The following is a 487,856-nucleotide window of genomic DNA, read 5'->3' as shown; positions in this document are numbered from 1 at the left end:
TGGGGGCGGGTGCCTGGGTGGCTCAGTCGGTTAAAAGCATCCGACTTTGGCTCAGGACATGATCTTGCGGTTCGTGAGCTCGAGCCCCGCGTCGGGCTCTGTGCTGACAGCTCAGAGCCTGGAGCCTGCTTCGGACTCTGTGTCTCCTTCTCTCTCTGCCCCTCCCCCACTCACATTCTGTCTCTCTCTCACTCTCTGAGACAGAGACAGAGCCCGACATGGGGCTTGAACTCATGGACTTGGAGATCATGACCTGAGCCGAAGTTGGAGACTTAACCAACTGAGCCACCCAGGCACCCCTAGCCTACGGCTACCTTTCTTCCCGACACTTCAGGCTCCTCAAAAATCTTAGCTCAAACCTGTCCTCAGGTGGGGAGTTTGAGCCTTGTAGGAGGGAAGTGACACCTACGACATCTCGGGGCTGTGAGGCTTCTCAGGGCTTTTTCTCAGGGCTGCCAGGCGCTGATGAAGGGTTGAGGCGGCCTGATCTGTAGGCTGGGTCGGATCCCTGGATAAAATACAGGACGCCCCGTTAAGTTTGAATTTCTAGTAAACAGTGGATAATTTTTTTTAGCATAAATACATCTGCAATACGTAGGCCACACTTACATGTTTAAAGTATTTGTTGTTTATCTGAAATTCCAACTCTGTTTGGTGTTTTGCTTTTTTTAAATTATTTGTTTTTTTAAGCCTCTTCTTTTTTTTTTTTTTAAGTTTATTTATTTATTTAGAGAGAGAAAGAGAGTGCAGGGGAGGGGCAGAGAGTGAGGGAGACACAGAATCTGAAGCAGGCTCCAGGCTCCGAGCTGTCGGCACAGAGCCTGACACAGGGGTTGAACTCATGGACCTGGAGATCGTGACCTAAGCCGAAGTCAGACGCGTACGTGACTGGGTCACCCAGGCGCCCCGTCCACCTAAACAAATTTTAAACCCCAAGTGAGCCAAACCAGATGGGGCCCTCGTCCGCCACTGGCGTCCGAGTTGGGTCCCTTCTTGGTCTTCGGTGGGAAGATTCTTTTCTGCTCTGTTCTCTGGGCGGCCGACGCAGGTACGGAAGTAAATGGCGGCTACGAACACGTGCATTTCAGGGCAGCGTGGGTTTCCCGCCCCTCGGGAAGGAAAAGTCGCATCGCAAGGTACAACCACAGTAGATCCTTGGAGGTGTCTTGTTTTAAATGCCCAGCGGCCTGTTCCAAGCCACATTCGGCGCCAGTTTGGGTTGTTTGACCCAACTTGTCCAGCCAAAGCTTTGCAGTCGGCGGAGTGATCTCTGCCTCCGCCCTCTGCCTGCCTGCCCCCTGCTCACCCTAGGGTCACCTTAATAAGATACGACTGACTTCAAGAAGCATTCCCTTAGGGCACCTGAGTGCCTCAGTCAGTTGAGTGTTGGACTCTTGATTTCAGCTCAGGCCCTGATCCCCGGATTATGGGATCGAGTCTCGAGTGGGGCTCTGCAATGAGTGTGTGGAATCTGCTTAAACTCTCTCTCTCTTTCTCTCTCTCTCTCTCCTCCTCTGCCCTCCCCCGGCTCACATGCTCTCTAAAACGAACAAAGCATTCCTTCTATCCTCCCGCCCGAATTAAATCGTGTCCCCCTGAAATAACCTCTCAACGCGGCCTTCACTTTTCCCCCAGGGCCACTGTCAGATGTACAACTATCCGGCCATGGGCGTTATTTGGGGGTTCATGCCTGTCCCCACCCCACCCTAGGACTACAAGATGTCCCAGGGCAGGGACCTGACTTGATTGGATGCCGTATCTTGGCACCACATTTTTCAGCAGGAAATCGGGGACTCGGGAGCCCAGGCACACTGGAGGCACTGAGAGTTGGGAGATCCAGAAGTGGGCACCAGGTACGGCAGGACGAAGTTGGGGTGGAACAGAAAAGCCTTTGTGGGGGGGGGGGGGGGGGGCGGGAGCCAGGAGGAGGCAACTGGCAGCTGGTTGAACACGTAGGAAGGGAGGGGCGCCTGGGTGGCGCAGTCGGTTGAGCGTCCGACTTCAGCCAGGTCACGATCTCGCGGTCCGTGAGTTCGAGCCCCTCGTCGGGCTCTGGGCTGATGGCTCGGAGCCTGGAGCCTGTTTCCGATTCTGTGTCTCCCTCTCTCTCTCTCTGCCCCTCCCCTGTTCATGCTCTGTCTCTCTCTGTCCCAAAAATAAATAAACGTTGAAAAAAAATTAAAAAAAAAAAAAACACGTGGGAAGGGAAAGACCCATGTTCTCCAGCCATCTTCTGCAAAACCCTTCCTTCATGAAGGGATTGGGTGAATTTGTTTAGATGAGATTGGATGTTTCACGGGGCCAGGATATTTTCACATAGTGGGAGCTTGAAATCCTTTAAGCCAGGGTTTCAGACCTTTTCCCCTAGGCCCAAGCGCACAAATGGCACCTCATGGGTCTCAGAACACAGTTAGCAGCTGGATACTACAAGGCCTTGTCAAGGTCTTTTATTTTGAAGGCTTAAAATTGTTATTTGAAGTCTTAAGAAAATGTTGAGAATCCTACATTCCCTTCTTAACATATCAGTGATAGTTTAGTAGAAAAGCGGGGACTTTCCCCATAAAGATCCTTGAGGAAAGTTAACAGGAAGGTTCATCATCTCATCGTAGAGATATCCTGTGTTGTGGAGAACCCACAGACGTGCCTGACCTCTCAGAGGACGGGGGCCCGGCTGGAGAAGCACCAGGCCAAAAGGGTGAATCACAAATTGCATGACGACAGGCATCTGGGAGCAGCGAATCAGGTACGACAGCTGTAACCGGTCTCCTCAGAGCCCCTTTCAACGGGTTTCTGGAAAGGTTCTCTCTCTGGAACTGTTTGTACCTGGCAACATGGGAAGCCAACGCTGGACTCCAACCCCTCCCAGGTTGAGTCAGCGGGAGCCCACAACACCCTCATCGTCCATGGCCTGTGGACACGGATCCTCCCCTGCAGTCAATGTCTGCAGACAATGCAAACTTGTTTCCCAGCAGAGAGCAGACAAGTAGAGCCAGGGGATTTGGGCAAATGTGGATCAGACCTGGCACCGAGCATCTTCTAGGTCTCGTTCACAATTAAATTTTTTTTAATGTTTACTTATTTTTGAGGGGGGGTGGGGTTGGAGGGGCAGAGAGGGAGGGAGACACAGAATCCGAAGCAGTCTCCAGTCTCTGAGCTGTCAGCACAGAGCCTGATGTGGGGCTCGAACCCATGAACCGCGAGATCATGCGCGAGATCATGACCTGAGCCGAAATTGGATGCTCAACCAACTCTGAACCACCCAGGTGCCCTGGTCCTGTTCACGATTTAAAGCAACAGGTGGCTGTTCCTCACCCTGCAGACCCTAAGCCTGTCCTGTGACAGCCAAGGTGTAATCGACTCACTGCCACCAGAAAAGGGCCCCTCTGAGTGGCTTTGACCGATGTTACCCCCCATCATCACCATCTCCTGTGAAATGAAAATTCTCCTGCCACAAAACCAGAAGCCGGGAGATTCATTTGCTTTAATCTTGCAGAGGTTATTGTTTTAAAGTGACAATTGTTTGGACGCCTGGGTGGCTCAGTCTGTCAAGCATCCGACTTCGGCTCAGATCGTGATCTCGCGGTTCATGAGTTCAAGCCCCACATCGGGTTCTGTGCTGAGGCTGCAGAGCCTGCTTGGGATTTTCTCTCTCTCTTTCTAGCACTCCCCCACTCATGCTCTCTCTCTCTCTCAAAATAAATAAATGTTTAAAAATAAACGAAGTGACAATTGTTATTAAAATAGGTGCTGAGTACAGAAAATACAAAAAAGCACAAAGAAAATAAAAATCTCTTGGCATCATAGAAAAAAATAGTTTACCAAAATTAACAGCCTTTTGGTATTTTATTGGTGCACTGGTGCGCTTATATCAGGATTAGGTTAAGCTGCAAGGATTGAGACCTGAAAAATACGGTGTTAGACAAGATAAGAAGCTTATTTATTTCCCACAAACAAAGAAGTCCAGAGGTAAAAAGTCCAAAGATGATATGTTAGAGTCATAAAATCATCAGGGACCCAGGCTCCTTTCCACTTTGACATCCCTAAGGGGGTGGCATTTGTCTTCATGATCTAATATGGCTGCCGGAGTTCCAGTCATCACAACTGTATTCCAAGTGATAGGATTAAGGAAGACTGCCCTGTCCCTTTGGAGTCTTTCTAGAAGACCTGGGTAACATTTTCACTTATATTTATTTCATTGGGCAGAATTTAGTCCTGTGGCTATACCTAGTTGCAAAAGAGGCTGGGAAATGTAACTTTTAGGTGAAGAGCAGTGGAGCTAGCTAAAAATTGAGGCTCTGTGACTAAAAAGAAGGGAAGAATCAACATTGTGAAGGACCTAGACCATGTATATTCTTTTGCATCTTAAAGCTTAATTCTTTGAATAAGTTCAAAATCTTATTTTTACTTTGCTCAAAAATTAAAAATTATGAAAAGGTGTACAGTGAAAAATCTCCCAACCACACAGTCTCTTCTCCCCTCTCAAATGCACACTGATAACCATGTTATGAGTTATTTTGTATTTCTTTCCAAAGTGTCATGCATGTACAAGCAAATGTGAATGGTATCATATCTAACCCCCTACATGCCCACCCCCTCTTTTTAAAAAATGTTTAATGTTTATTTATTTTTGAGAGAGAGGGAGACAGAGTGCAAGCGGAGGAGGGACAGAGAGAGAGGGAGACACAGAATCCGAAGCAGGCTCCAGGCTCTGAGCTGTCAGCACAGAGCCTGACGCGGGGCTCGAACTCGCGAACTGTGAGATCATGACCTGAGCCAAAGTCGGACCCTTAACCGACTGAGCCACCCAGGTGCCCCCAGCCCCACCCACTTTTAGCCCGAAAAACTGGCACACTGTGTACATTGTTCTGTGGCTTATTTCTTTTCCCTTAGCAGTGTATCTGGAGAGATTTCCCTGTAAATACATAGAGAGCATCCTCTCTCTGTGTCTGCTGTCTGATACTTTGCTGTATTGGGGCAACATAAATTATTTATCTAGTCCCCAAAGGGATGGCCATATGATCTATCCTCCAAACTGGGACACTTTGGGGAGTGCAAGTAGGGGGTCTCTATTATTAGTTACATGGAAGTTAAAGGTGTCAGCTCTCCCAAGCACACTGGGACACAGGACCCCCCACAGATACTGAGCATCAGCCTTGTCTACAGACCCAAGGCTCGATCCCATGAACCTCAAGATCATGACCTGAGCTGAAACCAAGAGTCAGACGCTTAACCCACCGAGCCACCCAGGTGCCCCAGGTTGTCTTCAGTCTTTTGCAATTAATTACAACAATGCTGTAGTTATTAATGTACACATATATCGATAGGTTCATCTGCGTAAGTTTCAAATGTGTAATTGCTGCCTTGAAAAGTACATGCATTTGTGCTTTGGATAGAAACTGCCAAATTGCCTCCGTAAGAACTGGATGGGCTTCTGTCATCAGCAAGGAGGGAGGAGGTGTCTCTTCAACACAGCTTGGCCCACAGAGCGTGTTATGAGACCTTTGGATTTTTGCCCATCTGATAGATGAGAAGTGATATCAGAATTTCATTATAATTTGCATTTTATTCTGAATGAGGCTGACTATGCTTTAAATCCTATTCGTGTTTCTTTTTCTGTGAATTGTCTTCTCATATATCCTTCACCACTATTCTTTACTGGGTGTTTAGAAATTGTACCTTGGAGCTTTTTTGTACCTTAAAGAGATGTCTGTGATTTGAGATGGAAATAGTTTCCCCGGCTGGTTGTTAGTCTTTGCTTTTGGTGTTTTGTCTTTGCCATGCAGGGTTTTAAATTTTTCTGTCTTTACTTTTTATGCAGTTGGGTATTAAGTCAAAGCTTGAAAGTTCTTCCCTGGCCCAAGGTTATAAAGGAGCACTCCCAGGTTTTCCTCCAGAATTTTCATTCCTATATTTTAAACCCTGGGTGCATTTGGGATATATCATGGTATACATGTTGAGCATGAAATTATCTATGTTTTAGTAAGTATATTTAGTTTTTTTGAGAAAGAGAGAGTGAGCTCAAGCTGAGGAGGGGGCAGAGAGGGGGAGAGAGAGAGAGAGAGAGAGAGAGAGAGAGAGAGAGAATCTTAAGCAGTCTCTACGCCCAGCACAGAGCATGGGCTGCACAGACACGGGGCTCGATCTCACGACCCGTGAGATCACGACCTGAGCCAAAATCAAGAGTTGGACACTTAACTGATGGAGACACCTAGGTGCCCATAATTTACTTTTTTGACCATAATACAAGCTCATAGTTAAAAAGTCATAGTATTTGTTTACTTATTTATTATTTATTTGAGCTTCCCCTGGGCATCGTTAGAGAGTTTCCAGTCTTTTCAAAGTTGTTTTTCAGATTTACCTTCATATTTATAAATAGTAATGTACACAGCTCTGTATTCACTTTATCAGTTTTAAGCATGCTCCATTTCATGTTATGTGAGAATTTAAATCCTACACCCCCACCACCATGTCCCTGTCGCTGTTGATGTGACAGTTCACTGGGCAGCTGGTCCTGGCATTTGACCATGTTCTATTTCTGTTTTTAAAAGCGTTTTAACTTTTCATTTTTCAATAAATGACCTGAGTTAGTCATTGCAACCTCCTTTGTAAACATCTAAAAACCAGATACATTTGCAGGTTACGCCTGGTAGGGGAGACCTTAACACTGTCTTATTGGCTGAGATGGCTGGTTGCGTTTGTCTCTGGATAAGCAATAGCCCGGTGTTTGTTTTCTTTACCTCAGTGCTTTTCAGCCTCGCATTTCTGAGCAACCCTAGATTCATCTGCAAATGTTCCCCATGGCTCCTCTGTGTCAGGCAGAATGCCAGGTGCTGGGGATACAATAGTGACTAAGGCAGACTCAGCCGGGGTCCTTTTGGAGTCACATTTTGGTAGGGGAGGCAGATGAGAAACAGAGGAATCTACAAGATGTCAGGTATTGATAAACATCAGGAAGAAAAGCAGAGCAGAGGGAGAAACTCTAGGGTGTCACTGGGGGCAGAAGCTCATCTAGGAAGGATGGTCACAGAAAGCCTCTTTGAGTAGGTGACAGAACAGATACCTGAAAGATAGGAGAGGGAGCCATATGAAAATGGCAGGAAACGCTTGATGGATTGGGGGGAACAGCATGTGCAAAGGTCCTGTGGCAGGAACATATGAGCTGTGTTGGGGTGGGAGCAGGGCAGAGCCGTGTGTGTGTGTGTGTGTGTGTGTGTGTGTGTTAGGGACATAGCAGGAAGGCCAGTGTGAGCAGCAAAATGTGTGAGACGGCTGGCTGGACGAAGTAGGTAGCTAAGAACCTCCCAGGCCTTTTCAGAACTAATTGGAGGGTTCTGAACGCAGTCTAATTATATTCTTAAACATGCTCTTTGGAAGTCAAACAGAAGCGATCGTAGTGAGACAAAAGCATAAAAATAAAAATAAGTTAAAATAATAAACCTGGGGAGGAGGTCGAGGGGACAGTTCAGGTGAGAGGGGAGGGAGCTCAGACGGGATGCTGGCAGAAGCACGTAGATTCAGGGCTGGTTTCAAGCAGAGCAGACCTGCTTGAACTGGATTCGGGGAATGAAAGAGAGGAATCAAGGGGCGCCTGGGTGGCTCAGGTCATGATCTCACGGTTTGCAGGTTGGAGCCCCCCGTGGGGCTCTGTGCCGACGACAGCTCAGAGCCTGGAGCCTGCTTCGGATTCTGTGTCTCCCTCTCTCTCTGCCCCTCCCCTGCTCACGCTCTGTCTCTCCCTCTCTCTCAAAAATAAACAAACATCAAAAAAAAAAAAAAAAAAAAAGGAATCAAGGTTGACCCACGGACACGTGTGAACTGAGCATTTGATTCCTCCCCGCCCCACCGGGGCCGCTCTCTGAACTGGAGGAGACTCGGGAGAAATCGGGAGTCAGGTTGGGTGGAAAAGCGGGGTCGACTGGGAAAAACAGGAGTCTGGAGCCCAGGAGAAAAAAGAGAAACCCCCGGCAAGGTGGTTCTTGGGGTCCTCCCACGCACAGCAGCGGGTGCCAGGGATTCGCTGGGGCTGCTGCTGCGGGTGGAGGCGGGGGAGAGGCCGAGGGGGTCTCGGGCGAGGGCGCTGACATCGGAAGCCAGAAGCTTCTAGGAGGAAGTGACCACGTGACAAAGGCTGCCGACCGTGCCAGATGGAGGAGGGTGTGCGGGGAGCACGCGGAGGCCAGCGAAGACCCTGCTTTGGAGTTTTGCTGTGCAGAGGAACAGAGGAAAGGAGGGGTCGCTGGGAGGGCTGGGCAGGGCAGGCCTGGGGGGGAGGGGGGGTGGCGGCGGGGGGCGGGGGGGGGGGGGAAGCGGGAGGCCCAGGCAGTGGGGAGGCCCCAGGCGGGCAGTGCTGTGGGCCATCCCACAGCAGGTGCCGGGAGGGCAGGTGGATTGGGGGTGGGGCCAGGGCAGTGGCGGAGGAAACGCCTGGAAACGCAGAGGCAGTGATGGGAGCAGAAATTCTGCGGCCCGTCCGGCTACTGGCCGTGACTCGGAGGTGGGATGACCAGGGTGCAGGTGGCTCGCGCGGGTGCGAGGGAAAGCGAGCTCACCAGCAAGTTGCGAAGCGGAAGCCAGAGGGTCCGTGGAAAGACACTGAGGAAGGTCCTGAGAATGATGACAGGGGCATCTGGGCAGAGAAAAGCAATGGGGGGGGGGGGGGGGAAGGGGGCGTCCAACAACCCCGGGAGGTGAGCAAAGTGGCCGGAAGGGAAGCAGATGAGTGCCAGTGAGGAAGGGTAGAGGGTGGTGTTGTGTGAAGCTCGCTTTTCAGAGAGGAAGGCTTTTTATCATGGAAGAGGGGGGGAGGGGAACACGGTCAGCGGTCAGCTCGGGTCCCCCTGGGATGCAGGACAAGGGACACAAAATCCACCCCCTCTGGGAGAGCTGGGAGAGTGGGGGAAGCAGGTGGAGGAGAGGAGCTGGTTCCTCAGAGTGAGAGGGTGATGGGAACATTCAGAGAAGAGGTCAAGGATTTGGGACATTTTCTGGTGACGCCATGAGTTCCCAGGAAAAATGTGAGGGTCAGAAAGCGGTGGACATTTGGACCGGTTGACAGAATGTTTTGAGCCACGTGGAGATCACAACAGTGTGGAACATGAGACAGAATCTACTCCAAAGCCTGAGAGTCAGGAGGCCTTTCTAGAGGAGTCAGTGGAGTGGAACCCCCAGGCAAGCCCAGGAGCCCTGGGGTGGATCCCAGGACGAGCTGGGGCTGTAACGGGCATCATTTAGGAAGATACTGGACATGCCGTTGTCTGCCCAGCTCCTGGGGGCCTGGTCTGGTTGGGGGCTGCTTTTCTTGTGGGGGTGGCCAAGAAGCACCATCCTCCCCTCCTTGTATCCTGTCCCCAAGCCACCGTGGCGCCTGCCCCCTTCCAGAAGCATTACTCACTATGACCCAAAGGTAGAAATGAGGTCTGTCTACACCGTGGAATATTACTCAGGCCTAAAAAAGCAGGATATCCTTCCGACTTTCATCTCAGGTCATGATCTCGTGGTTTGCCTGGAGCCTGCTTCAGATTCTGGGTCTCCCTCTCTCTCGCTGCTCCTCCCCTGCTCTCTCTCTCTCTCTCTCTCAAAAATAAATAAACATTAAAAAAAATAATAAGGTAGGAAGTGCTGACGTCCATGTCCCAACATGGACGAACCTTGAGGACATCGTGCGAAGTGAAATAAGCCAGACACAAGAGGACAGATACTGTTGGATTCCACTTATAGGAGGCACCTGGAGTCATCAGATTCCTAGAGACGGTAGAGGGGTGGTTCTGGGGGCTGGGGGGCAGGTGGGTGGGAAGTTAGTGTTTGATGGGGACAGTATCAGTTTGGAATGATGAGAAAGTCCCGGAGACGGGTAGCAGTGATGATTGCACAACACCGTGAATGTGCTTAATGCCACTGAACTGTATGCTTGGAAATGGCTAAAATGGTTTCTCAAAAAAGTCAGCTCGGGGAAGCTCGGGCTACTCCACGGCCTCGTGGCCACACACTGGATCAGAATCTGTCTCCTGACCCCAGGGCTCCGTGAGGGGCTCTGGCCCAGGAGGAGGAACGAGGGTGGGTGAGGATTTGAGGAGATGAGTGCCCACACCTCCGGAGCAACCCTGGGTGGGGGGCTGCTCACGGGTGCCTCGCAGGAAGGACTCCTGTGCCACACTCGGGTCTCACACGGAGACATCCGAATTCCCAAGGGTGGCGATTTGCATCGGGTGGAGCAGGGCACCATGGGCAGTTAGCTTAGCTCGGGGCTCAGCAACCAGCCAAAACGCTCACAAACAGCCGGCCCAGGCACTATGGTTATTTTCCTGACCTCAATCTCAAGCACCAGATCTCAAAACTATCATTAAAATGTCCAGGTTTTTTCATTTAGAGAAAATAGTGTCTGCTGAACTCCATTATAGTCACCTGAGTGTTGAGCACTCAGTGCCTGCTGGGAGCCTGGCAAAGGCGTCTGAGCTCAGAGAATAAGGTCCAGAACATTCTAAGAGTCGTGAAGGAAGACAGGCCCGGCCCGATACCAAAACATGCCACCAAGGTGCAGTACTTTTCAAAAGTGTAGTACCAGCAAAGGAAGAGAGAGAGGAAAAAAAAATAGATTTGTAAATCAGAAGAGTCCAGAAGGGCGTAAGTACTTAGGATGGGGGACATAGGATCTGAGCAAGAAGGTGTTTCCACCCATAGGGGGAAGACAGAAGACGACCCGTCACCACAGCGCAGGTGGGTGCCTTGCGGCTGCTGTAGGAGGAAGAAAAGAAAAAGCAAATTAGATTCTTACTGAGTAAGACACAAAACCCAGAAGCCATAAATGGAGAAATAGACTGACATGCTTAACCACATAAAATGAAAAACTTCTGTATGACAGAAGACACTGTTAACCAAAATTAAAAGAGACTGAAAAAAAATTGCAATACATAGCAGGCAATACATACTATTCACTACATAATAACTGATATACAAAGAGGCCTCCAAAAGGGGTAAGACAAACAACCCAGCCAGAAAAAAAACAAAAACGGATTTGCAGGCAATTCTCAGGGGGAAAAAGGTGCAGAGTATTAGCAATAATGGAGGGAGATTTGACTTCACTAGAAAGTGAGGAGCTGTGAAATAAAGCCGTAATGATACATCCATTTACTTAGCGGATTCGAAGAAATGAAAAATATTGATAATGTTCTCTTTGGGCCAAATTATGCAGACATGGATACTCTCATACATTGTTGGCAAAGGATAAATGAGCACTATCTTCCTGGAGAGTGATGTGGCAATGCGCATACATTAAATGTTAACATAACAATGTTAATTATTTAAACCTTTTTATAGAGCTTTCCCAGTTCTGGAAATCTACCCCACAGAAGTACTCAGGGATTTTCAGGAAGAGCTACAGACAAAAGTAACAGCAGGGGCGCCTGGGTGGCTCATTTGGTTAAGGGTCTGACTCTTGATCTCAGGTCAGATTTTGATCTCAGGGTTGTGAGTTCAAGCCCCATGTTGGGCTCTCCGCTGGGCATGAAGCCTACTTCATTTAAAAAAAAAAGAGGGGCACCTGGGTGGCTCAGTCAGTTGAGCGCCCCACTCTTGATCTCAGCTCAGGTCTTGATCTCAGGGTCGTGAGATCGAGTGCCACATCGGGCTCTGTGCTGATGGCTCGGAGCCTGCTTGGGATTCTCTCTCCCTCACTCTCTCTCAAAATAAATTAATAAACATTAAAAAAAAAAAAAGAGCAATAGCAAAAATTATGCAAACTGGGAATTTCCATGAACAGAAGAGGGATAAAAAATAAATTGTGTGTGTCCAATAGTATGGAATAGTAGGCATCTACCAGAAAGATGTGTTCTCAGAACATGTGTTCTCAGAAAGAGAACCTGTTGAAAACAGGCTTCTTGACAAGTGTGGGTCTACTTTGGCTTTTCAAAAAATCTCTCTGTGTGTAAGTGCATATGTTCCGTTTCACTAATCCCAGATTGCATATCCTTTTCACGTTGTAACAGGATATGTCATCACTGGTATCTCTGATTCTATAATACATGGCATTATGTTTGTATAAGCACACAAAAATATCCAGAACAGTACTCAAAACTGAACCGTGGGAGGGTGGAATTAGGGAGGTTGGGAGAGGCACATTTACTATCTTAAACATTTGTAAGTTTACATTTCTACTGTGAGCACATATCATTTTGGCAATATATAAAAACAAAACGCTAACAACAGATGCACCAGATCTGGCCATGGCCAGCACCACCAGATTTTATCCTGAGCCTCTAGAAGGCCGGGTTTACTTTCCCACCCCTGGACAACCTTTATTTATTTGTTTAAAGTGTATTTCTCTATTTGGAGAAAGAAAGAGAGAGCTTGAGCAAGGGAGACGCAGGAAGAGAGGGAGAGAGAATCCCAAGCTGGCTCCACGCTGTCAGGGCAAAGCCCAACGTGGGGCTCAATCCCATGAACCATGAGATCATGCCCTGAGCCGAAATCAATAGTTGGACGCCCAACCAACTGAGCCACCCAGGCGCCCCTGGACGACCTTTATTCTTAGGAAGGTCCTGGGGCGCCTGGGTGGCGCAGTTGGTTGGGCGTCCGACTTCAGCCAGGTCATGATCTTGCGGTCCGTGAGTTCGAGCCCCACGTCAGGCTCTGGGCTGATGGCTCAGAGCCTGGAGCCTGTTTCTGATTCTGTGTCTCCCTCTCTCTCTGCCCCTCCCCTGCTCATGCTCTGTCTCTCTCTGTCCCAAAAATAAATAAACGTTGAAAAAAAAAATTTAAAAAAAAAAAAAAAAGGAAGGTCCTATTCTTAGGACAATTCTCCTTTGGTGATTTTTTCATCTTCCCCAGAATCCATGCTGTCACCCCAGATGCCCAGAAGAACAGAGTAGGAGCTGAGCTGAGGCTGGAGCAGGTGCTGGCCCCCACTGTGTCCTGTTGTGTTTCCTGTGGCCAATGCAGCAGTTAGGATTTCTGTGCTGGGGGCGCCTGGGTGGCTCAGCTGGTTAAGTGTCCAACTTGGGCTGGGGTCATGGTCTGGCGGTTCACGAGTTCGAGCCCTGCCTCGGGCTCTGTGCTGACAGCTTGGAGCCTGGAGCCTGTTTGAATTCTGTGTCTCCCTCTCTCTCTCTCTGCCCCTCCCCTGCTTGCCCTCTGTCTCTCTCTCTCTCTCTCAGAAATAAATATATATCTTTATAAAAAAATTTTTTTAAGGATTTCTGTGCTGGACTCTGATTAACAGGAGGTCAGAGAGGCAAGACATCTGAGAGGTCACTGGATTTAACTTTGGCATTTCATGGTTTGAGGAAACGAAGGTGCGAAGAGATGAAGCCATGATCCCAGTCCTGTCCTGAGAGCTGGCTGCACCCTGGAGACTAGACTCTGGGGTCCTGGCCTTCATTCTCTTCCAAGAGGTTCTGTGTGAATGGATGAGCCAAGAACCAAGATTCCCTTGACCCAAAACATCTGTGTGGCTCTGAATTCCATAGGATGCTTTGCTGCAAGTTACAGAAACACATGGGCCAACAGTGGCTTATTCCTTAGGGACATTTATAGTGTTATAAGAAGTCCAGAGCAAGCTGTTCTTGGGGCAGTTGGGATGTTCAAAGATGTGATCAGGGACACAAGCTCTTGCCTCCATCTTTCTCCCATCACCTTCAACGCGTTGGGTTTCACATCAGATTTGTTACCTCACCATTGCAAGAGGGCTGCCACAGCTCTAGATAGATACACACAGCAGTGTCCAAAGCAGGAAGGGAAGGAGGAGGTCCAAACTTCACCATGTAATTGTCCTTGAATCCTATCGGCCAGAATTTGTCATGTGACCATTCCTTAGCCCAATCGCTGGCAGGGGGGAAGGGATTGTCTGATTGGCTTAGACCAGTCGTGATTCATGCTCTGACATGTGGCTGCTACAGCCCCACTGGGTTCTGCTGGCAAGCCCGCAAGGGCGGTTAGCGTTGGGGAACTAAAGTGCCAAGATTCGACAAGATCTTTGGTAGTGACCATACTGAGCGCTTGGCTTGAGCTAATGTTCCACCCTTCGGGGAGCAGTGAAGTAACTAGCAGGTATAAATGGAGGATGACTAGCCTAAACATGCAGTGAAAAGCCGATTAATGGATTCTAGAATTTCCTGAGGACGCCTTCAGCCTCCTCACGTGATGTGTTTTACGAACCACACTGGGGAAAACTGACATATTCCACGCGGGGTCCCTGAAATCAGCTACAGAAGCAAGTGTCTCATTCCCGATGAAGGAATCGCAGAAGTCCCCAGAGACAGGACACAGTGAGGTAGGCTTGCAGCTTCAGCTTTCGGTGGAAAATAGACCCAGCTTCCCAGAAAAGAGACTGAGGAGGCGGGAGGCTCACAGGTGACAGGAAAGAGACGCGGTGGCCTCCCCGGGGCCAGGATGGTGACTGTTCCTCTCATTCCTGTTCCCCCATCCGTTGAAGGAAAGGCGGCTGGCTAGGGTGGGGGTGTATGCTGGGCTGGACCCAGAGCAGAATGAGGCGCCTTCTGGGAGTCACACAGGGGGGAAAGAAAACAGGAGGGAAGCCGGGTGTCCGGGTTCAATCCCGTGTTATCTCACCAGGCACTTTCCCCCCTGGAGCCTCGTGCTTCAGCCGCCTGCCTTTGCTAAGAGCCTGAGCCGGAAGTCACCCCTGGGGCAGCTTTTCAGCCTATTCTGGAAGCCTTCCCCGGCGCCTTTCTGCGTAACGTGAGGTCTGATGGCCTTCAAGTCCACGGATACTGGAAAGAAACCACACGTCTAACAAAGACTTCAGTGCCCTTTTCCTTACCAAGGAGCTACAGGGAGATCTGTCTCTGCGTGGGGCAGGTGTGGGCATTGCTGGGAGGGCAGCTTGGAATGCAAACAGACCTGCTTTTATGGGACAGCCCTGCCACTTACCAGCTGAGTGTGGTGGCTCCGGGAAAGTCGTCCAGTCGCTCAGCCCCTTCACCTGTGTGCACAGCATCAGCTTACAAGCTATGGGACTGTTTTCGGGTGTGTGTCTTCTTTGGAGAAAGGTCCATTCAAACGCTTTGCCTATTTATTTTTTTTTATTTTTTTAAATTTTTTTTTTCAACGTTTATTTATTTTTGGGACAGAGAGACAGAGCATGAACGGGGGAGGGGCAGAGAGAGGGAGACACAGAATCGGAAACAGGCTCCAGGCTCTGAGCCATCAGCCCAGAGCCCGACGCGGGGCTCGAACTCACGGACCGCGAGATCGTGACCTGGCTGAAGTCGGACGCTTAACCGACTGCGCCACCCAGGCGCCCCATAAACGCTTTGCCTATTTAAAAAAAAAAAAAAAAAACTGGATAATTTGACTTTCTGTCATTGAGTCAGAAATGTCCCTTATAGGGGCGCCTGGGTGGCGCAGTCGGTTAAGCGTCCGACTTCAGCCAGGTCACGATCTCGCGGTCCGGGAGTTCGAGCCCCGCGTCGGGCTCTGGGCTGATGGCTCAGAGCCTGGAGCCTGCTTCCGATTCTGTGTCTCCCTCTCTCTCTGCCCCTACCCCGTTCATGCTCTGTCTCTCTCTGTCCCAAAAATAAATAAACGTTGAGAAATGTCCCTTATATATTCCAGGTATATAAGGGATATATTCAGACTCTTATCTGATACGTGATTTGCAAATGTTTTCTCCCATTTTGTGCACTGTCTTTTCACTGTCTTCGTAGTGCCCTTTGACGTGCAAAAGTTTCACATTCTGATGAAGTCCCCTTTCTCACATTTTTTTATTTGCTTGCTTGAGCTTTTGGTGTCACATCTGAGAAGTTGTTGCCTAATCCAAGGTCACAAGATTTACATCTGTGTTTTCTTCTACGAATTTTATAGTTTTTGTTCTTCTGTTTAGCTTTTTGACCCATTTTGAGTTACTTTTTGTGTGTGGTCCAACTTCTTTTTATTTATTTGTTTGTTTATTTTATTTATTTACTGGTTTGTTTATTTGTTTATTTATTTATTTATTTATTTATTTCGTGAGTCTGTCCAGTTGTCTTAGCACCATTTGTTGAAAAGGCGATTCTTTCTCCCACTGAATTGTCATGGGACCTTCAGTAATATCAACTGGCTGTAAACGTAAGCGCTTATTTCTGGACCCTCAATTCTATTCCAGCAATCTATATGTCTGCCTTTATGCCAGTACGACATCATCTTGATTACTGTGGATTTGCAGGAAGTTGTGAAATCAGAAAGTGTCAGTTCTCCAACTTCGCGCTTTTTTTTTTTTTTTTTTTAAGATTGTTTTGGCCATGCTGGGTCCCTGGCATTTCCATATAACTTTTAGGATTATCCTGTCATTTTTTGCAAGGAAGTCAGCAAGGATTTTGAAAGAGATTATACCAAACGTACAGATCAGTTTGAATAGTGTTGCCATCTTAACAAGACTTTAAGTCTCCCAATCCATGAACATGGAATGTCTTTCCATTTATTTAGGTGTCCTTTAATTTCTTTCAGTGATGTTTTATAGTTTTCGTTGTACAAACCTTGTACTTCTTTAAATTTATGCCTAAGAATTTTATTCTTTTTGATGCTATTGTGAGTGGAATGTGTTCTTAACTGCATTTTTGGATTGTCCATTGCTATTGAATAAGAATACAATTGATTTTATATTTTGTACAACATATTGATCTTGTATACTACAATGTTGCTGAACTCATTTATTCGTTCTAATAGGTTTTTGTTCGGTTGGTTTTGGTTTTGTTTTGTTGTGTTGTGGATCCCTTAGAGTTTTCCATATTGAAGATAATGGCCTTTGTGAATTGAGTTAGTTTTACTTCTTCTTTTCCAATCTGGGTGCCTCTTATACCTATTTGTTTGTTTATTTATTTATTTATTATAATGTCTATTTATTTTTGAGAGAGAGACAGAGAGTGAATGGGGGAGGGGCAGAGACAGAGAGAGAGAGACACACACACACAAACACACACAGAATCTGAAGCAGGCTCCAGGCTCTGAGCCATCAGCACAGAGCCCAACGTGGGGCTCGAACTCACGAGTTGTGAGATCATGACCTGAGCCAAAGTCAGAGGCTTAACCAACTGAGCCACCCAGGTGCCCCATGTTTATTTATTTTTTTAAGTACGCTCTACGCCCAAAGACTGGAGATCAAGAACCACATGTTCTACTGACTGAGCCAGCCAGGTGCCCCTCCCCCCATTCCTTTTTCATTTTTCTTTGTGCTTCAGTGTCCTGGCTAGCACCACCAGTACAATGCTAAATAGAAATGGCAGGAATAAACATCATGGGCTTATTCCCAATCTTAGAGGGAAAGCTTTCAGTCTTTTACCATTAAATATGCTATTGACTATGAGTTTTCCATAGATGGTTTTTATTAGATTGAAGAAGTTTCCTTCTGTTTTTATTTCATTGATTGTTTTCTATCACGAAAGGATGTTAGATTTTTGTTAAAATGTTTTCTGTGTCTATTGATATAATCATGTGATTTTTAAATTTTTTTTTAAATGTTTATTTTTGAGAGAGAGAGAGAGAGCGAGCATGAGTGGGGGAGGGGCAGAGAGAGGGGGAGACACAGAATCCGAAGCAGGCTCCAGGCTCTATACGCTGTCAGCCTGACGCAGAGCTCACACCCATGAACTGTGAGATCATGACCTGAGCCAAAGTCGAACACTTAACTGACTGAGCCACCTAGGTGCTCCGATCATGTGATTTTTATTCCTCCCTCCCTCCTTGCTTGCTTGCTTGCTTGCTTCCTTTCTTCCTCCCTCCCTTCTTCTCTCTCTGTCTCTCTTTATTTTAGACAGAGAGAGAACTCGAAAGCAGGGGAGAGGAGGAGAGGGAGAGAAAAAGAGAGAGAAAGAATCTCAAGCAGGCTCCATGCTCAGCACAGAGCCCAACACAGGGCCTGGGATCATAACCTGAGCCAAAGAGTCAGACACCGAACCAACTGAGTCACTGAGGCACCTTGTCCTTTATTTTATTAACAAGGTATATGACATAGATTGATTTTTGTAGTTAAACCAGCCTTACATTCCTTCGATGAATCCCATTTATTCATGGCAGATAATCCTTGCTATATGTTGCTGGGTCCAGTTATGGTTTCAGAATTTTTGCATCTGTATTCATAAGGACTATCTGTAGTTTTCTTTTCTTGTTCTGTCTTTCTCTGGGTTGGTATCAGAATAATACTGGCCTCATAGAATGAGATGGGAGGTGTTCCTCCCCCTTTTTTTGTGAAACTGCTTTAAAAAGTTTATGAGGATTGGTAGAATTCTTCTTTAAATGTTTTGTAATACTTGCCGGTGAAGCCGTCTGGGCCCGGACTTTTCTTTGCGGAAAGTTTTTTGATTACTAATTCAGTCTCTGTACTTGTTATAGATTTAGGTCCTATTTTTTTTTTAATTTTTTTTTCAACGTTTATTTATTTTTGGGACAGCGGGAGACAGAGCATGAACCGGGGAGGGGCAGAGAGAGAGGGAGACACAGAATCGGAAACAGGCTCCAGGCTCCGAGCCATCAGCCCAGAGCCTGACGCGGGGCTCGAACTCACGGACTGCGAGATCGTGACCTGGCTGAAGTCGGACGCTTAACCGACTGCGCCACCCAGGCGCCCCAATTTAGTCCTATTTTTAATTTCGTCTTGAGTCCATTTTGGTAGTTTGCATCTTTCTAGGGATTTGTCTATTCATGGAGGTTATCTTATTTGTTGGTGTGCGGTTGTTCACAGTATTACTATATATTCCTCTTTATTTCTGTATAGTTGGTAATGTCTCTTTTTCACTCCCGATGCTAGTAAATTTGTCTCTCCACCACCCCCCCACACACACACTTTTTGATTAGTCCAGCTAAAGGTTTGTCAATTCTATTGATCTTTTCCAAAAGACAAATTTTGGCTTCATTGATTTCCTATATTGTTTTTGTATTCGTTATTCCATTTGTTTTCCATTCTAGTCTTTATTCTTTCTTCTGCCTGCGTTAGGTTTAGTTTGCTCTTCTTTTTCTAGTTTGTTGAGGTGGAAGGTTTGGTTACTGATCTAAGCTGCTTCTTCTTATGTAACACAGGCATTTACAACCCTAAGTTTCCTTCTAAGCACTGCTCTCGCTATATCCGATATATTTTGATGTGTTGGGTTTTTGTTTTCTCAAAGTATCTCAAAGTATTTTCTCATTTCTTTTATGATTTCTTCTTTGATCATTTATTTGTGAGTGTGTCATTTAATTTTCAAATATCTGTGAATTTCCCAAATATCCACTTATCATTGATTTTTAATTTCATTCCATCTGTTTGTACAACATACTTTGTATGATCTCAGTATTTTAAGCTCACTAAAGTTTGTTTTATGGCCTACAATATTGTCTATTTCTGAGATCATCTCACATGCACTTGAGAAAAACGTGCATTCTGTTATTGAATAGAGTACTCTATGGATATCCCTTAGGTATAGTTGTTTTATAGTGTTGTTCAAATCTTCTATTTCTATGATGATCTTTTATCTACTTGTCTGGTTGTTCTATTCATTATTGAAAAGGGAATATTGAAGTCTCCAACTATGATTGTTGAATTATCTATTTCTCTGCTCAGTTCTGACACTTTTTGCTTTATGTATTCTGAAGCTCCATTATTAGATACATATGTATTTGGGGTTCCTGGATGGCTCAGTGGGTTCAGCAGCTGACTTCGGCTCAGGTCGTGATCTCACAGTTTATGAGTTCGAGCCCCATGTCAGGCTTTGTGCTGACAGCTTGGATCCTAGAGCCTGCTTCAGATTCTGTGTCTCCTCTCTCTCTGTCCCTCCCCTCGGTCACACTCTGTGTCTCTCTCTCTCAAAAATAAATAAACATTTAAAAAATATCCATATGTATTTATAATAGATTGAATACTATAAAATATTCTTATTCTTCTTAAAGTCTCTTTGCCCTGTATTAGTAGCCACTACTTGACTTGACTCTCTTTGACTTTGGATTTGATAGTTTGACTATACTGTGTTTAAATGTGTACCACTGGTTTTATTTTTTTCATCAACTTTGGGGAGTTTACCACCATTATTTCTTTAAATTTTCTTTCTTCTTCTTTTTTTGATTTTTAGAAAGAGAGAACACAAGCAGGGAAGAGGGGCGGAGAGAGAGAGAGAGAGAGAGAGAGAGAGAGAGAGAATCTCAAGCACGCTCCACACTCAGCACAGTTCTTACTTCCATCAGTTCAGATCTGCTTTCGAGATCTTCTAGTTTTCATTTCTGTTATTGTACTTTCCAACTCCAGAATTTCTGTTTGGGTCTTCTGCATAATTTCTGTCTCTGTATTGAGATTCTCTGTTGGGTGAAACATCATTCCCGTACTCTCCTTTAACTCTTTAGACATGATTCTCGTTAATTCTATGGACATGTTCATGATAGCTGATTTGAAATCACAATCTAATAAAGCCAACATCCGGGCTTCCTCAGAGACACTTTCTACTGACTGTTTCTCCTGTGTATAGACCATGTTTTCCTGTTTACATATCTGTCTCATAATTTTCTGCTGAAGAGTGGACACTTTAAATTATGTAACATGGCAACTCCGAAAATCCCCAGGGTGTGTAGTTGCTGCTGTTTGTTGTTGTTGTTGTTGTTGTTGTTGCTGTTTGTTTAGTGAATTTCCTGGACTAATTCTGTAACGTCCATATTCCTTGTCATGTGTGGCAGCTGAAGTCTTGGCTCAATTAGGTTAGTCATGTCAGCTCACGATCGGAGAGAGATGTCCTTAAATGCCTTGAGACCGTAAGTCTCCCGGCTTTTACAGAAGGGCTCAGAGCGTGTGTTCCTGTACAGTTTCGGTGCTCTGGCAGACAGATTAAGAAAATCTGTCTTAGTCTTTATTTCCTGCTGACACATAGCCTCAAAGTCAGCGGCTAGCGAAAGATTACGGTATTTTCAGGTCTTTCCTGGGCATACGCAGATGTATGTGGCCTTCTATACTCCAATGAATGTGCCTGAGCTTCTCAAAGCCCATTATGGAGGTGTCATTTTCTGGGTTTTCTTTTCAAGTTTCTGGCTGGCCTCTTGTTAGCCTTAACTGGTCTTGCCTCAGGCACCTGTGCTGTTAAACATCTTCCATATCTCCAATCTGCACACACACACACACACACACACACACGTTTCTCCACCTCCCTACTATCATTTCATCGAGAAGGTTGCATCACAATTTTTCATTAAATCAACATTCACTTTTACATCAGAATTTCTCACTGAGGACAATATTGCTATTTTGGTGGGACAGTTTTTCACTGTAAAGGACATTTAACACTCCTGGTCTCTGCCCGCAAAGTGCCAGTTGTGGCCACACAAAATTGGGAACCAAAAACATATATATGCACATATTTCTAAGCAGCCTCTTTCCTTGTTGTTTAAATGTATTTATTTATTTATTTTGAGAGAGACAGACACAGCACGAGGAGGGGAGCGGCAGAGAGAGAGGGAGAGGGAGAGAATCCCAAGCAGGCTCCATGCTGCCAGCCCAGAGCCCGACACGGGGCTCAAACTCACGGCCATCATGACCTGAGCCGAAACCAAGAGTCGGATGCTAAAGTGACTGAGTCACCCAGGTGCCCCTCTAAACACCCTCTTAAGCTTAAGAGTCAGTATCACTTTGGTGAAGTGTCACTTCACAGTATTATGACCGTATGATTATGTTTACACTGAGACACGTGTGTACTATTAATGCCTTTTCTTCCTCGTTTAACTTCATTTTTTCCTAGAGATATTAACCACCTCCTTTATTTGCCTCGTTCCCAAGTACCTATTACTAATCATTTGCTAAGCTCTACAAGTGTATAGGAAGTGTCTCTCAAGAACGTCAAAGGAAGCAAACAATGAAACTTCTTTCTGCTCTTTTGTTGGAACCATTCCTTCTGTCGCCTTGCTCCCACCCAAACTGCTTCTCTAGGAATGCTGTAGAACGGTCATCTTGAGGCTGCCCTTCATCCTGGTAGTTTCACCTATTATAAATTTTGCAAACTGGAAAATCTAGTGCCCGATGGAGTGGGGGGGGGGGGCGGGGGGGTCAGGAGGAAGATCAGGGCAATTGATAGTATAAAGAAGTTGCATTTTCTCGGATTGTCTAAGGGCAGAGTAAATAAATGTGATGTTGTTTCATACGTTAATAGAATGAGTACCTTTTTTTTAGGTTTATTTATTCATTTTTGAGAGAGAGAGGGGGAGGACGAGGGGGGGGCAGAGAGAGAGAGAGAGAGAGAATCCCAAGCAGGCTCCACACTGTCAGCGCAGAGCCCGATGTGGGGCTTAATCTCACAAACTGGGAGATCCTGACCTGAGCCCAGATCAAGAGTCGGTCGCTTAACTGTGCCACCCAGGCACCCCTAGAATGAATACTTTTTAATGTGAATCTCTGTTTATCATATAATTGGACTTTTATTGCAACCTTCAGTTGCATTTCACATATGAGGAAGCTGAGATATACTACTTTTTTTTTTTTTTCAACGTTTATTTATTTTTGGGACAGAGAGAGACAGAGCATGAATGGGGGAGGGGCAGAGAGAGAGGGAGACACAGAATCAGAAACAGGCTCCAGGCTCCGAGCCATCAGCCCAGAGCCGGACGCCGGGCTCGAACTCACAGACTGCGAGATCGTGACCTGGCTGAAGTCGGGACGCTTAACCGACTGCGCCACCCAGGCGCCCCTGAGATATACTACTTTTACTTCTGGAATAATTTTACTTCTGGAATAATACCTAATAATATACTACAGTATAATTAAATATTCACTATTTTGTGAATACCGTTCAAGGGCCCTAGGAGACACAGTACAGAAGAAATAAAAGACGGCCTTTTTCCAAGTCCAAGAACGTGAAATCCGCGTGTTGAGTATTTGTGGGGTGTGTGTGTGGGTGTGTGTGAATGTACAGGAGTCTGGTTTGACCTGTAGCCTCCTACTGGGTCCATCTCTGCGGTGCAGACCTGCATCTGGAGGCTTAGCAAGACCAACCCAACAGAAGTCCACTGATCAGAGACCGAGGAGCCTCCTGGGAAGACATGGACACAGCTCTAACTTGATCCGGTGATAAAATCTTAGATGTCAGAGGGAAGTAGAACTTCCAGAACTACTAATACACCCTCTGCAGATTCCCAGAAGTGTTTGCTGGGTTGGTGGTAACTGAGGTCAGGAAAAACTAAGAGCCAATGAAGTGCAGACTTTTACTCCCGATGTGCCCCCGTCTTTATGTACAAGCCAGTGAGGTCTGGGAGGTTATAAGTTGAAACTTCCCTCTGACAGTCACCGAGAGAGTGGAAAACAACGTGCATTGTCTTCTCTTTCTGCTTAGTTTACAGAACCCCAACATTATTTAGATGGCGACATATTTGGGGCAGGTGAGCCTCTTCTTCTGTCCCACAGATTAAACCATATTTGGTCTAAGCCAGGCATGATAATTCTGTTTTCTCATGATAATTCTATTTGCTCATGAGGGTTTTAGAGTAGTGCGCGGTGCAAGGCTTTTCCCACCAGGGAAGTGAGCTCCCTTATGGCTTTCATGTGGTGGCATGAGCAAGTGATGTTTGCTGTAGTGGCAGCCTCTTTGTGACCATGAGGCAATAAGCCTAAGATGAAACATGGCAAAGCCAAAAGACAGAGAGAGTCTGGGTCTTTGACAACATCTCTAAGTATTGCGCCTACTCTGGGGCCATCTGGATGCCGCCTGGATTCTGCTCTGGCAGCTGAGGCAAGATGGAGCAGGAGTGGGAGATAGGAGAACGGGTGCCAGCCATCCGGAAGTCTACAGAGGGTCATTTGCTTCACAAAATGTACCCCTCCACTTTCACCAGTTAAAGACCCCACTTGGACTTCTAGGACTCTACTCCTAATTTATCCAAATGCTCCTGTCACTGGAGTAGTTTTCAAGGAGTTTAGGTGCTACGTGTCCTCACATGGCAGATGTGAGCCCCTGTTAGCCTGACCCCTGTGAGGTAAGTTTTGTTATTCCATCTTAATGCATGAGAAAACTGTGGCTTAGAAAGGTGAATTAACTTGCCGAAGGTCAGCCTCAGAGTTCGGACTCAAACCAGGGTTCTCTGCTGCTGAGACCCGGGCTCTGTTCACTGCACCCCAGTTGCTTTCGAGACTAAACTTGACTCCCTCTAGACTGCACGCTTTCTCCTGTTTTCTCAACAATTGACTCAGCCATTCCTGCCACCCCCAAGGACCCTGTGAGTCCAGTTCAAATCCCAGCATGGGTTTTGGGCCGGGGTTCAATGGAGTCAGGATAAATTCGATGCATTTCACGTAAACTTGGTGAAGAGGAGCGGGTGGCTGTGGAGCGAAGGGCACTGTGCCAGGCGGGGGCCGGCTGGGGAGAGGACAGAGAAGAGGGAGGCTCTGCTGGTGGGTGTCCAGAGGGGGACTCCTGTCACGTGGAACTCAGCAGGCTACCACCCAGGCAGGGCTAGGGCACGGCCTTGCACTGGGGGCAGCGTTCCTACCTGGGGCGATTCGGGGAAAGTTTCCCGAAGGAGGCTCTGAAAAAGGAAAATAGGGATTTCAGGCACAGAAAATGCTGGAGCCGAGCCCAGGGCCTGGAGGCTGCAGAGTGTACGGGAAACACTCACAGCAACCAGCTGGCTTCCGTCCTGCCCCTTCTTCCTTGCCAACTCTCCAGCTACTGCTGCCAGATGATGCCCCGATCCATCATCGCTCTGCTCAGACACCTCCCTGGGCTGGTGCCCCACACCTCCAGGAGAACAGCCCAACACTCCATCCTCGACGTTGAAGCCTTCCCTGGTCGGGCCATCTTCCTCGCTCTTCTCTCCTAGGCACGGCTGTCCCTGAGTGAGCCCCTTGCCCTCACCTCTGCCCGGCACGGCACCCCACCAGGATACCCCCTCACTGCCAAGTTCTGCCCACTCTGCAAGAGCCCCCTGTCCAAGGAGCCTCCCCTGACTCTTTCACCATCCCCCCACCCCCCACCCCAAGGAAATACTCTTGGTCAAGCTCCTTGACCTCTCCGGGGTTCCGGTTTATCATCCACGGGGTAACAGTAGTTTGTGTCGAGTGCTATGGGAATGTGGGGTGGTAGAGGAGGTGTATTAGATCTCGGATAGCCGGGGCGTGGCATTTGTGGGCTCTCCAATATTTTAACATAAAATCAGGCTGTTGTGGTTTTTCCATTGTGCAAGTAACAAAAGCACCTAGAAAATGGAGAAAAAAGTCCCCTCCGGTAACCTCACCCATCCGGGACATTGACTGTAAATGCTTTTGGAAAATGTGTGGCTCTTGCTATACGGAGGCAGGTATGACTGGCCACGACTGTTGGAGGCTGATGGGTTTTGTTGTTATTACGGCTACGTTGAGATATAATTCATATACTGTACAATCCACCCATTGAAAGTGTACAATTCGGGTTTGGTTTTTTTTTTAGTATATTCACAGAGTTCTGCAACCATTACTACATTTCGTATATTTAGTATATTTTCATCATCTCTATCCGTTAGCAGTCACCTCCATGTTTTATGATTTACTCTTTTCATTTTTATTGTCTCTGTTTAACATTATTTTACAAGCATCTTTTCCATTGCCTGGCAATCTTTTGAACTACCCTGTCTGGTGACGGCTAGCAAAGGATTTGGGGTAGGGGAATAGCATGGCCAGGTGTGTTCTAGAATGCTAGCATTGGTGGGGACCAGAGAAACTTGACTGAGGTCGCAGGGCAGAGACGAGGGAGGGACGTTGGGAACGAGCTGTGAGGAGGAACCCACCTGAGACACTGCTTCAGGGTGGAGAGGAGCAAAGCTCCGGAAGCAGAATTGGTAACACTACCGATTTGGATGTCGGGAAGGACGGAGGACGGTGTGGGTGCATTTCCTGGATGAAGGTGGGTGGTAAGGGCAATAACTGAGTCCCAGAAGGAGGAGAGGGCACAGGTTTGGGACAGAGATGAACAGGAGCTTGATTTTGGACTTGCTGGATTCGGAGGCCCTCAGGCTCTGCCAGAGGAGTTGAACATTCTGCAGCGTGGTGCTCAGGTCTGGTGCTCAGGGGTCACTTAGGGCTGCCACGAAAAGGCGTGAAAGTTAAGGGTATAAGGACCAAGGGTGAAGCCTTAGGAGCCCGAGCTTAGCCAGGGTGGGCGTGAAGGACAAAGAGAGGGCCCGAGGAACATTGGCCTCTGGTGGGGGGAAGGGGGGGGGTGCAGGGTGGACGAGGAAGCAAAGTTACGTGGAGAGGAGGTAGGAGAAGGCAGAGCTGGAGACGCCTGGGCAGTGGCCGGGAGGACAGAAGAGCAGGTGAGGCCAGGGAGCCAGGCGTGCTGGGTGCATGGGGTAGGGGTGCCGCAGAGCCTCAGCGTCCCAGAGCGATCCTTGCCGTCGGGGTGCCGCGGCCCGAAGGGACAGGTCAGGTGGGAACGTATGGCCTAAGGAGGTCTGCGAGTTCAGGCTCCTCGTCCCCTCCTGCAGCATCTCGTCCAGTTTGCAAGGCGAGCCCTGCCTGACCCGTGGGGTGCCCAGGGTTCGGGTGGGAGAGCTCCCCAAGGGCTTCAGATCCTCAACTCACCGCTCCCGACCGCGGAGTGGCTGGGGGGGAGGGGTGCGGGGCGGGGGTCGTGGCGGGCGCCCCGCCCGCAGAGTCCGGGCCTTGTCTCTGAGGCGGCCCGGGCTCTGCGTGCGCCGCGCCGCGCTGCTTGGCAGACAGTGAGACCGCCCGGGACACACCCACAGATTTGGAGCCTTAGAGAAAGTTGGGGAACTTGACTTTGCCAGATAGCGCCACCGCACGACGCCTCGGGATCCATCGCTGGCCCCCGGCCGCGTGCTGCCGAGACCCTCGTGGCCCCGCGCGGGCGCAGACTTGGGCTCGGGAGAAGGGGCGGTGCTCCGCCGGGGGTCCGAGACGGGCGGGCGCCCCGGCCAATGGGCGTCGCCGCCTCCCCGCGGTCCCGCCCCCGGAGCCCGGGTCCCGAGCGCGCGAGCCTGGCGGGTCAGAAGCGGCTGGCGGACGCGCGGTGCGGGCGCTCCGGCGGTGCCCGGCGGCGCCCACGCGGCTGCCCCGCGCCTAGCGCGGCCCGGGTAGGCGACGTCGGGGCCGGGTCGGCCCGGCCATGCCGCTGGAGACGCAGGACGCGCTGTATGTGGCGCTGGAGCTGGCCATCGCCGCGCTGTCAGTGGCGGGCAATGTGCTGGTGTGCGTCGCGGTGGGCACGTCGAGCGCGCTGCAGACGCCCACCAACTACTTCCTGGTGTCCCTGGCGGCGGCCGACGTGGCCGTGGGGCTGTTCGCCATCCCGTTTGCCATCACCATCAGCCTGGGCTTCTGCACCGACTTCCACAGCTGCCTCTTCCTCGCATGCTTCGTGCTCGTGCTCACGCAGAGCTCCATCTTCAGCCTCTTGGCCGTGGCCGTCGACAGGTACCTGGCCATCCGCGTCCCGCTCAGGTGAGGCGCGCGGCGTCCCCGACACCGGGGCCCCGTCGGAGTCCCGGAAAGCACTGCCCGCTCCAGGCCCAGGTTGCTGGCCGAAACGCGGCGGGGCGCTCCGACTTCGGGTTCCCAGCCTAGAGGGACACGTGCGCCGGGCTGCCCAGACCCTCTTGGTGCCTGAGACAGGACCCTGGAGGCCGCTGCGCCCCTGGATGCGCACGTGTTTTTAGGGGGCCCCGCGTAGGGACAGCGCTAGGAGTTCTGGGGAGTGTGGTCCCCGGTCGCCGGCCCGCGGTGGAAACTCCGGGGAAAGCGCCACCCCAGCGGGCTGGTGGGGCACGGGCGCATGAGGTTTGGTGATCGTATCTCCTCCTCTGTGGCGATAACTGTTTCCTCTCGTCACCCGCTGCCGACCCAGGGCGGGGCCCCCAGACTGTTTCCTTCCACCCCTCATCTGCAGTCCAGAGCAGCGGGCAGACACGACCCTGTGCGTGCTGGAGGTCCGGGAGGCTGGGGCGGTTCCAGGGGACAGCTCTGAACACTGGGGCTTTGCATTGTCAGAATGGACACGACTCGACACCCAAGTTCTGAATGTACCTGCCACAAAATGCGGGCGGGGGGTGGGGTGCGGTTGGGGAAGGACCCAATTAACTCTAGGGAACACTAGGAGCATCTGTGCCTGCATGCTAAATGGGGACTCAAATCACCTCCGTACACTTTAAAAGTCAAAGTGCTGCCCCGTTGGCCAGCACGAACAGCCTGAGAGCTGCATGCCCCTTGTGTAACCTTGTTTACCCTCCACTGCCCTGTCCCAGCAGGGCGGGGAAGTGCCACCTGGATTTCGGAAAACTGGAAAACTTAAGGGTGGTCTCTTTCACCCAGTGAGAAAATGTAGGGTTCAGGGGATGAAGCCCCAGGTGTAGCTGATGATCAGGTTCAAAGCTGAGCATCTGAGGGGCACCTGGGTGGCTCAGTGGTTAAGCATCCGACTTCGGCTCAGGTCATGATCTCCCGGTCCTAGTCCACGTCCAGCTCTGCTGACAGCTCGGAGCCTGGAGCCTGCTTCAGATTCCGTGTCCCTCCTCTCTCTCTGCCCCTCCCTCGCTCACGGTCTGTCTCCTGTCTCTCACAAAGAAATAGATGTTAAAAATGTTTTTTTGTTTTTTTTTGTTTTTTCAACGTTTATTCATTTTTGGGACAGAGAGAGACAGAGCATGAACGGGGGAGGGGCAGAGAGAGAGAGAGACACAGAATCGGAAACAGGCTCCAGGCTCTGAGCCATCAGCCCAGAGCCCGACGCGGGGCTCGAACTCACGGACCGCGAGATCGTGACCTGGCTGAAGTCGGACACCTAACCGACTGCGCCACCCAGGCGCCCCTAAAAATGTTTTTAATAAAAAATTAAAAAGGTGAGCACTTGAGGGCAAGAGTATCAGGGAACCTTAGGGCTTATTAAAATTATTTTCTGTCTTCTGTGCCTGGGCCTCTTAGGCATTTCTGCGTTAGGTGAGCTTGGGATCTCTTTGGGTTGGAGCTGAGAAAGGAAACTGAGTCACAGGAGTAGGCGGGAAGGGAAGGAATTTATTGAGGCAGTTGATATTAAACTTTTATCCTTCCATTCTTGCAGTGATTCCAGAGGGTAGGTACCTGCCTCTTGCAGATGAGGGGATGGTGCCCCTGGGAGATGGGAGTCTTGCTCAGGATGGTGCGTCTGGAGTGAGTGTCAGAGCCAGGACTTGAACTCAGAGTCGGCACCATATTCCCACTGTGCCCTCAGGCTGCCTTGCAGGGTTGTGTGTGGTGTCAGTGTTTGGGATGTGGGCAGAAAGCGGAGTGCTGTTTCTGGAAGCAGATCCTGCCTGCAGTAAATTGGTGGTTGTAAGGGATATGTGTTTGAAGGAATTGACCAGGAGAATGTTCCTAGAAGCCTCTTTAGCAGGCAGACATGTTGAGCCTGCCTGTTGTGGGTTGTGTCCTGGGTCCCTGGTTGTGCTCCTGGGAACAAGAAGCTCCTGCTTGGCCGGGCTGTGAGCCCAATCTGCATGTCTGGGCCTTTCCGTGTACTGCTGCCCTTGGCATCTGACCAGGGGGCCTCATGCATCCCATCGGGTGTGAAAGAGCCCAGGGATTTCCGGGACTTGGGGCCGCACGGCATAGTCTCTTAGGAGTCACCTTTCTGCCTCTTGGTCTTCATGTTGGTTACTTGATGGCCTTTGGGACTGTTTGTGTCCAGCAGGCAGTCACAAGCCCCCAGCTCACCGGGAGGTACTGGAAGGATCCCCTCTGCCCCATGGAGCCGGAAGCTCCATAGGAGTTTCAATCTGTTAGTTCTCGTCCTGGTGTTGGGTGGGGTCTTAGAAAAAAATGGGTGTGGGTGTGTTAAGGGGAAAGAAACGTGAATCACAAGCCCCTAACTTCTGTGCATTTGCCAGAGGAAGGAGGGTGAGATGTGGAAGGACGGGAAGAATGGTCAGTGGAGGGGTGCAAGGGCTCATGCCTTTGCCTGCCCACGGGAGTTCAGAGGTCTGGAAGAGGTGTGTGCCAGCAGCCCTAACTCCCAGCCCCAGGAAGGGCACCTGTCCCTGGCACCGAGCCCCCACCCTCAAGGGCTGAAGAGGCTCCTGAGTGCTCCTGAGGGCTGTTGCCCGGGCCGGTCGGTCTTCTTCCCTCAGCCGTGAGCGCTTCCTGCTTCTGGGCAGTATGACACCCCACCCCCAGCAGGCTGAGATGCAGATTATAGGGCCCTCCCGGATCCTCCTGAGTCAGAATCTGTGGGGTGGGGCATGGCGGGGGGGGGGGGGGGATTCCAGTTATCGGTATCTTTAACTGAGGAACTGGCAAGTCCTTGGACCAGTTCACGGGTGGGGGAGGGGGGCTCCAAAGGCATCCGTGCCCCAGGGCTCTGAGTGTGAGGCCAGAGCGGTAGGCTGTAAGCGCGGCTCAAGGCCGCGGAGACCGTAGCCCCCACCTGCCACCCGGTTGCCAAGGCGTTTAGTAACATTGGGGAGATCACAGTGCAGAGAGAAAGGGGAGCCCCAAGGTGATGCCAGGCACAGAAATGACAACTTTGGCTGAACTTGAAAAGGAGGAGTGTCTGCTCACACCAGGCACTGTCCCTGGTCTTCAGAGTGAGGGGTGTCTACAAAGAGAATCTAGTTCAGGTCCACGCAGTTCTGAGGCTGGCCCTGGCAGAGGGTCCCCCCCACACCCGTGCAGAGTTGGGGGGCAGCACACGCAGCAGAGCTGGGAGTGGAGGCTCCCTTGCTGCTGGGGGTGGGGGCGTGCCTGGGGGGAAGGGGAGGAGGGAGGAGGTGGGAGCCTGTGGGGGTGGGGTGAAGGGGGGGAGGAGGGGGAGGTGGGAGCCTTCAGGGATGGGGGTGGGGAGGGATGGGGGATGGGGGTGGAGGGCATGCCGAGGGGGAGGGGAGGGGCCGTGTCTGCCCACAGCTGCTCCCCACCCCCCTCACTTCACCCTCAGTCCACTTCACCTGGCAGGAGTACTTCCTCCCCCCTAATCTGATCCGGTTCCCCTTCGTGCCACACCCCCAGTTGAGCTGTGTGGCAGGGTGACTGTGGGACTCGCTTTTGTCTGGGGGCGTGCCCTGCCTTGCTCCTGGACTCAGTGTCCGGTGGTGTTGAGTCTCCAGTCGGCCGAAGGCCAGCTGTTTCCCCAGTGCAGCTGAAGGAGGGTGTTTTCCGGGGAGTGTTTTGTTGGCTGGATTGGTCCTCTGAATGGAAGAGGGTGTGTCTGTCTGTTCTGTCCATGGACCCTGACCCTGTCACCCTCCCTGTTCCCTTTGCTACATGGAGGCTTTAAAGTTCTTGTTCCAACATGGCGGGTCTGTGAGGTAGGGACTGACATCTTAGCAAGACTGCCTGGGGTGACATGTGTCCTCCACTGAGGCTCCCTTAGCTGTAGGGTAGGGGTTGGCAGGGGTTTTGGAGTGTTCTTACAAAAATTTTTTTCTTTTTCTTTTTTTTAAAGTTTATTTTGAGAGAACAAGCGAGCAGAAGAGGGGTAGAGAGAGAGAATCTCAAGCAGGCTCTGTGCTGTCTCGGGGCTCGAACTCATGATCTGTGAGATCATGACCTGAGCTGAAATCAAGAGTTGGATGCTTAACTGACTGAGCCACCCAGATGCCCCCCCTTTTTTCTTTTTTATAATTTTTTTTAACGTTTATTAATTTTTGAGAGAGAGAGACAGAGCATGAGCAGGGGAGGGGCAGAGAGCGAGGGAGACACAGAATCTGAAACAGGCTCCAGGCCCTGAGCTGTCAGCACAGAGCCTGATGCGGGGCTCAAACCCACAAACTGTGAGATCATGACCTGAGCCAAAGGCAGACGCTTAACCAACTCAGCCACCCAGGCACCCTGCCCCTTTTCTTTTTAACATTGTACAAATCCCATATGATAAAATTCATCTTTAGTGCTGTTTTGAAGTAAAGCTAGGAAAGATTTTCAGGTCTGGGTCGCATCCCTCCGGCCATCCCAAGGACACTCCTTGGGAAGTCCTCTGTCTTGTGCATCAGTGTCCTCTTTCTCTTCCAGACCATCCCCATTGTAGTGGGTTGCATGGTGGCTCCGAATGACGTCCGTGTTCTAATCCCTGGAACCTGTAAATATCACCTTATGTGGGAAAGCAATGAATGTTCCCTTACGCGGATCTTGGGAGGAAGAGTTTATCCTGGATTAGCTATCTGGTGGCCCCTAGATGCCATCACATCCTTGGAACTAGACACTCAGAGAAGAAGGAGGAGGCCGCGTGAAGATGGAGGCAGAGATGCGGGGTGGGGGTGGGGGGACAGCCACCAGGAGCTGGGAGTGGGGCGGATTGTGCCCTAGAGGCTTGGGCGGGGCTTCCGGCCCCTAGAGCTGTGAGGGGCCACATCTGTGCAGGCCTGTGTGGCCCTCCGCAGTAAGCTGCTCCCATGAGCCATCCTCCCACTGCCTCCCCTGCGTCGCCCTGCGGTGCCTCCATTCTGGTCGAACCTAAAGGTCACTTCCGGGCCCCATCGCACACGTGCTCTCAGTAGCTCCGGGTCAGCTCCGCGGGGAGGGGGGCGTGGAGTCCACCCGGCCCCCCCACTGCCGTTCTCCAGAATGCTGCCAGAGAGGAGGGTTTGAGCCTCACATCGGATCCCATCAGTCCCCTGCTTAACCCGGGCCTCAGGATCCTGTGCTGACTGGCTTCTGCCCACCCGCCTCTCGCCCCTTCCCGCCTCACCCACACAGCCCCACAGGGCCGGGCTCTTTCCCCAGCTGGTCTTTGTGCTGCCTCTCACCTCCTCGCCTGCAGAGGCTTCGCCTGGCCCCTGAGCTTGTCTATCACTGACTCTCCCTAAAGTACATCTTTCCTTGGTCGTGAGTTGTAGTCCCTTTCTGCCCCGAGCAGGAGCTCTGTGACCCCTGGGAGGGGCTTGTTCTTGAATTCCCGCCCCAGCCCTGGCATGCTGCCTGGCATGGGGTAGCCGCCCATATTTTGGGGGACTGTGTGAGTACTGGGTGAAGAGCTTGTGCTGGGGGACGCTGGCACAGTGTTGGGCGGGGGGACAGTCTGAGATGGCCGATGCAGGCAAGGGGCAGAGCTCTCTGGTAAAAGGATGTCAGAAAAAAGATGGTCCAGAAGTTTTAATCAAGGAAGGCGGGGGACACCATCTTCTGACAGGCTGTCACAGGCCTGAGGGAGAACGGGGAGGAGTGGCCTTTGGAGAACCAGCAGGTGCTGTGGGTGAGGGCCGGCCAGGGGACAGCAGGTTTGAGTCAGTCCTACGGCCATCCTGTTACCCACACAAGGGAGCATGGCTCTCAGAACTGGAAAAAGTCACCTAGGACTTGGGTGCCCCTCTGCTGTTATAACCCCCCACTGTGAGTGACACTCCTCAGCCCCGAGCCAGCACATTAAACCGGCAGCAGATGCGACAGTTGCTGGAGTCTGAGCCCATGTCCAGAAGTACTAGTGGGAAGTTCCAGCCTGGCCCAGGGCTCGTTCCTGGGTGGGTTAGTTCCTTGCCGGCACAAGCGTCTGGTCTGGTCTGGTCAGTAAGGCCCACAAGAGCTGTCTCAGAACCAGGGTGATCCAGTCTGGAGGTGAGGTACCTGGAGGTCCTGTCCCCTCACTGGGGGTAGCATCCAACCAGCTGGACAGTCATCCAGGAGCATCTGGGAGCCACAGGGCAGCCTCTGAGGACTCAGGATTGTGGGCAAGAGCACCTGAAGGGTCGGGGAAGGAGGGTCCACCTGGCCATCTGAGGCCAGCCATGGCCTGGAGCTCCCGTGCAGATCAGGCCACAGCCTGCGCCACTCTGTGTGTGTCTGGAAGGGACATGGCCCTGACTTAGTGTTTTAGCAGCATTTCCATGGAATTCCAAAAAGCATGGGTGGTTTGCTCCTCTGATCATATGGCGAATGAGTGTGTGCAAAGGGACAGAGGTTACCGACATTTTCATAGGACAGGCAATCTGTGCTCCTTCCTCTGTGACTTCACGCATGGGGTCTCCAGCCTCATGGGCCCTCCCCGCCACGCACTCGCAGGACCCAGTCTCCACATCACACACTCTTTTGTTCTGTCTGCTTGTGGGCACAGCATGGACATACATATGCTACAGGGACAGACACGAGGACGTAGGTCCTCAGCTACTCCAGACATCAGAATTTTTAATATTGTGGACAGCAGCCACTCAGAAGGCTTTTCTGCACATCTGGCCCTACACGTGCCTGATCTCCTGTAACCCTTACAACTCTTAGGGGGGCAAACTCTGTTACTTTCCTCGCTTCACAGATGAGGAAATCAAGGCTCAGAGGGTTATGATCAGCCCAGGGTCACACAGCTGCCACAGCGGTGTATTGTGTCTTCCTGGGAGCCCTTAAGCCAGCATGCGAGCGGCTGAAAGGAAAGTACCATGGTCGTCCAAGAACAGGCGAGGGGTCCCTTCTAGCAGTGGGTGGATGGGGACACCAGCAACTTGTGATTGGGACTCTATAGACGTTGTGCAGGACAAAGAAGATTGTAGCTAGGCAGTAATGTGGCCGAATGAGGGAGAAGGAAGCTGTACGTTGGCCCTCGTGCGTGAAACGGTGCAGAACTGATGGTGGCGAGGACCTGTAGAGGATCTCCTGCCTGCCTCCTTACTCCTCAGATGGTGAAACGGAGGCCTGGCCTTTCCTAATGCTCGAGTTCCTTACTGACCCTTCAGGACTTGGGCTCCGGACATCGTTACTCTCCCCAAGGGCATCAACAGGTTGTGCTCTTGATCTCTGAGGCTGACAGGCTGATGAGACGCTGCCTTGGGCAGCCAGAACTTGATGGCTGGTAGCAAATGTGCCTTCGTTGAAAGAATTCAAGTTGAGAGGCTCCGTGGTGGCCCTCTAACACGTCCTGGGCCGAAGGAGGGGGAGTGCTTTTCCTCGAGGGCTGAAGCTGGGGTTTTGTATGGGGGTGAGTGGGAGGAAGAGAATTTTGAGCTGAGCTGGAGCCACATGCAAAAGTCTCCCCTCCCTCGGCCCTCACCAGACCATTTCTGTTGGCATCTCTTCCGAGGGTCACTACCCTCTGGGTGACACCTGGGTCTGTGCTGCCATCTTTATTTATTTTTTTTTTTTTTTAATTTTTTTTTTTCAACGTTTATTTATTTTTGGGACAGAGAGAGACAGAGCATGAACGGGGGAGGGGCAGAGAGAGAGGGAGACACAGAATCGAAACAGGCTCCAGGCTCTGAGCCATCCGCCCAGAGCCCGACGCGGGGCTCGAACTCACGGACCGCGAGATCGTGACCTGGCTGAAGTCGGACGCTTAACCGACTGCGCCACCCAGGCGCCCCTGTGCTGCCATCTTTAAATAGAATCTGTTGACTCTCTCCCAGGTCACGGGAGGGCCACACGCCCTCTTTCCCACCCTGGTCCTCCCAGTTTTTTGTTACATGTGGATATTTTTCTGGGGATCATATTTCAGCCCTGATTTCTAATTCCATCAGTTGTAGGCAAGATCTGTTAATTGTCAAGAAACACGAGGAAAAGTAAACCACCAGCAGGCCCCCGCGCCTCCGTGTCTCTCCGCCTCCCACTGGCTTTCAGCACCCTGCCTACCCAGTGGAGGTTTTACTTTCGAAAAGGTAATTCATGCTGTTGTGAAGAAACCAAGTGTTTTACAAAATGACGAACTGTGGAAAGTCAGTTTCCATCTCTGATCTGTGGTTTCCCAAATTGCCCATCAGCGGTAACCGCTGTTTCTTGTGCCTTTTCCTACAAGAATGCTACATTGGACACATTCAGACTATAGGAGTACTTTTACATTATCGAGGTTAATGCCATTTGCATTTTATTCTGTAACTGTGATAACGTTTCCTGAACCCTGTGGAGAGTTTCTGAAAACTGGAAACCGATGAACGGCATTTCGAATGTCTGACTTGTGGATTTATTCCACCCCAGAGCAGAGCAGAACGATTGGACTAGGGCATGCACTCCCATCGCTGAACTCTGCGTCCCCAGGACGCGGTGTCAGTGGCCAGGTCAGATGAATTCTATTTTTTAGATGCTATCTGCTGCTCAAAACTACCCCCCACTGTAGTTGGCTTCATGTTTAGATGGTGAGTTACCCACCTGGAAATTAAGAGAAAGTTCCAGGAAGAACATGGCTTCCCAGATCCTTAGGATGATCTGACTTCTTCATCATCCCCATTGCTGGGTGACCTAACGGGCCCTCTCGGCGTGCCATACGATGGTCCTGTGGTGTCTTCCTGTACTCTGGGAGTTGTTCTGCTGTTCCCCACGTTCCATGTTTTCTTCCCTCTTTCTGGGATTCCATATTTGTTTGTCTGTATACATACCCGTAGGTGACTTTTTCCAGACATGGGAGATAAATGTTCTGGGGTCTTCTATGCCAATGGTGTTTTTATTTCTCACGTGTCACAGGTAGTGTGACTGGATGCCGTTCAGAAGTGTAAAGGCATTGCTGCAACGCCCAGTGGTGCCCAAGAAGTCTCATGTGTGGTGATTCCTATTTGTAACCTGTACTTCCTCTCTGGAAGCCATTGGGACCACTTGCCTTTGCTTGGTGTTCTGGAGGCTGGGTCTGAATACTGACCTTCAGTTTTTCTCCTTCACTGGGGGTGAAACGTCCTGGTGAACCTTCCCAATCTGAAGACTTAGGTCTGTCTTTAGTTCTAAGATTCTGATAAAGAATATTTTTTTGATCCTTTTCTTATCTCCCTTTTCTCTGTTCTTCTGGGATTCTTTTTTTTTTTTCTTTCAGTTTTTTATTTATTTTGAGACATAGAGTGTATGTGTGGGGAATGGGCAGAGAGAGAGGGAGACAGAGAATCCCACGAACCATGAGATCACGACCTGAGCTGAAATCAAGAGTCAGACGCGTAACCAACTGAGCCACCCAGGCGTCCCTCCTTCTGGGATTCTTAACTGATGCATGGAGACTTTTTCTCCTTGACTGATCTTTGTCTCTTAAAAGTTCTCTTAGATATGACTTTCCAATAGTTTAACTTTTTATTCTCCTCTGGAAGAATTCTTTGACTTTTCCTCCCTAGTTACCCTATTTTTTAATTTTATTTTAGCATTCATATTTTTACTTTTGAGGTGAAAACTTTTTGAGTCGGTTTTGAAAAAAACCTCTTTTGGATCCATGAGGTTCAGACAACTTCACAAAGTGTATATAATTGAAACTTCCTCCCATCCCCTCCTCCATCACAAGGTCTCAAGCTGCAGTTTGGGGAGAGAGTGGAGAGTGAGGGGTCAGTGCTCCATGGGAGATAGGGGACAACAGTAGGGCCAGTGAGGCAGCCCACAGCTGGTCCACAGGCAGTCTTCCCCTTGATTCCTGCTTGTCTTTAAAGCCCCTTCTGGCACCTGCTCTCTGCTGGCCTGGAGCTTCTCCCCTGGCCATCTGTTTCTTTTTCTTTTCTTTAAAAATTTTTTTTAATGTTTATTTATTTTTGAGAGAGAGTGAGCAATCAGGGGAGGGGCAGAGAGGGAGGGAGACACAGAATCGGAAGCTCCAGGCTCTGAGCTGTCAGCCCACCGTGGGGCTCGAACCCACAAACTGCGAGATCATGACCTGAGCTGCAGTCAGACGCTTAACTGACTGAGCCACCCAGGCGCCCTGCCCCTGCTTTTTTAAAAACATTTTTTAATTTTTTTTTGAGGCAGAGACAGCATGAGTGGGGAAGGGGTAGAGAGTGAGGGAGACACAGAATCCGAAGCAGGCTCCAGGCTCTGAGCTGTTAGCACAGAGCCTGATGCGGGGCTCAAACCCATGAACTGTGAGATCATGACCTCAGCTGACGTCGGACGCTTAACGGACTGAGCCACCCAGGCATCCCATTTTTTAAACATTTTTAAAATTTATTTTTATTTTTTTATTGGCCATCTCTCTTTCTGATGTAGGGCTACACATACCCCATCCTGACGACCTATCTGCCTTCTGGTTTCTAGAAACTCCTCAAAATCTCTGGTTTGCTGATGTTCCCCTCTGCTTCCATTTTTAGGAATTTTAGGTTATGAATTTATTTCCTTTTGTACTTCTCTACTGTCATTTAAGTGGGATTTTCTGAGAAGTGACAATTAAGTGGGACCTGGAGAGCCAATGTAGGATTTTAATCAGGAGTTTGACATGGTCAGGTTTGCATTATAAAACAGGCACTGTGGCGGACAGCAAGGGGGAAGGGCAGGAGGGGTCGAGAGTACATAGGGTTGCCAGTTGTCATCAAGGTGTGAAGGAAGAAAGCATGGCCAGGGCCATGAGGCCATGTTGTTGGAGGAAGAGTCAAGATATTTGATATGCATAAACTCTGTTTTGTTTTGTTTTTTAACATTTATTTGTTTGTTTGTTTGTTTATTTTGAGACAGAGACAGAGCATGAATGGGGGAGGGTCGGAGAGAGAGGGAGACACAGAATCTGAAACAGGCTCCAGGCTCTGAGCAGTCAGCACAGAGCCCAACGTGGGGCTCGAACTCAGGGACCGCGAGATCGTGACCTGAGCCGAAGTTGGACACCCAACCGACTGAGCCACCCAGGCGCCCCGATATGAGTAAACTCTGAATGTCTGCACCAGGGGAGGTTGATGTCTGATGCCAGCCAAAGGGTCTGACAGAGTTCGGGGCAGAGGGGCCATCAGTGAAGCTACACAGCCCAGAGACGAGGACAGGAAAGAACCCTAAGAACCAAATATGGGCCCTGGGACCACAGTCAGCGAACAAGGACCAAAGACGTGGCTCCTCAGGGCCAGGCAGGGTGGGACTTAGGGTGTGAAATAAGCAGTCAGCCTGTGTGATTGCCCATTGTGTCTGTATGGACACCACAAGTTGAGTGAGGTGTTGTGACTAGAGGCTGGGGTCTTTGGGGACAGGCTTAAGAGGACTTGCTGACTTGGTTGGATGTTAGGCATGAGGGAAGCGGGAGGAGTCCAAGGTGACTCCTGAGATTCCTGGGCAGCCAGGTGGCACCGTCCCCCCAACCACGGGGGCTTTGGGAAGGCGTTGCGTGGGTTATGGTTAAGGTGCCTGCAGGTTGAGCAATAACAGTAGGTGGTTGAGTTTGGAGCTTGGAGAGTCTGGGCTGGGTGGTCCTTCCACCTGGCTCTGGACACACGTCTGCCTGCTTCCTGGGAGCCCAGCAATGTTCTTACTCCCAGCCTCGTGCATGGCAGCCTCTTGGTCTGCAGCCTCCTTCCGTCCACTAAACATATTCAGGCTTCTTTCCCCTCTCTGAGCCTCACCTTCTTTGGTTTACTGCCTGTTTTGCTCCGGTCCTACCACCCACAAACTTCCAGGAGCAGCTTTTTGTATATGACGTCTTGATTTCCACTGCTAATTTCAATACCACTGCCAAACCTGCTGGTTTTTGGGGTTTTTTTTTAATTAAAAAAGTTTAAGTCAATTAATTTTTACTTAAGGGATTTTATATGTGATTCCTTCCACTGCCAATCACCTTAGTTCCTCCAAAGTCAGAATTCTAACCTCCAAAATAGCCCTTTTAGAATGAACTTTTGGTCAATCCACAGCTGTCCCTGTCAGTCCATAATTCTTGGCTTGGGCTTCTTTGATCTCCATTTGAATACGGACATCATTCACAACTTCCCCTCCTGTAATCTTTGGGATCCACTTTCTTTAGGGTCACATGTAGGTTCAGAGTAGATGGATCTGTCTGGTTCTCAACTGCAGACACCCTCTAAACGCAAATAATTTCCAATCCTATTCACCCCTACACTGTCATGCCCTCGAGCTGTACAGATTGTTGGTACATGCCAATACCTGAGATTTCAAAAATGTGACTGGTAGGGGGTGCCTGGGTGGCTCAGTCAGTTAAACATCTGACTTTGGTTCAGGTCATGATCTCGCGGTTTGTGAGTTCGAGCCCCACATCGGGCTCTGTGCTGACAGCTCAGAGCCTGGAGCCTGGAGCCTGCTTCAGATTCTGTGTCTCCCTCTTTCTTTGCCCCTCCTGCGCTCACACTATGTCTCTCTCAAAAATTAAAAAAAAATAAAATTTTTTAAAATGTGCTGTTAGATCTTTCATAATTTTAGATGATCGAGGTCCTGGAGTTCTTTCCCTCAGATCTAACACACAGTTCTGTGAATGAAGGAAACCACATGTATGCTCTAGAGGCATTTCCAGTGATGTAGGTCTGCAGAATAAATCCCCTTGGGATAGACCTCAACTGCTTTATTTTTTCTAACGTAGAGAATTATAAAGCTTTATTGAAAGACATTAAAGAATAGGTCCTGTCAGGGCACCTGGGTGGCTCAGTTGGTTAAGTGTCCCCCTTCGGCTCAGGTCATGATCTTGCAGCTCATGGGTTCCAGCCCTGCGTTGGACTGTGTGCTGACAGCTCAGAGCCTGGAGCCTGCTCTGAATTCTGTGTCTCCCTTCCTCTCTGCCCCTCCCCCGCTCGCTCTCTCTCTCTCTCTCTCTCTCTCTCTCAAAAATAAACATTTAAAAAAAAATTTAAAAAGAACAGGTCCTGTCATTTACACTTCTGAAATCAGTCCCCAATCACTTCTCTTTGGTCTTGTCTCTACTTCTACCCTGTTCCAGGAAAATCCTGTCTGGTCTCTCTGCATCCGTGCTCACCCTTTTAGCCCATTCTTCATATAACAGCAGTCTTTCTAAAATGAAAACCTGATGGCACCTCCTTTTGTTTGTGTAATATTCCCAGTGCTTTAGGATAAGGGCCCAGCTCTCTTAACGTTATGTCTGTCTCAGCCCATCACACGAGAGGGCAAGCGATCTCAGTGTGTCCCATTATTGGGTTGCTAAATCTCATCACTGGGTTACACCTGTGTCTGCCGGGGCTTCGTCACTGTAAGGGTTTGTTTTCATAGACCGGGTTCATTGAGGATTCTTGCCTGAGTACGTTATTACCATGTAAAATGGTAATTTTCTTTCTTTTCATTCCTTCCACCTTTATTGGTTGGCGTTCTTCATAAAGAAGAGTTTTGCCTTTTCTCTGCTCTTCCTTAAATTATTTTTTTTTAATCTCAGTATGGACTTACGGAATATTATTTTCATTCAACGTGTTATCATCCATTTGTGTTTTTCATTTTGAGGCCCAGAATTGGCCAGTGGGAGCCCATTCAAATTCACTTCTGCAAGCGTTCTCATCAATTTTGTGAGCACTTCCTTACTTCCTGCCACAGAAAGGTTTTTCAAGCTCACATTTTATTTTCCACCTTTAGATCAGCCATTTTTCCAAGGAGCCCGGTTTCCTTTTCAGTGGAGAATGGTATGGGTCCGTGTGCTCATTGCTACTGGAGCGTCATTTTTTCTAGGCCCTCACAATGAACAGAACTAGGAGATTTTCTTTTTTTTTTTAATAATGAGTTGAAGAACTCTTGCTTACAGTAGAACGCCACCTAATTAACGAGTAGGAATGCTTGAGTTAAGTCATCATTTGGCAACAATCATAGTAATAACCCGTTCAGGCAAGAATCATCAATAGGTGCTAAAACTCATTGGTGAAAGTCTGATGAGAAGCAAGATATTTAAAGTCTCGGGATATCTATTACAAGATATCTACTAATTACAAAGGGAAAAATAGTTACAGTGGAGAAATCTGGCAGACACCATGATAACCAGGTGATCCAAGTTGACATCATCGGTAATGGGACACATCGATAATACATGCCTCCTGATGTCTTCTGATGGTTTGTGTATTCAGAGGCCGATGCTTTTGACAAATAATGTTGTATCTGAAGCAGTGTGTTTTAACCCTAGCCATGGGAGAGGAGACAAGGTATTTTTTTATTCTCTTGTTCGGTGTCAGGCAGGGGCCGTTTCTCTTAGGGACTCTTATTTCACTTGAAAATCAGAGTCTGGAGCCCAGCAACCATGATCTGTCCCTGGGTCACACCCGATACGTGAAACCGAAATAGGAGACTCACCAAAAAACAGCCTCAAAGATGAACTCTGGGAGACCTGGTCCTGGTCTCCATCTTTTAATCTCAGTGGGTTTAATCGCTATCAGACCATTCTGGACTGTCTCCTTGCCATAGTAAGCTGGTGGGGAAAACTTTCTTTTCTGCCACCCATACTCATCGTCCGTTGTTCTTGGGCGACTGAGAAGGACACCTGGCATCCTTTCTGACCACCTTTACGTGTGGCAGTGGTCTCAGTTCAGGCCCCAGTCAGGTCCACCGCTGGGATTCAGACACGTCTGAACTTGTTAGAGTAGAGGAGAATCCCCTCCCCATCCCTGCCAGGAGCCGGAGTAGCTGAGGGCCCCAGCCTCATCAGAAGCGCACAGCCTGAGGGTAAGCTCTGGTGACCATAGCCTGTTATCTGCTGGGTAGGCAGGCACTGTCCTTTTGTCAGCCTGCCCCGTACACTAGAGCCAGGACCATCCCAGACCGTGACCACGGGGACAAGGCAGATGGCCCTCAATACATTTTCCGTAAATGGTAAATGAGAGACTTTCTTCCCACTCCCAGACCTGAAGTTCATATAAACAGAACCAAATAGCATCTCTTCTTTCTGTGTAAGAATGGTTTTATCTGTTCTTCAAATGTTTCATAGAATTCATTTGTGGAGTCATCCGGGTCTTAAGTTTTCTTTATGGGAAGGTTTTTGGCTATGTATTCTATTTCTTTGCTAGATACAGTGCTATTCAAATTCTCTTTCTGTCCATGACAACTTGAAAACAGAATTTTTTTATGTTTATTTATTTTTGAGATAGAGACAGAGTACGAGTGGGGGAGGGACAGAGAGGTGGGGGGGGGGGAGGGAGACACAGAATCTGAAGCAGTCTCCAGGCTCTGAGCTGTTAGCGCAGAGTCTGACACGGGGGCTCGAACCCACAAACTGTGAGATCATGACCTGAGCTAAAGCCAGACGCTCAACTGACTGAGCCACCCAGGTGCCCCTTTAATTTTTTTTTTTTTTTCTTATGTTTCCGTCCATGACAACTTTTTAAAAACCTTTTTAGTTTGGTACCATGAGAAATCTGAAAAACAGAAGCAACTACTCAGCGTAAAGATTTCCCTCTTTTACAGACGGCCTCTTGTGAACTAGAAGCTGAAGCTCAAGGCTGTTCACATGCTCCCCCCGCCCCGTGCCTTGTTTTGTTTAGAGCTACCAAGTGGGTGTTAAAACACGTAATATGTGATTAAGAAGCCAGAGTTCTGTTCTCTTCTTATAAATTCAGGCTTCTATTCAGCACTTGTGTGCCAGGCCCATTATTGGTGTTTTGGATTCAACAGTGAACGAAACAGGCTTGCCATTGCGCACGCTTCCGCGGGAGGAGACAGAAAACAGGGCTTCGTGGGAGGTATTTGGGGAGGGGTGCCGTGGGAACCCGGAGGTGCCCGGGGAGCACAGCAGTGGACTTCGGTCCACACTGGTCTGCCTCTGTGCGAATTCCCGCAGCGTGAGCTCCGGTACGTGTCACGGGTGAAGAGGGAAGCGTGCTGGCTCAGGGCACACTGCCTTGGTTCATCTATGGATTCTTCCAGGAAAAAGGAGTTGGGATGGGGGAGTAGTCTCGTGGTTCAGCAGAAGACGAAAAAGCCCTCCGTTTGACTGCTGTGTCGCAGGAGCCCCTGTGGGCTCCCAGGAACGGGGAGGAATAAAAAAACAAACGGTGCCTGTATCTGGGCCTGCTTCCTCAGAAAGCCACATCCCAGCCTGTGGTCCTGGCGTGGCTGGCCGCCCTGCCCACCGTGCCCCACTTCATCACAGCCCCTCGGCTCACAACAGCTCTTTCATCTGCATTGTCTGGGCACTTACTGACCTCGCTCTCATTAAAGTTTCGCCAGAATTTCTACTAGATTTTTGGGTTGCGTTTTAATATTCATTGTGGCAGCCTCTAGCTCCGCTGAACTGCCTGCCCAGGTGATCCGAGTTAAGTTGTCTAGTTAGGAAATTGTGTAGGTTTTTAGGGGTCTGCCCTAAGCCCGTTTTTACAGGAAGTCCTGTCATTACTCGTGTGAGAATATGAGGTTTTCTAAAACTGGATTATTTACACGCTTTAAAGCAGAAATGTTCGTCTTACAGAGGAGTACAATTTGTGAGCCAAACAGAATATAAAGAAAAAAGTCCCTAAGCAAACAGGAAACGATTCAAGAAACAGCAGCAGAACTCATATGCATTCACTTAACAGATCTGTATTCGTAAAGTGTTCTGAACACATTATATCTGCTGAAGGTCCCAGCAGCATGGAAGGTAGTTTCCACAGACACTTTTATCCTCATTTTTTCTTTTTTAAAGATCTTTATTAAAAAAATTTTTTTTAATACTTATTTTCTTTTTGAGAGAGACAGAGACAGGGCAAGCAGGGAAGGGGCACAGAGAGAGGGAGACACAGAATCCTAAGTAGACTCCAGGCTCCATGCTGTCAGCACAGAGCCTGATATGGGGCTTGAACTCACAAACCATGAGATCGTGACCTGAGCCCAAGTCAGACACTTAACTGGCTGAGCCATCCAGGCACCCCCCTCCAATTTTTTTTAATGTTTATTTTTGAGGGTGGGGGGTGCAGAGAGCAAGGTAGACAATCCAAAGCAGGCTCCAGGCTCCAGGCTCTGAGCTGTCAACAGAGAGCCCAACACGGGGCTCAAACCCACAAACCATGAGATTATGACCTGAGCTGAAGTTGGACACTTAACCGACTTAACCAACACTCAAGCCACTCAGGCACCCCTAAAGCTTTTATTTTTAAGTAAGCTCTACACCCGACATGGGGCTCGAACTCAGGACCCAGAGATCAAGAGCCACACGCTCCGGTGACTAAGCGAGCCAGTTGCCCCAGTGTCATTTTTTGATGCCAGAGCACAGATGCTACACAGCCCCCGGGCCACTGCCCAGGGCAGCTGCCCTCGGGCATGTGCTGAACTAGGAGCTCCTGAGAGCTGGGCACTCTGATCTCTGAGACCAAGAAGGTGGCCTGATTTGAGCCAAGGCTGCAGAGCCAGAGAGGGAGGAGACCCTGCCCCAGAAATAGGCCAGCACTTGTTATGCGGCACTTGGCGATTCCTCTTTCGTTATGTAACCTCAGCGTCCACACTGTTCCCTTTGTTGATTCCCCCCATGTGACTGTTTTCCTATCAATCTCCTTAGCTAATGAGCCCCTTCTATGGAGAGCGGGTGGATCACAGCACCGCTTCGTGCACAGCAGTGCATTTCCCAGAACGTGGACTTGCCCAGAACACCCTTTTTTTGTGGGATACAAGTGTTCCTGCTTGTTTGGAATAATAAAGCTGCTTATGCTTCCTTTATTCATCTCTTCATCGCCTTTTATTTACACCTCCTGTGTTTGGGGCAGACGTCCGGCTCTGCGGCCCTTACTGCTGTGTTCGGGCCCTCCGTGGCAGAGCAGAGACCAGCATAGGGGCAGATGCAGGAAAACACTTGGCCCCTGCCTTTCAGGAATGTTTTGGGGACATACACATACACACACACACACACACACACACACACACACACACACACACACGAGGAGCCACTGGTGTATAAGGAGCAAAGCATGAAATCTGCAAGCAAGAGGTGGGGCCAAGGAAGGAGGCCAGCATTTAGGAAAAGGATGGGGGCCCAGATGGAAGGAAATGAGAAGACAGGGCAGGAGGCTGCTAGAGCCTTCGTGAATGCCAGAGACCCCGGAGGTCATCCCTTCCAGCATCCTGCCCAGTGCAGGGACACCTGTCTGCTTTCTCCAACATCTCTATCTCCCACCTGGGCCCAGGCACAGGCCTCATGGATACTGTTGTGCCATTATAGGTACTGGAGCCCCAGCGCCAAAATTGCTTTCATTTCTGGAGCCCACGCTGCTCCTGTGGGCCTGGCTGTGTCCTCCGACAGAATACAGGAAGTCTCTTTGCTGCCTTTTAAGGACTGCTTCCCAAGAAAGTAGCAGGGCCCCCATCCTTCAAGTCTTTAATTCCCACGTGGCTGGCTCCACAGGGGAAGCTCCCTGGACCCAGCGAGCAGCTCTGGCAGGGGAGAAGGTGAAGCAGCAGACCCACGGCTGGCTGCACCCATGGTGGGCCTGTGGCTGAGGGACCAGTGGAGGCGGGAGCTGGGATCTGTGGAGGAGTTGTATGTTCCCGAGCAGGAAAACGACTCCCTTTGGCAAAATTGGAGTCAGATTTGTTTGAGTTTGTGTCCTGACTGCAGTCAGGGGCAGAGGCCAATCACGTAACCTCTCAGAGCCTCAATGTCTGCATCTGTAAACAGGAGAGAGAGCAGCCCTGACCTCGGAGGCCTGGTCTGAGTGGGATGGGTCGGGCGGGCTGTGCGGAGGCGGCGCTTAGACAGCAGAGGCTCCGTGTTACTGCGGTTCTGTACGGCTGGGGGAGGGGGCCTGTAGGTACAAGTCTCCAAAACCTAGCGTTGGCTCGTGTGGTTCAAAGGCTGCCAGAATGTACCCATTCTATCTACCAGTTGGGAGGAAGTGAGGAAGGAAGACCTGTCTTAGATTAAGTGGGAATGATGGGGCGCCTGGGTGGCCCAGTTGGTTAAGCATCTGATCTCACGGTTTGTGAGTTTGAGCCCGTCAGGCTCTCTGCTGTCAGCATGCAGCCGACTTTGGATCCTCTTTCTCCCTCTCTCTCTGCCCCTCCCCAACTTGTGCTCGCTCTCTCTCTCTCTCTCCCTCTCTCAAATAAATAAATGTTTTTAAAAAGACAGGAACGATAAACTTTTTTTTTCTACTTTAGAGTTTCAAGTGCCATTGGCATATTAAAGATGAAAAGGGAGACGTGGCTTCAGTGTCAGCTTTAGCCAAGTATTTAGCCCAGCCAATTAACAATAATTCAGTTAATTTTTTTTTTATATTTTGTTTATTTATTTTGAGAGAGGCAGAGAGAATTCCAAGCAGATTCTGCACTATCAGCACAGAGCCCGAGGTGGGGCTCAAAGTCACAAACTGTGAAATCATGACCTGAGCTGAAACCAAGAGTCAGACACTTAACCAACTGAGCCACCCAGGCACCCCTAATTGTTAATTTTCAACCCCACAATGCTCTCTACATTCCCTGGCTGACTAGACCCAAAGTCCCACCTCGCCTTCCCAAGCACTGTGCTCTCTGGGTCACCACCGCACCCCTATTTCTTTGACCTCTTCTCTGAACGTTCCCTTGGCCACCTGGCCTTGACCCAGATCTGCATCCCCAAGGACACGGTTTCCCCTATTTCTGCTTACACCTAGACCTCAGGTGGGGACTTGGGCTTGAGCTCTTTCTCTTGGTTCTCTCCACTCTCCTTTCCAGGGTAGACATGGAATTTTGGTGTTGCCAATGTCCAGACACACTGCCCCTGTCCTCTCCTCGCCCTGCTGCCACCCCCCCTGCTCCCCTTATTCGTGCCAACCGTACCACCCACCCGCACCCTGGTCTCAAGTCTTTGGTCTCCTCAGTCTTTCTCGCTCTCCTTTGGTCTCCCGATTCCATGATGCAGCCTGTACCTCATCAACAACAGTTGTTGTACCACGGTTAACCACTGTTAAAGCCACAGTGGCCACCATCCGGCCACATTTTTTTTGTTTAAAAAAAATTTGTTTCGGTGTTTATTTTTGAGACAGAGAGAGACAGAGCATGAGCAGGGGAGGGGCAGCGAGAAAGGGAGACACAGGATCTGAAGCAGGCTCCAGGCTCTGAGCTGTCAGCACAGAGCCCGATGTGGGGCTCAAACTCGTCAACTGTGAGATCACGGCCTGAGCTGAAGTCAGATGCTCAACCGACTGAGCCACCCAGGTGCCCCCCGCCGCACTCTCTTTGCCACATTTTTCTAGTGAGCTCCCGCTTCCACTCCCGAGACCACTCAAGGGCCCTAGCCATGCCCTCACCCTTAGGAAGTGAATTTTCTTCCCGAGCATCTGAGGGGACAGCAGCTCTCAAAAGGGCTGCTGCCCCTGCCTTTTGACCACCCAGCCCTCCCCTCCTGCGCTATCCCTGTTGTCCTTACTTGAGCCACAGCAGAGAAGTGTCCCTTCACATGTGCACTGGACCCACACCCTCCAACCTCCTCAGGTTCGTAGCTCCCTAATAATCTTGCCTTTTCCCTCCATCTTCTCTCTCTACTGACTGTCTTCATCAGGATACTGACATCCACTGTTCTCTTGATGTTCATCTCCTTGCAACCCATCTTCCCTTCTTTCCTTCTTGCTTCCCTAAAACTCAGTCTCCATACCATGAGCTTTATAAAACATAAGTTACTACCGTTCCCACTTAAAAGCCTTCAACAGCTTCCCAAGGCATTTGGAATATCAAAATCGAGTTTCCTTCCCATGGCCTGTGGCTGGCCCTGCCCGATCTTCGGTCACTCACATTTCCTTTTGCTTCTTTAGGAAAGTGAAATCCTTTCCTGTCCGAAAGCCTTATTCCATTCTCTCTGCCTGGAATGCTCTTCTCCCCACTCTTCAAATTTTATACTCCTTTGAAACCTTTAGCTCTGCTTAAGAAGCCTTCCCTGACATCCTATGTCCACAGTCTTCCTGTTTTTCTCTTATCTGCAGCCTATTCATTTTGGTTGGGCCAAACTCATTCTGATTTGTAATTACACATCTGCGTGTTTACTTGTTTACTTTCTGTCTCTTTCGTTAGCTTTACAACCCACGAGGGCTATGATTATGTTTCCAGTGACAGCAGAGTGCTTGGTACAAAGAAAGAACTCTGCATGAAATAACAGGGAAGAGAGGCTGTGTTTGGGGGTTCACAAAGTGGTGACCAGCTGCTCCCCTGATGGAATCTTCTGCTTCTCCTTATCTAAGCCAATTTAGCATAAAAGTAGTTTGTCACAGGCATCTGGGTGCCTCAGCCAGTTGAGCATCCGACTCTTGATTCTGGCTCAGGTCATGGTTTCACAGTTTTGTGCGTTCAAGCCCCACGCAAGGCTCTGTGCTGGAGGTGTAGAGCCTGCTTGGGATTCTCTCTCTAGTCCTCTCTCTGCCCCTCCCCTGCTTGCGCTCTCTCTGAAAAATAAACATTTATAAAAAAGGTAGTTTTTCAAATTTGCAGCATCCAGCAGCTTTGTGAATTCCAGTTTTGTTTTGAACTCTAGTGGGAAGCCACCCCGTGATCCCTCCATGTACAGAATACTCGGTGTCTAATATTGCTTTAAAAAACGTCAAGTACAACAGCAGTGTAATATGGTGCAAGGAACACAGGCTTGAGAGTCCTGACCTAGCTTTGCTCTTTGGTTCTCATATTGCTTTTGTCACTCACAGACTTTGTATCTGTTTCCTCATTTGTAAAACGAGAGAACTTTGATTAGAAGAGAGAAGAGTCCCTTCCAGTTCGTATGCTTTTGGCTGCAGGTTACCAGTAGCTTCAGAAATCAACATTTAATGATCTCTTAACTAGAACGTGGAGCCATAGCCGTGATGGTTCTGGGGTTTCTTTCCTTCTGCTTTGCCATTTGCTTTGTCTCCAGGCCAGCCCGTGTGGTCATAAGATAGTTGCTGTAGCTGTAGGCACCACAGCCTCCCGTAAGAGCATCAAGAGCAGAAAGGGATGGGCATGGGGAAGGGCTCTCCTCATGGGTCTCCCTCCTTTCATCAAGAAGTAAACATCCTTCCGATTCTGTGTCTCCCTCTCTCTCTGCCCCTCCCCCGTTCATGCTCTGTCTCTCTCTGTCCCAAAAATAAATTTAAAAAAAAAAAAAAAAAAAGAAGTAAACATCCTTCCCGGAAGTACCCTCGCAGACTTCCTTTTGTCTCATTGACCGAACCACCTCATTTATCCCCCCTAGACCATCACCTACAAGAGGATTTGCTTAGCCAATATACAGTTCATCCCGGCTCAGGACTAGCCTATATTCAACAGTACTTGATTAAATACAGTTGAGTCCTGTGAACAACAAAAGAGAACAGGCAGGACTGTTGATCTCTGAGGACCTGCCTCATAAATCTAAATTCCTGTGATTCTAAGTGCCTGGCTTTTAGGGAGGCTGCCTTGTTATCCTGCAGAGACTAATAGCTTCTCTGGTGAGGTAATGGACAGGAATAACGTTTTTGTAAGGAATGGCTGTACATTCCTGAATGAGGAAGGGAACAGAAAGGGTTTAGAAATAGATGGATTTCTTGGCTAAGGAAAATTCAGTGAGCAACTGAGCCCAGCAGGTCGTTTGTAGTAAAGGCCCCACAACTGAGCTGCCAGTTGCTGAGAGCTGCCCTTCTTGGGAGCAGAAAAGATTAGGGATCACGGTCACTTACCAGTCAAGGTCTCTGTTAACTTCCTCAACAAATGGTACTGGTTCTCCTGACTGTCCAGGCCATAGCATCAGGTATTCCTAAGTAGAATCTTCTTTTAAACCGATTTGACAACAAATCAGATAGGTATTCATAATGGCCATATAATTAAGAACCCACTATATATGTCAAACACCGTGCTAGGTCCTGGGATACCAATACAAAGGGACAAGGTCCTAGTCCTCAGGAGGTTGACATTCTAGTTGAGGGGAAAACATACATAACAGATAAACAAGCTGTATGCCAGGTGTGTGTCTGGGGCCAGAGAGTGGGAGTGGCCACGTCACCCTGAGAGGTGATCAGGACAGGAGGTGAGCCTTGAAATAGGAACAGGTGTTTCATCGGTGTTGCGAGCAGCATGGGCCAGGAGGGAGCTGCTGGCTAGGAATGGCAGGCACTAGGTAGGTGGGGCTGAGGCCTGGAGGGTTCTGTGGGTCATGCTGAGAAGTATAGGCTTTATACTGCAGGCACAGGAAATTGGACACTTCCCGTAGACAGGTCTTAAGGTAATGTGTATCGAATTAGCTCCCCATTTTCTTCCTAGAGGTTAAGGAAGGATTTTCTTTCATTTCCTCAATACATTACATTGAATACATATTATTGATCAATTATTAATAGCCAACTTTATAGCTTTGCTGTTAACCATATGTGGACTAGTTCATGGCAGAATGTCTACATTGTGTATTGTGATTTCTCGCAATTTTAAGTAAGATTTTAAAGGTTTAAAATTACTAAGAGTGATTTCATATTTGCTAAGTTATTTCCCAGTTTTTATCCACTTTGCTGCTAACAGAGAGAGGGGCATCACCAGAAGTGTTGTTCTCTAGCAGTTTCCAGAGGTATTCAGGGAGGATTCTTCCCATCGTCTGGGACAGATCTCTTGTGTATTTGTGGGGGACCAGAAGGATTCTTGCCCAGAGCCACCAAGGAGTGGTGACTCCTGGGGGCTCCAATTCTCACTTCTTCAACTTTAGTTCAGATGGCACCTTACTGATGAAGCTGCCTTGGAACATCCTCTCGAAAACCACAGTCCCTGCCAGTCTTGGTCTTCCTTACTCTGCTTTTTCTCTTTTCACACCACACCTCTCCTTCTAACATATCATACAACTTACTGATATGTTTGTTGTTCATTATAAGTCGTCTCCCCCCCCCCCCACACTAGAATGTAAGCTTTTGAAAAGCATGGATCTTATGTGTTCTGTTTACTGATGTAGCTCACCACTTCGAGCAGCGCCTTATAGAAGACCTGTGCTCATAAGTCGGTATGTGGGTAATTAGAAAGCACCCTCTGAGACTTCTCCCACTTCCCACTGACCGTTGTGGTCAACAGAGATGAGCTAGTAAGTCGAGAATAAAAATCTTATTGAGCTTGTTAGAGCAAAACTGTTCATACTGATTTTGCGGGTTTCATGTTGAGGGTAAAAGGCTGTGGTGCCCTTTGAGGGTGAACCTGAAAGGTTGTCATGGGGAAAGGCCATGGAACAAAAGCACAGGTGGGGTCTTGGACTCTGGTTACAGAGTACTGCAAACTGACGATAACAGATGATGTTCTTTTGGACAGGTATAAGAGTTTGGTCACTGGGCCCCGAGCGAGAGGAGTCATTGCTGGCCTCTGGGTCCTTGCCTTTGGCATCGGACTGACTCCATTCCTGGGGTGGAACAGTAAAGACAGTGCCATCAACAACTGCACGGAACCCTGGGATGGAGCCACAAATGAAAGCTGTTGCCTTGTGAAGTGTCTTTTTGAGAATGTGGTCCCCATGAGCTACATGGTCTATTTCAACTTCTTTGGGTGTGTCCTGCCCCCACTGCTCATTATGCTGGTGATCTACATCAACATCTTCATGGTGGCCTGCAAGCAGCTTCAGCGCACTGAGCTGATGGACCACTCAAGGACCATCATCCAGCGGGAGATCCATGCAGCCAAGTCCCTGGCCATGATCGTTGGGATTTTTGCTCTGTGCTGGTTGCCAGTACATGCCATCAACTGTGTCACTCTTTTCCAGCCAGCTCGGGCTAAGGATAAGCCCAAGTGGGCAATGAACATGGCCATTCTCTTGTCACATGCCAACTCAGTTGTCAATCCCATCGTCTATGCCTATCGGAACCGAGACTTCCGCTATACTTTTCACAAAATCATCTCCAGGTATGTTCTTTGCCAGACAGATGTCCTCAAGAGTGGGAATGGGCAGCCAGCGGTGCAGCCTGCTCTCGATGTGGGCCTATGACCTAGGTCCTGGCCTCTTTAAGAAGGCATAAATTCACAATAAAGGGACAGACAGGACGTGACCAGCTGATTCCCATTGTTAAAGACAGCTACACCTTGTAAGCATATGGGCTGCCTCTTTTAAGTACTCCCCTGGAGTCACCACATACCTAGCTAATATGTACATGTTATTAGTAGGCTCCAAAGGCTCACAAATGTATTTATGGTTCTTTCTGGATGCTCCCACTGTGTGGATGATGCTGATGGCTTGAATGGATTATAAAAGACTTTTTTTTTTTTTTTTTTTTTAAGAGTCTGCCTCTTTTTTGGTAGAAAATGAAACTATTTTACTGTGAAACACTGTGAACTATTGTAATACAAATATTTTTTAATTTAGAAGCAATGGAAAAACAAAAGTTGGACATACTAAAAATACATACTTATTCCTAGGAAGGTGACCAGGAAAATTAAAAGTTTAATTCTTCAGTCAAGAAACTGCTGTATTTATTTGGGGAAATGACACTCTAATAAGTTCTGAAGTAGAATATCAGATAACAATTTTCCTAACATTCTTCTCCGCATACTGCAAAGCCATACCCTAGAGGAAGAAACTGGAGAAATGGGATCGATCCCTCCTCTTCCAGACTGCGTCTTCCCCTTCTAGAGTTAGGCAGTGATTTTTAGTTGTCTACCAAGCTGACGTTTGGCCAAGTTGCTGGAGCCCAAGTGTGAAAATTTTAATAAGTAAAATCCTAGAACTGTGTATGTGTATGACATGAAATAAAAATAAAACTTAAAAAACAAGCTCAGGGTGCTGAATCTACCTTCTATTCTTTGTTCTGAAGACTGCCTAAAGGGAGAAGTTTATACCCAGCCCAAGCTTCCCAAGTAGGAAAGTCCTGACAGCTTTTGTGTGCTGCGCCTCCACGGAACCCAAGGCTCTGGCCACCAGAGAATGGTGCACCGCCTGTGAGCCGGTCACATGGCTCTCCAGCACCTGCACCTCGTGTTTCCTGGGCCGTAAAATCTCTCCCCTCTGTGTGTTCACTGCTGTAATATCTGCACAAGGAAGCTGCAGGTGTGCAAGCCCCGCAGACAGCATGCCTGGCCTTCCAGGCTCCCGTTCTGGCCATGAATGGCTTTCTTTAGGAAGTTCTTCTGGGCTGAGGTGGCCTCATCTTCACTGCCATCTGTCCTTACCCCTCACTCTCTCGGGGTCCAGACGAGTCCCATCTCCCTCCCTTCTAAAACTCTCCTCTTGGAGTCTCTTTTCCGTTTTCTTGTTCAGACTGGAAATCCTTGGTGGTTTCTCTACTTCCTTCAGGGCATGACTTTGTCTCTTCCTTCACTTGGCTTCTTATAAAGCTCAGAAACGCACGCAGAGCAAAACCAGCCCTTTCCTTGCTTCAGATACACCTTTCTAACAATACAGCTTATGTAAGCTTTTTTGGCAACACCACCGGGAGCTAAAGCTCAGTGAAACTAAAACCCCGGAGTCTTTTTATAGTTGCTGCTGCTTAGCCATAGCTCTGCTCTGCTCTTTTGTTGCTGCAGAGTGATTCCCTGGACCCAAAGAAAAGAAGTAACACTTAACTCATCTAAACTTTTTCTTACCAGTTTCATCTACCATTCCAACCTCTTAAAAATTACTAAGTACTTCAGTAACTTAATCTAATTGCAGACAGGGTGTGATAGAGATTAGGGTTTGTTTGAGTCTAAAATGCTTGATTCCACCTCAGAAATTTATCCAAGGGCCTCACAGGCGGGTTCTGATTTTCCACAAGAACTGTACAGAACTTCAAACCATACACACATCCTGGGTTGCAACTCACAGTCTCTTGTCCAGGAGGGAAGAGGGACAGTAACAAGAAGTCTCCAGAAGATTATTTCACCTCTCTTCCACATGAACCACGTGTTTCCTGGTGGGACTTCTATTTTGAAAGATAATGATGCTTAATCTATACCTTTTATGCTTTTTGTTTCTTCTCTGCGAATAATACGTCTGTCAGTTGCTTGTCAGAGACCTTCAGCTGTCGGCAGGTCCCTGTCACCTGGCTAAGATAAACTGCCAAGAGATGCTTGCACTGGAATACAAAACACAACTCCGTTAATTGGCAGGGCCGAGATAACCAAGACCTGTCACTACATTTAGTAGGAAAGGAGTGGGCACACAGATTAAAGACTTGCTGCCTAAAAACTGCAGATAAAGGTGACACAAATGTATTCTTTTCTGGAAATCAGAGGGGATAAAGGAAGTTTTACTTTGCCTGTTGTTTTGGGGAAGTTTAGGCCCAGCTGGCACAGGGTGTATCACCCACAGTGAGAAGCAAGACAGGCCCCTCATTGCAGTCTTTGGCTCTGCCTCTTTCTTCCGGCCTTCAGAAAGCTATTCGCAGCGATGGCGAACGTGCCTTGACCTACTGTGTTGCTCAGTGCTTCCCACAGACGGTCTCACTTAAATCTGTCAGCTACCCCATGAGGACAGGTCTTATCCCCATTCTACCCATGTGCCCAGAGTCTACGCTCCCTTAACCACTGTGCTGTACTACGGGGGAGGGTGGTGAGCAGAACCCTCACAGACAGCAGCCTGTGGGGAAGTGCTGCGCCTTATGTCACAGAACACACAGCTTAGATGTTGCAGGGGCCCTAATTTAATCCTGTCATTTTACAGGTGAAACAAACGTAGGGCACATCAGCTGCAAATGCGGCCTCTCAACAATCAGATGCCCAACTTCCCACCGCCATTCCCAAGATGTTTACAAAGTTAACAGTGTGAAAGAAAGGGGAAGAATGGAGTGGATACTATAATTTTCCTTGGGAAGACTGACAAAATAGCTACCTGCTCTTAGGTGGGTAATGCTGTTCTCCTTTGGAACAGGGAGTTGTGTGAGTATGTCTTGCTCCTGCTTGGTGCTCTGGGCTCCTGTGAAATCGGCAGAAATATCAATGTGCTCTCCTGCCCCGTGGTGAAAATCAAGTATGGCTAAGTGCCAGGCTGTCTTATGGGTGTAGTGGGAAGAAATACCTCGTAGCTGAGTTGGGGATATGCAAAGTCGCCAGCAGTCACTTTAGTTCATATTTTTGTTGGGCCGTCTAATTCCCCAGTGCCAACTTTCAAGATTACCTTGTTGCCCTCCCCAAAGTTTCACCTGTGACCTTTTAAATAAACAATTGGGAAATGAATGTAGATCTAAAAAATGACAGTGCATTTTGGGAGGGTAAACCCAAAAGACAGGACTGAAATCCAGGACAGTAAACCGTTTGCTTCAACAGGTAGTAAAAATTCTCACTTTGTACAACTCAAACCATGCTAAGGGGGCCAAGAATTTCCCTCCTAGTTCGACTGCAGTGGGAAGAGGCTTCCCCATCCTCACCAGCAGGCTGTCACTCTTCCGCAGCACGGAGAAGGCAAACGCAGGACATGAACAGTAATGACAAGAAGCCAAACATGTGTACGTTTTACCAGAACTTCCAAGTACCTATAAAGGAAAGGACAGATGGGATCAGACTTCAAAAGGTGCGCTGGAAAAGCGCTTCCCTCCCCTGAATTTATCCGCCTGATGACTCAGAGCAGCTCTGCAAACCGTACTGGGAAGGGCTGCGGTAACGTCTTACACAAAAGTGAAAACTCAACTTCCCCATGTACAGGTTCTGTCCTTGAGGACTTCAGACCACGAAACAGGAGTTTCAGGCTAGTTAAACCATCCACATGAGCCATTTTGTTCCTCCGTCTAGTGATTTACAGGGTCCACTCCATGGGCTGCCTAGAAAAGAGGTGGACGGGAAAGGTCCCCTCAGATACACATTATTGTGGTGTTTCTCAGCCTTTGGTATTGCACAACATGTGTGTACATTTCTGAAGCTTCCGCCGCACACCTAAACAAAGTGTGGAACAGGTAAAGAGCAAGCAGTGAGGCAGAAATTCAGGTCTTCCAGAGAAAGTAGGAAAGGCCTCTTGAAAACCGTTTGAGAGCAAGGAGAATAAATAAAGCAAAGAAGCCTGCAAAAGGGATGACTCAGCTGCTCAGGGTGGAGGTCTCAGAACGAGGCACGCCTGGATCTGCCGATTCACCTAGCAGGATGGCAAGAGGACGCAGATAGGAGGAGGGGTTGGTAAGAGGCCTAGTCCAAGAACAAATCGCCTTGTTGGCAGGCAAGGGACAAAAAGGAGACGTACAGTGAAATTATGATGTGTCTGTGGTGGACAAACTTGTCGGAGAAATCACTTGTTTAAGCCTCTCTACCACCAGGGAGCCCAAACCAAAAATGTTAAGGGCTTCACTCCTGGAGTTAATTTCCAAACTGGAAGTGTAAAATCAGTATCTGAGGAAGCAGAAACATCCTGAAGGTTATTTTACCGTGAGATGCCACTTGGGAATTTGCCACAGGGCTTTCAAATTAGTTTTAGGCTCCAAGATGGCAATCTGAATGAAAAGGCCAGGATGAAAAAAAAAAAAAGAAAAAAAAAGTCAGCACTCCTAAGATTCTTCCTTCTTTCTCCCCAACAAAGAATAAAGCAACAGGTAAGGCTTCAACAGAATAGCAGTGTTCCAAGTGTCATGCTCGTTTGTCAAACTGACAGCAGCTAGAAAGCAGACTGTTTTCCACTTAATCCTGGGGAAAAACCCAATATCCAGCAGTGACATGAACAATTCTTAGGTCTCCAACTATTACCGATGAATAAAACTTTAGATTTCTTCCTTTATCTATCTCCTATGTTTCTTCTCCCTGGATTTAAATTTAAGCAGGCACAAATTCTACACTCACTTGAACGGTTCCTCAGCTCCCTTCTTTTTGTGGGTCCCCAATCCATGAGAATACCCTGGATGATGCTGAATAAATGCCAGGTGACTTAGGGATGGGAAGAAATTCTACAGAGGTTCCCTTGCCTGATGCTTTCAAAGGCTGGCTGAGACTAAAAGTAAAATGTTCAAGCGTCCAAGGCAGTAAACACTGTTGTGATAGCACATTTTGAATTTGCTTCTTCCTTATCTAGCATCAGATGACTAATAAACCCAATAATAAGGTAAAAATCTGAGTCAGAAATGATTAGAACTGGAAATTGACCTCAGGGATCATCTAATTCAATTGCTTTATCCTCCGATGGAAAAATGACCTCCTCTTACAGGAAGTGCCCCACTTCTCCCACTCATAGTCTGGAATGTTCATCCCCAGAAGGAGACAGATTTTAGAAAAAAGTAACATGTGGGAAATAGGATACTGAGACCCAAGAGCAGACTCGTATGAACTTCACTTGGAGGACGTCTGCTGTGGTTCCAGTTGGGTTCTAAGAAGTATGACCCACCTAGATGGGCATCCATTCACAAGTATAGTTTTATTTTATGATTGCTCCAAGCCTTTTAGGAGCCATCATAGTGCTAAATGTATTATTTATTGTTTCCTGTGTTCGGTGCCTCTCTCTGAAAGAAGATTATACATTCCTGCCCTATTAAATACCCCTGGCTATGTGACCTGCTTCAGCCAATAAAATGTGAGTAGCCAAGCAGAAACATTAAAGATTGGCACACACCACATCCTCTTTTCTCTCTGCTGTGAGATCCACAATATTCCAGAGAAGGACTGCCACACCAGCTGGGATCCCTGCGTGACGATGTTTTGGAGCAGAGCTGCAATGAACTCTCAGTGGATATGAGGCATGAACGAGACACAAAACTTTGTTTTCGTGAGCCTCTGAAATTTGTTAACCGCAGCATAACTTAGCCTCTCCTGACCGATGCCTCCCCCTCCCTACCTGAACCAAAAAAGTTTACAGAAAAGCGACTCAGGTGACAACAACATAGTGGTGACTTTGCAGTAATTACCACTGTACCTGGAGGAGAACAGTGCGAGTATCAGGTTGACCTATGGAAAGAGACTAGCAGGATATCAAGATAGTGTCTGACTCAACTTTTATCATGTCAGAGAACCTCTGACTAAAGCCAAATTCTGACTATGTTAGTATACAAGGAAACCAATAAGGTTAAATTGAGGGTGGACGTTAAGATTTCTACAGCTTCATTTAATTCAAAGTCCAAGCTGAAAGCCACAGTACTAGGAAGTTAGCATTTTTATGATGAATAAAGCAATGTGATATGGTACAGGTTGGGAATGAGGGAAGTTAAGTAAGCCGTGGCAACCTTGGAAGAAACAACAAGGCAACGATAATGAAAATATCTCAAACAAAATCTTTCAGACTTTAAGTAATGACCAGATCACAGAACTAGAAGACTAGAGGTGCAGGTCAGGTGTAATGCTAACACTGGAACGGAGACAAAAAGTCAAACTAAACGATGTGGGAAAAACTCACAGGCCCTTCTTGTTCCGGGTACTTTAGCTACATAGAAACCCCCAATAAACACACTAGGCAGAGAAATGGAAAAACCTCGTCAGGCACAATATCATTTAATAGCTGTGATCTGTTAAGCCTTCTGTCCTCTAGGTCTGTGACCTAGTCATTACTTAAAATCTGAAAGATTTTGTTTGAGGTATTTTGTCTGCTAAGTTCGCCCCGACAAAATTCTAACAGGCAGCCTCTTTTAAGTAAATACGACCCGAAATTTCTAACTGCGGCACTCAACATTAGTCACATCATTTTCCTTAATGAAGAAATGAATGAAGATTTTGCCAGACTGGTTAAGTTAAGCTACCACGTGAAACGGCGGGTTAATTCACTAACCAAAGGCACCAAGCAGGCTTTGCTCATTCTCTCACTAAGAATTAACGGACGTGGTCTCAGCTCTGAGAAGTTCATCATAAATAAACCAGAATCCAAACACTGAAAAACTCCCGTCTCTTCCTGGTCTTCAGCAAGACCTAGATTACATACTAGAGCTGATGGCTTTTTTACTCCTCCCAAGCCAAACACAAAATGCCAATGTTCTTCATTCACAACCTTCCCTTCCCTCAATCTCACTGCACTTACATGGTATCATATAGCTAAATTGGGGGGGCGGAGGAGTGGGAATGGAATGTGGCCCCATTTATATATAAAAAGAGACACTGTAGGGCAGCAGTTACAAGTCCCAGCTGCCAGATGTGACTGTTAATTCACTCTTCTGCATCTCAGTTTCCTGAAAGATAAATACCTTGTTGGGCTTTTGGTGGGAAATAGCAACAAGACATGGAAATCTGAGTCTTTCAGAGTCTGTTCAGAGGCTATTACTTTACAAATCTACCTATCTTAAATTGTAGAGGGCAGAACTAAGGTCCAAGTAGACTGCCTACATCTGGTATACTTAATGAATACTACCTGACAATAGTTTTGAAAGATCACTTCTGACAGATCAATCTGGGCATATAGAAAGACCTCAAAATATTTTGGCATTTGCTTGTAGGCGACAGATAATGAACAAGATGGAAATATCAACCCAGTTTTTTGAGGAAAAGTGCCTGTTATCAAACCTGGGAAAGAAAAGTCGACTATGCTCCGTTAGACTTGAGAAAACAGCCTCTCCACATCATTGCTGGTTCTGTATGTTGCTCCTGGGCAGGGTTAATAAGTCATATTTATCTTATCTTAATTACTAATACTTAATTTTACTAAGATGGGTCAAATGTTCTTCTATAATTCAGGAAATATTTGAGGCTGGTCATCATTTTCCATTGAGATTCATGAAAACATTTTGTCCTAAGGGATTTCTTGCTGAGATAATCCCCACCTCTGGATTTCTACCTGGTAAACACGCCTCCCACTGGGCGATGAGATTAAGGTGATGGACTGTCGATCAACAAGGTCCAAGGCCTGAATGGCTGATGGGCCAAAGATGAACTTCAGCCTGAGAAACAGAGAGGCTACAGGTTAGACTGCCTGTCACCTCAGCAACTTCGCCCAAAGGATCACGACTGGCAGTTGCAAACAATTCATTTCATTTTAATTTGAAAAAAAAAAAAAAGGCAATATAGGAGAAACCCATGTAATTAACCCCCCAGAATGTTACCATGTTTGCAGATAAAACCCTGTTTATACTTCATAGTGCTTCCTGTTCTTATTCCCAACTTCCTATCATCCCTGAGGCAACTGCATGCATTGGTTGGTTTCCTTCCTGTTAACGTTTTTATATTTTATTATACTTAGTACATTGAATACGTATACTTCGCACACACACACATATACATACGTATACGTATATATACATGTGGTATTGTAAGTTTTTTCATTACTGTTTTTTTTTTAATTTTATTTAAATCCAGGGGTGCCTGGGTGGCTCAGTTGGTTGAGCGTTCGATTTCAGCTCAGGTCATGATCTCGCAGTCTGTGGGTTCAAGCCCCACATCGGGCTTTGAGCTGACAGCTTGGAGCCTGGAGCCTGCTTCACATTCTGTGTCTCCCTCTCTTTCTGTTCCTCCCCTGCTTGCATTCTGTCTCTCTCTCTCAAAAATAAAGATTAAAACAAAAAAAGTGGTTTTTTTATTTTTATTTAAATCCAGGTTAACATATAGTGTAATAATGTTTTCAGGATGTCTTATAAGTTTTAAAACATAAAAGATATATTGTAGGCATTTTTGGCAACCTGTTTTTTTTTTTCACTCAATGTGCTTTTAAAAATGATACATATTATATATATGTATATTCATATATCTATGTATCTATTCATATATCTATATCTGTTAAGATTTTACTTTATTTTACTTAAAGTTTATTTATTTTGAAAGAAAGAGCATGAGCAGGGTAGGGGCAGAGAGAGAGGGAGAGAGAGAGAGAGAGAATCCCAAGCAGGCTCCATGCTGTCAGAGCAGAGCCCGATGCGGGGCTCAAGCTCATGAACTGTGAGATCATAACCTGAGCTGAAATCAAGAGTCAAGACGCTTAACCAGCTGAGCCATCTAGGCACCCCAAGGTTTTATTTTTAAGTGATCTCTATACCCAATGTGGGGCTTGAACTCACAACCCCAAGATCAAGAGTTGCACGCTCTACCACCTGAGCCAGCCAGGCACCTCAATATATATTTTTTAATTTAACTTTTGAATAATATACCATTGTATGTACATGCATCTTGTTTTTAAGTACCCTATTGACAGGCATTCTGATCATTTCTATTTCACATTATAAATAATACTCAATTATCCCCATATATGTCCCTTAGTTCTTCCTGGTTATATAAGTAGAATTGCTGAGCCTTAGGATGTGTGCATTTTTCAACTTTAATAGGTGTTGCCAATAGTTTTCCACAGTGGAAACAGTGCAGTCCCACTAGCATTGTTTAAGAGTTCTATTTTCCCACATCCTAACCAATTACAGTATTGTCAGAGTTTTTCTTTCTTTTTTTAAAAAATTTTTATTTATCTTTGTGACAGAGACAGGGTGTGAGTGGGGGAGGGGCAGAGAGAGAGGGAGACAGAATCTGTGAACCCGCAAACCGTGAGATCATGACCTGAACTGAAATCGGACGCTTAACCAACTGAGCCCCCCAGGTGCCCCCCTTGTCAGTTCTTCATAACCCCTTTGGTGGGTGTTAATTTGTTCTTTTTTGCATTAGTAGTAAAGGCTAACCATCTGTTAAATGATCTATCAGAAAAAAATTTGGTATGTGAAGAAATTCTTGTGTTAAGTGAGAAAGGCTGGGCACAAAATTGGTTATTTAGAAACTCTCAATCATGCTAAAAATTTTTTTCTTAATAAAATTCACAATTATCTCAAAATAAAACATTTAATTTAAATAAAAAGGCAATAAACCCAACTGTAACAGTGATTATCACTGGGTGGTATGATTGTTGACATTTTTCATGTTTTCTTTATTTTCCAATAACATTTTTTTACGGGTAGGAGTTACTTTTATAGACTGGAAAATAAAGTGGCCTGGTTGAACTAAAATGGGAAAGTTAATGTTTTAAAGAACTCATAAGATCTGACACAAGACATAAAGACAGAGCTACTAAGTATTCAAAATTAACATGTTCAACTTCTTCATTTTCCAACAAACCAGTCTCTTTACACAACAAACCATTTGAATGGGAAGAGTTTTAAATTTTTTACATTAAACATATGAAGATTATCTATGGACAAAGAAAAATAAATAAAATTTGATCATAACTTTATTAATCACAGTTAACTTTAAAAATAAACAAGAATTTTTAAACCTGCTTTTGTAACTTTATTGTGAATACCTCTTCAATGCAGTATTTTTTATATCACTCTTAATAGTTACAAAGAATTCCATTATAAAGATGAATTACTTTACTTTTCCCCAAACTCCATTTTTGGATAATTAGGGTTTATTAAATCTAATGTGAATAACTAGATTGTTTCCAGGTGGTTTTTTGTTTTTGCTTTTGCTACTATAAGCAATACTGGATGAATATGCTCACTGTAAAATCTTTATGAACATTCATGATTACCTCCTTGGGATACATTCTTTTCAGTGGAATTTGTAAGCCAAAGAATATGTATGTTTTAAAGCTCTTATAACCTGTTGCCAGATTACTTTCCAATTTACACTCCTACCAGCAGGGTATCAATTACCCTTTTCTCCATGCTTTTGCCAACATCTAGGACATTCTTACCAACATCTTTTCTGTGGTAGCCAGTTTTATAGATGGAAAGTTGTGTCATTATTTTAATTTGCATATTTATGATCACTAGTAATATTAACCCTTTTCCCCAAAATTTTTGGCTAATTTACATTTTTATTATTTCCCTATTTTGTTTTAAAAGTAATTTTTTTCTAATACATAATCTCTGTAAAAAATTTAATAGAGAAAAGGTTAAAACCTTTTCTAAACCTAAATTCTATCTCTTTTCTTTCCTCTAAGAAAGCCACTGGTACAGGCTGGTATATATCTTTCTAGACCTTTAAAATATAAGCATAGTGGGGTGCCTGGGTGGCTCGGTTGGTTAAGAGTCCGACTCTTGATTTCAGCTCAGATCATGATCTCATGGTTGTGAGACTGAACCCTGCATCAGGCTCTGCATTAGGCATGGAGCCTGCTTTAGATTCTCTCTCTCTCCCTCTCCCTGTGCACCCCCCCCACTCTCTCTCATTCTCTCTAAATAAATAAATGTGTACATATGCGTATACAATTAAATGTCACTTATTCCTAGGTAGCTTTCACCTTTTTGTTGTTATTGAAAATAGTTATATTTTTGAACTTTGTACGTGAAGGAAAACAATTTTTAATTTCTGTAATACAAAAACTTTATTCTCTTGGTTTTTAAAAAGTTGTATCATCTACAAATAAGGATAGCTGTCTTTTCTTACAAATAGGTATGCCTCTAATTTCTTTTTCAGGTGTTAGGCTAACAGCTACAACTTCTAGAACAATGTTAAACAAAAATGACAAATAAGACAACACAAGAATGCCCTGTACTGTCAAATGTGGTATTGGCTATTGGACAGATTTTTAACAATCCTGTCAAGAAAACATTGTTCTCAGTTTAGCAAGGGTATTTTTAAAAATCAATAGTTGATGTTGAAAGGATCTGACTTTTAAAACACATTAATGGGGGTGCCTGGGTGGCTTAGTCGGTTGAGTATCCGACTCTTGATTTGGCTCGGTCATGACCTCAATTTGTGAGATCAAGCCCTGCGTCGGACTCTGGGCTGACAGTGCAGAGCCTGCTAGGGATTCTCTCTCTCCCTCTCTCTGCTCCTCCCCTGCTCATGCACACATTCTTTCTGTCAAATTAAATAAACTTAAAAAAAAAATGGTTAAAAAAAAAATTACAACAGGATATATACTTACAATGATAAATGCTCATCAGGAACTGTAAAACAAGAATGGAAAGAGAGTTAATCATGTTAAACCAGTGACCCCACAGGCACAAAAACCTTTAAAAGACTGTAACCAAAAAGGTTTTTGTGTAAGATGGTGATTAAGTCTATGCATCTAATTTTACTTCTTCCAAACACCTCAATAAACAGTAACACAAGGATTTTTTTTTTTTTTTTTAAACATAAACTCCCAGGGATGAAAGGACAGGGAGAGACAACTGCTAAGATACACTGGAAAATAATTCACAAGACCTGAGGAAACTGAATCCTAAGCTAGCAATGGAGAAAACCAAACAATAACGTACCCTCTTCCCCCCTAAAATCCTCAGAAATTAGTAGCACTGGGTAGTTTTACAGGTAGGGATGAAGCAGGGGGCTAAAGTAATAAAGACTCTTTTAAAGTAAATTTTAGGGGCTCCTAGGTGGCTCAGTCAAGTGTCCGACTCTTTGATTTCAGCTCAGGTTATGATTTCACAGTTCTGGAGTTCGAGCTCTGTGCTGACAGCTCAGCGCCTGGAGCCTGCTTCGGATTCTATGTCTCCTCTCTGCCCCTCCCCCACGTGTGCTCTGTCTCTCTCTGTGTCTCTCAAAAATAAATAAACATTAAAAGAAAAAAAAAACTTTTCAGACATGTAAAGGTTCAAAAAGTACACCTCATGTGTTCTTCTTCAGGAAGCTACTAGTGTATGTGCTCTATGAAATAAGATAGTAAACCCAGAAAAGGAAAATTGTAGATACACTACACATACAGCTCAACATAGGTAAGAGAATTCCTAGGATAAAAATGGTGAAGGAAGATCTCAGGAGATATCCAGGAGAGCAGTCAGCCCATGTTCGATCAACTCTAAGCTCTAGGAGAGATTTCTATAGGAAAATGAAATTGATAGAACATCTCACTTATCTGAACATCTTGAGCAGGCATTTAGAACACTGGTAAAGAGTTTGAGGTTGAACTGGGGATAAATACACAGAAAATTAAAGAAACAAACACAACCACAACAGCTGTAATTCCAAGGAAAACAAAAAGTTACACAGGAAAGGACAAATAATTGCTTCCTACTGGCCCAAATGCGATACATATCACATCATCATACAAGTGTAAACTCAAATCTTGATCCAAAAAAATTATCATTGAAGGATACAGATCAGGAAGAGTGTATTCCTATCTGGGACAAATACTTTGAAATAGCAGAAAAAGGTTCTGCTGGAAATAAACATGAATCAATGGCAGTGGGTCCTCAGTCTCAGCCATGAGCATTAGGGGCACCTATTGGGCCTTCTCCAAGAGTGTCACTGTGTATAGATTAACCCATTTAGACAGACCTGCTTTTTGCAACCACTGTTTGAGCTAACAAATTGGTTTCTCTCCCCATTCTTTTGGGGATTTGAACGTTTGAATACCTGGCTGGCCTAACCTTTTAAGGGAATATACTATACTTGTGTTAGCACAGCTTACTTTTCTCAACCCTTTAAAAGCAGGAACTCAAGACAAACCCTTTCGGAGTGCAATCCTTTTTTTTTTTTTTTTTTTTTTTTAAAGTTTATTTATTTTGAGGCGGGAGGGGCGGAGAGGAGAGAGACAATCCCAAGCAGGCTCCACACTGTCAACTCGGAGCCTGACTCTGGGCTTGATCTCGCAAAACCAAGAAATCAACCCTAGCCAAAATCAAGAATCCCATGCTTCACCAAATGAGCCACACAGGCGCCCCAAAAGTGCAGTCCTTTTAAAACAAAAGCCACCCAAGTGAATAAGCAGTGGCAGTTTTGAGTCCTGAACTACTATTAAGTGACTCTTTTTACACTGGTTAATTCTAATTTGTCAATGCATTTTCATTAGAATTATCGTCTTACTACTACTATGCTGAGAACACATCTTGAGATCACCTCGGTGATTTGGTAAGCATAGTCACAGAGCATCCTCTGCTGGTCAGAGAAATAAAAGGTGCTTTCACAAGATCCCAGTTAATTCCAGTTATTGCGTATGCATTTGGGTTTTGTGGCTCTAAAATATTTGGTGCACGCAGGGTACAAGAGGATTAACTTTAAAATTAATTTAAGATTTTAGGGGCGGGGATACTACAGGCAAGTTGAGTAATTCAGAACCCCACCTTTCCGAACGTCCCTGCAGACTCCCGTGCCTTCCGCTGTCCCAGCCCGATGCCCCTTCTGAAGGGTTTCGGGACAGCGCTCAGCACTTCTGTTCCTACAGCCCCCCTGGCCTGCAGGGAACCACTGCGCTGCTCCCTGAACAAATTTAGATCTTCTTTTCCTTCCATTCTTTTCTATTTATCTTTTACGAACTGGGGCTTGGTAATAGAACCAGACGGAATAAAGAACCCAGAGACCGGGGCACGGAGCGCGGGGGCGGGGCCCCAACCCGGCGCCCCGCAGGCCCAGGGAACTCCGCCTCTCGCCTCCCCGCCCCGTCGTGCCAGGTCCACCGCCCGCAACGCAGCTACGCACGCCCTCCGGCCCGTACTTCGCGCGTTCTCCTGCACCGCCGCGGCCATCTCACTCAGGAGCTCCTCCACGACAGCGGGCAACGTGAGTCCAGCCAAGGCGGCGGCCATGGCGTCATAGACGATGGCTTCCTAGGAGAGCCCAGAAGGCGCGACGCTCCGTCAGGCAAGCGTCCGGGGAAGATTCCCGCCGCCGGCCGGGGGCGGGGCGAGGCGCAGTGACGTCGGCGTGCGTCACGCGCATGCGGGCGGCCACGACGACGCCTCCTCCTGCCTCACGGTCGGGCCAATCCGACGGGCGCTCGGCACTGGGGGCGGGACGGCCTGGGTCCGGCTTGGCCTGCAGTGCGCCGAGGACGCCGCGCGAGCATGTACCGGCTGCTGAGCCCGAGTCTGGGCCGAGGCCTCCTGCGGGCCGCGGGGCGGCGGTGCCGGGACTGCTCGGCGCGCCTGCTCCTGGGGCCGGCAGGAGGCCGAGCGCCTGAGGTGGGGGTGCCGGCATCCCGAGTCGCGCCGCGCGGCCGGGGCCCGGGCCTGCTGCCGCTGCTGGCAGGTGAGGGGCGCGGGCCGGGCGGGGCCGGCCGGGCGGGGACCGGGGCGCAGGCCGGGCCCGGTGACCTCAGAGCCCCTTCCTGCAGCGCTCGCCTGGTTCTCGAGGCCCGCTGCGGCAGAGGAGGAGGAGGAGGAGCGGCAGGGAGCGGGCGGGGCCGCCGCCGAGGGCGCGGTGGACGAGACCGAGGCCGAGATCATTCAGCTGCTGAAGCGAGCCAAGGTGAGGCGGCCTTTGTGAACGAGGCCTGTTGTTGGCTTTGTGGGTGCGCGGTGCGCGCTCCAGCTCCCGCAGGCCGGATGGAGGCTCCGAGGGTAGAATTGCCCGGAATTCGATGGGTCATGGCTGGGAGTGGGGGGCGGGGTTGGCATCCGTCCAGGCTTGTCAGACCGCTGCAGTCTCCGGTGCAGATGGAGATGGCACCAGAGGCATCGCGCTTTTATCCAAGCAAAATTAGCGGAAATGTTTTTGTAGTTGTTTTTTTTTTGTTTGTTTTTTGTTTGTTTTATCAGGGAGCCAGCCAGGCCGAAAGGACTGGCATAGAGAATTGTGCACGTATGTAGCGTCCTGAAAACGCACCTCCGTGTTCGGTGCGCACGGTTTGGTTCCGATCTTTCTCATGTCTTCCGTTTCTCCACATTCCTTCCTGTTTTCTCCTCAGGTTAGCTCCTCTCTACCATTGGGCTCCCTACCGCCTCGAGGCTCACGACGTCTGAATTTGTATTCGTGTACTGCAGTGTGCTACCGACATCCCGTCTCCACTTTGAAGGCTCACCTACCTCTCAGACTTAACGTGCCCGGAGCTAGACTCTTGATCTTAGTGGCCTCCCTTGCACAGCCCCTCACCGTCTTCTCTTTGCTCACACCTACCCCGTTTTTCAGCCTGGAAACCTCATTGTCATTGTTAAAACTCACAGTACCTTACCACCGCCCGTTGGTACACTTACAGCCCAGCTACAAATCCCGTTGCCCCCAAATCTAAAATATTTCTGAAATCTGCCCCTTTTCTCTATCTCCTCTGGTATCACGCTGGCGTCGTTGCCACAGTCTGCCGTCCAGTAGTTTTGCCCGCCCTGTTGCCCGCCCCTCCCTTGCAGTCTGCTCTCCATGCAGCAGTCAGAATACCTTGTTTAAAAAATGTAAATTGGGTCATATTACCTTTTTTGAGTGACTTCACACTGCGTTCATGATAAAATCCAAGGTCCTTACCATGGCCTGCAAGACCTTGCATGACCTATGCCACCCTGCCTTCCCACCAATTTGGCAATAATCCCCTGGCTCATCCTTTTCCCTTCACATGTTTCCTTTCGTTTCTTGAATGGTTCTTTTTTTTTTTTTATAAAATTTTTTTTTTTTTCAACGTTTATTTATTTTTGGGACAGAGAGAGAGAGAGAGAGAGCATGAACGGGGGAGGGGCAGAGAGAGAGGGAGACACAGAATCGGAAACAGGCTCCAGGCTCTGAGCCATCAGCCCAGAGCCTGACGCGGGGCTCTAACTAACGGACCGCGAGATCGTGACCTGGCTGAAGTCGGACACTTAACCGACTGCGCCACCCAGGCGCCCCCTTGAATGGTTCTTGAAGACCATTCTCTTCAGCCCCTAGTGCCTTTGTTCATCCCCTGCTCTGTGGGTCATTTTCCCCCATAACTTTTCCCCATGATTCCTGGTTGACTCTTTCCTTCCTGCCTCAGTTTAACTGTCGCTTCCTTGGAAGGCTTCTCTGGCTCTCATTTAGAGGAGACCGCTTACTGTTCCTTCCCTTTACTTCTCTTCGTAGTTTTTATCATTAGTTGTAATTAAGCTTATTGGTTCCACAAGTGGCTTCCAGCCTGTAGGAAGAGAAGAAAAAGATGTAGGGCAAGCAGCTTCCTTATAAAATATGATGACATTCCTTATAAAATTGCTCACATTCCTGCTGTCTGCATCTGTTGGCCAAATCTTTGTCGTGTGGCTGCACATAGCTGCAAGAGAAGCTGACCGCTCTGTCACCATCGTAGATATAAATCCTGGTGCGTAGCTGGAGTTCAATAAATATTTGGCGAATTGAATGACTAGCTTTCTCCTGTGTGTTGGGACGTATAGCCATATCCACTTCTGTCTGGTAGTGCGTACATCTGCCTTCTTTACCTTTCATTTTCTGTTATTTTCTTTGTTTTCTCTTTTCAGTTGAGCATCATGAAAGATGAGCCAGAAGAGGCTGAGCTAATTTTACATGACGCTCTTCGTCTTGCCTATCAGAGCGATAACAGGAAGGCCATCACTTACACTTATGATTTGGTAACTTTTCTAACCAGTCTGAGCCACTGATGACGAAGGGCGGATCCAAGAGAAGGGTTGCTAGCTCTCCTGATTTACACTCCTGCCCTTCAGGATGTTGTAAAGCTCTTTGGTTTTTGTTTTCACTAAGTTTTCTTTCGGTTTCAAATGTTATTACCCTTGGGGTGTCACTTATACAAAGTCTAAATCCTAGACCGAAGATTAAATACTAGTATTTGTTTCTTCAGTGATGAATGGATCTAGATTTAGTTTGTCATCAACAAAGATTGGGCAGCTATTTGCACTCACACTATTGCTATACTTTGATGTTAGCAGATTAGTGACAAACCTTTCTCTTTGAACTGTTTTTTAATTTAGAGTGTGAAAGCAAAAGGGAGTCATTAGCTGAAAGGTTTTGAAATAAGTAGAACACAGTGCTCTAAACTGAAAACAATTTGTAATTTGCTTTCAGATGGCCAACTTGGCATTTATACGGGGTCAACTTGAAAATGTAAGTAAGTAAATCACTTTGTAATATTTTGAATTTGTGAAGGACTAGCTTCAAGGGACCTCTGTTAGTAAGGGTGCAGGTGAAGCTGCTATAACAAATAGGCCCCAAAATGGAGTGACTCAAACAAGAAGGTGTATTTCTTTTTAAAGCATTGTTCCATAGGTAGCTACACTAAAGAAGGGTGGGTACCTCTTCTCCATGAAGTGATCCAGAAGCCTGGGTTCTTATTTGTTTATTTATTTTGAAAGAGAGCATGCACATAAGCGGGGTAGGGACAGAGAGAATCTGCCCTGTCAGCGCCGAGCCTGGCACGGCACTTGAACGCATCAACAGTGAGACCATGACCTGAGCCAAAATCAAGAATCAGGTGCTCAACCAACTGAGCCACCCAGTTGCCCCTGGGTTCCTTCTAAGATGTGTTCTCATCTGCATAGGTGAGCTGGCTCACCTCCAGCTGCCAGGAAGAAAGAAGAGGGAAGCGGCAGGCAGCTTCCTTATAAAATAGAATTTAGAAACTGTTTCTATTCCTTCTACCTGCATCTCTTGGCCAAAACTTCATCATATGACTGCACCTAGGCACAAAGGAGGCTGACCTGTTAAAACAGAGAAGATTCTATAACTAAAAAAGTGGGGGAGTGAATAATTAGGGGACAGGTTGCAGTCTCTGCCACAGGAGGTTTGGACGAAAGGTTAATTTCTGTAGTTTGTTTCTGTTCATCACAGAATAGTTTTTAAGGAGCCCAGAGGATGTGGGGTCTTGGTATTCTTGTCTGTTTTCCCATCACAAGGATATTTTTCTGTGTGTGTGTGTGTGTTGTGTTTTACAAGGGGTAACGCATCAGACTAGTACTTAGAATCCAGTGTCATATAGATAGTGGGGCCCAAGTAAAAGAAAAATCTTTTCCTTATGCTTTTAGGCGGAAAAACTTTTTAAAGCAACCATGAGTTACCTGCTTGGAGGGGGCATGCAACAGGTAAGAACATTGCCTGGGATTGGGCCCCAGCTGAAGCAGATTTCAAAATAGTTTTGCTTCCTGGAAACTCCACCCAGCCACCAACATGTGCTTTGGTGAAAAAAAAAGGTGGATTATTTTTTTTCCCCTTGGACCTGTATAGAAACTACCAGTCTTTCACTCATGCAAAAACATGGTTGCTGAGGAATTCAGTTGCCTAATTCCTCCAAAAGGATAAAAGCTATGGTTTTCAGGCCAAAGGCAGTCTAGACGTTGATCAGAAATAATCCATGAGGAAATTTAACTTGTGAATTTTCTTCATTTTTCTTTCTCCCAACAGGAAGACAATGCGATAATTGAAATCTCTCTAAAGTTGGCCAGTATCTATGCTGCTCAAAATAGGTAAGTATAGTCAGAATCTAGGTGTGGCAGCCACCAGGGAGTTGGGCTGTAGGCAGATAACTTTAACCCCAGGATGTTATATAATTTTCATTTACCTTCCAGTCATTTGGGTCTCAAAAACACTGGGTGTTACACTCAAAGCGTTCCCTCCCTCATCTTTGAAATCTTTAGTCTTTTCCAAGTTTTGCCCTGCTGTCTCCAGTAGCCTCTTGAGTGGGACATACAGCCCTCATGCCTCTGGCTGCACTGTGACAAAGCTAATCGAGCGTTCTGTTCCTGCCTGAACTGGGAAGGGAAGTTACCATTAGAACTTTAGTTTAGCTCTTTCTAGAAGAGGAGGGAGTAATGTAAAAGCTTTTGGGGATAATATACTTGGAAGAAACAATTTTTAGATGGAAGTATCAACAAACCAGGAAATTAGACATAGTTGAATGATAAGGGGGTTGGCACGGGAGTGTCTCAGTGGCTAGTCCAGGAGACAGTGTTTTTAAAGCATGTAAAGGTGATCAGGTAGCTGGGTTTTAAGAAGGGGAAAGATCTAGGAGTGGAGAAGTGACCTCTGGGTAAGTAGGATAGGAAATCAGTGCTCATTTAAAAGTACTGTGTGAGTTCTAAATCCTTATAAAGGAGAATCTTCATGCTTCACAGGAAAGGCTTTGGAAAATAATGTGGATGTGTGCCAGAGGTCTCAGGAACACTGATGAGTGAGGCCTGGTGCCTTTCATCCTGTCTAGGCGGAGTTCAAAGGAGAAATACCTAAGATGTAAGCAGAGAACTCCTCTAGAGAGTTAGATCTTTTAGAGTATATTTAAGGGAAGATCTAAGACTAGCTTTTCCTTGGGTTTTTAGCTGCTACAGTAGTTGGGTACCAGAAGTTTGGAATGACCTCACACCTAATGCTGTAATGAGTGCTTATTGAGGCCAGGGGCTCTGGCACAGGTCCCTGCTGCCCTGGTCACCAGCTCCTTCATTCTCAGCAGAACCTGCATTTGGTTGGACACTAGATAGGCTAGAGCTTCTGAGGGCCTTTGACTTCAAGTCTTTGGAGGAGCTTTGAGGTTGGCCTGTGCTGGGGGACATTGCACCTGGGATCTGTCTCTTTTGGAGGAGTAATAAACAGGCCTGGATGTCGATGGGGTATGAACTTCTAGGATAAAAGAAGCCCGAAGCCAATCCCAGTGGAGAGTAAGATGAACTCCTGCTCTCGTACAGGCACAAGTGTATGAGTAGCCCCTGGTAATTAGCCTGTGAGTTCCTCTATACCCTTCTCAAAAGTATTTTTTCATTTAGTTTGATTAAGAGAAGCATGAGGCAGAAGATACATAACTCGACTTGGGGCTTAGGAATGCTGATAATAGTAGGGGGATTGTTAATAGGTATTTTACTCTGACTAGAAACATCCAGTGGGCAGCCTCCCCCTGCTCCATGTCCTGGCTGGATAGGGTCCCTCCTGCCAAGGTTTGGGTCTGGAGAAACTTCTGTTCTGAGAACAGAATACAACGTGGGTCATCTGTTATCCCCTGGCAAAGCACTAGAGGAGAAGGGGCAATCTTTGTAGTGCTGCTTCGCCATAGCAGAAGGGCAAAAACCGGAGGTGAGCTTCTGGAAGGAGAAGGAATTTCTGTTGTGTTTGTGCATCTCTTTATAGAAACCAGCAGTTGACAGTTGGTTGTCTTTAGGTCAGTCTGCCTGACGTTTGGGTGTCCTCTCCAATTGATTCAGGGTCCAGGATTAGAGAAGGCTTAATGCCTTCTACTGCCATAATTAGGAATTCCATTTACATAAAAGAAGCTTTCATTGAAGACGTACAGGTTGGAAAGCTAATAAAGTTAATAAACCTCTCCAGAAGTTGCATGAGATCAGTAGTTAGAACCCTTGGTGCAGGGGGCCTTAGCCTCTGTTCATAATAGTATTACTTTGAGTGGGTGTAAGACTCCATTTCCCAAATGGAGAAACTGAGTCACTTGAAACTATTAGTGGGAGATGATGCTTCCCTTCTTACACTTCCTTTACTAACAATATTCAAACCCAGGCTGGGAAAATGAGAATAAAAGAGGAGTTTGTGAAAAGGTGAACAGCCGATTGCTGATCTTTGCTTTACAGACAGGAATTTGCTCTTGCTGGCTATGAATTCTGCATTTCAACCCTAGAGGAAAAAATTGAAAGAGAAAAGGAATTAGCAGAAGACATTTTGTCAGGTAGGGAGACCTGACTGTTTTCTGGACATTGCCTTTTTTGCCACAGAGCTTCATTGTTATATTGTGATAAAGGGAAAGGTATCTGAATTGGGGGAGGGCAAGTTATCCATTTGGGGAATTAAGTGGCAATTTTTAAGATCTCAGCAGAGGGTTTGGGATAAGATGTCTTGTTTAAATAACTTGACCTTGTGTGTTTGTTTGTTTAACCCTTCAGTGGTTCATTTATTTGTTGACTTTTATTATATATGACCTCTGGAAAATTGGAGAGCAGAAAGGAGAGGTCTTTTTCTTTTCTCTTGGTTCAGCTACCAGGCACAATGCTAATTAATTACCTTTTGGTACCAGATATGTACGAAGTCATAAAAGATGAAGAGAAAACTGAGGTCTTTGCAGTTCATCCTCATTACGAGGGAAGAGTGTAAAGAACGATTTTAGGAACAAAATGGGATGGTCAGGAAGCTCTAGCTCTCGACCATTTGGGTTTCTTAATATGGTTTGAAATATTGGGAATTATCAGATTCGACACTGATTTCATAATTCTTACTTCACACATACTGTATGCCAAGAGCTACAAGATGCTTTAGAGAAAGAGCAGTCAACTCTTGTCCCTAAAGCAATAAATAGGACTTGAAAGAGTTATTTTTATTCAGTTGTCTTCCAGTTTTCTCTTAAACATAAACCAGTTTTTCTGTTCCACCACTGCACCGAAGCCACCCTTATCAAGGTCGCCAGTTCTCAAGCCTTACCTTCCCTATGCTGCTTATTAGTAGCTCTGACCCAGGTGATCTTTGACTCCTACTGGACACGCTTTATTTGCTTGGCTTCTGGGACACCTTACCCATCACTCACCTTCCCCTTCGCCACCTCTAAAGTTAGCAGACCTTGGGGCTCACACCTTAGGAGATAACATATAGCCCCGTACCTTTAAATAGCAGTTATACATCTTCATCCCCAACTTACACGTGGACTACAGACATGAACTGGGTAAGATTGTCTACCTGACATCTTGACCTGAATGTCAGGTCTGCTGGTCAGTTCACACATAACATGTTTGAAATCGGTCTCCTGGTTTCTGCCACTCACAAACTTGCTTCTCTGCCAGTCAGCCCAGTCAGTAAATGGCACCACCATTCATTCACTTGCTTAGCCAAGAACCTAAGAATCACCTGTGATTCCTTCCTCATTCCTGATTGTATTTCATCAAGTTATATTAGATCAGGCATCAAAATATATCCATATCAGACCATGTCTCATCCTCTTGCCCTACTGGCTTTGGTGCAGGATATTATTGTTTCTTGCCCAAACACCTGTAAATAGTCTCCTCAAGAGTTTTCCTGCTTCCTTGCCTTACACAGTCTGTTATCCATACCACAGGCAGAGTGATCTTTTAAACCTCAGTGCCTTTGCATCACCTTTAGAATAAATTTCAGAATCCCTGCATGGACTTGTAAAGCCCTATATGATTTGACCCCTGCCTACTTCTACATCACCTGCTTTTCTCCCCCATGCTCTTTCCACTTTGACCACACTGGTCCTGCTGTTCTGTACAAGCTCATTGCCATCTCAAGGCCTTTTCACTTATTCCCTCCACCTAGTCTGTTCTCCCATATCTTTGCGTGGCCATTCAGTTTTCTGCTCAGGTATCACTTCCTCAGGAGGCCTACCCTAACTAAAACAATCGTCTCTTCCCACCTATCCTTTACTTTTCTTCCTCACACTTGAAGGTAGGAGTGTGTGTGTGTGTCCGTTGTGTGCTCATGTTTGTATGGCCACTAAAAGTATATTTTTGTTCCAAGTGTTTTTAGTATTTATCTTCCCTAGCAAAGAAGGATAGAGATTTCAGCTGTTTTGTTCACTGCTAAATCCTTGGTACTAGAGCAGTGCCTGACATGTAATACAGGCTCAGCACTTGTTGAGTGTAGGAACAGAAGACCAGATAGGCCCCAAGTAAAGTTTCAGTGTGGTGTAGAGGCTTTGAGGGAATTCACAAAAGATATAAAGATGAGTCTAGCTATCAAATAATTCACTTTTGAACTATCTACACTCTTGCTGTCTTTCATTTGTAGAATTGACTATAGACAGTTCCTTAAAAGTTTCTGACTTCCAGAAACAATACCAGTGCATGTAAAACAATTTAGGAAAGCATTAGGAAGGAGGTGACAAAGATCATCTGTAATACTACAAAGAAGGAACTACTGTTTATTTTCTGGTGTATGTCTTTCCAGACTTGTTTTCCCCCCTGTGCTGTGTTTACATCTTAAGAAATAAGGGATCATACTGTATATGCTTTTTTTTTTTTTTTTTAACTTAGTAGTATATTGTGAAAACACTTTTTTCTAGGCACAGGAACTCTTGTTGGAAAGAGCAAACTAATTTCTGTTATAAACATGGTTTTTACATTTTACTAGTTATGCAATAAAGAAAATGTTACATTATTCTTTTTTTTTAATTTTTTTTTTCAACGTTTATTTATTTTTGGGACAGAGAGAGACAGAGCATGAACGGGGAGGGGCAGAGAGAGAGGGAGACACAGAATCGGAAACAGGCTCCAGGCTCTGAGCCATCAGCCCAGAGCCTCACGCGGGGCTCTAACTAACGGACCGCGAGATCGTGACCTGGCTGAAGTCGGACGCTTAACCGACTGCGCCACCCAGGCGCCCCGACATTATTCTTAATCCTATTTTTTCTAAAGAAATATCACTCAATTATTTATTTATTTTTTAAATAGAGAGAGAGAGAGGTGGGGAGGGGCAGAGAGAGAGGGAGACCTAGAATCCCAAGCAGGTTCTGCGTTGCCTCTACAGAGCCGGATGTGGGGCCTAACTCATGAACTGTGAGATCATGACCTGAGCTGAAATCAAGAGTCGTAAGCTTAACCGACTGAGCCACCCAGGCACCCCTGTTATCACTCAGTTTTAAACAAAGTACATCCGTTGTCAAATTTGTGTGCTTTTTATTTACCTTACTAACTGTCCCAAAAGCGTATTACTTAAGTTCATGTATAAACTTGGTCTAGGGTACTTATTTTGTTTCTCATATTATAAATATGTACGTAATTATGGAGGAAGTACGCATACAAAATTACGTGAAAACAGTAGATTACTAAACAGTGTAGGAGGAGCCCACTTTTCTAGAATATGTAGATTAAATGTAGGTATAGAGCAGGACTGAATGATACCAAAATGTAGCAGTGATTACTTCTGGTTGGTAGATTTATAGGGCATTTATGTCTTATGTGTGTTTTTCTGGATATTCTATAATTTTTTGGAACAATTTTTTAAATTACTCTTATCTATATAGTATCAAAAGTCAAAGGATGTTATGAGACTTAATTTAAAAACATTTCCTTGCCACACATCTTCCTAGGGTAATTTTCAACTCTTAACCAATTTCTTCCGGTATTTTCCTTCATATTTCTAAAATAACATATAAAACTATTTTTGTAATTAGTATTTTTAGACTCTGTTAGCTTACAGAAAAGGGAACATTTAATGTAACTTTTGGTCGTGTCTATAATATTACGAATATATGAGTAGCGTTAGCTGTTGAGCCAAGTAACGTGATCATGTAGTTGCATTTTCTTTTGTGTGAACAACTCTTTGTTTCCTCTGAAGTCAGTAGTTAACTGGATTTTTTCTGTTGCTTGTTTTTTATGTGTTTGACAAGTTCTTCTGTTAACCGTAGTATTTGCTCTGAATTCCTAAGGTTTTCTGGGGCTCTGGTACCTACTGGCTTACTTCTCGCTGGCCTAGCTGTTTGTAGCATTCAGTCCTGATCTTTCTGTCATGTGCTCAGTCACTTCCCACTTTTTTCTCTGCTTGTCACCGCCCACAATTTTTGATCTTTGTCATCTCTACTTTGCTTTTCCTTGTAACTTTCTATCTTTTTCATCCTTTTACATTGATTTTAGTGATGTTTTGGGAGGGAGGAGAGATAAATGAATGCATGTGTTCTGTCCAGAACGGTATGTCCTCATGAAAGTGAGGTCTTCTGTTATGAAATAAGACAGATTCCGAGCACTGAAATTCCGGGTCAGAGGAGCACATTTTAAACTTGTTGGCGCATATTGCAAAATTGCCCTCAAAAGGACTGTATTAATTTACATTTTCAGGATCTGCTCATTTATTTGCTTTGTGACTTTGGTCAAATTAATTAATCCCTGTGTGCTTTTGATCCTCAGGATGGGGGTGAGAGCAGTACTCTCTCGTAGGGACCAGTAGGAAGACTGAATGAGTTAATATCCATAGAGCGCTTAGAACAATGTACACAGAGAGCAGCTACTCAAGTGTTAGCCATTGTTAGTTTTTATTATCGTGATAAGGCATTGTGCCACTTCTCCACAAAGCTCACTGATTTTTATAACCTTTGCCAGATTGGCGATATGGCAGTGATGCATTAACTACCATTTCTTTGATAAGCAATGGGGTTGATCTTTTATTGGTGCTGTTTTGTAAAAATATTAACTCTATCCTGTCAGGTTTTTTCTTCTCCCTTACTTGTGTCTATAGAGCTCAGAGCTTTGGGTTTTTTTGTTTAATTAAAAAAATGCATGAGGGGCACCTGGGTAGCTCAGTCAGCTAAGTGTCCAACTCTTGATTTCTGCTCAGGTCATGATCTCATGGTTCGTGAGTTTGAGCCCCACATTGGGCTCTGCGCTGGCAATGCGGAGCCTGCTTGGGATCCTCTCTCCCTCTCTCTCTGCCCCTCCCTTGCTCTCACCCTCTCTCGCTCTCAAAATATATAAACATAAAAAAACACTTTTTTTAAAGAAATGTGAAACTAAAATCTATATAGTTTAAGGAATAATGAATGAGAAGAACAGCCTGTGTGTGTTTGGCCCCAGCCCCATTCTCCTTTCCACCCCAGAGATACTATTCTGCTGAATCTTGTTTTGTTTTTGAGGGCTTCTTTTTAAAATTTATATAAATGAATCACACAGTATGACTTGCACTTGCCTGTGATCTTTTTGGAATTAGATCTGAATTTGTTTATGTGTATGTTTTTTGCTTTTATTAATTTAATTTAATTTTTTAAATGTTTGTTTATTTTGAGAGAGAGATCCAGGATCCCGAGCAGGCTCTGTGCCGTCAGCGCAGACCCTGATGCAGGGCTCGAACTCAAACCAAGAGATCGTGACCTGAGCCAAAATCAAGAGTCAAATGCATAACCGACTGAGCCATCCAGGCGCCCCTGCTTTCATGAATTTTGAATACATGTTGAGTAGCTATTCTAGGCCAGATATTGTAGGATTCAATAGAGGCAAGTGAGGCAGAAGTCCCTGCTTTTCTGGAGCTTAATGCTTAGGTATTTTTCAGCTTTGAAATCAGATATTCACTTATTTTTTAAAATTTATTTTTTCTTTATTTCTAAACAGGGTTAACATGTAACTTCTTAACATATTGGTGGTTAATTTGGGTGTGAAGTTGGTCACTACTTTCCTAAAGATGATAATCTATTGTCGTTACATACTTAACTATAAATTAGCACATGCTTGCGTTTCTTTTGGGGGTTTCCATTCGATTCATTCATCTGATGACTTTTATAACAGTATATGTTGCTTGAGTTATATGGTAGCATACGTTTGAGTTACACAGTGAAACAGGTTTCACGCATGCTTCTTTGGTAAGATTTCCTCCCATTTTATTCTCAGTTTTTACATGCATTTTAGATCATTTTGTCAAATCCCCAAAATGCTTTGAGACTGAATTATTAGATTTGCATTATATTTTTCAGTGAGTTTGAGGAGATTGCCTTCTGAATAAGTTAGCATTTCACTGCAAATAGCACAGAATTTCAGTTACGCATTAAGGGCACTTATTCTCATGTAACTGGTAGTTCATCGAAAAGGGGCAGGCTGTTGAGTTACTTGACACACAGCTCATGGAAATCCTGAGGAAGGAGATTCTTTCCATCCCTCCTCACTCATTCTCAGTGTGTTTTGACTTTTTCTTCACGTTCCCACTGTGATTGAAAAGGGACTGTATTAGGTCCCAGGAACCTTATCCAGAAATGGCAACGTGCAGAAGAAAAGAAAACTTATTTGGTGTTCTTTTAGAATCAAGGTAATCTTTGCTAGAAGTTCCCAATTAGATTTACCCTTATTGCTCATTGGCTGGATTGGGTTACATGGCATTTCGAACCCAGTCCTTGATAGGAAATGTGGGATTACCATGATTCTCTAAAACTGACCAGGATCCATTCCTGTCAGAGGATGGATTCCGCTCCGCCTGAATCGTGTGAGAAAAGAATGGATGCTGGAACAAACAGGAGCTGTGCTAGCGAGGGGAGTCACTCACTACACTGTCTCTGTAATACAGGGGCGTGTCAGAGGTATCGCGGGTTCGGTTCCAGACCACTGCCCTAAAGTGAATAGCACAATACAGCAGATCAAATGAGTTTTTGTTTCCTAGTGCATATAAAACTTACGTTTACAGTGTGCAATAGCATTATGTTTAAAAAATATACGTATCCGCCCAAAATGTATATATACCCTAAATGAAAAATACTCTGTTGCTAAAACTTAACCATCATCTGAACTTTCAGGGAGTCGTCATCTTTCTGCTAGTGGAGGGTCTTTCTTCAGTGTGGATGGCTGCTGACTGATCAGGGTGGTGGTTGCTGAAGGTTGGGGTGGCTGTGGCAATTTTTTTTTTTAATTTTTTAAAATTTATTTTTGAGAGAGAAACAGTGTGAGCAGGGAAGGGGCAGAGAGAGAGGGACACACAGAATCAGAAGCAGGCTCCAGGCTCTTGAGCTGTCAGCACAGAGCCCAACACAGGGCTTGAACCCACGGACTGGGAAATCATGATCTGAGCCTGAGCTGAAGTCAGATGCTTAACCGACTGAGCCACCCACATGCCCGTGGCAATTTCTTTTTTTTTTTTTTTTTTTTTTAATTTTTTTTTTTTCAAGGTTTATTTATTTTTGGGACAGAGAGAGACAGAGCATGAACGGGGGAGGGGCAGAGAGAGGGGGAGACACAGAATCGGAAACAGGCTCCAGGCTCTGAGCCATCAGCCCAGAGCCTGACGTGGGGCTCGAACTCGCAGACCACGAGATTGTGACCTGGCTGAAGTCGGACGCTTAACTGACTGCGCCACCCAGGCGCCCCTCGTGGCAATTTCTTGAAAGCAGACAACAATGAAGTGTGCCACATTGATTGATTGATTCTTTAATGAATGATTTCTCTGTAGCATATGATGCTGTTTGATAGCATTTGACCCTCAGTAGAACTTCTTTCGAAATTGGAGTCAATCCTCTCAAACCCTGCTGCTGCTTTATCAACCGAGTTCATGTAATATTCTAAACCCTTTTTGTCATTTCAACAATCTTCACGACATCTTCACCAGAAGTAGATCTTATCCCAGGAAACCACTTCCTTTGCTCATCCATAAGAAGAAACTCCTCATCCGTTCAAGATTCATCCCGAGATTGCAGCCATTCAGTCATGTGTTCAAGCTCCACTTCTGACTCTAGCTGTCCTGCTGTTTCCACCCTGTCTGCCTCCACTGGAGTCTTGAACCCCTCAAAGTCATCTATAGAGTTGGAATCAGCTTCTTCCAAACTCCTGTTAATATTGATTATTTGACCTCTTCCCATGAATCACAAATGTTCTTGATGCCACCTAGAATGGTGAATCCTTTCTGGAAGGTTTTCAATTTACTTTGCCCAATTTGAAAGTCAAAATTACTCCTTGATCCATGGTCTGCAGAATGGAGGTTGTGTTGGCAGGCATGAAAACAACATTAATCTCCCTGTACGTCTCCATCAGAGCTCTTGGGTGACCAGGTGCACTGTCAGTGAGCAGAATACTTTGAAAAGAAACTTTTCTTTTTCTGAGCAGTAGGTCTCAACAGTGAGCTTAAAATATCCAGTAAATCATGTTGTAAACAGATGTGCTTTTATCCAGGCTTTGTTGTTCCATTGTTAGGGCACATGCAGAGTAGATTTAGCATAATTCTTAAGGGCCCTAGGAGTTTGGGAGTGGCAAATGAGCATTGGCTTCGACATAAAATCACCAGCTGCATTAGCCCCTAGCAGGTGAGTCAACTGTCCTTTGAAGCTTTGAAGCCAAACATTGGCTTCTCCTCATTAGCTATGAAAGTCCTAGGTGGCATCTTCTTCCATTACAAAGCTGTTTAATTTACACTGAAAACCTGTTATTTGGTATGGTGTTTTAGTTACCTTTTTTTTTTTAAGTTTATTTATTTTGAGAGAGCGTGTGCAAGTGCATGAGCAGGGGACGGGCAGAGAGAAGGAGAGAGAATCTCAGCAGGGATTCTGAGTCAGCGCGGAGCCCAACTTGGGGCTCGATCTCATGACTGAGAGATCACCACCTGAGCTGATACGATGCTTGACCAGCTGAGCCATCCAGGCACCCCATGTATTAATTATCTTAAGATCTAGAATCTTCTGGATAACTTTCTGCAGCTTCTACATCAGCACTTGCTGCTTCACCTTGCACATTTATGTTATGGAGAGGCTTCTTTGCTTAAACCTCCCGAACCAACCCCTGCTAGTGTCAGACTTTCCTTCCGCACTTCCCCACCTCTCAGCCTTCACAGAACTGAAGAGCATTAGGGCCTTGCTCTGGATAAGGCTTTGGCTTCAGGGAACGTTGGGGCTGGTTTGACCTTCTATCCAGGCCACTAAGCCTTTCTCCACATCAGCAATAAGGCTGTTTCACTTTCTTGCCATTCGTGTGTTCCCCGGACTAGCACTTTTCCTTTCTCCTTTCCTTCAGGAACTTTTCCTTTGTATTTACAACACCACTGTTTGGCCCAAGAGGCCATGCTTTCAGCCTGTCTCAGCTTCTGAGATGCTGAATCTTTTACAGGTTTTGATTTTAAATGAGGGACATGTGACTCTTCCTTTCATTTGAACACTTAGGGGCCATTGTAGGGTTATTAACTGGCCTGATTTCAATATTGTTGTGTCCCAGGGAATAGGGAGGCCCCAGGAGAGGCAGAGAGATGGGGGAACAGCCAGTAGGTGGTCAGTCAGAAACTAAATTCACCATCTGGTATGCACCGTCTTGGATGGATGCAGTTTGTGTGCCCCCCAAATAATTACATACAAGAGTGACATCAAAGATCACTGATCAGCAATCACCATGACAAATATAATAATAATGAAAAAGTTTGAAATATTGTGAGAATTACCAAAATGTGACACAGCAACACGAAACCGTTGGAATAATGGCACTGATACATTTGGTCCATGCAGGGTTGCCACAAACCTTCAATTTGTAAAAAACGCACCATCTGCAAAGTGCAGTCAAGTGAAGTGTGATACAGTGAGGCATGCCTGTATGGAGTCTTTCCATTGAGGACCCTGGCATGACTCTTACAGGTTTTTTCATGTAGATGTGACAGGTATTTTGTTACATTTGTTTTCCAGTGGACACTTTACTACACCATTTGCTTTTCAGTCGATATTCTTATTTCTGGATGTATAATTCTACATTTAAGAAATCATGGTGTTTCCTTTTAGATCTTCTGTGTTTCTCCCCATCCTTCTTAATCTTTTTTTTTTAAGTTTTTATTTTTGAGTGAGAGAGCGAGAGAGCACAAGTGAGGGAGGGGCAGAGAGAAGGAGAGATGGAATCTGAAGCAAGCTCTGTGCCATCAGCGTAGAGCCCAATGTGGGGCTTGAACCCACGAACTGTGAGATCACAACCTTAGCTGAAACCAAGAGTCGGACCCTCAACCCGCTGCACCACCCAGGCACCTCCTCCCCACCATTCTTAAATTTAGTTCGTTGATTATGACCGCAGAACAACATTAAATAATAGTGGTGTTGGACAACTTTGTTTTATATTTAATTTGGTGCCAAATTATAAATAGATTTATTTATATATATCTAGAGCAAACCAGACTTGCTACTAATTGGTTGTTAAGTGTACTTTCAGGATAATATTTAATGCTGATATTTTATTTAGAACTTTACATATATTTTCTTATGTGAAATCCATAGTATATTTCTTGTGCTTGTCATCACAGGATTTTATCAATGTGGTAAAATGAGTTGGTATGCTTTCTCTATTTGCCATTCTGGAATAGGTATGGGATATCACATGGGAGTGATCTATTCCTGGTAGGATCCGGGAAACCAGATGGGCCAGATCTACTTTAGAGGGGTTTCTCTGGCGTCTTGTTCTTTCTTTGATTACTCATACATTTAAATTTCTTCCATTTTCTTGATTTGATTTCAGTGTCTAGGTCAGTGGCAATAACATGATGTTAATAAATATCTTGAGGGGCTCCTGGGTGGCTCAGTTGGTTGAGCTTCCGACTTTCGCTCAGATCATGATTTCACGGTTTGTGAGTTCAAGCCCTGTGTTGGACTCTGTGCTGACAGCTCGTAGCCTGGAGCCTACTTCTAGTTCTGTGTCTCCCTCTCTCTCTGCCCCTCCCCTACTTGCACTCTGTCTCTCTCTCTCAAAAACAACTAAACATTAAAAAAATGTAAAAAAACATCTTGAATGGGGATTCCTGGCTGGCTCAGTTGGCAGAGCATGTGACTCTTGATCTCAGGGTGGAGAGTTCAAGCCCCACGTTCGGTGTGGAACCTATTTTAAAATTGGGGCGCCTGGGTGGCGCAGTCGGTTAAGCGTCCGACTTCAGCCAGGTCACGATCTCGCGGTCCGTGGGTTCGAGCCCCGCGTCGGGCTCTGGGCTGATGGCTCGGAGCCTGGAGCCTGTTTCCGATTCTGTGTCTCCCTCTCTCTCTGCCCCTCCCCCGTTCATGCTCTGTCTCTCTCTGTCCCAAAAATAAATAAACGTTAAAATAAATAAATAATTCAATTCAATATCTTGAATGCATGGGTAAAAGAAGTTTGGAGCCCTATATTTTCCTAGAAGGAATTTTATGGAATTATATTAAAAAAAAATTTTTTTAATGTTTATTTTTGAGAGACAGACACACGCACGCGCACACACACACACACACACACACACACACAGAGTGCAAGTGGGGGAGGGTCAGAGAGAGAGGGAGACACAAAATCCTAAGCAGAGCCTGATGCAGGGCTTGAATTCAGAAACTGAGATCATGACCTGAGCCGAAGTCGGCCACCTAACTGACTGAGCCACCCAGGCGCCCTTATGGAGTTATATTTTTAAAGCACAAATGACAGTATTCTGTTATGAGATCATATTCCTTTCCTAATTCTTTTTTTTTTTTTTAAACGTTTATTTACTTTTGAGACAGAGACAGAGCATGAACGGGGGAGGGTCAGAGAGAGAGGGAGACACAGAATCCGAAACTGGCTCCAGGCTCTGAACTGTCAGCACAGAGCCCGATGGGGAGGCTTGAACTCACGGACCACGAGATCATGATCTGAGCCGAAGTCGGACCCTTAACCGACTGAGCCACCCAGGCGCCCCTTCCTTCCCTAATTCTTAATTTCATGGATTTATTTTCTGTCTTCAAGAGGTTTTACACTGTTCCTTTCTCTTCCTCTCCTCAACCTGAAAGTTTCATTCATTTTCATAGTTTAGATAAAACACTTTGGGAAAGTGGAAGTCATTTTGGTCGTGTATTTGTTGTCATGAATGTTCAAAGTCTGGAGCCTGAGTTTGAATTCTGGCTCTCCCGCTTCTTCACAGTGTACCTGCAGACAGGTTATGTGACTTCTCTCCTCTGGGATCCTCATCAGTAAAACAGGAATAGCAGTAGAACCTATGTCTACCGTGTAGAGTTGTTAGGGGAATTAGGGTGGCTAGCACTCAAGTACTTACTGTGGAAGAGTTTGCTGGACTGTGATATACTTATTAAATAGTTTGGCTCCTCCGTATTGTGTTTACCACTCCCAATTTATGTAGGACCTTCCTGACTGTTGGTTTCTCCTTGGTTTATCTCTCCTGCTTGGGTTGGGTTTATTTTGTTCCTTTTCTAGTTTCTTAGGTGAAAGATTGGTTGTTGATTTAAAGCTTTCTTTTCTAATACAGTATAGGTGTTTACAACTATAAATTTTCCTCTACTGCTTTAGCTGCGTCCCATAAATTTTGGTGTGTTGTGTTTTCATTTTCCTTTATCTCAAGGTATTTTCTAATTTTTGTGATTTCTTCTTTGATCCGTTGGGTATTTTGGAGCGTGTGGATTAATTTTCATACATTTATTTCCGCGATTTCCCTCTGTTGTTGATTAAGTTGATTCCATTGTGGTCAGAGAACATGCTTTGTATGATTTCAGTCCTTTTAATTTATTGAAACTAGTTTTAATGGCCCACTTTATGGTCGTCCTGGAGACTGTTGTATGTACATTTGAGAAGAATGTGCATTCCTTTATTGTAGGGTAGAATGTTCTATGCATGTTGGGTAGATCTAGTTGGCGTATAGTATTGTTCAAGTCCTATATCCTTGTTGATTTGGCTTTCTGGTTTTTTTCTTCATACATGTTTTTATTCCTGTTTAAGCAGTTCTAGATATGTATCTTCATTGTGAGTGATCCCTTCATCTGAAAAATGATTCTTTTTTTTTTTTTGTCCTACCTAAGGTATTGTCATAAATTTTACTTCTACGTTTTGGCTATATCTTACTCTTAAACTTTCTCTAAGTCATTTTGTTTTTAGTGTGTCTTTTGTAAAAGACTGTGTTTGGATTTTTTTAAGCCTAATCTGAATGTCATTGTCTTATGATACAGAATCTCAAAGCGTATATAAAATTAGTATTGAGAGTGATACTTGTTTAATTTTTGCATTTTAAAAAATGCTTTCCGTTTTGTTACTTCTTTTGGTCTCAGGTCCCTCTTAGAGGGGTCTTTTCCTCACTCAACTTCCACTCACGGTTTGGAAGGAAGGCATACGTAGAGTTTTCAGGTTCAGGGTTTTCATAGGAATCAGTTCTATTAGGGATAACCTAAAAATTTTATAAGACCTATTTGGCTCAGGAAGAAAATCGTTTTCAGTTTCTTCTATAAGATGAGATGAGTACAATTTAACATTCTTTTGTCTTTCCTTTTCCCCACTTGTTTTTTCTCGACAGTCTGGAATTTTGACTTACTGAGATTTATTGCAGATAATTCTGCAGCCAACTGCTTTGCCGGCTTTTGGAGATAGCCTGTTTTTTCCTGCCTGATTGCTTTGTAGGAGTTGGAAGTTTTATTAGCATAAGGTTAGGGGGCTTAGTCCCTTTCTGAACACTACCTAGTCTGTAATGAACCTTCATTTCTAAGATTCTACTCTCTTGAGCTGCTAGTACATCTTTGACTCCTGCTTTAATTCTGCTTGGTCTGGTCCTTTATTCAGGCATGTGATTTACCGATATACTAGCCTGTCTCTTCTCTATCCTTTATGTTTTCCCTCTACCTCAGTTTTCTTATCTGTATTTTGGGAATTTCTCCAGTGTATGTTCCATATTACTGTCTTACTATTCAGAAAAGTTCTGTGCCTGTCTTCTAAAAATTTTTTAAAGGTTTCAAGCAAAAATGAAGTGTAGCAACTTTAACAAATGCCTGTATACCTTCCCCTTAGCTTTGTCAAGTCTAAGTACTTTACCATGTGTGCTTCAGAATTCTTTTTTCTAATTTTATTTTATTTTATTTTATTTTATTTTTTTATTTTATTTTTTTTTTAACATTTATTTATTTTTGACACAGAGAGAGACAGAGCATGAATGGGGGGAGGGCCAGAGAGAGAGGGAGACACAGAATCTGAAGCAGGCTCCAGGCTCTGAGCTGTCGGCACAGAGCCTGATGCGGGGCTCGAACTCACGGACCGTGAGATCGTGACCTGAGCGAAGTCGGACGCTCAACTGACTGAGCCACTCAGGCACCCCATCTTTTTTCTAATTTTAAACCCCGGTGGACTCTTACTGGTGTAGGTACTATTCTGAATTCAGTTTTGATCTTTATCATTCTTAGGCCTGTTTATTGCACTTGCACGTATCAGTGAACAGTATATAGTGGGGCTAGTGTGTTTTTAAACTTTATATGAGTGGTATCATACTGAACACTTGTTTCTGCAGTTTTTCACACAACATTGAGATTTATCGATGTTGATATGACAGCATCGGTTTTCCTGTCACAAAGGCCTGTTTACTTGTCAAAGCACATGTCTGCTGGGGTTGCATCTGTCTAGAAGGGGTGACTCCCTCTAATTGGTCCATTGTGGCAGAGGGTGAGGGGTAAGGAGTGATACAGGCTAGAGATAGCCCTGATTGGTTCATTCCCTGCACTGTGGTCTAGTATCCCACTGGAGGAACATACTATGGTTCTCAGTAGGTGGTCATGAAGCTTCTTCATGTTTTACTATGGAAAATAATACCTCTTTGACCATTCTGGGACCTGTGTCTCTGTGCCTGCCTGTCAGATACTCCCTAGGGTTCGTACCTAAGAGTGGAATTAAATTGCTTACCAATGTGGTTTGATTTCCTGCCCTGAAAATTGTTTCTTTATATCCTTTGCTTATTTTTTTTGAAGGGTTGTCTTTTTCTTAATGATCATAAGAGTTCTTTATGTATTTGAGCAAAATACTCAAATTTATATTTTGTAGGCTACATATCTTTTTGTGTCCCTGTCTTTTCACTTGAGGATATTTCACACTCAGAGATTAAAATTTGAGTGTAATAGACTCTTTTGAGATTTCCTTTATAATTTGTGTCTTTTGTGTCTTGCTTAATAAAATACTTCTTTTAAGGTCAGAAAGACAGCCTCTTCTGAATATTTGGCTCTTTTACATTTAGTCTTCACGTAGACTTTTTAATATGATGTGAAGTAGTGATGGAGTTTTTCCTTCCTTCATGGGTAGGCTTGCAGCTCAGAACTATTGATCACCCTTTTCTCACTGATCTGTGATGATGTCTCTATGTTGAGATTTCATAGATTCCTGGAGCGCCAGTGTCATTGAATTCTGAAATTTTTAGTTTCATTATGTCTTTTCCATCTTTAGTTCAGTACCTTTATGTATTTAATTCTTTCTTTTTATTTGATCACTCAGGCAGTCATCCAAAAAATTATTTATTGAATACCTATTATGTGCCAGACACATTACTAGGCACTGAGAGGCAGCTATAAATAAAAGAAAGTTGCTGCCTCCTGGAGCTTGATTTCTAGTGGAGGAAAAACACCATCATAAACACTATCCAGTACGGGCGCCTGGGTGGCTCAGATGGTTGAACATCCAACTCTTGATTTCAGCTCAGGTCATGATCCCAGGGTTGTGGGATCAAGCCCTGTATCAGGCTCTGTGCTGAGTGTGAAGCCAGCTTGGCCTCTCTCTCCCCCTGCCTCTCTCCCGCACTCATGCGCTCTCTCTAAAACAAAACAAAACACTATCCAGTAAATGGTTGACGTATCCAAAGACGATTGAGAGCTCCATAGATGTGTATGTGAGGGAATGTGTGTCCAGGGAATGTGTTGGGGCTGTATGCTGTTGCGTAGGGTTGGGAAAGGTCTGATTGATAAGAAACCTGAAGAATGGGAGGGAATAAGCCAAGTGGCAGTCTCTGAAGGAAGAAAAGTATAGACACAAGTTCAGGACTCTGAGGAGGATCATACTGGACATATAAGTAATTATTTTAAACCCACTTAGTTTATGTCATTGGATTTGTTGATTATCTAAAATTATTGAGGGTGAGGCCTCCTTTGTTGTTGTGTGCCGAATCTCAGTTATGGTGGATTTTCATGCTTACTACGTTTGGATTATAAATTCATTTTCAGCAGGGTTTTAGCTATAAGATGAGAATGATTTTGTTTATTTCAGGCGCTCAGGTCCAAGCCTAAATGAATAGATAAATGTAGACACCAAGCTCCATGTGGCACAGGCCTATGATTGGAGATTTCTGTGGTAGTCCTTTTTCCATCTAGATCCTAGGCTGGGCCATGCAAGTTTCCTCGTGGTCCCTGGTAGGGAGAGGGTGTGGGGGAGGGGGGCATACAAAACCTACGACAAGGGTCATTCTGGTTTTATGCAAGGGGCTTCAGATGTAATTCTCTGACTTGCAAAAGCTGAAGAACTCAATTCCTTTATTATTTTTTTAATATTTTTATTTATTTTTAAAATGTTTATTTTTGAAAGTGCACAAGTGGGGGGGAGGGGCAGACAGAGTGAGGAGGACAGAGGATCCGAAGCGTGCTCCACACTGACAACAGCGAGACTGATGTGATGTGGGGTTGTGGGGTTCAGACTCAGGAACCGTGAGATCATGACCTGAGCCAAAGTCGGACGCTCAACCGACTGAGCCACCCAGACACCCGCTTTTTGTTTTTTTTTTTTTAAGTTTGTTTGTTGGTTTTTGAGAGAGAGCACACAAGTGGGGTAGGGACAGAGAGAGAGAGCATCCTAAGCAGGTTCCGCAATCTCAGCACAGATCCCAATGTAGGGCTCCAAAACAAACTGAGATCATGACCTGAGCTGAAATCCAGACTCAGACGCTCAATCAACCAAGCCATCCAGGCGCCCCAAGAACTCAATTCTGGATTACAGAGACACTCAGGCTGCTCCACAAAACCTACAGAAACTGGGCTTTTGTGTTGTTAAGTCCCATACTTTCTACTCTGGATTTTAGTTTACTCTTCTTGTTTGACCCTTGGGATTTCCTTCTTTTGGGAGCTCAGCTGTGCATGTAAAAGGATATCCTTTATCTCGTTTTTGAAGCAAAAGGGTTTTCAGATCATTAGTCATTATTCCTGGAATCAAAAGCCTCTGTTGGAACCACTATCTTATCGAATTGCTTTGTAGTCTGCTTTTATGCACATCTAATTTGATATGTTGATATATTAAGTATGCTGATCCATTCTCCTTCCCTGAATAAATGCTACTTGGTTGTTTTCTTAGTGCAGCTGACAATGCCATTTGCTAATATTTTGAGTAAAAATTTCTGTGATGGATCTTATTTGTTTCATGGACTGATTTGAAGTAGCTTGTCTTTTTGTCTGGTTAGAAATAATCTGAGAAAAAGAATTATTTAAATTTGAGGAAATAAATATGACCTGCCTCTCAGATTCCCAGTGTATTTCTCAGCTATTATTGGCTGATTTGTTCTTGTCTAATTTCTAGCAGTTTTTATGCTAATATTTCAAGAAATTATTTTTTAAGTTTATTTTGAAAGTGTGCACATGAGCGTGAGTGGGGAGAGAGAGAGAGGAGAGAGAGAATCCCAAGCAGGCTCCTCACTCCTCGCCAAGCACAAAGCCCAACATGGGGCTCCATCTCATAACTGTGAGATCATGACCTGAGCTGAGATCAAGAGTCGGATGGCTAAATGACTGAGCCTCCCAGCTGTCCCCAGAAACTATATTGTTACTGCTTAGAAAAGAAACTCTTTTTTTTGTACGTGATTTTTTTAAATGTTTGTTTATTTTTGAGAGAGAGCAAGCACAAGCAGGGGAGGGAAGAGAGGGGCACAGAGGATCCGAAGCAGGCTCCATGCTGACAGCAGAGAGCACGCTGTGGGGCTCGAACTTCCAAACCGTGAGATATGACCTGAGCCGAAGTCAGCTGCTTTACCAGTTGAGCCATCCAGGTGCTCTTCTTTTTTGTACATTATTAAAGCCATGATGATTTCTCTTTATTTGGCTGTAATGCTACAGGTTTTATTATGGAGCCTTTTATTTCTCTTAGTCTTGTTTTTGGAGAAGTAGATTCTCCAAAAAATATTTTCATTTTTCATATCATAGTGTGCGATATGAATTCGAATGCGTGTTTTCTTAACAGTGAGAAATTATTATAGCTACAATTTTTTCTCATTATTTCGAAAATGCTTTACTATGTTTTCTTCCATTCTAGTTAAAGAGAATAGAAATCCCAGAAATATGAGTCAGTAGTCATTTTTCACGCATAGGATTTCTAGAATTGGAATAATTACACATTGTTTTGTGGTATTTTTGGTATGTGGTAAACATTTTCTGTCTTTAAATATTCTCAAAGAACATGTATTTTAGTTCTGAATCTTCTGTTAAAAATTTCTTGTCTTAGGGGCGCCTGGGTGGCGCAGTCGGTTAAGCGTCCGACTTCAGCCAGGTCACGATCTCGCGGTCCGTGAGTTCGAGCCCCGCGTCAGGCTCTGGGCTGATGGCTCGGAGCCTGGAGCCTGTTTCCGATTCTGTGTCTCCCTCTCTCTCTGCCCCTCCCCCATTCATGCTCTGTCTCTCTCTGTCCCAAAAATAAATAAACGTTGAAAAAAAAAATTAAAAAAAAAAAAAAAAAAAAATTTTCTTGTCTTGGACCTTTGTACTTGGAGGGAACACAGAGATTTGTCTCATTATTCTCATTTTTAACTACCTTTTCTCATTTTATCTCACAGAACCGTTGATGTCAAACTGCCGCTTGGTTATATAAGCTTTTGCTCAGCGTTTTTAAGAGTGCTCATAGTTAGATACTTTGTTTCAGTAATTCCTTCCAATGGAGAAACACGGGCTCTGCACATTTTCTGTTTGCGTTTTTATATTGGTTTTATTTATCCACAAATTTATGTATACTTTGATATTTAGGAAAATAACTTTCATTTAATGTTTTTAAAAATATATTTGTAAGGCGACCTATTTAAAAGTACTTTGAGTTTGATTTTAACATGATTATATACTTTTGCATATAATTAAGTCAAAGTAAGTAACTTCAGATTTCTGCTTTGCATCGTTTCTTAACTTTTACCCTCTGATAGTGTGTCAACAGCTATTCTCATCCACCCCAGCTACTTTGTCCTATTTAAACTCTCTCTTCAATAATTGGTCATCCCGCTCTTTGGTTACATCGTCGTCTTCACACTCTGTATGCCATTTGTAAGTTTTCTGCAACTTTGACAATAGGGAAGGAAAGGGGTTTCACGTGAATTTGCTGGTGAATAAACCCAGTTGACCACCGTCAGTTGAGTGTGTAATGGTTCAGTTACATACGTTTATTGGAGGTAAACTCTCTCTTTAAGCCCTTTCTGTGAACATTTACTTTTAGCAGAACTGTTTGCAGAATTTCCTTGTCATTACCATCTCTATTATTTGTATCCTCTTTTCTGGGTCTCGTGCAAGTTCCTGTTCTTGAGATCCGTGTTCTCCAGTTCATGTGGCATTAGATGTTTGAAGTTGGTTCGTTTTCAGACAGTGTGTAGTCAGTACTGTAATTTGTCAGGAGTTGATAATCATTGCAGCCTTTATTATTCTTCAAAAAGAGGATGAACTGTTCTTTCAATTTGGCTTGTGACTTTCTAGTTCGGGATTCTGAGTGTTTTCTGTTCCTAACTGCATTGCCACTTTTGCACCTGAAAACTCTTTCATTTGCCCTATACTTTGTTAACTCATTCTTGGAATTGATCTTTACCTGTTTCTACTAAATACAATTTCAACCTAAAAATAATACTCCATGCTTTGATATGTGGACTTAAGGTCTTACTTGAAATGTGGGGCAAAGTTCGTCATTTAAGTGGATATTGTGGTATTGTGATTTTAAGATATAATTGTTCATTCACATGACCAAAATATATTTCACATCTTTATTTGGTGTTTGTCCAGAGTTCCCCAAACCCTTGGAATTTCTTAAGTGTTGAGAATGATAAAGGTGTCTTTTGTTATGTGAATGGACACACCTAAAGGTGGTTGTGAAGGTAGAGGGTTGGAAGTTCAGTCCCAACCCCTGACCTTGGTGGAGGGGGGGAGGGGCTGTAAATTTAATCCGTGGCCAATGGCCAATGATTCAGTCAGTCATACCTATGTAATAGAGCGTCCATAAAAACCCGGAAGGCCGAGCTCACAGAGATTCTGGGCTGAAGATCACGTGGAGGCGTGGGGACTGTTGGTGCTTTGGGAGGGGGCATATAAGCTCCGCCCGTTCCCACATCCCTTGCGCTGTGCATCCCTTCCATCTGGCTGTTCCTGAGTGCTAGCCTTTTATGATAAACAGTAATTTAGCAAGTAAAATGTTTTTCCGAGTTCTGTGGGCTACTCTAGCAAATTAATGTAACCGAAGGAGGGGTTTCTTAGGACCCTCAGATTTACAGCCAGTTGTTGAGAAGCACAGGTCACAACCCGCAATTGCAGTTGGTGTCCTTAGAGGGGGTCATGGCGGTCACTCCCATCGCTAGCTGGAGGTCAGAGGCACAGGGCTATGACTGGTGTCTGATGGAGGAAGGGGCTGCAGTCTAGGAGGACTGAACCCTTGTGGAGTCTGATGCTATCTCTGCACACACAAATGAGTGAATTCTTGCACACCTGCTGGTGTCTAAGAATTGCTTCTTGGTGTGGGGGGACCTCCCCGCCTTCCTGCACACATTGAAATTGGGTCTAGGGACCAGTTTAGATGAGAATCCACCTAAATTGTCACCTTTGTGTAACATTCAGGGGGTCCGGTACTGTGAAAATATTTGTGGGCCTTGATAACAAGCAAAATGTTAAGGAAGCTCGGCCAGTTCTCTGCCTCACTTTCTATGTTGTCGTTATATGCCAGCAATGCTCTTATTTCCTTCTTAGTGGAAGAGAAAGCCAACACCCACCTCCTCCTTGGCATGTGCTTAGACACCTATGCCCGCTACCTTCTGTTCTCCAAGCAGCCGGCACAGGCACAGAGGATGTATGAAAAAGCTTTGCAGATTTCTGAAGAAATACTAGGAGAAAGACACCCACAGGTAAGGGAGGAAAACAGAGAGGGGAACTGTAAAACAAAGGTTTAGAATTTCTGGGTGTGAAATGCCACCCTCTTTGGGAGCAGATCAGCAGCAGATGCTGCTAGGTGCTAGGTATTCCCTCCTCTGCCTGCCCCCAACTGCTTGTTTCCTAAAGGGGGTGAGGGACACCTGGCCAGCTCAGTCAGTAGTGCACGCCGCTCTTCATCTTGAGGTCGAGAGTTTGAGTCCCACATTGGGTGTGGGGATTACTTCAAACAAACCAAAACGAAACAAAACAAAGGATTTGAGACCTCTAATCGGTTATCCAGAGCATTCTGCCTGCATTTTGGTTCACCCAGCAGAGCAGCCTTTATAAAAGGTAGGTCTAACCAGGCACCCATGAGCTTCCAGGCCTTGAGGGTACATGGCACAGTATTTTGTAATAAAGAACATTAGTAAGAATCATTAAGAGGAACAGGTTAATGCATGAAGATTCTTGTCTCCCTCACCGCATAGGTAAAATGCCAGGGGAAGTTGGGGGAGGGGGGCAGAAAGGAGAAAGGGACTACATTACAAAGTAAAAACCACAGATATAGAATTAAACCACACCGTGCAGCGCTGTTAGAACAGTGAACACGTTGAACTTTGGTCTTTCTCGTCTCTCACATTAAATTCTTAGAAGGAAGAACTGGACCACTTGTCAGAATGCTTGGTACTCCCAGCACAGGACACAGGCATTTTAACTGGACTGAACACGTCCCAAGGTTCAGGTCGATGGGCAGGGCAACTTGTTGGGCTGTGAACTCTCTTCAGGAAAGGGATTTAGGTTAGAGTCCCTTTAATGGAATATTACTGAGGAATAAGAAGACAAACTTGGAATTCAAACCACCAAGTGCTAGAACTGAGGGGAGGGGGTAGGGTCTGCTTCTCTTAGTACCAAAATTTTAAAAACTCTTAGTGGGAATCTTCCCAAATCAGTAATATATGTGGTTCTTCTCGATGAGTCTCAGAGTCACCAGTAGGGATGACATTAAATAAAGCCCTCGAGGCTGGCTTCTCAGGATTGCCAAACCAGGAGATCGTTACAGCTTCATCTTGCCGTTTAGTATTTTTTCTTGGTACTTCTAGTTTGATGATTGGATTAATAAGTCATAACCTGTTCCCTACTTGGTAGATTTGTATTGTTTTCCAGAGAGCCAAACTGATGCCGTCCCCCATACAATGTGAATGATATACGTGTTTGTTTTGTGTATGTGTGTATATATATATATATATATATATATATATATATATACATACATACATACATATACACATATATATATACACATACATATCAGTTTGTTAAAGGCTGATGTCTTTCATGTTTGTGGAACATGCTAGGAAACGTGAACTCTTAAGCATATATCCACAGTTTACCAGACTCCAAATTAATGTTAAATCCGTGTGGCTGTTTTTTAAAAAAATGGCTGTTTTTTCTCTTGTGTGTAGACCATCGTGCTGATGAGTGACCTGGCTACCACCCTGGATGCACAGGGCCGCTTTGATGAGGCCTGTGTTTATGTGCAAAAGGCATCAGATCTGGCGAGACAGATAGAACATCCTGAGCTACACATGCTGCTCAGTAATCTCGCTGCAATTCTGATGCACAGAGGTAGGGGGCAGTGGAAGCCCGCCGGGCCTGCTTGAGGGAAGGGGTCACTGGATTTCTGCAGCTGTGAGACGGTTGTAGGGAGGGCGAGGGGCAGTCAGGAAGCTCCAGGATTCAAAGGCTGGCTGAATGTACTAAAAAGGATGTGTGTTTGGTTGAAGTACCATTGGGTTCAGTTCACGTAACTTGTGTCGTCCTGCACTAGCCCGTCGAACACATGGAGCTAAAGAAAATTTCCATCAGCCGCGTGCTCGGCTGATGGAGTCGGGGCCCCAGGGCACCGGAGGGCCCCCAGCCCTCGCTGCCCTGGCGCTCTACAGCTAGGCCGGCTCACAGCCTCTCTGAGCAAGCCAGCGTGTCACAGGGGCTGAAAGGAGGCAGGGCCAGCCTGTCACTTAATGAGCACACAGCAAGTTAGACCTGAACTGTCGATAGTGCTTGCTCTCAGAATCTTTCAGAATCACTTTGAAAACCTACATTTCTCTTTATTCTCCCTTCTCTCTGGGTTATTTTAGAACGATATGCACAAGCAAAAGAGATCTACCAGGAAGCACTGAAGCAAGCAGAGCTGAAAAGAGATGAGGTTTCTATACAGCACATCAGGGAAGAGCTGGCTGAGCTGTCAAGAAAAAGTAGACCTTTCACTTAATTTTATGAAGTGCTAAATCCCTTTTTGTTGTAGGGAATTTTAAGTAACAGTGGTTATTCTAGTCTCAGTGGCACCCAAATCAATGGCTTAAACCCTTTCTCCTTGATATTCACGTCTCGTCAGTTAGCTGTGGTGAAGGACAGTTTGTACGCACTGCCGCTTTTGTTCTTTAAAGGAAAGACGACTTTCACCCCTGGCTGATGTTGACCTCTAAGGACAGATGTCAAGTGATGCTTTCCGTCGTACCGTATGGTGTGGTGCTGTCGTGCTGGTCTAAGTGTACCTGTAGATGGAGATGGGCCAGTTGGCCTTCGGGGTGGGTGTGGTGATTCAGCCAGGCATCTCTATCCTACGATTTTGATCCATTGATTTGCTATACCTTTTTTATTTTATCAATATCTGGAAGAACAGAACTATCTCAAGGCAAAGGGGGATTATGGTGAGTTATTTTTCTTATCTATTTCATGAAGCTCAGTGTGGGACCTAATGCATAATGGAGCAAAAGCATTGTCGTGGTTTGTGCCAGCGCCCAGCATGAAGTTTTAAAGTAGGAAGTAGGCCCTTGAAAATACACCCGTTTAATTATAAATCAAAGTAAACTGTATGTCTTCATATCTGGTTCTATAGGACTATGAAAGAGGGGGGAAAAGGAAGGATATGAACACTTGTTAGTGCTGTTTGAGGACTCCGCTTCCTTTGCAGCCTAGGTCCCTGAACAGAGTCCTCTGCACGTGCCCAGGCTGCACCCCCAAACCTTCTGTCTCAGGGTCGGGCCTTAACAAGTGTAATATGTAAAATCTCCCCAGTAGTTCTCATATGTTCTGCTTATACAGTGGAAGGATCACTGATCTGGATCTTAGTCCTGGCTTCTCGAGTTTGGGTCTCAGTATCCTCATCTGTAAGTAGGAAACGAATGAGATTGTCTTGTAGCCATGGGAGAATGTATTTTGTCCGATGACCCTAAATGAATAGACTACTACTGTGTTCAAAGAGCCTTATCACACTGCCTCATAGCGTGTCAAGTATATACATACAAGATAGGTAGATGGAGGTTTTTACCTCAGAAGTGTTGCAAAGAGCCCCTGGCCTAGGGCAAAGGCAATTTTTGTAGGTGCCATGAAGGAGCACTGTTATTGTTGGTAAGCCTTTGGGGGGTGGGGGGTGTGAGTGGGAATGGTAAACAGATATTTTTGTTTCTGTGTACATACTATTGGAAGAATCCTTTCATAATAAACTAGAGACTCTACAACAACATTGTATGTATTCCGTAATCTTTGAGTTTCTCATAAAAAATAACTTACTAAATAAGAAAAACAAAATACTAGAAATCCTGAGGTCCAGATCCTCCAGGATTAGACTAAGACGCAAATTTTCTATTTTGCAGATGTAAATTTCTTCCTGCTTTCTAAGCTCATCTCTTACCACCCAGCTAGCTCCTCTTTAATTGAGTCTAATGAGAAACTAGAATGTAAATCAGATTGAGTTTCAGTGCGACCCAGTCTTAATTTATTGGTTGGTGATTTTCGAAAAATTACCGTCAACTAGCGGACTACTCACCTACGTGGAGAATGTTTTTGCTTTTTCACAATTGCAGGGGTTACTGAAAGTAAGGATTGTGACTCCAGGTTTTATTTAAGAATTTTTGAATCTCCACAGTGATTCCGCTCACGGTCCCGTCGTGGTGCTGGAAAAACTATAGGTGTTTTCAGAGAGACCGTCTCTTCCTGTGGGTGTCTCCATGAGAGTTCATTTGCACAGTTGTAAAACAAGGTAGCAGGGCAGGAAGGCCGACTGGTCTGAGTTCAAAAGTAAATTGTTAAAAAGAGCATAGTTGAAATTTTTGAACTGTTACCAGCGTTTTCAGGGCATAAATATTTAAAAACTGGAACCCGCACACCCAAGTTACTTCCCATGATAAACATGCGCTGGAGATCTGGCTGTCAGAATGCTGCTATGAACAGTATTGGGAAGACTTTAATTTAGATCCTGGGGTGCTAAAAAAAAAAAAAAAAAATCATGCAGAAGGATGCAGCTTTGGAACACTGAAATCTCAGCCTGCAAAGAGTGTCATGCCTTGGTTTCAGCCGACTTCAAGTCCTCTGTCACTCTCGGGGCTGTCTGCCGTTTTGGTCCTGCCGAGGTGGACGTCCTCCCTCCGAGACGGTTGGCTCCATAGGTAAGCCCGCGAGAGTTCTGTCCTCTCGTTGTTCTCAACTAAGAAACAGTCCTGGACTTTCTCTCCCGTTCTGAACTCCAGGTGGTGGCAGATGGCATAGGAAAACACATACACACTGCGAGGAGGGGGTGAGGGGGGAGCGACACTCACTCTCGGGTCCTCAAGGAGAGCTGTGCCAGTAACAAGCTAGGCTCTGAGCCGGCTACTCTCAAAGACTGTGCTGACTTGGAATAGCTCAAGACCTTCAGGGTCATGGAAAAATAATCATGACCTCTTTTGGGTCAGCTGACACAGTAGATTATTAACAAAGTCTCAGACATTACGAGCAGCAGAAAACTGTCAATTAGAACATTTAGTTACGGTTTTTCACGCACGTGAAAATTTTATGTATATCATCAAGTGGTGCCAGCTTTCCAAGTGGAAGGAATCTGATCACTAAACCTGCTCTCAAGTTCACTGTAAGGACTTCAGGTCTAAGACAAGAGTAGAATAGTAACAAGAGTGAAGGCCTTAACCATGTAGGCAAAGGACTGAGCCTGTGTCCTCCTTATTAAAATCGGGATCAGACACCAATGCTGAGGGTGATGCCAGGATCTCGTTACAAAGGAGGCAGTCAGTGGTTCCCATACACCTGCTTTCTGTAGAGGCTTGCATACTTTTGTTAAAAAGTTGAGATCTACTTAGAAGTCCATGAAGTGCTCACGTGTATCATCCCGAGAGACCTCTGCCTCTCCCCTTTCTCATCTTCAGTGGCATCCTTCCAAAACAGTATCCACGTGCCGCTGAAGGATGTTGCAGCACTATGAAGTCGTAAAATAAAATAAATCTCACAGTTCAATAAGCAACTATTAAGGGTGAAACTGACCCCTTCATAATTATTTGCTCCTTGAGATTCAGTGAAAGATTCACCAGTAAACTCTTGCCCACGAGGAATCACAGGGAGAGTAAGAGTAAGCACTGGCACATGGGGAAAGGGAAGTGAGGCTTCGGGATACACAGCACAAGGCAAAGCTAAGAGTCAGATTCTGTACGGATCGTTACCTTCTAACTCAACCGATAATACAGAGCAACCCACTCCTCTGAAACCTGAGACATCAAGAGCCTTGAATCACACATGATCTATGTGGCTATGGACAGGGTAGTCCAATTTATTTCGAAACAAAAGCTCTGTTGGGCTGCATCAAATGCAGGAGAAAAAGAATATTTAGGGCCACGGTTAAGTTACCAGTGTGCATAACAGTGAGGTATGCCTCAAATAAGCCTTTTGTTTTTAAACTTTAAAAACTGAACTATAACATACCCATGCAGTAATATTTTTCAGTGCCACTAATTTAAAAAAAAAAAAAAAATTAAAGCCTGCACTGGAAATTGACAGTATGGCAGAATTTTGTTTCTCCTACCTTTGACCCAAAAACGTAATGTACAGATTTTATATAGGGTCTGTGTTAAAAATCTAAACATTTCCACAAGATTTTAAACATCGCTGGAAATCTGAATTTAGAGGAAACAAAATTGGATAAAAGTACAATGCCCGTGACAGCCAACATTATGTAACTAGGCTGTATGAGGTTGTTGAGAAGGCAAGGGTTAAAAAGATAGGTGCGATGTTTTTTTGTTTTAAAATTACCCCCCCCCCCCGAGTTGATGCGCTGATTTGAACATAAGTACACCAGATACTACAGCAAGGGGAAACACTGCAAAAAAGGTAATCTATTTACAGAAGAGTGATTTAAAGACATTATGGTTTTCTTTACAAACAGATGTAAGAACAAGAATTGTCACTTTTTAAAAACTCTACATTTCAACCCTCCACTATTATTATAATCCACCGAACTGCCTGTGTCAGAGGCAGTCCCCCCGTCCCTCCCCCCCCCCCCATTTGACTCTCCAAATAAATTTCCATCATTTCTTCATCATCTGCGGTCCAGGCTCTCTTAAAAAGTCTCTGGGCACAAGTCCTAGGACGAAAGGCTTTTGACCTGCCATTAAAAATGAAACCGCCAAGAACGAGAGCTCCCTGGCCCACACCCTGGCCCCACCGAGACCCCTTCTGGGCGCAGTTCAGTCATCGCTATCCGACAGCGTCTCGTACTGTGCAGAGAGCAGCGGGGCAGGCTCTCGCTCCCAGATCCTGCTCTGCTGGTGAGGAGCCGCTTGGTTCACGGAGGACGGGGCACACGCGATCGGGGTCGGTGGCGTACTGCTGAGCATCCGCATAGTCAGAGGGTTGTAAGGAAACTGAGTCGAGCCTGACAAAAGAAAAACTGTTTTCACTATCATGAGCACAGCTGCTGTTCCCTACAGCTTCCACGGGGTGGAGGGAGACACGATTATTCTACTGAAATGGTCTTGTGACACCGGGAGCAGAATGAAACACAGAAGGGCCAGGGTTTCACCATGTAGACTGTAGCCTATGGTAAGGCACCCATCGGTGAGAATCTAGAAGGGACGGAGGACACGAGTAAGTGCAAACTTAGGGTTGCTAAGTCCGGAAGTGGAAGCTCAGGGCTGAACTTTCAGTGAGTTCCAGAACCAGGTGTTTCCATGGAGAATCCAAGTAAAACTGCATATTAAGCTCGAAGAGTCTGGTTGCACCAAGAACTCCTGGACTCTTAATGATAAATGCAGCAGTACGTGCTCAGAGGACGAGGGGACAAGGAATTGCAGCAGGTCACAGGGCAGCAGGATGCAGGTCAGCTGCTGGGTCTCTGGGCAGATTTAAAAGGTACAAGATCTGGAAGAGGGTATGTGGACCTAACGACAGCACTGCTACCTCCTGCCACTTTCTAGATTGGTCTCAACTGTCCCCAGAAAGCCTCTTACAGCTTAAGAAACTCTAAAGACAGAAAACAGCCATTTTACCAAGGGATTTCACAAATTAAATTCCTTCCCTAAGAGAGGAAACAATCACTGGTTTAGAAGTTGTCAAACTAGAGCACAATCACTTCGCATGTGATGTGAGTTTTATGAAACAAAGGCCTTGAGTTATGCTGACGATATCCACAGGAAATTTATATGTAAATAAGGGGGAGAGGACATTTCAGACATTTTCCACTGACGTACATGTATTTAACTCCTAAAAGATGGCTCACGATTCTCTGAAACCTTTAAATCTACACCAGGTAATCCCAGTTTTATTTAAACAACAAAAAAGCAAAGCCTGTTCCCTTTCAAGACAGCCAGTATTGTGGTTATTAGATTTGAGAAGAAAGCTTACGAGCAAGCAAGCACAAAAAGAAAAACATTCATAAATACCCTAGAACACATTTTTTCATCAGTTTATATAAGTGAGCCTGCAATAGAGATGGCTTTTTACACTATCTCCATTTCTTATTTTGATTTCTTACTATTTCCCGAAGAACCTTCTCTAAGAATGTCTATAGAGAGGCTAAGGGTGAAGCCTGGGAGTGGCCCTTCGCTCTCAGGTGTGGTTCCCGGAAGAACTGAAATCACAGACTTCGTGGCTTTGCAAATAGCAAGTGCTGGCTCCCAGCACAATACAGAAGTGGGGGGAATGGAGATGTTTTCATAGCTCTTCCTTTTGTTCATGGTAATCAGACCTTACGTTCTGTAAATTTTTAAGATTCCATGCATTCAGTGTCTGTGTTGGAAAGTGGAATCCTACTGATACAATAATGGAAATTGAGGTCTCCAAAGTTTGATTTTAGAAGTACTAGCCAAGGCTTTGATAAAAAAGGACTTTACGACTCCTTTTCTAGCAGTAAGTTCCTCACCTGTTGAGGAGGGCCTGTCTTCCCAGGCCCACCCTGGTGTCTGCCTGTGGTAATCCCCTTCTGAATGTACAGAGGAGACGGAAGAGGGCCTTTCAGTTCCTAAGAAGCCTTGCCCAGGGATGGGAGATTTAGATTTCCTGCTGTTTGACTTGCTGATCAGCTTTGGTTTGCAAACTCCTCCTAAAAGTGAAATAAATTAACTCTTGACATATAGTAATTATGTTCTCAACTTAAAAACCTACCCAAGTGCTGATGGGTTATATGCCGCTGAGAGAAAGCGGGAGGATGGCAGGCGGTGCGAAGAACCCAGATCCTAGGACCCAGTGAAGTTTCAAAGTTAGTACTTAAAAGCCAGAATTTACTTGTAGCAACTAAAGCAAAAGGGGTATGTCCTCATGCCATCAACTTGAAAAACATGTAACCAAGGAAATTAAATTTCTGAGAGGAACATCATTTCTTTCCGGGTCTTGGAGCACAGAAACTAAGGAAATTAAAGCAGGTTGACGAAAATCTTAAATCCTAACTACCTCCTTGCCTGCCAGTTTAAAGAGAAGCAGAGGAATCCGTACACCACCCCAAGGAAATTTTATGCCAAAGAGCGTGGAACAGAAGCCCCTTCGTGGCCATGCTACTGGTCCCCAGCAGAAGCTCAGCAAGTCTTGGCGGCCTGTTGTTCCAGGCTCCGGTATACAGAAGTTCACAGGAGTGGGATGCCCGACAGGGCTCTAGAACAAAGCATGGAAACGATGTCTGAAGAGAACAGAGCCCAGGTGAGCAGCAGACGTGTTCCACTGCCTCGCAGAACCTGAGACCTCACCCTGCCCCGAGTCCCACGGCGCCCAGAAGAAAGTGGGCAGAAGGCAACTTCAACCCTTTCAACTATCTGCACAGAAAAGAAGTGCAAGTCCTTGATGGTCAGGAAGAGAACAGAATGGGACGAGGGGAAAAGATGCTTCTGGAAGAGAAACTTCAAAACACACAAAGCCAGTTTGGGCTCCTTTGGTAAAGAACAGATCATCATCAAAAAGGAGAGGTGGAAAGCTTAGGAAACAAAATACGGCAAGGATCAGAACAGACACGACAAAAAGGGCGTTAGCACGAAAGGAAAATGTGAGCTAGAGGAAAAGCAACTGATGAAGATGACTGAAATAATTAGATTAAGATGACTAAAATAACTAGAAGGTAACAGATCTGGAGGACAAAGACTAGCTGGCAAAAATGTAATTGTGTTTTTTGAGATGGATAAGCCCAACAAAAGAGGCAAAATAGAACATTTCCAGGAGTGTAGAAATCAACCTGCAGGTGCAAACAGCCTCCCTGTGGTCAGGAAAGTCTGACACAGCACGAACGCCAAATACTAATTAACTTATTCAAATTGAGGCAAAGAGGCTTCAGGCAGATAAAACTGTCACCTGCCAAAAAAGGGGACATCTGGCCGCCTTCTTACATAACCATTGACGCCAGGTGGGGGAAATGTAATAGTGTCTACGGAATGTTTTGAGAAAGGTGCCACACTGTCCTTTCAAGTATCAAGGCAGCAAGAAGACATTCTTGAGCGGGAACAGTCTCGGAGGACAGCAGCCTCTGAGAGAAAAGGGAGTGTGAAAACAGTACCAAAAAGAAAGGTATCAACAGAAGGGGTACGTGACCAGGATTGCTTGAAGTGGGTGACCGTCACCAATGTTACCACCTTCAAATACACGCACAGGTAAATCAATACAAATCAGGAGGTAAGAGCAGAAAGGGGAAGACTGTGCTCATCCTTCAGAGCAGGAAGTGAATCCACGTTGCCATAAAATACACGTGGGTGTAAATAAATAAGAACCTCTGATCTCTTTGATCTTCTTCACCTTAGTGAGATCTTTTGCTTGAGGATAACAGGAAAAAACCCTAAACTAAACCTGAAATACCGCTGACCTGCCAGTAAATTTTTAAGCATAAGAGATCCTAGTTCTCAAAGATTAAGAAAAAGGGGTTTCAAAGCTTAGAATCACAGTTTTTTGTGTGCTTGCTTTTACCAGGACGTATGAATGACTGGTTCTGAGGTCTATCTGGCCTTTTATGTGTCCATACAGAGATACTGCTAAAATGATGCTTATCAGACAAGAACACTAGCTTTCTGGATGATGTGATCTGAAGGGTTTTTTTTTTTTTTCTTCTATGGCTTAAAATTCTTTTATGCTGAGCCTGTTCTTTTTATTACAATAGTAAGTCCCTTTTATTCAAAAGCAGAAAGGAACCTGCACTTGTATTACAGTTAAAATATGTCGATCCAGATAAGGACTAGATGCAAAGAAAAAAACCCAACACTCAAAGGTGACTTCTGCATAAAAATCTCTGTCCTTTTAAAATTTCTGTTTGTGTTACTAAAATGTCTGAGCAGGTTAAAAAAAAAAAAACAAACTAAGTAAAACCGTTAGAGGGGACTCTGGGAACACACAAAATGAAACGTCTTGGTGTCGCATTACCACTTGGAAGTAGATTGGCGTTTTCTTGGGAAAGGCAGCAGAAGGGCACAAGAGTGAACACACTTCACCTGAATGAGGTGACGGGTCCCCTTCCTCTCTGCGGGTCTCCCCACTGGGCACAACGGAGGTGCTGGTGCCACCGGGCACCACGCCGACAGGTTGGGACATGACGACTCCGTGCTCCTCGACTTTGTCGTCAAAGCTTCCCATGAGCGCCTTCCTGATGATGTCTTCCAGACCGAGGTTACTGGCAGGATCAGCGAAAGAATGACCTCTAGAGCTAACTGAGCCTGAAAGAGACCAGCACGCCATTTCTGCTTATTTCCGAACAGCAGACGAAGAGAGAGAGACCAGGGGACTCCAAACGGCCTTTGGGCCCACGGGACCACAGCCCCGGGCCAGCTGCCCGCAACACCCCAAGAGCCCACACAGGGGCGCCCAAATCCCCCAGTAGTAACTCCAGCAAATTGAGTTTTCCTTTGCTAAATGAATGGGTCCAGCCACTTTTCTTAAAGTTCCTCGGTTTTTTCTCTTTTCAGCTCCCTCGAGGTTTCTACACTGTTCTTTAGTGGTTTTGATTCTCTTTGTTCCGTTACCTCTCCAGCAAGTGTTTAGTGAAGCTCGGCTCCCTTTTTACTGCCGCTGTCTCCTCCCCGACTACATTTATGCACACTGGAGCAGTGCCCCTGCTGGGCAGTCGGTACTCGATGGGTATCAGGTGGACACATTTTGATTCTTACCTGAGGTAGTGACTGCTGGCAGATTAAAGATCTCAGTTCCTGGTTGAGCGGCTGCTGTATTTAAACAAACATTTGAGTTAACTGAGATGGGATGATCACGTACACTGAAGGAGATAAAGTCTCAAACCCTACAGTGAAATTAACCTTTTTATTTCCCATGATCCCAACATAATTTTTCACCAGTTAAGATAAAGAAGTAATTATTTTTAAAAAAATCAAGCAATAAAAAATTGGATGAGGTGGGAAAATCTGAACAGGAGCCATGTGCCCACAGGAGGAAGAGAGCGCTCGCACTGCCGGAGAAACAACAATAGGAAAGGGGTCCAGTTTGCCAGAGAAGAGACGCCTCTGGGAAGAGCCCCAGGAATGCCAGCCAGTCTGAGACAGCCTGGCCTCAGACCCCTCCATGAACAGCATGAAAACGTGGGCTTCCCTATGCTTCACCGGGAGCGACTCCCACAGGCACAGGAGCAGCCCGTGATTTGTCATTTGTGCAGTTTGAACAACAACAGGTGGAACAGCCTGGGAACTACCGATAGAGCACCGAGACAGAGGTAGAAGGAATCTGGGAACGTGAATGGTGTTCTCACCACAACTTCCAACTTGCTGCTGAGAACTCGAAAGAGAAAGAATAGGGAAGCAGGGTGGGGGGTGTGCCCCAGAGCAGAACGCGGAGCTCTGGGGGAGTCTGCAGCAGGATGGGCTCTTTCCCGGAGAGGAGGCCGCTCTCTGAAGCCGGGCTGCATGTGCCTGGAAACTAAAAACTTCCTTCATCGGGCAACTTTAAATTGGCAACAGGAAGGAGGACAAAAATTTCCAGGAAGAACTATACAAAACCATGACTGTCTCCCCACTCATGGGTCAGGAAAACTTGCAGTAAATAAACTGAACCTGAAAAAGTGGAGTGACGAATACACAAAAGTTTCTGGAATAGAATTCATTCATTCGACAAATATTTATTAAGCATTTGGTGGAAACCTCATAAAGTCACCTTCTTACTGATCAAAATGGTCAGATAAAGACGATTTCATATTTTTCAACTGGTGAGAACAATACGATCCTCTGTGTATTTTCCCTCTGGAGCTTACAGTTTAGTGTGGTACTTTGTGAGGCCGTCAGAATGGAACCACCCCCGTGCCTCAGTAAAAGTGCCAACTTCCTCGAGTCCCAAGGCCTGTGGCTCACACGCTTAACGAGCACTCCAGGCACAGGGATAGATACTCAAGTGTGAGGACCCCTGGCTTAAAACAGATGGACACACGTGTGTGAAAGAACGTGATAACCACTCAGAAACGGGCAGGGAAGACTGACAAGGGACAGCTGTTTAGGAGGCAGACTCGACAGGAAGAGGTGCAGAGGGAGGGCTGCCCAGAAAGAAGCTAGTGAAGCCACAGTGGAGGAAGTGTGGCAGGGAAGGAGGGGGTGACGTGCTTCTCCGTGTGCAGAGGTAGAACATTTAATTCCTTTTTAGACACTTAAGAAGCCAAATGCACAAGAAGACAGAGGTCCTCAAAGGTATGCAAGTGAAACTTCATGGGAAAAGCCGAACCCCACTTCGGACACAAATCTGGGAGTTTCCAGCACACAGCTTACACCCCTGGAGCGGGTGAGAGGATTCAGAGGTTCTAGTGTGTGAGGACGGCCCTGGGAAAACAGCATTCAAGGGTCAGGCAGAGCAAGACTGAGCTGCTAAGAAGACATAAAAAATGTCCAGAGTAGAAGAGAAAAAAACAGGAGAACATAGTATCTGAAAGCCAAGAGAAGAGAATATTTCTAGAAGGGGAAAAACGGCTTGTGGAAGATCAAATAAAGTAAGTTTAAAGCATTACGGTTTTTGAAGAACGAAATCACTGATGTCCTCGGTGGGAACGCTGAATTAATTGAGAGACTCCAAGGTGAAACAAAGTGGTCTCGGTTGCTGATGGCTTTGATGTCTTGGTTCTACTTCCTGGGGAAGACGGAATGTGCCCTGGGGACCCATCAGCCCACTGCTTCCTTAACACAATTCCTTAACTGTCCCTTTCCACAATCGAAAAGAGTTCCTGCGATCAAAAAATTCCCCAAGCAATTTTGTTTGTACTTGCATTAAGACATTCACGCATTTTATCCTCTGTTAAAGTTAGGGACTTGTTTCATTTTACATGTTCAGAGTAGAGACCATCTGTCATTGTAAAAGCGCCCAACACAGCACCCTGCTCAATAATTAATTGTTGAATGAATGAATGAGAGAGCTACTGCCTGAGGACAGAAGAAAATAGAAGACAACACTGTTAAGCGGGCTTCTTCAAGTCACATGTGGCATTTTTCTGTCAACAATTTTTTTCCCACTAAAATGAGGCGAGACCAAGACTAGAGAGGATGAGCGAAAACCCCTCAAAGATGGAACAATTCTAAACTGGCTGTTCTAGAATCGGCAGGTCTTCACGCTCTGATTCTTCTCTGCCTTCTGAGAGAATGTGAAGATGAGAGCACCACATTTTTGTTGGTGACATTTGACGCTCTGTAAGTAACAGATGAAACCCGTGATGAGACAGAAAAATGTCATAATTTTTTTTAAAGAAGAAAGGATATCTGTAAGCCTGATAGCAATGCTGGCCAATATTCTAAAATATTTATCTTCCAAAGAGAGAGTTCACAACAATAACTGACACTGGGCTCACCCTTTTTTTCTCTCGGATGTTCAACCTTTATTAATCATAAAGTGTCAGATCCAAACACACGTCCACCTGGCAGTTTGTAGTTCACAGCCCACAATTTCCTTTCTTTTGACAGGGTCGGGAGACTAGTAGATCGCAGATCACAGAAATAAAGCAGATTGCGGAAAACCCAGATCCGACAAATCTCGCCGCATCACTGGAGGTACTTGAGGAAAAGATGGAGAAGTACGACTTTCAACCCAAAGGGAAGGTCTGGATGCCACAGAGGTTTATCCCACTGAGTATCTACCAGTGACGTGGGTGACGATGCTGTGAGTACAGAACTGTTACAAGCCAGTGAGCGCACCGCCAGAGACGTGGGGTTGGCACGCCAGAGTGGGGCCACCGCCCCATGACTCACCAGTTAGGCAGTCTGCACGGGTTCTTAAACCTCCCTAGGTTTCCTCATCCGCACAATGGAGACAATTACACCGTGGAGGGTGTAGGGCCGCTGTGAGGATTAAATGCCTTGTACATGCTTCCAAGTGCCCAGAGCTATAACGACATAACTGTCTGCCTGCCATTACTGTTATTCTATTTTCACACGGTGGACTGATCGCATCTACAGATGAATGCTGAATGACTAAACAGAGATCCAGGAAGACACTGCTGGGGTAGGAAAAGTAACTGAGTGGCACAGCACGGACTTGGAGCCAGTGGCTCCAAAAGTACAGCAAAGGAAAAGTACGGACCCAGAGCAGCGCATCAAGATACCCTGATATTTATGCTCGTATTAAGTGCACTATATCCTAACTGCGTGCTCACTGCCCAACACCCTAATACAATCTACACTCCTGAACAGTGATGCCTCTGGGGCAGAGCACACTACTCAGAACTTACTGAGAGGTTAAGCTAAATAAAGTGGTTTTCTGCGGAGGGACACTCAGAACCAGCAGCGTGAACAGCTGATGACGCAGGATGTTTACAGAGAGAAGACTTGAAGGACACGCTCTGTCTTCAAATGGCTGCGGAGTGGTCATGCAGACTTGGCCCAAATGGATAAAACTAAGACCGATGGGTAAAAAAAAAAACTACATGAAGAGCTAATCTGGCCCCACATGTGTTCAAAGAGAAGACGGACAGCTTCAGAAAGCAGCAAGTTCTTGCTCTCTAGCAGGCAATCTTCATGTACTGGCAGACATTTGAGAAGAAACCTTAAGATCAAATGTGGTTGGACAGATGCCCACAAGAGCCTTCGAACTCAAGGATCACATGAGAGGCAACACCAGAGATACAATTATTATTAATGCAGGTTTTATTTTGGGATTCATGAAAGAAATCCCACTTACCCATATCAGAGTCACCTCCACCAGAGGAGTTCAACTTACGAAAAATCTCCTGCTTCTTTGATTTAACCATGGGTGACGTGTTTTCGAGCTTGGTGAAGAAGGAAGGCAAGTAGCTTATACTCCCTGGCGAGCGGGAATCATTCCTGTGGGGAACACAGTTATGCCTATTATGTCTGTTTCATCATGTGCTAACCTTGGGGGTGTACCCACTTCCCCATTTCGTGTCTGTGGATAACCCTACGTCATATATGGGGACACAAATACTTCAGCACGCTCATAAAGTTAGGACTGCAATGGAGATAATCTAGGATGGAGATTCTTAACGAAGACCGAATAAGCAACAAATGAGGTTAACAGGAAAGTGAGAAACAGCTTACCATGATGCCATCTGCTTAACAGCACAGACACTGGTATTATTTATAGCTGCCACATACACCAGGAACTATTCACTATTCTACTAGCAGAACTGCTATGAAGTAGAAGAAATTAAAACTAATAGCACAACTTGCCTATAAAACAGCAAGAGCTCATACCTAAGCAATCAAAACCCGGGGCCTTCAACAGAAGAGCCACAATGTAGAAATAAAACTGCCTCTGTTAAAATCATTTCACGCCTCCCACCAGATGAGCTGAGTCTCATGTGAAGGGTTTCGTAATCATTTGCAGCTTCCTATACTAACACATTTTAAAGAACCAAATTTCCTTTAACCACGATGATCTAGCTAGAGCTGGAGATGACAGCAAAGAACAAACAGAAGGCTGCTGATCACCTCATCTGGTCGGGTGGGTTCATTCATCACTCAAACATAAGAATACCTGCCATATGCCAAAGAGAGACAGATATGTGATAGAAAATGGGCAGGATGTGGCCCCTGTCCTCAAAAAAGTCACAAACTGAAGGGAAAGCGTAAATATATAATTAAATTGAACGTCAGCCCCTTTCTAAAAACAGATTCTCATTTCGTTGAAAGGTACCAACATCTATTTGCTTGCCCATGAATATAAACCATAAGTAACTTAGAACACATTAAGAAATGCACTAGCAGTTTGGAGACCTTGGTTTAGAGCTGGACCCTCCCTCTATCTGACCATGGGCACCTCCTAGATTCACCTGCAGGAGCATCACGGGAGTGTGTTCTACACCAAGGAAACAGCGTACGTAGGGACTGAAAGGAATTCAGGGGACCGTAAGCAGCTTGACAGGGACACAAGAGTGTGGTGTGAGGGGGAAGCGGCAGGAAACCAGACGAGCAGCATGAACCTGCTCATGAAGGAACTCAGGTGCCGGCCTACTGGCTTAGAGCTTGATTCCATGAGTTTTAGACAAATCACTCTGGTGGAAGTGGACCAGGCAGGGGCCAAACCAAAGGTGTCTAATCCAAACGGAAATAAAACCCAAATAATTCACAGGGGCTGGGTTGGGGTCAGAAATAGGGAAGAAAAAGTCCGTAAAGCAGTTCAGCAAAGGTGCTCGTTAGGACTTCCCTTCCACGTGGAGTCCACAAGGCCTGGTGCACGATAAACACTCAAGCAGGACTTCGATCGACAGCTGAACAGCTGACCACGTGGACAGAAAAGGATTTTTTAAAAAAGATCTAGAAAGGCTTGATTTCAAGAATAGTGAACACTTTTTTTCTGTAACCTATTTAAATATAACTTTTTCACTAAAATCCACTGGTATTAGATCACCAGGGAAAGAGACTTCGTGGTCCTTGGAGAGTCCTATCCTGACACGTAACCCGGAGGGGAGAAAAAGCACAGGACACACGCACGCTCTGACACGGGAGCCGCCAGCCGGGACACGCTCCTGCTCCTCACCTCTGCTCTGCAGGCTCCGCCCCTCTCTGAGACAGGAGCAGTACACTGTCCTGTTTCTCATGCACGACTGGAACCTGGGGTGGGGAGATGGGCTCGTAGGATTCAGAAGAGACGTGACTCCTCTCTGGGGATTTTCCAGGCCTGGTATTGTAACATATAAAATATTAGATTGTGCTCCTGGGGCCCGCCTACAAATCACCCTAGACGGTTTGAAACCGGTTCACTCATTACGTCATTCAGGAGAAAGGAATAAAAGTTGCTAGCTTCTATCAGAAAAAAAGTTGCCTCAGATCTTCACTGTATACCGGGTTATCAAAAAGTCTGTTGGCGCTGCTTTATCCGTGCACGTGCACTGGTGGCACATGACAATCGGGGACAGGCAGCGGCCGATGCTCCGAGGGAGGTCAAGGTCATCGTGCGCTTCGGTATCACACCCACCATCCTGCCCTTGTTACTCTGGTGAGCCCTCCAGGCTTTGACCTCTCTCTCTGAGTCAGTCAACACTGAACAGGTCTTTCCCCGTGAAGTTAAAAGAGAAAGGACCAGAGAACTAGACTGAACCCTGAGCGCCCCATCAGGTGAGTCAAGACAGGCTCTAGCTGCCCCCTGCTAGGGCTGCACGATTCTCTGCGGTTTCATGGTCTTCCTCCGGATACCACATTGGTAAAGATCACGTAATATAAACATACTGTTTAGACCAAAACAAGGCTTTGGCTTAGTGACTGTACATATTAAGAGCTACCTGTGACCTTTAAGTGTAATTAGTATATACGTACACGACCTGTCCTTTCCTTTCCCAATCAACCCCATCCAAACAGGTGGCCATTTTTTACCATTTTTCTTTTGGTTCCTTGGTGGTTACCTCTAAACTAAATAATCTTACACTTTTCTTGATTTATCAAACTTGAAACTATCACCTCCCTTCCATGAAAGATGAAGAACCTGACTTTTGAATATACATTAAAAAGATACAGTACCAACTGCTCGGGCAGTGAACATTTTAAGAACAGGCAAGAGGGCGCCTGGGTGGCGCAGTCGGTTAAGCGTCCGACTTCAGCCAGGTCACGATCTCGCGGTCCGTGAGTTCGAGCCCCGCGTCAGGCTCTGGGCTGATGGCTCAGAGCCTGGAGCCTGTTTCTGATTCTGTGTCTCCCTCTCTCTCTGCCCCTCCCCCGTTCATGCTCTGTCTCTCTCTGTCCCAAAAATAAATAAACGTTGAAAAAAAAAAAAAAAAAAGAACAGGCAAGAAAAACCCTCATTTGTACTTCCCAAGGAGTGAGAGTGAATAAACTTTAGGTGTACAAAATTAATCCCCTATCTTGTAGATCTATTCAAATTGCTTTACTCTTCAGAAATGTACATACAATTTGAAATAAAAACCATACTGGGGCGGCTGGGTGGCTCAGTCGGACTGTTAAGCTTCTGACTCTTGATTTCGGCTCAGGTCCTGATCTCCCAGTTTATGAGACTGAGCAACGCATCAGACTCTGCGACAGCTTGGAGCCTGCATGGGATTCTCTCTCTGCCCCTCCCACAATTGCACGCCTCTCTCTCTCTCTCTCTCTCTCTCTCTCTCTCTCTCTCTCTAATATAAATAAACTTGAAAGAAAAACAAAACATACCTTCCCCTGGATTTGTCCACAAGATTTTCTGGAGAGACCCTTGGACCTGGTCTTTGATGGTGGACAGACTGAGACTGGGATTCTGGGCTGTAACGATTTGATGTTTTAGTCCTCACAGGTGTGGACACCAAAGCAGATGGTGAATTTTGGAATGTAGAAGTGGGAGGCTGCTGGGGAGGCTGTGAGGAAACTTGATTTCTAGCAAAATCTTGTGTGATGATTTGCTGTGAATGAGGAGAGAAGGAATTGGTTAAACCCACGGAGTACTTGCCCAAAAATGTAGCAAAAAACCTGGACATCTCTTTTGTGACTTTCTGTGAAATGTGCCTCCCGCACGATCAAAAACAGAAAAATTAACAGAAGAACTTACACAGATGTGATCAGCGAGTGTGATCAGTCGGTGGGTCCTGGGCACTTGCCCCACCCCGTCGGCCTGTGAAGAGGGGGGCAGCTGCTGCTGTGGAGACAGGGATTCCTGCTGGGGTCGGTAGTGATGTAATGGTCCTTCGTATGGTCTGCTGGCTTCACCTAGGGGAGGGCAGACAGGTAGATGTCCTACTCAGGGAACACCCCTGCCTGTCACTCACTATCAGATTAAACATAACTCAGGGACACATGGGAGGGACATGGTGCTATCGCTAAACAGAATTCACGATCTTAATTTTGGAGGAAAAAATGCTTATCAGGACTAGTATAAACCGTGAGAGCATGAGTAGACAAAATATCAGCTATTTTCTGCATCGTTAAATATGAACAAAAGAGAACTTAATAAAAGCTTCAAGATAATTTTCCACTGGTGCAGTCTTAAAAGGGTTCTACAGCCATAAAGACTACTCTAAAACAAAACCAGTTATTCCTGCACACGGTCTGGGCAGATGATCGGAAGCAAATGACACCTGCAGATGTGCAAACAGGTAAACCGGTGGCTAAAAAGTACCTACTTTCTGCTTGGTTTGCCTTCACCACCTCCGGCTGATAGGCCTGTAGCTTCTCCTGGGGCGGCGCTGGCGAGCTGGCAGGGCTGATCACCTCAATAGCATCGCCAGGCGCTTCATACCGATGAGAAGATACTTTAAGAAAAGGAAAGAATCTTACTTTAAAACTAATCCGACAAGAAGTTGCAGAAGTCCAAATTCTTCACACCTACTCGCATATTTTTGGTTTTTATTCTCAGAAACGTTCAGTGGCACCCAGGTTAGTGATAACAACCAACAAGCTCAATGCATTGGTTTCAAAGGTCCGCAAGTGCTCCCTCAGTGTCCCTGGTCTCTGTGGGACACAGGGTTCCTGAAACCGTGTGGCCTCTGAAACCTTCGGGCGGGGAGGCAGAGGATAGATATGTGACGTTCTCCTGGGAGCAGAAGAACCCCAGGAAGGACCTTTCTCAGAGGGGAGATCCCAACGGTTCACTGCTTCCGAGAATTACAGTTCTGTGGGACAACGAGCTCTTAGAAGAACTTTCAGGCTACACAGTGGCTTCGTTACCAGGATGCTTTTAAAGCTACAGATTAAGTAACATTATATAATGATTTTCTCAAATCACTGGAGTACTGCTGACAAAAAGTATTACTCCAAATAACTTCTTGGCACTGTTACACGTGAAAACACACAGAAATGGCAGGGAATGTCTGAAAAGTAGCAAATGCACTCTCCTGGCAGAAAGGACGCCCACGTCAGAGAAGGCCCCCTCTGGGTAGCCGTTCCCAGAAAAACAGAGTCAGTGCGGTGAGGGTCCAGGCAGCCGTTCCCAGTCTTGCCACGGCCTCAGAAGGACGGGAGAGGCACGTGTAACCTTCTGTTGCGGAACCTTCTGACTTTAGAGTGCTCTTTGCATCTACGGGCTGTAGCAAAGAATCCGAGAATACTGTCAGAGGCCCAAAGGGTCTATGACTGCCGGGATCAGCCAGTGTGATCAGTCAGTGGGTCCTGGACACAGGTGTAGAAGTTCGGAATGAACTCTTACCAAGCTCCCACCTATGATCCTCCAGGACTCAACTGAACGGCCCTTTCGTCCTCCCCCTTCACCAGGCCGTGCAGGTTGCGACTGGCTAGGTTCTAGTACACTCGGGAGAACGGGAACCTGACAACTGGGATGGAAATGAGCTTTCGGGAACTAAAATAAATCACTGTATTCGAAGTCATTTATACTACTTTGCAACTTCTGCAGCCCCTGGCATTCATCACTGTTTAAACACCCGGCATCCTGAATCTGCTCACCACGTCCAATATACAGTCGATAGACTAATGCTGCACTGTGCACACACCCCTCTGGAAGCCGCCAGGTGAAGATGAAGGCACAGTGCTTCACCTGCGGGGGGAAGGACGCTCTGAAGAGAAAAACCGAAAACCATACAGGGTACCTGTAAATAGCCTGTCGGCTTCATGCCAGCCATTTACCCAGGGATAACCCAGTCAGAAAAGAAGACAGCTTTTCTATCTTCAGACCTGAAGGCCAGACTCCTCGAGCAAGGTCTGCTCTGTCATGCCACCTGAAAAGAGGGGCTATCCAGCGACTAGCGAACCATGTGCCACCGTTTTCAGTAAGCCACAGGCTGGATCCCGGTCCTGGAACCACAGATCTTCCCCAGGGAGCAAGTTTCTGCACATGCAATACCAATTTTGCAGATCTTCATAATCCCAGGCTAACAGAAGTTTCCTGTCTATACAACAGACTATCCAGCTGCCCCCTTCTCCCCAAAAACCTCAGCCGTGGGGCAGATTTTTACCCAAACAAATTATAATTAGGCACGGGGTAAAAAGAATTACACGTCGCATGCTGGTGCACACGAAATCTCCAACTCTGTTCAGTTTCGTTAATGGAAACAGCAGAGACAGGACTGCGTGTGGTTAAGTTACGGCAAGCATTAGCTGACAGTCGCTTAAATACCTGCTGCTTCCTTCAGGAATTCCATACAGAATTTAGGCAGCTGTTAACAATAAATTCAAAGTAACTTTTCCAGCATCTCACTGTAGATTTGTGAACCCTTACGGACTTAGAGGGTAGATGTCAAAACGACGAACCAGATTTGATCAAAATCCAACCGGCAGGGAGGGGGTGGGGGATGGGGGAAATCGGTGACAAGGATCAAGAGCACACTAATAGTGAGGCACACGGAGTAACCGTACAGAAGCGTTGCATCGCTACATCGCACACCTGAAGCTAACAGAACGCTGTATGTTTACACCGGAATTAAAGTTAAAAGAAACACATGAGAACAATTTTAGAAAACGAGCACAGAATATGAGGCTATGCGTAAAGGAGGAATAAAAATGACCAATAAATATGTGAAAAAAGTTGTTTGTAAATCCGACTTGCAAGACAGATGTGATGTAAATACCAATTACCAGTAAGACGGTGGTGTCGCTTTTTAAAACTTTGTATCTCAGCAAAAGGATACAAGAGGCTGTGGGGTATCGACTTGAATACCGAGCCACATCCTAAAAGACGCCCCTGAAGGGTCCCCCCCTGAAGGGGCCTTCGTAGCACAGAGCTTGACGACACATCTGTCATCTTTCAGATGCCTGAAAATGTTAGTGAGCTCTGTCCTACTTCCCAGCTTTACCTTTCCAAAGGCACGGGGTTCTCATGGAAAACACCTGGACAGGCATACTTCAGAAGCTGAAGTTGAAATAAACACGACAGACAGCAGGACAGACATTTTGCACCTGTAAACCCACCAAACCCTTTCATGACAATTATGAGCAAGGTCAGGATTTTCCTTACACCGTATAGCTCTGCTTTACCTAGAGAAGAAAGTAATTCTTTACTCAGATATCACATTGCAAAACTCAGATGAAGATACATACAGCTACTAGAAGAGTCTGAACTTTGAGAGCCACGTTCCCTCGCATCCTTGTCCGAGGCAATTTGCCGGGTGATGATCACGTCTATGAAGTTAGCTGCGGTAATGGTAGTCTTCCCTCGGGTCCTTAGCTCTTCCTCATATCTGGATTTTGGAGGAGGCCCTTTATCTTTCCCAGCCTCTGAATAAACTACCGAAGAGTGAGGCTGGGGCTTGCCACTTGGAAAGGCGGCCGAGGTGTACAGACACTGAACAGATCTCTTCTCCGCCTCCAGGCTTTTCTGCTCTAGCTGCTGCTGTTCACTAACTGCGGCTGACCTGCTTCTCAAAGTTTCTTCTAACCTGGAAGCTTCATGCTTACTCTCTTTCGTTTTGGAAACCTCCATCTGGGGGGCAGAGGCTGCGGCGTCCACGAGGGCGGCCAGGGCGTCCGCAGCGGTGCTGTAGCGGGAGGCCGGCAGGCCCTGGCTTATCGACGGGCCCCCGGCGGGCAGCGGCCTGCGAACAGAAGCAAACCACACACAGCTCCGTGAAGGGCGGGCTCTACCGGGGGCGCGCTGGGGAGGCGGCGGGGTCCACCGCACACCAAGACGTGTCGGGCGGCCACCGATCTAAAAGTGCGCGGTACGCAAGAGACCGTCTGTTTGTCCTTGGTCCGAACGTGTCCGGGAGACTCACATGATTCGCAGCTGAGCGCTTGGATCCAAAGGTGTGATTACACTGGTTCCGTTGGTTCCCTGGAAAACGCTGGGTCTCTGCTGCAACATGGGCTCCTGAGCTCTCACTGAAGGGGACGGGGAGCGGACATACCCGTGGCTGCCAGGTCGGCCCGGCTGTTCGGAGCCTGTGAAGGCCAAAAAAATAAAATAAAACAAAGAAGAGGGAAGGGAAGACAAGCCCCGAGGAAGAACCTAGAGACGGCCACATTTAGGGACCGTTCCTTTCTTAGTTATTCCTGACAAGAGAAAACGTTAAGAAACTTGATGGCCCGCCTTTTGGCCTTGCTCATGTTCCACACGAGTTTCTCAATAAAGATGTAATAAAACCAGGCTCGTAGCTCGAGAGAAAAACATCCACTCTCATTTACTGGTGCTTTCATTTCTGTGATTCCTGACAGAAACAAAAATGACACCAACAGTGAAGTACAGTTGATCCTTGAACAACAGGGATTTGAACTGCACCGGGCCACCTACCTGTGGATTTTTTTTTTTTAAATACAGTACAGTACCGTAACTGTGTTTTCTCTTATCATTTTCTCATCAATTTCTGTTCTCTAGCTCACTTTATTGTAAGGACATATATATATGAGACATGCATACAAAATATGGGTAATCAACTATCTATGTTAGCGGTAAGGTTTCCAGGCAATAAATAGTAAGCGACTGGCAGTTTGGGGGGAGTCAAAGTTATACTTGGATTTTCCCCCCGCTGCGTGGGGGGTCAGCGCCCCTCACCTGAGTACAGGGTCGGCTGTGCTAATACAAATCGGGGGCACCTGGGTGGCTCAGTTCAGCATCTGACACTTGATTTCGGCTCAGGTCATGAGCTCGCGGTTTGTGAGATCGAGCCCCTAGTCGGATTCTGAGGTGACAGCCATTAAGCCTCCCTGGGATTCTCTCTCTCTGCCCCTCCAGCATCTGTGCGCGCGTGCGCTCTCGCTCTCTCGCTCTCAAAACCAATAAACGTTAACAAAAATCAGGTAAGCTCATCTCTCAGAGTTTTCCTCAAACTCCGGCGTGTTTACCGTTTCCAAACTCCCATTCGGCGCCGCCGTCTAAACATCGTGACGAGGACGACACACGTGATGAGAGCTGCCACCACCCCAGGGTCCGAGGAGGCTTCACTCAGCCACAGCTCTCCCCGCTCCGCTCCGCGCCTCGCGGCTCGGCGCTCCCAGGGGACACTTTCCCTCTGTGGACACGTGATCACTCACTCCGCCCGCCCCCAGATCAGCTCCGCTAACCACCTCCTCCAGCAGCTGAGCTGTTTTTGTTCGCTTGACCACAGCTCTCCCCGAACAAAGCCACAACTTGGACTCTGTGCCGCACGACTCTCTGGGAAGAGCTCAGACTCCCTCGCTCTTCACTCCCTCCTCCGCCTCCTCCGTTCTCCGCCCTCAGAGGCGCCGGCAGTTTTACCGTGTGTCCCTGTCCCCACAGCAGGTACCACCTGGCCGCACCTCTTCAGCAATCTTCTCCCTTCCAACCATACATCAGCTTCCACCAGCACGTCTATATTCCTAGGAGAGGGGCTGCTATTTAAATTTCTGTATCTCGGCCAAGACTGTTCCTATTTACGCTGCCACCTGATGACGCGTGAGAGTCAGCGTTTCTTTAGTCACACCGACACAGAATACTCACAAACCGTTCAAGTGTCTGGTGGGAGAAATGGTGTCTATCGTCTCGAGTCTGCGTGTTATCCGTTAGTGGGATCACGAGCATTTTCAAAATCTAGTTCCTACCGCAGTGACGCTTTAATTAAATGCGTTTCACGTTTGTATGTGGCCAGTGTAGGATCGGTACTCGGGTGCTACCTCGCTATGCGTTACAGCACTTCCTGTGGTCAGACGCAGTGATTCCCGCCTATCTGCGGACAGCAGACCGCAGCTACAGGTCTTTAGGCTTTGCAAGCGCGGAACTATTCAAGATAAATCCTCAGGAATGGCGTCACGGAGTCGAGCACGAGGACCGGCTTTGGACCCCCGCTCTATACTGCCACCACTTTGATTTTAAGGGTCTGTTCCCCACGACCAGGAGTGTGCCCTCCGGTTCCACACCGCCCTCTCTGACCAGCCCCGCGTCGGAAACATCCCTCCCCGCAACCTCCAAGGACGGACCGGCTCCTCTCCCCGCACGCTTGCCGCCTGGAGAGCTCAGCCGAGCCAGAGTCTCAACACTTATGGGGGACTCCCGGGTCACCAAGTCCAAGCCGTCCGTTGTCCTAAGTGCCAGATCTGTCTACCCGGCAACATGGACGTGGGACGTGGTTTCATTCCACTGATGGAGCCCAACGCAAGAAGACAGATATGCCACAGATAAGAACGTCCCAGAGACGCATCAAAGCGTGTCACGTGGTAAAACCCCTCCGCTCTTCACTTTCGTTAATCCCCCTCTATCTTACGTGAGGGCCGATCTTGTTTCTCATCTCTTCCTCAGCCGCTGCGTCCAGTTACTGCCGAGTCCTTCCCGTTCGCCTCAAAGGCATTCTTCCCAAGCAGTTCCTTTCTGGCCTCTCCCAGTGCCAAACATCTCAAGCCGTTGTGCGCGACCGTCGCGGCCTTGCTATTCTGGTGGCAGCACGTGCCCCCCTCCGGGGTTCTAATCCACCTCAAGCCCCTCCTGTGTCCGTGCCCCCTCGTGTCACCTGCCTCCCTGCCGAATGGCAGCACCTGTCATCTCCAAGTGCCAGCCCTCCTTCTAACTGTATTTCCACTCTTCCTCCAAGTCCAGCTCGACGAGTCCAGCTTCAATGAGCCCCTCGCCCAGTGTCTTCACACAGCGTCTTCGTAGCCAACTGCTGGGGGCCAGATCCAAATGACGCCTTCCTCGTGAAAACGTCACCTTCCTGTTCCAAATTCACGTCTGCACCATTTAAACCTCGATGGCGCTCTCACCCGTCCTTCACTTACGGCCTGAAATCGCTTTCTGTCTCAGGATCCCCGTGTGTGAGATGACCTCGGCATCCCCACGGCAGGAGCGGGTGCGGAATGAACAAAGCCACGCCACTCACCCGACCGCAGGTAGAGGTCCGAGGACGCCGCGGCTATCCGCTCCCGCTCCTTCTCGCGCTCCCGCTCCCGCTCCGCGCTCGCGGCCGCTGCAAGGTGCGTCGAGTGTCCTGTAAAACACGCGAAGTCCGCCACTTCAAGACAAAAACATCAACCTGTCAGGTACACACAACGTGTAAAGTCTCAAGTGGCTGAAAGGTTTCCAAAACGCTCCAAACTCCACGTGTGGGAAGGTTAAGAGTTTTGGATGACAACTAAAGCCCAACACGAGCATTTAGGATGTTTCTAGAGTATCTGGCGACAGAACGGCATAGTAGAACTATTACTAAATCTTAAGTGAAAGACCAAATGGGGGACAACTGCCTGAAATGCCTTCAAAGGCCATTCTGTCAACACGGTGGTCGGGGGGGGGGGGGGGGGGGGGGGGGGCGTGGCCGCAGACTCTCACCTGGAGACATAGAAGCAGAGTTGTATGGCCTGGGGGGGAACGTAATCTGTGTACCAGGAATATAAGTGATTCTGTCCATGGGTGGAGTATTTGTTCCCCCTGGATGAGGCACTAAAATTGCTGGAGGCATATTGGTCAGGTCAATGATTCCTGCTCAAAAGACAAAAATACGATAAAATTATGTCAAGTCTCAGTCTTTCTAAAGATACAGAACTGTATGTGGCTATTTTATATGGTTTATCTCTATAACCCAGCGATACTTTGTTATACGGTATAAATAAAAATGGCCCAGATCATCATCACTTTGTAAGGCCGTCTTTAAGTCTACAGAAGGCCATGAAATACTATGCCCCATACCAGTAACCTAAAAGCACGAACAGATTACAGAGGGAGGCAGCAAACTGAAAAAACAATGATTTCAAACACCCAGCTCAATGACTTCATTTAGTTAGTTCAGTGTTCACCAAAACACCCCGTCTGACACATTTCTTCATCTGCCTTCAAGGCCTAAAAGCTACACGGCCAAGGATATGGCTGCCTCTTCATTCTTTCCATCATTCATTCAATAAATACTCATTGATACTCAGTACACATAACGCACTCATGAAACCGAAACGCAAAGACACACACCCCTCGTTGCCGGGTACGGGAGACCCAGCTGCTGCTCCCGCGGGGAGAGGCCTCTGGCCACATCTGGGCGCAGGTTCACCTGCATCTGCTGTGAGGTAATGTAATCATTGAGGATTGTCTGTCTCGTGTTCTCCATCGCGTAAAGCTGATACTGACTCGGGTAAGCTGGGGTTGGTGAGAGCTGTCTCTGAAACAGGTAAGCAGCAGCTGCTGGCAGAGAGAACAAGAGAAAGGTGTTCAGCTGACTGAGTCCACGTGAGGTTCCTTTGCCGAACATCACCCACAGAAAGAGGCGGGGCTCTCGCTCTCCAGCTAAAATGCGCATGCAGCCCTTATTCGGCGTGGGTAGGAACGGAACAGGGATTAAGGGAGATTCATTTTAGACCCCGACACATCGGCAGTATGAATATACGCATTCTAAAGTCAGATGTGAAAGGGGCGCCTGGGTGCCCCGTCGGCTGAGTGTCCGACTTCCACTCAGGTCATGATCTCGCGGTCAGTGAGTTCGAGCCCCGCGTTGGGCTCTGTGCTGACGGCTCAGAGTCTGGAGCCTGCTTCAGACTATGTGTCTACTTTGCTCTTTGCCCCTCGCCTGCTTGTACTCTGTCTCTCTCTCCCAACATTAAACATTAAAAAAAACCCTTTTTAATTATAAATAAATCAAATCAGATGTGATGGAAAAGGGGGAGAAACTAGACACAATAGGAGTATGAACCTGTTTACCAAGTAGAACAGGAGCTAAAAAACTTCTCCACTAGTTTCACTTTCCATCTTTGCCATGTAACTTTTATTTTTCACCTAAGTCTCAAGGGCTGCATTTGAGAAATTATTTTTGTAGTGCCAGTCATTCAACACAACCGAACAGAAATATATGTGAACACACTTTCCTGGGGCTGAAGAGGATTAGTCCACAAGCATTTAATTAATCCATGTGTTTAGAGCAGAGAACGGCAAACTTAAAGGCCGGATGGTAAATATATTAGGTTTTGTGGACCATATGGTCTGTTCCACCTACTCAACTTTCCCAGTGTAGCTGCACAGAGAAAATGAAAGCACCCACAGACAAAGCATCAACAAATAACTGCCTGTGTTCTAATAAAACTTTATTTACACAAACAGGCAGCAGCAGGATTTAGCCCCCTGGCCATAGGCTGACTAGCCTAGGTCAGAGCATGACACGAGATGCTAGGAAGGGGTAGGTATGTGTGGTAAAAAGTAGGAGGAAAAGTCTCTATGCTCAAAATATTTAGAATCCAGCTCCAGCTCAAAAATAACCAGTAAATAAAACTGCTACAAAGTACAGGACTATGGTATCACTCCATGAAGGTATAAACCTTCAACGTTGTCTGAAAACTTGAGTGAACTATTTTACATATACACGTTCTCCCCAGAAAAACAAATAACCAGTTTTCTGGAATGTTTGCCTCCCCTTTCTTCACCCGGAACTCCCAGCCGGGTGATTCTGTCAGTGGAATCTGTGGGAGCTCCTGTCTCAATTCTGGGAGACAGTCCCTGAAGAATTAAATGTAGGCTCCTCTGAAACTTAGTGTTCTCAAGTGACAAACGACCTGATGGCACTGATACAACCCTCAGAAGGTACAATATTTTCTACAGGCACCTTGCTACTAGAAAGTGAAACTAACACTTAGAAATCCTGGCATACTGGTAATGAACATCTCTTCTCTAAGGACCACAGTAAAACAAAGGTGGTCTGTGTCCCAATTTCAACCTGAAGGATGTGACAAGCGAGCAATTTAGGAGAGAGGAGAGGATGAGCAGAAAACACATTTGAGGCAGGGTCGGTGGGCAAGGGGAGCAGGCACCAGGGGCGGGGAGGACAGGGGGCAGCTGGCCCAGCAGGTGCATCAGGACAGCCACCGACACACTGACAGGGCTCCTTTCCCTCAGTAGAGCACATGACCCTGAGCCCAGCACAGACCGCTCGCTAGAAAACCGACGGACTCCTGCACCTACACGAGGGATGTTCACCCACAGCCAGAGGCCGTCTGTCTGTTCCAAAGTTCCTTCCTGCCGTACCTGCCACTGTGATTACGTAACTTAATGAAAGAATCTGGAGGTTGTTGAGGGAAGAACAAAAAGTGGTTTCTCTGGAAACTAAGTCAACTGCTTTGGAAAGACTCAAGACAGAAGCTGAATCACGTATGGACAAGATAATTTTAAGACAAAAAAAAAAAATCTGAAAGGATTCTGTAGTGCGATTCAAGTGGTTTTAAATTCCAGCTTCACTTAAAAAAGCAAACACGGAAATGTGAGTATCGTTTATGTAGCAAAGAAAAGGGTGCAGTTTCATCGGTGGACCCTGGCCCAAGATCAGAATTCTGGTGAATGAATGTCTATACGGTGAATTCAAATGTTTAGGTATGCCTGTGTCATTTAAAAACAATCCTTCACATGGGCCCACCTTTTCAATCAGCTTAACCAAATGCCATACCTCTTTGTTTCTGTTCTGTAACGGGTGCCGGTTTCGGGATTTCAGAACTGGTAACATGGGCGTGTGGAGTGTGTGAAAGGTCAGTGAGCTGCACACTAACAATGTACGCAACAGTCTGCGTATTATACTTTAATAAACGGAGCTTAAAAAGTCATACAGGTACATCGTTTCTTCGCCATACATCCTCACCACACGCTGTGCTTACCAGGATCCAGAGCCCTGTGAAACGGCATGGCGGGATCCAAATGCGTGGGAAGATGGCTCCGATAAACCTCTCCCGTGGTGCTGCCCCTGTGATGGGGATCGAAAGGGCTGTGGCTTACTACCGGGTCCACCCCAGGCACCGGAGACTTCGCCGGTATACTTTCCCTCTGGGTAGGGGTCAGTGTCGATTTTCTTTCATGATTGGTAGACTTGCTAGAAGAGATGGTAACTGGAAAAAAAACAAAAACAAAAAAAGCAACCCCACGACTTCTTAAGAAAACTTGTGAAGTAGGATTATACAGTTGATCCTTGAACAATGCAGGGTTAGAGGCACCAAGCACCCCACCCCCCTGCAACAGTCAACAATTCATACATAACGTTAGACTCCCCATAAACTAACAGCCTACTATACTATTGGCTGGAAGCCTCACTGGTAACATAAACAGTTGATCAGCACATCATCTTATGTGTTATATGTATTATGCCCTATATTCTTACAATACGGTAAGCTAGAGAAAAGAAAATGTTAAGAAAATTCTAAGAGAGAGATACATTTACAGAGAGCACTGTATTTACTAAAAAAAAAAAAAATCCACCTAAGTGGACCCACGCGGCTCAAACCCGTGTTGTTCAAGGGTCAGCTGTATTTCTCCATTTCTCACTCAGTCAAATACAGACGATATTTATATTTTTATCTGCTTCCACCAAACGTTTAATAGTTAATCTTACGCAAATGGGAAGAACTAGTAGAAGCTTTTGAGATTTGGAGACCACCGCCTTTTGGATCACAGCACCAGCATTTTATCACCTAATATTAAGATTAAAAATGAAGTTCAACACTCCTCTTTAAGTCCCATTATAAATGATTTTTGTGTTCTGTATGACTCTAACATTGCAAATTCTTTTCGATCCCACACGTACGTATATCAACTCACAACCCCCTCTCTGCCTGCGTCACCCAGCCTCCCTGCGGCCCACTAGTCCTGAAGTTATACTATTTTTCCTTGCTCTCTACTTCCACAAAGACTTTCTTACAAGCTCACCAGTATCAACCACCTCCCTCCTTCAGCCTCTTCTTTTTAAACAATAGTATTCGGAGGTTGGATTATCCCCCTGATGCTTACCATATGCCAACACGTAGTGGCCATCACCCTCAACTGTTTTTAATAATTGTTGAAAACACACAGAACATACAATGTACCATTACACTGAGTGTATCAGTGGCACTGATCAGTCCTCACCACCGTCTAATTATTAATATTTTGATAATATCAACTTAGCCATGATTACACAAACCTGCCTGATGACACCAAGAAATCGTAGTGGTTTATTACGTCCCCTTCTGAGCCCCAGCTTGCTCAAACAGAGTGCCTTCTCCCTCGGAATGGGCGGCAGAGGGGGAGGCAATTCTCCTTCAAAACTGGGCCCAAGGATCTGCATTCACCGTCCTACTGCCCAGCAGACTCTTCCCTCTTCTCTTCTCCTCCTCCCACTGCACAAAGCACTTCACCTCGACAGCTCTCACGGTGTCCAGCCAGGATCTTGCACATGAGCCCTCAATAAATATGTATTGCAATACAGCTTAAAATGATGAGTGAGGACATTGCTAAGGTCCGCAGATCGTTTCGGGGACCGCCTGGTAAAAATCAATGCCTCTTACCTTACTCATGTACCCGCTGGCAGCAGAAAGCCCAAGAGGCATGGAGTCACAGTGACAACAGTAACAATACCGGCAACGACAACAGTTTGCGTTTATCGAGTCCTTCATACATGCCAAGTACTACTCATTCTTTCCTTTTAAAGGTCTTCAGACACATTAGTTCACTTGGCCTTCACAACAGTCCAGGAAGGGAAGCCTTAATATTACGTTAAGTTACGTAACCGATACAAGTCCGTGCGGGAAGAAGAACCTTAATTCGAGGCTAGGCAGTCTTGCTCTGTGGCCTAAGCTTTCAACTGCCATGCCAGACTGCCGCGGAGCAGTTGTCAACACTGACTTCCAGAAAACCTTGTAGGGTTAGCTGCAAATCCACTCTGAGAACGTACTTATTCCAGAGCATTTCTGGACTCCAGCATACCGTGCACGTGATTAAAGTATTAGATATCTTACCTGCAATCATATCAGCTTTTCACCTGGTAGCCTTCCCTACAGCCCTCGCATCCAGCACAACCTACAGATCTCGTGACAGTCGAAAGCTAACACTTCAGCATTTACTACCTGCCAGAGGTTTGGGGAACGCGAATAAACATGAGCAGACAAGGGCAGAAGAGTAACGCACCATCCGAAGTTCTGTTCATCATAGGCGAGCCTCTGGACATGGTGCTCTGATAACTCACAGGCGTCCGCCGGGCACTGCTGTCGTCGTAGATCCCTGGGCTCAGTTGTGCTTTGGGAGCTTCGTGAAGTGTCGACCTAAGAACTGAGGGGCCAGAGCTTACCACCGATGTATGTCGGGAACGCACTGGCTCGCCTGCCTTCACATCCTCGTATTTCCCCCGTTCTACCACTTTGATGTTCTCTGGCACAATTTCCAGTGGAGGCATTCCACGGGGTAGTTTGTTAGGCCCCGTGATTAAAGACTTGACGTTGTGTTTGATGGCAGATTGACCTGAGTTGCTGTCAAACTTTATCGGTGTACCCTAAAGGAAACAAACGGCACAGGTAGCCCAAGGCAGCTGGAGACTCCTCCATCCCATGTCAGTACGGCCCACGGCAACCACATTTTGTTCTGGTGACCCTTACTGTCTGTGTGGATGTCTCTGTCACAGGCCCGCCGATCCAGAGCTATGCGCCTTCTCGCGACACACACGAGAAAACGAACGATAAAGCATACGTAAACTTTCACGTTTACCTCCAAGACATCAGACCTCACGAGAACTACTTATGATTATTAAGTCGTGCTTTTTAAAATGCTCCATGAGTATCACAGTCTGAGGCGGAATGGCTGACAGAAAGAACCCTGTTCTAGTTACCTGGGAGATGGAACCCTCAATGATTGGCCTTGTGCTCTGGACCACCTCTGGAGTTTTACGGCTTTCCTGAGTTAAAATATCTTGCCGTGGAATCTCATGAATGGAACGCCCCATTTCTTTGATGGTGGTAATACCATCATATGGTTTTCCTTTGGTAATGGCGCCTTCAAACGCTCGTATGGGAGGACTCTCCCTTTTAATCTGTTTCGGATATTTTAGGCCATCTTCAAAGCTTTCGGTGGTTGCTCTTGGTGTGCCTTCAAGAAAAAATTAAAGAAAAAATACTTGTTAAAATAATGCCAATGGTCGCATAACAATGCCACTGAGCTGTACGCTTAAAAACTGTTAAAATGGTAAATGTTGTTACGTACATTTTACCGTTATTGAAAAAATTTAATACCTTATCATCTTCAGTTTCTAATCAATTTTCTGTTTACAACACATCCTTAAATATTCATAAGTCATCATTTCATGGGCGTTGTTCAAGATTTAATACGTTTGTTTATCACATTCAGAGAATGGTTCTTACATAAGAAAAATGTCTCTCTACTCAAAGATTAGGCAACTATCATTTTCAAATAAACTATGTAGCCCAGAAACAGAAGAGCTGACATCAAGTATCTAATATTTCAAAAGGGAAAATACTTGCAAAGCAGGTTTCATGCGCTGCACATTAATGTCAAAGTACTTTGCCAATGAGGCCATCATGAATAAAAAAGCGAAAACAAGCAAAGAGTTTACCCTGCATTATGGAACCAGACAGCACAGTCCTTTCTTTGAGGTCAGAATGAGGGCTCCCCCTGGGTAATGCTCGGCATATCAGCCCTTTCAAAGCAAGAAAGCAATTCAAGCATTAAACACGATGTGTATTTCAATTTTCACATACTTTATACTGACCATAGAGTATAGACTTTTTGATAAAAGCTTTATGGAGAGAGATCATCTTAAATTTGTGAGCTATTCAGAGGGTATCATGGAAGAAAAAAAAAAAGTTGGAAGTACCCAATGTGACATCATTGGTTCCTTTGTAAATGTTCTCCTAAATAGAAAATAACCACAGAAGACATCTATTATAAATCAAAAAGGAAAGAAAGACACTTCCAAAGCTAAATGCAAAATCCCAATGCTTCTTTCTCCAGGTGAGAGGGCACAGAGAGGCTGAGGACCACTGTCTAGCTCTGAACTAGACCTCTGAGAAAGGGAAACATGAAAGATGGGCACCTCATACACAGGCAACATACATGAACGAAAATATGCAAATCAAAATGAAAGAGCTATAAATAACCTCTTAAAAAGCTTCACATCATATCAGAAAAAAATTGGCTCAAGGACTGGAAATAATCACATGCATTTACCCTAAAAGGAAGGGAAGTGAGGTTTTTTGTTTTTTAATTTTTTAACATAGAGAGAATCCAGCTCTTAGAAAATTGCACAGGACTTCTAAGATTGAAGAATCCTTACCCTGTTTTTAGTATTTCACCTAGAATAACATGAAACACTCGAGGCAGGTTAAGATTTAAAGAAAGTCAGCCATTAACAAAATAAAACACAGCTATCATGTATCATGCACATCGTGTACGGTCAGCACAAGGCTGGACACCCGTCTCCAATCCTCACACAATGGTAACTACAATCCCTTTAAAAGATGAAACTCGTGGGGAGAAATTCATCAGGAAAGGGTGCAGCTGAAATTCAAATACACGTCTTTGTTCTATGACACGACTTTAACTGCCTCACAATAAAAACAAAGTTATCAGAATGAATTTTACATTTTTCAATTCACTTAACCCTAGCAGGAATAATCTTCAAATTGCATGAGCACATGATATGACAATGATGTTTAATTTTACTCCCTTCCGCTGTCACGTACTTGAGGTATATGTAGATATGAATATAAATGTAAACATATTAATAAGCATCATATTAATAAAGTATTAATTATATATTACATACTTTACTGTGTTTATATTATTACTATGATAACATTAATGTAGGTTTCATTTATATGTTAATATGAATAGAAATCTCAGGTAGAAATAACAGACTGAATACAACCTAACCCAGCCATGCAAATTTGCTGTACAAAATTAAATGTATCTAGAATAAATGTTCTGGAAACAACATTTTACCCTCTAGTGGTGCTGACACAGGAGACTCCCTCATTGACAACCCTTGCTTTATATTTCCTTCCACTGATTCATAGCTTCTTTTTAAACTGATTTCATGAGCTGTTCTTGGACTCCTTGTCCCTTCTCGGGCATTCTTAATATCTGTAGAATATAGAAACAAGAATTGCTCAGCGCCCAAGACCTCTTCTACAGTAAATCATTTATCTTAGTTTCATAGTCTATCTTATAAAAATAATGACATAAAAACTAGTCAACTTACGACATACTGCTATGTGGATGATATTTATGAAAATTTTCTTCATTAATTCAAATATATCTGAGTGCCAGGCATAAGCTAGGCTTGCAGAGAAGTGAACAAATTAAGCCCCTCCCCTCATGAAACTCACCCAATCATGGCGGGTGCAGATAAAGTACTAGGGAACTGCTGTAGAGTGCAGTCGGGACTATGAAAAGAGTGGCGCAACGTCCTGTAAGAACAGTGTGGGTGAACCCAACGCTTAAAAGGCTCGGATGAGGCTGCCTAGAAGTCATGTGCAAGCTGAGAACTAAAAGACAAGTAGGAGGTGCTTCAAGTGAGAGGTAAAGGGACCAGGAGGTGGTAGAGGCCAAGGGAACAGTGAGCACACAGACCCCCAAGGGGAGACATGGTGGGACCGTTGCTGATGTGGGGGTCGGGGCTGGAGCGAGAGTGCGTGGCAGGCAGAGCAAAGCAGGTAAGGGAGAAGGTGGGAAGGGAACAGCCTGAGAGAGTTGCTGACAGCAGGTGGTAGAGGGGGGATGAAGCCAAAGGAAGGGCGTACAGTGACTTTAAAGCAATGAAGACTCGAGGAGGAAGTGACGTGATACGGTTCTGAACATGGGCTACGACGAAAGGTGGGGAGATCAGTGAGGCGGCTGCCGAGTGGTCCGGGTGAAAGATGATGGTGGCAGTGGGGAATACAGAGCAATGGATGGATTCCAGAGAATTCAGAAAAGAAAACGGAAACAACTTAGGACTGACTGGAGGGGGGAAGAGAAGGAAGTGTCAAGGATGACATCCAGACTTCTGGCTTAGGCAATGTCCGTTAATTTCTTCCTCCAGAAGCAAAATGTAAATCAGTGTATGCCAGAAATGTTAAAACAAGAAAGGAGGAAGGAAATAAGAAAGTTACCATGTGTTCTACATCAGTCACTGTTGCTGGCATACCTTATGTCGCTGTACTCAAAGAGAAAGATAAAGCATGACTAAGGACTACTCGGTTCACAAAAAAGTTGCAAATGGGAACGCAAATCCAGTCCCTCGCTTGGCTGTGATACCATAACTGAATCACTGTTGTAACGTTAATGAGAAAATATAACCTAAGAATACATCTAAAGAAAATGTTGACACACACACAGACATTAAACTAGTTTTATTTAAGTAGAATTTAAATTCAATGCCCTTTCTAGGATTATCAGACTAGTATCTACTCCCTAATTCTTTTTTTTTTTTTTTAAGTTTTCAAGTTGAGACAGAGAACGCAAGTGAGGGAGGGAGGGGCAGAGTGAGACAGAAGGGGAGAGAGAATCCCAGAAAGGCTCCACTGTCAGCATGGAGCTTGATGAAGGGCTCGACCCTACGGACTGTGAGATCATGACCTGAGCCCAAATCAAGAGTCGGACACTCAACCGACTGAGCCACCTAGGCGCTCCTACTCCCTAATTCTTAATGCATAAAAGAGATCTCTAAGGTAAAAGTGATTCTACTACAGTGAAACAAAGAATATTTTCTTTGGCTAAATCAACTGGCCACAGGTGATGTTAGCTACCACTGACAGAACCACTTACTATGGGCTCTACATGGTTTATCACTTTTCATTGACGGTCTCCATCGGAGTTAAATTTTCACAAAAGTTCCATGAGAAGGCACTACTGTTAACCCCTTTTACAGAGATTAAACTTGGGCTCAGGAAGGAAAACTAACTCCCCCAAGCAAGTAGGTGGGGAACCAGAGTCCATGTTTTAGTCATACGTTACAGTTCTGGCTTCAGAGTACAGACGACATACTTACTGTCATATGATAAGATGTGTCCACTTTTGCCTTCATAAATAACATGACCTTTTGATGCAGCTTCCTCTCTGCCCTTCTCAGGACTGTTCTCTTCAATGGGCATTCTAGAAATGGATCCCTTCACCAGAGCCTCAGCTGGTATGCCAGCCTGTGACAGAGCTGGGGTACCCTGCCATCGAATCAAACATAAACACTCGGATTTAGAGGAAACGTGAGACACTCAGAAAACTTAACCTACCACACTGAGAGATCAAACTGTATCTACAAAGAAGGTCAAAGACACAAGAGGACCAGACATTAAGTTTGTATAAACATTAAGAAACACTGTACCTTTTTGTCCTTGAACCCTGCCATACAAAACAGGTATATATGAGTCAAATCAGCTTTCTTCCCCACCTTGAGGTCAAACCTCTTCATGCCCAGGGGGGAAAAAAATCTGTCTTAAGACCCAAAATCATGCAAATGTAATACTTTTTTTTTCAAAATGTCTAATAAAAAAGAGGTAATAAATAAAGTTTTAAATATAGAGTCCACAACTTGCTCTCACATTGTCATAAGAGAAAAAGAACCTGCAGTTCCCAAACTGTGTGCCTTCTGGTCACCAATGGGGGACGTGGGGGGCAGGAATGACAAAACTCAGATGCCTCCATTCTGTGATGTGGATTCAGTTTAGGCCACATCATCTGAACTTTCACCATAATTTAGTAGTCCTCTTCTAGGGTGCCTATGGCCGTTGTTCTTTCTAAGCCTTCCTTAAAGCAGTAAGCCCTTCCCTTTCTAGCAAAATCACTCATGGCACCTAATGTGTAGAACACTTTATAAAAGTGAGCTGCTTGGGTTGAAATGAGAGTGGCAGGCCCAGACCCAGCCCACTCCCACATTAAGTGTCCCCAAAACTCGGGGCGCCTGGGTGGCGCAGTCGGTTAAGCGTCCGACTTCAGCCAGGTTACGATCTCGCGGTCCGTGAGTTCGAGCCCCACGTCGGGCTCTGGGCTGATGGCTCAGAGCCTGGAGCCTGTTTCCGATTCTGTGTCTCCCTCTCTCTCTGCCCCTCCCCCGTTCATGCTCTGTCTCTCTCTGTCCCAAAAATAAATAAACGTTGAAAAAAAAAATTTTTTTTTTAAAAAAGTGTCCCCAAAACTCTGAGGACAATCTGAAACCACATGCTTAGAGCAGGAAGAAAGACAAGAACAAAACATCTACTTGTATGGCCATTCAACGAGCCTTAACGCCTTAATGGAAAATCCTTAACGCCTACTTCGGAAGTGCTCATGCCATGTGCGCAGACTGGTTTGAAAATAAACAGAGAACAGCCTAGCCTCATTCGATCCAGTTCATTCTGTCCTCCTACCCACAGCGTGGTTACCAGAGTGAAAATGACCAAGAAGAGATGATAATATACATAAGCCATTTATTTCTCTTCTCCGCTACTGAAGTGTTTGCTTATTCTGAAAACTAATCTCAAGGGGATGTATATTTTGGTCAAATTTAGAAGGAGAGATGAGAAGAGTTGATATGTAACTTTCTAGATCACTATGCCACATACTCCATAAACCACGTCTCAGAAAGGAGTCACTGGTGAATCTTGTTAAAATGGAGACGCTAATTCAATATCTGAAGAGGGGACTAAAATTTCTGCGTTATTCTAACAAGCTCCCAGGAGGTGCTGACGCTCTAGGGCACAGACTACCCTGGGTCAGCAGGGTCCTAGGGTGTGGTTCTCGACTGGACATCCAGCAGAATCACTGCAGGGCTGGAAACACAGACTGCTGGGCGCCGCCCCCACAGATGAGACTTCATTTACATGCCTAACAACTTCCCGGGTCCCACTAATGCTGCTGGCCTGGGGACCACACTTTTAACAACCACTGTCCTAGGGAACAAGGACAAAAGACAAGGAAGAACAGAATAGAAATCTTGTAACAGGTTCAATGTGCAAAAAAATCTGTTTACAATCATTTCCCAAAATAGAATTTTCCCTTCCCAGATCTACAAGAATAAACAGGCTAATGTCTGTTACACTTCAAACTAACATCTAATGGAGGAAAAGAAAGACCTTTCCCTAATGAAAGTTGGCAACTTATTTAACCTAAAATTGGAAGAAGATACTTGACTTGTGATGCTTTTATCAACATCATCCATATCTCCCGGGTTAGCATTAGACTCTAGCAAGGCGGCTTATAGGCCGGGACTGTAGGACCTTCTTTTTCACAGGGGGCAAAGGCGAGCAAATAATTTATAATGATTTTCTTCTCCATTTCTATTTAAGCTCAACACATGGTAAAAGCTTTGCCAGGAAGACAGTAAGAACTACATCAATCAGAACTTGTTTCTTCTGCCCATTTGCAAATAACTGACCTTTTCAAATGACCTGCAGAATAGAGAATATAGCTTGTGGTCAAAACGATTACATTAATGTCTTTCTGCAGACAGTTTTATAGATTTGGGTTTATTACCACTGAGATCCAGTCCCATAATCCAGAACAACAAACAACTTAATCACAAAACTATACTGCTGTAACAGCCAGAGCTCTTGAAACCGGACTTCTAGTTTTCTCATTAGCTCTTGTCCAGGATTTTAGGCATGATCACAACTAACCTGAGTGATGGAGCCCCGCAGGGATGGGATTCCTTCCAGGGAAATTTTGCTGGTTGGAGTTCCCCGAGTTATACTTCCTTCTTGAATGGCTCCTGGAGTACCTGAAGAAAACCAAAATTATTAGCAACTTAACCTTCTGCCACTGCAAACAAACAAACACCAGTCCCTACTTGGAGGAGGGCTGAGAGAAGGACACAGCAGCAAAAAGAATAGCTGCGTTTTACTGAAATGTACTTTTAAAATAATAATGCAATTATTAAAGAGGATTACTAAAATACGGAATTTCACAGTTTTAAATTATTTTTATACAGAAAGAAAAATTTAGAAGGTACAGGTTCTAACTTAAAACCCCATAGTTAAACCATATTAGTGACTTACTTTAATAAATTTATTGGGAAGAAAAGTTTAACATTTCCGCCAAACAGCATATTTTACCTCTGACCACTCCTTCGTGTTGTGCCCTGACCAATAAACCCTCAGGCTGGGAGTTCTGGCTTCGGGGAGAAAATTCCTCCTGCTTGATGTAGGGCACAGTAGCTAAGGACCAAAGCAAGAGACACACATGAAGAGATCAAGGGCTGAATTACCGAGTGTGATGCTACAAATGCAGGAACATTATGAGTATTTACTCACTGACCTGATTTGGCAGATTCCTGTTGCCGTGGCAATCCAAGAGAGATAGAACCCACTGAGGGCTTAGCTGTTTCTTGAGTGTAGGAAGTCTGATTATGAGAAGTCAAATAAGTGCCAGGTGTTCCCTAAAAATAATTTTTAAAGACTAAAATAACATTGTCTTTTTACAAGGTCAACAATAAATTTAATGCTCGTGTTTCTGTTTATAAAAATTTACACCCCCACTGCCCCAAGTTAAGAACAGGTATTTGCAAAGCAAGAGAATCCTTATCATGGATTGCTTACATTAAAAATATTTTTAAAAGGAGCAAGATAGGTCTTCTGAAATCACCATAAATTTCATGTAAATAATTTATTGTTAACAAATTACATAAATAAAGCACTTAACACTACACTCAAAATGTAAGCTACTATTATGCCTCTTAAAAATGCTACAGGACACTGACATCAGTGAAAACCAAGAGTAAGGACTTCGGAAAACTCTCCTCCACAAAGGCAACCAGTAAAAATTATAAAACAACAACAACAACTTTTAATGTGAAAATTAACCAAAGGGTTGTGGAAATCTGGGCGCATGTGTTCAAGAAAACCAGCAGAATCTAAGTAAGAACAGTGGGTTTCGTGGCATCTGAACTTGTTCTATTTCATCTCATATACTCCCGGCCAAGCTCGGTGGCGGCAGTGAAAATCAACAACCCTCAATCGTGGTGAAAACCATCAGCCTGGCAGCCACTGGAGGGGAAAGAACAGGGCTGGGCTCCCTAAAAGCCTCATTCCCAGATAACTGTCATTATTCCTTCTGGTTCTCTGGAAGACCCATTTGCAAGGCTGTCTTTATTTGACCTGACTACGGTGGGGAAGGAGGTGCACGCACGCTTGTCAAAAACTATCAGAGTCAAATGACTGAAATTCTTCACTGCCTGGGGCAGTAGATAACCAAGAAGGCAAATGAGAGGCTAACCAAACACCTTTAAAGGAAAAGCCAAGGAATGAGATGTTTAAAGGGGATCTGAAAAACTCCAACGTATTCCTAACAATCTAGGAGGCCATGTGCACGTGCAAGGTTGTGCAGATGCCTAGGAAAGACCCGAGAAGGCCTTGAATTCTCAACTCTGGCTGACCTCAAAGCTCTCTGGAAGCAGGAAGAGAAGACTAAGGCAGGGTTGTCAGGTACCAGGCTGAATGTCGAAGGCGTGCCCCAACACACACACAGAGCTACTCAGTCAAGACTGGGACGCTTACTGATTCTAGGCACTGACGTCTGTCCAGCAATTAGCTGGCCACCAGGTGAACCAAACAGTGACTTCAATGGCCACACAGGTCACAAGAATACAGACTTTACAGAGTTAGTTCAGAAAAGTCACAAAGCAAATACCAACACACATAGCAACAACAGCAAACCCTAGGGGGAGAGGAAAATCCATTTTCCACAGTTGCCACATTCTGTTATGTAAAATATCCAGTTTTTAACCAAAATTTACAAGAAACAAGAAAGTATGACCCACACATGAAAACATAAAATACGTTACAAATAATTAACTGAAAATAAATCTAACAAAACCTCTACAGTGAAAACTATGAAATACTGTTGAGAGAAATTAAAGACCTAAAATATGGAAAGATAAACATGTTCATGGATTAGAAGATTCAATATTCTCAAGATCTTCATATGTATCCCAAAATAATCTATAGATTTAAGGCAACCCCTGCCATAATCCCAGCAGAATTTTTTGTCAAAGCTCACCTATATAATTTATATGGAAATGCTGAAGTCACAGAGAAGAGGCAGAGCAATCTTGAAAAATAAAAGCCCTTACAAGGACTCATAGCACATGATTTCAGGACTTATAAAGAAAGCTACAACAATCACAACAAAATTTCAAATTTCTGCTCATCAAAACTTATCAGTAAGACACAAAAGCCACAAAGAAGAGAAAAAACTTTATAACAGAGACCGTTCATCCACAACACATAAAGAACTTCTACAATCTACTAACCAAAAATCCCCAAAAAAAACAGATAGTAAGACAGTCACTTCACAATCAGATGCATAAATGACCAATAAATATACGAGAAAGTGCTCAACATCTTTGTTTTCAGGGAAATGCAAACTGGAGCCACCATCAAATGTTACATACCCACTAATAAAACCAAGATAAAAAAGACTGCCAACGGCAAAGCAACGTGAAGGCTTATGCGTTGGGGGTAGTGGTGTAAAACTGGAGACCCACTCTGGAAAATTATAAAGTAAAGCATAACATATATTCAGCAATTCCACTCTCAGGGGAGTATACAAGAGAAATGAAAACATTATATCTATAAAGAGCCCAGTATAATGTTTGTATCAGCTTTATTCACTGTAGCCAAAAACAAGAAATAGCTCATGCTTCCATTAACAAGAAAATGGATAAACAAACCAGTATGTTCATACAATGTAGTATTATTTGGCAATTAAAAAAAAAAAAAAAAAAACTACTGATGACACAAAACCCTGGATGAATCCCTAAAGCCGTTATGCTATGTTAAAGAAGGCACAGAAGAGTACACACTGTATGAGCCCATTTACATGAAGTTCTAGAAAAGGCAAAACTAATCTGTGCCAGTAGAAAGCAAAACTAGGATTGCTTCAGGCCGAAAGGGCGTGAGAAAACTTTCTGGAGTGATGAAATGGTTCTATAACCTGACAGGGGTGTGGTCACTGCTGGTCCTGCACATGAGTCAACACTTTACAACAATTAAGAGAAGACCACATTTGGAGCACCTGCGTGGCTCAGTCGGCTGAGGGTCCAACTTTAGCTCAGGTCCTATCTCACGGTTTGTGAGTTTGAGCCCCGCCTCAGGCTCTGTGTTGACAGCGTGGAGCATGGAGCCTGCTTCATATTCTGTGTCTCCTTCTCTGTCTCTCTGCCCTTCCCCTGCTCACGCTATGTCTCCCTCTGTCTCTCTCTCTCTCTCTCTCAAAAATAAACAAACATTAAAAAAATTAAAAAAAAAAAAAAAAAGATAACACCGTATTAAAAAAAAAAAAAAAAAAAGTAACACCAGGAAAAAAGAAAGATACAGTGGCCAAAGTCAGAATGAACTGACTGGTGTTTAGAGTCTTTGTAATAGTTGGTCAACACATATCTGAGTACTTGAAAAGATTCCTCTGAAGAGACCCCTCTTTCATCTACGCTACACTCAACTTCAGGGCACAGAAGTGCCTCGCAGAAGTTAAACCAGACAGTGTGCCAAGGCCACTCACTCTGTGCACCCAACGCACACAAGCTCCCGGAGCGTGGCACGGAGTACGATGACCGCCATATTTTCTGGTCATGGCCTCTTCGTATATAGGTTTTCATTTAAGACTCTGACAAATGAGTGACAGAAAGCAATCCTCAACAGAAATCTCCTGAGGAGAGAAGACGTTTTTACCTGCGAGATGGAGCCTCCCAGGATGAAAGAGGGTTTTTCAGAAGCCACTGTGGTTTTAGATGATGGAATAAGTGGAGGAGGTGGCCTCGTGGGTCGAGTTGTCGGAAGCCGAACCGCTTCGGGGAGATTGGTTATCACTTGATGTGGAGCAGGCTGCAGGACTTTTAAAAGGAAGAAAAAGATGATTTAAAACAGTCCATTTCGTAGTTTGCAACACCCCACCTATCTCAGTCATTCCTGAATTTTTAAATCACAAATTGGATTTGGAGTGCAAGATGAGGCTGAAGATGAGCATTTCTATTTTAAATTTCTCTTTCACTTGAATTAAAGCCGTATACACATTCAGGTCACACATGGTATTTGGGAGGCTGAAATATCCAACTCCCTGTCAAACCGGAGCTTGCAAGCTGATGTTCATTTCAACCTACTTCTGCTTAGCATCGGCAAATGGCAATCTTTAATAATCCTCTCTCTCTCTCTCCATCGCTCTTTGGACCTGCTTCTTACGAGCAGCTGATGCGGCAACTAGGGAGAACATACAGACGCAACTGACAACCAGCTGTATGTCCCCTTTTGCATCCTGCAGAATTTGAGCAACATTCACGGATTCTGGCTCTCACGGACTCGGGAATCTCTTACGATGGGGGAGGGGATCTCAAGATTTTTCAAAAGTACAGGTACTCGTAACAGAAAAGCCAGTCAATGTCACAGTGGACACGTGTGGACACAAACTTCCCAGCGGCCCCGGTAAATCTCAACTGAATACAAGTGATGATGGGATGTAGAGAAACCAGAAGGTACTCTTGAAACGGGAAGGACATGTCCTGGAAACCACCCATGTGTAGCACCGGTAGGTAGATGGCCAGCAGCCACTGCACAGAGGAACGATATTTACCTGGCGGGACACTATAGCGGGCTGCACTCATAGGCTGTGGAGCGGCTTTACTGACTTCTCTCGGAGAGAGCCTACACGGTGATGCTGACCTTGCTGCGGTACTGTGCATCTGTGCTTCCTGTTCTAGGGCACGTGTGACCTCAGCATAGGGCATATAGGCGACTGATTTTCCTATGAAAGTTAAAGTTATCAAAATAAGGGAAGAACCCCAAACGAAAATAGTAAGTGTGAAAGGACCAAGCCCACACCATCCAGGGGCAGATCCGACTATATACTAATAAATTAAAATCTAAAATTCCTGGGGGGAGTCCACCCATAGAGAGGTTACATCTGTGTATGCACCATCACTAGGACCCTAATAAAATCCTCAAAAATTCAGTTATGATTTTTCCCTTTAAAAGACAAAGTACTTCCTTTTCTCCTCAATAGGAAAACTAGCGTTTCCACATGCAATAAGGATCACGACAGGCAAACCTCAGATTATCCGGCCATTCTGTGAATTCAAGTCTTGCTTGACTTAGATCTCTGAGAATTTCAACTCTCTTATTTAGCCTGTTGAAACCCACCACTTAACAGTCAGAAAAATAAACATGATTAAGAAATGGAAGAAGCCTTTCAAAGGATACAGATCAAACTAATCCAAAAAACCTACACCAGTTTATAAAACTATGAATTGTACTATAATAATGCTAATAAAAATCATATGATTTACCTCTACATTAAGCAGTACAAAAAACTTTAAGCATTTAAATGGGTACATCAGATATGCAGTCACATTAATATTTAAAAATACACGTAATAATATATAACTTTTTTCTTTTTTAAAATGATACGGACATTGTAATTCTGGAAAATCAGAAAAGCACAAGGAAGAAAGTACAAATCATCTGTAACCCAAACCATTTAGATTTGGGGTATTTTAATGTCTGCCAGAACAAATTCCTATTACTCTTTTGCTTACCTAGTCTTACCCATTTAGTCTTGCAGGTAAACCTAAATTTAAAATCATTCTAAGTAGTTCCTCTCCAAACAAAATGTCACTGGAATTTTCATTAGACTGGCATTAAATTTATGAATACAGGAGACCGGACATTCCATAATAACGTTTCCTAAATGAGGAATCTAGACTTTCTCGTATGTCTTTTCTATACATTCCTTGTTAAAAATTATTTTTAAGGTATTTTACATTTTGTTGCTAGGAAAACCATCTTTTTCATCTTTTACATATATGACTTTTTATTGCAGATACAAAGGAAAGAAAGATGTGGGTTCCTGCAGATCATTTTTTTTTTCCTCAAAAACTTAATGAACTTTCCTTTTAGCTCTAATAACTTTCCAGTTGATTCTTTTAGGCTTTCTAGGTATTCTTATCCTGTGAATAATAATTTGTCTTCTCCCTTCAAACGGCTATGCTTATTTTTTATTCTTTTTTTCTTTACTAAACTACAGTAAGCAGTGAAAGTTCCTGTCTAAAGAGAAGGTCTCTAGCATTTCACTATTAAAAGGAAGGTTTATAATTGGTTTCAAATAAAGATTCATTAGCACAAGGCATAAAGAGTTCTCTGGCTTACTAAGATTTGTGTAAAAACTAGAAACAATTATAGTAATCAGCTAATATTAAGCATGTCCTTCAATGGGGAGCCTGGGTGACTCAGTGAGTTAAGTGTCTGACTCTTTTTTTTTTTTAATTTTTTTTTTTTCAACGTTTATTTATTTTTGGGACAGAGAGAGACAGAGCATGAACGGGGGAGGGGCAGAGAGAGAGAGGGAGACACAGAATCGGAAACAGGCTCCAGGCTCTGAGCCATCAGCCCAGAGCCCGACGCGGGGCTCGAACTCACGGACCGCGAGATCGTGACCTGGCTGAAGTCGGACGCTTAACCGACTGCGCCACCCAGGCGCCCCAAGTGTCTGACTCTTGATTTCAGCTCAGGTCCTGATCTCGCAGTTCAATCAGTTCAGGCCCCGCGTTGAGCTCTGCACTGACAGTGCGGAGTCTGCTTGGGATTGTCTCTCTCCCTCTCTCCACCCCTCCCTTGCTCTCTCTCTCTCAAAACAAATAAACTTTTAAGAACAGTATGTACTGCAGGGGCGCCTGGGTGGCGCAGTCGGTTAAGCGTCCGACTTCAGCCAGGTCACGATCTCACGCTCCGTGAGTTCGAGCCCCGCGTCAGGCTCTGGGCTGATGGCTCAGAGCCTGGAGCCTGCTTCCGATTCTGTGTCTCCCTCTCTCTCTGCCCCTCCCCCGCTCATGCTCTGTCTCTCTCTGTCCCAAAAATAAATAAATGTTGAAAGAAAAAAAAAAAAGAACAGTATGTACTTCAGAGAAAGACAAATGTCATATGATTTCACTCATATGTGGAATTTAAGAAACAAAACAGATGAACATATGGCAAGGTGGGGGCAGGGGCGAGAAGAAATGGAAACAAACCACAAGAGACTCTTAATGACAGAGAACAAAACCAAGGGTTGATGGAGGGAGATGGGTGGAAGATGGGCTAGATGAGTGACAGGTACTAAGGAGGGCACTTGTGATGAGCACTGGGTGTTGTATGTAAGTGATGAATCACTGATTTCTACTCCTGAACCCAATACTGCACTGTGTGTTAATACTTACTTTTTTTTAAAGTATGTACTATTTACATACTTTTTATATACTATTTATATACATACAGTGCAGAGCACCGTGATTACATGAATTATCTCACTTAGCCCTCATGACCAATGAGATTATTAACACCAGTTCACAGATGAGGAAACTGAAGCTCAAAAGAATCACACCATGTTGCCCAACCAAGGTCACTCTACCAGGGATCTTTCAAAAGCCTGACTCTGAGCTCTAAACCACATGGCAAAAATGCCTCCCTGAATCACTGGGTGTTGAATTTCAGATGTCTCTCGGGTACCCATTAAGATGATGGTACTCTTCCCTTCTTAGCCATATTAATGTAACGAATTAGATTAAGTGCTCTAATGCTGTGTAGATTTATAAAACAGACCCACTTCCAAAGAAAATCATGTCTTCCTTTCTAGAGAATTTAACAGCATGGTGTATTATAAATTCCGTGTGATTGTTTTGTCACTTCCAATAAGTTGACAACTATGTGGAAACTATTTTGTCATGTACTGTTAAAGGAAAACTGGAAATTTAGATGGTTCTAAATACAGCTTTTAAATCATCATGTACTCAGGGCTGAAAAGATAAAGAAACCAACAACAAAAGAAACAGACTAGATTCAGTTGCACAGATGCATTAACTCTTAATTGGATTGAACTGATCCTATTAAACCTGCACTGCAAGTTTAATTTTAACTCTCTCGACGTGTGTGTCTGAGCTCCTTCACTACAGGGAAAAGGCTTCAAACTAAAGCAGGGGTCAGCTTGTGTAAATGTTCCTGGAAAGTGAAAACAATTGCCTCTAAGGTTTTCCCCAAGCTTTCCTACAGGTGAAAAGGCTTACACCACCTACGATAATTTTTTGTGCCACTGACATTAAGGTGAATACAATCAAACAGTTGGACAACCGGTGCTGCCTGTCACTTTCTAAGTGAGGCTGTGAAAAGTCAAAACCATGGTCCTAATTCAAGTGGACTGTACCAGTCTGGTGATTGTTTATATGTTAAATCCACATTCTTGCTGTATTTACCATTCTATAAACTATTCTATGATGTTGCATTGAAAACATTTATATCAAACATGCTGCATATAAGCAATTTAACGGCAAGTATACAATTACATAAGGGGGATGTATAAATGTAAGGGAAATTATCCTTTACACTGAACTATGTATGGATACCTATCAACTTAGGAGAGTCTTCAGGCACTTGGTTAACAAATCACTGGACAAACATACTAGGTAGATGAGCTAAAACAAAACTTAACCTTGGGACAAAATGTAATCAACCGCCCCAGTTTCTAGGGTCACCTTGAACCAAACTGATGTCATATTAATAAACACCTTGGTAGCGTATTAATCAAAAATATAATTACCATGTGGTTCTAAGACCACTGAACTATATATAGGGGCGCCTGGGTGGCTCAGTCGGTTAAGTGTCCTACTTCGGCTCAGGTCATGATCTCACGGTTCATGGGTTCAAGCCCCACATCGGGCTCTGTGGTGATAGCTCAGAGCCTGGAGCCCATTTCAGATTCTGTGTCTCCCTCTCTCTCTGCCCCTCCCCCACTCATGCTCTCATGCTCTCTCTTTCCTTCAAAAATAAATAAATTTGGGGGGAAAAAAAGGACCACTGCATTACAATTAAAAATTAGGATACCCCTCTTATCTAAACCACATGGATTAATGTGACTGACCAGAGAGAAATGCAGTTCATTGTTTAGAGTCTTAGAAGTTGGGCTCTAGCCTGATTCAGTCTCTCCAGCTTCCAAATACCGCCCAATTTATAAAGTAGAACAAGACAAGATATTGAGGTCCTAAAGTAACTATATGATATACATATTAGAATGATCCAGATATTACTACTAACTAACAATAATACTCAGCTTTAGTACAAATTTGGCAAATATCATTTGAATGTCATTTTTTTCTAGGTTCTTTTAAATTCTTCCTCCCAACATTTATTCTAAATCATTTATGTAAGGAATACATTGACAGACTTTTAAATTACTCTATAATTTTTATCATTCTCATCATGACAGATTTTCTCGTAATTGGGCTGCTCAAAAGATAAGCACTTCTGCTAAGTCCATTTATACTCTAGTTCATTTAACTCATTCCTTCAACATGTAATTACTGAGTTAGCAACTGAGGATTCTCTACACCCAATATACTAAAAGCCCCCAAATCATTAACGTTTTTACCTTCATTCAAGAAATATTCATTTAGCACCTATTATACACCCAGCCTTGCTAGGTGTTATTTTTACTAGCATAAGATTTATGCTTAAAACATTAATAATCTTATATTTAGAACTCTAACATTACAGGCTCAGTGTACCAAATAACTAATAACTTATCATTGGTGTGACTGGGGGAGGGGGTCAAGATCATTTAAGTACCACAGTTCCCATTTTATATTAAATAGCCCTTGAAATCCAGGGCATTCTACAGCTAATTGCTCTTACTTATCTAAAAAAGGTACTACAAAGAGTCTTTTGAATCATTACGGAAAAATCTAAACCATAGTAATGAAGACCTTAATAGACTTATATCCTAAGCATATTATAGCACGTAGTTGGTAAGTTAACTATCAACCAGAACACATGTGCCATTTCCTAACCATGCCAGAATTTATTACAACTTAGAAATCACTCCCCTCTCCCCTTTTTAGAGAAAGTAAGTGTATCTATCATGCACAACTAAAAAGAGCATGCCAGGGGCATCTAGCTAGCTCAGTCGGTGAGGTGTGCAACTCTTGATCTTGGGGTTGTGAGTTCGAGCCCTATGTTGGGTGCAGAGAGTACTTAAAATTAAAACAATCTTATTAAAAAAAAAAAAAAAAAGAGAGAGAGAGGGGAGCCTGAGTGGTTCAGTCAGTTAAGTGTCTGACTCCAGCTCAGGTCATGATCTCGCGGTTCATGAGGTCATGAGCCTCATCAGGCTCTGTGCTGACAGCTCGAAGCCTGGAGCCTGCTTCGGATTCTGTGTCTCCCTCTCTCTCTGTCCCTCCCCCACTCACGTTCTGTGTCTGTCTCTCTCTCAAAAATAAACATAAAAATGAGGGTTGATGGGGGGTGGGAGGGAGGGGAGGGCGGGTAATGGGTATTGAAGAGGGCATCTTTTGGGATGAGCACTGTGTGTTGTATGGAAACCAATTTGACAATAAATTTCATATATTAAAAAAAATAATAAAAGGGGCGCCTGGGTGGCGCAGTCGGTTAAGCGTCCGACTTCAGCCAGGTCACGATCTCGCGGTCCGGGAGTTCGAGCCCCGCGTCAGGCTCTGGGCTGATGGCTCAGAGCCTGGAGCCTGTTTCCGATTCTGTGTCTCCCTCTCTCTCTGCCCCTCCCCTGTTCATGCTCTGTCTCTCTGTCCCAAAAATAAATAAACATTGAAAAAAAAAAAAAATTTTTTTTTTAAATAAAAAAAATAATAAAAAACAAAAAAATAAACGTAAAAAAATTTAAAAAAGAAAAAGCATGCACAACTCAAACCTGTCACTTGAAATAACAACAGTGACAACAATGATAACAACACCTTCTATTATCATTTATAGAAGGTACCTATATCCCATGGTATCTATTATACCATGTGTATACTAGTGCACTGATTATTATTATAAATTGTATATTATTACATACAATATTATATAAAGAATAATGCTGAGCCACATGTTACAAAATAATACTGACTGTTGATTCTTTCTTACGGGTTATAATCACAGCAAGGGAGGAAGGAAGGAAGGAAGGAAGGAAGGAAGGAAGGAAGGAAGGACAGATTAGATTAGATTAGATTAGATTAGATTAGATAGATAAGTGGGTAGGTAGGTAGGTATAAATAGACAGATAGATAGACAGACTGACAGATCGATCCATAACTTGCTCTTTACAAATGAGATAACTAAAAGGAAGAGTTAAGGGACTTGTCCCTGGCCAAACAACTGGTAAATGCTGGGGTGAGAGACGAGTCAGGGTCTGACTGGCACTATACATTTCACAAAGTTGTCATCAGAGAATTAGAGCATTATCCTGCTGTTACATGTGACTTGCTTGCAAGACACGATAACAATTCCCACTTACTCTGAAAAGTCAGATAAGTAGGCAGAAAGAATGGTTTTTATAGTCTTCCAGCATAGAGACAAATATCAGAAAATTCACACTAACGAAAACCACCAAAAATGTTACTGCCATCCTTTAGAGTAGTCAATAATACAAACATTCCTCAACTGTCTAACTGAGGTCAATTTGAAGGGATTCTATGTGTTGGGGCAAGAGAAATAAATCAATCGGCATGCTGATAAACTACAAAACACAAAGGACCCACTTTGGAGTATAGTTTTGTTTCCCTTCAGGAAAGTTCTTTGTGATGACAGCGCTGCCTACCTTCCCACTCTCTGTTTGGACTCTTGGAGGTGCCACACGGACTTGTGGAACTTCTACATTCCAAATCTATCTGTTCTTGCCTCTGTCGCTGTTCTTCCAGGAGCGCAGACTCATGCATGGCTTTAATGTGACGCTGGTACAGGGCATAGCCGCTTACTGGGGTTCCAATTGGTATATTACATGGGGTACAGGAAACCTACAGGAAGAAAAAAAAAATCTAAATATGCCAATGACCAACATAACAACAACCCTCTGCTGCAAATAATGCTTATTTCTGTAACCTACCAGTTGATAGGATTTTGCCGTTTTGTTTTTTTTTTTAACGTTGACTTATATTTGAGAGGGAGAAAGAGACTGAGTGCAGGTGGTGGAGGAACAGAGAGACAGGGAGACACAGGATGTGAAGCAGGCTCCACGCTCCGAGCTGTCAGTACAGAGCCTGACATGGGGCTTGAACCCACAAACTCTGAGATCATGACCTGAGCCAAGGTCAGGCGTTTGACTGAGCCACCTAGGCGCCCCGGATTTTGCCATTTTTTAATCAAAATCATCTTCAAATGTAATGCTTAAAATGCTGAACATTTCACTTTCAGAACGGAACATAATATAAAATCACTAAAGGGGACGCCTGGGTGGCTCAGTTGGTTAAGTGTCCGCCTTTGGCTCAGGTAATGATCTTATGGTTTGTGGGTTCCAGCCTGCGTTGGGCTCCTGGCCGACAGCTCGGATCCTATGTCTCCCTCTCTCTCTCTCTCTATCCCTTCCCCCTTGCACTCTGTCTCTCTCTCGCTCTCGAAAACAAACATTTGGAAAAAAAAAAAAATCACAAAACTTATGATAAGAGAAATCAAAATATTTCTGTCTGCTTTTCACTTATGATGGCCAAATCCCTGATGGCTCAACGCCCCTCCTCTCTAGGCTCCCGCAGCAGGTAATCACACCCACTTCTGTGGGTTTAAACGTCATCTATATGTTAACAACTCATCAATTTCTATTTCTAAGATGTTTGCTCCAAGTCCCATACAGAATGGCTGCATAATAACTCCACCTGGATATCTCAAAGCACCTCAAAACCTGCATTCAAATAGAAATATCTCATTTCCTAAATTCAATGCTTCCCCTTCAGTGACCTCCGTCTTAGAAAATGGAACCTTAGCAGCTTAAGCCAGGTTCCTGGCGGACATCCTTGACTAATCAACCTCACTCACCTCCCACACCCAATTCATTGACCTATCAGGGCGGCTGTTAAATGTTACTTCTTCAGACAGGCCATCCCTTACCATCCAATAGACTTCAGTAACTTCCTCCCCATATTCCTTCTTACTGCGGCCCCGTTTCTTTCTTTCAGAGTACATTGACAGGACTTACAATAGCACAATCTGCAATAATGTAGGTTTTCCTTGTTTATTTTCTGTCTCTCTCACTTCATGAAGGAAAGAACCCAACCTGTTCAGTTCGATACTAAATAAACAGCCCCTAACACAGTCCATTACCCCATAATACAAAAACTTCCGGGGGAAAATTGAGAGCTTTTTTTAGAAACTATTACCTAAATAAAGACTTCCATAGTTTTTTCTGCTATTATAAATAGAATTCTTCACTGACACCAAAACACGCACAAAATTTACTTGCCTTTGTGCTTTGGTTTATATGTAAACATGGCTCTTCCTCCTTTTGCTATAAAGCCTAATGAATTGTTTTGGTCCAACCACAATGTTATTTCCCCCTTTTTTTTTTTTTTAATGTTTATTCTTCAAGTACATTAATGGTTCCACAAATGTCCTGGTTAGTGAAGCTGGCTATTTGGCAAGATGTATTCTAATTTTTTTTTTTTTTTTCTTAAGAGAGAGAGAAAGAGCATGTAAGCAGGAGAGAGGAGCAGAGGGAGAGAGAGAATCCCAAGTAGGCTCCATGCATAGCGCGGAGCCTGACGCAGGGCTAGGTCCTACGACCCTGGGATCATGACTTGAGCCAAAAAAAAAAAGAGGCAGACGATCAACCCACTGGGCCACCAAGTGCCCCCCAAAGTATTATTTCCTATGTGGAGTCTTCTTTAAGAGTCTCATTAAGAAGGAAGCTCTCCTTCTGAAATATCCATACTATATTTTCTAACTTAATAGAGCATCACATTGTTATAATTCATCTTAATTTTTATTGTAATATTTTCCTATGTCTTATTATCAAGACCAATCTCTAAATTTTTTGAAGTCAGAGATTATGATATATAAATATTCCATACAGCATTAACAATGTTGTCTTCAACTGGACACTCAATAAATGGCCATTTGAGTAAATCAATGAATGAGTAAATGTTTAACAATTTGTGTGTGAGTTATAAGCACACACTTAACTTTTTTTAATTATCATATGAGACAGGAAACAAATTTACATCCCCTGAAATAAAGCAAGAGTGAAAACATTACTACGTAAAAGAGTAATACCCAAGTTCAGAATTCAGTGTCAAAATGGAGTCAAGCTTGTAGAGATTATTCGAGTAAAGTGTAAATAAAACTAGATTTGGAATCGTATACTGCAGTTAGCCATAATCTTTATAATTCATTCTTAATATTCAAAACCTAATTATACATTTATTCTACCACTATTTTATAGCAAAACAAATAAAACAAAAGCAAAGCTTGCTAACATTTATGGCTAGAGGATTATATTTCTTTGGTGTTTTGTTTTTTTCTTCCTGAAATAGAAATGACCATTTCAATCAACTATCACAATGAATCCATTTGAAAAAGGAATAGAGCGACAGATGACTGGATAAACAAAATGTGATATATACATACAAAGGGAGATTATCAGTCTTAAAAAGGAAAGAGATTATGACATGCTATAACCTGGATTAACCTTAAGGACTTTATGCTGAGTGAAATAAGCCAGTCATAAAAAGACAAACACTGTATGATTCCACTTATATGAAGTATCTAAGCAGCCAAATTCAGAGACAGAAAAGTAGAATGGTGGCAGTCAGGTGCTGGCGGGGAGGGGCAAAAGAGAGTGACCACTTAATAAGACGAGTCTCACTTCTGCAAGATGAAAAGTTCTGGAGATCTATTTCACAACAACAAATATATTTAACACTACTGAACTGTACGCTTAAAAACAGTTAAGATGGTAAATTTTATGTTGTGTGCTTTTTACCACAATTTTTTAAAAGGTCAAGTACTGATTAAGAAAGAGAAGAAGGGTCTCTAAAGGTCTTTATTTCTCAACTTTACTTCTCTTCCTCACTTAGAAAACTTACCATCGGTGGGATAACAGCAGCTCTATGTTGAAGCTGTGGCAGGTCCAGTGGATTTGGTTTTATTGGGGATGAGACCAGTATAGATCCAGGAGGGTTTAACAATGAAGGCTTTGAGTCCATGGGAAACATTCTACAATTGGCAATAAAAAAAGATAAATTAATATATTCTTCTTTAAGACTTAAAAAAAAACATGTTTTTAATCTTATTTTTGAGAGAGAGAGAGAGAGAGAGAGAGAGAGAGAGCGCGCGCGAGGGAGGGGAACAGAGAGAGGGAGACACAGAATCCAAAGCAGGCTCCAGGCTCTGAGTGGTCATCTCTGAGCTGCAGCACAGAGCCCGACACGGGGCTCGAACTCACGGACCGTGAGATCATGACCTGCGCTGAAGTTGGATGCCCAACCGAGCCACCCAGGTGCCCCTATTCTTGTTTAAGACTTTAAATGTACAATCATAATTCCTTCTAAGTAGTTAATGTGTAGGTGGACACACATACACAACGCATTAACCTTAGAAGAGATTTGAAGAGTAAGGAAAAAATGGACTCTGTAATGCTAATTGTCCAAGAAACCGAATATTGATTTATAGGTTGAAAATAATCTGAATTTAAATATCTGCATCTAACCACGCAGTCTGAACAAATTCCATTATAAAATGGAATTTTGTAAGTCCTAATCTACCACTAACAGAGATTACAAACTAGTCATCTGTATCTTGCCAGGATCAAAGGGCATTCTTTTTTAAAACAACTGCCCATGAACAATTTTAAAAACTAAGAGTTCCACCCAAGATTCCAGACTCCTGGTTTCTCATGAGAAATGGAAAGAAATGGCAGCACAGAAGCAGCAGCACTCCTGCACGGCAACAACATGCAGCTCCTTTTCCAAACAGCAAGCGCTTCTCTGTTCCCCACAGTCCCTTTCTCCCCACATTCCACCTGCTTCACTCAGGTTCGTTACCTACACTGGAGTTCAGGACACCCAATACATGCACGGGGAAAATCATACACCAGTGCCATACCCCCCACCTTCCAGGCTTGATCATACTTCCCAGTATTACTGGGGAAAGATGAACATTTTAAAAAGTACAAGTTGATAAGAAAATCAGAATGTATAAAAGAAAACAATTAACATCATACATAAAGAATAAAGATGGTGTTACAATGTAGAAAACCTAGGATGTGTCATTTGACAGTTGGGAAGTGATGCAGACTTTGGAGTGTTACTCAAAGACCACCACCATATATTTACGAGGAAATTTCTGAATTTCAAGACTACTATCATGTTCATCTCTTCGGGTGTTCCTCCAAGGTTACTACCTTCCTGTAGTTTCTAAAACCAACAGTGAAAAACACAGAGAATCCTCATCTTAGATGAACAGAATTTGGCACTTAGGTGAGTGGCTTATTTGCGTTCCTTTTTAAAAAAACAGGAGGGGAGAAAAAGAAAAAAAGTGTTGAACTGGGTTTCTGATTAAATGATGTTTTTAGTCGAATTCATTTCTAGAATCTGCACCAATGAAACATTCTACTGTGATTCTAGGGGATTCTATTGCTTTCAAGGAAAAGGAAATCCCAAGGAATGTACACATATTAAATAAAGCAACATCTATTCCTATAAAAATTTTACCTTTTTACTGTAACTTATAAAAACCATACACATGAAATAGTTTTGTATTATTAACTTAGTGACTAAAAACAGTCCTATATTCATGTATGTTATACATAGTTTCAATTACAAATATGAATAATCTAGAATTTTAACTGATATAAACAGTGACTGTGATAATTACCTAGAGCTTATGTTTAAATCATGCCTTCTAAAATGTTTTCAGAACATTTAACATGTTTCTCCTCCCCACATATTCTACCCTCTAATGCACAGGGACAGCAGGCCTTGTCTTGAGGCTGTGCGGTCTGAGAGCAAACGAGCCAATGCCTCTCGCCTTCACCACCACATCCTTCGCCACCTCGTCCTACTGCTTCCAACACCAGGAACGGCAGTCTCATCTGTGGTCTCGTTCACAAGTTTTGTTAGATGAGATCCCCTCCTCTGCTACATATGGGATGCATGTAACCAATGCAGGAAAAAAATATTATCTTTTTCACTTGAAAATTATGAGCACCTAATTGTTCTTGGTTATTTAAGCAGATGAAGAGCATCAAAACCCAGTAATAATGGCACGGAGACCACCTTTAACTTGCCGAGGTTTACGCAGGAGTAATCTCCGCGGCCGGCACCGTTCTGTGACTCAGCATCCGACAGAGCAAAGAATACAACAGTATTAGAGGAACGAGTCTCACCTCTGCCTCTCGGGCTCTCCATCTACATCTTCATCAGCACTGCAGGTAGCACTGGAATCATTGTCCGACTGGGGCTCGGGCCTCTGGGCCCCTATTTGCTGGGCCCCCACCAAGTCTTCATCGCCAGGCTCTGTCTTCTCGCCGGCTCTCTCCAGGTCTCTCTCTTTGGTATCACCTTCGACTTTAGACGGATTGTTCTCGGGCACCCTCATGTCAACATCTACAGAGTCTGTTCTGGTAGTCGCGGGGAGGTCAAGAACAGAAGTCACTTCAGCACTGGGCTCCTGCCGGTCAACGTCCATCGGCTCTGCTGCCTCTACGGTGATGTTGTCATTCGCCTGGGTCTCCGCGCTTTCATTTTCGACGGGTTTCGTACTTGGCACTGCCGAGGAGGGAGACGCACCGGGCGCAGGTTCGGAGGTGGACCCGAGCTCGGCCACAGGTTCCGTGTTCCCTCGAGAAGACGCATTTTCAGTGCTATCTTCGCCGGGCTTGACAGCTTCAACTGGTGAAGGAGAAGGAGCACTTTCTGTATCAGAACTATTTTCAGCACCTTAAAGATAATGATACAGCATAAAAATCTGATAATGGACATGTTTCAGGGGTGGCAGAAGCCATGCTTCAAAGTAGGTTTAGAAGGAATGACACTCGTCGCATGACCTCACCGAAGTACGCCAGCCACTGGGAAGCTAAAGTGTCTACAGAGCATGAAAGGGAGAGATCAAACTGTTTTCACCTTCTGAAACTGAAAGCGTAAAAGCCTTTAGTATCGAAAAATCATTTACATGAAATTTGAAAAATGAAGAAAGATGGAAAAACAAAACTAAACAAAAAAACCCGTACACAGAAATGGTACATTTCAGTTTATTTCTACCAGCCCATTTCTGTGCTTTTCTTTATACCCAGGAGGGCTGACAGTCCGTTCTAGAACAGCGCCATCCAATAGGAACATCATGTGAGTTACACCTGCCATTTTAATTTTTCCGGTTGTCGCGTTAAAAAAGTAAAGAGATAAATTAACTTTAAATCATGTATTTTATTTAACCCAATATGCCTAAAATATTATCTTTTTAACATGTGATCAACATAGAAAACTAGCAATAAGATTTTTACCTTTCTTGGTACTAAGTCTTCAAAATCTGATTATATTTTTCATTTTTAGCATATCTCAATTTGGACTAGCCACATTTCAAGAGCTCAATAGCCACAGGTATTTAGTGGCTACCACACTGGACAACAAAGCTCTAGGGTAACATGACACAGACTTTTTAATTTAACGTTGTAACCCTGGTCTTTCCCAACATCGTTTGTTTCATTTTATAAATGCAGTTTTAATCTGTGACATCTTTGCCTAGATATTTCAAAGGAATCACAAATTCAGTATTTCCTGCACCAGACTTGGACTCAACACACCCAAATCCCGTTCTTTTCTACTGTTTACTATCGATTAAACCAGAAACCTACGAGCAATCTTTTAATCCTTCCTCTCATTGATCCCCATATTCTGTGTAGACAAGCATCACAGATTTTCTCTCTAAAAAGATCCCTTGTGGAGCACCTGGGTGGCTCAGTCGGTTGAGCGTACGACTCTTGATTTCAGTTCAGGTTATGATCCCAGGGTCACGGGATCGCGTCCCATATCTGGTCCCACACTGAGCATAGAGCCTGCTTGGGATATATATATCCCTCCCCCCCAAAAATTAAAAAAATAAAAAAATTCAAAGATCCCTGGAATCCACCCACTTCTATTCAACCTCACAACTGCCGCTCCAGTCCGGAAACAACTCCTCCCATCTTCCACCTCAGACCATTCTCTACCACAACGCCAGAGTGAGCTGCTTAAAAACCAAACCTTACCAAAACTCACTCACGCACTTGCCTTTGCCATCGCCCTTCCCTCCGTGAGGGCAGGGACCCTCTATTTTGCTTATCGTTTAAGTCCTAGGACAAGCACTGTGCCTAGCACACGAGACTCAAATACCTGTTGAAGGATAAAGTGACTGAATGATTGTGAACATGTCTTAAATTTACTTCCCTTTTCCTCTATTACTGGACCCTCGGGCTACTTCCAATTTGCCACTATTATGAACAGCATACAGACATGTTTACTACAGCATTCAGTGTTTGATTATTTTCTTGAAGTAGACAACATAAAAACTTAAATCTCCCCCCAAATTAATATATTTACCTCCAATGAGAACCCCAATGGTTGGTAAGGAAGATTTTTTTTTTTTTAATTAAAAGAAGTTTTATTTTAATGTTTATTCATTTTTGAGAGACAGAGACAGAGCACAAGTGAGGGAAGGGCAGAGTGAGAGGAAGACACAGAATCTGAAGCAGGCTCCAGGCTCTGAGCTGTCAGCTCCAAAGCTTGACACAGGGCTTGAACCCATGAACCATGAGATCATGACCTGAGCCCAAGTCAGACACTTAATCAACTGAGCCATCCAGGTGCCTCAAGAAAGATTTCTTAAACTAGATAAACTAATTTAGAGTGTATATGAAGAACAAGTCCCTGAGAAAATCTCAGAAAAGTATGAAAAACATTAGAGTGAGAGGCCTGCCTCTCCAGATAGTCAAACTTACCACAAAGCCAACGTATCACATGTTTGCAACTGCCAGAGTGATAGACAAAATAAATCAGCAATGCAGAAGGCAATGCCTAGGAATAGATCCTAAAGTAGATGGGAAATTAATATATACCAAAGGTGACATTTCAAATCATTGGGTAAAGGATGATTATTTAATGAACTAGCTCCCTCAGAACTGGCTCCTTGTCTGGAAGAAAAACATGGACCCTACCTTACACTACACACAAAAATAATTCCAAAGGGAATAGAGTTTTCAAAATTCGAGAAGATAATGTAGGACAGGATATGTATAACCTCAGGAGGTACGTAGAAATGTCTGAAAGCAAAACAGGCAACTCTGAAGCTACAGATACATCATTCACACAGAAAGCAATAAAGACTTAATTGACCATATGGGAAAAGAGACTTTCAATGCATAACATAGTATTTTAAAACCCTACAAATTCATCCTCTCACTCATTCAATTAGGTACAAAACACCCAACGTGCAGGGCGCACTGGGGACAGAGAAGTGAAAAGACCAAACTGCACTCTAGAGGACCTGACAGTCGGGTGTCAAACGGACAACGAACAATTAAGTACATGATGCATCCGGAGGTCATAAGCACAGTGAGGAACAAAACTGGGGAACCAGTGAAGAAGAGGGTATCAAAGAGGTAAGGTGACATTTCAGCAGAGGCCTGAAGGAAATGGCAGAACGAACCAGGGACATCTTGGGGAACGGTAGAAGGAGCAGCTCATGCAAAACCCCCGAAGCGCGGGGTTGCTTTGCTCAAACAGCAAAGAGAACAACGTGGTTAGAACAGAGTGAGCAATCACCTCACATCTGTCAGGATGGTTATGATCAGAAAGGCAAGAAATAACAAGTGGAGAAAGGGAGCCCTTGTACACTGGTGGTGGGAATGTAAATTAGGGCAGTGGCTATGACAAAGAGTATGGAGGTTCCTCAAAAAGTTAAAAGTAGAACTACCATCTGATCCAGCAATTCCTTTTCTGGGAATTCATCTGAAAAAAAAAAAACAAAAACAAACACTAACTCGAAAAGATATGTGCACCCTCGCACTGATGGCAGCATTATTTACAAGAGCCTTACAAGAGCGAAGACACTGAAACAACCTAAGTGTCCATCAATGGATGAATGGATAAAGAAAACGTGGGGTATAGATACAGATACAGACACAGACACACAATAGAGTATTATTCAGCCATTAAAAAGGGGGTGGGGGTGCGCCTGGGTGGCTCAGTCTGTTAAGCGTCCGACTTTGGCTCAGGTCATGATCACTGTTTGTGAGTTCAAACCCCGCGTCTGGCTCTGTGCTGACAGCTCAGAGCCCGGAGCCTGCTTCAGGTTCTGTGTCTCCCTCTCTCTCTGCTCCTCCCCCACACTCATTTTCTCTCTCTCTCTCTCTTTCAAAAATAAATAAATTAAAAAAAAAAAAAAAAAAAAAAAGGAATTCTTGCCATTTGCAACAGGGATGGCCCCTGAGGGCATAATGCTAAGTGAGGTAAGTCAGACAGAGGACAAATACTGAATAATTTCACTTGTAAGAAGAATCTTAAAAGCAAACAAACAAACAAACAAACAAACAAAACCATGAACACACAGAACAATTTGTGGTTACCAGAGGCAGAAGAAGGTAGAAATGAGTGAAGGCAGCCAAAAGGTTCCAACTTTCAATTAGAAGATTAAGGAAGTCCTGGAAATGTAATGCACAGCATGGCGACTATAGCTAGTAATACTGTATCGTACACTTGAAAGTTGCTAAGAAAGTAGATCTTAAAAATTCTCATCACAAGAAAAAGATTGTAACTATGTGAGGCGATGGATGTTAACACGACTTATTTTGATCGTTTCTCAGTCAATACAAATACTGAATGATTAGTTTGGACATCTGAAAGTAGCATTATGGGTCAAAGATATCTCAATTAACAACAACAAAGAACATAGTGAGTAAGCAGAAAAGTGGTTTGCAAAAGGGTCGCAGAGGTGTATGGGCCAGTTCGCGCAGGGCCTCACAACAAGCCCCAGGCTTCTGAACGAAATGTGAAAGCATCACAGCATTTGGAACAGAGGCACAACACAGTCTGATTGACACTTTAGAAGGTTCGCTCTGGTTGTGGTTGGTGTAAAGGCACAGAAACATAATGGGACAAAGAGCAGCAAGGGGACCAATCAGGGGGCTGCTGCAGTGAATGTGGGCAGTGGCTCAGAACCAAGGTAGCAGCAATGAGGGTAGGGAGATGGGATGAGATTCTCACTAGTGCCTCTAAAGAAAAGCTGATAATATCCACTGATGGACCGCATGTAGGGTAGGAGAGTGTCACTTGTTGGCCCAGGGAAAGACTGGAGGGAAAGGAGGCCTCCGGTGGTGGGGAATCGAAAGTTTGTTCTGGATGTTAAGCTGGCTCTTGGGCATCCAAATGGAAACGTTAAGTAGGCAGTCAGATGCATGAGCCTGGAGTTCGCATGGGAGCTCAAGTGACAGATATAAAAACAAAATCAAAACAAAACGTCACAGACAAAAGCTCAGGACAGAACCTCCCACTTAGTAAGGTCTAAACATATGGCAGCAACCACTGTTAATGAAAGATGCTACCAAAATGTTGAAAGGCTAACAAAAAGCCTCACTTCATTTCATTCCCATTCAACGGAAAACCTCAAACCCGAGGGCAAGTTACCAAGTCATTTGTCTCCACAATATTAGAAGCCATGTTCATGACCGTGCAGCAGACATCACCTGTCATAAGCACTTCTTCGATTACTTTCTTCCTCCAGGCCACGGAAGAGTAGGAAGGAGTGTTTCCAAGGCAAGATGCTTCACCAAGCACCAGCCAAATGAGTGTCTTTTTTATTTTCGCTTAAAGAATGACTTGGAACAAAAGAACACGAATAAATCCCAATTTTGGTCAAGTTTCCGTTATTTTTGCTCCAACTCCTCTGTCAGAGACGCACACAGTCGAATGAACAACCCATCTTGCTCTCTGCTCGCGCGCTGCCGACAATCTCCCACAGACACGAGCAGCGCCACGTGATAAACAGTGACAATAAGCATGAGATCACAGGCCATGTAAACTGCATTGTACTGTCTTTTCCTCGACACCTTGAAATTCAGTCAACAGGAAATGGGGATCGCACAATTCTAGGGGCGAGTTCATTTCCTATTCGCGAGAAACTAGTCTAGGAGTCACAACATAACCCCCTGTATGGATGGGAATGTGTGCCCACCACCCCCCACACCTGATCAGACAGAAACATTTTTATGCTTAACCTTAACCTTATGCTTAACCTTAACCTTATGCTTAACCTTTTATGCTTAAACTTAACCTTAATTACTTTAATGACCTTATTTATAACCTTATTTCATAACCTTAATAACCTTATGTGACAATCTGAAAAAACCTTCACACCAAGACAAAGTAACAGGAAGAAAACAAAAGGAAACAAGTCACTTTTTGATGCTCAGCTTCTGAAAATCTGTTAGCCCCTGTACGGATAGGCTTCTGTGTTCTGAGATAAACATATTTATGATAATTAGGTTTGGGCTTTGTTATGGACTGGATTATGTCCCCCACAAACTTTATATGTTGAAGCCCTAACCCCCAAGGAAACTGTATTTGGAGACAGTGCTTTTAAGGAGACAATTAAGCTTAAATGAGGCCATGAGGGGGGGGACCCGAATCCACTAGGACCAGTGGTGTCCTTACGAGAAGAGAGATACCAAGAGCACATGTGCACAACGGGAAGGTCATGTGAGGACAAAGCAAGAAGCCTTTCTTCTACAAGCCAGGAAGACAGGTTCACTAGAAACCAATCCTGTTTGCATCCTGATCTTGGACTTCAACCTCCAGAACTGTGAAAAAATAAATTTCTGTTGTTTAAGCCACCCAGTCTGTGATAGTCTGTTATGACAGCCCAAGTGGGTTAATATAGGCTCCATGTACATTTATAACCCAGAGAATACTACCTACCAGCAACAAACCTATGAAAATGAACAACCTTGCATGATCTCTTAAGAACCATAAGCACACCATCCTGACATTCATAGTCTACGCACCCTTCTGCCACCCCAGAGTGAGCTTGCCCCAGGATTCTCATTTTCCAGAAAACCTCACAGAAAAAAAGCTATTTATTGTTCAAAGCCCAAACACATTCAAAACAAAACTTCAGTTTAAAAGCCAACAACAGGGGCACCTGGATGGCTCAGTCAGTTAAGCATTCGACTCTTGATTTTGGCTCAGGTCATGATTTCACTGTTTGTGAGTTCGGGCTCTGCACTAACAATGCAGAGCTTGCTTGGGATTCTCTCTCCCTCCCAAAATAAATAAACTTAAAATTTTTTTTTAAAATAAAAGTCAGCGGGGCGCCTGGGTGGCACAGTCGGTTAAGCGTCCGACTTCAGCCAGGTCACGATCTCGCGGTCCGTGAGTTCGAGCCCCGCGTCGGGCTCTGGGCTGATGGCTCAGAGCCTGGGAGCCTGTTTCCGATTCTGTGTCTCCCTCTCTCTCTCTGCCCCTTCCCCGTTCATGCTCTGTCTCTCTCTGTCCCAAAAATAAATAAACGTTGAAAAAAAAAAAAATAAAAAAAAAAATAAAATAAAATAAAATAAAAGTCAGCAACTTGTAGAAAAAAAAATAAAACAAAATCTAGTATTTCTGAAACTCCTAGAAGGTATAGAACTTCCTAAGCTTAAAATATGAGCACCTACCAAGGAACATATATAAACAGCTCTGACTACATACAAAATTTAAACTCGTAATTTAACATCAAAACAAAAAGCGAATGAGATGGAAAAAATATTTGCATATACAAAACATGAACATATCTAAGATATCATTTATAGAGAGCTACTAAAATCACTGAAAAACCCCATGTCAGAAGCAGTCAATTCACAAAAGAAATCTATAGAAACTTTAATAGTAAGATGAACTGAAATAAATTTGGACTTTTTTCTTTAACTAGCAAAAACTAAGAAAACATTTACTTTTTCAGGAAGTGGTCATTAATTTTTTCAGATGACAAAAAAGATTTTTATTTCTTAAGTTTCTTGGGTTGACATTCTTTTCTACTGGGGCTTCTAGGGTCGTTAATTCTTCTTATACGAAAGCATAAACATGACATATGTAAGTAAGTCTTTGTAAAAATTGAAGTAAATCGAAGTCAGTGCAACAAAGCGGGAAATGTAATCGATGATACTAACTGGACAAATAAATATGGCAACGACATAGGTGCACAGACATCTTTCTAGATAACGGACTGCCATTTTAAAGATCCTCTGGTTGTGGTAACTGGGCCATCTCAGGTGCTACATAAATGTTTGTTGATGGAATAAATACATTGTGCTCAAGTTTAAGGTCTCTATGCCATGAAAACACTGATAATACTTTTTCCTTCATGAAGCAATTCTTAAATAGTCAAATGACTAAGCTAACAATTACAGATTCGGCTAGCAGAAGTCACAACTAAATTTAAGACTTTAAGATACCTTCACTGTCTTCTGGATTTTCTTCTTCATTAGAAGCTTCAATATCTTCATCCTCCTGGGCAGAAACAGTGGAAGCTACACTTTCACATTGAGACACATCTCGCTCTTCACGAGGCTTTCGTGAAGTCTAAGGAGTAAAAGAATATTAAATTAGGGGTGCCTAGGTGGCTCAGTTGGTTAAGCTTCCGACTCACGATTTCAGCTCAGGTCATGATTTCACGGTTCTTGGGATCGAGCCCCACATCGGGCTCTGCAGTGACAGCACAGAGCCTGCTTGGGATTCTCTCTCTCTCTCTCTCTCTCTCTCTCTCTCTCTCTCTCTGCCCCTCCCCCACTCATGCTCTCTCTCGCTCTCTCAAAATAAACATAGAAAAAAGAATATTAATTTATGATTTAAATAACTAAAAGAAAAAAAAATGAACCTTTTCATGTCTAAAATAACACAGAACATGGATACACACATACTAAACAAGAAGGTTGCATGTTTCACAACTGTTCTGGTTAATGTGCAGTTACCTCTAGGGAACCACTTCCTGGCCTTTTTGTGTAAATAGATTGCTTTCATCAAACTGATCAAAAGTTTGGACAATTTTTTGGACAATTTTTCAAACAACTCACGACCATACATGTACAAAGAGCCAAAAATGGCAAAACTCCTGCTATTCTCCCCCTCCAGATAATGTATTTTTCTAATACATACAATGTATACATTTATTTTCTGAGAAAAATAACACATTCATCGGAATGTTGAAGACCCAGAATTATGTTAAAGAAGACAATAATTGCTCATAATTCTACCAGCAATGGATTCTAAGTATGCTGATACATTTCCTTCCTGTCTTTTACACCTGTGTACATATGTATACATGGAAATAAAACCAGGATGACCCAATGTGATTATATATCTTACTTGTTTAACTACTATAATCATGAACTGCACGTACCTCTCTACATTATACATTCTTCAAAATTATTATATTTGTTAGTGATTCCATAAAAACAATCTATACCAATAAATATTTAAAATTCTATTTTAAGATATTTAGGCAATTTTTAAGTTTAAGTATTGTTAATAATGCTGTAATAACCTCCCTTCACTAACTTTAAGAATTCAGTGATCTCATAAGCAACATCTGATCACTGCTGTAGCCAATCAGCATTGGTGTTACTGAATTTCTTTTACTATTGATGAGGACAAATTTCCTTTTTTTAGCAGGATTTTCCCTTCTGTAAATCAAGTGTTTATGTAACACTGCTCATTTTTCTACTGGGGTCACAGATCTGTAAGAGTATAGGTGCACATACGTAGGTGTAAGACATTAGCCATTTATTGTATTTATAATCTTACATTGCTGACTATGAAACTTAAGGTCTCCTGTCTTTGCAGACTGGAGGATCCCAGCCCTGGCACTTCTCTGTGCTGCACCTCTTCCAGGGCCTGTACTTCAGCAGACTTCAGCTACAGGCATCTCCCAGGGACATTCCTCATAGAGGAAAATAAGTTATTGCCACCCCAACTGTTAAAATTACCGATATTCTTATTCTGCTTATTTCTTCTCATTTTTGGTTTACATATGAATACACTAGTAGGATCCAACCTAAAGCATTAACTGAAGCAAGAGAAAAAAATCATTTCCCAATGTCAGAGTCATACAACTGGGTGAAAGTCTGAAGCTAAAAAAAATTCAACACTTTGGCAAGGATTCAGAGAAAGAGGAACACTTTTTTTTTTTAATTTTTTTTTCAACGTTTTTATTTATTTTTGGGACAGAGAGAGACAGAGCATGAACGGGGGAGGGGCAGAGAGAGAGGGAGACACAGAGTCGGAAACAGGCTCCAGGCTCCGAGCCATCAGCCCAGAGCCCGACGCGGGGCTCGAAACTCACGGACCGCGAGATCGTGACCTGGCTGAAGTCGGACGCTTAACCGACTGCGCCACCCAGGCGCCCCTGAACACTTTTGCGCTGCTGGTAGAAATGCAAACTGGTGTAGCCACTCTGGAAAACAGTATGGAGGTTCCTCAAAAAGTTAAAAATAGAACTCCCCTACGACCCAGCAAGTGCACTACTGGGTATTTATCCAAAGGACACAAAAATGCTGATTCGAAGGGGGACGTGCACCCCGGTGTTTATAGCAGCGCTATGCACAATAGCCAAAGTATGCCAAGAGCCCACCTGATGAATGGATCAAGAAGATGTGGTATATACACAAAATGGAATATTACCCAGTGACCAAAAAGAATGAAATCTTGCCATTTGCAATGACGTAGATGGATCTAGATTGTATTACGCTAAGCGAAATAAGTCAGAGAAAAGACAAATATTTGATTTCACTTATGTGGAATTTAAGAAATAAAACATATGAACATAGGGGAAGGGAAGCAAAAATAAGACAACAGAGAGGGAGAGGCTCTTAAATAGAGAGACTCTTAAATACAGAGAACAAACTGAGGGTTGCTGGCAGGGTGTTGGGTGGGCGATGGCTAAATGGGCGATGGGCATTAAGGAGGGCACTTGTTGGGATGAGCACTGGGTGCTGTATGTAAGTGATGAATCATTAAATACTACTCCTGAAACCATTATTACACTGTACGTTAACCAACCTGGATTTAAATAAATAAAAATTTAAAAAAAAATCATCACTATGCTCCTAGGGAATGCAAGGGAAGAATCCTCTGGCTACACTTTTTAAAAAGCTTGCAAAAGACTTCATGAGTGCTGCAATATTTTTAGGCATTAGATAATAGCTACTATGTGGATTTTTCCAGTGTGGAGGCTATATTCCCCCTTTGCTGATATCCACCGATTCTTTAAGGTACTTCCACTGATGGACAGAGAAGAGACAACATTTTACCACCATGCAACATTCCTCCAATCACATGCAAAAATCTCCTACCTCTCCAAGCATTTGCTTCACTATATGATAGCACTCATTAATTTTTAATGTAATAATTCAAACCTACAGAAATATAACACCTATATATCTTCTACTTTGTTTTAACAGATATTAGACATTTTGTCATGTTTTCTTGAAGCCTTTTTAAAAATGGTAAAACACTCTAAAAAACTGGAAGCCTGCTGTCCTATCATTTCAATTGTAATTTAAAAGATTAGAATAAGAAGTGTTATCGACATTTGCGATGGTTAATTTTGTGTGTCAACTTGGCTGGACCACCGCACCCAGATATTTGGTCAATATTATTCTGGATGTTTCTGTGCAGGTGTTTTTTAGATGAGATTAACACTTCAATCAGTGGACTTCTGAGTAAAGCAGATGACCCTCCATAATGTGAATGGGGTGGGCTTCACGGAATCAACTGATGGCCTGATTAGAACTAAGACTAAGGGGGGGCGCCTGGGTGGCTTGGTCGGTTAAGCGTCCGACTTCGGCTCAGGTCATGATCTCACGGTCCAGGAGTTCGAGCCCCGCATCGGGCTCTGTGCTGACAGCTCAGAGCCGGGAGCCTGTTTCAGATTCTGTGTCTCCCTCTCTCTCTGCCCCTCCCCTGTTCATGCTCTGTCTCTCTCTGTCTCAAAAATAAATAAACGTTAAAAAAAATTAAAAAAAAAAAAAAAAAGACTTTAAAAAAAAAAAAAAAGAACTAAGACTAAGGGTTCCCTGTCCCTCACCCCCGGCCCTAAGGAGGATCTATTCATGAGATATATATAATGATATTTACTGAATTTGAAGTTAAAACAGAAAAGCATTTAAAATATTTATGAATTTGGGGCACTTGGGTGGCTCAGCCAATTAAGTATCTGACTCTTGATTTCAGTTCAGGTAATGATCTCACAAGGTTCGTGGGTTTGAGCCCCACATCCAGCTTTGCGCTTACAGCACAGGAAGCCGGCTTGGAATTCTGTCTGCCCCTCCACACCCCCTCCCCTCACGTGAGCTTTCCTTCTCTCTCTCAAAATACACTTAAAAAAAATTTGTTTTAAGAATAAATATCTATAAATTCATTTGAAGGTAACAACAAACACATTACATGTCAACATAAAAAACATTTTTAATAAAAAATAATACATTCCCAAACAAAAGAATCATTTAGTGAAAAAGTATCATTTTTTTAATTGATTTTGGAAATTCCTTTTAATGTCTGCCTTGAGAGCATCACAATTCTCCAATGTGCTTCTACATTTAACCTAATCTGCAGGCGTAATACTGTTTTGGTTGAAACACATATTAAAAATATCTGGTCTCACAGAGATATGTAGTTGGAAAGGGAAGTGTGTTTTAACATCTTTTTAGACAAGCCTGGATATCACTCTTTGATGGTGCACCGAAATTGGGCATGTCGTCATCGCTCAAAGGATAACTGCAATGTGAAATCTCAAAGTGTATCAATAAATTTTTCGTACTCTATTAAAATCCATTCATCTATCTTGAACTTCGATGAATTACAAAATATTTTATGTATCTTTTATACATACAGGATACCCACTGCAAGATCACAAATTGGTCATTTGGAAAACATGGATTTACACAGATTTTTCAAATCTGGATACGTTTCACTGTATATGAAAACATCACAGTGGTTCTTATTACCACTGATCTCATCAGAAAAGTCTTTGAGTACTGGGAAGACGGTAAGCTCATGGGGAGGGATACAGATTTTTCCAAACTTCTAACCTTTGCCTGAAAGCTCAAAACTGGAAAGTGGCAACAAATACTACCGCTTGCTTGCTTGAACAGACAGGCTCACGTATTTTCAAGAAAATGTCGACTATGGATCCAAGTCTGAAAAACCACAGTCTGTCATTTTTTCAACTGAAACTGACATTCCATAAAAAAAGGGGAGCTAGTCCAGCCTGGGACTCGAACAAACGCAAAGTGCTTTCCCAGGGCAGAAGCGGGACACTTTGGGGTGGAACAGAAGGACTTCACACGACACTTCTCACTTCATCCCACACACACACACTCAAGGGTCAAGCGCATTTTGACTGCTTCACTAAGGACAAGTGACACCGGCACATTTGTTTTGAAACTGCTAATAACACTGGAGATGAAGAGAACAGGGAGTATTTAGCACAGCGGTGTCCTGCGGTGATTCGTGCGAAGGCACTGACGTTCTCCCTCCCAACAACTCTGACATCGTCTGTGCAAATTTAACACGGTGGGGAAGAGTTAAGTACCATATTAATATTTTTAAAAAAGCAGTTCTGACCTCATGGCATCCTCAAAGAGCTCTGTGGACTTTGAGAACGTTCCAACTTCCTAGTTAAGGGATTTTCCATAATTTACACTCTCTGGTTTTTAGTATTTATCTGAGATTCTCTCTCTCTGAGAAAATGGTTTTAAATATGCCAAATCAATTCTTTCAACAAGGTCAAAAGAACGCCAACTAAACTTCTCAATTCAAACTCCAAAATGTTTCTGTTTTCCAAATCCCATTATGGTCATTCAAAAGTACTGAACTGCCATTACTCCTAACACGAATTCCACTCCTTGGACAGTAAACAGAGAAAAAGTCAACTTGTGGTGAGAAACTAGCATATCCTTTTACAGGTAAATGCAATAAATAAAAATACAAGATGCAAAAAAGTTTCTCTCTCAACCAGTATTTCAAGCTCGAAGACAAAGCAGAAACAAAACAAAAACAAAATTAAAAAAGATTCTGAGGGGCGCCTGGGTGGCACAGTCGGTTGAGCGTCCGACTTCAGCCAGGTCACAATCTCGCCGTCCGTGAGTTCGAGCCCCGCGTCAGGCTCTGGGCTGATGGCTCGGAGCCTGGAGCCTGTTTCCGACTCTGTGTCTCCCTCTCTCTCTGACCTTCCCCCGTTCATGCTCTGTCTCTCTCTGTCCCAAAAATAAATAAAAAACATTGAAAAAAAAAATTAAAAAAAAAAAAAAAGATTCTGATATACTCACTTTCTGCTTATGCTGCTGCAGAAGGTTGTCCAGATTGTGTCGCCTTTTGTAGTTAAAATAGAAGTTTTTACATTGCGCTTCACTTTTAGTTCCCACCATTTTGGCAATTGCTGCCCAGTTACGACCATGTTCTACAAGACCTATATTTTAAAAAGAGACCAAAGATGAACTCAACAGTCACCTGATAAAGCTAACAAGAGAAATAATAAAATCAATCTAACCATGGTATTCACAGTCATTAGCACTAAGAGTATGTTTTCAATTATTTACTGATATATTTCAATACATACTTAAATATATATTGACTCTCAACGCACTGACAGCTCTATTTTGCCACCCAGATTTACAACATGGTCATTAATTGAAGGGTTCAACCTTGTCCTTACTATGGGTCTTCTGGAGAGCTAGGACAATGTTCGATACAGAATAACAACTCAAACACTTGTAAACTGAGTGATTAGGTACTTCTAAATCTTTGGAAACAGTATATCGATATAAAGTTAATAAAGTAATCATATAAATAACACAAGATAAAGACCACACATATATATACACACACACATATGACTATATTTATAATTAGCCTATCTTCATTCATAATCAAGAAACACTCTCAAAAAAATAAACCAGTTTTTTTGTTTGTTTGTTTGTTTTTTCTTAAGCCTGTTGTAGGGGCACCTAGGTGGCTCAGTCGGTTAAGCGTCTGACTTTGGCTCAGGTCAAGATATCGCAGTTCATGGGTTCGAGCCCCACATCGGGCTCTGTGCTGACAGCTCGGAGCCTGGAGCCTGCTTCAGATTCTATGTCTCCCTCTCTCTCTGCCCCTCCCCCCCCCCCACGCTCTCTTTCTCAGAAATAAATGTTAGAAAAAAAATTTTTTAGATAAAAGCCTGTTGTAATACAATGCATCACAGAAACCTATGCAATCTAGCACTTTTTAGTCAAATTATATCTATACATACACATAGCTATCTGTAAGGAATGTGAGTATATAAATGCTATACAGAGAGCTATACAGACAGGGATATACTTTAGATACAGGTGTACCCAAACAGGAATTTTCTAGTACAAATTCGACAATTTACAGGAAGACATCAGTTTTTCAAGTAGCTTCCTTACTAATGACAATTGGAAGATAACTTCCAAATCTTGCCTGACACATGAACAGAGCTGAATGGAGGCTAAACAGTCACATGGGGCTCCAGCTACCGGAAAAAGATCGCCCTGTGATGGAGCCAACATCTACCTGTTCCACTAGAACATTCTTTTTTTATTTTAATGTTTTTAATTTTTTATTTATTTTTGAGAGAGTATGAGCAGGGGAGTGCCAGAGAGAGAGGGAGACACAGAATCCAAGGCAGGCTCCAGGCTCTGAGCTGTCAGCACACAGCCTGACGCAGGGCTCCAACTCTTGAACCATGACATCATGACGTGAGCCGAAATCAGGTGCTTAACCGACTGAGCCACCCAGGCGCCCCTCCACTATGACATTCTGATAATAAGATGAGAGCAAATGTGAATCTTTTACATGTAATCATGGCAAATCACAAATTTGCTAATCGTGGCAAATAAACGTCAAATAAAAATATTTTGAACACAGAAAACTTTAAACTGCTATATTTTTTTGGTAAAAGTGGTTTATAGGATTCCTAAACGTTATCATTCCTACCTATTTACATAGAAAATAAATCTGGGGACGCCTGGGTGGCTCAGTCGGTTGGGCGTCTGACTTTGGCTCAGGTCCTGATCTCATCACGGTTTGTGAGTTTGAGCCCCATGTCAGGCTCTGTGCTGACAGCTCAGAGCCTGGAGCCTGCTTCCGATTCTGTGTCTCCCTCTCTCTCTGCCCCTCCCCCACTTATTCTCTGTCTCTATGTCTCAAAACTAAATAAATGTAAAACAAAAACATTTCTTTTAAAAAAGAAAAAAAATAAATCTGAAACGTGTCACTAAAAGGTCAACCCATTTACAATAATTTCTCTTCAGAACTTTAAGGTTGGCTACTCTTTCTCAGAATTAGTTTACTTAAAACAAACTATTTTTTATTTATAAACCAATTATTTATCCTATTAGAAACTGTACTTCAATTTTAAATTATACTACATTAATAAGCAACCACAAGAAAATACAAGATTCATAATGTTCCAGAGTAAGTAAGATCAGGGCCACACAGCGATGAGTGACAGAGACAAAATTCAAACATTGGTCTGGCTCCAAAGTTCATGCCCTCTCCTTTGAATCATGGTGCAATTTCTTACTAGTTTATAACCAAATGCCTTACCAAATACACAGTGAAAAAAATATGTACCATGCTATTAAATCTAACTTTTAAATAACAGAAAATATAGACTCTTTATATTAAAATACCCTCTAAAACAGCTTTAATAGCATTTAATCACAGCTATTCTGGAAAAGTGAAAATAGCCCACTTGCTCTCTAATGAAATAACATTCAAAATAAAACTGTACAGAGAATCTTCAATCCCTCCAAAGTGGGCCTCTTAACCAAGGCACAGCGAGGTACCTGAGAAGGTACCATACCATCCTAAAGAACCCGAGTCTACTTCTGAATTCTGTTTACCACCGTAGAAGAATGTTCTCCTTTTTGCAATTAAAAAAAAAAATTGGGTCCCTCTGACTTATTACTAATAACCTTAAAAAACCAAACCAAACCAAAACCAAAACAAAAACTCTTTAGAATCTAAAGTACCATCGTTTACCTTTTTTCGCAACTTCCATTTCTTCTTCTGTCCATCGAGAGGTTTCTACAGGTTCTGTGGAAACTGAAATAAAGATAGAGAACCCAATAAGGCAGAGAAATACTAAGATCAATCCTTCATTCACAGATTATATGGCCCCAACCTATTTATCTGACATAAAGCCTGTTTGAAGCATAAGGTCTAGTCAACTATGGAAACAAGATGATGGCAGCCTCTCCCCCACCAACTCAAGGGGAATGAATATTCAAAACCTCTGTATTAGATCTTTCGCAAGGTTCTTTGAAGCTCCATCCATGTCTTCATGTTTGAACATCACTAGTTTCTTATCTAAGAAGTCCCGCCTCGCCAAGTGCCTGCACGCGTTATCAGGGCTCCGTCCCTCCTCTCCTGAGGTGTCAAACAAGAAACAACGCTCCCCCTTCCTGTCCAGTTTTCTCCTGTTCTCTAAACCCCCATCTCCTCCTCACTCCCAGAGGCCCTTCTGTCCATCCTCATTTTCTAACAGCTAGTAAACACAGATGGACCACGAACTGAACACTTTCTCTTTTAGTTTAGAAAGGAAATAAAGACTATCACTCCCCCTCTCAACACTACTATCATCCACCCAGTCACTCAAATTATTACCAGGCTCCTCAAACCAATTTTTTAATCTTTCCTCCCATTTACTACTCACATCCATGGACGCATGTCAATTCTGATCTGAATCCACCCTCCTCTTGCCTGGGCCAGTGCATGCATGCACAATGACGCCCTTCTAGACGGTCCCTCCGCCTCCAGCCCTACTCTCTCCAACCTGACCTCCACAACGGTCACCAGTTCGCTTTCTAAAACACCAATCTAATTACAGCATGCCTCTACTTAAAAACCTCTGCAAGCTCCCACTTTGTAAGCAAAGCAGGATTAATTTAAACAAGGTCCATCATGGCCTGGCCCTGTGTGTGTGCCTGTCTACTTATTTCCCTTCCATCCTCCTCGCCATCCCCAGAACCTGGTTTCTTTCCTGCCTCACATTATGATAAAATCGGTATCACTGATTTTGATGGTCTTCACAATTTTGATGGTACACATCATTAACATAATTCCTTTATAAACTAGTGAGACAATACTCAGTAAAAGAGAGAAAAACACTTGGACCCCCCCAGCCCCAGTATTCCCTTGGCTGATAATTTATTTCTATAAAAAATAATTTAACAGAAAAAAAATGTGATGCGACTCAAGATTTGTTTTTTCCTTAGACTCTTATCATATTAGTTTAAAGGTGGTGGGGCGGTAGGCAGGAGATGGGGACAGCCTAATCATGATTTTCACCAACGGGGAATGAATGGTTCAAGAAACTGTGTGCCTCAGGGAACATAATGCCAACATTTCACAGCCATCAAAAAGTGAAAAATTGGGGCGCCTGGGTGGCGCAGTCGGTTAAGCGTCCGACTTCAGCCAGGTCACCATCTCGCGGTCCGTGAGTTCGAGCCCCGCGTCAGGCTCTGGGCTGATGGCTCAGAGCCTGGAGCCTGCTTCCGATTCTGTGTCTCCCTCTCTCTCTGCCCCTCCCCCATTCATGCTCTGTCTCTCTCTGTCCCAAAAATAAATAAATGTTGAAAAAAAAAAATTTTTTTTTAAAAAAGTGAAAAATGAAGATCGCTTAGAAACTAGAAAATATTTCTAATATACACCAAGTTAAAACATCAGAAAAAGTGGCATACACACTAAGGTTACAACTAAGTCAAAAGAAAAACCACTGTATTAAGATAGCAAGGTTGGGGCGGATCTTTTCCAAAACACATTGATGTTAAAGTCTAAAAAATTTAAAGGCCATGAAGAAGTAAAACTTTCACTGTTTGCAGATGACATGATACTATAAACAGAAAACCCGAAAGATTGCTAGAACTGATAAATTTAGTGAAGTCTCAGGATATAAAATCAATGTACATAAATCTGTTCCGTTTCTATACATCAATAATGAAGCAGAAGAGAAAATAAGAAAACAATCCCATTTACAACTGTACCAAAAATAGTAAGATACCTAAGAATAAATCTAACCAAAGAGGTCAAAGATCTGTACTCTGAAATCTATAACATAATGATAAAAGATATTCAAGACAAAACAAAGAAACGGAAAGACATTCCATGCTCATGGATTGGAAGGACATATATTGTTAAAATGTCTACACTACCCAAAGCAATCTACCCATTCAATGCATTCTCTATCAAAATACACAAAATTCACAGAACTAGAATAAACAATCCTAAAATTTGTATGGGACCACCAAAGACCCCAAATAGGCAAAGCAGTCTTGAAAAAGAAAAGCAAAGCTGGAGGCATCACAATTTCAGACTCCAAGTTATACAACAAAGTTCTAGCAATCGAAACAGTATGGTACTGGCACAAAAACAGACACATAGGTCAACAGAACAGAACAGAAAACCGAGAAATAAACCCACAACTATATGGTCAACTAATCTTTAACAAAGCAGGAAAGAATACCAAAGGGGGAGAAAGAGAGTCTCTTCAACAAATGATGTCGGGAAAACTGAACAGCAACACGCAAAACAATGAAACTGGACCACTCTCTTACACCATACACAAAAATACATTCAAAATGGATTAAAGATCTAAATGTAAGACCTGAAACCATAAAAATCCTACAAATGAGCACAGGCAGTAATTTCTCTGACACGGGCCGTAGCAACTTTTTTCTAAATAGATCCCCTGAGGCAAGGGAAACAAAAGCAAAAATAGACTATTGGGACTACATCAAAATAAAAAGCTTCTGCACGGCAAAGGAAACAACAAAACTAAAAGGTAGCCTATGGAATGGGAGAAGATATCTGCAAATGACATGGCTGAGAAAGGGTTAGTATCCAAAATATATTAAGAACTTATAAAACTCAACACCCAAAAAAAAATCCGATTTAAAAATGAGCAAAAGACATGAACAGACATTTCCCCAAAGACATCCAGGCAGCCAAGAGATGCATGAAAAGATGCTCGTATCACTCACCATCAGGGACACACAAATCAAAACCACAATGAAAGATCACCTCACACCTGTCAGAATGACTAAAAGCAAAAACGCCAAAACCAACAAGTGCTGGAGAGGATGTGAACAAAAAGGAATCCTCGTGCACTGCTGGTGGGAATGCACACTGGTGCGGCCACTGTGGAAAACAGTCTGAGGGTTCCTCAAAAAGTGAAAAGTAGAACTAACCTACAACTCAGCAATCCCACAACTGGGTATTTACCCAAAGAATACAAAAACACTAATTCAAAGGTATACATGCACTCCTATGTTTATAGCAGCATTATTGACAACAGCCAAGATACAGAAGCAGCCCAAGTGTCCATCCACTGATGAATGGATAAAGATGGCATACCACATCTGAATAAGAGAGTATTATTCAGCCATAAAAAAGAATGAAATCACACCATCTGCAACAATATGAATGGAGCCAGAGTATAATGCTAAGTGAAAGAGAGAAAGACAAAATACAATACAATTTCACTCATCTGTGGAATTTAAGAAACAAAGCCAACTAGCAAAAGGAAAAAGAGAGAGAGAGAGAGAGAGAGAGAGAGAGAGACAAACCAAGAAACAGACTCTTAGCTATAGAGGACACACTGAAGGTTACCAGAGGAGAGCTGGGTGGGGAGATAGGTGAAATATATGATGGGGATTAAGGAGGACCTGGTGATTAAAATAAAAACTTAAAAAAATTTTTAAAGGCCAGAATTTCAGAGTATTTCTAGATCCTGGATACCAGGGGTCCCTCCTGCTCTACCCGAGCATTGGAAAAGAATCCCAAACAAAATTATGGCCTGTTCAATCTCGCCCACTCACTGGGTTCTGGTGGCGGTGGCAGAGGCGGTGGGGGCTCCTCAGTGGCGGCAGCGGCCGCAGCACTGGCAGCTGCGGCTTCGTTGGTCATGGACCTGGTGATCCGGCCCTTTCTGCGGCCCTGACTGTTGGCGGTCTTTCGCCCCCGGGGTGTGGCCTGCTCTCTCTCCTCCGTTTCTTCGGTTGCACCTTCTGTCTTGTCCTTTTCCTTGGTATTTTCTCTGGAAGCAAAAGGAAATGAAAATTTTGTGTGATTTAGAAGAATGCGTATATCTAAGGAGGTTGCAGCTTTGAGGTTTTTTTTAATACAATTTAAATACAATTACCCAATTTCTCAGTTACTCAAAATAAAATTTATGAAAAATGTTGCCATACCCCAATTTTGAAGAGTTCTGACTAGCTCAAATTAAGATATTTCACAAAGGTCTATTTTATTCATTAATGGGCTTAAAATTCAAATGCATTTCAAATCACCTATTACGTATGACAGCACTCTGAGGAAAATGGATGCAGAAAAGCTGCAGTCCAGAGTCCGGATTTCTTGCCTTTGCTCCAAGGTAAGTTTTCCCCTCTGTGAAATGGAGAGGCTGACACGGAGGCCCTTTCCGTAGTAATGATGAAGGACCATAAGGCCAGCTGAGGGCCAAGCACAAGCTAGCACCACCCCCTTCCAAAGTGGGATATGCGCAGTATTCCTCAGGAGCTCCTGGTGGCCCCAAAACAGGAAAGGACAAAAAACCAAACACTTAAACTGGTTAAGAGACTTCACCAGTTTACAAGAAAAAGGCAATCCCAACAATAGCCTAAAGTCTAGGCACTCCCGGTGGGTCTTAATGTTAATGCTTTGCTAGAGGGAACAATCTCAGCTTGACAATAGCTAGGCATCCAATAATCTGTGAGTCTTTAGCATATGAAAATCCCTTTAGGAAGTCCCTCCAGACTTTATCTCCCCGCCCCCCACAACCCATTCCATAAAGCAGTCACCCCCACACTTATAGCATAGTCCTTCTGCCCTCAGGTCCTGTCCCCGTGCTTTTAACAAAATCACCTTTTTGCACCAAAAGATATCTTCAAGAATTCTTGGTTGTCAGCTCCGAACCCCCACCATCAGCCCAAAATCCCATCGGTAATAATCTACCATACCGTGTCATTAAACCCGGCTCAATATTGTCAACCATCTGCAATACCAATTACGTGCAAACGGGGCAGTATGGCCCAGTGGTTGGGAGAACGGTCTGGAGCCAGGCTGTCAGGGTTGGTACCAGAGCTGTGTGATCTACTTGCCATGTGATGACCTTGAGAAGCTACCTCACCTCCACGGGCCTCAGTTTTTCTCAGCTATAAGTCAGGATGATAAACAGTATGTCCCATAGAGCTATTTTAACGATCAAAGGCGTTCATTCGTATCAAATGTTCAGAATAGTGCCTGGAACACAGTAAACTACGTGTGTTTGCTATTATTAAGGATAAACCTCCCTCCAGCACTTAGGAAAAACTAAACAATCGATCAACCAATCAATCAACAAATGGTCATTACTATTACTAGCAACAGTACTACATGCAGTACTGGAAGGACTATTCTCTGTACGGTGCACCTCGCAGGGCTGTTAGATTTAAAAACAAAGTCCTTAAGGAACATTTTTGCAAACGTGGACAGGTGGCGATACTCAAAGACTCAACTACTTTTGCTTAATGGAAGGTGTTGATTTTCAAATTTTATCTACTTCAAGCAAAGATCTGTTGTAGCTTACCAAGTTACCATTTTCCCCCCAAAATAAAATAATTCTTCAAGAATTTTTCCCCTTCAGTCCTAAACTGCCCTTGAAGTTGCCATGTAGCCCTCTCTCTTCACTTCTTTATTCCCTTACCAATCTGGCTATTTAAGCCTCCTCTTAAAGTTGTTTTGTCAAAAGTCACCAGTGGCGCTGGGGGTGGGGGTGGGGGTGGGGAGAGCGGAGTCACCAAGGACTTACAAATTGCAAATCCAATGACTTTTCTCAATTCTTGTCACGTTAATCATCCTCCTGCAACTGACCCTACGGGCAATTCTCTTTATATCCTTCTCAGCTGAGCTTTTAGGACTTCATGCTTTCCCAACATCCCTGCTGCTGTTCTGGCTCTCTTTCCTCTCTTCCTCTTGATTTCCCAAGGCTCGCCCTGGCCTTAAATCTCTGTGAGGTTACCCCATTCTCATCTATTCCACTGGGACAACTCCCAGTCTGTATCTTCAGACTCACACCTCACATCTCCTAAAGCTCCTAAGATCCAGACTTGTCTTCCCAAGTATCTGCTGGAATTCCCAACAACACCCCCGGATTCTTCAACAATACAAGCTCGACACATCGAAAAACGTGGCCGTAACCACTCTGCTTCCAATCATGATCATATTCATTCACATTTACAGAACTGACATCGTCTTTAGCTCCTCCCCTCTTTCTGTACTTCCTATACGTGACCTCATGCCAAGGTTTGGTTAGTACATCTCGGTAACAGCTTCCCCATTCATTCCACCATCTCCATTTCTACTACCACTTTCCGTATCAGTGCCTTGGTACCCCAAACCACTCTTCCCTGACCTACATCTCCAATCCATTCATTCTTTGCCTCTTGTGGGTCAACATTCTAGCAGAATAGCTTTGGCAAGAAACCATTCCATCCGTTCAAACCGCTACCTACTCCCAAACAACTCCTAACACAGCCTCCTGAACAAAGTCTATTTTAGCTTCACTAAGGCTGTACATAATGTAACCCCAATCCACCTTCCACTTTCCTTCTTCAGCCATCCTGTGTCCCAGTCTAATGAAACCATTATCTGCCATTTCTCATAGCAGCACATCAATTCATGCTATTCCCTGTATTCTTTCCACATTAACCACTAGCTCCTGCAGAAAGTCCTCTAAACTATCCAGACGGAAGTAACCCTGACCTCTTCTCAATCTCCCAACATCCTTTACTGGCTCTGCTCATTTCTTAAACGGTACTTGCACCTACCTTCCCTAGTTTTCCCCTACTAGATCAAAAACTACTTGAGAATGGTATACATCTTACGTATTTTTGCATCCTCTATAAGAGCTAGCTCACATCACTAATAAATGAATGCTTGTTAATAGAGATTTTAAGAAAAAAGTAAAAACCAAGATATGGCCGTTCCATATGAGAACCACTGACCACGTGGGAGTGTAAATGTTTTACCTCAACAACTAACAAAACCAAATTTAAGAGTCGTCTTCCTAAAGTGCCAAAATCAGAATGGCAATGGCATGAGCATCCACCTCTTTAGCAACCATACTAAGTGATGTGGGCTGCAGTTGTCACAAAACCAGGTAAACCTTCGGTATTTCCAAGAGGGTTACAGAAGTAATACGACAGATATTAAAAAGGAACTAAACTACTAAGCTAAAACTACTGATACATGCAACAACCTGCATGGATCCCAAAGTCATTACGCTAAGTAAAAGAAGCCGTGCACAGAAGACCACATACTGCATAACTCCATTTATACGAAATTCTAGAAAAGGCAAACAGATTAGTAGTTGCCAGAGGCTGGGAATGGTGGGGGTGGTGTGGGGAGGGGGGGGGCCCTAGTGCAAAGGAGCATGTGGGAACTTTTGGGAGTGATGGGAACATTCTACATCACAGTATCACAGTTGGGGCCACAGTTACACCAGTGCATACATCTGTCAAAATATATCCACGTATACACTTAAAATTGGTGAATTTTATTCTGTGTAAATAATGCCTCAATCAAGCTGATCCTTGGTGGAAAAACAGCCAACTGAGCTGCTCAGCCCCCCACCGTCCCCCATCGCACCCCACCCCACCCCAATATGTACACAAAGGTATCAACAGGAGCTGTCTCCAAGTGGCAGACTCACAGGTTAATCTTCTTAATATTCTCCCCTCTTTTCCTAACTTTCGATAATGAACAGGAATTACTTTTTTTTTTTTTTAATTTTTTTTTTCAATGTTTATTTATTTTTGGGACAGAGAGAGACAGAGCATGAACGGGCGAGGGGCAGAGAGAGAGGGAGACACAGAATCGGAAACAAGCTCCAGGCTCTGAGCCATCAGCCCAGAGCCCGACGCGGGGCTCGAACTCACGGACCGCGAGATTGTGACCTGGCTGAAGTCGGACGCTTAACCGACTGCGCCACCCAGGCGACCCAGGAATCACTTTTATAACCAGGAAAACAGCAACAGAACCACTAGCAAACCAGGAACTCTACTTTATATGATAAATAAAACCAATAAAGCTGGAATGTAAGGTATTAATAGAAAAGAAAACCATCTACCAGCATTCTTACATTAATGTAAACTATCAAAGGTACACACAAAAAGATCCAAGTCAAGGATTAAATTACATTCAGTAGATCTCAGTGATGAGTATATATTATTATAGTCTATCCCTTCTGGAAAGTAACATCTCATGTCTGGCAATTAAGTCCATTAAGCCAAAAGTTCTATTTACCAGAACATCCCGTTCCTTCATTATGTCAAATAATAACTATAGATGGTCAAAGCACGCACCCCATTCATTCTTTTATCTAAAATTGTACGCCTTTGATAGATTTCATAGGTTATTTAGAAATAAGAATAATAGGGGCGCCTGGGTGGCTCAGTCGGTGAAGCATCTGACTTCAGCTCAGGTCATGATCTCACGGTTTGTGAGTTCAAGCCCCACATCGAGCTCTGTGCTGACAGCTCAGAGCCTGGAGCCTGCTTCCGATTCTATCTCTCTCTCTCTCTCTCTCTCTCTCTCTGCCCCTCCCCCACTTGTGCTCTGTCTCTCTCTCAAAATTAAATAAAACGTAAAAAAAAAAAAAAAAAAAAAAAAGAAATAATAATATCTAATCATTTAACTCACTTAGAGTCCTCCTTGTCATCTTTCTCTTCTTCGTCTTTCTTTTCCTCTTCTTTTTTTTCTGTTTTTTCTGCTTTATCTTCTTCTTTTTCTTCTACTTTTTCTTCTTGTGAGGGTCGGGCAATTTGCTGCTGGAATGAACCACTATTTGTCAGATTCAAAGGTAAAAGAAACAGCTCCTCAAACTGTGATGACAAATTACAATAAATATCTTTGCAAAAAATTTAATTGACAACTCACTTATTAGTCACTTACAATGTGATTAGGGGTAGTGTATTAAGAATCAGCCTAACACTCTTGAATATATTCCACATGTATTGCTTAAAAGCACATACTCATGTTCCCAGTGTCTGGACCCATCAGAGAGGTGAAAGTGTTAAGATTCCACTTAGAAACCTGAAATCTGAGGTTGGTTCTCTCTTTCTGTAACTCCTACATCTCATCTGTCACTCAAACATTTCAATTCTACCTTATAATCTGATAACGTGAAATTTACCAACCCGTTCCCCTTCGTATTAGATACCTAATACGCTTCCAACTTTTTCATCGCCATGGATGATATTCTAAGAAACATCTTTATGCTTTTATTCTTCTGCGTGAACATTCACTTAATGAATAGTAGATGGCTATGGTCATCATCAAGCCTAAAGTTATTTGAAAACACGCTAAGGATATAGTAAAGTGAAAAGAAGTAAAACACTCAAATATCTCTAAACTGTAATTACAACTCTGTAATTGTAAATATGTATATGAACAAAGACTACAAGAGAAAAAGATTACGGAACCTTTTACCTTTGCTAAAATTGTGACTCCAAAAGAAAAGGTGAAATTAAGTTTGTGTTAGTATTATTTTTATTTAATGTAGAAATAAAGACCGTCTATCGTAAGTGGGACTGAACTGCCACGTGACATTACAGCGCACAGCCCCTGCCCCGGCTGTACCTCTTCCAATCCTCCTCCCTTTCCTACACTGGTTGCTGCTCTGAATTCACCTAAACACACCCAGCATTACATGTCTTTGCCTGGAACACCCTTCCCACCCCTCCTCGCCTACTAAACTCCTACACAGCTTCTGAAATTCAGTTCAAAATGCTACATCTCCTGTGAGGCTTTTCTTGATTTCCACAAGAAGCTCCGGGCCCCATCTCCCTACCTTCCACCCTGCATGGTTTCCATTTGCTCGCAGCACTTACCACAGGGTGCCGTGTAACTGGTTATCAGGGTCTATCTCACTGTGCTACAGTCTCAAGGACAAGGACCCAATCTTAATCATCTAAGTATCCTCAGTTCCTAGGAGGCATCTTGACCAAAGAGGTGTCTACATGTGCTGGGTATAGCAAAAAACAAGTTCCCTTATTCTGGTTGTTTGGAAAGTGTTTGCCCTCCTACCTCAATCTTTCATTCTGATCCAGGCCAAAGTCAATGCTGCCTCCTAATAACTGCCTGTCCTCTTACCTGTTCCTGTCACCAGACAACATGAAGTACTCATTAATTTGAGGTAAAATTTTCCTTAACTCTCAATAGCATCTCAAAGTCCTTTACCTACTCACCAAACCTGGCTTTTTTCTTAAGATAACCAAGACCTTGCTGGCCTCTCCAAAAGAGGTCCGAAATTATGCCTTCCTCAAATCCATGGCAAAAAGAAGAATCTGTATCCTTGCTCCCAAATGCCACCTCCAGAACATTGGTGAACTCTGGTATTTCAAAAATTGCGTCCTTTTTCAAATTTCAGAAATCTACCTATGATGCCTTTTGTTTCTTTTGGTGTTATGGGCTGACTTCTCAAATATTCCCAAGGACAAATAAATGATTTTATCACATGGCTCATTATGCCTTGCCATTATTCTTCCGACTTCAAAATGCCTAACAATGCCTTTTCTAGCAACAAAATATCCTACAACTGAAATACTTTCGGGCCACCTGGGTGAGTCAGTCAGTTAAGTTTCCATCATACCCAACTTTTTATTTTTTTATTCTCAACTTTTTGTACTTGCCTAAAACGGTCTAACCATTGTCTATCTAACAATTTAGTCAGAAATGCTCCCAACTTCAAAAATTACTACATTTACATAAGTATATGCTTGCTCAATACCTTTGGGGACTAAAAACATGCTGACATATTTAAAGAGGAAGATGTTGCCAGAAGGAAGGAAGAGAACAAATTCTTGTGAAAGGTAATCAAGTATTTGGAAATGAATGCAGTTTCCAAACAATGACTTGCTTTATTGTAGGTCACAAGCAGGTACCACAGTAATTCTAGCTGCACAGTGACAGACTTATTTAGATGGGAGTTTATGCTGGAAAGTAAGAAGAAATTCTTAGTTCTAACAAAAATGTTACACATAGAATCAAATTACTGCCTGGCATGTTATTTATAAATCTAGACCCCAAATAGTAACACTTGATGAGTGGCTTTTGGCTTCTAATCTTTGATAAGTATTCACTGCTTCAACTAAAATTTATGAAGAACCACACTCGCTCCCATCATGGGATGCCAGGAAGTTGAACGGTGAAACGGTTTAAGCAGTAGCTAACGGATTTTTGAGTTAAGACTTTTGCCAATAATAATCTCTGAACACAAGTCTAACAAAAATATGATTATCTGTCTCGTTTCTCTAGGATTCTAAGATTAAACTCGTTTTCAGACTAAATAATATGCAAGGTTCCATACAGCGATAGCAGGTTAAAAATCAAACCTCGCACACTTGGAATCTCTCAGTCAATAATACTTCCTTTAGGTAAGAGGTTTGGGGGGGGGGGTGGGGAGGGGGGGTAGGAAAAGCAACCAAGTAAAAACTGAAAGAATCAGGCATCAACTTCAACAGAAATCTACAGAGTCTTGAAATAAATTTGCCCTAAGCGCTCTGGGATTACCTACAGTAATTCCTACTGATTCAAACTTGATTGGATAATAGAGCAGTAAAGTGATTCTCAAATTAGTTGGATCCCTGTTACCTACCAAGGTTAAATCAAGACACCGCAATTTAAAAATTCTTAACTTGTAACTAGATTCTTTTTTTAAAAAAAGAAGTCTTTCTCAACTTTGTTCTATACAGCAAATTATATACATTCCCAACCCAGATCTGTTTCCTAAACTCCAGACTTCTGCATCTAACTGCCCACCTCGCACCTCCACTTAGACATCTAATACGTACCTGAAATTCGGCATGTCCTAATTCTTCCCCCCAAATCTGCCACTCCTTCAGTGAGGCCTATGCAGTAAATGGCAACCCCACAAGCCAAATCTTGGGCTACCTTTGATAACTGTCCTCAAATCCCCACGATCAATCCACCAGCAAAACCTGTTTACCTCACCTTCAAAAATACATCCAGAAATTGACCAGTTCTCCCTACCTCCCTCACTAGAGTCTAGTCCAAGCCACTGGCAGGATTAATATAACCTCCTGGCTGGTCTCCCTGCTTCTGCCCCAGCCTCCCTTACAATCTAGTCTCAACAGAGCAGCCAGAATGATCCTGCCACTACTAGAATCTGATACTAGTCTTCTGCTCAAAAGTCCAATGCCTCCTCCTCCTTTCTTTGATATCAGCTGTAATGTCATCCATTTCTACAAACACGAGCCCTTAAACTAACGCCACCTAATTTTGGAAACCTGTCCATCTATTCTGACACAAACAGAATGAAGTACACAAGCAATAAAGAAACAGAAATAAGATTCTTCTGGTCTGAGATGGTGCTATGTTTCCATCATTCAACACTCTCCTCTCCCAAATTCCCAGTGAAACAACCAGAAAAATATAAAACTAGAAGAAAAATCTTCACGGTAATAACCCAAAAGGGAGGGAAAAGACTGATGGAAAGGCTGACCAACCCCAAACTGGGCCTAGCTGGGGTCAAGGTGAGGGCGCATATGGACAATTTCAGTTCTGTAAATGCGTTCTGGGACACACTAGAGGTGTGAGCACACAGAACAAGAATGTGCAGAGAAAACGCTATTATGGCTGGAACTTAACAAGCATAAGTGTGCCACGGACAGCAGTGAGATGGCGTCCCAGGTAACTTTAGGATGGAAAACAAATGCTTCAGGGTAACAGAGACATTCTCGTCACACATAATTTCCTACTAGAGCTTTCTCCTCTATCAACAGAAGCAACAGACTGCTAACGCTGCAAAGGTAACATATGATAAATATCAAATTATCCCCTTACATTCTCTGGGATTGAAAAATTGACACAATTTATAAGAAATATGGAATACATAACTTCTAACAATTCAATTCAAATTACAAACAATCGTTGATAAGAAGGAACAAAGCTACTGTTAAAAATTTGTAGCTGCAAAATCTATAAAGAGCTCACCAAACTCCACACCCGGAAAACAAATAACCCAGTGAAGAAATGGGCAGAAAACATGAATAGACACTTCTCTAAAGAAGACATCCGGATGGCCAACAGGCACATGAAAAGATGTTCAGCGTCACTCCTTATCAGGGAAATACAAATCAAAACCACACTCAGGTATCACCTCACGCCAGTCAGAGTGGCCAAAATGAACAAATCAGAGGAGACTATAGATGCTGGAGAGGATGTGGAGAAACGGGAACCCTCTTGCACTGTTGGTGGGAATGCAAATTGGTGCAACCACTCTGGAAAGCAGTGTGGAGGTTCCTCAGAAAATTAAAAATAGACCTACCCTATGACCCAGCAATAGCACTGCTAGGAATTTATCCGAGGGATACAGGAGTACTGATGCATAGGGCCACTTGTACCCCAATGTTCATAGCAGCAATCTCAACAAATAGCCAAATTATGGAAAGAGCCTAAATGTCCATCAACTGATGAATGGATAAAGAAATTGTGGTTTATATACACAATGGAATATTACGTGGCAATGAGAAAAAATGAAATATGGCCTTTTGTAGCAACGTGGATGGAACTGGAGAGTGTGATGCTAAGTGAAATAAGCCATACAGAGAAAGACAGATACCATATGGTTTCACTCTTATGTGGATCCTGAGAAACTTAACAGGAACCCATGGGGGAGGGGAAGGAAAAAAAAAAAAAAAAAGAGGTTAGAATGGGAGAGAGCCAAAGCATAAGAGACTGTTAAAAACTGAGAACAAACTGAGGGTTGATGGGGGGTGGGAGGGAGGAGAGGGTGGGTGGTGGGTATTGAAGAGGGCACCTTTTGGGATGAGCACTGGGTGTTGTATGGAAACCAATTTGTCAATAAATTTCATAAAATAAATAAATAAATAAATAAATAAATAAATAAATAAATAAATAAATAAATAAATAAATAAATTTTATTATAACAAATACAAAAAAAAAAAAAAAATTGTAGCTGGAGGGAGCCTGGGTGGCTCAGTCAGTTAAGCATCTGACTTCGGCTCAGGTCATGATCTCGCGGTTCGTGAGTTCAAGCCCCGCGTCGGGCGCTGTGCTGACGGCTCGGAGCCCGGAGCCCGCTTTGGATTCTGTGTCTCTCTTGTTAAAAATCTGTAGCTGAAACTTGTTTACAATGCAGATGGGCTCTAGCATCTCTAGCTAATTTGTTTGATTCCACTTTCTCTGTGGGAAGCCCTGGTGCCTTTTAGCAGAACAGCATGTCCCGCCTCAATGCCAACATTGAGTTTGCTCCCCGTCAGGTAGCGACTCTTGGTGGAGCCCCACGACCGTCCCTCTCTCTGCGTCCACAGTACCAGCCGCATCAGCGTACAGGGCCACTCTTTCCTCCCTTTCGATCCTCATCGCCCATTTCTCTGTTCCCCTTCATAAGCAAATCTTACAGACGGGGCACACCTGCACGCTGCCACCTGCTCACCTCCCACACTCCCTTCCCCTCCCTACCGTCTTATTTCCGGCCCCCTCACCAACCCACTGAAAATGCACACTTAGGACACCTCAGCTCACTCAACCTCTGGCAGCGTTTCACGCAGTCGACTCGTGAAACACTCCCTGTACTTTTACTGACCAAGAAATACTGTTCCCGAAGGATATGTAATCACATCCTGTCCTGCGAGGTAGTGGTATTCTGTAGGAAACAATGACCAGAAAACACAACAGGTTATGGCTACGGATAATGAGAGAACCGTGTCAATCTGTATCTGGTAAGCAGGGTGGCTAAGGAAAGAAAGGGTGGCTGTGTGGGGAAACCGGGAGAGCTTTAGGAACACTAATCAGCAGTCAGCGGCTGTCGTGCGAGATGAAACTGGGTGCGGAGAGCAAGGGCGAGGGCGACCACACGGTCCCAGCAGCCACGCTGGTAACGCACACGTGAGCTGTGACAGCTGCTGATCCGTTATTTTGGAGAAAAGTTTCTGAAGGACTGAATTCCAACTGTGAAAACGTACGCTGCGCTGTATTAAAAACTATCTTTTAAGATCAAGTGCTTTTTAACGTAAACTATCTAAACTCCAGAAATGAAGTTAATCTGAAACAAAGTCAGGTCCCCGGTATGCCAGTAAACTATCTTCTCCGCTAATTACCACGCTCTATTTCTCTGTACTTCTCCCATATTCTACCTGCCCCCTTCACAGACAAAAGGACTGAGAAAAATGGTATTATTAAATGAGGTGTCATGGGGCCCATATTCACATTATCACTGTTACCACTGACAGGCACAATTTAGATCATATAGAAGTATAAAATTTTTTTCAATAATCTTATCAAACTAGAAACTTTCCAGTACATTCAAAGTAGATGGCGTAATGCGTTAAATATGTATTAATTTCAAAATAATAACATGTTCATAACATCCTAATTATTTAATGAAATGTCAATCCCTACAATACATGTTGTAAGTACGAGGCTCCGGTTATAACATTTTTCATCTCCGTATCTCCACCAAGCCCGAAACACCTTCGATACAATAAGGAAACGCACCTGGTTTCTTCCTCTGCGTTTTCCGTAATTCCTTCTTACTAGGGCTTTATAATTCTCATTTTTCTTGGTTAAGTAGTAATATAAAACACAATCAGGAACACTCTATAAGGAAAAAAATATTTTGAAGAGCCAAAGGAATAAATTTTTTTAAAAAATCAAGTAACACTTTCAAAGGAAATTTCTAATATTCTCAAGGTATAAATTAAGGAGAAACATATGGCTAGCATTTTAAGGCATATCTACGCTCTAAAAACACATTCATTATCTTTATATTTTAAAGGACAATTCCAGTTATCCTAATCCAAATTACATAAAAGATATCAGAAGCTATCAGAAACATTCAAGCACTTCCTTATTAAGGAGTAACTAAATTCTCTTTCTTACTGCAGACATGTAAATATTCAAAATGTCTCTTTAAATATTTTGTCAAAGACACTACATCCCATCCTTTGTGGGACAATTTTTCAAGGAAAATCAGGATTCTGATATTTTAATCAGAACTTCAGTAAGGTTTAACGTTTATTTTTTTATTTTTTGGGACAGAGAGAGACAGAGCATGAACGGGGGAGGGGCAGAGAGAGAGGGAGACACAGAATCAGAAACAGGCTCCAGGCTCCGAGCCATCAGCCCAGAGCCTGACGCGGGGCTCGAACTCATGGACTGCGAGATCGTGACCTGGCTGAAGTCGGACGCTTAACCGACTGCGCCACCCAGGCGCCCCGCCCCAAGTAAGGTTTAAAACGCACTGTAGTCTATGTGTTTCTAGGAAAACCCAGTATCAGGCTGTTTTCCATTAACCATGAAAATCAGACTATGTTCTGTGCTTAAGATTTGTTACATAATTCTAAATATCACTATACTAGTCATGTGAGAATCTTTCTAAAAATCTATTCTATTTAAATACTTCTGTATATTAGAGCACAAAACTTCAAAGTAGCAACCATCACAAACCTATAAACATTCTCAATGCAAACCATTTCTTACCTTTCTTTCCAAGTAGGATGCAATTAGTCCAAAGTTTTTTGGATGCTGGATAAACCTGAGTAAAAAAAGAGAAAAACAACAACAACACATACACCCATACACACAAACATTTTAACAACTTCAAAAGAGGCGGGGTGGGGGGGACCTCGGGAACAGAAATATTAGCACAGACTGTTTCCCACGGATCCCTAGCTGCCAACTTGAGGAACAACAGCAGACTCACTAGAGTGTTTTAAGGGCACGGATTCCTGGGCACCATCCACCAGGAACTAACTGGATTGGTCTATGGTACAGCACAGACATCTGGACTTTTGAAAAGCACCCCCAGGTGACTCAGACACCACCCAAGCTTGGGTACCACACTTAACATGACTCTGCAACCCCAGTTCAGCTCTCATCTGTTAACTTTGTTCCCATCTACAAACCTATGGGAAAATCATATCAAATCTACACTCTCTACTTTCCACAGGATCCATTCAAATGTCAAAGGGGGGCCAAGTTTGTGGAGAAACAGTTCAATTTACAAGGGAATGCCAAATACTTTTCACGAATTTATGTGAGCTTCTATTAGAAAACAATTTAAAGTTTAAATTACTTGTCCTTAAAGATCTCCTTCTCGTGGTCAGTCCAAACATTCATAAACTGCCTATCTTTATAAACTTTCATAGGATCTTCCATGAGTCCATTCATGTTGATGAATTTGACTCGTCTCTGTTCTGCATCAAACATCATAGGTGGGATCACAGAGAGTTGCCGCATTTGTTTCTCATTATTCTGAAAAAAAAAAAAAAAAAACAAACATAATTTATGTAGAATAAAATTTAAAGAGGGCTATAGACCAGCTATCATAATAGAAGCCAGAAAAACCACATATGTAATTTAATGTCAATAGCAGTGTGTACCATAACATCTAACATATAGTAATTACTCATATATCCAATAAGCACTCATTAAATGGGCGCCTGGGTGGCTCGGTCGGTTAAGTGTCCGACTACAGCTCAGGTAATGATCTCACGGTTTGTGAGTTCGAGCCCCGTATCAGGCTCTATGCTGACAGCTCAGGGCCTGGAGCCTGCTTCCAATTCTGTGTCTCCCTCTCTCTCTGCCCCTCCCTTGCTCGTGCTCTGTCTGCCTGTCTCTCTCTCTCTCTCTCTCTCAAAAATAAACACTAAAAAAAAAAAAAGCTCATTAAATGAATTATAGAGACAGAGGTGATACATGTTATTTTTTTTATATCCCACTACTACAATTTGAGAAGAGATTTTTACTTAAAAGAAGTAGATACTTCAAGTAATAAATTTTTATTTCTTTTATTTTTTTTTAAGTAGGCTTCACATCTAGTGAGGAGCCCAACACAGGTCTTGAACTCACGACCCTGAGACCAAGAGTCTGATGCAGAGGAGCACCTGGGTGGCTCAGTCGATTAATCATCTGACTCTCGATTTCGGCTCAGGTCATATCTCACGGTTCCTGAGATGGAGTCCCACGCTGGGCTCTACACCAACAGTGCAGAGCCTGCTTGGGATTCTCTCTCTCTCTCTCTCTCTCTCTCTCTCTCTCTCTCTCTGCCCCTCCCCCACTTGTGCACTACCTCTCTCAAAATAAATAAATAAACATTAAAAAAAGGAAAAAAAGACTAAGACGCTTGACCAACTAAGCCACCCAGACGCTCCAAATAATAAAATTTTTGACCTAAATAAGTAATGTTAAATTCAGTGAAATAATGATCTTAAGAAACACTTAATTACATTAACAGTCTTATTTTTAAGAATCTTAATGTCATTTTAGACAGTAAGTCTTAATGTCATTTTAGAGACCAATAAATAGAAAAAAAAAGCAAACAGGCACCAAAATCCTAAGGGCATTGATTTTAAATTAAACTCACGTGTATAATACTCCTTGCTAACTTTACATAATCTCTCCACTGAAAGTTGAAGACCATTATCCTTAGAATTTCAACTAAAACTTTGTTACATCTATACAATTAGTTTTTCCCGAAGTTTAATTTCCTGAGTTCATAAGCATAAATTTCTATGAAAGACCTTTAACCAAAATTACAGGTATTGACCCCAACACAAAGCTAGGTTTTGTTTTTCCCTAAAACTCTTCCTTACAGAAGTGGATACCGCCTTACACTCAGTCCTTACAAAGTGTCTAATTTTGTGGGGTACTCTCAATCAGTCTGAAGACCAAAGAACAGCTTGGGGCAGACACATTAGCTTGAAGTCACCTCAGGTGGTTCCTAGTTTTGGATGCTTACAGATGTGCCCTACTGAAATCAGTCAAAAAGCAAGCAACGAAATTTAACACAGATTTAGTCATCATTGCAGGGATTATGACCACAAATTTTGAAATATATAGCAACTGAATCATTGTCTTTGATCATTACTTAAGGAGACCACCACATTCTAATAAGCAAGACCTTCAGAATTTCGACATGAGGTTTTCTGGTGGTGGTGGGTGGGTGGATGTGGGTGTGTGTGGGGGGGGGGGTGTGTGTGGGTGTGTGTGTGTGTGTGTGTGTGTGTGTGTGTGTGTGTGTGTGTGTTTTAATTGAAGCATAGTTGATACCACAGATGAGGTTTATAAAAAAAAAAAACAAAAAAAACAAAACAGTATATAAAATCAAAACCAGAAAAACTAAATAAACAAGAGGTGGCTTTTGGACCAACCTTTAGAGACAAACTTTAGAGACCAATCTTTAGAAACCAACCTTGAACAACAGCTAAGAAGACTCATGTTAGGGACTGAAATTTCTTCTTATTCAGCACTGATTTATTGATCCATATCAAATCTCTCTCCCAGGCTCCCCTGGCTAGAGAGCACACTTTGGAGAATCCACCCACACCTCGGGTCCACAACTCAACATACAAATACCCGCAAAATACATGCTCCTTTGTTCTTTTAGAAAATGGCACCACCAGCTCACTCCTCTAACCTAGAAACTGGGGAGTCACTTTCCACTTCTCTTCCTTCTCAATCCACCTTACCCTGCCCATTCCACCTCCGATGAATCTCTCCTATCAGTCTGCTCCGATACATCCCTGCCACTGTTGCCCTGATTCAGGCTCTTATTTATCTGAACAGCCTCCTCGCCTCTTTCCAAGCCTCCCTGCCGCCAAAACCACCTATGTACAATGCCAACACAATTGTGTAACCGCTTGGTTTAAAACCTTCAGTGGTCGGCCAGTCTTTGGAACAGTCCAAGCTCTATAAATGTTCCCTCACTGATGTACAAATAAACCCCTAGTTCCTGGCATAGGAGGCTAAAATGCCTGAATAATCAATGAAATAAAAATTAAATTAATTGTCTTACCTCCTGCTCAGAGAGCCCATCAATAATTTCAGAAATCTCATGCTCGCTCCTAGCAATCGTGGCTGAAAGACCAGCTCCCCTCTGCCCAACTCTAAATACGAGAAAGAAATTATAAATGTATTTAAAGGCATTCCATAAAGAAGACATCAATTAAGTTACTTTTATATACATTACTCTACTGAATGGGACTTTTTTACCTGACTAGAAGTCAGAGAAGAAATGCTATTGAGCCACTCGTTTAAGTAATATGCTTGAAGATTAGAACTCTATAGAAGAACGATTTAAATGTTGAGATTAAGATTTAAAAAATTTTTTTTTGTTTTTAATGTTTTTGGGTTTTGTTTTTGTTTTTTTGAAAGAGAGAAATAGAGAGCAAGCAGGGGAGGGGCAGAGAGAGAGGGAGACAGAATCCCAAGCAGGCTCTACACTGACAGCGCAGAGCCCAATGCAGGGCTCAAACTCACAAACTGTGAGATGGTGACCTGAGCTGAAGTCAAGAGTCAGATGCTTAACCAACTGAGCCACCCAGCTACGCCTGAGATTAAGATTTAAAGGTTACATGTCCAAGTTCAAATGGCAGAACCACTTATGGGAAAATTCTAGAAAACCACAGGTAATGGTGACATTTCCATTTCAATTAGTAATCTTTGCCTTCCAGAGTAGACAGCAGACTTTGAAAAATACATTAAATATTTTTTAAAGGGGAGGGATAACAACCATCGTCCCTCACAAAAGCTTTATCGTGATGAAAAGAATTAAGGCTTACATATACTCTTACAAGAGACAGTGGAGAAGAAATCTAAAGCATTTACTCTTGCAAAATACTTGTTCTCCAAGTAAAAACAAATCAGAAACTATCTACCAATACCAAAGAATTTCTTAATTAGCAATCGATCTAAATACTGTTTGGTCATATTACTAGATAACGAAGGACAAAGAAATGTGTAAGTCTACTCTTTTTAACTATCAGTTCTAAAGGAATGGGTATCTTCAAGAACAGAAGAATTGGGGTGCCTGGGTGGCTCGGTCAGTTAAGCGGCCGACTTCAGCTCAGGCCATGATCTCACGGTGTGTGGGTTCAAGCCCCACGTCGGGCTCTGTGCTGACAGCTCGGAGCCTTGAGCCTGCTTCGGATTCTGTGTCTCCCTCTCTCCCTGCTCCTCCCCCACTCACACTCTGTCGCTGTCTCAAAAAAATGAATAAATGTTAAAAAAGTTTTTTTCAAAAAAAGAACAGAAGAATTAATTTCAAGATATTCATTTAAATTTAGGTTGAACAGCATCACTAAATATAAAAAATTAATATTAAATTCACCAAGACATAATCTTTGCAAGCTGTTAATGAAGTTTTATATTCAAAATGCAAGTTCTTTCTGAACTTTCTTAAGAGCAGATTCGGGTAACCATTAACACTGAGACAAAGAGCACAAGAGTAACTCTTTCGGAGAGGAAGAGCCTAGCCGTTAGCCAGGAGAAGAGCATAGGCACTACCCATCAAACTACTTACCGCTGAAACCTTTCTTGTTGTTCTCTTTGTTTTCGAATTTCTGGAAACTGCTTTTCATAGTACTCCCTTGTTTTGCTTTCTTTAGCTTTTCTCCGGGGATTATTTTCTATTCTGTCCACTTTTTTCTCCCATGCCTCCATGAGCTGATCATAACGTTGGCAGATTTTTTGTTCCTATTAAATACCCGTAGCAAATTAATAATTAAACTAAACTCTGTCATCCTGACAAACCTAATACTTTAAAGTAAATGCTACTTCTTAAGGCTAAGTCAGGAGTACATTTGGCCTAGGACTCAACTGTGAATGAAAAGCTGTCCTTGATCTGAAAGAGGAGAGAGGAAAGAGCTCTGTTTCCTATGAAGGTCAGCATATAGAGCACATTTTGGCTGATTTTTTTTTTTGTTTTTTTCAGTTAATGTTAAGACTAAAATAAATTAATTAATTAATGAGCTACTACTGGCAGCTGATCAGCTACTTTTATTATTTTCCCGATAACAATGTACGTAGGTCTTCATTGTCAACAAAAATGGAAAATTAATAACAGAAACATGCAAATAGTTCATAATCTCGATCACCCAACAGCAATCATATTAACATTCTGGTGCTTTCCTTCCAATCTGTCACAGAAAACACTCACACTTTAACCCTTCCTCTGCTGCTGGAGGTTTTGGTTACTTGAAGGTTTTTGTTACCATAAATAATGGTATCTAATTCACATTTTTGATAGTCTGGAAAAGGCAGGGATTGGTTGTACTTTACGATAAAAACAAATGCAGTGAACTACATGAAATCAAGAACCAATCCTTTTAGAGAAATGAGTAATGTATGATCTCATTTTTTTAAACCGAGAAGCAAGAAGTCTCCGTTATTAGCACAGAACTGTGAACACGTCAACACACAGATAGAAAAAGGTGTAGAAGGACTCATGAAAACCCATGAACACTGGTCGTCTCAAGAAAGTGGCACCAGAGGGGAGAATATTACCCTCCTCACACTCCATGCCACCTCCACACACTTCCCGATCGTTCTTTCCAACTCCTGTACGTCTTGTGTATCCCTCACACTTTCTCCATGTCTCCCGCTGGCTCCTCAGTCCAGGCCAACATCATCCTTCACCTACATCAAAGTAAGAGCCTCCTCAAAGTCTCTCAAGCGTTCTAATGGTGTAGCCAGATGCCAATTCTTAGAATACAAACCTGGACATGTCACTTCCTGAGTTCAAACACTGCAAAGATGCCCTTGGGGTCTAACCCAAAGTCTCTTAGGTGGGCCTCAGGGGCCAGGCAGCTCAGCCTGAACCTGCCCCACTCCCTCCACCTCCCAGACCTTCACGTAAGCTGCTCCCTGGGCCTGTTCAAATTTCCAGGGTTTCTGGTTTTCCTGCAACTCCCCTTTATGATTCGCACATGGCAAATCAGCTGCCATTCGTACACGGTCCCACAGTCCTCTGTATGTCCTGTACCGCAGTGCGATCACATACTGTAATTCCCTGCTGACTTGTCTGCCCCCCAGTTATGCCGCAGGCTCCCTAAGGATTAAAGCCATATGGCTATCTTGCTCACCTCTGTAGAATAATACATGGGACAGAGTAAACAGCCAACAGATATTTATTAAACAAATCAGTGCACACAGAAACGTTATAACTACATAGTCTGTGAAGTCCGAAAAAACAAAGCCTATGCTTCTATGTTTGTATCACCAGGCAGCGAATTTAGCAATTACCATAATTACAACAAAATTACTGGGAGGAAAAACATACTTTAGCTAATTTCTTAGTTAATATTTATATGATTTTGCCCCCCACCAAAAAAAAACCCCAGTAATTTCAGATAGTATCTGAAGGACCAGACTGACAAATTTCATTAGAAGTTATAGATCAAGTAAAAGCTGCTGACTCTTGAGCTTTACAATTCATTAAACTGTCATGTCATTAAATATAGGGTACACAGTTCATTTCTGATGTGAATTAAAGGACATCATCTATTTGCTAAGCAACTGAATTTCAACGAATCAAGTGTGCCTAAATTGAGTACGAACACATTGCGGAAAGTGGTATTCTGGCATTGTATTTTCTGTAACTTCATTTCCGTGAAGATCATAACCACCAAACTTCTGGACTGCGAGTCATATGATAAATATGAAAAAGTATGTGAATTTCAAAAAGCTGAACTTTAGCTGACCCGGTTCCTAGTAAGAACGAACAGTAATGTCTACTTAGCATGACCGTAACTTACCCACATTTGTTTGAGGGTTTAAGAGACTAAATGTAGAACGTCCTAGTTCTCTCATATTCTTTTTTAACTACTCACCATTTTCTTTATTTTGACTAGATGAAAATGCTAGACACGGATGGCCAAAGAAATTAATTTGATAATGACATTAAATGTCAAATGTTGCTAGGATTACATTTGTATTTAAGTTCTACCCAGTTACTTTCTACATTAGCACCTTCTCTCAAATATAATCAAGAGCCACTCTCACTAATAAAGGGAAAGCAAATGCCTAAATGAGCATGAATGGGAAAGTTGTACAAATTTCAGTTAAAGGATAGGACCTCACCCTTTGTTTTCTTGCATGATTTCTTCTTTTAAAAAATAAAATGAGTTTTTTCCTCATCACCTGGTTTCTAGAAGAGAAAAATATGGTTGTATGACATTAAGAAAAAGCACAACTTAATAATGCATCACTTTTTTTTTTTTTTTTCAGAGACACTGAAAAACAAGCAAAGATCACTTAGGAATATCTGATGTAATCAAAGTTAATCTTAATTTTTTCACCCTGCAAAATAAGACTTTTGCAATAATTAGAACTGACTAAAATTCCTCCCACTCTACAGCAAGATTTTATACAAATAGTTCATTTTCAATTATGACATCCAAGTATAAGGCAAACATTTTCAAGTTATAATTACACAGTTACTGATTCTTCTTAAGATCTCTGGTGATCTAAGCGTCTTTGTGCGCTCTTAGAGGAGGGGAGGTAGAAGAGAAGGAGAAGCTTTTAAAGTTACCTCCCTGCCCCAGGTATGGTGCTGATCTCCCCTCTAGGAGAACGTACACCCACAAAGAGAGAGGGGACTTCTGCTTGACACAGAAGATTTCCTTCAGTCACAGAAATGACATATAATCCACTCTAAGAAGTCATGGAGGGCAATGGCACAAGACAGGAAGACTTCTCTTGCATCTTAATGAAACAGTTACACACTTTTTAAATGTGAAGCATTGCGATCTTCAAAAACAATGACATGCAGGTTCAAATATAAATAGTTATACCCCACCTACTTCCAGAAAGGATTTCAAGCTGATTATTCAAATATAAATACAAAGCCAAGGCAAGTAGAAGTAATTTTTTGGATTATCTGCCACTCGGGACTAACAGTGACACTGGCTCCACTCAAATTAGCATGGACAGTCAGGAGCTGGCTATATGGGAAAGTAGCCAAGACATGAAAAGAATTATTAAAAGGTATATCTGCTATTTCATACAAAGCAAATGACGGCGATGAGAGAAGAGGTACCACACGATTCATATGGATGCATGCAGCTGAGTAAACGATTATCTCCCAAGCTGACGTACAGAAGTGCTACCATAAACTCAGTTTGCTCTCATTTTAATTATGTGCTACTCAAAAGCACATGACAATCAATAAACGTAATTTAAAAGGTTTCCTAGGATTTAAGTGAAGAAGTCAGCCAGTCAGTAACCCATCCCAGGACAGTGTGCTAAGCACTGTAGTGGGGCAGTGTAGACAACATGAAATAAATCAGACAGAGCTGCTCTCCAGCTAATACTAGCAGGGAAAAGACAGAACACAAACGTAACTGAAGCTTTGTTGGGGGGGAAAAATATCATTAACGGTAGCCAACTAGATTTTATCTGCTATTCTTCTTTCAAAAAATGTTAAAACAGCTAAACAGTTTCAAAACAAGGTATATTTTATGAGTTTTGCCTAAACCTACTTCTAAGGGCGGTCAAGACCACAGTAGCATCTCACAGAAAAATTCTAAGTTACATGACTATCATTATAAACCACTTACTTAACAAAAGTTAAAAGTATTCAAATTTCAATTTTTTTCATGCATACTACCATGCAAATTATATTTGCCACCAATTCTGCAAAGTAGTCAACTACTGCACATACTCTCAGTAAGAAAGGTTTTAAAAGAAAAAATATAGAGATGATATATAAATAGCAATGTGCTCATCAGTAACTGTACTAGCAGATAATTAAAATGTTCCGATTATTATTCTTAATAAAACATAAAGTAGAAATATCACATTTTCGTTATAAACTAAGAATCATTCACCTCAATTCTCTTAAAGTATGATAATTTAAAAAAAAAAAAAAAAGATACCTATCTAGCTTCCTCTCTTACTTCAATCAGATCGAGAAATTAGGTTTTCTTTTCACTTATGCTCTTATTCCAGAATCTGCATCCAGAAAGGCCTGGTATCTAGGATGAGCAAGGCTAAGCAAACTACATTGTGGAGCAGTCTCCTCACCCACGTGAGGTGACAGAGCGCTTCCAAGGCACCAGGACATTAAATGGCAGAAGGGTCTACAAATACCGTCATTAGCAAGAGTCATGGAAGGGATTTCCCTAGAATAGGATTTTGAATAATGATAAAATGATCCGTGGCACTTCTACTTTGCAATGGCAGATGTGGCTTGGTGGGGGACGGTGTCATCACTAGTCTTAAATGAAAAAGCTTCATTATCTTACTTCATCATGCGCCTTGCAGGTACTCCACTGAAAAAAAGACAAAACAGGAGGCAAAAAATTCAAGCCTCAAGGTAAGCCATTTCAATGTTAAGTATTCACCTTTTTTACTAGCAGATCATAAAACCAGCTAGTTGTATGCAATAATTTATTTCATTTTTTGGCCTCGGAAACTCAAAGCTGTTACCCCAACCCCCAAGAAGCCAGAGGAAGATAACATATAGTAAAACGACAGCAAATTACACAAATCTAAAACACACCTACACTATATTATAATAATATGTCAGCAGATAACATCAAAATGATCTCTTTATAGAATATATGGTCTTTAACTGAAGAACTCCAAAGATGATAAATACTTACGTCTTGATGTTCTCATGATACACCTTGGTATCTGATGGCTGGTTATAGAGTGGCTATAAAATAAATCAAATATTTACATACAAAATGTTGTACACATGTCTATGAAAATACAAAGAAACAACTTATATTTTAACACAATCCAAGGTGAAGTACTCATGGGCCTACACAACACATGCCCTACCAAAACCTCCAGACTTCGGGGTTCCCTGAACAATTCTCTTTACCCTATCTCCTATTAATGGGACTACTGTAAAAATGTTTATAAATCCACTGTAGCCCACAGGAAATACATTTATTCAGATTTTTAATCTCAAAGGCAAAGAAGAACGCATGGTCCAAAGAGCTTTCTATTTCTGTTCTCACTTCTTCCTGCCTTTACCTGGCGTGATTAAATGGCTCCTCAGGGAGGAAAAAAAAAAAAGCCCAGGATAATACTTCTGCAAAGGTAACCAAGTTTGTATGGCGTTATTTTCAACATACTGCCCAGCCACATCCCCCTCATTCTAAAGTAGACAGACTATATTCCATCTTATCTCAAGAAAAATTACCAAAAAAAACACTCAGTGTGAAAAAAGAAATTTCTTGGGGTGCCAGGGGCGGGACTCAGTTGGTTAGGCATCTGACTCCGGCTCAGGTCATAATTTCGAGGTTCTTGAGTTCAAACCCCACATTGGGGTCTGTGCTGACAGTTCAGAGCCTGAAGCCTGCTTCAGATTCTGTGTCTCCCTCTCTCTCTGCCCTTCCCTCATTCATGCTTGCTCTCTCACTCTCTCTCTCTTTCTCTCTCTCTCTCTCAAAAATAAACATTAAAAAAAAAAAGAAAAAGAAATCTCTTACTTACCAGTTCCACTTTTGGGCCAAGACCTTCAAATATTTTATGAGCCTCTTCTGCTTTTTTCTACAGATAAAGACATCATTATATTATACAATTAAAAAAATTGTATTACCTGGGTGCAAAATCACTACCAATTTAGTATTTTCCACTGTTAGCTCCAATCCCTATTTACTTTATCTCTGAGACTACTCTAGAGTTGAACTTTTCTATATTTCCAAATATTCTTGTCACGTGATTGGCTGAAATATCCTCTTTCATTTTCATAGCTTCCTCACAAAATTCAGTCAGTACTTCACATTTGTACTCAAAGTAATACCTGAAGACTCGTTAAGTTCTTAACAGAAAACAGATCTCAAGATTCTAGGCAGAAGGGACACAGATCCACTACTAGAAATGAGCCCCTCAACACTTCGACTCGGACTGTCATGAATAAAAATTTTAAAACATAAAATACCATAAAGTCACCAGTCTTTACTGGTGTTAGCCAAACTGATCTCTTGGAAGAAAAGCTTATTATGAGCTTATATTCTAGTTACAAGAAAACCTTGGTAATAACTGAACAGAGGAAACAACTAGTTTGAATTACACAAGTGTTCAGTAGTAAATAAATGCTGAATTACATATTTTTTTGAATTATGCATTTTTTTTACAGTCCATTTTCAAAAGTAAAATGATCTAGGCCGATGTGCCATCTAATAGAAATCATCCTTGAATGGACAAATGAAATATAACAAATTCGATGCTGAAGATGTTAAAACTGGAATTGTAGGACTACCAAACACGTCAATGGTTCTCAGCCAACACATTCCAGTTGCTAACAATGGCTCCCTGTCGGCTGCACAGACCCCCACCCACCTCAATGTATTTGCTGCTGGGAGACTCTGCAGGGTTTCTGATGGGGCACACAAGTGGGAATGGATATTCATCAGTATTCTCCAAGTACAAAGATGTTTCCTTAAGATAAACATTCTCCTTTTCATCTCATTTATCAATCAAAATCAAGTATTTATTTCATATATGTTATGTGAAAACAACTAGTGCAGGAAGCACAAAACAGTGTCATGCACTTTCCAAACTCCAGGAAACTGAAAGGTTATTAAGATGAAAAATAAATATATCAATAATGTCAAATATAAAACTATAAAACTCCATTAAATTTGCATAGCAGATCGTACTTCTATAGATAGTTTTAAGGCAGGATTTGTCAATCTTGGCACTATTTGGGCCAGATGCGTGTTCTGGGGACTGTGCCTAGGCACTGTGGGATATTTAGCAGTATCCCACTAGATGCCAGTAGCACTCTGTCTATCCTCCAAGCTGTAACAACCAAAACAGCCTCCAGTTGAGAACAAATCACTGTCCTAAGGTAACTAACTCAAGAAGTCAAAATGTAATTATCACGAAATTCAAATTTATTAGCTTTAGGCATATATTAAATAGCATGCAAAGAACATCATCACAGATGATAAACTTGGAAATTTAGTTCCACCCGCAACTAACTTTCTCGAGACCCAACACTTCACCAGTTTTTAAATTTGCTTTTTTTTTTTAAGTTTATTAATTTATTTTTAGTAATCTCTACACCTAACATGGGGCTCAAACTCACAACCCCGAGATCAAGGGCCACATACTCTACTGACGGAGCCAGCCAGGAGTGCCTTCACTTCGCTCCCTCAAGGGGCTGTGTGTTGTTAGTCCATACCCAGAACGGGCAGGCTAAGTGGAACCACACACAAAAGACACAGAGCGACATTCTGGCAAATACTAGTATCCTATCTGGCACTCACCTTTCCAGAGCTAATTTTAAAAGCTGGTATTTAAGATGTTTGCAACCCAAGATTTAAGTTTTGCGAAGTTTTATTAAATATTTGACTTCACGTTGGCTTAATTGCTAAGAACATATTAACCTATCAAGTCTGGCAGACCAACATTTTAATTTAAAACCCTCACATTTCCATACTGTAATTTTTAGTCTAAGTCTATAGACAGAAGTACTTAATTCTTCAAACATGTTGATACGTTCTGTATGCCAGGTGTTTGCTAGGTACCAAGAAAACAACAAAAAGGAGGAGGAGAAGAGGTCCTGAAAATCTTCATAGGGAAAATGATACTTGAGCCAGGGTCTAGAAGCACGAGCGCACTCAACAGACGAGAAAGACAAGACACTGGGATGCCCGAAGGCAGAGGCAACATCCTGGGATAAAGGTACTGACACTTCAATGGAACTTTCAAAGCTATTCTGGTAGGACAGCTTTAAGAAAGGAGGACCGGGCCAACGGCCAGGCAGGCAGGCAGGCAGGCATGTTGACACTAATAAAAAGTCTGGACTATTCTGCAGAGGGTGGGAAATAATCAAAAGGTTTTATTTCGAGAATCATGTAAGAGGACTCAAATATGAAGGACTGGTTAGAAAGAAAAAAGACTGAAGGAAGGAAAAGTCACCATTTATGTGAGTGATGAGGGCTCAAATAAGCTATTGCCAAAGGAGGAGGGAGACCACGATTTAGGAGGAGGGGATGATGCTCCTCGTTAGTTAACCAAACCTACAGCGTGGCCGAGAGAGGGAAACAGAGACTTCCCAGGACACAGGCCTAGGTGACTAGAAGTTGCTGGCACGGAGTATACTTTCTACTTTCGATCTCTTTCTTTCATCTGTTGTCACTTTAACTTGCAAGTCATGCAAACAAAATATAACCGAGCTGTTTCTGAGAACTATACTCCATGCATACCCTTCTCTGTATGTATTGTAATTCTGAAATTAGAGCATTTATAAATATTTTTGGATCCTACAACTGGGGAGGGTAACAGCAAATTGAACTGTTAAAAACAGCCCAGGAGAAGAGTCTGTTTAGAGACTAAATAAATCTCAGTCTAAAGTTTAAATATGATGCAAGACAATTTTTCTCTCAGGAAACCAATTTTCAAATTAAACAGTCACTTTTGGGTAGTTTTCTTCCTCCCAGTAACTTTTTTTTTTTTTTTTTTTTAAATATTTAACTTTGAGAGAAAAACAGAGTGCAAGTAAGGGAGGGGCAGAGAGAAAGAAGGAGACACAGAATCTGAAGCAGGCTCCAGGCTTTGAGCTGTCAGCACAGAGCCCAATGCAGGGCTCGAAGCCACGAACCATGAGATCATGACCTGAGCTGAAGTTGGACCCTTAACCGACTGACCCACCCAGGTGCCCCCCTCCCACTAACTTTCTAAAGAAACCAAAGAGGCCTAATACAAGATAATGGCCCCCATCTCTTAAGCCACATTAGGCTTAATTCCCAGTGTAGACTGCTGCCACAAAAGGAACAAGAGAGAAATGTCTCCTTGCCTTCACCCATTTCTCCTTTCCTCCGGTGTCAAAACAGATAAGGTCATTCATTAAAGAAAGCTAAAAAAGCCGCAAAGGCCTTACACAAGGCAGCATGGCGAGGCAGCAGTGAGAAAGCCTGGGCTCCGAGCCCAGTCGCGCTCTCGTGGCTTCCCCTCCAGGAACCTCTGTTCCGAATCCACCACGGCTGCAGACTACTAGCAGGGCAATCAGAAAGAAGAGATTTGTAAAAAGAGGATTTCCACAGTTACTATGAGTGAAAAAGAACCTTCACCACGAGTCTAATACCAAGATCTCAAGAAGTTTGGTCGTTCTTCTATTCTTCAGACAATGCACAACGAATCTGAATACACACGTGCTACAGGGGAAAGAAGAGGTCTGCAAGTTTTCAGCTTTGTCGCTGGGCACCAAGAAACACTTACTGCACAAAGTAATGAAAGCATATATATATATAAAAATTGAACACAAGGTAAACTCTCCATCAGATCTTGCTCAATAGTATTCGGTCCTCACATCCTAGTCAGGCAACCAGAGAATTCACTAATAATGACAAGGCTAATTAAGAAATTCAATCAATTAAAAAATATCACTGGGGGCGCCTGGGTGGCTCAGTTGGTCGAGCGTCCAACTTCGGCTCAGGTCATGATCTCGCGGTCTGGGAGTTCGAGCCTCGCGTCAGGCTCTGTGCCACTCAGAGCCCAGCGCCTGCTTCGGATTGTGTCTCCCTCTCTCTCTCTGCCCCTCCCCCACTCATGCTCTGTCTCTCTGTCAAAAATAAATAAACATTAAAAAAAATTTTTTTAATTAAAAAAAGAAATCACTGAATTCAACTTCTTTGAAAACTGACTCACACTAAGAAGTCAACATTTTATTTTCCAAGATTCTCTTCCACTGTTAGCTCCAATCCCTATTTACTTTATCTCTGAGGTCATAAACTGGCCATGAAGCCCATCAGTCCACAAAAGTGTTTTATTCTTCCGCAGAGTATTTTTTAAAAAGCAGGGGATTCCACATAAAACTCCATCTTCTCAGCTTTCCTTAAACAAGGGAGCACCTGTCAACCTTGGGCCACATCTCTGCCTGACCAGAGTCACTGCCCCTTTCGGCAAAAGACAAGGCCGCTCTCGTCACTCACTTCATTTACTGCCATTCATCCTTTCTGAATAGATATTCAAATAGATCTTCAATGAGATTGCTCTGTCCATTCAATAAATTGGACTAATTTTGCACTCAGCCAAGAAAATAATATAAATTGCCATGTTTTTACCTGCCTGTGACACTTACCATTATCCTAAGTTTTATGTATTTGATGACTTTCAGGTACCTATCTAATACACACACATACATGTATATCTCAGTCTAAGATTATTCTCATAAGTGTGTATGTAACAATTCACAGTTGCCCTTCTGAAGGCCAATTTCCTTTAGGACCTAGGCTATTATAAAGTCGTAGGCTGCCTGTGTAAAATGTACTGATCCTGATGACTCCACTCACTACAAAGTAAATCAACTGAAACAACAATCTCAACTTCTACCTTATGATCGATCATCTTCAGCTCACAAGCTGACTCTCTGCAGCAGTACTTAAACCATATTCTTTTTTAGACTGGGAACTTCTGGAAGCCCAGTGTTAATCAGCTCTGTTGGAAAGTTTGCTTTATATTACGGTGAAATCAATTTCCATTTAACTGCTAGCTTTCTGGGCTGGATTCCAGCCCCAAACTAACTTTGACATTACAAAGTTACTCACAGAATTGAGGCCTGGCTTCCCTAAATCAATGAATACTTTTAATTATGAATATGAAAGAAAAAATTGTTTTAAAATAGCAAAGTCTACCTAAAAGCCACTGGCCTCACACTTTATTAAGATTCAAACTACAGCCCAGCTATCAATTCTAAAGCTGATAATGCACATTATTTCCATATCCAATGACCCATCTCTAATAGGATGGTATCAGTATTTGGCATCAAATGTCCCTTATAAAGTGAAAAACTACAGAATAATGCCTTGTTTCGCATTACGTGCTACAAACTTGCTTGCCAATTTTATATGATAGGAGAGAGACTTAGTTGATAAAATTATATTCTCATTAACATTTATGCAATATAGTATATAAGTGAAAGATTAATTTAAGACACAGCAATCAACTTTTTTTTGGTCTATAAGGAAAAAACATCAAGCTTTAGTCAAAGTTTAAGAACATTAAAAATTATGACAGAAATCAGGTTTTAAGACAATTAACATTACCACAGAACACAATGAGAATTTTACAAGGCACAGTCAAGTGCTTTTAAAGGCCTGTGTGTCGTAAGAAATGGCAGGAGCTTACCCGATTCTCATCATAAATAATTTGGACAATACTTCGGTGTTTCTGCTCCACGGGAGGAGGGGACACAGGCTTCTCAGGCTCAGGAGGTTTAGCTGCTTCTTCTTCGAGCTGTTGCTAAGAGACCCAGAAAGAAAGAATCAGGCATCTGATGTACGTCACCCCTACCAGTAATTAATCGCCAGAGATAACACATGCTACTGAGCAATGTTTTGCTGAATCTATAGGGTAACCTCTTAATCTACTAGGGTCTAATGGACCCAAGGGTTCTAACAAATCCAATCAGACTTATTTTGACTAAGAACTAAGTAACATAATCATTAGAGAAATCCTTGTATATTTGAATTCTGATAAATTTAAAGCAAAAAAACCCAAGAGAAACTAAACATATGAAGCTACCCCAGATACCTCCATCACAATGACCTTTTGTAGCACAGGAAAAAACACTTTTATGTGTTACAGATCCACAGTGTGCGCTAACATCTGACAGGAAGAGTAGGGCCGCACAGCACTTACAGATTAATCCTCAACTCAGAACAGGACCATGCTCAGCCTTTGTATTTTGCAGCCGAGAGGCCCTGGCAAAACTACAAGTTTGGGTACAGTTACAAAACAGAAAGCTATCTGCATTATTCTGCCTGAGTTTGAGTCTTCGGGTCGACTCTTACGAGCACTGTGATCCTAGGGTCCTTTCTAGGTCTCAACTTCTTCAATCCTGAACAAATATATAAGCCACTCATATGTAAAGTAGAAACATTAACCCTATCTATCAGGTAGACTTTGGAGAAAATTAAATAACTCAATATATATCAAGCACATCACAACTATAAATAGTCAATAAATATTACCTACAATTATTACTGAAGCAAGCAGAGACTTTGCTTGGTTCACTGCTTTTTATTTTTCAGCACTTAAGCCAGGGCCTGACACCTAGTAAATGCTCTAGGATTAGTCTTGTGAATATAAGTTTACTGGCTAAGACGACAGAAAAGACATTGGGTGAAGATGTTATGTCTACTAAAACCTAGAGGAAAATTTTAACTGTGCTACGAAGACAGATCAAGACTCCTAGTCAATTAGGTCAGATCACACCCAACCTAAGGATAAAATTCCTCCAAGAGACAAGCTTCAAGGACCACTTCCACCTTGGAATTCAAAGTACTTTTGCAGGCTGCTATCTTTATAAGTAAAAGACAGATATCTGGAGTTGTGAGATCATGTTTATGGGGTTAAGTTCCTCAACCATTCTTTCTTGGCTTTGCTCAGAAGCCTTCTTTGAGGGTCCCTGTTAAGTAGGTGTGGAGAAAGGAAAAAACCAACTTCCAGAAATCCCATTTTGTTCTGAGTACTGAAGTAGCCCCAGGACAAAACCATTGTAACAGGAAGACTAAAAACAAACGAAACAAAAAATATAAACTTTTCCTCACTTACTTTGTTCTTTCATACAAGAGGTTTATAATAATTTTGCAAATTTAACATATTTAGTTGAATTTTTGTTGAATTGTATAAAACATATACAATTTTGTGTGTTAATGGTATTAACATTATTAATTAACATTATTAACACTGTGTTTCTATGCATCTATGTTATGTTTCTTTACTCTACATTTCTCAATAAAATCTGTAGTTCCTATACACCTCATAATGGTCATGCAATATATTTTTTAATTATGATAATGGGTTACACATCATTGAGCATTTACTATATGCCACATTAAATTCAACAATATATTCATGATCACAACTCATACAACCATCACATAAAGTAGCTGGTGTTGTTAACTGTATTATTGCAATTTTACAAGTGAACAAACTAAAGAAAAGACCAGATAAGACCAACCCAGCAGAATCAGACCCACTAAGACTTAAAAGAACTGTCAGACACATTATTATAAATTTAACAGGACTCAATAAAGAAGACTGTTTAACATTGTTTTAAAGCAAGGTAATCTTTTTTACATGAGATTTAAAAATTAGCCTAAAAGAAATTCCAACAACAACAACAAAAATTAGTGAAACTAAAGATATATTTGACAGATTAGATATAACTGAAAAGAGAAATGCAAACTGAAAAACAGAAGTGAAGAAACTGCCCACAGTGAAGCCCAAAGAAGCAACCAACTGGGAAAGAAAAAAACAATAAAAAGACATAGAACACAAGAGTGATAAGATGTTGTATCTAACAGGAATTTGAGAAGAGAACAAAGAAACCACAGGAAAGGATTTTGTTTAAAAAAAAAAAAAAAAAAAAAAAAAAAAAAAAAAAAAAGATCATGGCTTAGAATTTTCCAGAACGGATTAAAAACTAACACATTCAAGAAGCCCAATGAATCTTAAGCTGGACAGTAGGTTAAGCATCTGGCTCTTGATTTCGGCTCAAGTCATGATCTCACAGTTGGTCATGAGATTTAGCCCTGTGTTACAGCTCCACACAGGTGTGGAGCCTGCTTAAGATTCTCTGTCTTGCCCACTCTCTCACCCGCCCCCCCTCTCAAAACATAAATAAATAAATAAAATACAAGCAAAAACCCACTCCTAATACATCATAATAAAAACAACAGCACACAAAGATATTAAAGGCAGCCGGAGAAAAGATGCACACTATCCACAAAGAATAAAAATTAGACCAAGGGCCAATGTCTTAACAGTGGAAGCCAGAAGACAGTGTGCTGGTACAAAAGAACTAAATACCAAATAAAAACACCTTTCAATAAATGGCATAAATAAAAGACATTTAGGTCTCCACATCTAAATACTAAATCTGCCAACTAATAGATCCTCACTAAAGGAAATTCTGCAGGATGTTCTTCAAGCAGAAACACACAACCCCACAAGGAAGATCTGTCTTGCAAGAGGGAATGATGAGCAAATAAGATGACAGACAAGTGGATAAACCTAAATAACACTGACTGTATAAAATAATGTCTTTGGTGCTTGAAATAAAACAAGGAAGAACTAGAAAAAAATGGCAAAAGTATCATAAAAGCTGGGAGAAAAGAGAAAGGACTGGAGAAGTTCTATGTCCCCTTGCTTCTCGAGTATGATTAAGATACTAATTTAATTTTAGGCTTCAAGTTAAATAGGCTGGTAAGTTTGAGGGGAGCCATTATAAACAATATAAAATAGTGTATGAAATACAAACTAGAGGGGTAGAAGAAAATGTAGTAAGACAAATAATCAATCCAAGATAAGGATTAGAAAAAAACAAACAAGAAACCATAAAAAAGACAGGACAACAGTATATAATAAAAACAATTGAGATATTACCAATCATCATAATCAGGTTAAAAGAAGTAAATTATCCTGTGGAAAGACAGGTTGTCAGAGTAGATGGAAAACAAAACCCAGCTATATACATATATAAGAGCTATACCTTAAAGCACAGAAAGTAAGGGGAAGAAACAAGACAAACTAATATCAACCAAAAGAATGCTGATCTAATTATGTCAAAACCAGGCAGAACAAATTTTATGGTAAAAAGCATTACAAGAGATAGAATGTCATTGCCTTACAATAAAAGGTTTCACTGACCAGGAAAACAACAACTATAAACTTCTATAAGCCTAAAATAAGAGACTAAAACTACACCGGATAAAAACTGAGAACCGGGGGGCACCTGAATGGCTCAGCTGGTTAAGTGTCCAGCTCTTGCTTTCAGCTCAGGTCATGATCTCACGGTTTCATGAGTTCAAGCCCCACACGGGCTCTGTGCTGACAGTGCAGAGCCTACTTAGATTCTTCCTCTCTCTCTGCCCCTCCCCACTGGCATTCTCTCTGCCTCTCTAGGAATAAATAAACTTTCGGGGTGCCCAGGTGGCTCAGTCAGTTAAGTGTCCGACTTTGGCTCAGGTCACAATCTCATGGTTCGTGGATTCAGGCCCCGTGTCGGGCTCTGTGCTGACAGCGCAGTCTGCTTTGGGATTCTCTCTCTCCCTCTCTTCCTGCCTCTCCCCTGCTCGTGCTGTCTCTGTCTCGAAATAAACAAACTTAAAGGGAAAAAAAGTATCTGATAAAATTCAACATTCCCTCATCATTTAAAACTCTTAGCACACTAGGGCGCCTGGGTGCCTCAGTCAGTTAAGGGTCCGACTTCAGCTCAGGTCATAATCTCACAGTTCATGAGTTCGAGCCCCACGTCAGGCTCTGTGCTGACAACTCAGAGCCTGGAGCCTGCTTCAGGTTCTGCGTCTCCCTCTCTCTCTGCCCCTCCCCTGCTCGTGCTCTCTCTCTCAAAAATAAACATTAAAAAAAATTATTTTTGTTTAACTCTTAGCACACTAGAATCCAACAGTTATTTCCCAACCTGATGAAAGATGTCTAAAAAAACTGACATCAAAATCAGTGGCAAAAAGTAAAGGTATTCTTCTAAAAGTAGAAAAGAACAAGAATACCACTTTTGACTCTGTATTGTAGTCCTAACCAGAGCAATAAAGCAATAGAAAAGTAAGGAAAAGGGGCACCTGGGTGGCTCAGTTGGTTAAGCATCCAACCTCAGTTCAGGTCATGATGGCACAGATTGTGAGCTCAAGCCCCGCCATCAGGCTCTCTACTGTCAGTGCACAGCCCACTTTGGATCCTCTGTCCCCCTCCCTCTGCCCCTCCTCTGCTTGCGCGCGCGCGCGCACGCACGCGCGCGCACACACACACACACACACACACACACACACACACAGGCTCTCTCTTGCTCTCTCTCGCAAAAATAAACTTAAAAAAAATTTTTTTTATTAAGAAAAAGGTTTAAGGACTGGAAAGGAGAAACAAAACTGTGTTGCTACTGCTGTTAACTATTGATATGAAGAATCTACAAATAAGAAATCAGCAATAAAAGGATAATTTAGGAAGACTTCTGGTCTGTATAAAAATGTCAAAGGCAACCAAAAAATGTAATTTAAAAAATATATTATTAATAAGAGCATCAAAAATATAAAGTGCCTAGAGTTTAATTAAATGCAAGGCATATAGATTGTTTATGGACAGAAAGTAACAAAACATGAAAGACATCCTAAATAAATGGATACACCATGTTCATGGATTGGAAGACTCAATGTCATAAAGATTTCATCCTTCCCAAATTGATCTCTGTATTCCGTATGATTCCAATGAAAATTCCAAAAAGATGTTCTGGAGAACCAAAAAGTGTGATTCTAAAAGTTACATGAGATTGTAAAAAATTTAAAATAGCTAAAACATGCCGTTAGAAGTAGGGCTTACCTCACTGGAAAAAAAGAGTTATTATAAAGCTCTAGTAGTTAGGAGAATATATATTGTATTTCTGCATGAATACCACGAAGAGGGCAATAAATAAGAATTTTCAAAACCCAGAAATCAACACATATATAGATGTAAACTTGAATTATAATAGAGGTAAAATGGCAGGGCAGTTGGGAAAGGACGAACTTTGCAATTATCCATAGATAACAGAATAGATGTGACCCCCTACCTTGAGACAGACATAAAAAAGTCAATTTTCGGTGGATTAAGAATAATGTAAAAAGCAAAACTATGAAGATTTGAAAAAGACAACTAGTCAACTATTTTAATGATCCCAGGGTAGTCTCATATAAAATATAAACAAATTCTGTTCACCAAAAACACAATTAGGCTCAAAGACCTAAATATCAGAGTTAAAACAATAAAATTTACAGAAGAAAGTATAGGAATAAATCCTCGTGGGACCTTGGATTATGCATCAGTTTCCTGGACAGGACAACAAAAGCTCAAGTAATGAAAGAAAAAATAAACCGGGCTTCCTCACAATTAAAACCTTTTGGCCCGGTGTGATTCAGTCCTACACGGCTGTTCTCTGGAACAGGAGTCATTTACCTCTGGCTGCCCCCTCTCCCACACAAGATTCCCACCCCACAGAAGGTTCAGTGGACAGAGACATGAACCCCGTGAGGCCCCAGAAATATCTTTTCAGTTGTGAGGCCAACAGAGGCCAAAGATTATCACTTTAAAATGGATTATGATGAGAATGAGCACCAACTACCTTTAAGAATGGTCAGTTTGGGGGCCGATGCAAAAGATTAATTGCACACTGTTGAAGCAGCGGCAATGAATTATGAAGGCGGTTCAACTGAAGTAACACTGCAACTTGGAAACATCTGTACAGCCAATGGTTTTTCCCTTGGGGGCTTTGAAATACCACCACCTGTGATCTAAATGTAGTTCACGGCCTGCACATGTGGACAGCACCTCGGAGCTGTGGAGGATGAAAGTGTGAAACTCCTAAGCATATCTGGAAAGCGATCTGCCCCTGTACGTCACAGCCAAGTTTCCACAGAAGAAAAAGTGAAACTGGCTGATGAGGATGAGGAGGCTGAGGAAAAAGCTCCAGTGAAGAAATCTATACTCAATACTCCAGCCTAAAAGGCCCCAAACTATCAAACCGGGATGGAAAAGACTTAAAATCATTAACACCAAGATCAAAAGGTCATGAATCCTTTAAAAAAAAAAAAAAAAAAAAAAAGGAGAAGGAAAAAAGTCTTAAAACAGCAAAAGGATCTATTTCTGTAGAAGACATTAAAGCAAAAATGCAAGCAAGTCTAGAAAAAGCTTGCTGAATGGTCTTGGTAAATTAAGCCCAAAGATGGGGAGAGGAAAAAGAGAGACAAATATAGTCTCTACTGAGAATCAACAATCTAGACGAAAGTTTTCTATTTTAATTTCAATCCCTGTTCCCAGTTTGCCACCCACCCACACCCCCCTTCCAGGCTGGAAGCAATCTCCCTCCTGATTTCCCAAAGCACTTTCATCTGACTGCTGTGATCCAATGAACCTTATACTTTGCTTTCTGGGACTTGTGCATTTGACTCCGCTCTTTGACCATGTTTTAATCACCTTTCGTATCTCCCTAGCTGCTCAATAAATACTTAAATGAGTCAAGTAAGGGGGGGGGGGGGGGGAAATACCTTTTTTACACCAAAGGACACTAACAGCAAAGTGAAAAGACAATTCACGGAATGGGAGAAAATAATCTGCAAATCACATATCTGCGTATCCAGAGTAAGGAACTGTTATAACTCAACCATAAAAAGGCAACCCAACTGAAAAATGGGGAAAGAATCTGGATGTTTCTCTAAAGAAAATACACAAAAAGGCCAACAAGCACATGAAAGGGCATTTGCCATTAATCATTAAGGAGGAAATTAAAATCAAAACCATAAGGAGATACCACTTCACATTTACTAGGATGGCTATTTAAAAAAAAGTGTAGGCGCGCCTGGGTGACTCCGTCAGTTGAGCGTCCAACTTCGGCTCAGGTCATGATCTCACGGTCTCCCTCTCTCTCTGCCCCTCCCCCATTCATGCTCTGTCTCTCTCTGTCTCAGAAATAAACGTAATAATAAATAAATAAATAAATAAATAAATAAAAGTGTAGGGGTGCCTGGGTGGCTCCGTCGGTTGGGGATCCGACTTTCAGCTCAGGTCATGATTTTGCGGTCCGTGAGTTCAAGCCCCACGTCGGGCTCTGTGCTGACAGCTCAGGGCCTGGAGCCTGCTTCGGATTCTGAGTCTCCCTCTCTTTCTGCCCCTCCCTCCCTCATGCTCTGTCTCTCTCACTCTCAAAAATGAATAAATGTTTAAAAAAAAAAAAAAAAGTGTTACCAAGGAAGTAGAGCAAGTGTAACCATCCCTCAAAGACTGCTGGTGGGGATGTAAAATGGTGCAGCCACTTCGGAAAACATTCTCACAATTCCTCAAAAATTTAAACACAGATTTACCAAAGGACCCAGCAATTTCCCTCCTGGGTATATATCCAAGAGAACAGAAAAATATATGTCGACACAAAAACGTGTACATGAATGTCATAGCAGCAGCACTCATAATAGCCAAAAACAGCCAAAATGTGAACACAACCCAAATGTCCACCACCTGATGAATGAATCAACAATACATTGTATCTCCACGAAATGGAGTTTTTAGTCAGCCATAAAAAGGAATGAAGTATTGATACAACACAGAACATGGATGAATCTTGAAAACATGCTAAATGAAAGCAGCAAGACAAAAAATGTCACACATGTTATAGGATTCTATTTGCCCAAAATGTCCAGATAAAAATCCATATAGACAACAGATTAGTGGTTGCCAGGGGTCAGCGAGAGGGGGAAATAGAGGGTAACTGCTAACAGATACGTGGTTTCTTCTTGAAGCGATAAGAATGCTCTGGAATTCTACAGTGGTGATAGCTGCACAACTTTATGAATACATTAAAAGCCAACAGACTGTATACTTTCAAAGGATGAATATTCTGCTATGTGAATTTTTTTAATTTCAGTATCAAAAAAAACCAAAAAACAAAAAACAAACAAACATACAAAAACCTCCATCCTCCCTTCCCCAAAAATCAAAATGACAACCCACAAATGAGGACATAGCTGCCATAGGCATTAACTGACAAGACACTTTAGGAAATACTACAATTAAGAAAATGACAAAGGGGCGCCTGGGTGGCTCAGTCGGTTGAGCGTCCGACTTCGGCTCAGGTCATGATCTCACGGTCCGTGAGTTCGAGCCCTGCGTCAGGCTCTGTGCTGACAGCTCGGAGCCTGGAGCCTGCTTCGGATTCTGTCTCCCTCTCTCTCTGCCCCTCCCCCATTCACGCTCTGTCTCTGTCTCAAAAGTAAATAAGCGTTAAAAAAAAAAGTGTTTTTTTTTAATAAAAAAAAGAAAAAAAAATGACAAAATAACAATCCGCATAAGGAACACCAATAACCCATGAACAAATGAAAATCAGCTCTCATACCTAAACAAGGACATTCAAATTAAAACCTCAGGGAGAACTATTTCACATCCAACTGCAAAAAACTCATCAGGTGAGGACAAGCATTTGCACAGACTGGAACCTGTACATGTTGCCAACGGCACTGCCATTTTCGCACGTTCGGAATCATCTAATACACACTCAGAGAAGCGCATACTCTCGAGTCAAGCAATGCCATTCCTGGGCACGGGCCCACGAAAATCTATTCACACGTGAACCAAAAACACAGCACCACGGCACTGAAGTAGCAACAATCTAGGAACAACCCATCCAATAAGATCCAAAATAGAATGGACAAACAAGTTTTGCTATCTGGAATCACACGGTCAGACAATACAGCAGGGAACACGAATGGATGCAACTCAGGAAACGTAAAAGCAAAAAAAAAAAAAAAAAAAAGAAAAGAAAAAGAAAAAGAAAAAAAAAGGCAAGTCAAAGAGTATACAGGCTTGATTCCACTCATATAAAGTTGAAAGCTATGGAAAAGTCAGCATTATCTTCTTTAGAAAGACAAACGTATGTTCTTAGAATATCGATAAAATATCAGTAAAATCAAACACTTACTTGTTTCTTCTTCAGTTTGAGGATCTGCTGTTCTACTTTTGCAATTTCTCTGTCTACACGATCCATACTCTGTATTAACTCTTCCTTTGAAAGTTTTGAAGGTGAAGCATTCTGATCATCTCCACAAGGTTGCCCAGAGATTGGAGAGGATGGAGCTTCATGTTTGCCTCCAAATGCTGGATCCTTTAGAGAAGAAAGTCAAGAACAATTTATTCCTCACTAATAGCCAATATTACCATCAAGATTCTCTTAGCTGAACAAGTCTATTTTAAGACACAGCAGAATCATAAATGCGATTTCTCTAGCTGGTGACCTACAGGAGCAATTTTCATACATGCACACACACACACTCCACTCCACTGACGTTTATACATCACGGTCTACACATATCATTCACTATTCTGAATATCCTAAAAGCTATTTAGAATGAGGTGGCTAAAAGGCTGAATAGCCTTGAATGTCACAATACTGAGACCGTAGAGAATATCTGGGGAAACAGTAATGCAATCATGAAAAAGGAAGATACCGTTTCTTAACCATTTTCTTATGATGGTTCTTCAAAAGGTCTGAACTTGTAGGCTGGAAAAGTCATAAACTCCATGCAAAAGCTGTGTGTCCACCCAGCTTAACAGCTGTGATACGGCCAAGAGTTCCTAACAAAAACTTCTCAGACTTTCCAAGGGCGAATAATCAGGTACAGAAGTCAGAGAAATGACCTAGCACTTTTCTTGTTGCTATCACCTAGGCCTGCCTTTATAAAGGGCAGGTAAATCTGCCCATGCTACAGCGCACATAACCTCGATTAAGCCAAATATGTCATTCCATTCCATCTCCAATCAGAATGAAAGCCCTCCACCCAAAACCAACCACCTTGTCAACACACACACACACACACACACACACACACACACACACACACACACACAGGCTATTAATCTCCAGTCTAAGGTGAAGATATAAGCAATACTGTAAAGCAGATGAATTTTTGTTTTTTAAGTAGACTCTGTGCCCAGCATGGAGCCCAACGAGGGGCTTGAACTCACTACCCTGAGATCAAGATCTGAGCTGAGATGAAGTGTTGGCTTAACCAACTGAGCCACCCAAGTGCCCCAAAGATAAATTTTGGATTAAGTCACTAGTTTTCTGCAGGCTTTAAGAACCCTAGAATGAGCATGGTTCATAGGACAATACAGCCCTAAGAGTATTAAATATAATGACTAAGTAACTGTGAGAAATCAGTAGTTCTAACAAAGAATGCACACAACTATACTTGGATAGTTGCTCCAAAACAACTTGGAACAGAGATTGTGGCTAAAATATGTGTATTTCTGAAAAACCTCATATTCTGTAATAGTATATGCTAAATATAAGACCCGGGGCTCAGTTGGTTAAGTGTCCAACTTCAAGTTAGCTCATGATCTCATCATGGTTGTGAGTTCGAGTCCCGCATCAGGCTTGGTGCTGCCAGCAAACAACCTGTTTCAGATCCTCTGTCCTCCACTCTATCTGCCCCTCCCCTGCTATCGCTCGCTCACTCTCAAAGTAAATAAACTTAAAAAAAAAAAAAAAAAAACTTCTGGGGAAAATAGGATTGTGGCTATTAAAACCTGTACAACTTTGTATGCAGAGCATTAACAAAAACAGTAACAATTCTAACAGAGGTAATAATATATTGAAGCTCCAATATCATTTGCCATCAGCCTACGATCTTTGCTCGATTCAAACTCTGTAGTTCATGCTTCTGCTGTTAAGATGTAAATCCCTGAAGTCTTTTACTTCTAACAGAAAACAGTATGTTTCATCAAAATAAAAAAAAAAATAGAGGGGCGTCTGGGTGGCTCCGTCGGTTAAGCATCCGACTCTTGATTTTGGCTCAGGTCATGATCTCATTGTTTGTGAGTTCGAGCCCCTCATCAGGCTCTACGCTGTTAGCATGGAGCCTGCCTGGGATTCTCTCTCCCTCTCTCTCTGTCCCTCCCCTGCTCACTGTCTGTCTGTCTGTCTCTCTCTCTCTCTCTCTCTCTCTCTCTCTCTCTCTCTCAAAATAAATAAATAAACACTAAAAAATAAATAAATAATAAGAATACAATTGAGGGTATAACCATCTCTATCAACCTTTAAAAAACAAAAAAATACAGAAAAAAACACAGGAGATAGTATCTTCACATTTTCTTTTCGACACTTGAATCTCCACTAGTTAGCTTAACAGTGAAAAGCAGAGCAGTTCTTGAATGAAATAATTTTCGAATCTTCTCAAGGTCTTCAGACATCATGAAGGCTACTTCTTTTAATTATGGGACAGCTTGATCCTGAGAGCTTTTGAAACATTAACGTGCAGAGAAAAATCATTTATGAACCACCAAGACCTCGTTATATAACACATTCTCCTGCCATATGCAAATGAGTTCATGTGTGTTACGGAACATGTAAAATAGCAAAACAGGTATTTCAACTGCAGATTTTGCAAACGCTCCTCAGGTGATCTGATGCACGCGCTAAGAACTACTAGTACAAAGCAATATTTTCCACAGACTTGCCTTCTAGTTAAACACTTAACAACAAAACAATTCCTTAAGTGCCTACTATGTGCAGGCACTAGGCAGAGGGGTGAATGAAACAGACATGATACTCGCCTTCATGGAGTTTCTAATCTTGTGTTGGAACATAATGACAGCAATTTTGAGGAAAGAAAGTTAGATTCCTACCTTTTATCTTATATCACAATAAAAGCCAAATGACAGCTAACATTTACATGAGCTTTATTAGCAAATCAAAATGAGCCTCAAGCGAACAAAACAAGGTATTCACGCAATCTTGGGCTCAGAAAAGCCAACAGCAAAAGATATTAATAAAAAAAAAAAAAGAAGAAGAAGAAACAAAGACTGATGGATTAAAATAAACAGTCTTCTGTTGATTATCAAGATAGCAGTAACAAATTTAAAAGCAAATGAGAAAAAGCATTTCCAAAATGTCAACTCTACAACTCGGTATAAAATCAAAAACTTGACCAACAGAAAAATGAACAGGTAGGGAAAACAATGTACAAAATAGGAAAAATGAATAACCAATAAACAAATGAAAAATGTAAGTTTTAGTAAGAAGCAAATAAATACAAGTTAAAATTTTATCCGATTAACAATGGTCTTTTAAATAGCAGCAAATCTGTGGCATTAGCACAATAATTGGGCACCCTACATTCTGCTGTCAAGAGTAAGAATCAGTCCTACTCTTTGGCGGGACAATCTGGAAATACAAAAGGCTGAAAAACATGCCAACTCTGATCAGAAATTGATTATACTAACAGGAATTTACCTTAAGGAAATAAATAAGAATGAACACCAAAAAAATCAGCCTAAAAACCATGTCATTGCTCTAATGAACCAACAGATAACCTACATGTGTGACACATTACTTTATATCCATATATGAAATACTAAGTAACCACTAAAAATACAGTTGCAAACTTACTGACCCGAAAAGAAGCTCATGAAGCACTTAAGGGAAAATAAAGTTATAAACAATGTACAAAGTGAGCATATTAAAATACCCACCCAACTATCACAAAGTTAACAACAATTTCTAACTGGTGAGGCTGTAAAGTAACTTTCTCCTTCAAGCTTGTCTAATTCTTCTATAAAAGATACACCTGAGCTTGGCAACATTAAAAAAAAAACCCAAACTAATTCTTTCAAAAATCCCTACTTCTAAAAAAAAAAAAAAAAGTCATGGTTTACAGCTTAGGGGGGAAAAAGCAGGACCAGGGGTCAGGGGTCAGGGGTCAGGGGTTTTCACTCCAACTCAGGAGGCACCACCTAGGTTGCTTAATTTTGCCTAACATCTGTTTTCTCTAGTATAAAATGGAAATAGGTTGTACAGTGATCTAACATGTCACATTTTAATGAATGAGACTTGAAGATCCCTTTCTGCTAAAAAATTCTACAGCTATAAATAACATTTGTAGTCATTTATTCATCCTTGAATAAATTCTTCTTAAAAGAAGACTTTTATTCTTTGTATTTTTTCTTTTGTTGTTCATGCTGCAAAACATTTCTTATGAACCCACAGACTGTAACACATGTATTTCACACAAGGAGGTAGGCCTCAAAAATCCCAGAAGTTGAGCTTATTTCTAGAGCTTTCCCCACCTATCCTATCATTTTGTAAATTTTCAAATGTACATGAAAGTTGAAAGAACAATACAATGGATATGCATTTATCCTTCATGCTCACTAGTTAACATTTTACTATTTTTGCTTTCTCTCTAAACATATCCACACACCTACCTTTTTTTTTCCCTTTAGCAGAACTATTTGAAAACAAATTGCATACACGTTCACTATCTCTTAAATCACTTTTCCCTGCATAAAAACTCAAAGAAAAAGTGTGGGTACTTATTTATCTGATATCAGGGTGGAAAGGGCCATTAGCCACAAAGGTAAATAAACATTAGGGAAGAGATATTTGCCAACAAAATGGGAAGGGGGTCGGGGATAGCAAAAAGGTTAACACTACACTGTTAAAAGAGTATCAAAAAATTAGTTTATTCTTCCTAAAACAAATATTTATTCAGTACCTACTAGGTGCCAGGTACTTCCCAATCTGCAGATTTAATGGTACGCAAAATACACAGTTAAAAAAAATAAACTCAACAACAAGAAAAGGGCGTAATGCACGTACATGCATTTCACAAAAGGCAAGAAACAATAACACAAAGAGGAAAAGAGATTTGATCTTAATAGAACCTTCTCATAAATTCACAGTATACTTTGTTGAAAAATGTCACAAAATATAGCTATATATTAAAAGTACGTATTTCTCTCCAACATATAGAACCATACGTAATTTTCCTCTGTATTGGCAAGTTTTCTAAAGAAACTACTTTTTACATAAATTGTAAGAACAATTTATTTTTCTTTATAAAAACTATAAGCACAGACAAACCTCACCTAAAATGTCTTTTCTCTTATATAGCAAGTCAATAAACTGCAACTGAATTTAAGGGGATTCTCTCAAATTTAATTTAAGTTTAACAAAACTGTGGTTGTCTTAAGAACCACTGACCACATTTTATAGCCCAGCAAGCCAGTACAAAAATGCTTGAGAGTTATTCAATAGCAATTTTTCTTTACAGCAGTCCCCAGATTGTTTTCATTTACCAAAAAGGCAAAAGTACTGACTTTAAAAGGCCGGAGCAGTCGGTCTGTGGTTTTCAGTTTTGTTTAACAAAATTTTTACTTTCCCATAGCACTAACCTTTAGAGACTGGCACAATCGGACTTTCTTTTAGGCACTGTGCCCGAATATGGCTAAATAAACATCACAGACCGACAACTCCACAGGGTAAGAGAACAAATATTTACCTTCTTAGCGTCTGCAGAAGACCTCAACCCTTCTGGCAGCGTGTGCACTAAAGGTAAGACCGCAGCACTGACACGCTGGAAATGGGAATCAGAAACCTGTTCCAGACGTGGCCGCTTGGATTCCAGTGAATCATGATCCACTGGGGATGGCCCTGGGTGAAACTGTTCATATCCAGTTCTCCTTTCTTGAGGCCTATTACATAAAAAGAAAAGAAACATTTGAAATTTCTTAAATGATGTACAACTTCCTGCTAACACCCCTGGCTGGACTTTAAAATAAACGTGAAAATTATGCTTACTTTTAAAGTGAATCCCTGCCCCCCCCTTCCTGCACCCCAGAAGAATAGATATAAAGTGCTATTAAACTTCCAATTCTTTTTTTCATTAAGTTATTTTTACTGTTTATTTACTTTTGAGAGAAAGAGCATGAGCAAGGAAGGAGCAGACAGAGGGAGACACAGAATCCAAAGCAGGCTCCAAGCAATGAGCTGTCAGCATAGGGCCCCACGCGGAGCTCGAACTCACGAATCGTGAGATCATGACCTGAGCTGAAGTTGGACGCTTAACCAACTGAGTCACCCAGGCGCCCCTAAGCTTCTAATTCTAATAGAAAAGTTTCTTCAGGGGAGGTGAGAAGGCTGGTGGTAAAGAAGTGAAAAACATAACAAAAGATTTCCATTTGCAGAAAATTTTAAGTTGCTGAAGAATACCCCTAAAATACAATTTTTAAACCTATGGCATAATAACTGAATTTAGTATGATCCAAACCGGAAAAGCGACCACCATTATGAACCAATAATAAAACAAGCAGGAAACAAATCTCCCAGCAGTTGTACATGGAAACATAAATGACTTGAGTTGTGAGGTATTATTAAGACAAGTGTCTTGAGTGGAAATGTAACATTGCTTTGAAATTCCGAAATACGTATTCTGTCTAGTTTCTGCAAGTACATAAGTGTCTTGGAAGTCAGGAATCTGCCTTTGATTCCTTTCAGTGGGGTACTGTACAGAGTACCACGTGTGGGTGTTCATTAATTTCACTTTCCCTTTCCTATAAAAGTATTTACAGAAGCAACACTTTACTTTGTGGGCCAAGCTTTAAACGAACATCTCACACAATATTTCTCGATGAAAAGGATCATCACTGGCTTTCCTTTTTAGAAGAGATGATGAAATAAACCCTGAGGTCTATAAAATCATTACATTCCAAAAATCTGAATGCTCACTCACGACATAAATCCTATTCCTTTCGTGAAATTTGCAATGACGTCACAAAAAACTACTGGAGCAGAAAGACTTAGGAACAAAATGAGGACGGCTGCTTTTGTCGCTTGTATTCAATATGGGACTGGGGGTTCTCATCAGAGCATTAGGCGAGAAAAAGAAATAAAAGGACTCCAAATCTGAAAGGAAGAAACAAAGTATTTCTGTTCAGATGACATGATCCCATAGGTAGAAAAACCTACAGAATCTACCAAGAAAAGTTAATAAGAGTTAATAAATGAATAATGCAAAGCTACAGGATACAAATTCAACACGCAAAAATCAGTTGTATTTCTATATATCAGCAATGAACAGTCTGAAAATGAAATTAAGAAAATAATTCCATTTATAGTGGCATCCAAAAGAATAAAAGCTAGGGATAAATTTGACCAAGGAGGCCCAAGACTTACACAGTGAAAACCACAAAACATTGCGGAAGAAACTAAGGAAAATCTAAATAGTCAGATAAGACAGCCCATGCTCATGTACCGAAAGACTTAATATGGTTAAGACGACAATACTACACAAAGCTATCTATGGATTCAACGTAATTTCTATCCAAATGCCAGTGGCGTGTTTTGGAGAAACAGAAAAACCCACCATAAAATTCATATGGAATCTCAAGGGACCCCCCCAAAGAGCCAAAGCAATTTTGGAAGAGAAATACAAAGTTAGAAGAACTCACGCTTCACAATTTCAAAACTTACTATGAGCCTACAGTAATCAAGAGTAATCAAGAGTGATACTGCCCTAAGGGTAGACATACAGACCAAGGGAAGAGAACTGAAAGCCCAGAAATTAACTCACATCGGTGGTCGGTGACTTTTAACAAGTGTGCCAAGACCATTCAAAGAGGAAGAAACAATCTCTTCAACAAATGGTGCAGGGGAATCTGGATCCCCACATGCAAAAGAAAGAGGCTGGACCCCTGTCATAGACCACCTACAAAAATCAACTCAAAACAGATTACAGATTTAAAAGATAAGACCTAAAACTCTAAAACTCCTAGGAAAAAATCCCGATGTTGGATTTTGCAATGAATTCTTGGATATCACACCAAAAGCCCAGGCAACAAAAGAAAGAAGAAAAAAAAAAAAAACCTGGTAAACTAGGCTTCATCAAAACTATCAAGAGACTAAAAATAAAACCCACAGAATGGGAGAAATTACCTGCAAACCATGTATTTGATAAGCTTTTAATATCCAGAATATTAATGGCCTTCCCACAACTGAACAATAAAAAGAGAACTTGAAGAAGAAGAAGAAGAAGAAGAAGAAGAAGAAGAGAAGAAAGAAAGAAAGAAAGAAAGAAAGAAAGAAAGAAAGAAAGAAAAGAAGAGGCAAATGATGTGAGCAGACATTTCTCCAAAGACATATAAATGACCAACACACACATGAAAAGATGCTCAACATCATTCGTTATTATGGGAACACAAATCAAAACCAAACTGAGGTACTGTTTGGCTAGATTTGTTTGGAAAAAAAAGGAAAAAAAGGAACAAGTGTTTACAAAGATGCAGAAAAATTAGAACCTTGCACACTACTGCGTGGGAATGTAAAACTGTACAGCCACTGTGGGAAACTTTTGCAGTTCTTCGAAAAGCTAAATATAGACATATGACATATGACACAGCAATTCCACCTAGGTATATAAGGTATATATCCCAAAGTACTGAAAACAGGGACTCGGATACCAAGGTATTGAAAACGGACTCAAAAAGATACTTGTACACCAACGTTCAAGCGGCATTACTCACAACTGTCAAAAAGTGGAAACAACCCATGTCCATTGACAGATAAACGGATGAACAAAATGTGGTATCTACATCCACATTTATATATGGCGCTGTATAGTGGTAATACAGTCCACTATGTGGACTATTATTCTGCCACAAAAAGGAATAAAGTTCTGACACATACACTACAATATGGATAAACCTTAAAACATTACACTAAGTGAAATAAGCCAGATACAAAAGGACAATTACTGTGTGGCTCCATTTACATGAAGTAATTCAAACAGGCAAATGCAGAGAGAAAGAAGGTACATTAGAGGTTCCCGGGGACTGGGGGAAGAGGAGGAAGGGGGATTATTGCCTAATGGGAACAGAGTTTCTCTTTGGGGCAATGAAAACGTTCTGGAAATAGTGGTGATGGTTACAAAAGCCTGTTGTGCACTTAATGCCACTAAACTGGAACATTTACAAATGGTTAAAATGGTAAATCTGTGTTACATACATTTTACCACAGTAAAAAAGGTCACATGCAAGTTAACTCTTGGAATCATTATTAATAAAGACTAGCCTAGGAAATTCTAGCCTATAATTTTATTTTTGAAGCTTAGAACCACTTGAGAGGGTGACCTTTGCTCTTTTTCAACAGTTCACTCTTTTCCCATTCACTCAACTCACTGGACTCGGACTTAACTGCCCCATCGTTTCATTTTATTACAAGTACTCGCCACGCACTGAAGTCAGCAATGACCTCCTAATACTGAAAGCAAAAGAGTATTTTTAGACATACGCTGACCTATCTGCCACATTTTATACTTTACTTACTCCTTCCTTCCTGAAACTCTTCTACCTCTTGGTTTCCAGGACATGATCGGCCCTGGTTGTCAGAGTCTGTTTTCCACAGGGGATCCAAGCACAGATCGGTTTAAAATAGTCCACCTCCGACGATGCTGCGCTTCCTCACACAGTCTTTACTTAAACCGACCTGCTGGAAAACAAACTGTAGTTCTCCCTTCTCTGCTTGTCTCTCACAATTGCCATTTTCAACACACAAAAAGCTTAAGGCTCACCCTTCCTGGACCTTATACCGGAGCACTGTCCCCCAAAGTATAAATGCCTCCAGAGCTCCTTTGACAAGCTAACAGTTCCCAAATTTCTGCCTTCAACAAAATTGAAGACCTTAAGGCATTAACTAACATTTTCATCTTAGATAAAGAAGTGATTTAGGGCATATACCTCATAACAAACTACTTTTATGAATAAGGTTTCTTGGCACCTTCATCAGAATAAAAAATAAGAATAGAGTACATGGCTGCCTTCATTCTATCAATAAGTGATAGTTTGAGAACAGCCATCATCTATCTCATTAATGCATGGATGCATTTCCATGAAATTTTACTTATATTTGATCAATTTGTTTCTCGTTTTCGTAAATGACTGCTGTTTTGATCAGTCTTATAATATTTCCATCCAGAAGTTTTTTTAAAACAGACGTTGGCAAGGATACGGAGAAAGAGGAACCCTCTTGCACTGCTGGTGGAAATGCAAACTGGTGCAGCCACTCTGGAAAACAGTGTGGAGGTTCCTCAAAAAGTTAAAAATAGAACTACCCTAAGACCCAGCAATTACACTACAAGGTATTTATCCAAAGGGTATAAAAATGCTGATTCAAAGGGGCGCATGCACCCCAATGTTTCTAGCAGCACTCTCAACAATAGCAAATTATGGAAAAAAACCCAGTGCCCATCAACTGATGAATGGATGAAGAAGATGTGGTTTATGTACACAATGGAATATTACTTGGTGATAAAAACAAAACAAAACAAAACAAAACAATGAAATCTTGCTATCTGCAACAATGTGGATGGAACTGGAGGGTATTATTCTAAACAAAATAAGTCAGAGAAAGACAGATATCACATGATTTCACTCATATGTGGAATTTGAGAAACTTATCAGATGAACATAGGGGAAGGGAAGCAAAAATAAGATAAAAACACAGAGGGAAGCAAACCATAAGAGACCCTTAAATACAGAGAATGAGGGAGGTGGGTGGGGGGGATGGGTTAGATGGATGGTGGGCATTAAGGAGGGCACTTTTCAGGATGAGCACTGGGCATCTTATGTAAGAGATGAATCACTGGGTTCTACTCCTGAAGCCAAGACTACACTGTATGTTAACGAACTTGAGAATAAAAGAAGAAAAAAAAGAAGTTTCTTAAAATAGAGCATCTTTCAGAAACAGATGCTTTCCCATATTTTTGTTGTTAAATAGAAGTAAGATAGGTTGATCGATAAAGGACTCGGAATAATCAAAGCGACTCACGTGAGGATAAATTTTGTGAAAAAAAGAAGAACGAACACATGAGCTCCGAGAAAATAAGGAACAGAAAGAGAAGTTTTGTTAAAGACAAGTTTGTTCATACATAGTGTCATTTTAAGTGGATGATGGTACCAAATCACTATGGTATTTAGATTCCGTCAGATAATTTTAAAACTGTATTGCAGCAGTTTTGCCTTAAAATGTCAATACTTTCAATATGGCAAATTATATCCATCTTTTAAAACTTAGGAAACTTCTAAATGTCAACTTAAAAATGTACAACATAGCTTTTCAAAGTTCTTTTAAGAAATATGCAAGCAACAGGTTTGAAGACCACTGTTTCAGTCCTCTTCCTTCCTCTCTCTCCTTCAGAGGCTTCCGCCTCATAGTATCTTTACCTGTTGGGGACTCTCTGGGTTCACCTCTGAACAGCTGCCCTCTCATTTTCCACGCTCCCTGGGATCACAAGCACCGATCTGGACCTTTAAACCCAGATCGGCCCCCGCGCATGCAAGATACATCTCCAGCTGGATGTGTCACAGGTACCTCAAGCTTAATTTGCACCAAACTCGAGTTGCCTCACCTTCGTTGCTCTTTCCTTAATCTCTATCACACTGTCACAGCCACGGAACCAACAGCCATCCAACAAGCTGGAAGGCCAGGATTCATCCAGGTCTCCTCCCTCATCTTTGCCAATTGCGAGGACTTGGCAGCCTTCCCTCCTAACTTACTCCAGCCTGTCTTGCCTCTGTTTCACTGTCCTATCTCAGGCTCACACTCTCCATGTTCTCTCTGCCTCTAGTCTATCCACCTCAAATCCACCCTCCACAGAGCAGCCAGAGGTAATCTGTCAGACACAAGCATCCAGCGCCAGTTAAAGGCCACGCCCCTCAACACAGCACTTAGAATGAGGGCCGCTGCCGGTCTGCAAGAAAACTGTGTGTGCAACCTGCATAAGCAAAGGCAACCCTCAGGTACACAGGACCTGGCAGACTGCCCGAGCTGGATTTCGGTCCTCGGTTGTCCCCTCGACCTACAGAAGTTAACTTCCAAGTATTACATGTTACCTCTAGTGAATCTGCCTGTGACATTTCCCAAAGCCAGAAGGTACAGTGCACCTAGCACTGGAGGAGAGCATACGGCCACCGGTACACAGGACAATTAGGACAGACATCGAGTATACACAGCTCTCTTGCCATCAAGACATCAGGCGATTTCCCATTTCAGTTTGCCCATCCTTTTTACAAGAGCAAAACTATTCATGGATAAACAGGTAAATATCTAATTTCACATTTAAAACTTCAAAAAATTTTAAGTGAACCGTATGAAAATCTTTGTGAAAACAAATACAGTTTTATATTGGAGTCCTGGTGGAGTTAAGCATGAAATCTCCATCTCAAGTGAACGTATTTGCCTTTTTTTTTTTTTTAATTTTTTTTTTCAACGTTTATTTATTTTTGGGACAGAGAGAGACAGAGCATGAACGGGCGAGGGGCAGAGAGAGAGGGAGACACAGAACCGGAAACAGGCTCCAGGCTCTGAGCCATCAGCCCAGAGCCCGACGCGGGGCTCGAACTCACAGACCGCGAGATCGTGACCTGGCTGAAGTCGGACGCTTAACCGACTGCGCCACCCAGGCACCCCCGTATTTGCCTTTTAAAAACTAACACCCGTGGAAAGGTATAGCCACTCTGGAAACAGTCTAGTAATTTCTCAAACGGCAAACAAACAGAGAACTACCATATGATACAGCAATTCTACTCCTGGGCATATTCCCAAGAGAAAGGAAAATTCACGGTCACATAAAAACTTGTGCATGAGTGCTCCTAGCAGCATTACTCATAACAATCAAAAAGTGAAAACTCAAATATTTATCAATTGATGACTGGACAAATGAGGCATATAAAGAAAAAACAAACATCAGATTTTCATACTAAAAATCTCTGTACACTCTTAAACTTAAAAGTTCTTACATCTCACGGACTTCCTTGACCTCTTAGTACCATTTTTAAATACCTTTAAAACAAATTAAAGTTTTTAAATGGGCTTTTTACTGTAATATACCTATACCTTATCATTTTAATTTTAAGGAAAAGATAACTCTCTTCAGAGGGAACATGTCATAAAGTTCATAGCTATTCAAAACACATCTAGGATTACATCAGTAGATTTTATTTTTTCCTAGCTATGGAAATTTAGTTCACCGGCTTCTTCTTTTTTTGCTCAAGGGAAAACCAATGATCTGAATTTTGGTGAATCTTTTATAATATCTGAAACTACCTTACGCTGTTCTGCAATTTTTTTATCTAAAAATCTAAATACTCTAATTATGTGGACTAATTTTTCCAACGAAATCTAGAAAATATGACTGATGACATTTCACCCAGAAATGACTCATATTTTAAGAGTATGGTTTATAAAATGATAGACATTCACTAACCAAAAAAATTCCAGGAACACATAATAAAACTAAGCAGCAAATTGCCCCAAATCCCACCACATGGAAACAATGCTAAAATTGGGTGAATCCTGTACCCAGACATCACTTTATTTTTACATATGGGTAAATGGATACACAGGCAAAAATAAAAGAATATTTGGTTTGTTTTTATACAGGTATTAGGAGAAAAAAATAAAATGAAATAAAGCTTAAATTGGAAGGAATTGCTCCTTTACCACAAGAAATTCATTCCTAAAAGATTACTGCTAAAGGATAAGGGGAAAACTATGAAAAGCATTAAGATGGGATTTTTTTTTTTTATAAGCCTAGCATTTCCATTTTAGAAGTATCAGATTACTCCAGACACAATCTTCAAGTGCGTACCTTTAAACGTCTCCCAATACCTACAACACCTCTAGATCCTGTAGTTACATTACTATTACTTTGTCAGGATTTGCTATTGACGTTCAGTTATGGAACCATAATTCGTCCAGATGTCTCACATGGACTTTTTACTTACAACGGTGTGTGGCTTACTACAGTCCTTTTACCATGGCTTCCATTCTTTGGCTGGATTCTATCACCTACAATTCTTCCAAGAAGTTTAAGTTTTCAGTCTAAGACTGTCCGCCTGTCGCTTTTATTCTTAAACTTGAGTGGTACGTAATATTCTTGGATCCCATTTCTTTTCCCCCGAACTTTGTGGCTACTGCTCCCCTATCTTCTATCCTGTAGTTGCTTGAAGCCAGACTTGTTCTTCCCTGTCAAGGATTTCTTTTGCTTCCTGAATTCCTGATTCTTTTACTTACCCTTGAACTGTGACAAATGAGCCAAGTTCTGTCCTGATACTGATCATTCTGTGTAATTATCCTTGGAGCAAAATATGCCCTATCCATCTACAGAGTTCTTCCTTCACTTTAAAATTATCAATTATTACTTCCTTTCCTTGACAGGTTTTCCACCTCAGAAACACACATTCTCATGAAATTTTGGATGGTTTTAATTTATCAACCGCTTTATAATTGGTTTAATTTTATTCTTTTCTTCTGCATCCACTCTGATTGTCTCTGGACTTTCTCACATGACAAAGGTCTAACTTTTAGCCACAGCTGTTGTATTCCTTGCTTTTTTATATTTTATATACTGAATTTATAATGGTGGGCCTGGGGGAACTGGAATGTCCAATCTTTCATTTTATCTAATTGGGTTGTCTTGTACTGTTGTCAAATATCTTCTCTTTAAAAGGTTTTAAGTTCGCCTACAGTGTATAGCGCTTAGGGGGCAATTTCTTCGTTGTTTTGTCTTCTTACACACCGGGCGCTTTGTTTTTGACACTCTGTATTGCCTTCTTTAATTTTCTCTTCTAGGAATACCTTTGCCCTGTCCATGGCTTCATTACCCTCCTGCTCAGGGATGTCACATGCAGCCCTACCCAGACTTTGTCTTCGCTATAAAATGGTATGCGTGCCTTTTCCTTGCTCATCCACTTTGCTTGGCATTTGTCTGCAGACAGAGGACTCGCATCGGCTTTCTACAAGCTTTTCTATAGCTGAGGGAATAGGGAAATGGGGCAAAGGACAAGAAAACTTGGTTGGGGCTATGTTGCCTTTCTCGAGGATCCTGGCCCGCCCTACAAGCCAGACGCGTAAACCAGTCCTGAGGGCTTCAGCTCATCACTTTGAAAAACGGCACACCGTGCCCGCCCCTCCTGCGAGATGGCGCAAGAGGGGTTCCCAAGCAAACAGTTCACTACCACTACACCCTAACTATTCACATTTTCTCAAATTAGGGAGTATTTCCGAGAAATCTTAGGATTTTATGGACCCTCCTTCTTTCTTCAACACTGCTTCTTTGAGAGTAGAAGTAGGAACTAGGTGCAAGATTCTTCTAATTCCTTCCTTAAATGCCATTTTCCCAAGTTTATGGCAGTGGCTGTATGCCTTTCCTGCTTTATACAGGGTGGGTTTTAGCCACTTTTCGAAAAGCTATTTTTATGTATTTGCTAGATATGACGGAGGAGAGTGATCTGAATTCCCTCCACAACCTTCACCAAGGAATGTATTTTATAATAATTTTAAACACAGCCAAATAATTTCAATCCTTTTATCATCTTAAAACCTAAACAGTAAACATATCTTTATAATAGGAAATCAGGTTCTTTACAAAATTGCTAAAACAAGAAAGGCAGAAAGGCAATTTAATAAAAAGTAGTTATTATACTTTAGATAAAGAGTGAAAATGGCGCAAGAAAGCAGAGATAGTAAGGACACTGCGGAAGTGAGAGCCTTCCGTGAACAGGCCAACATCACCTGATCACAGACTATCCTTTGAGGACAATCTCATTACTATTCTCATTATTACAGGTGAGAAAACTAAGCCTTAAAGAATCTAAATCAGGAATTTGCAACCCTCGTTGCAAATGAGAATGACCTGGGAAACTCTAGACCCACACGAACGCCTGGGCCCAATCCCAGGAACGGATTTAATAATTCTGAGATGGGGCGTGGGCATCAAGCTTAAAAACCAAGGTGCTTCTAAAATGCCGCCGAAACCGAAAATACCAGTTTACACATACGACCAAGGCCATAAGCTGACCAGAATGCAAACCTAGTCCACCAGACTTCCCACTACACAGCACCAACTGTGAACTCTGGAAACAAGTTTGAGGAGTTCTTTTTAACTATTATGATAACTACTCCAAAAGATCATCAGATATAAAAGAGCCCAATATATAAATAAGTGACCACTCGCAGCTTGGTTAATAAAATTATCAAGGAAAAGTAACGTTAAATTTAATGGCACACTTATGAAGTGAGTATACACACACCACAGAGGTGCATCCTAGATGGAAACACAAAAGAACCCCATTACCTGTCAGAACCTGGGTGAAATTCTGAGAGCAAGGAAGGTCGTCTGCGAAGCTGCTGTTGCTGCTGCTGCTGCAAGAGCTGTGACGCCTGGCTGACTTCAAGATGAGAAGAACGATAATCAGGGACTGCAAATTCCTAATAGGGAAATAATCATAAATTAATTATTAGCCAAAAATTGAAAAGCATCGTGAAATTAAACTAAGTATCAATGCACAGAGGCAGTGACGGGCTGCTAAGTGTGGAAAGAAGCAGCAATGATGATTTCAGTCCCTCACTGATCTGATTTTTCCTCTTAAACCTAACCATCAACATTTTAACCGAGTATCGTTCAGAAGAATTCAAAACGAAATTTTGTGTTCGGTCTACATTTCCCTCATTCTACTGTAACATGCATTATAAGTAACTCCCACTCCATGTTACTCAAATGGTAAGATCTCAAACTCATGTGTTCAATATGAAATCTTAAAAATCATTCCAAATTAAATCCAAAATCAGTAGGCTAGCAGGGCCACAAAAGCCATTCGGTTAAATCCATGAAAATTTACAAACGAAGAGACGTAAGTCCAGAGATTCAATCTGCTAGGTAAGAGTAACACTCTCCATCATTCTAGGTGGGTGCTTTTATGTTTATTTTCCTACTTTTGACTCTTCGTTGAAAAAACAAAACCTTCTTTTCAAAAGCAGTCCATTAATGCTAACAATCATAAACAGGTATTTATACCCAGAAATGCCGAATAACCCAGGAATTCCACTCCTAGGTATATACACAAGGTATATGTCCATACACAAAACTTTGTACACAAATTTTCAAAGTAGTGTTATTCACAATAGCCAAAAACCAGAAGGAATCCAAATGCCCAGTGACTCATGAATGGATCAACAAAATGTGGTGTATCTATACTGTGGGATATTATTCAATCATAAAAAAGACTGAAGTACTAACGATATATGCCACAACCTAGATGAACCTAGAAAACATAATACTATGTTAAATACAAACAGACATAAAAGGGCACATATTTTGTGATTCTGTTTATATAAAATGTCTGTAAGAAACAAATCAATAGAGACAGAAAGTAGATTAGTGGTTGCCAGGGGATGGAGGGAAGGGGCGAATTGGGATTAACTACTATGAGGTATAGGTTTCATTTCATTCCAAGTTCTGGAATTAGGTAACAGTAATGGATGCCCAACATTTGTGAATATACTAAAAGATATTATATACTTTAAAATGGTTTTATGTTATATGAATTGTATGTCAACAAAATTTTTTAATCATAAACATAAAATTGAGCTGCCCAGACTGAAACATGGAATAAATAAGAGGCCTAGAGCCCTTTGCTATAAACAGATAATAGTAAAACATAATTCATACACAGTCAAAGAAAAAATATCGGATACAAAGTTGAAAACATAACCAAGAAACACTATAAACACTGAAAAAAAGTCAAAGCCACTTAAAAAAAAAAAAAGCACCAGGGCATCTGGGTGGCTTGGTCAGTTAAGCACTTGACTTCGGCTCAGGTCATGATCTCATGGTTCATGGGTTCGAGCCCTGAACTATGCTGTCAGCAAAGACCTGCTTCAGATCCTCTGTCCCTCTCTCTCTCTCTCTCTCTGCCCCTCTCCCACTTAATACCAGCGCAATCTCTCTCAAAAATAAACATTTAGGGGCGCCTGGGTGGCGCAGTCGGTTAAGCGTCCGACTTCGGCCAGGTCACAATCTCACGGTCCGTGAGTTCGAGCCCCACGTCAGGCTCTGGGCTGATGGCTCAGAGCCTGGAGCCTGTTTCCGATTCTGTGTCTCCCTCTCTCTCTGCCCCTCCCCCGTTCATGCTCTGTCTCTCTCTGTCCCAAAAATAAATAAACGTTGAAAAAAAAATTTTTTAAATAAATAAATAAATAAATAAATAAACATTTAAAAAATAAAAAATTTAAAAAGAACCAAAACTCACTCAGAAAAGAATTTACAAAGAAATAGATAAAAGACTGAGTAAAAGTACAAAACACACAAAAGTATAAATGGTATCCTCAAATAGCAATCAAAGAAATTAAAAAGTTGATCAGTAAAATTAATAGAACAGGTGAAGAGCAAATTAAAGTGAAGACAGAACAGAGAAATTCTCTCAGACAACAGTGAAGCACATATAGATATAGCATATAAAGATACAGAAATTAGAGAAGTTAAAAATGGCAGCTAGAGTAAAAAGCTCAACATTCAGTATCTACTGGTGAGAGGCAATATTCTAGGAAATAATAGGACAGCATTTCTCAGAAGTTAAAAAGACAAATCCTTCAGATTAAAAAGGGTTTAAGAGGGGCGCCTGGGTGGCACAGTCGGTTGGGCGTCCGACTTCAGCCAGGTCACGATCTCGCGGTCCGTGAGTTCGAGCCCCGCGTCGGGCTCTGGGCTGATGGCTCAGAGCCTGGAGCCTGTTTCCGATTCTGTGTCTCCCTCTCTCTCTGCCCCTCCCCCGTTCATGCTCTGTCTCTCTCTGTCCCGAAAATAAATAAACATTGAAAAAAAAAATTTTTTTTTAATAAAAAATAAAAAATAAAAAGGGTTTAAGAGAAAAGCTGGACATATTCTAAAAATTAATCCATCACACTGGATGGGCACATCAAAAATTCCAGAAAAGTGAGAATAAAGAGAAAATTTTACTAGATATCATAAGGTCCTTAAAAAAAGGTTTCCTACAAAGTAACAAGGATCATAATAAAAACAGGTTTCTCATCAGCAACACTGTATAGAAGGAAACAAACAACATATTCCAAGTTCAAAGGAAAATAACTTAGAACCTACAAATTCAATAACCACACCCTCTCAAATTTTAGGACTACAAACTTTTCAGAATTCAAGAACTCGGAAAATTTACCAACCACAGCCTCTCTCTGAAAGAATTTCTAAAGGATGTATCCAGCAGGACAAATTAAGAGTAAGGAGTAAACTAAAACGAACAGTGCACTTGGATTCCAGCTATGAGCAGGTTACTGTCCAGAATTACATTCCCATAGTAAACAGCCAAAAAAGGGGGCAAAATATAGTGACTATTCTCAGACGTCAGAAAACAGACTGCACAGGACTCAATCTCTGAGAAAAACCACACAAATGAGGTAAGTCCTACAGTACTCCAGACTTTTCTGCCTAAAGGCAATTTCCAAATTGTGTCCCTGGGAAGGGAACCCAAACAGTGTTCTGTAATCTTGTTCACTGAAGGAGCAACCACACTAGTTTGGTAAAGCCATGTGGACAGGATTTCTGGAGACTTTCTATGAGAAGAGAGTTAAACAGAGAAAGACTTCCTGAAATGTGAATTTGGGTTCTCCTAAGTCTTTGGCTGAATTCCAATCTGTAAAGCCACAGGGGAGAACATAGACCAGTCTCAAACAACTCTGGTTGTTCTTAGAATAAACAGGAGAAACTATAAAACACACACTTCTCAGAGCACACATGGGGCCAGAACTCATTCGAGTTTCCTCCAGCCAAAGGGAAGAAACTTCAATGAATACATGAAATAATCACTAGATATCCCAGGACAAATAAGACCTAGAATAAAGACTACTCTCGACTTGCCCTTAAAGAGTTTAAAAATAAACTTCAAAAAGTAATTTAACTGGCCACCAGAAGGCATTCAACTTTCTTTAAAGGAATACAACAAAAGCCACTAATAAAGTGTATACAATTCACAATGTTCATATTCCATTCAAAAATGAAAAATCCAATGTCTGTAATGAAAATCTCACTGGATAAAATTAACACTTAGCTGGAACCCCAGAAGAAGAAGAAGAAAAAAAACCCACTGAACATGAAGTCATCATAAAACTAAGCAAACTGATAAAAAAAAAAAAAAAACAGAAAAAATAAAATGAATAGAGGTCCAGTGACCCGTAGGATAATACAAAACACAAGTCATTTATGTTTCAGAATAAAACTAGGGGAAAAGTACACAAAAAAAAATGTATCTGAAGAAATAATGGCTGAAAACTGCCAAATTTTATGAAAATTATAAATCCACAGAAGCATGAAGTTCAGTGAATGTCAATACTTATATATAAAGATAAGAATGACCAAAGGTCAGAAAACCACATAAGCCAGAACACAATAAATGGCATCTATTAAAGTGCTAAAAGAAAATAACGGTCAGGGTGCCTGGCTCAGTCGGTTAAGCATCTGACTTCAGCTCAGGCCATGATCTCACAACTCATGAGTTGGAGCCCCGCATGGGGCTCTCTGCTCTCAGCGCGGAGCCCGCCCTGGATCCTCTGTCTCCCTCTCTCTCTGTCCTTCCCTCACTGGCACTCTGTCTCTCTCAAAAATAAATAAACATTAAGAAAAAGAAAAGAGGGGCACCTGGGTGGCTCAGTTGGTTAAACGTCCAACTTTGGCTCAGGTCATGATCTCACAGTTTGTGAGTTCAAGCCCCACGTTGCACTCTATGCTGATAGCTCAGAGCCTGGAGCCTGCTTCAGATTCTGCGTCTCCCTCTCTCTCTGCCCCTCCCCTGCTCACATTCTGTCTCTCCCTCTCAAAAATAAATATTAAAAAAAAATTTTTTTAACAAAAAAAAAGAAAAAGAAAAGAACAGAACTGTCAACTTAGAATTCTGTATCCAGTAAAAATATTCTTTGAAAATAAAGCTGAGGGGGGGGCGCCTGGGTGGCGCAGTCGGTTAAGCGTCCGACTTCAGCCAGGTCACGATCTCGCGGTCCGGGAGTTCGAGCCCCGCGTCGGGCTCTGGGCTGATGGCTCGGAGCCTGGAGCCTGTTTCCGATTCTGTGTCTCCCTCTCTCTCTACCCCTCCCCCGTTCATGCTCTGTCTCTCTCTGTCCCAAAAATAAATAAACGTTGAAAAAAAAAAAAATTTTAAAGAAAATAAAGCTGAGGGACACCTGGATGGCTCAGTCAGTTGAGGTTCAGACTCTACTCCTGATTTCCACTGAGGTCATGATCACAGGGTCATGGGATCAAGCCCTGTGGCAGACTCCGTACTGAGCATGAAGACTGTTTAATATTTTATTTCTCTCCCCCTGCTCCCCTCCCCCATTCACACATGCTCACGCTCTCTAAAAAAATTAAAATAAAATAAATAAAACTGAAATAAACTTTTTCAAATAAATAAAAGTTGAGAGTTCACTGCCAAAAGACACGCACTAAGAGAAATGACGTTCGTCAGACAAAAAGAAAATAGCATCAAAAGGAAACTGAATATATACAAAGAAGTGAAAGATGCCAGAAATGTTATATATATGGGCAGTTAGAGAAGGAACAAAATAATGAGGAGAAATCAAGAAAATAGAAAAAAAAAACAGTAAAAATGGATGAAACCAAAGTTAGTTATTCTCAGAAAAGAATCGATTAATTTGAGAAACCTCAAGGCCAGACTAATAAAGAAAAAAAAGAAGGGAAAAATACTTATCAACATGAGGAATGACATCACAACAGATCTCAAAGACACTGAAAAGATAACAGGAATATTATGACATCTTAATATAACTGAATATACTGAACAAAACTTATCCAAACTGACTCAACAAAAAATAAAGAATGTGAATTATAACTATTAAAGAAATTGAATGCATAATTTCAATTCTCCCCACAAAGAAAATTCTAGTCCCTGATGACTTCGCTGATAAATTCTATCAAATTTCTTAGGAAGAAAAAATACTAATCCTAAGAAAATACAGAAAGAGGGAACACTTCCCAAGCTTTTCATTGAAGTATAATCAGCATATAATGTTATGTTAGTTTCAGGTGTACACATATTGATTTGACAATTCTAGACATTACCCAATCAATGCTCCCCAAGGTAAGTGTAGCCACCAGCTGCTAACAACATCCCTAATGGTGAAACACTGAGTGCCTTCCTCTTAAGATCAGAAATAAGTCAAGGGTATTTACTCTCACCTCTTCTATTCAACACTGTACTAGCAATTAAAGCCAGTTTAATAAGAAAGAAAGAGAACAAAGGTACAAGCAAAACTGTCTACTCTCAGATTGCAGGATCACCTACATAGTAAATCTTATGAAATCTATTAAAAAGCAGTGAGAAGTAACAAGTAAGGTTGTAGGATACAGGATCAAATATACATGGGAGCAATGAACTGAAAACTAAATTCAAAAAAGCAATATATTTACAAATGCATCAAAAGTATGAAATATTTAGGAACAAATGTGACGGAAGATGTACATGACCTATGCACTGAAAACTACAAAACATTACCGAGAAAAATTAGTGAAGACCTAAATAGATGGAGAATTATATCATGTTCATGGACCAGAAAAATCAAAGTGGTTAAGATGTCAGTGTTCTCCCAAATTTATCTCTAGACTCAATACAAATCTAATCAAAACCCTAGAGGGGTGCCTGGGTGGCTCATTCGGTAAAACATTCGACTCTTGGTTTCAGCTCAGGTCATGATCTCCCGGCTCGTGAGTTTGATCCCTGCAGTGGGCTCTGGAGCTGACAGCAAGGAGCCTGCATGGGATTCTCTATCTCCCTCTTTCTCTGCCTCTCCCCTACTCGCTCTCCCTCTCTCAAAATAAATAAATAAACTAAAAAAAAAAAATTTAAAAACAGAAAACCCAGCAAGCGTTTCTGTAGAAACTCGCAAGGTGCTTCGAAAATGTACGCTCTCAAAATAAATAAACTTAAAAAAAAAAAATCCACTAAAATGAATACAGAGGGGCACCAGGGTGGCTCCATCGGTTAAGCCTCCAACTCTTGATCTCAGCTTAGGTCATGATGTCCTGGTTTGTGAGTCTGAGCCCTGAGTCAGGCTCTGCGCTAACAGCACGGAGCCTGCTTGGGATTTTCTCTCCCTCTCTGCCCCTCCCCCAATTATGTGCACGCACGCACGTGTGCGCTCGCTCTCTCTCTCTCTCTCTCTCTCTCTCTCTCTCAAAATAAATAAACATTTCAAAAATAAAAAATAAAAATTAATAAAATGTATATAGAAATGGCAAGAATTAAAATATTCAGAACAGTAATTCAGAAAAGAATCACTATTCAATTTCAATTTTACTATAAAGTTATAATATTCAAGACGGTGTGAAGAGCTTTATTAAAAGACGACATTTTGGGGGCACTTGGGTGGCTCAACTGGTTAAGCCTCCAACTCTTGATCTCAGGTCAGGTCATGACTTCATGGTTCAAAAGTTCAAGCCCCACATTGGGCTCTGTGCTGACAATACAGAGCCTGCTGAAGATTCTCTCTCTCCCTCTCTCTGTCTCTCCCCTGCTCTTTCTCTCTCAAAAAATAATAAACATTAAGGAAAAAAAAAAAGACATGTTTGTTTACACAGAAAATCACATAGGTGTGAGGTAAAGATACACAAAATACATCAATAGAACAGTACAGAGAGACCAGAAATACACTTGCACATATATGATCAACTGATTTTCAATGAAAGTGCCAAAACCATTCAGAGGAGTAAGAAGAAACTTTTTTTTTTTTAAAGTTTATTTATTTATTTTGAGAGACAGACAGAGAGTACATGCAAATAGGGGAGGGACAGAGAGAGAGAGAGAGAATCTCAGGCAGGCAGGCTCTGCCTGTCAGCTCAGAGCCAACTCCAGGCTCCATCTCAGGAATGGTGAGATCGTGACCTGAGCCAAAATCAAGAGTTGGACCGAATGAGCCACCCAGGCGCCCCAAGAAAAATCTTTTCAACAAATGGTTTCTAGAACAAGCGAATATCTATATGCAAAACAAGAACCTCAACCATAACCTCACACCATAAACAAAATTTAATTCAAAATAGGTGACAGACTATGTAAAACACGATTATAAAAACTCAAGAGGAGAAAACCTCAGTGATCTGGAGTTTGGCAAAATTCTTAAATATAACACTTAAAAAGCAAGAAATATTAAAGACAAAAGTTAATAAATTGGACTTGATACAAATTATAAAGATAAGCTGTCCAACAATACTGTTACGAAAATAAGGCAATACTTTATATCATCTAGATAAAACACAAAGATACATGTTTTCTAAATAATTTTATTTGTAATAGCCAAAACTGGAATAGGTAACTAGATAAACAAATTGTGATATATCCAGAGGCAGCAATAAACAGAAATTAACTACTCAGATGCACCAGAACTTGGAAGAAATCTCAAAAACATTATGGGAAGCAAAAGAAGCCACAGATAAGAGTTCATGTAAAATTCAAAACAAATATAATCTGTTATGACAAAAAGCAGAACAGTGGTTTCCTAGGAGCTGAGTTTGTGGAAAGTACGGGAGAAGGACTAATCTGGATGGGGCACAAGGGAAACTTTATGGGGTGACAGAAATACATCTTCACTTTAGTGGTGGTTTTATGGGTGTATGAATCTGTCAAAATGTATACATATAAGAAAATTGTATTATGTATCAATTAAACCTTAAAGTTGATTTAAAAAAATAAAAACAGGGGAGCCTGGGTGGCTCAGTCGGTTAAGCGTCCGACTTCGGCTCAGGTCATGATCTCACAGATCATGAGTTCGAGCCCCACGTCAGGCTCTGTGCTGACAGCCTGGAGCCTGGAGCCTGCTTCAGATTCTGTGTCTCCCTCACTCTCTGCCCCTCCCCCGCTCATACTCTGTCTTTCTCTGTCTCAAAAAATAAGCATTAAAAAAAAAATTTTTTTTTTTTTTAATAAAAACAAAGAAGAAGCAAACTAGGAAATCAGTATTCAGACAAAGACTATGGGTTGAGGGAAAACAATGCAACCAAAATTCAATACCCAATGAGGATTAAAACTCTCAATCTAGCAATAGAAAGCAACTTCTTTAACTGAAAATGGACATCTACAGGGGCGCCTGCATGGTTCAGTCAGTTGAGTGTCCAACTCTTGATTTCAGCTCAAGTCATAATCTCACAGTTTGTGGAACAGAGCCTCATATTGGGTTCTGAGCTGACAGTGTGGAGTCTGCTTGGGATTCTCTCTCCCCCTCTCTCTGCCCTTACCCCGCTCATGCGGAAGCTCTCCCTCTCTCTCAAAATGAATACATTAAAAAAAAAAAAAAAGTTTTAAGGGCATCTACAAAAATATGCAACTAACATACTTAATATTTAAAAACTGAGAGACACCTGGGCGGCTCAGTTGGTTAAGCGGCCGACTTCAGCTCACATCATGATCTCACAGCTCTTGAGTTTGAGTCCCACATCGGGCTGTATGCTGACAGCTTGGAACCTAGAGCCTACTTAGGATTCGGTGTCTCCCTCTCTCTGCCCCTCCCCCGCTTGTGTGCTCACGCTGTCTCTCTTAAAATAAGTAAACTTTAAAAAAAAGACTGTTTTAAAATATATATATATTTATCAAATTAAATATGTTTATAAATAAATATATTGATTGATTTGAAGGAGAGAGCTAATCCCAAGCTGGCTCCGTGCTAACAGTGAGATCGTGACCTGAGCCGAAATCAAGAGTTGGATGCTTAACCAACTGAGCCACACCCAGGCACCCCAAATTTGCTTTTCCTCTGAGATGACCATTTCACCCCTTCCCTTCCTCTTTTTCTTCAACCCTTACATTCCTGTCCCAGTCTGCTCTGAGCTAATAATTTCTTCTCATATTTTATTTTTCACAAGTTAATCAGCATACAAACTCTTTCATCTTCCTACCGTCAGCCTCTCAAGAAGGTACAGGCCCTATCCTGGCCATCACTCAAGAGATGCCAAGTTATCTGGCCAGCTTAATACTAAACCAGAACTTGGAGCAATAAAATAGGGTTTCTTAACCTGGAAACCCTTAACAACTGCTATTTTTCTAACAACAACTCCTACAAACGAAAACAAAGACATGGGCGGGGCAGGGGGGGGGGGGCTGGGCCTGGGTGGCTCACTCAGGTAAGCATCTGACTCCAGCTCAGGTCACCATCTCTCAGTTCGTGAGTTTGAGCCCTGCATCCAGCTCTGTGCTGACAGCTCAGAGCCTGGAGCCTGCTTCCGATTCTGTCTCCCTCTCTCTTTGCCCCTCCCCCATTCACATTCTGTGTGTGTCTCTCTCTCTCTCTCTCAAAAACTAAATAAACATTAAAAAAATTTTTTTTTAAAGAAAGAAAAAAGAAAACAAAAGACATGGTCACTAGCTGCAATCTGGCATAAAGCCAGACTAAGACAAAGATAATTAATCCCCAACCTTGGGTTCCTCATCTTTGAGAACGGTTCTCGCCATTTAAAATATACAGTTGTAACAATCGCATTTGGTTTCTGACCAACAAATGCATTAAACAGGAAAAGGAAAGAAAGCGCCAGCAGGCACGCGCGCGCGCGCGCACACACACACACACACACACCCACCCACCCACCCGCGCGGCCCGCGCTACTTAGGCAAGTACATAGTAGTTGATCCTTACCTGCTGGTGACGCGTGCTGGGAAACGTGTACTGAACAGAGTGAGAAGGATAACGACTTTGTTCTGTGCTGAATGCTCCTTGGTTGGGAGGATAACCTGAACTTGACATTATCAGTAAAGAAGTCCTCACCAGGCTGTGAGATCAAGTCCAACAAACAATCATGTTTCTAGGAAACCACCTAAACAGGATGGGAAAAAATAGAATTGATAAGAACTAAAGCACCAGGTGTACTTCTAATAAATTATAACTATAGCTATATAAATAAAACCACAATTACCAGTAAAAGCTTTCTCTCTTGTATTTACTTAATATAATAGAAATTATTGAGGTTTGAAAAACATTAGTGGGTCTTTTCCTGTACACTTAAAAAAGCATTAATATATCACAAATAATAATATCAGTGGCTATATAAAGTAATACGATGTATATAAAATCTCAGCATGGAACTTGGCACATTGCAAATGCTCATTACATGTCCTTTTTTTTTTTTTTTTTGATAAATGAGAATCAAATGTTATATATTACAGAAACAAAAACCTATGGTTGTAAATGTTGGAGTTGTGAAAAGTCAATTGTTAAAAAGATTCAAGACTATTTCCAAGGTAAGCATTGGTGCAGAGGAAATATTGTCTTTATTAAATAATTCCGCCCGCAAAACAGCCTAAGACAACAGTGAGGATGAGAAAGTATTCAAGGAGAACACAGTGAACTTATCACTTCCAGGAAAACAACTGCCAGCATTTACGAAAATTGGGATTTTGGAAAAACTTGTACTTGCTTCCGCGAGCTTGACGGCTTCCCCACATTTAAAGACTTTTCTGGCAAGACTGGTGGTGATACTAACAAGTGTGAGCTTTTGAGATATTACATAATAAAATAGGTCAACATTTGAAATGTCTATATAACTCAACGAATCAATATTTTCCAAATGACCAATATAGAATGTGACTAAATTATTCATGAGTGCAATATTTATTTAAAGTGCAAGACATTTTACTACAAATAAAGTACAAGACAACCCAATAAATGTTTAACGTGATAGAATATGAAAAGTTCATTGATGTGGCTTCAGATTCTACACAGCAATGAACCTTTAAAAAAAACTGTCACTTATCTGGTTTGGGTATGGTATCAAAGAATATCTACAATTATCTAAAAAGGCTATTAAGGGGTGCCTGGGTGGCTCAGTTGGTTAAGAGTCTGACTCTTGATTTCTCAGGTCATGGTCTCACAGATCTTGAGTTTGAACCCCACATCGAGCATGCTGCTATCAGCGTGGGCTTGCTTGGATCCTCTGTCCCCCTCTCTCTGCCTCTCCCCTGCTTATGCACTTGTGCACTCTCTTGCTCTCTCTCTCTCTCTCTCTCTCTCTCTCTCTCCTCTCTCAAAACTCAGCATTAAAAAAAATAAAATAAAAAGGCTATTAAAATCCCCTCTCTTCCCAAATACTGCATGAGATTAGCTTTTCTTTATAAACTTCAATCAAAACAATATTGCAAGACTTAATGCAGAAAGCAGATATGAGAATAAAACTATCTTTTTAAGCCAGATATCAGAGGTTTGCAAAAATGTAAAACAATGCCACTCTTCTTATAAAATTTTGTTTTTATTCCAGAAAACAGTTACTTATCATAAAAATGTTATTTATCTAGGGGCGCCTGGGTGGCTCAGTTGGTTAAGCCTCCGACTTCAGCTCAGGTCATGATCTCACGGTTCATGGGTTCAAGCCCCACATGGGCTCTGTGCTGACAGCTCAGAGCCTGGAACCTGCTTCAGATTCTGTGTCTCCCTCTCTCTCTGCCCCTCCCTGTTCACGCTCTGTCTGTCTCTCAAAAATAAATAAATGTAAAAAAAAAAAAAAATTCAATGTTATTTATCTTAGCATATGGTGAGTTTATAGTATTTTTACATGAACTAGTAGTATCTTTAAAATGGCCATTTTAATATCTAATATGGTAAATATCAACATATATAACCCACAGAAGCAAAAGCTATTTGGAGTCCTAAGTTAACTTTAAGAGTATAAAGGAGTCTTGAGATCAAAAAGTTTGACGACCACTCACCTAGAGAATTAAATCATCTTTAGATTGACTAGCATTAGTGACGTGAAGTGGCCAGCCAGATCCATGCATACATTGGTTCTAGAGACTCTGAACCTGGTTAATGTGAGATTTTGACACTATGTTTATATCAAGTGAACTCCTCTATTGGACAAGGGATGTACCAATTAGATCCCTCTCCAAGAATGTGGAATTGAGAATGTCAGCTGCAGGGAACTGAGTTGCAAAGTGGCCAGAGTAGGAGTCAAGGTGAGCCAAAGCATGTGCCAGAGAAGTTAGGGAGGGAGCAGAGAAGGCCAGTCTCGACAAAGACTAGAGTAGATTTGCAGAGACAAGAGAGCCAAGAGACCTTGCAGGCCCTGGAGACACAGGAGCCTTGGCTCCTGACTCTTTCTTTGCTCCAGGGTCAGTCCCCATAAGAAAGTATTGTACATCTTTCCTTTGCCCTTAAACTACCTACATGGTCTTACATAAGGCCTCCTTTACTTAATATAGATGGGAGTAGGTTTTTATTGCTTAGAATTGCCAGAGCTCAAGTTAAGTCCCAAAATAACTATACAAACTTTGGAAAAAACCCAAATGTCATGTCCATCCATCAAATGATGAATGGACGAATAAAATCAGGTATATCCATACCAGGGAACATTAATCCACCAAGAAAAGAATCAATTACTGTTCCACACTCTAATTTGGACCAACCCTGAAAACATCGTGCTAAGTAAAAGAAGCCAATCATAAAAGTCCACACTTTGTGTGATTCCTTTCAGACTGGAGTCCAGAACAGGCAAATCTATATGACAGAAGGTAGATTAATGGCTGCTTAGGGATGGTAGGATGGGGACAGAGGGATAGCAAGTGATGGGCAAAGTGCATGGGATTTCTTTTGTTTTTACTGCAGGAGAATATACATAAAATGTACCATTTTAGCCATTTTTAAGTGTATGATTGCATAGCATCATGTACATCCACACTGTTGTACAACTCTCACCGCCACCCGTCTCCAGAACTGTTTCATCTTCCCCAACTGAAACTCTACATCCGTTAAACACCAACTCCCCGTTTCTCCTCCCCTCAGTCCCTGGCAACCACACTTCTAGTTTCTGTCTCCAGGACTTCCACTACTCTAGGAACCTCATGTCAGTGGAATCAAACAGCATCTGTCCTTCCATGACTGGACAATTTCACTTAGCACAATGTCTCCAAGGTTTATCCATGTGGTAGCATGTATCAAAATTAACTACATTTTTAAGGCTGAATAATATACAACCGTATTGGGAGTTTCTTTTTGAGGTGATAAAAATGTCCTAAAATTGACTGTATCATATCTCTCAATACACCAAAAACCACTGAATCATATACTTTAAATGGATGAATTGCACGGTACACAAGTTTTTATCTTAACAAAGTTGTTTTGAAAAAATTACCAAGCCAAAAACAAAACTACACAAAGCAACCACGAAATTTAAAAATGATTGTGCGGGGGGGGGGGGGGGGGGGGGGGGGGGGGGCACGTGGGCGGCTCAGTCGGTTAAACATCTGACTCCTGATTTTGGCTGAGGTCATGACCTCATGGTTCATGGGATCGAGCCCCGCATCAGGCTCTGCGCTGGCAGTGCAGGGCCTGCTTGGGATTCTCTCTCTCCCTCTCTCTCTCTGCCCCTCCCCTGTTCACTTGCTCTCTCAAAATAAATAAATAATTTTTTTAAAAAATGATTGTGCAGGGGCGCCTGGCTGGCTCAGTCAGAAGAGTATGCAACTCTTGATCTCCAGGTCACGAGTTCGAGCCCCACATTGGGTAGAGAGATTTAAAAAAAAAAAAAACTTTTAAAAATGTTTTTTTAATAAAAGAAAAATGATACTATAGCAGTCCAAATTAACATGCCACATTTCACAGATTCTAATTACCACATGTGTCCACATCTTAAGAACTCTAAAGTCAGGGCACCTGTGTGGCTCAGTCAATTAAGCATCTAACTCTTGATTTCAGCTCAAGTCATGATCTTACAGTTTGTGAATTCAAGACCCACTTTCAGGGCAGAGCCTGCTTGGGATTCTCTGTCTCCCTCTCTCTTTGCCCCTCCCCTGTTTGTACTCTCTCTCAAAAATAAACATAAAAAAAAAAAAACAACAACTTTAAACTCAATATGCATCCTACAATCAATGGCATTATATGATCTAATTAGCAGCACTTTTTCTTTAATCTTCGAGGTAAATAACATACACAAAGACATCTTTTTAATGAGATACAGTATTAGAGAGTTACTGCAGCCAGTAAGTCTTCAGTTTCTGCCTAAATTTTCCCCTGGAGACTTCACATCACAGAAATTACTATTTGCTTATTTTCATTTTAATTTGTTCATCAACTCTTAGGATAAAGAAAAAAAGTTAAGGACACTAATATTATAGTGATCTACAATCTAAGGCCCTTTAAAAATCAGGTAACATTTACAGTACTTTCAAAAAGCCTGAAAGAAATACATATATAAAGGCAGAGAAGGACATCCTTAGCACAACCCCAAAAGCACAAACAAGAAGATGGGTATCTTGGCCTTATAAAATATATTTTTTTTATTTTTCTGTACAGTAAAGACACCTTAAAACAAACTACAAACTAGAAACAATAAAACAGCAAAATTTTGATATAACAAATATATATATTTCTTACAAATCAATAAGAAAAAAATGATCACAATGGAAATGTAAGACATGACAGAGATATGGGATTAACGAAGGAAAAAATTAATGAAGTCAACTTCATCCATAATCACAAAAATAAAATCATTCTTTCCAAAGAAATTGGCAAAATATTACAAATAACACCTCCTATTGGTACAAGTTTGAAGAAGAAGAAAGCACTCTTTTAGACACTACTGGTGTGTTATGTAAAATGGGTACAAATTGCTCTCTAAAGAAGAAAGAAGGAAATATACATGATAAGCCTTGAAAACACACATATCCTCAGGGCACCTGAGTGGCTCAGTCAGTTCAGTGTCTGGCTCTTGACTTTGGTTCAGGTCATGATTTCACAGTTCAGGAGCTGAAGCCCTGCATCAGGCTGGGCATCTCTCTCTCCCCGCCCCCCGCTCTTCCCCACTTGCTTGTATGAGTTATTATTTATTATTTAATAAATAAACCTAAAAAAAAGAAAATACATATATCTTCTACCACAGCAATTCCACTTCTAGGAATCCATTTGATTATTCAGTACAGAGATACCCAAAGATGAATGCCTGAGAATGCTTCTAATATCCAATACGTTAGCTTGGAAAATATTCTTTAAAAAATTTAGTTAATAGCAATTTTTATTTAGAGTATGCCACAAGAAGACCACATATGAGAACATTCTGTTTCATAAAAGTATGATTTGTGTATAACACTTGTATCCAGTTTTTCAAGTGTGCCTGTCATATCTTCGTAAGATTTTAAGACCAAAAGCAGGAATGTCACATGTTCAACAAATATCTATTGAGCAATACACTATGTACCAACACAGCTCTGAACACTGGCATAGAATGGTGACCAAGATATGCCATCTTATTGTGAAGTGATACAGAAATAGACAAATAATCAAAAGATAATATGATAAAGTGCTATTAATAAAACAGGATGAGAGAAGGGTGCTTGGGTGGCTCAGGCAGTTAAGTTTGAGCCATGAGTTTGATGCCCCACGTTGGGCTCCATGCTGAGCATAGAGCTTGGCTGAGATTCACCCTCTCCTCTCTCTGCCCCTCCCCTGCTCCTGCGCACTCTCACACACACACGAAACAAACTTTAAAACAAAAACAAAACAACAAACAAAAAAAACAGGATGGGAGAGAAGGGATAAGGGAGACATTTCTGGCATTTCTGATGGGGTGATCACAGAAAGCCAATCTCAGTAAGATGACCCTATGCCCTGATTTCCTGAAACAGACCCAATTTACAGCTATTGTCCTAGTGCAGTTATTAATTATGCTCCATTTCCTTCTCAAAACTGTCCCAGTTTGGGTAACAAATTATATTCTAAGACGACTTTTGAGCCAAAGCTTGAAAGATGAGAAGAAAGAGCTAGCTAGCCTTGAAGGGACAAGAGCAGCCCTTGGAGAGGAACCACACAAGTCTTAAGGCAAAGCAAGGAGGCCCAAGGAGAATAAGAGAGAATGGCAGGGGTAGAGGCCGGAGAAGGGGCAGGGGGAAACGGAGATACCTCCCTCTGTATTCTGAATATTAATCCTTTTTCTACCTTTATGTGACAAATGTTTTCTTCCAGAATTCATAACTTGTTTCATATTTCTGAAGGCCTTCTCTATCCCAAATTAAAAAAAATATTCTGTACATTCGCCTCTTATACCCAAGGTTTTATAGATATATATAAATACATATATATATGCGTGTGTATATATATATATATACACACACACACACACACACACACACACATATTTAGCTCCTTAATCATCTAAATTTTTTTTCTAAAAAATGCTAAGGTAGGAATCTAGCTATATTTTCTTTACCAATTGATAGTTAATCATCCCAACAAAAACCTTTCTTTTTTTTTTTTATTTTTTTAATGTTTATTTATTTTTGGGAGAGAGACAGACAGATAGAGCGTGAGCAGGGGAGGGGCAAAGAGAGAGAAACACATAGAATCAGAAGCAGGCTCCAGGCTGTCAGCACAGAGCCCAACACGGTACTCGAACTCACAAACTGTGAGATCATGACCTGAGCCAAAGTTGAACACCCAACCAACTGAGCCACCCAGGCGCCCCACCACAAAAACCTTTGTGAACATGTCTGTCCTTCCACACTGATCTGAAATGCCATCCTTATTACAACCCAGCAATTTCAGCACATACTCTAAAGAAACTCACATATTGTACTTACATACAAAAAGATGTTTACTGCAGCAATGCAATCGGCCGCATATTAAAACCACCTGGTCACAATCAACAAAGCTAAAAGTCAACCAATGGAATGGGAGAAGATATTTGTAAATGACATATCAAAGGTTAGTATACAAAATCTATAAAGAACTTACCAAACTCAACACCCAAAAAAGAAATAATCCAGTGAAGAAATGGGCAGAAGACATGAATAGACACTTTTCCAAAGAAGACATCCAGATGGCTAATAGACACGTGAAAAGATGCTCAAGATGTTCATCATCAGGGAAATACAAATCAAAACCACACTGAGATACCACCTCACATGGATCAGAGTGGCTAAAATTAACACCTCAGAAAACAACAGATTTTGGTGAGGATGTGGAGAAACGGGAACCCTCTTGCACTGCTGGTGGCAATGCAAACTGGTGCAGCCACTCTGGAAAACACCTAGCAATAGCACAACTAGGAATTTATCCAAAGGATACAGGAGTGCTGATTCTTAGGGGCACATGTACCCCAATGTTTATAGCAGCGCTATCAACAAAAGCCAAAGTATGGAAAGTGCCCAAATGTCCACCAACTGATGAATGGTAAAAAACAAATAAATAATAATACATATACATACGTGTATATACGTTATATATATACAATGGAATACTACTCAGCAATAAAAAAAATGAAATCTTGCCATTTGCAACAACGTGGATGGAACTGGAGGGTATTATGCTAAGTGACAAGTCAGAGAAAGACATATCATATGTTCTCACTCATATGTGGAATTTGAGAAACTTAACAGAAGACCACGGGGGAAGGAAAGGGAAAAAAAAAATAGTTACAAACTGAGAGGGAATGAAACCATAATAGAGTCTTAAATATAGAGAACAAACTGAGGGTCGGTGGGGGAGTGGGGGCGGGGGGGGAGAGGAAAATGGGTGACAAGCATTGAGGAGGGTACTTATTGGGAATATCACTGGGTGTTTTATGTAAGTGACGAATCATGGGAATCTACTCCAGAAGCCAAGAGCACACTATATACTCTGTGTATTAGCTAACTTGACAGTAAAACTATATTTAAAAAAAAAACAACAAAAAACCACTTGGTCAACATTCCCCTCCTATACACCTGCACAGTGTTCCAGGTGAAGGGGAAAAACCAACACAGGAGGTTCCTGGTGGTGGTGGTATTTGTTTTATTTTGTTTTTCAAAATAGGTGTTGTATGTATGATTTCAGACCTTTTAAAAGTACCACAGAATACAGGAGCGCCTGGGTGGCTCAGTCGGTTACGTGTCCGACTTCGGCTCAGGTCATGATCTTGCGGTCCGTGGGTTCGAGCCCCGTGTCGGGCTCTGTGCTGACAGCTCAGAGCCTGGAGCCTGTTTCAGATTCTGTGTCTCCCTCTTTCTCTGACCCTCCCCTGTTCATGCTCTCTGTCTCAAAAATAAATAAATGTTAAAAGAAAAACTTTAAAAAAAAAAAAAAAAGTACCACAGAATACAAAGAGAAAAATCTCCTCACCCTGGTCCCCCAATTCCTACCCAGCTGTCCTTCCAGAAGGCAACCAAAGTTACTAGGTTCTGAAGTATCCTTTAGAAATATTCTACATACACAGAGGTGCCTGGCTGGCTCAGTTGGTAGTGTGCGCAACTCTTGATCTCAGTGCGTTCAAGCCCCATGTCGGGCACGGAGCCTACTTAGAAATAAAAGAAATATCCTACACACACACACACACACACAATTCCCCCCATACATAAATGGTAGCACAGTAGATACATACTGTTCTATATGTTGCTTTTATTAATACATCTTCCTCAATATATCATTCTCATGAGTCCATAAAGAGCTTCTTCATTCTTCCTATTGCTGTGGACTATTCCACGATATGAGCATTCACAAATATTTTATAGATGTTCTCCAGGTAATTCTCATCTGCGCCCCTAAGAAATGCTTACATGATCGGTTTCTGAGCTCTCCTCCCAACTCAGACATTTTAAGCAAATAAAGCCACAAATGGAATGGAGAGGCAAAAGGCAAGATCTTAGCTCAAAGTCATCCAATTTTTTTCCAACAGTGGTCCACATGGTGAGACGTCCATGTAGTAGGGTGGTGTTGGTGTTTGTATTTTTGGTTTTGTTAATTTTCAGCGATGAGGACTCCCTGAGTTCACCCGTATTCAATGTCACTCAAATATGATTTGTCCGTGTTTCCCTTGTCAGTAATCCTTCACAATATCCTAGTTTTGATATGTGACTTTAGGGAAGTTTAACTTGAATATCTCAAAAGTAAAATAAAGTCAGGTACTATCAGCCCAACGCAAGTGGCAACAAAATCTCAGCAAAATCAGAGAGTAGCCCTCACAGGCATACAAATTTATGGGTCAAAGCAGGCCCCACCCTTGGTCACAAGAGAGGCAGCGTGGAGACCACTATGACTTCCTTCCTCCAAACTTACTCATGAGACACTCAGCAATAGTTCAGACCTTTTAGTTTTTTTAATTTTTTTTAATATTTATTTTTGGAGAGAGAGGGCACGAGCGGGGGAGGAGCAGAGAAAGAGGGAGACACAGAATCCAAAGCAGGCTCCAGGCTCTGAGCCATTGGCACAGAGCCGCACATGGACCTTGAACTCACAGACCACGAGATCAGGACCTGAGCGGAAGCCGGACGCTCAACCAACTGAGCCACCCGTCCGCCCCTAGAACTTTTTGTTTTTTAACCAGACTCTTTCCTCAACCATCTTAACTGGAAGCCAAATGTAAAAAATATACACAGGAGAAACACTCCAATTCAGTGAGAATGGGACCCCCCCCCCACCCCCCCCACACCCCCCCCCCACCGAAGCTATCTTTTCAGTCTGCCCCCCACCCCCACACCAGGCGGGGCTCACCAAGATGCCTCTTTTAAAAGAATTCAGTTTAAAGTTAAGGCTGAAGGGGAAAAGACCTTAGGTGGCAGTTTCAAATTTTACGTTCAGTCTTTAGCACCAAACCTCATTAACTCAGGGTTAGTTACATTTTTGACACTTGACAGCAAAACAGCAAATCCTGTTCTTCTTCCTTCCACACACCGTAAAAATTCTGTGAAATGTTTCAGAAACACAGTCAAGGTTTTATGTGCAACCCCCTCATAACATAAACATACATAGCCGTATTTTAGGATGAGAATATACTAAAACTAGATGCCATTGTTATAAGTGAGAAGAGCATATTCCATCTGAATTTTATGAATAAACCCCAAACTAGCCTCCTGTATTTTGTAAACAGGCAAGGAAATGTAGTAAAATGAAACTGGTCTATTTAAATCCCTTTTTGAATCTTCCCATATTAAAGTAAAAAAGACACATCAATTTACCCAACAGGAAACCTTCTGCTACAACAACAAAATGTCAAACACAATCCTCAAAAAAATAAAATAAAATAAAAATCCAATCCCCTCTCACTAGGAACTCCTGGCTTTCGGCCTACAATCTTTGCATAACCAAAATGTACTTGGATAAGTTTTCAAGGTGGCCTAAGCTATCTTGGAAAAAATAGCTAAAAATATACTTCGCTGTGGCAGGACCGCAAATACCTCTTCAGATAAGCAGGAATGAATCCACTGAGGGCCACAACAGAGGGGAAGCCCACATTTCACCAAGGCAGAAGAAGAAATACACTATTCAATTTTATTTTAAGTGATCAAAGAATAAAACCTTTTGGTACAGAAGTATGGGATAGGAGAATGGCTTCTGGGACACTGCACATGACAAAATATTAGTTATTAAACTGAGACAAATCAGGTCACACTAATTCTCATAAAGCAGCCCAGCTCTAGTCCAAATCCAAAAGTATTTTAAGCAAGGAGAGGCTAAGGACCACCTGCCTGGATTATCCCAGCCACCTAAGACTCATGAGACTGGCCTTGACTTCAAGAAAGCGGACCTCCTGAGTCCATCTAAGAGGCCGGTCTCCAGAAGAGACTAGGAATCATCTAAGTGGATTCTGTAATTTGTATGAGATCAGAGAGGTGTTGAACTGGACTAAAAGTTCTCCTGTAAAATAAACTAAAGCATTCTTCCCTTTAAAACAACAACAAAGGAGCTACTATGGGGGAATGCCATTAACAAGAGTATTTATTTTACTTGTAGCCTCTTTTGACATTATGACATCTCACTTAGAAGGCAGATGAATGGGAGCTAAAGAAAAATGGCCTTTCAGGTTAAACTATCCCACCCCCAATCAAGTCCGATATTGAAAGAAACACATTAATAAGGACATAACTATTTGATTAATCTAAGAATACAGGCATTCAAAAAGTAATTCTTGAACTTAGAAAACAAAAAATGTTGCTTTCACCCTAGAGTGAGAAAGGAGGAGTTTCCCAAGACAGCAGTAGTAGATACAACACCAATGAGAACTTTGTGGTACAGTTGCACTCTACTGAACTAATTCTCTGAATTGAGCAATATTCATTCCTTCAGCTGTAAGAATGAATGATCTCAAAGCCAAAATGGACAACTCTTTGCCAATTCTCTCTTCACAAAAGAGCAGTAATCCAAGGTTAGAAAAATGTTAAGCTTAGATGCTTGACCAAAATTAATAGATAGGAGAATATTATACCTAAGGAGAATAATTTTTAAAGTTACCATTTATCGAGCCTTTGTTACATCCTAGGCAGCATACTAAGAGCTTGGCCGACAAGCAGCTCACCTAAGACACTAGTTCCATTATTATCCCTCACTAAGGCTTTCGAGGGCCTAAGTAACTCTCAACGTAATTTTTTTTTGAACTCAGAGACAGATCTCTCAAAGATCATGTTGTGCTGCCTCCCCTTTGACCCACTAACAGAGACTACGAAAGGTTATGGAGCAAAGTAAAATAAAGCTAATGAACACACTCTATTTCTAGGGCATACACCAAAATAAAGTAGAAAAAAAGCAACTGACTTAAAATTTACTGAATGTTAAGGGAACCTGGGTGGCTCAGTCGGTTGAGTGTCTGACTCCTGGTTTCGGGTCAGGTCATGATGATCTCACTGTTCCTGAGTTCAAGCCTCTACATTCTCTCTCTCTCTCTCTCTCTCTCTCTCAAAAGTAAATAAACATTAAAAATAATTATTGAATGCTAGACACAAAACAAAGCCACCAGACACATGTGAGGGGCAGGGACCATCTCAGTTTTGCTCACATGGCCTCCCCAGCACCTGACAACGATGCATGGCTCTCAACAACACCCATTCCAACAGCAAAACAGCAAGTCCTATTCTTCCTTCCACACACCGCCCCCCAAGCCTCTCAGCCTTCTCCATCTCCACTACCCTACCCCCCATCATGTCATGCTACAAGAAACTCCTAACTGGACTTCCCACTTCAATACTTTTCTGTACTCAAAAGGCCGTATGATCTTTTTCAACCATAAAGCAGAACACGTCACTCTTCTGCTTAAGACTCCCCAGGGGCTACCGTGCACTTCAAATAAAATCCCAACTACTCACTATGGCCCACAAGGCCCCACCTGATCTGGCCTGCTTCCTCTCCCGATGGCTCAGTAGGCCCCAGCAACATGAGCTTCCTTCCAATGCCTTCATCCCGAGCCAAGACCTTCCTTGCCTCAGGCCTTTGTCCTTCTTTACTCTCTGCCTGGAATGCTCTTCCCGGCTCATTCAGGGGGCTGACTCCTCATCAAACTTACGGTTTCAGTTCAAATGTCATCTTCTCAGGCCATGCCCAACCACCTTATAAGGTGGCTTCCCATCAGTTACTCTCAACCACGGAAGCCTTTGCGTTTATAGATTAATCACAATTTGAAATGGATCTGTTTTACTTCATTATAGTCTGTCTCCCTCCACTAGAATATAAACTCTCTGATTCCCTATCATATTTTCTCCTACCATATTTTTTAGCAAAAGAAATAAAAAACGGAGAGAACTTATTTGCAAAGTTTGAAAACCTACTGAAGAACATAAAAAAGTCTATTTGAACAAAAGGAGAGGAAGTACATAAAGTCAAGCTTCCAAAATTAACCTACAAATTCAATATTCCTGATCAATATTCAGTATTCCCCATAAAAATCTCAGCAAGATGTCTTTTTGAACTTCACGGAATAATCTAAAGTTCATCTGGGAAGACACAATTGCCAGAATTGTCAAAGTCTGAAAAAACCAGAGCGATGAACAGGTGACTAATCCTGTCGGTATTAAAATCACAAAACAATAATTTAAAGGATATGGTATGTACAACAAGAGATCCAGAATGTAATAAATTGGAAACAGTTCCAAACATGTTTAGTAAATGACGAAAGCTGCAAATATAATCAGTGGGACAAAGGATGAATTATTCACTAAACGGTGCTGACACAACGGGCTATCTGGGGGAGAAAACATGCACACATATGCCCCCCCAAAATATAGATCTCTACCTCACTTCCTATACCAGAAATAAATTCCAGATGGATCAAAAAATTAGAAATTAATAGGAAATTTTTTAAAAAACATTTAACTATTAAATTAAAATCTGGGGACTTCTTGGTCTTAAAAATATAAAAAGGTATTGGGGTTCCTGGGTGGCTCAGTTGCTTAAGCAAGCCTCCAACTTCAGCTCAGGTCATGATCTCACAGTCCATGAATTTGAGCCCCATGTCAGGCTCTGTGCTGACAGTTCAGAGGCTGGAGCCTGCTTCAGATTCTGTTTCTCCCTCTCTCTCTGCCCCTCCCCTGCTCATGCTCTCTCTCTCTCTGTCTCAAAAATAAATAAAAACATTAAATATATGTATGTGTGTGTGTGTGTGTGTGTGTGTGTGTGTATATATAGTTTGAAGTCTTCTCAGTCATGTGCCTCAGTCACTCAGTTCTTACAACAGCCAACGTTACCAGTTTCTTGGGTTTCATTTGAGAAATATCCTATAATATACAAGCAAATATGTATACATTCTTTTTTTTTTTTTAAGTTTATTTATTTAAGTAATCTCTACACCCAACGTGGGGACCAAACTCACAACCCTGACATCAAGAGTCACATGCTTTTCCAACTGAGCCAGCCAGGCATCCCAATTTTTCCTCTTTAAAACAAGCAGTAGCATGCTATACAATAATATCCCTCATTTAATTTTTTAGTTTAATAGATGGGTGAATATCTTAAATTTTAGAGTAAGATCTTTCTAAGCAGAGCATGAAACCCAGAAGCCATATATAGACTAATAATGAAGACACCTAACATTATTATTTACTTACTGTGTGCCAGCAAATGTTATTTATATTATCTACATTCTAAAAATAAGGAAACTAAGGCTTAGAGAAGTTAGGTAATGTGCCCAAGGTCACACAGCCAGCAGAGAGCAGGGTTGGATATACTGGACTACATAATAACACAAAAGAAAAGCTGGGGGGCAGTAGAGCACACTTATGTTTACAGAAAGTGAACCCCTTAATATACAAAGAGCTCTTCAAATCGATCTAAAAAAGACCAATAACTCCATCAAAAAATAACCAAAAGCAGACAGTTTATAAAAGAAATACAACTCCCCTGATTAAAAAATGTCCAACCTCAGTAGCAATTCATAAAAAACCTATTAGAATCACTCCCCCCCCCCCCCGCCCCTTCTTAAATGATCAAAATGTTTTAATTTGTAACATCCAGTACTGGCCAGGGCTTGGGACAAACTCATACACTCGTGTCAATATCCTCCCAAATCTACACTATTCATTTAACAGCAATTCCACTTTTGGAATCTATCCTACAAAGCTGCTTGCACAAGTATACAAAACAAATATACACAAATAATTCACCTCAGCTTTGTTTTTCTGGGGGGTAGAAAACACAACTAGCTATAAATTGAGTAAAGAAATCATGGTATTTTTCATAAGTGAAATACTATGTAGCCGTTAATGACAGAAGTATCTCTAAATATACCAACATGCAACAAAAGTATATAAAAGAACGATATGTTACGATCTCATAATCGTACAGGAAACTGCACACACACACACAAAAAAAAAATCGAAAGAATATGCAACACTTAGAAGATTTTTATCTAGGAAGTGGTACTTTCAATTTCTCTATATACTTCTACATTACACTTCTGTAAAATAATGTACTGCTTATAATAGATGAAAGACAAATATTCTAAAATAACACATCCTCCTGCACTCACTGAAATGGTTTTATGTGAATATACAGCAACTTCTTCCACCCTTTCCCTCCTGCTCTGTTCAGTTCCATCCTCCTCTCTCCCCCCCCCACATCCCCCCCCAACACATACACACCCACACACATAGAGTTAATGGACTATATACTCCCTACATCTGGTATATTACACTGTGTATATTTTAGGCTGTAACTCCTAGAAAGCACAAGTTTTGGTTTCCTTCCAAATACATAAAAGTTATTGTAATTCAAAACTGAATTAAAAGAACTTAATCAAAAGTAATACAAAGTTAAACATCTTTGAACAGGAGTTCAAAGACATGATGATTACAATTTAAAACAAACAATTCAAATTATACAATCTATACAAATCTATATGCTATTGCCAAGGGAAATGAACTGTCTAAAACAGATTGCTCTGATTCTGAACTGTGTATGACAACTAAAAGGTCAAGAAAAGAGTCAGTTAAACAGAAGTATGGGGGGAGAAGGAAATTGTAATCAGAAAGATGACCCTCAAAACCAAACAAAGAGTGAAATTTTCCAAGAAAAGTGTAACCTCAACTTACTCTGGTTTGACATCAGTTTATTCAAATATAACCAAACAAACAAAAACAGAAAACCCAGCCCAAGTTTTATTCCTCAAGTAGACACTGGGTGGGGGGATCAAAATTATTTGGTCATCTCAGCTTTCCTCCTCCTTTGCCCTTGACTAGTCTACTTAAAGATTTAATTTTTGATATACAGCTAATCAGTACTAGTCTTTCAAAGGGAACCCGTCAAAGATATTCTATAATCCTAAAAACAAACTAACCCCTATTCCTAATTCAATTTTTTTCCTACCAGGGAACCATTCCAAAATTCCCTGCATATATAAATTAACATATTCTTATTCTAACATTATGTGGAAATACAAATAGTCAGATGAACCAATCCCATCGTTACTTTCTCTTTCTCCCCAAAATCCCAGTAAACCAACAAAAATATATTTTTTAAAGAAATGCTTTGATAATTCATGGATTACAGACATTTTTTTCTCACTGACACTGGTAAACTTCTACCTGTTTTTAAAAAAATTTTTTTAACGTTTTATTTATTTTTGAGACAGGGAGAGACAGCATGAACAGGGGAGGGTCAGAGAGAGGGAGACACAGAATCTGAAACAGGCTCCAGGCTCTGAGCTGTCAGCACAGAGCCCAACGCGGGGCTCGAACTCACGGACCGCGAGATCATGACCTGAGCCGAAGTCGGATGCTTAACCGACTGAGCCACCCAGCCACCCCAACTTCTACCTGTTTTTAAATTTACGTAAACTATTCATCAAGTTCCCACATGTGTATCAATCAGCTTCTTCAACAACCCTACCAAGGAACTCTAGCAGCTAGGTTTTTTATGCATTCGACAGATTTCAATTACACACTTCCTGGGTGCAGTGTTATTCCAGGAGTAGGGGCAGACATGAGATACAGACATGCTCCCAATGAGTTTATGGTATAGCAGGGATTAAATGGACATGTACATAAATAACTATGATATTATAACAGAGGCATAAGCAAAGCATTAAGAACTTCCAGAATGAAAAATACACATCTTTGAAGAAGAGGGAGTAGGAGGGAGACTTCCTGGCTGAAGTAACATGTGATTAAACGCTCAAAAAATAGGCAGAGTTTAGATGTGGTAGATTTCAGAAGAGTAAGGCACGTTGGCAAAATAGGCATATTATCTAACAGCCCAAATGGAATAAATATGGCATGCTTCAGTATTCATGTGAGGATATCAGTTGAAAAAGAATATGCTTCCTCCTCTAAAATAAGTTTTATGGCATAAGTACCTACGGAAAACTAATACTTCATGTGCACTTTGCAACAGCATTAAGGATACAGTTCAGGAGCACCTGGGTGGCTCAGCCAGTTGAGCGTCCAACTCTTGACTTTAACTCAGGTCATGATCCCAGGGTTGTGGCATCAAACCCCATGTTGAGCTCCATGCTCAGTATGGAGCCTGCTTGGGATTCTCTCTCTCCCCACCCCCCCCACCCCACTCGTGCTCTCTGTAAAAATAAAATAAATCTTAAAAAAAAAAAAATACAGTTTATGTTCATGCTATTTATCTAAGCTTTTATTTAATAACTGTCCCTTATACTTAAAAAAAAAATTTAATGTTCATTCATTTTTGAGAGAGAGAGAGAAAGGGGTCGAACGAAGAAGAGGCAGACACACACACACACACACACACACACACACACACACACAGAAAGATACAGAATCCGAAGCAGGCTCCAGGCTCGGAGATGTCAGCATCTGTGTCTTGAACTAGTGAATTGCCAGATCATGATCTGAGCCAAAGTCAGATGCTTAACAGACTGAGCCCACCCAGGCACTCTCCTTACACTTTAAAAAGAAAAAGTCCAGGGGCACCTGGGTGGCTCAGTCAGTTAAGTGGCCGACTTCGGCTCAGGTCATGATCTCATGGTTTGTGGGTCTGAGCCCTGCATCGGGCACTGTGCTAACAGCTCAGAGCCTGGAGCCTGCTTCAGATTCTGTGTCTCCCTCTCTCTCTCTCTCTGCCCCTCCCCTGCTCGCTCGCTCTCTCTCTCTCTCTCTCTCTCTCTCTCTCTGTGTGTCTCTCAAAAATAAACATTAAAAGAATTAAAAAAAAAAAAAAGAAAAAGGAAAACATCCAAAAGTTTGAAAGTGAAGCAAGCAATAGCTAATTTATAAAATAATTTAACCTGTTTGGGTCTCAGAAGTACTGAATCATTGACATAACAAAATTTCTACTACTATAATACTTAAGTTCCATGAAATATCACTAGGTCCAGATAACCTCAAGGACATTTTTGTTTAGGAAGATATTCCATCACAGCAGATTCAAAATTAAGCAAACTAAATATTTCCCGGTGATCTTATTACTGATGTAGATCACTACTAATTTTTTTCAACCTGTATTTTCATTGAAGAAGTTGAAAGTTAAGAAATAGCTTAAATTCAAGACCTAAGGTGAATAAACAATCTCTCATTTCCCATCCACCCTGGTTTTTGTCTTAACCAAGTGTCAATCATCACACTGAATCATCCCATGGACAAGACAGTGTAAAGGAATGAGCCCTACACACTGGATGCCAGGGGACTGGATTCTACCACTGCCCAGCTACAACAATGCAGGCAAATCACTTCACCTCTGTGGCCCTCAGTTTATACATGAGTAAAAGAGGTAAAACTAGATAACCTATGGCTCTATCTCCTAGAATTCTATAAATTGTTAGCATTTTATTTTAACCAATTTAGATTTTTGGGGGGATCACTTTTTTTTTTTTAATTTTTTTAACGTTTATTTTTGAGAGAGAGTGACAGAGTGCAAGCAGGGGGAGGGGCAGAAAGAGAGAGAGGAAGACACAGAATTCGAAACAGACTCCAGGCTCTGAGCTGTCTGCACAGAGCCCAACATGAGACTCGAACTCACAAACTCTGAGATCATGACCTGAGCTGAACTGAACATGACCACGCTTAACCGACTGAGCCACCCAAGTGCCCCGAGATCACTTTTAAGTAAAAAGTAACACAACAGTAGCACACATGGAGGAATCAAACTGAAGAATTCCGTAGGAACACTCACGTGGCTTTGTATGATCTGACTTTCAAATGCAAAGAGAACAAACAAACAAACAAACAAACAAAAGTATGTTGTAGCTTAAGACTACCCACATAATATTTTGACCACACAAGCTTCTGGGGTAGAAAAAAATGTCAGAAGAACAGTAAAAATGTTCAAGGAAAACCACCACCACAATACCACCAAATAAAAAACAGATGCCCTTATACCATTATTGCTACATGACAGAAGCTTTTCATAGCTTTTCAATACTCCTAGGTCCTGACAGAAAAAGAAATACACAAAATGTTTTGACTACCAGTCTAAATGTACTTCTTGCATCCTCAAACCTGAAAAGGATAAAATATCAGGCAATCTAGAGACTGAGTTATTTGTGCACGTAATTCATCTGCTCAGTTTTGTACCTTTACAGCATTTAGTAATGTACCCTGAACATAAAAGGCACTTCACACCACTTGAACAAGTGAATGAACTATATATGGATCTCTAATCAGCAAATAAGTCCAGACAGAATAAGTTCCAGTCAAGCTTTACTACTTCTTTTCACGTATTCTGGGAAAATGCAACATCTGAAGTCAGAAAAGACAGAAGTAACGAAATAACACTAGACCTCTATTATTCCCAGGCATCAATAAGAATCTGAAATTGCAATTAAGACAGATCATTGGGGCGCCTGGGTGGCGCAGTCGGTTAAGCGTCCAACTTCAGCCAGGTCACGATCTCGCGGTTCGTGAGTTCAAGCCCCGCGTCAGGCTCTGGGCTGATGGCTCAGAGCCTGGAGCCTGTTTCCGATTCTGTATCTCTCTCTCTCTCTGCCCCTTCCCCGTTCATGCTCTGTCTCTCTCTGTCCCAAAAATAAAAAAATTTAAAAATTTAAAAAAAAAAAACGTTGAAAAAAAAAAAAAGACAGATCACAAAGTACAATTAAAACTGAGTAACAAAACACACCCACACAAACACACACACATACACACACACTGATGAACAGCCTGACATTTACCTACACCAATCCCTGGCCTATTCAAAAGCCTTTGCTTCCTATAGCAGCAATGGCAAGAAAACCTCACCACTTCCCAAATAAACACAAGTAAATAAAAAATAAAAAAGGCTTAAAAAAACTTGACTACATTTGCCTGGCTTTGGAACCAACTTTTACTCAGTTAAATTCAAAGAAACAGAAGTTAATTTCAAGTATTTTGTTTTAAAAAATTATGTGGGTACACCAAATACTTAAGTTTTACTCTGTGATTTCATCCAACCAGGTATTCACTTAAAAATACGTCTTCCTCAGAGGCCATGAAGGGAATCACAGCTATACAGATATGTCACGGGAGATAACAGGCCTATTCAGCCAAGTTGTAATGTGAACATGTTTTTCTAATTAGAATACAATGTTTATCCATTCAACAGACATTTGCAGTGTCAATATCCTACACAGAAAATTACTGTCGTACGTGGTGCCTTGAATGTAAAGATAAAATCTGAGAAGGGCCTATCCTAACTTCAAGAGGAGATAAGACTGGTACCTAAATACCTAAATACAAAGCAGAAAAGTGTGAATGCCATGAGAGATTTGCAGATAAGCATTTCAAGAGTGCAAAGGAAGTTGTCACTACCTCAGGGAAACATAACCCTCTCAACCCGTTTAAAGCAATTTCATAACTATTAACTTTCTTAGGCTCACGGCAGCCAATCCTAGGAGAGTGGATGTTTCCCTACCATCACAGATGAGGAAACTGAAGCACAGAAAGGTCGATCAAGTTCCAAAATGTCACACAGTTAGTAAAAGTTAGAATCAGGACTCTCTGTATTGTCTTTTCTCTGGGGGAGTAGTTCAACATATGGTAAGCCTTTTGTAAAAGGAAAGAGTATTTTGGAATTGCAAGCAATCCCATCCTATGTATGTATGCAAGTATGTGCATATTATTTATATACACGTGTGTTAACCTTGATTTACATTGACAGGTGTGCTTAAAAGCAAGGCAACTGTGCACTATAAATATTAAAATGAATAAATAAACTTCCATCAGGACTTAACAGAATGAGCAAATACAAACAGTATTTCTTTCTCCAACAACTTGTGTTTATTCCTTCGGTAATTTTTACCCATTTCTAAATAAGACTCTAAAATTGTTCTATCTGCTCCTGAGCCAGGGCCACCTGGTTTATCCAATAAATATCTTTATGAAAGGGTACATTAAGACAATTTTTTTTTAACTATCAAAAATCAAATAATGACATCAGCTCTCCAGCTATCGAAGGGACAATCACATTTGACCTATCAGCAGCAGGTATTGATCAAGATATGTTGAAGGAATGAATGAGTATTTGTTGGCGTTTTAAAATCCCGGGCCTGTTGCTCTGGGCTCAGTGTTCGGCCTCCCATCATTGCCTCACCAGGATGCACACAAGGAATGTAAATTTCAACATAATTAGGATACAATTAGGGAAGCAAATCTGATGCAGCTGAATATACTAATCCCAAAGATTAGAATTACCTATACCACTGCTGTCCAAGGTTAACTGCCATGCGATACCAGGAAAAGACAACTGACCCTTCCTGAGCAAACACTTTTCATAAATAACACTCATTCCCACCCGCACCTTTCATGCACTACACCTAATCCGGTTAAATCGAAGAATCCAGTCTCCTCTCCATTTAAGACCGGTTTCTCAATTAGTTTCTCAAATCCCTCCTCCTCGAAAAACAGAATTCACCGACTTCACATAGTAAGACACCAATAATAAAAGGCAGAAGGTACAGGGTTCAGATCTTTGTCGTCTCCACCACTACCCACCCTTCGCCATTACACCCCGAAGTGGTTTGGTTAGAAGGTGAACTAGTTTGCTCTTCACGCACTTGTCCATCGCTGTCACCCTCCCTAAGCCCTTCCACACTCCCAAGACGGCCACCAACTCCGCCTCAGAGTGAGCCCAGGCCCGCCACCTGTGCCGGCCCCACCTGGGGTCCCCAGGCCCTCCCGGTCTCCCTCAGTCGGCCCGCAGGACTCCGCACGCCCCCTCCCCACAGGACACCCGGCCGGCCGCAGCCCATTCTTCCTCCAAACTCCATAAGCCTCTTCCACTCGCCCAGCCCCAGCTCCGCGCCGCGCCCGACTCGCCCCGGGCGGCCGAGGGGAAGAGGCCGGGCGTCCGCGGCGGCTCCCGACCCACCCGGCCCGCAACGCCCCTCGCCTGGCCGCGAAGCCGTTCCTGCGGCCGGCGCCCCGAGAGCCCTCGGAAGCCCCCGAGCGAGCGGGGGCCCGGAGGCCGGGGCTGCGGGCGCCGGGGCCTACTCACCGGGAGCTGGCGGAGCGTGGTAGCCGGCGCGCCCCCAGGCCTGCGGAGCAGGACGCGGCCCCGGCGCGCGTCCCTACCCCGGGACCTCGCTCGGCGCGGCGAGCCGGGAGCTCACTCCAGCCGCCGCCGCCGCCGCCGCTGCTGCTTCGCCACCTTGGCCGCCATCTTGACTCAACCCCTCTCCCTCCCCCCCCCCGCGCCCGGCTCGGGCGGCCGCGGCTAAGGCGGCTCCGGCGCCGGCTCCTCCTCCTTCCGGAGGGCTGGGAGACCGACTCCCTCCGCTGGCCGAGCGCGGCTCCTACCTCGGCCGAGCTTCCTGGGTCGCCCCACGCCAGGTCCCCCTTAGGTCTCCCCTCGGCCTGGCGGCGGCGGTCCCCTCGAGCCGAGACGGGCGCCCCGCCCGGCCGGACCCAGCGCGCTGCCATCGCGCACTCGGGCCGGGAGCGCCCGCCGCCGGCCGGCCTGCCGGCCGGCCGGTCCCCGCGCGCTCGGGGCCTTCCGCCCCCCGAGGCGTGGGAAAGGGAAGGACCCATGGCCATGCCTCGGGCCCTGCGACCCCTTCGCGGCCGGACGAGACGGCGGCCGCCTGCTCGGGCGCCGGGCTGCAGGAAGGGAAGTCAGGTCCCCAGTGCTGGGAGCCAGAGGGGTGCACACATCGACCTCCCCAAGACACTTGCCAGGGCTGCGGCTGTAATTTGCAACGGGACTTCCCTGATAGATCAGGCGATGCTGATCTGTCCATGATGTTCCTTAATCTGAAGTCACACTCGTCGGAAGAGCCTGTGGCCCTCACGACTACGAAGTGCGCTCTCTCAGCCTGACTCTTCTACAGAAATGATTGGACGGTTCCTCATAACCGCGTGCTTTTCCTTCAGAGGAGCCACCACCCCACATCCCCAAATTAAGGAAAAACAAAGTCGGTGCATCCGGATAAGGAGCTAACCATATAATTATGAGAAACTCGCGGGTTTTAAGAACTGAGTTACAAAACGGTGCATTGAAGAGAGGAGGGAACTCAAGACGGGGAGGGCAGGTATTTTCAAACGTTTCTTTTTAAACCCAAGGCACTGTAAGGACAAGGGTAGAAAACTAGACGGCAAGGGGTTTGTCTCTGAAATCGAGAAGGCAAAAAGGCGTCGTAGATGCTGCACAAAGTAGAGAGAACTAGATAAAGAAGGGTTGCGGGGCGTCCTTGTAAAACCCCAGCAGGAACCCAACGTCTAAAACCTCTGGCCGGCAACGCGGACTTAAACTCGGAACGCAATTTCGGCAAGCGCAGTTTTCCCGCCGGAGCTCGGGTCTGAGCAGTCTTCCTCCTGCGCAGGCGCGGTACCACTTACGGAGCATGGAAGCGGTGGCTTTTCTGTGCTTAGCAGCGGCGGTCCTAGGATGGGGCTTCCTCTGGGTTTGGGACTCTTGGGAACGCATGAAGGGTCAGAGGCCGGCTGGCTTGCCGGGAGGTGGAAGCAGGACCCTCCTGGTGATCGCGCACCCCGACGATGAAGCCATGTTCTTTGCTCCCACTGTGCTAGGCTTGGCCCGCCTGAGGCACCGGCTGTCTTTGCTCTGCTTCTCTGCAGGTAGGAGGCTGTAGGCGGGGCGCTGGGAGCCGGGACTAGGAAGGGTGTTCAGCTGCTAACCTGTTTCAGTCGGCTTCTTCCCCGAAGGGTTCTCTGATGTAGGGAGCTAAGTGAATACACCGAAGGTGCCTACTGTGGGCACTTCGGGGAGAATCGGTGGGTGGCCCCAGCCTGTGGACTGTAGCGGCCAGCTTCCCAGGTGGGTTGGGGGACGTCCCCAGCTTAACGTACTTCACTGCCCGCAGAATTGAGGAGCCCAAGAAAGCTGCTCACATTTCGTTCCCTTTCAGTACCTACATTTCCGCTGGGAACTGCGACGGTACTCCTTATTCTGGGGAACCTTTTTATATGCTAAATGGACCAAGAATAATCTTGGCTCCTACTGTGGGACACCAAACAGAAGCTAAGCTGTATCATGCCTGCTCAGCCCTTAAAGTTGTACTACTCAAGGGAGCAAACGGCCCTTCCTGCTGCTTTTAAAAATCCATTTTGTTTAAGAAAGATGCGTATGTCAAACTGAAGAGATGCTCAGAGCATTAGACTAGAAAATAATTTCATAGGCAATTTTAGAGTTCACCTCCACCAACTACCAGTGAAGAAGCCTTTCAAAGAGTAAATCCTCCTTTACCATACAGAAAAGATGGACTGAGAAAACAAAAACTGACCATGATACTGGATAATGGAGATAATTGCACGACTGTATAAGTGTAATTGAACTGTACACAGACAATGGGTGAATTTTACGTATGTAAAATTATACCTCAATAAAGCAATTTTTTAACAAATGCCCATGACCGCTTTTCCCATTTGGTTGTGTGTCATTGCAGTTTTTTCTACACAGATTTTTTTTTTTCACAGAAACCTCATTTTATACAATTTTATGTTTTTCACTGAACATTATTTTTTACTCGTTTACCGAATTTTTATTAAAAATGTGTGAACACCGCACGCTGTTAGAATGGCCAGAATCCATCACCCTGACACTACCAAATGCTGGTGAGGATGTGGAACAATAAGAACTCTTATTCATTGATGGTGGAAATGCAAAATGCTTCAGCCACTTTGGAAGACTGTTCGTTCGGCAGTTTCTTATAAAAACTAAGCATGTTCTTACCAAACCATTTAGCAGTCGCCCTCTTTGGTATTTACCCAAAGGAATTGAAAACATGTCCACACAAAAACCTGCCCACAGGTGTTTATAGCAGCTTTACTCACAATCGCCAAAACTTAGAAGCAACCAAAACCTCCTTCAGTTAGTAAATAGATAAATAAGTTCGTACATCCAGGCCATAGAATATTATTCAGCGCTAAAAAGAAACGAACTAGCAAGTCATGAGAAAACACGGAGGAACCTTAAATGCGTATCAATAAGTGAAAGAAACGAATCTGAAAAGGCTACACACCGTATGATTCCAACCATATGACATTCTGGAAAAGACAAAGCTATATAGACAGTAAAAAGATCAGTGGTTGCCAGGGGTTGGGATGGAACGAAGGATGAATAGGAGGAGGACAGAGGATTTTTCTATGGCAGTGAAAATACTCTTATGTTATTATAATAATGGATACATGTCATTATAAACCCATAAGATGTACAACACCTAATGAGTGTATAATACCTAAAGAGTGAATGAAACCTAGTGTAAACCATGGACTTTGAGTGGTTATGACGTGTCAATGTAGGTTCAATTGGGGATATGTATAAAAATCTCTATACCTTCCCCTCAATTTTGCTGTGAACCTAAAACTGCTCTAAAAAGAATAGTTTTAGGGGCACCTGGGTGGCTCAGTGGTTTGAGAATCCGCCTTCGGCTCAGGTCATGATCTCCTAGTTCCTGGGTTCGAGCCCTGCCTCGGGCTCTGTGCTGACAGTTTGGAGCCTGGAGCCTGCTTAGAATTCTGTCTCTCCCTCTCTCTCTGCCCCTCCCGCACTCATGTTCTGTCTCTCTCTGTCTCTCAAAAATGAATTTAAAAAAATATTTAAAAAAATAAATAAATTCTAGTTACTTAACATATAGTGTAATAAAGGTTTCAGGATAATAGCCTTTTAAATGGTTTTCATAGAGGTAAACCTTAATTTAGTCATCCCTTTATTGTATGCATATTTAGATGTTTTTTTCTTCCCCAGTTTGTCACTACTACAGATAACAGTGAACATCTTTATGTATTTCGTATTATTTTGATAGGACTGATTTCTAAATTTGGCTATTTCAAGGCTTTGCATGCAACTTGCATCCCCAAAACATACCAATTTATATTCTCACTGACAGGTAGTAAGATTATCTGCCTTAACATAATATGCTCTCTAGCACTGATTAGCATTTTTTTTTTTATATTACTCCTTGGTATAACACTTTATCCCTTCAAAATCTTTTTGTTGGCAATAAGATTAACCCATTTTTCATATTTATTGAGAATATGGATCTAAGCACTTTTTTTCTCAGCTTGTCCTATTAAGGATATTAATTGTAGACAGATATAGGTTATGGCCTCATTGATTGCTTTTAATGGTATTTATGTTTTATATTACAACTGTGGGAGTCAAATTATAACAAATCTGTTCCAAGATCTATGAGAGAAACCTGGGTTTTATTTTCCAAGTATTATAGGGGCGGTGGCTTCCTTAGTAAATTTCTCCTTATTTTTCAGCAGGTTGAGCCAGAAATTAGCATTTTTTCAAGAGAAAAATTATAAAGCATGCCCTTGGTACATATTAAACACAGAATCTTTGTCTTTCAGTGTTTCCTCTGAATCGAACTTGCCATTTAAATTGTTCTCTCTTTGGGGACCTGGATGGCTCAGTCGGTTAACAGTCCAACTTTGGCTCAGGTCATGATCTCGCAGTTCGTGGGTTTGAGCCCCGCATCGGGCTCTCTTGTAATTTTCTCTTGTAATTTCCGCATCGTTCTCTCTTGTAATTTTTAAATTACTTTTACTTTTTTAAATTACTTTTAAAATCCCAAACTCACTCAGAAATGTACAGATTCAACATCACCCACACTCCTAATTTATTTTAACATGAAAAACAGGAAACTAATAACTTGTGATACAACATAGTAAAAGCTGTAATGGCATGATAGAGAAAACTATAGACACAAAATGGAGAAAAGTATGAATTCTCATCTCAGGGTTTTAGATTAAAGAAACTTCTCCAAAGAGGTTTTCTTTCAAGCTCGTCTTTAAAAATAGGGTTAGGTAGGGGAGACTGGGTGGCTCAGTTGTTTAAGCCTCTGACTTCAGCTCAGGTCGTGATCTCACAGTTCATGAGTTTGAACCCCAAGTCAGGCTCTGTGCTGACAGCCTGGAGCCTGCCTCGGATTGTGTGTGTGTGTGTGTGTGTGTGTGTGTGTGTGTGTGTGTGTGTGTCTCAAAAATAAATAAACATTAAGATTTTTAAGTAACCTCTAGACCCAACCTGGGTCTCAAACTCACAACCCCAAGATCAAGAGTTACACGCTCCACCAACTGAGCCTGCCAGGTGCCCCTGTATGGCTGTAGCTTTTATACACCATTATCTGGTATGATGAGCCCTCTGATTTGTTGTTCTTTAGGGCATGTTTGCTATTTCTGACCATTTTTCTTCCAAATTCATTTCAGAATAAGTTTGGTCGTGTTCAAGGAAAAGTGGCATTTTTATTGGGATTTCACCAACTCCGTTGATGAGTAAAGGGAAAGCTAACATATTTTCCATATAGTCCTTCCCATCTATGATCTTATAGTCTGTCTTTTCATTTACATTGGCCTTCTTTAATGTCTGTTAAATCGTTTTATAATAAGTCTTATATATGTATTGAGACGATTAGTAATTCTGTTCTTTAATCTGTTTCTCATATCCAGAGGCTCTCGTTGCAAATATTATAGTTTTGTTACATTCTCATAGTTTGATGCTCTCTTTATTTCTTTAAACATATTAAATACATCTATCTGCTTCTAATAAATCCAGTGTTTGTAGTCTGTGTGTCTGATTTTGCTCTTTGAGTAACTTACTCTGAGTAACTTGTTTCCAAGTGTATTTTGTGTTTTTTTTTTCCATTGTGAGCACATATTTCTTGGAACCATATTTATGATAATATTTGGATGATTTATATTTGCTTCAGTCAGGCACCAAAGGGCACTATCTACCTTCGATCACTATAAACCAAAATTTTAGATTGAGATTTTTTTCAGGCTACAGGGGTAGTATAAATTTAGGGCCCAAACCCAAGTGTGCCAGCTGTCTAGTGCTGCGTAACAAATTATCTCAAAACCTAGTGGCTTAAAATGATAATTATTCCTTCTCGCTCATGGTTCCAAACTGAGCACAGTAGTCTCTACCCCACAATGCTCAGTACCTCAGCTGGCCGACCCAAAGGCCATCGGCCACAACAACAACAACATAAGGTAAATCTGTGTGGCTTGGGCTTCTTCTCAAGCTGGTAGCTGGGTTCCTGGGCAAGAACCGAGAGAGGGCGAGCCTGTGCTGGGGGTAGCCACATTGCCTTTTATGGTCTAGCCTTGGAAATCAGGCAGTATCACTTTCACCACGTTCTGTTTGTCAGGACAGTCCTAGGTCCCGTCCAGATTCAAGGAGAGAAATAGACTCAACCTGTTGATAGAGAGCAGCAAGGTTCTTTAAGTGCATGTGGGACTGGAAATATTGCAGTAGCTATTTTTGGAAAACACCGTGTGCCACACCAAGTGAAGACAAACATGTAGTTAACAATTCTCAAGGGGTTGACATTTTTCTTATTTCCCTTTACACTAGAAGCAGGTCTCACAGAGACCTGTCACCATCTCTGTCTAGAGTGAGTTTTTTCCTAGTTCCCCTGTTGTAAACATTGCCTTTCAAAGGTCCTGTCTTTGTGTAGAGGTCTCCTTATTTGTGCCCAATCTTTATCTCCTCCTCTGACTTTAAGCCATAGACAGATACCCTCAAGGCACCCTGGCTTCAGGTGCCCTCCACCTGTCTGGATTTGTGCTTACCTGTTATTTAAGACCTCCAAAGATAGCCCTTACTTTCCTGCTAATTTAGCCATACATTCTAAACCATGTTTGCCTTTTATTTCACGTGCTCAGGTATTCTGTCCTAAGAAGGTCTCTCCAGACATCTGATTCACTTTATTTCCTGAAACAGAACTTGATCAGGTTATTTTTAATATTGCTTTTTAACTATGAATAATTCTTCAACATTTTCCTTATTGAGATATATTTAGATCCAACCTCCAAAGTGTTAGTCTCATTTAACATTTTTCTTTCTGACCTAACACATTTGAGATTTCTTTTAAAAAAAATTTTTTACGATTATTTATTTCTGAGAGAGAGAGAGAGCGAGCAAGCAGGGAAGGGACAGAGAGAGAGGGAGACACAGATCTGAAGCAGGCTCCAGGCTCCGAGCTCTCAGCACAAGAGCCCCATGCAGGGCTCGAACTTGTGAAATGTGAGATCATGACCTGAGCTGAAGTTGGACGCTTAACTGACTGAGACACCCAGGCACCCCCACATTTGAAATTTCTAAAACAGCATGATTTTAAATATTAGCTGCAACCTGTTAAGAATGGAATAAATTAGTAATACTTAAAAATATGAGTTCTGCATACACTGGAAACTAATGTTATACATCAATTACATTTCAATAAAAATCAAACAAAAAATTAAAAAATAATTTAAAAAATAAAAACATGAATTCTGTTTCTTTAAGGGAGTTACAGGAACTTCAGAACATGACTTAAAGGTTACATATATTTCCAGTCCTAATTTATAAAAATAAATAAAATAAAAATTTCATATTTTTATATTATAAATACACACATATATAGATGAAATAGGTACTTTTCTCTAAGGTTGAGGTTGATAGGATCTCCATATAATCATGCCAACCAAAGAATACATAGGCATCCAAGGACTAACTGAAAACAATGCTTATTCATAAATGTTGACACTGATGAGTTAACTGATAGGTTAGCTATTTATGAGCATTTTATATATTTCTAAGCATATATTTACTTACCTTTTTTATAATTAAGCTTAGAATTTATAGGCCAGATAACTTTATACACAACCCCTATTTTGAACTTAACAGTGTATAATAAGCATCCATAAAAATGTTTACGTCTTGCTGAATATTTACCTAATTAAAGAATGCTACATACTTTCCAAGCTTTTGCTTACTTAATAAGTTAGAATTTTAAAGGACTTGCTTAAACTGTGAGAAATCATAAAAGAAATGCTAATAAACATCAGAGAAGAAGAAAGAAAATGCAGGAGAGCTAATCTAATGGAGGTGTAGAATGGGAATAATCAACCAAACAATTCATTTTGAAGAGCTTAGTATTGGAAATAACTTGTTACAACTCATTGCAAAGAGTTGGACACTGTTCTCATGCAGTGCATGCTTCTAATTCCATGTGATACAAATATGCCTAGATAGTCAGAAAAAGTTTCCCAAATGATTGGCCCTGTTAATGAGGACATATCTGTATGTCACACATCAGAGAAACTAACAAAAAGTGTTATTTCCCTTAGTAAAATCAATATTAACCCACTCCTTTTAGGAATAATCAGAAAATACAGTATTTTCTGTGCCTGAAACTAAGTAACGTTGTGTATCAACTCTACTTGAATAAATTTTAAAAAAAAAAGACAGTACTTACAAGTAGTGTATATTGGTTGATAGTAGCGTATGGCAGTGTCTCTCAATATTGGCCGCTTGATATTTTGTTTTTAATGATCTTTTAAAACCTTGTTCTACAGGGGCGCCTGGGTGGCTCAGTGGGTTGAGCATCCGACTTCAGCTCAGGTCACGATCTCACGGTTCGTGAGTTCGAGCCCCGTGTCAGGCTCTGGGCTGATGGCTCAGAGCCTGGAGCCTGCTTCCGATTCTGTGTCTCCTTCTCTCTCTGCCCCTCCCCCATTCATGCTGTCTCTCTGTCTCAAAAAATAAGTAAACATTAAAAAAAATTTAAAAAAAAACAACAACCTTGTTCTACAGTTTTGTTTTATTTTTTTTAAGATTTTATTTTTAAGTAACCTCTACAGCCAACGTGGGGCTCATAACCCCAAGATCAAGAGTCACGTGTTCCACTGACTGAACCAGCCAGGCACCCCTCTACCAGTTTTAAAGACATAATTTCTGTTTTACAGTGATAACTAGTAACTAAAAGATATTGTTTATTTAATGCAAATCTAATTTTTTTTTAAGTTTGTTTATTTTGAGGGAAAGAACGAGCAGGGGAGGGTCAGAGAGAAAGGGGACAGAGCATCCGAAGCAGGCTCTGTGCTGACAGCAGAGAGCCCAATGCAGTGTTCAAACTCACAAACTGTGATATCATGACCTGAGCCCAAAGTTGGATGCTTAACCAACTGACCCACCCAGGCGCCCCATTGCAAATCTAATTTTTAAATATTTTTTATTGTGGAAAATTGGCTATTGTGAATAATGCTGCTGTGAACACAGGTATATAAGTTATCTGTTTGAGTCCCTGTTTTTAGTTGTTGTTGTTGTTTTAGAATATACCTAGGAGTAGAATTGCAGAGTTACATGTTAATTCTATGTTTAAATTTTTGAGGCATCTCCATCCTGTTTTCCATGGCAGATGTATCATTTTATGTTCCCACCAGCAATGCACAAGGGTGTGTTTTCTCCACATCCTCATCTACATCTGTTAAGTTTTGTGTTTGTTTTTTGGGGGACTCAAACTCAACAAACCATGAGGTCATGACCCAAGCTGAAACCAAGAGTCAGATGCTTAACTGACTGCGTCAGATGTCAGCTCAGGTCATGATCTCACATTTCACAAGTTCGAGCCCTGCATGGGGCTCTTGTGCTGAGAGCTCGAAGCCTGGAGCCTACTTCAGATCTGTGTCTCCCTCTCTCTCTGTCCCTTCCCTGCTTGCTCGCTCTCTCTCTCTCAAAAACAAATAATCATAAAAAAAATTTTTTTTTAAGAAATCTCAAATGTGTTAGGTCAGAAAGAAAAATGTTAAATGAGACTAACACTTTGGAGGTTGGATCTAAATATATCTCAATAAGGAAAATGTTGAATTATTCATAGTTAAAAAGCAACATTAAACAAGCTGAGTTTGTTTTTGCCATAGCCGTCCTAGTGGGTATGAAATGATACCTCATTGTGGTTTTGCCTTAATTTCTCTTACGACTAATATTGAGCATCTTTTCATGTGCTTATTGGCCATCTATCTTTGGAAAACCGTTTTCTGTTCAAGTAATTTGACCTTTTTTTTTAAGTTTATTTACTTTTTTTAATGTTTATTCATCTTTGAGAGAGAGAGAGAGAGCGCACCAGGGGGAGGGGCAGAGAGATGGGGAGACAGCCTCCCAAGCAGGTTCTATGCTGCCACCGCAGAGCCCCAGGTGGGGTTCGAACTCATGAACCTTGAGATATAAACTTAGCCGAGACCAAGAGTCAGACGCTTAACAGACTTGAGCCACGAAGCACCCCAATTCTAGTTTCGTTTTTAAAACGTGATTTCTCCAGCTTGATTCTATGGACACATTCTAAGGGAAGAGAGTCTAGCTCTTTTGGTTTCAACTTCCTTTGGAGAACCTAGGCCTTTGGGTTCTAAGAACACTGCCCCCTCCTTTTATCTGTCCAACCTAGTGTTGCTAGTTTTGCCAGTTTCTTCTTACTGTCACTAATCTCTGGGCCACTTCACTGGTCCCTGATTGGTCCTCAAATCTTCCACCAGTTATGTATTAAGTTATTTTCATTAAATTCTTACTGATGTAAATATTTGGCTTGGTTTCTGTTTTCCTGGGTAGACCTCAACTGGCCAGAAAGAACCTAAAATCCTTCATTTTACAGTTGAGCAAATGTTGACCTTTTTTTCTTTCAAATACATTTATTTTAAAATTAACTTGGTCGTATTCAAGAAAAAAACCTTGCTAGTGTTCTTGAAACCCAGGAACTTAAGGAATTTCAGTATTCATAAAGTCAGTAGAAAGTATTGGGCCCATGATGTTTCGATTCTCAACCCATTTCTCATTTTAACAACTTAAAACTTACAAGGTAGGGTAACTAAAGGAGTGAAAGAGGGATTTTTTATGATGTTTCTTTTGATTTTTAATGGTGTAAGTATTTTACCTACTTATAATAAATTAAATTTTAATTTTAAAGTAAAAAAATGTTTACCTTTATACACTGTGGTGTATAAGTGTGGGTCTTTACAAAATGGCTTTAATTTCCATTAAATGTCATTATGATTACTAGTAATTATTGAGAAATACTAGTTATCACAAGATGGAAGACTTCACTAAGCACAGTTATCCATAAACTTATCACACACACACACACACACACACACACACACACACACACACAGTGTAGTTCTATGTAAACAAATCTACATTAATCCGATTTTCTGTTTTCTAGAATAATGATCTCCAATGACCTCCTTTTTGGGTCACATTTTCCTACTGATAAAAACTTTTGAGCAAATACTCTCATTATATGTATATTTATTTATAATTATATTAAGTACATGGACCACTGAATTAATGTGTACATTATGAAACATTAACGAAAGTTAATATTTATGAAGGACAAGGTAAACAAATTAAGAGGAAAAGTTGCAAAGCTTTTCCTCTCCCCAGTAGACAGTCTTGTGCATCCCAGTGTGCACCTACCCTACTTGGACACAGTTCGTTGTTGTTGTTGTTGTTGTTGTTGTTGGACACAGTTCGTTGTTGTTGGTGGTGGTGGTGGTGGTGGTGTTGCTGCTGCTGCTGCTGTTGTTGTTAATGTTTAGTTATTTTTGAGAGGTGGGGGAGGCGGGGGAGGGGCAGAGAGAGAAGGAGACACAGAATCCGAAGCAGGCTCCAGGCCCCGGGCTGTCAGCACAGAGCCCAACACGGGGCTCGAATTCACAAATTACCAGATCACGACCTGGCTGGAACCCACGCACTGTGAGATCATGACCTGAGCCGAAGTCAGATGCTTAACTGACTGTGGCCCCCAGGCACCCTACAAGACACTTCCAGAGTGTGTCCTTAAGAGCTGCTGCCAGATCTCAGACGCTTATTCTGTTGAGGTGCCTACATGTTCACCAAACTTGGGGAAAATATTTAAAATGACCTCTGACTTCAACTCCCTAACCTATTTTAAGTTCCTTAATTCAAACACAAAGCAATAAACTCCTTAGCCTCCATCCCAAGCAGTTTCTCACAATCCCGAGAGCCTGATGTGCAGACTCTGGACTTAGGAATCACGTCACTAGAGTACATTAGACTCCTTATCACCAAAGATCAAGGAACCTGGAGATGAAATGGTTGAGGGTATGTAGATAGACTGGAGAGGACCCTAAAACAGAACGACCGTCCGGTTGACTATAGCTTCTATCTTTTTTTTTAAAAAGAAAAAGTTGTGATGAGGACAACACAAAACTATCTGGAGTCTTTTTAGGGTTAGTCCCTTTGTTGGCTACAATGTAATGGCTATCTCCTTCCTGGGTTCAAACAGTTCAAAACTAGCACTGGAATAACCCCCTGCCAAAGTTGAAAGGTCTCATTGTGGGAGTTTTTCTCTGCATTATGTGGCCAGGACACGAAGCCTCTCTCTGTTCAGTGCTTCATGAGTGCCTGCAGGGTGCAGGACACCAGGACGACACAAAGTTGAAATAGACTTTGACTTTTAAGGTCAATGACATTTAGCAATTCATAATCCAATCATGGAGAAAAGTTCATATTTATGAGCACACTGGAAATGATTCCTTGCCAGGGGAAGAACGAAAGCCTTCCCAGAGGGAATGCCATTTGGTCGGGACAATGAAAATGATTGTAATTCAGGAAGAAAGGAAGCGGAGGAGGGGGAGGGTAAAGATAAAGAGGTGGAGGAAAGAGAAAACAGAGTACTGAACTGGATGGATGTGTGTGGTCTCATGTACTCCTCAGGAAAGCCTCCAGAGATGACCATCATCCCCACTTTACAGATGGGGAAACTGTGGCTCAGGAAAGTTAGGTAACGGGCACGTATTACACATGCAATTATCTGCTGGAGAGTTGAATTAAGGCGTGCATTAGCTAGACAAGTGCTCGTAAATGCAGTTTAAGTGGTACCAAAACTTCCCTGTATATGATGTGTAAGGATACAGGGAAGCTGTACTTACCAGAACCATTCTTAGGAAATAGACTACACGTGTTGGGAAAATAAAGGTTACATAAGCTATTCGGGGCACTGATGTGGTCAAGATCCCTAGGGGCACATTTTCCTGTAATACTTAGGAGTAAGAGCCTCTTCTTTAAATAAATGTTTAACAGATACTGGAGTACTATCAATTTAAAGGGGCCAAACTAATACCGTTCCCAGGTCCCTAACTTACTCTGAGTAGTTAAAGAAGAATTCATTTTAAATCTGCTTAACTCCAAAGCCAATGGTCTTGGCGATGTGCCATACTTCCTGTAGCATGCAACTGAAATGCAGAGAGATAGACAGATGGACAGACAGATAGAAACAGAGATGGGGAAGGATCAAATGGTACTTCTAAAGACTGGGCTGCCGGTGGTCTCACTGGAGTGAACCCAGTGTATTTTCCTCAACTTTTTATCATAACCACACATTTTTCAGGCAGCTTAAGTCCCTTAAAGAACAAGATAAGAATGAGTAAACTGATACATTTCCAGTGTTAAATCTACCACTGTATATTTGTTATCTCCAGGAAATTACTACAATCAAGGGGAGATTCGTAAGAAAGAACTTTTGCAGAGCTGTGATGTTTTGGGGATTCCACCCTCCAGTATAATGATTATTGACGACAGGTAATGTATCTTTCAAAAATGTAGAAATTCGCTGACAATAAATATGCAGTGGTATGCTCAAAAGACACAAAAAAACGAATGTGGGTGTGTAAGAACATCTTATTTGAGAAGTCTACTTAAAATAGTTTCACATTTGTTTTTAAGTGACAGTAACGCAAATAAATGTTTTCAACGTCTGTTCAGATTCTGTCTCTGAAGATAGCTACTTTAATCTTTAAAAAAAAATGTTATGAAATTTTCAAAACTACACAGAAGTATGAAGAACAATGCCATGAACCCCCATATGCCTACTCCTAAGCCCAGTTAATTATCAGGCCTTTTTTATTATACTTGCCTCATCTATCCCCACTTAACAACTTGTATGTGTATGAAGCATTTTTTAAGAAAATCTAGGCCCCAGGTCATTTCACGCCCACATACTTAGATACACCTCTCTTGAGAAGATAGACATTTTTTTTTTCCTATGGTCACAATGCCATCATCATCACCTCTAACAAAATTAATAGCAACAATTCCCTGGTGTCCCCCTAACACCTACCTAAACCGTAGATGTTTGTCCAAGTAGCTCACCATCTTTTTACAGTTGATTTTTTCAAGTCAGGATGTGAACGAGTCCACACGCATAGTTGGTTGATATTTTGTTTCATTGTCCCTTCCTCCCTTCCCCACCTTGTCTTTGATTGTGGAGAAAACTTAGTTGTCATACAGGACGTCACACATTCTGGATCTGTCTGCCTGCCTCCTCGTGGTATTAAGTTGTTCTGTCATCCGTATTTCTTGCAAACTAGAACTTAACTGTAACTTTCAGGGGTGAGAATACTGCATAAACTATACCGTGCACTTTATATAGCATCATTTCAGGGGACACATGCCATCTGATTGTCTCACGGTGACTCCACGATGGATCAGTGAATTCACATGGCAACAGCTGTTCCTTTCATTTTAAAGACCCACACCCACCTTTCATGTAATGTTTTCATGATTGCCTGAATCACTGTTTAACTAGAAATAGCCGAATGCTGAGTTTCTAAATATCTCCTGCATTCTAAGTATATTAGCTGCAAAGCAAAACTTTATCGACTGGGGCTATTTATTTAATTATCCCAATATAGAATTTGATCCGAAAAGACAGCAGGTTAAATGCTTAATTCTTTAATTGCCATTTTCAGAATAAGGAGTTGATGCCCTACGTACTTCCGGTGGTAATCTGTTGTTTGTTGCTTGGATGGGGGAGGGCACTTTTTCATTTCATTGAGTACCTATGTGTTTTTAGATATTCAGGGTTTCAGTTTCAGTCATGTTCTTTGATCCTCCGGTTGTCTCATCTGTGACTATTGAGACTCTTCATGTTAGCCCCTGTGTCCTTTGGGTGTGACCTCTTTAGTCTTGTAGAATTTGCTTGCTATCAAGGACAACCAGATTTCCCAGCACCTTCTTGTGTTCTTTCCTGCCTCAGTCCTGGCATCAGCCATCCCTCCAAGGAGTTTTGGTGTCTCTTAGGAGGGTGTGGCGTTTAGAGACCATAGCCAGAGTTACTTGAGTGTTTATTTCTATGGTGTTATTTCCTGTGGTTACTTGAACTTCATAGTGGACAGAGCTAGTATATATATATTTGTTTAAGGAAAAAGAAATCAGGAATACTAATGACTGCAATGTAGAGTTAATATTTCAGGGGATTTGTTTAATGCCTTTGATTAATACATCAAATCTCTTTTCTCTTACACTGTAAATCTTGGCTTTTTTTTCTTTTTTTTTTTTAATTTATTTATTTTTGAGACAGAGAGAGACAGAGCATGAACAAGGGAGGGGCAGAGAGAGAGGGAGACACAGAATCTGAAACAGGCTCCAGGCTCTGAGCGGTCAGCACAGAGCCCGACGCGAGGCTCGAACTCACGGACCACGAGATCATGACCTGAGCCAAAATCGGACACTTAACTGACCAAGCCACCCAGGCGCCCCATTTTTTTAAATGTTTATTTATTTTTGAAAGAGAGAGAGAGCAAGAGGGGAGGGGCAGAGAGAGAGGGGGACAGAGGATCCAAAGCAGGCTCCACGCTGACAGCAGAGAGCCCAATGCAAGGCTCAGGCTTGCAAACCACAAGATCATGACCTGAGCAGAAGTCAGACACTTAACTGACAGAGCCACCCAGGCACCCCTGTAAGTCTTGCTGTTTAACAGGATAAACATAATAATTCTTTTTTTTTTAATCTTTTTTAAAGGATTTTATAAAACATGAATGAAAAAATACTTGAAAAGCAGATATTGAAAATCAAGGCTAAATATAATATGACTGATCAAGATGTCTGTAATTTACTTTAAAATGATTTTGGGAAAAAAATGCATACCTATATAGATTAAACCAAAATAGCACAATATTAACAAGTTGAGCCTTGGTGAAAGGTACATGAGTGTTCATTATACTATTCTTGTTAACTTTTCTGTTTGAAAATTTTTATATAGGGGCGCCTGGGTGGCTCAGTCGGTTAAGCATCCGACTTCGGCTCAGGTCATGATCTCACGGTCCATGAGTTCGAGCCCCGCGTCGGGCTCTGTGCTGACACCTCAGAGCCTGGAGCCTGTTTCAGATTCTGTGTCTCCCTCTCTCTGACCCTCCCCTGTTCATGCTCTGTCTCTCTCTGTCTCAAAAATAAATAAACGTTAAAAAAAATTTTTTTTAATTTTTATATAGAAAAAATGTCAAGTACCATACGACACTCCTTTCTCCTACTATTTTCTGGCGTATAAAAATATTTTTTAGTGTCTTATTATTGTTTACTGTATTGTTATTTAAAAAAAATCAGAGGTCTATATAACAGCAACTGGAGTTTGTGAGTATTACTAGCTTTGGGGCTTAAATATCTGTTCTTCACCAGCAACATAGCTTTTGGGATTTATTGTAAATTCGATTGTCCTTGCTTCCTTTTTTTTTGAGTTTTTTTTTTTTTTAATGTTATTGGCTAATGTGCAAGAACAGGATAATACAACTTAAAACATGATGAAGACACAAGTTCCTTTAAGTATAGGCAAAGAAAAAAAAAATGATCACTCTCAAAGCATGTAAAAGGCCAAAGTAGTAATTCTGCTGATGTTTTCAATTCATTCCTACAAAACAACATTTACTCTGCCATTTTTATAGGGCAGGAGTACTAAATAAGTTACCTCGTTACTATAACCTGTATCTAGTTATATCATCATTTTCAGATACTGTTTGTCCGGGAGCTGAGCCCCATTTGGATGGTTTACCTATAAGTAGGTAAACACTAACCAGTTTCTAGGATGAACTGGTAACTTTACTCAACAGTTGACCTTAACCCTGAGACATATGAGGGAAATCTATAAGGAAGAGATAGCTCATTTGTCTGGTAGGTGGTTTCTGTTATCTACATTCTAGATATACAGCTAAGGACAGGAAGGAAGTGCAAAAGTAGAGGCTGCTATGTCTGTGCACAAAGAAGTTACCACTGGGGCTCCTGGGTGGCCCAGTCGGTTAAGTATCCGACTCTCAGTTTCCGCTCACAATTTGTGAGTTCAAGTCCCACGTCAAGCTCTGCGCTGATAGAGCAGAGCCTGTTTTGGATCCTCTATCTCCCTCTCTCTCTGCCCCTCACCCCCCCCCGCACACACACAAAAATAAATAAATAAACATTATTTAATAAACATTATTCTGACGTCAGAAATATCTGATGTCTAGGGACGCCTGGGTGATTCAGTTGGTTGAGTGCCTGACTTCAGCTCAGCTCATGATCTTGTGGTTCACGAGTTCAAGCCCCGAGTCGGGCTCTGTGCTGACAGCTCAGAGCCTGGAGCCTGCTTTGGATTCTGTGTCTCCCTCTCTCTCTCTCTGCCCTTCCCTTGCTCACGCTCTGTCTGTCTGTCTGTCTCTCTCTCTCTCTCTCTCTCTCTCAAAAATAAATAAAACATTTTTAAAAATTAAAAGAAGCAAAAAGAAGAAGGTACCACTGCCCTCACTCACCATTTGTTTATTCCTAGTTTCTGCACCATTTCAACAAAGTCCCAGTTAGACTTTGTTTTTTTACCCTTACAAGATTAGAATGAGTACCCTATTAGATGAAGGAAGGGAGTTACGAGTATAGGCAGGCCTGGATGAGTCTAATAAGTTACCAGTGAATGATGAATGCGCTGGGATCCATCTAGGCGGCTTCATCAGTAACACACGTCCTCCCACATATGAAGTCATCCAAAAGCAAGATGGCTCCAGGTTGGCTCAACAACATCACCTAGGACCCAAGTGCTTCCCACCTCTCTGTGAGACTGTCTCCATCATGTCAGTAAGCTCCCCTCGTGGTTGCGAGGTGATGACGACAGCGGGTCCAGGGGTCACACACAAACACAACTGCGTCCTGCCAAAAAGGGGGGAGTTTTCCTTCTGCCCAATCTCTTTATGCTATGGAGAAAAACTTGGGGTCCCTGACAGACTTTCCCTCAGGTCTCCTGCCCTGCATGGCTCGCCACCACCACCACCTCTACCAACTTCTCACCCACTGTAGTTGCTGCTACATACCGGCTTCCCCAGTATATGAGTGCTTTGTTTCAGCATCAGGATGCTGGGAATGGCTCTAGGTAGGGGAAAAAATGCTCATTTAGCCTCACTGTCTTGCAAAGACTGTATGCTTTATACCCCACATAGCCTCATGGTTTTGTTTGGTTAGCGAAGGTCTAGGGGATTGGCCTAGGCTGGGGCTTCCTTATAGGACTGCGTAGGACACAGAGATGTATTTCAAGTGTCCAATCCATAGCAAGGAACCAAAGGTAGGTTAAGCAGAGGTAAACAAAGGAAAACAGGCCTAAAAGACAGAATAGGTTCTGTGGGGAGCACCTGGAAAACGGCTCACATCTCTAGAAGATCCACAGCAGGGCCTAGGGAAGGGAAGAAACTATAAATGGCACTAAGTTGAGTAAGACCACTTTGGTGAGAAACTTCCAGCAGATTGTTAGGCTTAGATTGTCTCCATGCATTGTCTATGAGCTGAGTCACTCTCCCTGGGTTTCCTTTTTCATTTCAGTACCTGCTTTACTTAGCGGCTTCCTCCCACAATGGGAAAAGGGGGAGGTAGGAAAGTTTAGATGAGCAGTAAATAAAATAGCCCTGGCAGGACATGCATCTCTTACCGTTTGAACCTTCATGGCATCACAACAGAAACAGAAACAATGAGTAGCGGAGACAGAGCACCAGCTGTGTGTCTTAGAATGATCCCTCTGACGACTCTGAGGAGGATAGAATGGATTAAAGAGATTGGGACCATAGACAAGTCCGTCTTGTGCATTGGTCCTGATGAAAGGAGAATGTCTCAATGTATTTTATTTTCTCTAATGTTTTTATTTATTTTTGACAAAGCAGGGGAAGGGCAGAGGATCTGAAGCAGGCTCTAAGCTGACAGCAAAGAGCCCAAAGCAGGACTCTCGAACTCACAAACCACGAGATCATGACCTGAGCCCAAGCTGATGCTTAACTGACTGAGCCACGCAGGTGCCCCTGAGAATGTCTCAATTTAGAGTGCAGCACATGTAAGAGGGAGATGAGGGGATGAATTCGAGTCTTATTTAAGAGGTTTAATGGCAGGATTTGAAGAAAGAAGAAATCAGGGGTAATGGAAATTATAGGCCTAGAGATCTAGGTGGATAAAGATTAGCTGGCATAGCTTGCGAAGGAGAAGAATTGGGTTATGGAAAAGAACAGATTAGACATCCTTAGCACATAGCAGAATTGAAATTATCAGAGTGGATGCAATTGCCCTTAGATCAGTGGGGCAAGAAGAGAATATGGAGATCAGGCACGGCAAGAAGAGAAAACCACATGCAATGAATGATGAGAATTATGTCTTTGGTGTCATGTAAACCTCAGGGGTGGGAATAGGGAAACTTAAACAAAATTAGCATCAGATGGTGTCAAGAGTTCTGCATCCTCCTTTTTTTTCCCCCAAGTCATTAAATCGTCCTTAGAATCAGGGGTGCCCGGGTGGCTCAGTCCATTAAGTGTCTGACTTCAGCTCAGGTCACGATCTCACAGCTTATGGGTTCGAGTCCCACATCAGGCTCTGTGTTAACAGCTCAGAGCCTGGAGCCTGCTTTAGATTCTGTGTCTCCCTCTCTCTCTGTCCTTCCCATACTCATGCTCTGTCTCCCAATAATAAATAAACATTTAAAAAAATTGTTTAAATCATCCTTAGAATCATTGTAAAGATGTGATCACAGGATGTACTATAACTTAATTAACATACTCCTGATATTGAATATTTCCATTTTTCCAATATTTAAGTATTTTAAAATCTGTTAATAAATCGTTGAAGGTCTGGCCCTTCCCTTAGGTAGATTCCCAGATGATGAATTACTGAAAAAAAAAAAGACAGGACTTCATGCAGTTTTCTCCATCCGGGTACCAAAAACGTTCATAACTAAGGTCATTTTGGCTCATCTTATTTTTTGTTATTGTTATGAATAAGACTTTTTCTGATATATTTTCTAATACTTCACCACTGGTATGGAAAAGATTTACTGATTTTTATGTGTATCTTGTTAATAGCCATCCACATATGAAACTTTAAAAAGCCTGACAGCCTTTCACTTGATTCTCTTAGTGTTATGGGTAAATCATCTGCAAATAATACTAATATAGTCTTCCATTTTTCCACGTATGCCTCTTACTTATGTTCCAATTCTTATTGCTTGGAGCGGATAAGTTTCTTAGACTATGTGAAACAGTTGTGGTAAGAGCATTCATGATTTGACTGAGAACGCATCTAGTGTTTCACCATTAGCTGTGTTGGCTGCTGGTTATGAAAGATATTCTATATTGTGTTAGGGATTTTTGTTGGGAATCGACCTTCATTGGGTTAGACTGGGGGGCTCCTGTTCATTTCAGTACCCTACAAAGGGATAAGAAAAAAGTTTCAGGGGCGCCTGGCCGGATCAGTTGAAGAGCATGTGACTCTTTTTTTTTTTTTTTTTAAGTTTACTTATTTATTTTTGAGAGAGACAGAGACAGCATGAGTGGGGAAGAGCAGAGAAAGAGAGAGAATCCCAAGCAGACTCTGTGTTGCCAGCTGCAGAGCCCTATGGGGCGCTCAAACCCACGAACCACAAGATCATGACCCAAACCAAAACCAAGAGTTGGGCACTCAACCAACCGAGCCACCCATGTGCCCAGAGCATGCAACTCTTGATTTTTGGGTTGTGAGTTTGAGCCCCACATTGGGTGTAGAAATTACTAAAAAAATAAATAAGCTTGTAAAAAAGAAAAAACCTGTTTCAATTTATTCTCCATTTTACTTGACTCAGGGTAAACTATTGGGATCGTCATGGCGTAATTTCCTCCCTTATCTATGCCAGTAGGTTCTGTAATGCATACTGTAATTATAGTGACACGTATTCTGTCAGTGTATGTTGTGATTTCTTTGCTCACTATTAAGATAAATAATAATATGAATGGGCTTGTGCTCAGGCACCCGTATTATACACACAGACTTCCTCCTGTGCAGTATCTGCTTTGGCCCAGCAACGCAAGATGTTTTCTCAGGGCCAGATCAGAGTTGTGAAAACTGCCCTCAAACCAAAGGTCATTACTCTTATCCTCTATCTTAATTTATTAATTTTTTCATATATATTCTGAAGAGCATGCAGCTTCAGCAACATCCCCTACTTGTGAAATGCTACAGTGGAAGGGTAGTAAACTTGTCAAAAATAAACACTTAAAGAGACACCTAGGTGGCTCAGTCAGTTAAGCGTCTGACTTCAGCTCAGGTCGTGATCTCACGGTTCCTGAGTTTGAGCCCCGTGTCGGGCTCTGCACTGACAGTGGGGAGCCTCCTTGGGATTCTCTCTCTCTCTCTCTCTCTCTCTCTCTCTCTGTCTCTCTCTCTGTCTCTGTCTCTTCCTCTCTCTCTACCCCTCTCCCACTCATGCTTTTTCTCTCTCTCAAAGTAAATAAATAAACTTATAAAAATAAATATATTTAAAAAATAAATACTTCAAGAAGCCAGTTTGAAGATTCGAGGGAACCGTGTGTCTTAGCTCAGGCTACCATAGCCAAGCACCATGGCCTGTGTGCCTTAGACAAAAGAACTTTATTATCTCACAGTTCTGGAGGCTGGAACTTCCAGATTAAGGTCCAGCAGCACCAAGTTGCTGCAGAGGGTTCGCTTCTTGGCTTGCAGATGGCTGACTTCTTCCTGTACGTTCACACGGAGAGGAGTGAGAGAAATTTCTCTCTTGTTCTCCACTTACGAGGTCACCAGTCCTGCAGGATTAGGGCTCCACCATTATGACCTCGCTTAACCTTAATTACTTCCTAAAAACCCTGTCTCTAAATAGAGTCACATTGGAGGTTAAGGGTTCCAACACATGAATCTCAGGAGGACGCAACTCAGTCCCTAGCAACTCGCAAGCTGTATTCACTCTTTCCGACTCTCGTTTCACAACCCAGAAAAAGCAGGGTTTTGGAATCTTACTTTAGGATATTCAGAGGAGTCAAAGAGAAGAATTTGGGGGAGGAAGAGAAAGGGAAGTTTAATGGAGGACCTACACTCGTAATAATAATGGTAAGTATAGAGTCAGCCATTACCGTCAGTGCCAAAAACCATATTAAACACATGATCTCACTAAATCCTCAGTCTCATCCAATTACTTTTCCCATGTCGTAGATAAGAAAACTGTGATGTAGGGAGAGGTGGAGTGATTTGCCTGAGGTCATCCAGCTAGTTAGTGCTGGAGCTGGCATTTGAACTGAAGCACTCCGGCTCTGGAGCCCCGGCTTCAACCATCATATCTTACATCTACCCCATGCCAGACACATACTTTGACAAAGGTCATCTCCTTTGAGTCTTTGACTAACTGTCCAAAATAAGTTTCCTTATCCTTTATTTGTTTCACATGAAGAAACTAAAGGTCAGACGGATTAAGAGAATTCTCTGCGGTCACCCATTTAATAAATGGCAGTGCTGGGATTCAAAAACAGAAAGGAAGATGGAATTGATTCCTGCCTTTCTGCAGGAAAGTAGGTCAGCCATTTGTTACTGTATTTGAAAGACTCGTGTGTATTTAAGAGTACATTGAGTTGGCATTGTGTGTGGTCAGTTCCTTTTTCCATTGTTCTGGACCTCCTTGCTGGATCTCAGGGAAACACTTAGCCAGAGGAGCTCACCCAAGTAAATCACTTACAGAGGGAAAAAATATTCAGTTGTCAAGAAAAGAAGGCATAATCTCAGGCATTAGGCAACAAATGGATACTTTCGGTAACTTTACCCAGGTCTTAATACCTCCGGGTTCTGCTGATTTATTGAGTCATATGATATTTAAACGTATATTGTTAACAGATACATATTAAATGCCTGGAATGGGCAAGGCACTGTGCTAGATATTGAAGAAAGAGAACAGTTCAAGGTATAGGAGCTTGGCTTGCAACGATGGAAAGCTGTCTCACCGTGCACGTCTGCTAACGTTCAGGCCCACAGTGGAGATCGGAGACCCTCTCTGGGGTACTTGGGAATTGCATGTGACTGGGAAATGCAGCCTACAGATTTCCTCCTCATTTGGCTGTGCTTCTTAATATATTAGAAGAGTCCATAGGATTATTTTGTTTATATTTTTCAAAACAACAAAAAACACATGTATATTTTGTATGAGTAGATAATTTCTAAAAAGATGCGTCTGAGACTTCTTAATAGTAGCTACTCCTTAATTTGGGCCAGGGAAGAGCGATACTTTCGCTTTTTAATTCTGCAGAATTCTGTACAGTTGGATTTCTTTTTTCTTTTAGGAAGCCTATATTTCTAAATTATATATATATTTAAAGACTACCCCACATACCTAATAAAATATTCTTCCATCTCTACTTAAGTTCTATCCATACAAGTGAATGAGGAATTAGAAATAATTCTGTGGAGGCACCTGGGTGGCTCAGTCAGTTGAGCGTCTGACTTTGGCTCAGGTCATGGTCTCACAGCTCGTGAATTCGAGCCCCGCGTTGGGCTCTGTGCTGACAGCTTGGAGCCTGGAGCCTGCTTCGGATTCTGTGTCTCCCTCTCTCTCTGCCCCTAACCCACTCGCATTCTGTCTCTGTCTCTCTCAAAAATAAGTAAACATTAAAAATAAATGAAAAAAAAAAAAGAAAGAATTCTGTGTACATTGTGATAAGATTTGATGTGATAAATTCAAAGCATAGAATGGAATTCTTTGAAAATATAACAATGCTTTTAAGCCTTTTTATAAACACCATGGTCTTTTCATGAGCCTCGTTCTGGGGGGTAAGTGGGGAGAAAGTCAGATACAAGGGCTCCAAAGTGCTCTGACTAGAAAGGGTGGGGATTCAAGGGAGACCTGATCAGGATGGAATAAAACAAAGCTGATACCCCCCACCCAATGATAACCTGTGCCCATTAAAGTGCCCTGGGGCCCAATGACCTATTGTTAGGCAAGATTTGCAAGGTCTCAAAGCTTTTCGTGGTCTGAGCCCTATCTCCCTGCTTATACCCACATCACATCTATTCCCATGACAAAAAAAAGGCAGGACAGCACAGTACCCAGTCTATGTTGAGGCTCATAGCTAGGCAGGGCCTCAGAATGTACCAGGCTTTTCTTATGCATCGACACATTTGCCTCTCCCTCTAGCAGGCTTCCTCCCTTCCTAACACCCATCTGGTCCCTCTAGCAAACTCCTATTCCTCCTTCAACCTCAGCTCAAGGGTTAACTTAGAATCCCGTGGCATCGCTGATTTGCCCAGATTTTTTGTGGGCACTTTCATTGCATTCTCATTGTCCTATTCTATCCTGGCATGCACACTGATTTTTTTTTTTAATTTTTTTTTAACGTTTATTTATTTTTGAGACAGAGAGAGACAGAGCATGAACGGGGGAGGGTCAGAGAGAGAGGGAGACACAGAATCCGAAACAGGCTCCAGGCTCTGAGCTGTCAGCACGGAGCCCGACGCGGGGCTCGAACTCACGGACCGCGAGATCGTGACCTGAGCCGAAGTCGGCCGCCCAACCGACTGAGCCACCCAGGCGCCCCCTGATTTTTTACTCTATGCCATAAGCCCCCAGTTCTGTTGTAATCCTTGATACATAGTGGTTGCTCAAGACATGTTTGTTAAATAAATGAATGATTCATTCCACTCATACCATAAGCTTTCTGTCCGTGGCCAGCATGTAAAGGTGTGGTCTCACAGACCTGAGTGATGTCTATACATCCCAACCCCCTTTCCTCACTTTTTCTCCCCTCGCTTTCTTTAGTGAAATTGTTTTCACTTTCTTTAATTAAGTAAAAACAGTCTAGGTCCCTGCCTTGCATAGTTATTTTTAATTTTCTAGGAAGTGTAGATGAGTACTTTTCGCTTGGAAGAATTCTTCTCCAGCCCTTTATTTTGCCATTCTATGGATTCGGCTCCACTTTGTTCTAAGGTCGCAGCACAATAAAAATCTCATCTCTCCCAGTGCTTGTCTTAACATCAGTTTGACATTAACAAGCCCAAGACTTCTACAGACTAATTTTAGCTTCACAGGGAAATAGAATCCAGTACCTACTAGGAAACATAAATGAGTCTGGCTTGCTAGCAGTTCCTGGAAGTCTTTGTGTTTTCCAATAAATCCATACAAATCATACAGTGAAAAAGAAGCCACAAAGCAGAGTCTGGGACAATTGGGGTCGTGTTGGCAATTAAACCCCCTCTCCTCCCGAGCCCCTAAGAGCCTTTCCCACTACAAAAAATAAAAAATTAAAAAAAAAAGACCATATGCTGGCTGCCAAAGGAGATCTGACCAAGCATCCTCTCACTGTAAGAGATTAAAATAAAGCCTGGTGCAGTTCTTTCCTCCAAACACACAAAGAAGTGACTGGGCTGAGGCTCAAGGGCACGGTTCCAGTCCCAGTTGGCAAGAGCAAGTCAGGGCTCCCATCCTCCCAGAAGGCGCAAAGGACAACAATGTTTCCTAGAAAAGAAACCAGGGATGGAGACCGAAGTAGCCCCAGCTGATATGGGGCTATTATGTGAAAAGTGAAAGCTGCTTCAGTACGGCTTCAAAGGCAGATTATTCTAGAACAGAAGGGAGGTTTTCAGTGACAAGACGGGGGGAAGCAATGCAAAAGAAGTAAAGCGGGACCAGAGAGCAGCGGCCTTAACCAAGCATGCATGTGTGTCTACTCTTCATTCCTCGGGAGAGGTTACGAATATACAATAAAAATAGGATTCAAGGTGGGGTGCCCGGCTGGTGCAGTCCCAGGAGCGTGCAACTCTTGATTTCGAGGGTGTAAATCCGAGCCCCATGTTGGGTGTAGAGATTACTTAAATAAATAGATCAGTAAACTTAAAAAAAAAAAAAAGGACTCAAGGTGACTGTATGTTGTGGTATTTATTACACCACTATTTCTAATAGCAAGAAATTGGTAACAACCTAATGTAGCAGTATATGATCAATTACATGGCCGTGCTACAGAGCATTAAACCACAATTTTCTAGTAGCCCAGGAAGATATTCGTAATATAATACTGAGTTTTAAAAAGGGGTATATACTTTGTTTATGCTTTTCTGTATTTTTTTCATCGTTTTGATAATGAGCATACGTTAGTTATAAACCAAAAGTTCCAATAATTTTAAACTATATTATTTCTAAGTGGATATTGTTCAGCCTTTATATTAAAAAAAAAAAAAAATTGAAGAGGGTTGCCTGGGTGGCTCAGTCGGTTCAGCGGCTGACTTTGGTTCAGGTCATAATCTGGCAGTTCGTGAGTTCAAGCCCCGCATAGGGCTCCGTGCTGACAGCTCAGAGCCTGGAACCTGCTTCAGATTCTGTGTTTCCATCTCTCAGGGTCATGAGTTCAAGCCCCAAACTGGGCTCCACACTGGGCATGGAGCCTACTTAAAACACACACACACACACACACACACACACACACACACACGCACGCACCACAAAAAAAACCCAAAAAACAAAAAAACAACAAAATGAAACAAAACCCTCTATTCCCTTAGTTGTTTCTTTCCCCGTCATAGAACATTTTCTTCTGCCTGGATACCAACTGATTTTCTTTATCCTTGTAGTTTCAGAACTTCACCATGTTGTGTTTTGGCATTGATTGTTCTAAATTGAGATTTCTTGGGATATGGTAGGCCTTTCAATCTGTAGATTCCATTTTATCTCTCTGTTCCATTTGCTTTGTCTTTTTTCTTCAGAAACCCTAATTTCTGTGTGTTGGATCTACTTTGTCTTTCTTTCATAACTCTCTTCTCCTCTATGATCTGTTTGTCAGTGTCCCTCTTAATTTTGAGATCTCTTCAACATTCCCATCATGTTTCTCACTTTATTTTGAATAGTTGTTTTTCCCTGCCTATTTGCCAAGCTACACTAGCTTCCATTTCTGTAATGCAAAAACCCCTTCTTGAAACCCTTAAATCTCTTCTTTAATCCCTTTTGTTTTGTTTTCTTTTGTTTTAATATCGTGTTTTAATGCTTTGACATCCTGGAAGATATTTTGGAATTATATAGGTTTTTCAGCTGCTTTTCGCTTACATTCTTTTCTCCTTCCTTCTTTTTTCTGTTGTTTTTAAAGTTGTCATGCATAGGGGATACCCCCCGTTGGTTGCTTTGGGATTGTTTCCTATGTTTGAGTAGGGCCAGCTACCTACAGGCAAACAGTATTGGAGAGGCAGAAGAGGGTTCAGGTATCGAGCTGGGGACATCTGAAGCTTCTGCTGAATCTTATTGTCTACAGTAACTCTTTTTTTTTTTTTTTTTTTTTTTTTTTTTTTTAGTTTCTATTTATTTTGAGAGAGAAAGAAAGAACAAGTCGGAAAGGGGCAGAAAGAAAGAGAATCCCAAGCAGGCTCCACATCACTCATAGAGCCCGATGCAGGGCTCGAACCCATGAACTTCAAGGTCATAACATGAGTGGAAACCAAGAGTCAAGATACTTAAGTGACTGAGCCACCCAGGCGCCCCTCAGCTCAGGTCTTGATCTCAGGGCTGTGAGTTTGGGCCTCATGCTGGGCTCTGCACTGGGTGTGAAGCCACTTAAAAAATAATAATAATAAAATGCAAGTCTTATAGACAAATAATGTTAATGACCAGAGGAAAGGTTATTAGTTCAGTCTTTCAGATGGCTTCCTCGGAGCACCAAGTTCCAAGAAATAATTTTTGGTCATTTGTGGAATGTTCTAGAGAACCCTTGGGATAAGAAAAATTGCAGCTGCCTATATATGTTGCAATCTAAGATGATGTGGTGCTACATCTGCTAGTTTGGTAAAACTGTCATAGCTAGTTAGACCTTGTCCCCAAGGCTGGCCATTAGGGCCATACAGCTGGCCATACAGCTTAACTGGCCATTTCTGTATTTAAAAGATTTGTAGGCTTTACCCTTTTTTAATTCTCTTTTTTTTTCTTTCTCTCTTCCTTTTTCTCTCTCTTTCTCTCCCTCTTTCTTTCTCCCTTTCTCTCTCCCTTTCTTTCTTCTTTCTTTCTTTCTTTCTTTCTTTCTTTCTTTTAATAATACTTGCTATCTTCACATATATAGTCAATTAATTTTCAACAATAGAGCCAAGACAATTAAATAAGGAAAGAATACTCTTTTTAAAAATGATGCTGAACAACTGGATATCCACATGCAAAAAAAAACCCAAGTTGGACTCCTTCTTCATGCCATACACAAAACTTATTCAAAAAGACATAAATATAAGATCAAAAATATAAAACCCTTAAAAGAAAATATGGAAATGAATCTGCATGAGCTTTGGTTTGGCTGCACTATCTTAGGTAAGACACCAAAAGCACAAGCAGTAAAAGGAACAATAGACAAATTGGACTCATCAAAATTGAAAACTTTTCTGCATTAGAGAACATTATCGAGGGGTGCCTGGCTGGCTCAGTCAGTTAAGCATTTGACTCTTGATTTCAGCTCAGGTCATGATCCCAGGTTCATGAGATAGAGCCCTGCGTCGGGCTTCAAGCTGTCAGCATGGAGTATCTCTGTCCCTCTCTCTCTGCCTCTCCCCCACTTGCTTGCTTGTGCGTGCTCTCTCTCTCTCTAAATAAATTAATTAATTAATAACATTTAAAATAAATAAATAAAAAGGGAAATACCAGGTGTTGACAAGGATGCTGAGAAATTGGAACCCTCATCCATGGCTGGTGGGAATGTAAAATGGTGTAACCACTATGGAAAATAGTTTGGTGATTCCTCAAAAAAAATTAAGCATAAAATTACCATTACTCAACAATTCTCCTACAAAAATGCCTAAAAGAGTTAAAAACAGATATTCAAGCAAAAACTTATACATGAAAAGAAAAAAAAAAAAAAAAAAGCATTCCTGAATGTTCACAGCAACACTATTCACAATAGCCCAAAGGTAGAAACAACCCAAATGCCCATCAGCTGGTGAGTAGATAAACTAAATGTGGTGTAGTCATACCTTGGAATATTATTCAGCTACAAAAAGGAATAAAGTATTTATTCATGTTCCAGCCTGAATGAACCTAGAAAACATTATGCTTAGTGAAAAAAAGCCAGATACAAAAAGCCACACATGCATGCTTCCGTTTATTTTAAATGTCTAGAATTGGCAAACCCGCAGAGACAGAAAGTGGAACAGTGGTTGCCAGGGGGCTGGAGGGAGAGGGAAATGGGGAGTGACTCATGATGGGGTTTATTTTTGAGGTGATGAAAATGTTTATTTGTGGGACGGTTGCACAACTCTGTGAATATACTAAAAAAAAAAAAAATGAATTGTACACTTTAAATGAGTGAATTCTATAGTATGTGAATTATATCCCGATAAAGCTGTTATTAAAATAATAGTAACACATGCTCATTATAAAAACAAATAGTACAAAAATATATCAAGTGAGAAAATGAATGTCTCCCTTGATTCTCTCCCCATCCACTTCTCAGAGGAAACCATTGTTCACTATTTGCTGTATAGATTTGCTTACCTTCAATAGTTTGCAAATGTGTATATTTACATACAAACACATGGTCTTTTTAATGCTTATTTACTTATTTTGAGAGAGAGAGAGAGCATGAGCAGGGGAGGGGCACAGAGAGGGAGAGAGAGAATCCCAAGCAGGCTCCGTGCTGTTAGCAGGGCTTGATCCCACGGACTATGAGATCATGACCTGAGCCGAAGTCAAGAGTCAGACGCTTAACGGACTGAGCCACCCACAGGGCCCTGTAGTTTGTTTTTTATATTGCATACCATCCCTTACTACTCCTGTATCATAATTTCTTTAACTAGTAAAAATATCCCCTGGCCTTGCTGGAAGAATCATTAACCATCGTAAACGAAATTGCTGCTGCTGCTTGCTCTGGAATAATACACAGAGTAACAAGCTGTTCAGTTACATACTAGTGCCTACAGGACAAGCATGTTGGGGCTCCTACTTAAAACCACTCTTCATTTTTGTGACCCTAGCTTCTCTGAAAGTTGACTACCTCTCTCTCTCTGAGATGTCCCACCTGGAATGCTCTCAAAAGGAATTTTGTGTATGCCACCTAACATCCGTTTTTTTGTTTTATTTATGTTTATTTATTTTGGAGAGACAGAAGCAGAGCGTGAGTAGCGGAGGGGCAGAGAGAGAGGGAGACACAGAATCCGAAGCAGGCTCCAGGCCCTGAGATGTCAGCACAGAGCCCGATGCGGGCTTGAACTCATGAGTCATGAGATCATGACCTGAGCCGACGTCAGATGCTTAACCAACTGAGCCACCCAGGCACCCGCACCTAACCTCCATTTTAAGACAGATCCATCACCCCAAACATACTTTCCAAAATTGCTGAAGATCTGCCTGGCTATTTTCACATGACAATGTGAACAAACAGACAAACTTAGTTTTATATCGTTTTGGGTCAATTTGTATAGTATTTCTGAGATGGTCCCTTTAAGGAGACAAGGGACTTCCTGAGAAATTAGGCAACCTGCTACACAGCTGTGGTATTCTTTACTTTTTCCCTGTGTGAGAGGGGAAGTGACCTGTATCGTTATGAGGTAACAAAGGGAATTTGGAGAAGAACACTGAGGAAGAAGGAGAACAGTGTTACATAGCAGTAACACTTAGGGAGTACCACTGAGTGGTAAGGCGAGGAAGATCACCTTAGGGGCATTCCTTCGGTCATGTGCATAAATGGGCTGGGAGCAGGGGGCTAGCCTGGTGAGCAAAACGGACTCACCCCCTCAAGTTCCCAGTCTAGTGAGGAGATTAGGACATAAATTTGGGAGCGCCTGGGTGGCTCAGTTGGGTAAACATCCCACTTTGGCTCAGGTCATGATTGCACGGTCCGTGAGTTCAAGCCCCATGTCGGGCCCTGTGCTGACAGCTCTGAGCCTGGAGTCTGCTTTGGATTCTGTCTCTCCCTTTCGCTCTGCCTCTTCCCCACTCATACTCTGTCTCTGTCTTTCTCTCAAAAATAAATCTTAAAAAAAAAAAACATTTTTTTTTTTTAAAGAACTCAAAAGAGACGATGCCTGTTCTGTATGACCTGAGCCGAGTCATCAGTGAGTAAAAGGTAGGCTCGTGGAAAAGCGCCAGAAGTGAAACATCATCAGCAGCTTGATGATGATAATAGCTGGCGTATCCCCACCCTGTGTCCGACACTATTCTATGCTTTAAACTCATTAACCTGTTTAATTCTCAGTCCTATGAGTAGATACTGTTATTACCCATTTTATAGATGAGAAAACTGAGAGGTTAGTTCACTTGCCCAGGTGATCTCTCCTTTCTGCTTTAGCCTATGCGTGTGGCCACACGCCATCCAAACAGACTAACTAGAGCAGTATTTTGTAAAATATTGGGAGGGATCTGAAGTTCTGGTGCAGCAGAATCATCTGAGACATCATTTGTTCTTTGTTTTTTGTTTTTTTAACATTTATTTATTTTTGAGAGACAGCACGTGAATGGGGGAAGGGCAGAGAGAGAGGGAAACACAGAATTCCAAGCTGGCTCCAGGCTCCAAGCTGTCAGCACAGAGCCCAACACGGGGCTCCAACTCATGGACTGTGGGATCATGACCTGAGCTGAAGTCTGACGCTCAACCGACTGAGCCACCCAGGCACCCAGGACTATTTTTTTTTTTACAAACTCCCCAGGTGATCGATCCTAAAGCGCAGTAATGTCTGACAACCTCTGGGCCCCTCTCTGAGCTGTGACTCCAAATTCCTACAAGAGAGAACTAGACAAAACAAATTTGGGTGAAGTAGTCCGGGGAGTGGAATTATTTGGTCTTTTTGCTTAGGGTGCAGGCCAAGGAGCAAGCTTTCTGGTAAGAACGTAAGGGCAGAGGGGCACCAGGGTGGCTCAGTTGTTTAACCGTCCGACTTCAGCTCAGGTCACGATCTGACGGTTCGTGGGTTCGAGCAATCGTTCGACTTCCGCCCAGGTCATGATCTTACGGTTCGTGGGTTCGAGGCCAGAATCAGGCTTTGCACTGACAATGCAGAGCCTGCTTGGGATTCTTTCTCTCTCCCTCTCTCTCTGCCCCTCCCCCGATCTCTCTCTCTCTCTCTCTCTCTTTCAAATAAATAAATAAAAACTTAAAACAAAAAAAAGAATGGAAGGGCGGAGAGGATGATGAAAGTAAGGAAGAAATTACTGGAATCTCTAGTCCCTTGGCATTCCTGGGGGACACCTCTGTGCGTATAGCCCAAACTATGTGCCCTATAGTGTACAAGATAACACAGCCTTAGCTCTGACCTCAATTACTTCTTACAAGACACGGAAGGAACTAAGTTCTTTGTTCTTGGTACTTGGGTGTGGCTCCTGGGATGAGGCCCTCACTGCATCTCAGCTTCCATCTGCCTCACAGAGAACGACGTTCCTGTGTCTTCACAAAGCACTGCTTCAAATTTACTCATTCTCTGCCATCCCTCCCTCCTTCTCACCCTCCAATCCAATGTCTTCCTTCACTTTGGAAATCACTATTTTTCAGAGGAAAAGCTTGCATCTATAAGATAAGGCACAGAGGCACATCTTTTCATTGGTCCTGGCTGGGCTGAAGAAGAATCAAAATGTCTCTCTCCACTCCTGTCAAGCCCCGCCTGAAGGAGCATGTGTAGTGGAGCGTTAGGTGACAACGTGGGCATTTTTAACCGATCAGCCTCCAGGTGGGGCTGGAATGGCACTCCTTAGGAGCAGAAGTCAGGGCAGGGTTCTGTCAGATGCCAGGGCCATGGAGGAATCCACGCTCCCAGTGCTCCAAGGAGTCAGGAAGGGATAGGAGGGGATGAGCCAGGAGATGGGATCCAGGAAATTGTGATCAGGTAGGAGTGCAGGGGAGTGGGTGTTCTGAGGAGGGCCAAAGCACTTCGTTTGCTCATCTAGGCCCCTGAGCTATCTGGTTAGACCAGGATTCGTTTCAAAGAATGAGTCACTGCATCTCTCAAGGCTTCGACCAAGATTACCTTCATAATCCTGCATTTCATTCATCAGCCTTTACAGAGTTAAAGAGCTGAATCCATGTCCTAACGGAGGTGTCCTCAGCACTAATCTATACTCTTAAGATTATAACCATGTATGTCAACTATACCTCCATAAAAACATGCACAAAAAATAAAGTAATAGAGGTACGTGAGGAACAAAGATTCTAATCAGACACCAGCCCTGCCATCAGTCCCCATCTTCCCCACGCAGTATATTTAATTCCTATCCTGCTCCCGCCCGCGTTCTTATTTCGCAGGTTGTTTCCTGGCAGATCCTCTGTGATCCCACACTGGGTTTCAAATTATTAGCTAGAACCTGAGTTGAATTTATGTGGCGTTTTCTGCTTTAGATGATTATATCACCTACCTAAACAACCATGCCAGTGACTATCCTTGAAGACTTAAGTAGACATAATCTCTCCCTTGGACTCATATCCGGCGTAGACTATCATTTCTCAACCTTTTTGGAACCGGGATATGTTATGCATGATTGCCCAGTGTAACAACACACCCGTTTCCAAAAGTCATAGAATATATGTCATATTCCTCTGTTTAAATAAAGGGCATTAAAATTAATTGGATTACAAGGCACCTTAGAGAATTTCATGATGTCTACCGGAGACTCAGAAATAGAATTGGGAATTTCTTTTCTGTGACAGCCCCAGGGGACTGACTGTATGATGTGGTCCCCTGTTACACCTCCTGACCAGCAAGGTGACAGTGGGCAGGCGTATCTGTGCTCTGATCCTTCCTCTTCTCTTAATAAAATACGGATGTTGAATTACATTATCTCTAAGGTCTTTTTTCACAACCAACATTTTGTGATTCGGTGAACAGAATAATTGCCCTGCAAAAAGGTATATACCCTAAACAGGGTGCTAGACATAGTACAAGAGGCCCAGTTAAATTTGAATTGCAAACTATAATGTTTTAAACATTTTTTAAAAGTTTATTTATTTTTTTTTTGAGACAGAGGGGAAGAGGGCGGGGGGGGGGGGGAGAGAGAGAGAATCCCAAGCAGCGTCCACGTTTTTAGCACAGAACCGGAGGCGGGGCTCGATCTCACAAACCCTGAGATCATGACCTGAGCAAAAATCAAGAGTCAGACACTTAACTGACTGAGCCACCCAGGCACCCCTAAACTGTAATGGTTTAATGTAGGTATATCCCCAATATCACATAGGACATAATTACATTAAAAAAATTTTTTTAATGTTTATTTACTTTTGAGAGAGAGAGACACAGACAGACAGAGTGTGAGCAGAGGAAGGGCAGAGAGAGAGGGAGACACAGAACCCGAAGCTGGCTCCAGGCTCCGCATGGGACATAATTACATTTCAAAATTATTCATTGTTTATCTGAAATTCAAAGTTCAGCTGGCATCCGGGATCGACAACCTAATGCCATTCTCTTTCCTCCCATTTGTGAAGGTGATTTCACCACTTCCCTACCATGAGCCTGCTTGTCTCCTCCTGTATTTAGTGCTTAGCCTGAAACAAATTGTGAATGTCAAATTGCTGCTTGCCCCATTGCCTTACCTGTGAGATAAATTCCCAGAATTCAGAAAGGACAGTTGCCAACAATTCGTTTCCTAAATGTGGCTGCCTGGGCGACACCTGGACATCTGCTACTTACAGCCTCATAATTTTTTTTAAGTTTATTTATTTATTTTGAGTGAGCGCGCACAAGCACGTGCACGAGTGGGGAGGGGCAGAGAGAGAAAGGGAGAGAGAGAGAGAATCCCAAGCAGGCTTAGCACTACCAGCACAGAGCCTGATGTGGGGCTCCAAATCACAGACTGTGAGATCATGACCTGAGCCGAGAGCAAGAGCCACCCAGGCGCCCCTTATGACCTCATTACTGACACCTTCACCAATAACGCTGACCTATGCCACATGAGTTGTTATACCCACGGCATGCTCGAGTGGGCATTTTCCTTTGCCTCTTACGTGTTCTAATTTCACGGTCTTGGGTCAGGATTCTCTCATCATTCAAACAAACCAACCAAAAACCCTCCACATAACTCTCCCTCATCCCATTGCTACTGCCCCACTTCTCTCTCTTTTCCTTCGTAATCAAGTCTTCTCTATGCTCACCATCTATGCATCCTTCTCTCTCACTCGTTTCCCAGTGCAGGCAAATATGTTTTGCCATCCTCCTTTCCTCGCTCGTAAACTCCTCTTGGTCTGGGTCCCTGCTAACTGCCCAGCCGGGAAAGCAGTGGGATACTTTTCAGTCCCAATCTTCCTGGATCTCCTAGCAACTCTGGTGAACGGTGACCAGACCCCCCCACCCCTGGGAGCTACTCCTGGCATCTGTAACAGCACCGGGCCCTACCTGTTCTCTCACCTCCTTGCTTGGCCACTGTGTGTCCGTCACCTCCAGCCGCTCTGTTTCATCTGCCTGGTCCCTAAATGCCAGAGCCTTCATACTTTCCACACTCTCCCTAAGCCTATGTTCTCCATGTTTGGTATACATTCTGCACTTGCCAGCAAGGTTATTTACAAAACACCAGTGCCCCCGGAGGGAATGGGGTGTTTTTGTTTTTGTTTTGGTTTTTTAATTAAGTTTATTTATTTATTTTGAGAGAGAGCACAAGCATGAGCAGGGGAGAGTAAAGGAGAGGGAGGGAGAGAGAGACAGAGACAGAGACAGAGACAGAATCCCAAGCAGGCTGTGTGCCATCAGTGTAGAACCCAATGCAGGGCTCGAACTCACGAAACGTGAGATCGTGACCTGAGCCAAAACCAACAGTCGGAGGCTTAACTGACTAAGCCACCCAGATGCCCCAGGAGGGGATGGGGTTTGAGAGCTCCTGAGAGGCACCCAGGTTTTGGTTTGATTGTTTATTAATCTTTGAAATGTATTTATTTAATTAGTTTCCATTTAACAATCATTTTCTGAGCATAGGTCTTAGGAATACAAAAGAAACAGTCAAGGCCTTGTCGTCAGGCAGCTTACAGTCTAGTAGAAAAGGCCAACAAACTTACTGGTGACAGGAGGCCAGCACACAAAGGGTGCTGTGGACTCCAAAGCAGAAGCCAGGAAAGATGCCACAGACTGCTTGCCTGTGATCCGAGCCTTGAAGGAAAGAGGGAATGAACCACACGTACCCCATACAGAGTGCTCTTCTAGGTAGCTGGAGTACAGCGTGCCTAGGGGTGTGATGGAAAGTGAAGTGAGGGAGCGAGGCGATGCACATCACAGAGACTGCATATTAGGTGAAGATTAAGGAATTTCAGGGGCGCCTGGGTGGCTCAGTCAGTTAAGCGTCCGATTTCGGCTCAGGTCATGCATGATCTCACAGTTTGTGGGTTCCAGCCCCACGTCGGGCTCTGGCTGACAGCTCAGAACCTGAAGCCTGCTTCGGATTCTGTGTGTCTCTCTCTCTGCCCCTTACCGCTCTCTCTCTCTCTCTCTCTCTCTCTCTCTCTCTCTCTCTCAAATATAGACAAACATTAAAAAAAAATTTTAAAAAGAGAAGAAGAAAAGAAAGCAGCTGCAGAGGAGACAGACAGAGATGGTTTCTAGTGCTGTTGCAGAGCTAGTGGCATTGCTAGGGCTTGGAGACCAATTCTTCAAAGAATAAGGGAGAGAGGAGGCCAGAGGGGCTCCCAGACGTGTGGACTTAGGGGACTGGGCGTATAAATCGCCTCCGCTAGATGACTCATCTTTCCACCATCCCCATTAGACTGGACCCCCAAAATGTCACTCTGCCTAAAGTAGGGGGAAAAGGAATATTTTTTGAAGGTCCAAATTTGCCCTTTGCCCTCCCACAAAACTGAGCCGTTGGAAACGCGTGGGGGACGGGCGTGTCAGAGCCATGACCAGGGCTTGTAGGTGAGTTGGGGACCAGGGTTCTTGCCAGAAAAAGTGTCAGGTGTCAAGTCTGAAAGTAAGGACAAGGCCAGAAATAGGAAATCAGGAGTGAGGCCAAAAGTGAGGAGGTTGGAACATGGTGTAAGAACGGGGTCAGAACAACCAGTGAGCCCGGGGAAAGGAGGAGGGGCTAGAACCCTCTCGCAGGCCTCAGCTGGAAAACCTGGCTGCCGCACAGCTGGCCGACGGAACGCCTGTTTACAAGCTAAATTCTGACATATCTCACATGCCAATTCTTTTTTTTTTTTAATTTTTTTAATGTTTATTTTATTTTAGAGAGAGAGAGAGAGAGAGCACAGGCAGGGGAGGGGCAGAGAGAAGGGTACAGAGGATCCGAAGCAGACTCTGGGCTGATAGCACAGAGCCCAACTCATGGCTTGAACTTGCAAACTGAGAGATCATGACCTGAGCCGAAGTCAGGCACTGAACCGACTGAGCCACCCAGGCGCCCCTCTGTACGTTTTATTAACTTATTTCCTTTATGCCTAAATGCAGTCCCCACTCCACCTTTCTCCCTTCCAGATTGTTATATCAGACAGATGTGTCTACCAGAGGTGCAGACTTCAACAACACAGGCCAACAGTTCGGTCATCGGGTTATAGTAGCTGGAGGATGAGGTGAATTCAGGCTTGAAACAGACTAAGTATATTTCTTTTTTTTTTTTTTTTTTAATTTTTTTTTTTTAACGTTTATTTATTTTTGAGACAGAGAGAGACAGAGCATGAATGGGGGAGGGTCAGAGAAAGGGAGACACAGAATCTGAAACAGGCTCCAGGCTCTGAGCTGTCAGCACAGAGCCCGACGCGGGGCTCGAACTCACGCACTGTGAGATCATGACCTGAGCCGAAGTCGGCTGCTTAACCGACTGAGCCACCCAGGCGCCCCAGACTAAGTATATTTCTAAGGAGGCCCAATCTAGTGGGTAAGACACTGCAGCAAAAGTTTCTAGCTAACAGGGATGGTCAAAGTCAGGCAGGTGGCCCTGGGGTGCTTCTGAGTCGACCTTCTTGTTTGGGACAGGAAGCTGAGGCAAGTCGCTAAGCCTTAAAATCTGCTCTCACCCAAACCCTCATGGAGTCCTGGCCAAGAGGGCTGGCTCCACCCTCGGTAGAGGAACATTCAGGCAAATCAAGGCAGAGCCCAGCACATGGACCTGGAAAACCACAAGAGTCCTTGAGGGAAAGCCCGGAGTTTGATGTGCACACAGATGCTTAAGATTCACCTTGAAGGGGCTCCTGGGTGGCTCAGTTGGTTAAGCATCCAACTCTTGGTTTGGGCTCTGGTTATGATCTCTCTGTTAGTGAGTTTGAGCCCAGCATGGGGCTCTCTACTGTCCACGCAGACCCCACTTCAGATCCTCTGACCCCCTCTCTCTCTGCCCCTACCCTGCTCATTCTCTCTCTCTCTCTCTGTCTGTCTCTCAAAAATAAACATTTTAAAAAATAAATAAAAATTGGTAAAAGCAAACATGATATTTAGCATTAAAGAAAAAAAAATTCATCTTGGATACCGAGTCCAAAATATGTCTTGACATCTGTAATTCTATTCCTACTTGCTCCTGGAATTGGTCCTACTGAGTGGTTACCTGAGTCCATATTAATGCCACACATAAGAAGGACTAAGGGTTCTATAAGGCTGGGGAGGGACACGATTGGTACAGATAGATTAGCCACAATTGCCTAGAGAATACGGACTGGTTTTCAACCCCCAATACTTTGGAGCAGAGTTTGTTAACCCTTGAGTGATATATGGGTCTTTTTTTCCTCCCAATTTTCTGCCTGTGTTTAGCTTACATACAGTACTAGGTTTCTTTCTTTTTTTTCTCTCTCTTTTTAAATTTTTTTAACGTTTATTTATTTTTGAGACAGAGAGACAGAGCATGAACGGGGGAGGGTCAGAGAGAGAGAGAGGGAGACACAGAATCTGAAACAGGCTCCAGGTTCTGAGCTGTCAGCACAGAGCCCGACACGGGGCTTGAAATCACGGACTGTGAGATCATGACCAGAGCCGAAGTCGGACGCTTAACCGACTGAGCCACCCAGGTGCCCCAGTTTCTTTTTAAAAGAAAAAAAGCTTTGAGAATTCTCACACGTGTAAGTACATGTGCTAAAATCACATGAACACATCTGCTTTGTCGTCGATAAAATAATCACAAAAACTATTTAGATTGTCATCTAAGTAAAAATACACTTTTGTAAGAACTCGTGGACCTCTGAGAACTGAGCCACAAACTCTCAGAGATTTGTGGCCCTCAGCTGGAAAACATTACTGCAGAACCATGCTTTATTTTGAACTCCCTTTCCAAGCTACATTTTGACATGCTTTAGTTGCTAATTCTAGGAATGTTCCACCTTGCTCAGGAAAGGTCTAAGTATTTTTTAATTGCCCTGAAAGCATATTAACTGCTTTTATGTTTCAGAGACTGGGTACCAGCGGTTATTAATAAATGAATGCCATCCTATCCCTGAGAATGTGTATATTGCTATCTACAAACCCAAATAGAATGTTTCATAATAACTAAGATTATCCCCGGGCCAGCACAGCAAGTGTGTCCTTATATATACTTTCAAGTTACCACACCAAATAGAACCAACCCAAATGGGAATAATCTTGAAGTGATTTGGATTCTTTCTTGCATGCTTTCCTTAAAAATCCTCAGCCTGGTAGCTGTGTATATCTTCTACTGAAATATTTAAAGTTGAGTGCTTTTCCGGTGTCTAAGAAATACTAACTTTAGAAGGATTTGGATGCTGATATTGGCAAATTTCTGTAAGACTGGCCGAACGCGAAGCGAGAAGAAAAAGGAGATCCGTGATAGAATTTTCAATGGCAAGAGGGAGAGAAAGCCTTTGTCTCAGGCAGAAGAGCTGGTGGTAGTGGTTACATCTTCTGAGTGACAAGGACTGAGCAAACCACAGGTGAACTAGAGCAATGAAAACCTTTAGACCCTCATTCTCAGAAATGCCGAGAGTGATCAGAGACTGGAAGGAGGAAGGAATGAGTGTGTCCATGGGAGCCTCACTAAGATGGGGTTGACCAGTGGCAGACTGCCCTGTTCTGGACACCAATGCTTTTCTAAGAGAATTTGCCCTTCAGAAGCCATCTGACCACGAGCCAATAGGGTCTTCCTGGGAAATGTCACATGTCTCAAACTCCCCCTCAGCCGTTGCCTGCCCACAGTCCCCTGAAAGGCCTCACTTGTTCCGAGCGTGAGGGGAGCGGCAGAGGGTCCATTGGCTTAGATGCCTCTGAGCCCGCAAGCACCAGGGTCTCAGCGTAGAAAAGAGATAGAAAAGGGGAGCCTGGGTGGCTCAGTCAGTTAAGCATCCATGATCTCACGGTTCACGGGTTCGAGCTCCGCGTTGGGCTCCGTGCTGACAGCTTGGAGTCTGGAGCCTGCCTTGATTCTCTGCCTCCCTTTCACTCTGCCCCTCCCCCCACTCTCTCTCTCTCTCTCTCTCTCTCTCTCTCTCTCTCTCTCTTTCTCACAAATAAAATAATTACTAAAAACGAAAAGAGGGGAGCCTGGGTGGCTCAGTTAAGCGTCTGACTTTGTCTCAGGTCATGATGTCACAGCTCGTGAGTTCGAGCCCCACATCGGGCTGTGTGCTGACAGCTCAGAGCCTGGAGCCTGCTTCAGATTCTGTGTCTCACTCTCTCTCTTTGCCCCTCCCCTGCTTGCGCGCTCTCTCTCTCTCAAAGATAAATCAATGTATTAAATTTTTTTTTTAAGAAAAGAGAAAGAATCCATATTGTTGCTCTTTACAACCTTAGAAAAACCCGAGTTTAGGAAGGAAATGGCACAACAGAATGCTGAATCAGAGAGAGAAAGTGATTGCTCCGGGTTTTGTTTCACCAAACAGTTGATACTGTTACGGAAGATACCTATTTCTGTGTAGGCTAAATACCCTCCCCTAGACGGCTTGAAAACAACCATTTTACCTCCCAAACATACTAAGTCAGTGTTGGTTTCCAAAAGGGCCCTACACTGGCTCTCTAAGGCTCACAGAACTACACAGAAGGCTGCTCAAGTCCCTTCTAACTCTTCCATTCTCTGGTTCATGGATCAACAATACCATTTGGGAGGAAGATATACTTACTACGAGCAATCTTAGGGACTCCAGAGGGCTCATTTGGTTGGTGAAAGGGTCAATACAAGTCGCATCTTCTGCAGATACCCTGACGTTTACGCTGAGTAGGAAGCTGAGCAAGTTGTCCACGCCGGTCAGAGGACTCAGCCCTATTATGGGTGACCCAGGAAGGATAGTGAAAAACGCCCACTTCGGAAAATCTGGATGAGAAGCAAAACCTTTCGCTCAAGACTTACCACTCATAGAAGAAATAGTAATCTATATTAAGCAATAGAATAATGAGGTTTTGCAAAAATTATAAATCATCGACTATACAGAAGCTCTTAGAAAACCATTACAAAGTCAGTGACTGTCATTCATACTGGTGAATTAGCCTAGGAATCCACTGCGGTTCCATCGGAATCCACCGATGAAGCTTCAAGCCTTGTCTCCCAGGACACCTCCTGGTCTGTCAGGGGTGCCTCAGGACTCCCCTGCAGGCCGGTGACAGCTGCGGAGTTGTTCTTGCTTCGGGGACCCTCAGCAGTTCCTCGGTCGCCGTGGGCTGTGTACTGTGCTCCTCAAAGCAACTAGAATTCTTCACACGGAGGGGAAAACATCCTTCATGTGCCTCATCGTGAGCTTGGGTGGCACCAGGACCTTGCTGGGGAAAGCTGCTTTCATACACCGTCAAGCCCTGTGCTCAGTTACCAGCACCTAGCCTAGTCCGGAGCATGCTGGTGGTGCTTGGTACATGGTTATGAACTATGACCCCCAAAAGAAGGGTCTGTGGCAGGTCCTCTCAGCCTTCCTCCCCCACCCTCTAGTCATGTAGCCCCAGCTCTGCCTCTCGTCTCCTATTTCCCTCCATCTTTTCATTGCCACCGTCTCAGTTCAGGCCCTCATCACCTCCCATCTGGACTTCTGTCGAGACTTTGCCCTCATTTAGCCTGACCCAGAGTATGCCTTCCTTTTTTTTTTTTTCTTAAGTGTTTATTTATTTTTGAGAGACAGAGAGTGCGAGCACACACAAGCAGGGGAGGGGCAGAGAGAGAGAGAGAGAGACAGAGGCTTTGAGAGCCCGATGCGGAGCTCGAACTCGCAAAGAGTGAGATCATAACCTGAGCCGAAGGCAGACGCTTTCACACAGAACCGTCTACTCTTGACCGACCACTTCTTTGTGACCTCTCCTACTCCATTCCTCATTTCATTCAGCACTAATTATCTTCCAATCGAGAACCGGCTCAGGGGCGCCAGGCTGGGTCAATCAAAGAGCGTGCGACTTGCTCTCGGGGTTGTGGGTTCCAGACCTACATGGGGTGTCAAGAGTACTTAAAAAAATTGGGGCGCCTGGGTGGCGCAGTCGGTTAAGCGTCCGACTTCAGCCAGGTCACGATCTCGCGGTCTGTGGGTTCGAGCCCCGCATCAGGCTCTGGGCTGATGGCTCGGAGCCTGGAGCCTGTTTCCGATTCTGTCTCTCCCTCTCTCTCTGCCCCTCACCCGTTCATGCTCTGTCTCTCTCTGTCCCAAAAATAAATAAACGTTGAAAAAAAAAAAAATTTTAAAAAGAGTACTTAAAAAAATTAAGTAAATAAATACACTTTAAAAAGAAGAAGAAGGAGGAGAATCAGCTTAATCACAAACACTTATTGGACACTTCCCGCTTACCAAACTCCGTTCTAAGTGTTTTTCAAATATTATCTCATTTAATCCTCACCTGCTGAGGCAACCTGCTGAGGCAGGGGGGAACAGTTAACCCAGTTAAAACCAGTAACTTGTGCTCCCTGTTTGATATATCGCTCTTCTGCAGCCACAAACTGCCCTGTTCTCTTACCCACACCTCCTTTTGTCCCTTCTTGGTCATCTTGCCCCTGTTGGGTAGCTTTACTCTCTTCCAACTCTGGGTGGTTTCTTTGCCTCACTCTTCAAGTGTTCTCAGGGTGATAAAACACCTTTCCCCAGACGGGCATTCCTGTAGGCTTCTTTTCTCTTGTTCACTGTCTTGTCTCTCTCAAACTTCATTCAAACACTTTCTGGTGCTGCTTTCTCACCACCTTCCACCCTCTGTCCTCGTAGTTTAACACGTGGCCACCTCCCTTCAGTAGCACTGCTTTCAGAGACCAGTAATGATGTCTTAAGGGGTAAAATCCAACGGTCTTTTCTTTTCTTTTCTTTTCTTTTCTTTTAGTTTATTTATTTATTTTGAGAGAGAGTGCAAGCGGGGGAGGGGCAGAGAGAGTGGGAGAGAGAGAATCCCAAGCAGGCTCTGCACTATCAGCACAGAGCCCAGTGTGGGGCTGGAACTCACGAACCATGAGATTGTGACCTGAGCCAAAATCAAGAGTCTGAAGCTTAATGACTGAGCCACCCAGGCACCCCTCCAGTGGCCTTTTCTTAAGACTCATCTTCCTTGAGTTCTCAGCAGCTCCGATCCCACTGGCTGCTCTGCTCCCACTAAATCTCTCTCCCAACTCCTATTTTGCCACACCGGCTTCATGGTGTTCAGCCCTGTCCTTTCCACCCTGTCCCTGCTCAAGAGTTTTTCAAGCAAAGGCTCCTGCACCTTTGAGGCAACCCCAGGACGGTTTCCCCACGGCCACAAATTCTTCATGAGAATTTCTTTTTTAATGTGTTGTTTTAATGTTGATGATCTCAAACCAAAAACAGGAAGCACCAGTTGGATGAGTTCTTTGCAGCCGGGTACCATCAATTTCAAAGCCCATTCTGGGGGCGCCTGGGTGGCTCAGTCAGTTCGGCGGCCAACTCTGGCTCAGGTCATGATCTCACCGTCTGTGAGTTCGAGCCCCGTGTCGGGCTCTGTGCTGACAGCTCAGAGCCTGGAGCCTGTTTCAGATTCTGTGTCTCCCTCTCTCTCTGCCCTTTGCCTGCTTGGTCTCTGTCTGTCTTTCTCTCAAAAATAATGAACATTAAAAAAAAAATTTTTTTTTTAAAAAGCCCATTCTGGCACTTTGGATTGTTATACTAAGTGCTCACTAAATGGAAAGATAGCATTTGACTTTAATGCAGTATTTCCAAAACTGGGGTCCCTGGTGTTTGAAACTGGAGATGTCTGTGATGTGATTTTCTTCCTTGTTCGTAGCATCTAACTAGCTGCTAAACCTGGCAAAGTCTTCTGTATTCTATTTATTTGGTTTGCTTATTTATTTATTTATTTATTTAGGGAGGGAGAGAGAGAGCACAAGCGGGAGCAGAGTGGGGAGCAGAGAGTGGGGTGGGGAGAGGGGAGAGAGAAAATCCCAAGCAGGCTCCACGCTGACAGTGCAGAGCCTGATGTGGGGCTTGAACTCACACACTGTGAGATCATGACCTGAGCCGAAGCAAAGAGTCAGACACTTAACCGACCGAGCCACCCTGGGCGCCCCGCTTTGCTTGTCTTCATTCCCATGATCACTTCCTTTGGACTGTACTAAAATTGTAGTCACCTAGCCAGCCTCTGCTCCCCCAATTTATTCCTCAGACCGTTTCCAGGTTTATTTCCTAACGCGTACCTGATCTGGCCACTCCCCTACTGGAACTCCTCCATAACCACTCTTCTATACGCCAGTCTTCCATATGGTGACAGGTACCATATGCCCCGGCTAAACTGAACTTCCCGTTCTCCAGTCACACTCCCCCGTTAGCCCCATGCACACCTCAGCTTACCGCGTGTGCCTCCATCTGGGATTTGGCTCCTTAATCCAGCATAGATGCCTCTTCCTTCATGAAACTGTTTTTGATTCTTACCATGGAACCTTTTGTTTTCCTTCACTGAATCCCCACAGCAATTTGTTTGACTTCTTATGGTGCTTTTTTTGTCTCTGATTTCATTATTTGAATGCCTATCTGACCCTTCTGCCCGTTTCCATCATCTCATACCGTGCCTGGAGGCTCAGTGTAAGCTAAATAATAATGGACCATTTCTGCCTTAAAAGCATTCCCAGAGGTCCCCAGTTGCCCTCTTTGGGATTCTAGTGGGTGCTTATTGGGAGCAAGGCCCCCGGTGGCCCAGAGGGATTCAAGGCCCTGCCCTCTGGCTTTCTGTCTTGTCTAGTTTCCTGGCATACGACAGTGTTTGAGGGGCTTGCCAAAATCATAGATGAACCCCCTCTCTGAGGAAACTCTAATTTTGATTTTTTTTTTTTAAACAGCAAAGAGGGAGCCTGGGTGGCTCAGTCAGTTAAGCATCTGATCTCAGCTCAGGTCTTGATCTCACGGTCATGAGTTCAAGCCCCATGTTGGGCTCCGCACTGGGCATGAGGCCTACCTAAAAAAAAAATAATAATAAAGTTAAAAAACAAAAAAACGAAAAACAGCAGTGAGGCAGAAATTTCAGGCACCAGAAGATTTATAGACCAGCCCAAGAGGAACTTCCTCTTTCTTCTCCATTCAAAATAATACCACAAAGCCTCCTGCTTAGGAAAGTACTCTGACTTCATAAATCCAAGAATACTGGCAAACCCATTACCACCACCACTCTCTCTGTCAAGGGTTGTGGAAGAGGGAAGGAGGGATTTGGATACTGGCATCTGACTCTTAAACCACCCCTTTTGGGGCTGGAAGGACAACCAGAACTCTGAGACCTCTTTGAAGAGAGTTCAGTAAGCAGGTTTTTCTCTGGTTTTCGGTAGCCACGTGAGACGACAAACTGGCAATTTCTGGACAGAGATTTCTCACAAGAACTTTGCAAGTTTTGCCTACTTTATTTGTTGCGGTGATATGAAATGCATCTTTCTGAGTGAGGTGAGCCCAGGGATAGTATAAGTGCCTTCAGTACAATACCTAACAGTCGTGATCTGGGAATCTCTTTTGTGTCCTTACGAGAAAGGAGAACCCACGCCCTTGTATGGTTTGGATTGGGGCTTTAAAGCCCTTTGTGGACAAAGGTCTTTTTTGGTCTTTGGGCTCCAACCGCTTGAGGATGGGGGCCCTTTTCAGCAGATGCGTAATAAAAACGGACTGATTTTTTTCCCCATCTTCTTTCTTTTTCTCAGACTTTTCCTTTCTCCTTCTATTCATTTTCTCCCTGTGTTTCTTTTCCTCTCAGTTTATCTTAGGCGAGTCATTGGTGACCTCAAGATATCCCAGAAACTGCCTGGCCCAACTTTAGACTGTCACCCCTCCAAACTTCCTTCAGCTTAGATGCAATTCCTTTGCACTCTTGAGGTCTCTCCCCTGCCTTCTTCAAGGAGCCACGCTCCAGATTGGCCTCAGGACAGAGACCTCCCAGAGTGGCCTATTAGGGGCAGTATTTGCAGTCTGAGGCTTCCTGGGACTGCACAGGCCCCAGGTAATCTTCCAGACTCTCCGGCGGCCTCGGTGGCCTCGGCGGCCTCAGAGTTAGCACTGAACTTGAATGACCTTTGCTTGCTTTGCATGACAAAGGAAGTAATCGAGTTTAGAAAAGTGCCGGCGGTGGAGGGGGAAGGGCGGGCTGAACCTTCCAGCTCCGGCCCTACCAAGCCACAAGACCAAATAAGGGTGTGTGAGGCACCTCCGTCTGTGTTCAAGTTCAGAGTGCAGTGTGCAAAAGTGAGGCTCGGCTTTCAGAGAGATAAGCTATTACCCAACCCTGGTAGAGTTCCAGCTGCAGGGGCTCTGCGTAGCCGGCCTCTGCCTGCAGGGCTGGGGCTGGGGGAGGGAAGACCTGGGCCCTCGGGTTTTCCCAGCCTGGAGAGAGGGACGCCTTCCTTGCCAGAGCCTTCTGACTGCTGGGACTGACAGCCCACAGATTCTCAGAGCCTTTCCATGACTCTCTGGACCCGGCTCTAAAGAGTGCCAGCCAGGGTGAGTCATTAGAATGTGTAGGAAGGGTCAGAGTTTGAGGATATTCGGCCAGGAGGAAAACAAACATTATTTTTATGAACCCTCACAGGCGGAGAGGCCCGGCTTGTTTACTGAACACTGAGGTCTAGGGCCAGGCTAAGCTCGGGCCATTTTCCAGCAGTATTAACTCTGTGTTTGCTAAACACACCCCAGGGAAGAGGTTATGAGGCTTGCAGTTATCGGGCCGAAAGATTGGCAAGAGCTGGCTTTCTCTGTTGCATTCGGTAGCTTCCAGAACACTGATCTCGTTCTCCTCGGGGACCTTCTGAGCCAGACCGAGGGCCATCATCTCCGTGAGGTGCTTCTGGTGCTTTAACAACCACTGATTGATGGCAGTGCCCTGAGCCAGCTGCACTGCTACCAGGCCTGGGTTCCTTCCCTCCTGCCCTGCCCGTCCCCCGCCTCCCCCTTCCCCCTGCAAATACCTTCTTATCCTACAAACCTCACCCCCTGCCAGGCTCAGCCCTAAAGTACTGGAGACATAGTACCTATGGAGATCAAATACTTCTGCCTTTTTCCTCCTGGACAGACAGCTTTAAGATGCTTTTCAGGGGCGCCCGGGTGGCTCAGTCGGTTAAGTGTCCAACTTCAGCTCAGGTCATGATCTCACAGCTTGTGCGTTCGAGCCCCGCGTCGGGCTCTGTTTTGACAGCTTAGAGCCTGGAGCCTGCTTTGGATTCTGTGTCTCCCTCTCTGTGTGCCCTTCCCCTGCTCATGTTCTGTCTCTCTCTCCTTCAAAAATAAATATTTAAAAAAAAATGTTCTTCATACAACTTTTCAATCCTGCAGGATCACACAGCCAGTGTCCATACATAAGGCCAAGTCAACAAAGCATCCTTGTGTTGGCTGTCCCTCCATGGCTGCTTCCCCCCCTCTGTCACTCACTCCTGCTTCCGGGGATCACACACCCAGTTAAGTCCATGCCCAGGCTCTGCTTCCTAGGCTGCATATCTGAAGGCTCAGATGCCTTCTGAGCCCTTTATATAGAGTTCCTCACAGAACTGTTGTATTTTCAAAATTCAATTCCTCTAAATACAGTGTCTATTCCTCTTTCATAGGAGTCTTGTCCTTTCCAGGCTGAGAAGTCAGAAGCAAAATTAAAGTTTAATAACTCAACTGTTTTGCATGAACATTCCTTACCTTGGGTGTATCTACGCTTTCTCTGCTTTTACTTTGAACACGCCCCAAGACTCTGTGTTATCTTTAGCATTTTTTTCATAAGCCACAATTCAGGAAGTTGGAGAAATTGCTCCCCTGGTGGCAGAACAACAGAACTGCAGACTCTTTCCCCTGTAATTGCAGTGAAAGTGATCTCCTCCCGAGCTGCTTTTGGTTTTTCCGCTTCTTTAGTTATTTCCTTAGAGCAATCTCTAGAACGATGAGGTCAAAGGGCATAAATAATCACATCTGGCCAAACTGCCTTCTCATTGAGATGTAGCAACTGAAACGCACGCCAACAGGTTAGACCAGCACCTCAGGGTGAACAGCGATCTGTACATGGACGTCCTGCTTTCATGTCGCATTTCTTGGGTTCCTTCTGAAAATCAGGAGAATATAGGTTGGCAGCTTACATTTCTTGCTTTGTAAATGCCTGCTTTCTTCCAACAATCCTTAAAAGACCTTTCTGATGTTTGAAACAGTCCTCAGACTTCTCTGTGAATGACCTTGGAAGCTCCACCTTTTCTTCCGAGTTCCCTGTCGCCGGCCTCTTATCGGGGAAACACCACCTGACTGATGTGAGATGTAGATTGAAAGAGCAGCCTCTGAATTAGAAGGACTGCTTTATCATTTCTGAGCTGAGAGGGCTCCGTGGCTGTGGTGTCCCAGAAGGGAGAGAGGCACGCCAAGGAAGGGCAATTCAAACGATGCCTGATGCCATCCCTGGTTTTCCTCACCCTCGTTTCTTCAGAGCCTGTCATCTCGGCTCTCCTTGGGCAAACCCTGGCCAGGAACTTGCTCTCAGTCCACCATATCCACCTGGGTCAGCCAGAAAGAATTGCTCACCCTCACATCTTAGCAAACTCTCCCAAGCACGCCAGCAGCTGAGAGATTTCCAGACTCTTTCATCAAAATCGCAATTAACCGGAAAGGAGCGGCGCCTGGGTGGCTCAGTTGGTTGAGCGTCCGACTTCGGCTCAGATCATGAGCTCACAGTTTGTGAGTTTGAGCCCCACGTCGGTCTCTGGGCTGACAGCTCAGAGCCCGGAGCCTCCTTTGGATTCTGTGTCTCTTTCTCTCTCTGCCCCTTCCCTACTCATGCTCTGTCATTCTCTCTCCTCTCTCAAAAAAATAAATAAAACATTCAAAAAAAATTTTAAGGACCTTGCTAATAATTTTATTTATTTATTTTTAATTAACATCCAAATTAGTTAGCATATAGTGCAACAATGATTTCAGGAGTAGATTCCTTAATGTCCCTTACCCATTTAGCCCATCCCCCCTCCCACAACCCCTCCAGTAACCCTCTGTTTGTTCTCCATACTTAAGAGTCTCTTATGTTTTGTCCCCCTCCCTGTTTTTATATTATTTTTGCTTCCCTTAAAGTCTTAAAGTGTCTTAAAGTCCTCTTATGAGTGAAGTTGTATGATATTTGTCTTCGGCTAATTTCACTCTTCTTTTTGATTGTCGAGTAATACTCCATTATATATATGTATATATATGTGTATATATATATATATATATATGTATATATATATACCACATCTTCTTTATGCATTCATCCATCAACAGACATCTGGGCTCTTTCCATACTTTGGCTATTGTTGATAGTGCTGCTATAAACATTGGGGTGCATGTGCCCCTTCGAAACAGCATACCTGTATCCCTTGGGTAAATACCTAGTAGTGCAATTGCTAGCTGGTAGGGTAGTTTTATTTTTAGTTTTTTGAGGAACCTCCATACTGTTTTCCAGAGTGGCTGCACCAGTTTGCATTCCCACCAGCAAGAGAGAACCTCTTTTTCCGCATTCTCGCCAACATCTGTTATTGCCTGAGTTATTCATGTTAGCCATTCTGACAAGTGTGAGGTGGTATTTCATTGTGGTTTTGATTTATATTTCCCTGATGATAAGTGATGTGGAGCATCTTTTCATGTGTCAGTTGGCCATCTGGATGTCTTCTTTGGAGAAGTATCTATTCATGTCTTTTGCCCATTTCTTCACTGGATTATTATTTTTTTGGGTGTTGAGTTTGATAAGTTCTTTATAGATTTTGAATACTAACTCTCTATCTGATATGTCATTTGCATATATCTTCTCCCATTCTGTTGGTTGCCATTTAGTTTTGCTGATTGTTTCCTTCTCTGTGCAAAAGATTTTATTTTGATGAGGTCCCAGTAGTTCATTTTTGCTTTTGTTTCCCTTGCCCCTGGAGACGTGTTGAGTGAGAAGTTGCTGCAGCCAAGATCAAAGAGGTTTTTGCCTGCTTTCTCCTCGAGGATTTTGATGGCTTCCTGTCTTACATTGAGGTCTTTCATCCATTTTCAGTTTATTTTTGTGTATGGTGTAAGAAAGTGGTCCAGGTTCATTCTTCTGCACGTCGTTGTCCAGTTTTCCCATCACTTGCCGAAGAGACTGTCTTCATTCCATTGGATATTCTTCCCTGCTTTGTCAAAGATTAGTTGGCCATACGTTTGTGGGTCCATTTCTGGGTTCTCTATTGTGTTCCATTGATCTGAGTGTCTGTTTTTGTGCCAGGACCTTGCTAATAATTAAAGAAACTTCCTATGAACTCTAAACTCAATAACTTAATTACCATTCCCTGTGGGCCCGGACAGATCTGGACCTGGAGAAAGGAAAAAGCAGCAAAGGAACTGCTATTTAGAATACCTGTGTATTGCTGAAGCAAATCCGTCACACGTTCCCGTTTGCGTCCGATGGGGAATGTGATTCCGGGAGTTCTTGAAACGTAAAGATTGACTCTTCTCTGAGACTTGATTTCTACTTTCATATTGGTTGTGAATTACATAATGTGATTTCCCAGGGAGAAAGGTTGGTTAACAAGACGAATCCGGAGCCTTGACAATAGAGGTGGTCTGTTACCTTCCCAGCCACCTACCTGTGCAACTGCACACGGAACTCCACTGTTCTCTCCTGACCAGCTCTTTCCAACTGTGAAAGGTAGTAAATGAACCAAACTTTTCAGGGAGCTCATAGGGATAAGAAAGTAGATATAAAAGCAGCTGAGATTTTAGGAAGAATGGAGCTCTTGATAGGAGTTGTACTTATGAGTCTTTCCTTTCTGCCTATAAAATGCACAAATCTCCTTCTCTCCTTTTTAAAAACACTCCCTTGGAATGCCTGGCTGGCTCAGTCAGTCGAGTGCACAACTCTTGATTTCAGGGTCATGAGTTCAAGCCCTATGTTGGGGCTAGAGTTTACTTAAAAAAACAAAAAACAAAAAAACCCTCCCTTAATGCCATACTTCTTGTGAGTGAACACACTTTTCACCTACTCTTCACAACATGGTTCTTTTTTTTTTTTTTTAATATTTATTTATTTCTAAGACAGAGATAGAGACAGAGTGCAAGTGGGGTAGGGGCAGAGAGAGAGGGAGATACAGAATCTGAAGCAGGCTCCAGGCCCTGAGCTGTCAGCACAGAGCCTGATGCAGGGCTCGGACCCACAAGCCATGAGAACATGACCTGAGCCAAAGTCGGATGCTTAACCAACAGAGCCACCCAGACGCCCCTTCACAGCACACTTCTTAAGAGACTGATATACACATGTTCTCTCCACTTCACCTTTGACTGAAAAATTACATTTCTATAGTTTTATACCAAGAATATACTGAGAGATGCATACAAAAAGATATATAGATGCACCCAGCTGGCTCAGGTCAGATATTCTCAGGGTCATAAGTTTAAGCCCCACGTTGGATGTGGACCCTAGTTAAAAATAAAAGGGGGGGGGGGCGCCTGGGTGGCACAGTCAGTTGGGCGTCCGACTTTGGCTCAGGTCATGATCTCATGGTCTGTGAGTTCAAGCCCCGTATCCGTCTCTGTGCTGACCGCACAGAGCCTGGACCCTGCTTCAGATTCTGTCTCCCTCTCTCTCTGCCCCTCCCCTACTCATGCTCTGTCTCTCTCTCTCTCTCTCTTTCTCAAAAAAATAAATAAATAAACATTTAAATAAATAAATACATAAAAAGTTATGTTTAAGGATGCTCGGTATAGCCTTATAATAATAAAAATTGGAAACAACCTAAATAATCAATAAAGTGGAGGCTTTAAATATTATGGCGTATCTAAATCCCTAGATCCAGGATTTGGTTATGCAGCAAATGACAGAAAGCCCACAGTAACTGTGACCCAAGGAGGTGTGCCATCTGGGGCCGGGGGTGGGGGGGTGCCTCCATTCCATAAGTCCTCAGGGCCAGGGCTTCTCTTTTTCTGTTACTCTGTTGTGTGTGGCTGTCACACCCAAGCTTGCTTCGTGGGCCAAGATGGCTACAAACCCCAACCAACAGGAAGAGGGACAGGACAAAGAAAAGTGGGGCAGAGGCCATGCACCAACTGTTTCTTCAAGGAAGACCTTTTGCCAGCATGTTGACCTAAGGCGGAATTGTTAATCTGTCAGAGAAGAAAGGAACTGCCAATGTTATTACTTGGCCTCAAGCCTTGAGTTGATTAGGGTTGAACTTTGGGCAAAGAACCACTCAGGGAGTTGGTCTGAGTCACCTTGGCATCTGTGTGAAGGTTCCCAATGTCAAATTTTATATTTCCCTGCCTTGAGGGGAGGTGATCCCACCGGGATGCCTTGCTCCAGTAGGCGATTCGTACGGTATTTTTGGCGCCCCATCTGTTTCATAAAGTTGCTATCTCCCAAAGCTCTTACTTGCGTGTCGCAACCCCCAAAGGCTGGGATAGCTGCCTTCGGCTCGGCCAAATCGAGGCTACTTCCGTCAACCAGCTGGTGCTGATTAATCCCCTTAATGCAGTCCCTTGCACATGGTAGCAGCTCAGTTATTTATTGTTGTTTATTTAAATAAATTGTTCTTTCACTTGGATTATATCATATGTTGACTTTAGGTAGGGAGGCCACCACAAAGCAATAGAAAATAATAGAATACTATGTTTTTTTTTTTTTTAATGTTTATTTACTTTTGAGAGAGAGAGACAGAGACAGAGAGAGCAGAGGAGGGGCAGAGAGCAAGAGGGAGACACAGAATCCGAAGCAGGCTCCAGGCTCAGCACTGTCAGCACAGAGCCCAACGTGGGGCTTGAACTCACGCACCAAACCGCGAGATCATGACCTGAGCCAAAGTCGGACACTTAGCCGACTGAGCCACCCAGGCGCCCCTGGAATACTATATGTAATGAGGTGCTAAGAGGGGAGAAAAGTTCAATAAAGTCCCTAAATGCAAGGATGGTTTATAGTAAAGAATTGGGCTTTGCCCAAAGAGGGATCTAGCCCTTGCCCTTGGCTTCTGTGAAGTAATCAGCATCAAAGCTGACAGCAGTATCTTTAGGGTTTTGGGTTCGGACCTTTGGGCCATCCAGTGTCAGTCCACTTGGAGGCTGAGATCAACCACGTGGACAATCAATCAATCAATCACACTAAGTAATGGAACCCCAGTAATAACTCTGAGCACCAAAGCTCTGGTGAGCTTCCCTGGTTGGCCATACTCCACGTGTGTTGTCACACATCAGTGCTGGCAGAATAACGGGTCCTGGGGCACCTGGGTGGCTCAGTCGGTTGAGCAGCCGACTTCGGCTCAGGTCATGATCTCGCGGTCAGTGAGTTCCAGCCCCGAGTCGGGCTCTGTGCTGACAGCTCAGAGCCTGGAGCCTGTTTCAGATTCTGTGTCTCCCTCTCTCTGACCCTCCCTGTTCATGCTCTGTCTCTCCCTGTCTCGAAAATAAGTAAAACATTTAAAAAAAAATTTAAAAAAAGAATAACGGGTCCTGACTCCACAGGGAGAGGACAATAGATCATTCACGTTTAGAACCCTCCCAGACCCTAAGCATCTCTTCCTTTGGCTGACTTAATCCATATCCTTTCCCTGTAAAAAATTATAATTGTACGTATAAAGCTTTCACTGAGTTCTGTGAGTCCTTCTGGCAAATTATCAAACTTGAGGGTGGTTTGGGGAAACCCTGAACTTGACATTGGGGTCAGAAATGAGGGAAGTCGGGGCACCTGGCTGGCTCGGTCAGAAGAGCAGGTGACTCTTGACCTCGGGGTTGTAAGTTTGAGACCCATGTTGGGTGTAGAGATTACTTAAAAATAATTTTTTTTTTAAAATGAGGGCAATCTTGGGGGCTGTGCTCTCTAACTTTGTAGTTGGCCCCAAACTCCTTCTAGAAGATTTTGTGGAAGAGGCCTCACTGAAGCAAGGCCCTGAAGATGATGTTAGGTCTGGGAGGGTAGAGAGAAGAGCAGGGAGGAATCCCAACTTATCAGAGGCAGAGGTCAGACACTGGCATTCCACATGAAGGGAGGATTCCAGCAACATGGGAGCAGAAGGCTGTTTTCCTGACTTTGATGTCCTCATCTCTATGGGAATGCTGGTCATATTGGAGCTCCATCACAGCTCGGTAGCACAAGACATGTTGGAGAAAACATCTATATATATGTTCAGCCCTTCTTCAGGGTCACAGATCAGCAGCTACTGACTGACACCAGTCTAAAATCAATCCCAGGGGCACCTGGGTGGCTCAGTAGGTTAAGCGTCTGACTTCAGCTGAGGGCATGATCTCGCGGTTCATGAGTTTGAGCCCCACATCAGGCTCTGTGCTGACAGCTCAGAGCCTGGAGCCTGCTTCAGATTCTGTGTCTCCCTCTCTCTCTGTCCCTTCCCCCCCCCCTCAAAATTAAACATTAAAAAAAATTGGGGTACCTGGGTGGCTCAGTCCGTTAAACATCCAACTTCAGCTCAAGTCATGATCTTGTGGTCTATGAGTTCAAGCCCCACATCAGGCTCTGTGCTGACAGCTCAGATTCTGGAGCCTGCTTTGGATTCTGTGCCTTCCTTTCTCTCTGCCCCTCCCCACGCTCTCTCTTCCAAAAAATAAATAAACATTAAAAAAAATTTTTTAATCAATACCAGTTATTCCTAATGATGATGAATAATCCCTCCCTCTCTTGAGAAATGGTGAGGGAAACATTACAAAATAATAAGGGAGAAATAACACTTAACCAGTGCCTACTCGTTACCAGATCAGTGCATTCTAAGTACAAGGTACACAGCAGTGGACAAATACTGAAATACAAATGGGTCATCAGTAAATATTGGGCGCTTGGCTCAGCTCTGGAAAGGGCAGGATCCCTGGAGCCAGGCTTTGACCATCCCGATGTTATTTGCCATCCAAGACCTCTACTTTTTCCTAAAAACTACCGTCCACGATCAGTGTTTTCAGCTCACTCAGAAATTGCTTCCAGTGTGCAAGCCTAGATTTCAGAGCTGGAAAGGCACTCGGGAGGTCATCGGGTACAGCCCGGGATTACCCAGCTTTATTGCTGATGCAGCTCCCGCCTGCGTCCCGTGATGAGCAGGGAACTAGGTGTTTTGAACCACCTCCCCTCCCCCCCCCCCCCCCCCCCCCCCGCCGCCCTATGATCTATGTCTCTCCCACTTCACATTGCCCCCTGATGACACCAGACTGCTTTAATCACGTGCAGTCTCAGGGCGCCTGGGTGACTCCAGCAGTTAAATGTCCAACTCTTGATTTTGGCTCAAGTCACGATCTCGGGGTTTTTCATGAGTTCAAGCCTCACATCGGACTCTGAATTGACAGTGCAGAGGCTGCTTGGGATTCTCCTTCTCGCTCTGCCCTGCTCTTCCCTCTCTTCCCAGAGAGCTCGCGTTATCTCTGTCTCTCAAAATAAATAAATAAACTTTTAAAAATAGGTAAATTTTAAAAATCGCATGCAGTCTCTGTCCTTGAGCTCCTGGGTGGAGCTGACTGCTAACTCATGCCACATATCCCTTCCCTGAGCCAAGAATCCTGGTTGCCCAGCAGTGGCCCCCATGTCCTCCCTCCAGTGCTCCCCACTGCCCTCTGTACCCAAGCAACTAGTGGACCATTGTGTTCCGGAACATAGGGCTGGAAGAGTAGACTCCTTTACATGCTGTGAGGCAGGTGGCCAGACTGCTGCTGTCTTTGGAAGGTTTGGGGCCAGGATTGACCAGCAATCCAAAATAAATATCCATGGGGCATCTGCAGTAAGCAAGACTTTGGCAGACACTTTACGTCTTTGCTCCATACCGATGGAGACTGCACTTTCCAGGCTCCCTTCCCAACTGACTTCTTAATAGGCTTGACCAACGGGCAGTAGAGCTGGAAGACTGGAAGGCAGAAAGAAGGAAGACCAGGGTATTGCCCCCTTTTCTCCACCTTGTTTTCCATGACCCCAGCTCTTGCCATTCTATACCCCACTGTCATGGCCACCCCGTGGCTCCAGTGCTGTTGCCAATCTCTGCGTTGTTCCATTGTTCCCCATTTGGCCTCTCAGCTCTTCTTTTCAATTAGATAAGCAATCCCCTGTATTCCTTTTTTTTTTTTTTTTTAAGTTTTTAAAAAATGTGTTTATTTTGAGGGGCTCCTGGGTGGCTCATTCGGTTAAGCGTCCGACTTCAGCTCAGGTCACGATTTTACGGTTAGTGGGTTCGAGCGCCGCATCGGGCTCTGTGCTGACAGCTCGGAGCCTGGAGGCTGCTTCCATTTCTGTGTCTCCCTCTCCGCCCCTCCCCCCACTTGTGCTCTGTCTCTACCTCTGAAAAATAAATAAACATTAAAAAATACTTTTTAGAGAAAATTTATTTTGAAAGAGAGACAGCACAAACAGGGGAGGGGCAGAGAGAGAGAGAGAGAGAGAGAGAGAATCCCAAGCAGGCTCTGCACTGCCAGCACAGAGCCAGATGTGGGGCTCAAACCCATGTACCATGAGATCATGACCTGAGCCAAAATCAAGAGTTGGACACTTGACCCACTGAGCCACCCAGGCACCCCACAACTGGCAGTTTCTGTTTTCCTAGCTGAACCCTGACCATTAAATGACTCATGTAACATCTGGCCATCAGGGAACTTATAATGGGTTGGAGAATCAAGAATTTAATATACACAAAACGCTAGTAAAATGTACAGATTCCATGCATTTACTAAAAAGTCACAAAACTGTACATTTAAAATGGGTGAACTTTACATTATGTAAATTATACCTCAATTAAGTTGTTCTTAAATATCTGGGGTGGGGCAGGGGGGAGAACTATCCAGAAACAAATAAAGGAAAATGTAGGGTGAATAGATTAGACCAGTGATCTCCAAACATTTTTTACCATTATCACCTGAAAAAAGAAATGAAATCTGAGTATGCACTTCTAATATTTGTAGACTTACTTATTTAAATTATATACATGTTAAACTCTGTTAGTATATGATACCTTATAAAAATAGTTGCAAGTGTGCCTGGGTGGCTCAGTTGGTTAAGCATCTGACTCTTGATCTCCGCTCAGGTCGTGATCTCACAGTTATGAGTTCAAACCCCGAAATGGGCTCTGCACTGTCAGTGCGGAGCCTGCTCGGGATTCTGTCTCCACCTCTCTCTCTACCCCTCCCCCCAACTCGCGTCGCTCTCTCTCTTTCTCTCTCTTTCTCAAAACGAATTAACTTAAAAAAAAGACAGCTGCAAATGAGCAATTTAAATAGATTTAAAAAACATAGAAATTCTAGTAGTGATTTCTTGCTTTACCTGAGTGGATCGTCTCGTACATCTGTTCAGATGCCCGAACTCACTTTGAAACCGCTTCCCACTAAAGTAGGCAATCAACAAAGAGCCTGTAAGGGGCTTCCTGAGCAGGAGAGATGGGAGATTTCTGTTTTCTTCTTTCCTTTTCCTTTTCCTTTTCCTTTTCCTTTTCCTTTTCCTTTTTCTCTTTTTTTTTTTTTTTTTTTTTTGGAAAGGGCCTACGCTAATGCTCCAGTAGAAGCCACTACTTTGCCATTTACATATCCCTTTACAGTTTTCATGCGTTATCTTATTTGCTTTCGCAAATAAAGAGGAATCTTGAATGCCTGCCCGAGAGGAGTTTGGACCTGATCACTAAGGCACTGCTGCCATATCAGATGCACCAGATTACGGAAGGGATATTTACATCCCAAAGCCCCCCACGGATGATCAGCTTCCCACTTCCTTAGGAGCCACAGAAGGAGCCACAGAAGGAATGGTGCGGGTGTCGCCCCTGAGCCCATTCTAAGTGCAGAGCCCTCGAATAGCAGGTCCCACTTCTCTGAAGGTCAATGAAACGAGACGATGAGCTCTCCCACTCTGGGATTCATCTTTCAGCACTTAAGAATTACTGTAGCAACCATTCTCTTACTCTTTCTCTTAGACTGCTTCTTCATCCAGGTAAATATTATCCACGCACTCATTTGCCAAAACGATGCCTTGTAGGTTTATGTGGACCTCCCAGCCAGGAGCTTGTATGTAGCTGTTTTCGCTCCAAGGTGTTTTCCCCGATTCCTGTATCTCTCCAGCAGTCGTGCTCTGCAGGTCATGTTCTACGCGCCACATTCCGCTCCATTGCCAGGGAGCAAGGCTAGACTTTGACTTTGTACCGGTCCTTCCTTCTCCCTTTTCCCCTATCCGTCCCCGCACCAGCTGAGCTCTCACTGCAGGAGCATTATGAGAACCTCACGGGATGGCTGGCAGGACTGTGTTCAGAAAAGCATACAGCTGCTGTCTGTAGAAGCCACCCTAGGGGTTGGGTAGAGGTAGCCAGTGAAGCAGTGGAAATAACTGCATTATTAAGTGCTGAGGCTCCTGTCATTCTCCTGCTGAAAAACATTCAGTGACTCTCCTTTAACCACAGTCTGAAGAAGGTCAGTTAATGGTCTCTGTCCATAAAGAGGTGATAGCAGCTTGTCTGGTGGGGAAGAGAGCCTGAGTCCTCTCAGTACCATTGTGGGTGTTGCCACAGGACCTGAGCCAAAGAGAGATGAATATCTATTTATAAGACTATGCATAGGGGCACCTGACAGGCTCAGTCGCTGGAGCATGCCATTCTTGATCTTGGGGTCATGGATTCGAGCCCCACGTTGGGGGTAGAGATTATAATTAAAAATTTAAGAAGTAGAAGCACGTGGGTGGCTCAGTGGGTTAAGTGTCCAACTCTTGATTTCAGCTCAGGTCATGATCTCACGGTTCGTGAGACCAAGCCCCACGTCGGGCTCTGTGTTACCAGCTTAGGGCCTGCTTGCGATTGATTCTCTCTCTTCCTCTCTCTCTGCTCCTTCCCCCCGCGCCCCCCCCCCACCGCCCCACACAAAATAAATAAACTTTAAATAAATAAATATATATATATATGAAAATAAAGATTCAATAAATAAGTAAATGAAAAGAATATGAATAACATCCTCAAATTGAGGCCTTGGTCTCATGTTAGGTGATGCTATAGATCAATGCACAAAAAACAGACATGGGAGGAGACAGGTCTATGGCGCGGCCAAGTGGAGACACAGATAAGGTGCAGATTAATCTACAGAGACTTTTATCCTGAGGCCAGCCTCACGTGGTGCAGCCCCATTGGAGAGAAGATGTTGCTGGCTCCCTAGTGCTAAAACGTCTTTGCTTTGCAGTCAGGAAGCGTGGGTTCGATTCCAACTCTAACAATCTTGCAAGCAGTCTTCTCAACTTCCTCTGTAAAGGCTCCCTCAGCAGGTGTTCATGAGGTTAAATGAAGTAACATAGCTTCGTACTTTTTATCAAAGCGCTATTGTTACTATTCTTACATATCATTCGGCTGTGTCCACATTTGCTGTTAACCCATATGTCTCCCCAGATCGTCTCTTTGGTGTGTTTCCTCCCCTCAGCAGCGAGCACAAAGCTCCAAAAGTGTGTCGTGTGAAACTGTGCACCGATTTCTCGTTGCGTCACGCTTCTAAATCTCTCTTCCGCCGAAATCTGGATACTTAAGGGTGCTCCCCTGCCCCCATAGAATTCCTATCACAGGACTGGCACACTCCTACCAGAGCTTAGGGAGAAGTTCACACCTGATTAGAACATATGTTCAAGTTGTGCTTCTTCCTTCCTTCCTTCCTTCCAGGGATTTCCCAGATGACCCAGGTGTGCAGTGGGACACAGAGCATGTGGCTAGCACCCTCCTCCAGCACATAGAAGTGAACAGCATCAACCTGGTAAGGGGATGCCCTCCTAGAATGCAAAGCGGGGGGTCCCAGGCACACCTTGACTATGGCTGCCCTCCAAAACCACTTCAAAAAGAGTTCCCCCCCCCACCCGGCTCTCTTTTCAACCTTCAGAGTAACAAACACACCTTTTGTGAGACCACGGAACCAAATTATCAGGCTCAGATAGAGGCAGAGGTTTTCTTTCCAAACTGTGTCCTCCTTAACCATCCCCACCCCAAACTCTGTCCCGCCCCTAAACACCCAGGGCCCCTGGAGCCTGTGCCATGTGTGACGCGTCGTGCAGAATTTCGCCTTTCACGAAGCATTGTCACGTTTAGAGGGCCGTTCTAACTCTAAGAGATAAATGTTGTTACAGTTGTACAGTTGTACAGTTGTTACATTTGACATGGAGGAAACTCGCGTTCCCAGAGGCCGAGCAGCTTGCCCAAGCTCAGCAGGTGGAAGCCACTAGGATCTTAGACCTCAATTTCTCACTCCAGAAAAGCACACGGGTAAATTCACATGCCCTACATGGAGGACATTTTGGTCACAGACAGGGCAGTGATGGAGATTCACACTTCCCTGCCGAGATGAACAAGTGTGGGGGCCCCCGTCTCAGTTCCACCAGGATTGCCTGGACTGGCTGTCGCCAGTGTTTGATGTTAAGGCTTTTCAGAAGGCTTACTGTCCACTTGTAAGATAATAATAATAATAATCCCTCACGGGTTAATGCCTAAAATCCTACCACTTAAAGCCCTAATCTTTTGGTTTAAGTTTTGATGAGTCCCGCTGGCACACAAACACGTTAGGCTTTTATCAATGCTGAATTCACTGAGTAAACTGATTCATTAGACTTTTTTTTTCCATGTTTATTTATTTTTGAGAGAGAGAGCGAGAATCAGCATGAATGGAGAAGGGGCAGACAGACAGGGGGACACAGAGAGACAGCCTGCTCAAGCTGGCTCTGAGCTGTCAGCACAGAGCCCAACATGGGACTCGAACCCACGAACCGTGAGATCATGACCTGAGCCGAAGTCAGACACTTAAACAACTGAGCCACCCAGGCGCCCCATGACTTATTAGACCTTCCTTATTTATTTATTTATGTATTTATTTAGAGAGTGATACCAAAGGGAGGGGCAGAGAGAGAGAGAGAGAGAGAGGGAGAGAGAGAATCCCAAGAATACCAACCACGCTCTGGGCTGTCAACACAGAACTCGATGCGGGCGGGGCTCGAACTCACGAACCATGAGATTGTGACCTGAACAGAGACCAAGAGTTGGACGCTCGACTGACTGACCCACCCAGGTGCGCCCTATTAGACCTTTCCTAAGAACAGATTTTCATTGACGTATTGGTCAGATCATTTTCCTTTCTTTTCGTTTTTTTTTGGGGGGGGCATATTTCATGTAGCATTTTCTTTCTTTTGTCGGAGGGGCGGTCACATCTATCTATCTATCTATCTATCTATCTATTTATTTATTTATATTGAAGACCATCTTGTTTCCTCATGACACAAAACACAAATGAAACTTAGTCCACAGAGGCCAAAAGGGGCACCTGAGTGGCTCACTGTGATTCACATAAAGGCCGAGACGCAGGTGACGGGACTCTTCATCTTGCTCTGTGCGCTGCCTTCTTTCTCCTGGCTGGAAAAATGGCCACCAACAGCTCGCAGCACCACTCTTCCTAGCTTTTCCTTCCGGGAGGGTCTGAGTGTGAAAGCTGGAGGGAAGGGTCCACGGGCCTCGGAGTCAAATGCCAGCCCCGCTGACTGGGCTTGCCTGGGTTCTCTTGGCCATCCCACCCCAGCCCACGCAGGCAGAACGTGGGCTCCACAGCCCTGAACGGGAGACAGAACCGGTCTTCAGAGCCTGAAGTAACACAGTGAGGTCCATGAAGTGCTCTGCAATCCCCCTTGGGACCCCGTTTCCCCACAGTTGTGGCTTCCCCAGGACCTGTCCCCAAACACTCTCACAACTGCTGGTTTCCCCAGGAACTTCGCTTGTGAGATCAACTCCCATCTTTCTGAACTTGGCCCTCCTTGGTCTGGCCCTCAAGTACTGCACGCTGGTGGACAGGATTGGTCCTTGCTGAGGGGCCAGACCACGTTCGAGCTGGCCACAGCTCTGAGCACCCAGGGAGGGGTCTCAGAGCACAGATAGTTCTGCGTGCCATTCTGGCTCTCAGAACAGTCTCCTGAGTTTGGGTCCTAGAAAACTGATTTGCGATCCAGGCCCACCTCAAAGCCTCCTCCTCCAAGAAGCCTTCCCTGACTTCTTCAGCCCTCTTTCAGATTCCCACAGTATTTGATGTGTATCCTGCGAATTGCTGTTTATTCTTTGAAGTACAGACTGTGTCTTGAAACTAGGCTGGAAGGTCCATGGTGGCAAGGACTACACATGACACCTTTTTTTAAAAAAAAATTTTTTTTAATGTTTATTTATTTTTGAGGGAGAGAGACAGAACGTGATCGGGGGAGGGGCAGAGAGAGAGGGAGACATAGAATCTGAAGCAGGCTCCAGGCTCCGAGCTGTCAGCACAGACCCTGACGCGGGGCTCGAACCCACGAACCTTGAGATCATGACCTGAGCCGAAGTCGGATGCTTAACCAACAGAGCCACCCGGGTGCCCCCGTGACACCTTTTATATCCCCAAGAACAAGAATAGACCCCACACGGGGCTCGTCCTCAAACTGCCACCACCGTCAACTGCCACCTGGTGACCTGGAGCTCTTTCCTGTTGTCTGAGGTGCTCACCTTCATTCCAGTGAGTGAGGGGCCTTCACTGTCAGGACAACCCTGAGTTGATTTAATTTCCATACACAAGAAAACTGGTTTAAAAGAGCTCTTTAGGGGCCCGTGGGTGGCTCACTTGATTGAGCGTCTCCAAACTTCTTTGGACTCTCTGCCTCCCTCTCTCTCTCTCTGCCCTTCCCCCACTTCTGTGCACATGTGTGTGCTCTCTCTCTCTCTCTCTCTCTCTTTCTCTCAAAAATAAATATTAAAAAAATAAAATAACACTAAAACAGCTCTTTAACACACCTTGCTGTTAATAAGGAAACTCTCAGGGCCCCTGGGTGGCTCAGTCGGTTGAGCGTCTGACTTCGGCTCAGGCCATGATCTCACAGTTTGTGGGTTCGAGCCCCGCATCGGGTTCTGTGCTGACAGCTTAGAGGCAGGAGCCTGCTTCGAATTCTGTGTCTCCCTCTCTCTCTGCTCTCCCCCACTCATGTTCTGTCTGTCTCTCCCTTTCAAAAATAAATAAAAACATTAAAAATTTAAATAAATAAATAAGGAAACTCTCAAGCTGTCACAGTGCAGTCAGGAACAATTTCCCTGGCCTGCACTAATACATCAGCGGAGTATAAGGCCATGCTAACACCATCGCCAGTATGGACATGAAGGGCCATAATCACGACTCAGCCCCCACGATGCAGTGAAATGTACCTTCCCACCCCCATAGGCCCTGCAGGGCCAGGGGCGAGGAGTTAGCAGTGAACAGGTGAGAAGTCACTCGATGGCAGGATCAGAGGGCCCAGGTGCCCCCTCCGGACCGGAAGTATTGGCTGGACCTGGGAAGATAGAGTCTCACCTGGGCTGTGCTGGGATGATACCAAAAGTTCTCCTCTGTCCAAACCAAAAGCTGGCTCTGCAGTGGTGAGCACAGTGTGATGGAAGGAAACCGTGTACTATCTGGTCCCGGCTCCGCTGCCCGGACAGGGCCTTGAAAAGCATTATAATGCTGCCCTTTATATAAAACAGTGTAGGGGGTTGGTAGTGTCTTTGGGTAACAAGCAGGCAAGGTCCTGGGCCCAACCCCTATCTCAACCTTTCATCCAACAAATATTTACTGACCACCTACTATGTGATATTCACTACTGGCTGTGAACTTCGAGATAGCAGTGAACCAAACATACCTAGTCCCTGCTCCCTCAGGGCGCCATGACACTTGGGACCACAGCATTGTTTGTTATGGTCGACTGTCCTCTGCACTGTACATGCTTAGCAGCACCCCTGGCCTCTCCTCACTGACAGCCCACCTCTCTACCCAGTGGCAACACCCGTCACTCATCACAGCAAATGTATCTCCAGACGTTGCCAGATGTCCCTGGGGCAACACTGCTCCCCGTTGAGAACCACCATCTTTGAGAAAAGAGCAGCCCCACTGTTACCTCCTGTTGATTGGGGTCTGAGCAAGATTTCATCTAAACAAAGATCTCTGCAAGTAAGGGGGGAAAAGTGGATGGAGTTCTAGAAGGAGCTACAGGTGTCTGGGGTGCCTGGGTGGCTCAGTCAGTTGAGGGTCCGATTTCAGCTCAGGTCATGATCTCACGGTTCATGGGTTCCAGCCCCATGTCTTTGCGCTGACAGCACAGAGCCTACTTCGGATTATGTCTCCCTCTCTGTGCCCCTTTGCTCATGTTCTCTCTCAAAAATAAATAAACATTAAAAAAATTTTAAAAGAAAAAGAAAAAAGGGGTGCTTGGGTGACTCGGTTGACTATCCAACTTCAGCTCAGGTCATGATCTCGCAGTCCGTGGGTTCAAGCCCCGCATCGGGCTCTGTGCTGACAGCTCAGAGCCTAGAGCCTGCTTCAGATTCTGTGCCTCCCTCTCTCTCTCTGCCCCTCCTCCACTCTACTCTGTCTCTCTCCATCTCTCAAAAATGAATAAATGTTAAAAAAAAAAAAAAGATGATACAGAGGCAGTCCATGAGCAAAAAACTTCTACGATTTTAACCCCGATGCATGGTAGACATTGCCCCTCAAAGCCTCTGTGCCCTCAGTATGGCACAAGGAAAAGAAGCCAAAAGATTCAGGCAGCGTCTACATGCACAAGAGTTCACACAGCAGCCGGCCAAGAAAACTGTGTTCAAAAACAGCCAGGAAGATAAGAGACAGAGATACCCTGAACTCAGGTTCCTATCATGGCTGAATTCCACTCTGCTCCACTGGCCTGGAACAAGATTAAACAGTAAAACCCACAACAGTAAAACCCAAAACAGTCTCCACACAACTGGCCAAAGCAATGGTTACACACCACCGATCTGCTCCGAAGTGAGTTCAGGTGTCCTCGCGATTGTAAACGTTCCAGGGGTCTGTGCGCTCCCTTTCATCCCAAGGGAATGGGGACGGCTACTTTGAAATGGAGTCAGAGAGAGCATTCAGACAGTCATGAGTGAACACCCTGTATTTCTCTACAGGTGGTGACTTTCGACGCAGGGGGAGTGAGTGGTCACAGCAACCACGTTGCTCTGTATGCGGCCGTGAGGTAGGACTCTCCACGTGTTGGAGGTGGGAGAGGGTCTTTTCCTTTGCTCAGGGTGGATAGATGGTTTCTAAAAAAGTTTTTTAAATATTTATTTATTCTTTGAGAGAGAGAGAGAGAGAAAGAAAGAGCACGAGCAGGGGAGGGGCAGAGAGAGAGGGAGACACAGAATCGGAAACAGGTTCCAGGCTCTGAGCTGTCAGCACAGAGCCCGATGCGGGGCTCGAACCCACAAACCGTGAGATCATAACCTGAGCTGAAGTCAGACGCTTAACCGCCTGAGCCTCCCAGGTGTCCCAAGATGGATGGTTTCTAAAGTGCTTCCCCACTCGCTGTCTGGGCCCCGTGAAAGTGACCACTGAGTTATAGAGAGCCACTCTTGTCCACGTTGCTCACGACATCTTACCACATTCTCTTGTGAGAAATCACTCCTAAGTTGACTTATTGTTTCGTCTCCTTAACACCTAAGGTGTTTTTCCCCCACGGAAAAATGGGGTAACATTTTATTTCTCTCTTTGCTCTGGCCACAGAGAGCTTTAGGGCCAAATTCGTGACCCCTCGGAGCACATGTGGGAGACTTTCAGGGCTGAGTTCTGTGAATCGGTGTGCCTCTTGGCTTCGTCTTCTTTTTCCTCCTAATTTATTTTGTTTTCTCCTGTTGTGCGTTCTGTACACTATTTCAAATCTACCAAATAGGTGTCTGCATTTTACTGATAAAAAAAAATTGCACCTCAAAGACATTTGAGGGACTTACAGAGGCTCGTACAAGCATGTACCATGTTTCCTACCCTCTAGAGAAGTGCTTCTCCTGGGCGTCATGAGTGGCGGAGCGGTGGACCTGGCTTAGCCACTGAGGAAAGGAAGGGGCACCTTGAAGTGAAGCATTTACTTTATAACTTTCTTCTAAACACGCCTGATGTTCTTAGACCAGAGCAGTGAAATATGTAAAGCTAGAAATGATCTCACCTATCCTTAAGTCCAACCACCTCATTTTTCAATTTCAAAAGAGAAAAACTTGGAAGAATCCTTTGTGGTTCCCTTCATCTCTAATGGGCGAAGCTTGGACCAGGGCACTTCATAACCATTGGTCAGCCCCCAGATTGTCTGGGGTAAGGTGCCCACCCTGATCCCTTTAGCTGTAGCCAGAGGTATGGAATCCCAGAAACCTCTTTGGTGATTGATGTAAAAGCAACTACCTAGAAACCTACAGAAGGATCACAGGATATGGCAGGCCCTAATACTGTTGGGGAGGAAGAAATTTTCCCCTGTCCAAGGTTCTTCTAGCTAGACTAAGAATTAAATTTCCATGAGACCATTAATAGGAAAAAATCAAATTTAATGTTGTCATACGGAGAATCTACACAAATATGAAATTCCAAAGATGGTCAGGCAACCTGAAGCTTATATGTCATCCTCAGCTCAGGAGGAGGGCGGGAGTCTGGAGGTACAAAGAAGAGGAAGAACATTAGCAGGAAGGTGAGAGGAGATGTTTGGAAACAAAGGATTCCCTGTTACGCAGATAAGATTTTTAGGTAAAAAGCAATCTCTTTGACTAATTCTCTTCCTGGTACAGACCCCCTTTCCAGAGCAAATTTAGGTGGTTGAGGGGGATATAAAGCGGTTTTCCTCAATTTGCTGGGTTTTGATTGCTTTTGACTCAAAATAATCTACATGCCATTGTGGCCCAAGTTGGAGAGGCTTGCCTTTGACCTCTACACTCTGAAGGCTCTTCCTGCAAAGGAATTATTGCTCCCTTTCACTCCTGTCCTTTCTTCTTCCAGGACCCTGCATTCAGAAGGGAAGTTACCTAAAGGTAAGTTGTCCCTTTTGCCAAAGTCTGCTGGTTACTATCCCTCTAAAAAAAACTTATTGGACAAAAAAGTGTAAATATATGGAAAACTGCCACAGGCCAAGCGAAGGTGGGGCCCGGGAGGCTGGACCACACTCTTTCTGACCCAGTTCAGTGTGTCTGTCAGTGTGGGTCCTCCAGCTTTAAAAGCAGGTTGTATCCATTGGGAAGTGCCCTGCCAGCCAGGCAGCCTCTGGGTGGGAGGGGAGGCCAGATGGGTTAGAAAACCAGAACCAATAGGAGATACAAATATGAAAGAAACTTATTATAAGGATTTGGCTCATGCAAGTACAGAGGCTGAGAAGTCCCACAGTCTAGCATCTCTGCAAGCTGGGGGCCCAGGAACCTGGGGGTCAGTTAGTGGGGTCCAAAGGCCTGAGAAGCAGGAGGGCCAATGGTGTAAATCCCAGGCCAAGGGCAGGTGATGACCCATGTCCTAGCTTAATGGGCAGAAAAGAAGAAATTCTCCCTTCATCCACCTTTCCTTCTATTGAGGCCCTCAATGGATTGGATCATGTCCACCCTCATTGGGGAGGGCAGTCTGCCTTCCTGAGGCCACCGATTTGAATGCTAATCTCATCCGAAAAAACCCTCCCAGGCACACCCAGAAATAATGTACAGCCCAATATCTGGGTACCCTGTGACCCAGTGAAGTTGACACATAAAATTAACCATGACACTGGGCCTTGGGCCTTGGCCGCTCATCTGTCTAGCTTTCTCACCAGGTGGGTCTTTTTCACCTCCAGTGTTCTTTCGGTCTGTCTGTCTGAAGTCACATCCCAGCCCCAAATTACTTGTCAATGGCTGATGGGCGCTTGATGGGTTCATCTGTTTGAGTTAGAAGGTGTTTGACCCCACTTGACCATTCACTGTGTGACACTGATGCTTAACCTCTCTGAGCCAGTTTCTGCTCTGTCAGTGGGAGTAATATACATCCCTCAGGAGTGTTATAAAGATGAAGCAAATGAAAACGTAAGTAGAGTTCAGAGAGCTCAGCCCTCTGAATGGGCTGAGCTTACCAAGCTGTGAGGGCTTTAGAATGGGACTGTAGTTTATTCGATCCTCACATCAATGCTGTGAGACAGGCTCCCACACTGTCAATGCCATTTTACAGATGAGAAAACTGAGGCTCAGAGAGCTGAAGGGACTTCCCTAAATCTGTCGGGTCTTGAGTGCCAGAGCAGGAACTAGGTCTCTTACCTCCCAATACAGAAATTCCGGTCTTCATCGCTTTTCCCTTGGCCTTGATGTAGCCAGTTCCCAACCTCTAGCAACCAACCTTATCTTGCTAAGGCATGTAGCAAGTAGAGGACATCCAGCCAGGTGTTCTGTGACCCTGTCACTCTTCCTGTCTGTGAAGATGATGGGCAAAACACAGCTTTGGTGCTACAGAGTCATCTGGCAACTCCATGGCCACGGTCCTGCCCTGCCCTGAGCCCCAAGGGAGAGGTAGGGTGCTCAGGGGGAATCTGCCTGGAAGCAACAAGACTCTTCACTTCTCCCCTCTCCCCTCCCCCCAACCAGGGTGTTCCGTGCTCACACTTCAGTCAGTGAATGTGTTACGCAAGTATATCTCCCTCCTGGACCTGCCCTTTACTCTGCTTCAGACCCGGGATGTCCTCTTCGTGCTCACCAGCAAAGAAGTGGCACAGGCCAAGGTGAGGATTGTGAATTCCTGGACTCCTCCCTCTGGATCTGTGTCCCAGACCCCCTGGCTCCTCATGACCCCTAACTGAAGACTTTCCACAGCAGTTCAGCACCTGAGTGTTAGGACTATCTAGCTAGACCTTGGCAGTCATAGATTTTCAAGGAGTTCCACCTTTTCTTTTCTTTTCTTTTCTCTTTTTAAAGATTTTTTTAAATCTTTTTGAAATGTTCACTTATTTTGAGAGAGAGTGAGTGTGTGTACACATGGGAGAGAGAGAGAGAGTGTGAGCAGGGAGAGGGACAAAAAGAGAGGAGAGAGAGAATCCCAAGCCGGCTCCATGATGTCTGTGCAGAGCCTGACTCGGGGCTCGATCTCACAAACTGCAAAATTATAACCTGAGCCGAAATCAAGAGTCAGACACTTAACCAACTGAACCACCCAGGAGCCCTAAAGATTTTATGTTTAAGTAATCTCTACGCCCAACATGGGGCTCCAACTTACAACCTTGAGATCAAGAGTCACATACTCCACCTCCTGAGTCAGCCAGGCACCCCCACCCTTTTTTCTGATTATAAAAATAACACACGCTTTTTTAAAAGTAAATAACAATACATGCTTATTGTAGAAAATCTAGAAATACATAAAAGCATCAAGAAGAAAATAAAAATAATTAATAAAAATTACCCACAGTGCCACCACTCAACGGTAATTATTGTTAACGTATGTCCTCTATATAAAGAATATTATATAAACATATATTTTTAATTTTTTTTTTAAGTTTATTTATTTGTTTGAAGGGGAGAGAGACAGAGCATGAGCGGAGGAAGAGCAGAGAGAGAGGGAGACACAGAATCCGAAGCAGGCTCCAGGCTCCGAGCTGTCAGCACAGAGCCCGACGCGGGGCTCGAACTCACAAACTGCGAGATCATGACCTGAGCTGCAGTTGGATGCTTAACTGACTGGGCCACCTAGGCACCCCTTTTTTATTAATTTTTTTAATGTTTACTTATTTTTGAGAGAGAGAGAACATGAACAGGGGAGGGGCAGAGAGAGAGAGGGAGACAGAGAATGTGAAGCAGGCTCTGAGCTGTCAGCGCAGAGCCTGATGCAGGGCTTGTACCCATGAACTGTGAGACCCTGACCTGAGCTGAAGTTGGACATTTAACTGACTGAGCCACCGAGGTGTCCATATGTATATATATATATATATATATATATATTTTTTTTTTAATGAGATCACACAGTGCCTACTATTTAAAACCTGTTCTAATATTATGCCTCTTTTCTTCTATGTCCTTATGTATTTGAATTGCAATGGGTGCCTGCGTTCCCTTGTGTGGATGTACCACACAGCTTGAGTCTAAGGAATTGAGACCTGCCGGGAGCCTCTGTGAAGGAGCCAATGTAAAGAGCCAGTAGGATAGACCGCCAGAGGCCTAGGTGTCTATGGAGGAAATGACAGGCCCAGTAAGGCCCTCGTAGCGAAAACCCTTAGCTGGCGGTAGGGCAGGTGATTCTAAGAACCATGGAGTTAGGGAGCAGGCAGTTAAGGAGGATTGCTCAGTTTGTCTACAGGCGTGACCCCCAGCTGACTTCAGTCCACCAGAAAGAGAAGAGTAGCAATGAGCAGAACTGAGAGAACTCAAGATAATGATTTCTTTTTGCCGCTTAGTTTTCTTTTCCTTTTTTTTTTTTTAATTTTTTTTAATGTTTGTTTATTTTTGAGGGGCGCCTGGGTGGCACAGTCGGTTAAGCGTCCGACTTCAGCCAGGTCACGATCTCGCAGTCCGTGAGTTCGAGCCCCGCGTCGGGCTCTGGGCTGATGGCTCAGAGCCTGGAGCCTGTTTCCGATTCTGTGTCTCCCTGTCTCTCTGCCCCTCCCCCGTTCATGCCCTGTCTCTCTCTGTCCCAAAAATAAATAAACGTTGAAAAAAAAAAATTTAATGTTTGTTTATTTTTGAGAGAGAGAGAGAGACAGAGTGCGAGCAAAGATTAATGACCTATCAAATAAACAAGGGAGAACACATATTTCCGTTTCGTGTTGCCTGTTCAACATCTGGCAAAGTGCCTTTGGTAGGTATCCATGTTTATTAACATGGGGAGGGTCAGAGAGAGAGGGGGACACAGAATCTGAAGCAGACTTCAGACTCCGGAGTTGCCAGCGTAGAGCCCAATGTGGGCTCGAACTCACGAGCTGTGAGATCATGACCTGAGCTGAAGTCAGACGCTCAACCGACTGAGCCACCAGGCACCCCTGACACTTTTTTTTTTTTTTAATTTCTCGGCCCTTTTTTTTTTCCATTTTCAGTCTTTTAAAATACTACACTTCAATACTATTAATTTTCCTTGAAGTATTCCTTTAGCTGCACCCGACAAGTTCTGATATGTGCTTTTTCTCCCGCCATTCAGTTATAAGTAATTTATAGTTCCCATTGTGAGTTCCTCTTTAATACATGAAGTGTTTAAGGGCGTATTTTAGAGTTTAAAATGCATATGTGTGATTAGATACAGTAGACCGTCATTATTCTCAAGTTCCACATTTGCAAATGTGCCTACGTGCTAAAATTTACTTGTAACCCCAGAATTAATACTCCTGGTGCTTTTGCGGTCATTTGTGGACATGCGTATTTGCAAGGCAGTGAAAAGTTTTAAGTCACCACCAATGCACACATACAGGTTCCCAACTGTTGAACAAGGTGACCCTCTGCCGTCTCATTTCAGCTCTCCTACTGTAAACAAGTATCCTTTCCCAGTATATTTAGTGTCGCATTGTTCTCATTTTTGTTTTGTTGGTGCCTTTGTGGTTTAAAACGTCTTCTAAATATAGCATCAAAGTGCTGCCTAATGAGGCTAAGGGCGCGAAAGCTGTGATGTATCTTACAGAGAAAGTACGTGTGTTAGATAAGCTTCATTCATGTATGAGTTATAGCCCCATTAGTTGTGAATTCAGTATTAATGAATTGATAACATAATATTGAATAAGGTGCCTTCAAAAAAACACAGATAAAACAAGGTTATGTGTTGGAGCGCCTGGGTGGCTCAGTCAGTTGAGCGTCCAACTCTTGATTTCGGCTCAGGTCATGATCCCAGGGTCATGGGATCTAGCCCTGCATCGCTTGGGATTTTCTATCTCTGCCCCTCTCCCCTGCTCGTGCTCTCTCTCTCTTTCTCTTTCTCTCTCTCTCTCAAAAAACAAATCAAAACAGGGGCGCCTGGGTGGCGCAGTCGGTTAAGCGTCCGACTTCAGCCAGGTCACGATCTCGCGGTCCGGGAGTTCGAGCCCCGCGTCAGGCTCTGGGCTGATGGCTCAGAGCCTGGAGCCTGTTTCCGATTCTGTGTCTCCCTCTCTCTCTGCCCCTCCCCCGTTCATGCTCTGTCTCTCTCTGTCCCAAAAATAAATAAACGTTGAAAAAAAAATAAAAAAAAAACAAAAACAAATCAAAACAAAACAAAACAAAAACGAAAACAAAAAACAAGGTTATGTGTTGATGAGTTGATGAAAATGTTGTGACCAGAGGCTCTCAGGAACAATGATTCAGTATTGACTAAATCAAGTGTCTGCAGTAACTTTATAGAACATAACTACCATAACAAGAATCAAGATATAGCCTTTTTATTGTTGACTTATAATTGAATTGCTTTCTGGTCATTACATGTGGCCTGTGTAATACTGGTTTTTAAAGACTTATTGAGAGTTCTTCAATGAATGACCTACTTTATGATCACTTTTTGTAAATGTTAACTTGTTTACCTAAAAAGTTTGTGTGTGCTCTATGCTTTGCATTTCAGACTCTAGATCTTACCAGTAGATCAAGCTTAGTACTTATGTTGGTCACCACTTGTGTATTCTAACTACTTTTTTTAACTTTTTGATCTACTACTACTTTTTTGATCTACTACTTTGATACAAGTATGTTGAGATCTCTTCCCCTGAGTTTGCATTTGTCCATTTGTCTTTGTTTTTGCTTTATGTGTGTCTTGTGCACAAAAAGATCAAGGTCATTGTATCTTAGCAAACTATTCCTTTTATTATCCTATGTCTCACATTATTAATGGTTTTGTCTTAAATTCTGTTTTAATCTTAACATTGCTATGATAGCTTTCTTTGGACTTGCATCTACATGGTTCATCTTTTTTAATACCTTTTTTTTTTTCTTTAAGTAGGCTCCATGCCCAGTGTGGGGCTTTTTAATACCTTTATTTTTATTTTTAACCACTTGTAATTTTTAGGTGTGTCTTCTGTAAGCAGCATATAGTTGTATTTTTTTCTTAATCCTTCTACGAAATATCTTGTTTCTTTTATTGAGGTGTAGTTGACATTTGTTTCTAATGTACCACATAGTGATTCAACAAGTCTATACCTTATGCTGCGCTCAGTACAAGTGTGCTATGAAAGCAAGTGGGTATATTTGGTTTATTTCTATTTGTAACTATTGATCTATTTGGACTTTTTTCTACTATCTTATTTTGTGTTTTCTGTTTAACGTTATCCCCCGGCCCCCACCACCCTTTTCCTGCCTTCTGTTGGATCGGTCAAATTTTCCATGGTCCCTCTCCCTGCTTTCTCCCCCTCTGTTTTGGAAGCTATAGATGGTGTTTCTGTGGTTAGCCCTAAAACTGTAATATCATTCATAACCATAAAATTCAAAGCAATCCGTATTTGTCCTCCCTGCCACCCAACTTTAGCAGGTTTTAATTGCTCATTGATCAACTCTGCCCCACTCTGTTACTGTACCTTATGATATCATTGCTGATACCTACTAGATTGCTGGCCCTTCCCTGTTTCTTGTATCCCACACGTTACCTCTGGGTTCACTTTTGCTGATGCCTGTTCTTCAGCATTTTTTAGTGAGGGTCTAAAGAAGGCAACTTCTCTTAGCCTTTGAGTGTTTGCATGTCGCCTTCTGAATGAAGTTAGCTGGAAATAAAGGTTTAGTTTGAGTTATAGGCCCTCTGCAAAGGTGTTTGAAGATGTAACTCCCATCCTTATCCTTTGGCAACGGGAACCTGCTGTCATTGTAATCTTATTAGTCATGTACAGTTAATCTCCTTTATGTTAATGTTTCAGGTTATCTTTGTGTTTCTGGGTTCCACAGTCTTATTACAGTAGGTCTAGGGTAGATTTGCTCATTTCTTCTGCCTTGTACTCTCAACCTGGGGACCTCTATCTGTTGGCAGTTCTCAAAACTCCTCACCTATTTTCTCTTTAAACAGCACTTGGGTGAAGTTCCCTCCGTTCTCTTCCTGGATTCCTACTGAATGCATATTGAGGACTCTCAATCTTTTTTCTTTTAAGTTTATTTATTTAAGTAATCTCCACACCCAAAATGGGGCTCAAACTCACAACCCCGAGATCAAGAGCTATGTGCTGCTCTGACTGAGCCAGCCAGCTGTCCCTTGAGGACTCATTATTATTTTTTAAAAATATTTATTTCTGAGAGCATGATATTTTTGAGAGAGAGCATGAGTGGGGGAGGGAGACACAGAATCTGAAGCAGGCTCCAGGCTCTGAACTGTCAGCACAGAGCCCGACGCAGGGCTTGAACCCACAAACCATGAGAGTATGATTAGAGCCAAAGTCAGATGCTTAACCGCTTAACCAAATGAGCCACCCAGGCGCCCCCCTTGAGGACTTTAAAAAAAAATTTTTTTTTAATGTTTATTTTTGAAGGAGGGAGAGAAAAGGAGCATGAGCAGGGGAAGAGCAGAGAGAGAGGGAGACACAGAATCCGAAGCAGGCTCCAGGCTCTGAGCTGCCAGCACAGAGTCTGACGTGGGGCTCGAACTCACAAACCGCGAGATCATGACCCAAGCCAATGTTGGCTGCTCAACCAACGGAGCCACCCAGGTGCCCCCCACCTTGAGGACTTTTAATCTATGCTTTGTGTCTCCTAATTGTTCTTTCACATTTGTTCTCTATTTCAATTTTGTTTTCATTTCTAAAATACCTAATTTTTTATTTTACGACCACCTATTGTTTCACTTCTATTTTTTTTAATTTCATAATTTCTTATTCTTTTTTTTATTGAGAGAATGCATGTGCATGAAAGTGGGGAAGGGGCAGAGGGAGAAGAAGGGAGAGAGGAGAAAGAGAGAGAGAGAAGAGAGAATCCCAAGCAGGCTCCATGCTCAGCACGGAGTCCGACGAGGGACTTAGTCTCACAACTGTGAGATCATGACCTGAGCTGAAATCAAGTGAGACGCCTAACCGACCGAGCCACCGGGTGTCCCGATAATTTAGTCTTTAAGCTGGTTTTCCTCCCACTTAGCTCTTTGAATGTCCAAAATGTAATCAGTCTTTGACAAATTGTTCTATGAAACTATCTTCATCTAAAATATATTCATGGTCTAGTTGCTAATTTGATTACATCTCTTTCTTTGCATCACGTTACGTCATGTCTCCAGGAATTCTGATTTGGAAACTAGGGGCTAGGTGGTTGACTTGGGGGATGTTACTCCCCTCTTCCTCTGTGCTCTCCCTCCTCATCTAGAGAGTTTGCAATTGCTTGAAGGCCAGAATCAGGTCGTCACTGGCAGTTCCAGTCACAGAGCCAGCGGGTAACTGTTCAGTGCTGGTCTCAAAGCATTCAGCTTGCTCTCAAAGCAGTCGGCGGCATTTTTCCCCCCAACCTCTTATCTGACGAGGGAGCCCCTGCCCGCTCCAGCAGAGTCCCGGCAGTGAGACCAGAAGCAGAACTCCCAGCCACCACTTTGCTCTGAGCCCTTGAGCCAGTAATCCTCTGCTTTGGCCTCTCACACCTCTGTCCACATTCTTTAAGTTCATGGTGCTCTTGGTGTTAGTTTTGACCCATCCGTGTCTCTTTGCATTTTCCTCTGTCATCGCTATGTGTTTGGAACAGGAAGCATGAATTTACTGCTTCCTCTTGACCAGGTCAGAACACCTGAATTATGTTGAGGATGAGAAAATTAAAAGTAAATACAGGGCACCTGGCTGGTCAGTAGAGCATGCGACTCTTGATCTCGGGTTCGTGAGATCAAACCCCATGTCGTGGGTAGAGTTTACTAGGAAGGAAAGGAAAAAGGAAAAAGGAAATAGAATTACCATATGATCCAGCAATCCCACTTCTGGGTTTATATCTAAAAGAATCGAAAGCAGGGTCTCGAAGAGATATTTCCACATGTTCATTGTAGCATTATACGCAATAGCCAACAGGTAGAAGCAGGCCCAAATGTCCATGGCATTTGAATGGATTAAGAAATCTACACACTTATGATGGGATATTGTTCAGGCTTAAAAAAAAAAAAAAGGAATACCTGCTACGACATGGATGAACATCGAGGACATTTTGCTGAGTGAAATAAGCCAGTCACAAAAGGACAAACACTGTGTGATTCTACTTAGATATCCAGAGCAGTGAAAATCACACAAACAGAAGGTGGAATGGTGGTTGCCAGGGACTGGGGGAGGGGGAAACGGGGAGCTGGGTTTTAGTGGGTTTAGAGTTTTATTTTTGCAAGATGACAAAGTTCTACAGATTTTTTTATGCAGCAATGTGAATATGGTTAAAACTACTGAACCATAAATGGTTATGATGGCAAGAGAAAGTTTTATATTTCATGATTTCTACCTGTGGGGCTCAGAATCACAAACTGTGAGATCACCACCTGAGCCAAAGTCAGATGCTTAACTGACTGAGCCACCCAGGTGCCCCGTATCTATGCGTATTCGTTTTTCTTCTCCCCCTCTTCCTCTTCCTCCCAGCTTACCTAATTCAGGAGAGTTTGAGCATAATATCCTAGCTTGCTTCCCACAAAACCTCCCTGTATGTGTTATATATGTGACTTAGTGCATGCAGCAAAGTAATTAAGAATGTAGGCTTGAGAGCCATTCAGATGGCTCTGAGTTCAAATATCAGCTCTGCCGTGTACTAGCTGTTTGAGACTGACAAGTTTCCTCGTCCACTAAAAAAAAAATGTTAAGCAATAACAGTACTTAACTCACAGGGTTGTTAAATTAAGATAATGCATGGAGACTCCAGTGCTATAACTGCCATTTGCATCACAGGATTTTTATCACATGGTTGTAAGTGAGAGATGGGGCGGGGAGGCAGCGAGTGGGGGCCAACCCAGAGAGGTTTACCAAGTTACAGGAAGAAGCCAGATTAGGCCACAGTGTGTGAAATGTGTTCGTGGGCGTGCAAGGCAGAAGTGAGCATGACAGAAGCTGCTCCGGTGCAAGGGTTTCTCAACTGGTCCTCTTGGATTCTTCTAGAAAGCCATGTCCTGCCACCGCAGCCAGCTGCTCTGGTTCCGCCGCCTCTACGTGCTCTTCTCCAGGTACATGAGAATCAACTCTCTGCACTTCCTCTGAAGCCTTGAAGAGCTTTCCGGTCCGAAGAAGAAAGGGAGAAGAACGAGCCCAGGAATCCTGGCGCCTGGCCGTGAGCTGGCTCGCCTCCCCGGGGCCGAGGCAGACAGAGCTCTGCTCATCCATGCCGTGAGCCTCTAACATATGGGGGGGGGGGGGGCGGTGCGTGCTGGCCAACGGGTTGTCCAAGCTTGAACTTCTTCGTCTGGGGGAAGAAAAAAAACCTACAGCAGCCCAAACCAAATAAACCCAAGGGTAATAATAGCCACCCTGCTAGATCCTCAAGTTCTCGTGAAAAACAGGTTATGTAAGGGCACAATGTATGTCAAACACATAGCACAGAGCCTGCTAGGATTACAAATGAAGGCAAAAGTGTGCTGACATCATCACTTCACAGAGGCCATGATGCAGTATTTTTACATCGTTTCCAAAGCAGGCTTGCCAAACACACACACACACACACACACACACACACACACACACAGTCTTTATTGAACTAATTCAACCATAATTCCTTTGATTAACGTTGTGGCCTATGTGTCAGATTTGAATCTAGAGGAAGTTCTCCATTTAGCATCACAGTCCTTAAATTGGGGCTCCCAAGGCCCCAACCCTGTGCCCAGCATTTCATACTGAGACTGGTATGATGTGGGACCTGCCCTGAAGGAGCTTACAATCAAATACCTCAGCTCCCAGGCTTCTGGGGAAAGCCCGAAAAGGGAAGACAAATCTGGAACTGTTTTTTCTTTGTGTTTTGTGTTTTGTTTTTTGTAACACTCAAAAAGCGGATGTCTTTTTTTTTTATATATATTTTTATTTATTTTTGAAGGAGAGAGAGAAACAGAGCATGACTGGGGGAGGAGCAGAGAGAGAGGGAGACACAGAATCCAAAGCAGGCTCCAGGCTCCAAGCTGCCAGCACAGAGTCCGACGCGGGGCTTGAACTCACAAACCGTGAGATCATGACCTGAGCCCAAGTCGGACGCTTAACCGACTGAGCCACCCATGTGCCCCAAAAAGCGGATGTCTTAAAATTGTGCTACAAACAAAAAGACTCTGAGGCGTCTGGCTTGGAAGCTACTCCCACAGTCCAGCTACTGGTCCAGGGAGGTGGCCTGAGGCAGGGAAGTGCAGCCGTGAAGAGCTGGGGTTCCGCGTGCTGGTGAGCCTGGGTGTGAGGCCAGACTTACCAGCAGCATAACCACGGATAAGGTGTTTGGACCTTTCTCTGCCTCCATTGTCTCCTCTGCAAAATGGGGGACCGTAATGGTACCCACCTCGGAGGAGATGACGCCTGGTAGACGCATGGAAAGGGTCCGGCATGCAGTCGGGGCTCGGGAAAGATGAGCGGCTGGCATTCTGAGGTCTACAGAGTAAGCAGGCATAAAGCAGAGGGACTAGAATGTACGTTCAAGTCCCGACACAGAAAGGCTCTCAGTGTGCGTTGTCCAGTGGGTGGCCTCTTTGCCTGCCCAAAGGCCCGCAATTGCTGTCTCCATAGCAACAGGTTAGAGACCTGCTCACTGGAGCTCTCTTGAATGCCTCCTAGGGGCCAAAAGGGACCGAAAGGGCTATCAGGCCCTGAAGCTGGAATCGAAATGCAAGTGTGGTTATGTTTTCTGTCTACTTAAAATCTGTCAAAAGCTCCTAATAGCCTCCCTATGAAACCGTGACAAGGAATAAGCCACTGATGCTGGTTAGAGCGTGGGGGCCAGGCTGCCTCCTGTCCTACTGCTGGCAAGACGGGCACTCAACCAGCTTCCCTGGACTGCGAGTCTCATTATGTGTTAAGAGCTTATAAAATACCCCTACTTGGGGCGCCTGGGCGACTCAGTTAAGCTTCGGACTTTGGCTCAAGCTGAAGAGAGAGAGACAGAGATATATAGAGATATATATCCAAAATGTAATTACTGGGGTGCCTGGCTGGTTCAGTTGGTAGACCTTGTGACTCCTGATCTCGGGGTATCATGAATTCAAGCCCCATGTTGGGTATAGAGCTTGCTTAAAAAAAAAAAAGGTAATTTCTAATTAGTAAGCTTCTCTTTCTAAAATGAACATTTATCGGGGATCCTCGGTGGCTCAGTTGGTTAAGCCTCCGACTTCTGCTCAGGTCACGATCTCACGGTTCGTGAGTTTGAGCCCCACATCGGGCTCTGTGCTGACAGCTCAGAACCTGGAGCCTGCTTCTGATTCTGTGTCTTCCTCTCTCTCTTCCCTTCCCCTGCTCATACTGTCTCTCTCTGTATTTCAAAAATAAATGTAGAAAAAAAAATTAAAATGAACATTTATCATTTTAAAGGATTTTGTTGTTTATGAATGGTTATGATGTTATAGTACACTTTTGATATAATGTGACGTTTTTAAAAAATGTGTGTATCCAGGATAGTCTGGATTTTGTATGGAAATGATTCATTAAAGAAAAACTGGCTAGTACACTGCTGACAGGCACGTAATGGTACAGCCTCTGTGGGAAGTAAAGTCACATACCCTCTGACCCAGCATTTCTGCTTCCAATGGTTTACATTGTAGATTTACATGTGGCAAAGAAGGGATGTAAGGAATGGACACTGTAACACTTTATAATAGTCCAATACTGAGCCAGTCCAAATGTCTATCGATTCAGGATTGCTTAAAGAAATGTGGGTATACCACTAAAACAGAATGCTGTGAAACTATTAAAAATAAGGATGGGGGGGGGGGGCCCTGGGTGGCTCGGTCGGTTGGGCGTCCGACTTCGGCTCAGGTCATGATCTCGCGGTCCGTGAGTTCGAGCCCCGCGTCGGGCTCTGTGCTGACAGCTCGGAGCCTGGAGCCTGCTTCAGATTCTGTGTGTGTGTCTCTCTCTCTGCCCCGCCCCTGCTCACACTCCATCTCTCTCTCTCTCTCTCTCTCTCTCTCTCTCTCCTTCAAAAATAAACACTTTAAAAATTTAAACAGAAAACAGTGAAAGCTGGGGCCCTGGCCCAGACAAAACACAGGTGTTTCTCAGGCGTGGCCAAATTAGTGATCTGGAACGTCAGGTACAGGATACATCCTCAGAACCCAGGGGGAGGGGGGAGAGGAAATCATGACGGAAAAGGGACTTTAAAAATACATCTGAGGAAACAAACACACAAACAAAAACCTAGGAGACCTAACATGTGAATAAGGGGAGTTTCCAGAATGAGAAACAGTTACAGATGGGGGATAATAAAGGAGAATTGACATCATCAGAAAGGGACTTGAGTCGGTGCATCGGCAGGGCTCCCCATGTTCTACCCAGCTTCTGTTTTTCACAAAGATACACACGTGGGCTGCAAAATTGTAAATTTCGAATTGGGGAGGGAGATAAAAGCATTGTGAAGACCCCCCCCTCCTCCCCCGGGGCTCAAGGGGAGGCTGGTGGGGAAAAGCGGCGGGGTGCAGGGCAAGAAGATGGAGACCAATACGGGCTCCCTCTGCGTTTTCAGCCTGGGCAAGGTGACCACCTGAAAAGTGTAGAATCCCAATTAACTAAGGGGAGAATAGGAAACAAAGAGAAACCTCAAAGCCTGCAGCACTAAGAGAAAGAAGGAAGGGAGGAAAGGAAGCATAAAATGTAACAAATGTAATGGAAATGATACCAAAAGAATGAAATCAGGTGTCAGTTACTTCCAAAAACAACCCAAAAAAGAATGGTTAATTTCCCTAACAAAACTGAGAAAACAAAATCTAGCATCTAAAAGTAACAAGGAGAGGCTAAACGTAAAAGGATGAACCACCTACCAGATGCCAAGCAAAGGCATACAAAAAGAAAGGGAGACAACATGCATCCAAACATCAAAAATGGTTAAACCCAGAACAACGGGGGATATTTTAGAACAGTACTAGATTCACTCCATGAGAAGATATGCACCAAATATCACAGCAGCCAGATACATGAAATAAACTCCCAGAAATCCAAGTTCTTTATATTAAAAAAGAAAAGAAAAGAAGAGAAAAAACTGGGCTGCCTGGGTGGCTCAGTCGGTTGAGCATCCGACTTTGGCTCAGGTCATGATCTCACAGTTCATGGGTTCAAGCCTCACATTGGGCTCTGTGCTGACAGGTCAGAGCCTGGAGTCTGCTTCGGATTCTGTGTCTCCCTCTCTCTCTCTCTGCCCCTCCCTGCTCGCTCTGTGTCTCTTTCTCTCAAAACTAAATAAAAACATTTAAAAATTAAAAAAAAAACAATAATAATAATGTAAGGCTTTAATATTCTTTCAGAATTTGGACAAATGAGGTTGGCAAATAGTAAAGACACAGCATTTGGATAATGTAAAGAACTTAGATAAAGTCAACATTCACTCCTTATGTAATAAAACATTTATAAAATCCAATTATTTATTAGCCCCTGAGAAATTCCTAACCATTTCCCAAAGCAGATTTTCCAGGCCACATTTTTTTTAAGTATAATTAAAAACTTTCTTTTTTTTTTAACATTTATTTATTTTTGAGAGACAGAGAGCAATAGAGCATTAGCAGGGGAGGGGCACAGAGAGAGGGAGACACAGAATCCGAAGCAGGCTCCAGGCTCCGAACTGTCAGCACAGAGCCCAATGTGGGGCTTGAACCCACAAACCGTGAGATCATGTGAGCCGAAACCAAGAGTCAGACGCTTAACGGACTGGGCCACCCAAGCGCCCCTGCTGCTATTTTTTAAAAAAATTTTTAAATGTTTTATTTATTTTAGAGAGAGAGAGAACCAGAGCAAGCAGTAGAGGGGCAGAGAGAGAGGGAGACACAGAATCTGAAGCAGGCTCCAGGCTCTGAGCTGTCAGCCCAGAACCCAACGCAGGGCTCAAACCCATGAACCACCAGACCATGACCTGAACCAAAGCTGGACATCCAACCGACTGAGGCACCCAGGTGCTCCAAAAAAAAAAACCATGTTTTTTAATTGACAGGTGCTGTAAGACAACAAAATTCAGTCACTATTCCTATAACAATTTTTAAGAAAAAGAAAAGAATACAACTTAAATAAAGACTATGTACCAAAACCCAGCAGTCTAAAACTAAGTGGACGAGGTAGGAATGAAGCACTCATCATCATCGTCATTATCACCTAAGTCGTTCAGAAGTACAACAGAACAATAAAGTAATTGGTGTATTAGGAGGTGGCTCTGTTTAGAAACCCAAGCAATGTCAGTAAAAGCCACTATAATAAAGGAGGAGACTTGTATGGCAACTGGACAATAGACATCTTTACAAAACTTAGTAGATTTACTTTAATTGGCAATGATGTGACAGACATGAAAATTTAAAAATCCCATTCTCATCAACATCAAGAACTGTAAGATGCCTAGAAAGAAGATTAACATAAAAGATACAAGATCTTTTTAAATTTTACAACTACTAATAAAATTCCGGCCATCTTTTTTTGCAGAAATTGACAAGCTGATCTTCAAATTCATACAGAAGTGCAAGAGACTCTGAAGCCAAAAACAGCCTTAAAGGACAAAGCTGGAAGATTCACACATCCCAATTTCAAAAATTACTGCCAAGACCTAAATGCAAGAGCCAAAATTATTTGACTCTTAGAAGGAAACACAGATTAAGTCTTTGTGACCTCGGATCAGATAACAGTTTTTTTTTTTTAATTAAAATTTTTTTATGTTTATTATTTTGAGAGAGACAGAGCATGAGTGGGGGAGGGACAGAGAGAGGGAGACACAGAATCCAAAGCAGGCTCCAGGCTCTGAGCTGTCAGCACAGAGCCTGACACAGGGCTCGAACCCACGGACCACAAGATCATGACCTGAGCGGAAGTCGGACGCTTAACCAACTGAGCCGCCCAGGCACCCCAGTGGTTTCTGAAATACGAAACCAAAAGCACAAGCAAAACAAAAAACAGAAAAATTTATGCTTCAAAGGACATTACCAAGAAAATGAAATGAGAAAAATGTTTTGCAAATCATATATCTGATTAGGGTCTAGTATCCAGAATATATAAAGAGCTCTTACAATTCAACAACAAGACAACCTAAGTAAAAAACAGGCAAAAGATTTGAATATACATTTCTTCAAGAAGATATCCAAATGGCCAACAATCACAAAAACATCATTAGTCGTGAAGAAAATGCAAATAAAAAACACAATGAGGGGCACCTGGGTGGCTCAGTTGGTTGAGTGTCTGAATTCAGCTCAGGTCATGATCTCACAGTTCATAGGTTTGAGCCTCATGTTGGGCTTTGCACTGACAGTGCAGAGCCTACTTCAGGTTCTCTGTCTCCCTTTCTCTCTGTCCTTCCCCCACACACTCTCTCTCTCAAAAAAAAAAAAAAAAAGAATAAACATTTTAAAAAATTAAAAAAAAAAACAACCCACAATGACATGCTACGTCATATCCACCAGGAGGGCTATGATTAAAACAGACCAACAAACACTAACAAATGTTGGTGAGCATAAGGAGCTATTGGAACTCTCTTATTTCTGATGGGAATGTAAAATGGTGTAGCTACTGTGGAAAACAGTTTCACAATTCCTTAGTAACTTCAAGATTTCCTAGAGGACCCAGCAATGGCACTCCTAGGTCTATATCCAGGAGAACTAAAAATATGTTCACATGAAAACTTGTAAACGAGTGTTTAGAGTAGCCTCATTCATAAAACTCAAATGTCCCATCAACTGATGAAGAGATAAACAAAATATGGCATTCTGTTTATTATTCAGCCATAAAAAGAAATGAAGTCCGGACACAGTGAGGATGAACTTTGAAGCCATTATGCTAAGTGAAAGAAGCCAGACAAAAAAAGGCCACATATGGTATGAGTCCCATTTGTATGAAATGTCCAGAATCGGCAAATTCATAGTGACAGAAAGTAGATTAGTGGTTTCCAAGGCTTGGGGGTACAGGAAAGGAGTGATTGCTAATGCACGCGAGGTGAGGAAATGTCTGGAAATGACAGTGGTGAAGGTTGGACAACCTTGTGAATATACTCAAACCTAGGAGTTAAAAAGAGTGAATGTTACGGGATATGAATTATGTCGCAACTCAAGAAATAGTGTGAAAAAGAGATTACAGTAAAATGTTCTAGTTCACTCTAAGGATACATCACTCTGTGAACCCGGTGATACTCTGTCTGACCTGCCAGCCTAGTAAATACAAAATGCTAGAGTAGAAATCTTATTCATAGTGGCGCCTGGGTGGCTCAGTTGGTTGAGCGTCAGACTCTTGGTTTCGGCTCAGGTCGTGATCTCACGGTTCACGGGATCAAGCTCCACGTCAGGCTCGGGAGCCTGCTTGGACTCTCTCTGCCCCTCCCCCACTCTCTCTTTCAAAATAAATAAACTAAAAAAAAAAAAAATTAAAAGAAATCATTCATGTTTTAACCAGATGTTAGTGCTTCCTGCTTTTCTATCGAATATACAGTTTTAAAAGTTAAAACAAGTTTACTGCAGGACCTGAATAAACGGGGAGCTGTACCACATTCCCCGCTAAACGGATACAAAACTCTGTACAAAGTGAATAAATAAATTGGACACCAAACATATGTAGTACATGTAAGTTTTAATTTAGAAATCTATATGTTTACGTTATATACGTATGTATAAATTCCCTTCTTACAAAGTTGATATAAAAAGTTAATATAGTTGCAGTCAGAATCTTACTGGGTTCTCTCTGGGCCTCAACAAAATTATTTGAAAAGTATATTAGACGCAAAAATGTCCAAGGATAGCCAAAATATAAATATTAAAAGGGACAGAAATATGAGACCTGCATTTCTATATATTAAAACATATAAACCCACTGCAATCAAAAGATATAGAGGTGAAGGAGTAAACCAATGTTGAACAGAAGAAAAAATCTGGACATAGATCCAAATTATATGAGAATCACTCTATGATGTTGACATTTTAATTCAGCGAGAAAGGATTTTGTAAGTGTGTATGGTTGGTCAGGCATTTGGAAGAAAATAAAAGCTCCCTACCTTATACCAAATACAAAAATATATTCTAGATGAATTATAGATTTACATGCAAAAATCGAAACAATGTTGTTTATAGAGAGCACCTGCGTGGCTCAGTCGTTTCAGCATCCAACCCGATTTCGGCTCAGGTCATGATCATAGGGTCATGGTTGAGCCCCACACCATGCTCCGTGCTGGGCACTGGGTGTGGGGCTTGCTTGGAATTCTCGTTCTTTCTCTGTGCCTCTGCTCTCTCTCCCTCTCTCTCTCTCAAAAAAAAAATTATCTATATATCTATATCTATCTATATATATATCATATGTACCATATCATATATATACATATCATTTGGGAAATTCGGGACACTAAATGCACATATACCTTGGAGCAGAGCAGTTCTTACCAAGCCAGGCTGGAAACTATCTAAAGGAAAAGACAGATATTTCACAACAAGAATTTTATGTATTTATTTTTAATATTTATTTATTTTTGAGAGAGTGCGAGAGAGCATGGGGGAGGGGCAGAAAGAGAGAGAATCTTAATCAGGCTCTGCAGCTGTCAGCACAGAGCCCAACACATGGCTCGATCTCACAAATCATGAGATCATGACCTGAGCTGAAATCAAGAGCTTGACGCTTAACTAACTGAGCACCCAGGCGCCCCCACAACAAAAAACTTTTAAATGTTATTAGCAGGCAAATCCAAATGGCCAATAAACAACTCTTTAGCCTAAGCAGTAGCCAGAGCATGCAAATTAAAGCAAGAATGAAAGTCCACTTTTCACTGAAGGTGCTGATTGGAATAGGGTGGGAGGGGTTTCCAGTGAGGAAGATGAAGACTGCAGATGACATGAATAGGTATTTCTTTCTCTCTCTCTTTCACACACACAATAAATGGGGAAAAAATAAATCACAGTAATAATAAATACAAATTAATTTTTTTAATGTTTATTTATTTTTGAGAAAGAGAGAGACACAGCGTGAGCAGGGGAGGGGCAGAGGGAGAGGGAGACACAGAATCCGAAGCAGGCTCCAGGCTCTGAGCTGTCAGCTCAGAGCCCAATGCGGGGCTCGAATCCACAAGCTGTGAGACCATGACCTGAGCTGAAGGTGCCCCAAGAAATAAAAATTAAAAGAAAATGTCACTTTTCGTGTATCTAATTTGCAAAGATTTCTATAAATAATAACGCCTAGTGTTCTGTAGGTGAGGGTATGAACACATATATGCTGCTGGAGGAAACACAAGATAGTAGAACCTTCTGGAAATCGATATATCAAAAAACTTGCATATGTACGTATCCCTGGACTCTGCAATTCCATGTGTATGCATTTATTCTCAAGAACTAGAAACTGGGAGGCAGCTGTGGGGCCCAGTCAGTTAAGAATTTGACTCTTGGTTTCTGCTCAGGTCATGATCTTGCATGGCAGGGGCTCTCACAGGTCAGGCTCTGCACTGGCAGTGTGGAGCCTGCTTGGGATTCTCTCTCCCCCTTCCTCTCTGCTCCTCCCCACCCCCCATGCTGTCTCTGTCTCTCTCAAAGTAAATAAATAAACTTAAAAAAAAAAAAAGAAATAGAAACTGCTACAACCAAGGATAGATAGATGTTTGATGGGTAGCGCTGATCAGGGGGAAATACAGCAGTGATCTCCTAACTGTGATTTTTCAACCATATATATACATATATATTCAGGTGAAAAAAAAAAATATATATATATATGAGAGAGAGTATGCGTGAATGAGGGAGACGGGCAGAGGAAGAGAAAGAATCCAAAACATGGATTCTTGGCCCCATGCCCAGGAAAGAGCTTGATGGGGGCTCCAGCCCATGACCCTGAGATCATGACCTGAGCCAAAGAATCAGATGCTCACCTGACTGAGCCACCGAGGCACCCCTTAATAATAACATAATGTATGTTTGAGTGCTAATATATATATTCTAAAACATCCACAGAAAATAAATTTTAAAAGGATACGTTAAAATCCCAACATTTTCTTCCCACATACCAACAGAGCATTTTCTGGAGGGTTCTTACCTTACCCTGGAGACCACCTATCTCGTCTGTTGGTGGTAAAAAGCATCAGGGCATAAGGTCAGTGAATTCTGTGAAAAGTGACCCTTGTGTCAAACCTCATGGAGAGACAGACAGAACGGGATGGAACAGTCACCAGAACTAGAGAATGTTTATGTTCTTGGGACCACAAGAGGTTGGGGAACAAAAATAGAGCTCTAGTTTGATCAGAGCTCTTGGTCTTGGTCACGGTCAAGGCCGAATCCTGCGTGTACCCCCTGTGCGGTTCTCACCCCTGCCAGTGGGGCTCCCGCCCCATGCTGATGTTGTAAGAAAAATCCACACGGAAGTGGAGTCGACAGTAATTAAAAGCTGAATGACATGTGATCTAATTAAGTGCACGTGGGAAAAGGTCTGAGGCGTTTGGAAGAGGCAAGGTCATAAAGGAAAGAATTCTAGTGATCTGCAAAGAGCGAATCGGAGCCTAGGAACTCAAAAGGCTCAAGTGTGACATTCCCCATCAACTCGGGTCAAGGCGGTGTAGGCGGTCCTATGGTGGCACCATCGCCCAGAAGGAAATGCCAGGAAACATCAAAAGCGTGCTCTCTCAGAACCCGTATGTTAGCCTAGGACTGGGGCAACTGGCCCTCTTCCCGCCCCAGGAGGGGTGATGGGGGAACCAGCCTCGAGCTTCCCATCAGTCACAAAAGCAAGCACCGGCCCTTGTGCCTCCAGCGTGAAAGTGAAGGTTAATTTCAGGAAAGAAAAAAAAAAAAAAAAAAAAGAATCTGAGAATCTCATCACTTGGATATCCACTAACTACAGCCAGTTGAGTCTGACTTTGGCAAGTTCTTGCAGTCTCTAGAACCATTTCCTTCCTCTATTGAACGCAGAACATAGACAACAAAGATCCTCAAATACACAAATATAGAAAGATGCATGGAAAAGGATGTTTATTGCCAATACTCACCAAAAGGAAAAGCGGAAAACCCAACTTTCCATGAAAAAAAAAATAAGGTTAAATAAACAATATCCATTCTGTGCAATTCTTTTTATTATTAATATTTTTGATGTTTTTTTTTTTTAATTTTTGAGAGAGAGAGAGAGAGACAGAGCGTGAGTGGGAGAGAGAGAGACACAGAATCCGAAGCAGGTTCCAGGCTCTGAGCTGTCAGCACAGACCCCGACGCGGGGCTCGAACTCACGGACCGCGAGATCATGACCTGAGCCGAAGTCAGATGCTTAACCCACTGAGCCACCCAGGCGCCCCCCCCCCGTGCAATTCTATGTCACAGTCAATAATGAGGATATGTATATTGATATGAAGAGGTCAAGATATCCTTAAAAATGCAAGCTGCAGAAAAGGTGCAGTGTGGCACCACTGATGTTTTGCAGGATACACAAAATTATGTTTCTATATAACATTGCAATAGGAAGGGTAGATCAGGCACTCATGTTTTACCTGTGTAATTTCTTACCAGCGCCTTCCAGCCTTACAGTGAACATGCTGTCCGCCAGCCTGGAAGAGGTGGTGAGCCTACGGAACACCAGTCCCTCTGCATTTCCTCTCCCTGTTCCTTCTCCCGGTCTAGTCTCCCTCACGAGTCACTTCATGATTAATCTCCCTAGACAAAGAGCAAATGTTCATTAAGCATGTGCCGTTATGAATATACTCAGGATTTGGTAACGAAAGGAATGCTCTAGAAAAGTTGACCTGATTACAACAAGCAGCAATGCGAAGCGAGGCGGGTCGGGGGACAGGGGAACCAGTCAAGAGACTCCGTAACGGGCCAGGCATTACTCATCCTGTTCAAAGCTGCTTGGGGGTTCCCAATGACAATAAAATAAAGGCCAGATTCCTGAGCTTAATATCCAACACTGTCCACAGGCTGGCTTCCAACATGTTTTTCTGATTCCTTCTATTACTTCCTCCCATCGGAAGCCTCCAGTCCAGTCTGGCTTTACTCTGGGTCCCTATCTCTGTTCACACAGTTACTTTTCCATTCTACCTTCCTAAATGTTGCTTCATTTAAAAATACAGACTCAGCTGGGGCGCCTGGGTGGCTTAGTTGGTTAAGTGACCGACTTCGGCTCAGGTCATGATCTTGCAGTTTGTGAGTTCGAGCCCCGCGTCGGGCTCTGTGCTGACAGCTCGGAGCCTGGAGCCTACTTCGGATTCTGCGTCTCCCCGTCTCTACCCCTCCCCTGCTCATGCTCTGTGTCTGTCTCTCAATAATAAATAAACGTTTAAAAAAAAAAAATACAGACTCAGAGTGCCTGGGTGGCTCAGTCGGTTAAGCGTCCGACTTTGCTCAGGTCGTATCTCACAGTTTGTGAGTTCGAGCCCCACACTGAGCTCTGTGCTGTCAGGACAGAGACTGCTTCAGATCCTTTGTCCCCCTCTATCTCTGCCCCCCACCCCACTCATGCTCTTTCAAACATAAGCATTTAAGAAATTGTAAATAGGGGCACCTGGGTGGCTCACTCGGTTGGGCATCCGGTTTCAGCTCAGGTCATGATCTCACAGCTCATGAGTTCAAGCCCCACGTCAGGCTCTGTGCTGACAACTCAGAGCCTGGAGCCTGCTTTGGATTCTGTGTCTCCCTCTCTCTCTGCCTCTACCCTGCTCGCATGGTCTCTCTCTCAGAAATAAATATTTTAAAAAGTTGTAAATAAACAGTAATACATAATGTGTATGTGTGTATATATATGTGTGTGTGTGTATATGTATATATATGTGTATACACACACATATATATGTATATATATGTGTATACACACACATACATATATACACACACACACACATATACATATATAGAGAGAGAGATTCAAAGCTGTTCTTTAATGTGTAGAGAGATTCAGTTTTGCCAGATGGAAAGTTCTGGAAATTGGCTGCACAACAACGTGAATGGACTTAACACTGCTTAACTGGACACTTGAAAATGATTAAAATGGTCAATTTCATGTTATGGGTATTTTACCCCAATTAAAAAAAAAAAAGAAATCAGGGGTGCCTCAGTGGCTCAGTTGGTTGAGCATTCAACTCTTGGTTTCAGCTCAGGTCATGATCTTGTGGTTTCATGAGTTTGAGCCCATCACACTCTGCACTGGCAGGGTGGAGCCTGCTTGGGATTCTCTCTCTCTCCCCTCCTCTCTCTGCCCCTTCCCCATTTGTGCGGTCTCTCTCTCAAATAAATAAATAAAGTTAAGGAAAAAAAAAAAAAGATTCTCTCTCTCCTTCTGCCCCTCCCCCCTTCTAAAATAATCAATCAATCAATCAATCAGCTATTAAATGACTGGCCTCAGAAGCAAAATCAAAGTGCAAAGACAATGATAAACCGCGGCAACTGCTTTCATGTTAAAAATATTTATTTTTCTAAAAGATCACACAAAAGTTGAGAAGAGAAAGGATACCAACTAGCCTACATCAAAATCTGGGCTGAGGAAGGACAAAGAGCTGCCTAAAGAAACTGGTAGCTGGAGCGAACTGCGAACATCCAGATGGCCGCTGGCCAACGGAGCCGGTGGCCCCAGTCAGCCACATTCACGAGCACCACTGAGGTGCAGCGGGGACAGCAAAGCTGCTGGCCCCCATCGTTCCTCCTTTTCAGGAAGGGCGAAGCAGGAGCTCACTCTTTAGACATGTTCTTGATGGTCTTGTGCTCCTTCATGGCCTTTTCCCAATCGGTGCCATTGAATTCCTCAATGACCACACTCCGCACGGTGCCCTCATCTAGGCAATGGGGGGCGATTCCTAGGGGAGGTGACACAGAAAAAGCAAGGTCCCAGGTGTGAATGACAGCAGGTACTGTGCTGGCTCTTGGACAAACCCACACCCACAAGCGTCGCCGTACCGCCGATCCGTGTATCAACAGCGACACGCTGGTAAAGCTTTGCTTTCCTCACCTCTCAGATGGGGACCAGACTTCCTAAACCAGGGATGCCAAGGTTGGATACCATTCGGTGCCACGCCAAGAGTACAAAGATTCAAGCCTAGAACCATCTGACTGGCAGCCTGAAGAATCCACAGGCCTCTTCCAGGGTTTAGATAGAACTTCCTAAGCATTAAACACCTGCCCACCTTTATAGGATCTTGTACCTCCCGAAAGCCTTTCTTGATTAAGGCAGGCAGGAAGGCCTCTCCACGGGACAGATGAGGAACAAACGGGAGCTGGTGAACAAATGGGGCGGGGAGGACAAGGGTGCTGTCACACCCCGCCCCCAACCATAAGGCACAAAACCGCCACGGTCACAGCAGCCCCACCACAGCTCTGGAGGGCACCAGATCCCAGGGAACACCTGCTGCTTCCCACTCAACTCACACTGCATTTGCGGTCATCCTGAACAAGGGTCCCAAGCTGGCTGCCTCTCCTCAGACCCTAACTGCACCTGAAGAGGGGCTTGGGGATTCTGCTGTGTGTGTTTGAAACAAACGGAGTATTTTAATTTTTTAACATTTTTATTTATTTTTGAGAGATAGAAGACAAAACGTTGAGTGGGGGAGGGGCAGGGAGGGAGCCACAGAATCCGAAGCAGGCGCCAGGCTCCGAGCTGTCAGCACAGAGCCTGACGTGGGGCTCGAACTCACAGACAGAGCTGGAGTCAGACACTTAACCAACTGAGCCACCCAGGCACCCCAAACGGAGTAATTTTTTAAATGGCATTATCAATCCTCCCCATTCTTGCCTCCTTCACTCCCTTTAACCATCACGGGTGTTAAAATTCCCTCCCCTACCCGCCCCCCTGGCCCCAACCCCGGCCTGTCGCCTCTTCTCCGTCCACCCTTTAATGTCAGCCCCAGCGACACGCAGGTCTGGCAGAGCCGGCCCAGGAAGGTTTCTGGGCGAACAACCAGACCCAACCTTCTATGCCATCGTTTGAGAGAGAAAAAAAAAAGAACCTTGGCTGAAAGAGCCCTGTTCTTCCGTAGCACGCGTGTGGAAGGGCCCGGCCAAGCAAGAGGCAAGCCAAATAGGCCCGCGTTGACCTGGAGCAGCCACACGGCGCGTCTCCGTGTCCTCCCACCACCACCCCCGCCTGCCCTGGGCTGGCGGCCCATTCCCTTCACTTACCGAAGCCTCCAGGGTTCGAGCGGGGAGTGTAAAAGCTCTGAACGCCGCATCTCTTACAGAACGTGTGCTGCGCCTTGTGCGTGTTGAACGTGTATGTGGTTATACTCTCTGCTCCCTAAGCAAGAACAGGCAAAATAGATGTTCTCCTTTTACAAAGAGGTGGTGGTTTTTTTGGTCATCAAAAAAAATTAAATCTTTTAAAAGGCTCAACGGGGGGGGGAGGGGAGCCCTTTTGTAGGGCTTTCAGGATTATGAGGACATGTCCAATCTCCCGCAGAGACTGGAGGCGGCTCCGGGACAAGGGCCCACCTACGCCGCCCAGAGACACATCGGCCCTGAGCGTGGCAGCTCACGGCTTCTCTTTGTCAAGTGCGTTGCCGAACAACTCAGCCTCAAGCGGTCCCGGATCCACGGCAAGACAGCACATCCCGTCAATGTCAGGAAGAGAAAATGCCCACCTTCCGGGCCTAAAAGCTCACCCCAGGGACTGGCTCTCCCTGTCCCCAAACAGCACGGCTCGAGATCTTAAGACAAGTGTTGATTTTACTGGAGTTCATCTACTAAGGACAAACTAGGAAAAGAATATTTGCCAGACATCGCGGTCAAAGGGCTAATTTCCTTAACGGATAATACAAACGGGAAACTGGGCAGAAGGACCCGGAACCGGGCAAACAGAGAAAAGGGAAAAGCAAATCACTGTGCCACCTATGAAATGATATTCGCGCTCATAAACTGCAAGGTTATTTTTTTCACTGGCAGGTGGGCCAAAATAAAAGTTGGTTAACTTGGTACACACGCTCTCACATACCAGCCATGGGGACGTAAACTGCTAAAATTTGGCAACATCTACCAAAATTGAAAAACACATCCTTTAGCACAGAAATTCCACTTCTAGAACTTTATCCTGCCATCAAAATTCCACGTCCATCCAACGGTACGTATGCAGATACTACAGCACTGTTGAAAACAAGGCTACAGATAATTGGAAAAACGGAAAACGGCCGCCAACAGAACACTGGTCACAGCAATGATGGACACCCATGAAACGGGGACACTGCAACTTTTAGAAAGAGTGAGACAGTTCTACTTCCAAATACTAACATGGAACAAACTCCAAGGTTGAACATTAATTGAGAAACGAGGTATGAAATAATTTGTGTAGTAGCTTATCATTTCCATTTTATTACCCTGTTTGTGTATGTATGTATTTATTTGACCATTTCTGTTTTTTTCTTTTAATGTTTATTTTTGAGAGAGAGAGCCAGACAGAGCACGAGCACGGGAGGGGCAGAGAGAGAGGAGACACAGAATCCGAAGCAGGCTCCGGGCTCCGAGCCGTCAGCACAGAGCCCGACGCGGGGCTCGAACTCACGAACCGTGAGATCATGGCCCGAGCTGAAACCAACAGTCGGCCGCTTAACCCACTGAGCCGCCCAGGCGCCCCCCCTCCCAACGTGCTCCTCTTAACCTGACCTCTCGGTACCAGTCCTTCCGTTGTGAAACCGGTTGTCTGAGGACACCACACTCGACCGACTTTCCTCCGTCCCCGGTGGCCATCCTTCTCAGGCCCCTCCGCCCAAGCCTCTGAGTGTCGGCGACTCAGTCTCACAGTTCAATGCTTCAGCAGCGGCAACTCCGCTCGCTGTCAACTCCAGACCGGCGCACCCAGCTGCCCACTTCCATCTCCGTCTCGGTGAAGGTCCACCCCGTCCTCAGTTGGACTTTTCTGAGAAAGAACCCCCGCGGCCAGTGCTCCCACATGCCTGCTCCTCCCCCGGGAGCTGGCCTCGCCATCGCCGCGCTGCTGCTCGGGCCCCACAGCGTGGATGTGACTCGGATGCCTCTTTCCCCCTTCTCCCCCTAGACACCCTTTGTCTAACCCGGTTCACCCTTCGCCTGAAGCGGTGGCTCTCCGAGTGTGGTCCCAAGCGCAAGAAAGGTCAGTTCTTGGGCCTCCCCTCCCAGCCCTACGGCGATCTCCTTTAACACGCCCTCTGGCTGACCCTGCACGCACTGAAGCTTGAGAGCCACCGCTGGGAAATAAACCCCAAATATCTGTTTCGCCATGACTACCACCCCAACCCAAGCTCCCATCACCTCTCCCTTGCCCCCCCCCCCCCAGCAACCTCCTGGCTGCCTCCCTGTCTCCGTGCTTACCCCCTCACAATCCATTCCCCACACAGCAGCCAGAGCGAGCTTTGAAATCGTCCAAGCGGGCCTTGTCACCACCCTGCTCAAAACCCTCCACGGCCTTCAGTGTCTCCTGGTCTGGTCCCGTTTCTGTCCCTGATCCCATCTGGGTCCGCTCCTTCACCTGCACCCCACAGAGCACCCGTCTGGCCGCTGCTCGGCTCCTTAGACGTGCCAAGCACGTGCCCCACTGCGACAAGCACTCCCTTTGCCTGGGACACTCTTCCAGCCCCGGCCCCCCCACGTCTTCGCCATGTAAACCCCAGCCAGACCTTCCCTAACCGATCTACACGAGCCACCCAGCAACCTATCACATTGCTCTATTTTAACTTTCCACATGGCCTTACTGGACTTTTTCTTATTTATATGTCTGCCCACTTAAAACACATCAACTAAGAGAACAAGGGCCTTGTCTGTTGAGCTGGCTGCTGGGTTTCAGTGGGTCGGTGCTGGGCCATGTGGGGGGTCCCAGAAATACTTGTTGAATGAAGAGGTTTTGCACTTAATTAAAAATCAAACAAACAGAAAATCACTCCTTCCACAGGCTGGGGCTGAGTATGTTGCTCTAGGGCACCAGGAAAATGCAGCGAGCAACAGGCCTACGGAGGAAAAAAGTATCAATTCCAAGACCCAAGAGCCAATGGCTGTACCTGCTGACGCCTTCGGGAACCATCTGTCACAGGTGCTCAGGGACGAAGCTGAACTGGGGCCACAGCCTCCAGCAGGCTTCCGAGGAGAGCACAGTGGCATTCTCCGGGTTTACGGGAAAGACGGAGAAGTGTGCTGCCCGGGCGTGCCCCTCCTCCCCGGGGCGCCCCCACAAAGGATCAAGGGGCAAACAAAGAAAAGGAGACAAATAAGCCCCAAGCATCTGGGATTAAAAATCTCACTAACCAGGAAAGACCATCACTCATTCATTCATTCACTCAGGTTTTCCTCCCAGACCCCGAGGGCCTGTTCGATGCCACGCCCACAAGACCGGAAGCTGACAAAAGGTGGCACTTGGGAGCCCCTAATAAAGGAGACAGACATGGAAACACAGTATTACACCAAAGCACAGAGAAGTCTGTCAGACCACAGGAGGGGCAACGGGAACCGAGGGAGCAACTGAATCCCCATCCTACCCCGTACTAGCACCGGTGTGCCAAAGCCTTTTTTAAAAAGGTTATATTCTTTGACCAGAGATTTTATTTCTAAGAGAATTGATCCTAAAGGAATTGCTAAATTACCAAAGATTTATACACGGGGAGGTTCATCACAGTGTTGTTTGTAACTGCACTCAACTTAGAAGTTCAAATACAGGAAACTGCTTATGGTACATTCACATAACAAAATATGCTGCAAATACAGGAATGACCGTATAAATACATTAGGAAATGATGGGGGGGGGGAGAGATTCAGGGGCTGAAGGACAATGGAGGGAAGATCTACATGTGTACCTTTCAAAACCTCCACCCAGCACAAAAGAGTTCCCCAAAATAGTAAAGTTAAAAAGTGTTTAAATCAGCAAGATCCATCCACATGCTGCCTACAAGAGACTCACTTCAGACCTAAGGACACATGTAGAAGGAAAGTGAAGGGACAAAAAAACATCTACCATGCAAATGGAAGCAAAAAGAAAGCTGGAGTAGCAAGACTTCCATCAGAAAAAAACAGACTTTAAAACAAAGAGACGGGGAGCGCCTGGGTGGCTCAGTCGGTTACGTGTCCGACTTCGGCTCAGGTCACGAGCTCGCGGTCCGTGAGTTCACGATCTCGCGAGATCTCGAGTGATCTCGCGTGAGTTCGAGCCCCGTGTCGGGCTCTGTGCTGACAGCTCAGAGCCAGGAGCCTGCTTCAGGTTCTGTGTCTCCCTCTCTCTCCCTGCCCTTCCCCCGCTCATGCTCACACTCTCTCTCTCTCATAAACATTTAAGAAAATAAAAATTTTAAAACAAAGAGACAAAGACACTACAAAATGATAAAGGGAACGATCCAACGGAGTGTAAATAATTGTAAATATCTATGGACCCAACATGAAAGCACCTAAATTCATCAAGCAACTATTCACAGACATAAAGAAATGGACGGTAATAACAATCATAGGAGAGGCCTTCACGCCCCCACTTATGTCAATGGATAGATCACTTGGACAGAAAATCAACAAGGAAACAGTGCCTTTGAAAAATCATTTGAGCATATGGCACTGAGTCTACTTCTGAGCCTCTATTCCTTTCTATTGATCCACATCTCTGACCATGTAACACTACCTTCATGACTACGTCTACACAATAAGCCTTCGTGGCAAGCGGAGTTACTTTGTTCCACTTCACTGTTCTCTCTGGAGATTGTTTTAGGTATTTTAGGGCCTGTGTGTTTCCCAATAAATTTTATAGTTAATCTTGCCTATGTCTGCAAAAGCCCTCCTGGGGTTTTGACAGAAATTGCATTAAACCTATAGGCAGGCGGGGTGGGGAGAACGAACATCAATACTATGTTGCCATCCACAGACACATGGTGTCTGTCCACTTATCCAGTTCTTCTCAATAACTTCATCAACCTTCTATGATATTCAGGACACAGATCAGGGAAGCATTTTGTTAACTGAACACCTAAGTATTTAACTTTCTTTGCATTACTTCAAATGGTATGATGGTCTCAATTTATTTCTTAATGTCCATTATTTGTATTGGAAATGCACTTGATTTTGAAAACTGGGATATAATTCACACACCATAAAATTCACCATTTTAATGTTTATTGCTGCACTATTTACAATAGCCAAAATACGGAAACAACCTAAGCGTCCGCTGATGAGTGAATGGATAAAGAGGTACGATGTACAGACACACACACACAGACAAACACACACACACGATGGAATACTATTCAGCCATTAAAAAGAATGAAATCTTGCCATTTGCGACAGCATGGATGGACCTTAAGGGAATTATGGTAATTGAAATAAGACAGAAAGACAAATACTGTATAATCCCATTTACATGCAGAATTTAAAAACAAAACAAAAAACTAAGCTTAAGAGAACAGCCGGGTGGTTGGCAGAGGCAAGGGGGTGGGTGGTCAAAATGGGTGAAGGAGGTCAAAAGCTACGAACTTTTGGTTACAAACAGGCCTGGAAATGTAACGCACAGCATGGTGACTATAGTTAACGATGCTGCTGCTGTGTATTTGAAAGCTGCTAAGAGAAGAAATCTTAAAAGTCCTCATCACAAGATGGGGCACCTGGGTGGCTCAGTCAGTTAAGCAACCGACTTCGGCTCAGGTCATGATCTCATCATTTGTGAGTTCGAGCCCCGCGTCGGGCTCTGTGCTGATGGCTCAGAGCCTGGAGCCTGCTTCAGATTCTGTGTCTCCCTCTCTCTCTGCCCCTCCCCTGCTCACACTCTGTCTCTCTGTCTCAAAAATAAATAAAACATTAAAAAAAAAAAAAGTCCTCACCAGAAGAAAAAAAATATTCTGTATGGGTGGTGACAGATGTTAACTAGACTAACTGTGCTGACCATTTTGCAATATATACAAATATTGAATCATTATGATGTACCCCTAAAACTAATGTTATATATCAACTATACCTCAATAGAAATTTTAATTCATCATTAAACAAGGTTTTTAAGTCATATATTTTTCATGGGGAAATGATAAAAGTTGGTTATACAACAGAAAAAAAAGATAAAATCCTACTCTGATAACATATACAATATTATTATCATTTAGTTGTATTTACCCACATAGAAAATAATGCACGAGGATATATACCCAAATGTAACAGTGGTTACCTTTGGTTGATGGGATTTGGGTAACCGTATTTATTTTTTGATTCTATTTTTAATGCTTCTACAGTCACATCAAACCTTCATCCAAAATCTCAAGAGGGAAAATAATATAGCCTTGTAGAAATACACGTGAAACCTGGGGTGACAAGGAAAATGAAGGCCCCCTGGGGAGGTCCTGCTGTGCTCCCAGAGTCTCGCACTCCACAGGGGACCCGCCAGGAATCAGGGGCTCCTCCCACCTGCTCTTAGCACTAACCTTCAGGAGCTTGAAGCGAGAAGCTGGGACAATGAAGTGTCTATTCTGTTTCTTCTTGCAAATGCTGCAGCTACAAAAAAAAAAGAGCAGTTCCCAGATTGTAAAACAAGCACCCCCCCCCCACACACACACCAGTATGTCCCCAGAGGTGAAGCCCCTGTCAGCACCGTTCAGGGAAAGGGGAGCTCACGCAGATGGACGGGCCACCGGGGGTCTCAGCTCAGCGGTCAAAGCTGCATACCCCTCGGAAAACCGGACCATCACGACCACATTCCTGCTGCCTACCCTCCCACACCATCCCCCCCCCCCCACCCTATTACAGTGACGGGAACTGCTGGATTCTAGAAACACTTAGAAAACAAATGTCAGGCATGGGTACCATCTTATGCCTCCGGGATCCCCACACCTAAAGCGGACAAGGCGGTTTGGGTATCCTGCTTCCTCATCTGTCCATCACAGAAAGCCTGGCCTCCGAGTCGGATGAATCCTCGGAATGACCATCTTCGGAATCAAATCTAAATCCCCCTTTTCCGTCTGCCTTTGAGGAAAAGGTCGAATTTCATACAGAATCCTCTAACAAACTGTCCCCACGGTGCTGCTTCTCCAATCTGGACTCCACTGCTAGTAGCCTGGTCGGTTCTCCATGTGAGTAATTCCGTGGTGTTTATGTATCATCCCTATGGGATTCAGGGACTGCACCGTCGAGGGGGCAAAAAAGGACCAGATCCCGTTGAACAACTAGTTGCCTGCTAACTATTGGTTCAGAAGTCACAGCCTGTCGTGCCTTTGTTTTATGACAACTGGCCTGGGAAGGTGCTCAAAGCGGGCCCTCCGTGAATCCTGCTGGGACCATCTGCCTCAGCCAGAACAGAGCCCGAGGGCCTGGCCCATGGAAGCTTCCAGGTGTGCACAGCCTCCACTCGTATCCCCCTGCGTACCCCCACCTCTAGACTCCTGTGAGGACTGTGCCCAACCAAGGCTTGTCATTCCGTGCCCAGCCTGACCTGCCTCCCAGCTAACTGCTCCGTGTCAACCCTCCACCAGTACAGTCTGAGGGGTGATGCCGGGAGGCATAAGCCTGGAGGGCCCTGCTCTGTGTCACCCGGGGAATGTACTGTAGGAGTGAGCTCGCTTGTGTGCTCTCTCTCTCTCTCTCTCTCTCTTTTTCTCACAGAGCAGGCTCGGTTATTTTTAGCTTCCCCCCATGTTTAAAAAAATATATATTACCGAAAACGTCTAGTATATACAAAAGGGAAAAAAAAATAGAAGGAACCCTTATGTACCCATCACCTGAAGCCAACAGCGATGAGCTGGTGGCCAACGCTGTCTCCCTGGTACCCTGACTCCCCAGATGACGTTTTAACTCTCAAGTCCCCGCCAGCAACTCAGGAAGAGCAAACTCACTTGCAGTCAAAGATGTGCAAGTCCGCCGAGGCCCAAACTTCAAAACGAACCGCCCCACAGTGGCAGCCTCCGGTGTGTTTCACCAGGCCCTGGTATTCGCTACGGGAAACAAAAAATCAGAAAGATAAGGAGTTCTGGACAGTCAGGCAGGACCTTATTGCACAGCTCACGCTCTCTCTCTCTCTCTCTCTCTCTCTCTCTCTCTCTTTCTCTCTCTCCTTGTTGGAAGAAGGAAGCAGGATGGGACAAAAGTCTTCTCTTGAGGAGGTACTGGCAATGCTATAAAAGAAAAGCCTTTTATAAAGGTCTTTTCGATGACCTCTCGTTTAAAAAATTTCTTATATTCTATTAGGTCGCAAAAATAAAACATTCCAATAATATGCACCATGGGACTTGGGTGGAGGATCCTGATCCCATCCACTCAAACATGTATATTTACATGTCAAAGACTTACCTGGATTTTTTAATTTGTATTTATTTATTTTTTTTAAATGAGCTAGACACCCGGGAGAGAACAGTGAGATATAGCAGACAAGGCTCCTGGCCCTGGCAACCTTAGGCAGCCTTCAAAGAAATGGCCCAAGTAGTATTTAAGGGACTGTGGTAGTACAAGCCGCTAGGAAAAACTAAAATGAGGGGACCTGAACCTGGTAGTTGGGAAAAGGCTTCTTCTGAGAATTCTGGAATGTTTGCTACATTCCCCACCAGTATCTTGCATATACAGGACTCTTTACAGAGCTATACGTACACATTACATTCTTTTTAAGTTTATTTATTTATTTTGAGAGACAGAGAGCACACGAGCGAGGGAAGGGCAGAGAGACAGTGAGAGAGAGAATTCTGAGCAGGCTCCATACTGTGAGAGCAGAGCCCCATGTGGGGCTTGAACCCACCAACCATGAGATCATGACCTGAGCTGAAACCAAGAGTCAGACACTTAACCAACTGAGTTACCCAGGCGCCCCATATGACATGCTATTTTAATCCTTTTAAAACATATATAAGCCAGGCCCTTAACTGAACTTTATTAAGCTTGATAAGTAACATCAAATTGCACTCCAAAAGGGCTGAACACTTCTCAGCAATGAGAAGTGCCCCTGCTGTCCCTGCTCGAGCAATAATTACAGGAAAAACATGCAGTTTTATTTTGCATTTTTTTGGTTATTCCACGTTTCTTTACAGGTTGAATCAGGGAACTTGTATTTAAAATCTTTTCTGCACATACAAATAACGCTCATTGTAAAAAAAAAAAAAAATTAAAACGTTACAACATTTGATAATGTTAAAAAAAGAAAGTCTCCTACAATCTTAACACCCGGAGCAATCCACAGTTAACTATATGCAATAGATTCCTGCAGACTTCCTTCTATACAATAATATTTTCACAAAACAGTGCGGAGTTAGGCATTCTTTTGCATGTAAGTTAATTTAGTGAGTTTTGGGTTTTTAAAATAAGCGTACGCACTCAAACCAATCTGACAGGTAAAAACAAAACGAGCTCCCTTGTCTGTTATCCACATTTTAAAATCATTTTCTTGACCAGTTATCAAGTTTGTTTTAAAGTAAAAATTTACTACAAATCTGAGTTTTACATTTCATGGGGTCTTTATAGCCCTTACACCTAGCAATGGGCAGCAGCACATCATAGGGGCTCAAAAATGTTTAATGACGAATGTAAAAAAAAAAAAAATGTTCAGCCTGCAGTCCAAGATGATAAATCAGAAAGTGAAGCACACAGGTAAGCAAATATTCCACCTCCGAGAAGACGCACCCTAACCACTTTCTTCTGGATTAAGGACAAAAGAGCATTTTTTGATCAAGAAAAGGCGTAACCCTCGGGTTGTTATGCAATTGTTAGGTCGGCCTGGTTTTTCCTGTGGTTTTGACTGCTCTTCGTAATTCATAAAATCACGGACACGGAGCTAGATTATTAGGGTGCTAAAATAGTTCTCTGCAGCACAACTGTCCTACGGGGTAGGGATCCAGATGCTCCGGCAGCCGCTGCCGGAGTTCATAGCTGGTTTCTAACACCACGGACACTCTGAAATCCTCCCCTGGCCCATCCGTCTCAGGTCCTGGGGGTTCTTCTCCCGCGGGAGCAACGCTGGGGGAGCGCGAAGGAGAGCGAGCCACCCAGGGGCATCGAGGCCCCCTCCCTCCGCTTAGGTACCCGCGAAGCCGTCCCGGATGCCGAGCATCTCTTCGCGCGCGCTTCTCTCGGGATCAATACCCCCTCCCCCGCACTCCGCTCCCTCCCAGGGAGCGCCGGGAACAATAACGGGATCTCGCCTCCCGGTTGGTTCCAAACTATTCCAGCTTTTCTGCCCACCCGCCGGCCTCTCCCTGCCCCCCCCTCTCCAAAAACACGTGCGCAAATATAAAAAGCGACCCGGGTAGGAGCACAAAGTCGTGGGCTTTATCGTCTCCTCGCTGGGAAAGCCCCCCCCCCCCCCCCCCGCACCCTCGGCGCGCCCAGACGAGGGACAACGTCCCGAGCACGATGGCTGTCCCCGGGAAAGACCCTTTGTGTCCCAGGACGCGGCGCGGCTCTTCTCACGCTCCGGGACGCAGTGCCCCGTCAAGGGCCGCACGCCGGCCCCGAGCCAAGCCTCGCGGCCGTGCCACTTAGAGACGCGCCCGGTGCTAGCACCCGGGAACGCGTGGGTCACGGTGCGGGAAAGGACGCGGAGCCGAAAACCTGCCCCGGCCCGCGGCAGCCGCTCTCGCGCTGAGGGCGTCCGCGTGGCGCCGGGTCCCGCGCCCGGCCCCGGCCGCACTCACAAGGTGTCCAGCAGCAGCTTGGCGGCGCCCTCGAAGGTGAGCCTCTGTCGCTTCTGGAACGTCTCCCAGCGCTCCCGCTGGTCGCCCAGGTCGGGCAGCGAGGCAGCGGGCGAGGCGGGGGGGGGCGGCGGCGGCGGCGGCGGCGGCGGGAGCAGAGGCAGCTCCGGCGGCGGCTGCCCGGGGCCCGCCTCCTGGGCCCGCGGCGACGACTGCGTCGGCCGCCGCTTCGCCGACGGCTGCCTCGCCGCCGCCCTGCTCTCGCCCCCGGCCTGGCCCGTGGAGCGCCGGGAGCGGCTGGCGCTGGGGGCCGAGGGGGCGGCCGCGGGGGCCCCGGAGGCTCCCGGCCGCTTCTGCACGCGTGGCTTGGCGGCCGCGCCGCTTCTCGCCCGCCGCATGGCTCCCGCAGCCAGGCGCGCAGGCCTCGCCGCCCGCGCGTCCCCGCCGCCCCGCGCGTCCCCGTGCCGCCCCGCGCGCGTCCCCGTCCGCCAGCCAACCGACCCGCCCAGGGGGCGCTGCACCCGCGGCCGGGGCCCCGGCCGGTGGCACCTGGCTGCCCCCCTTACCCCTCCCCCCGCCCCCGGGGCTGCAAGTTACAGCCCCCGCTCTCCCGCCCGCCTCAGGGCCTGCACCTGCCCGCTCCACCCTGCAGGCCTAACGGGACGGCGCCTCGGGCCTCCGCTCGCGACACCCACAGCCCACTGGCACCTGCGGAGGAGCCTCCGTCCCCTCTGATTCCCTACATTCTTGACCTGGAGAGTCCAGGGTCAGCCCTGAATGCACAGCCACATCGGAGCGGCCAGCCTGGGGTAACTTCGTCTCCAAGAGGAGGGCAGTACCTACCTTGCAGGAGCCATCGTGCACCTGAAATGAGCTCATGCGTGCAAATGGCCAGGCACCTGCCGTCTGCCAGACAAATAGCAGCTGAAATCGTGGCTCTTAAACTTGGTCTCTCTTGCCAGATTATGAAACAGATTTTTTTAAATGTTTATTTGTTTATTTTGAGATAGCGCAAGTTTGGGGGGGGGGGCGGGTTGAGGCAGAGGAAGAGAGAGAGAGATTATCCCAAACAGGCTCCGCACTCCCAACGCAGACCCGTCCCCGGGGGTTGGAGCCCACGAACCAAGAGATCATGACTGGAGCGGAAACCAAGAGTCAGACATCCAACGGACTGAGCCACCCAGGCCCCTCAACAGATTGTTTTTTTAAATTTAGTAAATGAATGAACGGCACCAAATCCCACGGTTAGGAGAGCACCAAAGTTTCAAGACAAAAATCACAGGAACCACTGATGGCGCCCAGGTATTTGCTAAACCTATTCCTTGCTCTATTTTATTCCTATCTTCAAAGAAATATCATTTTCTTTTACTCATTTTTCTACTGTTTTATTTTCTACTTCCTTAATTTCGACTTTCCTCTTTATTAACACTATTTTTACCTTATTAGTTTAATAGTTTATTGAATTAAATAGTTTATTTTTAGTATTTTTTGGTAACCAAAATATTAATGTTTATTTATTTTTCAGAGACAGAGACAGAGCAGGAGTGGGGGAGGGGAAGAGAGAGAGGGAAACACAGAATCTGAAGCAGAATCTGAAGCAAGCTCCAGGCTCTGAGCTGTCAGCACAGAGCCGGATGCGGGGCTCGAACTTGTGAACCCAGAGATCATGACCTGAGGAGAAGTTGGACGCTCAACTGACTGAGCCACCCAGGCGCCCCGGTAATCAAAATATTAATGACTATGCATTTTCCTCTGAGTATGGCTTTAACTGTGTCCAATAGAGTTTCATATGAAGTGGGTTTTTTTTTCTTAAAAAATTCCAAATAATCTATAGTTTCAGTTTTTCCTGTTTTCTTTATTGAAGGTATGTATAGTTTATACACAGCAAAATGCAGATATTTTAAAAGCAAAGCCTATGTAACCACCACCAGTTCAAAGATAGAACATTTCCAGCACTCCAGAGAGTTTCTCTCAGGTAAAAGAAAACAGGGGATTCCTATCCTGACTTCTGTCACATAGGTTAGTTTTACCTATTCTTGAAATTCATTTTAGAGGGCGCCTGGGTGGCTTAGTCGGTGTCTGACTTTGCCTCAGGTCATGATCTCATGGCTCATCGTTCACAGGTTCGAGCCCCAAGCCCCGTGGGTTCAAGCCCTGGGTTCAAGCCCTGAGCCCCGCATCGGGCTCTGTGCTGACAGCTCAAAGCCTGGAGCCTTCTTTGGATTCTGTGTCTCCCTCTTTCTCTGTCCTTGCTCACATTCTGTCTCTCTCTCTCAAAAATGAACGTCAACAATTTTTTGAAAAACATCTTGGACTCTTTTATGTCTTACATCTTTCACTCAGCATAATGTTCTTGAGAACCATCCATGCTGTTTTGTGTATCAGTTGTTTTTTTAATTACTAGGTAATATTTGACTTCTAAGTACATCGCAGTTTATTCTCCTGTTGATGGACATCTGGGTTGTTTCCAGTTTGGAGACAGTTATGCAAGGAAGCTGCCATTTGCATTCACTCTTGCGTACAAGTCTTCCTGTGAACCCATTTCACTATATACATGGGAGTGGACTTGCTGGGTCATAGATTATGTTTTTGTAAGAACTGCCAGTTTTGCAGAATGGCTGTTCCGTTTTATACTCCACCAGCAATGTAGGAGAGCATCAGTTTACACTCTCACAACATTCAGTATTGTCAGTCTTGTTAATTTTTTTCTTGTTTAATGTTTGTTTATTTTGAGAGCGAGACAGCATCAGCAGGGGAGGGGCAGAGAGAGAGGAGAGAATCCCAGGCAGGCTCTGCTCTGTCAGCACAGAGTCCGGTGCAGGGCTCCAACTCAGGGAATATCTAGTTGTTGATCTACTTAGCTATCCTTACACCAAGGCCACTCTGTCTCACTTGGCTTAGTCTCGAAATCAGAGGAAGCCCTCCAGATTTGGTCTTCTCTGAGATTGGGTTAGCCTTTCTAAGTCCTGTGAGTTTCCATATAAAGTATAGAATCAGCTGTTATTTCTACAACAACAAAAAAAAGCCTGCTTGATACTCTGTGCCATCAACCATTATCCTATGAAAATCACTCATTTTCTCAAATATACCTAACTTCATTCCATTAATTTATATTGTTTCACTACTACTCATCTGAGAGGTAGACTATTTTTTCCTATTATGCTAGTCACTCTTGATTGAATCAATGTTATTCCCAGGGTCAGACACCTCTTTAATTGCCTTCTTCTTGGGTTCTGGATGTGCAATAACTCTGAATTGTTTTCTCCATTTCAAGCTACCTTAAGAGTATGATGTGTTCACTTTTTTTTTTTTTTTTTTGAACACAGTGAATCGCTTTTATTTCGGTATGCATCCACATCTCAGCATTTAGTGGTCCTGAACAGAAAAGTGGAAAAACGCAGCGATTTGCCAGGAAGTCAAGCCCGCCAATTTCGGGGATCTGCTGTGCACGCCGAGTTCTTTTTTAATCCCTGCTGAGGACCGTGAGAAACAGCAGCACCAAAACCAAAGTATGCACCGAATTCAAGGTTCTTTTTGTTCCAGTTGCCACATTCCGAACTAGACCCAAACGGATTGCAAGATGACCACATGAGAACCCTGTGTAAAACTTCTTCAATTTTTAAAAGCAAAAGCAATTACAGGAAAAGAAAATTCATTCAGAGGGATCGTGTGTGCTTACAAGTGTCTTCTGTGGCCTTTCTCCGAGTTTAACCACCAAGAACTTTGAGAGCTGGCAGGTGTGAGTACCCCTGGTGACTGTTCTTTTCACTTTATCAAAACCTGAGCTAAAAAGCCGCATCAGCTGACGATGACAGCAGAGGGTGGCAGGGCTGAGGACCCAATATTCATTCCCAGGCTGGTGGAGAGTGAGTAAATGGGGTTCCAAAACTAAACGAGGGAAGTCAGAGACTCTTTCCAACCTTAGCTGATGGCTTCTGGCCAAAGCAAGGAAGTATTGTGGAAAGTGTTGGGTGGTGATGGTACAAAAAGGGAGTTGAGGAGGAGGAAGGAAAAAGCAGCACCCCTCGATTAAGGTGGGGGAGAAGATATGGGGAGAGCCCTGAATTCCTCACCAAAGGCCAATTTCAGAGGGGAGCAGAGGGGGTTACAATCTATGCTTCGGCCAAGGGTGGTGGTGGAAAGTGAAGAAGGGACAATGGCTTGGGGGGTGGGGTGGGGGGGCATCATTTAAGACTTAAAAAAAGCAGGGGTGCAGCTGGAGCACCCCCACACACCCAGCAGTAGTCCCACAGGCTGTGACCTGAAACCTTCACACCTGCTCTAGCAAGCCACCCCAAGCTGGAGGGCTGTTGCAGGGAGGGAGGGAGGGAGGGAGGGAGGCAGGCAGGGAGGCAGGGGGAGGAGAAGGGGAGAAGGCAGAGACCCCAGGCCATGTAATCAGCAGCAAGGTGATTGTGTGATGTGTCTTTTCACAGTTGAGTTAGATGTGCCCCACCAGTTATGATGGGAACCCATTTAAATATACTTTCTTGATCCCAGAAGGTCAACTACGTGGACAGTGGTTACACTTGACGGGATGATTTGTTATAGCACAACTTACATATTTTAAGTGGACAAAAGAAATTAGTATCGTTTACAGTATCTTAAGATAAATTGCCTTTGAATGGGAGCTTCCTTTCCAGTACTTTGAGGTCTACAAGACGTATCTAGAAAATTTACTACTGTGGAAAATGAAGACTGGTTAAATCGAATGGGAGGGGGGTAGGGGAGGGCCTGTGGTTTTTCTTTTTGATTAATTGCTGTTAACACTGTCCTTCGGGCGGCTGAGGGAGTTTCATGTTTTCTTTAGACATCATTAGGCGCCGGGGCTCTTGCAGGACGACTTTGATGCTGTATGAATTCTGCCACTTTGCTAGCATTGATGTGGCTCTTGGGTCCACCAGTCCATTAGAACTATTAACTCCATTCATATTAATTTTTGTTACAAATCTTACAAAGGGGGTGCTTCTGGGTATTTAGGGCCACATTCTATTTTAAGGCTGTATATTCGGTTTTCATAAATTGTTCTTGGAGGCCCAATTCTCATCCCTGTCCATCTTGTAAGTGTCATGTCTTCATCATCTTCTAGACCCCAGCTAACTGTGGCATCTCCTACTCCTTTCTGGCCTTCTTCCAGTTCTTCCAACAGTCGAAAATTGCGAGGGACTTTTACTCCCGAGCCCGTGGTGGCTGCCATCTTGCGTCGCTGTCGCTCCTACCTTTTTTTTTTAAGACTTGTTTATTTTTGAGTGAGAGAGAAAATGCAAGCGGGGGAGGGGCAGAGAGAGAGAGGGAGACACAGAATCCAAAACATTTTACCTACTCATACCCCCACCTCTTAACCCAGATCAAAGGTTTAGAGGAGCCGGGTCGCCTGGGTGGCTCAGTTGGCTAAGCACCCGACTTTTGATTTAGGCTCAGGTCATGATCTCACTGTTCATGAGATCGAGCCCCATGAGATCGAGATGACCGTCTTCGCTGTCAGTGTGGATCCTGCTTAAGATTCTCTCTACTCCTCTGCAGCTCGTGTGCACACACTCTCTCTCTCTAAAAATAAATAGGGGCGCCTGCGTGGCTCAGTCGGTTAAGTGTCCAACTTCAACTCAGGTCATGATCTCATAGCTCTTGAGTTCGAGTCCCACACAGAGCCTGGAGCCTGCTTCAGATTCTGTGTCTCCCTCTCCCTCTGCTCCTCCCCTGCTCGTGCTCTGTCTCTCTCTCTCTCACAAAAATAAACAAACATTTAAAAAAATCAAATAAATACACATTTAAAAAAAAAAAGTTTGTGCCTGGCTGGGTCAGTTGGTAGGACATGTGACCCTCGATGTCAGGGTCATGAATTCAAGCCCTCCATTGGTTGTAGAGATTACTTAAATTAAGTAAGTAAGTAAGTAAATAAATAAATCTTTACCAAAAAAAAGTTTAGAAACTGCAATTTTATTCCTCATTTTCCCATCCATTCTCAGGCTCAACTCCTCTTATGTGCATATTTTTTAAGTAGGCTCCCTGTGGTGTGGAACTTGAACTCATGACCCTGCGATCAATATCTGAACTGAAATCAGGAGTTGGACACTTAACCAACCAGCCACCCAAGGCACTCCTTAAGAGTATCTACTTTTTTTTTTTTTTTTTTTTTGAGAGAGAGGGTGAAAGTTAGCCAGGGGCAGAAAGAGAGAGAGAGAGAGAGAGAGAGAGAGAGAGAGAGAAGCAGGGCTCACCTAGAGGTCCTGTTTTTACCCAAAGCAGGGCTTCACCCTGCTTTCTCTTTACCCAAAGCTTACCCGATGTGGGACTCGAACTCACCGACTGTGAGATCATGACCTAAGCCAAACTCAGATGCTTAACGACTGAGCCACCCAGGCACCCAAGAGTATCTTCTATTTGAAAACTCTTCACTGAACAACTGCCTTGTCACCTCCGAAAGTTGCTGCTGAGCCTGGCAGTCAACATGTTGAATGAATAAATTGTCCATTAAAATAATAATAATAATAATGATAATGATAATAATAATTTTTTAAAGAAAAAGGAAAAATAGGGGCACCTGGCTGGCTCAGTCAGAAGAGCATGACTCTTGATCTCGGGGTCCTGAGTTTGAGCCCCATGTTTGGCGTAGAGATTACTTAAAAAATGAATGAATGAATGAATGAATGAGTAAACTTTAAAGATACTTTTAAAAAATATTTTTAAGAAGGAAATGAACGTGGAAATGAGAAAGAATGAAATATGGCCTTTTGTAGCAACGTGGATGGAACTGGAGAGTGTGATGCTAAGTGAAATAAGCCATACAGAGAAAGACAGATACCATATGGTTTCACTCTTATGTGGATCCTGAGAAACTTAACAGGAACCCATGGGGGAGGGGAAGGAAAAAAAAAAAAGAGGTTAGAGTGGGAGAGAGCCAAAGCATAAGAGACTGTTAAAAACTGAGAACAAACTGAGGGTTGATGGGGGCTGGGAGGGAGGAGAGGGTGGGTGATGGGTATTGAGGAGGGCACCTTTTGGGATGAGCACTGGGTGTTGTATGGAAACCAATTGGACAATAAATTTCATATATTGAAAAAAAAAAGAAAAGTAGTGAAAAAAGGAAAAGATGTAACTATATCTAGTACAAAATTAATTATTCACAAGTACTGTACTCTTTCTTCATCTACCCAGTATTGAGATCTCTTTTCTAATATAATTATCAACCTATTAGAGAACTTTAAGGATTTTCCTCAGCCCACATCCAGGGGCAATAGATCGAGCCCTTGAGCATCCACTATTATCTTTCTTCTGCCCCAAAAGATGAATGGCATTTTGTCTGGGAATAAGATTCTCGGCTCTTGGTTGCAGCTTCTTTTCTGTTTGTAGATATTCTTCCCCCGTCTTCTTGTTTCCAGTGCAGCAAATGAGAATTCTCATGCTAGATTTATTTGCTTTCCTTTTTAAAAATAGCCTCTTCCTTCAGTGTGAAAACTTGCACAGTTCTCCTGTTACCCATGAGGTTCAGGAATTTTGCCAGAATATGTGTACATGTGTATCTTTATTATTGTTGTTGTTGTTGTTGTTGTTGTTATTATTATTATTATCTGGGTGTCAATAAGATAAGCACCTCACCAAAGTTTATCAAGCCTGATAAAGAAAAACAAAAAGAAAACAAAGTGTACATTTATACATTGGAAATGAAAAAAGAGAAGGGCCTGGGTGACTCAGTTGGTTAAGCATCTGACTCTTGGTTATGGCTCAAGGTCATGATCTCATGGTTCATGAGTTCGAGCCCTGCATCGGGCTTGTTGCCGTCAGTGCAGAGCCCCCTTTGGGCCCTCTGTCCCCCACTCTCTCTGCTCTTTCTCTGTTTGCACTCTTTCTCAAAAGTAAACCTTGAAAAAAAAAAAGAGAATGCTAAATCGTATGCACATTTCACCACAATAAAAAAATTCTTACTAGATTTTTATTTTCTTTTTTTTATATTTTTTTTAATTTTTTTTTTAACGTTTATTTTATCCTTGAGACAGAGAGAGACAGAGCATGAACGGGGGAGAGGCAGAGAGAGAGGGAGACACAGAATCGGAAACAGGCTCCAGGCTCTGAGCCATCAGCCCAGAGCCCGACTCAGGGCTCGAACTCCCGGACCGCGAGATCGTGACCTGAGCCGAAGTCGGACGCTTAACCGACTGAGCCACCCAGGCGCCCCATAGATTTTTATTTTCTTTAACGCTTATTCATTTTTGAGAGACAGAGACAGAGTGTGAGTGGGGGAAAGGCAGAGATAGAGGGAGACACAGAATCGGAAGCAGGCTCCAGGCTCCAAGCTGTCAGCACAGAGCCCGACGCGGGGCTCGAACTCACGGACCGCGAGATCATGACCTGAGCTGAAGTCGGATGCTTAACCGACTGAGCCACCCAGGCGCCACAAGATTTTTAAAGCACAAGCAAAGATACGAAGTGAGGGACTCCTAATTTTCACGTCGTGGGTATATAATATGACAGCAGATTCACAATACAAAAGCACATCCGTAAGAATCAAAAGTGGGCGTGTGCGGGCCTCGGCTGGTCAGATTCATAGAGTCAGAAAGCAGAATGGTGGCCACTAGGAAACGAGTTTAGTGGGGACAGAGTTTCAGTTGGGGAAGATGAAAAAAGTTGTGGAGATGGGTGGTGGTGATGGTTTCACAACAGTGGGAATGTACTTAATGCCATGGAACGGTAAAAATGGCTAAAATGATAAGCTCTTTATATTTCACCATGATTTTATTTTTTAATTAATTATTAAGTTTTAAATGTTTATTCGTTTTGGAGAAAGACGGAGAGTGTGAGTAGGGAGGGGCAGAGAGAGGGAGAAAGAGGATCCGAAGCTGGCTCCACGCTGGGCTCGAACTCACCAACCTTGAGATCACCTCGAACTCACGAACCTTGAGATCACGACCTGAACAGAAGTCAGATGCTCAACTGACTGAGCCACCCAGGACCCCCTTAAAAAGTCGTTTTAAGTGGGCATTTTCGCTTCTAGCTTCGGCCCTCTAAAACAAACATGATGAAGTCTCTGGCGACTCAGGATGTGGAGAAACAGATCCGGTATGTGATGTGCCCGCAGAAGGACAACAGACGGAACACTCAGCTCTGAAGGGAAAACACAAAGAACCCTGGCAGATTCGTACAGGATTTTAAGAAAACGGAATCTGAAAATAGTATAGTGCGTTTGATTTGCTTTTTTTTCCTCAAGCGTCAGTTCCCATGATTTGGGACAGATTTACTACAAGTAGACACGCGTAAGACAGGAACTAAGGGTGCCTTCCCATGCAAACGGGCTTTCCAGATAGGATTTGTCTGTGGTTGACCTTACCTGGTACCTGGTACTGCTCCTCAGCCCGCAGCATCAGGTAGCATTTAGCTCCTGGGAGTGTGCGGAATCCACACTGGCCACCAGGGGGCAGGAGTCCCCGTGTGGTTCGGACCAGGTAAGAGAAAGCCTGCAAAGAATGAAGGCTCTTAGGGGCGCCATTTTGTACCCTCAGGCTTGAGAGACCTCCAGAAACTCCAGCTACTCGCAGGTAGAAAAAGCATTTGACAGAGATTAGGGTGGACTGGCCATATTGTCCTCTCTCAACCCTGGGAGAAGCACCCAAATTTCTCAGCTCATGTGACAGGTTTCTTTTCCTGCTAATAGATAGATAGATAGATAGATGTATATATACAACCAAAGTGGGACCCGAACTCACAACCCCGGGATCAAAAATGGCATCCTCCACCAACTAAGCCAGCTAGATGCCCCTCCCTGCTATTTATCTCAGCACCCACATCCCTCCTACCAACCAACGTGCCAGTGGTAAATTCTGTTTCCTGGGCATTTGCAGGGGTACTAACTTTTGTGCCAACTAGAAAAAGAAGTCTCTTCTGGGCAGATACAAGCTGGCAGGCAAAGGACTTGGCGAGTTGACTGATGCTTCTCCGTGAGTTAGAAAAAAAATCCCGTCTTCCTGAGCCGCCCTGTGGTGGTCCTGAGTGGTTACTGAGTACCAGGGACTGTGCTGATGAAGGAGGACTCCATTTTGACCTCAAACTTGCTAGTTGGGTGTTTCTTTCTAGCCTGTCTCTAGGCTCAGGAGCAAGACCCTGAGGGCAAAGCATCCCTCCCCCCCCCCCCCATGGGGAAAGGAAAACTACCCCCTCAAGCCGCAAGGACTTTCCTGAGCCAGCAAGATCAAGATCCTCCCCCCATGATTGACTCCAAGGCAATGAGCAGTGATTTGACCTTCACCCCCCACCTACGCCCCACGTTTTCCTATATAAACCTGGAAGTATTTTCAGCACTTTGAAGACAATCTTTGAGAAGCTGTTTTCCCGGTGGGGGCCTCACTGAATTAAATCCCTTTCTTGTTTCACCTCCACTTGTCTCTCTGTCTTTGGATTTCGTCAGCAGTGAGTGGCCGCACCTGATCTGTTTGGGGTCCCCGGAGCCAGGCGCCCTTGAACGCCTGCACGCCAGCTACACTGGAGTGCTTTGCATATTTTGTCTAATGATCCTCACCACAGTGCAGGCACTACCACCGTCCATGTTTTTCTGATGAAGAACCTGAGTGCGAGTGCAAGCGGCACACAACTAGCAGGTAGAGCTCACGCCAAAGGGAAGGGCAAAGACCTCGGTTGCCCTAAACTTCTTCCCACGTCCACCGCACTCCCTGGAGTCCCAGCAGAACTGTAACTCATTGTATCTCAGAGCGATTTTTAAAACCAAACTTTTATGTTTATTTATTTATTTTGAGAGACAGCACAAGCTGGGGAGGGGCAGAGAGGAGGAGAGACAGAATCCCAAGCACTGATGGTGCAGAGCCCGATGTGGGGCTCGAACTCACAAACCTCGAAATCCTGACCGGAGCCAAGATCAAGAGTCGGACACTTAACCGACTGAGCCACCCAGGAGCCACAAGACCGATTTTTTTTTTTTAACTCTTTGTTGTTATACTAATGAATGTACATAATGTACACGTAGTGTCCAAACAAGAATAAAAAGAATGTCCGACAAAGTTAAGGAAGGAAGTTTTATCAATTTCTCTGCAGTTCCCTTACAACTCCTTCCTGGCCCCCTAAGAGAGAACTCCCATCCCAACTTTTGTGCTAATCTTTATCACACATGTATGTATATCTAAATAATATGATGTTTAGTCTTGTCTGGTTTTGAACTCTACAGAAATGAAATGACACTGTACGCACCCTTCTGAGATGATTCTTCTGTGACTCGCCCATGTTGATGGGTATAGTTGGAACTGATGTGTTCACTGTTGTATAGTATTCCATTGTACGAACATTCCACAATGTCCGTCCCATTCTTGCTAGATATACGTGCCTAGTTTTTGCTACTATAAACAATGCTGATATAAACATTCTTGTTCCTATCTCCTCATGCATGTGTGCAAAGACTTTTTCTAGGATATAAAGTGTTTACAAATCTTTTCAGACAATTTGTTTTATTCTTTAAAAAAATGTTTATTTTTGGAGGCGCCTGGGTGGCTCAGCTGGTTAAGCATCCAACTTGTGCTCAAGTCATGATCTCACGGTTCATTGGTTCAAGCCCCTCGTCGGGCTCTGTGCTGACAGCTCGGAGCCTTGAGCCTGCTTCGGAGTCTGTGTCTCCTCTCTCTCTGCCCCTCCCCTGCTTGCACTCTGTCTCTCTCTCTCAAAAATAAATAAACATTTAAAAACATTTTTTAATGTTTATTTTTTGAGAGAAAGAGTGTGTGCATATGCATAGGGAAGAGGAAGAGAGAAATGGGGACAGAGGATCCCAAGCGGGCACTGAAGCGGGGTCTGCACAGTACAGACAGTGGTGAGCCTGATGAGGGGCTCGAACAAACGAACCATGAGATCATGACCTGAGCTGAAGTCGGACACTCGACCAACTGAGCCACCCAGGTGCCCCTTAAGACAATTTAGTTATGAGCACATGCCAAACTTTTATTATAGTTTCGCTGTAATAGCAAAGGCTTCTCACAGACCACATCAAAGATTTCTCTCTTGGTAGAAACACTTAAAGGGAGAAAAATTACTAGGTAATTTAATTTTTTATTTTTTTTTATTTTTAACGTTTATTTTTGAGAGAGAGGAACAGAGCGTGAGTGCGGAGGGGCAGAGAGAGAGGGGGACACAGAATCTGAAGCAGGCTCCAGGCTCTGAGCTGTCAGCACAGAGCCCAATGTAGGGCTTGAACCCATAAACTGTGAGATCATGACCTGAGCTGAAGTCGGATGCTTAACTGACTGAGGCACCCCATAGGTAATTCAAAGGAAAATTGTTTTTCTGTTTCTACTCTACTCTCAATACTTAATACCTTTTTTTTTAGTTATTTTTTTAAATAAAAAAAACATTTACTTTTGAGAGAGAGAGAGAGTGAGTGTGTGAGCAGGTGAGGGGCAGAGAGAGGGAGACACAGAATCCGAAGCAGGTTCCAGGCTCTGAGCTGTCAGCACAGAGCCCAACACAGGGCTTGAACCCGCAAACCATGAGATCATGACCTGACCTGAAGTAGGACGCTCAACCGACTGAACCACCCGGGTGCCCCTATTTATTTTTGAGAGAGAGAGAGAGAGAGAGGGAGAGAGAGAGAGAGAGAGAGAATCCCAAGCAGGCTCTGCATTGTCAGTCTCATGAACCCTGAGATCATAACCTGAGTCAAAATGAGGAGTCAGACGTTTAACCGACTGAACCACCCAGGCGCCCTAATAGTTCAGTACTTGTGACATCAGATGTGGGAATCTTTCCCCATACCAAGCAATTCTCTGACACCAGCTGGTTGTCCTATAATTTAACTCAATTCTGGTCCCATCCACCTGGAGTTATCCCACAAGTTAAGGGCTCAGTCTACAAGACTGTCCCCTCCCCACCCCCAGGTCAGCTGCCAACCGCACATCCAGGTTGTCACCTGTACTTCTGATCCACTAGCTATAAATCAGAAGTTCTCACTTCCGGCTCCTGGGGTTTGATTAATTTCTTAGATGGGCTCACAGAACTCAGTTTACTTACTAGATTACCAGTCTATTACAAAGGCTCTAACTCAGAAACAGCCAAATGGAAGAGACGCTTTGGGCAAGGTATGTAGAGGGTAAAGGGTGCAGGGCTACCTTACTCCCTCTGGGCGCGCTGCTCTCCCAACTCTGGGTGTTCACCAACCGGAAGCTCTCCAAAACCCTGTTGCCTTAGGGATTTTTATAGAGGAGCCATTGCACAGGTGTGATCAATGAAATCATTAGCCACTGATGATTAATTCAACCTCCAGTCCCTCTCCCCTTTCCAGGGATGGGGAAGTAGGGCTAAAATTTCCAACCTTCCAACTGGTTGGTTTCCATGGCAATCAGCCCCCCAATTTAGGGGTTTTCCAAAAGTCACCTCATTAAGATAAACTCTGGAGTGGTTGAAAGGGACTTGTTATGAATACCAAAAGAATCTTTTTCATTCTAACCACTATAAAATTCCAAGGGTTTTAGGAGCCCTGTGATAGGAATGGAGACTAAGACCGATTTCTTATGATAAATCACATCATAGTAATTGTTGTTAGGTTGTGTACAAAAGAAATGTCTCATTAAAGATATGTAGACTCTTTGGGGCACCTGGCTGGCTCAGAGGACTGTGCAACTTTTGAGGTTGTGAGTTTGAGCCCCACGTTGGGTGTAGAGATTACTTAATAAACTTTAAAGAATTAAAAAAAAAATCTGTAGACTCTTTGGGGCGCCTGGCTGGCTTAGTCACAAGAGTATGTGACTCTTGATCTCAGCGTTGTGAGTTTGAGATCCACGTTGGACATTGAGCCTACTTATAAATAAATTAATTAATTGATCTTTAGACTCTTGACTGATAGTGGACAGTCAACTTTAGTAGATGGCTATCTAGTTTCTCACAAGATATCTTAATTTCATTATAATCTATCATAAAATTGCTTAACTGTTTTATGAGCAATGCTACTGGCTTCCCAGAGGGGGCTGTGAATTAACATCACACCACATACCAGGTTTAAGACAATGTTTCTTCTATAATAATTGAAGTGTTAAATAACAAAAATTCAACCCACTAAATTTTAAAGATCTAATTGGCTTTATTAATCGATTCATGAATCTGGCAGCATTCCATCTAGCAAGTAGAGGGGAGCCCCCAGGGGCTGCACAAAAGAAAGGCAAAGAAAGGATTATTTCAGGCAGGTTCACCTTCCCTTAGGGAGAAAGACAGGAGTCTTACTAGATAGATTATCTCATCTGCCTTTGCTGGGGTGTAAGGGTTTGGGGGGTTTGTTTTCCAAAGAGTTGTAACAATTTATATCCTCACTGCAGTGGGTGAGAGTTCCTGTTGTCCTACATCCTAGGCAACAATTGATATTATCTGACTTTTTAATTTCTGTGCATTCAGAGGCTATGAAATGATTTTAATTTGGTTTTTAATCATGGTTTTAATTTGTGTATTCCTGATTACCAATCTGATTGACTTTTTACGTTTATTCCATTCTGTTTCCTCTTTTATGTTCTTTATATCTAAATCTGTGCTGGGGCGCCTGGGTGGCGCAGTCGGTTAAGCGTCCGACTTCAGCCAGGTCACGATCTCGCGGTCCGTGAGTTCGACGCAGCCAGGTCACGATCTCGCGGTCCGGGAGTTCGAGCCCCGCGTTGGGCTCTGGGCTGATGGCTCAGAGCCTGGAGCCTGTTTCCGATTCTGTGTCTCCCTCTCTCTCTGCCCCTCCCCTGTTCATGCTCTGTCTCTCTCTGTCCCAAAAATAAATAAACGTTGAAAAAATAAAAATTAAAAAATAAAATAAAATAAATAAATCTGTGCTATCCATTGCTAATTAAAACTAAATACCACTTAAAATTCAGTTCCTCAGTCTCACTAGCCATATTTTCTAGTGTTCAATAGCTACGTGTGGCTCGGAGCTATTGTGCAAATATAGAATATTGCCATCACGGCAGAAGGCTCTTTTGAACAGCCCCATTCTAGTTATTGACTCTTGTGAAATATGTGTTGTCCGTGTCTCCTCCAAATTTATGGCTGGTGAGTTGTTTGGTTTTTTTGTTGTTGTTGTTGTTTTTCCTGTCTTTATTGGGTATGTTGATGAATGAAGTTGATGAATAAAAGTCCCTAATTTTTTTAAAGTTTATTTATTTATTTACAGAGAGAGAGAGTTGGGGGGGGGGGGCAGAGAGAGAAGGAGAGAGAATCCCAAGCAGGCTCCACACTGTCAACACAGAGGCCGATGTGGGGCTCGATCTCAAGAACCTGAGATCATGATCTGAGCCGAAATCAGGAGCTGGGTGCTTAACTGACTGAGCCACCCAGATGCCCCAGAAGTCCCTAATTTTAATGTGGTTGAATTCAGGAAAGAGCTATCAAACCTCTTTATCTTGATCATAAAGATATTTGCCTACGTTTCTGTCTATAAAATATAAAGTTTGCCTTTCACATTTAAGGCCTGAGTCCACCCAGAATTTAGTTTTGGGTGTGATGTAGAGTAGGGACCTATTTTCATTTTTTACAGTTGCCCCAGCAACAGGGTTCCTCCTTTCCCCATTCTGTGTATATTAGATTTTTTTTTTTGGTAATGTTTTTTAAATGACGTTTATTTATATTTGAGAGAGATAGCGACAGAGTATGAGCTGGAGAGGGTCAGAGAGAGGGGGAGACACAGAATCTGAAGCAGGCTCCACAAAGCCCAATGTGGAGCCTGAACTCATGAACTGTGAGATCAGGACCTGAGTCGAAGTCCAGCGCTTAACCAATTAAGCCACCCAGACGCCCCTGTGTATATTAGGTTTTTATATATGCATGGCTCTTTCTCTGAGCTCCCTCATCTGTCTCATTAATCCAGGGCCAATCTCCTTGTCTAAACTATTATAACTTTATAATGCAATAAAGGCATGATATCTTGGTGCTTCTGGAGTGTCTTGACAGTTCTTGGCCTTTTGCCGTTCCTCATAAATTTTAGGTTTGCTTTTCAATTCCCCCATACAATCCTGTCACTGTTTTGATAGGAGATGCTACAGAGCTATAGATCGATTTGGAAAAAAACTAGGATCCATGTGCTAGGGTGGTGTTCACAGCCCTGGGGATGCAACAGTGAACAAGACTGACCGTGGGGCTTCCCATCAAAATTAGAATGAAATCCAAACTCTTCACCGTTGCCTATAAACCAATCCACACTTGATCTGCACTTCCCCCACTCCCAGCTCATCTTCCACTGTTTCTTCATTTGCTGGGCTCCAATCACACCTCCCTTCGCCTTCCTTCAACCTGCCAAGCACTCTCCCACCATGCTTTTTGCTGGACTCTGCCACCCCCCGCCCATTATTTGCATGATGGGCTCCTTCACTTGCAACAGGTGTCTGCACCAGTGATCGCCTTTCAGAGAGGCCATAACATTATCTAAAATACCTACAGCATATCTCTCTAACACTTGCCTTATTTTTCCCCACAGTACTCATCACTACCTAACATATTAAAGATTGTTTTGTTGTTGCTTTTTGTCTGCCTCCTTCCAAGAAAGTAAGCTCTATGAACCAGGAACTCTTTGTTCACTTTTACCCTCAATCTGTGCCTGGAACATAGTAAGCACTTAATAAATTTGTTAAATGAATGCAAGAAGCAGGACCAGACAAATGATCAAGAAGCCTTTGAAAAAACCCAGGTAACATCTCTAAATTGTTACCTGTAACTCTAGGGCTGTCTAATGTGTTAGAAATATTTGGCTAGTGTTTATCTATCCAAGTTGTCCCCATCCCTAAGGAAGAATAGTATTTAAGCACCTCATGATTTTAGAGTCCTATTTGCAAATATGTCACCCATATTTGGAGGGGCAGATTGATTTGATTAATTCTGATTCATCAATCTTTTGTTGATCACATTTGCGGTGTTACAATTAAGGCATTTTTACCTAGCCTTTAAAATGTTTTTGTTTTCTTTTGGAAGATCTATAGTTTTTAATTACTTTTATGTTTGTGATCTGTCTTTGAGTTAATTTTGGTGCGAGGCAAAAGCTGAAGTCAGTTAGTTTGTTTGCATATGGATATATCTGATGGTTCCAACACCATTCACTTAAGACTATCCTGTCTCCACTGAATTTCCTTGGTGCTTTTGGTGAAAATCAGTTGTAAGTAAATGGGAAGACCTATTTCTGGGCTCCATTCTGTTATGTTAATCTATAGGTCTATCCTTATACCAACAACAGGGTCCTGATTACTGTGTCTTTATAGTAAGCTTGAAATCAGGGAAGTACTCCAAATTTGTTCAGTTTTTTTCCCAAAGAATAGCTTTGGCTACTCTAGGTCCTTTCTGTTTCCATACACAGTTTAGGATCAGCTTACCGATTCCTAATTTTTACTTTTATTTTATTTTTATTTTTTTGAGAGAGAGTGTGAGTGGGAGAGGGGCAGCAAAAGAGGGGAACAGAGGATCTGAAATGGGCTCTGAGCTAACAGCAGTGAGCCCGACGCCAGGCTCAAACTCATGAACCACAAGATCATGACCTGAGTCGAAGTCGGATGCTCAACAAACTGAGCCACCCCGGTGCCCCCTTGATTCCTAATTTTTACAAGCCTGCTGGGATTGTAATAGTGATTGCATTGGATCTATACATAAATTTGGGAAGAACTGTCACCTTAGCAACATTGAGTACTTTAAATCGTAAACATGGTATGTTTCTCCATTTGGGCAAATTAATAGGTTTTTTTTCCCTTGTTATAGCTTGTTTAGGGGTTGATGAGTATGATTTACTAGGCAATAACCACTCCTGTTTTCAGTCCTCACTTCAATAGACATGTAATAATAAAGTTTGGTTTTATTATTTTTAAAAAAGGTCAGTTCCCTTTTCTTCTGGAATCACCTCCTTCTTTACTTTTTTTTAAGTGAAACTTTTCACTATTTTGAGTGAAAGAGAGAGTGCACACAAACAGGGGAGGGGAAGAGAGAGAGAGAGAGAGAGAGAGAGAGAGAGAGAGAGAGAAAGAATCCCAAGCAGGCTCCTTGCTGCCAGTGTAGAGCCCGACGTGGGGCTCCACCCCAGGACCCTGGGATCATGACTTGAGCCGAACTCAAGAGTCAGATGCTTAAATGACTGAGCCACCCGGGTGCCCCTAACCTTCTTGTTTCTTTCTCTTTTTTTAAAATTTATTTTAATGTTTATTTATTTTTGAGACAGAGAGAGACAGAGCATGAATGGGGGAGGGTCAGAGAGAGAGGGAGATAACAGAATCCGAAGCAGGCTCCAGGCTCTGAGCCCTCAGCACAGAGCCCGAAGCGGGGCTTGAACTCACAGACCGTGAGATCATGACCTGAGCCGAAGTCAGACGCTCAACCGACTGAGCCACCCAGGTGCCCCAAACCTTCTTGCTTCTTATGTTTGAGGTTTCTTGGAAGCATTCTGGGGCCTGAACCCCCTCTAGTCCCCTTAATGATCAGCCTTTTTATATTCCTCAGACTCTTACTGACTCCTACTTCTCTACTCCACATTAATTCATTTGATCACTAACCAAGGTTTTTTTTTCTTTTTTATGTCCCCAATCCTGTGGACAGAGTGCTGTGGGCCAAGGGCAGGCCACCCCCGAGACGGGCCACATTGGCATGTAAATTATTTTGAGCTGAAAATAATCAAGACCCAAAAGACTCAAGAAGAAACTGACCTATCCCCTACCCCCACCATATGCCTAAAAAGAATTTAGATAGAGGGCCAGTACCAGGGAGAGAGCTATTAACAGAGATTTCTTATTATCTGAGAGACTTATCTACTTATCAGGGCAACCCATGTTTTCCAAACTTCTCTCACTTCCTGCTAATGGCCTTCCTCTCCTTTGCACCCCCAGACTCCCGCCCCCCTCCTGAGCTCAGGATGACAGACACACCTCATTTTGCCTGGCAGTCTTTGGAAATTCATGTCTGTGCAGATTCCCCATACGTACAAAACTAAATTTGATTTTTTTCCTGCTAATCTGTCTCACGTAAATTCAATTCTCAGTCCAGCTAGAAGAACCTTGGAGGAAAATTTCTTCCTCCTCAAGAGTGTTTTAACCCCTTCTTTCCTCCACCATGCCCTAACTATCCATCTTATTTCTTCACTTTTCTTTTTGTTCTAAGATGTAACCAGGAGTTGGGTTAAACAGGGCAGGGCTTCCCAAAGAGCCAATAGTGTCTCCTTGAAGGGACCGACTCTGCACCTAAAGGGCCACCGGCCCCTGATGATGTCCTCTGGTGTCTGAGGGAGAAATCTGTGTATTGGAGGCCTCATCCAAGCATAGAGAATCCCACATTCTCCTGTGCTACAGCACCCTCTATGGAGCCCGGACATTGACCCATTTGCTGAAGGAACAGCTCCTGTTGGGAAGCCTGGGAAGGGAGTGTGTTGACAACCAACAGATACTCATTGAGCACCTCTGTGCTGGGCACTGCTTCGAGCAGTCTTTTTTTTTTTTTTTTTCAACGTTTATTTATTTATTTATTTTTGGGGAGGGGGGACAGAGAGAGACAGAGCATGAACGGGGGAGGGGCAGAGAGAGAGGGAGACACAGAATCGGAAGCAGGCTCCAGGCTCTGAGCCATCAGCCCAGAGCCTGACGCGGGGCTCGAACTCACGGACCGCGAGATCGTGACCCGGCTGAAACCGACTGCGCCACCCAGGCGGCCCGGTAGGTTCGAGCAGTCTTGATTAAGATCTCTGACCTCCCTGGTCTTCCTATGTATGGGGGCGGGGGGGGAGTGGGTAGACCGATTAATGAATTGAATAAATACAGGTATGCATAAGTGATCTGAAGGCAATAAGAGAACATCGCAGTGCAGTATGACAGGGTGGTCAGAGAAGGTCTGAGGGAGAGACTGCTGAGTTGAAGCCTGTAGATGAGAAAAAAGGGAAGTGCAGTCCAAACATAAGGAATAGCACATGCCCTGAAAAGAGAATGAGCTTGGTGTGTCCGTGAGATGGAAGGAAGGTTGTCATGGCAGGATTCAAGGGAGTGAAGGGGATGTGGAGGGGGTTGAAGCAGAGAGGGAGGTATGCATTGACTGTGCTAGGCCTGTGGGCCCATGGTAAGGAATCTGGATTTAACTCTAGGTATAACAGGAAGCAGAGGGGTGACAGGCAGTGAGTGATGTAATTTGAATTCCTGGATTCTCCAGCAAAGGAACACACCCTCTCTGATTTGACTGTGCGTGCGTGGCTTGGGGCTGGGAGGCCTGGAGGCAGAAGAGGCATCAGAAAAACTGTCTCCTGCATGGCTAGAGAGTCGAACAATGGTGAAATGGGGGACACCTCCCAATCAACAATGAGACCTTTATTTATTTTTTTAATTTTTTTTTTAACGTTTATTTATTTTTTTGAGACAGAGAGAGACAGAGCATGAACGGGGGAGGGGCAGAGAGAGAGGGAGACACAGAATGTGAAACAGGCTCCAGGCTCTGAGCCGTCAGCACAGAGCCCGACGTGGGGCTCGAACTCACGGACCGCGAGATCGTGACCTGAGCCGAAGTCGGATGCTCAACCGACTGAGCCACCCAGGCGCCCCAACAATGAGACCTTTAAAGCCTGTGGCTACCTATATGGATATCGGCTTGCAATGGAGCTGTGTGTCTGAGCTGGGAGATTTGAACTTTACCTTGGCATCCTGGTGAATACAACTCAAGGGTCTGCCCAAGGCACACTTCCCTCTGCTATTCCCACCAGTTGTAGCTGGTACATCCCTCATGTCACCACTGTTTCTTATAAGCTCCTTTATTATAGTGTTTCTCATATGGTATTTACATGTTTGCTCTTTAACTGGATGATGAGCTACTTGAGGACAGACACCAAACTGCTCAACTCGGCTGTATGCTGGGGACACAGATGACTGGTTAGGTGAGTCTCTGTGTGGGGTACAACTAAAGACATACTTAAACACCTGAGGAAATTTGGATTTGTTCCCGGAACGATTCTTTGCTGTTCCATCCTTACAAAGACCACTTTTGACATAGCACTGATGGTAGATTGACCTGACCAGAGGGTATGTGGTCCATCTTTGTCCAGCCAGAATGTTTCCTTTGTTCCAAGCCACGCCATCTTGAGATTTTGGACTAACTGCGTTGGACTCTTACAGAAAAGCTGGGCACAAGTCTATATCAAGGGCTGGCGTTGGAAATAGCTGAAATATTTTTTTTTCTTTTCAGCTGATATATAATCAAGTAACATCCTGTAAGTTGAAGGTCTACAACACGATGACTTCTGGTTAAGACGACATTAAGATCTATTCTCAGCAACTTTCAAGGGCACAATACAGTATTGTTAACCATAGTCAACATGCTCCACATTAGATCCTCAGAACTGATTCATCTCGGTGTAACAATATTCTGGGTTCACTCCACTGGAGGGATGCAACGGTGAGCTTTATCCATTTGTCACAGAGTTTACTCTTTGTTAGAACCTATACAAGACAAAAGAAGTAGTTCTGTTTTTCTTGAACAAATCAATTTGTCTGTATCTCAGGGACAGTGTGATATATGCCTAATCCGGTTTTCCTCTTTGATTTGGCCACTTAGGTAGCTTAGCAGTGAATCTGTAGCCTATTCCTAGTAACCTTAAAGGACCACTGAACACTATGAGCACAGAGATTAAGAGAGCTTTGAAGTCAGGCAAACCTGGCTTGAAATCTCACTTCTGCCACTTCTTAGCCATGTGAATGTAGGCCACCTATCTGTTTTTTTCCCCAAGTGTTTAAAAATGGGCATAATCACAGTATTTACTTTGGGAAGTTCTTTTGTTGGTAAGATTAAGGGATACAATGCTAAGCATAGCGCCAGACACATCAACAAAATTATAGGGGCGCCTGACTGGCTGAGTTAGAACATGTAACTCTTGATCTTGGGGTCATGAGTTCAAGCCCGACATTGCATATAGAGCTCACTAAAAAATAAGTAACTAAAAATAACCAATTGTAATCATTTTCACTTGGTGGTAAGCAGTTTTGTGTGCTCTAAGATGCAGAAACCCACAATTTTCCCACCTCAGAAATGTGTAAATTGATTTGATTTTGATTAGTTGTTTTTTTAAAACCTGCTAAATATACCCTTTTGCTAGAAGTGGTATAGATAAGAGTCTCCGGAAAACTTGCGATACTGATAGGAAAATTTGCCATACTGATAGTTAAGTCTGCATCTGGGAGGTTCTTCCTCTCAACACACACATAGTAGAGCGAAGGAGCAGATCTTATATGTCTTACAGGTTGAAGAACACATGGAAAGGACACATGGCCACCCAGCTTCAGGTATTCACGACTTAGGGTGATCCTTGGTCATCATAGGTTCATTACTATTTATATCTTCTGATATGTCCTCTGACATCTGTTTGGATTCAAAGGGCAGTTCTTCATACCAAAGTAATTAAGGAATCTGTTCAGCTTCCTTTTGGGGTCAAATAAATTCAAACAGAGAGGATCTATGAGGGTGACACTAATGTGTGGTATATTTCCATAACTTAATAAGTCTCAAACTGGGTAAATACATCTTTGTATTTTATAAAAGGAGACTCTGATGTTTATCTTTTAAAAAAATTTTTTTAACTTTTTTATTGCTGAGGTCAGTTTACTTTCACTTCCTGAGATGCCTTCCTGTTCAGCAAGGATTCACCTTAAGATGTTTGCTTAATTTAACATTTTTACTGCTTTATAGAGGGTTAAATGATGCACGATAAGCTGCACATGTTTAAAGTTTGGATCTATGCTCATACCTATCAGATGATCACCAAAATCAAGAAGGTAAACATTTCTCTCACGCCCCCGTCTCTTCTGCCTTTTACAACCCATCCCACCTCATCCTTTCTTCCTGCCTCCATCCCCAAGTGACCAGTGATCTGCTTTCCCTCCCGATAGTTTGTAATTCCTGGACTTGCCTTGAGATTCATCCGTGTTGTTATGTGTATCAATGGCTCATTTCTTTTTACTTCTGAGTAGTGTTCCATTGTGTGGCTACTACGATTTTTCTAACCACGTGGACTTAGGTAATTGTCGCTCTCCATACTGTCTGGGAAACAACAACACACTAAATCCGTGGCCCACCTCTAGCAAAAGGACAGGCCTGAAAGCCAGCATTTTCTACTCTCATCCCACCCCTAACTTCATTTCTTCCTCTTTCTTCTCCTTTTGTTAAGTTCCTCCTTCCACTTATCTTTTAATTTTGGTATGTACACTTAAGTCAGTCATCTTAGACCTTTTCTGAAACAAGGACGAAGTACAGCTAAATGATGCTCTGTTTTGATTTGATTTTATCAGTTCTTTCATCCTGTTTTCTTTAGGGATGCTGGATTTTGTTGATTTGGTCTACTTACAGATGCTCATCATATCCTGCTTGGACAGCTGCTATCATCTCTGGAGTCCTTAGCCTCTAAGCTCATCTCCCTTCTATTCACTTGCTATGATGTCACCAGGTTATCATTCTACAGTAGAAATCTGATCATGTCATTCCCACGCAAAACACCCACCCAAAGGAACTGAAGTCCTTAGCATAATAAGGCAAGTCATTAGTCATTCATTCTTTTAACAATACTAAGCACTGATTATGTAACAGGCTCTAGGCTAGCTGGCTAAGTGTGGAGGTATGGTGACAGACTGGAGAGATGTGGCCTGTACCCTCATGGAATTTGTATTCCAGTAGGGAGCCAAATAAACAACCACGTAAGCAATATAATTATGAATTGGATAAATGTGAAATTGTTATTAAGTAGCCAGGGTGCTGTGACTAAGTTCTGGGAGCAGGGCTGGATGGCAGAGAAGTGACATCTTTCTAGGAGGTGACATTTATACTGCTTAAATTGTGACAAAGAAGTGACCATGGGGAGAGTTCTAGGCAAAGGAAACATCGAGTTTCCAAGGTCCAGAAGTGGGAAAGAGCATGGCTGGCCAGTATGGCGGGAGGCGGTGAGGTCGCTGATGGTTGAGCTCTGCCTGCTTCTCCAGCCTCATTTCCCAAAACACAGACCCACCTGCAACCACCCCTAAATCCCAGACATGCATAGCTACCCACTATTTCCTTAACACACCATACCTTCTCAGTTTTCACCTGCTCCCTCCTGCCTGGGCAATCCCAGCCTTGGTGATTGGGTTTCTAAATCCAAAGGAAAACCTTTGGGTTCCTCGCCTACCCTTCTCCATGCACTAGACTGCTCCTTCTTCCTCTGTGCTTCCAGGGAAATCTATATGTACTTCTCCTTTTTTATACAGCCAGCATTTACTGAGTGCTCTCTATCTGCCAGGCACTGTTCTAAGCACTTTTACCTGTATATTCAACTTTATGGGACAGGTTTATTTAAAATCCTCAAAACTTCTACCAGCTACGAATTATTACTACCTCCACCATATAGATGAAGAAACGGTGGCTCAGAAAAGTTACATAACTCATCCACAGCTCTACAGTGAGTAAACGGCAGAGCTAGGATTTCAACTCAGACCAGTTTGTATTTTAAGCACTAAGCCCTTTTTGCTCTTCAAGATTGATCATAGTAGCTAATATTTATCAAGCACTCCGTATGTGCGGGGCTTGCTTCTTGACTCTTCATATAAATGAACTTCTTGAATCCTACAACTCGCTGAAGTAGACACTCTCAGGGCTCACAACAACCAGTAAGGCTAGCCCTAAGACCAGGACTCTCCTGGGTGGAGCCCACCTCCTGTCCCAGTCAGCAATCCCAATGCCTCCTATACCCAGAAATCACACAACAAATTTTCGCTGGCTGAATGAATGAACTAGCAGAACCAGTGTTTTTCTCTTCGCTCAGAATTCAGACTTCAAGAGCATCCGGTGCCTGGAAAGAACTGGAGAATTATAATGGAATATAAATCTGTTGTAGAAAATACACACCACTGAGAACTGATTAATATAAAGGCTAACTAGGGGTGCCTCGGTAGTTCAGTTGGTTGAGCGTTGACTTCCGTTCAGGTCATGATCTCATGGTTCGTGAGTTCCAGCCCCGCGTCAGGCTCTGTGCTGACAGCTCGGAGCCTGGAGCCTGCTTGGGATTCTGTGTCTCCCTTTCTCTTTCTGCCCCTCCCCCACTCATGTTCTGTCTCTTTCTCTCAAAAATAAATAAACGTTAAAAAAAAATTGGGGCGCCTGGGTGGCGCAGTTGGTTAAGCGTCCGACTTCAGCCAGGTCACGATCTCGCGGTCCGTGAGTTCGAGCCCCGCGTCAGGCTCTGGACTGATGGCTCAGAGCCTGGAGCCTGTTTCCGATTCTGTGTCTCCCTCTCTCTCTGCCCCTCCCCCGTCCATGCTCTGTCTCTCTCTGTCCCAGAGGTAGGTAAATGTTGAAAAAAAAAAATTAAAAAAAAAAAAATTAAAAAAAATTTTTTAATACAAAGGCAAACATACTCATTGTATTTCGGATGTGAGATAAGGAAATTCCTTTATGTATCAGAGGTTGTCTTATGTATTAGATGTACTAACCAACCCCTCCAACAGCAAAATGGGGCAAAGGCCTGCTTCCAAGACAGCTCTCACCGTAAATCTAATCCATGTTGAAATGTTCACAAAGCCAACAAAAACAACACACCAACTTACAAAACCATCTATATCTTTTGTCTAGCTATTGTTCTTTGGTGTGGCAGCAAATAAATTCCATTTATTAGACACAATAAATAAAAGTTTAAAATGTCACTGAAATCTCAGAATAAGTTCATGACCCTAAAAAACAAATGGGAAGTAGTCACTGGTAATCAGTAGAGGAAATGAAGAATAGTTACTTGAATCTAAGGGGATGGTACAAAATTTATTTATCTGAGAAACCAGTAACTACTATTGTCTAGTCCATTTTGGGTGTGTAATATAGTTTCCTAACAGGTTTGGAGATTGAGACGGCCAACTACTGCTTCTTGGTCTATTGACAAGGTTTGGGAATTCCCTGGAAATGTATTGGGAAAAAGAAAACCCCAGTCTTTCGAAGGCCGTTTGTGTAAAGAGCAAAGGAAACCAAACAAAAGGCAAAGAAAAAGGGATGGAAGTGACAGTTGCTCGGTGAGCTGCCAAAACTTGAGACTCAATTTGACAAGTTAGAATGACGCCTGGTCCCCATTTTTTCTTTACAGACAGGGAAACTAAAGGTTGAAGATGTGAAATAAAATACACAGTCAAGGGGCTGATGTAAAAAGTTGAGAACATAAGATTTGCTTCCAAATCTCATGTTCTTTTTGCTGTGGTATACCGCCTGAGGTTACTCAAAGAATTGATTGGTAAGTTTGACATAATTGCCAAATTCTAAAATGAGAACCAAAGGCAATTTGTTGGTATGAGCTCACCCAACATTCGCTGATACCCTCGCATCCCTCCATTAACAGTGACAAGTCATTTCACCGCCTCTTACAGTTTGTCCCAAGAGGCTCCTGAAGCGCCTCAAACCAACGGACCTGTGGTAACCAAATCCATCAAACTGTCACACCTGCCTCAGAAAGTGTCTCCTTCCCTATAGTCAAATCCCATCTGAAAACAAATGGCCTCATATGTACAAAATAAACTGGAGGGGACTTGATAAATACTTTTTTCTAAAAGAAATCTTCCCATCAGATGGGCAGAATTTAATAATTTTTTTAAGTTTACTTACCTTGAGAGTGAGCGAGCAGGGGAAGGGCAGAGAGGGGGAGAGAGAATCCCAAGCAGCCTCTGTGCTGTTAGAGCAATCTCATGAAACTTGAGATCATGTCCTGAGCTGAAATCAAGAGTCAGATGCTTAATCGACTGAGCCACCCAGGTGCCTCCAGATTGGCAAGACTTTAAATTCTGAAAATAATAAGCGATACGGAGTAATATATAGAACAGTGGGATTCTCCTACATTGCTGGTGAGATTATAAATTCATACAATCCCTTTGGAGAGCAATTTGGCAAAACTTAGTAAAGTTGAAGATAGCATCCCACAATTTTATTCCTATGTATACCACCTAAATACACACGAATACAATGATAATGCTTTTATTGTTATAAAATGGTGGTGTTATGGAAAAGAGTAGGATAGTTCCTCAAAAAATTAAAACCAGAACTACCATATGATCAAGCAATTCCACTTCTGGGTATATGCCCAAAAGATTTGATAGCAAGAGGCACCTAGGTGGCTCAGTCGGTTAAGTATCTGACTTCGGCTCAGGTCATGATTTCAAGGTTCGTGAGTTCAAGCCCCACATTGGGCTCTGTGCTGACAGCTCAGAGTCTGGAGCCCACTTCCAAATATAATCAAACTGGGGATTAGAATTCAACATACGAATTTTGGGGGTACACAGTCTACAGCAACATGTAATATTTATGGAAACATAAATGTATAGTATCAGCTTCAAAAGGTGCCTGGGATTGGGGCCTCTGGCTGGCTCAGTCAGTAAAGCATGTGACTCTTGATGCTGGGGTCATGAGTTCAGGCCCCACATTGGGTGTGGAGCCTACTTAAAAAAAAAGGTGCGTGGGGTTCAAAAACATCAAATTCAGTATTATACTATCTCTGGGAAGGAAAAGAAATGACTGGCATTGAAAATGGAATCCTTGGGGCACCTGGGTGGCTCAGTCAGTTGAGCGTCCGACTTCAGCCCAGGTCATGATCTCGCGGTTTTGGAGTTCAAGCCCCGCGTCAGGCTCTGTGCTGACAGCTCAGAGCCTGGGGCCTGCTTCAGATTCTGTGCCTCCTCTCTCTCTGCCCCACCCCTGCTTGTGCTCTGTCTCTCTCTTTCAAAAAAGATGAATAAACATTTAAAAAATTAAAAAAAAAAGAAAAAGAAAATGGGATCCTTGAGGTGCCTGGGTGGCTCAGTCAGTTGGGCATCTGGTTCTTGATTTTGTCTTGGGTCATTGATTTTGTCTGGCTCTTGAATTTCAGCTTGGATTTGTGGGATCGGCCTCCACGCTGGGCTCCGTGCTGGCAGTGCAAAGCCTGTTTGGGATTCTCTCTTTCTCTTTGCCCCATCCCTGCTCGCACTCCCTCTCTCTCAAAATAAATAAATAGAATATTTTTTAAGAAAAAGCAAATGTGGGGCGCCTGGGTGGCGCAGTCGGTTAAGCGTCCGACTTCAGCCAGGTCACGATCTCGCGGTCCGTGAGTTCGAGCCCCGCGTCGGGCTCTGGGCTGATGGCTCGGAGCCTGGAGCCTGTTTCCGATTCTGTGTCTCCCTCTCTCTCTGCCCCTCCCCCGTTCATGCTCTGTCTCTCTCTGTCCCAAAAATAAATAAACGTTGGAAAAAAAAAAATTAAAAAAGAAAAAAAAAGAAAAAAGAAAAAGCAAATGCAACCCTTAAAAAGACCACAATAACTAAAACAGATCCATACATACCTAACCAATTGATTTCTGAAACTGATGCTAAAGCAATTCAGTGGAGGAAGCACAGTGTTTCCACCGTGCTGGAGCAACGGGACATCCAAAAGCAAAAAAAAAAAAAAAAAAAAAAAAATCAACCTCAATTTAAACTTGACACGTTATACAAAAGTAATTAATTTGATATGGATTTTAGATTTAGGTGTAGAGACAACACAGGAGAAAATCTTTGGGCTGGATGAAGAGTTCTTAGCAGGAAAAGCACAATCCATTAAAGAAAAGAACCAACAGTTGAGGGGAGACAACAGAAAACTGGGGAACTGGAGGTCTTAGAAAGTTTACCCAGCAGATGTAGTAGAAACAAGGTAGAAAGAAAGCTAGAAGGGTGACAGGTCGGGCTCTGAGTGAAGAATCCTGGAGTTTAAGAGTTCAACCAGCTTCAAGTGATATCAAAGTTCACTGCTGAACTCAAATGGAGATAATCTCTAAAGAGATGAAGGAAATGTGGTAGAAGATAGGGTGTTGAGACTTCATCAAAATAACAAACTTTCATATTTCAAAGCCTTTTATTTTTTTATTTTTTTTTTATTTTTGGGACAGAGAGAGACAGAGCATGAACGGGGGAGGGGCAGAGAGAGAGGGAGACACAGAATCGGAAACAGGCTCCAGGCTCCGAGCCATCAGCCCAGAGCCTGACGCGGGGCTCGAACTCACGGACCGCGAGATCGTGACCTGGCTGAAGTCGGACGCTTAACCGACTGCGCCACCCAGGCGCCCCAAACTTTCGTATTTCAGAAGATACAATCAAAAAAGCAAAAACTCACAGAATGAGTGAAAATATTTGCAAGCCACATATCTAAGAACTTGTATCAAGAATATACCAGGAACCTCCAAAACACAACAGCAGAAAGCCAAGACAATCCAATTACAAAACAGGCAAAAGACATGAACAGACATTTCAGCAGAAGATACACACATGGCAAATAACCACGTGAAAATATGTTCAAGGTCACCAATCGTTAGGAAAATGCAAATTAAAACTATGATGAAATATCACTATATGTATATTAGAATAGCTAAAATAAAAAGAAACAGCGATAATACCCAAATGCTGTGAGGATGCAGAGAATCTCCCATACGTTGCAGGTGTGAGTGTAACCAGTACAGCCAGTCTGGAATATAGCTCAGCAGTTCCTTAAAAACCTATCCATATTCTTACACATGACCCAGCAATTACAGTACTGGGTACTTGTCCCAGGGAAATGAAAACATATTCACCAAAAAAAAAAATGTGTATATTAACATGTATATCAACTTTACTTCTAATAGTAAAAAATTGGAAATATATCAAAAGTCCATCTGTATGGGGCGCCTGGGTGGCTTAGTCGGTTGAGTGTCCGACTTCAGCTCAGGTCATGATCTCACAGTTTGTGGGTTCTAGGCCTGTGTTGGGCTCTGTGCTGATAGCTCAGAGCCGGGAGCCTGCTTCAGATTCTGTGCCTCCTCTTTCTCTGTCCCTGCTCCACTCACACTCTGTCTCTCTCAAAAATAAACATTAAAAAAAAAAAAGTCCATCTGTAGGTGGATAAATAAACCAATTGTGGTACATCCATACCATGGAATGCTACTCGGCAATGAAAAGGAATGGACTATTGATATATGCAACACCTTGGATGAATTTCAAGGGAATTAGGCTGAGTGCAAAAAAGCTACTGTCAAAAAGTTACATATTGAGTGATTCCAACATTTCCAAAATAACAACATTATAAAGATGAAGAAAAGGTTAGCAGTTGCCTGGGCTTGGGGGTAAGGGGTGGGAGAATCCTGTGACCATAAAGAGGTAGCATGAAGGATCCTTGGGATGAAACAGCTCTGTATCTTGATCATAGTGGTTACGAATTTACCCAAGTGACAAAACCGCACAGAACTATGTGTACACACACACACACACACACACACACACACACACACACACACTAAAGTGCATATAAAACCGCTGAAATCCGAATAAGGTCTGTAGAACATACAAATGTTATTTTCCTGCTTTTGATAGTGTACTGTAGTTATGTAAGGTGTTACCACTAGGGAAGCTTGGATGAAGCACATAATAAGATCTCTCTCTACTATTCTGGCAACTTCTTGTGAATCTATAATTATTTTTAAAAAGTAAATAAATCATTAGGGAAATGCTAATCAAAACCGCAATGAGATATCACCTCACACCCATCAGGATGGCCATTATAAAAAAATAGAAGAGAGTAACAAGTGTTGGGGTGCCTGGGTGGCTCAGTCTGTTAAGTGTCTGGATTCATCTCAGGTCATGATCTCACATTTCATAGGTTCGAGCCCCACGTAGGGCTCTGTGCTGACAGCTCAGAGCCTGGAGCCTGTTTCAGATTGTGTCTCCTTCTCTCTGCCCTCTGCTGCTCTCACTGTCTCTCCCTCTCTCTCAAAAATAAATAAACGTTAAAATTTTTTTAAGTAGTAAAAAAAAGAAAGTAACAAGGGTCGGTGGGGATGTGGAGAAACTGGAACCTTTGCACATGGCTGATGGGTATGTAAAATGGTGCAGCCATTATGGAAAACAGCATGGAGGTTCCTCAAAAAATTAAAAATAGAATTGCAATATATAAAGCAATCCCCTTTCTGAGTATATATCCAAAAGAACTAAAAGCAGGATCTCGAGAGATATTTGCCCACCCATATTCCTTGCAGCATTATTCACAATAGCCAAGGGGTGAAAGCAACCCAAATATCCATAGACAGATGGATAGATACACACACAATGTGGTATATACATACAATGGACCATTAGCCTTAAAAAACAAGGAAATTTTGTCACATGTATGGATGAACCTTGAAAATGTTATGCCAAATGAAATGAGCCAGTCACCAAAAAAACAAATACTGTATGAATCCACTTTTATAAGGTATCTAAAGTAGTGTAAGGTAAAATAATGGTTACTAGGTTCTGGGAGTGGGGAGAAATGGGGAGTGGTTCTTAAGTGAGTACACGTTTCAGTTTTGCAAGATAAAAAAAATTCTAGAGATCTCTAACACAATAATGTGAAATATAATTAATACCACTTAACTATACACTTAAAAATGGAAAGATGTTAAATTTTTTTTTTTCAATGTTTATTTATTTTTGGGACAGAGAGAGACAGAGCATGAACAGGGGAGGGGCAGAGAGAGAGAGGGAGACACAGGATCGGAAACAGGCTCCAGGCTCTGAGCCATCAGCCCAGAGCCCGACGCGGGGCTCGAACTCACGGACCGCGAGATCGTGACCTGGCTGAAGTCGGACGCTTAACCGACTGCGCCACCCAGGCGCCCCAAAAGATGTTAAATTTTATAGTGTATATTTTTTGCTATAAAAAAAAAGCTAAAGTGAGGTGCCTGGCTGGCTCAGTAGGTAGTGTGTGACCCTTGATCTTAGCATGGAGCCTACTTTAAATACATTAACTAAAAAAACAAAAAACAAAACAAAAAAAAAAACTGAAGCAAAATAAAAAATGTTAAGAGTTAATAAAATTGGGTGTTGGTTATATGATCTCCAACTTTCATTTATGTAATATTCCATAATAAACATTTTAAAGTAGCTGTTTTATAATGGACATATTTCATAATTTTAAGACCCAATGTAAAGACAATACAGAATTTTTCTCCATGTTCATTTGGACATCCAACATCAAAGTTTCTAACTTGCTGGTAGTAAATCAGGAGTCTCATAATTCTATTGACATGAATAGCCAAACTAGGAAATGACAAACCACATATTAACTCCATATTTTAAATATCAGCTGATAAAGTCAAGAAAACAATTGTGAATTTATCATGGGAACCACAGTTTTCTCACAGATTTTTATTTTTATTTTTTATTTTTTTTAACGTTTTATTTATTTTTGAGACAGGGAGGGACAGAACATGAACAAGGGTCAGAGAGAGGGAGACACAGAATCTGAAACAGGCTCCAGGCTCTGAGCTGTCAGCACAGAGCCCGACGTGGGGCTCGAACTCCTGGACCGCGAGATCATGACCTGAGCCGAAGTCGGCCGCCCAACCGACTGAGCCACCCAGGCGCCCCTCACAGATTTTTATTAAAAGACATCTAGCCAAGGGGCACCTGAGTGGCTCAGTCAGTTGAGCATCTGACTCTTGATTTCGGCTCAGGTCATGGTCTCTCAGTTAGTGGGATCGAGCCCCATGTCAGGCTCCTTGCTGATAGCAAAGGAGCCTTCTTGGAATTCTCTCTCTCCCTCAATCTCTCAAAATAAATAAATAAAGTTTAAAAAAAAAAAACAAAGACGACGACATCTACCTAAGTAAAATCACTTAGAATTTTTTTTTTTTCCAAAGGAACTGCCTAGGCAAAAACCATTTGACTATGGAGAAGAAGTAAGTGGTAACTTTTTGTTTTGCATTTTGGTGCCTAAGGCTGTCACAAAGTTGGGGTGTTTTTTTTCGCCAATTGAAAAAAGGTAAAATTGCACTTTATTCACCGAACGAACATATATTGAACACAATGCCAAGTGTCGTGCTAAATTACCAAATCCCTGATCTCTGATTTTGTCATTCTATTTCTCAATTTGTTTACAAATTGTCTTTTACAGTTTACTACCAAGAAAGGATGCGATTACTAAAAATGTTCATTTATAAACAGACCATAAAAAATTCACCTTGTTTTACAAGGACAGCACCTGCCATCCTTGTGAAAACGTTTTGCTTTGTGGCGGTCACCGAAGGTCCCACTTTGGGAAAACATTAAACCAGGAAGCTGTATGACTCACTTGGTTCTGGCAATTGCTGGAACTCTGAACTAAGTCATCCTATCAGTCAGGTGATCTCCATTCTCGTTTATTCTCCCCACCAACATCCGTATGACTCAGGAGAAGATGCTAGTTGCTGAAACAAGTTCAGATCCATTGTGAGTCTGACAAAAATGAAAATTCATACTTTGTCAAAGAAACATTTCATCAACCACCTCCAAGCCCAAAATGAACTTGCAGATCTTAAACTATTTTTATCTCTGTTATTCCAGGAAGTAGATCTTACCAAGTTTTAGTTCACTCAAGACTGTCAAGGTATCTGCTAACTGCTCAATATACCTGTCTATAGTGCAAGGTCATCGACACAGTTTTTTAATATTATGCTTAGAAATGTTGTGATTTGATGACTTTTCTAAGTGATATCTAGCTAATTTGTGTTAATGTGCAAATCTTTAGACCACTCCTTACTGAGATTGGTCATTACGCCACAAACAGCCATTTGCGTGTTTATTTACATCCTCGTCTCTGTGACTCAGACACCGGGCCACGTATCCCCGAGGTCCCAACGCCCCTCCCTGCCTTACTCACGCTCCTCGGGTTATCTCCTAGGGGGACACGGGGCCACACCCAGGGTGGAGGGAAACCAGCCAGAGTGGCCTTAGCCGGCCACCTCCGCCTTTAGTGTCACTTGAACACCACACATTAATGGGAGAGATATTACTTTCTTGGACACGAATTCCTCATCAGCCCTCAAAGCGGGTCTTCGGCTCCCTAATTTGCATCTCTGTTTCTCCCCACCAGAGTTTGGTGAAACAGAAGGGAAAGAGACTGCGGGTTTCGCGGGAGCCAGACCTAAGCCCGCCCCCGTGTCACCGGGAGCCGGGGCCTCGCCTCTCCGGGCCTGAAGGCGCTGGGAGGCCCGGGCCCCGCAGAGGTTCCCACCACCAGAGTCTAGATGACTGACTCTCCTCGGAGCCCTTGTGGGGATCGAGAAGGACAAAAGCATTCTGACTCCAATAAACAAGTGTAATTAAAGCTCTTCAACCCCGCCATTACCAAGCGCAAAACTAAAACCGACCAGGGCGGGATCGCGTTAAGACTGGGGTTGGGGGGGCGGGTTTGTGCTTCCGCTGCAGACGCCGGCAGACGCCGGCAGAAACCAACGCGGGCCGCACCACCCAAACCGGAACCGGGGCGGCCTTCCCGGGGAAGTCGCCGCAGAGGAGGCTTTTTCCTCACTTAAGGCCCGAACACCCAACATTTAGTGGGGGGACGGGGGACTTCGGAGGCGGGAGTCAATTACCCCTCCTCCCTCTCCGGCCGGAAGTACACCTCTCTCGCGAAGGCGCGCCTCTGGGGCGCACGCGCACTGAGCTACTTAGCAACGTCCGCGCTTACGCACCCCAGCACGGAGCCCAGCAACAACGGAGCCGCCGCGTCTCCCACCAATCAGCACCGGCCTCGCCTTCATCCGCCTCACCAATCAGCGCCGCCGCCGCAAGGAAGTTTCGAGAGCTTTCGAGGAAGGTCCCCTTAACTCAAATCCATCCGCCTGATAATGTTCCTATTTTTTCCTAAGGGAGGAGAAGGGTCACCTGGAAGAGAGGGGAGCTGAAGTTTTAGGGTCCTTTCTTCGCCTCTGAGGAACCTGGGGCTCGGTGGAAGGGCCTAACCGGGCTGCGGGAGGTGGGGCCGGGCGAACTACTTTCAGCAGCGTACGGACACGGCGGCTACGTAAGCAGTGATGAGTCACGCAACAGACGCTGCATAAATCCCAACTCCGCGGAGCCGCGAGCGTTCAGAAGCGGCTGGCAGCGCTGGGTGTGTGTCGGTGCAGGGGCGACCGGACGTGATTGTCTTCGGTGTGCTTGCGTTCGCTACCAGGTACTGGCCCGCGGCCTTCGAGACCTGGGAGGAGTGGAGAGGGGCTCTAAGCGAGACCAGGCTGGCAGCTTTGGGGGTCCGGGTGGCTCTCAGGGAAAGGGGTTGGGGGAGGGGAGGGCGAGGTGACGCGGCGCCGCGGCGCCGGGCCTTTCCGGAAGAGTCGGCCTTGTTTACGTGCAGGGAGCGGGGGCGGTTCGCGCGCGCGCGCCGACCGAGACCAACCGACCCTTAACCGATGGAGATTCCATCGTGTCTGCTCCAGGGGGGGAAGGCGGAAAAAAGGTGGTCTAGCTTGGTTTCTGAAACTGTTACAGATTTTGAATCCCGACGCGGTGAAAGCGTCCCGCCTCATTTCCGTTTAAACAGCAATTTTTATTTTTCGAGTTTTAGGGAGGTTTTTTTGTTTTTGGCTTTTTTTTTTTTTTTTTTTTTGGTTTTTAATTTTACGTGTCATGCTTAGGTTTGGGGGGAATTCTGGGGATGGGGTGGGGAAGGAAGACGATTTAGCGAAGAAAGAATAGGAAACCTTGAAAATGTTTTTGGTCCTTCATCGTCTTTAAGTTGAAAGCCTTGACTAGAGTCTATATTCAGTGCCTGATTTGAGGCTACTGAAAGTCGAGAGGTTTGTGAGAGAGGTTAACACGGTCAAGGCACTTCAGAGAATGAAGTTAACTTCCCTTTGGATAATTATTTATGTAAGTAACTTAAAGATGCTGTGGTGGTATACTAACCTTTTATTCCTTTAAACGCTTTAGGTCAAAATGCAAATCTTCGTGAAGACCCTGACTGGCAAGACCATCACCCTGGAGGTGGAGCCCAGTGACACCATCGAAAATGTGAAGGCCAAGATCCAGGATAAAGAAGGCATCCCCCCTGACCAGCAGAGGCTCATCTTTGCGGGCAAGCAGCTGGAAGATGGCCGCACTCTTTCTGATTACAACATCCAGAAAGAGTCGACCCTGCACCTGGTCCTGCGTCTGAGGGGTGGTATGCAGATCTTCGTGAAGACCCTGACCGGCAAGACCATCACCCTGGAGGTGGAGCCCAGTGACACCATCGAAAATGTGAAGGCCAAGATCCAGGATAAGGAGGGCATCCCCCCAGACCAGCAGAGGCTCATCTTTGCGGGCAAGCAGCTGGAAGATGGCCGCACTCTTTCTGATTACAACATCCAGAAAGAGTCGACCCTGCACCTGGTCCTGCGTCTGAGGGGTGGTATGCAGATCTTCGTGAAGACCCTGACCGGCAAGACCATCACCCTGGAGGTGGAGCCCAGTGACACCATCGAAAACGTGAAGGCCAAGATCCAGGATAAAGAAGGCATCCCTCCTGACCAGCAGAGGCTCATCTTTGCGGGCAAGCAGCTGGAAGATGGCCGCACTCTTTCTGATTACAACATCCAGAAAGAGTCGACCCTGCACCTGGTCCTGCGTCTGAGGGGTGGTATGCAGATCTTCGTGAAGACCCTGACCGGCAAGACCATCACCCTGGAGGTGGAGCCCAGTGACACCATCGAAAATGTGAAGGCCAAGATCCAGGATAAGGAGGGCATCCCCCCAGACCAGCAGAGGCTCATCTTTGCGGGCAAGCAGCTGGAAGATGGCCGCACTCTTTCTGATTACAACATCCAGAAAGAGTCCACTCTCCATCTGGTTCTTCGTCTGAGGGGTGGCTGTTAATTCTTCAGTCTTGAAGTTCATAGTGCCCAATGATGGCATTGCTCTGCACTCTAGCCATTTGCCCCAGTTTAAGTTTAGAAATTACCAGTTTCAGCAATTGCTGAAATACTGGTTTTCTCAATAGCTGTTCAAAATGTTAATAAAAGTTTTGTTGCATGGTAGCATATTTGGTGTCTGTCGTGAAATTACACGGTGGCGGGGGGGGGGGGGGGGGGGGGGCTCCTATCTGATTAAAAGGGTCCCTTCAAGGAAGGGGGATTAGCTTTCAGAAGGTCATTTTCACCAGTCAGTCCCCTTGGGAAGGAAAAGGTGTTTTGAGTTGCGGGAAATTTGTCCTTTGTTAAAGGTCATAAGATTCTGGTGTAATGGAAAGCCATTTCAGAAGTGCAGTACAATTAAAAATTCGTTGAATTGGAGGCCTATTGAGGGAAAGCAAACTTGCCTACTCCTCAAATAGTTGACCTGATCGATCCTTGTAGAGAAAAATGAAATTTTTGTTGAGGCTGCTGAATTGTGGTTTCAAGTATTGTGATTTTTTTTTAAGTAAGCTCTAAGCCCAATCTGGGGCCTGAACTCAAAACCGTGAGATCGAGTCACATTAAAACACCCATAGTAGTTTCTGATATTGTTAGAAAAAAGTTGAGTAAAAATGTAGAGAACAGGGTACCCTTTATTAACAATGCCATAGTTCTCTTTAGCCTTTACAGTGCCTGCAATAGAACTTGAGTGAGTAAATGTGGTTTTCAGCTTGGGACAAAATTGGGTGTTGGGAGTACACGGAGGGGGAAGAAGTTGGAAGCCTTCTTGGTTTTCTCAAGTTTACACTGTAATAGGAAAATAACTTCTGGTACAAGAACTTGTCATTACAGGTGTTGCTGTTAAGAGAAAACACCTTAATTCCACTGAGGTGTGTCATAAAGGAGCAGCTGAACATTGTAGAAATAGGTCTGGTAGTCCAGGTATACACGACAATGACTTGCATGATTTTGGGAACTTTGCCATAGCAGAGTTTCCTGCCCTAGAAATCTGATGAAGTTGGAGCGTAAAATACTAAACTGGAGTACTGAACTCAGGGTTTCTTTGTAAATTAGACCCTGGAAATAACCACTCGATGGGCTGTTTGAGTGAATTAATACTTCATTCTAGAGGGGTGGTAATAAACTGGGCCAGAAAAGGCAAAAACAGCTATATTAAATCTTTGGAGGTACTAATGAAAAAAGCCTTTCTTGGACTTAAGGGAATGTCTTTTTGCTATTAGATTGGAAGGATTTCACTATTGGAAGATGACATCTTTTCCAGTTCCAGTGCTTTACGGTCGAGTTGTTCAAGGCTAATTTTGAGAGAAAGGGAGGGGCAGAGAAGAGAGGGAGACAGAATCCAAAGCAGGCTCCAGGCTCTGAGCTGTCAGCACAGAGCCTGATTCGGGGCTCGAACCCACGAGCCGTGAGATCATGACCTGAGCTGAAGCCGGATACAACCAACTAAGCCAGGCACCCCTCTAATGCTTTTAAGCAGGTTTTTTGCTGACTACCCAACAGTAATTAAGAACAGGCCTCTTGCTAGGAAAGCTGTGTTTCAAAGATTAAAAAGTCTTGTCCTTTCCCATACTTTATTAAAAGCCCTGTTTTGAAAACTTGGAGAATAAAAGCATTTCACTGAAGTAAAAACTAATGGTTTGTGCAATAGGACTTGCACAGTTGTATTATTTCTCCTCAAATTCTTTGTTATCTCTGGACAGGCTTGCAGCTCTGTAGTCTTGTGAATCTCGAGGAAAAAGATCTCAGCTTATACAGTCTCATTCTCTTAGGATCTATTTTCCATAGGGATCCCCTACATACTCATGGGTCTTAACAAATTTCTCTTTTGCACACAACTTGAAATTTGACCAAGAAAAATGCTCTCTAAATGCATATTCAACAACCTGTGCTATCAGTTGAGTTTGGGAAATGGGTTTATCACTCGTGGCCTCAAACCTTGCTCTACACTGAGTAAAATTGAGGTCAACTAGTTTGTGGCTCCTGTTCACTTGACTACTGGTAAGGGGCCAGCAATGCTGTGGGGAAATGTGACTGGATGGGAGTGGAGCTTTCCTTTGGGGATGTCCCAGAAACGGATGAAAGAGGTGATAAAGGTACGTCTGTGTATCTGAAGCCACGATTACTCATTTTCATTGTTCAGCTTCATGTTGTTCGTCCACTTAGCTCCTCGTCTAACTGCCAGAAATACACTTCTCAATTGCAGTGTTAGTCCAGATGCCAAAGAGCCCCTGGGAAGGAAGAGACTGACCCATTCTGCTACAGCCTGTGGTGCAAATACCCCACCTGCCCTTTAAGGAAATGTTTCCCTTCTGCTTAGGAATCCGATAGAAGAAGGGTTTCTGTTAATATTCCGCTTCTTATGATCTTTCCTGAACGTGCGAAGATGTGCTACAAGAGGGGCCCTTGTCTGGCTCCGTCAGAGCATGTGACTCGATCTCAAGAGTTGTGAGTTTGAGCCTCGTGTTAGATGTAGAGATTACTTAAAATCTTTTTTTAAAAAAGATGTGCTAAAAGAATACTTGTTTGGTGTACTGTACCTGATGCCACTCCAAGATAGTTTTTGCTAGTTCTCAGTGAAATGGAAAAAAAAAAAAACAAAACAGTGAATTTTACATAATTTAAAGATTATATGCCCTCTGGGTAAGAATGTAGTGAGTGGACTGATTGTGGCTCAGGAGACAAGGCTACTGGAGTTCAAATTGCTCCACCGCCTGCCTACTGGCTTCTAACCTTGGACAACAAGTTCACCTTGTCAGTACATCATATTCCTCATCTGTAGAAATGGTGTTAGTTATACTTCACAGAATCGTTAGGATTACATGTTGAAGTGCTTAAAACCATGCAAAAACTTGCCTAGTGCTTATAATGCTATTTATTGTAATAAAACTGGAAATGACCTGATTGCACAGGAGAGTGGTTACTTGATAATAATGCAATAGTTATAAAAAAATGGGCGCCTGGGTGGCGCAGTCGGTTGAGCGTCCGACTTCAGCCAGGTCACGATCTCACGGTCCGTGAGTTCGAGCCCCACGTCGGGCTCTGGGCTGATGGCTCAGAGCCTGGAGCCTGTTTCCGATTCTGTGTCTCCCTCTCTCTCTGCCCCTCCCCCGTGCATGCTCTGTCTCTCTCTGTCCCAAAAATAAATAAACGTTGAAAAAAAATTTTTAAAAAATGTAGGAGGTAGGAACAGATATGGAACAATACTTAAGTCAGTGAAAAATGCTATAGAAAAAAAATGTGAATGTGTGCATAAGCTCACAAAAGGGTGGGCCCCTGCTTAACATTGGCTGCTTCAGGGGAGTAAAGGGAGGTGTATTTTAACTGCTTTCTGGATGGTATTTTCAGAATTGCCACCCATAGACTTTCAGGAAGGCTGAAATCATTTACAGCATAGCATCAGCATTGTCCACCAGCAGCCCCTGTTCAAGAGCCAGCAATGTAATTTTGAAGTCAAACTGTGCTCCTGAATTGGATAAACTTTGCACAAGTCTCTTTGATTCTCTGTGGGTCTCCCAGGAGGACCTCTAGAAACTTCCTGAACCTCAGCACACTTTATTTTAGTTATACTCTGCTCATTTCCCAAAGAATCTGCAGGGGTAAGCCATGACTCCCCTTTAATGAAGCCCAGACAACTCCGAGTGGAAGCTTTAGACAAATGTGGATTTCTGGAAGAGGATCTTGCATTTAGTTCAACAATGTTAACAGAAAAGTCAGTGTTGAGGTTTCTTCTTTTTTCATGCTTTTCTTGATCCCATCACTGTCCTTATCCTCCCGTTTAGGGGGTTGTGGGGGGATCCTCAGAAGTTGAGGGGTAAAGTTCACTCCAGCCAGTAGGTCTCACCCAACTCCCTGTAATTGATTCTAACATCTACTCTTCTGACCACCCGACACCCACCAGGACTCCCCTTAAGGAATGCTTTTACCTCCAGAAAATTCTGGTTTCAGTATTTCCCAAACTTCCATCCTTCAAACTACAACCGCTGTGAATGGGTTGCTGTGGTCACAAGAGCTCAGGAAGTTACCTCCCTCCTGGAGATTTACAATGTGCACTAGCATGGTAAGGGCTCCAAGAAGTTTTGTTTTGAAGAATTGGTCTGAAGTTTAACCCAGTGCTTTCCAATTTCCAGTTTCACTTTTTATTTCACTTTCCCTTCTGATCAATTAACATCCCTCAAAATTTGAGAAACATTGTTCAAACCGTGACCTCTCCCCTGCCTCCCAAACTAACATTGCTGATTATGCTTTGTTCCCGTATTGATTTTTTACTTCAATACCAATGAGTATAACCCCCCTTATAAAGACTCCATCAAAAATAACATATACAGGTTTAAAACATGAAAGTCATTTTCAGTGTGTCTCCCCAGAACCTGTTCCCTCCACGTTTACCTTTCTCCTTCAGGACAGAAACATGCTGTCACAGGCTTGCATGTCACAAAAAGGTGGGCCTGGATATTCTGCTAAAATAGAACAACAAACACAAAATAGAACCATATAAATACTCTCCCAATTCACAAGGAAATTGCTCAAATTCTTTCAGGTTAAGATTTGCTTCCATAGGGGCGCCTGGGTGGCGCAGTCGGTTAAGCGTCCGACTTCAGCCAGGTCACAATCTCGCGGTCCGTGAGTTCGAGCCCCGCGTCGGGCTCTGGGCTGATGGCTCGGAGCCTGGAGCCTGTTTCCGATTCTGTGTCTCCCTCTCTCTCTGCCCCTCCCCTGTTCATGCTCTGTCTCTCTCTGTCCCAAAAATAAATAAACGTTGAAAAAAAAATTAGAAAAAAGATTTGCTTCCATAACTAAGTTGTTTTCAATCAGTACCTGTTATGGCTTGTCTTCAAGCAGGTAGTATAAATTAGGACATGTGATTTTAAAAAATTATCTGGTTGATTTTGTAAAATAACAAAAAGTGATATTAACTCTTTTTTAATCTTTTTTTCTTCCTTAGAAGTGTATTTGGGAGGGAGAGAAAGCAGGAAAGAGGGGCAGAGGGAGAGAGAGAGAATCTCAAACAGGCTCCACACTCAAGGCCCGACACGGGGCTTGATTCCATGACCCTGGGATCCTGACCTGAGCTGAAGTGAGAAGTTGGAATCTCCGGGCGCCTGGGTGGTTCAGTTGAGTGTCTGACTTCGGCTCAGGTCATGATCTCGCGGTTCGTGAGTTCGAGCCCCGCGTCAGGCTCTGTGCTGACAGCTCAGAGCCTGGAGCCTGCTTCAAATTCTGTGTCTCCCTCTCTCTCTGCCCCTTCCCGTCTCAAACTGTCTCTCTCTCTCTCTCTCTCTCTCAAAAATAAATAAACATTAAAAAAAATTAAGGGGCACCTGGGTGGCTCAGTCAGCGAAGCGTCTGACTCTCGGTTTCGGCTCAGGTCATGATCTCACGATTCCATGGGTCTGAGCCCTGCGTTGGACTCTATGCCAACAGTGCGGAGCCTGCTTGGGACTCTCTCTCTCACCCTCTCTCTCTGCCACTCCCTCGCTCATGCTGTCTCTGTCTCAAAATAAATAAACTTAAAAAAATTTTTTTTAATTAAAAAAAAAAAGTTGGAAGCTTAACTGAGCCACCCAAGCGCCCCCTAGCTCTTTTTAAATAAATACATCTAGTGATATAAACAAACATCCAGTAAAAAAATGAAAAATCCGCTCACCTCACATTTAATGAGAATATTTTTCCATTCATTTTTTCGTTCAGTGAATGTTTATTGTCTATTGTGTCTATTGTCTATTGCAGTGAAAATGCAGCAATGAACAAAACTGAGTTCTAGCCCCCATGTATATTAAAGAGGAGACAAATAGGTAAGAACATCATATTTTAGATAATGAGAAGTAGTCTAGTGGAAAGCAGAATAAGGGATATGGAGTGGTCAGAGAAGGTTTCAGAGACAGGATGATACTTGAGCAAAGGTTTGGAAGAAATGAGGGCTTGCCTGATGATATCTGGGGAAAGAGTGTTCCAGGCAAAGAACATCATATGCAAAGGTCCCAAGGTAGAAGAAAGCTTAACAGCAAGATGGCCTGTGTAGCAGGAACTTAGCAAGAAGAGTAGAATGAAATTAACTCAGGGGTAATGGAAACATTATTTATTGGTTTGTAAGGACACGGTAAGAATATACATTGTAGGGTCCTTCTAGACTTCTGTATCAATACAAAACACACACACACACACACACACACACACACATATATATATACACACGTCCTCATATGTAGATTTACTTCAATCTTGTTACGATGATTCACAGTAGGCATACCATTTTTTCCTTAAAATAATTATATTGTGCTCCTATACAATATATAGGTATATAATAGTATATACGCTCAATGTAGGAAACTTGAGAAATACAGAAAAAACCTCCATTAACCCTGCAATTCAGATATACTCAATTTAGCATATTTCCTGCTTTAATTGTTATTTAAATAAAAACTTAATCTTATTTATTCACTCATTCATTCATTCATTCATTCAGGGAGCAGGGGAGGAGCAGGGAGAGAGAGGGAGAGAGAGATTCTTAAGCAGGCTCCACTCCCAGTGCAAAGCCTGATGCGGGGTTGGATCTCACAACCGTGAGATCCTGACCTGAGCCAAAATCAAGAGTCGGACTCTTAACCAACCAAGCCACCCAGGCACCCTCAAAATAAAATCTTAAAAAAAAAAAAAGGTAACATATATAGAGTATAACGTGAAAGTCCTTTTTCAGTGCCTCTTCCCAGAACTTGTTCTGCCCACACTTACCTTTCTTTGTGCTACTTGATAAAAGTTTGGTGCATTTATCACCAGATTATTTTCAACGTGTTTACATATTTATGTATTATATAAAAACAGTTTTAAAATTATACCTAACTGCAACTCCTATTGCTTGGAGACATTTCCATGCCAGTAACTATGGATCAACTCCATTCTTTTTGAATTGCTGCAATATATTTCACAGTGTGGATATACCATAGTTTACCCATCTCCTTACTGATTAATATTAGGTGGTTTTTAATTTTTCACTATTCAAACGAGGATGCTGCAATGAACATCCTTGTAAATGCAATTTATTGCAAATGTGCAAATATTTCTCCAGGATATACCTAGAAGTGGAACTGTGTCCAAGAACGTGGCATCTTAAAGCTCGTGGTTACTACCAAGTTGCCTTTTAAAAAAAGATTATACCACACACCGTGGAATAGGATTCAGTCTTAAAAAGGAAGGGAATCCGGACACATGCTATGGCGTGGATGAAACTTGGAGACATGATGCTAAGAGAAATAAGTTGTTCACCAAAGGGCCACTACTGGATGGTTCCCCACATAGGGAGTGCCCAGAGCCGTCCAATTCATACAGGCGTCCAATTCATACAGAGTGGAATGGTGGTTGCCAGGGGCTTGGGGGGAGGGAAAGGAGAACTCACCATAGGTGGGCATGAAGTTTCAGTTTGGGAAGATGAAAACGTTCCGCAGATGATACCGGTGATGGTTGCACAACAATGTGAATGCACGTGATGTCACTCTGGACACCTGACAAGGGTTCAAATGGTAACTTTGGTGTATTTTGTACCACAATAAAAAATGATGCCAATATAAACTCCCACCAGTACTGCATAGAAGTACCTAGTCCTGGGGCGCCTGGGTGGCTCAGTCGGTTAAGCATCTGACTCTCGATTTCGTCTCAGGTCATCATCTGGCAGTTCGTGGGTTCCAACCCCGCATTGGGCTGCACACTGTCAGTGCAGAGTGCTTGGGATTCTCTCTCTCCCTCTCTCTTTGCCCCTCCCTCTCTCCCTCAAAAAGAAACGAAAATAAACACTTAAAACAATATGTACATTATGAATCATTTAAAGTTTGGATGATTTGAAGGGGAAAATGACACTTTATTGTCTTAACGTGCATGTCCCTGATTAAACTTGTGAGACCACAGTAGTCCCCCCTTATCTGAGGTTTTGCGTTCCCTCGGTTTCAGTTACCCATGGTCCCATTCTGGAAGCAGATGATCCTCCTTCTGATGTGTAGACAGAAGATAAAGTATTAATTTGTAGGACCTCTTTATATATTCTGAAAAGTGGTGATTTATCTCTTAAAATTGTGGTGAAGAGGGTGTTTCAGACTATTATTTCACCTCTTGCTTATATAGTGTGTCTTTTGTAAAAACAGAAGTTTTGAATTTGAAAAAGAATCTGGCCATCTTTTTCTTTATGACTTCTGGACTAAAAAAAAAAAAGAGTGACTGTGTAAGGCTTTTGATAATTATTTATAACACACATTTTTTTAAAAAGGGGGTCACATAATGCTTCTCACCATTCTGGGGCACGAGTGTTTCAAGGAGAGGAAACTGCCACCCTCGTGATTTCCAGATCATAATAGCATTTTGTCCCCAGAGATCAACAAACCAGAGACACATTCTTTGGAGCTATTGAGTATCAACCGATTGATGTTACGCCTATTTAACCTCCAGTGTCAATAGTGACTTTCACATATGCTTTTTATATTACATAACTATACTTTGCCAAGTATACTCAACACTATTATAATTGTTTCCTATCCCTCATGTGATAGCCCCATACTTCTTTAGAAGTGAAAATAAATACGTTTCAAAATAGCAAAACTTTGTAGCCCTGTCCTTATCATCGATGTTTGGGTTTGAGTTTTCACTTTTTTTTTTTTTTTTCAAAATGGAAACAGCTTGATTCATATTTGTTATCTTATTAAGGGAACAACATAACACATTCCATTATTTAAAAACTTTAGAAAACCGGGGCGCCTGGGTGGCTCAGTCGGTTAAGCGGCCGACTTCGGCTCAGGTCATGATCTCGCGGTCCGTGAGTTCGAGCCCCGCGTCGGGCTCTGTGCTGACACCTCAGAGCCTGGAGCCTGTTTCAGATTCTGTGTCTCCCTCTCTCTGACCCTCTCCTGTTCATGCTCTGTCTCTCCCTGTCTTAAAAACAAATAAAATGTTAAAAAAAAAAAAACTTTAGAAAACCTAGAATGGCAAAAAGAAGAAAGTAAAATAATTTGAGTTACCTGAATTCCCACCAACTAGAAGTAATTATTGATAACATAGATTTTTTTTTAAGTTTTATCTATTTAAGTAATCTCTATACCTAGCATGGGGCTTGAACTCATGACCCAAACATCAAGAGTCACATGCTCCACTGACTAAGCCAGGCAGGTGCACTTTTTTATTTTATTTTATTTTATTTTATTTTATTTTATTTTATTTTTATCTATTATTTTTTTTAGTAATGAACATTTTATTTTTTTTATCTTTAGTTTTTTAATGTTTATTTATTTTTGAGAGAGTGGGAGAGGGGGAGAGAGAGAGGGAGACGCAGCATCTGAAGCAGGCTCCAGGCTCTGAACTGCCAGCACAGAGCCCGACGCGGGGCTCGGACCTACAAACCGTGAGATCATGACCTGAGCCGAAGTAGGACGCTTAACTGACTGAGCCATCCAGACTCTGGTAGTAATGAACATTTTAATGCATATATACTTTAAATGCAATTCCACCTCTAGGAATCTAATGATATTCTCCCCAATGTAGACAAAGAAGCATGAACATAGACATGTTATGTTAATAGCAATTAATAATAGCAATATTAATAATATTGCCGTGTTAATAATAGCAATACACTAAAAACAACCAAAATGTGAATAGAAGTGAGTAAATGTGTTCCTACTTGTCTGAACAAGGGGATATTTATACTTTAATGATTTTGTGTACACATAATATAATTCCAGAAAGATGCATAAGAAATTGCTAACATTGGTTGGTGCCCGGAAGAGATTAGGAAGGGATACATCCTTTCACTATGTAAAATCTTTTGAACTGCTTAAATGTTCACCATGGGCAGGTATTATCTAGTCAAATAAATAAATAATGAAAAATTCATGTTTATTTGATGAGCAAGATTTAATACCTTTTCTTCCTTCTGTGAACTCTCTGTTTATATCCTCAATTTTTGTATTTTTATTTTGAGAGAGAGAGAGAGAGAGAGCACATGCATGAGCAGGGGAGAGGGGCAGAGAGAGAGAGAGAGAGAATCTCAAGCAAGCTCCACGCTCAGCACAGAGCCAACTCAGGGCTCGATTCCATGACCCTGGGATCATGACCTGAGCCGAAATCATGAGTTGGTCCCTCAAGCAACTGAGCCACCCAGATGCCCCTTCATGTCCTCAATTTTTAAAAATTTTTGTTCAACTGTCTCAAAGGTTTGTAAGAGCTCATTATATGTTATATGTTTACTCTTTGGGGGCACCCGGGTGGCTCAGTGGTTGATCGTCCAGCTTCGGCTCAGGTCATGATCTCACTGTTTGTGGGTTCGAGGCCTGAGTCAGGCTCTGTGCGGATAGCTTAGAGCCTGGAGCCTGCTTTGGATTCTGTGTCTCCCTCTGTCTTTCTGCCCTTCCCTACTCACGCTGTGTCTCTCTGTGTCTCTTAAACATAAATAAACATTTAAAAAAAAAAAAAGGAGCTTGAAGAAAGGCAAGCTTAGCAGGCCCAGGCATCCATCTGCCTGCCGTAGGGATGGATATGAACTTCCTGCTGGAAGAAGAGGGTGGGGGGTAAGTTCTGGGACCTGCTGGGAACAGCAGGCAGAGCACAGAGGTTCACCCTGCAGACTCCTTCAATATGCGGCCCAGGCCTCCCCAACACTGGCCTTCAGGAAGGGAGGCGATGCTCCCAGGTTTCAGAACTGCTCTCCTCACTCTGCGAGCAGAAAATACTGACCGTTGCATTCAGCTAAGGGAATGTTCCAATACCTGTGGGAGGAAAGGACCTTTAGGGCTTATCCGAGGAAGGCCCTACTTCCAAGGGAGAATGCCATCTCTCACCGTGCCCAGCAGACCAAGGTTACCGCCTACCTCTTTGCAGATCAGCTGGCAGCCTCCAACGCCTCCTGCGCGTTCCTTGACTTCCTGTGAAACAGCCCCTCAGCCCCTCCCACGCCTGTGAAAGTGGGTTTTCTGAGCATCAGGCCTGAACAGAATTTCCTTTAGAAGCTGAGGTGGCCTGCTCTCTTTTTGCAGCCAATACTTTCATTCAGAAGCTCTGATGGCCTTTTAGGTAAACCTACTCCTCCCCCTCCTCCCCTGCACTTTTCCTGGAAACAGCTTGCCAAGGTTTACAGGAACAATATGGCTCCGGCCCCCACACCAGCCATGACCTTGAGAAGGGAGAAGGCACTGAGCCACCCGAGGGGGTGACTAGAGGAGCTTGGAAGAACAGAGACCTCCAGAGACAAGAAGACAGAAGCTGAAGAGGCACGAGCAGGGGGGGCTGGAAGGTTCCACAGAGTGTGCACAGTGGCATGTCTGGGCCTCGGCCTTTCTGGAGCTGCCGACACATCGGCTGTCTACTCTCTTCTGCGAGAACACAGATCGGGGCTGCTCTGGCTTCCGGTAATGTGCTGATGATTTCCTCTAAGTGGCTGCTCCCTGCAGACTGACTTCATCCACCTAAAATCATTTGCTCCCCTTTCAACTCTGTCCCCCCCCCCCCCGCCCCCCACTTATAGGCCAGAGCAGCACAGCATGGCTCCAAGCTCTGTCCGCTGCCTCAGGCGAGCAGGGCCTGAAACAGGTCTTCTAACATAGAAATTTTTAATGAAATTAAGGGTCGTGCCTAAAGACATACCACAAAATATGACATCTGCACAGGCTCTCTGGGGTGACTCCAAACCACAGAATGTAAGGGGAGAAGGTAGAGACACAAACTTTCCGTGGAGCATGGTTTGCTATGCCCAGAAACAGACAAAATATCCTCCCTTCTATTCCAGAAAGGTGCGGCCAAACAGCTCTGTGTGCCTCGGGGCCCCGAGCATCGCCTGAGGAAAACAAGCGTTTTCTTCTAAGACCTCCTCTAAAGCCTCCTATTTACGGAAATGTAACTGGTCTCTCTTCCCATGTGCGAAGTGCTAAGGCTGCACAGATATGCGCAGTCACTGGGTGCCAACAGGTCAGTAAACGGACACTTGTCATTCGGGAGATGAATCCAATGCTAGGTCGGGGTCAAAACCAGCTGCCAGCTCCTCCCCCCAAAGAGGATCAGGTGGGAAAGAAAGATTTCTTGGGGGTGATGGGGAGGGATGAGCTAATTGCCCTCCCCCCCCTCCTTGCCTTGGAACAAACAGCACCTGCCTCCACCTCTCCAATGACTGGGCTCTGGGATCCAGGTGTGCCTGGAGTCCAATTAGGGCGGCCCAGACCTCAAGGTTTGGGAGACGCTGCCGAAAACAGGTGTGGACTGATTGACAGCAGCCCACTCACCCCCCCCCCCCAACATCCGGGGAATGACATTTTAGGGGTGAGTCCTGAGGCTGCTTCTCTTTGGAGAGCAAAGTGTGGAAACACGTCCTGATGAAGGTCGTCTTGTGGGGCGAGGAGTGGCTTGGCTGTATTCTTGTGGCGCCTCCTTCCCGGGCTTATCTACTCCCCATGCAGGAGATTCCCAGGGGAGGTAGCTGGGGGTGTCTCCTCTGCTTTCCGACACTTCTGGTCACCAAACGACCAGGGTTTTCTTTCCGCACCAAGCAGTTCGGCGACACCAGCTGAGTGTTCTACAGTTCAACTCAAATCTGAAACTATCTGACTGGACTTAGCAGCAGATCCCACAGGCTAAGGGCATCAATGCTTTCTTTAAAAAAAAAAAAAAATTTTTTTTTAATTTTTTAATGTTTATTTCTGAGAGAGAGAGACAGCATGAGCAGGGGAGGGGAAGAGAGAGGGGGAGACATAGAATCAGAAGCAGGCTCCAGGCTCAGAGCTGTCAGCCCAAGCCCCACGCAGGCCTCGAACCCACAGACCACGAGATCGTGACCCCAGCCGAAGTCAGAGGCTTAACCAACTGAGTCACCCAGGCGCCCCCCCCCCAATTTTTTTTTATGTTTATTTATTTTTGAGAGACAGAACGTGAGAGGGGGGAGGGGCAGAGAGAGAGGGAGACACAGAATCCAAAACAGGCTCCAGGCTCTGAGCTGTCAGCACAGAGTTCGATGCGGGGCTCGAACTCACGGACCGTGAGATCACGACCTGAGCCAAAGTCGAACAGCAAACCCACTGAGCCACCCAGGTGCCCCAGGGCATCACTGCTTTCAACAGAAAAACTATAACCTGTTTCTTGTCAGAATAAGAATTTTATTTTATTTATTTTCATTTTTTAAATTGTTTATTACTTCCAACTTTTTCTTAAGTAGGCTCCACACCCAACATGGAGCTCAAACTCATGACCCCAAGTTCAAAAATCCCATGCTCTACTGACTGAGCCAGGCAGGTACCCCAGAATAAGAATTTTAGACTAATAAACATGTTAAAAGATATAAGGAAGATATTGGAACTATAACACAAGTTACTTAAGAATAAAATCTTAGGGGCACACGGGTGGCTCAGTTGGTTGGGCATCTGACTCTGGCTCAGGTCATGATCTCACGGTCCGTGGGTTTGAACCCCACTTTGGGCTCTGTGCTGACAGCTTGAGAGCCTACTTAGGATTCTGTGTCTTCCTCTTTCTCTGCCCCTCCCCTGCTTGCACTTTGTCTTTCTCTCTCAAAAATAAACATTAAAAAAAAAAAGAAATAAAATGTCACAGTTATGGTTGGGCTTCCAGTTACGGGGCGCCTGGGTGGCTCAGTCGGTTGAGCGTCCAACTTTGGCTCCGGTCATGATCTCGCAGTCTGTGCGTTTGAGGCCCGCGTCAGTCTCTGTGCTGACGGCTCGGAGCCTGGAGCCTGCTTCTGCTTCTGTCTCCCTCTCTCTCTGCCCCTCCCCTGCTCATGCTCTGTCTCTCTCTCTCTCTGTCAAAAATAAATAAACATTAAGCAAAAAGTTTAAAAAAAAAAATGCTTTCCTCCCCAAACCCCTTTAAAATAATCACAAAAGGATAGGGGAACCTGGGTGGCTAAGTCGGTTAAGTGTCCGACTCTTGGTTTTGGCTCAGGTGGTGATCTTGTGGTTTGTGGGTTCAACCCCCGTGTCCAGCTGTGTGCTAACAGTGCAGAGCCAGCTAGGGATTCTCTGTCTCCCTCTCTCTGCCCCTCCCCTGCTCATGCTCTCTCTCTTTAAATAAAGATTTATAAATAAATAAATAAAATGATCACAAAAGAATAAGGACAAAGAGGGCGGGAGAGGAAGCCGTGCAGAGGCAATGCTTGGACAGTTGATGACCATTCCTAACTCAGTGGAAAAGCTGAGACCTTGGTGCCCTGGGGACCCAAGCACAGACGAGACCCTGCCTACCAGGGGGAATTAAGCAGACGTCTGCCCTGGAAACTTTGAGAATGGTGACATCACCCTTTAGGGAAGCTCAGGGAAGCCCCATCCATGCACCTGGCTTTTTGGTCCCAGACATTTGAGGAAAGCTCCTACCATGAAAGGCAGAAACTTACAAAAAACAAGTGGAAAAAACCCAGAGAAACAAAGGAAGTTCCGAAGCATGTTTTCCCCATTGTCTAACTCTCTGGACCCCAAGTGGGACTTTCAGGCAATGTTTGACCTGGGTACCCAGGTCTGGACAACTTTTCTCTCCTGAGATAGGCTTTTGTAGCAATCAGGCAGCCCGTGGGGACCCTAGGGCTCTGAGGGAAGGTCTAACACTCAAATCCTAAACTCTTTTTTTTTTTTAATGTTTATTTAATTTTGAGAGGGAGAGGACCAGCAGGGAAGGGGCAGAGAGAGAGAGAGAGGGAGACAGAGGATCTGAAGCAGTCTCTCACTAACAGCAGAGAGCCATGTGCAGGGCTTGAACCCACCAACCATGAGATCATGACCTGAGCTGAAGTTGGACACTTAACTGACTGAACCACCCAGGTGCCCCTCAAATCCTAAACTCTTTTTCGGAACTTCTTCCCTTGGATCTTTAGTCAACCCGTTATTCCCTTTGCTGTGGTCAGAACATTTGTGTCTTCCCCCAAATTCTTTAAACTGTCAGTGTAAAAAGGGTGTAAGCTTTTTTTATTTTTTATTTTATTTTTTTAAAGTTTATTTATTTACTTTGAGAGAGACAAGACAGCATGAGTGGGGGGAGGGGCAGAGAGAGAGGGAGACGGAGAATCCCCAACTTTTTTTTTTTAAAGAAGAGATGGGAACACAGAGGGAAATCAGATGGTCTGTGTTCAAATTTCACCATCACTTGCGACCCGTGCTGTAATCTAGAGCAAGAGAGTTATTTCACCTCTGACTCTGTTTCCCCTTCTCTGAAATGGAAGTTCTATCTCCCAGGGGGAGGTAAGGATGAAGAAAGAAAATGCCCAGGGGCACCTGGCAGGCTCGGTGGGTGGAGTGGGGGACTCTTGACCTGGTGGGGGCGGGGGGCGGGGAGAGGGGAGGTTGTGAGTTCCAGCCCCACGTTGGGCGTAGAAATTACTTAAAAATAAAATCTTGGAAAAAAAGAAGAAACAAAATGCTCATAAAGTGCCTGGCTCACGGTCAAGCGTGTGCCCGCGTCGTACAAGCTCCTTGTGTTGCCACCTCTAGGGTGCATCCTTCTAGGACTCACCCGCTCCCTCGGAGGGAGGCAGAGGCCACAGTCCCTGACACCCTCACTGTCCTGCTTTGTGACTTGGGAAGCGGAGTGGGGCATGAGGAGTGGGCCATCCGCGTCCACGGGGAAGATCTGCCGCGCCGCCACGCTGTCCTGGGGAGACCTAACTCCAGCCGCAGGACCGCGTCCCAGGGAAGATGTTTGCGGGGGGTGGGGGTGGGGGCGGGGACTGGAGCTCCCTTAGGGAAAGGGGCGGGGCCGCGTCTGGGCGCGGGGGCGGGGCTGGGGCCCGGTCGGGGAGGGGCGACGGGGTGGGAGCCGCGCGGGGTTGGGGTCTGTCCTTCTGCATCCCCGGCTCGGTCCTCTGGTCAGCGTCCATCCCTCGGTGTCCGACTGCTGTCCCTTAGGCTCGACCTCGCCCGCAGCCTGGGCCATCCTTTGTCTCAGTCAGGTTATCTGATGCGTTTTTGGTGCTTGGTCCAGACCAACCCTGCTTGCGTCTGGTCTTTCCCCTTGTCTCTGTCGCTGGTTCTAGCCTGTCCTGCTTCTAGATCTCTCGGCCTCAGGGCGTGTCTCTCTTCTGGGTCCTGTCTCTGAGACCCGCGCTTCCTCTCTCTGCCCCATCTTTATTTGGCTCAGACTCGGTCCTTCCTCCCATCCCCCCTTTCTCAGTTCTGATCTCCCAGATAACATCCCTCTCTCCTGATCTTTTCATTAAAAAAAATCGGAAGTCTATTGGCCAATAGCAGGCCTTGTTGACAACGGGCCCAGCTTCAGCCCAAGATTGGGGAAATTCCCTAGAGGCAAATGCCCAGCCTGGGCCTGGGCTCCCAGATTTGGCACGGGGCCTGGATGTGGCTGTTCTGGGTCCTGTGAGAAAGGTCCCACATGCGGGTCTGGCTGAGCAGTGGCCTCTGGGGCTCAGAGGCAGTGTGGGAAGTGGCAGCTCACTTTCCGTGAGTGAGAATTGTCCCAGGCCAGCAGACTGTACTCACACTGGCAGGACTTTGGTCCCTTTCTCCTCTGTGGCCTCGGTGGCCTTCTAAGTTGGTCCTTGCTGGGGACCAGGGCCACCTGAGCTAGCATTTTTTTCTCCCACTATAAGCCTGCTAAACTCTAGTCGCTGTCTCCTTTGTTCCAGGAAGCTTGTCCAGCCTCCTAAACAGGCTTCTTTCTATTTCTTTACTGTCAGTTCCAGATACAGTGCTGCTCAGGGAGGCTTTGTCTATCTGGCCAGTAAACATGGCCCAGCCTAGGCTCCGGACCAAGTTTTGGGATTGGCATAAGGAAATCAAAAGTTTTAGGCATAGGCCCTGGCCTGTCCACCTCCCTCCCCCAAGTCCTACCCTTCCTCCCCTCTACGGCCAGAATAATTCTCATCTTATAGACTCTGAACCCCTCTCCCCCACCTCTCTTTAGAATTTACCCTAATTATGTACAGGCTTTGGCCATAGCTTGCACATATGAGTTGAAACAATTTTTTTAACTCTACAAGACAGTCCATATTTGTTTGTTTTTTAAGCCAATGGCAAAAAAAAAAAAAAAAATCAAGTAGTGCGAAGGATACACCTTGAAAAGGAAGTTGCCTTCTCATCCTTGATCCTTGTGTTTTTTTTTTTTTTCTTAAGTAGGCTCCATGCCCAATGTGGACTCATGACACACGACCCTGAGATCAAGAGTTGGATGCTCTACCAACTGAGACACCCAGGTACCCCACCCCCCTTTTTTTAAAGTAAGCTTTAGCCCCAACCTGGGCTTGAACTCAGGACCCTGAGATCAAGAGTCACCTGCTCTACCGACTGAGCAAGCCAGATGCCCCCCATCGTTGATCCTTAATTCCTTCCTCCAAAGAATATGTCTGTTACACATTTTTGTGACCTTTCTCTTCCTTTTCTTAAAATCAATTCTGAAAATAAATTCCCAAAAAAGAAACATGCCTTTATAAAAAGTTACTAAGTGTGAAATGAAACACATAGGTGTGAAGGCTGCTTGGAGGAGATTTTTCCTTACATGGAGACTGGACTGAACAAAACTTGTTGAAATAGAAGTCCAGTGACCTTGGAACTGAGGAAGACTTTATTCTCTGCTTGATTCATTTCCCACTAAGAACACAGGCATTATTTTCTGCTCAGAGGACTTTTTTTTTTTTTTAAGATAGAAATCACATACAGTTCACTGTTTTGAAGTGTGCAGTTCAATGGTCTTTAATATATTTGCACAGTTGTGCAGCTGTCATCACAGTCTAATTTGGGACATCTTCATTTCCCCCAAAAGAAGCCTTATACATTTTAGTTTCTACTTGGCCATGATGAATAACACTGCCGTAAATAGTTGTGTACAAGTGTTTGTGTAGACATACGTTTACCTTTCTTTTGAAATGAGTGCAATAGTTAGGTCATATGGTAACTACCTGGTTTATTTTTTTTCATAGTCTCTACACCCAACATGGGACTCGAACTCATGACCCCCACATCAAGAGTTGCATGCTCTTCCAACTGAGCCAGCCAGGCGCCCTTAGTGTTTAATTTTTTGAGGAACAGCTAGACTGGTTTCCAAAGTGGCTGTTTGATTTTATGATTCATCAGCAATGTATGAGCATCCCAATTTCCCCATAGGCTCACCAACACTTGTCATTATCTGTCTTTTATTTGTAGCCATCCCAGCAGTGTGAAGGTATCTCATTGTTGTTTTTATTTGCATGTCCCCGATGGCTGATGATCTGAGAACTTTTTAAAAACTGCATTTGCAATTAGGGTTTTCTGCCCAATTGTCATTGTCATCTGAAGTGCCTCTGAAGGACTTGAGGGTGTCCACTTTTCGGTTTTTCTCCAGCAGCACAATAATGTCCTCTGCATTATGATTATGATTAACCACGCAGTCATTCAGAGCTTTCTTGCAGGAAAAAAAGGGGAAAAAAAGCCTTGAGCACAAGCTGTCTGCTAGGTCCTGAGGATACAGTAAAAAAAAAAAAGGGGGGGGGGCAAAACCTTGCCCCTTGTTGAGCTTGGTGCATAAGGGTGTGTCCCTGGATTCAAACCCCTGCTTTGTCACCTCCCAGCTATGTGGCCTTGGACAGGGTGCCTAATCTTGCTCAGCCTCAGTTTCCCAGTCTGTGAAATAAGGTGGCTCTGAGAGTTGCATGTAAAGCACTAGGCACAATGTCTGGCACATTGTGAGGTAGGCATTCGTTATTGTCAAAGGTGAAGCCAGACAAATAAACGTTAACAATAATGGATAGTGAGTTATGATCAGAGAAGTATATAGTGTCATTGGAGCACCTAGTGGGGGCCTCCAACCCAGTTCAGGGTCTAGGAAAGGCTAGGAATTGATGTTTCAATGGAGAGACAACAGATGAGTAGGAGCTGGCTAGAACAAGGGCAGTGTGTGTGTGTGTGTGTGTGTGTGTGTGTGTGTGTGTGTGTTTGGGGGGGGAGGGTTGTTGCTGGCAGGGGGACCAGCCTGTGCAAGGCTTGGAGGCAACATAAGGGAGCATGGCATACTGGAGAGACTGAAATGTGTTCCAGTGTCTAGAACGGTGTTGTCCAATAGAATGCTCTGCAGTGATGGAGAAGTTCTGTATCTGTGCAGTCCAATAGGGTAGCCACTAACCAACCACATGTGGCTACTGAGCATTCGAAACGTGGTTACTCTGACTGTAGAACAGAATGTTTAATTTCATTTTATTATAACTGATTTAAATTCAGAGAGTCAGATGGTGTCTACCGTGTGGGACAGCGCAGGCCTAGAGTGCAACGTGTAAGACACGGTGGAGGTAAAGCAATGGAAAAGAGCATCTCGACTGCCCAGGGTTGCAGGGCATGGAGTTTGCATTTGATTCTAAGTCCCAAGGGAAGCCATCGTTTGGTGTGGCAGGTGGGGTTAAGTGGGGACTGGGGGTGATCTGGGTTTCATTTTCGAAAGATCCTTCCAGTTGCTGCACGGGGAATGGATTATGAGGGTGAGGGGTGGAGTTGGAGTGAAGCAGGGAGACCCGTTTGTAGGTGCCTCCAGTCTCCCAGGGGAGAGATGATAGTGGTTTCGACCGGACAGAGATGGAGACAATTTGGTAGGTTTGGGGCAGGGACTGGGTGTTAGGGAGCTCGGGAGAGGAAGGTGTCCCAGGGCTACTTGGAGGGCGACCGTGACTTCAAGCCCCAGTGCGGAATCCGTACCCAGCTGGGGGCAGGGAGTTCTCATCTCTGCAGTGCCTGGAGGCCTCCCTGTCCCCCCCCTGCTGGTAGGTGCTGGAAGCGTCTTTCGCTAAGGGGTGTGGAGCTGACAGGGCCCCCTGCTAGGGGCGCAGGAGGAAAGCCCGAGAAAGGTGGGAAAATCCCCTCAGATTCCTAGTTGGTCGGGTGGCGTGCATTCCCAGAGTCATGAGCTGGGCTGGGTCTGTCCTCTCCCCGGGGTCCGTCCACATTAGCCCCGTCTGCCCTGGGACGGGTCAACCAGTTCCCAGCCTGAGAAGGCATGTGGTGGGGAAGGGGAGGAGGCAGAGGTCGGCACAGCGGGGCAAGGATCCCCCACTCCGTGCCAGCTCCCACCTGCGGTAAGGCCCCAGCACCCGAGGGTTGCCTCTGCTTGCCACCCCACCCCCCCACCTGGGCCATCCCCGGCTAGACACAGTGGGGGTGGGGAGGCGGGGCGTGTCTCCCCGACAGCAGGGTGTGGCCAGTGGTCCAGCCGGTCACTCGCGGATGGCCAGCCCGTCCTGACCCGGGAGACTTAACCCCACTCCCCACCATGCCTGCAGGCCGGGTGGGCTGAGGGTGCGCAACACCCCGAGACCGCAGTCCCTGGCGGAGCTCAGAGCAGGCTTGGGGAGGTTCTGCGGCTCCCGGCTGTCAACGCCCGCCGCCCTCCCTGCCTCACTTCCTCCCGCAGCCCCCGCCGCCCCGGAGGCACGGAATCCCGGCGGGTCCGCAGCACCGGCCGCCACGCCCTGGCCTCGGCCCGCGGGGTAAGTCGGTGGGCGATCGGGGCACACTGGGGAGGGGGGAAGGTGCCTGGAGCCTGACAGCGACCGATCCAGGCGGGGAAGGCGGAGTGGGGGTGGGGTGGGGTGGGGGGAGGCTGCCTGCTTCTCCAGCCCCGAGTGAGGGTCTTCAAGGGGCTCCCGCCTCCACCTGGACTGCCAGACCCCTTCCTCCCTGCCGGGGCGGGTAAGGGCTGCAGGACAGGCGGCAGGGGCCCGACAGGTAGCTGTTGCTGCTGAGGCTTGGGAACGGTGGGCTAGGGGGCAGCCGGGGAGGCAGATCGGGGGTCGGGGGGATGGTTAGGGACATAAGCCAGGCTAAACGGTGTGCGGCTTGGGAAGGACGCCCCAGAGTGGCTGTCCATCTTTCTGGATAGATGGTGGGTCATGTTGAAGTAAAAAACCTAAAACAAACAAGTCAACATGTTGAGTCAGCTAGCCAGGTCCCCGCCTCTCTTGCTTCTGTGGGAAAATGCCCCCCAACCCCAGGTCCCTGAGGGCTGTGGGAGCCTGAAGCTGGACAGGGCCCAGCCCAAGCCCTGTCACCATCCAGCCTCTCATCTTCTCGCCCTTGTTTCTGCTCCCTGTCTCCTTCTCCCACCCTGCTGTCTCCCCACCCATCGCTGACTCTGTCTTCCTTCTTTCTGCTTCTACCCACTAGGGGGCTCCGGGGCCTTCCCCCTGCCCCCAACTGGGGCCCCACCCCTTGCCATGTGATGGAGGCTGTGGTTTTCCATTCTCCCACGAAGAGGTGTCAGGGCCCAGAGCCCCACTTAGGGCCCGAGAGGTGGGACTGTCAGAGGGAGTTTGGGCAGCCAGCCAGGGGGCTCCCTCCCCACTCTGTAGCCCCCAGAGACCCTAAAGCACAGAGAGGTGGCATTCAATGCCCTCAGAGATGAGTCAGACTGAAAACACAGATGGGCCCTGAAAGATTTGGAGAACTGAAGAAGGACATCATGGTAGCGTGCTGTGGTTTTAGACCAGGCCCTGCCAACAGCTGACGACCTTGGGGAAGTCACTTCCCCTTTCTGAGCCTTAGTTGTCCTGGTAGCAAAACGAGAGGTCTGAGAGACCAGCGGTTTTCCAACCGCCTCTCCCAGAATGCTCCCGTCCTGTGGCAAGAGGTTCGATGACCCGCCTCTGGTGCCTACAGCCGCACTCTTATCTGTTGCGAAGATTGGCCACTGGGCAAGATGTTATGTAGAGAAATGCTGTGTTTGTGCTGTGACCCCAAACGTTTGTTTCCCCGGACCAGGGGCTGTGGCCTCTCAGATATCAGAGGGAGGGAAAGTCAGGGACAGTCTCAACCCTTCCCGTGGGACTACGTCGGTAGGCGGACCCACTGGGTCCCTGTTCTTCCCCATTCCATCCTCACACCGGAAACCTCCCTCCCTCTCCTCACCCTGGCCTTCCTCCCCCTCCCGACGGTCTGACTCGGTGGGTGGGTCTACTTGTACTCAACTTCTATCTAAACTTCTCTCTCTCTCTTTTTTTAATGTTTTTTTTTTTTTTTTGAGAGAGAGAGAGAGAAATAGAGCAAGCACAAGTGGGGAAAGGGCAGAGAGAGAGGGAGACAGAGAATCCCAAGCAGGTTCCACACTGTCAGCACAGAACCCGATGTGGGGCTCGAACTCACGAACTGTGAGACCATGACCTGAACTGAAATCAAGAGTCGGCTGCTTAACTGACTGAGCCACCCAAGTGCCCCCTAAACTTCTCTTTTTGCAGGCCCCAGCCAGACCTCTTACCCCAACCCAGGACTGGGAAGAAGGAGGGAAGGAGGAGCCTCTGACAACTTGGTCTCCACTGAGGTTTGAGCCAGACAGAGCAGCCTCCTCCCCTTGGGATGGCCTCGCCCTCCAGCTCTCCCACTTTCAGGCTCCAGACATCAGACGGAGGCCAAGAAGATGGCACTGAGGCGGACAAAGGAAAGCTGGGCCTTGGGGACGGGCCGCCCCCCATGGAGTCACCATTCCAGAGCGAAGACCGGAACTGCCCCCCTCAGATCAAAGTGAACCTCAACTACCGCAAAGGAACAGGTGTCAGGTGAGGCAGCAAATGGGGGTGGGGCCCAGGGGAGCACCCTGAGTCAGACTTGATGGCGAGGGGTAGAGGGAGGTCCTCAGTCTGGCTGTGATGGCTCCTGGGCCTGACAGGCATAACCCTGCTCTGCTCTCTGGGGTTGATCCCTCTGGAACCTTCCTCATTCCTGGCCTTCTGCCTTCTGAGGTCCTGTTCTTCTTCACAGGGACATGCTCTTCCGTCTGGAAGTACTCAACAGACCCTTGCAACCCCTTGTGTGTGCCCTGACCCTTGTGCGTCACAGTCCCTGCGGGGATGCTAGCGTGATCCACACTCCGGTCCAAGTTGAGAGTCAGGGACATCTGGCAGTGTCCTGGGTGCTCCTGGGTTCTGCTCTTCTGATCGAGGGCTGGACCTGTTGCCCAGGGGACTCGGTGGGGGGCTTCTGCTAGGAGTCTGCTTCACTTTGAGCCTCCTGTGATCAGTACCAGTTCAGACAGTGCGAGCCCACTTTTGCCGGGGGTATATGACTTCCCAGCTTTTGGGTGCGTGGGGGGCTCGCCTGGCATCCCCCCTCAGCGTGAGGTGTGATGTGCGAGGCTGGAGAATCCTCGTGGGCGAGGCGGGACTCTGCCAGGAAAGCCCCTTCCTCTCTCCTCGTGTCTGAGACGTGGCACCAGCCTTGGCTCCCAGCCCAGAGCCCCTGTGTCGTCTGCGTCGGAAGGCCTCCTCGGTCAGATTCAGAGCCGGGCAGGGGAGGCTGCGGGTGAAGCTTCTGGGAGCTGAGTAGTCCCCCTGGCAGGCAGAATAGGTCCCTCAATGCCCCTCAGTGCCTCAGTCTGTGCTCTTGTTGGGTTTCCCTGTCCCAAGACTGTGATGCCACCTGGTGGCGGGAAGTATTTTGTCCAAATGGCCCCTTCCTCCGGCCAGACTGCCCATAGGGCTCCCCAGTCAGCCACAGAGTCCTCTCGGGCATGTCGCGGCCACGTGGTCTGCTAGGCAGATGATGGTATGTCTGGCCAGGCCAGGCAGATGCGCGACTAACTGGTGTGGGGGAGGCAGGGCCTGGCTCTATCAGTCACACAGCCACAGCTTAACACATGACTGAACCCAACAGTCCCCTGCTCATTAGAGAGTCACTAACCCTTCCTTGGTGAAGCTGGGACCTGAGGGTCCCCAGAGCTTCCAATGGTCTCCCACCTCTTTTTGTCCCTTTATATCCACTGGTGACGGTTCCAGAAGCCCCAGGGGCAGGCTGGCCTCTGTAAATAGCGTCAGGCCCAGGAGGGGAACCCCACACTCCTTCCCCTCCCTCCCCTGTCACCAGAAACTGCTAGATGCTGAGGGACTACCAGACCTTTTCTGGGGCCTTTCCCAGAAGTGTGGTTTCTCAGTAAAACTCTGGTGAGCATCTGATAGGTTTCAGCGCTAGGCCCCTGTGTCTCTGAGAAACTTCTGTCTGCCCAGCCTAAAATTTTTCTGGGGGTTAGGAGTCAGGGTCTGGAGTTAGTTAGACGACTTCCCCCAGGTGAGCCCCAGTCCTGCGCATGTGGCTTTGGACGAGTTACTTTACCTCTTTGTTCGTCTAATGGAGAAAATAGAGATTGCTGATCCCCAGGGCTGAAGTGAGGGTTAAAGGTGCAACCACACCGTTATCAGTCTCAAGATGGTTTCTGAGAGGATCGGGGGGGTTCTCTTATTTATTTATTTAACTTTTTTGGGGTTTATTTATTTATTTTGAGAGAGAGGAAGTGTGTGAGCAGGGGAGGGGCAGAGAGAGAGGGAGAGAGAGAGAATCCAAGGAAGCTCTGCTGCAGAGCCTGACTCGAACTCACCAACCTGGGAAATCATGACCTGAACCGTGAAATCGAGTGTTGACACTTAACCGACTGAGCCTCCCCGGTGCCTCTAGAGCTGGTTTCTGAGAGGATGAGGCCTTTTCTTGATTCCTTTGTCTAGCCCAGCAGGGCATACAGCCCCTAACAGTCTGTGGGTACCTCCTGTGGTCCCATCCCCACCTGGACTCCCGCTCAAGAGCATGACAGGTTCCTGTGCTGAAATCCTCTCTGGGATAACGAGCCTGTTTTAAGACCATCGAGCCACCTGGCAAATGATAAGCGCCTGATGCGGAAAAAAATCTCGAGTCGTGGGGATGCTGGGGACTAGTGCCCTGGACGGGCCCTCTTCCACCTGCTAGGACTCTGGGCACTTGGGGTCTCCTTGGTCTGCACTGGGCAGAGGCCCTCAGAAAGGCTCCCAGAGGGCTCTCGGGCCTGCAGGGTGCCCAGTGCTCACAGGATGCCCTGGAAGGACTCCCTGGGATGGGGGGCATTCGGTGTGGGGGGAAGCATGGTTCTTCCACAGCATCAGACACAAGTCACATCCCCACAGCCAGCCAGACCCAAACCGCTTTGACCGTGACCGGCTCTTCAGCGTGGTGGCCCGGGGCGTCCCCGAGGATCTGGCTGGGTTAGCAGAGTACCTGTCCCGGACCAGCAAGTACCTCACCGACTCAGAGTACACAGGTAGGCCTGCCCTGTGCTGAGACTCGGCTGACTGGGTGGCCTTGACCGTGGTCAGGAGCCAAGGGGTGACTGTTCTTAGCAGCCCTCCTGCCTAAATGGCTGCAGGGAGGCCCTGCCGACAGAGCTGAGGGCAGCTCATTGAGGTCACGGCTGTGCCTCCCGCTCCCTCCCCTCCCCCTGGCTCCTGGCCAACCTCCGCCATCTTCAGCCCACTTTGGTGGCCAAATGGATACTCATGGGTTCACAGTGCATCTTTTGTCTTTTTCTTTTCTTTTCCCTTTTTCTTTTCTTTCCTTTTTTCTTTTTCTTTTCGTCTTTCCTTTTTTCTTTTCTTTTCTTTTCTTTTCTTTTCTTTTCTTTTCTTTTCCTTTCATCTTAAAATAACAGTCTCATTATTTTTGCCCCAAATCTAAACATCTTTATGGTTTGGCCTGATTAGAAAATCAGCCCCAATGTCAGAAAAGTAACATTTGTGCATTCCAGAAGATTCTGACCATAATGAAATGTATAAGGTGAGGTTAAACACGTTACGACATCCTGGATCCCTGTTCATGATTTGGGATATATCTTTTCAAACCATTTGAATCTATCAGGTATATATTTACATAAGGGGTTGGGCCATATATACCCATTTGTGACAACTTACACTTGGGTGCATAGACTTCTCACCCGGTCACTTTAACAGCTGCAAAGCTTTTCTGTTGCGTACATTTACCAGGATTTAGTTAACTATTCCTCAACGGTGGCCATTTAGGTTGGTTGTCGTTTTTGACCTCAACGTACTGGGTGCCAGGCCCTCTGTGTGCCAAGAATTTTGTATGTGATTCCATTTGACCCTTATAACAGCCCTGGAACATGCCCATTTTACAGTCAGGAAAACCGAGGTCAAGAGAGGCCAAGTGACTTGCCTAAGGAGAGAGCTATCAAATGATGGAGCCGTTTAACGAATGTTGCTCCCGGTGTTCTGTAGACAACGTTGCGCACAGGACAAATTACGTCCTAGAAACCTATTTTCTAGGGCAGAAATGGTAGCCATACCTGTTGGTAGTTTAATACTTGTTGGTTGGAGCCTTAATACCCTATCGCATGGCTGTGTTTCCACCGGTCATGTGTGACAATCTTTTTTTATCCTCCCAAGGGGTGCTTTGGAGCTGGTGGGCAGCCCGGCCACTCCAGGTCTGAGCACCCTGGTGCCCCTTCCCCTCCCCTTCTCCCACAGAGGGCTCCACGGGTAAGACGTGCCTGATGAAGGCCGTGTTGAACCTTCTGGATGGGGCCAACGCCTGCATCCTGCCGTTGCTGCAGATTGACCGGGACTCTGGCAATCCCCAGCCCCTGGTCAACGCCCAGTGCACGGATGAGTACTACCGAGGCCACAGTGCCCTGCATATTGCCATCGAGAAGAGGAGCCTGCAGTGTGTGAAGCTCTTGGTGGAGAATGGGGCCAATGTGCATGCCCGGGCCTGTGGCCACTTCTTCCAGAAGAAGAGCCAAGGGACTTGCTTCTACTTCGGTGAGGAGCCTTTCTTGGGTAAACTGAGGTGCAGAGGGGACGAGGTCGCACGGTAAATGTGTGGCAGAGCTGACCCTTAAACTCAGATCTGTCTGACCCCCAAGGGCTCGTGCTTCTAGTCACTGGGCTGCCTGCAAAAGCAGTTTGTCTTAGGAGATGTTTTAGCCTTGTCTGGCCAAGGAAGCTCGTCACACATCCACTCCCAGACCAGGACAGGGGAATGGGCTGGCGGAACCGGTGTGGGGGAAAGTCTAAAGGGGTGTCGATGCCAGGTGGCAGTGGGGCTGGGCTCTGGTGAAGAAAAGAGAAGGAGGCAAGGAGATGGGAACCTTGGTTGGCTGACCTCTGTTCTGAGCCTTTAGATGGTAAAAAGCTTCAGTCACCTCTCCCTGGGGTCAAGAGCTGGACAGAAATGACTTTACCAGGGCTCATAGGAAAAGGCACAGCCGCCCTAAATGGGGCTTGGGACCATCTTCCCTCTCAGCACAGGCCCGGGCGGACCTGGGGTCCCGAGGCCTGACTCTCTGAAAGGGGGCCCGGCGTTCTGTCCTGGGAATGTGAGGCGTAGTCAGGTGGAAGCTGGGAGGCCTGAGGCTCAAGCTGTCCCTCTTGACCCCCAGGCGAGCTGCCCCTCTCTCTGGCCGCGTGCACCAAGCAGTGGGATGTGGTGACCTACCTCCTGGAGAACCGGCATCAGCCTGCCAGCCTGCAGGCGGCCGACTCACTGGGCAACACTGCCCTGCACGCCTTGGTGATGATCGCAGATAACTCGGCCGAGAACAGTGCGCTGGTGATCCGCATGTACGATGGGCTTCTCCGAGCCGGCGCCCGCCTCTGCCCCACAGTGCAGCTCGAAGACATCCCCAACCTGCAGGGCCTCACGCCCCTGAAGCTGGCCGCCAAGGAGGGCAAAATCGAGGTGAGTGCCTGGCCCCCACCTTTCCAGGAAGCAACAGGACCCCCTTTGATTTTTCTGCAGAAAGAGCCTGGGGCAACATTCTAGATCATTGGTCTCTCTGCTTTTTTTTTTTTTTTTTAAGCTTATTTATTTTGAAAGAGAGAGAGAGAGAGAGAGAGAGAGAGAGAGAGAGAGAGAATCTTAAGGAGTCTGGGCTCAGCATGGAGCCCAACTTGGAGCTGATTCCATGACCCTGGGATCATGACCTGAGCTGAATTCAAGAGTCGGCTGCTCAACCAACTGAGCCACTTAAGCACCCCCCCTCCCCCGTTTTTTTTAAGTAATCTTTACACCCAAGTTGGGGCTTGAACTCACAATCCCGAGATCACGAGTCACATGCTCCACCGACTGAGCCAGCCAGGCACCCCAAAACAAACTGCTTCTTAACCTGTTCGAGTTAGGGATGCTTTCTAGTCTGGTGGAAGCTCTGAGCTCTGACCACAGAAGGGTACACACCTGTGTAGCCGGGAACCTCTGGTCTCGAGGGGCCTCAAGGACCTCTGGGCTGGGGTCCCTCTGCCATGTAGGGGCTCCAAGGAAGAGACCTCAGGGCAGAAGTGGGGAAGGAAGAGCCAGGTTCACTGGCAGGTCTGAACATATGTGAGCCGATGAGAATATTTACACTGTGGCTGAGCATGTGAGGATGTGTGAGAAGAGTTTATACACACAAGGATCTGTGTGTATGGGCTGTGTGCGTGTATCTGTTTTTTTTTTTTTAATTTATTTTTAATTAAAAAAAATTTTTTTTATTTTTTTAGCATTTATTTATTTTTGAGAGATAGAGCAAGATAGAGCACAACCTGGGGAGGGGCAGAGAGAGAGGGGGACACAGAATCTGAAACAGGCTCAAGGCTCTGAGCTGTCAGCACAGAGCCCGATGCAGGGCTCGAACCCACAGACTGTGAGATCATGACCTGAGCTGAAGTCAGATGCTTAACTGAATGAGTCACCCAAGTGTTCCTAAAAATTTTTTCTTAGTGTTTATTTATTTTTGAGAGAAAGAGAGAGAGACAGAGCATGAGCTGGGGAGGGGCAGAAAGAGAGGGAGACATAAAATCCAAAGCAGGCTCCAGGCTCCAAACTGTCAGCACAGAGCCTGATGCCAAGCTTGAACCCACAAACCACAAGACTATGACCTAAGCCGTAGTCAGCCACTTAACTGACTAAGCCACTCAGGCTCCCCTAAGTTTATTTAATTTGAGAGAGAGAGTACACAAGCGGAGTAGGGACAGAGAGAGAGGGGAGAGAGAGAACCCCAAGCAGGCTATACACTGTCAATGCAGAGCCCAATGCAGGGCTCAAACTCACAAACCATGAGATCATGACCTGAGCTGAAACCAAGAGCCGGAAGTTTACCTGGCTGAGCCACTCAGGCACCCCTGCGGGTGTCTGCTTGTAGCTTTGTAGATGGTGGGCAGGTCTGCAGGGTACCGACTAGCTCCCAGCCTCCTGGTCAGTGCTGGGAGGTGGCCACGCAGGCCAAGATCACGTGCCTCACCCTGCAGATTTTCAGACACATCCTGCAGCGGGAGTTCTCAGGGCCGTGCCAGCCACTTTCCCGGAAGTTTACCGAGTGGTGCTATGGGCCTGTCCGGGTGTCGCTGTATGACCTGGCCTCTGTGGACAGCTGGGAGGAGAACTCAGTGCTGGAGATCATCGCCTTTCATTGCAGAAGCCCGGTGAGCCCACTGGGGCCCAGGGAGGGGTGCAAAGGGGGCCTGGCAGAGCTCCATGCTTCAGGGCTGCCTCCTGGACGTGCCCTGTGGCTGTGCCGGTGGGATGTGGCTGCGTGCCCCGACCCCAGCCTCTGGGCCCATGTTCATTCCACACACACGGGTCCCACGCCCATGGGGAGCATGCGGGGGTCCCGGTGGCCACCTGCTCTGGACTGGAGGATGCGGCGCTCCGCCAGCCCGTAGCCATGAGGGTGGGGTAGAGGCCGGTGGGGCGGGGTCATTTGGGGCTCCCCCCCGCCATTTCCCTCAGCCCTCGCGTTGAGCCTGACATGAGCGGACCCCTGTATGTAGCAGCTCTCACACTCCCACCCCAGCACCGACACCGGATGGTGGTTTTGGAGCCGCTGAACAAACTGCTACAGGCGAAATGGGATCTGCTAATCCCCAGATTCTTCTTCAACTTCCTGTGTTACTTGATGTACATGTTCCTCTTCACTGCTGTTGCCTACCACCAGCCCGCCCTGGAGAAGGTACAGCAGGTGGGGGGCAAGGGGGGGGGAGGGGATGGGGCGCATGCTGGGGGAGGGAGGCCTCCTGGGACCAGCCTTGGAAGAAGATAGGGCAGGGATTGCCAACCCCCACCTGCACCTGATAACACTGTGACGCACCCGAGCTCTCGCGCAGCTAGCGGGTACCGAAGCCAGCAACGCAGAGATGATAACCACGCTGCTAAAACGGGCTGGGTGCTCACCATAGGTGACAAAGTATTTCCAGGGAGTGACATGTGTTAGCTTATTTAATTAATGCTTAGAGCAGCCCTCTGAGAACGATGAACTGTTAGCATCCCCGGTTTACAGTTGACGGGAGGGACGCACAGAGAGGTTAAGTGACTTATCCAGGCTCACGCAGGCTGTCAGTGGGGGAGATGGGATCTGAACCCACCGTCATAACCACTATACAGCGTGCCTCTACAACAGGCTAGAATCTGGGGGGCGGGGGGGCCTGCCCGGGAGCCCATGTTCCCTGTGCTGCTCTGCATGGCTTCTCCAACAGCTCATGCTCAGAATGGGCCCTCAGCGAGGAGCGTCACTGTTGGGAGGGGACTCGGGTCCCAGGTCCTACCAGAGTGTCTCTTTCGCAGGCCTTCCTCTCCCTGAAAGTGACGACTGGAGGCTCCATGCTGCTGCTGGGCCACATCCTGATCCTGCTTGGGGGGGTCTACCTCCTCGTGGGCCAGGTGAGGGCTCCTCCCATCCCCCCTCCGCACCCCATGACCCCAGCACTCCGTGTGGCTCCCAGAAACAAACTAGAATTCCCCTAGGAGGAGACTTAGACTGAGTTAACCACAATCCCTTCATTTCCGGGGAACTGTCCCATCACTACCAGCCTCGGGGCAGCTGAGGGCCTTGGGTTCTGGGGCCAGTATCTCCCTGCTGTGCTTTCTGGGGTTTCTGAGGGGCGGCAAATGACTCCCATGATTCCTCGCCACGCCGGCTCTGCTCCCTGGAAAGTGGAGCCGGAAGCCCCCCACCCCCAGGTCCCTCGGCCAGCCGGGCTGGGACATTCCTCCTGGGGGTGGGGGGGAGCACAGACAGGCTGGAGCAGGTGCGCTCAGCCCGACTCCCCCGGTGGCTCCTTTTCAGGTGAAAGTGCAGGAGACAGGCTGGACACTGGGCCATGGAGCCTGTCTCAGAGTGGGTGGGACTTTGGTACCAGATCCAGGTTGGCTGGAGTACAGGAGGGTCCCCGTGGGGCCAGGGTGAGGAGAGGCAAAGGAGCTCTTCCCCTAGGCCTGAGTAGTGAGTGAGTTCTTCGCCTGGGTCCACAGGGAGCAAGGAGGCGCCTGGCATTGTCCGGGTGTCTGTGGGTGGCTGCACTTTTTGGAAACAGGCTTCACAGCTTTCTCAGCTAGCATGAGCCCCTGTCCCCACCCCGCAAAAGTCCAAGATGCTGTTTGAGCCTGTGAGGTGGTCCCGGCCAGACTTCCACAAAGCCAGGCCGGCAGGCAGGGGACGCAGTGGGGAGTGCAGCAGGGCTGCTCTGTGGCCTGGACAGCAAATTTCCACCCCACCCCCTGCTCCTCTCCTTCCCCCCTCTTCCTCCCCACCTCCTCCCCCCACAGCTGTGGTACTTCTGGAGACGCCGTCTGTTCATCTGGATCTCGTTCCTGGACAGCTACTTTGAAATCCTCTTGTACGTGGGGCCTCACTCCCTTCCCCTGTCTCAGCCCCGGGGAGCGGCTGGTGTGGCAGCAGGTGCCAGGCCGGCTGGAGAGGCGAGGATAGGAGCCGGGGAGCGCCTGGGGCCTGGACCAAAGTGCAGGCTGTCTGGCCTGGGGCTCCTTGTGCTCGTGATAGTTACGTGCCCTGAGCGCTACGTGTCAGCGGAGCCTGAACCCTTTACATGTTGTGGCTCACTGAATCTGCACAAATGCCCCATGAGTCAGGTGCTGTTCCTAATACCCCTGTTTTACAGGGGAGGGACCTGAGGCCCACAGGGATTAAATGACCCCTGATTGGGTCCAGTCCCAGGCAGATGGAGGACTTCTCATCCATCTAGATGGATGGATGGTGGGAGAGGCAGGGGTGGTCGGTGCCGGCCAGTGGGGGCAAGTGGGGGCGGAGGGAGCTCGCCAGGTGGCCTGCAAGCTGACCCGAACTCTGTTCCCACGCAGCCTGATTCAGGCCCTGCTCACGGTGGTGTCCCAGGTGCTGCGTTTCCTGGCCGTCGAGTGGTACCTGCCCCTGCTGGTGTCCTCGCTGGTGCTGGGCTGGCTGAACCTGCTTTACTACACACGTGGCTTGCAACACACGGGCATCTATAGTGTCATGATCCAGAAGGTGAGAGACGGGGAGCGGTGACCAGGCAAAGCTGGACACCGTGCCGACAGGACCCTCTTGACCTCAGCAGGCAGGCGCCCTCCTCCTGGGCAGAGGAGAACACGAGCATGTCTGCCTGTGCATCACAAACCCAAGCTCAAGCACGAGCAGGAATACCAGCGTGCACACACCTGCCCTCAGCGGTCCGCTCTCTGCATGGGTTTGAGCAAACACAAGCATATCTGTGTGTTTGCTAGTGCATCCTTGCACACCGAAGGAGCAGAGACGATGCACATAAGCTCACCTATGTGCCTGTGTCCTGGGACACCTGGGCTTATGGGTGTGTCTGCGTTCATTTATTTATTCAACAAAAGTTGAGGTGTGGGCCAGGTCCCGTTCTAAGTGTTGGAATATGCTCCTTTGTTTGCTAACAAAACAGACAAGTCCTCAACTCTCCTGCATCTGACATTCTGGTAGGGGAAATGGAAACCCGAAGAGAAATAGATGAGAACATTACAGGTTGCTGAATGCTATGGAGGAAATACATAGGCCGATGCCTTGGGGAATGACTGGGGCAGCGGGTGCTTTAGATGGGATGGTCTGGGAGACCTCTCTGAAGAGGTGATGGATGAGACCAGAAAAATGACTTAGCCAGCGCAGACTCAGAGAAGCAGCATCGGAGACAAAGGCCAGGAGCCAGAACAAACTTGGAGCACTTGGGACAGAGCAAGGAGGCTGGGAGAGTGAGTGGAGGGAGGAAGTTGGGGATTCGTTGTCCATGGATGGGGAGGGGTCTGGAAGCCCCAGAGGTTTAAAAAAATGTTTTTAATTGTGGCAAAATATACATTACAAAATGTACTATCTTGATAATTTATTTTTATTTTTGAGAGTGCACATGCATGAGCACAAGTGGGGGAGGGGCAGAGAAGAGGGAGAGAGAGAATCTCAAGCAGTTCCCACACTCAGCACGGACCCCGATGCTGGGCTCGATCTCACCAACCACGAGATCATGACCTGAGCCAAAACCAAGAGTCGGAGGCTTAAGCGACTGAGCCACCCAGCCTCCCCCATCTTAATCATTTTTAAGTGTACTGTTTAGTGATATTAAATACCCTCATAATATTATCCTACCCTTCGGGGACAGTATTAAGTATCATCCATCTACAGAGTTGAAACTCTGTCCCCCTATTCAACATGAACTCCCCACTCCCCTCCCTGAGCCCCTAGCAACATCATTCTTTTTTTCTTTTTTTTTTAATGCTTATTCATTTTTTGACAGAGAGAGAGAGAGTCAGAGCATGATTGGGGGAGGGGCAAAGAGAGAAGGAGACAGAATCCAAAGCAGGCTCCAGGCTTCAAGCTGTCAGCACAGAGCCCGCCGTGGGGCTCGAACCCATGAACTGTGAGATCACGACCTGAGACAAAGTCGGATGCTTAACCAACTGAGCCACCCAGGCGCCCCAACACCATTCTTCCTTCTGTCCCTATGAATTTGACTCCTCTAGGTAGCTCATAGAAGTGTGATCCTACAGTTTGTGTCCTCTTAGGACTGGCTAGGCTCAGTCAGCACAGTGTCCTCCCGTTTCATCCATGTTGTAGCGTGTCTCAGAATCTCATTCCTTTTTAAGACGGAGTAACATTTCACCGTGTGTATATACCCCATTTTGTTTATCCCTTTACGCATCAATGGATGCTTGCGTTGGTTATTGTAACACTGCTGTGAACAGGGGAGTGCAAGTACCTGTTTGGGTCTCTGCTTTCAGTTCTTTTGGGTCTATTGCCCAGACGTGGGATTTCTGGATCATAGGGTAATTCTGTGCTTCATGTTTTTACCCTGGATGGTTGTAAGCAAGAAAGTGATGTTAAAAGACCGGTCTGTTCACTGTGGGATGCACAGATTTGTGTGTGTGTGTGTGTGTGTGTGTGTGTGCATGGTGTGTACAGGGGAACCCATACTCAGGGCGGAGGCAGGGGTTGTAGGTCATGCCCGACGGGCCGGCCACCCACTCTGGCTCCTGGTATGTGTGTTCTAGGTCATCCTGCGGGACCTGCTCCGCTTCCTGCTGGTCTACTTAGTCTTCCTTTTCGGCTTCGCTGTAGGTAAGGACTCACCCCTCTCTGGCCCCTGCCTCTTCCTTGCCCGCTCTGTACACCCTCGAGGCTGCCCCCTGGTCTCCCCAGGCTGAGGATCCCCCTTTCTCCCTCCTGCAGCCCTGGTGAGCTTGAGCCGGGAAGCCCTGGACTCCGGGGTCCCCACGGGCCCCAATGTCACGGAGGCAGCACAGCCTGGGGTGGGACGGGAGGACGAGGGGGGCAGCTCGTCCCCATACGGTGGCATCCTGGATGCCTCCTTGGAGCTCTTCAAGTTCACCATCGGCATGGGGGAGCTGGCCTTCCAAGACCAGCTGCGTTTCCGCGGCGTCGTGCTGTTGCTGCTGCTGGCATACGTGCTGCTCACCTACATCCTGCTGCTCAACATGCTCATCGCCCTCATGAGCGAGACCGTCAACAGTGTCGCCACCGACAGCTGGAGCATCTGGAAGCTGCAGGTACTGCAGAGAGACGGGGCGGCGGGGGGGGGCGCTCCCCTCCCTTTCCCCAAGTTCTGGGCCCGGTGAGGAGTGCGCAGGACCCAGCTGAGCTGGGCCCCCTGATCCATTCCTTCCTTCCTAGGGCTGTTGTGGGGATCGAATGGGCTCATAGATCTAAAGCCCTGGGGACGGTGCCTGGCACGTAGTAGGTGCTGAAAGGGTTAACGGTTATCATTGTCAAGTATCTCTTGAGTGTCTACCTTGCCCTCATGCAGTTCCTGTCCTGTGTTTATCAAACAGTCAATGGGGTTGCTTTAGTGGGTGAGGCAGGCGGGACGTGCAATCCTGGGATTGGGGAGCAGAGGGCCTTGTAGCCGCGGGCTGATACGACATCTGCCTTCCATGGAAGAAGCAATAGCTACTTCTTGACTGGAGGGTTGAGGGTGGGCAGTTGGTGCTCAGAAAGCCTTGCCCCGAAGGCTGGACTCCCACCGATTCACTGCTGACCTTGACCAAGCCCCCTAGCTTCTCTGAGCCGTGCCCTCATGGGCAGAGTTCTGTGCCCCACCTAATTCACTTGTGTGCCGGCGGGCAGGCACACGTGTGGGTAGAGCAAATCAAATTCCGCACCTGCTGGTGTGGAATTCTGGAATCGGTGACAACACAAGTAACCGTTGGGCACTCACCACGTGCCGACTTCCCAACACCCGTCCACCTGCAAGCGGGGAAACTGAGACTCAGAGGGGTTGGGGGCCTAACATCACACAGGTAATCAGACACGGGCGCTGGATTCAAACCCACATGCTTAGCAGACTTTGGGTTCTGCAAAGTGCTGTGGACTATCTTCCTGGCTACCGTCTGATGTGTCCTTTGTCCCCAGAAAGCCATCTCTGTCCTGGAGATGGAGAATGGCTACTGGTGGTGCAGAAGGAAGAAGCGGCGGGCAGGCGTGAAGCTGGCCGTTGGCACCAGGCCAGATGGCAGCCCTGATGAGCGCTGGTGCTTCCGGTGAGTGAGGGAGGCAGGGGAGGGTGGCCTGGGGGCCTTGCTGACCCAGTGATCTCCGGAGACTGCACACCACGGGTCGGCCTGACTCTCGTAAAAGCCAGGGGACAGCCACCAGGAGTCAGGTCTGGTGGGAAAGGCAGGGCCCAGGAGCACCAGGGGACTCTGCCCTGGACAGGCGAGGTCAGGGATGCCGGTCTGCCATCCCAGCCGGTCCTGTCCCTTCCCTCCCCTGACCTGCTCCTTCCGGCCTGAAATGGGGCAACACTCAGGAGGCCAAGAAGCCAGAGGGACCCTCAGGTTCCAGCACACTAGCCTTGCCCGGGCTGGTCTGCTCTGCCCTCCCAACTCCCCCAGCCCGACCACAGAGGCTACGACCCTTCCACAGAAAACAAAGTCTTCCGTGGGAGAGGGGAGGGTCTTGGGCATGCGGAGCGGCCACAAAAGGGCTCCAGAACCCAGGAACACAAAGACACACAGGATCTAAACTCTTCTCTGGGTATTCAGGGCAACCCAGGTGACTGTGAACGGCCTGAAGGGACAGATGCCCGTTTCCACCAATGCAGACACGTGGCCCAGGGGGCAGCGGGGTGGTGGCCACCCGGACGGGGCCCGGGTGGGATGACGGGTGGCCCAGTGTCCAGTGAGAAGGGCGGAGAAACCCCATTCTCCTGACCGTCCCCGTGTCTACCTGGGCCCCGCTCCCGGGGCAAAGCAAGCTGCACAGGTGGCCTCCCAGAGCCTCAGGGCTGCTCTGTTGTCCTCAGAGTGGAGGAAGTGAACTGGGCTGCGTGGGAACAGACGCTGCCAACGGTGTGTGAGGAGCCAGCAGGGCCTGGCGTCCCTGGTGAGTAGCCATGGACCAGAGCCCCTGCTCTGGAGAGAGAGATGTCCGTGTGTGTGTGTGTGTGTGTGTGTGTGTGTGTGCGTGTCTCTGTCTGCTCGGCCACACAGCCACGGACAGTCTGGGGCAGGACCACCTCCATGGCCACTTCCCAGTCCCCCTTAAAACCCTTCCCTCCTTTTCTCTCCAGCCCCACCTCCTCACCGGCCTGTTTTCAGGGGGTCATCCGGGAGACACTCTGAGGACGTTTGCCTGCCCTCACCTCCCTGTGCCCTCCTCTTGGCCAGGTCCACTCAGCTGCACCCTTCCAGGCCTGGGCTGCGCCTGGGGACCCAGTGGGGGAACGAGTTAGAGAGCCCCCCCCCCACCTATCCCACAGCTCAGGGGGCATCTCTCTGAGCCCCCACTGGCTCTGCCCCGTCTACAGGGCCAGCCTTGCTGATCCCCGGCTTTGCCCCCCTACCCAAGCCCCCGGTCCCCGCCCCTCTGAGGAGAAGCCACTTCCTAGGCCTTTCCCCCCAGTCACGGCCTGCGTCCTGTCCGTTCAAGTGTGTGGAGGCCCCTCCTGTCTCCACCCTGCTGCCTGCCACCAAGACTGGCCTTGGCTCCTTCCTCTCACCTGGAGACCCGTTTCGAGGATTAGCTGTCTCCACAGCATGCCCTTTCTGGAATCTTCAGTAGCTCCCACTTGGGTCTGCGGTTGGCTCTCCTCTTTCTCGTTCTCTTTCCAGCAGACTCCACTTGTCTGTGACTGTGGCGCGCGACCCCTCCCCACAACAGCGTCTGTGTCACCTCTGACCCCTGGGTAGGGACACTCCTCCAGCCTCTGGTTTCCCAGGCTCCTGGGGCCCTGACCGTGGCCCTCACAAACCGACAGATTTCCTGCTTGGCTCTTTGCGTGCCTCCCTTCCTCTGAGTCCTGCCACCCTATCACCTCGAGGCCGAGACTCTGAAAGTCACCTTACCTTTCATCTTGCCCCAAGCATCCCATACCCACTGCCTGCTGGGACTTCCAACTGGACATCCCCAACAGGGATGGCCTTGGGTTGGCCCTTCCGGGTAATGCGTGTGCCAGCCCTCCCTCTCCTCACCTGGGCAGGAGGCCTGGACACCTGCTCAGTGTCCCTCTCAGCCTGGTGCTGAGTATTATCAGGACCTCTCAGGCAGCCACTCACTCCTCTGCCCCCAGCCCTCGTGTCTTCAGCTTCTGCACCACTGCAAGGCTCCGTGTGCACCCTCTCCTTTAGGCAAGTCTTCCTGCTCCAGGCTTAGCCCCCAATGCAGTCAAAAACTACACAAGGCCCGCCCGGTACGCCTCCCACTGTCTGGAAGGCCTCACCCCCCAGGGGGAAGACACATCGCTGAAGTCCAGCCCGTTTCCCACACCTCTGTCCCTCCATGTGACAGCCAGTCCCCCCACACTGCTCCCTGTTCTCTCTGTCCAAGTGTCATTCCTGCCCCTTATGGGTGTCCAAATCTGCCTTGCTTACAGGTTGCATCTCTCTTCTCTCCCCTGAGCTCCCTGGACACCTACTTCTCACTTCCCTCCGGTTCTTCTTCCCGCCAGGTGTTCCAGAAGCTAACACAAAAGGCTGTCACCTCCAGGGACTTTAAGCTCCTGGGAGGAAGTCCCTGACAGGCACAAAGCAGGGGTTCAGTAAATGCCCGCAGGAGGGGGTACATAGGGAGAAGGGTTGCTGGCGACTTTGGGATCACCTGCTGCACACAGAGCGTGTGGATGTGGTTTCATGGCTGTGGCCTCCTCCTGCTTCCCTGGCGCCTGCCTCCTGGGGACACAGCCCCAGGCCCAAGCCACAGGGCTCTTCATCCTTTTATAGGCACCGTGAAGAAGCCTGTCCTGGCCGTCCAACTGGAGGAGGACACTGCCTCAGAGGATGACCACCTGCCCCTCCAGCTCCTGGAGTCCTGCTGATGTCCTGCCCAGATGCAGGACAGAGCCAGGGAATCTCTCCAGCCCTACCTGCTGGCTCTGGGGCTCCAGGGAACTTCGCTGGCAAATATAAATAAATATTTTCTCATGACTAACTCTCCTGGAAGCATTATTTAAGCAGAGTTAATGGGCCCTCGGGCTGACTGACATCTGCATGTCTCTGTGAGCGTTTCTCTGTCTAGGACTGGGTTACTGTTGCCCTCAACCCAGGCACAGGAGACCCTCACCTGCTGGCCCCCAGCCTCGGGGCTCTCTTTTCCTGAGTGCCGTATCTGCTGTTGTGACAGATGTGTGGTGGGGGACGCCGGCAACACAGCCACCTTTTGTCCTTTCCCACAGCTTCCAGCCACATCCAAGATCTCTCTCAAAGCCTTTGAGCTCCTTGGTTTCCTTCAGGCTCTGGATTATTGGTTTCCCTCCCTGCTGGGCTACCCGCTCAGTTCCTACCCCTCCAAGCTGTTCTGCAAGGCCGCCAGAGGGGACTTCCTAAGAGGGAAGAGAAACATGTTACCCATGTGCTCTGAAGGCTTAAAAGGCTCCACAGGACACCCTAGCTGGCATCCTCAGTCCTCCAGGGTTTTGCCCAAATATTTCCAGACACCTCTTCCCCTATACCCCTGCTGTTCTCCATGTTGTCCTTAGCACTTTTACTGTATTCTTCAGGTAGACTGATGGACCTGTGTATTTGACCCCCCCACCCCCCCACTTGGCTCTTGCTGGAAGCCCCCCACCCCACCCAAATCCTTAAGACCAGCTCACAAGTTGTCTCGCTATAGCTTTCCCAATTTTCTCCAGTCCGAATGAATTGCTCTTCCTTGGTGTCCTAAGTGTTTATAAAACGCGTACGAATTGAGTATTTTTTAAGTGGGGAAGACCTAAGGGTGTTCAAATGCGGAAAGGAAAGCATTTGCGGAGAGGGAGAGGTTTACATTGCTGGTGAGATCGAAGAACAGGCACAGGAGAAAAGAGGATGGAAGCGGATCCAGATAAGACGTCTGCTTGCTCCTTAGGGGTCATTCTCAAGAGTGATGAGAGCTGTCAGCAAGAAGGGATTTTGAGAAACTCCGTGGATGTTTTGAAATAGCTGCGGGAACAGAGCAAACTGGCAGCGCTTCTTAGAATCAGAAGCACTACTATTTGTGAATGGTTGCTGTTTCAGGTGTGATATCTCATGTGATCCTCAGAGTAACCTCTGCGGTGCCGGTATCTTCATGACCAGAGGAGCAACAGAAGCTCACGGTGGCTGAGTGACTTGCACAAAACCACGCAGCTAACAAGCGGCTGGGGCCCCAACGCCTCGTTGCTACCGCGCTTCAGCCCCCACGCATGCGCCCTGGAGCATTACTGGCACCTCGAGTCACATTATCCGGGGCCATGGAAGAGACCATGGGCTCTAAAGGGGGAGGGGTGGCCTGGGGTGGTGGGGCGGAGTCTGCATCGTTAAATGGGCTGGAAGTTCCCGTGAGTCTTTGCCAGCATTACCCTCCCTCTTGTGAAGAATGGAATATTCCGACTCCTTAAAGGCAAGGCACGCAGCTAAAGCGACCTTTCCCTTAGAGTCGCTATGGAGGTAAGCGAGTCTTGTAATTTAGCTTAGTAGCTGGCGGCAAGGGCAAATGAGCTAGAAGCTTCCTAGTTTCTGCAAAGAAGGTTTCGGGAGGCTTGTGTGGGGAGTGGAGGGCGGCTCGGGCTTCGTGGCGGGCGCGTCAGTGGGGGGAGAGTCGCGCAGGGCCGCGGGGGACCGAGGCTCAAGGGCCGCGTGCCTGTTTATCCCGTAGGGCTGCTGCAGTCCCAGGAACCTGAGGTCCCCGAAGGCCGGGCCCCCGCTCCCCGGACCCGCCGTGGGGGAGCGCGCCAACCCCGGAGAAGTGGGTAAGTGTGGGTCGGCCTGCACGTGAGCGCGCTTCGCGGGTGAGGTTGGTAATGGGGGCCACGAGGAGAACTTGGCCGACTGTCCCGATGATAATGAGATTAGGAAGTGCAGTCAGAATCGACAACTGACGGTTTTTATGCCTGTCTGACCGCAGTCGCTGAAACCTCGACAGGGTGATTGAACATCACCGCCAGAACTTGGCCCTTAACACGCGTCGCCCTCCATGTGCCAGCCGGGAGCAGGATCCCTCCCTAAGGTAGGACCTAGTCCGGGCGGGGTTGGAGCTATAATTTGGAACGTTTTGGTTGCTCAAATGCAGTGGAATTGGCTGATAGTTTACAGTTGTAAGGTTTGTGCATTGGACACCGCACCATCACAATGTGTTGCTGAGAACAGCCAACGGCCTGGTTGTTTGTGGAGCAATTAGGGCTTGTTTCCAGGTGGTGTCCAGGTTTCTGGAGTGGTACTGGGGAGTGGGGAGGTGCTTGACTGCTCTGATGAAATCACTTATAGGAAGTGCCGTCAGAAGCGATAACTGACGATAACAGTTCCTGGCTGACTGCAGTCAACAAGTCCTCCCCAGCTGCCGGTGTCCTGGCGGATCTTGGTTTGAGCAGTGACCTTTATTTTCTGTATTCACCCAGGTTGCCAGTTAGCGTCCTATCGTAGCAGCTGAAGATTCGAGTGATGAGTGGCCTGCCTTGAGGTGAGTTTTGATCTCTGGAGAAGTTTAGTGGTTGAGTGAGCCTCCTTGTTAACCTAATCCCTTGTATCCGTGTAGCCCTTGACCTTTATTGGCAACATCTCTGAGATCCTGATTATGGTTCATAGTGGTCGTGGAGCTGAGTGCAGAGGAAACCCAGGAATTTCCTTTTCATCTCCCTGCTGTATAATCCTGAGCAAATCACCTATTTGCTGAGATTGTTTTCCTCGTCCTTTAAAATGGCAGCTTTAGGTCTGGGATCTTTAAAATGATGTGACTAGGGCCACCTGGGTGGCTCAGTAAATGACTGACTTGGCCTCAGGTCATGATCTCAGTTCATGAGTTCCAGCCCTGCATTGGGCTCTGTGCTGACAGGTCAGAACCTAGAGCCTGCTTCAGATTCTGTCTCCCTCTTTCTGCCCCTCCCCTGCCCGTGCTTGCTCTCTATCTTTAAAACTAAGTATTTTTAAAAACTGATGTGACTTAAGTGGAAGTTACGATATCCAAAGCCACTTAAAACTTCTAGACTTCTGTGGTTTAATTTACAAAAAAGCATCTCCGGAACGTTTCCAAGAACTTCTGTTACGATGAACTTGGGAGCTGTAGTTGAGGCTATCCTGATAAGACCTACCTGTTTTGTCTTTGGTGTCTGCTGCCTGTCTAGGGGTGCCTGAATTGTCCCAGGTTTTGAGTGCTGGGTTGTCGAAAATCAGCGATCAGCAGTGTGCAGTTGGAAGCCGGTGGTGCCACAGCTCAGCCCAAGTAGAGGTAAGCTTTTGTCTGGACAAGGGCCCCCTCCCCCTCCTTGGTAGAATGAATAAGCTAATTTTGTGTAAACTGATACACAGAAAAAGGATATCAAATGATGAAATCACCTAAAAATAGCTGGAATTACCGGCAGATTGTGTAGTGTTGAACCTGTGGTTTTCTGAAGATATCTGTATGCTATGAATAACCGTTGGTCGGAGTAGAGAGTGAGACTGATACTTAGTGTCTTTGCAGGCTATCTTCCAGAGAATGGTCAGCCATGCGAGGACCAGTGACCACCATCAGCTTGGACTGAAAACCTAGACTTCAGTAGTTGGTGTGGAAACAGTACTTACCTGAGGCTGAGATTCAGAGCCCATTCCGTTACCAGCGGTAGAACCAACAAATGTGTTTTTCTAAGATCGGTCACTGTTGGTTTTCTAGTGTTACGAATATATTTCTGGTTCTCCCTTGCCCAAAGAGCTTTCTGCACTTTTTAATTTTGTATAAGTTCTGTTGGGTGAGGGTCTGAGTTCTTAAGCTTAAAGCTTATTTCTTCCTGAAATTAGCATTTCCATGCAATTACAATAAACCAGTACTACAATAAAGGATGGTTTTTAGTATTCTTAAAAATGTATTTGGAGAAAAGTTTGATTACTGCTGTTAGATATGAGCAGTCCAGGTATTGGCATTTGTCAACATCTGTATGGTCCGGCCTAAGCTGTTCTCCTGTAACAACTTCAGACTTTAAGGGTGAAAGTTCCAAAGCATTTAAGGCATCCACACCTTTGATTCCAGTCTGTTGCCCTTGGGCCACGTCCCTTTTGCATTGCCTCCACCTCCTGAAACTATGCTTAGTCCAACCTTTGAGCAGTGGCAGGCAAGGTGCCATAGTCTGGTTCTTGACCTAGCCCCCATCTTGCTGCCTTCCTGAGTTGGAATCTTGCCTGTCAACGAGGCTGGAGGCCTGTCAGGTCGTGCTTCCCAGCTGTCTGCCATTTGCCTGAGCAGTCTGGTCACCATCTATGGGCTTTTTTTCAGCTTAAAAGGGCTGTTTTCCAATCTCCCTGGACTTGAAGTCTATGCTTTGGGTCTAGGCTTATTGTGCCTAGAAGGCTTGTAGGCCTTGAATAAGAAGAGAGGGTGAAAAAAACCTTTGCTTCCTCTCCTTGGGAACCTCTACTTTTGGGAGGCAGTAGATCTGCCAAGAGTTTGAAGTTTAATCTCATGGTCTTGGGTTTTTTTAAGGAGCCCTCCATAGGAGGTTTTGGGAGTGTGCTCCATATCACGAATTACTTTGGGGACTTTGAGAAATTCTGAGAAAGACCCTTAAGATCCTTTTAAAGGGGCAGGCAGTACTCTGGCTTGCACACCAGCAACACTGAACCCTAGTGAAGGGCTGGTAGACTTTGGCTTGGGGCAGGGGTTATGGTGTAGGGTTTCTGGGTGGGCCTTTTTATGCATGCCGGTATTTGTAGGCCTTCTGGGATGCTCTTGAAGGGTATGGGGTAGCTGGGCCTGGGGTGGGGCCCTGGAATCCCAGGTGGAGGTGCGGGCTTCAGAAACGGAGGCGGAGACTGGGAGTGGTTCCTCAGAGCCCCCAGGGCTTTACAGGGAGGAGGTAGAACCTACTGGAGTCAGGATGGAGACTAGGCTCTTGGAGTCTCTGGGCAGCCAGTGCCCCAACCCCCCACCTTCAGCCAGGTATGAGGGTAAAGATTCCAACCTGCCTTGAGCGGGGGCACACGTCTGGGCTATCAGGGTAGCATCTGGCTGGAGTTTGCTTCCCAGAATAGGAAAAAAATACTCTATCAGGAAATAGGAAGTTAGATGTAGGGCCAGAACTGCACTCCGTTCCTGGGGGGGAAGTTCTTACATTAGGTCAAGCTTTCCGCATCTCCAAACAGACTGCTCCCACAAATCTGCCTCTCGAGCCAAGGATGATTTCTCAGGAGCAGAGGAGATTAGCAAGGGGGCAGTGGAGACCAAAGAGAAGTGTTACACAACCCCCTTTCCAGATGCTACAGTCTGGGTCCCGTGGCTGGGGCTGCCCTGGCCAATTTTGGGGGACAGCCTGAGGCCCCTAGTGGGGCCCCCTAGCTTGCCTCAGTCATCTTACTCCACCAGGACTCCCTGGGGAGGCCCCCCTACGACTGTGTCATGTCTGAACTCTGCCTATGTTCTCCCTGCCCTCATGGTCTTCAGCAGGATCCTGAGGGCCGCCTCCAGGGTCCTCCTGGCCCACTGGCCCATCCCGGGCCTCCTCCCCACTGCCCGGGCCCTCGCCCAGCTCCAGGATGGTGGGTAGGTGGCCCTGCTTCGGGGATCGCTTGCGCAAGCTGAGCAGGAAGGGCTGGGGCAACGAGAAGATGTCCACGTTGTTGCCCAGGTCGATCCACGTGACGTTGGGGAACTTGCTGGGGTCCTTGAGGGTGTCGGTGAGGTCACGCAGCAGGGCCCGCGTCAGCCGGTTGCCGTTGAGTGCCAGCGTGGCGAGGCGGGGCAGGGCGCTGAGCGCTGGCAGCAGCTGCCGGACCATGTCGTCCGTGAGGCCGGTGAAGCCCAGCTCCACGCTGTCCACCTGTTCCCCGCAGCGCTGCAGGTAGCTGGTCACCCGCTCCAGGTCCCGCGAGGTCAGCGGGATACCCGACAGGTCCACCGTGTTGTCCGGAGGGCTCCCAGCCAGGACAGCCTTGAGGCTGAAGGGGAGAAGGCACAAGCGACGTTCAAGCAGGGGGCCTTTTCCCCGGGGGCAGCAGTGGCCGCCACCACGGGGCCACCTTCTGCTCTGCAATGCCAGGGATGGGAGAGACCAGGCCCTCTGGTCCCCGTGGTACTACCGCACATCTCAGCCTGTCTGGGCCCGGCTGTCCAGAGCTTGAGGGGCCACAAGGGAAAGAAAGGCCCAGATGTTTCTGCAGTGACTAAGGGTACGTTCTGGGTACCCATAGTGCCTGCGTTTGCATCTTCACTCTTTTTTTCTTCCTATGTGTGTGATCTTTAACCACATGACCTCTAACCCTGTGCCTCAGTTTCACCTGAACAGATGGAGCTAATCGCGTACCACAGAGTTGTTCACGAAATAAGGTCATAGGCACAAAGCATTTAGGACAATGCCTTGTCCGTGTGAGTTACGAAGAAGTATTTGCTGCTGTCATTACTTGGACTGAGCTTCCTGCGTCCCCAAGAGTGCCACAAAGTCTCCTGAGGCCTCTCTCGCAGGATAATCTTGCCCACTAGATGGGGGAATCCTTAGGGAGAGCCCTGTAGGACCACAGGCAGGGGTGGGGTGCAGGGGCTCTGGACTTGGGGGGCAGGTAGCTGCCGACTCCTGGAGGCTCAGTGCTCTGCACCCCCTCCCACTCTCCCATCTGCTACTCCTCGCTCTTCCTGCTTCTCGTTCTGTGGCCAGAGCTCCCCATTTCCAGGTACCACATGAACCCCAGGGCTCCAGCCGTGGGAAGGAGAGGAAGGTGGAGGGGGCTCGGCCTGTTTCAAGAGCATATGTTAATAGCAGCAGCCCAAAGATGGCGGCTTGGACAGAAGTCTCTATTCTTGGGATCTGAAGCCGGAAGGCTCTTAGCAGCTGGGTGATCGTGGCCAGTCAAATGGCGACAGTAACATCCCCTACCTCGTTCAATCCTTCAGCAAGTGTTTGTTAAGCTCCCACTACATACCAGGCACTGGCCTAGGCACTGGGGTCACAGTAGTGGACAAGATGGACAAGATCCCTGTTTTCACTCTACTGCGGGGGGAGGGTGGGGGTAGGGTGAGCCAGACAACAAACGAGATTGAAGTGAGAGGAGCCTGGACCCGTCTGCTCAAGGAAGCCTTCTCTGAGGACTTAATTTGAGCTGACATTTAAAGAAGTGGGCCATCAGAAGAGTCTGGTAAAAGTTCCAGCAGAGTGGGTACATGCAAAGGCCCTGAGGCTGGGAAGAGTTGGTGTCTGCGAGCCAGCAGGAAGGCCGCCTTGTTTGCGGTGAGGGGAAGTGAGAGGTGAGAGACCACAGAGGAGCGGAGGGCCCATCATGGAGGGCCCTGTTTAGACTCAAGTGTGATGGGAAGCCGCCTGAGGGGAGCGAAGCTGTTGAAATGAAGAATGGGCTGAGCACACGTGTGTGTAGGGGAGACAGGAGAGGAGGCGCCTGGATTCCAGCAGAGCTCGCATTTCTAGCTTTTCAATCCCAAAGACCTAGCTCACAGACTCTGCATGGCATTCCAGATTCCACGGGTCTTCCTGTCCTGCTCTGTCCCCCTGACCTCAGCCCAGTTGAGGGCTTGCTTTGTGAGAGCCTCACACTGTTCCTCCAGGATCCGGCTCCTCTCCTGGCTTTGGAGTGGGGGAGTCCAGAAGGGAAAGAGGAACCAGAGTTCTTGTGGGTGAGGGAGGCCAGTCCTGCCCCTACCCAGTCTAGGGGAAGGACACAAGCCACTCTGCCCCGGGGTCATTTACAAGGAAGGCAGGGTCACTCTCCCCAGAAAGCCTTCCTTCCAGGCTCCCCTTTAATTGGCTTCCTATGGTGCTACCTGTCTCGGTCCGGTCCACAGGTTCTGTGTCCCAGCTGCCCCGAACCCCCCAATCTTTAGAAGGTCCAAAACCCCTTGAGGGTTCCCATTGCTGTGTGGGCCAGGGGCACGGCTGGGGTCTGGATCTCCCTAGGAGCCATCCAGGAGAACCAGGGGGGATCCAGCGGGAGTGCCCATGATGAGGGAGCTTGGGGCAAGTTGAGAGAAATACAGGCTGGCACCCCCCCCCCCCCCCCGCAGGTGGCATCTACATGGTACTCCTCGGACACTCCTGGCCACCCAAGAACAAAGGAAAGGGGGTTTAAGTGCTCGCCATGGTGATGTGGGAAACTAAGGCAAATGAAAAATTACTCTCTTACTGCCTACAGCCCATTGACAAGTCCTCGGCACAGGCAGAGTGACCGTCCTCTGGGAGCTCAGCTGCCTCCATGATGACACTTTGCTAGGGGCAAAAGAGAACCTTAGCTTAACTCGTCCCAACCTCGAGGATCCTGTAAGTCCACTTCCTTTATCTCAACTCCCCCAAGATACATGCTGGCCATCATACTCCAAGCTTATGGCCCCTGATACACATCTAAAGGGTCTCGTGGCTGAGGTTTTATTAAACGGTATTAAATGGCCTTTCCCTAGCAACAGCTAGCCCCTCAAGGTGCTGGAAACCTTGCTTCCAAAAATCCTTAGAGACTTACTCTACCCCCGACCCCCTCCCAACCTGAGGTATATAATGAGTTACCCCCCACGACCCCAATGCAGCTCTTCTTGCCCGTGGGTCCTGTCCCCATGCTTTAATAAAATCACCTTTTTTTTTGCACCAAAGACGTCTTCAAGAATTCTTTCTTGGCGGTCTGCTCCGGACCACCCCACCATGACCCCAAAACCTCATCACCCATATTCCGCACACCAGGAATTAGAAACTCCTCCCGGCGGCCTCCCCGCCCACCCCTTCTGAATGGGCCCACACTCCCCAGCTCCCCATCCCCAGACAGGGGTCCCGCCTGCAGCTCCCCTCATGGCTCTCGCCCTTGTGGAATGCCCTCCTTCAGGTTCCCCTCCTTCAGGCGCCTTCCAAGACCACCCCTCCGGTCTCAGCTCCTCCCTTCACCCCCGGGGGAGGGAGTGTGGTGGAACACCCGGCCTGGCATGGGTTCACTTTGGGCTACTCTGGAGGGGGAGGGGAGGCTGGGCAGGGGGCTAGGGCAGCTCCACCTCAGGTGACGGAGACTCACCAGGCCTGTGGCTTCCTCTTCACCAGCCCCCGGTGCCGCCTCCACTGCGAGTGGGGGCTGAGGTGGTAAGTCAGCTGCCTGCACAGCTTCTCGGTGGCGCCCAGCGCGTCGCCTTCCTGCAGAGACGACCACAGGCAGGGGGTCCCTGAGGGGCAGGAACAGGCAGAGGGGCCCAGGCGGACGCCCCCGGGCTGCTCACAGAGGCCTGTCCTGCCGGCTCACGGGGGGACCCCCTTCGTAGAGGGCAGTGCTGCCAACGGATCTGCCTCATGTTCTCGTTTCTGTGAATTCGTTGCTGTCGTGGCAAAATCGAGATTTACAGAGACCTCTGAATTCCAATCTGACTGCTGACCAGAGCTGAGTGCTGGCTGACCCCCTAGCCAGTATTCACCCTGGTCTCTGCCTCTCCCCAATGTCCAGGGCCTTTCTGCTCACTCATTTGCTCAACAAATACTGACTGAGCACCCCCTCTAGGTGACAGGCACTTGTTCTAGGAGCCGGGGATGCAACCGTGAACAGATGGTCCCGCACTGGTCTTTCACATAGTAAAGACGAAAGGGAAATACTTTTGTGGTGCCTCAGGGGGAAAAATGTCAAAAGTGGGAAAATAGAAGAATGGGGAGGCCAAGTCTTTTCCCAGCCCACTTCATTCATCTACTCTAATCTATCTGGACAATCAGCATTTTTTTTTTTTTTTTGGTAAGTAAGCTCTACACCCAACGTGGGGCTTGAACTCACGACCTCGAGAACAAGCGTCGCATGTTCTACGGACTGAGCCAGGCACTGCAGGCCCGTCCCGTCAGCAGTTTGGAGTTTGAAATAACTGTCCTGAATTGTGTCCCGACCAAAGTTCTTAAATTTGGGTCCTAATCGCAGGTACCTCGGAATGTGGCTGTATGTGCAGAGTAATTAAGGTAAAATGCGGTCATTGGGGGTGGGCCCTAAGCCAGTATGACCGGTGTCCTCATGAAAAGAGATTGGGACACAGACATGCACAGAGGAAAAGACCATGTGAGGACACAGGGAGAAGATGGCCATCTCTAGGCCAAGGGGAGGACTCAAGAGATCAACCTTGCCAACATCTTGACCTTGGACTTCCAGCTATCAGAGCTATGAGAAAATAAATCTCTGCCGGTTAAGTGGTATTTTGTTATGGAGGGCCTAGTGAACTTACACGGGGTTCCAGGGGGCATCAGAGAGATGCGAGAGAGACGCCAGCTCTGTCCCAAGGGACGTCAACCCCACAGACGGTCACCAAGCCCTGGGGGAGGGAGGGCCAAGAGGGCGGGCTCTTGCCAGGTGGCCCAGTGCTAAAAGCTGAGAGCCAGCAAGTGCTGGGGCTCAGATGCAAACCCACGTGCAGAGAGCAACATGTATGTGGTGAGGTTCAACCATGAACCTGTGACCAGTGCTCAGCAGAGTGCCCGGCGCTCAGTAAAGGCCAACTTGATGGCCTGTGACCATCGTCACTCTGCTAACGGAGAAGCAGCGTATTGAGTCATTAAGAGCACAGACTCAGAGCCAAACCCGGTGGATCTTTCCCCTCGTTTTGGTACCTCCTCTGTGAACTTAGGAAGTCACTTGACTGTGAAGGGATAACAAACCAGAGTCGTGGGCATTTTGTGAGGATGAAAACAGTTACAACTTGTAGAGTGCTCTGACTGTAGCTCAGCACGCAACTCTCCAGGAAAGCCCGCTGGGTAAATACTGTGCTGTCCTGAGCGGGTAAAGGAGGAGGACTTCCATCCAAGGCTCAGATTTGAGTTTGGCTTTTAAGGGCTGATATGGGTTTGTGATTTTTGCATGGAGAGAGGAAACGAGGCATCCCTGAGTGAGGAGGAAATGGGTGCAAAGGTTCAGGTGTTGGGTGTATTACGGGGGCAGGAGTAGGTGACAACCTGGGGTCCTGTCACTTCTCGCCACCTCCACGGCTACCACTTGGTCCAAGCCACCACCATCTGTCACATGGATTACTGCACACGGACGTTATGCTAGGGCTTTACGGAATCCCCACAACACCCCAGAGCAGAAACACTTTCATTATCCCCATTTTGAAGAGGAAGAAACTGGGGCGCCTGGGTGGCTCAGTCGGTTGAGCGTCTGACTTCGGCTCGGGTCGTGATCTCGCAGTTCACGGATTCGAGCCCCGCGTCGGGCTCTGTGCTGGCAGCTGGGAGCCTGGAGTCTGGAGCCTGCTTTGGATTCTGTGTCTTCCTCTCTCTTTGCCTCTCCCCCACTCACACCCTGTCTCTCTCTCTCAAAAAAATATATAATTAATTAATTAAAGAGGAAGAAACTGAGGCCTACAGAGCAGGGCTGGGGCTGATGGGAAGGCAAGAGAAGACCTTGAGGGCGGGAGACGAGAGAGCGAAGAGGCAGGAAAAGGGGGTGTTGAGTGTCCAAAGAGGCGAGGCATCCGAATGGGGATCCAGGAGACACAGGCTCGAGAGTGAATGCAGTCGGTTTAGACAGCACCTCTGGTCTCTGGTTCTCCAAGAACCTCACTTCCTACTGCTCACGCCTTCTGATAAACAAATGTCACCTGTCACTTCAGGCGATTACACGTGCAAACCCCTGGACTGCACGTTCTGATTCCTAGACTTAGTCTCTTGCTGAACCTCGTCATATGGGTGTGTCGGGAAGGGCTGAAAGTGACGGGGGCCGCCACGCTTGCCTGACCTGGCACGGGGCGGAGAGGGTGTGGGCTGGGAGGCGATGAGGACGGGTCCGGGCTTTGGGCCGGGGAGCTGGGTGGAAGGCAAGGGGCTCCAGGGGAGAAGGGACAGAAAGGCAGGGCGGGGTTAGTGTCCAGCTCATTTGGAGCCACGTGAAGGATCTCCTGGAAGATGCTACTGGAATTACGAGGCTGGGGCTCAAGGCACATTCATCACATTCATCAGCCTCTGATGACACCCTCCCCCTCGGCCCCCGGCCATGGAATGAGCTAAGGGGGAGGACACACTGGACACAAAGGGATGGAGAAGGCACAGTGTAGCCCTGAGCGCCAAGGAAAAGGGAAGAGTCTGCGGGACTCCAGTGAGGAGGCCTCGATCAGAAGAGGCTCAGGGAGGGGCGCCTGGGTGGCTCAGTCGGTTAAGTGTCCAACTTCAGCTCAGGTCATGATCTCGTGGTTCATGAGTTCGAGCCCCACATCGGGCTCTGTGCTGACAGTTCAGAGCCCGGGGCCTGCTTCAGATTCTGTGTCTCCCTCTCTCTCTGCCTCTCCCTCACTCGTGCTGTCTCTCTCTCTCTCAAATGTAAATAAAAACAATAAAAATAAAAAATAAAAATCCCTACTGCCTGTGGCCAACCCCAGCATGGGTCTGCAGCTTGCGTGCGGGGCTTGCTTCAAAGCTCTGCAGGTGATTCCCCTGTGTCGCCAAGGTGGAGAAGCACCAGTTCAAACGCTTCAAAGACAAGACGGACCAAGTGCGAGCGTGAGACTGGGTGGTCCGCCCGGCTTCACTCCTGGGACCACTCCGGGGAAAGAACATCGCCACCCTCCCACGGCACCTGCCCCAAAGCTGAGAACCGAGCTCCTCAGCTTGGGCTCCTCCTCCAACCACTTCCCAGGGTTGCCAAAGTCCGGGGTCATCCTCTGGGTCTGAGCGGCTGGGCCTTGGAAGGAAGAAACAAAGAGAGGAAAAGGCGGCAAAGCAGCCGCCGCAGTGCGCGGACACGGCCACAAGGGGGCAGCCGCGTGCAAGGCGCGGCAACCCGTGGACCCTGAGCGGCCGCTCCCCCACCTGGGAGACTGAGCAAGCCCGATTCCTCACTAACAAGGACAATGGATACGGTCACCTCACCGCTGATCGGAGACTCAGCGCGAGCTAGTGTCCTTCCAGAAGTGAGAGCTCCCCTCCACTATGTAGTTTGGACTACATACACAACAGCCAACATTCGCTGCTCATCTACTGGTCGGCGTTGCCCCTGCATTGTATGCACAACCTCGTCACAATGCAGTTAACTTGCAACCATCCCCTGAAACGGGCGCTATTATCCCCACTTTACAGACGAGAACTGAGGCTTACGGAAGTGGAATAGACTGGCAAGCCCCACAGCTTGTAAGATGGAATGGGGACTCCAAGTTCGCCTCTGAGGCTGGCATCCTTCCCGACCTGCCATCCCGCGCTGCGCTCTGCGCTGCCCTCCCGGGGATACGCCTTTTGCTTTCGGTGGGTTCAAGGGGTTTCTCTCACTTGCACCCACAAAAGCCGCCTTAAGCAAGCCCATCTAATTTTCCCCCAGCTCCGTCCATTTTCGAAGGCCCCTCCCGGCCTCCCTCCTGCGGAGAACAGGACAAAGCAAGGGCTGGCACCGAGTTGGAGAAGTCAGGAGAGGGTGGGGAAGGGAGAGGACGCAAGGAGAGGGAGGCGGCAAAGGAGGAGGAGGAAGTGCCGTTTCTGCGTGGTTTCCAGAAACAGCCGCCTCTCGGTACAGAGCAGCCACGCGCCCCTTGTGCAACCTCGACCGAGGAGTTTGACCACCGGCGCCGCAAAGGAACGGGGTCCGCGAGCCTTGCACCCAGCAATGCGCGCTCCGCAGGGCCCGCTCTGCTCGTCAAAGTGGTGAGGCCCAGCAGCCCCTTTGTGCAACCAGACCCCATCCCGGGCCGCAGCTGATTGGCCCAGAAGCGGGCACTAGCAGACCGCAGCCAACCAGCCGTGTCCTGGGGACGAGACACACCCCCGTCTCCTCCCCGGGCTGGACGCCCCCCCACCCCCCACCTCCACCCTCCTCGAGGAGTAAACCCGGAGCCCCGGGAAATGGAGAGGGAGGCCGGGGTGAGCTGAGAGGCGGGACGGAGAGATGTCTGCCCTGCACTGTAGTTCTAGCCCCGCCTTCCAAGCGTGGCTGTCTTTGGGCCCCACAAGACAGCTGGATAAATTCTCTTCTTAGCCTGAGGCAGCGTGAGTGGGCTTCTGTTACTTGCGACAGTCCTAACCCACGCCCGAGGCTCAAAGGCGGTTTGTGGAATCAATTCTGCAGCCCTTCCTCCCACCCATGGAAAAGGAAGAAGAAAGGAGAGGCACATGGTGCAAGCCAGGGGAGACCGGGCACTGCAGGGTGGGGTGCGGGTCCCGCAGTGCCTCTTGCGGCCTGACCATTGCCTCTGACCCGGGCCCTGGGGAAGAACCTGACGGCCTCTCACTGGCTTGTCAAGAAAGATGCTTAAGGCCGACTGCAGTCCCCTCCAGGAGGGGGTCCCAGCATCCGGACACTGCCCCACCTCCCTACTGTCAGATGGTGGCTCCCACCTGCCATCCTGGCTGCCCCAGGCACCTTTGTGTGCTCCCGCAGGCCCCAAACCAGCACAGCCCCCCACTACTACAGCCCCAAGGCTTCCCTCACTCATTCACAAATTCATTCATTCATCAGATACCGACTGTCCTTCCTACCGCACGCTGGATGCTGCTCCAGATACCGAGTTCTCCTGGCTTTTCTCTTTACTCCCTTCCTGGAGTCCATTATCTGCTCTTCTCGGTGCCTAGAAGGCTGAGCCTATAGACAGCATCACTGACCCTCTTGCCCCGGCTTCCAGTCGGGTTCAGCTAATGAGAGCGATTGGAGAGAGATCAGAGGACAGGAGGAAAGGCCCTTCTCTTCTCATTCCCTTCTTGTTTCAGCCTGCGTGGTAGTCAGCCTCCAAGATGGCCCCCACCACCCATCCTGGCCTCCTGTAATAGCCCCCTTTCGTAGCTTCCTTCCACATGGCATCAGGGCTGACCCGAGCGGTCCATAGGATGTGGCTGGGTCATAAGAGATATTGTGGTGTCTGCCTTGCTCATTATTGGATCACCTGCTCAGCCATAAGCCAGCTGCCACGATGTGAGGAAGGTCCTTGAAGGTCCTAAGTTCAAGAGGTCCTATGGAGAGGCCCGTGTGGCAAGGAGCTGGGGGCTCCTGCCAACAGCCAAGGGATGTGCCATCCGGGAAGGGGGTCTGCCAAACTCTGCCAAGCCTGTTGACGCTTGCAACCCTGGCCACTGTCTTAAGGGACCCTAAGCTAGAACCACTGATACTCTCTGTCCCTGTCTCAAAATAAATAAATAAATAGAAATACTGCAAGGTTCTAGAAGCAGGGTTCTGGCTCCCATGTCATGGCTTGCACCCACGGCCCTTTCTGGTAACAGCTTCCCACTGCTGCTCATCTTTGGGTGTCTCAGCATCCCCTGTTGGCTTCCGTGTGGCCTGCTTCTCCCCGGGGCCCTGCCTGGCGCAAGAAGTAACGGCGAACGAGACAGATGCCACCTCTTGCCCGTTCGGAATTGACATTCTGGTGGGGAAGGCGGGCAGTAGGTTAGCTCCCGAGTTAGCAAGCCAGAGAACTTCGGAGACCCGCCAGTGAAATAACGCAATACACAGCGCAAAGGCTGGCCGGGACGACTCTGCGAGCTAGGCTGGTGGTCAAAGGTGGCCCTGGAGAGGACACAGTCGGGCTGAGTCTGAACGGAGGAGAGGGCAGCCCCGCCAGAGAGGGCAGGTGTGGCCACAGGCCGCAGCAGGGTCCCTAAGGTCAGGAAGGATCTGGATGCTCTGGGCACAGGCAGGAGGGCCACGTGGCTGGAGCAGAATGAGTGGTGCGGACAGGGAAATATAAGGAATGATACAGGAGATGCAGGCAGGGGCAAATAAAGAGTTTGGTGTCAGCCTACAACGCGACGCCACAATGGAAGGTATCTCAGGGAGGCGCACGTGTGGTCCAGGGCACCTTGCGGATGAGTCTCTGGCTGTTCCCAGAGCATAGAGGGCAGGAGCAGAGGCCCAGAGTCCAGGTGGAGACTCTGACAGCAGCCCTGAGACGGGGGACGCGGGGACCAGGAGGGCCTCGGAGAGACCCCAACCATTAGGGAATCAGGGCTGTTGGAACTTGCTGGCCGTGGCGGGCAACATGGCTGTTCCGTCCCAAACGCCCTTGGATCCACGTTTCCCAATTTTGTGCTTCTGTCTGGACGGCCCAGGCGAGCCAGTGAGACAGATGTGCCTGGGAGCTTATGTCCCAGGGGAGCCCATCGATGGTTCGAGCCCCGGGGTCCTCGAGGGACCAGGCCAAAGCCACCTGCCCTCCTCAGGATGGAGCCTGGGCTGGCCTGGCTTCCCTGGGACACCTCCTTAACAGATCGCTGTCCACACACCCTCATTTTAGCGTCTGCGTGCGGGGAACCCTACTGTAGACACGATGGGATAGATGTGCGGGGCTGGAGCTGGGGCCCAGAGAAGGAAAGAGCTTCAAATTCCCCACTAAGTGATCTGTGCTCACAGTGGGGGAGGGGTGGTGACTCACGGGCTCCAGGGCACAAATGTCCAAGAGGTGGGTGACTTTTGAGTCTGAAGCTGGGCTATGGATTAATCAGCACACAGTCACAGGCGGGATGGGGTTCTGCCCGTCCCCTTCCGCCTCGGGACAGGCACAGACCCACCCCTTTGCGAGGGCCCAGGCCCACCTCCAGCTGGGACACAGGTCAAGAAAATGGATGGGACTCATTCAAGGGGGTCGTCTTAGTGGTGGGAAGGGTTATTTGTCTGGTGGATGCTCCACCAAGACTGGACCAGGAAGGGTTGCTTCCTTTGTCCCATCTCACAATTGAGGGAGACGCCCCCTCATAGTTGACGGTCTTGACATCTCTGTCTATAACCTTAAGCTCACACTTGGGTGAAAGAGCTAAGAACGGGAGGTCCTGGCCAGCCCCGAGGCAGTCATGTATTGGGGGTGGGCCTGGGGGCTGCCCTTACCACCAGCCTCGGGGCCCTAGAGTCAGGACCGCCCATCTCGGCCTCCACCCCAACCCGAAGAGTCCTTCGGAAGGGCTTCTCCTGCCACATGGCCTTAGATATGGGCAGGGGAACCCGCCAGGCTCCCGGGCCTCCGACAGGGCTGACGCCACCGGCTGGCTCTCGGAAATCCGGAAATCAGAAGCCAGACCCTTGTTCTCCAAGACTCTGAGGCCACTGCCGGCCTCCGTGCCCCACAACTGACGTGCTGGGCCCGAGCACCCTGCTTGGCACATGATTGGTGCTCGATGACTGAATTATACCTTAGCTTCTGCGTACAGAGGCTCCTCCATGCCAGACACACGGCGTCCTTCTCAAGAATCATTTCTCTGACGGGCCCACAGGAGACGGTGTTGTTATCCCCTTTGGAGCGGAGGAAGATGAAGTTCAGGGGTGCCTGGGCGGCTCAGTTGGTTAAGCGCCAACTCTCGGTTTCCGCTCAGGTCATGACCTCACAGTTTGTGAGTTCGAGCTCCACGTCGACTCTGCGCTGTCAGCCCAGAGCCTGCTTGGGATTCTCTCTCTCCCTCTCTCTGTCTCTCCCCCACTCTCTCTCTCAAAATAAATAAATAAATAAATAACCTCAAAAAAAAAGAAGAAGAAGAAGAGGCCAGAGAGCTGGCTAGTTCTTTTTCTTTCTGCCACGTGAGGCCACAGCGAGAAGGTGGCCGTCTGCAAACCCAGAGCAGGGCTCTCATCGGAACCCGACCATGCTGGGCACCCTGATCTTGGGCTTCCGGTTTCCAGAACTGTGAGCAACACATTTCTGTTGTTTATAAGCCACGCGGTCAGTGGTACCGTGTTGTAGCGGCCTGAGCTAAGACAACAACAGGGCCCTGTGGTCACCGCCCAGACGGAAGGGATGGAACTCAGCACAGAATCCCTTGGGCCACCTCTCCTTCCCGCCCCGTCCAGTCTCCTGAGGTCCGGCATGGGCGGGCAGGGAGGGAGGAGGGGGGACGGGTGCTCAGGATGTTCCCGCACAGGCCCCCCACCTCCAGCCCCCATGCAACCCTGGGAGCCCCCACTCAAGCCCTGAGAGAAGCTGCTGGCCATTGAGGGACAGTGCAGAGATCCTGAACAGCCGGTCCCCACTCTGCCCGGAACTGGGGTCCAGATCACATCTGGAGTGCAACCTTTATCCGATGACTTCATTGCCTGAATCTGGTCTTCCTCAACGTTAAAATGGCCATGAAAATAACATCTCTCCCAATGAGCTGCTTTGAGTGTCACCCCTTCACCTGCGGGCATCTAAGTTCTAGAAAAGGCAGAGGTCTGGCACCTGCGAGGCCTACGGACTCTGGTCTCAGCTGCTCCAGGCTGAGCCAGGTATAATCTGAATGAGAAGTGAAGGTGACTCCAGGCCCAGCCGGTCCCCCCCCGCGGCTCCTGGCACCCGCCCCTCTTCCCCGAGCCCGAGGCTCCCAGCCTGCCAACCGTCGCTGCCAGCTTTTTCTAACCGGCACATATTTGAGCCCAGCATCCCTGCCTTCTGCTGCGTCCCACCACCAACCCTCCCCCACGCCTGCCGCCCCAGCCCTTCAGAACTCACTCCTCACCTTGGAGTCTTGGCTCCAAACAGCCCCAGAAGCCAAAGTCAAGGCCCTAGACAAAGGTCCAGATGGAGGCTCAGCTCCAGAGCAAGGTCCCAGCCCCCTGGACGACTGTGGGTCTGAAAATCACCTCCTCCCTCTTATCCTAGATCCTACTTTGAAAGCACAAGCTTCCCTCAGGCACTCCTGGGTCCTGCTCCGGCTTCCCTGCCCCTGTTCCGCGCTTCTTTTGGAAACTGCTAGAAATTGAGGGATGGGAGAGAAAAGCTCCAGGGTGGGGCTGTCCCACCCCGGCCCTCCCGGGCCCTGCCAGGGCAGCTCTGGGTGAGCCGGCCCCGAACCCCGCGAGGGAGAGGGGCAGAGCCTCCCATCCGGAAATGTCCAAGCAGTACCTGCCTGCGGAGCTGGGGACCCCGGAGCTTTTTCCTCTCAGCTTCGGAAGCCAGTGGACGTGAGCAAAGTGGGTGGGTGGAAAATGACATTCAGCCTTAGGCAGGGAGACCGCTGGGAGTGGTGGGGACTGAGGCATGCCGGAGGCAAGCGGGGTCCCTGCGAGATTTACGTGGCACCTTTGTGCACATAAGGAAACGTCCGCCTCTAGATGGACACAGTCTTGCACCGGTGCCTAAGGCCTGGCGGCGGAGACCGGGCTGGATCTGAGTGGTCTCCTGTCTGCCCTCACCCCTGCCACCTCTGCTCTTACGTGTCGTTGTGCGAGGTACAACCTACAGGACTCTACGCGGTGGCCCTGGCCCCACGTAATAGGGGAGGCTACTCAGCTCCAGTCCTATAGAAATGAGGGCTTCGTGTTACCAGAACTTCCCGTTTTTCAAGGGTAGCTAAATATGGAGAACGTGTGAAATATTCTGAGTTTTACATGTTGGCAGTGAATTCGGATTTAATACACTCAGGAGCCAAACAAATCCCCTACTGATCATGCTGATATCTGCTATGGATGCTGGGCCTTAGGACAGGGCAGGCATCAGGCCCGCTGGCTTGATGTCTGCACAAGGGGCTTGTGCCCCTCGGCCCCGGGCAGTATCGACCAACCCTCCTGGGCGCTGGGTTCTCTAGCAGAAGGGCGCCCGCCTCACACCCCCAGATCTGGCGGGCTCAGACCACAGCTGCCCTACCGGCTTGGGGCAGTGGATGTAACGGGCCAGGCTGATGATGAGGTCGTGAGTGATGGGGTCCACCAGGTTCCGGAAGCTGGCGTAGCGGTACAGAACGTCGTCCAGAGAGGTTGACTCCATGCCCAGGTCCTGCAAGAGTGAAGGACGCCCAGAGGTCAGGGGCGGCTCAGCCCTACCCCTCGGGTCCCACCCAACAGGCCCAGAACAGCCCTCTGCTCTGGAGGTGGCTCAGTGCCCCGCTCCAGCACCCGGGCAAAGGCGGAGACCCCCCCCCACACACACACATACACACTCCCTTCAAGGTTTCCCAGCTGCAGAACTTCCCCAGGGGGCCAGGGAAGCCCCTGCAGAGATGGCCTTCCCAGTGCAGGGATGTATCTATCCCAAGCCCTCCAACCTCTGGTCGAAGGTTTTCATGCTTCCTGAGGTCATTTTGACTCCTCCTTCTTGGTGGTCCTTTGTCTTGAGGGGCTTCTGAATCGTGGAGTTGAATGAGAGGCTGTCAGGTGCCCAGAAGAAAACCCCACCGGGGCTCCCACAGAAAGGGCATCAAGTGGGGGCAGAGCTTCCCCAAGCTTGAGGAGGGACCAAGGATTTGGGAGTCACCACACACGGAGAGCCCCAGTTGGGGGCCTCTGCAGACACCCCTGGCCTTCCCGGCAACGGACCCCATGGGCTTGGCCCAGAACAGTGACCAGTGTGCATTAGGACCCAGGGGCCCGACTCCAAATGTTCTGGACTGTGTAAGACCCAGAGATTCTTACATAGTCCCAGGGAAAGAACAGGCTCCCCAAACAGGACTAAGTGTGAATTCCCCACCAGTCAAGCCTGCGGAAGCTTGAAACAGCGTTAATCACTTTAGAGAAGTATAGAAACATGGGTTTCTACCCTAGAGAGTTAGAATAAACTTTATGCTCTCTCTGTGTGAAAAAGCAGGGGTAAACCTTGTGTCTTTCCTCGAGCGCCTCGCCCCAGTCTCTGTCGTCCTCTGGTGGGAGCTACGGTTTCTGTTCTCAGCTTGGTGTCTTGCCTGAACCAGGCAATGGTAACATTCCCACTCTGGGGGCGGGGGGGCGGGGGGGAATGCCCCCAGCCCACTTTGAGGACCACGGGGGCCACTGAAGGTGGGCAGGGAAAGCAAGCACCACCCACTTCTGCCGCCCTCACCCTACGGCCTCTGGTCCCCCGAGCTGCACTTGAAGCTGCCCCCGCACAGGCCAGAGAAGGGAGCATCCCAGCCTGAGTTCCCAGGGGCCAACGCCCTGGGGCATAGGAAATGTGTGCTTAGTGGGTGAGTCCCAGGAGGGGTTTGCTCCCTGCCATTTTGGTGGGGGGGGGGGGTGTCCTGAACTTTTCCAAACACCTTCCCGTGTGATGCTTAGAAATCCCATAAGGTTGGGGTGCCTGGGTGGCTCAGTCGGTTAAGCGTCCGACTTCAGCTCAGGTCACGATCTCGCGGTCCATGAGTTCGAGCCCCGCATCGGGCTCTGGGCTGATGGCTCGGAGCCTGGAGCCTGCTTCCGATTCTGTGTCTCCCTCTCTCTCTGCCCCTCCCCCGTTCATGCTCTGTCTCTCTCTGTCTCAAAAATAAATAGATGTTAAAAAAAAAAATTAAAAAAAAAAAAGAAATCCCATAAGGCAAGTAGGCTGCGCATCATTATTCCCAATTTACAGATGAAGAAACCAAGGCCCAGGACTTCAGGAATGGAACGTACGACATGACGACTGTGGTCATTGCTGCTGAGTGAGCGCACATCCTAAGAGCTCTCATCGCAAAGAAGAAAACATGGTTTTTCTTTTTTTTCTCCCGTAACTACATGAGGTGAGGCGATTAACTCAGCTTACTGTGGTAACCATCTCACAGTGGCTGGAAGTCAAGCCGTGAGGTGGTACACCTTAACCTTACACAATGCTGTAACTCAATTATCTCCCAGTCACAGGGCGCCTGGGTGGCTCAGTTGGTTGAGCGTCCGACTTTGGCTCACGTCACGATCTTTCTGGCTCATGAATTCGAGACCCGCATCGGGCTCTGTGCTGTCAGCTCAGAGCCTGGAGCCTGTTCGGATTCTGTGTCTCCCTCTCTCTCTGCCCCTCCCCCACTAGTGCTCAGTCTCTCTCTCCAAAATAAATAAAAACATAAAAAAATTTTTTTAAATTATATCCCAGTCACAGTGGAAGACAAACGATCACCTATAATAAAGATGTTTTTAAAGAAAAATTTCGGGGCGCCTGGGTGGCTCAGTCGGTTAAGTGTCCGACTTCGGCTCGGGTCGTGATCTCACGGTTTGTGGGTTCGAGCCCCGCATCAGGCTCCGCTGACAGCTCGGAGCCTGGAGCCTGTTCCAGATTCTGTGTCTCCCTTTCTCTCTGTGCCCCTCCCCTGCTCGTGCTCTGTCTCTCTCCAAAACAAATATTAAAAAAATTTGTTAAAAAAAAAAATAAAGAAAAATTTCAGGAATGGGTGGGGGGGGGGTGGCTATGTGTCAGTGGGGGGCGGGGAGCTCTTTGGGAATTGCTCTGGTTTATCTGGTTTACCCGAAGTGAGTTGGGCTGGAGGCCGGATGAACGTTCAGGGAATGCCGTCCTGAAGTCCTGAGGTTTGGTGGTGACATTTTTAAGAGCAAAGAAAGGAAGGATCTTTGCTTCGTGGATCCGGCCGGGGGCACCTGAGTCGGTTAAGTGTCTGACTTTGGCTCAGGTCATGATCTCTGCTGTCAACACGGGGCCCACTTCGGATTCTCTGTCCCCCTCTCTCTCTGCTCCTCCCCCGCTTTCTCTCTTTCTCAAAAATAAATTAACATTGAAAAAAAGAGAGAAAGAAAGAAAGAAAAGAAAGAAAGAAAGAAAGAAAAAAGAAAGAAGAAGGAAGGAAGGAAGGAAGGAAAGAATCGATTCCAAGGGCCAGTGAGGGGGGCTTTGCTGTCCACCCAGCAGGAATGGACCTCAGAGGCAAGGAGCCCTCTGTCAGGGCCTCTGGCTGCTGAAATAATTTACCAGGGACCTAGATGCAGGGCTCAAGGTCTGGTGTGCATACTGGCACAGGGAGGCTTCTGACGTGCCAGCTGCCAAGTTCCAGAGCTGAAGGCCTTTGCAGACCCAGATACAACACTGTTGCGGACCTCGGTCGCTGGCCTGACTTGTTCTATCCCTCGGCCAGCGCCGTGTCCTGGACAAGCTACCTCATATCACTGGGTCTCAGTCTCCTTATCTGTAAAATGGAGCCAGGGACCCTCCATCATGAGTAGGTGAGGGCAATGAAACCAAGTAACATATGTAAACATCTGACTCAGGTCACGATCTCAAGGTTAGCGGGTCTGAATCCCACATCGGGTGACCTCGAGTCCTACTTCTCTCTCTCTCTGCCTCTCGCTCACTTGCACCCTCTCTCTCTCTCTCTCTCATAAAAAAGAAGACTCTGGCAGGGAAGAATACCACCAACACAGCCCTCCCCACCCTCCCCTCCTGGCCTCCACCCCCCTCCCCTCTGCAAGGTCCCTCCTCTCCTTACACGATTGCTCTTAGCCACTTCTTGGACCGCAGACCCATCTGAGAATGTGACAAAAGCCATGACCTCTCTCTTTAGAAAACTCGAGACTTAGGCCTCATGGTCAGCAGGGTCAGGGCACGTGTGATCTCAGAACACACACTGTTACTCAGTAATGTGCAAAAGTGCATCCTTGTGGCAGGAAGAGGCTGGGAATGTAGGAGGGGGGAGTCACGGGGCCTGTGTTCTAGGGTCTTAGAAGGCCCATGTGTCAAAGTGCCGAGGCTCCCCTTTCCTGGGGCCGTGGGTGAGGGAAGTGGGCGGTCCCATGGGTGGAAATGGAGGGGTGGTTATTGCCACGGCCAGAGGCTGGATTTGCGGCCACAGGAGGACAGAAGATACATTTATCTTTCTTTTCCTGCCTGTCCTTTGGTGAGGTGTCGACTTCACGCCAGCCTCTGCCTCCCCTGTTTTGTCCCTGCCTGGGTGTCCCTGCAGAAAGCACCAGCTTCTAGGTTCTACCCAGCCCCCACACACTGTCAGTCTGTGGGCAACAGACTTCTTCCCTCTTGGGATCTGTTTCCCCATCTGTGAAATGGGCAGATGAACCACACTAGTAGTTACCAAACTGTATTTCCAAGATCTTGGGGCTGAAGGCAAGCAACAGACAGCCCAGAGGGGTCAGCAAGCTCTCGACAGAGCAGGCCACCCTTCAGTTAGAAACTACAGGAACACAAACAACCCCCCAAAGTAGTTCTGTTGCCAAAGCCAAGTCTGAAAACCCTGGACTGGTTGACTGCCCGGGCTCTTGCACTCCTTCCGGCCCTGCCATCCGGGGAGGACCAAGAAAACCCTCGTTGTTAACCCCGGAGGCTGGAGCAGGTCTGGGGAGGTGCAAATTGTTCCTCCCAGAACCCCTCGTGGTCACTCTGGGCACCCAGCCTGCTGACGGTGGCTCCAGCGGTGGGGGCTGCTGTTGTCTGGACTTGTTTAGCTGTTGCTTGGGAGGGGGGCGCCCAGGGGGAGGAGAGGAGGGTCTCCCCAGGAAGGCAGACGTGGTCCTGCTCGGCCCTGCCCTGCTCACTGTGCTTTGGGTAACTGTGGGTCATGCCACAGCCCTCCCCGTGAACTGCAGCCGGGGTGGGGCTCCTGAAGGTCCCAGGGCTGCGGGTTATGAGAAGCTGCAACCCGGAAAACCAGATGGGGGCTGGACAAGGGCGGCTGCACATTTTATTGCTGTTATTTCTTTGTTTCGACCCCATCTAGGCCCGCGAATGCTTGAGCTGCTTGAGGATATTTCTGGGCTCCTAGCTGTCCTCCCCACCCCGCTCTCCGAGGCTAATTCATGGGGGACGACTGTGTCACAGCTTTGCTCTGATGGCCCCACTGATGCTGCCCAACAGGGGCCTCCGACGTTAGGAGGCTCTCGGGAAGGGATGAGGTGGGAGGTAAGCGGTGCCTGCTGCGTGCACGGGGAAAAGACCCAAATCCACACGGGGCTCCTCCAGGCCACCCCGGGCACAGCCTTGGACTTGGAGGGGCTGGTCTGCCTTGCAAAGTACCAGGCAGTAAGGAAAACAGCTTCCTCGCTATGGTCTAAACAGCGGCATCTCTAGGAACTGGGCAAGCAGGGTTCCTTATCAGAAAGCTTGGGGACATCAGCGGGTGTCCCTGGGTCACTGCCGTAGGCAGCTTTGCTTGGAGAGTGTCACCAGCAGGGGACCAAGGTGGCCAGTGGCTGGCACACTCCATCTCGTGTAAGTGGGGGCCCCATGGTACTTGAGCTTGAAGAACCAGGTTTGGGGACTCGTTCCCGTAGGAAGACAGGTGATGGACCTGAGGTTAGGGGTAGGGGTATGGCTTTCCAAAAAGTGAGCAGAGATCCGCGAAGACGGGCATTTCTCCAAGTGCGGTCTATAGTCCCGTTCAGGGGCTCTGCGAGATCCTCTTTTCTAATGACATGTCAGCGTGACCTAGATTTTCTTTGCAGACTTCAACCCCGACAAGCCGCTGCAAGAGACCGAATGCAGAAGCAGCAGGTATGAGATTCCAGCTATCTTCTGTCAAGCCACGCGTTACAGAGATTCGAAAACCTGTAAAACAATGCCACGTCCCTCACTGAAGTGTTTTTCGTTTGAAAAATGTAGCCATTTTTGTAAAAATTTATTTCCTGCACATGTGAGATTATTAATTTGAAAAGAATGAATAAATAAATCTTTTTAATTTTTATTAAGTTTTTTAAAAATTATGTATGCTGAGAGAGCGAGTGAGTGAGCAGGGAAGGGGCAGAGAGAGAGAGGGAGAGAGAATCCCAAGCACGGAGCCCGACATGGGGCTCAAACCCATGAACCATGAGGTCATGACCTGAGCCAAAAACCAAGAGTGGAGTGATTAACCGGCTGAGCCACCCAGGTGCCCCAATCTCTCTCTCTCTTTTTTTTTAAGTAAACTCTACACCCAGTGAGGGGCTTGAACTCACGACCCTGAGATCAAGAGTCACACGTTCTACCAATTGAGTCTGCCAGGTGCCCCGAAATGAATATATAAATCTTTAAAACACTTTTGTTTGACTTCTTTTTTTTTTTTTGTTTAACATTTATTTGAGAGAGAGAGACAGAGACAGAGACAGAGCATGAGTGGGGGAGGGGCAGAGAGAGAGGGAGACACAGAATTCGAAGCCGGCTCCAGGCTCTGAGCTGTCAGCACAGAGCTGGAGACGGACTTCGACCTGAGCCGAAGTCAGATGCTTAAACCAACTGAGCCACCCAGGCGCCCCTTGTCTGATTTCTAATATGGTGACTAGCATCTGCTAGGTATAACCCACATAAAGAAAATCTCTTTTTGAGGTCCTCAATAATTTTAAAGGGCATAAAGTTTCCCCAAAACATTCAAAATAGAACTACCGTGCAATCCAGGAATCCCACTTCTGGGGATATATACAAAGGAGACGAAAACAGACCATTGATGAGTTACACGCATTCGCATGTTCATTGCATTATTCACAATAGCCAAGAGGTGGGAACAACCTAAGTGTTGGCTGAATCGATAAAGATGTGGTACACACACACACACACACACACACACACACACTGGAATACTATTCAGCCATTAAGAAAAAAGGAAATCCTGCCATCTGCGACCACAGGGAAGGACCTTGAGGGCATTATGCTAAGGGAGATAAGTCAGACAGGAAAACAAATACTGCATGATCTCACTTCTATGTGGAATCTAGAAAGGACCAAACTCAAACACACAGAGTATAATGGTGGTTACCAGGGGCTGGGGGTGAGACATGTGGTTTAAGGGTATATACTAGCAACCAGTAGATGAGTAAGTCTGGGAGATTTAATACACAGTACGGTGATTGTAGACAACACCACTATTACAAACATTAACCTCGCTAAGAGACTAGGTCTTTTTTTTTTTTAAGTTTTTTATTTTAGAGAGAGAGTGTGAGAAGGGCAGAGGGGCAGAGGACAAGAGAGAGATAATCTTTTTAATGTTTATTTTTGAGCAGAGAGGGGGGAGGCGGGAGCGGGGGCAGAGGATCTGAAACGGGCTCTGTGCGGGGCTTGAACTCACGAACCGTGAGATCATGACCTGAGCCAAAGTAGGGCGCTTAACTGACTGGGCCACCCAGGAGCCCCAACAACTGGTATCTTTATAACCATGTCTCCAAGTCACCAAAGGGGCATCCCTCTGTGATCCCCTTTAAGACTCCAAAAATCCTTTCGTGGTACCTCTCCTGTGACCCCAACTGTTCCTCAGTGTCTCATCTCCACCCTGCCAACCCTCTCAGGCTTCCCTTCCTGACACAAATCGACTTAACTTCTCTGGCTGACCAACCCGCTCCCCAACCAGAAAGTAGCAAGTCTTAGCAAACACGGGAAGAAACGGGAAACCCTGTGCTTGCTGATGAGAAGGTGAAACGGCACAGTCACTGTGGAAAAGAGAATGGCATTTCCTCAAAAAATTAAAAGTAGACGGGCGCCTGGGTGGCTCAGTCGGTTAGGCGTCTGACTTCGGCTCAGGTCATGACCTCGCAGTCCGTGAGTTCCAGCCCCATGTCGGGCTCTGTGCTGACAGCTCGGAGCCTGGAGCCTGTTTCAGATTCTGTGTCTCCCTCTCTCTCTGCCCCTCCCCAGCTCACGGTCTCTCTCTCTCTCAAAAACAAATAAACATTAAAAACATTTTTTTTAATTAAAAATAGAATTACCATATATGCCCCCGAAGAACTGAAAGCGGGGACTCAAGCCAACATTTGCACACCTGCAGCATTATTTGCAATAACCAAAAGGTGGTAACAACCCAAGTGACCACCAACAGACGGGTGGAGAACCAAAGTGTGTATATACAACGATGGAATATTATTCAGTCATGAAAAGGAATGAAACCCCACATGTGCTACACCATGGATGAACGTTGAGGATATTATGCTAAGTGAAATAGGCCGATCACAAAAGGATAGTCCCACTTACATGAGGTTTTGAGAGCCATCAAATTCACAGAGACAGAAAGTAGGTGGCCGCCGTGGGCTGGGGGGACAAGGATTGAGGAGTTAGTGTTTAACGGGTACAGAGTCTCAGCTTTGCAAGACGAGAGAGTTCTGGAGATGGGATTGCACAACAATGTGAATGCACCCACCAATACCGACCTTTGAAAGTGGTTAAGACGGGGGGTGCCTGGGTGGCTCAGTCGGTTAAACGTCCGACTTCGGCTCAGGTCATGATCCCGCGGTCCGTGGGTTCGAGCCCCGCGTCGGGCTCTGGGCTGACAGCTCAGAACCTGGAGCCTGCTTCCGATTCTGTGTCTCCCTCTCTCTCTACCCCTCCCCCGTTCATGCTCTGTCTCTCTCTGTCTCAAAAATAAATAAACGTTAAAAAAAAAAAATTCAAAAAAAAAAAAAAAGAAAATGGTTAAGACGGTACTTTTTATGTTCTGCGTAGTTCCCAACAACGTAAGGAAAGACCTAGGAAGGCAAACACAGACACCTTCTGGAGGTGGGAGGAGGGCTCAGGAGGAGGAGGGGGCATGCGCATCTGGCCATTTTTTTTTTTTCTGTCACATTTGGTTACTAAAATTTTTTGCCACTGTGTCCATCTTTCCATCTACAAACACCAACCTTTTCTCAACCTGTTCTTTTCATCAGGAAAACCGACGGTGGCTCTCAGTCTCTTGTGATTGTCACTTTTATTTTTTTAAAGGATTTTATTTTTATTTTTTATCTTTTATTTATTTAAAAAAATTTAAATATTTTTGAGAGAGAGAGAGAGTCGGGGCGCCTGGGTGGCGCAGTCGGTTAGGCGTCCGACTTCAGCCAGGTCACGATCTCGCGGTCCGTGAGTTCGAGCCCCGCGTCAGGCTCTGGGCTGATGGCTCGGAGCCTGGAGCCTGTTTCCGATTCTGTGTCTCCCTCTCTCTCTGCCCCTCCCCCGTTCATGCTCTGTCTCTCTCTGTCCCAAAAAATAAATAAACGTTGAGAGAGAGAGAGAGAGAGAGAGAGAGAGAGAGAGAGAGAGAATGAGTGGGGGAGGGGCAGAGAGAGAGGGAGACCCAGAATCCAAAGCAGGCTCCAGGCTCTGAGCTGTTGGCACAGAGCCCGATGCGGGGCTCGAACCCACGAACCGAGAGATCACGACCCGAGCCAAAGTCAGATGCCTACCCAACTGAGCCACCCAGGAGCCCCAAGGATTTTAAGTCATCTCTACCCCCAACGTGGGGCTCGAACTCACAACCTCGAGATCAAGAGTCGCAGGCTCTACCAACTGAGCCAGCAGGGGGCCCCTGATCTTACCTTTTTCATGTCCTTTCCATAACATTCTCTCAGAGTGTCTCAAGTTTGCCTTCCTCGTCCTCATCCTTGATCTCATGTTCTGAGTCTACTTTTAGTCTCTCCAGGAAGGACGGCAAGTGGGCTAGCATTTCCCTCCGATTCTTATTTTTCTCATGAATCTCCTTTTCATCTCACCCTCTGGTTCCCCCCCCCCCCCCCCCCCCCCGTTTCAGCTTGGCCTCTTTGTGCGGCATTTTGTTCTTTCCCCACAAAGTTCACTTCTTCCGGATCCTGCTGTAGATCGTTTTTGGAGGTCAGGGGTCAGCTTCCGCGGCATTGATTTATCCTACACCTGTGTTTTTTCTTTTCCCCACTTGGGGAAAAGGCACGATCCTGCAAAGAGGCACGATCTAGTGAGACCCACGTCTATCATCTGTCTAGTGGTGATACTGTGATTTGTCGTAACTTATAATATATATTTGGGGGCGCACCTGGGTGGCTCAGTAGGTTGAGCATCTGACTCTTGATTTCGGTTCAAGGTTTGTGAGTTTGAGCCCCACGTCGGGCTCTATGCTGACAGTGCAGATCCTGCTTGGGATTCCCTCTCCCTCTCTCAAAAATTAATTAATTACTTACTTACTTAACTAAAGAAATATATATTTGGTCTTCGTCCCCATTTCTGGCACAGAGCTCCTAAAACCCTTGGAATTTCCTACATGATGAGGGTGACAGAAGTGTCTCGTGTCGTGTTAATGAGGTGACTTTGGGACAGCCCCCCAGGATCACCTAATGAAGGGGGCTGGTTGCCCCGAGAGCAGTCCAGCAGCCGGTGATTAGTGGGTTGGAACTTTCGGTCCCACCTCCCTGCCCTCTGGAGAGGGGTAGGGGCTGGAGGTTGGGTTAGTCGCCAGTGGCCAATGATTTCATCAGTCATGACTGTGTGATGAATCCTCCACAAAATCCTCAGATGGGGTTTGGAGAGACGGGTTCGGGACGCGAGGACACAGGGGAGAGTGAGATCATCTGCAGGGAAGCTCTGACTCCTTCCCCCACACCTTGCCCTCTCTTCCATGTGGCGGTTCCTGAGTTACATCCTTTAATAACTAGTAAGTAAACTGCTTTCCCGAGTCCTGTGAGCTGCTCTGGCAAGTTCAATGAACCCCAGGAGAGGATTGTGGTGATGAGGGAGTGTAGGGCAAGCTAGGGCAGAGTACAGGCTAACGGCAACCCCCCCCCCCCCCACAACCCCTGCAGGTGGCATCTATGGGATATTCCTCAGACACTCCTGGCTGCCCAAGAACAAAGGGGTTCAAGTGCTTGCCATGGCGATGTGGGCGACTAAGACACATGAAAACTTAAACTCCCTTATTGCCTTCAGCCCACTGACGAGTCCTTGAAACAGGCAGCGACCTCCTCTAGGAGCTCAGCTGCCTTGATGATGACACTTTGCTAGGGCCAAAACGGAATCTTGGCTTAACATTTTCCTGACCCCCCCCAGGAACCTGCAAGCTTACTTTAACATACAAAAATTCCTTTGGAAACCTCCTCTCTCTCAACTGCCCCAAGATATATGCTGGCAATCGTACTCCAAGCTTATGGTCCCCCAATATACACCCGAAGGGTCTCACGACTTGAGGCTTTATTAAACGGTAATAAATGGTGTTTTCCTAACAGCAGCTGGCCACTCAAGGTCCTGGAAGCCTTGCTCCCAAAGTTCCTTCGAGACTTACTCCATCCCTGACCTCTCCCAACTGGAGGGTATATAACGAGTTGCCCGTCACGACCCCATGCAGCTCTTCCTGTCCACGGGGCCTGTCCCCGTGCTTTAATAAAATCACCTTTTTAAAAAAATTTTTTTTAACGTTTTATTTATTTTTGAGACAGGGAGAGACAGCATGAACAGGGAAGGGTCAGAGGGAGACACAGAATCTGAAACAGGCTCCAGGCTCTGAGCTGTCAGCACAGAGCCCGACGCGGGGCTCGAACTCACGGACCGCGAGATCGTGACCTGAGCCGAAGTCGGCCGCGTAACCGACTGAGCCACCCAGGCGCCCCGATAAAATCACCTTTTTGCACCAAAGACGTCTTCAAGAATTCTTTCTTGGCTGTCGGCTCCAGATCCCGCCCCCCACCATCACCCCAAAACTTCATCAGTGGGAACCTCCAGCCTGTAGCCCATGGGTCACAGCACGAGTGACAACCTGGACTTTGACTTGGCCTCTGAAGTGGGGGTCGGGCGCAGTCTTGTAGGGCTGAGCGCCCTTCACCCTTGGGCTCTGATGCTCCCTCCAGGTAAACGGGGCCAGAATGGAGTTGAGTTCCAGGGCACCCAGCTGGTGTCTGAGAATTGCGTGTCGGTGGAAAACTGCGCCCACACGTTGCAATCGGGGACCAGAGTCATGACCTTGTCCCATGGCTGCTTCCTGGGTAAGAACGGAGTCCACCTCGTCCGGCTCTGGCTTGCTGAAGAAGCCAGCTAGGGGCCAGGCCTGGGACACCGAGCCAAGGCGACTCTGACCTTGGGAAGGGACATCCTCACCCACCCCCACAGCCTGGGCCCTTGACGGCCTCCATGAACATCCACCGTGGTGTCCGCATCCCAGGACTTTCCCAGCCCCGGCGGCCATACTGCACTTCCGGTCTGGAGGTGGTGGCCTCCTGGGCCTTGCGTTGCTTTCTCCGAATGCAGAAGCAGCACAGGGGAGGAGGGCTCGGAGGGGAGGGGGTAAGCAGCACTCTTTCTATCCCCAAATCACCCGCCTGGCCTGCCGCTTGCTGGAGGGGAAAGAGGCAGCTGCCTGACTTCCTGATTAATGGAGTTCTCACACTGAGGCCTCAGATTCCTGAGGGGAAGCTGGGAGCCAGCGCTGCTGCAGGAAGACGGGAGGTTCCTCCCAGACTGTCCACCTGTCTCTGTTTTCAGTGTTTTTCATCTTTTTTTGGCATGTCTTCTTAGGGATTTTAGGGGAAGGCTGGGGGAAGCCGCACAGGAGGCCGCCAGGCACACGCTATTTTAAACCCGCAGCCACCCCCTTCCCTTTCAGATTGAGGTTTGAAACTCATCCCCAGAAGGAAGGCCCCACGGGAAATGAGCGTGGTCTCTCCCCTCCAGGCATGACTCCACGGTTTCTGCGACAACAGAGCAGGGGAAGGAGGAAGGCGGCAGGCCGCAGGCTCTGCGTAGAAACCAGCCAAGGCAGACAGCTTCAATCTGGAAGCCGCCAGAGCCTGAATGTGCAAAGCTACTTAATGAGGTTGTAATCAAACACAGTCCACCAGAGGGGGATTAATTAGAGTCCGGAGGGCGGGCAGGAAGCAGCCCGGGCTTCTCTCTCCCCTCCCGGCCCTGGAACATCAGAGGCAGCTCTTCCTGAGGGGGTGGGCACCGACTGGGGAATACAGGCTGACTCAACTTCTGTCCCCTCCCCTGTGACATTCAGGCTGGCCTTCCTGGGGATTCCCAGGAGGAGGGGGGGAGGGAAGAGAACTGGCAGGTGCCAGGAGAGAAAAGCAGCCCCGGGGAGAGGAGCCAGAGAGGGGGGTCTGGTGAGGACTCCAGGCAGCGGCTCACCGGAGGCCAGGCCGACAAGTCTCCGAGGAAGCAGGAAGGAGTCTTAAAAGCCCCCCAGGGAATGGAGGGGGCCACTGGGGGGTGGATGTCCACACCACAGAAAGGGGTGCAGGATACTGGACACCCAAACTGTGGTGCCTAGTCCCCGGAACTCCGGGAGCGCTATCTCCCTTGATAAAAGGGTCTTTGCAGATGTGGTTAAGTAACGGATCATCCTGGATCATCCAGGTGGGCTCTAAATCCAATGACAGGTGTCCTTATAAGGAGGTGACACCAAGGCATAAGCAGTCGGGGCACGCGGCCCTGCCAACAACTTAATTTGGACGTCTGGCCTCCAGAACCGTAAGAGAATACACTTCCGCCGTTCTAAGCCCCCCGGGCTGCTGATCCCTTGTTATGGCGGCTCTGGGAAATTAATACACCCAACCAAAACAGAGGTGGCATTTTCCCCGGGGGATGCGCCAAGGAGGGCAAGTGGACTGGGACCCCTCCTCTCCTCCAGCCGTGGGCGACCAAGGGCCACTGCCATCAGAAATCTACTTTGTCTAGGGGCGCGGCTCAGTTGGCTAAGCGTCCGACTTCGGCTCAGGTCACGATCTCGCGGTCCGTGAGTTCGAGCTCCGCGTCGGGCTCTGGGCTGACACCTAGGAACCTAGAGCCTGCTTCAGATTCTGTGTCTCCCTCTCTCTCTCTCTGCCCCTCCCCTGCTCATGCTCCGTCTGTCTCTGTCTCAAAAATAAATAAACATCAAAAAAAAAAAAAAAAAAGAAACCTACGTTTGTTTCTACCAGCCTGGGTCCTCTCTGGGTACCTGTATCCCGCCCCCCCTGCACCCTTCCCTTTGCTATCTGCCCCCCAAGGAGGTGGGACTGGCTGGTGAGAAATGCTTCCCAGAGGACCGCCTGCCCTGAGATGATTCCCAGCTCACTATGAGAAAGAACGTTTCAAAACAAGAGGCGAAGGAGATTCTGATGGCCCCCGCACCGTGGGGAACCCTATGCCCACTCTGCTGGGTGGGGATAAGACAGACCCACAAGGACTAAGACTACGATTCCACCCATGTGAGGTCCCTAGAGGAGTCAAGTTCATGGACACACAAAGTAGAAGAAGGGTGGCTGTCAGGAGCTGGGAGGAGGGGGATGGGGCCGTGTTGTTTAGTGGGAACTGAATTTCAGTTGGGAAAGATGAAAACGTTCTGGAGACGGATGAAGGGGATAGTTGCACGATGAAGTGAATGCCACTTAATGCCACTGAACTGTACGTCTAAATGTGGTTAAAACTGTGAATTTTTCAAAAAGATTTTATTTATTAATTTAAATTCATCTTTATTTATTTTGACAGAGAGAGAGCAGGGGAGGGGCAGAGAGAGGGAGACAGAGCCCCAGGCAGGCTCCTTGCAGTCAGCACAGAGCCCGAGGCAGGGCTGGAACTCATGAACCGTGACATCAGGACCTGAGCCCGAGTCAAGAGTCGGATGCTTAACCGACTCAGCCACCCAGGAGCCCCTAGAAGATTTTATTTTTACGTAATCTCTCTACCCAGTGTGGGGCTCGAACCCACAACCCCGAGATCAAGAATCACATGCTCCCCTGACTGAGCCAGCCAGACGCCCCTAAAATGGTGAATTCTATGTTATGTCTACTTTACCGCAATTTAAAAAAAACAGGTGATGAGCTCACAGTCATTGGAAGTATGCAAGCAGCAGAAAGATAATCACTCAGCGCTGCTGTAGCGGGTTTCTGTACTATGAGGGAAGGTAACTGCTAAGGAATCTTCCTTCTGATTCCCTGTGATTCTTGTCGTTGGCGTTGACCCCTCCTGGAGGGAAGATCTGGGAGCCAAGGAGCCGATGGTGTGAGAGTGTGTGCCCCACAGGAGGAGTTCTAGATAGCTGCCCTGAGGACAGGAAGAATGGGGGGGGGGGTAGGGGGAGGAGCTCTGAAAGGCTGGAGCACTAAGTAGAAATCCGTGAAGCGATCCTTTGACCCTACCAGGGTAGGAAGTGCGAAACAATAGGATCCAAGAGAGAGGAGGAGGTGGGGTTTGGGGGTGGGGAGGGGGAGGGTGCTGGAGAGAGAGGGAACAATGGGGTTCAGACCACCACCGCCTAGGTGCAGGTGCGAGGTTCAAGCAACCAGACCCCAGGCTCCCGCGCCCTGAACAGTAAAACCGTTTCCGTGGCAACAAAGTGTCCTTCACCCAGAAAGGGTTGAATGAAGCCCTGAGATACTGAAGCAAATCAAGCTCAGATAAATTTAGGAATACACGCATCTGGCGTTTCACACATCTGTAATGTTTAAGAGAATTAGGTATATTAGAGTACCTAACAGATTAGCCTTGCAATTCCAATTTAAAACGGGTAATTGAGTAATTGCCTTCAGGCTTATGATTTCCAGCGGAATGCTGAGAGAGGATTAGGCGGAGTTTGCCACAGTTTTGAAATGCTGAAGAGAACTCATGGGGTGCCTAGCAGGCTCAGTTGGTGGACTCTTTATCTTGGGGTCCAAGTGTATTGAGTTCAAGCCCCACTTTGGGCCTAGAGCCTACAAACAAAACAAAACAGAACAGAACAACAACCACCTCAAACCAAAAAACAACTAAAACCTAAAAAAAACCCCACCTTCTATCTTTGGGGCACCTGGCTGGCTCAGGTCGGTAGAGTGTGCAACTCTTGATCTCAAGGTCGTGAGTTTGAGCCCCACGCTGGGCATGAAGCCCACTCAAAATGTTTAGGAGAAGTTGATAGTCGCCCTATTTATAAGCTTCATCTGTTAAATTTTAAGAACTGTTTAGGAACTTGGGAAAGTCCTGCTTCTTATAGGAAGGCTACTTATCAACTTAAGAAAGCTGGGTATGTTAAATCAGTAAAATCACTCAGATATCTAAAGAAGTTTAGTTACTGAAGTTATAAGCCCCACAGCCTTAAAAGCAATGGTTAAATTTACTAGACTCATCAGCAGAATAATGGTATTTGTATGTTAACCATAAAATCTTAGTGAAATGGTAGGCTTTAAAATTTCCACTTCAGGGGTGCCTGGGTGGCTCAGTTGGTTAAACATCCACCTCTTGGTGGCCCATGATCGATCTATCTATCTATCTATCTATCTAAAGTTTATTTACTTTGAGAGAGAGAGAGAACATGGGTGTGTGGGAGGGGCAGAGAGAGAGAGGGAGGGAGAGAATCCCCAGCAGGCTCCGCACTGTCAGCACAGAGCTCGCCTCGGGGCTCAAACCCATGAACCGTGAGATCATGACCTGAGCCCAAACCAGATGCTTAACCGATGGAGCCACCCAGGCACCCCTCCACTTCAATATATTAAATAGCAATTAAGAAAAGCCAAGCACCCACAAGTAGTCTGTGTTTGTACATATACACGTGTATATATGTGTGTATATGTATATGCATGTGGGATGTGTGTATGTATGTGTGTATATGTATATGTGGTGTGTGTGTGTGTGTGTGTGTGTGTGTGCGTGCGTGCCCCTGGCCCAACTTGCCGGCCTGGCCGAGGGGCGTGGGGCAAGGAGTGAGGTTCTCTGGTCCCATCTCAGGGTGCTGTGTCCCCTGGGGGGGGGGGTGGCTGGCCACTCTCCTGCTCTTCTTAGGCCACCTGGCCCCCCGCAGGGTTTTGAAGCCAGCATCCGGGCAGGCCGGCCCTCCTTAATTGTGACAAGTGCTTGGGCTGCTGCAACTGCCCTCCCCACCAGGGTGCAGGGACTGGTCAGCAGCTTCCCCAGGCGCAGGGCTTTATGGCTGCTGCATGTGATTTGTGTGTTATCTTCGAAGTCTTTCAAAAGGACACTCTTTGCATGAAACAGTCCCCTGGAAACAGATGCCTGGCTGTTGCCAAGTGTCACTGAATTAAAGTCCAAGGAACGGCAATGGCAACAAATAAATAGCACAAAGATACTTTCTCTTTAGAAAGATAGAAAGTCAGCGGAAAGGGTGTAGCGGGCCTGAGGTGGGTCTGGTCTGCTCCCCTGTGGTCACATCTCCACCTAGACTCTGCTCGGGGTGGGACAGGGGACCACCGGGTCCCTGTCCAGGGTTGGGCCCCAAGTAACGGTGTGGCTCCGAGTAAATCATCCCCTGCGCGCGGCAGCAATGTCACCTACAAATGCAGATGGCACTGGCTCATTCCTCCTAAAGAGCGAGCAGAAAGTAGGAGAGAGCGGCCCATCAGAGGCTTGGAACACAAGGAATTCAACAAACAGCGATTTCTTTTCTCCTGTCGGACGCTTTGGCTACTGTGCTTCAGGACTTCGGGAAGGGTGCTGGCATTTGCACTGCTTCCCAAACTTGGTTGCCGAGCCCCTCCCCCACTCCCAGTGCGTCTTGTGGGGCTGGGACTCTACAGAAAGGCTGGGGCCAGAGGGTCCCTGAGGTCCCCTGGCTTCTACATTCCACGGATTCTCGGCAATTTGTCATCAGTCCCAGCACCCTCCTGATCCCTCTGCTTGGGAAATAGTCTGCATGAGTTGTTTATGCTTTCCGGGGGATGCATTTGTCCTCACTGGGGTAAGTTTTGTTTGTTTCAGATGAAAGCTTTGGTCCATGGTCAAGGGAACTGTAGGTAATGGCAAAGAGGTGGAGGAGTGACTTACAGGCTCCTTCTGGCTCCTAACAACCTGCTTTCCAAGTAGGACACAAACAGCCCATTTCTCGGAGTGAGAAGCTGAGGTGTGGACGGTTGTCTCACACAGTGAGCGAGCAGCGGGGACAGGAGGGCCCCAGAGTCCCCAGAAGTTTCTAACTCCTTCTCTCCAGCCCCCAGTTCATAGAGGACAAGGGTACTAGTCAGGGTTCTCCAGAGAAACAGAACCAATAGTGTATGTGTTTGCATATGAGAGAGAGAGAGAGAGAAGGAACTGCCTCGTGAGATCTGGCAAGTCTGAAGTCTGTAGGGTAGGCTGGGACGCTGAGGACCCAGGAAAGAGTGGATTTTGCAGTCTTGAGTTTGAAGGCGATCTGGAGGCAGAATTCCAGCCTTTTCTCTCAAGGTCTTCAACTGATTGGACAAGGCCCACCGACTTTCTGGAGGGCATCCGCTTTACTCAAAGTCTACTGATTTATTTATGTTTATTTCTGAGAAGGAGAGAGAGAGCGCACGAGGAGCAGAGAGAGAGAGGGAGACACAGAATCCGAAACAGGCTCCAGGCTCTGAGCTGTCAGCCCAGTGCCCAACGTGGGGCTCGAACTCATGAGCCATGAGATCATGACCTGAACTGAAGTTGGATGCTTAACCCACTGAGCCACCCAGGCGCCCCCGGAGTCCACTGATTTAAACGTTAGTCTCATCTAACCGTCCATTTGCGGTGACATGCAGACTTGGGTTTGACCAAAAGTGGGTACTGTGGCCCAGCCAAGATGACACATAAAAGTAACTGTCCCAACAAACAGAGGGTCTTTTACCACTTTAAAATCTCCAGGTCGGAGGCAAGGCCTAGGCAAAGCTTCCGGGGATCTGGGTGAGCAGGGATGAGTCACACTGGAGCAGGGATCCAGCCTGACCCAGCTCACTCCCACCCTCAAGCAGGAAGTGGCAAGGAGGGAGGAAGAGGAGGAGATTCCCAGCGTCCGTGGCCTTGTCCCTGTCAGCACCTCCAGAATCAGCCAATTCCCCCAAGACTTTTCAATTTAGAATCTTTGAGGTCGACGGCGTATCGCTAAGGAGCTGTGCGCCATTCTCTGGGCAGCGGGGAAGGCAGGAGGGGGCCTAGCAAGGGAGCCACAGATGTGCTCTCCGAGGGCTCCCGGGCCAGATGGAATCTTCCCCATCCTAAGGCCCTGCTCCTCAGGACCTCGTTGTCCCCACAGACGACAGGAACAGGGCCACCAGCAGCAGCCGCAAGAGGGAATCAGCGAGACTTAGAGACTGCAAAGGAAGGGGGGGGCTTTGTCTGATTTGTCCACCACTTTGAGGGACCAGGAGGGAGGGGTGCAGGTGGAGGTGGGGGCGGGTGAGGTGAGAGGGCCAGTGAAGCCTCAGAGCTTTCCACCAGGGTCCTGGGCCTCTCCTTCCACCCCAGCCTCCCTGCATCCTGCCTGCAAGATCTCCCCTGGTGGCCCTCCTTCCTCAAGATCACGGCTGGGTGGGACGTCAGAGTGCCGTGCTAGAACACCTGCTCTCAAGTTCCCAGTTGTCTGCCCTCGCTCCTTTGGGCTTCCTGACCAACCTCTGGCTAGTTGTTTTTTGTTTTTTTTTTTTAATTTTTTAATGTTTATTTTTGAGAGAGAGAGAGACATTGTGAGCAGGGGAGGGGCAGAGAGAGAGGGAGACACAGAATTCTCAGCAGGCTCCAGGCTCTGAGCCATCAGCACAGAGCCCGACGCGGGGCTTGAACTCACAAACCATGAGATCATGACCTGAGCTGAAGTTGGAGGCTTAACCGACTGAGCCACCCAGGCGCCCCGGGCTAGTTTTCTAAAACAGTTTCTCTACTTCCATCCCCAAACCCCTCTCCTTTTTGGGCCTGGCCGTCTCCACCTCGCCTATGTTCCCTATACCCCCAGGTGCCCACTTCTGGGTCTTCTCTTTGAGAGGTGTCCTACCAAAAGCGTTTCCATCCTTCTCGTCCCATGGGATGGATTCTCCACCAGCAGGTGAATTCTGGAGGGACGGGAGTTCTCGGAACGGGTAACTTGGAACCTTTTGTGTCTGAGTTTCCATATCTAAGAGCCGTAGCCCTCCACACTCCTGACGGTCTCCGGGCCAGCGGTGGTCTGGAAACCCCAAGGGGCAAGCGTCCTGCTCACGAGTGTTTTCACCCCCAAACTCCACAATTCCAGAGGAAGTGGGAGATACAGGTCTGCGGTTGAGAACAACACAAAATTTGGAAGACTGGCACCGCGGAGGAGAAATCAGATCGAATGAACTGATTTCATCTGGAGTTGTGGGGGGCGGGGGGTACTTGCAGGGGGTGGGAAGGATCCAGACCTTATTTCCCTCGAGCTAGCAGAGGCGGGAATGGAAAAACAGTCTGGGAAGCTGGAGGGGAATTCCTGGATCCTTGGAAATAGGAGGGGCCGGAGCCCGTGGGAAGGGCAGCGAGGAAGGGACACGGTGATGTCCCTGCTTGACCCTCGGTGCTCCCGCTCAGGATGTTTCTGATTCTGTCTGACACCCTTTGAGAGGCAGGAATGTTGAGCCAGAACCTTACAGAAGATGCCCAACTGCTCTACCGCCCCGATTTAGGAAGAAGAGGGTGAGCATCTGGCTCAGAGGCAGAAATCATGTGCTGGCTGACATTTTAACATTCCCTGCCTTAGGTGATCTGGGAAGGCTGTTCCGAGGAGAGGAGCGGGAAAGGGGCGAGGATCCTGACTGGCCTCAGCTGAACTGTGTGCACTTTCGTCGAGGCGGCCAAGTGCAGCCGTGCAGGGCATGGGTGTCTGGGTGGGCCTGAACTCGCCAGGACCTGACTGTGGCTGTGCTAACCGAAAAGGCCCTGCAGGGGCACGGAGCTGCCCTGCATCTCACGGAGAGGAACCAAAGGGGACGAGGCATCCCTGGCCCACCTGGATTCACTGAATGGCCTCCACACCTCCAAAGCCCCGGGGTTTCCTCAGGCTGACCGGGAGCAGAGGTGTGGCCCTAACGCGGGGGGCAGTGAGCTCACGACCACCTTCTTTGTCTTCAGGTCGTGGTCTGCTCCCTGCTTCCTCCCCCGTGAGCTCACCATAGCCTGGGCCGCCACGGTCTCCACATCCTTATTTATTTTTTAATGTTTATTTATTTTTGAGAGAAAGAGAGGGAGTATGTGGGGGGAGGGGCACAGACAGAGGGAGACAGAGGATCCAAAGCGGATTCTGTGCTGTCAGTCCCTCCGATCTCACTGTAAAAAACAAATGAACAAAAAAAACTGTCACGGGGGCACCTGGGTGGCTCAGTCGGTTAAGCGTCCAACTTCCGCTCAGGTTACGATCTCACTATTTGAGGGTTCGAGCCCCGCTTCAGGCTCTGTGCTGGCAGCTCGGAGCCTGGAGCCCGCTTAGAGAATGTGCTCGGAGGAACGGCACTCCCCACCCTTCCCCTCCCTGGAGGTCTGGCTTCCCCACCCCTTTGCTCCTGCCAGTTCATACAAGGGTACGGGGACGGCCAGGGTTCCTGCCCCACGAAGAGGCCCAGAGCCCTTCCCTCGTCCTGCCCTTGAGGATGGGACCCAGAGCCATGAGTCCCAGGGTTATTCCCTGGGACACACACAGGCCCCCGCTGTTTCTCCAGGGATCACGGGGTGTGAGAGGGCCTTGGGAGGCAGGGACCTGGGCCCAGTCTTGTGGGATCCTGTGCAGGCCACGACTCCCCTCTGGGCCTGCACTCCCACAGAGCATCTCAGCTCTGACTGCAGCAGGCTTCCTCACTGAAAGGAACCACAGGAGCCCCTTCTCTCCATCCAATTCCTCCAGGGAGCCGGGAAGGAGCAGAGCCAAGCCCCCTTGGAGCTCTAAGGACATTCAAACCCCAGCCCTCCCTGTTCTCTGGTGGCTGGGACCCAGGACCACAGCCAGGAGTGAGCCGATGAGACCACGGTAGGCAAGATGGTCAAGTGGCCGATCAAAAGGCCAGAGGACTGGCCCAGCAGCTGGTACCAGGCGGGCCTAGAGCCCCCTCCCATGCTCCTTCCTCTGTAGCCCTTGCTTTCTCTTGTTCACTCACCTACCTAGGGAGAAAGTGACAGCCCCACGGGAAGGACATCAGGAGCCCTAAGAGATCACAAGCCAATCTCGGCAAATACGTCAGAGTCACACTGAGTTTACTGTATGATGCTGGAGGTGGCATCTTCAACACCTGGGCCCTGGCAGGTGCAAAGAGGACAGAGGACACCCTCCTTGTCCCCCCCAGGATGGCCGGCTTGAGCAGCGTCTGAGGATGGGGAGGGGAGCAGAGTCAGGCACCGTTAGTGGGTGGTGTCATTGTCAGGACAGCCTGGGCTGGGCTGGGCGAGGCGGCCCCGCGTGGGCGGCAGAGGGATGCGAGCCCTGGTCCTGTCTCTGCGCTATGGGTGCAGAGCTATGGGCTGGGCAGTCTGACCATTTGCCAGGAGTGAAAATCAGAAAGACGCATTGTGTTCCGGGCTGGGACTCCTCCGGGGCCAAGGAAGCCTGAACGGCCTCCCAGCTGACCACAGAGCATTCTCTCCTGAGCAGCACCCACATCTCCTGTACCCGCCCACCCCCCCCTCCAACCCTCAGGGTGCTCTGCACGCTGGGGGTGGGTCTGCTGGGTGTGCTGGGACCAGCCGGGTTGACATCTGGCGGGGGGGACAGGGGTGGACTCTCCCGGTCTCTGTCTGCCCCCAGCACCGTGGGAGGGAATCCTGCCCCACTCCCGGCTCTCCATGTGGGGCCTGAGCCCAAAGCATCCGGAGGCGGTGGCTGCATGGACAGAACTAAGGGCAGCAGGGGCTGTGGAGGAGGGGTGGGGAGGGCGGGTGGTCACAGACTGCTGCTTCGCCGGGTACGAGTCCCGGGCTCCCTGCAGGTGGTTGCCGTGCTTGAGTGGGGAGGGCTTCCAGTCTCCCCCGGGGGTCGCACCCCTGCCTGGTGGCCTTCAGTGGGAGAGGGGTGTCCTGCAAGCCTCCTTGGGCAGCCGGTGGCTCTGGGGGGGAAGCAGCTGTGTGTGGACGGGGGGGGGGGGGGTCCCTGGAGGGGAAAAAGAGAGTCAGAGCTCCCAGTGAGGCACTGGGATGCTCTTGGGGAGCCTAGGCTAAGGGCCTGGAGGGAGGTATGCACCAGAGAGGGCCAGACCCAAGCACCAGGGCTGCTGGGAGGGGTCCTTCGGGGCAGGGGAGGAGGAGAGGGAGGTTGGCTTCCTGCAGCCTCCAGGCTCAGTGCCTGTGTCCACCCAGAAGCCCTGTGGGGGAAAAGGAGTTTGCAAAGCAGCTAGCCTGTGCCGCGTGCCCTGCACCTGCGAATGCCACCCCCCCTCACTCCCCCCCGCCATCCCCTACGGCCACTTCCCTGGCTCTCTGCCCAGCCCAACCTCTCCGCGTCTGTGGCCAGAGTCAATGGCAGAGCGGGAATGTGACCCGCTACGGCTGGCCCTACACCCACTCGCCGCCCGTCTACAGAACCAGCGGCCCCTCTGATTCCGCTAAAAACAAGCACCGGGGCGGACCCTGCTTTGCCCACTCCTTCCAGGGGCCACCCACCCCACCCCACAGGTGCCAGGAGTGTCTGCGGAATGAAAGAACCACGTACTAGTGTGGCCAGGTAGCAGCAGGTGCTTGGCTGGGCAGGGGTGGGGGGGGGGCTTGCCAGAGAGGACAAGGCCCCTACCCCACCCCCGCTCTGCCCAGGCTGGGAGACTGGGTCTCTGTGGGCAGGAGAGAGGCACCAAGGAGCGGAATCTTGAACACTGAGCTAGGCCTGCCCTGCGGGAGGGAGAGGAGAGAGCCGGATGTGAGAGGGGCCCAGGCGACCTCCTGGGAGCAGAGGGGGAAGAGAGGGAGTCTGAGGGAGTTCCACAGGCTGCAGGTCCCCGCAGGGCCTGGCTAAGCCTGGAGACAGGCCTCATTGTCCTTCGTGACACCCTGGGTGAAGGGCTCACAGGACAACGCAGGCCTCTCTGAACACGGGTCTTTGCTCGCGAATCGCAGCCTGGAGCTACAGGACGGTGTGCAAGTCCGCTGCCCCGGCTTTTGCCCTTGACACTGTGTGACTACCACCCTCCTCCGTCAGAGGAGGTAAGTCGGCAAGGGCTGCTGCGTGCGCGACAGGGTGGCCTCTGCAGTGGCCAGTGTGCGGGCTGTGCAGGGGTCAACCCCAGAGCCCCAGGGGGCTGTTTCCCTCTAGAAGCCCCTCCCCGTGTCCCCGGCTCTTCCACTGGCTGGGGACAAGGGAGTGACCTCAGGGCATGGATGTGAATCCAGCTCAGGGCCTGGAAGACATAACTGGGCACAGATGGGAATGAATGGGCCTTTGTGAAACCACTGGAGCCTGCGGGAACCTGAGCGATGGCAGAGAGCCTCAGTGGTCATTTCAACCATACACCGCCCCTTCATTTTGTAGATGGGGAAACCGAGGCCAGAGAAGGGAAGGAGCGGGGCACCCGGTACGGTCTGAGCTGGGACCGGAACCAGGGCTCCCGGTTGCCAGCGAAGGGAGCCACCTCCGCGGAGCCCTTTTCTCTGGGCCAATGCTCAGCGCCCGCCTCTTGGGTCCTCACAAACCCTCCAGGCGGCCGGGAAACAATTATGAGTACTGCTTTTCCTTTTTGCCTGCCTGCTGCCTCCCCAGCGCCTAGAAGAGTGCCTCGAAGAACAGGCACTCGACTGTGAAATAGAGGAATTCATTCCTGCTGTCTTATTTTTGCTCATCTGCCTTTTCATATTTTACTACAATGATTATACAGTGCTTTCATAATATTAAACCCCCCCCGCCATTCTTTTTTTTTTTTTCGCTGTAAGCAATATCCTGCCAACCTCCCAAGACTATTTAAGGAGCAAAAGAAACGAGGGAGAACGCTTTGTGGACTGGAAAGCAACGTGCAGACAGGAGGGGTGTCTCCAATGACCACTCTCCGGCCCAAGGCACCGGCCCACCAAGCAGGCGACCGAAATGAGCTGGACCCCTTTCTCCATGGAGGCTGGGGTGTGCCGCAGAGGGAAGTTGACCAAAAGCAGGCCGACTAATAAGAGGCAAAGCGTTTGCTTCTCCCCCCACCCCCCCCACCATCACCAACCCTCCCGAGGAAAGGAAGGGACATAGAGAGAAACGTGTAAATGCAGAGAGAAGCAGAAAACTAGTTGTGGGCATGCAGGGCTGAGCAGGGGTGGGGGGCAGCCTGGAGGAGGCCACCTCTCTACCAGGCAACACATTCAGACACCCCCCACTCCCAGCCGGACTCCTGCATCTACGCTGGTGAAGATCAAGTTAGAAACATCAAAATGCCACATGCCTTTGAGCAGCAGCCATCAGCAGAACTCCATATGGCTGTGGCAGCCAGGAGTTTGAGCTAATAAAAGTTAAAAAAAAAAAAAAAAAGCTGGGAAATGCTCCCGGAGAGCCACGTGGGCCCTGCTCAGGGCTGGTGGGTGGGGTGGGGAGAAGAGGCACTGTGGCGAGCCCACACTACCCCCCCCCCGAGTGTTCCAAGGTCACCGTCCTCATCAGAACAGGCTGCTCGTGCAGGACGCGGCTGTGTGTGTGTGTGTGTGTGTGTGTGTGTGCTGTGTGTGTGTGTGTGTGTGTGTGTGTGTGTGTGTGATTTTGCTTGAGGGTCACCCACGGCGCTGCTCTTGGAGGGGAAGGGCGGGAGAAATGGCAGGCGGAGATCCCCTCCTTAAAGTGGGGATGTCGACCCCACCCCTTGAGCATCCCGGTGGGGAAGCCAGAGAAAAGACCCTGGTCACCTGGGTGACCCTTGTGCCAGGTGGCTCTCACCTGCAGGGGGCGTGCAGGGTGCACAGGAGTTGCTGGCACCCAGAGAATGGGGAGCGGGGACAATACCAACTCTGCAGGTTACTGGAAGGATAACCTGGCTCCGCGCTTGGGGTGGAAACACTCCAGAAGTCTGAGCCAGACCACGCTGGTGGCTGAGAAAGAGGAGCAGTGGTCTCGGGGAAGTATGCCCGAGAAGAAGTTTAAAATCCATTCGACAAGGATCTCTTGAAAACCCACTGTGCCCAGTATATGATCTATGGCCTCTGCCCGAGAGAAGCACACACGGAAATGAAATGACATTGGGGGAAGGGGCAGGGGGTGTCCCAGGTCACCAAGGAGGGGTGTCCATACGTGGACCCCAGGGTATTTCAGGAGCTCTGAAGACAAACAGCAAAGCAGATCCCGGTCATCTCTGAGGAGGTGGGCATGTGTTCCAGAAAGAAGGCCGCCAGCCCACCAGATGTGAAGTCGGGACAGCCGGCCCAGGCCCGAGCCCCGCGGTCATGGCTGCCCATACAGAGGCTACCGTGTCCCTGGCCTTGCAAACCAGCAAAGCAGTCCCCGGCATTGGATACCTCCCGCACCTTTATTACTGGAAATGCCTGTGCCCAGCCCAGTCAGAGAGCGGCGGATTTTAAAAAAGGAAGGTTTCTCTTTGTGGGTGAAACGAACATGATTCAGCACAAGCAGCCGATCGGGAATGTGGAGGCCAGGCTCTCCCCCCACCCCCCACCCCCCTCGCGGCCACCTCGGCAGAGGCTGCAGACTGCACCTGCAGGATGGGATCCCCAAGGTGCCCACGGAGGCCGGGCAGCGGGCCACTCCTCTCTCCAAGAACACCACCACCTGGCAGGCCGCCAGGAACAGCCAAGCCCCGCGGACACTGCTCCCAGGCATCCAATGACACAGAGAGCAAACGTGTCAGATCTCACGGTCATACTAATGCTTCTCATAAATAAGCCCCCAGATGCACAGCTGTGGCTGGGGATTCACGAGCCTTCTGAGGACACACCGTGACAGTGGTGACATGTGGACGCACATCTTCACAGTGCACAGACTTACTGAAGAATGTCATAGGCCTGTGGGTGTTCAGTATCATGCCAGGGACAACGGGGGCGGGGTGGGGGAGATGGTGGGGTCTCCACGCTCGGGAAGCATATGACTTAGTCTGACAAACAAAATCTGTGTCAGGTGAGAAACTGCGTACGGATGATTAAACGCTACCCACTGTGGTAGGACCGAAAAGGCAAGTGAATCTCAGAGCCAAGGGCAGACACGGAGGGCGGCCTTGGAAAGGCAAGAAGCGTTCATTGGACACAAGGAAATGCATTTCAAGTCAGGGAAGAATAAGATCAAGGCCAAGGGTGGGAGACCTCCGTGTTCGGTGTCCTCCAACCTGCTCACCTAAAGAGATTTTCTCAGGTGGGGTGTCAGAAGAAAAAGGTGACCTTCAAGGCTATTTTCTTCATCTTTCTGACTCCAGCCAGGAAGCACCTGCCTAGTATCCAGGACCCCAGGGAGCCTCTAAATGCTTGCCTACTATTCAGTCCCCCTAGGAAGCAAGTTACCCTTGGCCCCGGGCAGGGGGAGGGGAGTTGTTCTTTTTTCTTTTTCTTTTTCTTTTTTTTTTTTTTTTTTGCATTAGCTGACATGGCTCATGCTCCCAGGTACAGAGGGAAGTCAGCCCTGCCACTCTGGCCACAGCAGACTGAATCCAGCGCTCATGGCGAAGCCACACCACTGAATGGGGCTGGACAGGCTAACCCTGGAACAGCTTTGCCCAGTAGGGCTGCGCCATACTGAGTGGCAATGGACTGATCCGGTCGGATTCTCTTTATGAGAGAGCGGGGAGGCTGGTGAACAGGAGGACGTGGGCCACTGCAGCCTGGCATCTCCTAGGGAAACTGACCCCTTATTCTAGTGCTCCACGAAGCCGGCCGACGAGCCAGTCTGCATCTGTGGGACTCGGAGGGGCTGCATTTGCCCTCTCTCTATGCCTAAAAGTACTTCTTCCCCAGGGCTCCTTAAAGATGGCAAGCCTGAGCCCAAGACTTAAGGAGAGGCACGTGGGGAAAGAGTGGAGACATCCTGCAGGAATGGAATCCAGCGGTGGGGAAAGGAATGGCCTCCTCTATCTATAGGTGGCTTCTTCTTTTGTCCCCATGAGTCCCGCATCCCCCACTGCTTCTGAACTTGCAGGGAGCTTTTTTTGGTCCAGGCTGAGCCCTGGCCAGGTAGACAAGACCCGAAAGCTCTTTGGGCCTGGCCTGAGAAAGGATACCAAGACGCTGCCCGTAGCCTGGCCAGACCCAAAGTTGGGCAGATTCTCTCGTGTCTTATCACTGCCCGTGAGAACGTGCAGAGCTGACTCAATTCCACATACTTTGTAGCGTTTGCTCTGCTCAGGACCCCAGATAAGTCTTTGGGAAATGAGGAAATACAGCTCAGAGAGCTGTTATCTGCTGGGTCCAAGGTCAAAGCAGATTAAGGACTGGAAGGCAAGCTGCCAGAGCTGAACCTTGGCCCCAGGCTCCCCTCACGATTACACTGCTCCTCAAGAAACAGGTCCACTCAGGCACCCTGCCTGAGCCCCAGGGGCCACGGCTCACGATCATGACCATTAAGCAAAGCCTCCTGACACCTCTCCAACAGGTGCCAAGCACGGACTAGCAGGAGAGTCTCCAATCAGGGAAACTACCCTGCAAATCTTAGCGGCGAACGAGGGGCATTCAGAAGAAATGACACCAACGGCCACCACAAACTGCCACGCGAGGTCCTGAGGAATGGAAACAGCATTCCTGAGCCTCTAGCAAGTCACGTGGTGGTGGTGGTGGTGGCGGCGGGGGGGTTACCAGACTGGAGCAAATCTTGAACTTGGGGTCTGTGAACCCTCGGGAATTCTCACAAGATTGCACGTCTGGTGCATTAGTCTGGGAAGAGCGTCCGGAGCTCTTCTGGCGCTCAGGATGCTCAAGGACGGGAGGCTAAGCCCCCTCCGACCCTAGCGCTCAGGGCATTCCCAAACCCGGCAGCCAAACACGTTTCCAAGCACAGGAGAATGCACCACGCAAAATAAGTAACCCAGCGCTGTTACTGCCCTGGCTACTGTTGCTTCCTACCTTTCCTATTCATCTACCCCTGCCCTGGGGGTCTGGGTCCACACACCTGCAAGATGCAGCACTCTGAGCACGGCACTCACCTGTCTGGGCCCGCTGTGTCCCTAGAGAGGCTCACCTGGTCCGCCCCCTGGTGAGGCCCTGGGTGTTTCCCTATCTCTCAGTGACTGCTCATTCCCTTTCTGCACATCACTACCTCCAGACGAGAGGAGCAAACTGGGAAGGAAAACACAATTCGGGAGAAAGAGCCACGTAGGTGCACAGCACAGATCCAGCTCAAAATTCCTCTAACCAGCCTCAGGATCCTAGAACACCACCTCTCTGACATCTGGCCACCTGGCGTGCTCCCCTCTCGCACTGCCCAGGGCCCGTGGCCAATTCTTGGAGGAGCCCTGATCTGGACACGTTCCAGGCGACGGGGCAGCGCTCCAGGCCCCTAGGGCAAGCCCATCACTGGCTCGGGAGAGACGTGCAGACCTCAGCCACAAGCCAGAGGTCAAGGGAGCCTGGGCCACGTAAGCTGGGAGGCAAGTTATTCTAGTGCTGTCACAGAAAAGGGGCAAGTCTGATTGACCCCGTCCTGGCCCCCATCAGCCCTGTCAATCCTGCCACGAAGAAGGGTGTCAGGCCACACACAAGACCAACGTGTCTCGGGAAATGCTCCCTGTCTCAAGAACCCTGTGACTCTCCAAAAACCAGGGAGAAGTTCAGCTTCAGGAGGTGGAATCACAGTCCGTTTCAGGGGGACTGGAGGAGCCCAAGATGTCTGCCAACTCCTGCCGGGCCCTGCCCGAACGGCCGTCGAGAATGCTGGCTTTACTTGGTTCTTTTACCTTCTAAGCAGGGGCTTGTCTCGACCCCCGCCTGTCAGCCCTCTCCCCTCTTCTTTCTGGACCCCCTGAAGCACCCACCCCAGTGCTGGGGGAATAGCCTGTGGTCAGCAGAACCTTCTTACTGTCTGGTGTGCGAATGAGCTACGAAGGTCTGGAAAATCAATTATTCTGTTTGGAAGCGAACGAGCTTCCACAGAGGCCATACGCTGGTTTCCAATTTTTGAAGGACAAACACACACTGCCGAAGTTACGCTGCGTGTAATGTCATCTTTCCTTAATGATTCAATCCAGAGAGGAAACCTAGAGATCCGGCACTATCTCAGGCATCATTCTGGATGCTGTTTGGAAAAGTTAAGGCAAGAGCAGAAGCTCCGAGTCTCCCCAAGTCCCCAAGCCTCTGCTTCCTTCTCCCTGTGCAGTGCACATCTTGGGAACATACTCCAGGGTAAACCAGATATAAAAGGTGTGTGTGGCGGGGTGGGGGCGGGGGGTATAAAATCCACAAGGGACGTGCATCTCATTCGATTTTGAAAGCTCCTAGAAGGAAGGCACTCCTACACCCTCTTTCATTAGTGATGGAAAAACTTCAGAAAGGCCACCTGAGGTCTCCTGCTCCCTGATCCGCACTGGACTCCACCACCGATGGAGAATACCTCGGGGCCTGGACTCTGTCACCCACCCCCACCCCCCAAAGCTGGTCCAAGACAACTTGGTGATGGGGGACGTATACACTCCTGCCTCTCTCTCACTCACTCAACAAAATCCATGGAACAGGGGGGCCCCCCTCCCTCACAAGAAAGCGGGTGGAAAACCAGCCAGAGAGGTGGATGACAGCGGCCGCCCAGGACAGCCCCAAAGCAAAGGGGCCTGGCCAGATCTGCAAAGTCAGTCCCCAACCAATGGGGCAGGGACAGGAACAGGCTGAAGGCAGAGTACTGGCCGCCTCCCGAAGTTCCTGCACCAGGTTACTCACACGGGAAACCAAGCCAGCCCCCCTCTCCTTTCTCTCTACTGTTCAGCAGGGACTCCTGGCTGAGCACCTGTCAAAGTAAGCCAGGGGAGATCAACGCTGTCTCCCGCCTCACCCGTAATCCAGGATGCCTCCCGGTGGCCAAATGACCTGGGGGCCGGCGCCTCACCAGTCCCGGGGCTGCGCCCTTGGACTCCCCCAGGGGAAAACTGACAACTGCGCATTCCTTGAGGACCCCTGGTGACGGCCAGCGGGTAGAGAGGAAGGAAAGCGCCTTGGCGCAGACCAGGCATCCGTCCCCGCACCCGCTCCCACCGACCATCCTTGGGACCGGCCTCCCTCTCTGCCCGTGGAGGAGAGAAGCGGGGACGTTATTCCAACAGGTCCCCCTCGGCCGGGCCTCACCGGGCCAGCCTTCCCCCGCCCCGCCCCGCCCCGCGAGGCCTCAAATTCAGCGGGAGCGCCGAGGCACCTGCTGCCAGACCCGCTCCATCCCCGCGAGAGGGGGGCCCTGGGCGGTGCCCTCGGCGCTCCGGGCCTGCTCGGCAAGGGGCGGGGCGCTCCCGGGGCCGGCGCGCCCCCCGCGCCCCCTGCCCGCGCTCACCTGGCGCAGGTGCTGCAGCAGCGTCCCCGCCTCCTCCCGCCGGCCCTGGCGCACCATCCGCAGCAGCTCCTGGACCATGCCGACGCGCCGGTGATAGGGGGGCAGCCCCGCGCCGGCGCCCGCGCGCCCCGCCTTGTCCCCGGCGCGCAGCAGCAGCGACGCCCAGAAGTCGGGCCGCTCGCGGCGGGGGACGGGCGCCGCGCCGGGGCTGGCTCTCTCCGCCAGGCTGCCCTTGGTCTGCCGGGTGCCCATGCCGCCGCCGCCCGCCGGCACTGCCCGCGCCCGGCCGCGCCGCCGCGTCCCCGGCCCGCCGCCCGCCCCTCGGCCGCCCGGGCGCGCCCGCCTCCCGCGCGGCAACTTTGGGGGAACTGTTGCGCGCGGGCGGCGCGGGGGCGGGGGCGAGCGGCTGCCCGCGCTCCCCTCGCTCCTCCCTCCGCGCTCCCCGGGCGCGCTCCCCGGGCGCTCGCCGCCCGCCCGCCCACCCGCCGGCCCCGCCCCGGCCGGCCCCGCCCCCGGCTCGGGCTCCGGCTCCCGCTCCCGCCCCTGCGCCCGCGCCCGGCTCCGCGCCGCCGCGCGCCTCCCGCCTCCCGCCTCCCTTCCCCCGCTCCCCTGCGCTCCCCTCCCATCTCCCTCCCGCCCCTCGGCTCCGGGCTGGGGCCGCCGGACACCCCTCCGGCGCCGTCCTCGGTACCGCGCCCCCTGCCGGCCACCGCGCGGCCCCTCCCGGGGCCGTGGCGCGCTGGCGCCCGGGGCGAGCAGGCCCCAAGGACCCTCGCTCTGGGCCCCCGCCGGGTTTCCCAGACGCTTCCACGACCGCGCGCGAGGGCGAGGCCCGCGGGAGGTGAGGGGAGGCGGTCCGTGCGCCCGACGAGATGGGGAAACTTTGGAACATGGCGGGGGCCGGGGGGTGGGGGGTGTCTCAGCCCGAGTCGGGTTTCTCAAAGTGGGCTCTGCGACGCGTCGGTGCCGAAGTCATCTGAGGTGCTGGTTAAAAACGCAGGCTCCCGGGCCTGGCCCCAGACCCACTGAATCAGAGTCTCCGCGGTGCGGCCGGGGATCTGCATTTTTTAGCCAGCCCCTAGGCTCCTTTGACACCTGGCCTGCGGAGGGGGCGCCGGGGGAGGGCCGGGTGGGGGTGGCGCTCCGAGGCGTAAACTGTGTCCAAGGTTGTGTGTCGTGGGCGTGCCCTTTTATGGAGAGAGCCCCTCTGGCTGCTTCCGTCAGTCCCTTAAAGGCTCTGGACCATCAAGATGTAAAGAACCGTTGTCTCCTCATGTTCTTGCTCTCACACCTCTGGGCGAGGTTCTTCCGGGTCACCCCGTGCAAAAAAGCAGAGGCATGCCTGCATGTAGGGCCAACAACTACCCAGTCCTGCTGGCCCCCTCCCTCTGCCAGGTCTAGCCCCTAAGGGATCAGACCCCCGTGAGGTCCGATGGTGCTTGGGAAGCCAACCAGGGCCCTGCGGGAGAGAAGGCTAAGGCACTTGGGGCACCTTCCCTGGCACAGAGCATGCTCATAGGCGGTGGTGGCTGCCCCCGTGTCGTCCGCAGGGCTGCAGGAGTGCTAACGTTGTGTGCGCTTGCCCCTGACCCAGGCCCTGGCTGACGCTTTAGTGCGAAGGACAGTGGGGGGCCACGGGGACAGGAGAGCAGTTCCCAAGTCATAGAGAGCTGGACCCCGGCACGCACTGCGTGCTGAGCATCAGGCAAGCCCTCAGCTCCTTCCTCTGTCATGTGGGGATAAGAACACTGTGTCAAGAATTGGGAGGGTAGGAGGAGGGGCCGCAGAATCTCCAAGCAGAGTGCAGGTGTTCTGCAAAGGACAGTTCCTTTCCCTACTCTGCGAGCCGCACTGGGGTCTTCCCATGGGTGTTTTCTCCGCCAACCCCGAGGACCCGGAGGATGAGCCCTTGTGTCTCCCCCAGAAGGCTTTCTTTTCCCTTCGGATGCCCCACTCCCAAATGCCCATCTCTACTGGCAGGGAACACTCAGTCTTCCTGGAGGCTGGCTTCACAGCCCTTACCCAACACCTTCCAAACTTGCCTGGACCCTTTGTGTGGGGAGTACAACTGATGGCATCTCCAAATAACCCAGGCTGGGAAACACTCTGGTGCCTGTCATCTCTGGCCTGGAGGACTGCCGGGCATGGTGACCAGCAGGGGAACTTGCTGACCAGGCCCCTCCCTAGGGACCAGGGGCTCGACGCACCTGCAGGCAAACCACAATCTGAGCGGGCAGGTTGGGCATGTGGTTGGGGCAAATGCCAC

At 45.5% G+C, this 487,856-nt stretch overlaps 8 protein-coding genes, 2 long non-coding RNA genes, 4 other non-coding genes and 2 pseudogenes across 37 annotated transcripts; 10 read left to right on the top strand and 6 right to left on the bottom strand.

The window, feature by feature from the left end:
* Positions 1-26,919: 26,919 nt before the first annotated feature.
* ADORA2B (adenosine A2b receptor) lies at positions 26,920-55,033 on the top strand. Of its 2 annotated transcripts, XM_047833020.1 has the most exons (3): positions 26,920-27,358; positions 51,587-52,171; positions 54,903-55,033. In XM_047833020.1, the coding sequence occupies exons 1-3, from the start codon at positions 27,024-27,026 to the stop codon at positions 54,904-54,906; spliced, it is 924 nt and encodes a 307-aa protein (XP_047688976.1). In that variant the 5' UTR covers positions 26,920-27,023; the 3' UTR covers positions 54,907-55,033. The 2 variants fall into 2 exon arrangements, with proteins under 2 accessions (XP_047688976.1, XP_047688975.1); XM_047833019.1 differs by lacking the exon at positions 54,903-55,033 and having other exon boundaries at positions 51,587-53,050.
* LOC125152250 (small nucleolar RNA SNORA18) lies at positions 39,880-40,009 on the bottom strand. Its single transcript, XR_007147106.1, has one exon. It is a non-coding gene; the product is annotated as a small nucleolar RNA SNORA18 (small nucleolar RNA).
* On the top strand, positions 54,948-97,098 carry TTC19 (tetratricopeptide repeat domain 19). Its single transcript, XM_047833018.1, is given in 14 exon segments — positions 54,948-55,080; positions 59,566-59,702; positions 66,376-66,560; positions 66,563-66,635; positions 66,638-66,952; positions 67,038-67,171; positions 69,118-69,228; positions 69,680-69,718; positions 70,636-70,692; positions 71,012-71,073; positions 73,177-73,271; positions 93,669-93,823; positions 95,294-95,456; positions 95,969-97,098. Coding segments are annotated over 13 exon segments (1,650 nt in total). The 5' UTR covers positions 54,948-55,080; positions 59,566-59,575; the 3' UTR covers positions 96,103-97,098.
* Positions 97,099-98,297: 1,199 nt separating this feature from the next.
* On the bottom strand, positions 98,298-259,779 carry NCOR1 (nuclear receptor corepressor 1). 17 transcript variants are annotated; one of them, XM_047833002.1, is made up of 48 exons: positions 259,660-259,779; positions 236,366-236,543; positions 226,023-226,156; positions 215,394-215,586; positions 210,035-210,217; positions 200,707-200,820; positions 195,064-195,120; positions 194,223-194,275; positions 193,863-193,889; positions 191,698-191,764; positions 189,140-189,312; positions 187,634-187,724; positions 184,913-185,091; positions 184,318-184,372; positions 183,334-183,435; positions 176,494-176,621; positions 171,633-171,850; positions 167,797-167,859; positions 165,078-165,217; positions 159,207-159,333; positions 151,134-151,686; positions 148,834-148,963; positions 145,581-145,776; positions 138,582-138,752; positions 137,687-137,847; positions 134,277-134,397; positions 134,075-134,176; positions 133,640-133,740; positions 131,041-131,209; positions 129,012-129,152; positions 127,624-127,707; positions 126,883-127,139; positions 126,189-126,549; positions 123,911-124,138; positions 121,254-121,463; positions 120,624-120,773; positions 120,178-120,285; positions 117,127-117,292; positions 116,453-116,946; positions 113,587-113,715; positions 113,016-113,173; positions 112,646-112,869; positions 111,024-111,164; positions 109,206-109,348; positions 105,221-105,274; positions 104,549-104,770; positions 102,013-102,192; positions 99,894-100,527 (listed from the first exon to the last, which is right to left on the bottom strand). In XM_047833002.1, exons 2-48 carry the CDS (start codon positions 236,471-236,473, stop codon positions 100,340-100,342), a joined length of 7,554 nt encoding a protein of 2,517 aa, XP_047688958.1. In that variant the 5' UTR covers positions 236,474-236,543; positions 259,660-259,779; the 3' UTR covers positions 99,894-100,339. The 17 variants fall into 17 exon arrangements, with proteins under 17 accessions (XP_047688972.1, XP_047688958.1, XP_047688959.1 ...); XM_047833003.1 differs by lacking the exon at positions 259,660-259,779 and adding an exon at positions 259,031-259,116; XM_047833001.1 differs by lacking the exon at positions 259,660-259,779 and adding an exon at positions 258,997-259,098.
* On the top strand, positions 206,388-207,266 carry LOC125151389 (nucleophosmin-like; annotated as a pseudogene).
* On the top strand, positions 258,851-340,739 carry PIGL (phosphatidylinositol glycan anchor biosynthesis class L). 2 transcript variants are annotated; one of them, XR_007146916.1, is made up of 8 exons: positions 258,852-259,899; positions 271,546-271,645; positions 317,874-317,964; positions 323,160-323,227; positions 325,006-325,037; positions 326,598-326,731; positions 334,955-335,179; positions 340,433-340,739. XR_007146916.1 is itself a non-coding variant. In XM_047833025.1 (7 exons), the coding sequence occupies exons 1-7, from the start codon at positions 259,665-259,667 to the stop codon at positions 335,051-335,053; spliced, it is 759 nt and encodes a 252-aa protein (XP_047688981.1). In that variant the 5' UTR covers positions 258,851-259,664; the 3' UTR covers positions 335,054-335,335. The 2 variants fall into 2 exon arrangements, 1 of the variants encoding a protein (XP_047688981.1); XM_047833025.1 differs by lacking the exon at positions 340,433-340,739 and having other exon boundaries at positions 258,851-259,899; positions 334,955-335,335.
* Positions 340,740-348,319: 7,580 nt separating this feature from the next.
* Positions 348,320-360,895, bottom strand: CENPV (centromere protein V). Of its 2 annotated transcripts, XM_047833023.1 has the most exons (6): positions 360,444-360,895; positions 357,663-357,761; positions 356,259-356,328; positions 350,041-350,155; positions 349,050-349,139; positions 348,320-348,722 (listed from the first exon to the last, which is right to left on the bottom strand). In XM_047833023.1, the coding sequence occupies exons 1-6, from the start codon at positions 360,836-360,838 to the stop codon at positions 348,598-348,600; spliced, it is 894 nt and encodes a 297-aa protein (XP_047688979.1). In that variant the 5' UTR covers positions 360,839-360,895; the 3' UTR covers positions 348,320-348,597. The 2 variants fall into 2 exon arrangements, with proteins under 2 accessions (XP_047688979.1, XP_047688980.1); XM_047833024.1 differs by lacking the exon at positions 349,050-349,139.
* Positions 360,896-365,203: 4,308 nt separating this feature from the next.
* LOC125151677 (ubiquitin-conjugating enzyme E2 variant 1-like) lies at positions 365,204-381,131 on the bottom strand (annotated as a pseudogene).
* A 548-nt stretch (positions 381,132-381,679) lies between these two features.
* Positions 381,680-394,928, bottom strand: LOC125151678 (uncharacterized). 3 transcript variants are annotated; one of them, XR_007146917.1, is made up of 3 exons: positions 394,849-394,928; positions 393,468-393,610; positions 381,680-381,829 (listed from the first exon to the last, which is right to left on the bottom strand). It is a non-coding gene; the product is annotated as an uncharacterized LOC125151678 (long non-coding RNA). The 3 variants fall into 3 exon arrangements; XR_007146918.1 differs by lacking the exon at positions 394,849-394,928 and adding an exon at positions 394,525-394,743; XR_007146919.1 differs by lacking the exon at positions 394,849-394,928 and adding an exon at positions 393,733-394,309.
* A 246-nt stretch (positions 394,929-395,174) lies between these two features.
* On the top strand, positions 395,175-397,170 carry UBB (ubiquitin B). 2 transcript variants are annotated; one of them, XM_047833021.1, is made up of 2 exons: positions 395,175-395,330; positions 396,086-397,170. In XM_047833021.1, the coding sequence occupies exon 2, from the start codon at positions 396,092-396,094 to the stop codon at positions 397,007-397,009; it is 918 nt and encodes a 305-aa protein (XP_047688977.1). In that variant the 5' UTR covers positions 395,175-395,330; positions 396,086-396,091; the 3' UTR covers positions 397,010-397,170. The 2 variants fall into 2 exon arrangements, with proteins under 2 accessions (XP_047688977.1, XP_047688978.1); XM_047833022.1 differs by lacking the exon at positions 395,175-395,330 and adding an exon at positions 395,588-395,612.
* A 19,585-nt stretch (positions 397,171-416,755) lies between these two features.
* TRPV2 (transient receptor potential cation channel subfamily V member 2) lies at positions 416,756-435,411 on the top strand. 2 transcript variants are annotated; one of them, XM_047833515.1, is made up of 16 exons: positions 416,756-416,818; positions 417,382-417,457; positions 419,201-419,518; positions 421,886-422,019; positions 423,239-423,532; positions 424,153-424,451; positions 425,996-426,169; positions 426,541-426,696; positions 427,308-427,403; positions 428,289-428,359; positions 428,841-429,006; positions 431,019-431,085; positions 431,197-431,534; positions 432,397-432,524; positions 433,289-433,368; positions 435,204-435,411. In XM_047833515.1, exons 3-16 carry the CDS (start codon positions 419,319-419,321, stop codon positions 435,296-435,298), a joined length of 2,298 nt encoding a protein of 765 aa, XP_047689471.1. In that variant the 5' UTR covers positions 416,756-416,818; positions 417,382-417,457; positions 419,201-419,318; the 3' UTR covers positions 435,299-435,411. The 2 variants fall into 2 exon arrangements, with proteins under 2 accessions (XP_047689471.1, XP_047689470.1); XM_047833514.1 differs by lacking the exon at positions 416,756-416,818 and having other exon boundaries at positions 417,149-417,457.
* Positions 435,412-436,855: 1,444 nt separating this feature from the next.
* LOC125151966 (uncharacterized) lies at positions 436,856-439,247 on the top strand. Its single transcript, XR_007146993.1, has 6 exons — positions 436,856-436,886; positions 437,095-437,188; positions 437,344-437,445; positions 437,834-437,895; positions 438,557-438,660; positions 438,895-439,247. It is a non-coding gene; the product is annotated as an uncharacterized LOC125151966 (long non-coding RNA).
* On the top strand, positions 437,269-437,339 carry LOC125152241 (small nucleolar RNA SNORD49). The gene has a single exon (XR_007147097.1). It is a non-coding gene; the product is annotated as a small nucleolar RNA SNORD49 (small nucleolar RNA).
* LOC125152240 (small nucleolar RNA SNORD49) lies at positions 437,680-437,750 on the top strand. The gene has a single exon (XR_007147096.1). It is a non-coding gene; the product is annotated as a small nucleolar RNA SNORD49 (small nucleolar RNA).
* On the top strand, positions 438,753-438,826 carry LOC125152257 (small nucleolar RNA SNORD65). Its single transcript, XR_007147113.1, has one exon. It is a non-coding gene; the product is annotated as a small nucleolar RNA SNORD65 (small nucleolar RNA).
* Positions 439,248-439,678: 431 nt separating the features above from the next.
* LRRC75A (leucine rich repeat containing 75A) lies at positions 439,679-485,867 on the bottom strand. The gene is made up of 4 exons (XM_047833552.1): positions 485,591-485,867; positions 454,855-454,983; positions 444,396-444,511; positions 439,679-441,338 (listed from the first exon to the last, which is right to left on the bottom strand). Exons 1-4 carry the CDS (start codon positions 485,840-485,842, stop codon positions 440,798-440,800), a joined length of 1,038 nt encoding a protein of 345 aa, XP_047689508.1. The 5' UTR covers positions 485,843-485,867; the 3' UTR covers positions 439,679-440,797.
* Between the last annotated feature and the right edge of the window lie 1,989 nt (positions 485,868-487,856).

The sequence above is a fragment of the Prionailurus viverrinus genome, chromosome E1 (genome assembly GCF_022837055.1).
Source record: "Prionailurus viverrinus isolate Anna chromosome E1, UM_Priviv_1.0, whole genome shotgun sequence".
Classification (NCBI taxonomy): Eukaryota; Metazoa; Chordata; class Mammalia; order Carnivora; family Felidae; genus Prionailurus; species Prionailurus viverrinus.
The sequence above is the reverse complement of the archived record's forward strand: the minus strand, read 5'-3'. Positions and strand labels throughout refer to the sequence as shown.

Bases quoted from the DNA above. Each gene is read 5' to 3' on its own strand.
- ADORA2B (XM_047833019.1), top strand. From the start codon at position 27,024: ATGCCGCTGGAGACGCAGGACGCGCTGTATGTGGCGCTGGAGCTGGCC. The intron at 27,359-51,586 runs GTGAGGCGCGCG...TCTTTTGGACAG, and splicing joins GCCATCCGCGTCCCGCTCAG to GTATAAGAGTTTGGTCACTG.
- NCOR1 (XM_047833002.1), bottom strand. From the start codon at position 236,473: ATGTCAAGTTCAGGTTATCCTCCCAACCAAGGAGCATTCAGCACAGAA. The intron at 187,725-189,139 runs GTAAGTAGTTTG...TCTCGTATTTAG, and splicing joins CAACAAGAAAGGTTTCAGCG to AGTTGGGCAGAGGGGAGCTG. The intron at 151,687-159,206 runs GTATCTTAAAGT...ATTATCTTTAAG, and splicing joins AAATCCAGAAGACAGTGAAG to GTGCTGAAAATAGTTCTGAT.
- PIGL (XM_047833025.1), top strand. From the start codon at position 259,665: ATGGAAGCGGTGGCTTTTCTGTGCTTAGCAGCGGCGGTCCTAGGATGG. The intron at 325,038-326,597 runs GTAAGTTGTCCC...CCCCCCAACCAG, and splicing joins AGAAGGGAAGTTACCTAAAG to GGTGTTCCGTGCTCACACTT. The intron at 326,732-334,954 runs GTGAGGATTGTG...GGATTCTTCTAG, and splicing joins AAGAAGTGGCACAGGCCAAG to AAAGCCATGTCCTGCCACCG.
- CENPV (XM_047833023.1), bottom strand. From the start codon at position 360,838: ATGCGGCGGGCGAGAAGCGGCGCGGCCGCCAAGCCACGCGTGCAGAAG. The intron at 356,329-357,662 runs GTGAGTTTGCTC...TTTTTTTTGTAG, and splicing joins TTGCACATCTTTGACTGCAA to CTGCAGCATTTGCAAGAAGA. The intron at 349,140-350,040 runs GTAAGTGAAGGG...TTTGTTCACCAG, and splicing joins CTCGAACCCTGGAGGCTTCG to CTCCCGTTTGTTCCTCATCT.
- UBB (XM_047833021.1), top strand. From the start codon at position 396,092: ATGCAAATCTTCGTGAAGACCCTGACTGGCAAGACCATCACCCTGGAG.
- TRPV2 (XM_047833515.1), top strand. From the start codon at position 419,319: ATGGCCTCGCCCTCCAGCTCTCCCACTTTCAGGCTCCAGACATCAGAC. The intron at 426,170-426,540 runs GTGAGCCCACTG...CTCCCACCCCAG, and splicing joins CCTTTCATTGCAGAAGCCCG to CACCGACACCGGATGGTGGT. The intron at 432,525-433,288 runs GTGAGTGAGGGA...TGTTGTCCTCAG, and splicing joins GATGAGCGCTGGTGCTTCCG to AGTGGAGGAAGTGAACTGGG.
- LRRC75A (XM_047833552.1), bottom strand. From the start codon at position 485,842: ATGGGCACCCGGCAGACCAAGGGCAGCCTGGCGGAGAGAGCCAGCCCC. The intron at 444,512-454,854 runs GTAGGGCAGCTG...TCGTCTCTGCAG, and splicing joins ACATCCACTGCCCCAAGCCG to GAAGGCGACGCGCTGGGCGC. The intron at 441,339-444,395 runs GTGAGTCTCCGT...TCTCCCCTTCAG, and splicing joins AAGAGGAAGCCACAGGCCTG to CCTCAAGGCTGTCCTGGCTG.